At 44.9% G+C, this 576,716-nt stretch overlaps 10 protein-coding genes across 25 annotated transcripts; 6 read left to right on the top strand and 4 right to left on the bottom strand.

Annotated features, from left to right (window-relative positions):
* Positions 1–155,775: 155,775 nt before the first annotated feature.
* IGSF11 (immunoglobulin superfamily member 11) lies at positions 155,776–277,564 on the bottom strand. Of its 7 annotated transcripts, XM_048926382.1 has the most exons (8): positions 169,286–169,526; positions 163,151–163,333; positions 162,860–163,023; positions 161,816–162,023; positions 160,875–161,030; positions 159,783–159,905; positions 159,410–159,560; positions 155,782–158,727 (listed from the first exon to the last, which is right to left on the bottom strand). In XM_048926382.1, the coding sequence occupies exons 3-8, from the start codon at positions 163,019–163,021 to the stop codon at positions 158,277–158,279; spliced, it is 1,251 nt and encodes a 416-aa protein (XP_048782339.1). In that variant the 5' UTR covers positions 163,022–163,023; positions 163,151–163,333; positions 169,286–169,526; the 3' UTR covers positions 155,782–158,276. The 7 variants fall into 7 exon arrangements, with proteins under 7 accessions (XP_048782359.1, XP_048782339.1, XP_048782343.1 ...); XM_048926386.1 differs by lacking the exons at positions 163,151–163,333; positions 169,286–169,526 and adding an exon at positions 277,369–277,564; XM_048926354.1 differs by lacking the exons at positions 163,151–163,333; positions 169,286–169,526 and adding an exon at positions 243,574–243,653.
* Positions 277,402–284,422, top strand: TEX55 (testis expressed 55). Its single transcript, XM_048926415.1, has 4 exons — positions 277,402–277,444; positions 278,452–278,909; positions 279,186–279,248; positions 280,042–284,422. Exons 2-4 carry the CDS (start codon positions 278,559–278,561, stop codon positions 280,153–280,155), a joined length of 528 nt encoding a protein of 175 aa, XP_048782372.1. The 5' UTR covers positions 277,402–277,444; positions 278,452–278,558; the 3' UTR covers positions 280,156–284,422.
* Positions 284,423–294,668: 10,246 nt separating this feature from the next.
* On the top strand, positions 294,669–306,736 carry UPK1B (uroplakin 1B). 3 transcript variants are annotated; one of them, XM_048954603.1, is made up of 8 exons: positions 294,669–294,772; positions 299,764–299,851; positions 300,364–300,564; positions 302,062–302,136; positions 302,886–303,008; positions 303,300–303,479; positions 304,863–304,946; positions 305,565–306,736. In XM_048954603.1, exons 2-8 carry the CDS (start codon positions 299,783–299,785, stop codon positions 305,613–305,615), a joined length of 783 nt encoding a protein of 260 aa, XP_048810560.1. In that variant the 5' UTR covers positions 294,669–294,772; positions 299,764–299,782; the 3' UTR covers positions 305,616–306,736. The 3 variants fall into 3 exon arrangements, with proteins under 3 accessions (XP_048810560.1, XP_048810568.1, XP_048810579.1); XM_048954611.1 differs by having other exon boundaries at positions 294,676–294,737; XM_048954622.1 differs by lacking the exon at positions 294,669–294,772 and adding an exon at positions 294,791–294,846.
* A 7,537-nt stretch (positions 306,737–314,273) lies between these two features.
* Positions 314,274–370,026, bottom strand: ARHGAP31 (Rho GTPase activating protein 31). Its single transcript, XM_048933742.1, has 12 exons — positions 368,819–370,026; positions 336,952–337,054; positions 336,309–336,453; positions 331,207–331,289; positions 330,416–330,523; positions 328,671–328,816; positions 327,336–327,534; positions 325,440–325,564; positions 322,993–323,052; positions 321,525–322,151; positions 320,911–321,215; positions 314,274–320,051 (listed from the first exon to the last, which is right to left on the bottom strand). The coding sequence occupies exons 1-12, from the start codon at positions 368,916–368,918 to the stop codon at positions 317,589–317,591; spliced, it is 4,464 nt and encodes a 1,487-aa protein (XP_048789699.1). The 5' UTR covers positions 368,919–370,026; the 3' UTR covers positions 314,274–317,588.
* Positions 370,027–370,934: 908 nt separating this feature from the next.
* LOC125688130 (galactosylgalactosylxylosylprotein 3-beta-glucuronosyltransferase 1-like) lies at positions 370,935–441,571 on the top strand. Of its 5 annotated transcripts, XM_048933752.1 has the most exons (7): positions 414,448–414,614; positions 417,653–417,754; positions 431,796–431,944; positions 432,227–432,765; positions 434,036–434,332; positions 434,729–434,836; positions 438,262–441,571. In XM_048933752.1, the coding sequence occupies exons 3-6, from the start codon at positions 431,833–431,835 to the stop codon at positions 434,813–434,815; spliced, it is 1,035 nt and encodes a 344-aa protein (XP_048789709.1). In that variant the 5' UTR covers positions 414,448–414,614; positions 417,653–417,754; positions 431,796–431,832; the 3' UTR covers positions 434,816–434,836; positions 438,262–441,571. The 5 variants fall into 5 exon arrangements, with proteins under 5 accessions (XP_048789707.1, XP_048789711.1, XP_048789709.1 ...); XM_048933750.1 differs by lacking the exons at positions 414,448–414,614; positions 417,653–417,754 and adding an exon at positions 370,935–371,509 and having other exon boundaries at positions 431,800–431,944; XM_048933754.1 differs by lacking the exons at positions 414,448–414,614; positions 417,653–417,754 and adding an exon at positions 371,435–371,509.
* A 2,303-nt stretch (positions 441,572–443,874) lies between these two features.
* B4GALT3 (beta-1,4-galactosyltransferase 3) lies at positions 443,875–457,736 on the top strand. Its single transcript, XM_048933757.1, has 6 exons — positions 443,875–444,566; positions 451,629–451,864; positions 452,744–452,934; positions 453,723–453,845; positions 456,002–456,100; positions 457,032–457,736. Exons 1-6 carry the CDS (start codon positions 444,329–444,331, stop codon positions 457,171–457,173), a joined length of 1,029 nt encoding a protein of 342 aa, XP_048789714.1. The 5' UTR covers positions 443,875–444,328; the 3' UTR covers positions 457,174–457,736.
* Positions 457,737–458,788: 1,052 nt separating this feature from the next.
* Positions 458,789–482,907, bottom strand: B4GALT4 (beta-1,4-galactosyltransferase 4). Its single transcript, XM_048933756.1, has 7 exons — positions 482,822–482,907; positions 470,169–470,657; positions 468,468–468,700; positions 464,578–464,765; positions 461,995–462,117; positions 459,758–459,862; positions 458,789–459,451 (listed from the first exon to the last, which is right to left on the bottom strand). The coding sequence occupies exons 2-7, from the start codon at positions 470,443–470,445 to the stop codon at positions 459,304–459,306; spliced, it is 1,074 nt and encodes a 357-aa protein (XP_048789713.1). The 5' UTR covers positions 470,446–470,657; positions 482,822–482,907; the 3' UTR covers positions 458,789–459,303.
* A 5,172-nt stretch (positions 482,908–488,079) lies between these two features.
* Positions 488,080–509,633, top strand: TMEM39A (transmembrane protein 39A). 2 transcript variants are annotated; one of them, XM_048933749.1, is made up of 9 exons: positions 488,080–488,274; positions 499,884–500,074; positions 502,824–503,046; positions 504,418–504,501; positions 506,138–506,280; positions 506,686–507,034; positions 507,849–508,036; positions 508,556–508,676; positions 509,204–509,633. In XM_048933749.1, the coding sequence occupies exons 2-9, from the start codon at positions 499,962–499,964 to the stop codon at positions 509,435–509,437; spliced, it is 1,455 nt and encodes a 484-aa protein (XP_048789706.1). In that variant the 5' UTR covers positions 488,080–488,274; positions 499,884–499,961; the 3' UTR covers positions 509,438–509,633. The 2 variants fall into 2 exon arrangements, with proteins under 2 accessions (XP_048789706.1, XP_048789705.1); XM_048933748.1 differs by having other exon boundaries at positions 488,267–488,381.
* A 53-nt stretch (positions 509,634–509,686) lies between these two features.
* Positions 509,687–528,694, bottom strand: LOC125688128 (uncharacterized). Its single transcript, XM_048933747.1, is given in 21 exon segments — positions 509,687–512,281; positions 512,810–512,897; positions 513,083–513,167; positions 513,733–513,808; positions 514,140–514,202; positions 514,657–514,805; positions 516,054–516,090; positions 516,814–516,902; positions 516,995–517,072; positions 517,201–517,263; positions 518,321–518,404; positions 518,612–518,697; positions 519,803–519,963; positions 520,954–521,046; positions 521,453–521,573; positions 522,603–522,665; positions 524,833–524,973; positions 526,168–526,205; positions 528,194–528,250; positions 528,330–528,569; positions 528,571–528,694. Coding segments are annotated over 21 exon segments (1,971 nt in total). The 5' UTR covers positions 528,619–528,694; the 3' UTR covers positions 509,687–512,170.
* On the top strand, positions 528,250–552,279 carry CHD1L (chromodomain helicase DNA binding protein 1 like). Of its 3 annotated transcripts, none has more exons than XM_048933744.1 (23): positions 528,250–528,270; positions 529,974–530,086; positions 530,836–530,942; positions 532,440–532,554; positions 533,972–534,003; positions 534,909–534,990; positions 536,334–536,496; positions 536,767–536,922; positions 538,030–538,122; positions 538,567–538,663; positions 540,077–540,150; positions 541,092–541,202; positions 542,803–542,917; positions 543,555–543,708; positions 545,114–545,279; positions 546,138–546,283; positions 546,881–547,044; positions 547,672–547,880; positions 548,869–548,967; positions 549,681–549,751; positions 550,012–550,126; positions 550,349–550,457; positions 551,147–552,279. In XM_048933744.1, the coding sequence occupies exons 2-23, from the start codon at positions 530,063–530,065 to the stop codon at positions 551,205–551,207; spliced, it is 2,463 nt and encodes an 820-aa protein (XP_048789701.1). In that variant the 5' UTR covers positions 528,250–528,270; positions 529,974–530,062; the 3' UTR covers positions 551,208–552,279. The 3 variants fall into 3 exon arrangements, with proteins under 3 accessions (XP_048789701.1, XP_048789700.1, XP_048789702.1); XM_048933743.1 differs by lacking the exon at positions 528,250–528,270 and adding an exon at positions 528,609–528,713; XM_048933745.1 differs by lacking the exons at positions 528,250–528,270; positions 529,974–530,086; positions 530,836–530,942 and adding exons at positions 531,247–531,304; positions 531,566–531,617.
* Positions 552,280–576,716: the final 24,437 nt, after the last annotated feature.

The raw sequence follows: 576,716 nt of genomic DNA, 5'->3' as shown, positions 1-576,716 counted from the left end.
AAATATCGAATCATGAATATCGACCACTCACAGCTAAGGGTTTGCAGGTAGCTCCCAGACCAAAATACGTATAAACTGAGGCTGCAGGTCAGTCAATGCAAACACACTGCATAAAACAGCTACTGGCTGAGAGCAGACTACTGGCAAACATGAATGGAAAAAAAAAGAAAAAGGAAAAAAAAGGAAAAGCAAAACAAAGCAGCAGCTAAATTTGCCAACCACCGCAGATTTTGCTTGACTGAATATAAAGCAGAGAGCAAGAAAAGCAGAGTGAAAAGAAGAGTAGGGAATGATGAAGCTCCCTGCACAGTCACTCTGAAAAACACTGTTTGGAGGAAAGTTCAGAAGTGTGGGAGCACCAGAGTTGGCACAGAGAACATTGAACATTGGTGAACTCTTGTCTAGACACCCGTTTTGCAGGACTCCACATGCTGTACCAATTCTCCAAGACAAAGCATTCTCCATTCACTTTTATTTTCTGTATGCTTATTTTGTCCAGTGCCAAAAAAGGGTATGCTGCTACTGCTTGTTTTTTTCTACCCTGATTGGGAGCTTGCTCCTTTGTGCTGTGTTTAGGCTATATTGAGAAGAACTTCACTCTTCTGTGTAAGAAAAGGAAAGGGTGGGACAGGCAAATGGCTGGTGATCAAATGTTATATTGTTCCATATGCACTGACTTGTAATCATTAGGGCAGAACAGATACAGTGAGCGGCAGTATCTGTTCTCAGTGATGAAGAAGTTCTCACTCAGGTCACAGCATCACACAGAGCTCCTGCTTTTGCAGTATACCAAATAACGACCCTATCTTCCCATCATTTGTTTTAGGGGAACCATCAAAAAGCTAGTTATGGAACCAAACTGAGGAACTCAAGCTCACCCTAATTTAACATGTAAGCTTGACTCCCAAAAATGATAGTCAGAAACGTTTCAAACCCCAGGAAAACAGCCCCACCCCCATTTATGGACTAACAAAACAAATTAAAGGAAACTCTTAAAGAGCTGAAGAGTAGAAGAATGCAATTACTACTCAAGGGGATGTCATTTAAGCAGTATCTTCCAAAAGATCACAGTGATGTCAACAGAAAGCTGTAGGTACAAAAGAGGTCAAATGGAGAGTAAGGACCCGAATAGAGAATTTTAAGTTCAAACATCTAAGGCAGACAAGAAATTCCAAGGTTAAACTGGTCTTCAGTTGGGATGCTATTTGGAGATATTGGGATTTATTTTCAACCCTATGTTTATGATTGACTTGGGCGCTACCAGTTCACCTTGATATAAATTTTGATTTCCTCAATTATAAGAGAGAAACAATGCCAATAAACTGCTTTAGAAGAAGCAGTAAGAGCATGGTAACATTTGCAAGGAGTTTAAGCACTAGGTGATTGAGGAGATGGGAAAATGCAAGAAAACAGGGGTTTCCCTGATCCTCTTACACAGTCAGGACACAGTCAGGCATGGTGGAAGCTGCACACATGAAGACAGACAACAGCTGGTCTGGTCTGGCAGCTGTTAGTCATGGAGGTAAATGTGGAGGAAGATTGGGTCCCTGACTCGGCTTGCCAAATCTGAGGCTTTTGCCTCTTCCAGACCCAACCTCCTGGAAAGTGCCGGCCTGCTTTACCTACTGCTTCCTCTCCTTGTCTCATCACTTCAGACACTGAGGGCACACAAATGGCAGTTCAGCATGCTGCAGCAACGCATCTGGCACTTGCCAGTCTCTTTGAACGAGTGCAAAGAGTTAGTCAAGAGGGGAGAACATTTACTGGCGCAGTTGCAGCTGACCCTTTGGAAAAACAAGCTGAGCCGTTCACATGAGAACTTCACTTCTACAGGCCAGTGTTCCTTAGCATAATAGTTACAACTCTTTCTGAGGTCAAAAACAACACAGCAGCTTCCTGCTAGGGTGACAAGTTAGAAATGTTTTCCCCAGGTGACTACCCTAACCAGAGAATTGCTAAATACCTTTAATTGCTGGCAGCAGCTCAGTTTCTCCAGCACAGGCCAATGGATGTTGGCAGTGGTTACAGCCAGTTCTCACTCCTTTGCTCCTCTCTGAAGGAAAAGGGCTTTCTCCATTCAGTGTATTACATGAAGAGAAATGAGGCAAATGAGACAGGACGCTGTTTGCAAAAAAATACATGAGAAAGATTGGGATAGATCAACAACGGCAGAAAAGCTTTGCTGATTATCTCAAATTGCCTGGCAGAGGAGATAAGGTGAAGAGAAAATTTAAGTAGGCAGGGAGAAAGGAAAACAAACTGGATACTTGTGTCTCTTGCTTGCTTGCTGCAGCATGACTGTTATCACAGCGCTGTGGACCAGAGATGCCCCTGTGTTATGTGGTGAAGACGAGTGCTGGCAATACTGTAGAAGAAGAGCTGGAAATAGGTACCAACAAGAAGATACAGGTTCTCCTTGGGTCTGAAGCAAGGCAGACAGATCTTGCAGCAGCAGCACTAAGCTCCATCTGAATGGTTTGGTAGGAGCCTGCAGCATTGCAGTGAGCAACCTGGTCTGTGGATGTGCCACATTCACATTATCGTTGTATCTGCTTCTGGGTTCCCCACAGTTCAGAATACCCGAAGAGCAGATAAAGGAGTCATGTCTTATTGCTGCATGCCAAGAAAAGGTGGTTCTGTGGCACAGCTGAAGACAATGGGGGAGGGAAAGAGAGAGCTGCAACACTTCTCAAGGATGTATCAACCTTAGTAGTCAATCAAAACAAGCATCCAACTGCCATAACACCTTGTCTCAGATAGTGGCCAGCATCAAGGCTAATGTAAAACATTTAAAATGGGAAATAACTTAACTAATATGTCCATTGGGGAAGTTCCTGTATAACCCCAGGCAGTTAATGGTTGGATTTATGCCCTGAATCTCAAAAGCTGATATTTCTTATACTTTTTTTATTTTCCCTTATGTGACTGTGAATGCTCTCACTATCCACAGAAATGGCTTCTCCTTCTGCTGCTTCTTCTTCTTCTTCTTCTTTTTTAACTAAGCCTTTGAGCTCAGTGCATGATATCCTGCAGCAGGGAGTTCCACAGTTTAATGGAGTACCATAAAAAATAATATTCTCAACACTTAGAAATCTGGGTTGTTTTTTAAATTTCAAAGCATATCCTTTTGTCCCAGTAGTGAGAACCTTTTAAAATATTATTTATCTACTTCTAACACTTACTCTCTCTTATTCATCTCCTCTCTGAAGGATATCTTCCTTCATCTTATTCAGTCTTTCCTTATCTGAAAATCCTTCCAAGCCTCCGGACCATTTTCACTGCCATATCCAAGTTCTGCTATATTCTTCCTTTCTGAGAGGAGTTGATGAGAAATTAGCAAAGTACAAACGGTGAGGGTTTATCAGTAACTCTATGATGGTATTATATCTTTAATGTTAATTTCTGTCCTATGCTGGAGATATTTTTGCTGTGCATCTAGTTATGTTAAGTTCAAGGAAAGATGGGGGAGTCTAACTCCACTGAATAAGCATCTCCTGCTGTTCCTCATGCCTCTGAATGCAGCTCTCATCTTCTGTCTTAGTGCATGTTATCAGGCTGTGCTTCTTGTTGGGGATTGTCATTAGAATGGCGACCTGCTAGGGTGATATAGCTGTCCAGCTCCTATCAAACGAGAACTTGAAACATTTTTCTGTTATTTTTAAGTACAGCCTTGTACCACCTCGTTTAACTTTAATGTTCTGTTTGAATGCATTTCTCTGTAGTCATCTAAGGGAATGGTCCACAAGGAAAAAAAAAAAAAAAAAGCCGGAAAAAAGTTGCTGTCTTTTTTCTGCTCTGAACAGAGGATCACAGAGGAAAGATAGCTTGGGTGATAGGACTAGTGCGAAGATATGTGGCAGAAAGAGTCAAATCCCTACTCTGCTCTCCTTTCGGTTACCTCATGTGATCTCATCATGAACAGAGGCTATGGGCAATGACAAGTGATGAAGTTCCTGATGCTTAACAAGTTACTGCTCGTCAGCTGAACCATAGAAGCAAAGATATCCACATTCCATGTCCACAGAGATAGCAAAATGAAATCTCTTCACTTAAACTATCTTCCAGGAGTACACCAAAGGGCAATTAAAGCTGGCCAGCCGTCATTTAGTCAGCTATGAAAGCACATCCATCCTCTCCAGGTTTCTGTGCCTGTAATGATTCCTTAACTCACAGGAGAGCTGGGGGGAAAAGCAACAGGAAAATGGCAAGGTACATTTATAGAAAAACTTGTCACAGCACAGCAGCCACATGGCTATGTCTATATTGCATGCCTAAGAATATAAACCAGCAGTGGGCTGTGGCACCTCACAGAAAAGTATCCCTCCAGTTCCCGGGCTTCTCTTCTCTCTTTTCCTCACTAAACCTCATCTGAGGTCAGTAGAAGGACAAATACAGCCATATGGGTCAAAAGCAGAAGGTTTTTAGGGTGGACGTGGAACACTCCTGACACTGCCAGGAGAAGGACAGCAGCAAGAACATGCACTGGGATGGATAGGCAGCACCCCATCCACCTCTGCCCTCCTTTGTGGTGTGTAAGCCAAAGCACACACTGCTGCAAGCCCAGCGTCTGCCAGGAAAATGCGCAGGCAGGTAAGAAGTATGACCAAGGTCAGCTTGGTTAGGGCCATCCAGCAGCTGCAGAAACAGTCCATTTTGCCTATACTTGAGGCTAGACCAGAGCTGTTGTGACACAACTGTTGTTTGGTGCAAAAGGGAAATAATGGACTTGTCAAACTCTTACTAGTGAAGAGGGAAAAAAAAAAAGAAAAAAAAAGTCTTCTCCTTATTGCTCCAGATTACTGTATTATTTTCAGGGCTTCTTTTTTGCAGGTTTGGAAATATAAACTCTGAGCTGTTTTGCAAAGCCTTCATATTCAGTGCAAATATTTTGTTATCTGTGGTTTTGTTGCCGATTTTCTTTCTTCCTTCTCTTTTTTTTTTTTCTTCTTTAAATCCATTCAACCATTTATTGGATCTTCAATTCTCCAGTGTGCATTTCTTCTTTGCTACACTATCTCCTGCTTTTCACAGATAAACACCTCACACCTGGGAGACAGGCTCTCTAATTAGTATTAAAACCTGATTTTTTTTCCACCCCCCCTTTGAAGCTTTCTAGGATGCCTTTTTGTGAATAATAATGTCCTCAATTCAACATAATGCAACACTCGATCAAAAGGAGCTGTAGCAATCACTTTCCCAACAATTCACATTGCCATTCCTGTCCCTCCACACAACCGAGTCAAGAAAAAGTCCAGCTTGAAAGAGGTGCTCAGAAACTGAGGTTTCAACGTGAGGTTTCCTGCTGGCCTCAGAGTGCCGTATGCAGAAATATTGGTGCCTCATATCACATCTTCATCACCATTCTCTAGCATGATGGAAGTTGAGGCTGCCTGATTTCCTGCCAGATCAAACTGTATCAGAAATAGCATGGCCAGCAGGAGCAGGGAAGTGTTCATCTGTCCGTACTCAGCCCTGGTGAGACAATACCTCAAGCACTGTGTTTAGTTTGGTGCTAAAGGAAGAGGAAGCTCATGGATGACCGTATCACTCTCTACAACTACCTGGAGAGAGGTTGTGGCATGTTGGGGGTCAGCTTCTTCTCCCGTGTGAGTAGTGATAGGATGAGGGAGTGGCCTCAAGATGCTCCACGAGAGATTCAGGTTGGATATTAGGAAAAATTTCTTCTCCAAGAGAGTGGTCAGGCACTGGAATAGGCTGCCCAGGGGAGGTGGTTGAGTCACCATCCCTGGAGGTGTTCAAGAAATGTTTGGATGTTGTACTAAAGGACATGGTTTAGTGAGGAAATACTGGTAGTGGTAGGTGGACAGTTGGACTGGGTGATCTTGGAGGTCTTTTCCAACCCTGGTGATTCTCTGATTCTATGATTCCATGGAACTGGTTGACAAACAGTTATCCCCTGCACTGTACAACCCTATAGTCATGGCTACAGGACACCCCATGTCCCCAGACCTAATGAGGAAAACATAAAAGGCTGCTCTGGCTCCCCACTTTCTGGGTTCCTTCGAGGGAAGAAAAGTCAGAGTTTAGGCAACTCTTTTAAAAAGCAGCCTGGCCCATGGCAGTGCCTTGTACAAAATCATGCACTAAAAGTGTAGGAGAGGGGGACAGAACTACAAGTTGCCTTGGTGGGAAGGAAAACGAGACACAACTGGAACACCAAATGATACATATATCTCTTCACTTTCTCTGCAGATCATTTGTGGTCTCACTCACAAGCTGTTGCCCTTGGGAACAGGAGCCTGTTGAAGGTCCTAGGTGTTAGGTATGCCTATGCTGCAAACCAGTTCCAGCAGAGTCTTCTTTCAGAAGTTCACAGTGCCAGCTATCTTCCCACTGAGCATCTAGGTTTCAGTGGATGAAAAAAATCATCCTTCTCCAACAGGAAGCTATTCCTTGGCAGCTTTCCTAAGCAATTTAATTCTAGAAACTAGAAACTACCAGGGTGACAGGTTCTGCTCCCTGAGGCCAAAGTGATACCACAGCCTTCATAAATGGTGCCATCACCAACCCAGAATCCCTGCAACCAAGGCTAGATAATGGTTGTTACAAGACAGGTCACCAGGTCCTACTAACATAAGGTTTATTAGTCCTTATTTTAAGATCTCATTAGTGCATTCCTTTGCTAAGTTTTGTTCATGTGCACACACAAACAAATATTTACAGGCACATGCTAAATTACTGACTTTGAAACTTCAATGCTGTTGTAGGAACATATATAATTCGGCACTCTTGCTTATGGACAACTCCTGTAATATTTGCTCAGGTGAGATGGGAACTCCAAAGGATCCATAAGGGACTTAGGAGCTTCAGCCTTAACTTTCCCTTTCATTTTATTTAGAATTGCCTCTCCAGTTCCACTCAGCTTTTTCCTTGAAGCCCACTCAACAAGCAAGAATTTACTGTGCTGTACATAACATCACTGAACTCTGGGATGAGCTACAAAGTGCTACTATAAATGACAAGGCTTAACAAGTAGGAATGTTTTAAAATAAAGCAGATAGCTTGAAAGAGCATTCTTGTATGAGACTGCTCTTCTAGAGAGGTAGCTGGAGGCAGATGGGGTGCCTAACACAAGTATTTGCCTGTCTGTGAGTATCTTCAGGTAGAATGTGGAGAAAGGCAGTCTGAACTTAGGTAGTCAGACCTGGGCTCTGTGGGATGTCTTGTACATCCTTAGGCACCTGAATTCAGTCTCTATTATAAGACACAATATTAGACTGAACACACTGGTGTTTTGATGCACAAAGACAATGCTAGATGCCAAAGACTCCCAGCTCTGATTTTAAGTGCCAGGGGAAACATGAGAATACATCATGTAATTACTATACTCTGCTTTAATTAACTGCTTTTTTCCCCTTTCCCCTCCCCTAAAACAGCTAGGCTTGATGCAATTCTGAACATTATCTAAATGACCACTAAGCTGAGGGGTCAGCTAGGTCGCTAACCATCTAAATTAGATTCAGATTATTATCTTTTCATTATTATACATAGGTCGCTCTGAAAGTAATGCCTCCTACTTATCTCCATGGAAACTACAACAGCTACAAAGAGCACAATAGCACTGTTTGTTAAAGCAAATTCTCAGCTATAAAACACCGTTTTTCAAAATAGTCACCACCATTAGCTGTGATTCTTCGCCAGCAATGAACAAAAGCCTGCATGCTGCAATTGTAAGAATCTGCACCAGTGAAGGTGCCCCACTGTTGCTGTCACCACTGGTGGAATGCACCACTCACCACCTCATTGTGCTCACATCCACTGCTTGGTCTCCATAAATGTTCAGTAAGCATCAGTGAGTGTCAATGGGTGCCATTTTTTCTGGATCCAATTCTGGTGGAATTCAGCGACGCACCTTTGCTTCATCCACATTTCCGCATCAGACACCATACTGTCAGACTGCCCTTTTGCTGCCATCTGTCACATGACAACAACATGTAAGGGAATACTGGTGGGAAGGTTTAACCTCTGCTGCCATGCTGCCAACATCTGCCTCTGACATTGTATGCCAACATAATGAAATAGGAGGCATTACTTTCAGAGCAGCCTTTGTAAAACTGAATCTCATACACCTAGCGAGCTGGTGTTTGGGTGACTTCACACTCCTTAAAACTTACACCATTACTTAGAGTGCCACCAGCTCTTCTCTGATTTGCAGCTTCCTTCTCCCCTCCACCTTTCCAGCACCGTGTCCCAGTATTCATGTGGCTCTCAGTACCCCCAGCTCCTGCCTTGCAGCTCTCCCTCTTATACCAGAGCTGGAGTTCCACTACACAGCTGGTGCCTGTTTGCTTTGCTTTTCTTATGCTACTCCAGCCCTGGGCTACCCCCTCACTTTTCTGCCTCTTATCCTGTATTTGAAGCCTCTCTCCCCACTTTTCCTAGACCTCTGCCTATTAAACCAGCTCTTGCTTGAACCAGCTAATCATATTGAATTATGCCACATTTTAATGTGACTTCCTTACACAGATTCATGCCCATGGGGATCCAGACTGAGAACTCCAAGCCCACATTATCTTTGATCTGAAACACTACAAGATATAAACCCTTGATCATACTCATCAATTGAATTAATCATCACCTTCCCCTTTATAAGATATCTGTGTCCAAGAACAGTATTACCAATTTGGTCACGGGCAGATTAATGGCTGTATATGCAATATGTAGTGGCATTTCTATACAAATGTTTAATAGCAATGAAGTGGTTGCACTGAATCAAAAATTATAAACTTTTCCAGCTCTCTCATAATTGCTATTCAGGGAGTCATTCTAATAGCAAGCCTCCAAAAGGAAATGAGCAGCAGCATTTTTGTAATGAAAGAAAATGTCTTCCATGAGAAGCACAACCCCCCCTGATTCTCAGCATTACATCCTGAGAGGTGCGGACTCCCTTTTGGAACTGAAGACTCCAGCTCTACTAAAACATCTTTTGCAATTTCTACAGAGCAACTACCGTTGTGCAAACCAACAATTACAAAGCCAGTAATGGCGCAGGTTTCCCCACACCCCTTGTTTTCACTGAACAACATATCCCCCAGCTGCTATTAGGAACCACACTACAGTTCAAGCTCTTATGGCACTGCAGTATGATCACACATGATGCGTACAGTGTAATTGATGGCAACTATATAACTCATCCAAACAACTTGATGTCTAATAAACAAACATCTGAAATTAACTTCACTTGCGTTCAGCTGAGATACAAACTACGTCTGCTGCAGGTGACAGAAAGTGACAGAGACTGGCAAAAGAAAATGAAACCCTAAGCAATCACTAATTTCATCCGTTCTTTCCTTGTTCTTTATGTCTAATGGAAGGTAGTGGCTAGAAGTCCTTGAGATTTCCATGACATACAATTATTGAATTCAATTTTCAATTTCAGAACTGAGGACAAATGGATTTATTAAGTAATTGCTCCAGTTAAAGATTTAGAAACTCGTACAAAGCAGACATTTAAAGATGACCCTTGAAATTCAGGCCTGTTTTTCACATATTTCTTTGGGTTTCACTATCTTAAATCATATATGCTGTGCACACATCACAATTCACCTAGTATCTCATCTTTACAATCTTTCAGACATAGGGCAAGTATTGGGACTTGAAACGAAGACCTTTAAAAGTTATTCCTATCATTTTTTGCAACTGGATTTAGCCTGGCAGAGAAAACCAATAGATGTGAGAGCTGTCATCAACACCATGCTCTGCTATGCATCGAGGTACGAAAGAGACCTTTGTGCACAGTGTTGTTTATGGACATTGCATTTCACTTAATGAAAGGGGGAAAAATACAGATGCTGTGCCCAAATGGCAGGGTCTCCCCTCATGTCCATTTCAAGCATATTGTCAGAGTAAATGGAAACAACCATAAAGCCAAGCCAAGCAGGCTGTGTCTTTGTTAGGGAGAGGAAGAAAAAAAAAAGAGAAAAAAAAGTTCAGCTCTTAAGTCCTTGTAACTGTATAGTTACAAAAGGCTTGTAAAGATGGAGCAGAATTTGTCTAGGCTGTAGCTGCTGTGATGCAGCAGCATGAGCCCACTTCTACCAGCAGCTTCTGTTGGCATCTTGCACTTCCAGCTGCAGTGGTTAGAGAGAAGATATGTCTTCTCTCTGCTATTTTGGATCCAGAGGCAGACACATCCAGCTGATGTGTGAGCAGGCACCAGGGGGTGGTTGTAGTGATGGCAGTATCTGCCAAACAGCAGAGCTGGCAGGAGCACAAACTGTTAGCCACATTGAAACAAGAACCCAAAGTGCCATCTGAGGTCTTGGCTGCAAGGGCAAGCTTCAGCGGTGATGTTAGTGAGGATACAGATGTACAATTTAGCAGATTCTGCCCAGCATGAACACCATTATCCCAATATGAGAGAAAGAGACTTAGGGATAATGCAAACACTTTCCCAGGTGACAACTAAGCTGAAGCAGGCTTCCATTGCACCAAGAAGTTTTTGGTTTTTTTTAAATCACACCCTGCACAAGGATTATACATACAAACCCTACCAGTTTAATCCACCTCTTCAGTCAAATCAGAAGGATGTTCCCACACAGACAGGGTCTAAAACTGGGATAAAATGGGCCAGGAGGAACTGAGGGCACTGCTGTCATTTACACAGAGTCGAGGAAAGAAATGCTGAAGGTCTGACACAGCTCTGGTTAGAAATGTTACGCCCTTCAGGAGGAGGTTCTTGGGGATTATAGCTCTACACCCTTGAGCACTCTGCTGTGCAGCAGTCATGCTAATAATTAATAACAAGGAAATGATTCTCGCCCTGTTCTGGTCACCTTATTAAAGCGAGGATATTGTGGAAATGGAAAAATCCCAGCAGGACAGCACCTAGGATGATAGATGGATGGGATGCATTTTTAACAGAGCTCACTACATTTCAGGAAACATATTTCTAAGGGGAGAGTTCTTGCAAAGCTCTTATATTCCTTTCCCACTCTGCTGCCACCAGATATCACGAGGTGGACCCTTGCTCTGCCCAACTGGTGGCCACTTATATTGTGCTCAGTGGCCCCAGAATGCTTGGCTAAGTTCGTAACCTTGTCACCTTGTAACCTTGTCTTTATATTTTTGTTACCATTCTCCTTTGCACTAAGGATTCTTACTGAGATAAGGAACAAGCTGATAAAATAATGTGAGCCAAGCTGTTCTTTCTGTGTGTCTGGAGCAGCCCACAAAATCTGGAAAGTTGCTGTTTGCCCTCAAGGACTCCTAAGATCCGTTTTTCAACTCTTCAGCCAAGTTCTAGTTTCTAATTTATGCTCTCAAGTAGTCTCAATGCACAAAAAGTCAAAATAGGCTTTGGATGGGTATCCAGATGTGGCAAAACAGAGCTGCATATAAACACAGGACTCTGAGTTACCCAAGTACACAGGAGGACATCGTACTGGCAAAGCTCCATCGGCCTTTTGGTCTCGAACAGCCGTCCCCTAGGGGCTCTGTAAAGCCCAGAGGTCGCTCTAAGCAAGGTGCCCTCACAGCCACGTGGAAGCAAACACAGACCCCAGCAAAGAAAGCTTCCTGCGTGAGCTGTCCTGCAATGCAGCCCGGGGCTGCAGCTCCTCCTGCCAAGACTTTTATGGGACGTGGTGGGCTGGCAGAGAACGGGCCATTCACCCTGCACCCGCTGAGTTGCAAAGGACAGACCTTTTGCCAAGATCTGTGTTGCTTAAAGGAGAGAGGAGAAAAATAAAAAGAAACAAAAGAAAACCTTAGCCCTCCGAAACAACTGAACAAATATCCCCCCTGTTAATAAATAACAGGCTTGGCTGGGGAATTGTAATTGTGTGTATAATGCATCTCAGATCTGCAGTATAATTACACTCTGGAAACCATTGACTAATAAAAGGCACCAGCCAGGGGAAAGGATGCCTCCTTGCCATGGGTTGACAGGCAGGCAACAAACAAGACGCACTTTTTCACCTTCTATTCAATAAAATTGGTGTATTAAATATGCAGGCAGAGCACCTCCATTTAGCAATTCACTTCCTTCCTTTTCTTTCTCTTTTTCTCCCCCGTTCTTCTCCTTTTGTTTCCATCAAGACACAGAAGGTTAAAAAAAAAAAAAAGCTATATATGAAAGCCCTGGCTATACGTGAGCGGTGTTTTAATGAGGCTGCATCTCGGTCCCTCTGCTATACTAAGTAAATATGTTTCTCCCCCTGCAAAGACAGGCTTTGCTTGCCTGGGCTGAAGGGAAAAGAGTTTGGGGAATACTAGGAGGCTTTTCCTCTACCCCCACTCTTTATTTCCACTAAAATAAAACTCACCCCTATATTAAAGAATGAATGCTTGTTCACAGAGCAAAAGCAATATAAACCGTTTCCATACCAATCACAATGCATTTGGACCTTTAGAGGAAATCAGAAACCAGGGAGCACACCTGAAGATCATGTTTCAGTTTGCAAAACTTATGGGAATCACAACTGGCTCTAAACAAAACAGGCAGCTCCTTTCCTCCTCCAAAATGAACCTGTGCCTGCCTTATCCCTTAGCTGCCCATCCCAAGCCCCTTGCACTGGAGATACCTGAGGTCAAGGGTGGTGAGCACAGTCAAGTAGGCTAAGCTACTTCAGCTCCCTTCAGCTTGGTGGAGGCATCTGTAGGCACCTGCTTCACATCTAACTCTGAGGAAGGAAGTGGAAGAGACACGCTTCCTGAAGACTAAAAAGCCAAAAACCTGGAAACATGCATGCAGATGCAGCAAGCAGGTGAGCGGCTAATTTGGAAACCCCAGGGTTGATTAGCCAGCACTTCTGTTTTCAGATGCTTCCAACCGATGCACCTCATTTCCCACCCATGTCTCTAAGGGTGCAAGTCCACTAATGACCCCACTGAGCCCACCAGGATGCAGAGCCTGGCCTTGAAGCAAGCAAGGAGAGTGGCTGAGCTGTGCTGGCTGTCACTGCCTCCCTCCCAGGGCTGAGGAGGGAGCAAACAGGAGCAGAATTGTGGAAGTTTCCTGACTCAGCAGTCGCACGCTCATTCGTGGAGGCACTGCCGCTGCTAATAGGCTGTGGTAATGGAGAGATGTCTCGAAGGCAGGACGGTGGGAGGCTGATCAGCTCCAGCAGAAGAAGTGAGGTCAGTGGTAATGAGCGACAGCAAAGAGGAATGCAAATTGTGGGAGGATTTATGAAGCAGTTTCTGCTCAGTGAGCAGATTCCAGATAAGTGGGCTGTTAATAAGGCAGGCAAAGCTCCTCGGCTGTGCCAGCTGTTAGATGGAGATGGGCACACGTCTCTGACTGGCGTTCACCCGAGACCGGGTGCAAGGTGTCACAGCACGGACACCAGCTCAGCACGTGTTGACACACTGCAGTGCTCTGTCCCTCTGCGGACAAAATGCTCGTGTGCCTGGACTGAGAAAAGCTGACAAAAAGCAGGGCAGGTTGGCATATCAGCACACAAAAGAACACAATTTTGCATGCCCAAGTTCTGACTTAAGCCATTTTTATTTTCTCTTCTTTTGGTCCCTTCCTCCTTCCCTGATCTCAGAACATACTGTTATGTTAGATGAGTATCTCTCACCAGCCCCTTTGAAATGAAGTGACCCGAAGTCTTGCACAGCAAATCCCAGCAGAGCTAGCAAGGGCAACTTTACCTTGCCCATCTCTCGTCTGCCCAGGCCTGAGTCTCTTGGGAGCACTGCTGCTGCAAATGACTAATGGTAGATGTCATGGATGCTGCTGAGGAATGCCAGTTGGTAGTGTGCTGGTGACACAGTAGGAGATCTTTCAGCAGGAAATCATTTTCTTTTATAATTTTTCCTCTGAAATGCTGTGGGATGCAATCACAATAAGCCTCTCAGCATCAGGAGAGTACCCAGTTTCTCAGCCATAAGGACTGCCACCCTCAACTGCTTGATGTGGCAACACTCCAGGGCCTACAAAACATTCCTTCCCACCACTGTCTTTGCCTCTTTCCTTCAAGAAATCTGCCTGTCTGCAGCTTGTTAGATCCTTGTCTCTGAGTTAGTGAGGCGTCATAGGTTAGCTGCCATTGAAACCTCATTACTGGTAGAAGCAAGTCCGCTGTAGCAAGGGGAGGTGGGCTGTGAAACACCACAGAAAGTGCTTGCTTGTTGGTAACCTGAGCTGGGACTGCCCCACTGGGAAGATCCTGTCTCAAAGAGAAGGAGAGGTAATGGAGACAGCTATCTATGAAAGCACCATCCACAACCACACGAAAGAGGAACAGCCAGAGGCCTTCCCTATTACTGGGCAAAACAGACCAAGGTCTCAGGCTAAAGGTCTTCCTCTCCCATTCCTGTTTTGGGCAATCACATGGGGCTCCCACAGACATACGTGCACTGTGTGACACAATAAGGGAACATGGGTGACATAGGTGGAGAGCATTCTGCGGTGGTCATCGCAGACTGTGCTACATACAGGATGTGACTTCCTGGCTACGTTTGGGCAGGTCCTTCTGCAGCAGCAGTCATGGCACTCCACATCTGCATCTTAGCAGCACCACAACAGGGGAGTGAGAGACAGGAACCAAATGAGCTAATTTCATTCTGAATACATGAGACTTGACAAGTCTATTAAAGGTCTGGAGCCTAATGTGTCTCATTATGAAAAATTAGTGCTGTCCTGTAAAAATACTGGAGACAGTGCATCACTTAAGGAAAGGACATCTTCAGGATGCAGTCTTTTTTAATAGGCTCTACATCATCAGGGACATGCATACCTCAGGAGTGAGCCAATGGGATTTGGACCTGAGAGCTAGTATCTCAAGTCTGACAATTCTACAATACTTTAGTTTGCCCTTCTCCTGACTAAACAAGAAGAAGGTAGACCAGCCAAGGTTCAAATGGATTGAAGGATTTGGCTTGCTTGTCCCAACATCTCACTGAAAAACCCAATAAGAAAAATAATACTTGATTCAAACAGAAACAAAAATCTGTAAAGATATTTTTCAAAATAAAAAATTCCAAACATTTCATCTTGGGCCAATCCCACACTGGGTCAATTGAAATACTATGTTTTATTCCTTCCCTGTGTTGTTCAAGCTGCTGCTGAGTTATTATTTTTTTTTATTTAGGTCAATGTTAATCCTATTTCAAAAAACAAAGCTATTTCTGTGAAATGAACATCAAAATTAAGCATTTGAGTATTTCAGAAACGAAACACTACAGTCACAACAAAGACAATTTGACATTTACAATAATTCTTCTTTCCTCACCTTTATTGTCGTTGTTATTATTATTATTTTGCTAGAACTCCTTGCGAGATTTGGCTCAAGAATATCCCATTTTGCTTCTTCCCTCCTCTCCTCATCCCATTCCCTACCCTACCTTTTTTACTACTTGTTTAAATTTAGCCTGGTTCTACTCAGTTACGATGTTGAACATTCTCATGGCTTAGAGATAAACAGGCAAATAAATAAATAGAGATCTTTCACTGTGTCTCTACCCTAGCATCTGGAATATGAAAGGAATATGAAAAACTCAGACATGTCTGTGCCATCAGCATCTTTTTAGGTTTGCTATGAAAATGGGCAAACAAGCACATCAACTGCATGGAGGTAGATGATAAGTGGAAATTCCTACTGAGTTGGGCATCTTCACTGGAAAAATGCGTGGGCAAAAGAAAATCAGCTGACGCTGCTGAGGTGTGGTAGAGCTCTACCAAGAGAGTTCTGGTTATAGATGGCAAAAGGGCTGCAACATCTCATGTTGCGACAGAGACATGCTGGATTGGTCCAGCACCCTCTGACATGAGGTCTTCGCATCTCAGGGACATTCAAACACAGCTCATCTTTGTAAATTTTGCTGAACTCTTTTATTATAATTAAACCAAAAAGACTTTATCTAATATCACTTGGGAATGCTGTCTTCCAGGCACGCGAAAGAAAGAACACATATGACAGCTGGAAGAGCTCAGAGAAACCAAAGTTTTCTTTATCTCGCAGAAGAAAATACAAATGAGCAATTTGAGCACCATCAAACCTGCAGTGTGTGTGAGAAAGAGATGTAGGATGAAATCCCCTGTTAGACCTGGAGATCCCTGGAATTAGGCCACATAAGAAGAAAAGCAACAGTTTCAAGGATTGAGAGAATTTCTTATTTCTTGAGACAGCTTTTTGACTGTTGCAAAGAAAACCACGAAGAACCTAGAGCATAAAGGAACAAGCCTTCTGTGTTTTTCCTTTTATTTCCTTCCTTCTCTCAGCTTTCTCCTTAGAAACAAGTAATTGCACTTTCCTTTCTTGGAAAGATGCAATTCTCTGAGTTAGAGCTCCATAATACAAGTGCCAGTACTGCTACTCATGGTCTGACAGGAAATCTGAATGGAGAACACAGCTGTGTGAGCGTTGTCATTATAAAAAACCTACTTCCACAGTATGTTCTGGAGCAGAAGCAAAAAAGATGCAGGGGCTGGGCTCAACACCAAGCTAAATCAATTAAAGTCCAGCCTAAGTCCACTGAAGTCTAAGACAATTGCCCTAACACAGATAAATGACAGCTAGCATCGGTTACAACCTCTGTTCAAATACTTCAACATCCACGCAGGCATGAAAAGGTCAGTGGTTTATGTTTGAATTCTCCTGGAAACTGAAACCTTGTGTTCTCTAATGGTTCGTTCAGTCCATTTGAACCCAGGTAAGGCAAATCCATCTGTTGAGATGTGCTTTTCTGTCAGTCTACCACAAAGATAACTTGAAGAAAATCCAGACATCACGGCTACAGAGAGGTAACTAGAAATCTCTAGTGCTTAAGGTATAGCAAAAGGGCAGAAGATAAGAAGGGATGGGAATTAAAGAGCTTGTTTGCTATGGAAAGCATATAACTCTTTACACGGACTGAACACTATCTGGCTGCAGGAGCATGAAGAACAACACACACACCATGTACACAGAAACAAAGCTATTCCTTGTTGTATCTGTGTGACAGATTTCATGCACCATCACATTCTCTCAGCAACACACATCCTCCTTCTTACACAGTTCCTTATAGCGACAGATTTATAGTACAACATCAACACAAATCCCTTGCTTCAGGCTTCCACACATGCTCTGTAAGAAGCATCTACACACACCATGCAGTCACTAATCTACACCTGTGGATCTTCCCAGCACATACAGGTGAAAGGGCCACTTTTTCTCAGCCAGATGCAGAGCAGTAATAGGCATAGGAACACCTGACTACCAGCCTAGTACAGAGAATGACATATACAACCATGGATCACAGTCTCATTGGTGAAAGTTGAAGGTCTCCTTGGCTCCCAGGATCTGACTCCTTCTTTTCAAGTTTCAGCTTCTTAGAATCACAGAACATCCCGAGTTGGAAGAGACCCACAAGAATCATTGAGTTCAACTCTGACTCCACACAGCACCACCCAAAATCCAAACCTTATGTCAGTGGTGTCCAAACAGTCCTTCAACTCTGGCACTCAGAGCGGTGCCCACAGCCCTGGGCAGGCTGTTCCATGCCCAGCGCCCTGTGGTGCAGACCCTGTCCCTCACCCCCAGCTGCCCTCCCCTGACAGCTCCATGCCGTCCCCTGTCGCTGTCACACAGAGCAGAGCTCAGCGCTGCCCCTCCGCTCCCTGTGAGGAGCTGCAGCTGCCATCAGGCCTCCCCTCAGCTCCTCTGCTCTGCGCTGAGCACACCATGGGACCTCAGCCTCTCCTTACACACCTTGTCCTCCAGACCCTTTGCCATCAGCATAGTGCTCTCCTGTGCCTGTAAAAACCTCTCTCTCTCCCTCCATCCCTCCTTCATGCCAAAGCTCTTTATGGAATGATAGCACAGCTGCACTAATAGCTTAGCAATACAGCTGACTGATGGCCTTTGCTTCACGCCTGCCACTTGCCCACATGGAGACCAGTTGCAGCACATTAAAAGGGAAATGAAAGGGACAAAAATTTCAGGGGCAAAACCCTCGTTGGGTGCCAGGCAGATGAAATCAACAGCCTAACACCAGGGCTGAACTTGGTCCAGCATGCTGTTTTGACAAACTAAACAATTAATTAACAACTATCTCCCCAGCAGATCTCTTCTTGTGGCAGAGTACGTGAGGAATGCACAGATCCATGCGAGAGCTCTATCGCCACCATTACATGCTGAAGAATAGTATCTAATTAATTATAATGATGGCAAAGATTAGATCCAAATTCCTCTACACAGTGTGTACACAGCCCAAACAGGCAAAATAAATCAGAGAGCCATAGCCTAATCCAGCAGCTTCAGAGGATTAAATAGGTGCATTCTAATCACGGGCTCAGAGCTGTCCCACTCAGTATGCACAGGGCTGCTCCCGTATGTGACTGTATCTCTAAGGGATCCTGGGAAAGGTACCTCACTTTAGATGGAAAAATGTAATTTAGTCCTTTTCCACCTTCAGTCATTTAAGATCTCCTTGCATTCTTTCTCTCTCCATGTTTCAGTCTACACATCCCAGGCAAACACCAGGGGTAATAATTTATCACTCTTTAAGTCTCTCTTGAGATTTCAGATGAGCAAGACATAAGTTTTTGTTTCTCTGCTAGCATGCTGCTGTGCTCTGCTGCTTAACAGTAGGTGCTCCCATCCAGAGGTGGCAGCATTTCAGACAGCAGGAGGTTATCATCTTTTAATTTTATTTTTTATTTGAGTTCTTAAAGGGAGAATGTTTTCTTTTTCATAACTTCATTAACATGAGCTGTATGAGAAAGCCGAGATTCTACTGCTCATAAAGCAAGTACATATGTTCTCTATTCATCAAGACAAATTCTCAAATTCCAAAGAAAAACATATTTCTCAGAATGCAAAAAGAAAAATAACCAACATCTTTTTCACGCAACAAGGGTAAAAATCATTAACTGTGTCACTAATCATTGGGTTAGCTCCAACCCTGGGGTGGTGGAGACTGAATCAATCCTACTACACCTACTGTGAAACTGAGCTCTTATGCTAGCTAAGAATAGAACTGAGTGGTCCAGACCATGAAAAACACTACAATTTGCAGAATGAAAACCTTAATTAATACATATTTTTCCAAAGAAATAATTAAGAAAAAAAAGCCACAACTGGAAATACTGACATTTTTCCACTTCTCCAATCCAAACAGTGTCTATTGACATTCCTTAAAACCAAACATTTCATTTCATGTTATACTGAATGCTTCGATAGCCCTGTTTTCGCCTGTACTGGAATTGATCTTCCATAATGTCTGGCTGCTCTCTGACTTTCACCCTGCACTGCTCAGCTCATTCAGAGCAGATCTGCCTCATGCTGTTGGAAATGTATTTCAGACAAGCAGCCCAGTCCACGAAAGAGCTGTATGCGTAATGCATTCAAACTACATCTCCCATGAGGCACCACAGCTCCACGGGCAGGAGCCACTTGATGTCAAAGAAATGTGCAGCAAAATGCTTTGATTTCTTTCAGCAAGTGCAAATGTTTGAACCATTCCAAGTCAAAACATTCTGTTCAAATTCCAACATTCTAAAGCTGTCAAACATTGCTGTGTTTTGTGATTCTAAAGAAAACGGTGCTTTCCCTTGGAGAATCAATTCCATGGGAAATCTCACGCCTAGGAAGCTGTGGCAGCTGAAAGTCTTGATAGAGGCTCCTCTTTCACACAGGGTGCATCTTCATGGTAGTTGAACGGGGCAAATTGCAGAAAGCATAGACATACACGACCTAGCTTGATCTCACATGCTGTTGATATGAGTAGCAATAAAATTACAAAAAAAAGCCTATATACATCCATCTGAGATGCACATAAAATGCTAGCCCACATTGGCATTCATGAAGTTCACCACTACTGCCTTTAATTTAGCTGGAGTGGTTACTTTTATCCATCCTGAAATCACGCCTCTGGCTGCAATACAGACATGTCCTTTACAGGCAAACTCAGTATCTAATAAAAAGACATAGCATTTAGGAACATCTTAAGCATGTGAAACAAGATCTTCTAGAGGAAATTTCCTGAGAATAGTTACCCTAATGCATGGCCTTAAAGAAGATTTGGCAGGATACTAAAGTAGGATAAAAAGTGAGCATGGATCCTTACGGCTCCATAACGCACCTGACAAAACTCCACCCACCTCGGGGGGGAAAAAAGAGATAGTGAAACTAAATCCACATGTTCTTGCATCTCTTCGCCTCTCTTTTTGTCTTTCTCAGATAAAAGGTGTAATATAACCTTCCATCATTTCATCGCAGCCTCATGCTGTGAACCAGTCAATACTTTCTTATTATCATTTATTATTGCAAAACTGCAACATGCTCTCTGATCCATCAAGTATGGAGCAAGGTCCCATTCTGCCTGGTGCTGTACAAGCACAGAACAACAAGATGGTTCTTGCCTAAAGGAAAAGCTAAATATAAGGCAAGAGAGTGGGTGGCTAGAGACAGATGGGGAAGAGAGAAGCAATGAGACCATACGCGTCACCATAACAGGCAGACCTCTGTACACTGGGTGCCAAACATTTATCTTGCTTTAGTCTAGGATAGGTTATTTTAGACTTTCTGGGGGGGAGAAAGAGGGGAGTGAAGAATATTTTCTGCAATATAGATGGATTTGAGGGAAGAACATTGATGCCTTTGCAGACAGAGGGAGCTGGGAAGAAAGCAAGAGATGCTCTTCTGCAACCAAGGGAAGTGTGCAACTGGTAGCAAAGCTGGTTGGGCAAGGAGGCCACGACAGGCCTTGAATTGAAAGCAATCTCAGAAAGTTAGAGAAGGGCTGAGGAAACCTGAACTGAACAAAGCGAAGCAGCAGAAGGTAGGTTTTGCAGCAGTGTCCTCCAAATCAGCCATAGAATCATAGAACCACAGAATCGCTCAGGTTGGAAAAGACCTCAAATATCATCGGGTCCAACCTTGACCTAACCATACTACCCTAACAACCCTCTGCTAAATCATGTCCCTGAGCACCACATCCAAATGATTTTTAAACATATCCAGGGATGGTGACTCAACCACCTCCCTGGGGAGCCTATTCCAGTGTATAGGTTTCGGGGTTTGTACTTTGAGAGCTGGGACACAGTCAGACTGGGCAGAAGCTGCTCTGCACTTATGTCAGGGTTTGTATGCAGACAGAAAGAAATGGCTTCTCCAGTGAACATGCTTAGCAGGGCAAATAGAGGTGAGGGAGAATGGGAGCAGACTCAGTGGATGTTAGCTGGCAGTAAGCAGTACTCAGGTCTAACACTGATAATAGGGCTGGTAAAGGAAAGATGCTGCACAGTGCTAGGGTTTGAAAGGTCAACAAAACTTCAGCAAGCACCACTCCCTCCCCAGCTGAGCTTCACACTGGCTGGTAATGTCACCCTATCACCATCATGAAGTATAGAACTGCCTCAAGTGACAACTGAAATGAGCCAAGGTCAGCTTGGTCTTAGCCAAGGGTGGAAGTAGAGCTGCATGAAGAAGCTGTAGCTGAGTCCCACTCACAACTCATCTTGTCCCTGTTTCAGTTTGAAGCTGAAGAGTGAGGAGACTCAGGAAGAAAAAGTAAGTGATGAGCAGAGAAGTGAGATGGCGAAGGCAGGGCATGGCTGAGATTTCATGCTAGAGCCCAGTGTGGATGCAAAAATATGGAGTAGACCAGCAAGCAGTGTGCAGGCAGCACAGGAACCAGGTGAACACGGGCATTGCAAGACCAGAACTTAAGGAGATTAACTTGAAATCAGACTAGCAAGGACTGCAAGAAGACCTGGACCACAACACTTGAGAGGCACAGGAGGGTAAGAGAACGAAGGTTGTATACAACGTATGCTATAAGAAGAGAAAAAGCTGCCCGATGGATAGAACAAATTGGTTATGGGGTAAAGATGGGAAGGGGGCCTCTCTCTGTAAAGGCAGCTCTGAACAGGAAGTTCATCCCATGTTCTGACCTTTACACCTCTGAATAACGGGCACAAACAAAACCAAACCAAAACCTGTGGCATGGAGGGGTGCATTCTGAGATCTGAAAAAGATTATAAACAGCAGCTTTAACAAAGCTTTTTTCTGAAGTGAGCAGAAAAGCATTTGCTCTGCCTCCTTTTACATTCTTTCTCTTTCCCTCTGCTGTTTTTTGTTTTTGTTTTTCTGCGTGGGTTTTTTGTGTGTTTTATTTATTTATTTATTTATTTATTTTTGTCTTTGTGAGGAAACACTGCAACTAGAAGGATCTCTGAAATACCAGGCCTGACCAAGCGTGGGGCAGAATCTGCTCATTCCAATTATCTGCCAGCCTAATCATAAAAACATCACGGTGCACGCTCCATATGTCATTTTTATTGAATTCATTCAGGAGTTTCTCGATTAATCTTTTATTATTCCTTTTCAAATCCCAAGGTTCCCATAACAGGAGCTGATCAGCTAAAGCAATTCTTGCACAGACTGGAAACGTTGAGAATTATCTTGGCTCTCGCATCCTTCTGTCACGTCACCAGAATTCCCTATGGCCTCTTCTTCAAGTGCCTCCTACCTGAAACAGACCCTGGGTCCCCACTGCCTCTTAGCCCCTTGGCTCTCATCCATCCAGGCAGGAGAATCTGACCCATGCCAGTGCTTACTTACAGTCTTAATTGAATCCCATCTGAAGGAAGAGAAACGAACACTTTGGCACTGAAATGGTGCCCAGTGACAGGACAAGGGGTAATGGGAACAAACTGTAACACAGGAAGTTTCATAAAAACTTGAGGAAGAATTTTACTGTGAAGGTGAGAAAGCACTGGCACAGGCTGCCCAGGGAGGTTGAGGAGTCTCCTTCTGTGGAGATATTCAAGACCCATCTGGATGCTTTCTTATGCATCCTGCTGTATGGAACCTGCTTAAGCAGGAAGTTGGACTTGGTGATCCCCAGAGGTGCTTTCTAACTCCTATAATTCTGCAATTCTGTGAATACAACTGAAAATAAGAGGTTTACTCTCAAGACCTCTGGTGAGATTCCAGGCCCAGACTTGTAAGCATATTGGTACTTGTACCAAACTTGGCACAATTGGCACCAGGTGGATCCATAGCTAGAACAACAACAAAAAAGGGCACTTATTTAGCCTAACATCTCTTCACTGCCCCCACATTCTCTCTAAAGCTTAAACCTTCCACACATCTAGCAATGGTATCTCTTCCTGCATATTTTTTTTCCACATCTCTACTTATCTCCATGTTAGTAATGTATATGCTGCCAACTACCATAGACCTGTTGTTCTCACCAGAAAAAGCTACATCATCTATTCCAGCTCAATAGAAGAGGTATCAAAGGAGCTTTACATCCCATTTTGAGACACCTGTACCATTCCCTTCAACTAAGCAGAATGAGCCCTAGAGGTACTGAGAGCTTCCCTGAGCAGCAGTATTGCTGCAGAAAAAAATTACTACTGGGAGAATAGTAACTAACTGTTTATTACCTCTGGGGTGGGGTATTCCTGTCCCAGTAACTTGTTTGGCATCTTCATCACCACCTCATTAAAGCTTTAGCTCATTAATTAAATATTTAATACATTAAATGAGATTCCTTCTGTACTGAGGAGATGAGATCTTGTTGCTAGTGTGCGTGATGCTGTGTATCCTCCTGGGAGGCTCCAATTTGCCATACTAATTGCACAGAGCCTCTTCAAAAAGCCCTGTGCTGAATCTTTGGCTGCTGAACAAACTGTACAGTCCATCTCAGCAGGAGAGGAGCCCAAGCTGGCAAAAGGCACAGAACAGCAACTTACCCTTCTCCTGGCAGCCAGAGGAGCTCACCTATTTGACAGGACACAGTGCAAAGCAGCAATACCAAAACTGAAAATAACCTCCAGTCCTCATCTACACTGGTGTGCAGGCTGAGATGCAGCAGCCTCCAGCTTTGCCGAATTGAGGACGAGCCCTGCTAATTAGGGCTGTAAGGTGGAAACCAGTTAAGCTTGCTATTAGCATTTTGAAAGGTCTCACTACAACCCCAAGCATTTCTGCTCCCTTGGTTATGCTGCAGATGTACTGGCAGCTGACTGAATGCAGCAAAGATGGACAGAAGCCTCTGCCAATAGAAGAGGTCCACAAAGGGAAGGGAAAAAAATTGAAATGAGGGAAGGAATCTCCAAAAGCAGATGGGCTACTGGTGGAAAGGAAACAGAGACCAGCTGTAAAAACTGAAGTGCTGCTCTGCTCTGCCCTCATATACACTTTCTTGCCCCCAACCTGCTGTTTACTTCTACCTCTGTGGTTATGGTCAGATATCAGCTGCTCGTGTGGCTGAGATGTGATTGAGTAAGTTGATGTCTCTGGCAGGAGAGAGCAGAAAAAGTGAATTATTTTTGTAAACTTCTGTTCAACCCCTTCCCTTAGGTGTCTCACACACACTCATTCATGATCACATAAATAAGGAGAAATTAAGACCCTTCCTTCTATTGATATCTACATAAAGCCAAAGGTCCAAGTTCCCCATGGCCTAAACATGGTGTACCTCATAGATCTATTTCCTACATTGAATGAGGGACTTATAATTCCTATACATTTGAACCACATCATGTTGTTGTCCTGTCAGATATCTAAGTTGCTAAATGAAAATATCCTTAAAAATTACAGATTGCGACTCCGGGCTTTCAGAATCAGAAGTGTGGATTTTGTAAGATAAAGAAATTCTCTACGAGCAGGTGCCAAGAGGAACTGAAAGGAGCTTGGCTCTCCATGGGAATAGATGGCATCTATTGTGTGTGAGATTCTTAAGGGCAACATCTGGCTGAGAAAAATAGGTAAGGAAAATAGGAAGAAAAAAAAAAAGAGATTTAAAGGTCATTGAGCTTAAGTTTGGAGGTGGGAGGGCTTGCCAGCAAGATGAAAATGAGTTTTAAGGCTTTCCTCTGGAAAGGTGAAGGAGATGGAGGAGGAATGGCAGAGAGAACATCTGTGTTGGGGCAGGCAACTCTTGCTGGCTTTCTTCTGTTCTGATACTTTTTTTCATTTATATTTTATTCTTCTATTTAATGTTGTAGTAAGAAAAGGAAAGGAAGATCTATAACAATTGAAAGAAAAAGGTGAGAAATTGGAAGAACATTAAAAACTACTGGAGCATTTGAAGAAAGACAGAAGTGATTGTCCTTTGAGAAGGGAAAGACACTGGGTAGAATACCCATCTGAGGGATTCTGCAGGATCAGAGGGCTTCTCTTCCCCGGGCTGAACATAAGTGGAGTGCTGGCTTCCTCCTGGATGCCAGAATGGAAGCAGGGTGGTTGGGCACAGGGTAGGAAGGACAGCAATGGTACAGTGGGTGAAGAAATTCTTCCACAGCTAATAAAATGCTTCCACAGGGTTAAGCATCCTGTAGTACTTAAATAATATTTGGCACACTGACTGCATACAACACTTCAAGGGTTTTTCAGTCATGGGTATGGACCACTAGTTACAAACTAGTTAGGAACTAAATCACTTGTTCAGCAAAGGCCTCCACCTACATCGTACTGCTAATCAGTGATGCAATCAGGAATCCAATGCAAATCTGATGACATCTGATCTGCTCTGTGTTTGGGAATGTGGAATGGAATAGACAGAGCCTCAAGAAGTACACCCCGTCCTCGTTCAAGGACGGGATGCCCCATCCTTGGACGTGTTTAAGGCCAGGTTGGACGGGGTCCTGGGCAACCTGATCTGAATGTGTATGTTTGGTGGCCCTGCTAGGCAGGGGGGTTGGAACTACATGATCCTTGGGGTCCCTTCCAACCCGGGTGATTCTGTGATTCTGTGTGATTCTGTGATACACCAACTCTTACTAAATCCAAATCCTACAAGCAACTCTAGTGAAGCCAGTGCTGTCTCACTGTTAAACATCTTGTAGAACTAAAGGATTTGAGAGGCCAAAAGTTCTTCCTTAGCCCAAAAATCAAGGTGGGGAGGGAAAAAAATGGTAGGTCTAAGTCTGGGTAAAGTAGAATTTACTCATATTAAACTTCTTAGGTGTTAATAAGATTCCATCAGTATTCACAGACCTCAGTTTGGTCCCTTACACAACACTAAATTGACCTGAAATCATGCACAATTGAAAAATATGAGTGATGTCCAGCTAAGCTTCTGTCTTTCTCCAGCTTAATTCAGAAAGCATCATCTTCCATGCCAATCTGAGATCAATTTTCTTCCTGGATGCTGCAGATCTTTCTCGAGAAAATCCTTGGTGTAGTAGAATACAGCTACATAAGCACATATAGCCCCAGTCTGTATGTTGCAGACATGAACAGCAAGGTCATCTGTAGTGGACTCAGAACTGAGTGTTTGGAATCACAGAATAAGATGTGCCTGAAAGCAGTGTCAAAATACCCCACATACATGGAAATGACCATGTACCTAGATTTCTATTTGTCAAAGCCACTGTGACACATACTGTCCAAAGCTGTGGTTTAGTGAGGAAAGGAAGCAAGGGTTTGCCAAAAAACACATATATATTTTTTCCCTACTAGCTGTATATATAAAAAGAAATAGATAAGGTTTACAGTTGTTACCACTTTGGATTGACACATTCTATTTGCCTGGATCTAATATTTTTCATGCCCTTGCTGCTGATACTGTTGCTATGCACTAAAGATGTAATAAGTTTGGTAAATCCCAGACGACTCTTAAACAAATGCAAGCTCTAGGTTATAAGCATTTCTTTATCAGCCTGTTTTTTCCAGGGGGTCAGGAAAGCAGAAAGGGAGTTTCCTTTGCTCCAGCTCTTTTTTTCCTGTAATACTGAGTGTCTTGAAAGACACTCATAATCTGCTTTTTATAGTACAACTCACAATTTCATCTTCCTCCCCCCCCTCTCCCCCCCCCCCGATTCTTCTTTTTAAAGCTATTTTCTCATGAAGAACAGGAGGCAAAGTTTTCTCAAGTCATAACCCAATGAAGTGACACTAATAGAGAATTTAGTTGTACAAGATTTTAAACCCATTAGATACCCAGCTCAAAGTCTTAGCTGGGGTGAAAAGCTATGCAGTCAGCACCTGAGCTGAAATGACAGCCATGATACTTTCCCATCAACAGTCCACATTCTAGCAATTTATTGTGTTTGGATGCAATTGCTGGCAGAGACTTAACTGCCAGCATGGACACGACAAATCACTTTCAGCACTGTGTCAGCTCTATGTGATTAAATTGTGGATCTTAGATAGCCCAGCCTCATGGGATTGGCATATAAGGACAGACAAAGCCCTGCAGAGAAGGATTTGGGGGTTCAGGTGGATGAAAAGCTTGACATGAGCCAACAGTGTGTGGTTGTAGCCCAGAAGGCCATCAGTCTGGTTTGCATCAAAAGATGGGTGGCAGCAGGGTGAGGGAGGAGAGTGTCCCCCCTCTGCTCTGCTCCTGTAAAGCTCATCTGGATTACTGCATCCAGGCCTGGGGCCCCCAGCCCAAGAAAGATGCAGAGCTGTTGGAGTGGGTCCAGAGGAGGAACATGAGGATGACCTAAAGGATGAAGTACCACTACTTCAAAGACAGGCTAAGGGAGCTGGGCTTGTTCAGGTTGGAGAAGACTCATTGCAGCCTTCAGTACTTAAAAGGAGCTTATAAATAAGAGTGAGACCTACATGGTCTGATAGCAATAGACCATTTTACATGGTCTGATAGGAGAAGGGGGAATCGTTTTAAACTAAAAGATGGGAGATTTAGATTACAAGTCATGGAAAATTTCTCAGAGGGTGGTGAGGCACTGGCACAGGCTGCCTGGAGAAGCTGTGGATGCCCCATTCCTGGAGGTGTTCAAGGCCAGGTTGAATAGGACCCTGAGCAGCCTGACTGAGTGGTTAGCAATCCTGCCTATGGCAGGGGGGTTGGAACTGAATGGTGTTAAGGTCTTCTCCAACCTAAGTCATTCTATGATTCTGATTCTAACTTCAATTGTTTAAATAATTCCAATCTCAAAGAATAGCAGCAAAAGCATGGTCTCAGGGAGAGAGTGCAGAATTGCCTAGATTCCTGTATTAAGTCTGTCCTTAGTAGTGACTAATAGTGGAGTTACTTGAAGATTCTACCGTCTGCAGGACTTGCAGAGCTACCTGTTACCAAACCCACAGGAGGTTTCCATGTTCTCAGACCTGCCGGTAAAATGTCTCATGTGATCATTGCCTAATGAACAACAGTTAAAAGAAAGCAGACTGAAGTTGAGTGAGATCATTTTGATGGGCACTGCTTTGGCAAACTGTTCATACTAACATCTGTGTGGCATATCTGGAAGGATAAGCAACTCCTTTCACGGCTCCAGATGGATCCAGAAAAGGACATCCGCGCTGAATCAGACTAGGACTAATCTTATTCCTAAAAAGAATCAGAAACATCCTTTCAGCTTAATCCTTTCATCTTTCTAGCTCCTTTTCTATCTCCCAGTAAATACTGCTCTGCCAGTTTTCTGAGGAATGGTGACACACTCCTTCAACACAAGAGCAGGCTTACAGGAAAAGTCTCCAGATAGGCTACTGCAGTGCTGAAAAGTACAGAAACTACATGGGGAAATCTCATGCTGTCTTATCCTACAGAATGTATCAGGTTCATTCAGTTGTTTAAATACAGTCATCAAGACCCATGCGGCAGGAGGTTGGAGCGTGATGATCCTTGAGGTCCCTTCCAACCAAAGCCAGTCTATGATTCATCGATTCTATGATGATTCTATGATTCTATGATAACACCAAGCTACTGCTCTAGAAGGTCCTAAGGGTCTTTAGTAGTTCACCAGTCTCACAAAGCTGTTTCAGACACCCTAAAATATCTTTAGTGAGAACAGGCTCCTGAACTTATACAACTGAGGTGGATCATTAGCCCAGCAATTCTACATGTTTTGTGACAGTGCTTGCAGCCAGAGACAAAAGGTGCTGAACTCAACAAATGCCCTTGAAAATGTCAATACCTTAGAAACCTAGGGCTGCATCAAAAGGCCAAAAGAGTCACACAGACATTTTCAAAAGTAGTCAGTAGCCAAGACTCAGGGTTCCAGTTTTAATGAAACCAGCACCAAGGCACTTGTATGCATCCTGTTAGATACCTCAGGTGCACCTTACAATTTGAGCTCGCCTCACCAAATAGCAACACAGCTCTAGCAAAGAAACAGTTTATAGCTCCCAAGGCCTAGCCCAAACGTAGTCAGACTGAGAAGATAAGGGCACAAAGCTGCATCTTCTGCTAGGCAAACTGGGCAAGGATAGAGCTGCTGCACTGCCACTTAAATTTTGCAAACATCTTTTTCAAGCTTTTTCCCAGCTTTGGGGCTATAATTTTTAATCCAATTCTCAAGAAAGAAGAATCAACCTTAATTTAACTCCTCTTCAGTCCCAAATCCCAATGACTCACCTATGTTTTCTTCATGCAGCTAGATACACGTACCAGAGATTGCGAATGAAGAGAACAGTGCTGTGTCAATGAATCTGACAAATATTCCTTCACCACAGCAATACCAAATGACAAATATACTTAGGAAGTCCAATTAGTGGGGGAGTCACAAGTTGCAATTTGTTCATAAGCACCTCTCACTGAATGTTAGCAAATACACATGTAAAATTAAAGTTTGTTCAAGAGCAGAAAAACAAGCCGCATTGATTAGCCAGTCATCTGTTAAAAGTTTGTTTGTCTCTCTCAGATTAGTCAAACGGGGGGGACAGATAGACAAGCGGATAGGCTGACAAACAGACTGAATTGTTCCTGCAAACCCAAAGTTTCCGTTTTCAGGGAGGCAGTTTGGATGAAATCAATAAACCAATTTCTGGAAGCTGGAGTGCTGCTAGTAATTAGAAAAAGGCTTATGCAACCACCCCATGCTCAGCTGTGAGATCTCCCTTCATGGGTTTCAATGAGAGTGAAATTGAGTGACTTCAATAATTTCATGCCGGGTTATGGGAGGGAGGTGAGGAAGGGTGAGTTCCCAACCATCTAATAGGTCTCTAACAGCTCGATAATTGGCCCATCCCGTGGGTTATTAAGGATGAAAATAACTAATTTCCGCTTATCTTACAGACTAATCAGATCACCTCACCCCTATCATTTTCTCCTCTATTTAAAGTGACAGTCTCTTTCTATCCAGCATCAAAAGCTAGCAGGATGTAATCATTTAAGTTAGTAAAGAAGCTAGTTCCAGCCAGGCCGGAGTTAGTGCATTTAAGACACCAGCTCTTCGATTGGTTGCTCTGTAATAAACCTTTTTACTTCTGATTTCTGCTGCAGTGCTCCAGCATCCTTGTATGCAGCATATGAATTCTGCACCACACACTGTGCATTGCATGCTGCAAAGAAGGAGGCACAAGCTCAGATATGAACCCAAATCTGGCTGTCATAATGCTTGGGAAGCCTCTCTGCCCTTGAATTTTCCTCACCACCCTGTTGGGTGCCCTGGAACAATTCAGTCTAAGGAAGTTTAAGCATGGGGTAAGTCATGCCACTAATGAAGAGGAAAGCAAGATTTTTCTTGAGTAGAAGAGAAATATTATCACAGAGAAGGAAAAGCTAGCTGCCAGAGCCCCCAGCACTCTTGCCATTCTGAGTACCAAGCATGGTCTTCTAAAAACCTGATAAGAGCAAAATACGGTTCGTGAAGAAAACTCAAATACAGCTGTTTCATTCTCTCAGGTCTCTGTCAGGAAATCAAGTCAGTGGAATAGAGACTGAGACCTCAGCAGCAGCCTTGGTGCTGCAGTTCCTTTTGAGTAATTAGGCACTATTTACAGATGGAGAATTCCAGCCCTGGAGTTGGATTGGGTCATCTCACTGGTATAATCCTGATTATCTACACAGAATGCCAGCATCAAGATCTGTGTCACTGAATGTAACAGAAAGTGTAACGAACAACAGTGTCTTCTCCCTCCTTGCAGTTCTGCTTCTTTAGTTATTGTGTCCAACACCTCTCGTCTACTATGCTTGCTTTCAATGCAACATTCACAACAGATTTCCTGCCTTCATTCTATCCCTCCTTTTACTTCTGTAACCCTAGAAACCTCTTGGCCCTCCTAAATTGTTCCTCACACCCTCAGTTAACCAGAAAGTACAGCTGTGCGTTACCTGGAAGGAAAGACACAAGACACAGACTTTGATCAAATCTCTTCCAAGAAGGCCAATGGCATCCTAACTGGTGTCAGGAATAGTGTGGCCAGCAGGAGCGGAGAGGTGATTGTTCCTCTATACTCAGCTCAGGTGAGGCCACATCTCAAGTACTGTTTGGTTTGAGGTCCCTCACTACAAAAAAGACATTGAGGCCCTGGAGCGTGTCCAGAGAAGAACAGCAAAGCTGATAAAGGGTCTGGAGCACAAGCCTTATGAGAAGAAGCAGAGGGAACTACAAGAGTCTGAGACTGGAAAAGAGGAGGCTCAGGGGAGGCCTTATCACTGTCTACAACTCCTCATAAGGAGGCTGTGGTGAGGTGAAGGTATGTGCCAAGGGAGGTTCAGGTTGGATATTAAGAAAAAGCTTATCTGAAAGAGTGGAGCTGGAACAGGCTGCCCTCAGAGGTGGTTGGGTCACTGTCCCTGGATGTGTTCAAAAAATGTTTAGGTGTTGTACTAAGGGACATGGTTCAATGGGGAAATTTTTGTGGTAGGTGGACAGTTGGACTGGATGATCTTAGAGGTCTTTCCCAACTTCGGTAATTCTGTGATTCCCTATCTCCAGAGTTTCCCTATTTCTCACCAGATCCACTCTGTCTGTGGCTACCACCTGCAGCCCAGACAGGCTGCTGGCTCCTTTTGCTCATGCTGCTCTTACAGTGCTTGAATTTTCAATCAGGTCTGGAAGTTAATGGCAAATATGCCCATGCAGAAACATCTCCTGCTGTCTTGAACTTCAGGCTGTGCTCCTGTGTGTTTACCAGCACCCTCAGACAAACATCAACACAGATGATGGAACACAAGTCAGTCATAAGCCTGTGACTAAAAGCTAGATTTGGCTTTGCCAAAGCTGTGGTGCCCATGACAGCATGTAAGAACATTTGTAAGTGCCCTCTGGGCAATTGCTTCAGGAATGCAGGGAGCCAAAACTACAGGGTTATGGAGCTGTCACCATCAGAACGAGGGAAAAACATTTGAATGAGATTTTAAGCTTCTCGTGTGAAATGAATGGTAAAAGTACACCTCAGAACTGCAGCTCAGAGAGGAAAGCTCTCCTGCTCCTGCCAAGGGCTCCCAGTTTCAGAAGCAGTGGAAAGGCTACTGCTGTTAACTGTTTAATTGCTGACTGATAACAGGGAAAGCAAAAGCACCGTGTCAAGAACTGTAGTTTGGAATTCATCTTCGCATCTCACTGTGGCATTTGTTACCCATGGCTTGGAAAAATATTTCCATCTTCATTTCCTTTTGGTTCTGTTCTGCCTGCAATGTTCATGTGAGCTTGAAAGAAGACCACTGGAGGTCTGGGGTTCCCTGATTTAACCAAAGAGTTAATTCACCCTTTGAAAAACTGAGACGAATTGAGTAAATTATTAATAGCTAATGTTTTACTCAAAGAAATTTGTTTTTTTAACCCTCTGTACCAGCTTGTGAAGTATCCCTGTGCAAACAGCAATTTCCTTGCATCCATACATTAGTGGCACTTACATGAGAAATATCCATATGACATTAGATACTCAGTTTGTAAGCTTAGCCCCTGTCCAGTGCTTAGCCCCAAGTGGACAGGTCTGCCTCTTGGTAACTTCCAATTTATCCATTAGATGGATGAGCTGATCAGCACTTCCAATGTGAAAAATTGCTTGCGAGTTTTCCACTAAATTTGCTGGGTTACAAGTTCTTTCTATGAGTCCTCATATTAAGTGAGCAGCAGTTCACTGTTGGTTACAATGTTGGTTACATTTCTATAAGAACTGCCTTTCACCCCTTGTGTTTGCAGAGAACACAGGGAAAGGAGGATGTGGAGAATGGGAAGGAAACTACACACTGAATGAGCCCTGAGGGAGAAAAGTGCACATTTTTTAGCTATATTTTTGTTGTTGTAGCATTTGTGTTTCTGGGTTTTTTTGTTGTTTGTTTGTTTCTAATGGTTTGCCAGACTCCAGGGTGGAGTCAAAAGCAAGATAAGATATGTAGGGAGTCTCACAGCCTTTCAGGTTTGCTCGCAAGTATCTCACACAGCACCACTCCTCCATTTGGTAAACACTTGAGTATGTGCTTAGAATTATTCCTAATGCCCAGAAAGCTATTTCTAGCTTCTCTAGGAAATCGTGTTGTAGCAAAGAGTCCTCTGTTTATGCATAAAGAAACATGCTGATGCACATGGTTGAATAAAAGCAGATGATGAATTAAGACCTTTATTACTAATGTATGCATATATGCACACACACATGCAGGATGCATGGCTCTGTCTTGCCTGTCCTGCTACATTTTCCCATGGGAGTCATCACTGCAGCTGGGCTTGCATCCCTTATCCAACACAATGTACCACATTCTCTTACAGAATTGATTTGCCCTGAATACCACTTCTCTCACATTTCTAAATCTCTTGGCATAAAACCTGTTATTCCCTTGACGATGGGCTATTCAATAGCTGTCACTTTCCCTCCTTGGAAAAAAAAAATTTTTCTTCCGAGTGACATTATATGATAAGCAGTTATATACTGAAACTTCTAACCAGATGGAGCCATTCCATCATTGGAGACAATACAGAGCACGTGGGATAAATGCTCCCTGTCGCGTGGTCCCTCTGCTCACTGCCTTGCAAAAGGAGCTGCTCTTGCCTCGCAGAGCCCTGGAGTTTGAACCTGCTCCACAGCTTTGGGAACAAGCTTTCCACATGGACACCTGCCATAGTCCCACTCTTGGAAAGGCTGATGCTCTCTAGGGGACACTCACAGTCAGACTCAAACCCTCCTGCTTCCAATAATAGGCCAGAGCATATGCTGCTGTAGTTTCTCTCACTTTTTCCATTTCTCTGTTTTCATTGCTACTCTCAGATAGTTAGACTATGGATCAGCCTTTCATTTTTCCTGAGAAGAGAACATCTCTGAGACAGTACACAGATGGATTCACATCTTATGTCCTTTTGCAGCAAGTTACATACCAGGATTCTTCCCCCCTCTCTCCAACATTCCCATGTAGGAGCACAAAACTGCACAAGCTTCAGTTTAACCATAACATAAAGGCACTGCTATCACTCTAACATATTCTTTGTAAAGATACATCTCAAAGTCAACTATCCATGTTCTTCTTCTTCTTCTTCTTTTTTTTTCTTCCTAAGTTTCTGCCTAATTTTATCCATTTATTTCTTATATTTCAACCAGTAAAGACTGTTGGACAGAAATCTTGTCCAGCAACCTTTGAGACAGAAGGAAGATCCCACAAACTGTTCCATATCTGTAAATGCATCCATGGTATATCTCACATCAAGGAAACCCTCACTTCTTTCCAAATAAAGGGGATGCTGATAATTGAGAACAGAAAAATGCAGGTGCCTCTAGACTGCCCAGCAGTACAAAGCCACAGTATTCATGCATTTGGATTGGAAGCAGAGTTAATACTTCTGTGAGAGTGAATACAGCCTGTAGAGAGACACTTGGTACGGCCAAGATATTAGGATTCAAACCTGAGTTTTCTGGTTTGTAGGTATAAGAGGCCCACTCATGCTCTGAAGTTGGTTGTGGATATTTCTGTTGTACTGTGCTAGGCTGGAGCGCTTCCGTGCTCCACCTTAGCCACCCCAGAACTCCCACTTTATTCTGTGTTTTTCACGGGAGTTGCTGATCAATAGTAACTACTATTTTTATAACAGTACCCAAAACAAGGAAAAGGAACTAAAACTTTCAGCATTTCAAAGCAGAGTTTGGTTTTTTTTTGTTTTTTTTTTTTTAATTTAGCGTTTTCTGAGTAGTAAAACCAGCCCACCCAGCCAGCCGTTTGTCACGGAGCTTAGTTCTGCTATAAAATGCTAATCAGCCTGAACAGTCACGTCCCCCCTGCGCAATATCTTTTTATGAGCACATTAACATGGTCGTTAGGGAGAGGGGACTCATATGGACACAAACACGTCCCGCCATCATTTATTTCCCCCTCAAACTCCATCCCCAGTGACTCTAATTCATTTGCAGGAAGCACATTTCCTTCCCCTTTGCTAAGGTGGTTTCTGTTCCCCAGTGACATAGACATGCCCGGGCCATTCCACCATACTGTTGTGTCACCACATTGCATCACTTGTTCCCACGCAAACAGATGTCATAGGAATACGTAGAGCCATCTCCTCCATAAGCATAGCACACATGCTCTCTGCAGTATTCACAAGGAGTCCTGTTACATAAGGTGTGCATAGGAAGGTGGCTCACTAGACATGCCTTTTCAAGGGCCTGGCAAAGAGTTGATTAAAGTCACCTTTTCCTTCAGACACCAAAACCAATGCTTTTGTATGTGATAAAAGACAGAGTTGGGTGAAAGTTTGATAATTCAGATACAGTGACACAAGTCACTGGCACTTAAGCTATAGGAGAACCAAGGTCAATTTTAAGAGTAGATTGCCAGTCTTTAGAGGGCACCTTCATACACAGAGGCAGTGGGATGCAGAGTACAGGAAATAGAGGAAAGAGAACAAGGATATCTGTTTCGTAGTTGTTATCATATTGGCAAGGGAGACAGCGACCCCCACATCTGCATTCATGGCATCCAGAACAAAAGCCCTGCAAACAGACACTGGTGTTAATGCATCCTGCTTGCTTGCTTTTCTTAATAGAGCCAGCAGCATCCACTTGGGCTGCTGGAAATAAGTTTAAGGCAGTAGTTGCGTTAGAGCAAATGGTTTCCTTTTTCCTAATTCTTTCTTTTTTCCCCATCAGTGAATTGTCCCCTCCTTCCATCTCCTATTCTCTCTCTATCTCACTGTATGCAAACCACAATCCCCCTTTTCTTCTTTCTGCTTTATTTTCCTGAACACTCATTAACTACTCACAAAGGACCATGCCTGGCGGATCGGAGCTGCAATTATCTCCTGGTTCTGACCCGTGTTCAGCGGTCAGAGATTAGCATCAGCAATAATAATGGACTGTGAGACGTAGGCAGCTGCATACTGGGGATTTGACAAGTATCCAGGCTGCTGGAGCCAACGGGAGGCAAAGGGAACCTGTACAGGGGACCGTGTCTTTGGGAAGGTGGACATTTTTGTTCCGTTAGGGGAAATTTCAAAGCATTCCAAATTCTAGTCATAATTCCTGCCTCTGCTTCCACTCATTCTGGCATGCCGATGAATTTAAGGCAAGCTGGACACCTCTCCTGCTGCAATTATCCTCTGACTTCAACCTTCACACAAACATGCTAAAAAACACCTGAAAAACAGATCATCGGATCATGCGCGTCAGCAAAGAAATATCTCCTGGATTGCTACAATCAACATTCCTACCTTTTTCCAACACCAGGAAAAGAATGGGGAAAATATTAAATGGACTTTACTGACTTCTGTTGTGCCTTTTCACTGGGGTCCCAGCACATTTTGCCTCCTCTCTGTCTACTCACTCATCTGTTTAAGGCACCCATCCATCTCCAGCACCTCAGTGCACCATACTGCAATTGTGATTCCATAGCTTCACCATGGGTCTCCATTTCTCTTAGCTTTTCAGCAGCTTTGTTTGCTAGACTGTGTGGTTTTGTTTGTACATGGGTTTATGATTTCTTGTATTCAGTAACTACATTTGCTGTGGCAAACAGGCGAGTCCCATAATACGCTTGGAAAAACAGTCGATCTTTGGCTCACTTTTATCTCCGCTATCAATCAGCACTATTTGGAAAATCTCTGTCACATCCTTGCCTGGACTTTCATCACAAGAAGTCCAGGTGGTAAAAACTTGCCAGGCAACACTGAAATCAGCTCATTGCTTAACATCTACTGGACTCTACAAAACATTTTTCTTCAGTGAGGAATTTATGGACAAAATTCCCTAGTTCGGGGACATATGAATTCACAGTAAAAGCTCATCAGTTTATCTATTTAAGAACGATATTGGAAGTTTAGCTTGTAGGAAGGAAAAAATATTAGTTGCAGTCCAACTATCAAGAGACCAGTTCTGTAGTTTGTCCATTCCCATTCCAGTTAAGATACTCAATCCAATCCTGAGAAGATCTCAAATTCATCATGCTTCTGGTTGGTTTAGAAATAAGGCAAGAATAGATCCTAACAGAGCACATCAGTGCTCTCTGAATTTGGACATTTGGAAGCAAAGTGTTAATGAAAAAAAAAAAAAAAAAAGAAAAGGATGAAAAAATTAATTGAAACTTTCTGAACCTCAAAACCTATTCAGCTTGAAACTTGGAGGGAGTTCAGACATGATTTGTATTCTAGCTGATTGAGCCTGTTCATCCTAAAAATATCTCTAACGATATTTTACAGCTACAAGACATCTGAAAACTAACGCAACAAGAATGCTCAGAAACAATTGCCTGGATTAGTTAAATGTATGCAATTCAGGTGGCCTCACAGCCTCTTATTTACTGGCACAAGATCTTTGCAATTAAAGTTTTCACACTAGTAGCTCCTACCTGCTTTCTGCCCTTTGAAAAGACGCAACATTGTGCATTAGCTGACCAGTCCCAACTGCAGGCTGGGTGAAGATAGGAGGAGCTAGAGGTCAGAAGGGAAACAAACAAACAAACAGACAAAAAAGGCGAAATAACAGTATTCCACTTTTCTAAACACACAGAATCTAAGAATATGAGTTGAACAAGTCGAGTACGTAATCAATTCCAGCCTGCCAATTTCAAAGGCAAAACAGGTTCAAGGAGATTTGTAGCAACATCTGCTTCCTGCCTGGAGGTCATACGTTCCAGTCCAAACACAGAAGCAGCAAGATGCATTTCATCATGTAAAAACTCTTTTTAGTTACTGCAGTGGAATTATTTATTGATCACTTATTGCCTGGTTAGAAATCAATGAACAAGTGACCACCTCTGCTTTTGTCCTTTCTCTCCAGAAGAGCACAGGACTTTGTCATTGAAAGGACCTAGTTCTGCACAGATATGCAACACTTTAGCTATATTAAGTCCAAGACACACTGATAACGCTGAGTGGAAGCCTGCATTCCCACACACTGTTATTCCCATTTGGTATGGATAGGGATGCTACCTTGCAGGGCTGTCGATCCAGCATGAAGCTCGCTTGGAAAATTGTTTTTAAAGAAGAGAATATCTGCATGGGGGAGAGGGGAAGGTGGGGGAAAGTAAGTCTCTTGGTACTTTCATTCATTATTTAAAGCAACTATTATTTTTCTCTCTCACTTTTGAGTTGGATATCCAAGAGACAAAATTTCTTCTACTAGGCACCACTGGGAGAAACAGAATGTGCGATTAGAGTTTCAGAGAACTTCATTCTGGCATTTCAGGCAGGAAGTAGGTCCAGAGGAGATGCAAGAAGCTGCAACAGGGAATCTGATAAGACTTTGAAATGCCACTCTGATCTCTGCTGGTTCAAACTTCACATGAGCCACTGCTTCAGGTGTCTATATATCTCAGCTAATACTACAAAATACAGAACATAACAAAGGGAAAACTAGGTAGACGAGTCTGTTAATGGAACAAAATTTATCAGGGCACACCTTGCCAGAAACCAAGAGCCATTCCAGGCAAGTCACTGTACTGTGCATCCTACCAGCACAGTCATCTCCCCACATCTCTGAAATGGCCTTGCATTTGTTCATCACTGACTGAGCTGCCCAGAACAGGATGCAGGCTGTGAAGCAGAAACACTGCAGGAGCTACAATATCTGGCAGTTTCTTGAAGAAGCAGATGATACAAAAAGCCCTGCTCCTCAGAGCCCTTCAGGTGGCATTGGGAAAACTCTTGACCAACAAACACAGTCTGGGCTCAGAACTGAACCAATGGTCTCAGAGTCAGCCCTGATAAGACCTGGGTGCATTGTCATAAGTGACCTTTGCAGCCATTTCTGTGCCTGTAATGAACTAAACTGTTACCCTGATCTGAACTTAATTCAAAGTTGAGAATATTCAGATCCAGATGGAGTTGCTTTGCTACTTTCAGCATTTACTCTTTTGAGATCAGCAATTACACTGAGATAACTCATGTACCATAGAGAAGGCCGTCAGATAAATGCAGGCTGCATAACCTGGTATGCTTGGAGAGACAGGGAGAAAAAGAGTATATCATGGGATTTCAGGTAGGGAGTTCTGCATCAGCAAGCCAGAGGGAAGAACATTATTAATGAAGCGCTTTCACTCAGCTACTTTGTAACTTTGGATGAGATAAGCAAAGCCTGGAGGTCATGTTAACTCGGTACACACACAGAATGGCCAAGTCTTTTGGCTGTTAGTGGCTTTGTTAAATCACTTCCCTTAGTGAGTTTGTCTGTAACATGGAATTGCTGCAACTTCTCTCATTTTCTAAGCTACTTAGAATCTTACACATGGAAAGTGTTAAGTGCTGGTACTATGTATCTAAAATTAAGGCACTAAAATGGTCAAAGTCATCAACAAGGATTGACTAGAACTGGGATCTGAGGGTACCTCATTTGTAGGACATTACAATTTTTTTTCTGTTGTCTGTTCTACTTTTCTTTGACTATCTTTTCTCTCCCCAAGATTTCTGGATGCTTTAAGTTAATTTTGTTGCATCATAAGGTATCAGACTGCTAATCCACAAGAGTAAAGGGATCCTACATATTTAAGTCTACATGCAATACCAGCACCAGTTTCTCTACCCGTACTGACCCATATCTCTTTCTCTCAGTCTTCTCCTACCCTATAAAAAACAGCAGTTGACACTGAGAAGGGATTCATAGGAGGAAGAAAAATTGTAATACTTGTGTTTCATTCTATCCCAGCAATTTCTGGATAACCTCTCAACAAGGAAGCTATTTACACCAGCAGAATTTTTTCAGGAGGTGGATGAAGAGCTCTGTATCTCATCTGCCCATCTGAAAGGCAACTAATCAGCCAGAGAATTATAATGATTTTCAGATGTAGAGCAGGGTCAGAAGCCAAAGGTGAAAATCATTAGGTATCTTGCCAATCTGTGCATACGTAGCCGCATGAGTGGCTCTGGAGGGTAAAAGATAGAATATCCACCAAAGTGAGCGTGAGCAATAAGGAACATGAACAGAGCAGCCTCTGTGTTGACCATCATCTCTCCAAAGTCTTTGAAGGAAGCTGAGATTTTCAGACTGTCACGCAAAGGAGACATCAGCACTATCACTTAAATATGACTATCCCAGCCTCAGAGAAGGTAAGCGGTTAATTAATAATTTTCCAGAAAGCACCAAAACTAAACCCCTTCAAGAAATCTATGGACTCTTGTCACAGACATCCAGCTTCATTTGATCAGCATGGGGAGCCCTTGTGTTATTTGTTCATCACAAAGGTAAAACATGGCTCTGCAGGACCTGAAATTCAGCCTAAAATTCATCATGTTGAAAGGAAAGGAAAACTTCATGCTGGAAAAAAATCCAACAACAAAGCAAGATCTTACATTGTACAATGAGGGAAGGAAAGACGTGATTGCTTTACCTCAAGGCAGGGAAGAGGGTTGTCTACAGTGGGCTTTCTATGACTACCAAAATTTAACACAAGAGTCTCTTCAACCATTAGTGGACCGTATAACCAATCCAATGACTATCACACTCCTTTTAGCTACAGAGACCTTCTCCTCTGGGGCTGAGTGATGCTGCTTGTTCAGAATCCACTCCTCCCAAGAAGTGAGTGTGAAAGTCTTTTCGATTAAGAAATAAAATGTAGCAAAAATATTGTGACATGAAAAACAACATGTAAAAAACCTAAGAACTATTCTAGTGAGTATCACAAAGTTTGTACCTTCACTATCACACTGGTGGCTCCACTAGTCTCTGCAGAAGAGTTTTCTGTCCATGGCTGTAGGAGTTTACATCTCTCATCCTCACAGGGAGGAGGACACAGAGGGAAAGAAGGCTTCCTAGCTCCATTCATCAGGGAGTCTGGCTGAAGACAACTGCCCTTTGATAATGAGAATCACAGCAGCTCCCTACTGGGGGCTAAGGTGATGAGTTGAGACCTAGACAGCTGAACTGTAGACAGCTGAACTCTGGGTAGGTGAAGCACAGCATCCATCTCCCTTGAAATATAATGTCAGTTTGAAATAAAAATAAAGAATATCAAAGGCACTCTATGGAATAGAGTTAATTTTAGCAATCCAACTTCAGTTGACACCCAACACGCAACTTCCTTGATACTACAGCAGCACTGTAGCATCAAACTATCCTGTGTTTTAGATCAAGTGTTTTATTTTCCTCCTTCAGAAAACTGTGCTACCACCAGCAAAAACATACTATTTTTTTGCAATCAGCTCCTGAAGAAGAAATAATCTGACAGGAATCAGTAGATATAAGGGTTACTTTTGTGCATCTTTATTCAGCACATGAAGTACCGTATACACAAACACCCATCGCAGAAGAGACAAATAAAAATCAAGGATAATTAAAGGAACAAGATGGATCTTGCAGAAAGTTTGAGACCATTAAAAATTTCTTTCTAACATATTCAAGAACTTCTTTCAGGAAAAAAGGGAATCCATGACCTATGGCTCATCTACACTTGTCTCCTCTCTTGATTTGACTCATAGCTTGATAATACAGTGGAATTCTATTTTACTGAACTTCTTTTGAAAGGATCATTTGATTCGAGATCAAACCTCACTTTCCCCCCAAACAATCTCTGTGTATGCGCAGATGTCTCTGCTCTGTTGATTAGGGATAAGTTTGGAGGTGATTTCTTTCAATGCCTTCAAAATATGGGACAGGATTTGACATCTTCTATATGAAGTTCACTTGGACAAAGGTGAAGACTGATGCAGCTTGTGGGAGTGCTAATCAAAGCCAATTAAAACCTGACTAATCCCATGCTGGTACGAAAATACCTACAGCAGAACCAAAGTCCTTGCAAAAATGGGGAACTGCTATATGCTCTGAGACACTTGTCAAAACATGCTTGAGACTCTGAAGTAAAGGCACAGGATGTCTCTTCTTTTTTAAGATTAAACACAAGTTTACAGGAGGAGCGATGAACTGGGCTCTGGTAAGCCCTAGGCTGACATGACAACCACAGGGTTGCTCTCCTCTGCTGATTATTAGAGTTGCTACATGTGTTGTTGCTGCTGCTGTTAGAGCTGAGGAAAATACTACAAAATACCTGAAAACCTTCCTCTGAATAAGATCAACCCAGACTATTTCTTAAGACTCATATGCCCAAATTCTTCATTTATCTTCATTTCACACTGTTGTTCTTGCCAGATATGTTATCTCTGCCAGAAAGCTCTTGGAAAGAGAAAGTGTCATGAGAACCACTGCAATTATAGATCCAAACCCACACCAGCTGGGTCAGTGCAGCCATTTTGAAGTTTTTTTGCAGCTAGGATCATGTATTCATATACCTTTATATTCATGCATGTCTGTTTCTTCTACTTTATTAAGTAAAGGCTATCAGCATTTGCAGATTCTCAACAGCTTTCTGGCAAAGTCCATATGTTTTCCACAAACTGAAAACAGTCTTGCCATGCAAATGTTGAGTTCTGGTACATTTCTGGGGCAGTGCTTCCTGAAGTCTGTGCAAGGAGATCATGGAAAGCATTCCTCAGTAGGCCCAAGAAATTACACAGGACAGTAACATATACAAATGAAGCAGGTAAGGTACAGAAATAAGGAGGAATCCTTATCAATCTGGAACAGGCTGCCCAGGGAGGCGGTGCAGTCACAATCTCCAGAGGTGTTCAAGAAACATGCAGATGTCGCAAAGAGGGACATGGTTTAGTGGGTAGTGTTAGTTGTAGGTGGATGGTTAGACTAGATGATTTTAGAGGACTTTTCCAGCCTTAATGATTCTACGATTCTATCCTGATAAGCTAAAGCAAGAGCTGAGTTTTGAAAGAGGATTGTTGTAGAGCTGGTTGTAAACAGCTATTTAACCAAAGAGTTTCCCTTGTCACTTTCTGGGAGATTCATCTCAAAAATAAACCTGTCTTGAAAAATGTGCCTATTTGTCTCAGCTATTCACAGGGTGAATAGTGCAATCTGACTTTCAACCTACCACCCAGTTCTTCCCACATGATCCCACTAATAGCTGTGCCATACTGACACAAGGGGCAAGAATTGCTTCAAATCCTCACGCTTCGTCCACATACAAGGACACCCACACGTGCCTTCTCATTTGCTTACACCTACACATGCCTCATCACAAGGACAGGGGATGCAAGAGGAAACGTGAGAGGTGTAGTTAGCAACCTGAACAGGGGGCAAATGGAACTAGCAATGCAGAAGCACAGGGTGGAGGAAGCAGCCTGTAACTTCACCAGGGTGAGTCTGTTCCCCAAGCCGCTCCATGTCATATTTGCAGCAAACAAGCCTTGAGCCTGTTCTGGTCTGCTGACTTAGAACATTTCAGAGGCACTCTTCTGGAGTATGCTCCTGAGCACATCCTGCCTTTCCACAGCATTATGCAGGCTCGCCTCCTGGATTCTATCACAAAATGGAAATTCAGGGATGAAAAAAACAGTCCTTTCAAAAGGAGTCAGAGCCTGATTTATAGCTTTATGTCCAGCCAATACTAGCTTGCTTAAGAGATTCAGATTTTCTCCAAAGAGAAGGTTATTTCAAACCCCACTGTACTTTTCTGAGTCAGAGGAAAATCTGAAAGAAAGTTCCTGGTGCCCTCTGCAACAGTTCCCAAGTAAGACATTTGGTAGCCAGCAGAAAGACAACTTGTGCATCAGCACAGGTCACACACACAGCAGTGATTTACAGACTAGGCTATGTCAGAGAGGGCTGTGTGGGCTTGTCACAGCAAAAATGATTTGCCAGACATGAATCATAGAATGACGTGGATCGGAAGGAACCTTAAAGATCATTGAGTTCCAACCCCCTGCCATAGACAGTGTTGCCAACCACTAGGACCAGGTTGCCCAGGGCCTTGTCCGACCTGTCCCTGAAATGACTTTAGGGTGCACCTCTAGGATAACCTGTCCACCTCAGACTTATTTCTATTATTCCATCACCTGACACACATACTTTTGCTGTTCTACCTCTCCAAGCTTGGATGAGAAAGCCTGCCAAGCTCAGCCCTGCCACCCCTCCCGGCACAGCTGCACCTCCTGTGACCTGCCAAACACAAGGAACCACAAGAGGAGCCTTTTTAAAATGATATCTGAGTATTGCAATAGGATGCACCTTGCAAAGTTTACATCCTGAGGCAGTTCTGGCTGCCTGTCCTTACCTTCACAACCCCCAGCCCTGTACCACATCCACTTAGGCATTGCTGACGTTCTCATATTTCTTCTTGAAACTTTGACTCATGAGACAACAGGAAAGATGCACCTGCAATGGTCCCCTAATTCCCACAGCCTCCCTCTAGATGAGGTACAGTAGTTTCAGAGCAGTACTTTAAAACCTCGCGAGTCAAACCCTAGTATCCCTTAATATTTGATCCCAGCATGTAAGTGGCACCTCATGCTGTTTCCCTCCGTGACCTCAATATCCAATTCCCGTTCCCCTTGGTTGCTTCACTTGCAGGAATAATGCCATCTGTGATGAAGATAATACCCTGTAGCAACTCCTGAGTACTCGTGGCTGCTCTGATTTCCTCCACAAACCCCCCTAGGAGGCAGGGAGAGGTGCTATGTGCAACCCACATGTTGAGCTACCACAAAAAGCTGTAACAGCAGCTTTTTCAAAACCTCAGACTAATCCTATTAACTTCTAGCAGGGTGTGTGAAGGGGTTGATGCACCCAGCCCTATGCCTCCCACAGGTAGAGAGATGGTCATGACGCTCTCCTGCCCTGAGAGACGAGGGCAGAAACATTCTCCCACATGCAGTTCTGCTCAACGTTGTTTTGCTGGGAGAGATAAGCTGTACATATGTTGTTGCAGGGTAAAGAGAAAGCAGAGCTGCAGGTCTCCATCAGAGGTAGGCACAGGCTTCTGAGAGCAAGGCTTCAGAGCATGGTTGTGATTTTATCTCCCATGTCCATTTGTCATTAGCATCAGTTCCTGATTTGGTGGCACACGGAGATAGCCTGATGCGATCTCTATTGTCTCTCTTTGTTCCCCCAGGGTTAGGCACTGCTTTTTCTCATTACGTTTTTGTTGAAAAATGTTTATCACGGCAGATAATCTGTGAAAAAAACTCCTTCATGAAGCCATTTGTCTTTTAGCCATGGGAGTAGGAAGTGTCTCGCAGTTTCAGTCCCTCTTCTCATTTCAGAGGGTCATTCTTCTCTCTCACAGCTCCAGCTCTGGGCATCCAGCACCACTTGTGCTTTGTGTTTTTGCAGGGACAGCCAAAATCAGGCTTGACATAAATATTTTGGGTATAGAAGTGGAGGAGAAGGCACATTCCTCAGTTCAGGCTCCCTGATCACTTGTAGGACTAAGTCTGTTTGCATCCATATCTCAAATTTGATGTTCCTCATCCCCATCAGCAGGCACGTCTCTCGACTGTTTCAAGACAGGGGTAGCATGGCTAGGTGAGTTAGGACAAAGCTCCGCAGAAAAAGGCATTGTGCTTTCATCACTCCAATTTGGGTTTTTAACCTCTGATGCTTTAGAGAGCAGAGCTGGCTGTTTTAAATCAAATGGCACAAAGTGTGGTTGCCTTTTCTGCATTTTGATTAGAAAGAAAGAAGGAAAATGATTCTGTTCTGTAGATAATTTTATGGGAGTCACTGCGTAATGCAGACAAAACTAAGTGAGGTTTGGATTTTTCACCTCCTGGGAAATCTGAAGATGTTTTTCATCATGAAAAAAAATCATGAAAAATTGAAGTTTCTTCTCTTTCCCAAGGAATGGAAATTTTGATACAGAATTTTGACATTCCTAATCAAAACAGAGCTTTCTGATGATCCCCAAGTCAAAGCATTTAATTTTACTGGAGTAATATGAAACGTTCTAATTTAAAGAACTTCAACAAACTGCATGTTGCACTAACACAGCTGCTTACAGGAACTGAGGTACAGGGTGTTGCATCAATCAACCAGCCAAAAACCGTTACACTGCCTTATGGGTTTGGAGATCTTGGCTTGAACACAGCGCACAGTGGAGAAGGGCTTGTTGGAATGGCAGCCTGTGAAAGCAACACACCCCAAGGAAATGCAGCTTGGAATCAATTTAGAGCTAAGCTAAACTGCATTGTTTTTTTTCCTGGGGGGAGGAGAGAGAGTTAAAAAAAAAAAATGGTGATAAACATTTTTGTGAAGGTTTGATACAGATGGCACTGTGAAGTTAAGGGAAACAGGAAATGTATCTTGCACAAATATATTATTATTATTTAGAATGAGCCTCACCATGGCCCTCAACAACCTCCTCTGCAGAGATCCACAGTAGGACAAGAGGAATGGCTTTAAACTAAATGAGAAGAGATTTAAGTTAGATGTCAGGGAGGAGATTTGCACACAGAGGGCAGTGAGGCACTGTCCAGAGAAGCTGTGGATGCCCCATCCCTGGAGGCATCCAGGGCCAGGTTGGATGGGAACCTGAGAAGCCTGAGCTGGTGGGTGGCAGCTCTGCCCATGGCATGAGACTGTAAGTGAATGGGCTTTAAGGAGCATTCCAACTCAAACCGTTCTGTGATAAACGATGTCCTGCTTCTACATGAACACATAGATCAGAACTCACACTGGGAAAGCTCAAACCTGCACATGGAAACCTGCAGAATTCCTAAACTTCTTTGCAAAACTGATGGGAGGGAATAACATATTCTTATGTCCTACATCATAAGTAGTCTTACACATGCACGCAGAAAGGTACCTGCTTTTATAATGTCTTGAACTTGTCCTTGGACCAGACACAGTTACTGATAGATCTGGTCCCAGACACACACAGCCTACACTCCTGCCATTCACAGATCACCCAAGCTTCCTCAATAGAGTAGATTTGGCAGCTCTATCACTCCTGAGACACAGGCTGTGGATGGTGCCAACGAGGAGAGGAAGCCCGCCAAAACCTTTACAGCAGCCCTGGGCTCATTCAGATTTTCTTTTGTGCCTGAGGGGAGAGGAAAAGGAAAAAAAAAAAAAAAAAAAGAAAAAAAAAAGCCAACAAAAAATCCCAACAGCTGTGAATTTATTGACTCTCCCTTAAGAATCTCTGGAGCACTGAATTCCACCTTCATGGTGCTGGCTAATTAGGCATTTATTTAACTCTGTTGCTGTTTTTTTTTAACGACTCACTGCTGTTGTTTGAAGTTCACTGTCTATTATTTGTGAAAAAAAAACACTGCCATATCTTCGCCTCATTATTCCTAACAAATAGTGCACTTCCTGTCCCTCTGTCCCCTCTCTGTCCCCCTCCTCGCAGCTCCCTGCCACCATCACCTCTCTGCCCAGAGTTCCCTGGAGTTTCAAAGACCAGCTGTGAGCATTTTGTCCTCGGAGCGCTTCTGAGAAACTTCTGTCATGGGCTCTGGCACAGCAGGGGCTGCTGAATAAAATATCAGCCCTTCAAAAGGGAATTAAGGCAGAGAACAAAAGCAGCAGGGAGAAGGAAGGGTAGAGAGGCCAGTTCTGCAGTCCTCTCCCACCCACTCAGCATTTTGAAAGCAGGAGCCCTAAGATGTAACTGCAGCAGTGACCTGCAGATGCACGGGACAGCTGTGCTGGCCACTTATTCAATGTTAAGTGTCCTTAGTTGAAGGAAAGAAGACATGAAATGCCCTTATTTCTGTGGCATCTTGAACACAAGTTTTCTCTGCTCCCAGCTACAACTTGCAGGGCCTATCCCAATCTCTGACTTCCTTACACTTGTCCAGCCTTCACTACAGAAGTAGTTATTCCAGTCTAATAAATGGCTTTAAAATCCCTAGGAAAAAGACAATTTTTTCCCAACAAAAGAAGTATCTTAAAAATAAATAAATAAATTAATTAATAAATAAAGGGAGTGAATTGATGCACTTGGTTCCTACCAATAATTTCTTGATCATTGATTGTCACTCATCTTCAAGCAGAATAAGGAAATTTGTGCAATTACAGGCCCATCAGCTTTACCTTAATTCCTGGGAATGTGATGGAACAAATGACTCTTGAAACCATTTCCAAGCAAATTAAGGACAAATGAAGAGTGAGCAACCTGATCTAGCTGTAGATGTCCCTGTTCGTTGTAGTGGAGTTGTACTAGATGAATTTCAAAGGTCCCTTCCAACTCAAACGATTCTATGATTATATGATTAGGAGATGTCAGCATCAATTTATGAAGGAACAATCATTCCTGACCAACCTGATAGCCTTCTTCTACAAAATAGCTACTTCAGAAGATGAAAAAAGATCAGTAGGTGTTGTTTATCTTGACTTTAGTAAATATTTTGAAACCATCTTCCATAACATTCTCACTGGAAAACTGATGAACTACAAACCAAGTAGAGAGTGAGGCTGAAAACTGACTGAATAGCTAGGGTCAAAGGCTGTGACCAGTGGCAAAAAGCCCAGCTGGACACTAACCATTTGTGGCATACTCTAGAGAGGGCCAACGTCATTTCACTTCTTCACTAATGACTTCAGCAATGGGACAGAGCACACTCTCAGCAAATTTTCAGGAGACCAAACTGGGAGGAATGGCTGATAAGATGTAAGACTGTGTTGCTTCCAGAGGGACTCTGCCAGGCTGAAGAAGTGGGCCAACAGGAATCTCAAGAAGTTCAGCAAAGAGATACCCAGATTCTTTATACAGCAATACATGCTGAGAGCCAACTTGATGGAAACCAGCTCTGGAAGTCCTGGTGGACAACAAGCTGCTGATGCAATGTACCCTTGCAGCAGAGGCAGTCAGCAGCCTCCTTGGAGGAAGAACATTGCCAGCAGGTTAAGGGAGAAGATCTTTTCCCTCTACCCAGCACTGGACGTAATGGGACCAGTCCAGCAAAGAGCAGCTAAGATAATTAAGGACTTGGAGCTTCTGAGAGGAAGAGCTGAGATTGCTTGTCTTCAAGAGCTGAAATAGGTTATCCTCAAGGAAGGAAGACTCTGTGCATCTCATCAGTGTATATAAATACCTGCTGGCATTTATAGTGGAAAAGACAGTCAGTCTCTAGTCAACGATATCCAGCAAAAAGGTAGGTGCAAACTGAAATACAAGAAACTCCATCTTTAAAAAAAAAGGTGGTTTTCTTTTTTTGTTTGTTTTGTTTTTCCTTCCTGGAAGTACCATTGAGCCCTAGAACAAGTCATCAAGTGAGTCTGTGGAATCTCCAGCCTGGGAGCTATTCGAAACCCTTCTGGACACAGCCCCAGTCACGATGACCTTGCATCAAATAAGGGAGTCCAGCAAGAGAACCTCCAGGTCCTTGATGGATGTTTTGGAAGTGAGGTCTTCAAACTGCAGTGCTGCATTTTAAAACTGGCTGCACTACAGCAATGTAAAGTTCCATGCTATGACACCTTTCAGACACAAACTCCCAGATTGAAGCTCTCTCATATTTATTCTGTTTAGCAATTCCCTTAGCTACCTCAGCATTACCAGTATTTTTGCACCAAGCAACATATGTCCATGTTTTGGATGAAATGGGCAAACTTTATATATAAATATGTATTTAATAAAAATATATGTTTATATATAAGGAAGAAAATACATACATTCTTCTTGCCTTTGAAAATAAGCGATTAGGAGCAGAACATTACTGGAACTCATGTCCAGCTCAACCAGTTGCACTGGCTAAAGAGCAGTTTCAAATTTCACCACATCTCACTTCAATGTATTAAAAGTCCTCAAGTTGCTTATAAACAACTTTATTTCATTTTATTTTTTAGAATTTTATTTGTTTTTCTTACGAGTTTAAAAGTAAAACAAATAATTTAATGGAAACTAATATACCTTCCCCCAAAGAAAAACACTGAAGTTTTACTCAGCTCCTCTCAGAAGACCAATAACTGCTTTAAAATTGAAAAGCACAGGATTTTTTTCAGACCTAGTTCTGTATTTGAGACTTCATCATTTACAGCGACTCCTATTTAGCAATTAGATGTCATCTTACTAGTTTGTTTTCTTTAATGATCTTGCTCCTCTTAGTGTGATTATAATAACTTTTCCACCATATCCACTGCAGTCAAATTATCATTTGCATCACTACACCTAGATTAGGAACATCCTGCCTCAAGTAAGAGACACATCAATAACAGCTATTCCTATGAAGAACAGGCATTATTGGAGGGCTATAAAATATGACTATGAATAATTTGGGGGCTTCTTTAGCAAAAAAGACAGGGGCAAGTCACAGTGACATTTAAACTTCTTTTAAAAGAAGAATTAAATGCTCTGTATGTCTGTGGTAGACTAAACAAGAGCCTATGGGATATAACTGCAGTAAAAGAGATTAAATTTAAACATTGAGAAAAGCTTTATTGCTGGAAGGATAGATGCAGACTGAAGCTGCTTAGCTGGGTATAACACTGAGGATACAAGTCTGCACAGTGTAGTGCAGAGTCAGCCCTTGAGCATGGTGGGGTACCAGCTGATGTTGCAGCACTGCAGCAATGATATGAGACTTCAGAGGACACAGTGTCTTTAAAACCCAAACTGACTTCCTTCACAGTGGCGTGGCTACCTGTTCACAAAACACTACACAGCATGAGCAGAAGTGATCTTCCAACATTCAGGCGCCAAGTTAATTGGCTGGGATTGCAGTGACAAGGATGACAGTCCTCAACAGATCCCCCATGTTTTTCTTAGGTCAACAATGATGCCATTTTGTGATATGAGTTTTACAACCTTTAAGGAACTAGCAGTGATTATAACTTTCTGTCTCAGCTTTACGCCTCTTTAATGACCTAAGTTTCCTGGGTAGTTGGAAGAAGATGGGCTGGGATCTGAATGACCTTCTACTCCAGTTGGCAAACAGTACATGATGTCACAAATTTGTTTCTGATTTAACAACACCAGAGCTGAAAAGCTACACAGAGTATTTTCCATCACAGAGGGCTAGCTGGAGCAAATCCAACTACCAAAATACCAGGTTCCACACCCACATAACTATCTGGATGGGCATGCAGGGAACTGAGATGTGAATTCTTGCTCCTGAACAAAGCTGACAGGATGGATACACAGCAGCATTAGCAAAGATGGCTCCATGGATAAATTTATCAACTTGTTCCCTGGGACAGGTCAATAAGCAGAAGGATGCATTTCTGCCTAAAAGAGATAAGCTCAGCATTCAGGGATATATAAACACCAAGGCAATCCACTCCACAATAATTGGATCCTTTTGTTACAGTGCTGTAGCACATCGATGGGAAAGGCAAATGGGAAGACTGTATAGACTACAGTCTATATTACATGTAGCTCGATCCTTGAAGCTTTGGCGTAAGATGTTCCTGGAGGGATCGGAGGAAGGTGATTCTGTGAATCAAGCTTATTACCAGCTTGCTCAAAGCACTGCATAGGGATCTCTGCCACCCCTGGAATAAACACATTTCAAGTGCTCAGACAAGGAAAGAAACTCAAAATTGCCACTTTTGTGGTGACAAACTGCTAATCAGGTTGGGATTCAGGAAGCTAAAACTTCAGTTCTGAAGCCTAGCCTCAGGCCATGGCATGTCTGAAGCACAAGTGTGACAGAATGGGCTCTCATAACGCTTCGTTGACTAATGGGATTAAAGAGATTTCATTAAATCACTTGTAGTTATAAGGCTTTCACCTTATTGCACCTGCATCTTGAAAAGGTAAGCGTTACTCTATGATTTGACACATTTCACTTGGAAAAGATTAAATGAGAACTTCAAACTGGCTACAGAAGTAATCCAGTACCAAAAGCCTCACTTGAGCCCCAAGAGTTCGGTAGTGAGGTTGATTTGAATTGTGGTATTTGGATGTGAAACAGAGAAGTTTCTTTCTGACCATTATAGGTGTTTTCGAACGGAAGCTGCCTATGTGTAAAGTTCTTACAGGTCTGTCTGTGAAGGTATTTGTTTTAGGCCTGTAAGTACCCCAAATTACAAAACAAGTGACAATCTCAAGGCAAGTCAGGTTGTAGGCAGAAATCTGTCAACCAGAGTAATCAACAGACAGCCAATACAAGGCCTCACTGATCAGTCAAGTGCTGAATTCCCTTCCTTACACTAAGTACATTGCATTCCACACCTGAGACAATTTACTGCCTGCTTGTAGTTGATCTACCACCAGCAAAAACAATTCTGGAATTTCATAATGAGCTTGATGATCAAATTCTATGAAAGATGCTGTGTGCAAGAAATATACCTCAAAAGTGGCTAACATGGATGAGGAATCAAAGGATGCGAGTCCAAACCTCAGAGCTCTGTCAGTTACTTGTTACCGTTTCAAACCCATAATTTCATTTCTTCCATTGCACCAGAGAGAAGTAGCTATGAACATTAATAACAAAGCCTCAGAGTGTCTTGAGGTACCTCATTAGGCAAATGTAAGTGGGGGCAATTTATTAGCATGCACTGTTCCCCAGTGCAGCCCCTCAATAAGGGGAAGGCCCTGATGTAACTACATAGCATGAAGTTTACGCTTGCCAGAGGAAAGATGTTCAGCATGACAGCTGCAGTCTGACTAAGCATCTCACCCAGGTTGTTACTGAGAAACAGCATTAGCAGAATACGATACCTTTTTCGCTGTAGTCTCTGCCTACTGAAGCATTCGAGAGACACATTAGAATGCAGGAAGATGTACATGGAGAAAGCTTAATGTTATATTAGAAAGTGCCAAGATCTCCTCAGGCAGTCATATCAGCAACTGTATATTATCATTACGCATTTAAGGAAAAACAGTAAGTACCTTTTGTCACTACCCCCTGCGGTCACAGCATTAGCTGCAGCTCCTAGCCAGAAACTACCCAGACTATAAACTACCTGCAACAGCAACCATGCCACTGTCCTCTTTTACCCCATGCTTAGGCATCTTTATTCCAGATTTTCTGGCGCATAGGTGGTAGGGCAACAGTCTGAAGCTACTCGGGGAAAGCACAAGCTTGAAACTGTCAGCAGATGTTTTACTGAGCATCTTGAGCAAATTTCACAGTACATGGCTGTTACAATTAGCAGCAGAGTATTAAAACAGACTACGGAAGTATTTGGGGAAAAAAAAAAAAAACAGCCACTTACTATGTACTACAAGAGTACTTTATGCAAGGATTATGAGTTAGTGATCCAACTCAGCTGTTCTGATTCCTGCTCAGGTTGCCAGGAAGCTTCCACCCTGTGCCCTACTGCTTTCCCAATTGCTGCACCTCTAGACCACAGATCCCTAAATTTCCAATTTGCCACAACAATAATTTCAGATCATCTAAGAAAAGCCACAGACAATATTTTATATTGCAAATAGAAGTTGCCTAGGATATTCCAAAGGATTATTTTATAAAGGAGAATACTGCCTCCTCTGTACTCCATAGAATTTTTTGTTGTCTCAGCAATACTCTCTCTTTCTTCATGGGTCTGAAAGCTGTCCGTATTAGCTCTGTATTCTCTGGAACAATGCATGCATGTGTCTACTACAAGACAGTTGCATTGGGTGGTACATAATGCTCAGAGAGATTGTGTAACCACAGGGAAAGGGAAGATAAGGAGTTTCTATAACCCCTGACATACCTTTCCGTTCTAATCAGGGCATTTCTGAAGCATCACTCCAAATATTTCACTTCATTCACTTGACACCTTTCAACCACTATGGTCTTTCAGCTACTGCCCAGCTTCTCTTGGAAAACAATGTATGTCAAGGCACAGAGTGAGTAGGATACTTAAAGGAAAGAGGAAAGGCAGGGAAACAATCCTGAGACTCCTCTGCACGTACAACTACTCCTTTTAGGAAGGTAACCGAAAGTAAGCCATTGACAACAGAGGTGAGAGTGATGGAAGGCATATTTTAGTGAAGACAAATAATGAAGTCTTGTATTTTCTGTAACTGCACCTATACACAAGATTTACATATCTTTTAAGCTAGCCTTGATACAGTCCCCAGTCCTGCTACAGCAATGCAAGGAAGGCAATTTCATCTGCAGTGCATTTATAGCTCTGGTTTACAGGATTTTCCTTCATAACCCAGTCCAGGTTTCTAGCTCTCTCTCAAGTTAGTGTTTTACTAGCCCATAGTTTGTCAGCTAGTACCTGCAATGGACAATTCTTAGCAAATCTTTCAAGATAAAAACAGAATAATACAGCAGGATGGAGTTTAGAAAGCAGATGACTCTTGAAGCCTGATCCTGAGTGGGAGACCTGCAAATATTTTTCAATTATATTGATCCTATAGACAGGCAGTAAGATAAGCAAAGACTCTAATTTCTGGATATGCCTCCAAACACTAGCTCCTTGGAGTTTGTCATAGCCAGAATGGTCTTGGCACTGTGGCAACTGTACGATCCCTACCCAATGAAGACAAGTTCTAGATGGAAAGGAATACATGAAAAGCTTATGCAGGAAGGCCCTAAAGCCATTACTGTTTCTTCTTCAATAGTAATTTTGATTTGAAACTTAAGAACAGCTTCTCAAGGCCAAAATCTAGGTCCAACTGGCAAACAACAAAATCATAGGGCTGGAAAGCTCCTTGTTCCATTCCTTGAGGAATAAGAGATAAGCCCTATCTTGGTTATATTTACAGATCTTTATATAATCACTTATTTAAAAAAAAAAACAAAAAACAAGAGACTGTTGATTCTACCACCTTCTTAGGTGGGCATCTATTCAAGTCTGCTCTTTCTTCATACTCTCTTCACCAGCCCAGAGGGAAGGTTACTCAGCATCTTCCCTGACTGTCTTGTAAACAAGCCCTCTTATGTTCCCATCTACCTGTATTATAGTACTTCCCCTAAGAGGCTGTCTTTACAACGCTCCTTTTCCCTAGAGCTCATTTCTCTGAAGCTGAGCAAAATATTCCAGATGACGCCTCCTTAGAAGCATTCCCCTCCTTCTTTCTATACAAGCATCATTTTAATCCTTCCTTCAGGACTGTTTCTACCCTCCCTCCTTTTTCCCTTTGAGGATGAAGTGATATTCCTGCCATTTTCAGATGATTTAATCCACCAGGCCTTCCCTACCACTGCATTTGTTTTATCTTTCCTAAGGGTAAATCTCTACACTTGTCTTGAGTTTCATCTGTTTCATTTCGGACTGTATCTCCAATTGGTCAAAATCATTTTCAATTCCAAATCAATCTTCCCAAGCCCTTGAAGTCTGTCCCAGTGAAAAGAAAATAGTCCAAAGCCAGCATAAAAGGAACAGAGAAAAGTTGCACTTCAGTAGAGCTAGCATCATCAGGCTTCAGGATAATCACATAGTGTCACAGTAACTATTCACGGGTGGCTTGAGTTGTGACAAGTAGGAATCATGTTCAACAGCTAATAGCAACATATTTTGTTGCTGTTATAGGTAGAATTTCTTAATATTATCATTGCTAACAGAAAGGAGGCAGAGGTATTATGTCAGGAGACTGACATGAAATGAGCCTTCTAGGAGATCTAGAACCCTGCTTTCAAGCTAGGGGGGAAAAAACTGCTTTTCCAGCCTTACGAAAATAGTTACTTGGGCTTGAGTTTGGGAGAGCCAGCATTACAGAGGTAAGAGTGGAATAATATTTATGCCCTGAGATTGTAGAAGAGTCAGAGTACCAATGCAAAAAATTTTCAGTGCTTCCAGTTACTTCCCAACCTGCTCAGACACTGAAACACCTTGTGTAGAGTACTATCAGCAGCTGCTCCAAGAAAAGAAGGTAAATAGTTGTGGTTGAAGTGGAGAACTCCAGGTCACAAAAAACAGCCTATTTTTGATTTGTTGTCACTTCTTCAAGATTCAGATGAAAGCCAGTCTTTTACAGCACAAAACAGTGTCCTTCCCTACACTTTTAGTCTAATGCAAGCTACCTGAAGCTTCTTCGTTTTGCCACTTATTATCTCACTTCAATGCTTCAAGCACTAGCAAAAGTAACCATACTGAGTTATAAAACTGGTCTCATCAAGACAGTATTCAGCAAATCAAGCAACTTGACTCATTACTTTGCTAAATAAGGTTCTGTTTTGTTCCAGCAATATGGAAATCTGCAGGTACCCATGTCATAACTCAGGCTCCTCACAACATAACCTTCTACTTCCCCTTTTATTTTTCCCTACATGTTAAAAGATAGCAGAGTATCAATATACAAGTCTTTCTGTCTTTAATAAACTTATCCTTCTCTTTCTAAAGAAAATACCTTCTTGCACCTTTTCCACTGACCCAAAGGCCAAATAGTATTTCCATGCCACCTCACAGCATCGCTTCCAGATTTTATTAACCATCTTAGAATTTTCTTCTGTTGGCTTGAATCCCAATTAAGCTACTTCCATTTTAACCCTTACAGGGAAAGACCCATATTCCGGTGCAGTTCTGTAAGTGTCATTTTAGACTGAATGGCTATGACTGGTTTAACATGAATCCTTGTGTCCCTTCAAAACAAGGCACTTGCATTTTTCCATTCAGACACTAGATGTGAGAATCTGAAATAAGCTTCCCCCCCACATGTTACATGGAATAGCTCTAAGAGAACCAGGGAAGTTTATCAGTGTAGATCATACTGTAATTTGTTCTCAAAGGACAGAACGGTTACCTAAAAATCAGTGCTACTCCACATCTGGTCTTCAAACCTAAAGACTGGAAATCTACGGCAAGCACACAGCTAAACAGATACCCTTCTTCTTTAGGCAGCACATGGCTTAAGTACCTCTGCAGTCCTGCCTACAGCCAACCTGAGCTGGTACCCGAAACCTCAGGACACATCTTCACTACAGAGAGCAAGGCTGGTGTCTCCCATTTTCTTACTGTCTCCAAGAAAAGCACTTACCTCTCAGAAGGTTAGTGAGGTGTGGAGGGATTCAGAGTAGCTGAGATACAGGCTGATGCGCTACAGTGAAAGTAAACCTATGAGGAAAGAAGCAGAAAGAATTGAAGTGAATCCACATGGGTTATTAGCCCCACATTAACGTTTAAATACTGCATTATTTCACCATTTGCCAAAGCTCAGATGAGCCCTAGCCTTCTGCAGATAACTCAGGAGGAACTAAAACTGTGGGGGGAGTTGGGATGGTTTCAGTCATTTGAAACAATGGTGTGAAAACTGCAAGGCCTGGATCAATAGCTGGAAGTTCAAGGCTATTTTTCAAAAGTCAGTTTTAAGATCAGAAACTATTTCAGACTGGTTTTACCCCAGAGCTCCATAGAATTTCTACACAGAAATTTGGTACACCTCTACAATATTTAGGAAAAAAAAGAAGAAGCAAGTGCATAGAACTTGCATTCAGAGCGGTGCCACCCCCCTAAGGAAAAGACAACTACAGAAAGGGGTCAGTGAGGTCCTATCAGACACCCTCAATTTCTGCATATTTTTTTAAATATTATTGTTTTTAGAATCAAAACAGCAGGCCTTATCCAGGAACTTATCAGACTAGATAAATCTTATCAGTCCATTAACACCTGCTGGAAAGTTGAATCCACCAAAGCCAAAGTGCTAACAATTAAGCACTTTTCAGAAGAAACTTGCAGAGAAAAGCTTTTCCCATGTTACCTATAGTCTGTATAACCCAGGAAGGGCAAGATCATCTATCGTTAACACCTTTCCTGTTCAAGTCTTCAAAAAAAATCGTTATCTGAAAGTGTTATGCTGTGCAACACTGCCAATATTCTGGCTTCTCATGTTGCTGTCTGCCACAACCTAATTCTTGTATCCTGTGGTCTCCAATCTTCTGCACAGGAAGAATCAGAAATAAGCATTACAGAAGTTTCAAAAAGGCATGACTTCAGATGCAAATTCAAACACTCTCATGAGCATCCATCCCTGAATGTCTACTGACAGTGGAAAGATACGGGAAATGAAAAAGTCTCAAGTAAGACTTCCATGATAGTCTCAATACAGAAGACCAAGTCACAGACTGTAGAAAAAAATATATTCTCATTCCCATTTAAGTTCAGAATTACATCTGCAAAAGATTATGGTGATTCCACTTTATTTCCTTCAGTCAACTGATTTTTTACTTTATATAACTTAAAGGAGCAAGACTATATTTTAGTATCTTCCTCAAGGATGATCCTATTTTATAACTTATCCAAATCCTAGACTGCATGGAATATGAATCTTTTCTTACCCAGAAAGTGGTTTTGCCTATAGAAAGTGGGAACTGATATTGAACAGAGGCCTCACTTTTGATGGCTGGTCAATAACTCTTATTACGTCTCCTGCTTAGAGGCACCAAATCCAGTTTAGTGGTGGTACATTCATCTCCAGTGACCACAGAGAAATGACCACCAAATATATGCCGGATTACGACAGAAAGACAGCAGCCAGCCCTTGTAAGATGCCACTTGAGAGCTGCCATTTATTATCTTCTTGCATTTCCCTTTGGTCAGTAAGAAAGAAAGCTGAGCCAACTCTGTTTTCCCTCTGTCTCAAAGACCAGCTTTACTCACCTGCCCCTTTCCCACAGCAATTTAGCCTTTCTTACTGCTAGCCAACAAGCAATCAGGCTGCAGTCTTCTGGTAGGTTTCAAAAGAGGAACTGTTAATTGCCTGCAGCTCTTCAGAACAAAAGCTGTGTTCTTTTAGGGTAAGCTGAACAACACAGAACCAAGAGTTTAACTAGCAGCTATAGCCAACAACATAGTGACTCTGCCAAGGCTGGCATGTGTTGAAGAACTATCTTGCTGAAGTCTGTAGGTGCTGCCAATGCCTAATATCAAAGGCTATGGTGATTTCAGGCCCAGCACAGCTGGTTCTGAAGAAATTGCATCACCTAATGACATCCTGGAATAAGGGCTGGAAAGCTGGCAGAGAGATAATGTTTTGTCTTTGTTTTCATTTTCTTTAAAAAAAAAAAAGTCAAATTGTATATGCAACATTACATCAGTCTTGACAGGAGAATACTTCTGTGGCTTAAGAGGTAAAGAAGGTTGGAAAAGATCACGCCAGAATAGCCAACATCCCAGGGATAGGATTGCTGCTTAGTTTTGTTTTTAATCTAACAGTTTATTCTATTACTCTCCTGTTTTAAAGAGACTTGATATTACTTCACTGAAGATGTAGGAATAGAGAAGTGCTTTCTTGCACAGTTCCAATCACTAGATATTATACTTAATACTGTCTTTCTCCCAGGGGGATATTGAACTATCAAATTCCTGAATCAATACGAACTTCACAGGAAAGGAGGTCACTGCATAGTAAATCCTAGTTGGAATCCTCCTTAAGCAAGGAGGGAAAAGAACATATGACTATAATTCATTTTCAGTAGAAAACATGCCTTCTAGGAATTAATCCTCAAATTCTTTTTAAAGTTGGTTAGATGGAGTCACACAGACACTTTAAAATTTGAAAAACAAAACCAAAAAAACTTACTGTATTTTAATTACAAAAAAGATACTACATAAATGGCACGATTTGGTTTAATTCAAGAACCATTAAGGATGCTTTTGAGCTGCTAAGAGAGGATCACCTCACAATGAAGGAGGAGGACTTAGATATTAATTTATGTATTTACTTAGACAATGGCATTTTGCTTTCAAAGCACAAGCTGCTCAGTTGGACACTTTTTCTCCAGATGTTCCACTTGAAGTTACACTAGCTCTGTACTGAGTTGGCTGTAGAACTGTTTTAAAGACTGAAGACATTACTCTTTGGTATCATGCTCTGCAGTGCCATGTAAATAGCTAATTATGAAGCTCATTCAGTTCTCGATTCCTAGAAGACTTTACCATTGCTGTTCCAAGCCTCCTGGACACAGAGAAACTCAATCTTTTGTGTCATACTAGAGATCTTTCTCTTTACACTTTGTCCAAGAGAAAAGCTAAGGCAGCTCAAGGCAACTTGTCTGGAGCTGCTTCTTGCAGCATCTACAGCCACACAGTGGCAACAAGAAGACTCACACCAGCTTGATTTCCACTATGAAGCACACTTGTGGTTTACAAGCCATTCTTGCTTTTATCATCCTTCCCCTGAGAAGCATTTGCATTTTTTCTTTCAAGTGCAAAGGACAACTCCACAGAAGTCCCTCCTAACATTTGCAGTGTTACCCCACTAGAGATGTTCTAGTTGGTAAGATACATAGTAGGCCCCACTGACATTTCAGTTCCTCTGCCAGGAAATGCATATTTTCCCTTAATCTAAGAGGTTATTGGAAGATATTCCAGAGAAGGAAAAAAGTCACCCAAGGCAAAAGTGTCCTGACTAACCCTCAGTTACTCTGCAGAGAAATACTGCTGGTTTTCTGTCCACCTAGTTCTTCTCATCCACCTCCATGTAAACTCAAAGATAACTTTCTTCTTGCATGAACCATTGCTTCTTTTATGGCTATCTTTTCATCTTAGGAGTTGGCAGTTTTTCTGAAGTCTTCACACAACAAGAATCAACTGAATGCACCCATTCACACCCCTTCCATGCTGACGTCCACTTTTCAGAGGAGGAAGCAGCAGCTTTTTTTCCCAGAACAGGGAGCACAGGAAAAGCTAAAATTATTCACTAAAATTACTTACTGTGCTGGGAGATGCCAAACACTATTCATTGCTGCCATCAATCCCATTCCTCCAGGACAAGGGTATACATATCTATTTTGGCTTCCAGTGACCACAGCTGGTTTCTATCCCCTTACTGAGGGCTATTGAGTTCTTATCTTCAGAAAAACAGCAAGTTACATAACAGCAGCTGAGACCACCTTTTTTTTTATTATTTTAATTTTTTTGAGATTCTCAGGAGTCCCACTGTCCAGACAACATTATATGACAATATTAATCATCTTCCCAAGGCAAAAAATAAAAATATACAGCCAAAGCCATCATTCCTAGCTTATAGGCTTTTGTTTCCAGTGCAAATGAACCTTGAGTTAAGCTATAACCAAGTAATATGCTCAGCTAGAAGGTTAAGAGCCACATATACAAAGGAGACTAAATATCTATTTTCTCTATACCCTAAGGGGATTGAAATTGTCTACTTTTGATTCTGATAGTCTAAGAAGAGGCAACAGGCATCAGTAAGGCTAGCCTAAGCAGGTCCTGGGTTGCCATACCCCAATAATTTATTCTCCCTATCCCGATGCTTGGAGAATGGCAAGGCAGTGTGAGCAATTTAAGGCAGTATTGCCAAACACCATCAACCAGGCATTGATAATGGCTTCATCGCACTTAAGATGGTTGAACATATGAGTCTAGTAGTCATTAAAGAACTTATATTCTTCTCTGGCTTGGGAAAGGTATAAAACATTTTAACAGGGGCTTGAAGGTTTTTCTCAGTTTTAGAAAGTGCCACATTTCCATTCTATCCCACAGTCCAACAGTTAAACACAAGTGGTATATCATGAGTTTCTTACCTCAAGGATTGGTCTGCCTTCCCATATTGCTCAACAGTGATATAGGGGGGGGAACAGCCACTGTCAGAGATCTCCTGCAGCTGAGATCAGACTGTCTCCAGCAGCATTATGCAGAGGATGGGGCTCTGCCCAAGAAGATCCAGGCAGAAAAACCTCAGTCAAAGCACCTCACATTCACAGATGATAACTACATGCCAACAGCCATGCTATCCACATTCCACTACTTCTTCCAAGGGGAGCACTTACATATCTTCATACAGGGCCTTATATATCTTCATGAACAAGGTGATTTCATATAACTAATTATCTTTCTAGAAAGAAATTACTGTTTCTCACTCAGGTTTCCGCACTCACATAGCTCTATGCAGAGAGGTTCGTCAGCATCAACCACAGGTAGCAGTTTTATCATTTCCCTCATGTGAGCTCAGAAGGAATAATTTGTAGAAGAACCCCAAGGGCTGCACGCACAGCTGTTGCGTGATCAGACAGCAAGGATAGTTTTGGAAGGTTGTGCTTGTCCCAGCCCTTTCGTCCTTTCACCCAGAAAGGTCACAAACAGCTGCTCTCACTCATACCTATGAGCATTATCAGCTTGCACACCATGCTCTAAAGCTGACCTATGGAGAGAGAGTATAAGAGTTCTTTCAGGTGAGTTTTCTCGGGTAAAATAAAGAGAAAGAGAGATCATATTACATTCCTGGATTGGAAAGAGGTCATTTTCCTGACCCCCATGGTTGAGTTGGTTTTACCACCAAAGCCTCTGTAACACAGAAACTTGTTTAAAAACCCCACTCGCCTACAGTGGAAACAGAGATTTAGTTTAGCAAGCTGACACACTGCTCCAAAGCCCCACATTCCTGTGTGTTTACTCCTCTCCAGCCAGACAGCAATCATAGGCGCTTTCCTTATAAGCTTCAGCTCACCCATTCCTAATGCAGGATCAGTGACCTCTGGAGTAACCAGTGAGAGATAACCAGCTTTTGTTCCTAGCTGCTAGTGTGATGCACATCCCTCCAGCTGCCCTTCTCCTAGGAGAAGGATCAGGCTTTAAGAGCAGCTAGGATCAAGCCTTAGAGAAGCTTACAGCAATCAGAAGCTTAGCTGCTCTAAGCAGAGGGGGCCGTTCACCCACACAGCATCAAACAGCAGCACATGGATGGACCTTGCAGAAGGAGCCTGGCGCTCCCCAGCTTTGTCCACGAGCATCATGGGCTCCCCATAGAGAAAGCTGAACTGCTGCATTGGTGACATAAAAAGCATAACAAGAGTAGAATAATAAGGCTCCTGTGGGCCACAGTTTTAGTGAGCATTGGCCACGTCAGCGGGACACACGCTAAGGAGTTAGCTATCTTTTGGGCTGCCTTCACACCATTTTAAGACACAGTGAATCAGGCCCCATAGGTACACGAGGAAGAGCGCCGAGGGAGGGCAGTGATAGATTGGGAAAGCAAAGTTCTCTCAATTTTACACTCGGTCACCTAGCTTTATCTAGAGACAAGAGGAAATCTCATTCCATGTAATTCACTTACCCACAGCGCTCAGAAGGGAAATCACTGCAATGCTGCTTGCAGGAAGAGCAAGAAGCACGCTTCTCCATCTGCAGATGAGGAGGCAATGGTCTCCCAGCATAAACACATCTTTAAAGCTGTTAGAAGCCCTCAGGACCAAAGAAAAGAAGCAACAGAGCATCCTAAACACACTGCCCAAGGGAGTCCCTTTCCACTTTACTAGCTCCATCCTCTTTTCTCTGTCTAACAGCTCATAAAAAAGAAAAGCTTGCTTGCAGGGGGACACTTTTATACTCTTAATTGAGCTGCAATTGGACATTACTAAGGCTTCTGTCCTGCCCTTTTCCGGGAAGTCTGCTACCACCTCCACAGGATGGGCAGTTAGAAAATCGATTTGCACCTTGTAGCTATTCTCCCTGTTGAAATTCTGTCAGCACCTGCTCTGTATTTATCCACTTTTATTTGTTCTGAAATTAGATTCCTAAATCCAGGCCTATTTGCTAAAGAAAAATCAACAGATTTCAGAATGGAAATAGAGGAGGCAGCATCTGAAATATTTCCCCAGTACCATTAATGGATAAGAATAAAAAAACTATGGTCCCTCCGAAAAACACAACACAACGTCTAGGTGAATGAATTCAGAAGGGAGGAAAGGGAAAGGCCTGAATTACACAACAGGTCATGTTTTTATTCTCTGCTCACATAGTGCTGAACAATAAAACATACTACTTGACCAATAATACAAACATTTCCTATTCTTATATGCATGTATATATTCTAAGTCTGAGAAAGATGGAGAAACTAGAAGCAGCAGCAGATCTCCAGAGATTGCCTTTTTTCTCATTCTCTTCCCATGTAATGGGCAACTGCACAGCTTCCCAGAGCGAATTTATGCTGCACTGGTTGATCTGCGATAGCCACCCAAGTGGTTTCAGGGTCACATCTACAAGGAGGTGAGTGAAAGCACAAAAATCACTGCTGCAGTGCAGTTTGCACACAGCAAACCTAGGACTTTGTTTACCATTTGTTTATGCTGCTGTCCTCCATAGAAAGCTCAACTGAATGCAGGAATGGAAAACATACAATGATTCTTACCTATGTTGCTAATTAACGAAATGGTCTTACTTGTAGTGTGTTTTAAGTTTCCAAGGTTCCTCTGCCAATGAGAACCACAGCCATACTGGGAGGCAGAGGTGTGCAGATGTCACAGATGTTTTGATCTCTTCAGCTGAGACCTCTTTTCTCTTTTTGCTATTTTAATGTAAAATAGAAACCTTTCGGATTGAAAGGGCATGGAAAAGTCAACTAAAAAGTCACTAATATAGTTATATTGTCAAAAGGAAGGAGAAAGAACAAATAAACAGTAGAATGAAAACAATGGAATTGTTTTTAAAAAAAGCTTTCTAGTTTTAGTTATCTGTGATATTTTTTGTTTATTCTGATAGTTCTTGTTGTCTCTGAACTGCCTGCGTTGTGTGATTAAAATCTTCACCTCAGGGATCTACTGTAGATTATTATTATTTTTTTTTTGCATAGCAAGTGGGATTTACAAAAGAGTAACATTAACTCAGTTCTGTTCCCCGCTGAAGTCAGGAAGGGGGCATTTTATCATCAACAGCAATTAAAATAAAAATGCAGCAGATCTGCGGTACTTCTAAAAATCATCTTCCCAGACATAGCTTTCCTTTTCCGAAGGTCTGCACCCATGAATATACCTGCACCAAACACACCGGGGTAATTAGGAATTTGGGATACAAAAATAACGTGTGGTTGAGGTCCATCCTGTGAAAAGGAAAAACATTTCAAAGAAGAGGAGATACAGGAATGGTAAATAAACCAATAAGAAGTGAGAGTTCTTCCTCAGAACTACAGAAAACTGATATGGAAAGCTGATGTAGCAATAGTCTGATCTGAGGCACTGCAACAGGGCACCTCCAAGGCCAAGAGGAAGAGCTGCAAGCACACCTCTCCCCTTGGAGGACTAAGCATGGGAAAGAGACTGGGGAAAGCAGGAAACACTACCTGGCACCCCAAAGGAAAACCTAAGCAACACAGTGCCTGGTAAACCAGGGGAAGGATGGGGGAAAGGTTCCCAGAGATGTTTGCCAACATCAAAAACATCTCCCGAGTGTGTACATTTGTTTGCTTCTCTGCTGCAAGAGCAGCCCCTGCCCCGTCTCCCTCCCTTTGATCATACAATATTCATCAGCTGCCTTTCCCCTCCTGCCCTCAGATACAGGGGGGCTCTTGTGGCTGCAGCACAGTTGTGCACCCCTCCAGCACTCGAATGCTTAGCAGCATGTTTGCAGGAGGCAAAAAACAAGGGCACTGGGAAAAGCATGCACTTCCAGAGCATCCTTTGTTTGCCTGGAACTGCAGACAGCAGTGCTGTGAAGGAGCATAGCCCCTGGCTCATCTACACCACGTCTTTGTGGAGCAAGAGAAGCACACATTTTGCTCGGGGTTGCCAGCAGGTGAGGTTTATTTTCCAGCTATAGCACAGCAAAGCCAGGGCCCTGTAGTTTTGCCATGAGACAAGACTGCTGAAGCCAGGCTCCTACTTTTGCCTGGGGTCACTGACTGCTGTATCTTCACTGCTGGTGTGCTCTTGTGCATTATTACAATGAGGCTAAAAAATTCTTTCACAAAGCTATTTTTGACTCTGTGTGCGTGCACGTGTGTGCAGACACATAAACGTAAAAACCTATGGTTGCTCATCCTCTCCCATTTCCTCCTCCCCACGGCATCTGTTTTCCCTCTCACCGAGGCAGGAAGATATTAATTTTTTGCTCTGCTAGTCAGAAGATTAGAAGTATTAAGATGTATGCAGCATAACAGTGTTTATTTAGGTGTTTTTTTTTTTTAATCTGAAGGCCAAAGAGAACTTAATTTAATTGGTGGAAAGATAAAATAGGGCTGCATTTACAAACAGGTTATCTTTCTACTGTCAACTCATCTCGCCTGCTCTGTCAGTCGGTTGAATTTAATTGTTCCAGGCCTCCCAGTTTTATAAAGCCTTTCCTCTCCCCTTGTTCCCCATTACCCTGCCTCTACATAATGTATTCTCCTGGCAGGTGACTGCGGGTCTGCATGAAAGCCTCGGAAGAGCTCATGATTAAAAAAAAACACGTTAAGCAAAGCTGGAAAAGCCCAGGGCCAAATAGTTAAATGTACTATACTAATATTTTACATGGAAGCAGAGCGCATTCTTCATCTGCAGCTATCATGCCTTGAGACCTGTTGTTTTTCCAAGAGTTTTATACAATTTTAAATGAAGGAGGGGAGAGCTGATAGGTTTTGAGACTGCCTATTTTCTCATGCAGCTGGAAGAGATGGACCACAATGGTCCAATCTGTCCTTAAATCTGTGAATGCTGTGGGCAGAAAGATGTAGAAAAGACACGGTTATTTCTCCAGCAAAAAATACTCACGCTAGCATGACTAAGTGACAGAAACACCACAAACTATCTAGTCTGAATTCACCTGAGTGTTTGATACAACCTGCACAGCGGATTCAGTTCCCTGCTGCCATTTACGTCAGGAGGAGAGTTCTTCATCCTGCTTTGCCACCATTTGGTGCAGGGCCAGTAGCCATGTCACAGAGAAATGCCAACTAGGCACATGGCTGCAGAGAAGTTTGGGCGATCCACACAGCTCCACATTAGGGGTTAAGGCAGGCCATGAGGGCTGTAAGGACATCCTCACAGAAGGGGAAACTGAACCAGATGATGCTTTTAACACCCTGTTCCCTCGCACATATACCTCTGCTGCATTTGGGGCTGTGTAGAGCCACGTGTGCCCTGTTTCACAAGTCGGTTTTGCCACCTGGCCAGAGCTCTGTGTGTGGCAGTAGCTACGAGCTATGTGAGCCTGCAAATGCATACTCAATTCAAGCACAGCTGGAGGAGCTACAGCCACTTTCTTGATTAAAATTAGATTAGCCTATCCTACATGAGGTATGTTTCAGCCAACTTACATCTGCTTCAGAGAGCTATTTCCCCAGTCTCTCTTTAGGACAGCACCAGCACCATTACCAAGCCTGTCAGCACTTTTCAGAGATTTGTCCACAATTTTAATAGCTCTACCCATACCATCCAAGAGGAGATGCAGCCTATGCAGGCAAATGACTTTTTTTAGGTCTTCAGATGAAAAAATAATTCACCAATGGACTTATTAAGGATGAGCCCGCACATATTAGTCTACCAAACTGATACTTTAAACTGTTTTAAATGTACTGCGGTCTGAACATAAGACAGAAAGGCAGCACATAGGGATTTTCTCTCTGCTCTCCTCCCTTTACAGGTATTTTAAAATCGCCCTAACAATCTGCTTCTCAAAACTAGTATTGGACACTAAATACACCTCTGTTTACATGTCAGGTTGGCTCCTGGTTGGTGCTGTCCCCATATGCAAACCTCAAAGCTCAAGCAGTTTTCATGCTTCTTCTATTGTTTTGTCCCTCCATTGCTACCACAAAGGCAGCAGATGTTCACAAGCAGTGCCTTACCTAGCAGCGAGGAGTGAATGCAATATTCAACATTTAAATCAGATTGGTGACTGAGAGAGGCGTGAAAGCTGAAAAAATTCAATGTGTTGGTGAATGTCAAATGTGATAGATAGAGTCTGAACTAGTCAAAGCAATTCTTAAGAGTTCGGCAATGCTCTGCTTATGAGCATGCACTATCTTGATCTCCATCTTTCTCACACTGAAATGAAGATGTATGCTGAGCCACTGTTTTTCTGTTCTACGTGACTCACTTCACCAGGGATTGTTTACCCACCAGGAATGTACCTGGAATCCACTGTGACTGTTAATTTCCTCTTCTTCCTTTTCAATTTTTTTCTCTTCCTAATTGAAGTCAGCCTAAGTCAGATCAGAGTCCTGCCTTGATTTCACTGGTCATTGAGCTATGCCACATGCACAATGCAGAGATCAGTGAGTCAATGGAAAGTGAAAAGAAATAATCCACCTATCCTTACTATCCATCTCCCAATTCTCTTTTGCCCATGAAAAGGAAGACACAGCTCTCTCAAAAAAATCTACTTGGTGCAAGAGTTTTTTGGCCATTTATGAAAAACAGACAAAATTCAGCTCATAGGTAAGCAGAGAAGAAAGAAGAAATGCACAGAAGTAAACATAGCCCTCTGAAACATAGCTATTTTTATTTCACCATTTTTGGTTTGCTGTAATAACTAACAAAGTTGCACTATGCAGGAAAAAAAACTGGGAATCCTTACTTCTACAGTAGAGATGGAGAAAAAATCAGAACATCATACAGCAGGGTATCACCTGGAGTACAGAAACCAATCCTCTCCTGTTGCAAGCAGTGCATTAAGTAAACATCTTTCTCAATAGATCAAACAGCAACCTAAACACAGTTTGGCCATTTGCCTCCTTTGTGGTAAGAGCAGTCAACTCCTGAATGTAAAGGGGCCGGGGCAGAGAGAAAAAAGGGAGAAGAGTTGAACATTCTCAAGCCGTGAGAGTGCTCACTCACCACTACTGGGGAGCACAGGCATTTCTCATGCCTTCTTCTGTCTTTCTAAATACATCTCATCTGCACTAGCTGGTCTGACTGTTCCATAGCCCCATTTCTCTAGTGGTTAGTCACTTTCTTCTAATTTTCCGTCTATTTTTATTCATAGCCAGTTTATACACATTTGTTCTTGTGCCAACATTGTCTTTATTTTAAATAGCTCTTCTCCCTCCTTGACGTTTATCCCCTTAACGTGTTTATAGAGAATAAGCATATCCCTTCTCAGCCTTTGTTTTGTCAGGCAAGTGGAGCACTTTTGTAGTCTCCTCACATATGATAAGCTCTCCATTCTACTGGACATCCCTATAGCCTTCTTCAGCATCCATTCCTGCTGGAGCTCATCTAGCAAGCGAGTGCCCTGGCACCAAAGACGATGTTCCAGATAAGGCCTTAGTAAAGCTTCATACAAAGACATTAAAAATTCCCTGTCTGGCTCAGAAATCCTGCTCATCCTAAAATTGCATTTGCTTGTTTCTCACCTTCATCCCAGAGGTGGCTCACAGTTGTACCAGCTGATCACAGGATGACTAATACCTTAGTTCTTTCTCCCTTCTGTCATTTCCAATTTATGAATTTATTTATTCCAGCACACAGCAGAAATTCTCATGTTAATCCCAAGAATGGAACCTTTTACTTTGCTCTGTCTAATTTCCTGCTGCTTCTATTATCCTTGAGGTCACCCAATGTTTCCTTCATGATATCTGTTTTGTCTTGAAAGCGCCTCAGTTTTGTTTCATCAGCTAATTTCATCCATGCACTCCTTCTCTGCAATTTTATTCCTAATCCCTGTCTTCTCCAGCCTTCGGTAGTAATTTCCCATGTGATATCACCTTCTTGTAGTCCAAAATAAATGAGATTCAACACAGTTGTTTTTTTTTTTCTTCCTTTCTTCCTCTATATAAAGTTATTTCACATTCCCAAAGAAGATATTTGGTTCATTTGTGGTGGCTCCACACTGGCAAACATGGACAGCATTCTGACCTCTTACCTCCCTCACTGTATTTCAACTTTTGCTACTTCCTTTGGATCATTACAGAATGCATCCACACAGATAGGTATAGAATTACACTGTTAAAAAGAATAATTTTAAAAGAAAAGAAAATAGCAAAAAAAAAAACCACAAAAAAAAAAACCCAAAAAACAAAACCAAAACCCAACAACCCAATTTCTAGCTGAATTAGGATATTTTCTTTTTCGTTGTTGCTATTATTTTACATACCTACTCTCCTCTTCAAACAGCAAAAAAATAATCTGAGAAACTCTTGTTATGCTCCAACGCAAATGAATAATCCTTCATTCTCCTCTAAATGATGCTATACATTGTTTGCCTGATACTGGTAAGATCAGGAGTTTTACAAAAGGGCTCTTGAACAGATAGACATTTCTGAACAAAAGAGCAGCTGATGAGGGCCAGGGTTAAGGTGTGGGCATTGTTGTTTAGGAAAAGGCAGAGGGGGGTGGGTTATCTACATACACCAGGTACTTCTGTCTCCTTTGAGACAGTGGGAATCTACATGCTTCATACAAGCCAGGAGTTTGTTCTCAGAAATAATGACCTGTTTTAATAATGTTGTCAACACCCAAGTGCTGGTGGCCAGTTTCCAGATCATAGTGGCTGGATTCAAAAGGCCTGATTCACATAAGGCCAAGAAAATAAAAATCAAGAGGCTTATCAGAAGCTTCAGCAAGTCTTTTTACTAACCTCATTAAGCTAGTCAGAGGAAAAATTTTACATCTGAGCCCCGCTGGAGACGTGTAAAATTTGCTGGACAACACAGAGGTGAATAGGTTCCAAAGACTGAATGCACAGGGTCTGATGGGGAGAAACCAGACACTGCTTCACTCTAACACTAGTGCTATCATGCATTAGTATCTCTCTCCTAAATTCCAGGTGAGACCAGCATGCATCATCAATCAGTGAATACCCACTTTGTGTCTGACAACACACTTCTTGGCAATAAGGACTATAAGGTAAAACTCTAGTGCACATTACCAGCAGAAAATCTCCCCAGGATGCCATCCCAAAGATCTTTAGAGATCACCAGATCACCAAAAAAAAGCAAAGAAATATGATTCTAGTCATCTGCAAACAGTATCTGGTTTTGCTTACTTTTGTTCTGATTTTCTTTAGATAGTGTGATCATACGGCCTGCATGAGAATCTCTCCTAATAGCTATTGAATTTATTGGCCAGTTTCAACTCAGTTTGGCAGAGAAGCACAGGTCTCAAAGATATCAAGCTCTGAGCAGTTTTGTGCAAAAAAAGCCAGGCAGGTAGAGGAGGACCTTTTAATGCCTTCATGGGCAGAAAACATACGTGCTTGCCACTTATCAGATCCCAGAAGACATAGAATGGGGATCTGGTCTTAAGACAAAAACCTGCAGAAAACTATGCTCCTTGGCTTTGCTTTTCACAGAACTAAGGTTTACATTAGAAATTCAGGTCTCATCTGCTTTGGAAAGCTAAAGACATGGATGAATCACACCTTTATACAAGACAATAAAATGAAATTCAAATTATGGCAATAATGAAAGAATTCTTGGGCAGGGGTCAGACTCTGAATGAGCCCCAAGTCATTACTTCTGCCCTTTCATACCCATACGTAGGTACATTTCTATGTTGGATGCCAAAGGATAGAAACTACACAACACAGACATTGAATTTTTTCACAAGTCCTCATATAAAAGATGCATCGGATTCCCGTAGATGTTTCCGTGGAGAAACTGTTAGGGAAAGCCTGAAGGAGTTGCCGTAGGTTTGGTCTCCAGATTAAGGCATTTATGACAGAGACATTTCTCTAGGCCTCAAATAAAGCTGCTTCTTTACCCCTCAGCTTCACTCACCCTGTCTCTGTCCTCCACACAGCTACAAGGCGCTTGAGTGACCCTACCATGAAAAGCAAGAAATGTCCCTGTATTGCATGCTGCAAGTTATATGGCAAACTCCTGTAGTCTCATGTCAGTGAATGAAAAACAAATGGGTCTTGAGGCACCTAAACTCCACTCTGTCTTTTGCTAATTATTTTAGACTTCGGACAAATATCTTATTTTTTCTGCCTGTACCTTTTTCTAAACAGGTGTTGACAAAACACAGTTAATTTCAGGAGCTGGCTAGCACTCTGATGAAAGGAGAATTTTTCTTAAAGAATTCACATCCAGATCCTGCCATGCTTGCAGTAAACAACCTTGAGGTTTTCTCTACTAAAATGGGGCAACATTACCCAGAATACCTCCAACATTTCTAAATATTTGCCCACACCAGAAAATACATTGCTTTTACCTTGTAAAAACAGAACAGCCCCTTAAGGCAGGCTCATTTCTATGTGCTTACAAGTAACAATCCAGTTTGAATAAGCTACACAGCTCTCCAGCACTTTCTACGTTAGCATGACTGCATCCACACTAAGAGTGGCTGATAAAACAGCATAAAATCACTTTTCTAAATGAACAATTAGAAATGGACACAAAATTTGCATAGAGATAGCAAGCTAGGGAGAGATGAAACCCTTCTCCCTATTGAATTCTCTTTGTACAGCAAGAAAATTAAAATTGGTGCTAATGTTTGCACAATTCTATAAGCACATGAAGCGGTATATAAGTATTACCAAAAAGTCAGGAATCACTGCTAATGTTACTATGCATAAATTTTAAAAATAAAAACCACAAATGGTTTCAGCTCTAGTCTAAAGCAAGAAGGCCTTCACGAGCATCAGATAGTCATTGGAGTGAAGCTGGAGACTGCCTCTACCCTGACAATTTCATTCCTTATTCAAACCAATTGTTTCTGCCTCTCATTTACATAAGCACTTTGCTCATTAACATGCTATAAAAGGAGAAATGAGTTGGGGGTGGGGAGGAGGAATGGGCCACTAATAGAGTAAAGAGAACCTTTTAAACAGGGAAGCAAGAAGGTCACACCAACCCTAGGACGATAAGAGCTGAGGTCATTGAAGGCCATGGAGCCTCTCTGTCAAAACCACTCAGAAAAAGGAGATGGAGCTGATGCATATTCCTCACTCTTTAGTATACGCACATCTATCTCCTCTCTCCAGTTCTCCTTTCCTCCACTGCTCCCTCCCACCACTTTCTCTCTCCATGCTGCTGAGTCTTTTAAGCCAGAGCTTTATGGGCCAATTCTGCTCACATCCAGCTGGCTTCTGTGTGTGGAGTCCATTTTCATCTCCTCCAGCCAATAAAGAAACAGAATCAGACTTTCAGGTCTTTTAGTAACTGTCCTTGAGGGACAAACTCAAAGCTGGTGGAGAGTGGAGCCGAACATCCACCCCCAAAACTACCCCCAGTAGAGCATAGAAAAGACAGTTTGGCATGGGACAGCTGCTCAGCTGTGCTATGTGTTAAGAGTCATAACAAATTTGTGATGAACATGGTAAGCATGCCCAAGGGGGTGGAATCAACAGAATCTCCATGCTGCACACAGGACACATGGTCTCAGCCTTAGACACTGGCTCATATTACTGGTGTGAGAGACAATCTGGCTTTCTCACTCTTGCTCCTTCCCACTGGCTCTCTCTTATTACAAGGATAGCTTGCTGCTCACATAGCTTCAGCCTATGAAATAACTCCATTTTCAGGGCTGGCTAGGTTCACACTAACTATCAAAGAAGAAAAAGAATATATAATCACTATAAAAATAAAGAAATGGAAGAAGAAAAAAAGAATAGGTCTGAATGAAAAAATGGGTTGAAGGAGTACTTAGTTCTGTGGGTAATGAAGCCAAAAGGGACAACCCAATACCATGGTCTTCTCTGCTGTCTCAACTATTTCCACCATTATTATTCTTAATAAATTACCACTGATGAAGACTCCCCCAGATAATCCATCTATTGCAAGCAGTCTCTGCTCTTCCTAATGGATAATCTCTTCCAATTAATATCCCTTGCAATAAAAGCCTGTTAATTTTTGTCCTTAACAACAAGACAAGAAGACTGTTGCCTTCATTTTGGCAGTAGCTTTCAGCATTTTGGAAGCTATTTCCATCAGTATTCACTGACATGTATTAAAGGAACAAGATCACTAATTGTAACACAGACAAGACTTAGACATAATTGGTTAAGAGCAATTTATAGCAAATACTTGTGCCAGATACACATGTGCATATATTACTTATATTAGACTGTGGACGAAAGTGAGTAACGTGTAAAATAGCGCACAGTGATAAACAACTCATAACTGCTGTGTGTGCTCTTTCACTGTGAATGACGTAAGTAGAGAAGTATTGATGTGGAGTTACACCAGGGAATATAAACCTCCTCTATTGTCTATCCTCTGCCTTTGCCACACCTTTTATTTTCAGAAACAGAACGTTACCAAAGTGTGGTACATTTGATATGACAGAAGGAAGAGTTGCCATCTACCTTGATAAACTCAGAAAGTGGCTTCTTGTGAACCTAAGAACAACAAGTTCAAGGTGTCCAACAAGTACAAGGTGTTGCACTTAGTTTGGGGCAACCCCAGATACGTGTACAGACTGGGAGAAGAACTCATTGAGAGCAGTTCTGTGGAGAAGAACTTGGGGGTCCTGGTAGATGAAAAACATAACATTTGTCAGCAGCGAGCAATTATAGTCCAGAAGGCCTAAGTATTCTGGGTTGCATCAAAAGAGAGGTGGCCAGCGGGCCCAGGGAGGTGACTGTCCCCCTCTGCCCTGCCCTTGTGAGGCCTCAACTGGAGTACTGCATCCATGTCTGGGGTTCCCTGCTCAAGAAAGATGAGGAGTTGTTGGAACAGATCCAGAGGAGGGCCATGAAGATGATCAAAGGGCTGGAGCACTGTCAACCATGACAAGCACCTCTCCTATGAAGAAAGGTTGAGGAAGTTGAGGAAGTTGGGTTTGCTCAGATTGAAGAAGAGAAGGCTTAGGAAGACCTCACTGTGGGCTTCCAGTACCTAAAGAGAGCTTATAAGCAGGAAGAAAAACAACGTTTTTACATGGGCAGAAAGTGATAGAACAAGGGGAAATGGTTTTAAACTAAAATAGGGAATATTTAGATTAGACATCAGAGGGAAATTTTTCACTAGAAGGGTGGTGAGGTGCTGGATTAGGCTTCCCAGAGAAGTTGTGGATGCCCCATCTCTGGAGTTGTTCAAAGCCAGGTTGGATGGTGCCCTGGACAGCCTGATCCAGTGCCTGATATAGTCGTTGGCAATCCTGCTCATGGCAGTGGGGCTGGAACTTGGTGATCTTTGAGGTCTCTTCCAACCCAAGTCATTCTATGATTTCATGATTCTTAAGTTTTTGAAGATTCAAGGAAATATGGCTCCCATCTTTATAGGTGACACATTTATCCTAAACACGGCAATGACATTTCTTACCTCTATAAACATTAAATGCTAGAACAGAATACAATTGTTTCAGTGGTCAGTATGATCCAGAAACTCAATTTCACAACAGAGGTCTCAGTCTGTGTGTTTTTTGTTTTTAAATTAATTTGCCATTTATTGCTAATTAACACAGGGGATTTAACCAGGTGTGAAATGATGGAGCAATCTCCACAGCAGCCTTGGCTTATCTACACTCCACTGCAGATATAATTACATCATAATCCTTGAGAGCAGCCCTGTGAAGAAGGATCTGGGGGTCCTGGTGGATGAAAAACTTAACATGAGCCAGCAGTGTGCTCTTGCAGCTCAGAAAGCAAGTGGCATCCTTGGCTCCATCAGAAGAGGGGTGGCCAATAGTAACAGGGAGGTGATCATTCCTCTCTACTCTGCCCTTGTGAGGCCCATCTGGAATATTGCATCCAGGTCCGGGGCCCCCAACGCAAGAAAGATGGGGAGCTGTTAGAGAGATTCCAGAGGAGGGCCACAAAGATGATCGGAGGGCTGGAGCACCTCTCTTACAAACAGAAACCGAGGGAATTGGGCTTGTTCAGCCTGGAGAAGAGAAGGCTGTGGGGTAACCTCCTTGTAGCCTTCCAGTACCAAAAGGGAGCCTACAAACAGGAGGTGAATAAGCTCTTTACAAGGGTAGATAATGGTAGGACAAGGGGAAATGGTTTTAAGTTGAGGGAGGGAAGATAGAAGGTTGGATATCAGGGGAAGTTCTTTACCAAGAGAGTGGTGAGGTGCTGGAACAGCTGCTCAGAGAGGTTGTGGATGCCCCGTCCCTGGAGGTGTTCAAGGCCAGGTTGGATGGGGTCCTGAGCAGCCTGGTCTAGTATGAGATATGGAGGTTTGTAGCTCTACATGCTGCAGGGGGTTGGAGCTTGATGATCCTTGAGGTCTCTTCCAACCCAAGCCATTGTATGATTCTATAATTATGGCATCACTGACAATGTAATAACAACTCATGCCTGTGCTAGCTGTCAGCAAACAGTGAAGCCAGAGCAATATGGAACTCATTGAAAACCCAAGTGTTTAGAAGCCAGCAGCAAGAACTGTGCTTCTCTATGGCTGTTAATATCAAAGACAGTTTGGTAAAGAGCATGGCTATCCATGCAGCCATGATATCTCTGTGGAGGCATAGCATCTCTCCAATTCTGTTAAACAGTTGCAAGTTCTCATGGCTCTGGGAACTGCTGCTCACATGGCTTAATTCAGTAAAGCTCCATTGCACTCAATCAAATTGCATAAGTTGCAGCACAAACCCAGCCTGTGCTGGAGAGCAAGAGCCAGATATTTATTAAACAGTATGGAGCAAGAGCGTCATCCTACAGTAGACAGAGAATTACTACATTTCTATAGGCCACATTATTATGCAAATAATCATTTTTGCTGTCATAAACTTGATAGATCAGGACATTAAATTTAGGAGCTGATGAGCTTAGCATATTATTCTCTGTAAGTGCAGGTGTAGCCAGTGTTTCTCCGGTTTGTCAAGGCCACGGGTACAGTGCTCTTCAAGCCTCCATGAGATCCCAGTACAACACTGCAGCGTTTCTTATTAGGCACTGCCTGTTTTGCTTTGCAAAGGCTCAGGAGCATACCGCTCCAGCCTTCAGGCACACCACAGCGCTGCTGTTTCTGTGCAGTGTTTTAAAGCTAAGAAGGTATTTTTATGAGGTGTTAATAGTCCCTAGCAGTTGACTTCCCCTGTGACCCAGGCAAGGTGTAGCAAATGAACTGAGTTGTTTCACTAGATACCACCAACTGTGATAGAGACAGTGTCTAAATCTTCACAAGTGTTCGATTGGAAAGAAATCTTACTTGGCATGTAGTCAATAGCCCAGTGAAAGAACAGAGCGTTGTCCAGCAACATCCCCAGAGGTATCTGGCACACACAACAGAGGCTAGGGATTAAAAAAAAATAAACTCCAACTTGGATTTTCAGAATGCTAATCAGGCTGACGTTTCATTGGAGGAAAACAGTAGCTTCCGTTTTTCTCTGTTCCCCAAGGCTGCTATAAGATCCAGAATCTGTCAACTGACCAGGATGAATTGAGAGGTGTGAGGGGTATGGCAGAGGAAGCGTCTAACCCTATATTGGGAAGAAAAACCACCATAAAAGGGATTGGACAAACTCTTCAAATGGAGCTAAACAATGTGGATTACTTGTTCGATGGACTAAACAACATGTGCTACATCTAGTCTATGAAGAGTCAATACCTGAAGGCTAGGAACACATCCTACAGAAATCATTTCTCTATACCAGCTTATATTTCATCAGCTTTCTGAAAAAGCCTGGAACTGGCTACTGGCTTATTTGTCTGTATTTTTATGTACTTCTTTAAATGTGCTTTGTTTTAAAAGCCCATGTTTCAAGTTTCTCCATTTCAGGTTCTTAATTATGCCTAAATGAATGATCATTGTTGTTCCCTCAAAAAACACTTTCTTGACAATCCTAACAACTGTTATATTGATATATTACTATTGTGGCTCAAAAGTAATGGCATCACTCTCTTTCATGGCTTTCTCAAATACCTGCATCAAGTCACAACAACGTACACAGTGACATTCCTGGGGGATAATAGCTTTAAAGTTTGTAGAGTTGGTACCTGCTTCCAAACAGCATTATGTGAGTCTGCATCCAACATTTTCACATGCTGCTCCTGCCTTAGGGCTTTATAGACAGATACATTTTGGGTAGAGGCAGACAGTAAAATTTTCCCACTACAGTGCTTAGCAAAAGCCGCTGCATACTGCTTTACTCACTCAAACCGTAATTTCTACCAAAACACTTGCCTAGACCGTATCTTGCATTTCCCCTCGTGTCTGCTTCACTCTCAGATCAGGGGATGGCTGTAGCCAACACACAATGTAGATTTGCTGCAGATCTCCGATGCCTTCCAACTGCAGCACCAAGGAAAAGGCAGACAGGTGTTTGTGAGAGCAGGGAACAGATTTCACAGCAAAACACTCCCGGCAGAGCTTATACTTGGGGCCATGTGGGCACTTTACTAATCGATAGTCTGGAAGCACTACAATGCTTCAAGCTATTACAAAAAAACACCGTGCATGCTTGCCACAGAAAGTCCATCTCCCAGTCTAACAGAGCAGTGTGCAAAGGAGCTGGAAAAAAAGGGATGAAGCAGCTGGACCACACACCCAGAGAGAGGTCAGGCAATGAAATCACACATTAAGGGGTTAGATTGTTTTGCTCTATCACTGAATAAGCTATGCTATCCTTTAAGTGTAAAAGCCTGGGTACTCTGCAATCACATACTTCCTCAGCAGCATTCAGTACAAAAAGTAGGAGCTAGAGAGAAGGAACCTGAAATAATTTCTTGCAGTCCCTCAGGAGAGATTGCATTCTGCTTGGTTGACTAGCCCCTGCTGAGAAAAAATTATTCTTCTCTCAGAATAATAATACTAATTATTATTATTATAACTGCTTACATAATGTTATTACCTTTCAGTCTTTACTGAAATCCAAAGCTTGTCATGTTGCACGTTCTCTGGATGGTGAAAATCCTTCTCCCATCTCCATTAGACAACGTAGGATAGGAAAAAATTTACCACTGTTCATAATGCAAGAGAGGTTTTAAAAGCCAGTCATGGAAATTTCTTCCTCTGGCATCTCCCAGTGCCACTAGCTATCTCCTCAAGGCTTCTGTCTACTTTGGCTGGCAAACTCCAAGCCAGAGCAAATTATTTTTCACCTCTACTCACTGAGACATCAAGTTGAAGGAAATGAGTAAGGCTACTGTGGGTCTTAGTTTGTCCTTTCACTGATTTCACTTTTTCATTACCCTCCACCATGTAGCTGGGTTTAGTTTTGACCTATTGTGTGTGAAGGGCATTATGTGGTGCTCAGGGTACAGTAGGAGGCATGTTCCACCCAGCTGACATATCAGAACTTGTCATTGATGTCCTCCTGCTCCAAATTCTGCACAGGAATAATTATTTAAGCTTCCTGACTTCATACTGAAGCAGAGAAGGCATGCACATGAGCTCTGTTGCATAAACTCTACAGTAGTAGCTGAAAGCTCTCTTTTTTTTTTTTAACCTTTCACAGCAGACACAATAGAGGAAACTTCCTCTCTCCTTTGAAAAGCCTGGATTTTCAGATGAGTAGTCCTGAATCTTGCAATAGTATGGGTTTTGCAAAGAAATCTGTGGGAGGGAGTTTCCAATATTAAGCTGAAGCTGTTTGCTCACCAGCAGTATATGATGAGCATTACACATGACAGACAGCAAGGCCTGAAGACACAGGACTATAAGAATCAGTAACAGTCCAGACATTAAAAAAGCATGCAGACCCTGCAGAAGCTAAAAAAATATCCCACTGATTCCATTTCTTTGTTCCCTGGGGGCATCCGCTCCATTTTTAATTTGTGTTGTGCTTTGTTGCTGACCAGAGGGTGCCACAAGGCATCTAAGACGCTAATTTTTCTAATAAAATATTTCCTTCTGGACACAGAAAGTGCCAGCAGTTTTAAAAGAGAAAAAGAGAGCAATCTCAAAATCAACTTGCAACTGAGAGCAATGGAAAGGTCAAGCTCCTCTCAGCATACCCAACATTTGCTTTCGTATTCACATATCGTTGCCTCACATCAAGAATAAGAAGTGAAAGCTAAGCCTCATGGATCAGCAAGTGTTACCTCCCGTGAAAGAAAGGACTCCAGGCAGTGGGGCACCCAACCACACCTGCCAATGACTTACAAACCACCGTCTCTAGCAATATCCTGAGTTCTAATTCTTCAAGACAAAGCTAGCAATGCTTAGCAAGTTCACAAGGCAAGCGTTGGTCACAAGAAGAACAATTAAGAGCCCAGAGCATCTTCAGCATCCAACTCCACTGAGGAATATGCAGACAAAACCTTGGAGACTTTTTACCGTCTTTTGGAAAAGGTGTGGCTAAAAAAGCACCAGTTGACAAAAAAAGACAGAAGCAACAAACTGGTTAGAGCACAAGTCTCTGCAGGTCTCAGGGAAGAGGCTCTAGGACTTAGTTTTGCCTGAAGTTTCCAATTTCAAACGGAAGTTCCGGGTAGCAACTTTTCTGGAAATCAGATCTGGAGTGCCTCAAATTAGAGACGTACTGCCTCCACCCACCCGCCACCTCTAAATGAAAATGTCAGCCTTAATTCATGAACGGTTTTTAAATCCTTTGATGGAAAGGACTTGAAAAGCGGCGGGTATTATCTCTGGCTTTCAGAGCTGGTATCAGGCATGAGGCTATTTTATGAGCATGCGATGCTCTCCCCCATCCTCCCACCCTCGAAAGTTATAATGTATCTCTGGGGCAGGTTGATATTTGCACTTTGTTGACACCTAATAAATAATAATCCAAATATTTGCACACATGGAATATTTTGTGACATTATAGAGCTGACAGACCCTGATTATTCGGGAGCTGCTTTGTGCACAGAACTCCCATTGGTTTCAAAGTAAGTGCGGAGTTCAGAACAGCTGCAGAGTAAGACCCATGACATTTATGTTTATGAAATAGGGGAGACCTTATCATTTGCTGGTTCTGTAGTCACTAAGCCAGAATAGCTGATGAGGGGCCTTTGCTGGTATCTTCAGTATAATCAGTGTATGCAACTGAGGTGTCTTGGTGAGCAGTAAGTGAGCCAAGGGAAAAAAGGGAGACATTAGCGAAGGGTGCTGCAGGGCAGGAGGTGGGTTACAGGGGTTACAGGAAATGCTGGGATGGAGAACCTTGGACTGGGAGATGGGGGGCTGCAAGGCAGTGGGGAGCACTGGAAGAGCTGGGTGCGGGGCTCTGGATGGAAACAGCAGGGCTGCCTTGTGGGGGGCACTGAGCAGCCAGCCTAGAAGCTCACAGAGCTCGTATGCCATCTGCTGCTATGCTATTAACAGCTATTAGTCACTGAGCTTCATGAGCATGAAATTTCCTTAGATGCTGAATAGGAGGGAGAAAAGCCTAGAATGTAGCTTAACTTTGATTAAGCACCAACAAATTTGGGACAATTTAAACAAGAGGGATTTTGAACTTCTCGTTGAAGCATGTTGCAAAATTCCCTTATTGCCTGGGGGAAGAACACACACCAAGTGTGCCCCATTGTACTCCTTATTCCCACAGCACTTTCGTCAGCAAGATAAAGTATTTGCATGTGGTTAGGAAAGGAGCTATGGATTTGCTAAACGGATTTGTATCCTGTTCGGTTCGAGTGATATGGTTCAGCACATTCCAAAAAAGATGGAAGTAGACAGTAGTACAAATAGAAACAGCTTTCTCAATTATGCTAGTTAAGATAGATGTCGGTAGGCTTATTAATCCTCATGCTCCAGGGCTTTCGCCAATCAGCACGTTGGGTCAGGAAGAAACATCTTACACATTATCATGGTGTAAAGCCACACAATTAGGATTGATGTCTCCTTTTCACACTGTAGTTTTGGCTACTTGCTGCAGTAAGACACCGGGACTCTTGTCGTTACAGAAGGGAAGGTTCAGCCCCCAGAAATGCTCTAAGGGTACAAAATGTACACGCTAAGACTAACTGAAAATAGAAGCATACATTTCCTCCTGTTGGAAGGCAGACTTGCTTTCCTCCAGCTGACTGGGAGGAAGATGGAGGGAATGAGCAGCAGCAGCCTGATGAGACTGTCACCCAACTCCCAAACACAACACAGTAACATGGCTCAATTTAATAGCAGGCTGGAGAACTAATGGGTTTGCAGGTAAAGGCTGAAGGCGTAGCTTTGAGAAAACTCTAATCCCTTTCCTCAGAGCGGGAAGTGAGATGCACACACCAGATTATTAGTTGTGAACAGTTTGTGCAGTGTTACAGAGGGCACAGCACATGTTGCAGGGCTTGTGCACAACAAAAGGCCAACCACCATTCTGCAGGCCTATGCTGGTAGCAGGCCAGAATTTGGAGATGAACACACCAGCCCACCTGGGTGCCAGGTGGAAAAAAACAGACATGGGAGTCACTGCTGTGGCTGTGCTAAGGCAGTAGATCTGGTCGTAGGGCTGTTTGAACCAGACCAAAGGCTCTGCAGCGACGTCCACCCAGTCACTGAGCTAGTCTAAATTTCACTCTGTTTGAACAAATTTGTCCAAAACATTTTGACAACATAAGTTTGCACTTCAGTTCTCTGTGAGATAAGGTACCACCTTTCTGCACCTCTCCAGCTTCACACTGGACTATCACCACTCCGCACATAATTGGCATGCAGTCAGCATAAAAGCAAAAATCCCCTAGAGCATATGCTCTAACTCAACAGAGGCATTTAAGTGCCACACTGAAATTGTGTGGTGGGTGATGTGCCCATGCTAAGCTCCTGTACAGGCTGCTGTGACAGGGACTCATCCATTCTTCCCCACTCCTCTCCTGATGGAGCCATAAAAGACCTCATGACTCCTTGCATCTCTCCTGCCTACACTATTCCGGATGGGGTTTACATTTCGTGGCAGTCAGGAACACACCTTTTTAGCACAGGGCAAGGTAACTGTGAATTCAGGCTTTCCCAACGAACCACATTCTAGTTGAGGCACTAAGGGAAACCATTCTCTCTTCATGACCATACATTACAGCCATTGTTAGTCAGTCACTGTTAAGTGCTCTTGGAGCAGTGGCAGATGTCCTATTACATTGAGAGAAGGAAGACACCTGGGTTCGTTACCACCTAATTAGGTTCTCCAAGTGATTAACTACTTGTGCTGCAGACAAAGAAGAAAACTACCCAAATGAATGCCAACAGAAGATAGGCTGGCATGGCAGCAGCAGGCACCTGACAGGCAGACACAAATCTGTAACTCATCTGGCTTCCTGATGGAGAATGAAGAATTTTTAGTAAAAGTTGAAAAACTTGAATCAGGAAATCTGGTGGTATGACTCACATGAGTCACAGTAAATCCTTTGTGACCCTGCAACCCAGCGTAATCCCACATAGAGACTTCATTTTAGTACTAATCTCTTGTTCATCTAACCTACCTAAATCTTCATGCCTCCACTACAGAGCCCTCAGTATCTTTCAGGCACCTCAGCATCCCTCCTGAGAAACACTCCCAACCCTTCCAGCAGGTGACACTTCTCTGTACCTTCTGTCCTTCACCTTCTCTCCTCAAAGTCTCCACTGTCCTTGTGCTCCTTTGTGCTATAAGAAAAGCTTCCTCGGGGAAAAACCTTTTAGCTAGTCCTGAAATTTTACACACCTTCACTACACCCACATTCCTCTTCCCCACACTGTCTAAAACCAGCAAGGTAACAACGTCCGTCTGCCAAGCCATCTGTTTTCATGGAGAGCCTCCCAGCCTGCCATGACTGAGGTTGCAGCAGCCCCATGCAGGCCTGAAGGCAGCAGGCTGGATTTCCTCTTGAGCACCTGATCCAGCCCAAACACAGATCCACATTCAAACTATCTGAAGCTTCCAATCAATCACTGGATTGTACTGAATGCCCTTAGGGGAAAAAAAGGATCTTTGATGAGGCTTTGCTGCTAGCAACCAATCCAAATCCATTAGCTTTCACATCTGGAGTTCCAACGAACAATAAAAATGAGCCTGATGGTCTCAATCTTGTGCTCATTTTTCAGCACCACAATAACGTGGCTCTGCTAAACACAATTCTGCATGATTGGCTGCCTCTGCTCAGGCTTTGGGGATACCCAGAACCACTCCAACTGCCAGAAAAGAGGGTCAGGATAGAGGGTACATTGGCCAAACTCTGTATGTGCATATATATACATATTAGAGAATGATGAGAAGAACCAGAATTAGAGAGGATGCTGCAGGGTAGGATCGGCAGTATTTGGCAGAGCTTTATGGTGTAAATCCATTTAGTATTTTCTCAGTAACACATGAGTATCTGTGCAGGACTATTGATTTTAAAATGTGGCCACCTCCTGCATATTTTTTGCTATTTTTGGAAGCCTAATTATTATTTTCTCACTAGCAAATCTGGCTGCTGTCTCCTCTTGCTCACCCACACCTGCCATCTTCACTCTAGGCACAGCAGTCCCTATTTGGCTGTAAGGAAAGAAGCCCTACTCGGGCCTGCGCACCCCTAGGCAATGGTGGTTTCTGTTTAGCTGTAAGGAAAGAGGCCCCACTCATCCAGGAGAGTTCTGCCTTTCTTCAGAGAGGACCCAGATGATTCCAAGTGACCAGAAAAGCAGAGAGGCAGCAGCACAGACTGAGACTGGGATAACTGTGTTGTGATTTGCGCGTATGACAAAAGCCATTCTGACACACGGCTGGGCCATGCACTTTGATTTGTTCCAGTCCCCCAAGGGCTCAGCACAGCCCTGTAGGTACTGAGGCAGTTACCTGGCAGGCAGGCAGGTAAAACCTGTGATCTGCAGCAAATTTCTGTGGGTTCCTCAGGAGCCCTCCTATACCACAAACTGATATTCTGGTTTAGGGTTGTTAGTTGTATTTCTAAGGCGATGTTAGATCTCTAAGATTTCTGACCCTTTTCTTTCTGTCCTCACTGCACTCCTGACCTAGGTCTCCTAACCCCACCCCTCTCTCTTCACTTTTTACAAAGGAGTCTGTGCTGAGACCTCTGCATGAAACCATCCACAGCATCTGCTAATCGAAAGCCTAATAGCCATTTAATGGGCCTGGTAAAGCTAATAGATATGTAAAGAAAATACGAGTGACAGAAGCCAAAGAGAAGTGCTGCTCAAAAGCAGGCAAAACTGGCAGGGTCTTTCCCACTTGGACTCCAGTCACTGAAGCAGTGCCTACAGCCAGGCAGGAGCTTTGCTGGCTTTCCAAAGTTGCCAAGCATTCCCAGGAAAGAGACTTCTAAGCATAATGCTGTCTGCCCAGCTTGCAAGGTCACATGAAGGATCCTCAAGTGACTTGTGAACAGCCCTACCAGATGTTACCATCTCTGAGATGGAGCAGATCCGGCAGGCAGGAGGTCACAGCTGGAGTCACCACTTTTAATATACTGACAGTGTTTGCTGAAGTCTCATTCCAAAGGCTCCTCTTGCACAAGCACTGTAGAGTCTATCTATCAGAATAAGCCAGATTTATTTGATTCCGACAGAATTTATACCTAAACCTTTTAATACTTATTTTCCTTATGTGTAGCCAAAAGTTTTATGAGACACACTAACCCCTGGCTCAGCAAACAGAGAATATATTTTGAAGAATATTGTATATAGTTGACATATCATATAAATTTCCCTTGCCCCTCCAGTGTCTGCCTCTAGTTACACTGTCACCATGGAGCGAGCACCAGTTTGTATCTCTCCAGGGCTCCTATAGAGGCCCTTATCACTCTCCACATACGCTGCCTGTGTACGATTGCTGAGCCTGGAAATAAAAGCTCAGTTGAAATGAGCCAGGTCACTGTCAGATCATCTTGCTGTTCTGGTGTCAGTGTTAGTGGCACCACCAGGATAGGTCCTGACAGACTTCCACACCTCTGGAAGATGTGTGGGGTCAGTGAGGCAGCCAAGCAGAGTCGCTCAGTCTTGGGCACTGTGAGCAGGGACTGAGTATGGGATGAGGATGTTATACCTCACACTACGAGGGAGAGAAAAACATCTTTCATTCCTTTTCATCACAACTTGAAATCTCTGAGAGACAGATCCTGGCCCTCAGCAAGATCAGATTGATTGCCACATGGGGAATTATTGACAGGAGAGAACAGAACCATTTCTCGTCTATCTCTGCATCCTAAAAGCTCACCAAACCCAAGAAGTGCAAGAGCACAGCAGTGGTGTGACAGATGTGACAATTTGACCCATTACTAACAAACAAGCACACTGAATGTGATTACATTTCCTTTCATAGCTGAATTTAGTGAACTGTAATTGCCCTCTGGTTGAATAAAAAAATGCTTTGCTGTTTTAGGGAGTAAAAAGCACACATTTAGGGCCTTTTAAGCTTGAGATTGGGTGTTGCTAGTGACTTCAGTGGGTTAGCTGGGCCTGACTGCGTTTTGGTTGTACTAGAGGAGGAACGAGACGTTTTGAATTGCCACTGCAAATTTTAAATGCATGACCAATGCAGTTCCTACAGCAAAGAGTATGGAGGTTGTGACTGTGCAGGAGACTGCTTGTATGTCAGTTAGTGAAGCATGCATGCCCCCGTATGCCCGTAGACCTAGCCCCGAGCAGTTCTTGGCCTTCCAGCAGTAAGAGGGAAACACATCAGCAAAGCTACCCCTTTCCCACAGAAAACCAGAGGCTACCTTTGCCTTGGCAACCACAAAGAAGACTGGGATTCATAACTGTAGGAGCTCCCTGCAGCCAGGAGTTTGAATAATTCACTTCCCAGCAAGAGACATCAATCCTTTCTCTGCAGCCCTTCCTAACACCTCATAAGATGTATGAGGAGAAGGCAGGAGACATTTTTATTATTTTTATTTAGTTTGTGGATGTTTAGTGCTCCTCACTACGGGCTACATTCAGTCCTCACATGCATGATATTCTCAAGACCTTTATCAGTTAACTATCCTTGCTTTAATTTTCCCCCCGTTCTCACCCTCACTTTCCCCTCTTTATAAATTACAACATTCAGGCCTTTGCCGGCAGTAGAGAGCACTACATTGTTCTGGAATAAAATGGACTTTATTCCATTATAATGACTCTCCTTCCAAAGGGGAGTAGTTATACTGGAATAAAAGTATTTTTTATGCTCCAGTCTGGAGCATAATTCAATCATAAATTACATCAGAAAAAAATAAACCATAATAATAAAATGGCAGTTTGTGCATTGATTAAAGCGAAAACACTCTTCATTCTGGAATATTCCACATATAAAGTGAAGTTAGTGCGCAATAAGCAAGGGTGTGATTTTTTTATAGCACACCAACTACCCTTCATTCATTCCCTAATGGATACCCTGCCAGAAAACAGGAGTGCCTTTAGGTGAGGCAGGTTTGAAAATGGAATAAACTACCATGCATTAATATGCCTTAAGAACAGTCAAAAGGGAGCATGGGGAAGTAACTAGTGAGCTGAAAATCCACACCTAACAACTCCCCACCACTGACACCTCCAGAGGAAGACAGGCCTGCTCCAAGGCTGGGACAGCTTAGTGGAATAATTCTTCATGTATTCTTCATGTGTTCCCACAGTAGGAGATTTTTCAATGTGGGTAAGTCCAGACCCCTTGGTCCATGCAGCCTGGGTCTCAAAACAAGTCTGAAGCCACGAGAAGAATTTGAAGTTGGCCTATTCTTGGGAATGGGGATACAACACCAGGAAAAGTGCACTGCATTAGGATGAAGGATGTATTTCCGTCCCCAAGAAAGTTTCCAGAGCAGCTGACAAGCGAACTCAATGAAGATAGGGCTTTATATCTGTGCTGGTACCCCAGAAGAATCGAGCAGCCAGCATCACATAGATACAGCCAGGGGCTATACTTAGGGCAGTTTCTGTTTGCTTCTCTTTTCAGACGTTAATACAGCATTTCTACCCAGCATCAGTTTGTATGAGCCAAGAGCTCTTGATCAGATGTCAATGTATCCCATGCAGAAATCCTTTGCAGGGAGCAAGGGAAGTGATCTCCTGGCTAGGAGACTTCCTAGGGAGTCTGTGATGCTCTTTGATTCCTTTTTATATTTTCCTTTGTGTGAATTTACAGACTAAGAGAATTAAATAGTGTTCACATTTGCCAGTTTTACCTAAAGAGCAATAATACGCTGTAAATGCTCCCCAACTGATTTCTACCAAGATCTGCCAGACAATTATATCCATATATCCTCATATAGTCAGAAAGGGGGCACAGCCCACTGCCCCCATGGCTGAGGGATAGTTCTGAGTACAGTAAGAAATTCAGTTATCCTGAGTTTGCTCTTAAACCTTTGATAACAACTGGACAAAATTTGCTAGTGGTACAAAACTGGGATAGTCTGCCATTTGAGAATCCTGAACTTTCAAAACGTCCACAACTAATCACCCAAGGCCTGGGTTGGCCACAACTAGCACTGCCATCGCCCACACCTGCTCTGCCTTTCTTGCTAAGAAAGCTAAATTACTGCCACGTTAAGAGTTGGTCTTAGCTATGTCTCCATCGATAAAAAAAAATCCTCAAAGCCTCATTACTTAACACGTTTTCACTAATGTGATGTTCCACTATCACTCAATGCCTTATGCAGAAAAATGATATTCCAACACTTTAGCTAGTCATGACTAATGATAAGGTGTCCTGACAAAACAACATATTCAGAACTATCACTACCCATATGCATGGCAGAGGGGGCACTGCCTTTGAGACTGTGTTAGCTGCAAGAGCATAGCTGCACTACACCCAGCTTCCACTGACTTCAGGAATTAGACACCCACAGACCTTTGAACATGCTGAACTTCAGGACACGGGTAAAGTTTTATAAATTCATCTATTCCTGCATTATTGCCCTCTGTGCTGAAAAGTAATTTAAGCTTAGCTAACTTCTTTTGCACTGAGCAGGGTCAGGAGAGCTCACACAATCTCCTGCCAAACTCAGCTGTCAGGATGGTGACATTTAATGAGGGGAACAAAAGTAATGCAGGGAGGAGAGAGAAGGATGGTTAGTGTGTTAAACTACCAAATGGGTTCTTGAAATCTCATATTTTCCCTTCCCAGCATGTGCTTTCTAGCATAGGGCATAGAGAAGGAGCCTGTGGATTCAGTACAGAGCTCCACAGGCATATCACCCTGAGGCCATGCAACCCATTTCTTCCATGCTCAGATCAACAGCTGAACCCAGTGCTGTGCACCAACTTGCTTACTGAGCTGCTCAGGCCCCTCACTGAAAGGTTAGGGTGAGGCACAGTGGGAATGTGGAATTCAAGATGTGGATTATATCAACAATTACAGTCTGGAGCATAATTCAATTATAAATTAAATTGGAGTAAAAAAAATACCCGTAATAATAAAAGGGCGATTTGTGCGTTGATTAAAGTGAAAACATGCAGTCATTAGCCTGTGTTTAAATCTTGTTAGCTGCCAGCAGAGCTGCGCATTGCCGTTAACCTGTAAGTGCCTGTGGGGAACAAAGACTTCTCTGCCTGTTTAAAGCATAGGTATGCATCAGGACTTCTGCTGCCCTCCTGAATGCCAACACTGAAGGTCAGACAGGAGAATGCTAAATATGTGCTGGTAATAAACATTCATACAAAAGATTTGGAAACACATTTGTTTTCAAGCCATGCTCTGGGACTACAGCAAGATCCTCATTTCTAAGAGGGAAGTTTTTAAGAGGGAAGTATAAAACCAAGATGAGGGAAGTCTGTGGGAAAGGTCTTCTCCATGGACCAGCCTTGTTAGGGCTTTGGGGCTGCACACACTCGTGGAAAGGGGAGGGACTTGCAGTTAGTATGTGGGGAATAGCTTGAGATCTTCAGCCATGCTTGGTCTATAGGGACCCTAAGAAAAGGGCATATCTTCTACCAGTGTTTCTACAGAATTAAGAACTACTTAGAAAACTAACACTAGACAGTTATGCTCTTCTGCAAGGATTCCTGAGGGTTGCAGGAAACCAGATGGTCTTGGCTTCTGCCTCACTACCCTGGGATCTTCCTGTCCCTTCTGGCCAGTGCTGTGGGGAGGGCAGAGACCTTGAGGAGACCAGATGCATGGTAGAATTCCTACATGTTCACCATCAAAATATCAAGGTATCTTCCTCTCATGCTGTACATGTGTTGTATATCCTTCTTTTCATGTCTGTTTTACCCCACTGGGCTCAGGATCTTGTGCCTTCTGTGCACATTCTGAATAACCTTCCTGAGTAAACCTGCTGGGGCTCATAAAGGCTCCTTGCAGCCCCTTCTTTCTCCTGTATTTCATACCTCTCCTGAGCCAGGCACACTGTGTTCCCATATTATAAGAGAATAATTGCTTTTCCCTAGTTCATCCATACTATTTTTTTTCTCTTTTGTTTTATAAAATCCTATCCCAGAGAAATACATCCCTGTGTGAGAGCATTAGATCGAATTTTTAGATCAAATTATCCTTCTGTTCTATAATGCTATCTGTAATTACTCCCTGTAACTTTGGTTTTGCTGGTGATCTCAGCCATCAGGCAATTTTCACACATCTCGCCAATAGAATTCAAGTACAAGCAAATATTAGAGTGAGTGTGAATGTATTTTTATTTATAAATTACTTATCATAGGGAAAAAAAAAAAAAAAAAAGAGACAAGCTCTGAGCACTTAGAAAATTACTGACTTGAAATAGATTTTGCAAAATTTGCCTGCGTTGTTTTCTCCTGTGCCTCACAAAGAAGAAAAAAGAAAACAGCATACGTGCTCATAGGCTGGAAAGCATGGAGAGAAGCTGTACAAATCATGGCATATTTCACAGTGCAAAGATGCATAGAGAAGTCTGTTGAGTTTTCAATACAATAAGATTCTTCAGCCCCTACAAGCTCAGACAGACCCAAGATACCCACATGAGAAAGGCAAGCTTAGTATTTCACCTATTTATGTATCTGTCTGCGCTGAATCTCCTTTAGATACTCAGTAGGTTCATCTGGGAGCGCTCAGCTACATCTGACTTTCATTTGGTTTGGAAATTATTTTTCCCCTGTTTCTTGTCACTTCCTGTAAAGTTTCACCCAGCGATCTGGCCAATGGGGAGCTAAAGCTCTAAATTAGCACAAGTTCAGTTGCAAGCATAGAGGAATTAAAAAAGAAAGAACCAGTAAAAACCACGCACTTGACACCAGCTCAAAATGTTCAGTTCCAGAACTGGATCCAAAACTGAGCTTTGCTGTTTAGAACTATCTTCTGTGAGCCTACATTCCCCCCATTTCACAGGTGGAAGTCTGTAACCTGCTGCCAATGCAGGCACATTTCATGAGATCCAGTGGGAAGACTTGGTTGGTAAAAAACGTCAGCATCTGCATTCTCTGGGGGCAACAAAACACTGGCTTGCTGATATAGAAAATGGACACTAAGACAAGAAGGAAGATCACACTTTTTTTTTTTTTTTTTGTCATTTTAGTCAAGATCTTCCAAGTCCAAAGGGAGTAAGTATCCAGTGATCTTAAACATGCTTTTCTTACTGTCATCAGCAAGCCGTAATTACATTCAGCACTGATTATCTAGGCTAACATGATAGTCATGGGGAAGCTGTAGGAAGGAGTTCTTTTGGCTAAGAGAAAGCTCTCAGCTCTTCACGTCAGTTGTCAAAAAGAGTAAGCTTATTGACTTTTGGCAACCCTTCTAGCAACTGTGTTGCAAGAGCAAATAAGGTCGTGGGATCTCTGTTCCTTGAGGTCTTCAAGATTCAACTAGACAAAGCCCTGGCTAACCTAATCTAGTGTTGATTACAGTCCTGGGGAAGCTTGTTTACACAGTCTCCAGAAGTTCCTACCAATCATAATCTACAATTATGTAGAAATGAATTTATCCCGTGTGAGTGATAGGGGTAAGGTCAAGCCTTACTTTCCCTTACTTGTTCTGGCAACAAAGTGCTCATAGAATAACTTAGGTTGAAAAGCACTCAGGTCATCTGGCCCAATCTGCTGCTCAAAGCAGCAGCTCGCACCTCCTCCTGAAATATTTCATTCCAGGATTCCACAAGTCAATCAAAAAAAAAAAAAAAAAAAAAAAGAAGCAACTCTGGCCTAATTCCATTTCTAAAGGGAACTGTTGAGATCATCAAGAAAAAAAAAAGTTAAAAACAAACACAAAAAAAAAAAGCCAAAAGGAGCTGAAAGGCACTCAAGAAAGTTTTTCCCAAATCCTATAGAGTCACCTGTAACCATGGCAATCCTGATGGAGATTGTCCTTAAACTTTATGGCGAGAGAAACCCTACAGTGCCTTCAAGCATCCTGTTCCAGTGCTTCATTCTCTATCCTATTACAGTGCAGGTGCTGTAATTCAGTCCTTGCAGGGCAAAGAGATTTTTTTCTCCTTTCTTCCTTAGTAGGTCACATTCATCTGCAAGCCCTGTAGGACGGGGACATCCCCTCACAGATACCTGCACAGTTTCTAGCACAACTGGATATGAATCAGAGCTTTTCCTTCTATATAGTATTTTTAAGACCCAACTTGTGCTAGTGAATCCACTGACCCCATAAAGCAGGGAAATGTCATTTCAGAGATGAGAAAATGAAGCACAGAGACAGGCTTCATAGCAGCATGCCAAAGTTCGCACTGAAAGTCAGCGCCAGGCCTGGGAATCAGGCTTCAGTCTAGCATCTTAATGTCCTCTCCTCTCTTTTTGGCACTGCTGAGATATGAAATAATAATAATCATGACATGTGCCCAGACACTAAGAAGATCATCACCTTAATGCAGATAATAGAAATAGCCAGCAACTGCGTAAGGCAGAATCAAAATGGTTTATAATGGGGAGAACAAGATGTAGCTTAGAGTTTAAAAGTAATTAAAATTTCCTACTTGAGTTTCTTTTACTTAATGTACTACCAAAAAACGTTTATCTGCTTGCAAATGCCCAACCCTAGGAGTTCAGGTTTCAATGCAGTGGAAAAGCGTATGTTGGCGGAATGACAGCCACTGAACAGCATCTCATCTGGATCCAAAAATGTAAAGAAAGGGAAATACTCATTATTCTAGAGGCTCAAAGACATTTTCAATCCATTTTAACTCTAACAGGTCCCCCTGTGGCCTCTTAAAACCTACTGAATTGGAGCAAACTAGTGTAAGCGGTGGAGTTTCATCTTCAAAGGAACAGTGAAAATATCCAGGTTGACAAGAGGTCTCAGTTCAGGGGGTTTTGTGAGGTTTCACTGTGGACTTTTAACAATGCTCTTCCGCAGCACCTTTTATCAGTAAATCTTACTGCACTTTAAAGATATTGTCTGATCTGTTACTGTGCTGCTCCTGCAAGAGGTGTATTATTATCCCTGTTTAATTAACAGGGAAACTGAGGCACGGTGGGAAAAAAAAGTAATTTGCTCAGGCCCTAACAGCACACCAGTGGAAGAGCTGGTATTATATGCCAGCTCTCTTGGTGGTTCAGGGCTCCCTACTCATTCTGTCCTGCCTTGATCCTGCTCATCTCTTCAGCTGCAGCCCCCTCACAGGGAGCCTTGGGGGATGCAAGGGGTGCTCTGAGTCAGGCAGTGATCACAGCAAGACAAGCAGCAACCCTGCCTTCCCATTCAGAACAGATCTGAGCACTTACAGATCAATCTCACCGGCCCAGAAGAGACCTCATATCAGAAACAGTCCATTCCTAGCCTTCCAGTCATCATTTGCACAGGAATACAGCAAAATGAGAGAAAAAAATCTTCCTTCCTTTCCTGTTACTCTAGTGCTGTACAGTGCAACTGCTGTGCTGGGGATGTATAGGACTTTCCCTGAAATCAAGCAGAAACAATTCTAAGGCCTGAAGTGGTGAGGAAACTCCAGTCATACTGGAGGCTGTTGGCATTCACTCTGCACCTCTACAGTACTACTATCTTATCACAGACACAACTGTCTGTTTGATAAGGCTATATATCACAGAATCATAAAATGGTTAGGGTTGGAAGGGACGTTTAAAATCATCTAGTTCCAACCCCTTTCTATACGCAAGGACACCTCCCACTAGACCAGGTTGCTCAAAGTCCCATCCAGCCTGGCCTTGAATGCTTCCAGGGAGGGGGCATCCACAACCTCACTGGGCAACCTGTCCCACTGCACCTTTTCAGTAAATAATTTCTTCCTAATCCCTAGTGTAAATCTACCCTCTTACAGTTTAAAGCCATTTCCCCTTATCATGTCACTACACGCCCTTATAAAAAGTCGCACCCCAGCTTTTCTGTAGGCCCCCTTGAGGTACTGGAAGGCTGCCAAAAGATATCCTAGAGCCTTCTCCAGGTTGAAAAGCCCCAGATCTCTCATCCTGTCATCACAGGGGAGGTGTTCCAGCCCTCTGATCATCTTCATGGCCCTCCTCTGCACCTGCTCCAACAACTTCATGTCAGAATTATATATATGCTACATACGCACATATATGTTGCATAAATATGCCATATTCTTTCAAGCAGTTGTGACTGACAAGAGTGCAACAGATGTAGAAATAAACATTTGTGTGACTCTCTAGAGACTAATGAAGAACAGCCTTGTAAAGAGAATTACTGGTGTCACCCAAGCAAGGTGTTCCACTTAACATCCTGGCATGATTATTCAAATGTCAGCATTGTACACCATGGTGAGATTGATGTGTTCGAGTGTATATAGCCACACATCCCTCCTGCTGCTGCAGCTGCCCAGCAGGAGCCAGCCTCCAGACACTGAAGCATTATCTCATGCTTGGTGCCACACTCACACAGAAGTGATAGTAGCCAGTCTCAAGCCAAACAGTTCAAATCAATTTTTTTTCTGATTGTACTTGAACACATAGATGTGCCCATCCATGGCAGAAGCAGAAATAGGAAGAAATGTGCCCACAGTTTACCTTTATTCTACTGTTTTCCTGATAGCACCTGATAAATACAACTATACTTAGGCTGATGAGTAGACATGAGAGCCTGCACTATGCTCACAGTCAGAGAGTTGATATTATTTGGTGATGCCCTTTTGAAGACATCCTTCTGCAGAGGTTGGGTTGCTCCCAAGAAACTCCAAGTTAACTAGATCTAAGCTGAGGGAAAAGCAGGGGTTGGGATGAGGGCAGTCTGACCAAAGTGTCTTGTCAAGTATGGCATTAGGAACATAGTCACACACAGTTCCTAATAGAGCATCTAACAAACGTGATACAGAGGACCAAAATCTGGAGTTCATGAGATTTTGTTACTGGAGAGAAGTAGTGCTTCCAGAAGGGAACTCAGGACTCCTGAACTAAATCCCTAAAGAATGCTGTAACTCATTAACTGCAAGCATAACCTGAAGGGTCATGTTTGAAAAATATCTGGTTTTATTTCCTTACTCTAGAGATGCCAAGTTCAGAGTCCTTTACCCTATTCAAGATGGAAAGTAGAGATAAGGCAAGTTCTGTTCCCTCCCAGGGCTGCATGGGAGATGATATCAGTGAATACTGGAGAATGCCAAACTACTCTGGCTGCTCAAATCGTCAGCATCCTGTCTATTGGTTAGAAGCAGTATTTGCTAATTGCAGTGCATAGTCCATGATGATCATTAATGGAGATGCTACTTTTTCCTTAAGCGGCAGGTGACTGCTCTTTAAGAAGAGGAGGACCTGAGTTATATCTCTGGAGCTGCAAAGAGGATAGAAGTCACTGTGATGTACAGTGTAGAGACAACCAAAAATTATTCCTATGATCATATGTTCATTGAATTACTTAATGTCCTCACACAGAATTCTGAAGTTTAATAACATTAATGAGGTACTCCAAGATCCATATACAGAAGAACTAAAGAGGAATATGATCATTATGATTTCGCACTGTCATTTGCAGGTTTCAAAATACATTACAGTCCTTCACTAATCGTCAGAATGCCCCACTAAGTCAATATTATTACAATCATTTCAGAAGTATCAAGGGACTGATTCTGATCTCACTCACACGGGTTCAACCATGACACCATATCCCACTAAGAGGGCTGTTGCTTGCATTCCAGAGCTACGGGGGCATCATAAGTTGGAAGCTTTTACTACAGAAAAATCAGCCACAAGGAACCAGATTGGCAGACAGTAACGCTGCCTTGTATGTGGCAAGTCTGACTCACTAGCCCCATCACCTTCATGATGCTTTCCAGCAGAAGTCCTCTCTCACAGGAGGAGTATGCCAATTCTAGGCACGGTTCTGGTGTTTTTTCAGAGCAAGGTTTGGGAGCTGACCCATGGCCTCGCATCTTACTGCAGAACCACCATCTACATCACTACAGATGACAAAATCCAAACAACTTGTTCAAGATCACACAGTGATATCAATGCTCGGAGCCAAGAGTCATCACCTTTAACCAGCAGATAACCCTTTCCTCGTGTGGTTTTGGACAGCTGATAGTGCATCAGGCAGTACAGTACACAGCTGTAGGCAGGATAGGGAGTTCAGAATTCAATTTCCATGAGTTACGATAGGTCTCTTATCAAAATACTCACCTCAGTGTCTGATCTCAGTCCATTCTCTGTCTCCATAAAACGAGGAGGAGAAAACAATCTTTCTTTATACTGTGCTTTAAGATTCACAGATAAAACATGTTTTTTTAGAGCTCTGATTCTTTCTTCAAAAATTCATAGCATCGTATTCCCTTTTGCCCCCATTTCAGCTAACCAAAAATTCATGGTCTTATGGGTTATTCCATGGGAAGAGATGGAAAGGCTTCATTTTATGATACCTTATTTGCAAAGAACGTGTGGAGTCTTATTTTTCTTCCATGCAGGAGAAATCAAACAAGCTAGAGAGTTTCTCTTCTTACAGCATCAAACCCTAAGCTTTTACTTAAGGTCAGGCTACCAGCTGCTTAAACAGGCTGTGCTTCAGCTCCCTTCTTTGCCTATATTTGTGTTGAAGTTTCTTTCTCTCAAACACATATACACCTTGCCAATTTTTTTCAGAGTCCACCGAATTTTACTTTACTGAGTGACTAGAATGATTGTATGGACTCTGGTTTGGACAGCAGCCGGTTATCATTTAGTAAGAGTTTAGCCATTAACCTAGAATGAAATTTAACTTCAGCTACAAAGGTATTGGTGATCATCACGCCTTACAGCAGCAACCAAAGCTACAGAGCATTCTGCTTCTGAGAAAATATGCCCACAAGCATGAACTCTACACTTGAATCACTGTGCATCTGCTTGGGAGAATTTCTTCACTGCAGCTCAAGCGACTCTCTGCACAGCACTGGCAAATGCCTAGGGAAGTTCTGAGGCTTTCTGTACTAAGGCTCCTTTGCTAAGCTGCGGGACATGGTTTTCCTGACAGCAATACCACTAGGAAGTTATTCATGGAGGGAAGAAGGATGGAGATAAGAGGATGAGTTTGTAGTTGTTCAGATGTTGGTTATTTTGTTTTTGGTGTTGCTGTTGTTTGTTTGTTTTAAATGCAATGTGAATGTAGCAGAAGGAGGCAAGATTTAACAATCTAAGAGGGAAAAGGAAAAAACAAATCACAGAGAGTCCATTATATTCAGCTGTGACTCGACTCTACAACTCCAAAGGAGTAGAGCGGAAGAAGAGAAGGTGGAAAAAAGGTAATACAAGCAGGAACATGCATATGGAAGACAAGCAACGGGCATTAGGGAAAGAACATAGGTGAAAGCAACATGAAGGAGACAGAAGCTGAAAGGTGAGAGACTCTCAAGAAATAGCAGCAATTGACTGAATAGGGGGAAAGCAGCTAGATGAGGAAGAAAGAAACAGAAAAAGAAGAAACCAAGCTTTTACCCTAGCAGGTAAGCATTTAGGATGCTATTTCCAATTCTGTTCAAAAAGTGGCTTCTTCCTTAGAGATTGGTTTGAACTTAGTTTTGGATTAGGTCAGAGATCTGAGATACTCAAATCTGTCAGATTTAATGGCCAGTTTTGGAGAAACCAGCTGTACTGGCTCGTCCTGCAGCGTAATAAAGAATTGCTATGTCTAAGAGCACCATCAAGTGGTGAAGGGAAGACGATATTAAAGCAACCAAACAGCTCTTTTGGCACAGTAAGTTCACATAACAGAAAACTACACAGAGCAATTCATTTCTGTGCATCATTCTTCACGCACAATCCTGAACCTCCTTACAGAAAGGTATAAAAACAGATAAAGGTCTGCATAGCCAGCTACAGGATGGCATGCACAGCACAGAGATGGGTTTCTGACTGCAGAGAGAAGGAAACAATGTAGGAATGGCCTGAGAGGAGACAGAAGGAAGAGTGATAGTGTAAGAAGTAGTAGTAGTATGAAATGAAAAGGGGAGCAGCCAGGAGGTGTCTGAGGACAAGGATGACAGTAAGGAAAGGTGGAAAGGAGCAGAAATGATGGGAAAAAAGGCATGTGAAATTGATTGACACCAATACAATTACAGCCATGTCATGGGTTTTCTCAGCAGGCTGGAGGTAATCAGGAAGGCAACTCTGATCTAGGCTCCTCACAGGGGAATTACCTTTCCTCAGCATTAAATCAGCCTCCCCTCAACTGCAGCATGTCTGCTGGTGCAGTATCCAGCATGGCTTTGGGAGTGACATCATAAAAGGAAAGCTGTGAGCAGGTCAGTGACAGTCAGATGATGATGGATTTTAACAAAGGACTGGATGTCACAAAGCAACTTGCATGTGTCTGGGATGCTGAAGCATGAACCTAACAGAGGAGACATGAATAAAGAAGCGATAATCTCAGTGTGACATCTCAGTACAAGTCAGTGGTGTTAGAAATAGACTGACAGTTGCCCCTCACACTTATTTGACAGTTTGCAGATCAACATCACCTATATTTTACACCTTGGAAAACAGAGATGTTGAGAAATAGGGATTTGCTCAAGAAACATAACCAAGAACACAACATCAATGTTCAAGGAGAAACATTTCACCTAAGCACAGACAGTGCCTTGTTTGAAGCTTTCAGAGGCAGGAAGCTACAGAGGAGCTGAGATCTGGTGGTGTCCAGGGGGCAAGCAAGAAAAATGAAAGGCTATGCTAAAGGAGATGTGAGAGCTCAGCGTCACTCACACCGGAGTGATAACACCAACTAGCACTGGCAGAGGAAACCAGAGCAGTGCTAATGATGAGATACATTAGGAAGTAAAGCAAATAGGCAAGGACTCACACAACAGTGGAAGAGCAGCAGCTGGTGAAGCACATTTCACATCAGGAGGTAAAAAGAACACCCAAAGAGGACTGACTTGATCAACAGCACTGAGAACCATGGGGAGGCCACAAAATGAGGGGGGAAAAAAGGAGGTTCTCACAAGAGAAAAAAGGAAACAGCCTGTTATTGAAGGATCAGAATGATCACTACAAGGGTGATTTCGACTGGGAAATACCTATTTCATCCCTAAACTCAGCTACTTCAGTCAGATCAGAGCTTTGAGAAAGACTACAGCCTTACCTCATCTTTGGAGATGACCTAATTTCACTTTTTTTCTCTGCCTTGTTTAGATAAGTCCCATCCTGCCTTTGGAACTATCTTATAGTTTGGCAAGGAAGAGTCAAAGCCTTCAGGGAGCTTCATTGACTCAGAATTTCTGCCGTGGTGACCTGTGTGAAACATGGCAGCCTTTTTGCTCATCTTACTAACCAGCACTTGTCTCCTCAGGAGCAATACTGAGGTCAGATAGGAGGAGCAAATACGTATCTCCAGCACGTGCTTGCACATGGCAGGTAAAGAAAGACGGAGAAATCCTCTTTCCAGTGGGCTTCAAGGCCTGTTTAAGATGAAGTTATAAACTAGTCAAATATTTCCTCAAATCAGACTCCCGAGTCTCAGCTTCCCATCAGACAATTTTCTAAGTCTTCCCATCATATCTATTCCACACAGTACCAGTAATTCTCCTTTCCCTCCTCTTCTGTTGAAGTAATTAATAATTAATTATTATTAAGAGGAAAAGGCTGAGGGGGCCAACTCCCAGTTTTGCAACCAAAAGACCAAAACCAACACTAATTAGAATCATAGTCATTTTTCATCCTGCTAGGCAAAGCCTGGGTCTATGCCAAAAGGTTGTGCATTTGTTTCTAACTATCTCAAGCTAATGGAGCAGGGATGGATGAAGAAATGCAGAACATTCTCATGAGCATCAGAGGGAGCTCATATGAGGCAAGGCAGGAATGAGGAGGTTCGAGCTTTTGGAAACCTCTTTTGAGAGCTCATCAGAGGAACCATAGCAGAACTGACTGCTTCTGACTTCTGCTAATACCTCATGCTGAATATTAATGATAAACATAATAAAATATGTATATAGTGTAATAGGAATGAAAATGTGTATGTAGCACCACAGATTTATAATACTACTTTACATACACATTCAGACAGCTGAGTAGCTGGAGCCTGCTGCAAGGAATAAAAACAAGGTCCCTGCTCAGGATGGCTGGCATAAAACACGAGTAGGTTTTCCTCCCATGTCTGCTGCACAGCTTTCAGTTCCCTTTACTTTCCAGTGCTCTGTATAGTTACAATGTCCATACAAACTTGACAGCTTCATCTGTATGATTTTCTGAACACCTGGAAGTTTTGATACTGAGAAGCTGGGCTAAGGAGCAGAGTTGCTAGTGATCAGTAAGCCTATCCCAAGAGAGGATTCAGTATCAACAAACCAGTGAATCATAATAGCCCAAGCATCTCCAGCTGACAGTCTACAAACTACATCCACTCCTGCTCTACAGCTGAGTAGTTCTAGTTTCTTCACCACCATGGCTCTACATAGAACAATTCCTAACAGCCCACATCAGAGAGATGTTTCCCCATGCAAAATGTAGCAGATGAGGTTATCCTATTCTAAACCCTCAACATTCACCCATGGAAAATGGTATGTGAGAAGCCTGACGTGAAGCCTGAGAAAAGAGTAGAGTCTGAAGTCTATGGTCTCTAGCAAAGACCCTGCAATCTTTTTCCAACTCTATCATTTGGTCTAACAAAAGAAGTTGCCCCTTCCTACAAACTTCTATTTTCTTACGCTGCATAACATCCTTCCCTCTCTAGGAAATTCAGTCACTTTCCCCCCCACATTCCTCATGCTTCACCCATTGTTTGTCCTCTCATTCACTTGCTTTGCCAGGACTGAAGACTACAGTTTATTTTGTACGGCCTAGAAGTAGTGATGTTGACAACTAGGACGGGTTAAACTTTGAAGAGGTCTCTTTATTTTGTTGCTGATAATGACTGACTGCACTTAGACCTTGCAATAACAAGTGCACTATGCAGCTCTTCCATAGTGTGGGTAGACCTGGACTTTGGCCCCTGTGATGGGGGGCCCTTTTATGAGGGAAATACAGATTTCAAGTACTACTAGAAGAGAACAAGAGAACCAGAATGCTTCCCATAATACCTTTCTCACAGTTGTTTCTCAACTCTTCCTCCTTGTAAGAAACCTAAGACTGGTGTGATAATCTTATTTGAATGGAACCGCTTTGCACACTGCTTTTGTTAACCGTATCATTAACCTTCATAAAAGCAGAGAGAACAGAAAGGATTCTGGAGGTAAATCAGAAAACGTACATAAAGCTAGGAAAAAAAAAGTCATACTTTAATTTACTGAATAGTCAAGAGCCACAGTGTTGTGAACCAAGATACTTCTATCCTTTTAGAAGAAAGGCTCATTCAAAGAGGTGGTGTAGCCCCAGGAAGTGAGTTTGATTCTGGATAAGAGCACCTGTATGCTCTGCCACAAACCCTCTGGATGCACAAGTTGCTTGACTCTCCATGACTGTCCCTGCTATTTCACAATTTCTTGAAGCAGACAAAGCTTCAGGATGCATAAATGAGAGCTGTTAGGCAAAGCTTGTAAAGCAGTGGTAAAAAGTAATGATTATGGTAATAACAAAATGTAGACAAAACATCTTAGAATGTGTTTACAAATAACACCACTACTCCATTAAGTTGCTTGAGACATCCCCAGCCCTGTGAGGTGAACTTGTTTATCTAATAGACTATCTCCAGGGGTCTGACCTGTCTCATTGAGCTGCTTCAGTTTAGGATTAGCCCTCCCCATGGGGCTTAAAGCTCTGGAAATTATTTAAAGTGCTTGCAAGCAAATACATTGTGCCTATCAAGCAGATCCCCTGAGACGACAGGAACACAGGAGGAATTCTTCCTGTGGTGACTCTGACAGCGATCTTGAGAAAGCACCACAGGAAGCAAACGACTCCTCACCTGAACACAGCTAGAGTTGTCTACTTCAATTTTCTGCTCCGATCTTCAGCCCCTTTGCTTGCTGCCTCCCCAAGGAGCTGTCGGCGGCAGTACCACACAAGGGAAGCAGGGCTTTTTTTTCTGCTGTGTCCATAGACTTTGCCAACTCAGCACTTACTCTGAGTTACTTTGTTCCAAACAACTCCTAAGTGATTTAGGTACCAAAGGAATATAGGTACCATCTTCCAAGTATTTGTCGCTGAGGTGCAGTGAGTTACTACGCTAGTTGAATCACAGCAGCTACCTAAATATAAGATTAAGACTATTGAGAGGATATTCTGCTGTATGTGCTAAATCAAGGAAAGGTGATCTTGCAGTGAAGTTGCCCTCTCTCAGAGATTACTGCCTATAGTCCTTTTTGGCAACCTTAGGATTTGTTATTTTAAATCTCTGGTAAACCAGATCATCTAGGCTGAAACAGAAGGGAGTAATGGAGGCAGTGATCATCAGTCTTCTGCTACTTCAGTTGTTTGCATAACTGCCCATTGCACTGTGCCTTCCAACCAGAAGCAAACTAAAATTTGTGTTCACTGATACAAGTGCTATAGCAATAACTCACTCTTCACATTGAGTTTAAATAACTCATGCTGAGAGGTCCACATTTTTTTTTTTTTTTTTTTTGCTTTAGATATCTGAGAGTGCAAGTCTCTGCTCTTGTTTGGACTGTTTCGCTTAGCCCTTTAATGGGAACATCACCCTAAGAGCACATGCAAAAGCAGTTTCCACAAGAGAGGGGAAAGAATCCGTTTAATCAGCCAGTTTCCAGATCACTTGCATTCAATGGTATGAGTTTCTTGTTCAAGCTAGGACACAGAAAAACAGCCCTCACACTTAATTAGCAAAATAAATTCAAACCACAAGAGCAGGTGAGTTTGGCATCTAAGCTGGTAAGATCAGACAAGTTTGATAGAAAAATCTATGCACACAACACATACCCAACGGGATACATGCAGAGCCCCCAGAACACAAGATGGGAGAATTTCCATCATCAAAGCAGAACATCACAGACAGCTGCAGGCAGCCTCAGGGCAGGACACAGTTGCTAAGCAACTCTTTCATGGGTTGGATGTCACATCATGCAACCCCAACAATACCAGGCACATAGAGGATATTTTGCATTGGGGTTCCAATAGGAAAGCTGTTAACGAAGGGTTTGTTTTCCCATATTTCCCTCAGCACCTCCTGTGCTTCACTCCAAGCATCTCCAAGAACTCTCTTACCAATAATTCCCTTCCAAAAAGATGGCTGGCCATCAGTTGGAAGTGGCATTTGAGTGGACTGGTTGCCCATGGCATAAATATTGACATCAGGGCCAAGGAGATGTTTAACATTCCCACTGGTGCAAACAGGGAGATGTTTTATCCTGGTAATGCTTTACATGTGTATACCTCAACAAAAAGGCATAAACTGTTAGTAAATGACTAGGCAGGGAAGGTGGCTAATGCTAGCCAGGAAATAAGATTCTTCTTCCTACCGACTCCCCAAAAGAACAGTGAGCTTTTTTTGTTATTTGGGATAAAATCTAACTAAATCAATAAAACACATGCTATTCAATATTTTGAAGGTTATTTTAGGACATTCCACGTTTTCTCCTAAGTGGCTTGGTTCCTTGATTCTACCTATCTGCCCAGGAGGTTAAAAGGAGCTGCTAGACTTGCAGAAAAGAGCTCTTGAGTAACTGAGTTGTTTGAGTGGTGGATGACCTGTCAAAGCAGATTGTCAAGAGAAATCTGCCTACAAAAACTTGAGAGTCTCAGTTGAACTGGGCCTGGAAAGGTAGAAGCACTCAGCATTTCTGTGTCTTCTTTGCAAGCTGTGGCAAAGCCCATACCTCACTGCAGAGCATCTCAGCTCCAGCAGTCCAACGGTGCTCACTGAATGGATAATTTCCTTACGAAGATTTTTTCCAACAGCTTTTGCTACATACATAACTTTTCAGTAGTACTCCCATCTAAGTCATGGATGATTTCTTCCCCAGTTACAACATTATTTCTGGGATAAACCAGAATATAAAGGTATTTAAAAACACCTTCTGGCTTTGGGGAACAACTAAGACTCAAGTGACCGAGTTGCTGAAAGCACTGACAGCAGCACCTTAGTTCTTACAGGGAGAGGAAAAAGAGATGGCTGCAAGTTGCAAATATTAGCATTCATTTCCTCTGCCCTGGGAGAGCTGAGCTATCTTGTCTGAAGGGTATTTATATTTCCATAGATCAAGTTTTATCTAGTGCTCTGTAACCACCATAAATTCTTTCACGCCATCCCTAACCTACTTTTGCTTGAATGTTTCTGTGTAATTATTCATCGGTGCTCACAGGCCTGTTGTGCCAAGCACACCCTCCCAGGCCATTAAAGACAAAAATACTGAGCACATGTTGCATTTAACTTAATTTTATAGATGAGCAGCTGAGGCTGTCGGATTTTTCATCAGGTGCTTGAGGTCTTTTGAGATGCTCATGGAAGTGCAGGACACTGTGTCCGCACTGTCCTCAGACTGCCAGTACAGCAAAGCAAATGTTATTCCCCAGTGCATATTATTCTTCCTGAACTATTTTACTGTGAAACATGTTATTAACAGGCTGTTATTTGATAGAAGGCTAACTGGCCTCCTTTTGGATGTTCCTGGGGGCCAAGGGAAAGGCCAAAAACACTCGTGTAGCCAGAATCAAGAAGAGTGCAAACCCTCAATTTTTCTCCATTTTAGGGCTCAAGAAATAAATATGAGCAAGCCTTCCTTTGAGCAGTTCCTTGCAGCAGTCCATCAGGGTGTTCATGCAAGTCTCAGCCTCTCAGAGGTCTCCCCAGCTCAGGCTGCTTTCACAGGACCACGCTCCTGCTGAGGGCCTTATAGCTTTTCCAAACTTCAATAGTTCTGGACTTTTCTCTCACTGAAAAGATTTATTCTGTCCCTTGGGGACAGAACAGCATCATATCTGGACAGCAGGCAGACAGCTTGCAGATAAAATGTAACTTCAGTCTTTCAGCTGAATTTTTTTTGCCTCCTTTTATTTTCATTTACAGAGAAGAGTCTGGAGGGGTGGAAAAAGGCAGTGAGAAGTACAGAGGAACGTGTGTATGTTGAGGGGTGGGAGGTGGGGAGCAGGAAGGCAAAGAGAAACAAATTATAAAATGATGGATAGAATTTGTATATAATAGTGCATTATTTATTAAGACAAGTTCAACTGGAAAATATTCCTGACCAGGCAGGCGGAGGGAAAGGAGATAACTATTATTAGTTTCCTGTGTTCAATAGTTCTCCCATCCCAACTTCGATGCCAGATGCACTTTCTGCAAACCAATCAAGGATCATGGCCTCAGCCAACCATGTTTACATTGAGTGTCTAAGCTTACATGTTCAGATTACAAAATAAAGTCAAAACACTTTTAAAACTCACAGGCACACCCAAAATTCCTATACAAGCTCAGCCTCTAGAGCATAGAGCACTTGCTGTATGAGCCTACTCTAGAGAAGCACAACAAAAACCACACTGGAACATCAGGAAAGATAGACTTCAAGACAACTTTAGTGATCTTCCAGTGACACTTTTTCAGGAAAAAAAAAGAGGGAGAAAATTTTCAGTTAGCAGCTGGAGATCCGAGGAGCTGAGCTCCAAGTTTTCCCTTTTTACGTTGGGCAGACAGATGAGAATTCCCTGAAGCTATTGACAGGCTAGGAAAAGGATAGCTCCTATGAAGGTATGTGAGCTGCAACTTTAAAAAACGCTTTGTTTCATGCTCCCAAAGACAGCTTTTGCTTTCCAATACCGTTCCCTAAATTCACTGGAAGTAACACGGAATATAAAGCTATCAAATATTTTGCTAGAGCCTACATACGTTCTATCTGCCCTTTGTCTTTCAAATTTTCATTCTTCCAATACAAAAAGCACTAGCATTACCCCATCATGGCTTTCTTCTGTAAAGTCGGACTGCCTATTGCTTACAGTTCCATTATCTATGAGCTTTTTGGTGATTTTCCAAATATTCTATCATTTTGCTGAGGATGGAAATTAGATTGTTTACTGACAGTCACTTTTCTTGACATCACCCACTTATTTTAAGGCTTTCCATACCTTCTCAAATCTCCCTTCTTTTTCAGACATAATGCCAGTACTGCAGCAAAGTAAAAAAAACAAACAAACAAAAAAAACACAACTTGCTTTATGTATCCTAGCACACATATGGGAATCTGTGTGTCAGTCAGCTGATCAGTCCCTCTAATCTTGAATGAATTTGCTGATTAACTTTGCTCTACAATACAACACTCACCTCACTGTTCATCCTAAAGTGATTTTGCTATAGTTGTAGCCAAAACTATTCTACCACTGCTCTCATCCACCCCTTCCTCCTCTCAAATGTCTTAGGATCCACAATTCCTGCAAAAATGGACCATCTCCTGTGCTCATCTGCCAGTTCTGTTATAAGCCTTTTTCATAGAGACATCTTTATGATCCGAGCTGGGCCAGACAAGGATCTGAATAGGTCCTGAAAGGCCAAAGCATCTTGTCCAGAACTGACATAAAACACATTGTTGCAAGCTTCCCTGCTCTTTAAAAGTTAGTTTACTGCTTGCCCTTTTTAATTTTAAAACTTTTTTTTTTTTTTTTTAATCATACTGATGATATTTTTGTGGAAAGTGGAAACAAATTCACAGCCTCGGATATTTTTAAGCCATCATTTTTTTTCCCATCCTCATTCTCTAGTAGACCTACTTTCTCCCTATTGCTACCTTTTTTTCTTCTGATCCATTTGTAAAAATCTCTTATTCTTCTTTAACCCATTAATTCCATTCTGCTTCTCATCTGTCAAGCCATGCCTAATCCCTCTGATGACATGTTTTATCAGCTAGGAATTCATCTCGTTTCTTTCTATTATGAAGCTTTATCTCAGCTGCCTCTCTGAAATCGAAGCACAACAGATCTCTTGCACTCACTTTTATCGCCTAGCTAAGACTCCGATTCAGCGAGGTAATGCCACCAGGCTCACCCGAATTGTCCCATTGAGGTCAGGCAATGAAATTTGGACAGATATTCTTAAGACGCTTGTTCAGCAAGGGGAGTTAAAAGCTCACTGCTGTTTCTTTCTTGGAAAAAAAAAAAAATAAAAAAAAAAATGGGGACAAGCACAGAGGAAAATGCTCCAAACTGGAGTTCTCTCTATCCTTAATTGAGAGAGACAGTGCCTGTCCCTCTTGCCTTCCTTTTGCTTACAGAATAAAGGAGTATGCCCAGAAGCCCTGCAGATCCTTTAAGGTCTACTTAGGTCCCAGAGGAACAACAGAAACCACAGAGGTGGCACAAGGGTTACTTGTAGGTGTCAGCTTCATTCTTACAGACATTGTCTCCTCTGCCAGCTACCCTCCCCCAAAACCAACAGATTCCTTATAGCTTAAATAGAGCATTTTCATGGGAGATGCCATCCTATAATGTGCTCTTCAGTGGCGTACATGGTGTGGGGGACTGAGGAGTGTGTATACAGTCCCTCATATTGAAATATAACCCTGCTAGAGGATTAACTGTGTGACTTGGAAAAAAGAAAATTGAGGAAAAAAAAAAAAAAAAGCATTTAGGAATATCCATCACTCTTCCATCTTCCCCTCTGTTTCACTTATTTGAAAACTCAGAGTTACTCTCTGGATGTTTTGATAATTTTGATAAGGCCTTTCTTGTTTCTTCCCTCTGCATCTCCTCACCCCCAAGCAAATGTGATTCGATTTTTTCTTCTCCTCCCTGTTTTGAGGTGTGCACTTGTGGCTATCAGTTCAGTTCCATCTCCCTGCTTGTTCATTTTCTATACAATTCCTTTATTCACCCTCCCTTCAGCCAAATAGATTTTTTAATCTACCTTGTATTTTAAGTTGTCTTGATATTGTTAGCCTTTGGGCTTACGAGACTTAATACTTTCCCATTCTCTCTATGCCCCATCTTCAGCTCATATTAAAGGACAGCCTTGCATTCCCTTCTATCTACTCCATAATTGGTTTGCAGAGTTTTAGCATCCTTAGTAGAGCTATGTCAGACAATTCTACGGGCTCGATTCCCTAGCAATAAAAAGCAAAGAACTACCAAGGCAAGAAGAATTACTTATCACCAGCAAGAGTAGATAGAAACCACCACATTCAACAACCCATTTCAAGTTACGCGGTTGGCTTCCACTCTGTAACAAACTAAACTTGAAGTTTCGGCAGAGATGTTTCCAGATACACAGTATACTATGCAGATGGGATGGACAACATGAAGTAGATTGAGATATTCATTTGGGTACGGCAGTACACCTAGAAAGCTCACATGCTCTTGAAAAATGGACACTTGGGTTACATGGATAGTGTTTGCTTAATTAGTACATTTCAATCCCTACTTTCAGCCTACCACAGAAGCTGCACTTCTCTAATCTTCTCTTCCTCCAATTGACCACCAGCACAGAGGCCCATTACTTTAATTTTACTTTTATCTCTTGCAAAAGAATTGCAAAAAGAACAGTCTGAAGTATTTCTTTGCGAGCACTGCTTTCCCTCACCAACATAAATGTTTCAGTAAAAGACAAAAACTTGCTGTGCTTCCTACATACTTGAAAGCTTTTCCATTTCCTGACTAATGGTGTGATCTGGCTTTTTAGAGTTCTGAACATTTTTTTAAACAGTACGTGTGACCACTTCATAAAACCTCCTTATTTATTTTTACCACATTTTAGTACCAAAAACTTCACTGTTTCTCTGAAGAAGCAACTGATATTCATGACACGGCCTCTTTCCTTGCATCATTTAATTTCAACATACTCCAGTGTAAGCAAGCCATAATATACAATACCATTGTTCCAAAAATAGCAATTTTTTCCTCAATAAATCAAAACTAAATTCAGTAGGTATGTCTAAAAAGGTTTTCTTTGACCAGCAGTTGAAACATAGGTTGAGACCCATCAGTGAAGTTGAGTGCCTTTCATTTCTGTGCTTTTGCACCTCTACAGTAATTTTTGGCTCTCAGGGTACTAATGAAAATAAAAGCTCTGTGCTTTACTCAGGTAAACCAATCTTACTGCAATGATGCTCTGATAGAAGTGAGCTAGATGGAATATTTCTAGCCTTTAAGTCCTTAAAGGCTGAAAGATCAGACCAAGAAAATCTACACAAGCAGCAGTCCTCTCTGAAGTTCTGATAACAATTTTTATCCCATTTATTTATCATAGAAGACCTTCAAGAACAGTTATTTTTTCAGTCCATTAAGTCAATTATTTTGACTTCCCTTCAGCTTATGTTATAGACTACTTGATGTCCTGTCTTCAAGCTAGTGGGACCAAGGGAGAAGTGGGTGGTAGCTATTCCTCTCCCCTGTGCAGCTCTCTGAAACCTGTGCATCTCCCTCCCTACCTATTTTACTCAGGTTGTTTGTTTTTTGTTGTTGTTTTAACAAATACTAGCTCTTCAACTACTGTTGTTCAAGCTGGATGCAAATGTAATAGATGAACACTTCTAACAACCTCAGCTTTCTTCCTCAGCAGTAGGATCTGGTTCCCATAACGAAATCTGCATTCATAGAAACTAGTGCCTTCCCTTTAAAATACAGTTATGGCTACATTTCTGGAGTTCAAAATATTAACCAAAAGAAAAGACTGACTGGTCAAATGTTTGCAAACTCTAATATTTAAAAGAACCCATTGTTTTGCATCTACTTGGTGCACAGACCATTCTGTATTAAGATTGGTAGCATTGCTTTGGTCTTAAATCCTTCAGTGATTTGGAGTCCAAGCTTTCTAGACACGGAAATTAATCCCATAATACATAACTTGATCCCCTCAAATAGGCTAAGTTCCAACATGCCCATCTAATAATGATCACTGCAGAATCTCAAAGCACTTTCAAAACATTTGCTAATGAATCCTCACAGCCCTCAAAGCTGACAAGCATTATTTGAAACATCCAGCTAACAAGAACAACTGCAGTGATTGGACTAGGCTCATACAGTCAGTTGGAGGCAAACAAAGAGACAAGCAAGCGTCTTGATACTTATCTCCTACATCAGTATGTGTAGGAAGAGCTGAAGTTTGTCCTGTGCAACTTGGTTGAGCCCCAGCTCACTGCTTCAAGGAAGATAACAAATTTTTGCCCTGTATCTGTTAAAACCATACTGGCCCTCTGTTTGTCATGCTATAACTCTGAGATCATGCTTACAGGATCACTTAAAAAGGAAAGGTTTCTAAGGAGTTTCTGGTTTTTTGTTCCTCAAAATGATACATTTTTCTCTTTAAGACACAGCTTTTTCTTCTTGAAATATAATGGGTCTGATTTGTATAAGGATCTTAGGTCAGAAGTTCTACACCAGAGATAAATCTGTCTCAAAAAAAATTTGCATCACCTTTTTGATCCATCATTATACAACAATTTTCTTCTTCTTAATTCGCCCTCCCCCACACACACTGTTGATGATATTTTCCTTTATTGGTATTCTAGTCACATGTGTTATTCCATCAATTTTCTGTAATGCCAACTAAATTATCATTGTTTTCATGCATGAGAGCATCTCACTACTCCTACTTCACTGCTCCCCAGATTCTTGTGTTGAGACACTAAGAAGTTAGTTTTGCCAGTTCTCTCCTTGAATCACACTTTCCTTTTAGCTTGCATTCCATTTTTCTTAGTTCTGAACAGAACCATAGATGCAGTAAGACCAAACCTCCTTCTCACCTTTTGAGCACTCCCCTTAAGCTTTGACAGCAATATATACGCTTTATGACTACCTGTAGTTTAGCTTCCCCTATAGTTGTCCCATTGAGAAATCACTAGTGTCCTCCTCCACCTATTTTCAAACTAGATGATTTCCCACCATTTGTCACTACACCACTGTTGTCAGTTGGAAAGTCAATAGGACTTCCAACATTTCTCTCGCTTCTCTGGCACCACCAACCTTGAGAACCTGCAAGAATCTTCAATACCCTCTTCTCAACCACTCTATTTCCTATCTGCTCCCACACTGCTGCTCTGGTTCACTCATTTACTTTACTTTCCTGTATTCTCTCCTTGCAGGTCTTGGCTCTAAGTTACTAGAACCTCCAAAGCTTTGTATTCTCTATTCCCGCACTCACAATAAAGTCAATGAAGGAAATCTGTGGAGATCAGAGAAGACCTAGAAGTATATACAGAATCAGAATCGTTTGGGTTGGAAGGGACCTTTTAAGATCATCTAGTTCCAACCCCCTGCTAGAGGCAAGGACACCTCTCTCTAGACCATGTCACTCAAAGCCTTGTCCAGCCTGGTTTCAAACTCCTCCAAGGCATAAGCCCACCTCTTAAGCCTTGTAGGTCCCTCTGGACAGCATCCCTTCCCTCTAGTGTATCAACAGCACTGCCCAGCTCAATGTCATCTGCAAGTTTGCTGAGAGTGCCCTCAAACCCACTATCTATATCCACTTACAAAGATGATAAATAGTACTGATGCCAGCACTGACCCCTGAGGAGCACCACTCATCACCAGTCTCCACTTGGATACTAAGCCATTCATTGCAACTCTGAGTGCAACTATCCAGCCAATTCCTCATGCAGAAAAAGGTCCATCCTTCAAATCCATTTTTTCTCCAATTTGGCAACCAGGATGTTGTGCGAATCAGTGTCAAACTCTTTGCACAAGTCCAGGTAGAAAACATGCTGCCACCAAAACCTCCACAGATCCTCCAGCTCCTTCCTCAGTAAGTATGCTCCTTTTGCAAGGATACCAGGGAGGAGTTTGCCCAGTATTGCCTTCACTTGTAAGCTAAAAAGAAGAGAACAGCGTCATGATTACTTTCCTTCCCAGGGCTAATGTTTATTTCTGCTACATAGCCACTGGCATTCTTCTGATCCCCTTTGAAAGTTTCAGGCATTGCTTTGCAGTCAACTACCAGTCCTTTTCCTTTATTCCATCCATCCATGACCTCCTGCACTGCAGAAAAGGATTTGCATCTCCATGAAACTGGCAATTGGAAATTTTAATACTACTAAAATAATTTAGTCTGTACTACAGGTAATTTTATAAACAGTCAATATTTCCTAGCCTAAATGACAGATTTATTACTGCATATTATTTTATTATTGAGTGTAATCATATCCCTATGCTACTGAAATCCCCTGGGCATTCACAGTGCTCTAGAAGTAATAAATAACTAATGCACATGAGCACAGAAGAATGTTGCTAAGGTGAATTTAAGGTTGCAGGCACATACCAGTGGTGCGAATGCATATTGCTTCTCAACACTAAAGTTAACAAGATGTTTGCAAGCAGCAGAACAAAACCATTCTTATTTCTTACACATTTGTGTCTCAGATTCAACACAGTCCCCACCATAGGTCTTTTCCAGATATTCTTTCATCTCTCCTGTGGGTGTACTTTACCTGAGTTGTCTCCCTATAGCAGTTAGCACAAATTAAACCTAGTTGTCTACAGTGATAACATTCAAACTTTAATTAACCTTCCAAGATTAGGGAATAATTAAAAATGTGAAAGTCGCAAGCGTGTCAAGAACCATTTGATAAGATAAGCCGATTGAAAGTACCACCTGTGGTGACAGTCAGTTATCAGACAGAGTGGTCTAATGGACTAATCAAATTAGATAACCTCTACCAACCTAAAACTTGACACCATCTAAAGTTGCTGGAGGAGACATCTCAAACAACCCCATAGCCTAACCCTGAAGCTATGTGTAGAACATCTGGAGCTGCTACTAAGAACCATCCAAATCTTCTTCTGGGCTGTATCATCTCTCCATCAGAAGAGAGAAGCTGTATAACTCATGAAAACGAATATATCTGACTCTGTCAAAGACTATTTAGTCCCCAGAGTATCACTGGATCCTGAACAGAAATTTCTCTGCCTCCCTGCACAAACACGTGCATCATCTCCACGGTCACCTCACCAAAGCTGAGAAGACCAGGGAAACCCATCTGATAAACACACTGCTATCAGACTAGTACCACCACAAAAATTTTGACTTTTTTGACCACAACGCAGTTTACATAGCATCTGGCCTAATGGCTGCAAATGGGTCCCACTCATCTCAAAGGGATGAAAGGATACTACTCCAAGAGCTGGCAGGACTCATGGGGAGGGCATTACGCTGAGTACAAAGGGCAAAGTGGATAAAGCCAGGATTCCTTGAGATGAGCCTTGGGGTAGCATGCCAGGGTCAAAACTGAGACCAATAGCCCAGCTGAAGGCATCTACACTAATGTATACAGCATGGGCAACAAAGAAGAGGAGCCGGAATCCATTGCACAGCAAGCAAAATATGTATTAGTTACTATTATTGAAACATGATGAGCTCTCCCTCATAACTGGCACGCTACAGTGAATGGCTATAAGAATGGATAGTCTAAGAAGGAAATCTTGCAGCTCTCTAGGGATATTTGCATCCTCTGCTTCCCTGATGTGCCTGTATACCAACACATGTGGCATGGGAAATGAACAGTAAGAATTAGAGATCTGTGTGAGATCACAGTACCATGATCTCATTGTGATCATAGAGACATGATAGGATAGCTCACATGAATGCTATCATGGACGGCTATTTTCTTTTTAGTAAAGACAGGCTCGTGAGGCAAGGTGGTGGAATTGTTCTTTGTTTGAGGGAGGAACTAGAATGTATAGAGCTCCATCTAGAGATGAATGATGGAGAGCTTGTGGTTGAGAATTAAGGCGCAAGCTAATACGGGTGACACAGTTTTGGGTGTGTACTACAGGCCACCTGATCAGGAGGAGGAAGCTGATGAGGCCTTTCACAGACAGCTGGAAATAGCTTTGTGATCCCAAGCACTGGTTCTTACAGAGGACTTCAGCCATCATAATATTTGTTATATGAGCAACAGGGCCCAGCACACGTGGTCCAGGAGATTCCCGGAATGCACTGAAAACAATTTTCTGATACAGGCAGTGAAAGAGCCAAAGAGGAGAGGTAGGCTGCTGAACCTTGTTCTTACTAACAAGGAAGGTCTGACTGAGGATGAGAAGGTTGAAGACAGATTGGGATGCAGTGATCGTGAGACGGCAGAGTTCAAGTTTTTCTGTGGAAGAAGCAAAGCAATAAGCAGGATTGCTACCCCGGACTTCAGCGGAGCTAACTTACACCTCTTCAAGCACATACTTGAAGCTATCCCACAGGATAGAACATTGGAAGGTAAGGAGGCCTAAGAGAGCAGGTCAACACTTAAACATCATTTTTTTCCAAGCTCAAGACTTGTTCATCCCTAAGAGTACGAAATCAGGAACAGACTGCAGGATATTATGTCATCTCCATCTGTGTAGATCTGTGGGGAGAGCAGTAGATATTGCATACCTTTGGCTTCAGCAAAGTGTTTGACACCATCTCCCACAGCATACCTACAGTAATGCTTAAAAAGCATAGGATAAATGAGTCAACAGTGAGGTGGATTGAGAGCAGGCTGATTCTTAGAGCTTGGAGGGTTGAGATCATCAGTACAGAGGATAGCTGGAAGGCCTGGAACAATTCTGTTCCCCAGGTGTTGATACTGAGTCTGGTCTTGTTCAACATAATCATCAACAACCTGGATGAAGGAATAGAGTCCACCTTCACCAAGTTTGCTGATGATACGAAGCTGGGAGGAATAGTAGGCTGTGCTATCATTCAGTGAGACCAGGACAGACTGGAGAGTTAGCTGGGCTGAGAGAAATCTAATGAGGTTCAAAAAGAGCAAAAAGAGTGTTGCACCTGGGGAGAAACAATCATACACAGTACAGGTTAGGGGCTGACCTGCTGGAGAGGGGATATGTAGAAAAGGACTTGGGTGTTCTGATGGACAACAGGTTGGCCATGAACCACCAGTGTGCCCTTGTGACCAAGAAGTCCAGCATTATCCAGGGGGCGTTAAAAAGAGTGTGGCCAACAGGTTGGGGGAGGTGAGTCTTCCTTTCTACTCTGACCTGGTGAGGCCGCATCTGGAACACTGTGTCCAGTTCTGGGCTCCCAGTTCAAAAAGACAAGGAACTCCCAGAGAGCATCCAACAAAGGGCAACAAAGATTATTAAGAGCCTGGGACATCTCACATACGAGGAAAGGCTGAGACACCTGGGACCGTTCAGCCTGGAGAAGGCTGAGAGAGGATCTCATCATTGTTTATAAATACCTGAAGTGCAGTAATCAAGTTGAGTTTTCAGTGGCATGCAGCAGTAGAACAAGTAGCAACAGGCACAAACTAGAACACAAAGTTCCATGCAAACATAAGGAAGAACACTGTTCCCATGAGAATGATGGAAGCACTGGAACATACTGCCCAGAGAAGTTATAGAGTCTTTTTTTGAGATAGTCTAGACACTTCAAGACACCTTCCTGTGCAACCTACTGTAGTGAATCTGCTTGAGCAGGAAGTTGGACTCAATCTCTAGAGCTCCCTTCCAACCCCTACAATTCTGTGAATCAGAGACAGCACACGCTGTGCTTGCTATGCACATGCTGATAGGCCACACTGGACAAGTTACGCTTCAGCTTTCGGTTTTTCCTACCATTCTTTTAAGCCCACTTAAGGCTGTATCCTTTGCACAGCCTCCGATTTTCACAGTACTTAAAATAAATAAATAAATAAATAAATTCCTCTAAATTCTCTCTTTTACAAGGTTTAGCTGAAACCAGCCAACTAATTCCTGAGAAAAGCAGGATTGACAGGTTGACGTACAGGCTGATACCACAAGTGCCTGTCCCTTGTTTATTGAAGAAATTGGGACATTAAAAAGAAAAAGTGAAAACTTAGAAACCCCAGTTAAAGTAAACCACTCAGACCTCTACTGCTCAAACTGCTCTCCTACATAATGCCTTTTTATCACTTTCCTTTCACTGAAGAGTTTTAGAGTGTTGCACCAGCAGGCAGGGAACTATTTGTTATCTACTCCAAATAATAAGCATATTGCTTTGTTACTGCATTAACCTTCAGGCTTTTTCAGGTTAAAAAAAACAAACAAACCACACTTAAATCTCCCAATCAGGGAAGATGAGGATTATCTGCAGAGGCAGGTAAGTGCTGTATGCAGGAGCACTCAGAGCAGGGCACAAGGTGGAATTGTCAAACTTAACCTTGCAGGCTGCTAAATACCTTCCAGAGCAGCTGCCTGACCTCAGCAGCTGGCAAGGTCAGACCCTGCGCAGCACGGGGAAAGACTGCCTTCAGCATGCTGTTTGTGTAAATGAGGATGTATGTGCCGTGTATGACTGTAAATAGAGCAGCAAGACTCCTCACCCTCGCTTGGAATATTCCAGCTCTTTATAGTTGCACAATGGACTTGAACTACATGGAGCTACATTCAGCTCTTTTTGCCTTATTCCAATGACTCTCCACAGGGAAAACAGGACAAAAACGCTTAATTTTATTAAGGCACCTCTCCATTTTCTTAATCATGTTGCTTTTTAGAACACCTGCACACACTGCATGTTCAAACCACACCAGTGTCTATAGTAGGAGTTGACCAAGAGATGGCATGTCTGCTACTACAAACAGGTGTTCTTCCTGATCACAGCAGAAGTGGAAACTGATATTTTCAGGGAAAAGAAAAGCCAAAAGGGAAAAGAAAGGTTATTTAAGAAATAAGGCAAAACATTTAATCACAACCTAATTAAATATGAACATTTTGCCTTTCAGAGGACTTGAGGCCACTGTTCTTCCTAGTGGACCACCCTTCTTGGCTGGCCTTCTCCCATGATGCACAAGAGCTTGGGAGATGGTGGACAAGCTGTTGTGTGTGTGTATCTACTGCCTTGCTTCCCACTGGATACTTCATAGAATCACAGAATTGCTCAGGTTGGAAAAGTCCTTAAAGATCATCAAGTCCAACCACAACCTGACCATACTACCCTAACAACTCTCTGCTAAATGTCCCTGAGCACCACATCCAAACGGTTTTTAAGCGTATTCAGGGGCAGTGACTCAACCACCTCCCTGGGGAGCCTATTCCAGTGCTTAACAACCCCTTCTGCAAAGAAGTTCTTCCAGATACCTAACCTAAACCTCCCCTGGATGCTCTAACATGGAATGCATCATAAAGCAGCATGGAAAAAAACAAATCCAGAATTTTTCCCCTTACAGATCAGCATGAATACATTCTGGAACTTTGTTTCCTCTTGTGTTATTAAGCAGCTATGTTATTACAAAAGGGAATACTGCAATTTTGACCTATTTGTTAATTGGCAAAAATTAGAATTAAAAAAAAAAAAGTTAAAAATTCAAAGCATCTTGTACGAGCTAAGCAGTCAATTCAGTGGGATTTGGGTGTCTAAGCAAATAGGGTCCTTTGAAGAGCTAAGGCATAAAGAGCTTTGAGATCTTTGAATGAAAGAAGCTATAAGTAGCACAAAGAATCATAGGATACACAGGCAGGAATTGTCATTATCATCTTATTTTTTGATAGCAAAGCCCTGTATAACAGTTCAACACATTAGGCATTAGTAGAGAGATAAAATATTCCCTAAAATAGGAAGCTTCCTTTAGTACAGCTCTGAAAATTGCTGAACTGATGGAGAAATTCATATCTTCTTAATATGCTTTGTATTAGATCTTTGGCCCACTGATATATTATTTCTCGGAGCAAAATTGGGAAAAAAAAAAAAGTTTCATAATAACAAGCATTCAGTTTTGTCACATCCACACTCAGAAATCCTGTGCAATACACCAGGATGTGGTCCATATGAAGAGGTCAGAACTGGCTCTGGGCTGGCTAGGGCAGCCAAACCCCTGGTACCTCCTGCAAGCTTAGCATGGCCCATAAAGCCAACAAAGAGCCAGAAGCAAGAGAAAGATGCATTACAAGAGAGAAAGCAAGAGGGAGATATTTGAATTTCATAAGACAGGTTAAACCCGCAGGGCTGAGAGAAGCAAAAACAACTTATTCTGAATAAACATGATATGGAAATTGCAGAGATAAATTCATGCACCGTTCTATCTAGGAAGCTACAGCACAAGTTGGTACGAGATGCCATCAGGAAAACACTGAAAACTGAAGATGATGGAAGCTGCCTTACCAGCCAGGTCTGAACACAGGACTTCCACTTCCCAGAAGTCACTTACGGTACAAGAGGTAATGGAATAGTGATCCCTGCTATCCAGAGGCAGCTCAGCCACCAGGCTGAAAAGCAAGCGTCTAAAGAGCACATTAGATTCTTTGTGTTTTCTAAGGATTACAAGGCAGATATAGCTAGCACTCTCCCTCACAGGCCCTATGTCCACTTGAGAAAATCCAAGCAGGAATACCCAATGCTACTTTCCTACGACCATGGCAAACTGTGGCAGGAAGCACACCAGCAAGCAAAGCAGTGGGGACACCTATGGGGCAGGGCTTGACTTTCCATCCCAGCCTCCTCTCCCTGGTGAGCAGGGATGCTGAATCAGCAGCCCTAGGTACTACATTCTTTTGGTTGGGAAAAACACTAAGAGAACAGACACACAACATGGAAACAGACCTACTCTGCATTGAAGCATCGTGTCCTTGTCCCAAGCTGTCCTCCTCAGTGTGACTGATGGTCTAGGCAAAATGGAATGAATTTACACCCATTCTGTGTGCATAAAGCTATTTGACAGATGAGCTCCAGAGAGCCTAGATGAAGTGATTTAAGATGTTACCTCTCCCCAGCTGTCTGCCCTGTCCCTCTGCCAGAAGTTGCTGCCCCAGCAGCAGGTACAGCAGAAGAAATGTGTACTTGCACCTTGAATACTCGAGCTCAGGCCGTCATATTAGCATAAACTACCAATGGGGGGTGGGTTCATGCTAATATATCAGCTGAAATCTGCAGCCAGTGGAGCACAGGCATATGTCACATTCTGCTAACTCCTCTCCAGTCATCTCCAGCAAAGGAGCAGGAAGGACAGCTGAGGGTAGTAAAGTCACATGTGTTGGGTACAGCTTGTCTTATATACAGTACTCTGTGATGAACACACTGTTCTCAAGTCCATTTTCCCAGGGCCTGGTAGTCTCCAGACTCACTGATGCACAGCCCGAATGACTATCAGACATTGAAGACAAGCAGTCAGTGCTGAGGAGGGCACTTCAAGTAGCACATGCAGGGCAGGGAAGGAAGCCACTTCAGCCACTTCCCCACAGACCTCTGAGACCAACTGGAAGATTGCCAGCTCACATCCTGGCTCAGCAGTATCAAGAAGCTTGATAGATCCCACTCAACCAAAATTTGGACACAGCAAACTGACATAACTGGAAGAATTCCAGGAGAAAAAAAAAAAAAGCCAGGAAAAAAAAATCTAGTCAGCCTGTTCTACTATCTCTTTCTGGTATCAGTTTCAGTGATGCATGTTTATGCTAAATATTTCTTTATCTCATTCAGTGCAAGACGTGCTTTTTACTCAAAATCATTTGTGCTTTAGAAAATCCCGTAATGCGCTGATTTGCTTTGCCTTCTGTTGTATGCTCTTACTTTGTTTTGTGCTTGTATCTGTTTATGATCGCTCTGTACGCTGAAAATCCAGTACAAACATTTAGTAAAATAAGCAGACTTCGCTCTTTCAAGCAGAAAATTTGCCACTGCCTCACACATCTATTTTGACTTTTATTTAATTCTAAAATAATTCACGACTTTCTGGACTAGGTCTTTCCCTGCTTAGATCCTACAGCGACGGGCGCTTAACAAAAGTTTATCTAGATAGAATCAGCTGTAATCAATTTATATAATTCATTTACAGCACACTATCATCTTCAATCAAAAGACTGATAAGTTGTGTTATAACATATGGAACTCATTTTTCAATATGATTTAGAGATTTAAAATTTGTAAATTTAGGGACTCCTCTATCATCTTCTCTGATACAGTTCTAAGCTGGAGACCACAAAGGAAGTGCTATTGTAATAGTAGACACCAGAGTAGAACTCCTCCAGAACCACTTACAAAGATCCAGCAAGGCCAAGTACAAGAGTGCTTGGGTCAGGGCAATTCCAGATAACTGTGTACAGACAGGAATTCTTTGAAAGCAGCTCAGCAGAAAAGGACTCGAGAGTGCTGGTGAATGAAAACCTTGGCATGAGCCAACAGTGTGCCCTTGGAACCCAGAAGGGGAACAACGTCCTCGGCCACATCAGAAGAAGGGTAACCATCAGTCAGGTAAGGGAGGTGACTGTCTCTCCTCTGCTCTTGTGAAACCCCACCTGGGGTACTGCAACCAGGTGTGGTGCCCTCAGGACAAGAAGGACATGAGCCTGTTGGAGTGATTCCAGAGGAATGCCACAAAGATGCTCACTGGGCTGAAACATTGATGTTAAAGCATATGCAAGATAAGGAGGTGACCAGGTGAACTGAGACAGCAAGCACAGCTTCAACAAAGGCATACTATCCCTAAGTAATTTAGTGGTCTTCTAGGAAGAAGTGGCAGCAGCAGGAAGGAAGGAGTAACTGACATTGTCTACATGATCCTGCAACCCCATCCTCATCTCTAAATTGGACTGCACTATTCAGTGCATAAATAATTGCTGGCAGCCAGAACTACACCAGGCTGACCAGGGCTCCATTCAACCTAATCTTGAACTTCTCACTGTGTGGTGGCATGGACTCAGGCCCCCAGCACAACAAGAACATGGATCTGTTGGAGTGGGTCCAGAGGAGAAACACAAAGATGCTCAGAAGGGTGGAGAAAGGGTGAAGAAGATAGGAGTAGATGGATTTATTTAGCTTGAAGTGGAGAAGGCTCCAGGGAAACCTCACTGTGGCCTGCCAGTACTTGAGAGAAGCTTATAAGCATAAAAAGAAACCAACTTTTTACACTGTCTGGTAGCGACAGGACAAGAAGGAACAGCTTCAGAAATTCTTTGCTCAGAGGGTGGTGAGACACTGGAACAGAGATGCTGTGCATGCCCATTCCCAGAATCATTCAAGACCACCCCTGGGTTTAGTTAGTGGCAGCCCTGCCCACAGCCAAGGAACGTTATTAGACAACCAACCCCAGTACAGACCTCTGCACCACTCATTACTGGCCTCTGCCTGGACATTGGCCACAATCTTGTGGCTACAACCATCTAACCAATTCTTTAATCCACCAAGTAGTTCGGCCTCCCTCTCTCTCCAATTTAGAGATAAGGATGTTATACGGGGCCACATAGATTATATCAGTTGATGTTCCTTTGCCCACTGATGAGGTCACTCCATCATAGGAGGCCACCAGCTTGGTCAGGCTGGATCTGCCCTTAGTGAAGCCATGTGGGTTAGCCCAGATCACCTCCTCCTCTTGCATGTACCCCAGCATCTCTTCCAGGATGACCTGCTCCATAATCTTCCCAGGTACAGATGTGAAGCTCACCAGCCTTTAGTTTCCCAAGTCTTCCTTTCTCCCTTTCTTAAAAACAGGAGTGGCTACCCTTTTTCCATCCACCAGTGACTTTGCCCAACAGCCATGACTTTTCAAGTAAGATGGAGATTGGCTTAGAAACTACATCAGTCAGCTCACATTCAGTTTCATGAGGTACTCTTGGACTTGATCTGCCCCTACACTGGGAAGGATTTTGTTCCCCAAGTCCTTACTTGTGTGACAAGATCATCATTCACATTCAGGCACATGAGAGATGTGGGAAACCTGACTAGCAGTGAAGACTGAGACAAAGAACTTGAGTTGTTGCTTTCTCCCAGTCCGTTGAAGCAGTTCTTCTCATTCATCAGAGGGCTTACATTCTCCTTGGAATACCTATTCTGATCAATATACCTGTAGAATCCATTCTCGTCTTTCCACATCCCTCAACAAGTCCTGTACATTGGCTTTCCTGATCCCATCCCTGCACATCCAGCTAGCATTTCTGTATTCTTCCCAGGTCATAGATATGCTTCTACTGCCTGCATACTTCCTCCTTTCCCCTCAGCCCAACCAGCAGGCCCTTGCTCAGCCAAGCTGGTTTCCTACCTCCTCTGCTTGATTTCTTACACTGGGAGTCCTAGAGCTCTCCCTTCTTAGAGCAGATTTGTCATCCCATTCCCAGTCTATGGGTAATTCATCCTCATCTCCTTCATTTTTCTTGCAAATTCTGTTGGAGTCCAAATGGTTTTTAACAGCAGTGTTCAGACATGCACCTCCCTGAGAAATCTCAGGTTAGACTAATTTTCCCCTCCTTAAGTAACCTGATTTTGAGTACCCAGCTACATACTGGAGACTACGACTTCACTGATTATAGTATCTATTCATTGTAACCAATTTCATCCTTTTATTAGGTGTAATTAGATTATCACAGTGATTGGAGACTCTTCCCAACTGAGCCTTCCCTAAGAAGATTAGGGATGTTCCTATATTTCATTTAGACATGCAAGAGCACTGTTGTGACAAAGCAATATTTTACTTTTTGGATGACAGAAGCACCAAGGCTGTACCAGTTTGGACTGGAAGCAGAGGAGACCGAGGCTACCCCAGGGGCTTGCAAGCAGGGAAAGTGTGAAGCCAGAGCTATAAATTTAATCACTGTTCATTGATGTGGTGATGTTGGGTGTATTGATGTATTTTATTGCTAAGCAGTGCATTCTCCCTGTGTTTTTCCCCCTTGAGCAGATTAACTGTAGATTCCAAAATAGTGTCCAGCAGCAACATGCATGCCATTCTGCTTTCACTTCACTTGCCTCCCACATAAAAGAACAGCTGTGAATGTCAGCTGAGGCTTATTTCTCTTGCACAATGGCCTATCATTTCTGTAAAAATAAATAAATAAATGGCAATCATTCATTTTTTTTCCCCCATGATATAAACACTTTGGGTCAAACTCAAAGTGACTGAAATGATATTGCATTTTACCTCTGGTTGATAAGTAGTTGTAATTTACAGACCAATAGAACTGAGTAGATAGAAAACCAACTACCAAGCAGAATTAAGATAAAAAACCTCCCACTCTCATTTTGTCTTGCACTTTTCACTGAGCTGCCTTTGCTCCTGCATCATTTATTTCCTGACTGTACAGTCTTGTACGTTACACTAAGTTGCTGCCAGGGAACATACAGGATCTTTTATATCACCTTTGAGCAGTGCCCAATAACACAAGGCAAGGCACTGGAATCACTGGTTCAATCCCAAACATGCAAAGAAGCCTCAGTAAAAGTAGGCACAACATTAAGCCTACATAAAGATGCAGAAATCTGCAGCACAACTGATGGGGTTATTGGTGTAGATGTTTGGTGGTTGTTGTTGTTTTTTTGTTTGTTTGTTTTTCTTTTTTAAAATGCCACCTACATACAGCTCTTCCTGAAGAAGATTGTTGTGGGAAAGACTGTAAGCAGCTAAGGCACTGTTTACCCTTACCGTCTGTACAAAATACTTACACTTACCCTAGTGACTTCCAATTGATCTGATGCACCATCTTTGCACAGTATAGCATTGTTGTCCAATTGATACAACAGACCCCCGAAACTGTAGAGCTTACATCAGAAAGATGCATTCTTTTCCAGTCCAGAGAAAAAATTGATTAGTACCAGCTCAAGCATTTCTACTATCTACAAAATACAGAGGATCCCTGAAGGAGCAGGTTACAGTAGGTTGGTATAGAAATAATTTTCTAAAACATGCTACGTTCCTGTTGCCATTGTTGGGATCTCATCGTCTCTCAGCCTGCATTTAAGTGTGGCTTTGGGAAAGTTGTTTTCCATTCTCATCCTTCCACCTCTATACCCCTAACACAAAGTTAATGTAGAATCTCATTAAAGAAAGCAAACTAGGGCCAGTACAGGACTGGAACTTGAAGTCGTGCATAACTGCCCTATCAGTTCCTATTTGATATGTTTATTCTTCATAATTACTGACTTTTTTCCACTGAAAATTATTTTTCTGAATATGAGCAATGGGAAATATTCTCAAGTGTTTGTTTCACGTACATGCATGTTAGTATAAGGTAAGACCTGTTTGAGTTCTAGGATAAAATTACATGCTCTTGTATTAATGCTGGCTGTAATGGTTTCCCCTTTGCTCATATCAGACACTGGAAAGACTGCCGTGTGTGACAAGATCATTGAAGAGACAGAGCTCCTCATTCACAGTGGTACCAAGTATTAATAACTTCCTTGTAAATCTAGAGGCCACACATGCTTTTATTCACTGTATTTTTCACCTTAACACATCTCAGTCAAGGGTCTCATCTTTAGAACTTCCAGTCACAATACAAGATTACAGGTTTTCAACCTGTGGTCTGCAAATCTCTAGGGCCTTGATCTGTTTGTCTGATGCACACTGTAAAGATCTTCACAAGGGAGTTCTCTAGAGGTATCTGTACATCCCTTACAGAAGTATGAAGGCTCAGCAAATGAAAAGTAGACAAAAATCTGTATATAAAACAACACTTTTTGAGGCCAAAAGTATCCACAATGAGGCTGAAAAGGAGAGGATAGGTATCTATCTGAACACTCCAGCTACGCATGACCCCCAGGCACTCCCATACCTAAGTTGTTGCTCTAAACAAGGGCTGAGGCCCCATCAGCTTCCTCCTTCCCCTTTCCTCCTGTAAATCCACAGCTGATTAAAAACATTAATTAACTGTCAAACCTTCCCCTGCTCTCCGTCAATTAAATCTGTTTTATGTCCATTTTATCTATCCATCCAGATGCTTTAATTAGTCTCTATGATTGCAATTCATCAGCACTTCCTGAGAGTAAAACACATCAGCAGTCTTCTCCTTCTCCCTTTGTGGGGTTTGCACAATGCTTCGCTTAATGGAATTCTGAGTCCAGTTCATGTTTGCATTGTAGTTAAACCCAAAACAGCAGTAATTATTAGTTCAAAGGAAAACACTTTCCATTCCCAACTAAGAGTTAATACTCTGTCTTCATAATCCACAGTGCCATGATTTAGTAGCGCCATCTGTGTCTCCCGATTCCTTAAATGCAGAGACTCAGTGTCACAGGGTTGTGCACATTCTCTTGTTTGTAAATTTTTTCGCACATTTATAAATACAGCACAGCCTTACTGGGCAACCTCACAATCTCTGAGCCCAAAAAAAGTTTAAAATTAATAATAAATGATAAAACTTGGCGAAAAATGAATCAAACTTCATTAAATGATAAAATCCATCAGGAGCCGAGGGCAAGGACAGGGGCAGAGATTCAGTTAATTTGCGAGAGTAGCGTAATTTTGAATTATTGGTAAGATAACAGCAGAAGGCTTTAAGAGCTTTAGTTTGAAGGTCATTTCTAGGAGAGAAGGCCAAGAAGCTATCTGACCTTTCTCTGCAAAGGGGAGAATGTGTTGCTGGCCAGCATTAATACAAGACCCGAGGAATTCTATGATCTTGAGCTGTAATGATTAAGAAATCCAACAGTTCTAATAGCTGAGTTGCCACCATACTCACTGCAAGAAATTCCTCCATGCTGGTATTCCAGCTACAAAGCAACCTAGGCATGTGGACTAGAAACCCTCTTTCCCTTCCTTCCCTAGCCACCACTGCCTTGTTTTATATTTTCAGCAGAGAACTTCAACCTTAAAATTTCAACTTCACATCAAAAGACTGATTTATACTTCTCCTGGTAACCTCACCTCCATTCCATGCCTCCATTGGGGCACATTAGAGCAATTTGCAACTCACATCCTGCTTATCAGTGCTCTGCTGTCAGCATCAGATTGGGTCACTACATTAACATGGTCTTCCTACCTTACAAACACTCAGATTTCAGACAGAAATATCCACAATAAGATAACCTTACACAACCACCATGTGCAAGCAAACACCATCAAATCCAATAACTAGTGTCATAATCATCTAGGATTTACTCATATCCAAGCTCAGAGACTTCAGGCAAACTTAACACTCTCCTTAGTAATCTCACATTGCACACATTACCATTATAAAAAGTTGTCTCCTACTTCTTAAGCAATTTTTTACGAACTTGATTATTCAGCTTGTATTTTCGTAGGATTTTTTCCCCTGTGAATGTTCTCATATCATTCCCAAGACAGTAGAACAACATGAAAAAACAATAGATGCAACATTAAAGGGAAATCAAAATATACTGATTTTGAGCTGTCTAGTGTGGCAATTGCACATGATTTTGTAACCATGCTTGGTGTCCCTTGTCTCAGGCAAGGAGCTTTATATTCCTTCAATAAAATCTTTCAAACCAGTTGAGTCTCATGTCAGATCACCATTTTCTGACAGAACTGAGCTTCACTGCATCTGCATTAATATATCAGCTGCATAAAGAGACTCGCTCAACATTAGCAAAAAACCCTCCAAACGTAAATACATATTTCAGAAAATATTTCAGATACTTTTTAAAGTATTGATGTTGCAATTAAACCAAAAATATCTAATTTCATAAATTAGGTAAACAAACCATGGTTTTTTCATCCCAGGTGGTGACAAAAATTTTAAGATGACAGAAATGCCTCCAGGACAGAATTTCTATTTCTGTTGCCAGCTGTCACGATGCCTCTCAGTAGGCGCAGACCATACTGCTCTGATCTCTCCAGGTCAGGAGCTTTTGATTACAGCTTCCTATATGTTACCTATTACTCTCTTTTACTTGAGAAGAAATTCATTGAAGACAGCAACATGTCCAAAAAAAAAAAAAAAAAAGTTTTTCAGAAGACAGAGAAACATTCTCCAACTTGAAGCCTACGTAGGATGTAGGAGTGCATATGGGGAGTAACTTCTTTCAAACCCATCCACTGCCACAGTTTGTCACCTCCAATCTCCTGACAAACAGAAGCATTATCACTCTGACTACTCAGTTCATCTATCAATTTTATCAAGAAATAATTACACACATAGCTATGCCAACAGAAGGTGGTAACTTCTGGTGATGAGCAGCTGAGATCACTAAACTTCAGCCAAGATTAACTGCTGTTTTGATTAAAATCTTCAGCTGCAGGTAAATGCTACACTGAGGCTTGGAGCCAGAGTCAGTAAAGAAATGCAAGTACATAAGTCTGCAGTCAGTACATATTGAGCTCTTTATACAAGCCAAGGCTTTCTGACAACAAAAAGTCACATTCAAAACCCACAAAGAATGACATCAAAATACATCTAGTGCATGCCTCCACGATGCATGTTTGTAGAATGATTGTGTCTGAATATAACCCAGAAAAAAGTCTTCCTTACTGATTCTACTTTCTGGGAAACCCATTAAATACACAGAGGGTGGTGACACACTGGAACAGGTTGCCCAAGGAGGCTGTGGATGCCCCATCCCTGGGGGCATTCAAGGCCAGGCTGGATGTGGCTCTGGGCAGCCTGGTCTGCTGGTTGGGGACCCTGCATATAGCAGGGGGTTGAAACTAGATGAGCATTGTGGTCCTTTTCAATCCAGGCCATTCTGTGATTCTATGAAGTACATTCACAATTCCCTTTAAAAAAAAAAAAAATCAGCTAAGAGAAAAACCTCATACATTTAATTCACCATAAAGGGGTCCTCAGCCACAAGAAATTTTATAGGGATCTGCAAGCCAAAAAAAGATGGGGAGAGAAAAAAAAAAAAAAAAAAAAAAAAAAAAAAAAAATCACTGTTCTGTCAATTCCCAAAGAATCTATATGGTGCTGGTATTAAATGCCTCCATATATTATTTGCATACTCTGCAGATGTTCACTTGCAGTGATTATGTACAATCACACACTGCCTTGAATCTGTAAAACACTGATCTCGTTTATATACAATACCATAGTTGGAATTTTATATCGATATTTTCTCCTGAACCACCTTAATATATTGCATTGGTAGGAAACTATCAAAACAGCTTTGAAAACAGCAAACACTCAATCACAGGTCAATTTTTCTGCCAATTCACATTTACGTTTATCTGGGGAGGGAATCTTGGCTTCGGCGGTGTCAGAGGAAATTTCCTCACCAAGTCGAATGGCCCCAGAATTTCAGTCTGTGTTAAAGTATTTTTACTGCATCCCAGGCAAAGTAATTTCTAGCCTTTCCTTTTGGAAACTACCTAATAACTCAATGAACTTCACCGCAAGGGTTTTCTCATTCTGATTTCTTTCTATCACTGCCAGCTCTGCCTAAAACACATTAACTAATTCCTTCTTCACTTGGTGTTTACACACTTCAAATATTCATAGAGGGCTGTGTTTCTCCACGCTTCCATTGCTGCCAGACACATTAGCTTTCATTTCCACCAAGCTGAATCTTCATTTGTTTTTGTCCCAAGTCTCTAATCTCTCTAGGTATCTTTGTATTATTACTATTTAATTTGTTAAGTACTGACAGTACGCCAGGTGCCTTTGGTTTGCCAGATGCTGCACAGGAACAAAAAGGCACAATTCTTCTCCTGTGGAGGAAATGGTCTAAAATACAAAGCAAAGATGGGGCAATGTCCTTGCAGCTCAGAGCATATGGTCCTCCTCTGGACCTGTTCCAAAAGCTCCACATCTTTCTTGAGCGAGGGGCCCCAGACCCACACCTCTTTCTTGCTACAAATGGGCCCCCTGAGAGCAAGAAAAGTCTTTTTCTCCTTGTTACATAAGCCATCATATTTTTAACTGCATGTTCTGGTTAGGTATTTCTTTGCTCCTTATTCTCGAGGCAAGGAACACTCAAGGGAACTAGAAGCTTCCCCAAAGATCAAACTAAGTACTGTCCAAATGTGCTTTTTGCAGTCTGAAGGAATGGTTGAATAGAAAACCACAACCAAATGCCATTGGCTAAATGAAGCCAAATTCTGGCAATGGCCCCTAGAAGTACCAGAGATCTGCGCATTTACCAGGAAGTGGTTTGCACTGCTTTCAGCGCACAGATACAGAAGTTGTATGTGCACACCGCTATTCTTAACAATCCTCACATCTGTTTCATAGCTAGGCTCTTTCTGTTCCCTGAGCCCCTACCTCATAACAACAACTCTTCCTCTCCAGCATTGGTTAGGAAATACAGAAAGCTGACAGCCAATGCTTCTAACAAGTATGTCCTCTGTGTATGCATCTTATCCTAATAAGGTAACTTCCAAGTGGTGGTTCAGGCTCCTCAGTTCTATGATCACCAGTTAAATCCCAGATTTTCCTTCCCACTACCTAATGGGAGAGAAGAGAGCACTGTATACCATGCTTTTCATTCTTCTTTTTCTCCTTCTTCTCACATTTTAAGGGGGAAAGAGATAGTCTCAAGCAGGTCTCACCAGAGAAGGGAGTTAGACATGGAACAGTAAGGTTGTATGCATCCAAGTCTTTAAGAAGCTCTTGAGCCTCTAAAAGCTACCTTAATGCCTCTTCACACATTGTGTACAAAAGCACTGGCTCTCAAGGAAATAGAATACATAGTACTGCACAGACATAGAAGAGAGTTAAGTTCGCAGCAGAAGCATCTCTGACTGCAGAAGCCAGAGAAGATGCCACTGCCATTTCATTTCTCAGAGAATCAGCACTTTGCTAAGAGCATCCCCTCAACCTTCACTATTCTTTCCCTCCCAGAAACCTACAAGCAAGGAGATAAACTGTTTGTAAATAACAGTTTCACACCAATTAGATCCGTGCTCTGCAAACATCATTGCAGACTCAATGTGCTGTTTCTAAGGGCTTGTTATTTCAGAATACTGTATAGCTATATTTCTAAATAATTGATCTGTTCTACTTTAAAAAGGCCATCAGAAAGATATGTGGGCAATTTATTGTGGAGGTAACAGCAGGAGAGACCATAGGAGTTAACCTCAGCTTAGCCATGTTTACAACTACAGCATTTTGCAATCCCAGGTCTTGGAATGAGACCAGAGGCTGCACTGTTCTCCTCTGCCTCCCCAGCACCTCATTTTCACCTGGAAGAAAAGGCAAGCATAGCAGTGAGGCAGGACAGCCAGCTTCACAGTTGTGACAGGATCAAGGTATGCACAGAGGATTCTCTGTCCCATAGTAGGAACGCTGCCATGGGCACGGGTTTCTAGTGCTGGACATCAAGAACTCAAGAACGGCCTGAAGCTACAGCCATGTGAATGTAGCCTATATTAGGCACCATCTGGCTACAATAACCTGGCATACCTGACCACAGTGAGAAAGCTGGCAAGTATGAACAAGAGCGGATTACATCAGATAAGTGCCAAGATCTGCGGTCTCAGATCCCTCAGTGCACTAAAGTATAGCATGCATAGCATGGTAGAACATGGCATGGCAGAAGCCGAAGATGCATGCTGCAAAACCATGACTTTATCCCACATTACTCAGACGAAGACCTTAAGAGCAATCAGGGTAGTTCTGACCTTCCACAGAACTCAGTACAGACCCTCAGCCAACAGCTGAGGAACCATGGTTAACAACATCTGTTTCACACCATGCAGTTCACACTGAAGGCTGCCAATACTAGGCTGAAGCACTGGTGAGCTCCCTGACATTTCAGCTGATCTCTTCCAACAACTAATTTCCCTACTGTGCCTTACTTCTAACTCCAAGCTTGCCTAGCTTCCACTTCTCACAGCTCTTTACACCTGTGACTGCTAGATTAAAGAGCTGTCCTAAATACAATAAATTCTTCCCCATTGGCTTTATTTTATAATTAAGATCTTTTTACTTTGATAAGCTAACAAGAAGCATCAGTGCCTTCTCTTCAGAAGAGAAGCATTCCATCCTCACATCTCTCAACCATACACTCTGCCATTTTCAGCTTTTGGCATGGACCCCAAAACTGAAACAAGACCTGAAATCAGAACCCCAGAGTACATTCATTTAATTTGACTTACTGAGGTTAGTGCAGCAAGGAGCAGCATACCCATTTCAGCTCTGCTAAACCACCCAGGAACCATATGAAAGCATCATTTTGTAGCAGGGCAAGAAATGTGAACTGATAGGAAATATTTTCCCAAAGAATATGGAAAATACCCATAACTGGAATCTTGTTGAGAAACACAAAGCTGGCTTGCAGAACCAGAGAGGGTCAGACATTTGGACCCTGCTCTGTACAGGGTTGCCAACCCAATTCTCCCTTCCCCAACCACTAACACCACTCAACACCTCGCAAGAAGGCCATTGTGCTGCCAGAGGCTTAAGGTAAAAATTTATGAATGTGTTTGTCCACTGAGATGAAACAATCATAGATAGGACAGATCTTCCACTTGCCTCCCACACTGACATCCCTGACAGCATTCCAAGCACACTGTTCAGCTCATTAATACCAGGGCACCATCATCATTTCCATAATCAGCCCAGCACAAGTCAGATCTCCAACTCAATGCACAGTTTCCACAGTTTTTATTTCAGTATACCCACTTCCTCAAGGTTAATATACATCTTGTTTACTAATGCATAAACATTGTTCCATGGAATTAGCCTAATCCTGCTGTTAGTTGACATGCCACCTGTATTATATATGAACTTCAGAAGAACTGACATTTATTATCTCTTTCCCACAGACATCTTTTTTGTTGCTGTAACCAAGGAATTTTTCCATTTTTTCGTAGGGAATCAGGAAAAGGTCTGCTAGTTTTGGCATAAAAGAGCAACGTGATGAACAGACAGGATAGAAAAGTATTAAGAGCACATGAGAGTAACAGGAAGAAAAAACAGACATTTTAGTGAAGGAAGCAGCTCAAAGAAGTGACCTCCAGGGATGGATCAAGGGGAGAAGCTGTAAAAACAAGCTAAAATGGAAAACGTAAGTGGGGGCCATGAGGTGTAGGGCCGTGAGAATAGAGGCCAATTTTAATGCACAGCACAACAAAGAGGCACTGAAGTGACTTAAGGAGGTAACTGTATGATTAAGAGATTCTCAAACACATTCTGAAATACATCACGACTGGTAGTCAAGGTGAGATAACAGAACAGCAAAGCCATACTGCAGGGACTATCAGCTTGTTGCTTTTCCCTACGCTAGTGTCCAGAGCTTTTATATTGTGCTGGAAAGCTTCAAAAAGCAAGAAAACATGGGCAGAAACATGATCTTCCCTCCCACTCACCCCCACCTCCATTTTCAAGTTACTCTCTATAGTTCTGTGGAAGGAAGTCAGATCCTTTTGGAAAATGCCAAGGAAATACATCTATTGGGTAGGAGCAATTTAAATATTTGATGGCTAATATATTAAATGTTAATTGAATATTACAATGATTTTCTCCCCTGGACAGCACACAATTAACATTTAATTTGCTATAAAATATTTAAAGTTACGAAATATCTGAGGGCAACTGAAATGTCTCTTCCACCCAATTCTCTTGGGACAATGCTTTAAGGGGATAAAAAGTCCCTTTAAAAAAAAAAAAAAAAGCATTTCAAGTTCCTCTAGTGATCCATACAAGAAGGTTGGGAAAAGCCTTTAGGATTGGCATGGGGTTCAAGGACATAGGGCACACAAAGGAACAGAGTTTGGACTGGAGGTGGTCATACATGAGTGAAATTGGAAGTCTTCATGACTACCCAGCTCTGAGCTTGAAAAGTTCTGTGACAGCCACCCCATTTCAAAGAAAAGCAAATGCTATGCATTTAGACCAGGCATTTATCTTAACAACATTATTTGTTTCAGAAGTGCCAGTGAGGGATTGGAGCCCTGACTGCTCTGCACTCTTTTGCTCCAAGGCTTATCGACAAGAGCTTATGCGGATGATAGAGCTACTGCTTTGACTGTGCTTGACATCTCACTAAGCACAGCTCGGGACGTTCAAATTAAGCCAGTTGTTTAGAATCTGAACATGAGTTTATCTAGTAGGACATAGCATTCAGAATTGAACACCCCAGCATTTTGGAAACCTTACTCTGGTGCCTTGTTTAGGAAGGTGGGTAGGAAACCTTTGATAGTACTTCTGTATGGAAAGAGACTTACTAATTAGTCAAACAGCGCATCATCCTTCCACAGAACTAGGAAAGCACTGCCTCAATAGTTCAGGCTTATTTTTTATTTTATTTGTTATTGGAAGAGCAGAAAAACTGTTTCAGTATGTATCACTCAGGAAGCAGAGAGGATTCATCTAAAAGCAACCAAACCTCTACCACAGGCACCCTTAAAAGAAATGACTTCCATTGGTAAGAGATTCTAAATAACGACAGGGGTAGAGGAAGTTCACCTACTTACCTCCATTTTGCTTAGTCATGCCTTACCCAGCACTTTAGAGGGAATACCAGCTTTGTTAAGCTCAGCTCCTTATGCAGCTTCTTTGAACTTCCTGACTTTCCTGGGCTCAGACCTTTTATTGACTACTTTCCAAAAATCTGCTAAACAAAGTGAGCCTTAGGCTCATAACAATGAATTATTTCCACCTAGAAGACTTCCCCATTCCAGAGGCTCCTCTTATTTGTTGCTTGGAGATATTTGACTAGTGGCAGGAGAAAACAGACACCTTCAGTTCATGCCTATGTGGAAAACCATGCTTGCAAAAAAAAAAAAAATAAAATATTCAGGTCTTTACTGGATGGAGGTCTCCTGTCTTCCTATTCCTCCATAGCCATATTGTCATTAATTACCACAATGAATCACCACCACTTGATGCTCAGTTATCCAGTGTTGCAGAAAAACTGCAATACCTTCTTGGGAGAATTAATAATTTATGTACCAAAATTGGTACAGTACTATAAGACAAAGAGAGAGCCCTTGGACTGCTGGAGTGTCTTTTTTCCCCTGTGCAGCACAGAAAAGACAGTTATAGAAGATTATATAGAATGCGAGGATGAGTATAAGCTCAGAGAACTTACAGGATGTGCTTAGAGGATGAAATGCTGTACATCTGAGAGCATGATCATGATAGGCTGCTGCAAGCAATGAGTCTGGCAGCCTATTTGGGGACAACTGATGGAGGCCACACCACATATATAAACAACTCCATGATACTGGGGATCAGGGCCCCAAAATCTAAGTTACCTAAAAATCAGTGCTGAATCCTTGACTCAAAGAGACTGACATCACATAATTGAGCTCAGCATGTTGGGATGCAGCCTTTTTGATCTAATCTGTTGGAAAGAAGTTCTCCCATTTGCCTTTTCTTCTAGTCTAGTACTGTGAGAGGCCTTAGAGGACTCATACAGGATTGTTAGATGTATAAAATTTAAGAACATTTTAGATTATGTCCCAGTAAGAGATGAAAGATGGCAGACTATAGTAGCTTGGTAAGGAACATTTCCTTAGAAACCATATTTTATTACTACAGAATGATTCTGTCCCTTCCTATCACTGTCTTAGGACTACCAAATAATCAAACATTGGTCATGAAAAGAGCAGAAACAAGAAGCTATAGATGTCTATGGAAGTACTAAGGACAAAACTGATAGGATTTCTCAGAGCTAGTTAGAACATCAGAATAAGGAAGAGGTGATGCAGCACAGGGATTAGAAGCATGAGTAGATGCAGGCATGGAGAATCTAGGACAACCTAGTAATGAGTTTGGCTCACTTCATTTGCCACCCAGATCTCCGATCACATCATGCTTCTTAGGTGAATCAAGTCAGATCTCCCCCTTGTTTCACTCTTCTCTCAGACCGATTTCCCCAAGCATGGCCTACTCTCCTGTTAGAGCAACTGCTGCTTCTGCCTCTTACCTGTCCAGAGGACCTAGTCTTGTGGCAGCTTCCTGTAACACTGTAGTACATCAGTGTCATACCTAATTACCATTCTCAGAGGAGCGAGCCCATTAACAAGCTGCACTGAAACCAGATCTGCATACTAATTAGGGAGCTGCCTTGGAGGATATTAATTAGGGGTGACACTTTCAGGGTAAGTTCTTCTTTCCTTCTTCATAACCTATTTGAGACATGGCTGGGAAATATGACTACAGTGCAAACAGAGACAAGATGGAGCATTACACAGACCACCTGTTGGTGCATCAGAAAATAACAAAAATTTACAGTAATACTCATTTTAGGACAAACTTCTGTCTCAAGGAAGATTCTAGAAAGCTCCTAAGTGAATTCTTCTAACATCCTTCCTAACCTAGAAAAATGCAATGAAGCTTGTTCCTTCATCTCTGCATAGGGAATTCCTTTTTCTCTTTTCATTTACATTTCCCCTGGTCTTTAATAAAGGCCTCGAAAGTCTCACAGCCTAATGAAATTTTCTCGCCTTGGCTCTGACACAGCTGCTCCTTGAGTTCTTGCTTCTGTTAACCACCATGTGGCTTGTACAGCCTCACACAGCCCTGAGCACTACTTACTTTCATTGCCTCAACCCCAATCCCATCTCCTATAGCATCACTGTGCACCTACAGTAGCCACAGACACCCAGAAGAAAAGCAAGTATGCAGCTCAAACAAGAAGCCGATTTTACAGTACTCCATTGGATTTCATTAAGACTAGAGGTGGGAGAACAAGCAGCAGGAGTAAGAGAATTCCTCAGCAAGACAGACTCTGTTTAGAAATGTTTGCCACTCCTTCGGTGCACAGCTTCATATAATGTGTTTGTGTACAATTCAAGCATCTGTCAACGCATCAGTATGCAAACAATTTCACCTGCCACTAAGTGGCTGCCACCTCACTTTCCATATTGTGAATGCATCCCATGCTGGTAGCTTCTGGGTGCCTCACAAAATGAAGGAACAAGCAGAACAACTGCTAGACCAGATCATGTCTGCAAGCCATGCAGTGCAGGGTCCCAACTCCAGCTGTGAGCAGCATAAGAAGCTGCAGAGGAGAGCACACCATTATGCAATTAACAACCTGCGGATGGAGGAAGTTCCCTCCTGAATATCATCAGTCATTAATTGGGTGATACTTTCAGGCATGATGGTTTGTATCCCTTATGCAGTTTTAGATCGCTTAATGTAATTGTGAACATTCTCACTGCCTGTTCCTATATCCCCCCACTTCTGAGTTCTGCTAAGCTCCTGACCTGAGATTGTCAGACAGCAGTGAGTACCTCAGGTTGGCAACTCAGTAAGAGTAACCCTTCCCCCTTCCTACATACATTCCATCTCTAACATCACCATTTTTCACCTTTAATACAAATTACTCCACACACTTAGATTCTCAGCCATATGATTTCCTTCAGCTTTTTTCCTAAGAGGACACGTTCTAGATGCTCATTTATAAGGTAGCCTTTAAAACATTGTTATCAGAAACAACGAAAACAAGCGAGTAAAATAGACAGCCCAGGTTTCTTCTCTACACGCAAAAAAGATAGATTTTTTTTTCTGCCATCTCCTGTTAACACTTACTTCAAATCCCTTGATTTCCATAACTGAAATCAAATTGCACAGATAGCTTTTTTGGGTCAGCAGCTGAAAAAGCCAAAAAAACACTGCTCTTTTTGTTATTATCCCATCAAGATAAGTTCACTTACCTGTAGCAGCCAAAGCAAAAGCACGAGTACTCCTCAAGAGAAGTTGAGTTAGGGTTCCGAAGCACACACACACCATCCTCTGTGGTCATAGCACAGCTCTATAAAGCAAGGCTTGAAGCAAAACAGATTCTGTTCACAGCCCAGTGAGTTGAAGCAGGACCAAAGCTCCTGCAAGAAGACCACTCACCAAGATGGAGCTACCAACTCAAAACAACATTAAATATCTGCACTGAAGACTAAAGGCAGCTCCTGGACCAATGGCAGAGCGTGAGTGTCCACCTGAGGCTGATTGAGTTAATTAAGCCACACAGGTGACTTGACTCTGCAATGAGCATGGAGCTCCACCTGTGTGTAAACCTCAGGAGCAGACGGCAAGCCTTGTGGTGCTGAGCACTGTAAGATATCAGTAGGCCAAGCAAGTTGGTCTGATGTTATGAATTCCTGTAAAACTTAATGGATTGAAGCAAGTTAGGGTAACTGTTAGACATTAGAGAAGATTAGTTGCCATTACTACCTTTCTCCAGTTCTCTAAAATCCCTGTGTACCATTGTAGCTAAGAGTTTTTCAAGGAGCGTGTGAAACACCAGGATTCACTTTATTTTTATTTGGTTTATATTTTCGGTTTATTCTCCATTTGCTGTGGATGGAATCATACACACTTTTTGTTTCAGCAGGGTTTGGGGCTTATATCTTAAGGTCTACCATACTTTGAGGAGAGGTGAGTGGCATGACAGACAGATCTTAGCTCCTATAGGAGCTTCAGTTCATCTCAGACTTGCTCCTATTGAGTCTCTGCTGCTTTGTAAAGTGTATCCTGGCTTTGTCTTTACCCTCAGCTACGGGTGTCTTAGAGACCAGCCCTGAGATGAGCCTTGCCTAGCATCCACACTGCAAGTCTAACACCCAGGCATGGTGGAAGCATGCTTCCCACCCTACGTGGGCCCACATGAGTCTGCATATACCCAGCATAATACCTTACTGCTAGGCACAGCCCCCAGAACAGTCCCACGACTGTAAAGGAGCCCTGTTCACAAAAGGCATGCAGGGTGCAAAGCTTTGTGCCTCTCTGCATGGCTCTCTTCCAGCGAGGAATGGGAACAGCCTGTGGATGCAGCCCTTTCTGCTGCATTTATCCCATGAGTGCAGGGAAGTGATGTGTTCAAAGGCACATTGCCAGTCTCTACTCCCAGAATCATCTGTATGCTAGGGATGATTTCCCCAGCGTTTTTTTTTATCCAGTGCTGGTGAATCATTTCCCTGCTAGAAATGAGGTATCCAAGTATCTTCTAAACATGATTTGGAAGAGCATAGTTTCTGCCTTTGGATGATGCCAGATGGCATCAAATGATTAGTAGGTTTAATATAAGAAGCTTCCCAGAGGATGAAACTCCTAGATCTCACAAGAGGGTCTTCACTATCCCTCTGTTCCTTCCCTTCCCAAACTTCAAATTACCATAGCTGAGCCTCTGCTGCGCAACTTTACCCTCTGCTATTTTATCAATATACCCTGAACATTTTTCAGGAACAAAGTGGAAAGCATTTCCAGCAAATGCTTTTAATGTCACTTTGTTTGCCAAGAGATGCTGCTTCCTGCTTTGGTTATCATTAAGAGAAAGCATCTTTGCTTAAACAGGAAAATAAGTGATGATTTTTCCTGAAATCGTTCATATCTCTAGCTAAGCAGCTTCTTCACTTGCTGGCAAAGAGACACGGCCTGTGCTAAATAGAAGGAAATATTTGGAATCTATTTTCTCAAAAGTACCCCTTTGTAAGCATTTCCTCACCTCTTCAGATAAAGCCTGTTGTCAGACATCTGTCTCCCTTCTTTCAGATGAGATCAGATAGCTTGTGTAACTGGCACATTTGGGCTGCTATCCCTGCCAACATGCTGTGCTCCTTGCCCATCCCTTGTGCCTGGACTCTACCTATGAACATATTATGACCTCATAACCTAAGTCAGTAATTCTGGATCCATTTCAAGTGAGAGGTACTGAGGGAAAGCACAGCTCCCTTCACAAGAAGTTCACAGTAATGCACTGAATAACTTTCTCAGTGGTGTTTACTTCCTCACAGCAGTAGAAACATGAGAAACGTGATTGAAGTAACAGAGTCTCTCCACTGCTCATTCTGAATGTCTCACCTTTTCTTCCTCATCTTCTACTGGTTCCTTCTCCTTGCACCCTTCTCTTTCATTCACGTCTAGGCAGAAGTGATCCACTTTGCTGTGCTCCTTAACTACAATTTCATCCAAAAGCTACCTGAAGATATGACCTAGCCAGTGGGAGAATAGCTGGGGCTGAGACTAGGTCTCTCCTTGCCTTTATTTTTCCTCTATCTGCATGGATGAAAGCTGTAGCAGTACATAAATGTTAATGGTGAGTGCCATGGCTGAATTACTCCCCACTAACTTTTCTATTCCTTATCTCTGTTAGGGAAGGGTAGAACCAGGTTCCACCCCTTCCGGTGAATTGCTGTCACCTGTGCTCCTAGAGCTGGCTGTATCCCTTCACCAGGTGGTCAATCATTGGTTCAGGCCATGACTTAGTAATTCTCATACAGATGGCTTCATTTATTGAGAGTTAATATCCTGGTTCCTTGTTGATGATGAGGAATCAGAAGGAGGTGAACTTGTTCAGCAATGTAATTGCCTGTCGGTTCAAGATCCAACTGTCCTCTTTTCCTCTGAGACTCCTCCCCAGCTCACGGATGAAGGCTGCGCAGCAGAAGTTTAAGTCAGCAAACACAGAGGCAGCTGTGCCCTGATATGTGTGAGGAGGCTGGGCCCCTGAGGAGCTGGCTTCCATCTCAGTGCCAGACCCTTCTCCAGGCAGCAGCAATGGCAGTAGTGCTGAGTGACTCTGTTATGTTTGCACATACACGCAGATCTCCAAGCACTTCATAGGATATGAAACCATTGTTGTCTCAGTTTGTGGTGACTTTAAGTTCTACAATGAGTGCAGCATGTTCAGCAACAGCAACTGACCACCAGGATCACCCAGTGGTTTGGAGAGGTAAAAAGCCATGGTCATGGGAGGCCACTAACGCAGAGTGCTAGCTACTCTGCTGGATTGCCTCTCTTTTGGAAAAAAAAAATAAAGGCAAATAGGAGGTCTCAAAGCTCATCAAAAAAGCCCAGATATGAATGAGGCTCAGTGCAAAGCACCAGCACTGTAGAGATTCAGAGAAGAGCGGTAAACATGATTAAAGGGCTGGGGAAATTTATTCCCGGGGAGGAAGAGTGAGCTAAATATGTATAGCTGCCTAGCTATGCCCAGAGGAGCATATTTAACCCGCTACAAGTATTGGATGGAAGAATAATTGTCCTGAGAGGCATAGAGGTCTTACAACTATGAAGAATAGGGTGAAATTAAAAGGGTGGAGATGCAGCCTCTGATGGGCACACTCGATAATGGAGACGCTGACCTCTCTCCCAGTGGAAAGCCTGTTTCTTCACTCATGCAGAGCTGTCTGGGAGACAATCATTCTCCAGTACTGTAGTGGACTCCGGAGGTTTTTCTGGCCCTTTTTACTTGGTTTCTTTAGTCTAACAGAGGTTTACCTGTCTCCATATCTTGTCGCTAGGGGTCAGCTGGGTTTTTGTTTTATAAATTTTGGTGACAGCTAAGGGATACCTGGCAAATCTGTATCTAACCAAACATCTGCCTCCAGAAACACAAAGCCACTGTGATAATACTCAATGCCTCCAGCCCTTTGCTCTAGAGGAAGAGCCATTGTTCCTTTCGTCAGAAAGCTGCATAACCAAAATCTAGCATTTCTTATCAGTAAGGAAATATTGCAGATGTACAAATGTCCTGACCACAGGGCTCAGGGTGATGCTATCTGCAAGCAGGGAAAAATACAACTGCTGTGAGAAGAGGGCATGTTGGCCTGTTAGTGTACAAAAGAGGCTCAGCGAGCACAAGCTTAACTTGCTCCAGTACTTTGCAAGTCACCTTCTGCTGCTGAATGCATCAAAAACAAATAGTCTGGGCTTTGTGCTCACAGAAATGAGGTGCACTACTCTCACCTGCTTCAGGCAGTGGAAGAAAGTGTGTTTTTTGAGCACTCATCAATTTGCTCAGTAAGAATGCAGACTGTTGGATTTGTCTAAACTCTGGAATCAAGTATCGATATGGAGGAGGTAGAGAACAGAGATCAAAAGCACTGCTGAAGTTTAGTGCAGGGCTGTTCTCGTGCATCTCCAGTGCTCAGAGTATCTTGTGCTTTCCATCTGTAGGATGGGGTCAGTCTCTTTGGCCATCTTTCCAAACCCAAAGTACTTTCTGCACCTACTGCAAGGGTTGTAACTACAACCTCTGGTCTCCTCTGAAGTGCACACACACTAGTTGGTGAGGCTGGCTGTTCTATGTGCTGGGAGCTTCATGCTAACCCCTGTTAGCCTTCAGGCATTTTAACTGAATGGTGCATGATTCTGCTTCAGTCTGCTCTGCCCTCTTTGTTTTAACACACAGTGAGACCAATGTCAGATTACACAAGACAGTCGAGGCTTGAGAACAGGTGCTGTGATCAGGAGAAGCAAAGTATGACTGTGAATGCACACAGGTATTAGAAACCAAGAAGGGGAAAGATTCCAGTTTAGGATTTAATTCGGCAGTGGGAATGAAGAGCAGTACTCATAAGCAACTTCTTCTAGACACTTACTGAGATCAACTTTTCTTGCGAGAACACTGCCTGTGACCTGAAATAATTGCTACTATGGGGCTAAGACAGCTGTACAAGGTAGAGATGACCAAGCCAGTCTATTTAGGAGACCAGTGAAAATTTCCCTTCAGAGCTCCCATTGAAGCTGACCGTACAAAGAGCTTGCAGATAGCTTTGCACAAAAGATGTTCCCATATTACGTAGAAGCAGCCTAATGTCTCCTTGTCTTTATCTCCTGTCCATCATATATCAGGCAAAAACCTTATTTCTGTGTAATAATATTAGGTTTTGTGGCTCTCTTTGTGTGGGTTCAATGGCATATCCATAATCACAGATATCAAGGATTAGTGTCACATTGTCTTCCAGCAGCAGCCAAGAAGACATTATTGCTCGGTTAGATCGGCCGAGATGCTCTTGTGGACACTCCCTTCCTCATTTCAAGCTCAGCTTTAATAACAAGTCACTGCTAACCCTGTTCAGATAGCTAAAACAGAATGCTGAGAAAAAAACTCTCAGGAGGAAGGTATAGAAAGCATCTTGCCACAGGCAAAGACCCTGTGCCAAAAGTTGGAGTCAGCACATCCTTCATCTGACACAGCCCAGCTAGGAAAGAGTGTGTGATCTGCACCTCCATGTGACAGCATCAGGAAAACATGACCCATACTTTCAGGAACATTAGGAACAGGGGCTGGTCTGATGTAACTGCCTTTGGCAAACTACTTGCTTCCTTTCTTCCCTTCTTTACTATTTTTTCACTGAGTGCAGGAAAGCCAGCCCACCTGGCTTGCAAAGCCTGTCACCAGGTCTTTAAGCTGGAGAAACAAGCGTTACCTTGTCGAATGTCAGCAGCACATGTTTCTGGGAGACTGAAGGGCAGGTGGTACTGCCTTATAAATCATCTAAATATGCCTGGGGTGATAAATGCCTGCTGTATTTTGCATAACATCTGGGATAGCACAGGAGAGACCTTGGGGGCTGGGAGTGAACATTTCTGAATGTTATGAAATGACAAAGACAGAGATGGTGTCACCATATGGTCAAAGAAGCAGTCAGAAATGCCCAGTTCACACCTCCTTTGAGGGAAAGGCAACTGGTGATGCAGGAATGCACTGCAAAGAGTATTTTTTCTGCTTGGTCTTATCAGGTTTTGACAGCATAAGAATTGCATGGTCTTTACCAGGCTGAAAGGGCAGAGGGAGGGTGAAAGAGAAGAAGGAAACGTGTGCCTTTCAGATGGACTGGTTGGTTAATTTTTCTGGGGTTAAAAAGAGAAGGATCAAGAACAGCAGAAACCAGAACAAGGAAAAGGACTTCCAGGAGTGGCTACAACAGCAATAAGGATCAGTACAAGATGGTTTTGAGAACTACTCTGAAAATCAGTTTGAATACTGGTTTAACGTTTTAACAAACTTTGTAGTTTATCCAAACTATCTTGAACCATTTAAGGGAAAAAACAAAAACAAAAAAAATCCCATGACATGAAATCTCTTGCTGCAGAGACCCTCTTTTTTCTTTTTTCAACCCTCTTTGCTCCCAGCTCTCCCCCTGATATGTAATTCTATAACTCCCACCAGGAGTGGGAGAGTTGAGTGTGTGTCCAACAGGTATTTGAGAGTATTATTCAGCACAGCTCTAGAGAGTACTGAACTAACTCTCACATCACACTAGGTATGATTAGATCATTCTTCTTGCCCAAGATTCCAGTGCTGCAACCCATGTGCAGAGTTCATTGAATCCACATTGAGTACCACAAAGAAACAAGATATGGAGAAACCTCAGGAAATCGCTTAGCTCATCCTTTGGTTTGAGATAAGATGAACTAGAACTAAACCATGCCTGGAAAAGGCAAGCTAATCTGTTCTTAAAATGCTTTCCAATGATGGAGTCTCCATACTCTCCCCAGGCAATCCACTGTGATTCTTCACTACCATGGCCTTTTTATTTCTAACTCAAATCTTGCTGTAATTCAAGTCCATTATTTCCTGTCCTATCCACAATGGGTAAGGAGAAAAGTTTATAGTCTTTTTCCTTGCAGCAGTCTTTTATATACTGGAAGACTGTTCACACCTTCCCCCTTCAGCCTTATTTGCTGTAGGCTAATTAACCCCAATTAATTCAATCTTTTTTCATGGGTCATATTTGCCAGAATGCTGATTACTCTCATTACTGTTCTCTGGCCTCTCTCTTCCGGCTCCTGCTTCCTTTAAGCATTGTGCTATGGGAAAGGAAAGGGAGAAAGGGAGAAAGGAAGGGAAGGGAGGAAGAAAATATGAGTAAATAAGAAAGAAAGACAGAAAAAAGGACATGCCTACATATTGCCTAAGATGGGTTTTTGAGTTCATTGCATTTCTACTGATTGTAAGTCTCCAACACGTTTTCATGGGATTATTTAAGTTTCATTTCTATTACTGTTTGGTTGCTTCCCAAAGACATGCACAGTAATCATAGAATCATAGAATTGCTCAGGTTGGAAAAGACCTTAAAGTTCATCACATTCAACCTCAACATAACCACACTACCCTAACTCTAACAACCCTTCGCTAAATTGTGTCCCTGAGCACCACATCCAAATGGTTTTTAATACATCAAGGGATGGTGACTCAGTGCAGTCGTCTGTGCTGCCTGCCTAGGCCTTGTTCCTTGCACCTAGACTTCCCCATGACTTTGCAGTGCTACACACTGGATAGTAGATGTTGCAGAAGGTGTGCAAGAATGATTGCATTGTCTGAATGTGTGTCTTATTACTCAGAATTCTTTTCATCACTAGGCAAGATTTAAGGATAAAAGAATATGTTTGCTTAAACAAACAGATTTGCAATAATGAAAGCAAGTCATAAAAAGATAGAACAATGTTATTAAGATCATACTGAACATAGTAATTCACCATGGCGGTGGCAGCATAGTTTTCTCCAGTCCCTGTCTCTCTTCATGAGTCAGAATTGGAAGAGCAATATTTGCAAGAAGGTTAGTTCCGGAAAAGTTGCTTTGCTCTGCCTTGTAATGCTTTAAAATCTCTGTGCATTTGGAAATACATTTGTAGCCCAACCTGGACCATTCATTTTCTGAAATATCAACACTACTAAAAGCAAAGAGAAACAAGAGTATGAGACAACGAAACTTTGTTCTTGCTGTCTCTGTTTCTGTATGTGCTCCTACTAGAAGCAAATCTGCCATGCAGCACTGGTTAACTCTCCATGAGGCTGACATTTGGATTAGGCCAGGGAGGAGATATGGCAAACGAGCCATGGTGTGTTGATGAAGGGGTGGACAGGACACTGAGTTGCTTTTTAGGCCCTTTGCAGCCTAAATAATTTGCTGATTCTTTAGCAGAGGGCACCCATAGAAGGGACAAGCCGATAGTATGGGACCATGCAGTGTGGGACAGCATCTAGATGACTGTCAAAAAGGGGATGATTAAAAACACCTCCACCTCACCTTGAAAGTGTATTCACTCAAGGTGTAGTTAGGCTTTCCCAGGAGGACTTGTTAGTATTAGCACGATGTAAAAAGCTACAGAATTCTTCATAAAGGCATGCTGTGCCTAGCTGCGAGGCACTTCCAGGCAGATGAACATTTAACGCCTCGAATATATAAATACCCTTGTTATATAACAAGGTTTGAGTTATGTTTTTTTACAGCCTTGGTAAAAATCGATCACAGCTCAGTCTCTTAGCAAATATCATTGCGGAGGTGAAATGACTCTCTCAAACAGCTGCCAAACCTTTCCATGCATAAGCCTCACTATTCAACCTCGCTGTCCTCAGTTCCTGCAGTCAGCAAGGAGGGGTTATCCAACAAAAGTTTCAAGATTTCACTTGTGCTCTGGAGAGCCCAAGAGCACAGCTGGAATCTGACAGTCCTTTCCCAAGCACAAGCCCTTTGCTAGGCTCCCTGTGCGACAGGCGACATTAACACTTCTCCATGTAGCTGTTATAAAGGAATGTTTTTTCCACAGGCTATTTGTTGACATATAGCTCCCACAGCTAATCCTAAAGTGCTTTCTAAAACCATAAACTGTATATGTTACAGAGATTAGAGCTGAACAAATATTTCACTATAAATCATTTATTCAATAAATTTCTTATGATTTTTTTTTTTTCTTCTGTTTGTGAACTGTCTGCAAAATGAAAGCCGAATTCCCAAATTCATTCATTAGTCAAAATTGCCCACGAATTTCTTCTGCAGATAGTTTTCACCCTGCAGGCCATTCGTGGGCAGTTTGTTATGAATAGCCTCAATTCAATGCTTGGTTGGTTTAGCTGCAGCAGTCATGTGGATGTGTCTCTGTTCTAAATGAAAATTCACTTTCAAATATGGACTGACATTCACAGTGAAATTCTCCCTCTGTTTTCTCCTTCCTGATAGATATCAGCCTCTCCAGTCCAACTGAGAAGGTTAGCTGTCCACATCAGCACAATCAGCCAGAAAGGGAAGAAAGCAGCCCACTGTATGAATTATTCTGTATTAAGGTTGGATAGAAATACTCCTAGTCAATGCCCTCACTAATGCGTGACCACTGAATAAATGAGAAGATGGGCACATCTGCAGTGCAACCTCTCTTGGTGTAGCACAAGGGTATCTGTTCTGCTATACTGAAGAAAGATGGATGCTTCCTCACTCACCATTCTCAACAATAAGCAGCGTGGGTGAGTTCTGAGGCATACTCAGACCTGGTTCCCTCTTGTTAACCTGTTTCCCCGAGGGTTCATCCATCAGGATGCTTCCAGGGTGTTTGTAAGCATCCCTCCCCTCTCTAGGGAAGAAAGTAGATAATGTAGAACATAATGCATTGTAAACACTAGTTTGAAGTTTGAGTTACCGTTGAACAAGCCTGCAGGCTTCTCTGGTCCTGTTATCTGTCTCCAGCAGATGTTCCTCACATCAGATCGCTATGTTGCAGTCCCTGCTGCTGCCAGCACTGCCAAATCCAGCTGCTACTCACACAGAGGCTCTGAAAAGCCATTGAGCTGTGCCTGCTGATCCTTGCCCATCCCAGCTTCCCCATCAGCAGAAAGCAGGGTCAGAGACATCCAAGAAATCTTAAGCAAGCAACAACAGGGGCTATGTGTGGCTTTCAGCACTATTGGCGTGCCCTTAGGATGAGATTTCACTGGCTTGTGTAACATCACAAGGGCTTATTTTCTTATTTCTGAGGTTGTAAGTGCTCCATGTAGCCACTTCATGACACAGAAGTAAATATAATCGCTTTCCCAGTTGAGATTTCAGATCGAACCATTGGGAGAGAATGGTAAATTTCCCCAGTTGAAGAAAACATTGACTTCATTTTGAGAAATTTAAAGCCAGAAGAAACTAAACAAAGTGGTGAGGAGAAGGAGGAAGAAGTAAAAACAACTACCCAGAGCCAGTAAACAATTGCCAAACCTGAAAGATTTTCATTTTGTGATGAGAAATATTTCTACTCATTCCTAAAAAGAGCACACATTGGCTGTGAAAATATTTCACAGAAATTTCATATGAACTTCATACCAACTTTATTTTTTTGACAATTTTGACAGAGGTATACTACAAGGTGAGTAATAGTTATATATATATACCTCCAGAGCACCATTTGAAAGGCATCTGTAGCCCTTTTATGAGAAAATCACAGTCATAGAGCCCCCAGAATGTATACATGATAACAGATCCTTCTTTGGACCTACGTTACCTTGAGCTCTGACTATGAAATCTGTTGAGCTTCACTCTACTCAAAACACTGCTCCCTCTTCAACACAGCTCAAAAGATCTCCAAACCCTTTCTTCCCCAGATCTCTCCCCTCTGTAGACTATTTAAAGCATTTCATCCTTACCCAAACAGCTTATCTTTCACCAACTTCTTTGCAGCTGTGTCTTCCCTCAGCCCTTCACACAGCACCTTTGCTGAAGACTCCTGAGTCTCTAACTCTTTAACCTCCAATGGGTCCTGCAGCTAAAGTTGCATCTGTGATTCTTTCTGTTCACTAGAGCTCTCCCTTTGCAGGAACCAGCTCTCCAAAGTTTTATCTCAGAAGTCTCTAAGTGTTCCTCTGCTCCTCCAAATGTACTTGCTCTACTAAACAGAAAGCTACAAAGGAACATGTGATGTGTCTGCTCATTCATCTGTCAGTCTTCTTTGGGAGAGCAGGCTCTAAACTCCTTGGAATGGCCACTGTAGCCTTTTTCTATCTTTAAAAGTTCCTCCCATTTTATCAGGATAAGAAGCAAACAAAAAAAGCAGAGAAGAGAAAAACTAAGCAGTGCTTCACATAGGACAGAGATGAAACCCTCCTTTGGTTTGCAGCAGCAGCTGTTCAATGGGGAACAGCAGAGCTGCATCACAGCAGGGAGGAATGAGAGGGAAAATCCTGGAGCTGCTTAAAACTACTTCAGTAGGAATTTATGGAGGTAAAGTAATTTGCTTTTCTATCTGTAGAATTTAATTGAATTTCAGGGTGGTTTTTTTGTTTTTTTTTAGTTGTTGGGACACCTTGGGAGGGGTGTGGGCCATCGCTTCCACTTTTAAGCAAAAACAAAACAAAACAACATGCAAGCAGACAGTCCTTTCTTCATGAGGGAGTAGAAGGGTACTGGATTCCAGCCAAAACAACATTTGCCACTCACCCTCCTCCCTCCATTCCCAGAGAACCCAGAGGAGTTTTTTTTTCTGAATACTGGCCCCAGAAGACATGAGGGTTGCATACGAGGTTGTATGAATAAAGGGTGCCAGGCCCTTCCTATGCTGCAGAGAACTGATTACCAAGCTACACTATTAGAATAGAAGGAAGAGAAAAAGAGGTGCCTTGCTGGCAACTCCTCATTTTATTTTCCCCTCCCACACTCTCCTTCACAGATATGTAAAACGGTAAGAGTAGGGAGAGATTTAGCTTAAATTAGGTTTACAAATAGCCCAGTGAATAGGGAAATCAGATGCATATGCTGCATGTTGAAGTGTCAGTGCCACGCAGCCCGCTGCGACTGGGATTTGGAAAGATGCCGGGTCCTGAAGATGAGGTGCAGCACTCTGTCAGTCATGAGGAGGATGCTGGAAGGTTTCTGGGAGTGCAGCTTCCCAAGCGCTTGCTGCTGCTGCCCCCCAACGGCCCTGACTGCTTTACGTGCAGTCACGGTCTGGAGAAAAAACAGTCTATTAAAAATGACGACTCCGTGCTTTCTATTTATTCCCTGTCACCGAGATTTATTTTCTGTCCAAATAAGTTTTTTGTGGTTTTCCAAACTACAGCCACTGCTGGCTCCACCTGGCAGCTGAACGTCAAGCTCTTGTTTCGATGCCCTGCAATACAGGGATGTGCTGCATTTGCAGAACCAGAGACATAGTGGCATAGCACCACAGCCAGCTTCTCTCTGATGCTGGCTCCTGCCAGTACACCTCACTCTGGATCTAGGAGCAAGCCCCTTTGCAGAGAGAAAACATCTTGATGGCCTGTTTGACCTCCCTGCTAGGCTTGCTTGGCTATAGAGGGCTGGCTACTTTCATTACTCCTTTGCTTACTCCCCTTCAGGACTGCTTATATCTTCATTTACATCTCTGTAGGGGAGGGCTGAGTAAAGGTGGATGTATATTCTCTCATGATTTGAGATATCAGGAGTTGTTCTCAGCATTCACACAGAAGCTCTGCACCTTAAAGGCAGGGCAAACGCACAGAGACGAACTGCCACCGATTACATGAGGCCAGAACCATTGATATATGAAGCAAAAGACTACACACAGTTGTTCTCTTAAGAGATGGCAGAATTGGGTCCATAGGTGCAGGTGAAACCACTGGATCTTCCACTTTCACAGCCTGCCAACAAACCTGGATGCCCTAAGGGCCTCAAACCAGGGCCTCACCACAAGGCTGGGAAAACGGAAGGCGCCAGAGGTAACTGAGATGGGGCAGAAAAGGGAGAAAGGATGAGTGAAAGCCCACAGAGAGGACAAGAAGAAACTGTAGGGGAGAAAGCCGGAGAGTGAGGCTAGATAACTGTATATAAAGAGCCGGTGGGGTGTGCTGGGGGACTGAAGGACCTAAGAGGCTGGGGCATGAGGAAAAGAAAGGAGCCCAGGCCTGAGAGCAGGAGGCTGAGGGAGAAGGACTCTGTGCCTTTGGGACTTGTCTTGAAAGGACAGCCTCCTTGGGGATGAGGCCTATGAGGAGGGACAGCCGGAGGAAGATGCTGACTGTGAGCTGTTAGTGCTGCAGCTGCCCTGTCAGGAGTGGCCTATGTGGCAGATCTGCTGCTTCTACCTTATGTCCGCAAAGAAAGCTGTACCAAAGCACAGTGTGGACAAGGCCTGACACCACGGAAGAGTGGCTTTCGTGCCAGTCCACAGGGCGGCAGTGCTCCTTCAGTCAGTAGGGCAAATGTTAAAATCCCACCTCCTGCTCCAAAAACCCAATGGTTGTTCACATTTCAAGGCCACATAGGTAGGCCATGGGAGAGTTTTCCTGATCTGTGAGGAAACAGAAAACAGGAACAGGAGTCTGAGAGGTCTGCTTCAGCCCAAGTGCCTGGGTCTTGGCTTGGAAGGCTTGAGGTACTGTCTTGAATGTTCAACCTGCATGCAGATATATGGCATATCTGCCTGCAAAGTCTGGACTTATTTATAGAAAAGACCTGCCCTGGCCCAAGGACATGGCAACCAAGGTTCTCTATTTCTTACCATGAGTACCAAAAGCATGAAACCCCCTACTTCTTTCTTTTTTCCAATTAGTAAAAAGGTTTGTCTTTTCACCCAGGCCTGAGGATAGCACTGGGGTTAACTGGGAGTCCTCAGCCATAGCCAGGAGTGAGAAGACTCCTAGCCACATGTACACCAATCATGATTCTGCCCATGAGAGTAATACACATTTCTCCTTTACTTAGAAATCAGCCCCAGGGCCTAAGTTTGCTTGATGCTGAATAAAATCAACCCTTGATGGCTTTCCTTCCTGGAAACCAGGAGAAGCAACCAGGAGGAGCTAGTTGGCTAGTGGCTGATCACTTGCTTCAAATTGCTGCAATTCCAATGGAGAAAATCCTGTCTCTGGTTATGAATAACTAAATGTGAGGGATAGAGATCTGTATATTCTCTGCAGCATATAGCAAAGTTAACATCCAAGCCTGACAAGGTACATACTAAGAGTGATGTAGATAATCCTTCAGAAGCAAAACTCTCACAAGTTACTCAGTCAGAAACAGTACTGGAAGCATTCCTTTCTATCTCCATGCCTAGTCAGCCATGTTTTGAAGTCCATCTCAAACCTATTCTTTATGATCATACCAATTTTCCATGTGGGGAACAGGAGTTTCAGAGACCAAGATAATGTTTTCATTCTCAGACTCCTATGTTTACCAACAGGTCTATTCTTGACATGCACTACAAGCACCCAGCTGTGGATCCCAATATGTTTGTCTGTATTCCTGACTCACCTCATGTCATGCAGCAGTTCAATGGCAATCTGAGAGTGAAGCCCAGCCCTGACTTGTACCTCTGCAGCACATTCACTGGATCATAAGCACCCAGTGTATTTATCTTCATTTAGTGTGCTTTTTTTCTATTGTCTTGAGCAATTTTCTGCCCTTAACAGATATAAATCACATACCTACAAAGTAAAGAATCATTTAAAGAACATTTGCATTTAAGCTTAAAAAGAAATTTGAAGTTAACTCTCTAGTGGCTAAGATGTGACTGGATGGTGAATATAACTTCACCAAATGAAGATGCTTAATGGTTTTAACACCAGCTGGCCTACAAACCAGCGTCCAGTACACTGGGTGCTACTGTGAGTTAATACCCTTGCTGCATTTTAATTTAACACTCCCTTCATCCATTTCCTGGGCTCCATCAAAAGAGGGGTGTCCAACAGGGACAGGGAGGTGATTGTCCCCCTCTACTCTGCTCTTGTGAGGCCCCATCTGGAGTACTGTGTCCAAGTGTGGAGCCTCCAGTACAAGAAAGACAGGGAGCTGTTGGAGAGGGTCCAGAGGAGAGCCACAAAGACGATCAGGGGGCTGGAGCACCTCCCCTGTGAGGACAGGCAGAGTGACCACATTGCAGCCTTTCAGTACCTAAAGGGAACGTACAAACAGGAGGGGAATCAACTCTTTGAAAGGGTAGATAACAGCAGGACAAGGGGAAATGGTTTTAAGTTGAGGGAGAGGAGGTTTAGGTTGGATGTCAGGGGGAAGTTCTTTACTATGAGAGTGGTGAGGTGCTGGAACAGGCTGCCCAGAGACGCTGTGGATGCCCCATCCCTGGAGGTGTTCAAGGCCAGGTTGGATGGGGCCCTGGGCAGCCTGGTCTGGTATTAAATGGGGAGGTTGAATCAATTTTCCTCTCTCAGATGGACACAAAGAAACAGAAGTTTCTCATTAGTTCTCTAAGCCACATCATGGTATAATCTTGTCCCTGATCCTACTGCTGCTGAAGACAAGGAGATGTGCAGGACAGGAACTGTCCCAGTGACTTCAATAGACTTGGACAGGTACAAGTGTTATAGGTAATCTGTTATTAAGAAAAGGGATACTCTTTCTGCTTAATAAGTGTAACTTAGAAGCAGAAACGCCACCAGAAGATTTGAATGAACAACAAAAAGATGCTGAAAGACATGAATATGTTAGGACCAATCGTAGTGATCATTTACTAAACAGCCTAGCACCTAGTACCCATGTTCTCTAACTAGTAACTTGCTTAATAGTTGTATTTGTATAAGAGCTGTTCTCTCTGTGCTTTGCAACAGCTCAAAGTAATACAAATCTAATGCCAAGACAAAAATTTATGATAGCTAAAATATGATGGAAAGGTGCACGGCCATTACATCTAAAAGACAGTCACTGATAAACTTCCCAAAACCTTTGTAATATAAAACAAATATAAAACAATATAAACCAAAACAAAAATCTACAGCCCAAGAACCCTTTGGGCCAGCAAAAATAATTTAAAATTACCAGAGCCAGTGGCTAAGGAGCTTCACATCAGCTAAAAGAAAGGTTAGACCTACTGTGTATCTGGTGTGTGCTGGGAACAGATGGGAGATCAATGTTTATGGCAAAGTCCAGTTGAAAATATACCAGAAGAGCCCCTTGACTTGACCGACAAGAACAGAAAGGAGAGCATGACACAAAAATCCTGATTCTAAACTGCATCTCAAAGACAAACGCCATTTGTTGAGTAGCTGCTCTTAGAGCTGTGACAGGGTTTTCATTTCATGAACTAGCTGACATGGAATGTGATTTCTGATTCCAGAAGTCCATCACCAGGGTCTGGAGATGGCCCTGTGTAATATGAAATGTTTTGGAAATGAAATGTTTTGGAAATGGCCATATCCAAAGTCTGTTGGAGTCTTATTGTCTATTTTCAATCCACACACCGCTGAAAAGAAAATCAAACTTTTGAGGTCAGCATATAAACATCTTGTCTTCTGAAGAAAAACCTCACCAGGCTTTTCTAGCACATACTATCAGATCCAAACCTAAACTATTGATGTTGGAACTAATCTGGGCACATTGCTGAGCACAAACATGAGAGCTGGTTTCACAAGGTCACTCAGGATCCCCAGGGGTAGATGGCAGTCAAATAAGACTTAGTTTGCAATTGCTTTTCCTTTGCATGCTGTCTCAGGCTCTGAAGCATTACTCTAGTGGGGAGAAGCTAGAAAAATATCAGCGAGGCATCCGCTCTCAACCTCAACAGCAGTGCAGAAGGACATATTGAAGTCAACTGTGAGTCCACAAGAAATGTCATAAAGGCACAGGATTTACTACACTGTTTGTGACCCATCTGTTCCCCAGCCTCACACATGTTCCAGCCCATTCCCTGTGCCTTTGAGTCATAGAGCATTATAGCAAGAAGAGGAACTGAAACGCTAGAGATGTGGCTGTGGGTAAACTAGTTGCTCCTGAGATGCAGGCAAAGTGCTCAAACCACTGCATAACAGACAGCACAGTGCAGTGAGCAGATGCTAAATAACACTCGTTGGTGGGAGAAAAAAAAAGAAAAAAGAAAAAAGTGAAAATGCACTCATGCTTCAGGCACTGTTTTTTGCAGGACCACAAAGAAGAGAAGCCTACCTACAAGCTAGTAAGGAGGTCGACTCTGGTGCAACCAAGGTGTAACAAGTGGGCAATAGGAGCAGATGTAGTTCTTCATCCCTCCAGAGGATGTCATCGCAGAGCCACCAAAAAAAGGCGAGCTTTGTGACCTGCATCTGGAGAGCGTGAGTAAATGCCTCGTGTTTGGACAAGGCTCTTCGGGCAATAATCCCAGACCTCCCTGTTTACTTTCCCAGAAGGAACCAGCTTTCCCTAAACCAGACAGCACCTTGTGGAGGGCCAGGAGGGGCAGCAAAATCCATCGTTATTTGAGAGATGTGCAACAGGTTAGCCTGGGGCACAAATGGGACATGTGCTCTAGATGGACAAGGCTGAGCTCAGGTATGAGGCATTCACACGCTTTAAGGTCATGCCCGCGTTCATCTTCATTTGGTGTCCCTGAGCATGGATGAGTGTGTGGAGGATTCATCCACAAACAACAAAGACAAGGAAAGAAAATCATGAAGACAGAGACTGTGTTCACAGACAGCAGGAAGAGGCTGTGTTCTGCCACCACTGGGAAAGCACAGCCAAGGGGGACCCCCAGGTCTCTCCCGGGTGGAGGTCTGTGTGTTCACCCTGTTCACCCATTTCTGTACTTTGTAACACAAAAGGCACTGTTTGGTTGGGGGCATATTTGTTTCAGCAGCAAATCACAGCCAAAGGAAGAAGTGCTAATGATGTTCAATGCACATTCTGTAATATTTTATATCCCGAAACATGCATCTTATCTTTGAGAGACTAATGCTACACTGGCTTCTCTACTGAGCTAATCCTAGCCTTTGGTGGTCTTTCATGTGGGGCAAGGGGACGTGCAAGCCTTCCCCTCAAGCCTCAGTCTAAATGACAGGAGGGGATCCTCAGGAGTGGAGGAGTGAAAGTGCTGTGCCAGTGGTGCAGTGCACTAGAAAAAAAAAAGTCTCTAGACTCCTGAGCAATCTTAAAAACTGCCACAGCTTAAAGTTCTGCTGCTGCAACCCTATTACGCACCCATTCCCATGTCTCACGTGTCCATATGACCTGTTGATTGCTACACTTGGCTTGTCAAAGTGCTTTGAGACCCTAAGAGAAAAACTGCAGTGAGAGAATTTCTGCAGGTATTGATAATATACAGCAAGCTGGCAGCCAGGCTGTGTAGCTTAGCCCCTCTACCAGATAGTGGGTTTTAATACAGGTGAGCAAAAGAGCAGAGCCTCTGGGTTTTGTTGTATCAAGCCCTTCAGCCGATGTTTCTCTCTGTGCACCACACCAGTTTTCCCATATAAGTATATCAACAGGAGGCAAGTCATCATCCCCTTTACAAACATATTTTAGTAAGTCCAAATCCAGGAGCTGATCCAGGCCACATCCACTGCTAAAGAATTGCTTCCCAGCCATTCATACAAGCTGCATCTTAATCTCTTCTCTTTGCTGCTATTTGTTTCGGGATTTTGGTGGGGGGGGTTGTGTGTGTGTTTTTAACTTAGATAGATTAAACTTCCTGCCAACCCCATTTCTCATTCAAACATGCTACAGAGCAAGCAGGAAGAAGGGGAAAAAAAAAAAACCAACAGGAAAAAAGAACTAGCAGAAAAGGCATTAGGAGGCTTAGTAGGAGTATGGTCCCATTTCTACATATAGGCAGCGCTGTCTAAAGCCATGGAGCCTCTACCATAGGGAAATGAGAAGTGCTTTATTAGTAGTTGCTGTCAGAGAAATGTATCAAAGAAAACATGCCAGAGTCCTGGATTTGGGGAAAAAAAAGTCTACCCAGTTTCTGCTGCCCAAATAACAGTATTCCCCACTCCAGGCCCAAAGCTCTTGCCATGTATTATCTTTCTCTTGGGTTTGTTCTGATGTTAATGGGTGCAAGTTATCTGTTTTCCCTACTCTATATCTTAGAAGTGCTCAAGACTATTTTAAGTGAATCTGCTGAACCATTTTGTGTGCACTCAGTTTATGGCACACATATGCACACTTCAATTCCTGTTAGAGTACAGACACACAAAGGTACCTGAAAAAGAGGAAGCTGAGATGCAAAATGTTGCTTCCAAGAGAAATCCACTCATTACCAAAAGCTTATCACTGTGTTGGATGAAAACAAAAATTTATCATAAAAATTCCCCCACTATTTTTCCTTTGAGGGGGTAGAGAAGGATCAAAACATTTCAGTTTGAATTCTCCTGCCCAGCACCAAATGGATCACCTAGTCATATCAGTCTTTGTGTCATCTGAGGCTACCCTGGCTTGAGGTGCTTTTCACCAAGACCTAAATCATGACATAAGGAAGCTCGATCTTCTGAGCATCCCAGGTCCTCACAGGTAGCCACTCAGCCTTCAGGACACCATCTGGCAGACTGTCTCCTACTGGAAACTTGTCTGCATTCTGGCAAGAGTTTGCTGAAGTGCATGCATCTGGGCAAGATTTTTTTTAGTTCAGATGAATCAGCAGATCCAAATCTAAAAGCTGCGCGAGTTGAAAAAAATCCTGGCTGTCTTCAGACCAGGTTTCCTAGACTTTTGAAATAGAGCTCACATCTCCACCAACCTCTAGAAAAATGTCCGCTGCTGAAGTGTAAGACATCCTCTTGTGGCTCTGTGTTCCCTTTCTCAACACTTAAAAGTACCGTTATTCCTTGTGTTAGAACACATTTCCTTCTAACAGTCTTCGATGGGAGGTAATCTGACTGATGGTTAACATCATAAAGTAACATCTGTGGCACTCACAATGGGGGGCAATCCCCACCACACAACTGTGGTTGAAGGCTGCTGGAAAACTCAAGCATTTCAGTAGGGACTTCCACTTACAACTGTAATAGCTTGAGCCTTTGCTTGCTTTTTAATGCTGCCGCTCAATATCAAGACCTCTAACAGGTATTATTTTTAGCTAGAAATTTGTATTACAGCAATGCCTCATTTGGTACAACTTACAGCTAAAGCACCAGCACAGTAGGTGCTGCACAAACATAGTAAACTGTCCTGTATCTTGGGAAATTCTGCTATAGATCAATAGGCAGAGATGCACAGAAAAATGATGTGAAGGGCAAGCCAGTGGCAAGGAATGGATAGGAGAGCAGAATACTGACAGGACTATCATGGGAATAAAATGCAAAGACACTATTAATGTCACATCAAGGTTGCACAATCAAAAGATGAAAAATGCAAACATTAAGATTCCTACAGCAACTTTCCCAAAATGGCAATGCAGTCACCTCAGCTACTGTAAAACCAACAGCTGAAAATACAATCAAAGGAATATTTTAAATTAGGTGTTGAAAAATACCTTGGAATGAGAACAAGATATGCGTGCACCAGGGCTGAATTAACACTGCTGTTGGATCTGTAGTTTTCTGGTTTTAATAATCATTCTCAGAGTATCTGGAGGAGTTTAGAGAAGAAGAAAGGAAAATGAAACATGGAGAAAAAAATGCATAGATGAAAAAAATGGCAAAACATCAGACTGGCCTAGTGACAACCTTCTGCTAGCAGCTGTTGATACCAACAGGTATGTGCTTCCCAATCCCCTTACTCCCTGGAAGTGTGAATGCTCTACCCATGGCACTCAGAACATCAGTTAACTTCCTGATAGTTTCCCCCATCAAATATATTCAGAAGCCCACGAAAGTCAGAGAAGGTCTTCCTGATGACTGCCTTAGACTTTGCATCAGAGTTGAACATGCCATGTCTCAGACTAGAAAACTAATGTAACAAAAGGTAGGCAAATTTTTACATTTTCCCATATCACCCAAAGCAGTACAAAGGATCCCCATCTCCTGAATGACAAAAAATAGAACTCACCTTTGTCTAGGGAAGCACAGATCTTGCAAGCCTGGGAAATTGTACCTTCGAGGGCAAGGTGTCAATGTTATGAATGAGCAAAACAAGGCTATAACAGCAGGGTGCACTATCAAACTGGCTGTCCTAAGAAGGGTCAAGTCGTGGTTGCATGGTCACTGAGTACCAACAGCCAAATTCACTGTAGCTACAGAATTAGGGGGAAGGGGAAGCAGCCAGCAAGCAGTGTAAACTCCTTTTTTTATATGAATAAAGTTTTATTGAATTTTATACAATTAGAAAGAACAAAGAAAGAGGAGTGAACAGTCTTATGGAAGGTAGGGACAAGAAGAGCTTTCCCACTAGAGGAGAGGGCCTGCTGAGGGCAGTGTTCCTGTAAATATCACACAGGGATTGTTTCCAAAGCAGAGAGAATGTGTATGCGCTTTCCTTTGAATGCTTTTTCTTCCCTTCCCACATCAGGGTTTCAAAAGCAACCCTTCTTCCCCCAGTCAGACCTACTACGCAGCAGCAAAGAGAGGTAGGGAAGAGGACTGCTCCTCTGAAATGTGTGTATACACAGCAACTCCCTGTCTGTGCCACCACTGTGGTCTGCACTCATTCTTGGATGGAGTTGTGTAGGACAGGGAAGGAAGGGAGGCTGGATTTTTTTTTTCCTTTTTTTTTTTTTTCTTTTTCTCTTTTTTTTCCTTTATTTTAAGCAAAGAAGGCACAAAATCTCAGCCAAGTTTCAAGCCTACTGCTGCCCAGGTGCTCACAACCTCCCCAAAAGCAAGTATTCACGTAAGAACCCAACTTTCAACTCTCCTCCTCCTTCTCAGAGCATGTGCTTGCATTTGAAAGGTACAGCTCAGGCAGAAGGCCCTGCCGAAGGTTTGTGCACTGCTAAGGAAAGTAAAGCTGTGCTGGAACAAGGAAAAGGAGATGACAAGTCTCTTGGCTTAACAAGATCCTTTTTTCAATGAGAGATACAGAAATTTACCTGCGAGCACTCACATTGCTTTTTCCAAGAGCAGATGTGATCTGGGAGGTCTCTGGTACTTCTGGAGGTCACCACTGCCTTTATATGTGCAAGGCTTGGTGTTAGACAGGAGGTTGGGGATACCCACCTAGGCATGGCTCTGCTGAGCCAGGGCTCTCTCAGAAGGAAAAGTCCAAGCCCTTAGTCCATCCCTCCAATGGCATCAGGTTCCTTGAGCAGTTTCAACTGTTGGCTTTGATTAAGGCTATTTAGTTGCAATAGAAGAAGTAAAAGGACAGGTGCCAGCCACAGTCACCCCCTGGCTGTAAAGGGATGGCAGAGCATCAGCAGGTGCCATAAGTACCAGTGCGGGAGTAGGAGAGGCAGAGCAACAGCACATGGGCTTCCACAGAATTACATCCTCCACTGAGTCTCTGCTTTCATTCTTTTTAAGGAAAAGGATTTGGAAATAAACCCTGCCAAACTCAGCATCTGGGAAGTTTGCATGTGTGGGAGAGAGGGAACAAAAACTATGGTGCCTCTGTGTGAGGGCCCCAAGCAAACATGTGCCCTGCTGTGCAGGGAAGCCCTCTAGGCAGCCCAGTATGGAAAACCCACCATGCAAACACCAGAGCTGTGAGGTCTGAAGGCCCTCACTCCACATAAGAGCAGCCTAGGTGTAGCAGGTTCTGCTCAGGACTCCGCCTCCAGAAAAACTCAGCAACGCCAAATAAAAGCTTGGGGGCTATATGGGGCCTGTAGCAGCAATGTGCCCTTGCTTTGCACGGAGCTTCTCAGGGACACAGGCCCAGACAGCAGCACACTCCACAGCCACGAACAGGGCTCTGGCAGCAGCTGAAAAACACCCAGCCTGAGGAGTATTTGCATGTGCATGTGTGTGTGTGTGTGTGTGTGTGTGTGTCAGAGCTGAGGGGAAGAACAGCAAAATAATAAATAAAGAGAAACACTCCCTGGCCCACATCCTTGCCCAGCCTTCCCCTCGGTTTGGCTGGTAGCTGTGCTGCCAACTTGCACCACCAGTTCGGTCAGTGCCTCCTTCATGGCTGTCCCCATCCCAACAATCTTCTTCATCTAGCAGTAGGGGTGAGGAGGCAGAGAGGGGGTCACAGCCTCCATGACAAGGTGTGCCTCACCTGGCACACCTCCCCTCTTGTCCTTCCCTGCCCCACACTGGTCGTTGTCATCTTAGAAATAAAACAGCAATAACAACAGAAAAAAATATATATATATCTTCCCAAACCTCCCTGAAGGACCCAAGTGAACAGAAATGACCCCCAACAAAACAAACTGGAAACAAAAGCGAAAGCCCTGAGGCTAGGCTGGGAGGGGGTCCCAGCCAGGGCCCAGCAGCCAGGTAGGGCCCCCAATGCCCTGTGGCCTTGGCACATCTGTGGCGTCCATGGTGGAGCCCCGACAGCTGGGGGGCATTGCAGCATGGCCGGAGCTGCCCCACTGGCTGGCAGTGGCCTTGAGAGGCCCACCTTTGCCTCACTGCCTTTCAGGAAGGAGTAGGGTCTCTCAGCCATGTCTTCGCTGCCCTGGAACGCAAGGCCCTTGCTCAGCTCTCAGCTACCAGAGTGCCCCTACACAAGTGAGCCAGCCCGGCTCTGGGCGGGCACCATGACAGGAACAGCCCCAATCCGCTCCAGTGTGGCCTGGCTGACAGCATAGGAGCGGGTGTGCGGAAGCCGAGGCTTCCTGCTGACTGAGCCGTTGCTCCGGGCCACCTCCTGTGGGGATGGTGCTGTGCTGGCTGTCACCACCAGCGTCTTAGGGGCAGCTGGGGAAGGGTGGCCACCATTGGCATAGACAGGCCGAGCGCTTGTGCTCCCCGAGCGGGAGAAGGGTGGCTGGCGGGCATCATTACTGTTGCTGAAGCGGGTGAAGGAGTCTGTGGCATGATTGGCCTTGGGATCATTCCAATAGCGACTGTTGTAGGTGTTGGAGGACGTGAGGGTGTCGTTCTCCGATGAGGACGCATCAGCGTGGAATGTCTTGGTGGTGGAGGAGCATTTGGGTGGCAGGTCATCCTCCCTGGGAAAGAGAGAGCGTGAAGGCACAGGAAGGATTCTGCTTTGCTTCGGCAAATCCTCACCACTACACCCCATTGGAGGCAATACCATCAATATAACGTCAAGAACAGCACCAACATGAATTGGCTTCACTCCTTGGCCTGTTCACTCATCCCTTTTTACAGGACCTACTTCTGTACACATTAATTGCTTCATGTGCCTACCACTGAGGGAAGCAAAGCATACTCAGGTTTGCAATGGGCCAAACCAGTGGCTGTCACAGCCAGTCAGTACAGCTATACTTGTACAGCCAATGAATTGATCCTTAGGGAAGCTTCAGGAAGCCATCAGAGGGAAACATGGTGTTTGTAACACCAGAGAACATCACAGCTGTACCTATAGAGCTTTTTAGTTATTACTATCTGATACTGTTGGCCCAGATCCCCATCACATGTATAGTTACTCTCCTTCAGAGCTAATAGTGCCAAGCTGAAGCTCCCCATAAAGGCAACTCAGAAAGAAAAATCTGTAGTTGCCATTCTTCATTTGCTTCTGCTATTTTTTGGACAAATATGGAGGCCTTACCTTACCCCAGGGAACACACCTAAGGATTATGAAAAGTAGGGATTCTGCTTGCCTTCCTGCTAGCTGCTGCTTTTGCTGGCTGATCAGGGGTTTCCAGGCACCAGATCCCCAGCCCGTACCTTATCTCATTGGGAATCTCCTCTTCTTCTTCTTCTTTGTGTTTATTTTTCCAGTAGAACAGTGCTATGGCCACCAACACAATGCAGACAATAAGCACAACAGCACCTGTGGCCACTGCTCCAGCAACGAGGCTGATGCTCCAGGGGTGGGCTGTGGGGAGGAGTGAACAGAGAATGAAGAAGAAATCAGGGCTGGGCTGTGGCCACCTGTGAGCATTTGAAGCTTAGAAGCAGGGAAAGGCGGTATCCCCATTCCAGGGTGCAAGGATCTTCTGATAGAGAGGCACAAGTTGGTACACAGCAAACATGGTTACATGTGTTACTGTCACAAGACAAAAGCAGTTGACCAAGTCTCCCTTGGCAAAATACTTACGTGCAACGACTTGCAGGTCCAGAAGGCAAGTGCTGGTTCCAATGGCATTTGAAGCCACACATTGGTAAAGACCTGAGGACACAGTGCTGATATTTCGGAGAGTGACAGTGCCCTGGACTTGGTCTAGTTAGAGAGAAAAGAAGGATTTAAATCCCTCCCCCGGGCTTGAGGAAAACCATGAAAAGGCAAATCCAGCAAATAGAGAATTGATGTGTGAGACTCTTAAGAGATAAATAAATTAGGAAGTAACCCTGAGATGGAAGCATTGTGCACACACACAAGATTAGGTCTTAAGGAGCTTACACTAGATGTTTCTTTTTCTTCCTACAGATGAATTTCTGCAAATGAAAGCTTGGGGCTCATATTACTACGTGAGAGAAAGGAGGAAAAAAGAGACGTGCAATACCCAGATCTACCTGCTATATTGAGCTCTGCCTTCCAGCATCCTGCTTTCCTACCTATCCCTGAGTTCCCTGCTCCATGTTCTTCCAATTTTCCTCATTCCTGAATTACCTAAAACTAAAATTCTTGTGTATTTTTAAAATATAGCAAGACAAAGGACAAAAGTGCTATTGTCTCCATTTGGTCAGCACATGTAGGCTAAGAAACCTCATGGGTAAGACTTAGTGTCTGGGCAATATTCAATCTGATCAGAGCCTTGCTTTTACATGCATCTGAAAGACAACTCCAGTCACAACACACTCAGTGTGAAAAGCTGGCAGGATTTTCATGGAATGATTCTGCCTCCCTTCTATTTTCCAATCTATGAGCCTTGTGCAGATGAGGTTGCAGTTGAAATCTCCAGGCGTGCAAACATCTAGCAACCATATTCTCTTGCTTCCATTCAAAAAGATCCTTGTTCCTCAACTGGGAACATTTGTTCCATACCAAAATAAGATGAAACTTTAAATGGTTGCTGGTGAGTACCCAGTCCAACACAGCCTCCAAGCACTCCAGGAATCTTCGTTCCAAACAAGTGATCATGCAAGTGATGGCAGACACTGAGAGAACAATGTCATCTCTGGCAGCTCAGACAAAGGAAAGACCAGGCTGCCACCTGGGAAGTAAGAGGATAATCAATAGAACAAGCACCTTGTGTGGCAGTTGGGGGCAACTTGGGAACATTGTCCAGTTTCTCCCAGAGGTATGTTGGCCGGGGGATGCCTTCTTCCGAGCTGCAGGTCAGTGTGATATCGCTGCCCACTTCCAAGGACCCTTGGATTCTGCAAAGTGGGGCGGAAGGAGGAACTACAAGAGAAGAGGGGAAAGTGACAGCAGATCAGGAAAAATAATCGAGCAGTAGAGTACAGGCTCTTTCTGGACACACTGCAGGGGAAATCAAGGAGTCTGGCATGAGCTGACAGGGAATGAGAAGCAGACAAAGCCCAGAAAGGAGGTAGCAGACAAGAACCCATTGAGATTTGAGGGATGACAATAGACAAAGATTCCTGACTGAAAAGCTCATCAAGGCAATGGACAACTGCTTTCCCAGGACCAACTTGTCTTAAACAAATCCCTAGAGAAAAAAGGGTGAAGACTTCAACTCTTGGGACAGCAAGAGTGGCAACAACTAAGAGGGCTGCAAAATGAATTTCCTGTGGTTTGGTTTTGTTTTCACTGCCTTATAATGGCACACACTCTGCGCTATAACATCCAATATTACTTTTATGAGAAGGAAGTAAATCTCTAAAGTCCATTCTTTTCTCCTGTTGCTATGCACAAGCCTGTTATAACCCCTTAGATCTCATAAATGCACCCACCCTTTTTTCATGCTTCTTTGCAACTCCACATCACAAACTTGCCTCAAGTCTTTCTCTCCACCATATTTTAAAACTCTCTAATATAACATCTGCATGTGAGGAGCGTGTGCCTATATACTCCCACAATACTCACAACCAACCCTGTACCTCATCACAGTATGTCCACGGGATCCAATGTACAAAACACCATATTTTTCTGCTATGAGTGCTATCATACAGAGGATTCCCATAGCCCAGTTCCCCCCCCCTTCCCCACAATCCCAATAAACACACCCAAGACAGTGAGTCCGATGACTCCAATATTCCTGCTGCCTCTATCAGGAAGATTGTTGACCAAACACTGGTATGTGCCAGTGTCTGATAGCTGGGTGTTGTTGATGAAGATGGAGGCACTGGTGGTTGGCATTGTCACAGCAAACCCCACTCGCCCATAGAATTGGGGTGCACCACCAAAGATCTGACCTCCTTGGTAGAGAATAACCTGGAAAAGAAAGGAAAGTTCAAACGATACTCGGAACAGACTGAGCAAGGAGGGAGAAGGACAAGCAAATATGGGCTTCCAAAGCTAAAAGGATTATTTCTTAAAAGCTTTCTGAATAACCAAACATCAATATACAACAGTCGACCCAGAAAAACTGATCCTATGAGAAGCGTTTTCTATAGAGGAGATTATGCCGGTAAAAACATTCATGAAGGGAACAGACCAAATACCCAAGTCTTCTGGCATAACTAGATTTGTAATAGCAGCTTATTTCGTATAACAATCATTACCCATCTGGACACCCAATGTAGAGAGGTAGACTCTCTGCAGGCCAGTAAATACTTCACAAAATCATCCACCTGGTGGTGGACAGAATCATTTTGTGTGTCAGCAAGTGATGTCCTGCCATTATGTGACTCTGCTCACTGATGATCACTAAAGTGAGCTGAATACTGGGCTTGAGTCTGTACACCTTCTGTCAACCTAGCAGTTTAGATAGCAGTCTGTACTCAGACCAGGACCCTGAGGAGAAAGTTCTCTTCAGTGCAGGATACTGAATCACACAGCTGAACAACAAATGTTATGGAGGCGGTGTGACCCAAGACAGACCCACTTCAGAGCAATGGATTTCTTCTGGCTTCTACGTATGTGGATAGAATTCAGCCCAACAGCTCTCAGGTTACAATTCTAGTGCCACCATGGTTGGCTCTCATTTGCTAACGTTCTTAAGAGTGGCCTTGCAAAAGTAAGAGGCAGATTACACGTAGATCAGTGTTGAAAGGGTGAAGAAACGGAAAGCCCCAAGAAAATGCATACTCCAGTGAGAAGAGACCTACCTGTTCAGGCTGGTTGGCGTTAGAAAGAGGAGTGACCATCCATATGACATTAAGGTTAGTGAGAGCAGCATTAGTGGTGAAGGTGCAGGGCAATACTGCTGTCTGGCCTCGGGCAACTTGAATACTCCCTGAACTGACCGACACCTCCAAAGGACACACCATGCCTGCAAAGAGAAGATGACCCAGTTCAAGCATTTCAGGAGAAGGAATCTCAATTCAAACATTTCAGTTGGCCCTATGTACATCCAGGTTACGACAGCAGCATTCTGTTGTTACATAGCTGTTCCTTACCAATTACTGCAAGCTAGAGAGTTATATTCCTCCCCCAACAGATCAGGCTGCTCTCATGCAGACATCTTCCAGAGGCAGATGCAGCTAGGCGTTCCTTTTAAGTAAGAGCATTCTCATTTCAGAGCCTCAGAGAACATCAGACTTTGTTTTGGAGACAGGGAAAGAGCTGTAAGAGCAGCCAAGCTGTATTTAGGAGATAATGAAATATGTTTTCAAACTCATCAATCTTAATGATATTTAACATCACTGAAACAGAAAAGGAAAGTGCACTCTGAAAGGCTTCACCAAGGGGTAAGAAGAGAGAATGCATATTATTTAAAGAAAAAACACAGCTCTCGCCCACAGCTTCTCTTCCTTATGAAGTCCAACATGGACAGAAACACTTCATTGTTATTTTTTAATTTAAAAGATTAAAAATCTAAATCTTTCCAGACCATGTATTTACTCCTAGCTAGTGAAAAATGACTACTGATTATAGAGGATCTGATCCAATCTCCTTCATATTCCAGCATTTTCTCCATTCACTTCTTTGCATTCCACACAAGGTGGACGGGACAGAAAGCCTGACAAGCCCCAACTTTCCAGTACAGAAGCTCAAGGCTGCAGTGTTTTGAGTAGCACTAAAATTCTTTAAAGCACTTTTTTCACAATATCAAAATGACTTCAGATGACATCTCCTTTTTTGATTTTTTTTTGATAGTTTGCTAGCTTGCTGTCTCCAGTGCATGTGGAAGACTGCTGGAGATGGTAAGGAGCTTTCAAGCTCCAAGGCAATATGACACAGGGGAGGTTTAGGTTAGATATTAGGAGGAAGTTTTTCACACAGAGGTGGTGACGCACTGAACAGGTTGCCCAAGGAGGCTGTGGATGCCCCATCCCTGGAGGCATTCAAGGCCAGGCTGGATGTGGCTCTGGGCAGCCTGGTCTGGTGGTTGGCGACCCTGCACATAGCAGGGGGCTGAAACCAGATGATCATTGTGGTCTTTTTCAACCCAGACCATTATACGATAATATCAGAATATTGCTAACACCTGGGTGCAGTTCAAAGTTATTGGCACTTGAGCAGCCTATGATGAGTTCCTCGATTTGGACTGACTGCTCTGGAGCTGCAATACACAAGGATCTTCCATACCATTCATAACCTCCTCCATACTTTCCAATTCCTACACATGTTCCTTCTTCCCTGACTCCTACCTCCAAAGGTGCAGGTAGTTCTGGGAGGCTCAGAAATGCTTTAAAACAGAGCCAAACAAAACGGCACTTTAAATTGATTCACTAGTTCCTTACGTGGCAAGAAAAAATAAAGACTGATTTTTCTCACAAGCTTGGAACATGTTTAAAAACATGCAGCGCTTTGGAAAATCTTAGCAAAACAGTTTAGCTTGGGTCCTAAAAATCTGTCAGAATGATGTGCCTGGACACAGAACAGCTGGTGAAAGTTTAATCCATCAATCTCCTATGAAGGACTGTCAGCAGCAAGCGGAAGTAAACAATTTGAAGGGCCAGTAATAAACATGACCTTTATTACAAGGCATCTGCCTTCCAGTTGCTTCTATGGCCAATAGACTGGGAGTAGTTTTGGGCTCTTGAGTTCCTTACTATGGCTGGCCAGGCAGTTGCAGTAGCCCATAGACCAGAAGTGAGATATCTCTTAATGAATATTAGTTGGACAAGAGATCTTCTTGTCTTCAAGCCTCACATGGAAGGTTATACTGGCATGACTACACATCCATTCCTGCCACCATCCATGTGTTAAACACTGGACATTTAACTGGATAAACTCTCTAATGTGGAGCAGAAAGCTCTTCTGCCACCTTCACTGTAGATTTTATGAAATGTTTCCTATGATCTGCCCTCAACTTCTCATCTGATTTGGAACAGCAAAATGTGTTCTTCAGCCCCATACCTTATTCCCCTCCAAGAAATACTCATATATTCAAATTCTTGTAAATCAGGAAGAGTAATGCTTCAGTGTGAGTATTCACTAATGGCAAATATTCTGGAAAAGTTTGATTTTCCAATTTATACTGCAGGCTTAGTTTTGTCAATCACGCAATCACCAAGATGATGTGGTTTTCGTACCTAACCCCTCTTTCAGTGTTCCAAATATTTGTGATTAGTTGATTGCAAACAGAATAATAAAAATACTAAAATAGATCATGCATAATTTATTCACTGCCAATTCATTTGAGAATATCCAGATCTGCTTATGAACCCTTTTCTCTTGCAGGGCTCTATTCTCGCCTTCAGTCACCACAATTTTCCCACTCTTTCAAAGCACTACAGCAACCCTTTCAATCTGAATGCCATGGAGTGAAAGGGCAGTAAGGAACAGCTGAGGTTTCTGTCCATTTCTCCTTCCGAGGAATGGCTTTGAGGCTGGGCATGCAAGATGCGCGCTCTTGCAATACATCATGCTCTCCTGTCTCTGCCTTATTAAAGCATTGGGCAAGCCAGCTCTGTAGACTTGCCTTTGCCTGTCAGCTGCTCTTTGGCCCAAGATGCACACAAGGCAGGCAGCACTTACAGACAAGGACTCATTTTGTTAAGCTAAGTGGCACCTGCAGGGCTACAGCTGGGGAAAACATACACAACTGCTTCTGACAAGTACGCTTAACCAAGACGACAGGGGAAGCAGGAGACCAAATGCAGGCAACGTTCTCTTCCACCAGCATAAACAGGGAGGTAGGCTGGTGCGTTAACACAGCACCGGAGGGGCATTACTACAGCACAGCTCCTCTCCCAGGAAGACAGCTAAAAGAGCAAAGATCAAATCCTCTTCAGGGGCTACAGCGTCTTTCTTTACAGCTCAGACTATTAGAAAATGTAATGTGGTTACACGTGCACTTGTCCATCTATGCAGGGATCTGTGTGACAGCATCCTTCCACACCAATACTCGTGGCCCAAAACACAGGTGGCTGCACACAAAGGCACATACACATCAACCGCTATGCCCAGGAAGACACCTAGGAGGAAAACTGAACCAAACATTACATATTTAAACATTTCAAAATTAGGAGTTGCAAAAACATGCTTTTGCATTAATGTAAAAGGAAAGAGGCAAGGGAGAGAGAGAGGAAGAGATTTCAAATTTAGCATATGTATTGCGGTAAAGGCTCTTCAGTGTAGCCTAAGGAATGAAGGCTTAAATTCCCCTGGGTAGGTATAAATGCAAATATAGACATAAGCACATATATACAGCCCAGTCTAGTAAGTCAAATTACACATAAGAGGTGAGAAAAAACAAACAAACAAACAAGCAAAGGATGTTGTAAAAGGTCCCCTTTTGCCAAGGTATATTATCTTGATCTTTTCTAAGCATTCAGAGAAATTTAATGATTTGTGAGGCAACAAGAACCAGTCACCACCAAGTCTTTCTTCTCCTAGTGCTGGATTATGATGGCCATTACACCATCTCCTGTACGTGCAGCTTCACTACTTAGCATCTCTGCAAGCAGCACGCCTGGAGGCAGAGCAGGGTACACCGCCATCAGCTGAAGGAGTTGGCCTTTCCTCTTCTTAGAACACTTTGATCTGAGCTTGATTCTGCACACAGCTTCCTCCTTTGATCCCAACGCTCTGAGCTTCCGCCATTAATTAGAACAGATGCTCCATTTTTGTGTCCCCCTTCTATCAGGGAACCAGACAGAAGAAGGATGTTTTGGCTGCAGAGGCTCTTAGCGCTTCTTCAATTTTCCTAGATCAAGTAATTATTCTGGCAACGGATAACTCTGATTTCATTTCTGATATTGCTTTCCCAAGTAGCGCACCTCCCCAGTATCCATGAAGGAGTTCATTTGGGCAGCTCATACAACAGGACACAAGAGTGTAGGGCCCAGACACAACCGGCATTTCCTTCCCTGAGAAAGTCAACTCAGCTGACATCTCAGTGAGTGAGACGAGGTCTTCCACCAACATCACATCAATAGCACAGTCGATGATATGAGTAGCTGATGCACCATTACTGGTTGACATCACAGTGATGTCAGAGGGTCACAGACCACAGGGACCCGAGAGGCTGTTCCTTGAAGAAGCACTGTGGTTGGCACTGTTGAAGCTGTGCTAAGGGCATCTCCCCCTTTACTGCACTATCAGAGGCAACCATGCTCAGCATGATAACTGGGTACCTCTGGATGGGTTGGAGTACGGTGCAGAGAGAGGGCCTTTCCCTGCTTTACTTATTTTAAGACCACAGAAAAATGGTGGTTTCTTTGGAAGGTCATTCATACAATGAAAGTCAAGATGCTGCCCTGCCTGCTAGAGAACTCTGTCTGCTTTGTACCTACCCTCAAGAACCGCTGGCAAGTCAGCAGCATTTGGAACCTGCTAGCAGCAACCTCATGAAACCCAGAGATGTGGGAGGCTGGGCTGGGATGACTTTGCAAACACAGAGGACAGGTTCACTCTGCAGTACTGGCAAGCCAGGGAAGCAAATGTCCAGAAGGGAAAAGAGGTGTGAAAGAGATGAAGAAATGTCTCACCTTCATGCATTCAACATCTCCAAACCTCCATGGAAGATGTGCTGAAATGTATGTGGCTGGGGGGGGAGAATGAGAGCAAAGCTGCAAGCTATCAGCTCGCAAGCAAGAGCCAGGAATGGCTTTCCCTATCCCCATGCAATTAGCAGTCCTGTGCTGGGAAAGATGCCTATGGCAGTATGACATTTGGGTCCCTGGTTAGAGAGGAAAAGATGAGGTCACTCAAAAGTTTCAAGAGCAGGGTAGGAACACAGCGTTCAATCTGGCAACTGCAGGCAACAAAAGGAGAAACTGCAGAGCACACTTTTTCCTGAGATGAAAGGAAAACACAAGTCACTGTGCCTTTGGCCTACCTCACATCTCTGAGTTTGGGACCAAAGCTTCCTGCTGTGCTGAAGAAATGTCTCCCACCTCAAGGAACACTGCTGACTCAACATGCTGAGCAGCAGCAAAAGCCCCAGCCCAGGAAGGTGTGACTCGCTGCTGGAGGGACAGTAACAGAGTGCTGTGGGGAGCACTTCTGTCATAGGACCTTCTTGTGCAGCAACCATTCAACCCAACTTTGCAAGCACTGATTATATTGTAGGACAGCAAAGAAACAAAAGAGACATTTTGCCTTCTGAGAATCTCTTCTATCTTGTGAGGAAGCAATTACATCTCCCAGAAGAAATCTCTGGAAAGGAAATGGTGGAAATGTTGTTTCAGTTCCGCAGGACTTCCCAGGAAAAGGGCACCCCAGTACTAGCGTGGAACCTCATAGATCATACAAACAAAAAAAGGTGGGTGCTTATGATGAGTCCAGAGTCTTCACAGCATCCAAACAAGCTGCACAACAAGCTGTATGAATACTGATTGTGCCCATTCTCACTGGACTAAACTGTGGTCTGCTTGCTTGTGGAACCAGCACCATCAGCCACTCCAAAGGAGCACAGACCTGAGTTAACGCCCAGCTATCCTGAGTTATTTCCAGCTCATTAGGGAAACTCCACTTCAGAAACTTCCAGCATTCAATGTCACTGAGCAGGACAGGTGGCTGGGACAGATGCACACCTTTACAGTAGATTGTACCACCATGCTAATGTGCTCTAACACAAACTTTTCTGGGAAGTTCATGGGCACATGTTATACAGATGTTATGAGGAGCCTGCCTAGAGATACCGAGAACACTCAGAAAATACGATTCTTCTATTAAAAGGACAGAGACTTCCTGATACAGCTCCTCCTCAAGAAACAACCAACACTGACTAAACCACTCCTAACAGCAAAGTTTGATTATTTCAGTCACCAGACTAAGAATCTACTGAGAGTAAGCTCATTGCTTTTACGAGGACAGGGGGAATATCCCAAACCAAGGCTCCTACTGGTTCTTTCTGGCTCACAGTTGATAGCAAACCAACAGTGCACGGTGCACAATAATTTCCATCTCTTTCCCTCCTTATCTTTGCTGGATCTGCAGGACAGCCTGGAAGAAACAGCAGGAAAACTATTACATCTAGCATGGTTTTAGAGCAAAAGCCCTGTGACGTGTTAAATCTACACAGGGAACAACATTTCCTCTTAGGTCTATATAGTGTTAAATGCAACTCAAAAGCCAAGTAAACCTCTAAGCTCCTTTACTGCTAGAAAAACCATCAGACACAACTGGAGTTATCTCACCATCTCTCTGGCACAGAGCTTCCCAGGTAAACAGATCCAATTTACTCCAGAAAGAGGAATCTTAAGATTGCTACTCAGCTAGCAGAATATGCAGGCAAGCAGGTACTAATCCAAGGAGAAATCACAGTCAAGGTCTTGAACTTGAGCCCTGTAGTGTTTCTCACTGAGCACTCCACCAGCTGATCAGGGACAGTGACTACCTGTAAATCTGTGCTGATCACACTGACCCCTCTCCCTTACCATTTATAATCTCATCTACACCAGACTAAAAGATGACAGCGAGGCATGCTGCTGACCCACCCTGCTCTGGTCTCAGCTGTTAGCCTTGCAAACAGCAATTACTACCACCCCTGCCATCTCCCTTTTAGATATGTCTTTCTCTGCAGGCCAGCTGGAAGGAGGATTTCAAACAGCTGTCTGATTGATATAACATGGAGCACATCTCCCTGCCCCTGACTTCCACAACCTGCAGCCATAAAGTGAAGATGAAAGTTAGACAAAACAATAAAGGGCAGGAAAGCTTTCAGCAATGCATACTTAAAGAACAGTGTCATTTTGCTCCCATGTCTTTGTCAGAGGAGCTGGGCAAGCTTTAATGGGGAAAAAAAGAGGCGCTCATCATGCAGATGAAAATCACTGAGGAATTTGATTCCTTCCTCACTTCTGCCACAGAATCCCTGTTGCTCAGCTCCAGGTGTATTCAGAGGACAGCTGTTAGTGTGAGATCCTTGTTTGCCCAGGTTTAGACCATCAGGGATGGATGTGCTGAACTGCTGAGCATTCAAACCTACCAGGGAAATCAAAAGTGTCTCCATGTCACAGGGATTGCATTACACTCAGCTCTTTGTGTAACTGAACAGTGCTCTGCCAGCAGATCCTAGAACCTGAAATCTGACAGAGGTTTTTGAACTGTGAGAAGAACATTGCGCTAGAGCAGCTAACAGGGATAAAGTGGGAACAAGAACCCAGCTTTGGTTTACACATACCCTGGTGATAGCAGGGTCAGGAGCCCAATGACCCAAGTGATCCATTCCAGTTCTGGGCTCCTGCTGGTGCTTCCAATACTGCCTTCAATTCTGTGCCTCCATCCAGCCCACTTGGAGCTGCTGGGAGAGCCACTTCTGCTGCTCCTGCTAACTGGGATGGCTGCCCTCCATCTCTGCTGACAAGGATGCAGATGCATGCAAGTTAGCCATAAATAAAAAACAACAGCAACAAAACTCCAGCACCATATTATTGGAAGATTATAAAAATAGGAAGGGACATTGATAGGAACAAAAATAGCATCTACAATGACATTAGCTAGGATAAAACTAATCAATCGCTGTGCTTTGGGGCATATGTTAATCCCCTCTCCATGGTATAGTGTTGCACAATTAGGTACATTACGGAAGGTTTAACACTTTCTTCCAATGCATGCAGCATTGGCTGGAAACAGAGACTGCTGTGATCTGAGCTGGCAGTCCTTGAATCCACAGCATTTGCACAGGACTCAAGGAGCAGCTGCACCACTGAGTTTGGGGAATTTTTTGCCTTAGCAGATGAGAAAGACCAGAGGGGACCCAGAAGGGATCAGGAACTCACTCAAGTGCTCAGTCATTGCTCCCTTGACTTGAGAGAGGGGAGGGGTGGGAAAGTCTAATTCAGCCTGCTCTGTGGGACTGTTTGGTGCCAGATTAGCCCACTGCTGGCTATGCCCAGCACTGGAGGCATCTATGACTCATCCACTCACCCCCACAGGACTCAGGTGGGCAAACCAGGCTCCTGCAATCTGCTTACAGATGGCTCAAAGCCACAGATAAGCAACACAGCAGAGGTAAGAACATGGTTACTGTATCCTTGCGACAGGGAGCTAGGCATTTCTTTCCCTCCTGAAGTCATCCAGAGATGCCTGGAGAACCATTTTCCAAATCACAGGCACAGGCAAGGAGAAAAGTGAAATTCCAGCTAGGCACAGAAAGGTGCCTCACTATTCCTGGTCTTCTACAAAGCTGGGGCTAACAAACACGCTCCTTCTCTCTTCACCCCTAGTCCTCTGATGGTGAATCCTGTTGCATTAACTTAGAATATTATCATCCTCTGCTGTTTGCCTTGCCCCTCAGAACAAGGTTATTGTCTAAAAAGCAGCGAAAGCAGAAAGGAAGCTGTGCTTCCATCTCACAGCCAGGCATTAATTAGCATAATCTGCTGAGGAAGGTGGAAGGGCAGGACAGCTTGCTTTGCTGTGAAAGGGAAAAGCTGTGTTGCAGATGCACTGTCCTGTTCTGCTGACTGCTACAGTGGAGGCATTATTCAATGGTAACGGATGTCTAAGGGATGGGAGCAATTTAAGTGACCATGGCCAGTTACTCACTGGACTGCCTGCAATCTTTAGCCAAAGAGAATTTGGGAACAAAAACTTGTCAAAAGTCCATTCAAACACATCTAAGGTGGGAGGCTCTGCTTGAATTTGCAGAGAGCCAGCAACAAGGGCTCTGAGCTGCATATACATTCACCTAGCTCAGACGCCAACATAAACTTTCCACATCCCTTGTCTTAATCATCTTGCTGCTTGCCACAGCACATCAGAAAGAAAAATGGACCTTTTACAGCAAAGACTTGTATCTATGTTTCCTAAAACAGAGAGAAGGCACAGAGGTGACTGAGAGCAGCTAAGGCATAAATTGGCTTCATTTTCCTAAAGCAGGTTGCAAAACCTTATAGGAACCTGTCTTTAGCATTTGGGAAGCTGCCACAGCCAGTCTCTGTGCTGAACGACCTTCCAAAGCATCCTTATGGTTATCTACTCCACACCTGAGGCCAGCAAAGCCCACAGCATGTGAAGTGCAGGGTGAGGCTGCATGGGATGAGATGAGAGACGTACATAACTTGTTTATCCCTGAGCGAGAGTCTAATTAGAGCTCTCCCCTGGATCTAAAAGCAAAAATAGCCTTGAGTCCCCTCCAACCCATCCCTTTTCCTTGCTAATATTCTCCCAGCGCAGCCCAGTCAGCAGAGATGTGACGCGCTGCGGATTGGTGCCAAGTGCTGGCAACAGCACGTGACATTGCTGACACAGCAAAGTGGCCTCCTTTGGGAGAAGGTATCCACCAGTGCCTCTGCAAGGGAAATGTATCTGCTCCCGAGACAGGGGAACAGAGTCAGGGCTAGGAAGCCGAAATTAAAACAGGTCAGAAAAGCACTACTAAGACACTCGCTCCTATTTTCTGTTTGCCGAGCCATAAAAAATACATTAACGGCCCAGCAGCTTTGTAAATGATTTATGGTCAAAAGAATAAATTTCTTCTTCCTCTCGTGGTTAAAAAAACAAGTCCAGAAAAAAAAAAAAAAAGAAAAAAAAAAAGGCACAACGTAGTGATGAACTGCTTAATAAGGGAAATCAACTTAAGGTTTAAATATGTATAAATAGCATATTGAGTAGGAACAATACAGCCCATAATGAATAAGACTAAAGTCCAGCACAGGGAGGTGGCACAGGAGAAGGACAGATGGGTGGGCAGGCTGTATAATGGGACTTTGTGTGGTAGGGAACATCAGCAGGGCAGAGTGCAGCTGCATAGGAAAACAGGAGGGGAAGTGGGACACAGAACCGGTTCGTAGGTGACTTTTAATGCTGCTCCTAAATATATCACAGAATGCATTGAAGGTTTTATTTCTCTCCTCATCTCCTGCCACATAACAGGAGAAATGCCACTGAAACATGGACTGCAAATGCCCATGAGGCTTTTCTACCTACCCTGAAACAACCACCACTAGATCAAACTTCAGTGCAGATACTTGTGACCTATGGTTCAACTGCTTTTACCCAAAGCACCAGGAGCTGTGTCCATCCTCACTCAAAAAAAAAGCAAGTCCAAGAAGCTGGCTATCTGTTTTCTGTCAGTTTTGTGTCTAATGCATGAAATCACAATATCACAGAATTGCAGGGGTTGGAAGGGACCACTGGTGTTCATATAGTCCCATCCCCTGCTAAAGCAGGCTGCCTATAGCAGGTCACACAGGAAAGGGTCCAGGCAGGTCTTTAATATCTCCACAGAAGACTCCACAGCTGCCTCTAGGCAGCCCATGCCAATGTGCTGTCACCCTCACAGTAAAGTTTTTCTCATGTTCAGATGGAACTTCCTGCATCCCACTTGGTGCCTGCTGCCCTTGCCCTGTCACTAGGCACAACTGGCCCTTTTGGTATTTATAAACACTGATAAGATCCCCTCTCAGCCTTCTCTTCTCCAGTCTGAACCGTCCCACGTCTCTCAGCCTTTCCTCACACACGAGATGCTCCAGGCCCCCCATCATGAGTACACAAGATTTCCAAGTGAGAAGAGTATGGCAGATACGTTTTTGTTTTTGCTGTGCCTTTGACCCCCCCTAAAAATATTCCTGCCCCATGACCCAGCTATGAATTTTTGTTCACCTGTCCTGCTGCCTACATGTGGCTGGGGCAGCTCTGCCTGGGCTGGTTTGATCCATCCTAGCCATTCCTCTAAAGGCAGTTAACTCACTGGAAATAAACTTAATGTTTAAAAACCAAGCACATGTTTAAGTATCTTGCCAAATCAGGGCTTAAGGGTCTAATCGCATTTGCATCCATTTTGATAACAAAACTCCTGTGGCCGGCTGGTAGGAGAGAGAGGAGAGCCTTTAAAGTGAGAGCATGCCACAGTGCAACTGCTCTGCCTCAGACCTGATGCTAAAAACAAGCCTCATGAAGGCAGGAAAGCATAATTTTCAGTTTCCAAAAGCAGTCAGACTGAACCTAGCATCCTCGAGGATGTTCAGCGATATTAGACTTCCATATTTTAAACTTCATTAATCCCAAATTACTTTGGATATAAAATTATTAAAAACAAACAGGAAAAAAATTAAAAGCAAAGTCTTTTTCATTTAAATGAAAAGAAGAAAAAAAAAAAAAAAGTCTTCTGATCTGGCAAATGCCAGGTCAGTAATTGAATGCATCAGATTATGAGTTGAGCTGTCTGAAAGAGGTTGTAAAAGGACAATTTTCCACCGGGAAAAGAGTTTTCATTAAAATCAAAATAGGATGTAAGAATATCAACTTTGATGACATTTTCAGAGAGTGAAGACAAAATGAATTGCTTCGACTTTCTCATTTAATTATGGCAATATTGGCACACTTCAATTCAATAAGGTGAAAACACTTTATTTCAATCCATTTAAACTTTTGCCACGTATTTAGATATTATATAAATTCCGACTTTGTATTATTTTATTCAGTAATGCTACAGTACTGTGAACACATATTCAATACACCATGCCCTTCCATGAGAACAGTCTTTTAACAATGGAAATTTTTGGTTTTTGTTCCATCCACTCAAATGTCTGTGCTCTCACTATGCTATGAGATGAAACGGGGAGGATGCATTGGGTTTTCCCTACAGCAGATGACCAATTTTAGCTATACACACCTCCAGCCCATTCTTCACATGGGAACACCAGGAACTGTAGATGTTTCCTTGTGAAGTCTGGTGCTGAAGTTGCTCACGTGCCAGGTTTTGCCCCCAAACCCAAAGTTTCGTTGCACACATTTCTGGCTCTCTAAATGAACTCCCCCCTTCCCAGTTGTTTGGGCAACCCCCTCCCACATTGTACAGTGGAAACAGGACCAATACATAAAAACGTGCACAGCCATATTAAAGAAAATCTGTCCGTCTGTTTACTACTATAGAAAATGTCACTGGTTGCTCTAACATACACTGTCAGGGAAGGCAATGGGGCAATGCAGAGAGCCTCCATCTTGCAGTGAGGAAAACTGAGGTGGAGAGAGGCTATAACTCACCTCAGCACCGTGCTTCAGGTCAGTGGTGAGACACGAACAGAGCTTTGTCACCTGATTCATGGGCCTTGCTCTGCCTATTAATCACACTCTCTGCCACTGTGCCAAGTATTAGTATTGATTTCAAATTAACACACACATTTCTTATCAGAGAGGGAAAAAACAGCCAGGAAGGTTCACTGTGTGCAGCTCTGCTGGAGACCCACCTGATGGTAAGAGTAAATGCTTTCTGCAAGGGGCTCTGCTGCACAGTACTCCAGGAGAGGTGCCCAAATATTCCCCAAATTCTTATGGAGGTTTTCAAAAGACACAAACCATGGTCATAACATGCTTGAAGAGAGAAGGGTTTCAGTGAACACAGCCGATGCTGTTACCATACAAGACAACGTGCCTCTCTCCTTACCACCTTTTCTGATGCCAGGTCCTCAGAGTAACTCTGGGTGACCAAACCCCACAGTGCTGTCTGATTTAATGCCTGCCCTCTCTTCTTCCCTTCCCTGATGTCCTAAATTCTATTTTACAATAGCAGCTACGGGCTTCTCTTGTCTTTTAGAGTTAGAGTCTCAGGAAAACACTTTGCACATTTTCCCTCCGTAACAGATGCAAGAAGCTGCTTATGCCCAAGCAGCAAAGCACACAACTGCTCTGAACTAAGGAAGATTTTTTTTCTGCACAGCTGGCTCAGTTTTTCACACAGATGTTGTCACTCCTGCCAAGTCTAAGAGCACACAAAGAAACATTAATATGAAAGAGCCCAATTGGACACAGGCTTAACAATGAGTTGAAGATTCCCCAGGCTCAGTCCGGATGCTGTGTTTTCCCTTTTCTTTGTTTCTTTTTGCTTTCATGCATACCCAAGAGAAGAAAAAATGAAATAAAATAAAACAAAACCATAAGAAGCCACTGAAGCAAGTCTTAGCCTTTTGGGGGTAAATTCTTTTTTTGAAATTCAAAACACACACTTTAATCTTTAATGTTAAACCCCGGATTAAAAATTCATTCACAAATCTCATCATTTGGAACACTTACAAGTCCATTGCATTATTAAAAGCTCAGATCAGTGGTACTCCACATAACAAAGTCTCTCCAAATTCTTTCCCTCCTCTGTAAGCCAGAGCAGGTACATTGCTTTCCTCGTTTATCCTTTCAGCCCAGAGAAGCCTTGTTGGGATTCCAAAGATCTCAAAAAGGCTCATGCTGGTGGCCTTAGTGTCCCATTTCAAGTTGCTGTCACTCACCCTGCAATACCGAGGAGCAAACTCCATCCTGATGGCAGCAAGTGGACCTCTTTAAAGCAATACTCCCCTATTTCACCACACAGTGGTGCTCAGTTTGCTGGTGCTTGCAAACACCCCCAATTTTAGCCAAGTGATGTGGAGTGCATAGCCAGTATCATCTCAAAGAAAGGAGCATCTATGCAAGACACAGCCCAGGCTGCCACAACTCAGTGGTGTTTCTCCATCTTTTCCAAAGGATTTATCAAACTAGTTTGCATAACGGAAAGAAGAATCATTCTCAAACTGTGGTGTGCCATCTTGCTGCGAAGAATCAAAGAATCATGGAATCGTGTGAGTTGGATCGGACCCTTCAAGGTCATCTAGTCCAACTCCCCTGCAATGAACAGGGACATCTACAGCTAGGTCAGGTTGCTCAGATGCTAGAAATGTCGCTAGAGTCTGCAGGGATAAACTTATCTTCTTAAGAAATGTTTTTGAGATGTTATGTGAAAGGTACTGTATGAGTCTGGATGTGCTGTGTCATGCCACACACTGGACAACTCTAATGGCACCAGACTCTGGGCAAAAGTGATACTATCATTTTACCCAGTTTTCTTGCTTGCCAGAGAAAGGAAAAACAAAACACGCAGAAGCAATTAAACATGTACAAATCACATTTATCTCCCCCTTGTTTATCATAACTTTTCCTAAGTTATATTTGCTAATGGCAGTAAAAATAACTTCAGGAGGGGTCCTGCCAGGAAAAGTTTTCACAGATTCTTATGGAAGATGCGGGGTTGAAAACAGAAGAGTAACTCGAGGGGGAAAAGAAGCAGCAAATCTCTGCTATGTTTGCCAAGACTGGAAAGTAAAGAAAGCAACAGTTATGAATGAATATGTAATCCAACAGTCTTGCTCAGGGCATAGATGTCTTTTTCCAGCAGGGTCTCATTGCCTCAGGGAAGGGAAGGAGCAATAACCCAAGTGACTTGTTAGGTGACAAGGACTCACCCGAGGCAACTTGTGCAGAATTAGTGGTGAACTCTCACTCTCCAGAACCCAGCTCAGTAAGTCACCTCCCAGCTCATTTCTCCCTCTATAAATTCAGTCTTCTACTTTTAAACTCATGTGCCCATCAAGTCAGATTACAATTAAGACTCTGCAAATATGGCAAAATATATTCATGAACATCTGTTTGAATAATAAGCCTGAATTTGCTTTGACAGTGTTTGCCCGACCTGCTTTCCTTGCCTTCTGTGAGCGCTCACACCAGCTCTCCCCTGATTGAAGACATGACCGCGTGAGGGACTGCTGCAACACGCACATAGGCACAGAGATTATATCAGTGGAAGGAGGAGAAGGCTCCCCTGGGACCCCGCTGCCCTCTGGTGAAGAACCTTTCCCTAACCCCCCATCCTGACCAGAGGGAGACTTGTGGAGTTGAATCAGGATGGCCTGACTGCTGACCCACAGAAATGGGTGGAAGGGATGCCCACTGTTCTGCAGCATGGGTGCAAGAGCCCAGAACCTGCACAGGTGTTTTGTCCCTTTCTAAGGAGAGTGTGGAATGGCGAAAGCAAAAATCTAGCAAGCGAGGAGTGATCTCCAAGCATGAGGAACCAAGAGTTTGTGAGAGATTAGCATTATAAAGGATAAATCCTAAAACCACAGAAGCTCAGAAGGCATTGTATTTTGATGCTGCCTCAGGGATGTTATTTATGTTCACTGTAAACACAGACCATAGCTAAAGAATTCAGCTCTACAGACAAGGTAGTGTTGTGAGAGGCTGTGCTTTGTGGAGGCTGGCACAGGGTAGTGCCAAGCTGGAGATCACATTTAGCAAAGTTTTTTCCAATTTCTTATCCAGCTCTCATTATTGTAGGATCTACTAATATGTATTTTTGCACTTGTGTCACAACATGTTAAAATCTTTTCCAAACTCTGGGAAGCAGAAGATGCAGCAGTGAAAGAGGCAGTTCTGCTAGGCTGGAAGACAACATCATTTCAGACAGCACATGCAGCAATAATGCATAAGCACAGAGGACAGATGAAGAAAATAAAGCCCCTTTCAGGTAGTAGAAGTCTAACAAATGAAAACAAGCTTCCATTAGTCTTTTGGAATGAACATCCCTGGCTGAAAGTAATTAAATGGGTTTAGTACATGCTTTTTGATCAAGAGGGTGGGTGCCCAGTGGTGAGAGAAGATTCTTGTGCATTCTCTTACCCTCTTTCCTGCAGCCCTCTTAGTGATACACTCACAAATTTCCTCTCCAGTGCTGATTTTGCCAGAAAGATACAAGAAGAGGTGGTCTGAAGGGGAGTGGTTCTGCCCACTGCTGGCTGGCTATGGCTGTGAAAAGACCCTGTGAGGGTGAAAAATCACATCCCCAGCTTCAGGGGCATTGTATGCATCTCCATTCATGGGAACGTGCATTGCAGGACATACCTCCAGCTTTGGACAGCAAATGAGGGCAGTGGGGAGGGAGTGGAAGCATGGAAGCTCTCTGCCATGAGAGCTCCTTCCTCCTCTAGGCAATGGAGTAGGGGTACTTGCTAGAGCTGACAAGGCCACAGAGCACCCATTCGGTGTTCTGCATCCTTTGAGAAGCGAAAAACAAGAGGTGGCAGGGTGGCTTTCCCCCCTTCTTCTGGATGCTTGGGTTTCTGACAGGTTTCTCTGGGAGCAGCTACCCAAAAGCTCCATGAAGGTAGAGTGTCAAATGTTAGCGCTCAGCACTTAATTTGTGGTGCAAATCCTGTCAAACCCGATTGTGTCTCTTTGCCCCTCCAAGGCATCCCAGGCCCCCTTCACTTTTGCAGGGGGGGTGAGGCTTTGAGGCCAAGTGTTAAAGGCAGACACAAACGGGATGCACAGCGTATGCACCAGCACCAGGTGAGCTCCTCTGCAGGCTGGCTCTGTGTATGCACACAGAGGGGTCAGCAGGGAATGCACCCAGGAGCCTTAATTAATTACTAAAAGTTTCAGGTATCATCATGCCAGAAGAAAAAAATAATGACACTAGCAACTAAGCAAGAACTGTTTGGATTAAGAGGGAGGGAGACGAGGACAGAGGTAATGTCTGGCTTGCTAGATGCTTCCAAAAAGCACAGCCTCCTCTACAGGGATCTGCCTGCCTATTTCTATATCAGACAAAAAGGTACCAAAGGAGAAGGACCCCAATAACATATTGGATCAGGCATGATTAAGTGAGAACCTATCAAACACACTCTCCTGTGGAAAAAGAAAGCTCATTATGGAGGAAGGAAGGTACAGAACAAAACAGACGTATCCAAGGAAAAGAAGCAAAAGAATAGTAAAATGCTAAATGATAACTACAGTATGCTTTAAATTGTATGAGAAAAATATTTCTCTTTACCCCACCGATCGTAATTATTAGCAATAAAACTCACTGCTGGATCTAAGACTGACTTACTAGCTGTAACAGCAGCAAAGTTCTGAAAAATACTGCTCAAGGGAGTGCTTCCACCTGAGGCACTGCCTCTCCCTGCAAGGCTCCTTTCCTACCTCCCATGCAAATATCAGCACTTCTGGCTTTTTCTGTTCTTGGAAAAGCAGTGGCCTTGGAAGAAGTAAAGTATGAGAATACAAGAAACAGAGATGAAAAGGAAAAAAAGCAGAAAAGCAGTTAACAGTTTTCTAGCACTTAAAAAAGCAACCAAAAGAGTTTCCTTTCATTTCCTTCCTTGTCTTCTCTCAATTTGTTCTCTACTCTTTTTCTTATGGCAAAATCAAAACCAGTGTCAGAAGAAATTAAAAACTTTATCTCCCACTTATTTCTTCTACCCTCACCGCTTTCTACAGGAAGAAGGAAATGAAGAAAAGAATTCAAGGGACACTTCTGTGAAAAACAGTCTGATTAAGAAAAGCAATTTTTCATCAACACATACAGCTGAAAGAAAAGCTCAGACTGGATCTACGTGACATACTGGAGATAAAGGCCAGCCCCAAGTCTATACACAGGTATAATCTAGCTAGCATAAAAACAGCAGGGTGCTCGAAGTGCAGCCTCACCAGGGCTGAGTACAGAGGGAAGATCACTTCCTCGCTCCTGCTAGCAACACTATTTCTGATACCAGGGAGGATGCCACTGGCCTTCCTGGCCACCTGGCCACACTGCTGGCTCATGTTCAGTCAAGTGTTGACCAATACCCCCAGATCCATTTCCTCTACACAGTTGTCCAGCCACTCTGCCCCAAGCCTGTAGCGTTTCCTGGAGTTGTTGTGGACAAAGTGCACTAGATCCCATGGCCTCAGCCCAGTTATACAGCCAGTCCAGATCCCTCTGTAGGGTCTTCCTACCCTCAGGCAGATCAACATTTTCTCCCAGCTTGTTGTCATCTGCAAACTTATTGAGTGTGCATTCAATGCCCTCATCCAGGTCACCAGTAAAGATATTGAACAGGACAAGCCCCAGTACTGAGTGATGGAGAACATCATGACCAGTTGCCAGCTGGATTGAACTCCATTCACCATCACTCTCTGGACCTGGCCATCCAGCCAGTTGCTTATCCAGCGAAGAGTTTATTTGTTCAAATCGCAGGCTGCCAGCTTCTCCAGAAGAATGCTGTGGGAAACAGTGTTGAAAGCTTTGCTGAAGCTTAGATAGACTACATTAACAGCCTTTCCCTCATTCACCAGGCGGGTCGCTCAGTCATAAAAGGAGATGAACTTGGTCAAGCAGGACCTGCCTTTCATGAACCCATGCTGGCTGGGTTCCAGTTGTCCCGCACATGCCGTGTGATCTCCCTCAAGATGATCTGCTCCATAACCTTACCTGGCACCAAGGTCAAGCTGACAGGCCTGTAATTCCCCCGAACCTCCTTACAACCCAATGAATAGATTCAATTCTTTGAGATTATCCAGCAGGTAACAGAACCCTAGCTCCAGTCCAGGAGCAATAGGGCAGTTAACACACAGAGCTGCCATCAAAGGCACTTGTCTCTGTGAGGTTTATTGGCTCGCTATCTCCCATTAGCTGGGAGACAGCCAAGATGCAGGCATTTGTGATCTTGCTAACTTAGCATTTTTCCTTGTTGGCAGTGTATGGACAGAACCTTCTGGGAAATCTTATGTCCACTTGTTGGTTGCGGGAGCAATGCCTAAGCCAAGGTCTTCTGAAGTTACTGCATCAAGACTTACATGGTTGTCTATGTCACAAGGAGGGGAACAGGCACAAGGGCACATATTCCTGTGGAAGAGAAGATGTACAGAGGAATCCCTGGCCAAATTGCTCCTTAATTCCTGTTTGAGGCAATTACTGCTGCATCCCTAGGCAGCAGCATTGCATTTCCTTCGTGCTGCCTGCTCCCCAACGACAACAGCAGCAACAACAACAAGCCTTTCTGCCCATCCCAGTTTCTCTCCTAGCTGGCCTTTACTTCACTCTTGAAAGTACAAAAAGAAGCTGAGCTCTGGTACACTGCTGCATCCTCTCCTTTATCGCTATCCTTTTCTCAGCTAAAGAGTAATGACCTGAACCAACCCCGGCTTAAGACAATGGGTGTCTGTGTATTGACTTCAATGGAATTTGGATTAATATGGGATTGCAAAATCTCCAAAATGAATGCAACTGTAATGCTGTTAAAACAATGGCTCAAAGGTCGGATGTCTTGAAGTTAAATCTTTTGTCTGAAATTAAGTAAGCCACAGTGCACATCCTGCATTGCCTATGATTATACCTTTGTAATGAGAATGAAAGAGAATGCTGCACATCTGAGGACAAAGCCCAGGAATATCAAACAGCACATATGCAAAGTAAACATGACTACAAAGCAGTAGTTGTCCACCTCTTTCTTTATCCCCCAGTTGGTACTGATATCCTCTACACTGCAATGCTTTTTGTTCTTGTGCTTTTCTTGAAAAATTAATAAAGAAAAAAATGTTAGAAGAAGACAGCACATGTAGAACAAATACTCCTGTGACAACAGTTATTCTACAACAGTGGTGCTCAGAAAACAGCAAACCTGGCCTCAACCTCAGCTCCATGTAGGATGACACCCATGTTTCCTTTTAAACTCACCAGGGGCCAGGCAGGAAAATTCTGGCAGGAAAATTAATGGGGTGCATTAAAAAGAGCCAGCAGGTCAAGGGAGGTGATCTTTCTCCTCTACTCCGCACTGGTGAGGCCACATTTAGAATACTGTGTCCAGCTCGGGGCTTCTCAGTTCAAAAACATAGCGATCTCCTAGAAGGAGTCCAGAGAAGAGACACTAAGATGATGAAGGGCCTGGAGCATCTCCTGTATGGGGAAAGGCTGAGTAACCTGGGTCTGTTCAGTGCAGGGAAAGGAAGACTGAAGGGGGATCTTATCAGTATTTATACATATCTGAAGGGAGGTGGGAGGCAAATGGATGAGGACAGGCTCTTCTCAGTGGTGCATAGTGATAGCACAAGGAGCAATGGCCTAAAATTTGGACATAGGAAGTTCCATGCAAACATGCAGAAGAACTTCTTTATGGTAAGGATGACGGAGCACTGGAACAGGCTGCCCAGAGTGGTTGTGGAGTCTCCTTCTACGGAGATATTCAAGACCTGTTTGGACACCTACCTATGCATGTAGGGTACCTGCTTTAGCAAGGGGGTTGGAGTCGGTGATCTCTTAGGGTCCCTTTCCAATCCCTGCAGTTCTGTGATTCTGTGCTTCTCTGAAAGCAGCAAGGTGTTGACAAATATGCCAGTAATAGAGAACCCCTCCTCTCAGAACTCTCTCTCCATACAGGTAATGTCTTTATGCGTATTATTATCCAAACTGCATTAAAAAGAGGAGCAGAACCTGGCTCCATTTCTAATCAGAGCACTCACAAAATTGTGACTGCTGACAATTACAGTTGCTCACCTTAGGCCAGAAGCCAAGTATCACAGCACCTGCTGAAGGCAATAAAGGCTTGTGGCTTGGAGCGGTCTTTTCCTCAGTCACTCTGATAATGCCACGATAATGCCACATCTCAGGGTAGGGCCACAGCTTGTCCTGCAGCCTCCTGTGGTAGTTGGAGGATATGGATGAAGTCTCAGATGGAAGGAGGCAGCCACTATTCCCACTACTTGCCCGTCTTTTAGGATTTTTCCAAGTTTGCCAGGGAAATCCTGGCTATGTTCAGCTTGGCTTAGGCAGAAGGTTATTTTTAGGGATGCAAATAAACAGCTGAAGATCCATTTTTAATTTTCATTTAGATCTAGGATTTATATTTCGTTTGTTAATTTTGCTGTAATCTCCTTGTGCTTCATTACTCCCTGACTTTCACAGCAGGGGAGAAGAGGGATGTGTGGAGGAGGGTGAGGAATAGGACCCAATGGGAACAGTGATGAGCATGGCACTGCAAGAGAGAAGAGTGAGGGAGAAAGAGTATTGTTGACAACATCTGATCCTCCGATTAATGTATTTCTAAGCAGATTAACCGAATCCCAACTGCTCTGTGCCAGGTTTCTTCTCTAAGCTTCTCTCTCTCCTGTGTAAACAAAAAGGCATTTCCTCTGAGCAAACATCCAGCATATTGACTACAGCTCTAGCAGGCCCCCTGCCCGCATACAGTGCAACACACTGGGGAGAAAGTGGGCAAGTGTGTGTCTTCTGAGACCCATGGTAACCTCTTTATTTTTAAGCACAGTTCATGCTTTCTTCTACCTCCTCAGGACTTTGCACAATTCCTGACTTAACCGTCTTCAGGAAGTGTGGACAGATGTGGGTGATGTGGGACGATGAAGAGGTGATGTATGCAGATATTCTGGTCCCAAAGGTGTGGGGAAACTTGTGATTTCATTGTGCTTTTCTTAACTGTAGCTACTTTCCATGGCACCAATATGGGGAGAAGAGAGGGAAAAGGTGAGAGCATCTCCAAAAGAGGTTACGTGAACCAGTGAACATAGCCTGCCTTCTGCTCTGCTCCACCAGCACCTTCACACTGACTCCTGACAAGACAGAAACATTGCTTTTTCAATTCAAGTTGGCAGAACCTTTCGCAGTCACTAGTTGGAAAATTCTCACAACCCTATATCACTGCCCCCATTTTATGGATGTGGAAACTGAACAGAAGAGAATTCTTTGGGATCACAGGACAGATCAGTGGTAGAGCCACTTTCTAGGTCACATCTTTGTAGGTCACAAGATATAGACATCTTTCTAGGTCACAAGATCAGCCGTGGCTGAATAGATCTTCTCTATTGAGCCTCCAAATATAGCCTCCAAGTTTATGCTTCTGGACCCTGTGAAAGAACTCTTCTGCTGGCCACTCTCCAGCCCTGCTTCTTATGAGCAGGTTTGACATCTCTGCTAGCATCAGCTACAGTGGTCACGGGACACTTTAAGAACAGCAGCATTGCCAACACATCTTAGAGGGGAGCCTAGGAGACTAGAGAGCCCTCTAATCCCCTCGCTTCTACTCCAACTGCTCATTTAGTTAGTCCAGGTTTCCTCCTGGCACTCTGCCCTCATATGAGCAACAAGTGGTTGCAGCACTCACAGACCTCTGCACCTTCTTTGGCTGAGAAGAACTACACCCAACATGAGAATTTTTTCTTAATCTTCCCTCTGAGGGAAGGAGAGCAGCACTACTAATGGGCATCCAACACAGGACAGCGGATGAAACAGCTCAGAAAGAACAGGATTTACCACTCACACAGCTGCCTAGCTTGTCCTGCTCAAGTCAGAGTGAGAGCTTTAAAAATGAAATCAGAGACGTGCTAGAACTAAAATGCTGGCTTTGCCACAGAGATTCTTTCTAATATAATTTAATGCAACTTTTAAATGAAACACTTCAGACCTTACAGCATTGTACAGCACGGTGCTTTCCTACTGATGCCTCTTCATTAAGAAAATTATAAGAGAAGTTCCACGCTGCAAATGGAAGGGGAGATTGTGACTGAACAAGAATATTCAGAGTCAATTAAGGCAGTAGGGAAAGATAAGGGCAAGGGGAAAAAAGCAAATGAATTTATGTTGCTTGAGGCAGTGAAGGGAATAAGAAGGGATTTACAAATTCATCCAGAGAAAAGAAGCACCAGAAAGAAAGTGGGTTCATTAATAAATGAGGATGAGGATGAAATTAATGGTTCAGAAATGGCTGAGCAGCCTTTTAAAAACTATCCTTAGCCAGAAGAACGAGAAGGGAAGCTGTGACTAGAAAAGGGTGGGGGAGGAAAGCAAGTAGAAGAAACAATAAGAATCTGAAGAACGATATACATCCTAGATCTTAATCCAGAAAAGATAGAGATTTTTTTGAACAGTCTTTTCACTTTCACAAAACTATTACAGGGTTGAATGTTAAGCAATCTATAGATGTGAGACATGCACAAATGTATGCAGAATCAGGAGCCTAATTTGTTATGGCAAGCCATTGACAAACATATTATCCTAGTGACAAATTTGACAATTTCCATTGAGCTGGGGTGATTCCACAAAACCAACAAAAATGCAAGCATAACAAGGATTTTCAATAAAGAATAGGGCTGGCAATGTTTAATTCCAATTTGATGTCTATCCCTAGTGAAATAAAGAATCAAATATGAAGAGTCGTTAAGAATCTAAAGAATTACACCACATACAATACATACATGGAAACCTCACGGCATTCATTTGACCAAATCCAAGAGCCCACTGGCCAGAGGTAGCAAAACAAAATGTGCTCCATTGGACTAAGTGGTGACAAATGATGTGGCAAAAGGGCAGCATCCGTGTTGGTCTTATTAAACCAGGATAACAGGGAGCCAACACTAACTGTCCATTACATTGGCAGTTGATGCCCTACAGAGAAACTGCAAATGTAACAGAAGAAACAGTCTCTCAAACACAGAGCTCCTTAAAATTAAGCATGTGTGGGCAATGGTCTGAGACTTAAAGCAGAAAAGTATTATGAGTTGGACTTGACTGAATCTAGACACAAACGAAACAGAAAAATGCAGGCAATGTCTCTGGAGAGCAATGATCCAAAAGATGGATACTCAGCAGGAGGGAGAAAGCATGGAAGCTATTTTGTACTGAGATTAGAGGACAGAGAATATAGCAAATAAAAAATCTTGATGTGCTGTATTAGCAAAACAGGCTTTTGCAGTTTGCAGTGGTGAATAGAGGGGCATCCCATTATAGCAAAGGGAGGGAGGAAAGAGTTTCAGCACCATTTCGTTGCAACTTGCCCAAGGTTTCAATTTTATTCATCCCGTCCTTCATCCCATTTCCTCATCAGCAATAAAAGAGCAGCAAACTAGGAAAAAAAGAAATCAGAAGTGACTGATAATCAGACCCAGAGGAATTTATGCTGAAGGCCAAGAAGGGTTAAAAGTGTACAGCTGAGTAAAGAACAACCCCAAGGAAGTAAACTATATGATATACTTGATGCATGTGAATACTGCAGAGTGGGAGGAGGCAGTAACTGCAAGTTCTGACATTAAACAGGAAATGAAAAGAAAAAGAATAGGCCTTCCATCAGGAAATAAGTTGACCTGGTTCTGCTTTTACATCACTGCAAATTCAAAGTAGGAAAGAAGGGCCATCGAGAGAGAGCACTTAGGAGACCCTTTTCATCCCTCCCAGTCCTCCATCTCCTGAGCCCCAGCGGTGTTCTTGGTTGCAGGGACTTTTCCTTTCCTTTTAGGAAAAGCAGAGGCTTTACCCATTATGTGGGCACTGGCACAATTCAATCCCTGCTGATGCAAAGAGCCCTGTTGGGTGTTCCAGCAGCTCTGGCTCACCTCCTGCCTCTTGGCAACATATATGGTTACATAAGAGATACTAAGGCTCTAAAACCACTACTCATTACCATTATTAATACAGTGACATACAAATCCATAATAAAGACCTCATGTCCCTAGGGAGGTCATGCTTCCAGATGCCGACTTTATGCAGAGCTGTGAGAGGAGCACAGCTTCCAAATTCTTCTAAGTGCCATGCTGCACAAACAGACCTGACCTCATCTCCTAGACAATGAGGAAAATGAACTCCAGATAGTCCCACAGAGCATTCAATCCATGGAAAGACATGCTTGGTGTCCTACATATTTTCAGAAACAAATCCAACCCCCTTCATCTAAGCTATTGCAAAAGGTTGCTATATGTGCAGGGAAGGACAGAGCACACTGGAGAGATAAGGACCAGAAAGTATTGCTGCTTGATGACAACTCACTTGACAAATTTGGCCATCCATTAGTCCGGAGGAAGGATGGCTGCATTATGAGCATTCTGTGTCTCTGTCCACTTATGGAAATAAATAGGCATAGCTGGCCTGAGAGGTGTCTCCTGGAGGTTAATACACTTAATATCCTTATGATACTCATTCCTCATTTTCTGATGGCTAAATCCTGGCTTGCCCTGCCTTCATATGCCGCAGTCTCCAGCAGATGGGATGCATGTACATTACCCACTATGTATTTTGGGCAGGGCCAGATGCAGCAGCGTTCCCAGGTCACCCAATGGCTGCAATATTCAGCTGCAGCCCGTGAGAAGCAAGCTCAGCTGTTGTGCCGACAGGTCAGTAAGATCTGCTTTCCTTTCAGAGCCCGACAGAAGCACTTCAAGTCCTGCAATGCTTCTATCTAGCAATAAAGATGCCTCTGCAGCTCACTTGCCCCACCCATAGGCATTTTGCTCAAAGCTCTGTGAATGCTGAGGTTCTGCAGCCCTCCAGGTACCACAGGAGATGGGGCAGATAATAGCCAGGTCACTGAATTAGAAGAGTCAGGTACAGCAGTGGTGGAATCCTGCAGACCTTGGCTATTATCAAGTTCAGGCCCTTTGGTGCCTTTCTTCAGTCACTCAGACTTGTGGAATTGATCTGAAAATCACTTTATTAACGTTCTTTCTTTTCCTCCCCTTCTCCCCAAGCAGTATCATCATTTATTAATTTATGAATAAATGAATTATTGATTCTCACAGCACCTGCAGTATTCACCATTGTCCTTCTCCCTTGGAGATATGTTTGACTGACAGGAGAATGATAAGATGTCAGAGAGAAAAAGAGGGAGAGAAGAAACTCCTGGTGTTGCAGGACCTCGGACAGGCGTGTTCCCCACCGAAGTGCTGAGCTCCAAAGGCAGGAGGCAACATGCCTCGGCTCAGCCTCGGGGCCACCTTCTCTGACAGCCACAGAGAACAAGGAAGTGCCAAGCCAAATTGCTCCTGATAAAGAGGGAATGGGTAGCAAAGCTATTCATAGGCATGCAGCACATGGGGAGGTATTAAAAAAAGAAGAAAATTAAAAAAAAAAAGATCTGACCAAAAGCAGGAGCTTCAGTTTTTATTCAGAAAAGTCAAGCTGCAGTTCTTTGAATACAACACTGAAAAAACCTTCCAGGCTTTTGGCTTTTGCCTTGCAATTACAATCAACAGATGGTGATTATTTCACAGGCTGGGGCATCTGGTCAGCTCTTAGCCAACCATAAATACAAGACCTTTGCATGATTTTACTGGGCATGCTGGTACAGGGATGAAAATGTAAAAGAAAAAAGAGGCAAAAGAGGTATTTAAACTTCCCTGATTTGAGGTATATTATTTCCTTTCCCAAAGAAAAGGCTGAGAGGTGGAAGCAGAGGGGAGTATGTGCAGGATCTCTGCAGAAATGTGCCCCTTGCACAGATGATCAGAGCTCAGTACTCATAAAAATGATGGAAATTTCTGAGCCAAAATCTCCCTGCCATAAATTAAACTCATGAATTAAACCCAAACCTTTACCCTTTATCTGGGTTTTGGAGCACAGATAAATCTTCCTCCTTCCTCATAGCGTCTTTCACTTAAATATTATGTGCCTTCCCCTAAAAAGCAGGGCAAGATTGACTAAATCCAAGAACAGGAGGAACATATTAGGGGACTGCTCTTGCTTTGCATTAAGAAAAAAGAAACGAACCAACAGGGAAACATCCTCTTCCTGAATAGCCTCCTTGGCCAAAAAAGGTGCATATTGAAATGACTGTGCAGAACGTATGCCTCCCTGTTTTAGACTTTCCTGAAGTCCTCATACCTCTGTGAATCACTCCACGCCCCTACACCAGGTGATGCATGCCAGCTTGGTGTGAGTGATCTCCACCCATCGAGGGGATGATCCCACAATGGCAAGGGAAGATGTAATGGCAGCAGACAAAGTTCAGGATGTGCCTCGGCTGACCTGCGCAGAAGTTTCAGAACCTTCATTGCTATTTTGTATGATTGGACAATGGCTGAAAATCCACAAGGCGCTCATCCAGGGAGTAATTTTGTCTGGAAGACACGGCAGACTCTTTCTCTGTCATGCAAATGCCTCTGTGTTACTCAGACATTATCTGCTAAATTCAGAACCTGTCCTGTCCCAAAGCCACGGCTAAACTCTGCTCTCACAGGAAGCACAAGGAGATGGATGAGGATCTCCTCCAGGTCCCCCACTATTACAGCTCACATCGTGACATCCTACTGAATGGCTTCCAGCTCCCTCCCAAAGAAAACTGCCGGAATTTGGCCATTTCATTACATGCTCGGCAGGACTGTACGAGAGAGTGGAAATAACTGCATGCTCACTAGCAGAGGAAGAGGGAAACCCTCCAGGCCCATTTATATCAGAAGGAAATGGCACCACATGACCCAAGGTGGGGCAGGGGGCATGGAAATGTAATGTAGGAGTGAACTCTCTGCAGAGGACACAAATAAGTTATGGGATGAAAGGAGAAAATTACATTACACTCTGCACATACAGAGAACAAGCTTGGCTCAGAAATAAAAGAGCAGCATGCTACCCCACTGCCTCCTATTAAACTGATGGACTGCATGGCTGTGCCCAGGGCTTCTCAAGACAGAAAGGTTCATTTCCGTAGAGAATAAGGTTTCGACCTTCTTGACCTTACTGGGTCTGTGTGCATTTACCCATTTTAATTTCAGATTAGCATCTCGCATTTCTGGTACCCAAGGGATTCCTGTTTTCTCCTGTACAGCAACCGCAGTTCATGAAAGTATCGGTTACCCTCCCCCTTGTTCACAAAACCAAGGCAGATCCGACCAGATGGCACATGCTCTTGCACTCCATGTCAGGCTGCATTAATTCAGGGGAAATGAACTCTCCTCTATATAAATAAACTATATTTATTTCAGACACCGCCTTGCCTGGTCGCTGGGCTGTCCTCAGGAAGACCTAGAGCCAGCTTGTTTCCATGGGTTTAGCAGGGGAAAAGGATTACAAAGGCCTCGTTGGAGGTGCCTGGATGTGGGGTCCTCAGAGGTGACCTGAGGCATGAGCTCTCCTAAATAGAGCTTAAGGACAAAGCAATTGAGGTCTCTCTTAGCAGACTTGTAATTGAGATCCTGCTTTTTTGGGAAGGCTGTGTTATGCTGCTGTGCTAGAATCAAGAATGAGATTCCTGTATACAACTGAGAAAGGTGAAAAATGCTCTGGATAGGGCAGCTGAGGGAATTGGGATTGTTTAGTCTGGAGAAGAGGAGGCTCAGGAGGGTTGTAGTCAGGTGGGGGTTGGCCTCTTCTTGCAGGTAAGTGCAACAAGATGAGGGGAACTGGACTCAATTTGTATCAGGGAGGTTCAGGTTGGATATTAGGAAAAAATTCTCAGCAAGAGTGGTAAGGCACTGGCATGGGCTGCCTGGGGAAATGGTGGAGCCACGATTCCTGGAGGTGTTCAAGAAACATGTAAATGGCACTGAGGGACATGATCTAGTGGGCATGACGGGGTGGGTTGATAGTTGGACTTCATGATCTCAAGGGCTATGTTCCAACCTTAATGTTTCTATGATTCCATGGTTCTATAAACTAGTGGAGGGTGCACAACTTAAATTTTTACCTAGATGCAGTTCAGCAGGCCATTTTTCGGGGAATTGAAGCAAGGCATTTCCCTTATGGTTAGCTCTGGTTGTGCTGCCTATCGATAGTACATTTCCTCCACCTGTGGAATAACGCTCTCCATTGTTGAAGTCATAGAATCATAGAATGACTTAGGTTGGAGGAGACCCTAAAGATCATCTAGTTTCAACCCTCCTGCCACATGCAAGATTGCCAGCTACCAAATCAGGCTGCCCAGGGCCTCAATCAACCTGGCCTTGAATGCTTCACAAGGCATTCCAACCTCTCTGGGCAGTTTGTGCCAGTGCTTCACCACTCTCTGAGTAAAAAATTTCTTCCTAACATGTAACCTAAATCTACCCTATTTTAGTGAAAAGTCATTCCCCCTTCTCCTATCACTATCAGACTTTGTAAAAAGACAGTCTCTTCCTGCTTGTAAGGTCCCTTCAAGTGCTGGAAGGACGCAATGAGGTCTCCCCAGTCTCACTGTCAGTACAATGCAATTGCTGAGAGAGTCTGACGGGATAAGAAAGAGTCTTTTTTCCTTCCTGTAAAATGTTATTTACCGCCTTATACAGCACATGTAACAACATCTAAGTGCTATACTGTAATTAGTAAAATCATGCAGAGAAACTGCTCATGTGGATAATGATACTTTGCGTCCTCCCATGTGGGTAGTTTAAGGTTGAATTAATTCATGTTTGCCCAGCGTTGTGAGATCCGATGAAGAAGAACTATTGTTATGCAAATAATTATTAATAATGACTCCTCCTGCACTGTTCCCCATTAAATGTGCTCAATTTATAAGTAAAAGGGTATTTTTCTTCTTGCTGCAAGACGAACTAGGTTCCATGGGTGGACATGTTGGTGTCAGTTTGGCGGGCAAGAGAGGAAAGCTCTCTGTCAAGGATGGTTTTCTGAGTCTGAAAGGCTCTGGATCCTCCTTTCTGAGCTCCAACCAATACTTGTAACCTCAGAAGTCACTTGGAAGAGTAGTCACACTGCCTACTCGGGGCACCAAGCGTAGATACAGTTCATAGGATCCCAACATAAGGCAAGCCCATGCAGAGGAAAACATAGGCCACCAAAAAGCATATAATTTGCTCACTGGTGAATAATTATCTTACAGACTGAAGCACAAACACCTATGAAATTAAAGCAGCTCTTAGAAGTATGATAAATATACAGCTCAAATCCTACACTAAGTAAGGACAAGACTCAAATAAAGACATTTCTTTAATGAACACCAGGGTCCCAGCACAATTCAGACATGAGGGGTTTGGTATCACAACCTCAGTTCTTTAGAGCAGATGTGCAAAACTGCTCTACATCTGGCTGTAAGGGTCCCTGGGAGGTCTCCTGAAGGCAGGACCACACAGTCAAAGTAGATCAGGAAATCTGTGTTAAATAAGGTTTCTCCCAAGGTTTGTGATATTTCATGAGCCACACAGGGATCACACCAACACAATACTTGCAAGACTGTTTTTGGGTGCCTCTCAGCAAGTTCTCTGAGTGCAGAAAAAGAGAAAATTGGCTATTACCATAACCTTTGTAGCAGCTCATAAAAAAAGAATTTTGTCCCCATGCTGAACAAAGCTGCTTGTAGCTTGGATGCATCAGCACTATGCTATGATTTCCATATGGGAAACAGATAACTGTGGAACAGATCTGATGCATCCTAAGCCTTCATGCACACCTAGGCAAAAGATTTCTCAAGTAGAGAAGCAGAGAAGCAAAGATTAAATTATACCTTTGGCTCCAAAGGCAGCAGCTTGTGTGCACAGTGCTCCTGAATGAAGTAGGCTCCAACAGCAGTAAATGGTGCTCCCTTAAGTAGTCACCCTCCATCACTGAACATCATTTTCACAGGGCTCCCACTGTACTGAAATTCACAGGGGCTATAGGCAAGACACAAGGCAGTAAGGTTGGAGGTGAATGTCTTCCTGCATCGCCAGTAGCTGCAGGTGCTCTGAAGTCTGCAGTCAGAAACCAGCACATGGGGGGTTGAGGTCCACAGGAAAGTGAAATGGCGCCTGATTGTCTCCCTGTATTTTTGTGGATGCGATATGCAGAAAAGGTAAGTATCAAGACAAATGGATTTGTGCCATATGAGTGAGCAGGTTGGAGGTGAGAACACTGCTGGAACTGATGTGGCAAGATGAAGGTCCTTCTCCATTGCATTGCTCTGCTACCCTGCTGACACAGGTGCTTTGATTAACGGATATTAACCATTGCCACAGACAGCCTAGTGTTCAATGCGTGCCCTTCCCCGAGGCTCCTGGGAGAACAAATGTGTGTGTTTATACAAGAAATACAGCCAGCCCCACTGTTTGCATAGGTCTGCAGATTTTCTGCCATCAATTGGACTGCTGTCCACCCATAATTATCCCAAATCTGACCAAGGCATTGTAGAGGAGGGATGCTAGTGCTGTTACCAGGAAGAAACACGTGCACTGTAAGCCCTATGGAGCAGGTCTAAACGTTCATACATGTAAGTAAATCTTCCATTACCTATACAGCCACAAGATGTTAACCAGCAGCTTGCATTTCTAAGGGGCTCTGAAGACTTTGGAGCCTTTTGGGAACAAGGTAGTTTGAGGATGTCATGGGAAAGAACACAAAGATGATAAATCCTGGCAGGACACAAAGATGAGAGCTGTTCACTGTTTTGTTGTGGTTTTTCTTTTTTCTCTCTTGTATCTACTTGTCTAGAGCAGCAGAGAGTCTGTTTCCTTCATGGGTAATGAATATATCTGATTTTTTCAAACAGCAGCAAAGAAGCCAAAACTGAGATGCAGCCAGCCTACAGGTAAAGCTCCAAGGCTTTCAGCTTAACATCCCAGGTAAATATGCTATCAGTGATCACGCACTGTGCTGGTAAATCACAAAAGTAAAGCAATTGTCATGGCCACAACAGGACTGCTACTTCCTCAGTGTTCTGGCTAAACTTATTCTTTCAAAGAGGAATAGAACATTTCCTAAACAACAGACTACCTGAAACTTGATTTCTTAGAGCTGCTTGTTTTGTGGCTTCCCAGGTGCACAAGTACCAGCATAATTCTGCCCCATAGCCATTACAGAACCACATAACCCCTTTCCATCACACGTCCAGCTGCCACGAGCTCTGTCTCTCTGAAACGAGTTACTCATGAATGACTGATCTTCAGTGACTTTTTGGCCAGCTCCTGCTCTTCTTGTAGGAAACATCTCTTTTGCAGAGGCTGGTTTTGCTCCTACACCTGCTCCCAAACAGAAGCACTCAAGGAGCAGAGCAGCAGGCTCTTTCTTGGATGCAGTTAGCTGTCTGATTGCTCTCTTGTAAGGCTGGCCCTCAGGGATAGCTGTGACATATGATGGCAGAGAAAAACATTGCAGGTGTTCCCTAAGCAGGGAGTTGCTCCAGATCTAGTACAATTTGCATGTTATAGGTAACATATGAGCTGCGTCAGGAGAAGAAACACTAATTAGATGACTTATGAGTCCTGAAAAGCCAGGCAAAAGGTGAAACAAAAGAATTCCCTCCCTGCTGACAGCAGTGATTGGAGCCCAGACCCTGATGGGAGAATGGGGATCAGCCTCAGAAATTTCCCATACCATGCCCTGAAAATACCATGAGAGCATCTCTGCTCTCTGCAAGCTTTGATGGAAAGGGCAAAAACCTAAAATATTTCCTTCTAGTCCATTCACAGAGAATATTCCACTACAACCCAGTTACAGCCCATGTCATAAATGCAGGACTTATACATCCGACAAGATCCTTTTCCAAGTGAGGAATGTGCAATTTTACTTATTTACAGCGATGCTCCACAATCCTTCCCTACCCTACTGGCACCAAGATGCACAGCCAGCAGAAGAAAGCCATTTCAGAGTTGTCCTTTATCACAGGAAACATGCTGTGAGTAAATTACACGCTCACGAGCCACCCCAGCCAGCAAGACACCACAGTAAGACCAAGTCACCCTTTCCATAGACTGTTAAATGGAGAGACAAAGCCCTGACCACCTGGCTCGTTACGCAATCCTACAAGCAGTGAACAGCCAACAGTGGCTCTCCCAGGTAATGAATGGCCAAGGCAACGGCTCTCCCTGCTCTCACAAATGGCACATGATGGGCAGGAATACAGAAGGCTTATCTGCTTTTCTGCCATTCTGCATCATCTTTTAGGAATCCCTCCTTACACCTGCAGGCTTGTGATGTGCTCTTGGCTCTTGTGCCAGCCCTCCACATACACCATTGATTGTGGGCCAGGCTTCACAGGATGCTTCCTGCTTGTTTGCTTGCTAATGAATATTATTTTTAAACAGTAAGAGGTGTGGGGGAGGAAGGATGAGGGAACCTGAACTGAAGGCTGCCTCTGTGCTCAGTCTCTATGGAAATAATCCACAATGCTAATACGTCCTAAAATGGTAATAAAGCCTGTGTTCTCTTATGTAATCCCATAGTAAGGAAGAGCTCTGTTGGCTTCCCTGACAAATGATATCTCTGTAACCTTGGAGGGGATTATTACTAAAAAACACAGGGTGGAGAAACAAAGCAACACACATACACACACGCTTCCACACATGGCGTGCACAGATCTGACAAATGCAGCAAAAGGACAAAGAACTCCAGGAGAGCTCCCAGGCACTGGCCCTGCATTCTTATGTCTCTGCCACCAAGAAGAGACAGATCTCCTGGCAAAGCAGCAGCCCCGTCCCAGCTCTTCCACACCAGCAGCAGGAGAAGGCAGGTTTTCCCATCTTTTGCCCTCCCTCCCTCCCCCAGAATGAGCAGTCAAAGCCCCGGCAGCTGGCCAAATCCAGTTTGCCTGCGTCACTGATGCACGTGGATCCACATCTGTCTTGCCCAGCGGTGATGGAGCTGGGCTTACGTGCATCCCCAGGGAGGACTGATGCCCCCAAACACAGCAAGTTGTGTAGCAGTGAGGTAGGAATTGTGCTTTTCCCAGGCCAAATGGCACACTAGGATTGCCCAGTTTATCTTAGAGGTATAGGGAAACGGGCTGGGGAAGAATTGGATGCTGGAGTACTCTCATCACAGGCTGGTGATGTTTGGCTGCTGAACCATAACCTGCGGGCAGGGAGCTCATTGCTGCTGTGTGTGGGGTGCAGAACAGGAATAAGGCACCTCCAGATGAAAGTGATGCTACCTGTGTCCACGTATCTTTTCACGACCTCCCTCCACCTCTCTGTGGGTATCTTCAGAGGGTATGAAAATGGATCCACCAGGTCACCCTAGTTACCCATCTGTGGTGTGGCTCTAACATAGCAACTGCTCCAAGTAAATGCTCCTACCCTACAGTCCAGCCAGCCCTAAGCACTTTCCTCAGGGTCGCATCAGTCATCCAGTCAGGGGACTAAATCTAGAGACAACTATCATGTGCTAACATTAGCACCAAAGCTCTTATCTTGGTGCCAGCAAAGGAGGGTGACTACTCCAGTATCTCGTTCCCACAGATAAAAGCATGGGAATATTTAGCAGAGCACCAGAAAACTTTCTTGGGAACTAGAGATGACATCAAGCGGATTTCTATGCCTGACTGAACACCCACCCTTTCATGATGGGCTGCATTTAAGAGGCTTTTAATGTTTTCTCAGACAGCAGAAGATGAATGAATCGGGAATCTCAAGTCAGAGAATATTCCTGGAGGCAGGAGAATGCCAAGTCTGAAGAAAAATTAGCCCTAGCACTTCAAAAGATGTTGTTACGACACTTAAAAGGCGCTTGAAGGGGAGCACAGCCTCTGGCCGTCAGTGTACGCAGGCAGCTCTAGCCCATGCTGGCTGAATGCAGTGCAACTGCCTGGAACATAAAGGGTTACAATCATTATTCACACCAGTCACATTTTTTTTAATTAATAACCTTGTAATTGGTATTGACTTAAACCAACTGATGACAGTCTTATGATAAGCCATTCCCAGCCAAGCTTCCTACTCAACTGCCCTCGGGTCAGGAAAACAGTGAACTCCATTATCGGGCAGCAGCTTTCCACCCCACACCAGCCTCTGTAATGGGGCACAGAGAGGTTGCCCTATGCACCTAATTCCATAGCTGTCAACCAGCACCGTGGCTGAGGTTGATCCACCTCATTTCCAGGATGCAGAATGAGCCACTCTCACTCTTCACTTCAGATGCAGGTTTGAGCAGAGGATCCCTTCGAGATCCCCACTGGCATGTGGATTCTGGGCAGCTCTAACATAGCTGCAGCTCGTGGCTCAGACGTGTCTCTCCAAAGCCCAGGGAAAGACAAAAGGCCAGTGCTAGCAAAGGGCAGCGTGACTGCCTCTCGCCTAGGCAAAATCTCAGCACCACCGCCACTCCACTACCAGAAAGCAGCATTAGAGGGCAGTGCGCTGCCTCGCCAGCAGCCCTTGCCCCCCCCAGGGCTGGGACCTCGGGCAGAGGGACACCGGGCAGGGCCCCTCCAGATGGCAAAGGGACACCCGCTGGCCCAGGGACCCCGCTGTGGTCACTGCAGGGAGCACTGCTCGTTGCCCCCCAGATCTTTCCCAGCAGAAAATTCTGCAGGGGCTGCGTTTTAATTAGAAAATGCTGGATTTTAATTAAATAAATGTGAAGCTGAATCATGCAATCAGGAGAATTGCCTGTGCTCTTTTCTTTTGCAATTCAATTTATTTTCTGCTGGCCGCACGCTTTTGGTTTTCACATGCCAAAGAGTTTTGCATTGATCACTCGGAGCTGCATTGCAGAATTTGCCACGGATGAGGCTGGAAGCTCCGGCTGGGGACTAATGGGCAGTGGAACTTCTCACAGTTGGCGATGTGTCGGAGCACAGAAACAGATTTTTCAGGTTTTTGAGCATCAAAGTTCCCACTGACCTTAAGGGGAGTTCAACAGCTCACCTGGAAATCAGGTGCAAAAGAAGAGGATGAGAAAATACACTGTCCCATCGGTAGCTGGGGAGAGCACATGTGCGAGTGAACAACAGCCAACAGAGCATCTTTGCTCTCCATCCCTATAAACACTTCATCAGCATCCCGAGCACACAAATGTTAATTTTAAGGTTCTAGAAAGCAAAATTACAAAACAAACCCAAGATTTTTCCTTTCAAAAGCCAGTTCTGGTTGCTATGTGACTACAGTATCTTTCTCGAACGCATCATTTCAAAAACCTGTGCACTAAGAGCAAGGAAATTGCTAGGATTGGATATCAAGATTGTGCCCTAGCTGGGTGATGAATTTTACATACGTATTTGCACTACTTGGAAACCCCAGGGAGCCACTGTCTTTGGTAATGTTAAGAGTAAAAGACAGTTCCATGGTGGTCCTAAACCATCTGAAATGGGGCACAACAAGTTGGTGTAAGCTGTAGCACAGAGCTGAGGAAAAAAAGAAGAAAAAAAGAAAGAAGCAAGGAAGCAGCTCTATCAAAACTGAAAAGAAAACCCACCATGAATGGAAGGAACTGTAAGGAGAGGTGACTGTGGTCCAACAGGTGGTTGAGGCTATGATAAATTGTGTTTGGGTGCAGTGATGGGGGGGGCAGGGTGAAGCAAGAAAGAGTACAAGTTTGAAGGAAGGACTGAAGTAAGAAGGTTTTAAAACTAAGGATGGAAGTCTGAGGGAACAGGGGGACACCAGAGGAATATCCTAAAGACAAAGAGCTCTAGTGAGGATAAAAGCATAGAGTCACTGGTGAAAACTGGAGGAAAATAATATGAAACTTGGGTATATTGCAGAGAAAACTACAAGAAAAGCAGAATCTATCAGCTGAAGCAGCACAATCAGCAATAGCTGCAAGACAGCAGACTGGTTTGGGTTATTGCAGCAATATATGCAAGAATGATCTAACTGAGAGAATATGATTCCTCTGTGCTTTATTAAGCATCACATAATGAAAGGTAGGAAATTACTTTACTTCCCTTCCCTAGTAACTCTGGAATTCTTACAAAGGGCCACTGATTTCATACCCTAAATAATATTTTACCTGAATGCTTGTCTATAAGAATTACCATCAGTGAAGACATTCATTAGCTGGCTGTGCCTGTGAATACTCTTTCTGCCTGCTGATTCTCAGGAATGCTGGCATCGCTGTCTGGTATGAAGTCTGCAAGCAGCTGTAACAAACGCTGTTGTTTTGTAAATACCCTTTTATTCATGAAATAGTGCTATGTTTTTCCTGTTTCCCCTACATCCCTCACAAACAGGAATTTCACATGCCAAGCCAAGCGGGGAACAAAGACAAACAGGCATAGATATTGTGCCATGGACTTCAGAGTGCCCACACATGGGGTACATGCCCGGGAAATAGGCTTTGGCTGGACCATCAGGTCATGATGCATACAGACACGGTGCCTAGGGTCTTCTCCAGAGGACTACATTGCCTGGACCCAGAACTCCAAGTACAATTACCCAGTAAATATCCACCGCAGTGAAGCTCAGAAAAGATCAAGAGATTTTTCACAGATGGCAAAAATGACCAAAGAAGCAAAGTGACCAAACTTGATTGGTAATGAAATTAGAGAGGTGGGCTTGCTTTTATGCCAAAAAGATATGATTACTGTCTGTGTATACAACACTTATGTCATTTATTGTGAGCACATCGTGAGTTCATGTGGGTGTACTTCAGTAGTTTGTCACCCACACAGCTTTTCAATGTACCGGTCAGAAAATTTAACAGAGACACCTCCAGGATTTAGGTTCCTGTAAGCTTTGTGACATTGAAGAGATGAGTACATCAGTGATGTGACAAGCTGCTTGCCAGAGAACTGCCTGGTTCTCCTTCCAGGCAGTCCATCACTACACACAGATCCCAAAGCCACATACTTCCCAGGCAACTTCTCACCTGATCAAAGCAAAGGAGAGGAGAAGAACTGCATTATCATAGGAAGGCTTAGGCTGGAAAGGACCTTAAAGCTCATTCACTTCCAGCTTCACTGCCATGGGCAGGACTGCCACCCACCAAACTAGGCTGCCCAGGGCCCCATCCAGCCTGGCCTTGAATGCCTCCAGAGATGAGGCACCCACAGCTTCTCTGGGCAGCCTATTTCAGGGCCTCACCACCCTCTGAGTTAAAAAATTCTTCCTAACATCTAATCTAAATCTATCTCTTTTAGTTCAAAACCATTCCCCCCTGTCCTATCACTGTCATACCATGTAAATGTTGGTCCTCCTGTTTATAGGCTTTCTTCAAATACTGGAAGGCAGAAATGAGATCTCCCTGCAGCCTCCTCCAAGCTAAGCAAGCCCAGTTCCCTCAACCTTTCTTCATAGGAGAGGTACTCCAGACCTCTGATCATCCTCGTGGCCCTCCTCTGGTCCTGCTCCAGCAGCTCCATATCTTTCTTGTGCTGGGGACACCAGGACAGTATTCCAGATGGGACCTAATATGGGCAGAGTAGAGGGGGAAAATCACATCCTTTGCCGTGCTCGTCACCCCTCACCATTGGCCTTCTGGGCTGCAAGCACACACTATTGGCTCACGTCAAGCTTTTTGTCCATCAGGACCCCCTACAAGGCTGCTCTCAATGAGTTCTCCTCCCAGACCATACTCATATCTGGGATTGCCTCTATCCAAGTGCAACCCCTTGCACTTGGCCTTGTTGAATCTCATTACATTCACATGGCCCCAGTTTTCAAGTGTGTCCAGGTCCCTCTGGATGGCATCCCTTCCTTCTGTTGTACTAGCTGTATCACTCAGCTTGGTGTCATCAGCAAACATACTGAGGGTACACTCAATCCTACTGTCCATATTGTTGATAAAAATGCTGAAGAGAAAACCAAGGGTTTTTCCAAAGGTTACAAGAGACACAAGAAGGATCTGGGTGGTACTGGCTGAGGGGAGCATAGAAAGTTGGGCGCCATCAGAGGAGTCCATGAGGTCATAAAGGTTCTTGTCTCTACTTCCAAACTGAGTTAATCAGAAGCTTATAAAGTGTGCTGAACACAGGTCCCTTGGCAATCCTTGGTCTCCCATCTTGCAGCTCCTGCCCCCGCAGTGATATCCAAGTGTCTCTGGCATGCCGTGGGCTTGGAGCAGAAACCAAACACTGTCCCTCAGAATAGATATTCTCCCCCTGCTGTTCTCATCCCAATGCGTCTTCAGTAACCCTACCCAACCAGGCAGGGGCTGTGAGTCAATAACACAGGAGACACTCAAGACTGCAGGGATAAACTCTGCAGGCACAACTGCTGCCAGAGACCTCCCCACCCTGCCCCCAAATCTTGATAACAGGTGGAAAAGGAGGGGGTGGCCACCAGCCTCACAAGAATCTTGGCATGCATGCATGCTGAAGGACTGGATATAGCCAGGTACAGGCAGAGGACCCTTGCACAGGGGCAAAGACATCAAGCCAAATAAAGACATGGAATTCGGCAGCCAAGGGGAGATAAAAATACACGGACCTCCATACAAAGAGAAATACATGGCTGCTCCATATGTTTCTCACAATACAGGGCAGCATCGTGGCCAGCAAGGCACACAGCACAGGCAGAATGGTAGCATAGTATGCAAGGCACATAAAGAAAACACCAAGCCAACAACAAAAGCAATAAAGAGCTGTAAAGTTATAAGGAGGTAATTCCATCCATAACATGTTCAATGTACCAGACTCAGGAGAGCACTGGAGCTGCTCCACTATTCAGTGACTAGTGCAGACCTAATATAACAGAAAGCACTTTCATATGTGTAATAGAGTTATTAAGAAACACAGGGTAACGGGAGAAGCACACAAATATAGTGAGGAAAAAAAGGCTGCTGAAACCTGGAGCAGCATAACCAAGGTGCTGCCTGGGCAGTGCATCTCTGAGACATAATTTTGTAAAATAAGGTATATCTGTGGGAAAGGCTGTTCAAGAAAAGAAAATATTTGCTAATGTGGCAATAAATGCAATCAATACAAGGTTGCTGGAGCAATCAAACTGTCTAGAGAAACCAGTACCTACAGAGATCAGGATCGATAATGCAGAATTCATTAAATACTCTGAGAACAAGAAATTTTAGTGCCTAGAGTGAATCCCTTGATTTGCTGGGACTGCATTAATTTGGACAAATACTCCCCTTTCTATAGACAACTTCACTGGAAGCAGGATTATGTCTCTATTTCACCAGGCAGCTTTCTCTCCCCTTCCCCAGCCTGCTTTGAAACTTAAATCTTTGAGACTTAGGGACTGCTTCAAGTCTCAGGGTCTGGAGTCTTAGGGTTTAGAAGTACCACCCAGACACTGGTGAGATGCACATGCTGATGTGCTGACGGAGCCAGTGGCCCTGTCACTTGTATACAAGATTTTAGCAAACTGAATGCAACATAAGTCACATGCTCAGGGCTGCAGGATCTATATAAGCTGCTTTTACATAGAACCCACTTTTAATTCAGCTCCCTCCATGTAATGACTTTAGCAGCTGAGTGTGAGACAACAGTGTTCTTTACAGTTCACAATACATTAAGTGTTGGGGTATTCACACGTTTGCTGGATATTGCTACTGATTACAGAGTTAACTTTGGCAGCAGTTATGTTTCGGGGTTTAGACCACCCCTCTCTGGATGAGCAAGCCTGCGTGTTCCTCAGGATCCCCACACTGTCTCCCTGAGCATCTGGTGCAGGCTTTGAGGTACACCTGAAAGGAAAACAATGAAATGAAGCTGATAGTTAATACTCCTGAAATTCAGTGAGCTTGGCAGCAGCTAAGACTGTGAGGATGGCTCAGTATTGCAAGAGAGGAGAGCTGGACAAGGTAATGGCTCAGCGGGAGAGGAAGGAAGGGGAAGATAGTTGATCTGAGAGGAGATAAGGAGGGGAAGAGCAAAGCAGAGGAAACTCCTCAGTAGTTTGTTGCTGCCTCTCTTAGGCTGTCACATAATGTACAAGGGCCAGGGACCCACTGTGTTCCCAGACCATGGCCAGGAGGATGCTGACTTTGGAGCTTTGCACTCTGACTTGCGGCTGCATGATGGCCTCATGCAATGCAGCTTTCCAGCAGGATTTCAGACCAGGAAAAATTCAAAGCCCTGAAGCCATGTATCAAAAAGCTGAAAGATCACATTCCTCATTCTCAGTGGCTCCCAAAATGTGCACAAGACTCGGCAGCAAGTTGCAGCTGAGATGCTGACTGATGACCTGCAATGAGGACAAAGGCACATGAACAATCCCCCAGAGCACAATCCCCGCAATGCAGCCATCTCTCATCTGCTTTGACTCGGGAAAACCATCATTAGGGATGAGTAAGCTTCACTCTCTGTCCTATGGCAAACCTCTGCAGCAGGACTTCGGCAGGTACTGATTTATACAAGGAATTTTGCAGTGAAATCCTGCTTGATGCGAGCTGCACAGGTGCCATGCTCTGGTGATTGTTGCGAGGGCTGCCCATTCATCTGATTTGTGAGTTATGTAATAGCGGGAGGGAAACAGGGTTGGGTGGTTTGTTTGTTGTTTGGTTGGTGGCTTTTTTTGCTTTAATAGAAGTCATGTAATCACTTTAGGTTTAAGCTCCGGTTCAAATCGGACTATTTTTACATTTCAGGCTTGATCTCTCTGGAAAGAGGATGAGTCCTTTCGCCCGGCTTACAAAGAACGAGTTTGATGAAGCAGAGACTGCTGGAGGGTTATGCAGGGTCCCCCCGCCTTGGGGTCCCCTCCCTGCCTGTTCACCCCACAGCTTTAGCTGGAGATCCGTGAGAGCTGGTGGTATAACTTGAACCACGCATCCTGAACAAACCTTCAGTTTCATTTCCCAATTCTTCCTTTAGCTGTCTTGCACTTGTGCAGCCTGCTGCTTCTCACCAGAAGCAAATAATTACGTGTTTCATCCCAGGTTTAGTGCTCATCGGGATGTTCACATTTCTGTCTTAGAACCCAGCAGCACTTGCTTTCATTATACCTCTCTTGACAACAGCGTGCTACCTGCTGTTTAAACACTCAGGTGCTAAGTTTCAACCAAAGGGACCAACAGAAGATCTGCACATAAATAACACCTCCCAGTACTCAGGTACAGCTCTGTGCATAACCAAGTGCTAAGCACCTGGAGCAATACAGATTTCCCAACTACATTATACCCGTTCCTCACCACCACTCCACTGTCCCCCATGTGTAGCACTGACAGCTGTCTGCTGAAGGCAGCCCACACTTCAGAGCTGCTCAGACCTCAGTGTGACCCATCTTAGAAACAAGGTCTGTGTGCAGACCTTCCTCACAGTGTGGTGTTTACAAACTGATTTCTTGCCCCAGGCCCCATTAGTGGTGGTTTTTGCTCCTTGTCAAACGATTTGGATTTCACTCAGCACTTCTTCTAACGCAGAAACACTCATCATGTTGGCAGCAGGATTAAAATGGCATGTGAGCCAGGTCGGGTGAAAATGTCCCCATTAATTTTTCATCTTTCCTCAGGCAACCCTGCGTATGAATCTACACAGGTAGTAAAGTAAGACAGCCACATGAACAAGAACTGTTAGCTCATCTTCACCTGGGCCCACGATGCACTGCTGGCACAGCAGTGGAAGGTTGCAACCCGCTCTGTGTCCAGGGCACTTACTAAGGCAGAGAGCAGGTCCCCATGGACTAAAGGCTTGAGGTCAGACCATGCCAGGGAATTACATGTTCCTGAGGGGGCATCTCACTGGACACAGCCAGATGCTGAGACTGAAATCCTCTCCTTTTTTTGCCCCAAAGCTCTTAAATGACGACTGCAAGAATAATCCCACCTTCAAGCTTATGCAGTTTCTTCACTCTAACCTCTTCTTGGTGTTCTTTTCTTTGTCTCTGTATCTCCCTTCAGCCCTCCCCAAACAGAGAGACACCAAAAAACACGTCAGAAGCAATCATCTCTGTAAACACAAGGAACATGCAGCCACCCTTCACTAACAGTTCTGATGTGGCCAGACTTCTTGGTGGCTCTGCTCTGCCTGAACTTGGGCAGGTGAAAGCCTACAACAAAGCAAGAAGATCTTCATTGGAAAAAATAAATCAGGTTGTTACCTCTACTGAGCCAAGATGTGATTGCAGCCCCTTCCACATGAGACCCAGGCTTTCAAAGCTGAGGACTAAGACCATTGCTACCCATTAGAGAACCTGTGGCCATTTTTTCCTAAGATAAACACAATGTTGTGACTGAATTCCAGCACAGGCGACGACATGTTTCCTATCTTGATCCCCCAGCCTCCACGGGTCTGACTGGGTGGAGTAGCAGCAAGCCAATACTTGCTCAGTGTCTTGCATTCATTTTACTGAGGAGCAAAATCAGCAAGTCAGGCTTTGGGGAGCCTTTTGGAGGAGACTTTGACGAGACCCAAAAATTGTTCGAAATGTTTACTATTCAGGATACTTTCTTAAAAAGTCAGGAATTCAGAGGCTTGTGTGCATTTGACTTCATGTCTGATTATATATTATATTCCTATAAACTTTAAAAGATTGCTAAGAACGCAGCCTAACAATACGTACTGCACATAAGGTCCCATTACTATGTAAGGATTGGACTTTACCACGTGACAGAAAGATTTTTGCATTTTCTCACCCTACAGTTACTGATGGCTCTGCACTATCATCATAATAGCTTTGTCCTCAAGCTGTATAGTCATAATTGTATTTTATTTTCACATTCCTCTGCAATTTGCAGCCAGGTCATCAGTCATACATCACAGATGAGATGTGATGCAGAACATGTCCCTAAGCAGAACACTTGCATTCAAATTGTGTTCAAATGTCTTCCTTTTTGGTGAGGAGGTCTCACACCAGCTTATATCAGCCACAGCCCTGTGCCTCAATCAGCCCTGATTCTCAGCTTCGTGCATCTGTTATCTCCTCAGGTGTACAGCAGTTGGACATCTATCTCAAACTAAGGAACTGAACCACTTTCAAGGTAAGCCAGGCTCACTGCAACACTGCTCCAGCACCGTAATTAATTCATCGGCCTTTCCCTTTCCCCGGCCGGTGCCAGGTCAGCAAATACACTGTTATGCCAGTTACTAAAACTGTATCTTGCTCTCTGGCTGTTTATCAGTTTTATTGGTGTGGATATGTCTTCCCTGGACAGACCTCTGAAGTAAACATATGGTTGAACAAATCCAAAAGCATGCAGGACAGACAGAGCAGAAAGCTTGCATGATGCATGGGGCAGGAGGCTGGCACAGGGAGATGGAGCCTGTGCACCAGCTGGAGAAGAAAGCATGTGTGAGCAGAACAAGGATGACAATGTCACCTATACCCAAAGGAGAACCATGAGACTGTTCCTCTGAGGTCAGGGCTGGGCATCATTGACATTGCTTGACCCGTGATTGGCTTTTAGCTGCTCTCTGCAATGCCTCTCAAATCAGTTCCATTTGCAGCTAGATGCTTCTGGTTTTGGGAATGACGTAGGAAGCCTGCTGCAAAGCACTGAGAAATAAGATGCATACAGCTGCCTATGAATTGTCAGGTACAAACATGCCTGCCTGCACGGTGGAAAACAAGTTACTAAAATGAAGGTATTGGCTCTCCAGCTGTGTAACCAGGGGTCCTCACTGTGAAGACACATGTATACCAGCCTTCTTCGCTTTCAAAACAATCCCTAGATTTCATTGCCATCTTCAAGCTGATTATATTTACCCTCCAGGTACTGTCTGCATTGTATTTTAATAATCTGCCCACCTGTTATTATTTTCTCTCCCAAATCTGTCGCTCTTGAGCAGTGCCGTAATTTAACTCCAGCTGAAGGCTGCCTGGGTTTGGATGACAACGTTTTCTCTATTGGTACATACCAAAGACAAATCCCAAGCTCATCAAATGACACATAAACAATCACAACCACCTTTCAATCTCCAAGATTTACACTGATCACAATACAGAGGAAAAAAAATAAAGCAAAATAATGAAACAAGTTTGGTGGCCACAGCCCCAGTGTACACAAGACCAAAGTCAGCCCTACACCCTACAAAAAGAACACCCAAAACACCTCATCTAATCTAGGGAAAAATACTTCTCCCATAGCAAGCTTTGTGGATGACCAGCACAAAAGAGCTGGGGTTTCTTTAGAAAAACGAAGGGAACTCTAAAACATGCCTACTACAAAACACCAAAGCTTTGTCATCCTGGAAATGCACATTCAAGCTCACTGTTCTGTGCAGGCTAATATTTCCTTGGCCAGCATCTCTTTCGACTGTGCCACATGACAGTCTACATATCCAGCCGTACCAATCAGGACCTGCAGCAGCTCTCCCCTGAGAGCAAAACAGAGGGGAAAAAAACAAAATATCATTGCACTAAAGTAATTCTGATCTGGCCTGGGGACATATTATGATGAGGCTTCACTTGATGGCATGTTCCTAGACATTTCCATTTCCTCCTTGTCACTTCCTCTCAGATAAGCCCACCTGTACTGTTTGCACAGCTGTCAAGTCCGTCTGAAGTGTTGAGAGATGGACAGCCACTCACACAGTCACACCGTGACACAACTATCATGCAACAGAACCACCTCACAACACAACCCTCCTGCCCACCAGCACAGCCTGCCAGCAAGCCAGCTCTTGCCACTGTCCTGTAAGGTCTAGTGGGTCTGGGATCATTCTATGATGATATAACCACAGAAATGGCTTAGATTGAAATGGACCTTAAAGACCATCCATTCCACCCTGGAAAAGCAGTATATAATTTTGTGGGGTGCTAGGATCCTTTGCCCTTTATACAGCCATCTGGCTGTCTCATAGAAACGTGGTGACCATGGCTGATGAGCAAGATGCTTTACACTAGACCTTGCCAGACAAGGGAGGCAAGAGTCGGTAATGAGACCCACTTTAGTTTCATCCAGACCCATTGACTGATTTACATGGAGTGCTACTGGAGCCAGGTCTTGCAGCTCAATTGCATGTCCTGAAGATAGCCCAAACCAGATTGCACCAGAAGCTGCTCTCTGTGCAGAGATGGGGAGCCTCCTCAGCCCCTTATGCTTTCTGCACGTCACCAAAAATCACATGCAACTCTACTTGAGAGAAAGACCCTTTTGTTTCCTCAGGCTACCAGATCTCAAAATTTGGATGCCTGAGTCAGCATTCTGGTACAGACCCTGATTTTCTGCTTTCCGCAATTGGCTGCAGTAAGTCAAGTGTGTCCTGCCTGTGGGAAGAAGGATCAATACTACAATAGATTGCACTATTCTATGTAGTCACTGGTTCTTGGATTTTCTGCCCAGAAGTGCCAAGAAATTTTTGAGGATAAAAGCTTCTAAGGTTTTGTTGGTGCTGTTACCTCCCTGGAAAGGCACGACACAGCCCTTCAGTGGTAATTTCTGAGGTGCCAGCAGCTGTCAGCCCCTTGCAGAGAAGGAGAATGAAACAGCTCAAAGAAACTTGCTATTATTCTGTCAGGTATAATGTCTGTGTCAACGCTGAAGCATCCCAGAGCAGTGCAGCTCTTCTGTGAGCCCCGTTAGAAGCTCACTTTATTATATATCTTGTTAGTGCTAGGCTGAATTCATTTTGAGGCCTCTTAATTATAACGCAGTCTGCTTCAGAAATAAAAACTGCAGCAACGTTTGTAAACAGTCCCTCAGCAGAGAATTAAACAGGGCAAGCTAAAAACCAACACTGGAGGCAGACCTGCAGCCCTAAAGGTCTCCAATTTACATCAGACAGGTACTGCAGGGGCACCGCAGTGGAGTCACTCTGTGTTAGGATGATGGGGATGAGGGAGCAACCGCCCCAGGTAGGAGCAGGGACAGTGCTCAACACGCTGCTGCTTTGTCCATGGCCTCAGGACACTCGCTGCACAAACCAGCAGTAGGTTCATGGGGTGTCATGTGGGCCAGGGAGGGAAAGGAGCAGGAGAAAAGATGAGGTATGAGGTGAAGAATTTATGTGTGTTATAGATAGATTCACACAAGCGGTTGTGAACTTGGTAAATGCATTATGTTTCAGAGATTAATGAAGTGAGATTCTTGCAATAGGGACCTATTCTAAGCAATGTTTTCTGCCAGGAGAAAAAAAACCAAAAACCTTAGCAAGCCCCCTGGCAAATATGCAGGCATCATGGGGGTGTATGTGTATAGAGAGGATTGACTGTATACAGGGAGCAGCCCCAGCTGGGGACAGACAGACTTAAGGGGTAGGAAGATAAATTTTTACCCAGTACCAAATGTTCCTCCCAGACCTTACCAAAGGGACCTGAAGCCCCATGCCCCCACAGAGCTTGAGAGCAGGCAGTTTTAACAGTTTCAGGTAAAATGTTACTGGAAAGTGCAACCCTTGCAATGCATTTGCAACTGAACGCCACAGAAAGTGCAGGTGCTCTTTGTTTCTTTATATAAAAAGATGCATTGGGGGCTCTGGCAGTTCGTGACTTTGCAGAATAATTTCAGGGGATGTTCAGATGGGGTAACAGGGAAAGATTCTTCACCAGAGGGCAACAGGAATAGAACAGGCTGCCCAGGGCAGGGGGCACCCCCAAGATGCCTGACTTCAAGGAGTGTTTGGGCACCACTCTGAGAGATAGAGTTTGGATTGTCTTTGGTGGTGCATGGAGCCAGAAGCTGGACTCAGTGGTCCTTATGGGTCCCTTCCAACTCGGGGTATTCTATGATTCTATGATTTGCTTCTGTGAGGCTCTCTCCTCCAACATTTTCCTGCCTGTATATAAGCACCACAAACAATGACATTCTTATTGTGATCACTCACAAGCCTGACTAAAAATCGCATCTTTTAAAAGCTTTTATTGGTATTCCACCTACCTTTTTCTCCCTTATCTTTATCACATCACTCCCAATTACACACCTCCTGCTACCCTTCTGAGCAGCTCTTCCTGAAGTTCACACCCTTCAAATTACAGCAAGACAGATAGGTTTCCCCTTTTAATCATCAATTACCCATGATAAACACACTTAGCTGCTTTAATCTTTCCTCGTACCTCAGCTCCCCTCCAGCACCCTCATCACTGTTACTCTTTGAACTCCTTCTGACTTGCCTGACGCTGTGACAGCGAGGCTGGAGTTGAGCAGGGGGTTTGGGTGGGATCTGATCAAAGCTGCAGGCTAATTTTGTCATTAGCAAGATTAGGTGTCTGTGGCAGGAAACGCGTGTTGGTTCATTCATGTGCTTGTTTGCCTGCACGTCTCACTGCTGGTGACACGGCAGGTCCTCAAGCCGCCTGCAGATTCCTGCTCCTACTATCATTTGTTCGTTTTATTTAACCAGGGGATTAAAAGCTTTTGGGAAGGTAATTACAGCGATTGTTTGAGTGCCGGCTCTGAAGCCTGAGAGCATGCCAGACGTCCTTCAGCTCCATGTGGCACATCCTTTGGCATGGGAAGTGCCATAGGGCTGGGTCCCTGGAGGTGTTCAAGGCCAGGTTGGATGGGGCCCTTGGCAGCCTGGTCTAGTATTAAATGGAGAGGCTGGTGGCCCTGCCTGTGGCAGGAGGTTGGACACTCATGATCCTTGAGGTCAGTTCCAACCCTGGCCATTCTGTGATTCTGTGATTCTGTGGGTCAGACCTGCTCCTGCAGCTCCAAGCCTTGTGCCCAGAACCCAGGCTGGGACATGTCTTGCAGGCAAATATCACCTGTCACAGTCTTCTTGGGCAAACATGCAAGAACATCATATACTGTCAGTACGTTAGCTGCCAAGAACAAGCTTCTACAAAATGGAGCTAACGATTTTTGCCTGGTTTGAGACACAGAGCTGAAAAGTCCTCCACATAAGGAGCAGGCAGTATTAATAATGCATTTGAATTCTCTGCAATACCTTTCTCATAGCTAAGAACATATGTGAACCTGCACAAGTTTAATCGTCTCTCATCTCTGTGCCTTGGGGCCTTCAGGCTAATTTTGAACTTTCAAAGTCTTCCCCTCCACTTGTTTTGGTTTCTGTTGTTCCTAGAGAGCAGTCTGAATTCCACCATACCACCTAAACAGTAGCTAAAGAAAAATTGTCTCAGCCACAGAAGAGAGATCTAGGTTAATTATGTTGATAACTTAACCCCCAGGCTAATCTCTAGCCCATTAAGGTGAGCAGATGGTCATCTCATGGCAGGGAAGAGAGGGACAGAGAAGCAGCTCCTATTCACCCTGTGGAGGATCAGGCAGGACCTTAACACTGGGCATCCCCAACCGGCTCCTTTCATTGCAAACAGCTTTTCTTTGCACCTATAGATGACAAAGCAATCCAGAGAAGTAAGCAGGGAGCCACCAGACTCTGCTTTTGTTCTTTTCTGATTCAAGTAATCAGTGCACTGATGCCAACTGAGAACTGAGAGGGGTAGGGAATGGGAGGCACTTAAAAATGGGTCTTGCAGGCTGGCCAAAATGGGCTGGTTAAATAATAATCATCAATGCCATATCAGAATCACAGAATGGCTTGGGTTGAAAGAGACCTTAAAGCCCAGTTAGTTCCAACCCCTTGCTGTGGGCAGGATTGCAACCCACTAGATCAGGCTGCTCACACCTTCATCCAACCTGGCACCTCCAGAGATGGAAAACTTTTAAAGATTTGAATAGAACAGATTTAGATGGGACGTTAAGAAGACATTCTTCACTATGAGGGTGGTGAGTTCACTAGAATAGGTTGCCTAAAGAAGTTGCAGAATGCAGCTATGTCACACAGTGATAGGGACTCTCCAAACCACCCATTTTAGGCACCACTTCTTAGGGCAAAGCTGCCCCATCTTGGCTTAATCCTCCATCTGTACCAAGTGATTTCCCAAACACTGGTACTTGGCACACCAGCTACTAGTACACCAAAGATACGTACAGAGAATATTCAGTCTTGTAGGGAAGCAGGAATCAGGAGCATCAAACTGAATCTTATTTTTAAGGGCGCCTTTCAAAATTAATGGCCATGTTGCAATGCTGCCTTGTGACATTGAAGATCTCATTGTGAACCCATCACAGGATCAAACCACAGCATAACTATTGAGTCTCTATGCTGAGACTAACGTACATTACAACTGTACATTCAAGAATGATATCTGAAGGAGACAGGACCAGATGTTACACCTGAGAGCCATTTTACCTATTTTAGGGGACAGGATGAGCAGCCTTCCCTTAAACACGCTGTAGGTGAGGCACACTCTGGGAAAAGTAGGGGTTAGAATAAGATGGTATTGTCAAAGCCATGGATACATTCACCTAGTGCAGTGCAAGCAGAAGCAAGCCCGGAAGCTTGAAGTTGATAAGGCTGCATAGCTGTGGTTAGTGTGCTGAGATGCATGATGCACTAGCTCACACTAAGTGCTGCACTGAAGCAGTCTCACAGCTGGCTTGTATCCACTGGCTCAAAGGGAAGGTCAAGGGAGCTTGCTTGTACCTGCAGCACATGACGCAGTCATAGCTCACGTCACCTGCCTTCAAGGCCATAAATGTCCTCCTTCTTTCCTTTTATCCTTTCTGTTCCTTTTCTGTAGTGCAAGTTCTTCCAGGAGGTGGCAATGGCTGACACTGAATGACAACTATTGCCACTAACACACAGATGCATGGAGAGGGATAATTCCCAAAAGAAGCAAGTGCACAGTGGCAAAGACCCCTCATTCTCTGGTTCAAATTCCAATATTAATGAAACACTTATTAAAATAATGCCTATACATCCCTAAATTATCTTCAAGGTGGCACTGTCAAACACCAGCATTCCCTCTGTCAAAACTGGCATTACCATCAGTGCTAGAATAGGAGAAAAATTCTAACAGTAAGCATGTTGCAGTGACAACATGGATGCTGGAAGCAGATGGTATGTGGGAAGGAAGCAATTTGTCTCCTTCCTCAAAATATTTGGTTTTCCAAAAAGGTGTAAGAAAGATCAATTTTTCCTTTACTTCCAGGGAATCAGTCTGATAACAAACAATGGTAGGCCCTGATCTTCTTCCATGTGCACACCAGCATCCAACATCTTTTTGGGGGAGCAGAGGCCAGAGAAGAAACAAGTGGCTGTGCTCACTGGTCCTGACAACTCGGTTCTTTCCCCTCTACACCTCACCAAACAGGGGAGGAAGATGCCAAGTCGTAAGCAGAAATCCAGCTCCACGACAGCAGGATGCCCAATGCTGGGATGCTGCAGCATCTTGCAGAGGAGCAGGAAGAAAGCAGGTTTCAGCAAAACCCTCCCCTTCCCAGTAACTTGAAGGTGGAGCCCCACTGTGGCTTCAGTCCAGCCCTGCCCAGTGATAATTTCTAATCCAGCATCTGAGGGATTACAGCACATTAGAGGAGACAGATGGCAACGCAAAGGCAGAGAAGTCTTACTGCTTGGCTATAGCCTGTGCTTCCCGAGGTTACGTGTCACCCAGGGCTGGCTTTGCTCTTGCAAGAGAGGGATTTTCAATTTTATGAGTTTGCAGTGGTCTGGGGCTCGGGTGAGAATTTATTCATGTATGTGTTGGTGGGGGTTTTTTGGTTGTTGTTTGTTTTTTTATCTGCTTTTTTAAAAATTATTATTATTTTTAAGACAGGCTAGAAATATTAGGTCTAAGCTTCCTAATTTTTGTCAAGGACATTGTGCGTGAGTTAATGAAACAGAGATGTCACAAGGAGTAAAACTGAGGGCTAAGCCAGAACATTGTAAGAACCACTGAAAATTCAGCTCTCTGGTTTATATAAACAATTACTTAAACCATTTCCCTGACAAATGTTAGGCTTTTTCAGAAAACTAATGCAATTTTCAGATAAAGATGGGGAAACTTCATGGTACAGCTTTCCAAAAGCCCTCAAGCAAAGCCTGAGAGACAGCTTCCTGATATTTCTCACATTAAGAAGAAGCAGAGAAAAAACTAGGCTACAAAGATAAACCCTACTCCAGAAGATTTCAGGTGTTCCTGGATAATAACACAATCAGCAGTAGCACTGCAGCAAGCTTCACAAACCAGCAACAGATCTGTGAAGAGCACAGAAATGTAACAAAAGGAACATCTCCACTTCTAACGGCAGCACATTTTTCTTTTTCTGAGACACCTCTAAAACAAAGTAAACTGAACAAACATGAGTCACAGCACTTGGCTCCCTCCAAGTGCAGATCTTGGCAAAGCCCTTCCCTTTTCTATCCCATAGTCTCACCTGCTGCTAGACAAGGACGTCCCCCTTCTGAGACATATTTGAGACCTATAGATGCATGCGTTTTGATAGGTCCGGAGCAGTGAAGAACAAGTGGCACCTTCTCATTTTGCAGTTGCATGGCCAGAGGTCCCCTTTTTGCCTGCCTTGTGACACTGTTGGTCACATTCTGTTCTGGGGTGGCACAGGCTTTCTGCACAACTCCAAGCATTCGAAAACTAAACATGTATCCATGACCTCGATTTAAATAAATAGATGAAAAAAATAAATTAGTAAACAAATAAACTGTACAGAGCCCACACAGCACCACCATCCTCCCTTCAAAAAAACCACAGCAACCAACCAACCAACCAAAAAAACACCCAAAGTTCACCGGTCCAAACCCACAGTGGTGAATTGTATCTCCATCTTCTGCTTCAGTGGAACATGCTGCAGGCATTGTGTACAACAGAGGCATTGTTGCACACCAGTTACTCTTTCTCTGGGAGCTGTGGAGGCTGTGGGAATAATGAGGTAATTATTCCTATTATTCCCAGCAATGCTGGGAAAGAGGCTGCTTTTGTCCTTGATGGCACCAGCTCTGTCTGTGTTATCCCACAGCAGAAATACTGTGGAGGCTTCCAGGATGTTTCTATGGGGGTAGTGCCTGGTTGTGCACGTGGATGCCTGGTTGCATCCTCCAGGATGTCTCCTTCTGAGGACAAGCCCCTTTAGTGCAAGGAGTCATTACCTCAGCCTGACACAGCTGTGTGAAGGTAAGGGATGTGGTCAGGCACTTCTTTTTGCAGCCATTAGAGGCATCCCAGCTCATAGAAGGTTCTTCCAAAGTCACCTCTTTCTGCTGGACCCACCCACTCTCCACTACACACATCTTCTCTGTTAGCATCTTCCTGGGAGTCAAGTAGGAGGTAGGATCCCCTGGTTCCTCCCTTGAGGGGTATCACAGCCAACAGAGAGCTGAGCACATCCCTGCTTCTCTCCAGACCCACATGGTGCCCTACTTGGGAGAGGATCGGCAGGCAGTGCAGACAGCAGATGGGAGGGAATTAAACCCAGATTGAGGAAGGACGCTGGCCCCCCAGAACTGTGACTTATTCCTGGCAACACGAAGCTGAAAAGCACTTAGATATCAGTGGTCCCTGTTAATTCACCACTGGGTATTATCCAAGCTTGTTATAAGATTGATGTTCACTGTGGTGCAGCACTTGGCCTGGATAGAGACACAGAATGTAGCAGCCAGAATTTGTTTCTCTTCCTCACTTGATCATTTTGCTGATCCCTTGGCTTGTGTGCAATGATCAGATTAGAAGGCTTTTTTGTTGTTATTTGGTTTTGGCTTCTTAGTCCCTAAAAACTAGATTCACACTTCCATGGGTCGCTTGTCATCACTGCCAGGAGCACTAATTGAAGCCAGTGAGAACCTGTGTGATCTGTTGCTGCTTGGAAGTTATCAGAAGAGCCACAGGCAGCACTGAGATGAGCACAATGGCACCGGTTATCACAGGGCTACGCACAAGGCTTTCATTCACAGAGGTGGTGCCTGCGCCTTGCCAGAGCTGTTTCAGCTGGGAAACAAAAAGGCAGTTTTTCCCCCTTGTTTTCAGGCGGGTGTCACGCACATCAGAGTGACACAGGCGGTGGCATGCGACCGCAACACCCGTGCACTGTACCAGTGCCAGCCGGGAGCTGTGAGCTGTGTGCAGATCCTGCCACCTCCATCACACTGGGCTTAATCAAACAGCCTGGAGGTTTGTTTCTAAACCCAGATTACCGATAGATTTATTTATTTTTTATTCCCAGGCTGCTGCAATTGAGAACTAAATGAGGTGAACAAAAAGACTCAAGCGGGAGAGCTGGGTCTGCCTTCCTGACCCTGCAGCTGACCAAGAGGCAGCCTGAAACGTGAGATCAAAGCACGTGCAAGAAAGGGTCAGGCTATGCATCATGTCCAGCTGAACTGAGAAAGCCCAGGAGGAAATCCCTTCTGGGATTCCAGCACCCAGGCTGGGAAATCCTTTCATCTCTAGTTGGTGCAGTTTTCCTTTAGCGGCATCTCTGGTTTCCAAGACACCTAGTGCAAATGACACAGTGAGATGAATTAGGGGTATTACTTATTCCAAAAACCTGCTCAGGATTTATACTGGCTGCTCATCTTCTTGCTGGATCCAAATCCAATACCCCTACTGTTGCCAACACTGAAACAAGAGGAAGGTTTTACTTAGCGAGAAGACAGGAAAAAGAAATCACAATAAATCATGTGCTACTGCTGAGTATCTCTGGGAGAGCTCTCACCTTCCCACAAGAACACAGAGGTTGGGAGGAAGAGAGAAATTCCAGCCTAATTTTGCTGTGTTGGATATCGGCATAGAAGTAAAAGCCCTTTTTTCCCTGCACAGAGGGGCTGGCGAGGACCCACACCAGAGCCAGAGACAGGATCTCAGCTTACACCCCAAAGAAGAAAAGAGTATCTCTCATTGCCATCGGGCTGCCCCAGGGATTAGCCTGCAGTCGGTGACCTGACCTGTAGCTGGTACTACAACACACAGTGACATTCTTCTTTGTTGTCTTTTACAAACTCAGAGAAAGATCTTAAACTTTCCACTACCTCTTCTCACCCCACCCCTGAAATAACTGAGGAATCCCCAGGAAGCAGCAATGAAGCCTGGCACATTATGTCCTGCTTGCTTGGGCTTTCCTCTGCCTAATAATTGAACTGAAACCACATTTGAGTTGAACGTTTTTATGAAACCTGGCAAATGCAGTATTTTGGAAACTCCTTTCAAACAGGGCTAAAATGGGTCATTGAGCTCCAAAGCTACAAAGGTGAAGCAGACCATGTCTCTTCAATACAATGGGGCTAAAGATGGATCCTGCAAGGGCACACTCTACTGACAGAACCAAGAAGAAACTGAGAGCCCAAAATCCTTCTAAAAACACATGGCTTTGCTAAACAGCCCTTTTGATTACAAACAGTTGTCAGAGCCCAGTCACCATAACTTGGCTGCAACACAGGCACGAGAGCCAGAGATGAAGGCAAAGAGCAGAAACTATTTCAGGTGACATGACCCCACACCCATCAAATAGGATTGCCAGGCAAAATCCGATTGGCTGAGGTGCTGAAAATAGCGTTGTACTCTTGCCCTCTTAGCTGGTAAATAGCTTTCAGTCCTCAAAAGTGCTGAGGTGCAATTTGTTGGTGGAAACAGCTTGCACAGAAGTGAGCTGGGGGTGGAATCTGGGCGCTGGGTGAAATGCTGCTACTGCGTGTTTGGGTGAAAGGGACAGCTTGAACGGAGCCAGAAAAAGGAAACTCAAGACATAAGTTCAAAGTTGCAAAGTACTTAGAAGCTTTGTCTGTGATGTTTGACGTAGTTACGTCTCAAATGCACAAAACATGCTTGATTAACGTGGAATTAAGAGACATAGAAGGCAGCATGGGACAGAATCTACTAGGACACAGAGTCTGGCGCTTCACATAATCCCTTTCACAGACAGATCAAGACTCCTCTTAAGGGCTGCATGGGTGTTTTGCTTCTGTTACTATGCTTGGAAGCCTATTCCCTTTCTTCTCTGACCTAATGGCTTGAAATTTCACTTTAATTCCCAGACTAGATTATTACAATTGAGCCTGTCTCTTCGCCATCGCCTTCCTTTAGTATTATTAAAAAGCCCTCACCCCATCACCCTTGCTCATATATGCTCACACTTGCTCACTTGCTGATATATTCACAGAGCACTCTCACACTTCCCTGCCTTTTTACTCAAGTGAAATGAACTAAGTTCACCAACCTGCTGGCACAGGACAAGCTTTGCATTGCCCTAATGGGCAACTGGTTCAGCACAGGTGCACCTTGTCCTTAGCAAGATCGGCTCCAAGCATCTCCTGCTGCCCAAAGGAGGAGACAATATTTTTGTTTCCATTTTCAGATTTCTATTTCTTTTTTTAAAACTGAACTTTCTCCCTTTTTGCTTTGCCAACCAGGATGGAGCAATGTGTGGGGCCTCCTCCTCCCTTCTGCCACTGCTCTGCCCAGCACTCAAAGGACACACTCGGTGCTCGCTCCCTCCTGCTCTGTTTCCATTAGCATGGGATGATGCAACCAGACTTTTGCTGCAATTCACTGAGGAACGCTGCTGTCCAAACTGATGAAACAGCAGTTCAGCAGAGGATGCAGGAGGCACTTTAGAGAAGTGGCAGTGACACCAGACAAGCTTTCACCACATTTATCAAAGTGCCTGCAGATTCCATTTCAAGGCGGTAGCAACACTTATAAATAATAAGCAGAGCTCCTCTGCATCTAGAGTGTTTTAATAAATAAAAATGCAAAGAAGCAGCCTAAACGGCACAGTTAGTTCTGTTTCTGCAACCTTTTTAAGTCTTCCAAGAATATACAACAATGATTTTCTCCTGTGCAATCCCTGAAAGCACAGCTCTTCCTGGGTGATGCCCTGTTAGTATTGACATGATCTTTTACATATAGTGGCCATGCTACTACACTACTATCTAGAAATGCAGAGCTCTACATCTGTGTGAGTGACATACATATGCATGTGTGTATGAGATCTCACTGATCAGCTGCTTGCTCAAGCTTCAGGCACATCATAAAACCAGCCCAGCCCCTTTGCTGCAACTTTCCGCACGATCCTCTCCTTCCAAACACCTCTGTTTTGGAGGGTGGCATTTTGTTTGGGGACTTGCTACCTACTTCGTTGCTCAATTCTAAGTCCTCATGAAGGATAACCAAGCAAAGAACATGAAAATATTTCCTGACACTCAGTTCAGCCTGATGTCCTGCTCTGCAGCATCCCGGCTGCTCTGTCCACGAGCCAGTAGAATGCACAGATGACAAAAATCTTCAGTGGTCCAACATGGGCTTGGAAAGCAATGTGATGCCCACTTACAGCATCAAAGCAACCCTTCCAATACCATCTTCCCCTATGCACTGTTAAAGTGCAAACTGACTCTAGGACAGCATGCACACAGCACATGTACTTTACAGGATCTTGGGTACATGCATGTTGCCCAAACGGCATCCCCCCCCCCAAAAGGCCACACCGCCAGAGTGCCTGGAGACTTGTGTCTCCAGAAGTCTTGTTGTGTTCTGACAGTGCATCCTGTGACCAAGTTCAAGCAGAGCACTCCAGTATAAGCAGTGTATTTACCAAGCCCTTGCAAGTCTGGGATAGCAAAGCTGGAGTAGCCCCGTCCCTGCCCCACATCCTGCAGTGCCTTTCTGTTCATACTGAGCTTGAGTGACATGCACCACATGGCACAGTAAGTATGCCCTCTCCACTGCTGCGATTCACAGCCTAATTAACCCCCTGCAGAAAGAAAGCATTTTCCCTGCAGCTTGCTGCAAATTATCTCTGCAGCCTTGACTTGCCAAGCTGCAGAGGTGGCTGCTGCCACAGCATCCTCTGTAAAAGAGACAGGATGGTGCCGTGGGGATGGATGTGGCTTCTGCTGGAATAATGTTCTCTGCTGATGAACACTTGGAGGTGCCGATCCCCCTCCCACAAGGCAGGCAGCATGAGCCAGGAGCCAGCCCATGCACATGCTGCCGTAAATATAAATACATCTGCTGTGCTGGTGGGAACCTGCTCCCCCATCCTCGGCTGCTCAGATAAATGTATCTGAATCTAAAACGGGGGGCACACTGGCACTGAAACCACAGGACTGCTAGCAAAAGGGGGAAAAAGTAAGTTAGATGCAAATGTGACAAAAATTAAAATAAGGAGGGAAAAAAGAACTAACTTGAGTTCATTTGTCCATGCAGCTAAAGAGTCTGTCCTCCTTGGGAAACATTTCCTGTCTTAGTGCATGTGTCTTGCTGAATTAATTGGAAATGCCAATGTAGGAATGCTCCCTTCCCAGGGAAGTGCAAATTCAGGGTCCTAAGAATGTAAACTGCAGCTGTTGGAGAAAATTTTGAAATGTTTCAAGAACCATATTTATGTCTGAATTAAGAGGTTTTTTTATACAGTATTTAGAGCTCCTGTTGGTTTTTTTAGGATGACTTCTGCATTTACTTTTACTTAATTATGAGTCATCCAGGTGATAACCATGTGCAGATTGGTTAATAAAACTGAAATGCGACAAGCTGAACTATCATCACAGCCTCACAGCCAAACACACCTAATCTGGAAATGCAACGCTGAAGGTTCTCATAGTAACATTATCTCAGCATTTTGCATATCCAATACCCAGCAAAATGGACTTGAAAAAAAAACACAAAGAAATATCCATACCAAAAATACAATCTTCTCTAAGTGCAATAAAGACAAGATAACATTTCCCAAATGTCACAATTGAGAAACCTATTCATCTGAGACATTAATGTTCAGGTACCAGAAGCATCTGTATTTTTCATTCCCTGGATTCCCCACAACCTCTGTTATTACAAAAGATAAAAGATTGACTCAATCATGTATTACCAGTTATGTATAGCTGAAGCTGCCCAGCATGAATCAGTTTCACCAGCATAGACTCTGTAAGGGGCAATGTAGAGTTTAAACACAACTATATAGGAAGAAGGTTCCCTCCTGCGGTTTATGCACTCCATAGAGGTATGAACATTTCAAAAGAAAATCTGTTGGTTGTGTTAAAACTTACCCAAAATTTTCATACCAAAAAGTGTCACGAGCCTAGGAATTCCAGTGGGATTCAGCTGCTTTCCTCTGGGCTTCTTGTGCTTCATAAGATGACAATATTCATATATAGGTAATATAGAGGGAGATCCTGCAGGGCTCTAAGCACTTACAGAGCTCCCTGAATGTGCCCACAGCTGTCATAACCCCACTGAAGGGCTGAGCATAATAGTGCACCAGCCCCTATAGCCTCAGACAGCATTGACTGTACAGCTTCCTCAACCCATGCTGCTATAAACACTTATTCACGAACATTTTTTATTCAGCTTATTTTCAACTCCATTTTTCTTCCTCATGGCAAAGAGAAAGAATTATTCATAAAGGAAGTGTGGGTGTAGTTTTCCACATACTTTAACATTGGCCCGCTCATGTAGCAAACAAGCCCTTCCAAAATATCATAATAAAGCCACCATCCTAAATAACTCCACAACATCTTTCTTTTTTTCAGAGCACAGTGATAATGCTCCATCGTAAAGCCACGTATACACGAAACATTGTCAAATGAACAACTGGAAATCTCCTCCTCTAGGCTAAGAATGTACTGGCAGATGCCATCCCCGTAAGAAAACCTTTCAGTAAGACATGAGTTTATGAAATCTGGGAGCTATGTGATTCCCAACTCTGGTAGGGGCAGCCAGATGAGGGACCATCACACATCTATGCCACCAGCTGGGAAGGTGACTTGGTACCTCTCCAAGTTACTGCAACCAATTTGCTCAGCGTCTCCACCTATTTGTGTCCAGGTGGCAGGAATATCCCCAGAGCCAGGAGAAGAGGAAACACTGGATCTCCGCTGCTTCTGTAATGAGCAGAGGAGCAGTCATCAATCTGCTCCAGGCCTCACTCACCAACCTGAAGAAGTCCCATGCTATCTGAGGGCCTCAGGGCCACCCTCTCACCACCAGTCCTGCTCTGTTGCTGAGGGTGGAGGGAGAGGTGAAGGCAAGGCAGGGCCCTCTGCATTCTTTACCATTTGCCTGCTGTGGAAGGATTTGGCTCACCTGAATTAGCATCTCCCTCTGCTAAAGGAGAACACGGCTGCAGGAATTTAGCACGGGAGGACAAATGGGAAGCACTGAGTGGAAAAACCATGAAAGAGGAACAGAAGCACAGTTAAATTACACTGTAAGAAGTGACCAGAAGCAAGCATTACCCTTCCTTATCAGCAGTTTACCCACAGTGAAAGAAAAGGAAGGCTTCTCATTTTTGTCCCCCCCCCGAACTGGGGATTTAACACATTGTAACTGGTTCCAGCAGCTTCAGCAGCTGCCAGCCTTGGCAGAGGCCTACCTGGCCTCGTCACCGTCCCTGTGCTCCAGCTGGCCCTTCCTGAAGTAGCACAGAGAAGCCAGCCCTGCTGCTGCCCCTTCTGCGCCTGCTCTGCAGAATTTATTTAAATGTCACTAGCGTGAAGCTATTTGAGAGAAAATAAAAGCAAGCGCCGAGCCCCTTAACTCTTCCCATAGAGTTAAAAACAGAGTGCCAGGGATGTGGAACAGTTCTGCCTCCAACGCAGGGCTTCAGTGTGAACTCGGGAGGCAAGAACATTGGATACAATGCATGCTTGCCCCAGGGAACCTGGGAAATAATGAATGGGAGAGGGAAATAAGAGCAGCTTCTCCTTCAGACTCAAGGCAGCATCCCCACACACTTGGCGGCCTGAAAACCACGCAGCAGCCAAGCGGAGCATGCTGAAAGGCACTGACGTGCAGCTCAAAAACCAGATGCAAGCTACAGTAGCCTGGACTGGAGCACAAAGATCCAGGCACAGACAGGCTGGGGCTGCTTAAAAAGAGTGGCAAGTTGCCCAAGGCCTGGAGCCTGCCTGACAGCAGCATAGCCCCAGCCCCCTGCGAGTCCACAGTGCCCCGGTTTTCAGTGGAGGCACTGACAAAGCGGCATTGAGGCCGTCAGGGCTGGCTGAACATCCCATCTGTGAACAGTGGGCGCCTTGTTTGCTGGCTCGGTATTGGGAAGACTCTGCAGAAGGCTATTGAAATGGAAATGTAGGCCTTGCACCCAGCAAGGAGGAGTGGTGTGGCCTTCTCCCACACAACAAGGGCAACAGGAGACCTCAGAGAAGAGGAAGCATGGGGGAGAGGAGGGCAGAGCACAGGAAGGAAGAGACGCACTTCAGCACATGCACTTTGTGAGTGGACACTTTCTCCTGAACCTGGAATGCAGCAGGTGAGAGACCTCCTTGTAGAGGGATAAAGGGAACCTAATGAGGTAAAGCACTGCATGTAACTGCTTAGCCATCCTGCCGTACGAGAAACAAATTCAGTAACACAGGGCATTGCCTGGCATCCCGGCCCTGTAAGAAGTGCATTCAGTAATGCTAGATGCATGATACACCCATGGATCTCATCACAGATCACAAAAGCACATCACAAACACAAACAAGGCCAAGCTGAGTGCACAGTGCACATGGAGAAATAACAACCCCAAGAAGTTAGGCCCATGCAAAAAACCCCATGCAACCCATGGTGTTTTCAAGTCCAAAGAAACTTTTCTCTCTTCTTCATACAGCAGAAACTATGAATCCATCACTTCCTTCTCACTTGTTTTTGTGTTGGTTTTTTTTCCTCTGGAGGTGGGGAGAAGATGGAAGTAATCCCATGTAATGATTAAGCATGGGTTACTGATGACAGCACACCTTTCCAGGCTGCGAGAAAGCACAGTGGCTTTTCACACAGGCCATCTGAGCAAGCAGTACAGCAAAGGAATAAATCAAGACAAACCGTCAATAAATTAAACCTGAATTAAATTAATTAAGAGAAGACAATATGACTTCAATCACTGCAAATTCTACAAGCCGACCTGTGGCTTTAATTTCACAGCTGTGCTTGTGCTATCCTGTGGTGCCATCAGTCTAAATTAATTCTAGGTACTCACCCAGCAGCCTGGGAGACAGCAGCTGCCCCATGGAGTCCAGTGACTGAGGTTCAGATATCTCTCCTCATCCTAGTCTCTATCCAGGAGCAGTCTTTGCTGGATGGGGAGACACAGTTTCCCCCCAATCTCCATCTCTTGAGGTGACCATCAAACCACACAGAGGGTATAACAGGGTCAAGAACACATGAGAGAAGAAAAACACAACTCCACATTTCCACGGGTTCAAGCAAGAGCTCAAATTTCTCTTAAAAGTGCCTACTCTAAATACCCTTTCTATGCCGCTTTCTCTGTGCAGGAATCTGGGAAAAGACACAGAGTCTAAGAATGACCTTTAGTTTGCACATTCCTTTCTCAGCCAGAAGCAAAAAAAAAAATGCTTTTATACACCTCCGGTGTTGGTAAAGGTATAACATGGAGGTAGTTTCAGAGTAATTCACAAGGGAGTTACTCAAAAGTTCAATTATTGCAGGACACAATCACAGACCACAGGAAAAAAGGAAATGCTACATTGCATTACATTCTGCTCTTAAACAGCTTGCCAGGAGTTCCCCGTCTCATCAGCAGGAAAGGAATTTGAAAGTAGAAAGGAAGAATCAAAGGCAGAAACGCAACCACTGAATGCGTGTGTCTGCTGCCCACCCTTTGCTTTAGAAAGTAATTTTTCTCAACATTTCCCATTGCCTCTGTTTCTTAACAACCTCATAGACAATGGGAAATGTATTTGGAAATAAAGATACAGAAACACAGGCAAAGCTTTATTTGTCCAGAAACCTGGCAGATTCCAAACTCCCCCAGTAGGTAGGAAGGGCTTTTCTTTAGCCTAGAAGATACTGCAAAAAGTACCACAGACAGAACAGAAATGTCTTTCCAGAGCTCACTGAAGGGTGGAGTATGCTTTGATTAAAAAGCTATACTTCAATGAAGGGAAAGATTAATGTGCCCTGCAGAGCTATGAAGCCTTTCTCCAGATATGTATTGTACCCAGGAATTAAGAGACGCTGTCTGGGGGTTCCTCATGGCACCCACTTCCCTTCGTACTTTCAACAGTGACCCCCACACAACTAAAATACCTGAGACTGAAGGGCAGGCAGGGTAAGATGCTCTCCTGTTACTACTGATTTCTGTATGAGAGAGTGATTCATTTATTCTCCAAGCAATGCCTAGTGCCCATTTTAGTCTTTTTACTGTTTATGATTCCTTCACAATGGTTAAAAAAATGATTTACTCTCCATTCACAGTTGATTTTAAAATGATTTACTCTTGAGCCACAATCCCTTGGTGAATGATTTAAGAAAAAAAAAAAAAAATTCCCTCTGAGAGAGATTGCTTGCACCAGCACTTGGCTGAGACTCATAACCTTGATCATAGGATGCTGGGTCTCAACGTAACTGGAGAGCAACAGACTGGGAAAACTAAATAAAAGCTTTTCTTGATTGCTCCCAGGAATGCCCATGCAGTGAGCAGCCATTTCCCACTTACACAACTGATCCTGTGTCTAAAAAGAGTTATGAGCAACAAGGCAAGGAAGGACAGCCCAAATAAAGCTTATATGCAAAAGTCTGTTAAATTACTGTAGGGCAGGGACTTGAAATTCAGAGAGTGGGAGTCATGTGAATCACACCAACGTTTCCACATGTTTGAGGGCATAAGGAAAGATATCTTGGTTTGCCCGGGGTCTTCTGGTCTCCTCATAAGTAGGACCAAACATCTTCTTCCTTTTCAGGAACACATCTGGAAGCTTTAGCCAGCATCCTAAAAGACAGCTCAACTCCTCAAGGAGGAGGGGACCTTTCCTGACATGCCTCCGTATGCACATGAGCATCCAGCATTAGCCACCTAAGTGTGGTGAATTCAACTGACATGAGTCTCACTGTCTGGCCTTGCAAAAGGTTGGATTAGAGAAATTCTGCAGAATGCAGACCACAGCCAGCCATTTTGTCCTTAGCTTCCACTTCTCTGAATAAAAACAAAAGCAGGGAGGAAGACTGCTTATGCCCTGTCATGGTTTTGTGTTTTTTGGTTTTCAGTATTCCACATCATAACATCATGTAGTGCACTGGGAGTTAAAGTGTTAACGCTCCAATTCCAGGTACCTATCCCTGTACATCATGGAAGTCATGGGATCTGGCCTTTCCAGGTGGGGCAGTCTCTTACTGCCTTGCAATGGGTGCTGGAGGGTGCTTTCCTAGCTGTGCCAAGCTTTTCAGGTTTGACTCGGTCTCGGGAACTCTCTCACCTATTTTATTTGATTTATTAGTCTCAATTTCAATTAGGTTGTATTATATTGTGTTATCTTGCATTCTGATATCACAGTTAGTAAAATAAGTTTTCCTCCATAGATCATTGCTGCTGTTTGTTCTTTTTTTTCCTTCTTTAAGACCAGCTCCCATCTCCCTATCCCTTTTCCCTTTCCCTTCCCATTCTGTGGGGCTGGGGGGGCCCCCCTGTCATGTGCACAGATTGATCTAGTTAACTCCATGACGTGCCCAAAGAGAATCTGTCGATCGCTGCTAAAGAAAGCAGCTTCCCTGCTTCACTACGTGGCTCCTTTTCCTCAGATACAGATCAGAAGTGCTAGTAGCACATCATGCATGAGCTTGCCCACTGGATCTGGCCTGTCTTGCTGCTGAAGACTGGGTGACTTTCCTCCACTTAGGTAATAAACAGGTGCTGCAACCATCAGGTTGCTCCTGAGGAATTTAATGCTTATTCCTTTTGAACCCACACATCATCCCGTATTTCCAAAATCAGTTGAAGCCATTTTCTTTACACTAGCGTGCTCTCTCTTCTTCTTTCCATTTTTCATCCTGAAGTAGAGAACAGACTCTGACCATGCTGCCAGCAATGATGATGAACTGCTTGTACCATAGCAGTCAAGAGAAGTGCCACAATATGTTTTGCTAGATGGCCCCTGCACCAAAACTCCTCTCTGTTAATAGGGGCACCAGCAAGCTTCAAACGGGCAGTGAATGACCATCAGAACAGTGAGTGCTCTGCAATGAAATGACAGGAGAAACTTCAGGAATATAATGTGTCTGCAGGAAATGGATGAAAGATGCAATCTACTTTGCAGAGATTTAAAACCTAAGGATTTAAAGAAATCGCTGTTTGTTGTTACTAATATAACAATAAATTAACAAAATAATAATGTATTAACTATTATCTCCTTTTTAATGCCTGCTTATGATTTCCAGCTTTTGCTGCAGAGATTTAAAGGCAAACTGTTGAATCACCCAACCATCAGTACAGCTCAGGTATTCAGCCCAGATGCTGCCAGAAAAGCAGCAGTGCCAGATGCCACATCCCCTGGCACTGCTAAAATAGAGCTGAACATGTACTAAAAATAAAAGCAAAAATCACGTACTTTTGTTTGTTGCTGCTTCTTTCAACCTCCAGGACAGACAGACACTGAGGACATATTTAATCTACTGTTCTACTGACTTTATACTTATCGGGTGACTGCAGCTTTGATTAGTGGCATACTTTCAAGTCTCGTACGGGAGACAGAATTCCTGAGTTCCTTTGGGCATTTGCAGGGCGCTCAGTATTGTAGCATCCCACACCCTTCATAAACAAATTCTCTTAGTTTTCCTGCTCCTCTGGGATGAGATAATGGTCTGCTTGCCTGCCCAGTCCAAGACTCACCGTTCTCCTCCAAACCTCACAAGGTCCTGGGCAGCCTGCTCTGATCTTCAGAATCCCCTGCCCACCTCAGTGTTCCTCCTGCAGCTCTATGATAACTCTCATGAGACTTTACTCTCACCCCCTAATGAGCCCCAGTGTCCCTTACTATTGTAGTCAGGCAGGTAGTTTATCCTGTTTGCTGAGAATTAAACTGGGATTGGGAAAAGATAACTGAAAATACCAGGCATCCTTAAAGACAAGCAGAACAACCCACCTCCTTAATTGTATTATTATTATTATTCTTTTTAAATCAAAAAATGCTGTTATCCTGCTTGCAGATTAACCATGGTGCAGAAATGTGGCAGTGGTTTCCATCAGGATTACTGCAGATCTGGCTCCATGCAGCATGAAGGAAACTAAGGAGCTATGAGAGACCACTCAGATGCACCATGGCTGCAAGCTGAAGCAAGACAGCTCTGCCAAGCAGCAGCATGCAGAGCTAGCCTGGTTCTCCCGCACCTTCAGCTGCTCATCAGGAGCACTCAAGTGCGTAGCAGAGGGATGCTTGAGTGACCCGACGCAGTGCCAGCCAGGTGCCATACATCCTAGCATGAATCAGAATGACTAAAGCCTGCCAAAGCTCATCTCCTTCAAAGCTAATTAGGTGTATTTACGCTGGCATCCCTCGTTTGCCGTATCTGGGAGAGCTTATCCTGAGTCCTAAGCAAATACAAGGAAAGCAGCTGAGATCTTCTGCTGTGCTGCCCAGTATCTGTAGCTTCTGGGTGCTTCGTGAACTAGATGACACTGCACTACATGACCTCAAGGTGATAAGAAAATGCATTTTACCCTGGAAATACCAGAAGTAGTACTTCTCCACACAGCAGCCTTCTGAATTTCATCAGCTCCACCCTCCTGCCCCAAGGCAGGATTTCCTACAGCCCTGCCACCCTGCCAGCTTCTGGCTGAACCCATCTTTAGAAGCCTGCTTCCAAAGTGGAAACCCCACACCTTCCCCAGGCAGCCTCCTACAATGCCTGCCAATCCTTCCTCACAAGAGAGACCTCCAAGGAAGATGTAAATGCTGCGGGAGCTAAGGCTACACACAGCACCACAACCTGGAATTAAGGTTACAACTGTTTGGGTTTCTGCGGGAGAGCATGAGCACACAAGTAAAACAAGCTCTGGAAGCTTTGAGAAACCATGCACCATCCTCACATGGAGAGCAGCCCATAAGATAAAGAATTCCTTTGCAGAGTCTCTGAAGTTCTGCTGTTTTGTATATCTGCACTGATGCTGGTGTAGATACATCCACAGAGTACAAAACATCCTTCTACATAATGGCAAGGGAAAAACATTGCAGTTCTGCTTGGCTGGGCCCCGGGTCAGGGCAGTTTTGTTACAAACCTTTATTCTTGTTGTATATCTTGGGCCATGGCTGTGGCAGTAATAACAAAGCATCAGCATAATGTTTTTCCCTGACAGCATCCTTAGAAGCAAGCCCCCGTTATTCCCTTCCTAGAGGCGAGGAGAACAATGCTCAGGAACCAAGGCAGAGATGCTCACTCCACACTGCTATGTTCTGTAGGCAGTGCCTCCTGCTGTTCTTCCCTTCCTCTTGTTCAAACGGCCAGCCAAGGAATAAAACCCTGGAAACAGTTATGAAATTCAGTCCCAAGACAAAAAAAGCAGAAGAATAACTAGAAGATGAATGGAAAAAACAGCATTGTCGAGGTACTGTATTCCCCTACTTGAAATCCCCCTAGTAATATTTCCCTACTCAAGCTCTCAGTAGAGCAAAAGAAACCCAAAAATAACACAGCACACTGCCTTCCTGCTGCTTTAGCTGTGTCAAATACTGCAGGACAAAAAGGACAACAGCACCCAGGCGCAGCCAGCTGCTAACAGTTATTCCTTCGATCTCTCTGCAGTGATGATGGGACTCCCCCTGAGTCTCCTCTTCTCCAGGCTAAACATTCCCAGCTCTCTCAGCCTGTCCTCACAGGCTTCATCAATCCCTTTATCATCTTGAGAGCACTTCCTTTGTTTTTTTCCAGTATGTCCATGTCTCTCTTATACTGGGGACCTCCAGAAAAACAGCTGCAAAGTCCTCCTTGCAGAATTTCTGCCCCATCTACTTAGCAAACTGCATACAGGAGGAGACGAGGGCATACATTTTCTACCCTTATTCCTTGGTGCTTATTTACTCTGTGTGCTTGCATAGCCACAGTCTGCATTTGAAATAAGAGTCTGCTCATCCATTGAGAAGTGCCTCCCATACCCACAGAGGGGACGGCTTCAGCCACTGCCAGCCTATGTGCTCCCTTTGGAAAAAGCACAAGCAGGCAGGGCGGGGGGAGAATCATGAGCAGAAGCCGTGATCTGACTCTGTCAGCAGATGACTTCTATTTGCACTCGTTAGCACTGCCCTAGCGTGTGCTAACACCACCCCCTCGGGTAATTTAAAATTATTAAAAAAAAAAAAAAATAGAGGAGAAGAAGAAGAGGAGGAAAAAAAAGCCCGTATTTCTATATTTAGGTGGTTAGGATAATCAGGGTGGAAGAGCCCATCTGTTTGACGTTCACTCCAGCTGCTGTGGATGCGGAAATTTGTCTATTTTCTTTCATTTTGCCTGTTTTGACTTGTCCTAGCTGATTGTGACAGCCACATAAAGATCCTGATGCATGGCCATGGCCAGTTTGGTCTGAAACTGTGCACCTTCACCCTCACGGAGTCACTGCGGAATGAGTCCACACAACCAAGATCCTTCTCAGGGAAGTGTAAAACAGTTAGTAACAATAATTACTATTGCTACTATTTTATTGTTACTATTAACCCATGTTCATAACACTGAAGAGAGCAACACAGAGAGGCAGAAGACAAGGTAGGACACACCGTAGTCCTCCATTAAGGTCAGTTTTAAGAAAGCAGCCTCCCCTCTACACATCCTCCTTTTGGGAGATCTCCCCCCATGAAGCCAAGCTTCTGTGAGATGCCAACTCCCTGCCAAAGGCACTGGTCACTGGATGAACGGCCGTATTTCCTTTCCAACCTGCTTCTTTTGCCATTCTTATTTCAAGATTCTCCACAAGTGGGCCCAAGCTAAATTCAGAAGTGGCCTTTGATCTCACACCTTCCTCAGTTGACCAGACTTTGGTTCCCAAAGAACAAGTATCCAGCAGCTTCCATCAATCTCCTGATGCTCTTCCTCTCATAGATATGACTGCCTTTAAATGATACAGTGTCTCTGCCTCTGTACACCTAATGCAGTGCCAATAACTTGGCTCCTAAAGGCATCCACATACTGTTTAAGGACATGTGGCAGTCCACTGGGACCGTTTACTGTTTATCTTATTTGGTATACGTGATTGCTTTTTAATTTTATAACATGCATCACTGGGGTTATCAACAGTGCAATCATACGCAATGAATGTGCTAAAAGCCCTACGAGCATCAGAAAAGAAGGCCAGAACAAAACCCAGAATTGCACCTCTAGCTTTTCCTTGCAGTGCCTTCCCTAGATTTTGAGCCGAGGCCACACGACAGAACAACAAGCAGCAAAAAGCACAGATTAGTAAGTAGGAATGTGGATGGGGAAATAGGCCAGCCCAGAGGCTGCATAGCGCTCCCTGCAGCATGCACTGCTGGTGTTCCTCTTTTCTGCCCTCCAAATGCTCCCTTACCTTCCCAGCCCCAAAAAGATGAAGCTGTCCTGTTGATCTTCATATTTGCAAGAGCGGGATTTAAGTCATCACCTAATGGGCAGTAAGTACGTCCAGAGGTCTGAAAGCTTTCCTTTGGAAAGAATCCTTTTCTATATGTCCTGCAACACTCTTGCACACAAGGAGTTGATGGACACTAACGACCACTTTTTGCAAGATTGTCCTTGGGATATACAATGTTTGGGGTTTGGTACAAAGCATGGATTAGTTGCATTTCTGATTAAGCTCACTGTCTAAGCACAGGAAACAGCATCATGCTCCTTGAAGTCTGCTCCAAAGAGCTCGTTTTAGCTCTTGCAAGTCAGCAGGAACAGTCGCCCTTCCCTGCCCCAAAGTCACTGCCGACCTGTGCAGCCACCTCCCACACACTGCCCAGAGGTGGCTTGTTCTCTTCTCAGCTTCCCAGAGCACAGCCACCTGAGCCACTTTCCTCTCCATAGTGTCAGATATTTGCTGCCAGGAGGGAAAGACTGGGCCATGCTTGACCCTCTTTTAGACGTGAGAGACCTCACACAGGTCACCTGAAAGCACAGACAAGAGAGATGAGGTCTCACCAATGTGCAAATCCACAAAATGAATCATTTAAGCATACCTTTCACAAAACAACACCTGCGTTGCAGGGCTGAAGGGTACATCACAAATCTTCAGAAGCTGCTTTTCCACCACGTGCAGCCTTGGACAGATGCACAGAAAAATGCAAAGCCTTCCCGATTTCTATTCTTACCACAGCCTTTTAAAATGCTAATGTAACTCACAGGTATTCCTTGCAGACCTGGTGAAAGATCTCCTTTCTGTGAGGGCCACTTCTTAGGCATTATTTAACATTTGTCAATTTTTTTTTTTTTTTTTGAGAGAGAGAGATAATAATTGAATAAAGGCACATGGAAAAGATTGTAAAATATGAGACATCTTGAGAGATGAAGAAATAAAGAGGGAAGTAAGACTAACAGCTGGTTTTTTTTTAATCCTTCACGTTAATTCTCCCAGTGTTTACAGTGAAAGTACAGAGTAGCACATAAGGGAAACTTCAGGTGAACTGTCTTGTATTTGATGAGTTGAGGAATACTGCAAGTCTGTGCAATATTTATATTCTCACCTCCTCCCACCATCCAAAAATGCACTACCCCATAAATGCAGCTGAAGAAACAAAACGAAACAAAAATTCTCTCAAACAGTCACTTTCATGAAAGATAAATTTGCTTGGGTCTATATTTTTGGACCTTAATTCAGCGAGCCACTTAAATATATGCTGAAGTTCATCATTTACCATTCTACCACTTACGCATCTACTCAAAAATATGCCTGAAGTCAAGCATATGCACAGCACTCTGCTGACTGCGGACCCTATATCTTTCTGTTCATTTCTGCAACTATTCCAATCTGGTGACGTGAATGTACAAGCAAGTAGCACATTTTAAGCAATTTTAGCACAATGCTGGCAAAAGTGAAGTCTGAACCTGATTATCCACACCGATAATCTGACTAATCATTAAAAAGTAATAACTAATTCTTCATACCTCTCACAAAAAGCTTAATTCTAACCGTTACTTTCAAGATGTCAGGTTGTTGAAATACTACTTCATGAACTTTTGCTGTGGATCAGTGCCAAGTAAGGAAACCTGAAGCTGAAATACTGCTGTCCCCCAAAAGAAAAGAGGAAAAACCCTGCTCATAAGCATGTGGTGTGACAAATACCACCTGCAGAAGCTATTCAGTAAGTAATTTCAAATAAGCAAAATAGGAAGAAACCACAGGATGTTCACAAACAATTTGCAAACAGAAATGGAAGAGGAATTCATTAAATAAATTATTGGCTATAAATTATTCACCTCTCTCTAATCTAACTACCACTTAGACTATAAAATTCATGACATAAAAGATACAGGATACGTAACAAGGCATCATTAACTTATGCATCTCCCAGTGCTGCTCCATTTTGACTGTCCAGTTATATTATTGCATTAAGACAGCCTTTTGTCTGTAATGGAGTTTGAGTGTAATACGTTCTTGCTTTAAAAGCCTGGCTAAGGAAACCTGGTCTGATTTGAGATTGCGGTTTGATCTTGACCAAGGCTGAATAATTTCCCAAAGATGAGAGAAAGATCCAAGCTACCCTCAGAACAAGACCCAAACTAATAGAAAACTTGTACAGTTGGCTAAATTTATGAGATTTCCACAGTTTGGACCCATTTCACATAAGTTCACAGAGGAGAACAGATCACGGGGCTTCACAGGCTCTGCCTCAGCTTCCCTATCTGCCAAATGGAGGGATGAGATCCCTTTCATTTGGCATGGAGGAAGGAGCCACAAACCAGGAGGCATCATAGCATGCACTGAAAGACAGAGAAAGGCTTTCCAGAAAGAGGCATCAAATACAGCCTGCAATTATTTCTAGCCATAAAAAGAAACCCTCCCAGGAGGGTTTCTCACTTACAACCAAGGATAAAGACAGTTTTTTCATCTTGTTTTTGTCACGACTTGTTCTAAGTGACAGTCATACTCTGCTACTTGTTCGGTCTCTCAGCAGTTGTCTTATTTTTTCTTTAATACCATATTTGTTTACTTTTAATTAAGATGGTGATGATTGTCACTGAGTTTCTGTGTTTGCAGAAAACTGATGCAAACTGTGGTTATTTGGCTGTGGAGGAAGAGAGTGAAAAAGGGCTCCTACTGTTGTCAAAATAACCTCCTGATTGCCTCCAAAGCCAATGCTGTCACTGCTGTTGGCAGCACACTGCAGTTAAACATCATGCGTCGTTCATTCATGTTTACTCCTTCGAAATGCCAGCAAGGTTGGTCTTGCATTACTTCACAGTCATAGAATGGCTTGGGATGGAAAGGACCTTAAAGATCATCCAGGTCCAGCCCCCTGCTACGGCCATGGTTTCCACACACTAGATCAGGCTGCCCAGGGTCCCATCCAGCCTAGCCTTGAACACCTTGTGGGGCATCCACAGCTTCTCTAGGCAGCTTGTGCCAGTGCCTCACCACCCCGAGTTAAGAATTTCTTCATAATACCTGATCTAAATCTTCTTCATCATCCTGCACTGATTTGTAGAGTGCTCAGTCCCTGGCCCAGTGGATGTCAAGGGCATTTACCAAGTCCCCACACAGCACATTGGTATTTTTCATTTTAAGAGACCTTCAGCAAAAGGGCTCTGGCCTCCACTTTCATCAGATCACTCCTGAAGACTCCAGCTGCAGCTCCTGATCCATAGATCTTAAAAGCAAAATGTGCTTTGCCATGGCATTCACTACCTCAAGTACCAGCATACCTATGGCACTGCTGACATGAGAAATCACGGGGATGCTTCCCTTCCTGGCTTACTTTCAACATAAGTCCACGTCAGCTACACTTTCTGAAAGGAACCTGAGGGAACTGAGTGCTTAATTCCCACAGGTATTTCAGAAAATCCCAGCTGTAACAGGCAAAGCCTTATTTTTTTTTTTTTTCCATTTCCATAGTGAAATTACAGTAGAGAATGGATACAAAGGAAGGGCTGGAATTGGCCAGATAGAGACCAAGGTTCCCTTGAGCACTACCTTCAAAACGGCAGGAGACCAGTTCTGGCCACAGCAGCCTTGCACGATGGTGGGTGAGGTGCTTTCTGTCTCTGGGCCTCAGTTATCCCATTGAGGATCTGATGATCTAAACAGCATGGCTGCTGCTTAAATCAGTGAAGAGGAAGGTCATGCAAAACTGAGCAGTAAAAATGTGAGTGGGTGGAGAGCAATGCAGCCATGAAAGGTTCGGAAAAACATGCTGGCCTCCTTCTTTGTGTCTTCATCTCCTTCTACAAAGTAGTTATTCAAAGCAAAAATAATATACCAATCCTACAAAGGCAGCATTCATCAGACATGCATATATTTAGACCATTGTGCAAACAATTAGTGACTTTTGTCTGAGGCAGGAGAACGGTACCCAGGCTGTGGATGGGGAGATGGACGAAATCCCAAGTCAGTCTACAGCAAAGAAGAGGCCAGGAGCCTTGAGGACAGATTCAGCCTTGGTATAACACTAATGCTAGCAATGCCCAAGTAGGCCAAGCATAAAGGGCAAAGCTCTCACGAGTATAGTCCATAGGTGCTAGATGTGTATAGGACATGCTCTCATCTTCCTGCATGTCTGACATCTCCCTTCAACACTCCAAACAACAAACAGGTTGCAGCACAAGAAGGACAAGACAAAACATCCCTCGTTCATTTTATTTTGCAGCCCTTTCAGCCTCCCATACTGTTACAGAATCACAGAATCACAGGGTTGGAAGGGACCTCAAGGATCATGAATCTCCAACCCCCTTGCCACAGGCAGGGCCACCAACCTCCACATTTAATACTAGACCAGGATGCCCAGGGCCCCATCCAATTTGGTGGCTTTGAACACCTCCAGAGACAGGGCATCCACAACCTCTCTGGGCAGCCTGCTCCAGAATCTCACCACTCTCTCTGTAAAGAATTTCCCCTTGCACATCTGAGGTTGCCACATGTTCACTTGTCCCTGCACACTAACACTTGCTTACTAGTCTTTCCGTTAACACAAAGCACTGCACAGAGTGTGGAAGCAGCACCAGAAACTTGGTGGCAGATAGGAACAGAGCTCACATCTTCTGGTCCCCAGTGCTCACAGCCAAGCCAAGAAAAAAGGAGAAAAAAAAAAAGCAAAGAGAAGAGCTCCCCCTCCGCCAGTGCTTAGGTTCTCCCTCCCTTGCATAGCATCGCTGCTGCTGAATCACAGCCTCAGGAAATGAGAGAAAGAGGCCCAAAAGGCAGCCAGGAAACCCACCGTCCATTGGCTTTACTCCACGCCAGGCGAGCGGGCTCCTTCTGCTGCAGTGACTTGGCAAGCACACCTCGCTCTGACTCAGCACCTCACTGGCACCTCCTGGCAATTAGTCCCACAAACTGCTGACTGTTGCCCGGAGGGCTAACAGGAGAGTCAATGGGAGGCCAAAGCATACCCTTCTTACCTGTGGAGGCCCCTGACGTGGGGAAGGGGTGCTAGAGGGATGGGAACCAGGATGGGAAGGAGAATACCAACCAATTTGTACCCACTGTGTCAGTAAAGGGATGAAGAAAGCGTAGCAAAAATTAGTAAGCTAACACAGAGCACACAGAGCACTGCATAGGAAGGGATGCTGTTGATGAGTCCTGTGATAGGGCCTGGGGCACACCAGCTGTCCAAGGGGCAGGAGGAAGGGCTGCCCTTGACAAGGCAAGGACGCAGCAGTTTTGCAGGCAGACTGGGGCTATGCTGTCACCCTGCCAAGTAGCCAAGGTCCTCCCAAACTCTCTTGGCTCCCAGCTCTCAACATACGGCCAGAAAGCCAAGCAGGCACGCAGCCCAGCAGCTACACAACTAGTGAAGGCATTCAGACATCAAACTCCATCAGATAACAGTGCTCAAGCACACACTCAGCTATGTAAGCAGGCGGGCACTTTAGATTCCCTACAACACAATTCAACAAATACTTAATACAGGGCAGGAAATGTCAAAAATAACTACACTAACCAATAGTTAGAAAGTTCAACACATCTCAGTCTGCAGAATTCATCACAAAGTAATGTCACCGCTTGGAAACCCAGCATGGGCAAAAGGATGGAGGCATCAAGTTGTAAGGTAAGGCACAGATCCATCTGCATGGCCATAGCTGAAGAGGCAAAAGGGTTACTTAATGAACAAATCACACCACAGCAATCTGAATTCACTGATCAGGAAGCTGATATCTACTGGACAGTGTGGAGGGAATGCAAAGAAATAATAAAGTCAAAGAAAAACACCCCAAAAATGCGACATCAGAACACATGCAGGAACTAGCCAAATGTTACAGCAGGCTACAGTTTTGCAATATCTTATGGTTGGGATTCTTAAATGGTTTGATGGTTGGACATGCTGATCTTAGCAGCCTTTCCAACCTTAATGATCCTAGAATTGTGAAGATAGCTAGGATAAGGAACTGCCAATCTCAAGACACTTAGAGGCTAAAGACCCTAAAAAGCACACAACAGGAGACAAAAACACTCTGCACACAGGAACTTGCACCCCTCAAACCACTGATATTGTCAGAAGAAAAGGAGAGGACTAAGTGATTAACTCTCCATCCATCCAAAGCTGCTGCCCCACAGCCTGGTGCCAGGCTCTCCCCCTGTCCCTGCCCTGGCCCTGATTACAAGGGATTACCCCCAGGTCTCCTCCGGGCTGCAGGATGGGTTTAATCTATTCCTTAATATCTGGAAGAGAGACGGCGAGTTGGCTGAGATGAAAGAAGATTGGGAGAGACTTCCAAGGGATCTGACAAAGATAGGCAAGTGGGCAGCATGATGCAAGATGAAATTCAGCATTATCCAGCTGACAGTAATACAAACTTGGGAGAATAATCTGAACTGCTCGTCTTCCAAGGGGCTCTAATTCAACTGTAATCACTTGAGCAGAATATCTTTGGTATCACTATGAACAGCTCAGTGAAAACATCTGTTCAGCAAACAGCGGTGGTCAAAAAGCAAGTTGGCTGTAGGATGTCAAAGGGGATGGGAAGAAAAGTGTGATGGAAGCATTAAAATGCTGGGATCTCTGCTGTTATCTGTGGGTGGCACACCTGGAAACACAGAGGAGATCGAAAGGTTTCCTCATTCACCAGTACATAACACCTACTGATCAAACACAGTTAAAACCGAAGCAATTTAACAGAGGTGAAACTCACGTTTCTATCCTTGTTTTGTTGTGTTTTTTCTTTCTTTTTTATACATAATAGCAAGAATTTGCTCAATACAACTGAAGAGCAGGGAGTGTGGCCAGGTATAAGGAAAAAAATAAAATTTTCCTTTCCTTTTTCTTTTTTTTTTTCATTTCCCCTATTTATCCCAAGCACAGCCCTCAGTTAACCACCAGGAATGATTAGCACACGTTATCAGTAAAGCTAATAGCTTAGCAAAAATCACAGAGGCCTGAGCATTTATAAGGCAATTGGGAGTAGCCACAGATATGTGAGGTAGAATGAAAAAGGGAAAAGAAAAATAAAAAAGAAAAAAAGGAAAAGAAGAGAAAAGAAAAACTCACAACAGCATTACACCCTCAAGCTCCCAGGCATTAGCCAACTTCTAATTAACAAGGATTAGGAAGTAATCTCCCCAGTGGGCATGCAGAGACTGCATCCCAACCCACTTACTGCTGGCAAAGGATGCCAGCAGATGCTGGGCAGGGGAAGAGCTGGATCCCCATTGCCCACCCACAGCCTGGGCCTGACAGGGGGCTGAGCTCTGGGTTATCCCAGCTCCAGGCAAGGAGGCAGGTCTGGGGACCCACAGAGGGGGAACAGGAATGGAGATGAGTGTTTTATTCCCATCTGGCACCAGCTGCTCACTGCAGGGGTTCTGCATCCCCTTGGAAGCATCTAGTGCTGGCCATGGCTCTGCAGACCGGTGGTGTGACCTGACCCAGAGCTGCTGTGAGCTGCCTGCAGAAATGCACACAGACTGGAAATGTTCGCCCTCTGAAATTACATTCCTGCCTTCAGCATTTTGAAGAAGACTGAAGCCAGGATGAAACCCAATGGAGTTCATACATCGGCTTTCTCCTGCTGATGCTTGTGAAATGTAATCTGGTTCACGTTTCTGTAGCCGGGCTGACTTGTGGGGATACGAGAAAAGAAAAAAAAAGCATGAGATTTTATCCCTAAACAAGTCATTAGATCTTTCCATTGCAGAAATTTGTCTTGCATGTAACTCCACACAGATATGCAGAGGCACAAGTGCTGCTGTGCTGCCAGGAGGAGAGCTCTGTGCATGCACAATAGGAGGCTGAGTGTGATCTGCTGGCCTTGATCAGCAAGGGGGCTGCATTTCCTAAATACAATATTATCTCATACTCACACTGTGATTTTTTGGTGCAAATAGTGTCCTGCAGTGTGCTGGATAAGGGAAGAACATAGGCAATGCCATGTACTTGCAGGTGGCTTTTGCATGTGAGTGCCAAAGAGTTTAACCTTTGGGTTAAAAATGGGCAGGGACTGTGCACAGATACCACCAATAGCTGCAAGCACTGTAGTTTAGAAATGTGCTGAAGAAATAAAAAATAGGAACAACTTTAGTTTTTACTGCAGATACTTCCACTAAACCAAACCTTAGTGCACTGACAATGCTCTGTAAAATCAAAACTGTGTTTCAAAAAAGAACTAGGAAGAATAGCCAGAAATATGTAAGCATCCACCTCAAGGTTTTTTGGGATGAGAAAGTTTGACTTTTCACATCAAAATATCTTCAGTTTTGTTGTTGTTGTTTTTAGTATTATCACAATACAACTCCACAGAGAAGCACAATGCTGGCTGACCCAAAATGGGATTTCTCTCATACATTTCCTTTCAGAAATTTCAAAGCATTTAATTTCTCTTTCTATCCAATATGAAGCCTAACCCCTCAATCCTGATGAAGCAGATCATTTGTCCTTAGCCCAGCTCAAGCAGCAAAAGCAAAAAAGTGAAGGTGGAAGCCGGAATGGACACAAGTGACCTCCAAAAGCAAAGAGATGACAGCAAATATGTGGAAAAATAGATTGCTGTACATAATTAATAAAAGCGTTTTCTCCCTCTGATACTTAAGATGTGAAACATTTGTGAGAGAAAAGTGGGGTGGTATGTGATCAGCAGCCCGGTAACTGTGACTCTTCTAAAGGAGAGCAGGGCAGATGTCCTACATGACAGCAAGCAAACAACTTCCATCTCTGCACATTTCAGCCTTTCCAAGCCATAAATCAAACCGACTGCACTAACAAAATATGTTCAGAGTCTCTCAATTAGTTGATGCTTATAAATGACTGTGCAAACACAAGGTAGTATTAACAAGGGAACAGTCTTTGTTACACTACTGTCTGTTAAACAACCAGGAGCTGAATTTCTCTCTGAACATTCACAAAGGGAAAGCAGCATTAATGCTCGACAAGGAGAAAACTACAAAGAACAGATTTTCAGAGCATGCACTTCCCCTTGAAATAAACTGTGTTAAAAGCACTTTACTTAAAAAGCACAATGATAGTAGCATCCTGCTAAATGTAGGTGACTCACCACAGTGTAGTAGTGAGCATCCCCGAAGAGTGCCATTACAGTATGGCTTATCCTGCTGCATGAATATAAGCATTCTCCTGTGGTTACTGTTTGGATCGAGGCACTAAGGACTACCAGCATTCCTTTAACCTTCAGTGGGTCATGAAGCCTCTCTGAGCCTTGCTTTGTCCTTCTGCGCTGCTGGTAGCGTAACACAAATTCATCTGCCCCACAGAGGCAGGAAAGAAGATTTCTAAGTTTCTTAATGAGTTGTTTATACCATACTTTCCATCCCATATTACCAGTGAGCAGCTAAATATAGTTATTCTTGAGACTCTTCAAGATCCCTCAGAGATTAAATCTTACAGAAGAAAATTGGACTTCAGGCAATACTGAAGAAAGAGAGGTTGAAAAAAACCAACATTACAAGCAACAAAAAATACCACCTAATAGTTTCCAAAATAAGGGTAGGATGCCTGCATTAGAGATGCAAGAGGTAGTTAATGCATCTGTGCCTGCCGCTGGGGACCAAGGTCAGGTCGTAAGCAAAATGATTTATCTACATGTCACAAAACCACACAGCTTGACACCAATGGCAATCTGTTCCAAAAATGCATCAGCATGAAAAAGGAAGGCACAGCCACAGTCCTCTCTTGCTGGGGCTGAGGACCTGGTTTAGGGCTGGGAAGAATATATGGGCTAACAAAATGGTGCTGCAAAGCCAGAACTTCAATGCACGGCTTCAGCTGGGATAAACCCAGTGTGCAGGAAGGGGACTTTACATAGGGACCAGAAAGACCTGCCTGTGTGAGAAGTTGCAGAGCAGCTGTTGCACTGCTGCGTTGCTACCAAGCTCACACACTCACTCCCCATACTTGCCAGATCCAGCTGCAACAGGCCGTAACATGCTGACATCCCGCCTGTTGCAATATTGTGTCACAGGACCCAAACACCATGCACAACAGAAATAAAAAGTTGTTTCTGCATCTTAGCTGTACCTGACGTGTGACTTCTAACACATCAGAAAATGTGCAGTAGGCTATTTCTGGTGATGAAAGAGGACTGACGTGTAGTAGCAGGGTTGGTTTTAAAGCCCCAGAGTTCCCTCCTATCTTTCCATAAACTTCCCTGAGGAGCCTGAAAAGTGTTATTTTCACAAAAGTTACTATGTTTGTAATGCTTTAGAGTGAAAACAAATACACTGCCCCCTCCCCAGGAGCCTTAAAATGAATTTAATAAGCCAAATGAAAGCAGTCATCTGCTCCAGTTAAAAAGAATCATTGCTGTTTTACAAATCACAAAACAGTGTAAGCACATGGGGCTATAACATTTGATTGACATCTCACTGCAAAGTCTGACCGTGTGAGAATGACAAAACCAACTCTGAGGACCTTCTCTCACAGCCACTCTCCACTTGTTGGCCTTAAGTATTTCATGCGATGATACACTCTTACAGTTCCTGATACTTTAACTTCTAAGCTTTACCCCTGTAATTTGGGTAGCGGTTTGCACATGGATCCTAACCTATTCTTCTTCCTCTATCCTCGAAACCAACACAGAGCCTCAAAAAAGGAAAACCGATCTTCCTAACCAGTCTGCAGCTCAGAGCAAAAATACACACACTCATCTCCTACAAATGTTATTCAGAAGAATCTCTGCCAATTTTATTCGAGCCCGCACAGTCTATGTCTGTTGCTTATGCCTATCAGGATTTTATTTTCAAATTCAAGACCAAAAATACGACCATACTTCTGTTGTGTAACACAGAAGTGACGGCGTATCACAGTTATTTTCATCTACCACCATCTTCTGCAGACTTCTCCTTAGAGAGAAATTAAAAACAATCTTGAGACACAGGTGGTTCACTCAAGTCATTTTCAAGTCTTAAAAGTTAGTGCAAGAAAAAGCATTACGTTGGTATAAATAACTATTTTATGAAAGGTATGTTTCTGTGCTTAGTTGTTTCTACTGCCATTGTCCTCACGTGCCCCCTGCCAAAAAGAGAAAATCAAATATTTAGTCAATCTCTTTTTTTCTTTTTTCTTTTTTTTTTTTTTTTTTTCTGAAGAGATAATCAAACACCCCTGCAGTTTCAACCTTGGGTCTGGCTACTGCTGGATGCTCCTGCAGAGGTAGAACATCAACAGCAACACTTTATCACTTATATGCTTGCCATTGCAGAGGCATGGTAACTCTTTAGTTCAATCTTTGCCACGTCTGCAGATGGAAAAAAAATTAAAATGTAGTATTGAGGATCTGCAAGTGAACGTGTGCTTTCCAACCCAGAAAAGTACCAAACAGGAAAGAAAGCAGATGAAGTTTGAAAGAAACGTGATTGTTTGGTTTAATTAAAGGCTAATAAACTCTTTTTTTTCTTCATAATTCATCTCTTTGAAGTCAGCAGGTGAAGTTTCCAGTTAACACATGCAACTTCTAACTGGCTTCGGAGAGTGGGACTCGGCGTGCTTTCAGGGCTGAGGCACTTGTGAGAAGCCCACCTTGCTGACCACCAGGCTGGCTTCTCGCTGTGCCTGGCCAGAGGGGCACAGCCTGACTGATGCTCCCTGCAGGGCTGTCAGGGCCAGACACAGCAGCCCTAGCAGGCAGCTCCATCTCATTGCAGGCTGCCAGAAGTTTTGCCCAGCCTTTGCTGAGATGCCCCCAGTGCTCTCACAAGAGAGCCCATCATTCCTGCCTGTCCTCTCGCTCTCTTGGGGCCCCTTGCAGCAGGTTGTCGGCTGTTCCAGCTGCAGAGGCACCCAGCCAGCCTGGCCAAGCTGTGCTCTGCTCACTGCCAAGCTGACTTCCACAAAGTAACTGATTGGATCTGAGTAGACCCAAGAAAATGAGACCTACTTGTAGATCTCCAGAAGACATAGCTGTGTAGGCCTACTCTGAAGTTTGGCACTACTTGAAAGAAGGCATCAACAGATGAGCCTGAAGGCTTCACACTTCGCAGGTTCTGCTGTTGCCCTTACCGCAGTGCCTCTGGGTGCTCTCAGCAATGTACCTAGCTATGTGACGGACATCACTCACACGCCATTTGTCCCCTCTCCTCACTCAGGACCTGAACACATCTCACTGTGCAAGGTCTGAGTTAGATGGGGAGGGCTGGATCTTCCCATATCCCTACAGCTGGGCACTCGAAGCTGAGGAAGCAGATGCCGGTTAAGCACCAAGCCCTGGGCACTCAGTTAGCCAGGCAGCTCGGTGGTATCTCCATGCAAAGTTCACTGCTGCCTTGGGGCCTGAGGGATGGATCAGAGTTTGGCACCCAGGTGAGCTTGCCACCGGCTTAGGCCCTGCCAGCCGAGAGCTTGTGAAGCCCAGACAGTTTACAGCAAGTTTCACAGCACCGTAAAAAAAAAATAAAATAAAATAAAAAAAAATCCACTAGTACTAAATGACGGTAGTAAAAGCGATGGTGCAGGAGAGACAGCGCGAGGTGCGGAGCAGCCAGCCCGCAGAGCGCTCTCCGCCGCCGCATTCCCGAGCATCACCGGCGGGACCGCCACCAAAACTTCCCCACCGGCCCCCGAGACCCCGCGTCCCCGGGTGGGGGCGGCGACGCTCCCTTCCCCGTTCCCCGCGCTCCCCGCGAGTTGCCGCCGCTCCCCGCCGGGCTCCCCGCCGCTCCCGCACTCACCTCGCAGGGCCAGGAGCGCGGCCAGGGCGGCCGGCACCCAGCGCCCGCCGCCGCCTCCGGGGCGCCGCCGCAGCGTCATGCCGGGCCGGCCGAGGGGAGCAGCGGGCCGCGGGCTCCCGCCTCCGGGCACGGCGGGCGTCGAGCCCTGCCTTCCCCTGCCGCCGCAGGTGCAGCCGCCGCCGCCGCCGTCCCGGGACCGCCCGCTCGCGGCCGGGCTCCGCCGTGCCCCAGCCCCGGCCGCCCGGGGACAGCGCCAGGCGCCGCGGCCGGCCCGAGAGCGCAGCCTGGCGGCCCCGAGCCGCCCCCGCAGCCGGGGCTGCGGCTCTCACCCCCCGCACCGCGCCGAGCCGCGCCGCGCCGTCAGGCATCCCGCCGCCCCCCGGCTCTGCCTCCGGCTTGCCCCGCCCGGCCGGAGGCTGCTGCGGGGCCCCGCGGCCATCTGGCCCGTGCTCGGTGGCGGCCCGGAGGCTTCTCCGGGTCAGCGATGCAGCGCGGGGCTTCTCTCCAGGAGCTGCTGCGGGGATGGGGAGAGGCAGAGCATCGCGAACGCTTCGGGATGGGCTGTGCGGGACCGGGCGCTGCTGCGGCGGCCGGTGTAAGTGCTGCTGGTTTATTGTTTAAAGGTATGGGGCAACTCGACACCAGCCTGCAAGAGTCTAGAGGACACGAGCGTTCAAAAACCCCTAAAAATGAACCATGGTATTTCCAAAAGGAATGAGGCAGTTGTAGTTGGGGCCCAGTAACACTGCATAACACAAGAACCACCAAGAAGTTGTGTCATGAGTGGTCACGAGCTTAAGTAATTGCAGTCCTTGAGGCCGCATGGAAAACCAGACAATCAAAACCCGGTATGCATGGCACCATCTGGAGGAAAGGATGAAGGCAGAGAGTTTGCCTTGCCCATGCCCAGCTCCCTGCCCAAGTCTCACCAGGTTCATTTCGAACCAAGAAAAAAAGCAAGAAAACCCACAAACAATTCAGCACAGGACACAACTGCTTCGTTCCACTACCCAAGGTTTCCTTCCTGCAGCTTCTTCACATCTTCCCAGCTAAAGTTGCTGACAACAACCTTGTGACTAGCTGACCCTCCTACTCAGGTTTCTGTCTTCCCAGTTGCTCCAAAAGCCACACTGACCTTTTATATGGCCACTTTGTGACCAAGAAGGGGGGAGCTGCGCATGGGAATGAAGAAGACAAGCAAAAGCACCTGGGAGCAGCAGATCAGAAATGACTTCAAGTAACAGGGAAAAGAGAAGTTGGCGGTTGCAGAAGAAAGGACTGGGAAACTAGCTGCCTTCTAACTGGAATAGATTGTGTTCTGCCTTCATATAGCCCTCTGTATTTTTAAGGCAGAAAAAAAAAAAAGAGTAGAGGAATACACTGTTCTTATTGGCCATTCTTATTGTTCTTATTGGCAACAGGAGACCCCCTATCCTTGTGGGTGACACGTGGAGTGCCTGTAGGAAAGCAGGGCCGTGGCTGTACTTGTAGCTACAGTGAGATTCTATGAAGGTTTCTTGTCCAAACATAATCTCCTTCCCCAAAGTCTGCACTGTGTGCACAAGAAAAGTGCACATGGTGCATTGAGCCACTCTCCTTACTGCATCAGATAACATCAAGGAATGAAGCGATGCAAGGATGAACCAAGCAAAAAGAAGAAAAGCAGCATATTCTCCCTCACAGTGCCACACTGCTTTCCTGATCTGCCAAGACTTGGGAGCTCTCTTGATCTAATGGAAATAAGCGGTTTTTTTTAGCATTTGCCAAATGACATCCCAGCTCGCCTTGGACTGTTCCTGTACCCCGCTGTGCATCAGCTGGCAGGTAAACAGTGAAGAGCAGTTTGCCCTGTACACTGTACAGTGGCTGAATTAATGTGCTTCCTAAAGAGCTCAGTGAATTAAGAGCCTGGTGGTCACAGAAAGCATTTCTACCCAGAGTGGACCCAAATGACTCCCTTCTGACTCAATGTGGTAGAAACAAGAAGTATTTTAATCACCTTCAGGATCTGGTCACTGCAACAGATACTAAGTCATACCTGCATAACACAGTGACACAGCAAGTGACTTTAGCTGCTTCTTGCAGCAACTGAAAGAACAATCTGCTGCAGAAGGATGGAGCAGCCCCAGGGAATAGCAGTCTTCAGATGCACCAGCCAGTCCTCTCACCCTGGCCCCCTCTCCACCTTGCAGCCACTTCCAAAAATAGCTTGCAGATAGTACAGAAAGGACATGGGTGATGCAAAATTGTTCCTGGAACTCTGAATTTCTACTTGAGCTGCCCTTGAGCCTTCTCTAAAGTATTAGACTTATGCCAAACATTTATTTAGCTAGTGCAGCATACTCAGCTGGTTGGATGCTAGAGCTATGAGTAGATGTTTTTGCTGTTCCATCGGTCTGTTTTCCCATCAGTGAGTGTAGGCCTCCTCCTTGGCACTGATGGAATAGAGGAGGTGGATAGAAGAGGTATGGTTGCAATATCCCAAGCACCAGATGCTGGACCGGATGATCTTGAAGGTCTTTTCCAAGCTTGGTGATTCTGTGAATCTGTGACTCTGTGATCAGTGACCACTGGAAGGTTCAGCTGTGTTGCATCACTCCCAAGCCCATAGGATCCTTACAGTGGATGGCCAAATGCTTGCCAGGGCTTCACATGCTAGGCTGGGCAAGGACATGGAGAGACAAATGAAACCACTCCCTTTTCTTTTGAAAGAATTATGATAAGTAATGCAATTCTCATGTCTTGGGGAAAAACGCTCTGAAACAAATTTGAAAATAAGGCTTTTTTCCAAGAAGGTCCTTCTATTTTATCTTTTTTTTCCTCCTAACATGGCTCTAAAAGAATCCAATGGGGATGAAGTTGGGTTCAAGAGCACTGTTAGGTGCCAACTCTTACATCACTTTTGCTGTCTCCCAGCTTGTTATTGGATTATCTATTGTCAGATAGGAATTTATTGAAGGTGACATTGCTTATAAATTGATCAAAATCAGCTTCAGTGAAGTGTCCTTCCAAGACATAAAGAGATGGATAAAATTTACTCCGTTGATCATTAATAACTTCAGAGACTGTGGAATTGGTTATCTCCTTTTGACAGAGGAAATGGAGTTTGCAGATTGACCTGTTTTAATCCTACCTGAAAAGAAATATGACAGACCTTCACAGACACACCCAATTAACCGCCTCCATACTTTTTCAATAAAAAACAGAAAGCAGTTAAAACAAAAACTTAGCCCTACAAAATCTACAACATGCTCTCCTCCCTTCTTGCTTCCCTCCCAGAGACCCTGTATGTCTACAGAACCAAAGCATGTCATTCAACGTAACATTTTAAGGTTCTTCATCTCCCTCTCGCCCCGTTCCCTCAAACCAAGTCCACAAAGACATGTTTGGAATAAATTTCTCCCCAAGACTTCAGCTAGATCTTTTCCTTGGACGTGCAGCTCTTGCTGTGGTTAATGACTGCCCATTGCCTCTTGTCAGACACGCTGCAACCCCTGTTAGCAAATGGTGGATTCTGCATCCTCATAAAAGCATTTCATAATGCTGCCATTTACATAATAACTTTCTAAATTGTACATCGACAGACTTCCCCAAATCATTACAGTAGGTGAATTAAATCTTCCACTAAACACCAGCAAATGGTGGTAATGACAAGTCTTCTAAGCAGCATACCCCATAAAGCTCAGAAAATGAAAATCAATCACTCTTCCATTTTTTTTCCCAGAACTGCTGAAAGAATTTATTACACACAGCTGTGACAGAAAATAAATAGATGGCAAAACTGAGAAGAAATACATTGAAGTTTAGGACTCATGTGGACATATTCTTGCAGTTGTGATACAAAGTGGATCTTAGACAGAGAGTCTTGTTGAGTAGCAGCGTTGCCGCAGCTGTGATGGTCTGAAGATATGTGAGGCTCAATAACTTCTGTAGAGAAGCAATAACTTTTACTAGAAGAGCTGATGTAGCTGGAAAACAGCAGTATGCTTCTGGGCACACTGACCTGAAGAAGGGCTTCTATGCTTGAAAACTCATCTTTACTGTGCTTTTTTTTTTTTTTCCTTATTGCATCCACTGGTCTAATAAAATATACTGCGGCTTCCTACAGTTCTTAACTGCTTGATGTTCATTGGCAAATAGTAGCTATACAAAACATCTTTTCAGTCCCTTACTTGCTTTTCCTTGTATGGGGACTAAAAATGAATAGAGCACCCTGGGAAAAAAAAAGAGGCTGAACTGTCTGTGCCAGTGAATTTACGGCCCGCTGTTCTTCATCCTGGGTTTGCTCATGGTGGCTTTATCGGTAACATACTGGATTAGAAATTACTTTTACAAGTTATCTAGAGAAGCCAGAGGTACCTGAGGAAATGTGGAAAACCCAAAGGCATACAGCACTGTCTGCCAAGCCCACAGAGTGCTGCAGGTATCCCTGTGGCACCCTCACTGCTGCTCCTGGTTCAGGAGGGTTGCTTGGCTCCGGAGTATGATCTTGTCTGTACCACTCTGCAGCTGAGCTACAGCATAGCTGTTGTTGTACCAAGGCACCAGACAACTCAGCCATTTAGTATCCACGGTGCAATGTATTCATACGTAAATAGGTGGCCCATGCAGCAATGAGGGGTTATGCACTATTGGTTGAAAGGTTGATTTAGGCTGTTCCCCTGGTGGAAGGGGTTTTCCACATACAAAATATGATGCCGCTTATCCCTGTCATATCAAAATCAGTTAATTCTGGGGAGAATGCACCTTATTGCTTCCATGTGACAAATGCTAAAGATCTTACGGGTCTGCCTTGATCCCCCAACAAAGGGGGGATCACATCCCAAGGGTAACCCCTCCAAAAACCAGGGAACAACATGGGAACAAACCAAACCTTCTCTTTTAGAAGCAACATAAAAATAAAGCAATGTGAGATGAAACTATAAGCTTTCATTTCTACACAACTTGCCGGTTAACACCTCTAGCTGCCCATGCTCAGCTTTGGATTCATGAAACCTCTCCTCTCAGTGGTATTTGCTGTGGTGGGAGGAAGCTGTTCTGAGCCCATGCCAGCTGACTTTCCTTTCACCTGTTCTGGAAGGAGTCTGAACCACCCTGTAAATCACTGCTGACAGGAATGCAAATTTCCAGGCTATTATTGACAACATCGCCTGCCGTTGCTTAGCGGTAACCACAGGCTGTGTGGTATTTGTCCTGAGGAGTTAAAGAGTCTTGGATGCGGGCAAATTTAGCTCTGCTCAGCATCCTGCTTTGGCACAGTGTTCCATGGCTCCCCGCGCAGTTCAGGGTGTGCACAATTCCCATTAGCCTACATCAGAAAGGGTTTGTTTCAGGGAAAGAGAGGCAGAGCAGAATCATCCTCTCTTAGAGACCTTATCATGTTCACAGCATACCGAGGCCATAGGTGGCTCCATTAATGCCAGAGTTTAGGGCAAACCCTGGAGCCAGAGTCTCCAAAGAGCCTGAACTGAGGGCTGCTTTCAGAAAGCTTTTGGCTCCAGTTCTAACATGAGGCAGGTCTGCCTTTCCCAATCTCCCACCGCAGCCTCACAAAGGCAGAAATTGAATTACGAAATAAAGGCCAGTTCGGGGACTGTGATTCTAGAGCCCATTACAGTAAGCAACCATAGGACAGAGCACCGCTTTCCCCTATTGTACTAGGGCTTGGTTAGTAAGGCTTGTGAGCACCCTTCTCATGCTCAGATAGAGAGCCCAGACATTGAGTCCCAAGCAAAGAGAATGTTAATTGCGAGAAGGTTTTCTTGCTGAATCTACTCTCAATCAATTTTTGCTCCCCCTTATGTACATAGTGAGGCATTTTCTTCTCCCTCCACGCCACAGAACCATCTTTATAGCTGGCAACTTCAGCACCAACACTGCAACTTGTCAGGCTCATAGACTGCAGTGTCCTCTCAGCCTGAAGCAGGGTTTCTGCAGGTCAGTGCAGTAATGCAGCCATAGTCCCACTATTATGCCTGCAACTGGGAAAGCAGGACTTGGGTCTCCAGAGCGGAGCTGTCAGCCCAGCACCTCATTTAGCGGTGCTTAAAAAATGTATGCTTAAAAAGCAAAGTTTGGTTGGCTAAGTGCAAAGGGAAATCTCTTAATTAGCACTCAAATCAAAAGGAGGGGGGAAATGAAGGAAAAGCGTAAAGTGATTTAACATTTTCAAGTGAATTTCCTGGACCTTTCCCCCCTCCCTCCGTCTCCTTTTTTCGCTGAAACTACCGAGACGACAGCCCCATTGGGCCAGCTGGACCGAGGAGTGCTGTCTGTAAGGCAAGCCACGGGGACTGCCAGTTCATTTCACCCAGACTGAGCTGATTTATACCAATGCCCGGTCAAGGATTAAACCCTCCATCAAATTTTAACAGCCTCTTGTCCCTTTAACAGTCCGATTTTGAGCAGGAACCCTTCTTGGACCCTGCATGTCTCTATGGTAACACAACAAGATTGTTTTGTTCTATCTCACCGCATTGTGTGAATACTGAAAAGCGCAGTTAAGATATTTTGGAGAGTCCAGATCAGCCAGTTCTGAAGCCTTGCAAGAAAAATGATTATGCAAATGAAACTCCTAAAGGTGAATGGAAATGAATGCTTTCGACAACAATACGGGTACAGTATGAGAAATGAGAGCAGTGGTCTCAGCGAGGTGCCTCGCTCAGCAGTACAAAACCTACCACACGGCTTGCCTGTCTGCTTATCTCAGCAAAATGGTCTGGGACGGAACGGATCACAGTGGCAAAAGAATTTCTCAGTTTTGGGGCCGTGGCTGCAACACGGCGAAGATTGAGCGTATCCATAGACTGAGCACAGAACGCAGCAGGCTGGTCTTGGGGATCTTAACTGGGTCCCTCTCACATTAGGAAAAGGGAAATAAAGATGGAAAAGGACAAACATAGCACACAGAGCCCTGAGTTCAGTAACAGAATCAGTAATTTAAATGTTTGCTTGCCTCCATCTTCAGAGGAAAGCTGCATCTCACATACTTCCCTAAGTGCCATCTGACTTGCAGCTGGTGGCTGTCTCTGGTTCCTCTCACTTGCTGGTTTACCCAAAAAGCATCATCCCAAAAGGAGCTTGGCCTAGTGGGATACTGCATTTCCAGAGGACAGGAGAACCTGTTTCATGCTGGAGGGCACAACCAGAGCCCAAGGAAGTTATCACCCTTTCCAGTCACTGTTTCTTTTCTGTTTGGTGGGTTTTTGGTGTTTTGTTTCTTTTTTCATAGCTATCTTTCAGCTGTTTGAGTGCTGTCATTGCATTCAAAATCTCATTACAGACAATATGGAAATGGACCTTATGTGTAAGAATCTGCTGTCAGCATAATTGAAATCTTAACAATCTAATAAAATAATTATTATTTGCCCAGATCTCATTATTGCAGGAAAAAAGAAAAGAAGGAATATTATTACCTAAAAAAAAAAAAGTGAGTGCTAATTCATCTGGAATTATTTTACACTTTTGCTGTCAAACACCCTTTCTTTCTCTTTGTAGGGAGTAGGATGGTGCTGATGTGTTCTTTCCCCTCCATCTAAGGTCTATATGGAGATGTTTTTATACATTTTCTAGCAGTTTTTTACACTTTACTCCTTCTTCCTCAGTCTATAAGTCCACACTGCATCCAAATTTACTGCTTAGAGAGAGTTTTACACATGTTGGAATTTGCTCTATTTTATTTTTGATAACCCTAGGACCGCTTTTGCCCAGCTTTGAGCCCCACATTTCTTCATCTCATTTCTAGCAAGCAATTATCCTGCACCCTCTATCTTATCACACCATTCCTGCTTTCCTCTGCAACGCATCCTCTGTCCCTTCTTTCAAGGTCTCAGTTATCACACCATGCCTGCATTTCCCTCTGCTGCATCAGGAGCAGGAACGTGTGACTTCCACCAAGGCTATCCTTTTGAAAAACGGGAGCTCTCAAAAGACAGGAGGTAGAAGCAAGTGGGTGCTGGTCAGCTAGAGACTGTGTGTTCTTCTGGGGGAACACAAAATCCTTTACGCACAGCTGAAGAACTAAAGAGGATCAGGCTTTCTGGAAAGCAATTGGAGTTTTTGGATTGGTAGCACACATTCAACTCTATTTAGCTAAATTAAGTCCTTAATAATAAATTCACTTTTTTCTTCATCTGTATGCTCTTCAAAGGCATGCACTGGACCGATCTATGGGGGGGGCCTTATTACCAGTGGCCTCTTGGGGTGCAATTGGAATATGAATATGAAAAAATTCTGAAAAGTCCTAGTTACTGCTCCCAGTACCATTCACTGTGTACAAATACATCTCAAAATTGAGCTTTTACATAGATCAGATTCAAGTTTTTTAACTTGAATTTTTAGAGAAAGTGTTTCTATTCACGTTGCATCTTTTTGTGGAGATATTCTAGTCCTAGTGCTTCTCCAATAGAGAAGGGATTTAAGTTTTTTTTTCTTAAAGCTTTGAATTAAGAGTGTTGCCTATAAGGCAACTAAGTTGAGGGGAAGAAAAGGAGTAATTGGCAAATTAACAATCTCAGCAGGGTCAACCTTCAGTTCAGACTAGGCTGCTCAGGGCTTAGGCCAGTCCTTTCTTCAAAACCTCAAGGACAGAGACTTCACAACTTCTCTGGGCAACCTGCTCCAGCCATTCATTATCTTCAGTAAAGAGCCTGTCTCTGCCTTCTTGATGACCTCCACGTATGCAAGGGCAGATGGCTGTTTGGTCCCCTGACCCTTCTCTCCTTCAGGCTGAAGAAGCCCAAGTCCCCTATCTTCTCCTTGTTTGCATGTGGTAGAGAATCAAAACCCATACAGCACTGCAATAGTACTTGATCTCAGTCTGATGAAATGTATAGAGAATCACAGCAAGTTCATAATGGCACAGGGCTTTCTAACCAACTAAAGTTTTCTTAGTGTGGCATATGCTTTTTCTGAAGTATCCACCCCCACTCCCTCAACTCCTGGTTTAACATGCCACAGATTTCTTCTTCATCAACTCCAGTTACCAGGGATACTATGTTCTATACAAGTTTCAAGGCGGTGTCATCTCCAAGGATGAATCCTTCTCCTGAAAGAGAACAAGGCAGCTGGCTTTCTCCAGGAAGGCAAAAGCAAGCAGATGCAAACCAGATTTTTCAGAAGTACATCATAAATCTGACTTTGATGTTGCGATGAGACAGGTACATAGTCCTTATCTTACCTCTACCAGAAGGATTCCAGAGCCCAGGGCAGACCTTCATGCTCCCCAGACAAATAATACTAGCAACTATTTGATAGTGTTGTTTGCCCCACCCCGTGTTATGTATTGCTACTAAAACCAGAGAGCTATGCAATTATGCATTCATGATGTTAGAGACAAAATTTCAAACCTTCGGCAATAGATTAAGTAAATGCAGCAAGAAACATGCAATCAAGGGCCAGGAGATGCCTTGGCCTGCAGCCCAATAAATGAACCCTTAAGGAGCTGGCTCACTTCTCACTTCCACACAAATATAGCACTGCAGTCTTCTCTGCTCATTACCATTCCAGTCTGAAATACCAGGGAAGACTACAGGAAAACAGACACTTGGCAGAGATACGAAGTTATTTCCCTGCATGATGATTTATGCAGCGATACTTCCTAAATCACTAACACGGAGAGTACAAACTGTGCAGTGAACAGGAGCCCCCAGGCATGACATGAGGTGCACAGTGGAGCTCCCACAGCAGCCTTGCATATCCTGCCAGTACAGCAAGCGAGGTCTTCAGTGCCGTCACAGCAATGAAGAGTTTGGGCTGAAATCCATTTAACAATTTTGTTGAGTGTGAATGGGCAGTTTAGCTTAGGCCTGCTTTCCCTCAGTGCCTTCACCGGGCCGCTACACATGGACACACAACAAGAGTAGCTAATGCCCTCACAGGAGCCAGGAGCTCCAGCCAGCTGGTTTTCCTTATCCCCTTGGCTATGACTGCAATGAGGCACAGCAGCTTGTTTCCGATTGAGACAGGTGGCTTACTTTACAGACAGACTTGCACTCCTGTGTTGCAGTTTCAGCCCACCAGAAGGCAGGAACACACGTGGGCCTCACAAGCAGAACTTCAACATCTGGTGATCTCAGCACCCAAAAATCCCATCTACAGCATCACCAGACATCCATCTTCACACTTCTTCACCTGCCCTCCTAAAAAGCCTTCCTCTTCTTGTTCCTGGGACCAAGCCTGGCCTCCATGATGGGAGGGAACAACCATGAAGACAAAAACTGGGGAATTTAGGGAAATGATCAGGAATTCATTACGTGTAAAAGTTTCACAAGTCCAATATTTCACTAGTGAGCAGCACTGCTTAGCAAAACAGTCTCAATATGTTTCAGGTGCTGTCTCTCACACTGTATCTTTGTCTCTGATTGTACAGCAACATGCGTGCTGGAGCTGACATTCAGGTGTAGTATTTCTCAATTTTACAGTCACACAAATAAAGAATGTGATACGCCTAATTGGAGGTGTTTTCCAGGCTATAAATTATATAATCCTGTCAAAACTGAATTAATCATGTATATTTCACCAGCTCAGCTCTGCTCTATCCATTAATCCCTCTTCACTGAGATGTATTCTAATGTTACAAATAACTCATTGGTTTCAAAGCATTTCTCCCCAAAATCATCCCCACTCAGGACAGACAAGATTCAGATTGAGCCTTGGGCAAGTGGTGCTTTTCTAGGCACAAAAACCCTGTACAACAAAAACTCTCTCATCTTTAATGCCTGATGGTCATGAAGGGTTAGAAATGAGAGTTTCATGCTATTACAGAAGGGCAATTCCCAGCTGCATTAAAGGGACACATGCCCTGAAAAGACTCATGATTTTAATGCTATGACATTTTTGTGATAGAAATGCATTTGAGTCATTTTTAAATGGTTGCACAGCTAATTCCCTTTGAGTTCTCCACAGTTGGATCCATTGAAACGGAGGCAACCGTGTTCACAGTGGTTCTATTGTTGCAGTTGTGAAGGCTTTAGGCTGTAAATGAGGCAAAGTTTACAGGGGAAGGAATTATTTTTTATTAGATCAGCTAAGAAATGGAAAAACCAGAGCATCGTTTGGGCACGCAAAGCCTTAGTTAAGATTCAAAACAAAATCTTTGGAGCTGAACACTAGGGAGCAGGGAAGTGGAGAATTGTTTCAACAAACATTTTAACTTCACTAAAATATTCCAGCTTTTTGTTTGCTTGTTTGCAACAGCAGTTTGCATGTGATGGGCTACAGTGTTATCAAAGCTCCTTTAGGATGAGCCATATAGGTGAGCTTACTTTGGGACCTATGGAGAACAACTCCACCCGTACTCATTCCCAAAAAAGCTTATCTGGTGCACAGCTTGCTCTAATTCATACAGCACAACACACAAAACTCTTTCTTCAACCAAAACCAAGCACCAGCAGGTTGCTCTTGGCTGAGAGAATAAATGGTTTTTCCCAAAGAAAATGTCTTCAGCTGGAGTTCAGTCGAGTTTTTGTTGTTCTTGTTTCTAATAAAAGAAATGCAACAAGAGATGGCATGAGGAGAAACAGTATGCATTTAGGAAGGTCAAAGAGAAACTAAAGTAGGAGAATATCACAAATTCAATTGGCAGTAAGTCAGGATTCCAGGATTGTCAGCCCTAATTTTCACAGTGGTTGGGAAATACTTAGTGTATACAGTTTCACGTTCCTCTGAAAGATGGCAAGCTCTGCGCTCCATAACCCAACTTGATCAACCCTTGTTACAGAAATCACGTGCCTTTAGGAAGGAAAAAGAAGAAGACTTCACTTGGGAAGATCATGTATTAAGCATATATTGCATATATCTATATGCATATATTGCATATATGCATATATATATATATGCATATATTGCATATATCTATATGCAATCTGAGCCAAAAGTTTTTGGCCTCTTCTAAATATATGATTTAAGCACTCCCTGCTAACTTTGCATCTTTTGGGTCTATAAAATTCCTACAGTACAGAAGAAGGGAGAAAAACCTCTCACTCAAGATTACATTAGAGCTGAATTGAACACTAAGATGTACAAAAGCGCTGGCAGAAAGTCACTCCACTTTTTGCTCTAGACACTGCTCAGTATTTTCAGTATGGGAAAATGCTTCCCCAATCTGGGGCTCAGAAAGGTCCGCAATTGCCCACCAGTGAGTGCCAAATATGCACAGAGAAAAGAGGCAGAGCAGAGTCCCCACTCAAAGCATTTACCAAACTCTCTTCCCAAAGCAGATGATGCTCAGTAGCTTGCCTGGGCTGGAGCTACAGCAGGACCTTACCACAGGAACCAAACTAAGGCTTTTTTGGCTTCTATTTAAGAAGGCCCATTGACACGAGAGACGACTCAACCCAGTTTCACAATCAGCCTTGTTTATATAACAGCAACCAGCAGCAAAGCTGCAAAGGAAGACTTTCGAGGCTCTATGCCTGCCTCTATTAACAGCATTTCCTCATTTAGCCCTCACAAGTTCCCTAGCAACATCCTTGCATGCACATTAACACATGGATTGGAATTTGCACAGACACCTATAGAACAATTATCTATGGGAAGGGCTGGAAAACTTTGCTTTTATGTTGACACCAAAGGGCAAAGCCCTTCAAAGTGGCAAAAGCTAACATGCTACTAACATATTTGTGAAACCACGGAGCTCTTAGGAAAGGGAAACCTGTTGAATCCAATTTCATTATTGGCATTTGCCACATAGGAAGGCAGTGAGTTATCCCTTCCCTACAGCTTTCAAAGAAGGTAGCTGTCAATACACAAAATAATGTTGTGAATAACACATAAAGAAGTCTGAGTGAACAGTCAGACATGGGGTCAAAAGGAGTAAAAAATCATTCCTATGCAACCAATGCTAAAGCCTGTGTGTCTCTCTGTCTGCTTGGGCAGCCAGATTTAATCCTCATTTCTCACCACCTGAGGCAGTGGCTTTCTTGCCCAGCTAGCATGTGGGTTCACCTTGCCCAGTACTGGTTCACTGAATCCAACACAAAAGCAGGATTTTGCCAGTCTGCTGGGTGGACTCAAGCCACTCATTTTATACATCATAAAGTGTCTGCTGGTCTGGGAGATGAGGGTTCACCAAGTGCCCAGAGCAAAATCTTTGTAACCTGTGGAAAAGAGAAGTTCCTCTTTCTTAAATCTCGCTTGCAGCAGACACATGGATGAATACCACATCTGGCTGGGGCAGGGCAGAAATCATGCCAAATTCCTCATACCACTGAGGTATACCAGCACCTCCCAGATCAGCTGCATTTACCTACCACATTTGCTATGCACGTAAAACAGAGTTGCATAACTGGCTCAGGCTGAAAACAGTTGGAGGTTCCTAGGCAAGCAAGGAGTATTTCGGACATTTCTCAAGATCATCCAGTCAACCCTGAGGTCATAAAACTCCCAGTCCACCTCACTTTGTGTTTCCTTTCTGAACTATAATTTTTCATTCAGCTGGAAAGTGATTTGGAGAACACTGAGTCCCAAACCTGCTCCTTGCCCTGCTGAAGCTTCATGAGGTAGAGATGTGTATGGTGCAAGAAAATTGCCTTGAGCTGAAACAAATGGTTTAGGGAGAGCATTTTGCTTTCGAAGCTAACACAGCATAACCTTGCATCTTACATACAGAGTTTCTGAGAAACTCCCTGATTTGCTGCTGCCTTTCCAGTGGGGTTTCCAAGCCCCATGAAAGGCTGATGTCCATATGCAGTTCCTTCAGACTTGAGGGAAAGCTGGTGCCTTGCAGGTCTCTGCCCTGCAGTGAGAGCCCCAAGACAGGAAATGTGCATGTCTCTGATTAATGCTCTCAGCCTGTCTGTTGACAAAAGCAGCAAGAGGATTTGCAATGCCTAAGCACATCATCATCACACTTTGAGAAAGTCCATCTCCAAGAAACAGTGTAAATAAGTAAAGTTTTACAAGTTAACACTCTCCTAATTGAAGGCAACACTTGTAAATTAATAACATTGAAGTAAATGTGCAAAGACTCTGCGGAGTTTCTGGAATATGTCTAATAAAGTCCAAGTTTACTGAACTGCCCAGAGGAACTGCTCCCCAAATCTTAGCGTGATTTGTTGAGACACTAATGATAGACTGACTCCTAGAGGTTTATTTTAAAGCACAGGTATGAAGGCAGGAGAACCACCAGTAAGTCTTTCCTCCTGACCCAGCCAGGTCCTCCCGCTCTTACAGCCTTACAGTCTCTCAGTGAATGGTGGGGTCCTCCTCGTTCCTTCAAGGAGATCCTGTAATACAACAGTGAGAAACCAGCCTCGGGGCACCCCTCAGAACAAACATGGAAAGTCTCAGGGGCGACTCTACTTGTCAGTGTCGCTGCCAGAGGGTGCTTCATCTTATAAAGATCACATCTTCCTACCTTCCAAGAAGGCGTTTGATAGTTTAGCACAAGTGGTGAAACATGAAAGAATGTTTTCTATTGCTTTTCTTTCATACCTTTTGCTTTGCCTTCTCCCACTCCAGCCACTGCTATCCCAGTTGACCTAAGGAGAAACTGCATTTGAGTGAATAATCTAGGGTCAGTGTACATTTTTAAATAAACTTTGTCTTTCTTTACTCATGGATGTTCATTTACAGCACTTCTTACTACTGCACCCACTGTTTTAAGCTATGAGGCCATCCCTACTGTATTTTGACTTTAATGGCTATGAATATTCATGTTTTCAATCATTTTGCTTGGAGCTTGTCCACCATAAAACTTTCCTGGGGTTACATTAAGTGGAAGGCTCCTCTCCTTTGCTATCACTCAAGATCTGGAAATTGCTTGTGACCCAAGCTAAGTTTCTAAGAAAATCAGAAATTAAAAAGCAGATCTAAGCCACTTTTAACAGGCATGGCAGTGCTCGAGGTGGAAGGAGATTGCTCCATTTTCACTAATCCAGGGCAGGGCTGTGAGTGAGAATGGTTTCAGGCAATGGAAACGTGCCTTCTTTCAGACAGCCCTGACAGTGGAAACACAGATGTACATCAGCTTGCTCTTGCTCCCCCTGCAAGAACACTAGGATCCAATGGACTTCTAGGAGAGCAGTTCACAGGAGTTCCCCAGACTCAAGTAATGGGGAAAAAAACAGCACAAAACCAAACAGATTAGTTTAAGGCAACCAACTGGTTGATAACATGAATGATTTTATACAGCTCAGGCTGAGGAACAAAACATTCACAGCTTCTCTGGCAGATTGACAGGGCTGGTAAATCCCAACAACTGGCAGCATGTTGGAGCAGCTGTCTTTCCTATTAGTACAGCAACCTCTGCTCACCTGTAGATGCTTGAGGTGAAGTCAACTGGCATCAACCCCAGACCAAAAACTGTTTGATTGCCAATGCAGCACACTCCACACTTGCAGCAGCGGACTGCTGTGCCCAACCCAATGGCAGTGAAGGGAAGGATAAGGGCTTCCACTCTATGTAGAAGGGCTTCCCAGCTCCAAGGATTTCTGCATCTCACCTGCTCAGGTAGAAACTAATCTGATACACAAGATGAAGCCTAGCTCAAAAGCACCACGGGGCCCTGAGTGTGCTTGCATTGAAATGCCTTGAACTAGCAGCTGTAGTCTAGTACAGCCTGTTTCTAAGTCATGGGCAGTTTGGGTCATTGAAATATATCTGATTCGTGACTCCGCTGGACTGCAAGATGTGACTGCGAGCTCCCCCTGCTCCTCCTTACCACTTTTCCTTCCCTCAACTCCCTCCTTTCACCTGCCTTTGCAGACAAGGCCTTACACAGAGGACAATGAGCAACAGCACTGACAACACTTTTGCTAAGACATGTTAATGACACAAATCTGCCTCAAACTTGAGGGCTAAAACAACAGCTGAAGGCCAATTGAGTATGAGCCGAAAAAAAAGCAACTATGAGTCAAACATCTGAGCCCATAAATACTGAGGAGCCCGAGACCCCCCTTTCAGCTCTCCTAAATGGCACCTGGCTACATGACAAGATCTCCTCTTGAACAGGGACACCCCTTGAGGTTACACATGTGCAGGGATACTGTACTTGACATCAAGACACCTTGCCAATACAGATCCTCAGTAAGTTACTAACTGTTTGTGTTAGGCTTTCTTAGTCTCTCCCCTGCTTCTTGGACACAACGCAGCCCATGGCTAGTTCCCTCAAGGAGCCCCAAAGAAGCACTCCAGCACCAAGCCCAGCACAGACACAACAGGACAGAAAGCTCAGACACGTGCAATTAGATGTGCTGTCTGTGGGTTCAAAACAGAGGAAATACATTCCTTTCACTTACTATAAGCCAAATATTTCTGAACTTTGCAAGACAGATATGCCATGCCACGGGAAGGTCTTGCTCTTAATATTGAAACGTGAGTAACATCCTTTTGGCAAGTAAGTGCCTGTCTGTGGTAGAACAAAGAGACTTCTTTGCCAATGCATCAAGCAGAAGAAAAATTGTACTTGCTTGCATGCCCAAGACACACTGCAGAAAAAATAATGCGGAACTCTGAGCAATGTTTAAGTGTCAGAGTCAGTTCTCCATATAGGAAATTCTATTCCAGGCTTGTGGCATCTGGAGACTTACAAGCTACAAGTCCTACAGGAAAGCACTGAGGGGGAGATGTTCATATAGGGAGAAATAAGTATTTACAGTGCATCCATATTGTGCAGCTGCACTGCGTATTATTACTCCAGCTTCTCATTTTTTAAAGTCAGATCACTGCAGAAAGAGCTCAAATTCAATGGTCTAATGGAACATCAAAATATGAAGGTTGTTTAAAAAAAAAAAAAAAAAAAAAAAAAAAAAAAGCATGAAAGCTGTTGATAAATCCAGCAAAATTGATTGGTGTATAAAATCATTCCAGTCAATAGAAGGTGAAGGAAACAGTGAGAAGCAGCAGCTGAAGGTGCTGATAGAATAAGAGAAAATAAAGGAGCCACTCAGCAGTGCTCCTCTCTCCTCCCTGAGGAGCAGAGGAGCTAAGTCACAGTTTCCTGCAGCCTTGTATTTCAGAGCACAGCGACCCTAAGACATGCAGTAACCCAGGACTGTCCTTACTCTTGCAAAAGCCCAGCCATGCCCATTGCTGCTGGCCATATTTCCAGCCCTGCTTGGCTCCTCACTGTCCACTCAGTGGGTCTCTATGCAAGGGGACTATGCCAAGACCAGCCGACGCAGGCCACAGCATTTCAGACCCATGCTGCCTTTGCTGGAAGGGCAACTAAAGTTTTGCAGGAAAGTGAGGTGCTGTGCACTCTTGGCTTCCACCATTCTCATGCTATCAGCTGGTCTAATTTCTCTTGACATTTCTTCTTTAATAACAACAGCAACGTGTCAGGATTAATTTAGCCAAACAGTGGGCGAGTCTCAGAAGAGAACATATATCTGCAGTGATTCGCCCTCACCTAAAAGCCTCACCTAAAAGCTTAACTGGCATGGGGAGGAAAAGAGGTGAAAGCAGTGGGAATGGCATCCTCCAGAGAAAGGAGCATAGTGGGCAACCTTTAGCTGGTGGGGTACAGAGGAACACCACCAAGGCTTTGTCTCTTGAATCTGATACCAAGCACCAAGACCTGCTAAGCACCATCTCCATTCTCAAGGAAAATGCATCCAGTTCCAACTCCTAGCTGGGAACTGAGACTTCTATCGTTCCCCTCAGCTTAGCAGGTGTCTCAGTGACACCTGCAGAAGCACAGATCAAAGCAGGAGAAAGGGCATTTTGAGACCTCCCAGAATTTGGTCAGTAATGAGAGAAGACGACAGTTAGAAATGACTGGGATGTTCTCACTTCCCCTTCCTCTTCTTTTCTTCTCTCAATTCCAGCCCTGCTGCAAAGCCTTTCATCCTTCCAGAAGTCAGACAAGGAACCACAGGCAGTATCTTCTGTGCTTATGGTTCAGCATTAATCCATACAAGTTGAGCCCTGTCACTTTCACCAAAGCACCACGTGGCTCAGTAATAAGAGAAATCTGCACATAAATCTGCACACTTGTTGTAATGTTTTAAGGCAGAAAAGGTATATTTTAGTAGCAAAAAAGAGCTGTCTCAGTAACTGACAATATATGTAGGAAGGATAGACGTGTCATAACATCCAGTACAGACATAATTATCTAAATACTAGTGATGGGTGATTATTGAAAATCCTGATTTGTGAATCAGTCTTCTGCTTGTCATTGTATGTCAGTATCTGGATAACTATGGAAATGATAGGCTGAATGTATTCTAATTTTAGCAAGGATTCATTTGTCCAAAAGACTTCACCAACAGTGGATTTATCACTGTGCTCTTAAAATGAATCCTCTCGTCGAAGATCACAGAGAGAGATCTCTGCAAAATGAAGGAGACCAACTACAGCAAGAATGACAAGGAATTTACTGCAAAACCTGTAACTCATTAGACAAAGTTGTTCATTAATAACGTTCAAAAAAATCTACGGAGAGACAATAAGATTGAGATGCAATTTGTGTACAGGAAAAAAAGTGTTCCATAAGCAATGAATGATTGAGCCTACGTTACTAGGTAGTAACACTGGAACAAAAGCCTCAAAGCTGTGTTGTACAGATGTTACAATACAGGGTGTTAAAGGGTTTGACCTTATTTGTAATACTCTGCATCCTTCAAAAGCTAAGGCAAAGTCTCAGATGAGATACTCAGCCATATTTCTGCTCCACTTCTATCAAAATTAATGAAGCTGTTTGGCAGAAGGCACATCAACCGAACCAGGCTGGGTACAGAAGAGCAAAAGGATGCTTAGAGATTTGTGCTATTTCTATATGTGATATTGTTGTAAATGCCTAGAACTGTGGATTCCCTTCCTTGGAACAATCCAGATGTATATTGGTTTACACATACTCATACAGATACGACGGTATATCAAACAAATTCCAGTAAATCTGTAGATATGCTCAGATCCCAAAGTTCAAGTCTGACTCCAAATCCAAGTCTTTCCATGCACCTCCACTTATGAAGGACTCCATCTCTGTCAGGGTCCATAATAAAGAGGCACTATATCTTCAAAGACACGGCGTACAATTCTCAAGGTCACAGCACATCCTTAGGCACACTCCATCTGCATCTACACCCCACAGCTTATTGCGCTTTAAGCCTGTCCACATGGTAAGTGGTTTTCTAATACTAGCCATAATTTTGCACCCACTTGGCATGTGGAAGGCTATATTAAGCCCAGACGATTAATGCTGTGTTTGCTGAGAAGCAAGAAAATAGTCTCTGTGCTATTATACTCTGTCAGCTTTCCCAAACACTTCAGGCAACTAATTCTGAGGACTTTTTGACTGAATTGACATAAAATGCATCCTTCCCCTCTTGTTGCTTTTTAAATGCGCTAGGTTATTTTTATACTGCAGTCTCAGAGGTCGTTGGCAAGAACATGTTCTGCTTCCCACAAGGCACTCGAGGAAATTTATGAAGACAGTCAGGTCCCATTTGTTCTGGTCACTCTTGGTGGGTTTAAACGTCAGCAGAACATGAATGAGCACCAAAAAGCTGTTTGTCATCAGGGGCCCCCTGGAGCTGTCCGTGGGGAGACATTTGGGATCAGTCACAGTGGTTGTTGCTTTCAACAGCTGCATGAAGAAAATATGGTCATCGGTAGACGTGAAACTGGAGATAGACCATCTGGAAAGAACTAAGGAAGATCTAGGAAATGCATCACAGCGAGGCAGTGAGATGTCATTTACAAGATAAGCAAGGTGGGTGCAAGATTTAAGAGAAGTCCGTATTTGCATATACTTAGCCCATACTAACATTCTGGGACTGAATATTTTGTGAATACATCATTCAGAAGAGATTCCAGCTCATGACTTGTTTTCCAGATCATTTATCCATTCTGCTGGTGTGAAACGAAGTGGAAGGACTGTTCTTAAATCCCTAGCCGATGTTCCCAGAGAAACAGAGGTTATGCTTTGGTAACTTCTTTCTATAGGAGCTTGCTGCTCTTGATGGACAGAGTGCATGCCAAGGTGAGGTCTGCAGCTCAGGAGTGAGTGTGCAGATACAGCCAGGGATAGCATATATGTAGGTTACTGTTTTGCAGTCTCAGGTTGCTTTGTAACATCATAATCAGCGAGACTTTAGTTTCTCTGGCTCATGTCATCCAGGCAATGGGGCTTCAGCAATTATAAACAAAAATCTGTCTATGGGCAACCAATCGCATCATTGATTTGTATGCACAAAACGAGATGTTGCTCAACTGCAACATTTTGGCATCCACTAAATATCAGATACAGTCCCACTGCAAATTAACTGTCTCAGCAGTATATCTCCTCTCCACAGAGTTGCCACCTCTTAACCAATAAATGCTTTCCGTACGGATGCTGTATTTTGCTTGCTGTCTTCCCATGACTTTTTGTGAATAGGCAATTCCAGTAGTGCAAGCTCCTCACTTGGAACAGAGAGGGTACAGATGAAAGCTGCTTTCAAGTCAGTTCAATCCCTCTTAGATCAAATGATGTTTGGGAGACAGAGGACCTTCTGTTGCAGCAATTAGAACAAGTTGGTTGTTTTACTGTGGTTTACGATGTCAGCACAGTCATGTGCACTATGCAAGAGACAAAAGGGCCTATACCACCGCTGCTGTGCACTCCCATTTCAGTGGGAATTCTAGAATCTCTTTAGTTTCCTAAATAAATAAATAAATAAATAAATAAATAAAAAGATAAAGGATAGATTGTTTAAATCTGGTACTTCTGAGTTTGCTCCTAAGATTTTTTCTTATGGAGAAAGCTGGCAACATACTTTCTACAGCAGCCAGGTGGGTAAATTAGTCCACAGCAATGTAATTTCTGAGTACACTAGGGTTCTCAGGCAGGAGAGTATGGTCAAAAAGAAAACAGCAGTCAAGATAATCTTCTCTTGCCATCTAAGAAGTCCTAATATCAGAAGTAATCATGTGCTCTTCCTCATTTCTGACAAATTCTGAGTTGGCAAAGAGGCCTAGGGCCCTTCCTCCTTTTCTTCCTGGACTGCTGGGCCAGCTTCACAGCTCAAGAACTTACCGGTGGAAATTCTTGAGGAATCAGGAATTTCATGCCTGATGACCATTTACTGCCTAGTATTCTCATAAATAACACGGTAGAAACTTCAATATGATAAACTGCCTTCTAAGACAGATGAACACTACAGAGACCTTTTCATTCATGTCACTGGAATGCTGAAAGGCAGTCTGTTACAAAACCAATACAAAAGCTCTGACAAAGAGGGAGGAAACATTTTGTCTACCCTACCCTGGCTGTATAGGACAATACGCTGACAAGCTGGGCAGTGTCAACAAAAACTGGAACAGCTTCACAGAGGTGCAGAGCCTTTGTCACTTTGAATGCTTTGAGACCAGGTTATTCAGGATGGGTGCTGGTAAAGCACCCCATGCCTTTTTGAAGGAGATTGCTTAGGATAACTTCTCAAAGTCTCTTAAGGCCTACAGCTCGCAAGACACACCAGGATCTGGTCAGGTTCAGAGCCCCATGAGCAAGCATAAGCAAGCCAGGACAGACAGGATCACTAATGCAATTCCTGTGAGATCCACAGCCTGTGCTGCCCTTATTTCTGCATTCCCTAACATCTCCTGGAGACAGCAGGGGTACAAATGTGTGGGAAAAACAGGACTGCTCCTTGCTATTCAAACAGTAGGAAGCCCCCTAGGATTCAGATGGAAAAAAAATAAAAAGCCCTCAGCCTTATGCAAAAGCATTGCAAAACTCCTTATCTGAGTTACTTGATGCAAAATATCTCTCTGCTCATTGGTGCTGCATCTGCTAAATTAAATGCATTACTTTCTATAAATCCTTCTCATTGTCAGCAGGTTGCCTCTTACTTATGGCCATTGTCCCTTCTGTTTATATGGAGGAAGGAAACATAGCAGAGAGCTTTTGTTTAATGAGCCATCACATTTAAACATCATTTGTCTCAGCTGTTTTCCCTTTCTCATCTACCTTTGCTCGTTACACTCCACCCTGCTTGGCTGTTAAGAGCATAATCATGGGGAGTAAAAGCATCACGAGATTCCTTGTACCAGTGTGATGCTGTTACCTGCTGCTTTCCCCATATTCACCATCTCTGATGGGACTGAGTTTGCCTAGCATCAGAGCCAGAGTAGCAGCAGTTTCAGAGATGGCTTTCCCTGAAGGACAAACAGCTGACAGCACACTTTCCCCATATGGAACAGGGTTTTGGCTGGATTTTCTTGGTGCTGCCTGTGACGTTCACCTTGTCCTTTTGCACGTCTGTCGCAGCCGGTTGCCAGCCCCTTGCCTCTGCAGAGGGTGTGGGGTGAGGGAAAGAGCCAGCAGTCTGTTCTGTACAGATGGCACATCAGCTGTGATAACACTCAATAGGGACAGGGAAGAAAAACAGAAGCAGCAAGGTGGAGGCCTGGTATTTGCAACTCTACGAAGAGGTGCTTCAGGAGATACCCCACCTTGAGAGTCCTCCTGTGCTTCCTTCCTCAGCCAGGAAGTACATCAAATTTAAGCCAAGCAACTGGGGAAGCAACATTTTCAAGAACAGGACAAACTTTGGCGTAAGAAAGACAGTTTGGGGAAGGAAAGCTAATCCTATCAACTATTACACTGGTTCAGTTTTAGCATGAAGAACTACAATGAAAACTCAATGTCTGGTATTTATCTCCATGGCTTAGTCTGCTCGTATTTTCTCAGCTGCCCACCGTGTAGACATTCAGATGCTTGGCAGCACTTTCCAACTGTCAAGACAGTGCCAAGACCAGAAAGGTGCAGCTGTATGCAGTGGAACCTGTGGCCTGCATTGTTGTCTGCATGAAGAAACATGTCTGATGAGTTTGGTTTGTAGTTTATAGCAGCTGGGTAAGTCAGGGTCCCAGTGGTGGGAGATGACAGCTGTAGAGCTGACATTCACCTGGCTGGTGGGCAAACAGCTGAGTCTGGAGTTGATCAGTGAGTCTATAGAGCTTACGGGACAGATTATTAGACTTCCTAGAAAGGCAGGTCCTCAAAGGAAGTGGTCATATCGTCTCACTTGCTCCATTAGCTGATTTTATGTTTCTGGGCTATGTGAGGTTTTGCATGGTACTTCATCCCAGGACAAGATGAAGACCATCAGTACAGCAAAAAATGAGGAGAACATTTCTGAAAACATATAACCAAATCCCTATGGAGATGGTCAAATTTCAGTCTTCTTCCCAGACCACTAGGAATACTCAGCAGAGACTCTAACCTCTCACCAGTGGGGTGGTTAACATCAATCTCAAATGAAACTGTTTCTCATTCAGTCTTTCTACAAGCTGAAGGCAGCCAGGTCAAAAGATATGTACTTTGGATGATCCCACTTTCTGCCAACACAACATGTGGCAACTGTACTTTGGTCACGAGGCTCACAATTGTAAGTATTCATCTGGCAGAGTGAACAACCAAGAAGTCTCACTTTTCTAATGGTTGGCAAATGCGTTTCTTTGTCACCACCCAAACCCCCAGCACACATGGGTATCACACAGAGTGCTGAGCCCATCTTTCCCAAGGCATATCTGGAGAAATCCAGTATTGGGCTGGACGGGGCTCTGAACAACTTGATCTAGATGTAGGTGTCCTTATTCACTGCAGGGAGTTGGACCAGATGGCCTTTAAGGGTCCTTTCCAACTCAAATCATTCTATGAAGGCAGTATACTGAGAGTACCTGTGAGCTCACCAGTTTATCTGGAGGTGAAATGCCTGCTTCTCCGAGGTTTAACCTAGCAAGCTCTATGAAAAGGACTGGACTTCTTCCATAATGCAATCCTATTCCAGTCTCAAAGGAGCAGAAGAGATGCATCTCCCCAACACTCACTTGATATTCTTCATTTCCCTCTCCTCTTTTCTCTTCCCATCCGGACTGTAAAATATTCTTTCAACCTTGTTATTTATTCTATGTGCCCTACCTTCAGAGGGAGAGCAGGGACTTTCAGAACATCATGTCCTATGATGGCACAACAGAGCTGATTCCTTTTTTATGTAGAGCTTGATCCAGAGCCAGGGAAGTCTCTCTTGCTCCAGTTTGGTTCTCATAGTCAAGATCCAACTTATTCTTTTTAAGCTGCATCTTTTTTATGCAGCAAAACTCTGCTTTTGTCTATGTGGCAAAATTTTACCCTTGTATGCTAGGCTGTAAGAGTGAAAACTATGTAGTTGTACTATTGAATGTATGGATAAAAATTCCTTTCCTCCTTTGTTTTACTGATGTTTTGGAAGAGGCTTAAATTAAACCAAAAAGTCATTTGTTCTAAAAGAATGCCTGCAGGGGACATAAACCAATAGCGCCTTAATTATGCTTGTATGCTCATTTTGATTGCTTTAATGTCTCTAATTACAGTCGTAACACTTCTCCAGTTTGACAAGCTGGGAAGACTATTTGGCTCAACCAAGGATGCTGGATTATGTGTTTTGGGACCACCTTCCAAAATAGCTTGCTTCTGCCAGCTTGGAATGAAAGGATGCTCTCACTGGCATCCTGTTATTTCAGCCTGTTCCTCCTTCGGAGCACTGATGATGAGGTAGCATTTTCAGTGACAGTGCAGCAGCAATGAAAAAGCTGCTATTGTCACTTTTGGCAAGAAAACTTTGTGGGCATATGCAGAATTATGGAAAATAAAGCTGTAAGAAACCTCAAAGAACAATCTATGCTCTCCTTCCAGGAGAAGACAACATCATTTTGACATGTTCATCCAAAATCCTCTAGAGGCAGAAGGCCTCAAGCCATTTAGTCCTATGTAGTATTACTGTACCATTAGTAAAGGCTTCTCGATGTCTAACTGAATCTTTCTGCTGTTTAAGCCAATTATTCTCCTATCTCACAAGAGACATGGCAAAAATGATTACTTTGAAGCATATTAAGTTCAACACAAATTAAACAGTAAAGACCGGACTGTGAGTGGAGTATCTGACAACTGATACTTAAATACATCTGTATGGAAGCCATAGCCTGTGCAATTTTTAAGGGCTCTCCATAGACTCTATAAAGTGCTAAAAAACTTCACTGCAGACAATTTTAATCCAATTTACTTAGATGGAAGAGAAGGACAGGAGCTTTTTCCTAATGCCTGCAAAGATGTGTTTGACATATATCCAGAAATATGTTAATTCAGATCCCTTAATAATATAGTCTGAAATATAATTTAATTGGTAAGCAATAGATGACATTCCTATCTTAGTAAATTTAACACTTAGTATCTGACTCCTTTTGAATGCTAGTAAGCTTTGAGTTTAGTGCTACCTACCATTCTCTAGAGGTACACCTAGTATCAGAATGACCTCTACTGGTATTCCTTTTCCAGCAGATCCTATGAAATGGTACCTCCATCCTCCAAGGCACTGGTCACTGGGAAGACATCACCCCCAGAGCTAACAGCATACCAAACTAACACCTGTGCCTAATTCAAGGACCAGGCTGGGGCTAACAAACTATTATTCCATGCCATTCATGGAGGAAGGCAATAAGAGCTTCCAAAAAGTGACCTGCTTTTGAATAAACAGCCTATGAAAAGCCAGTATTTCTTCCCACTGTCAGCACTACTTCTTCTTCTGTTCTCTTTGCCATCAATACTGTTCCTTTGTATTAAAATTTGTGTATTTCACATTTTCTTGCATGTATTCATTCCCATTACTTTAACTCTACACGAAGAACTGTTTTGTTTGTCTTAAATTGTTATTATCATCTTTCTGGAATGCATCTTTTGTGAAGTGTGGAACACTGTTGTACTTCACTCCTGTGCCCTCCCAGCTACCAGCAATTTATGAGGAGCAGTTTCAATCAGAGCTAGCATTTTCATATTTAAAGACCTCAGTGGATCATCTTCCAGGAAACATGCACAGAAAGTTTTTAGTCTCTCAGCTTCAAGAAAGCAGTATACAAGGTCACCAAATAATGCAGAACATATTCATATTTTTCTTTGAATAACATTTCTCTCTTACCAATCCAGAATCTTAAAGGCTTAAGAAATCCCTCAGCACGTTACAAAGGGCTTGACCACCAGCAGAAAGTTCTGTTTCACCCTTCCTGCCTTCGGTCCTTAATCATTGGAGCAGCTGAGGACGTACAATGAGGCCAGCAGTTGCCAGTTTATTATTCCTGATCAGGTCAGTGAGACACAGCACAAACATACATATACATATCCGAGTGTTGGATTGAGATGACAGTGTAGAACTTTGCTCTTTTACTCCTTGGGCAGGTTTGTGGAAACCTCTCTCCAAACTCCAGTGCTAAGGATAGGCAATGTTAGGTTACCAACACAGTGTATAGTCTACTTTATAGCTCAGAGATCCTGCTGTCCAACCAATGATAACCAGGGAATTTGTCATACTTCCATCTCTATTGTATTTATGTAGATGCAGTCAAAGGAGAATGGAGCACTGCTCATCTCAGTTGGCACCTCTTACATCAACTAGTTCACCTACTTACCAGCCTAACCAAAAATAAAATTGTGTTAATGCACATCATTAACAGATGAGATAGGTCAACATTAGCAGTCCTTCACATAAAACGAGTCAAGATTTGGGCACATTCTCATGACCCACAAGGGTTTTGTTACCATTAGTCGCTGTTGAGTCAAGATAGCCCAGCAACAAGAGATGGGAAAAGGAAACAAAACAAAAACCAGGAAACTAACACTTGCAACACGTGTCAGCAGTTCAGCACTATTTTCAGACTTCGTCCTGGATCATACACATGCTCTGTCCTATACAGCCACTATCTTAGATCAGCTCTATCTAGCCACCAGCTCCCCCAGCTACAAGAAAGCACATGAGGTCTCATTTCTGTAGGCACCAAACCACTCCTGTTTCCACAGAGAACAGGAGCTTTTCAGAGTCAGGAGGAGCATACACTTGTCCAAGCCTTGCATTCATGAAAGTTAAGGTAAATTAACCAAAGATGTTTCATGAATGCGTATGAATTAAAGCACATTAAGTCCTGTGTGGACACTGGAGGATAAAGTGACCTTGCTTTACTTTGTTTAATTGTCACCACAGTGAATTGAAGCTGTTTTCTTTCTGTATTAGAGCACTCACACAGGGGTTTAATGCACTTCGACTTCAGTACATTAACTCACACCTCACACTAATTTGTCTTAACTCTCCATGTAAACAAGCCCTCGGAGGACTGGTTTTTTTCCTCTCTTGTGTGACAGTTCACTTTATCACAAAGTGAAAAGTGTTGAAGAAAACCACTTGCAGTGATTTTTCCCTCAGTTGTTCTACAGTTACATCTTTATTGTGAATTACTGCAGAACTTCTCCCTCTGATTAAGTTTGCCTGCTTTTTTTCCGCTTTACAACAGCTATAACTGAATGGCTCAAAATTAGTAAAGCATGATCCCTCTCTAGGGATAATAGAGGATGGTTGGTCCAGACTACAGGTCAGGTATGGAGAGATACATGGAGGTTAACTGCTGAGCTCCGGGCCACACAGGATTATCTGCAGCTGAGCTCAGAAATTGCCCCTAGAAACATCTTTTCTCCTTCCTCAATGGATTTTTTTCTCATTAGAAATAGTCAACGGGCTTCTTCAAACCTCACTATCATGCCAGTTGTGTGGGAAAGAAAATGAGAAAAATTACTGCCATCTCCATGACTCCTGTGAGGAGAGACAAATCTTTCCCCCTTCCTCTCCCCCTTCTCCTCCATCCCCTGTTTTTACTTAAGAGCTGTAGGAGAACCTCACATTACGATACTGAAGCCATCACAGTTGGAACAGACAAAGCCGGAGTGAGGAGGGAGGTGATGGAGGCTGAGACAATGTATTTTTAGTCATTTCGATGAATTATGGAGACGTGAAGTTGATAATTTATTGAAGAAGGGAAACGGGGGACTCTATGTAAATGTTTTCAGATGAATAATTAATGTGGCTTTCTAGCATCAGGGGGTCTTTAATTAAAGCCTCTGTTAAACAAGGCAAGGCAGACGGGCCCATCTCCTTGCAGCAGCTAATTGCACCTTTCCCATGGATAGCTATGATTCAGAAATGAAGCATCATTTGCATCCATAAAGAAGGACAGATCCCACCTGGGGTGAGTGGTGGAAGGCAGTGGAGACCAGCTCAGTGGCCCCGGGGCTGAGTTGGTTTGTCTCACATTTTAAATTAGTTTCACAGACAGGCCGAATGAGAGGGGGTAGGGGAGCAGACTGAGCAGAGGAAGGAGGGGACACTGAACACAAGGCACTGAGGGGCTCAGAAAGCTACTCACAGACTTTTCAAGACAGCATTACCCAGGGCCTTGCTGTCACTGCTTGATACATTTGCCTTCCAAAAGCCTGTTCATGGTGGCTCTCTGTCCCAAGGCAAAAGATGGAGTCACAGCACAGGAATATGGTAGCATTTGCAGGCAAATCTATGCCTTCCCTTTACCTTACTGCTATCCCTATCCTCAAAGCCCTCCACAGGCACCACTCCCTCAGGTGAACATGAAGCCTGGATTCTTCCTTCCTGCAGGGATTTCACAGCTGATGTGAAGAGGGCGGGATAAGGGCTCACTGTAGACACAAATCAGAACAAAGCATCCATTCCCTCTGGTGCCAGGCAAGGGCAAGGAAAATTTAAAGCCTTCTCCCTTACAAGTGCCTGGCATCCAAGAAAGTTCAGGATCATTCTCCGTGGGAAACTATAAAACTGTGATAGTTCTATGCTTCAGAAGTTGGAAACAGGGCAATTGGTGGATGACAGAATCTGCTCCACTTAATATCACTGATGAACTTCCACTACAATCCTCAAATCACCCACTTTAAACTCCTTAAAGAACAGGAGATGAGTTTCCAAACAGGGGGACAAAGTCTGTGTTTTTTTTTTCTAGAGAATATTCTCTAAATTAGACACAGATTAATTAGTTTTGACACCTTGGCAAAGAAGCAGCTTCTCACATTTTTCATCCATTTTTGCTGCCAATAACATTTATGATAACTTTATAAAGTGAGGAGGGAACAAGAAGGAGACAGCTGAAACTTCATTTAATGGAAAAGGATAGAGCATACTAAACAGGTTTCCAAAAAAATATTTCAAAACACTGAACCTACAAACACATTTCTTTCCTGTGCTGCCAAAGATGGGGTTGAAGGAGACCTCAAGGGGTATCTGTCTACGCCACTCAGCTGTGAAAGGGGTCTGCTTAACCTCCCACGAGTGTCTATTTTCTGAAGCCATACTTGAGGTATCCTCTTTTGGTTCTGGATACAAATATAACCTGGAGAGGATCCTCTCAAGAAAGGCTCCTCTACTCTCTGTGAAAACCCAGATTTTCATGGAAGCACCAAATTTATGGGATTGCTAGCACATGTTTTCTGTTTGTTCACACCGATGCTCTTGATAGGTCTGACATGCCTGCAAGCTCAATGAAGATTGACTGTTGTGTTTCGAGGAAGCAAGCAGTACAAGAAGTCTTGGAGGATGCTCTCAGAGTCCTTCTCAAGCATCTGCGAGGCTCTGCTGCTCTCTGCTGGGAAATGCAGGCAGAGCCCCAGATGGAGGATTTGCAGAGCTCTCTGCCTTGGTTGCTGCACATACACCATCAGGTCCTCTGTACGAAAAATGGACACTTGTGCGTTCTCCCTCAAAGCATCGCTGTAGAAACTGGTCTCCATCAAGGGCTGCTGGTCTAAGTCAGCAGCTCCTGCTTGCCTCTCTTCCTTTCACATCCCAGCCCGTTCCACCTCATCTGGGAAATTGGCTCTCTCCATATGGCTCTGTGGCACTTAAAACCACTCTCCCCACAGTTTGTAATGAACTTGATTTTTCAACACTGTGGGCTGCGTCATTACTGATGCGTGGGACAAGACCAGAATGCACCCACAGTCACAGATCAGTGTGTGGATGGGTAGAGACCCCAGCTGGGGTCTCTACCCATCCACCACCTCATCCCTTCCTGCAGCCTGCTTTCCTTGGTCACTTCTCTGTGCCACAATGCCGCCCTTCGCTCTACAGACCTCAGGAAAGCTTTAACTATATCTGGCTGTAATGCTGCAAAACCACAAGTCAGAAAGCTTCGGAGCCACAGGATATGGGAAACCACGAGGCCACGGCCTCTATCAGAAAACTGCTCTTGCACCCCAGAGAGGACAGATCCCACAGCCTGGCACTGAGTGGGGCCCTCTGTGCCTAAGGAAAGACAAGTCATTTTCTGATGTGCTTCGTCTCGCGCATCCCATTATGATTTTCAAGTAGCAGGTAAAGCGACAGGAGTTTAGGCTGGACACTTTCAGGGTTTGGCTCATATACATATATTTACAGCTCAATAAAATAAGTAGAAATATTAAAAGTGAAGAGACTGTGGAAAGTGATTTGTTCCAACTCTTCACTGCAGACCTCCAGGAAACGAATCAAAGACTCTCAGGAGTAGTTAGACTGTAATTTATTAACCCAAAAGGGACCGCATTGTTAACCAACATTATTTATAGTGAACAGCTCAACCATCTCTACTGAACAACTCTGTGATACTGCAGGGACAAATGCAATGAGTTACTACAGAGATAGGACAAAACCAGAAGCAGATCTTTGTTACAGCTGTTAGAAAAAGTGTCCCCAGGAGACAGACACTGAATCTCTAATGGCTATCTTATTTCTGTGACAATTTATTTAAGTTTTAACTTAACAGCAGGAATGATAGCCACAGTTACACAGTGACTCCCAATAAAGGAGCGTATTGCTGATCTGCAGCTGGTGTTTTCTTATTTATTTGAAAGTCTTTAAGTTCCAGACTTAGCATATGGTGCAATATAAATAATGATATAATAATACGGCTTTGCTTTCCATGTGCCTGGGTAGAAAAAAAAGTCCTGTGATTTATGTTACATGAGCATTATATTTAAGGCTTTGTTTTGCTCAGAATTTTTCATGTCTTTAAAATGCATCTTCTGGTTTTTCTGTTGTTTGGGGTTGTTTTCGTTTTTTTTTTCTTTTTGTAATCTCTTCATTTGAAAGAATAAACAAAACAGCAATGTTTATTTAATGGAGTCATTCATCTTATTTCCTTGTACAAAATCCAAGCTTTCCAGCCTTAGCAGACAGATTCCTGCAGCAGATAGTGGGGCTGGAAATGGAGAGTTCTGCTGTTTACCAATGAGACACGGATGAAAGGAAAACATGGGGCTCGAGATTTGCCCACAGCAGGACTCTATCTAAAGCCAGTAGCATGCTGAAAAACTGCTCAGTCCTGTCCAGTAAAGGATGGAGAGGAGAAACCCATGGGAGAAGTTCTGCAGGGAATCATGCTGAGGAGAAAACAGCACTGGGATGCTCAGCACACAGCTGAAAGCAGATGCCTACTTCAGCTAAACCCGCAACTGCAGTTACTGCGGCAAACACTGCCCTCTTTAAGTATGACACAGATATAACAGTTTACAGCTCTCCTTTCAGACCCTGGATACAGCAGCTCTGTGAACACTACAGTCATGCGCAAATACCTAGCTGTAGGGAAGAGCTAACTCTTGTTTCTGGACTTTGTTTTCTTGGACTGACCAGCAGCAAAATTCCATTGAGCAAAACCTCTTTACAACTACTAGGGTTACAAATGTGAGTTTAAACATGTACAGATTGCTGCAGAACAGCAACAACAACAGTATTCCTAAGGTGCATACAAGACAAACCAGCGTCCCTAAGCACTTGAGCCATTGGTCCTCATCTCCTGGAGGAAACCTGTCAGGGTCCACAAATCAAAACTGACATACCCTAACACCAGGCAGTAAATGGTACTCTCTCTCCCCATGTGACAATCAGTGGAGGTTGAAGGAGTCAGATCCTGAAATCTCACTGACAGTCCATGCAAATAACTTCCTAAGACCCCTCCACAATTTCATCCAGCATCTTTCAAGATCTTTCCAAATGAATACACACACAGAAGAATTCACACCCAAAAACACAGCAACCACATGATGTCTGGGACTATACCAGTCACAAGGGCAAGCAAAAGAGGCAAGAGAAGCTCACAGGTGCTGAGTAATGTCTTGACAGCAGCACTTCAGTACAGGAGGATCCTAGTGGTCAGCATACTGGACAGTGTTATGAACCTAGTATGGAAACAGTGGGGAAGCTACTTCTTATGAAAGGGCAAGAGCTTAAACTGAAAAACACACTCAAAGTGAATATAAGTGGCATCTGTTAGTTTAGAACAGGTTTTGAAGTCCTGTATCTCTGTCTCACTCTCCCCCAATCAAGACCCATGGCACTTTCAACCACTCATGCTTCAAATCCAACTCTTGTCACACTGGAGCAGAGTATTTCAGAAGCTAGTTACTGTGGTAACCCAGTTCTGCTTTAATCTTTTTTCCCTTTCATCTCCTCTTTGGGGGAAACTGGCAATCTGTTTATTTGCTTTTCCTGAGTTCATCACACAGTATATTGCCAAGATTATAAAACCAGGAAGAAAAATTATCTCTTACTTGAGTGCACATTAACCTTTCTCTCAGTGTTCCACTACCCTCTCGCTTCCCTGCTCTCCTTACAAGCTATCCACCATGTCCTCTGGCAGGTCTTAGTCTCTGCTATGGACTGCCTTTCTCCTCCAAGCCTCTTCACTACTGGGACACTTACTAGTTGGGCTAACAAGACTAATTAGATGCCATGTACTTTGTCGCTTTCTTTAATAGAGCTTAGTAAACCAGAAAGGCCTAAAGTCAGGGCCTGTTTCATCAAAAGGAGAAAGCTAATGGCACTGAACTTGCAGTGATGTCACAAAGCTCCCTGTAAAACAAAATGGTTGCTTGGTCTGCAGCAGGCTACAGCTACATACAATTCCCACCACGTCTCCACTCTCAGGTTAGAGATGCCTGATTTCACAGGCTGGCAGCCTTAGGTGGCAAGACATCTGAGGACTCATACCAGCAGTGGCCATGTGGTCCCTGTGAGCACCTGAAGTCTACAATCCCTGGTTGCATTTAAGTCAACACTGAGACTAGGACCCGTACCACAACTGAAATCAGCACCAAGATTCTATTCACAATAACCACTAAGCCTGGAAAAGATCTCTAAGATCATCTAGTTCAGTCTTTAAACCATCCCCACTATGTCCACTAAGCCACATCTACACATTTCCTGAACGCCTCCAAGGATGGTGACTCCACCACCTTCCTGGGCAGCAGTGCCACTGCCTCACCACTCCTTCTGAGAAGACATTTTTTCCTAATATCCAACCTGAAATTTGAGGCCATTCCCTCTCGCCTTACCACTGTTAGAAGAGGCCAATCCCGACCTCACCACAGCCTCCTTTAAGGTGATTGTAAGAGAGTGATAAGGCCTCCCCTGAACCTCCTCTTCCCCAGACTGAACAATCGTAGCTCTCTCAGCCATTTCCCACAAGACATGAGCTCCAGACCACTCACCAGCTTTGTTGCCCTTCTCTGGATATGCTCTGTGTCTTCAATGTCTTTCTTGTAGTGAGGGGCCCAAAGTTAAACACAGTATTTGAGGTGCGGCATCTCCAGTGCTGAGTACAGGAAGGCCATCACCTCCTTGCTCCAGCTGGCTACACTATTTCTGATACAAGCCAAGAAGCCATTGGCTTTCTTGTCCACCTGGGCATACTGCTGGCTTGTGTTCAGCCAACTGTCAACTAACACCCCAGATCCTCTTCCGTCGCACAGCTTTCCAGCCGCTTTGCCCCAAGTCCATAGCATTGCTTGGGGTTGTTGTGGCTAAGTGCAGGACCTGGCACTTGGTCTTGTAGACCAACCCACTGGCTTCAGCCCAGCAACCCAGCCTCTCCTGATCCCTGTAACACCTTCCTACCCTCAGGCAGACCGGCACAGGACCAAGACAAGGACTAGAACCACACCTACAATAACCCCCCTCTCAGCTCACCCTTTCCCAGCAGTCCCGCCCCAACCTGAGATGGCCGCGCGGCACCACCTACCGAGAGAAAGAGGCGAGGCGTGACGGCAGCGGTTTCCTCGGCAACCTCTCGGCGTCTTCCATCTCTCCCGCCCACGGTGAGCAGCGCAAGAAGCCACGGAGAACCGGGGGATGGTGAGCGCGGGCGTCGGCGGGGAAGTCCCCGGGGCCAGAGACCTCGATCCCCGGCACAGACCGGGACGCGGAAACCGTCCCTCCCGCCTCTCCAGAGGCACAGCGCCGCGCCGCACACGCTGGGGCCGTGGAATCCCATGACCCCTTTCGTCCTCCCGGCCCCAGTCTGCCCCTGTCGTAGTGTCGGTGTGCTTTCATGCCGCCTTGAGCTCAGCCACAGACCGTGAGTGGGGATGTGGGGCACGGACAGGGAGCATTACCTGGCCAGCTGCTGGATGAACCCCCAGGAGAACCAGTCAGTATGCATGCACCAGGCACAGGCAGTCATACAACATGGTGAAGGCTTGGGGCTGAGTTTAAATGGCTTTTCTGGGCTCGTGGGCAGAAAGCAATGACCAGTCACAGAAATTAAAGCCTTTTGGTGCTCCAAGAGTCCTAACACTTGCTCTAACAGGGGCATATTTCCGGAAAGATGCAGTAATTTGATGTAACTGGTCTGCAAGGCCTCAGTGTAGCCCTGCAGTGTGTCCAAAGAAGAGCATCAAAGCTGTGAGGGGTGGGAACTGGGATTGTTCAGTCTGGAAAAGAGAAGGCTCAGGGGAGACATCATCCCTCTCTCCAACTTTCTGAAAGGAGGTTGTGGTGAGGTGGGGCTCAGCCTCTTCTAACAGTGAAAAGATGAGAGGGAATGGCCTCCAGCTGAACCAGGGAAGGTTCAGGCTCGATATTAAGAAAAATAAGAGCGGTGAGGCAGTGTTGGCACAGGCTGCTCAAGGAAGTGGTGGAGTCACTGTCCTTGGAGACATTCCAGAAACATGAAGATGTGGCACTGAGGTGTAGAACAGTCACAGACATGGGTTGACAGTTAGATTAGATGATCTTGGTGCCCTTTTCCAATCTTAATGATTCTATGATTCTGTGGTTCTACATTTAAAACATTCTGTCTTTTGTTGTTAAATATTCTAACAAGATCTCAGTGACCATTCAGAAACTGAAGTGAAGAAATCTAGCATATTGCCAGCTGCTGTACCACCACCTATAGCTGAATCTCCACTATCACTGAAGGACTTATCTGTGATGGAAAGACCAGCATCTGTAGACCAGCCATCTGTCATGGAACTGCCAAAGCCTGCAGACCATCTGGTTGTTGAGAACTCGCGAGGTTCTGAGGACCAATTTCCCATACCTAGTGGAAACTCACCTGAGATTAGGTCACCTGTGGGTGAACAGCTTGGTTTCAAAGTCCAAATATCCATGTCTGAATCCTCACAGTCTTGCAGTAAAATGTCTCTGAATGAATCAGCAGCAGCTGTAGTTCACCCAACAGAGAAAGCATGTGAAATATCAGAGCAGCCAGTGGTGTATGAAGACCCTTTTGAAGCCTCCGTTAACTATGTGGAGAAACATAATATTCTGCAGATATTTCAGGTTAAATTTCTCTCTTTTTCCTGCAAAGATTTGCTTGAGAAACTGTGCTTAAAGCTAGATTGTACCAAAGAGTCCCTTCCTCTGGATCCTTCCTTGTCCCAAGCTTTCTTCAATCTGAACTTAGGAAAAGCAGTAGAAAGGGACACTTGGTCATCTCCAGGGACTGAAAGGGATAATTGCTTTTTGAAATTCAGCTAGTATCGAAAGTATAGAAAGTGCAGCCTCTCATCATCTTAAGGATCAATATTTCTTTCCTTCTGTCTGTCTCTGTTTCAGGAGATCACAGCAAAACTGTTGTATGAGAAACCTGATGACCCTTTGCAGTTCATGTTGTTGCAGGTATGGTGTTTTTGTGTTGCTCAGCAGGGTCTGCCTGTTACAGGCACAGCAGAAAGCCAGCTTTGCTGACTGTTCTGGAAACATGGGGAATTCATGACCCTTTCTCTCACTGTGTGCCTGCTCAACTGGGAGGAAGAGAAGGACAGGGCAAGAACAGAATGCCCAAGGTTGAGAACTCACTAGGTTCTGAAGACAGATTTCCCATACCTAGCGGAAACTTGTGCCCTGAAGGGAGAGTGTTGAAATGTGCAAGAGGATGGGTGTGTGGAAGAGCATGGTGTTGAGGGGAAAATGGGGTGATGAGCCCTGAAAGATCATTATCTGAGATGTGAAGGAAACCTGAGGACAGAGGTAGGGCTCATCTCTGTCTGTTGTGAACCTTCTCTGACTTCCTCTGTCCCATACAGGGAGGAAACACTTTACCTGCAAAGTATCCCAATTCAGGAGAGTGATCTCTGCTGATCCTGGAGAAGTTTAAAACAGGAAATTCAGTCTGTCAAGAGAGTGATAGTTTGGGAGTGAATTCGAAGTTAGAGTTACAAGTGTGGGGAGCTCCTTGTGGAAAGAAGGAGATTAGAAAAAAGAGAGCAGATAGAAGGAGAGGGGGTTGTTTCCTTCACTGCCATCTTGTCAGTAAGGAGAAGCATCATTTTTTTGATTTGCTGCTGGGTTCATCCTGTACAGAATGTAGGCAGAACCTGCAGAGGAGTGGAAAGGTTGGTTCTTGGAAATGGTGGCAGAGAAGTATGTCCCCAAATGACTCTCTTCCTTTTCTTCTTTTCTTTTTCCCCAGGTGCAGTCCATGATAAATGCCAGGCAGGCAGAAATGGAAGGAGTATCAGACGATCACAGAGATACAGAGGAATTTCTGGGAGAAGTCCTGGGCACCCCTTCGGGCTTCTACTGACCTTACTGTTGTGGTATTTCACAGGGCCTTTTTCCAGCATTGTGTTTTTACAACCAGTGGAAGTACCTTTGAAAAAGTCTGCTGGTATCTCTGTTTCCTGATTTCTCTGTTCTGTATGCTTGCATTTCCTCTTTTATTTTAAGTAAGTCCTGCAACCAAGTATCAATTTGGATGAGCAAACTTAAACCTGAAAGAATGCATGGACCTACATGCACATGTGGCGCATCCTGAAAAAGCTGGGCTGCTGAACTCTTGTCTGGTCTATACATACAAATGCACAAATACCACATTTAGGCCACTTCTAGTCTCTACTTTTCTGTGCAGAGAAACAATGCGATGTAAAATTAAAAAGTAATCCTGGACAGCCTTTCTTTTTCATGAAGCAGTGGTGGCATACTGTCTCAAACTATACAGTAACACTAATGTCCATCTAACAGATTGAAATCCGAGAGGCTGGGTCTGTGGTTTTTCTGCTGCCCCCAAAGCTCCTCTGTTACATGGATGTAACTATTTTTTCCACACAAGTGGCAGCAGCTGTTTCACCCTTAACCATTCTTGTTGGTTTCAGATCACTCTGCTTTTTGATGTTGTCTTGCTTGTATCATTGCAAGTATAGAATGTATTTTGATAAACATAACTGCAAAGCAGTAGTTGCATATGTGGCTCTGTGGCTTCAAAAGGTATTGCCAGTAAGGAAAGTGAAAGGTGAATGAAACTAAACCAACCAAAACGGAGCACTGGTAGCGCAGCAAAATCAGAGTTAAGAATGGCACTTTGCAAATACATCACTTGAACTGCTTTTAATTCTCAAAACACTTGCAATGCTCATTTTCATATTTTCCAAGTGATGGTTTTCACCCTCTAAGGGACATTTGTCTTTCTTTACTCTTGTCTGCAGATCATTGAAAATATGCAATAGTGCATACAATTATTTTGTCATCATTTCATGTGTATGTGCAATAGGTTCCAGAAATAGGCTTCTTTTTGTCACTACATACTTCTCTTTTTTAGGCAAGTGTTCTGATTCCATGATGGATGGTAGCATGTTCCCAAAAATCTGTCTTTGGCTATGGAAGGAGCACCACAGAAACTTATCTTCCATCTATTTCTTTGTAGCTAAAAGTCTGATGATCAGATTGTGCAACACGCCACAGCAGAGCTTGGGCCCAAGACATTGGGAAATAACTGAAACAAGTATTCAGCATGCAGATGCTGTGTTTGAGCCTTTCAATCAAAGGCTCTCAAAAAAGATGAGGTAACTCTTTTTTTCCAGGTTAAAAAATCTTAAAACAGTTGTGTTAACTCCTGTGTTTCTAAGTTAAAGGCAGGTAAGCACCTCTGTCATTTACAAAGCAGGCAGGTTTTTCAAGCCTAAAGGTAGCTGAAGATCCAGATAGATCTTCATTGGTTTTATTAGAGGTGTGATGTAGACTTAGGTGTCTAGGCCCCACTGAAGAGCTGAAATGCTCTTGAAAGCCCTACTTATCATCAGCAACCAGAACAGGACCCTTAATGAAGCAGAGTGAATGTTTTTCAGCCTTATATATTTCTGTTCAAGGGTTTATAAGTGGTCCCGTACATTCACTCACTGTGAATGTAGGAGAAGTGCTAATAATGTATCTCCATGAAGCAGGAAATGAGTGGAAGATAGTCAACTTTACATGAACATACTGGCTGAGGTCTTTTGATCTCTGTCATCACTTATCAGCACATTTTCCAAGAGAGGAAGGTGTTGTCATGTCTTTGAATTTTGCTGTAAAACAGGATTGAGGTACTTCTGGGGACACTTAGATGTGAAATTCCTATGTTTGTGCCATTTTCATATTGTATTTTCTTGTTCTGTTTTACATATGGAAACCTTGTGAACTGTGATATATTATCTTACAATAGGTGTATGCCTTCAGCTTCACATCAGTTTTAAGTGAGTATTGAAAGGAAAGATCCTTAATTTCTCCTTCAGATAAATTGAGAGCTGGAGAGTAGTTTTCCTAAAGATAATGGAAGTTTTGCAAGAAACACCCTACACAGTGTTCCTCAGCAATCTCAGGGCCTAAATTTTCCTTATCTTGTGCAAAGTCACTACATGGTAGCAAGAAGTTCTCTCCAGTGCTCATAAGCGTCTGTCTCTCCATTCTAAGGATTAAGCTCCCTCTCCTTTGAGAAGCAGCAGTTGTGTAGCAGTGTATGTGGCTGCACTCAGGGCAGCTGTGTGGGCCTGCAACTGTCTTGCATGGATGGCATGAGAAAGCAGTAGGCTTGGGGACAATGCCCATACCAATCCCAGTAGGGTCTTTAATAGAAAATCCTGGGAAACTTCATAAGGCATATGAGGTGACATGTTGCTTCCTTCTCCTCAAGCCTTGTAGATAACTGGATTGTATTTTGAACTGTATATACATATATATGTACTTTTTTTTTTTTTTTTGAGAAATTCAGGCTAGGAACTTCAGTTTTGAAAATGAAAGTATTCTTCAGAAGATGTGCAGATGATTGTGTTTAGGCTGATACAACACCACAGTCCTTTTTGATTTGCTTCAAAGCTTTACTGAAAAACAGACCTTAGCTCTAAGAAAATTCTACCTCACATTAAGGCACTAATGCACCACTGATGTTTGTGTGTGTGAAGGCTTTTCTGCCGTGAAGAAAAGGAGAAAAGCTAGATTTAAAATGGAAACATTTATTGTGGTCTTAATTCCAGAGTGACTGTCTTTTTTCCAAGATTTCTTTCCCAAGCCATTGGATCCATGTGTCTTCTTCATGAGTGGACATTTATCAACATGACATAAAGCCCTCATTTAATTGCTCGCTTTGGGTGCTCTGAAGGAACCAACAGTTCATTGTGTGTAACTGAAACTATTCCATATAAGTCCCTGTATCACGCTAGTCACTGTAGATTTGAATGCCCTCCAATAGCGCGTTAAGCAACATGACTAACATTTGCTGTTTGTTTTTCCCCCTCCATAAGGGAGATGTGTGCACACTGACGTGCATTCTTTCTAAAAGAGTGTTGTGAATTTTTTTCATCCACACCTGTGCATTGCTTTGCTTTGTTAATGGATAGGAACACGCTATGAACTGGGAGGTGGAGAGGCTGGAAATAGTTTGTTGTTCCCAGGGGTGTCGTTTCTGTAGTTTGATCTGGGCACCTAGGAAGTGTGGTATTTTCACAGATGAGATTTGTTGTTTATCCATGAGCTGACGCAGAAGCATGATGTCCATTTCAGATGACAAATAGCACTGTTTTGTCATGCTCAGACCATTTCTGGTGTGAATCTTATAGAAAGTAATTGTACACGCCTTGAAATATGTGTCACAGATCAAAATGCCAGACTCATTTTTTGCATTCTCTGTACAGAACTAATCAACTGATGTACCCAAGCAGTAGTATGTTACCAGTATACTGTCTCTTGCCAAGTAAAAAGAAAAAAAGAAGATATTAAAAATCTTGTAACTGCTGATTAAAAATCCTTTGAAATGTTCACACAGTCTCTATTCTGCTTCTTAGCTGAAGTGCACAGGAAGGGTAGCTCTTCAATGGTCTGCCACTTACAGATAGCTGAGACATTCCTTTGTGACTCACTGGATATGAATCACATCTACGTAACACCAATTTAAAGTTAGTTTAATGCCACTGATTTTGAAGTTTCACAATCATGTGAAACTTAAAATACTCAGCAGCAACTATTCTGAGCCTGCATGTCTAAAATGGAAGAAATTAACCTCTGCATGAAGTCTAATAAAGAGCTTGGATTAGGGGAGGACTCAAGCTGAAGACGAAGGAATTTGTAAGAGCTTAGAATGGGAATACACCAGGGAACTGACCTAACCCTGTCTGAAATGCCTTCAGGTTGTATTCAAGGGAAAGTTTCTCCTGACTGTTCTTACAGCCAGAAGAAATGCAGAAGAAAAAGAGGAAACGTTCTGTTAAAGTCAGTCTTTAGTATTCATGACCGCGTTGATTTTTTGGAACTATCTTCATTGGCAGCATTAATGTAGCAACTTCATCAGAAGTTTTGGACTATATTTCAACAAATGAAAAAGGAGAATTTGACTTGTTGAGGTGATGTGCGTTGGAGGAAGAGACACTTATCATTCTCTCTTGGGGAAAAGTGGTGAGCTGGAATGTCACTCCAGAACAGTAAAAGGCAAAACAACCCCAGGAGGTTTCTGTACACATAATTCAAGATCAGAGAACACAGACACTGCAGTATTTAGTCTGTTCTAGAAATGCCAAGTGCAAACGAACAGAGTGGCTCTTCCTTCTTTCCTTGAGGCCATCACCCCAATTCCCCATGCAACTCCTTTCTTGGGTGGGAAGATGTCAGCCTTCTTTACCACAGAACTAGATGCCTAGAGGCATTAAGAAGGGCATCTCCATGGCATATGAAGTCTAGAGTGAGCTTTCCTGTATTTCTTGCCTAGGGCACAGGGTTTGGAACTAGATTATCTTTGAGGTCTCTTCCAACCCATTCCATTCAATGATTCCCAGTGCAGAAGATGGGAGAAACTTCTGATATAACTTCATTAACTGCAGTGGTGTAATACCATGGAAGGAACAAACACTATAAGAGGGGCTCACTTGCTTTTTTTCGTGTGTGTTGTTACCTACTCTGAGACCAAAATTAAACTCTTCTTCATTGCCAGTGATTAGAGTGGTGAGAGACGGAGAAACACAGTTCTGCATAGAGCCAGTCTTTCAATGGTGGGCAGGTACTAGTATAGTTTGCAGGAGTGAAAATGTAGATAATGTAGCTAAGGGAGTGCAACGACCAGCTTACATTTGCTTGTGAAAACTTCACTATAAACTGACAAGCCTTTATTGGAAATGTCTTATTTGGAATCACCTGGTTCAATACCTAGAAAATCTTCTGAAGAGTTAAGAGCTGAGATCCAGTTGAGGGCTAGATAGTTTGTAAGAACCAGAGGTGAACTCTGTCCTTCCTGCTTCCCTTCTCTCAGCTTCTCTTCAACTATAAAACAGGAAGTAGAGATGAATAAAGATGCATATGGGATAGCACAATTGTTTGTTAATGGGGAAAACACACCAGCCACTGAAGAAAAATTGTTCCCACCTTGAGGAGGCATTGGTGTTTGAGCAGGTGAGTAGACATTAGGGAGAAGGCTATATTAAAGTGCAGGTGAGTGAGTGATCAGACAGTCACTGGTTTTTAAAACAGACTCAAAGTTATATAAACAATATATGTACCTATATACACAAACCACAAACAACAGGAGTCCCTGTGAAGAGCAAAAAGATGCCTACTCTATCCAGCTATTGTTCAAGTATCCCCTTGGGTCTAGCATAATATCCTGCCTCTTTGCAAGGAGATCCAAGGAAAGGAAGTGTCAACAGTTTGCTGAAACTCCGTAGTATTAAAAGCAATGAGAACTCAGTCCATCAGGGAACCCAGCTTTTGGCCCTGTGTCAACATGTAGCAACTCTGTCTATGGTTTGAATCTGTAGTAGCACAACTGAGCCCTCCTGAGACACTCCTTGACCATGTCATGATGCCATGATGCCAATAGATGTTTGACAGGATGGATGAAAGTGTAAATGGGAGAAGTTCCAGCTGTTCTCTAGAGCAACAGCTCCCTTTTTTTCCCTATTAGATATCTGAATGTTTCCAAATGAAAAGCAGAGCTCCTTAGAAAGGTAAGAGCTGGGAGGAGTCCAACACAACTGTAAATAGAATTAGTTTTCATAGTTACATTTCACAACCCTCTTAGAAATTGTTCACAAACCTTTCAGGCTTTGAAGAAATCATGAGTGACAAATGGTGCTAAAACCGGATGAAATTTAACCTTTCCTAAGTGTGCCCATGAGAGGGCAGCACAGACCGGCTGAGCCTTCGTTAGAGCCCTTCCGAGACTAATTCAAGGTACGGCCGGCAGGAGCTACAAGCAAGGCAGAAAAAGTCCGTGCAAAAGAGCTTGATGGCCCAAAGTACACCTCCATCTATCTCCCACCTGAAACTAAAACCCAAGTTGTGGTTAGCTAGGTAATGGGTTCATTGGGTCAAATTCCGTGTGCGTGTGGCTGTCGATGGCTACAAGGTGTTCAGAAGGGACAGGCAAGGAACAAGGGGCGGGTGCATTGCCATCTGTATCAGGAAAGGAATAGAATGTGAAGAGCTGTCCCTAAAGAGTAGTAATGAACAAGTCGAAAGCCTATGGCTGCCTGGGTTGTAGCAATCATGCTATGGTGGAGTTCACGCTCCTGAGGTATATGAGACAGTCAAAATGTAAAATTAGGGTGCTAAATTTTAGGAAAGCTAATTTCCAACTCTACAGGGAGTGAGTCAACAAAACCCCATGGGAAACAATCCACATGGACAAAAGTGCAGAGCAGAGCTGGCATATATATTTAAGGAAGCCTTCCTCAGAGCATGAGAGCTCTCCATCCCTAGGTGTAGCAAGTCAGGAAAAGAAGGCAAGAGACCAGCATGGCTGAAGCGGGACCTGCCAATCAAACCAGAGAGTGAGAAGAAAATTCACAGGCAGTGGAAGCAGGGACAGATACCATGGCAAGAGTATAAGAAAGCTGCTAGGCCATGTAGGGATGGAGTCAGGAAAGCCACAACTCAGTTTGAAATAAACTTGGCCAGGGGTGCCAAGAACAAGAAAGGTTTCTACAGGTACCTCAACTAGAAAAGAAACATTCAAGAGGGAATACCCCCACTAGTGAGTGGCACAGGCAAGCTGGTAACAACAGACAAGGAGAAGGCTGAGGCACTTAATTTTTTTGCCTCAGTCTTCTCTGATAACTACTCATCACACAGCCCTCGAACAATTTATTTGGAAAGAAGAGATTGAGAAAGCAACGCCCCCCCTGCCGTGAGAGAAGATCAGGTTTGTGACCACCTGAGGAACCTGAACATCCCCAAGTCTGTGAGTCCTGATGGGATGTATCCCAGAGTCCTGAGGGAATTGGTTGATGTAGTTGCTAGAACACTCTAGATGATATTTAGAGAGTCATGGCAGTCGTGTGAAATCCCTCGTGATTGGTAAAAAGACGACATCATGTCCATTTTTCAAAAGGGTGAAAAGGATGACCCAGGAAACTACCAGTCAGTCTCACCTCTGTGCCAGGAAAGATCATGTAACACATCCTCCTAGAAGCTATGCTAAGGTACATGGAAGACAGGGAGGTGATACAGGAGAAAAAACATGGCTTCACCAAGAGCAAGTCCTGCTTGACCAACCTACTGGCCTTCTATGATGGTGTCACTGCATCAGTGGACAAAGGAAGAGACACTGATGTCATCTATCTGAACTGCAGTAAGGCCTTCGACATGGTACCCCACAACATCCTTCTCTCCAAATTGGAAAGATATGAATTTGATGGGTGGATTGTTTGATGGATGAAGAACTGGCTGCAGGATCAGTACAGAGAGTGGTGGTCAATGGCTCAGTGGCTGAATGGAGATCTGTGATGAGTGATGTTTCCCAGGTGTTGGTGCTGGAACTGATTATTTTTAATATCTTTATCAATGACATTTACAGTGGGGTTGAGTGTACCCTTAGCAACTTTGCAGATGACACCAACCTACGTGGCATAGTGGACGTGCCTGAGGGACAGGATGCCATTCAGAGAGACCTAGACAGGCTTGAGCAGTGGGCCCAGAAGAACCTCATGAGGTTCAACAAAGTCAAGTGCAACGTCTCACATCCGGGTTGAGGAAACTCCCACTACCAACACAAGCTAGGGGATGAAAGGATTGAGCATAGCCCTGCCAAAAAGGACTTGGAAGTACTATGGATGGGGAGCTGGACATGAGTCAGTAATGTGCCCTTGTAGCCCAGAAGGCCAACCATATCCTGGGCTGCATCAAAAGAAGCGTGGCCAGCAGTTTGAGGGAGGTGATCCTGTCCTTCTACTCTGTGCTGGTGAGACCTCACCTGAAATATTGCGTCCAGATGTGGAGTCCTCAGGACAGGAGAGACATGGACATGTTGGAGTGCATCCAGAGGAGGGCCACAAAACTGATCCAAGGGATGGAACATCTATCCTACAAGGACAAGCTGAAAGAACTGGGGCTGTTCAGACAGAAGAGAAGGCTCCGAGGGGTTCTGGTAGCAGCCTTTCAAGTAACTAAAGGGGAGCTATGAGAAAGTCTTTAGCAGGGTCTGTGGTGACAGGACAAGAGGAAATGGTTTCAAACTAAAAGAGGGTACATTCAGGTTGGATATAAGGAAAAAGTCTTTTCCATTGAGGGTAATGGGGCACTGAAACAGGTTGCCCAGAGAGGTGGTGAATGCCCCATCTCTGGAGATGTTCAAGGTCAAGCTGGACTGGGATCTGAGCAGTGTGATTTAGCCATGGATGTTCCTGTTCCTATCAGGGGAGTTGGACTAGATGACCTTTAATGGTCCCTTCCAACTGTAAGGATTCTATGATTCTGTGATTCTGTGGCAGGATCTGAGTCTTGCAGTCTTCTCAGGAAAGTTTCCAGCTACTTACTGAAACCTCAAAATAGTTTCACAGGAAGTGTTTAGGATAGTACCTACAGTTCTGTCAAAGCAATCGGATGCCAACCACACCCTTGTCCAGGCAAGTGCTTTGGAGCACTATAAACTCATCCGAGTCACATGTACTATTTATTTCCAGCCCAGAGCTCCCAAGCACTGCACCACCCAACACCCCTCTGCTAATCTCCTGTGTCCCTACAGTTGCACTGCAATGCAAATTGACTTGACAGTCTTCCCTCTTCCTCTTGGGTGCTCCAGCCCTACAGCAAGGTGGATGGTAGAAATGCTGAGAAAAATCAGATAGACAGAGGCTTACAGCATGTGGCTTACAGCAAGTATATTGGGAAGAGGACAGTAACAGACAACCATATGTAGATGGCAGTGCTCCACTGCCAGCCATTACGGCCAAATCAGAAGCAGCCAATGCTGAGGAGGCAAAGAGGATGGATTTGGGAGAAATGAAGTATCCCACACACTTTTCAGTAATGAACTGGAACAGTTAATGTGAAGAAATTTCATTGGCCCCATGCAAACAAGCAGTAAAGATCTCCAAATAAGAGTTCCTCTTTCTACTGCTGACAGACAAGGTATTTTGAAGGATATATTTTTAATCATCAGCAACAGCAGTGAAGTCATCAGGTCTAGACAGAACAGCTTGTTCCCAGTCTGTTAGATGAAATACAACTGAAACATTAGAATCAAAAGTTCATCACACTGCCAAGGTCATTCAGGATCTGGGACCACATGTTAGTACATATATCAACACTAGATTCACCTACAAATTCACAACCAAGAGCAAGATGGAAGCACTTTCTAGCTAATTTTCCCTGGACGTTGCCAGCCTTTTAAAGGAGCTATCTAAAGCATAATCAGGAAACTTCTGTCTTCTCAAAAGTTTTCTCTCCCACTCTACATTCTGCAAGATCACAGGTAATCTTCTGTCCAAGTTTGCTGAGATTTCTGTCCTTCTGTGACCCTTCCCTTGCCAGGCTCCTCAAACAGTAGTGGGCTAGCCCACCCTAGATTTTCTCCTCTCTTGGCCATTTTAGTCTGTGAGCATATTCTAACCATGGGGAAAACTACCCATTAAAACTTCCTTAAACTCTTCCTGAGACTCAGATAGGACAGCGCTTGAGGACAGGAGTAATAGCTTTTATCAGATCAACTAGCAAAGTTACAAAAAGCAACTAAGTGCACACAAATCATTCTCCAGGTCTGCAGCAAAAACAGCAATCTTCAAAGTGAAGTGAAATAAAAAACATTTGCTTGAATTTCATGTCCATCAACTCAGCCACCTGAGAGGAAAGGTAAATGGTATCTGGGGAAGAGAGAGAGTATTAATGCTGAAGGAAATGGTAAAGCAATGGTCCCGTACAAGAAAGAGGTAGACTTCATCTGTGGGAATGCAAGGACATCAGCAAGGAAAAGGGAGATTGCACCTTATAAAAATCTACTCCCTATAGAGTGCTTTCACTCTAGCAGACTGAAGAGAGTTGGCTCCCTTGCAAATTTTGTGCTGCCCTTCAGCATATGAGCTGAGAGGTTAGAAATGGTGTGGCTGTAGGATGAGAAGTACTTCCTGCCACTGTTTGTGAGCCCCCAGATAACAGTAGTGTGCTGTATACTTTCCAAGGCTTTCCCAGATCTACAGTACTCATTTTTTTTTTCCTCTTTTATGATTTTTAAAGCCATCAGCAGGGTCCAGAACTTCCTCTGATGATTTATTTGTGCTTCACAGCCACCATGCTTCCAAGGATCACAGCCCACCTAGGTCATCCCTCATGCCAGGAGGAGAGCAGAGCCATATCCACTGCTGTTTTCTTGCTGCTTGGATAAATGCTCAGATAGGCAAACCCTCCACAGGAGGCTAAAGATGAGATTCTGGAGATTCATGTCCCATTTACTTACCCTTTTACACCATCAAGGGTGTTGGCTGGAGAACACTGCTCTGTCAGGGCTTGGTCTCCTGCCACAACAGCAGAAACTGGCTGGTGGGACAAGCCCAGGGCAGGGCTTGATCCCAGAGCTTCCCCAGTCTCCTCCGTGCTTGTTTTATCTCAGCATGTACCAAAAAAAGGACCTCTAAGTGCCTGAAAGACCTAGGTGACAGGAGCAGGTCTAAGATGTAGATATTTCTGTCTGGGTTTTCCTTTGGAGAAATTAGCCTCAAGACTGTGATAAGGCTCTCCTATCAGTCTCCTTCATAGTGAACAGAGTAAAAGAGACTTCCTTAGAAGAGATTCAGAGCCCAAATCTCTAGCAATGTGTGCAGGAAGGCACCCTCAGGACTTTCTTTTCCAATAGTAGCAGCAATCAGCAGAGATCAGCCTTTATAAATACCCACCATTTCTCTAAGTATTTGAGCCAAGACCACTGAGGAGCTGAAATCAGCTGTGATCCAAAATTCCCTGGGGGGGGGCAGCTCCTAGCTTGAACCCAGTTCTTTCCCAGACTGAGCAGCCTCGTCCAACCTGTTTGGCCTTTCTGCTTGCTCACTTGTCAGAAGAAGAAGAGATCTTTTGAAAAGCTGAAAGTACAGATTTTCATGCAATCATCACATGATTCCAGTAGCTTGGAGTCCATGCAACCAACAAAAATTACAAGTCCTCATGACACTGAAATAAACCATGTATCATAAGTATTTGTATGAAATGAACCGTGTACCATGAATAAAACTCTACCATATAAAATTAGAAAAATAAGGTGTAACTCCCACCTTCACAAAAATATTAAGAAACCCCAGACATCAAGAGCGTTCTTCTTAGGAATGAGGAGTACAATGCCATATTCATGGGTGGATTATGCACTGCCAAATGCAAAACACCAGGATTACCAGCATCACAAAGGTGTCAGTATCTGGCTTTTCTGTAGCACTCTTAACTAAGGTATCTGAGGTTTTAGAAAGAAATTACTTACTGCATTCCACATTACACTAAATATATACGTACAGTTCTGCTTTTCACTCTGTATGTTTTCAGGCTTGGATGGAGCGGCCAGCCCAGAAGCCCGGTGGTTTATCCTGTCCCACTATAATTAGCCCTGGGTTGTTGCTGGTGGTATGCCATTTGTCTCCCCACACTCAGCACTGTTTGGTAAACATTTTCTGGGATAGAGTTGTTCTCCCCTGATCTCCGTAGGTGGTGCTCACTTATTTATCCCCAGCACCCCTGAATTATCCCTCTCTCTTGAGGCTGAAAGGTAAAAGAAGTGTCAGAAAAAGGGCAAAACCTTGCAGAAAGGGGGAAACAGCTGCAGCAAGAGCCACGGCCCAACAGGGATGCAGAGGCAGGAGGCCAACTGCAGACCTGAGGAGCTAGCAGACATCTGTCCCCTGCAGACTCACACCCCACACAGAGGCAGCGGGAGGAATTCCCTGCTCCTCCAGGGAGAACCTGGCACACAGCCACAACATGGGAAGGGTTCGAGTGGCCACAGCAAGCCTCAGCTCCCATTCTGGTGGAGGAAAGAAGGTTGGAGTGCAGAATGGGAAGCAGCTGTTCACAGACCTCCTGGGAATGTGAGAGCAAAGCCGGGTGACACAGAGCAAGGATAGGGCCGCTGATGGAGGCACGCTGGGTGGGAGGTCACTGCAACAAGGATATGTGGCTCTGAGGGGAAAGGCAGCAGCTCTCAGCCCACGGGCATCACCTCTGCAATGCATCAGTGCACAAAGTGCTTTCTTCATGATGATGGCATGAGGCAGGCACAGGAGTGACTCCCGGTACCTCAATGGTTTGGCCACCACTTCCTTGTTCTTAAAGTCCCTCCCTTCTCACACTCTCTCAGTCCCAAATCATTATTTGTATGTTATGAAGAGAAGACATTTAAAAGGTACAGGAAGATGAGATGGTATTAGGAGTTAGGAGCAAGGTCAGCCCATTGGAATGGCCCACAGCATCTCATCAGCATTTATCATAAGCTTTGTTCTTTCTTCAGACATTCTCCAGCATCCCTCCCATGCCAAATCTGAGCAAAAAACTGAGGCACACTTGGTGACAGGCACATTCTCACATTGCCCTGTCTCAATAAGCACATGGTCATAGTGATAATTCTCCCAAGGAATGTCATTTTCCACCTCCAGTTGTCTTGGCAAGTGAAACCCCGAATTGCAGTGTCTTCACACTCAGCCCAGTACTCTGCTTCTAATCTACAGGCAGCAGAGGTGTGCATATATGTGGATCTCTGTATAGATTTGTGTGTGGAAACTACATGCACTTGTGGTTTTCTACATGTTGATACTTTGTGTGGGGAGGAACATTTCTGAGCCTCTAGAGTTTGCAAATACAACAATTTTCACAAATGTATGGATCTAGCTATACGAATGTGTTGGCACACTCTCATCTAAAGTTACCAGCACAGATGTACATCTACAGGGGAGGCTGAAGCAGTTGCAGGCACCCCACAGAGTACTCTGGGTTCCCACTGCACGGTTTGTCAGCCCCAGCACACATCTTTCTCAGGCCATGTCTCACTCTGACCCTCTGCTGTGCACACATATGCATGCAATTTCGTAGCTTGCCTCTGACAAAACACAGTTAAAGAAAAAAACCTACTACAAAAACCCACAAACAGAAACCCACCATTAGTGTGAAATGTACAGTCCCCCCAAGAGTGCCAAACCAAGCTGGACTTTCATGCATGTTGCTGGAAGCACAAATAATGAGCAGCTGGCTCTGAGTTATTCAGGTCTAGGCAAATATACATCCCTATTCTTAATTATCCAAACCAGCAGATTTCTTGTCCCCATCTACCAGATCAGACTGGCTGCAACAGCTGGATCTTCTTTTGCCAACCATTGGGATGCCTTACTTGTGCAGGAAAGGCCAAAAACATGGCCTGTTCCTCAGGGTGAAATCTCATGAGATGTATCCATCCTGGATCTCTCTTTGGCAGGACCTCTTTGGCTGTTCCTCGGTACTGTGGGGACCTGTAAAACATTGGAGCTATTGCAGTTATCACTAATTTCCCAGAAGACATTTCCAAGAATGGCTACAAAGTGTACACGTCTTTTGCTGTTTGTTTTTGATTCATGATGGACTCTAAGAACGTGATGTTTCCATCACCCATCCCAAGCTCACTACTCAGTTGGGTTTTGCATCACAAATGAAGAACAACAACCACAAGTAGCTGTAGCTCAAGGCTCCAGTAATGGGAATGCTTATTTTTTGCACACTTGGACTGGAATGTGTGAGAAAGTTGAGAGAAGTGCCTTTTCTGCTGTTTCTCAGCCTCAGTCCTGGTTAATCACAGGCAGATAAGTACATATGTATGTCCTTGATTTTGCTCAATCTTCATAATCATAGAATCGTAGAACCACTCCGGTTGGAAAAGACTTTAAAGACCATCGAGTCCAACCACACCCTAACCAAACTACCTTAACTCTAACAACCCTCCACGAAATCATGTCCCTGAGCACCACATCCAAATGGTTTTTAAACACATGCAGGGATGGTGACTCAACCACCTCCCTGGGGAGCCTATTACAGTGCTTAACGTAAGATTGAATGAGTTAAAAAACCATTGGACTCAAGGCAATGCAACGTTTGTTCCACTTTTCTAGCTATCCACTCTGTCTTACACAGCAGCCAATACCTACACCTCGTTTCTAAAAAATTCCCAAGATAAAGAACACCACAGTGGTTCCAACCCAAACTACTGTATTTTTCAAGTTTTTCCCATGCAACGCAATTAAATGAACACTAATATTAATTTCTCTCTTTTCTCATCCATGCATTCTTTTTACACTCTGTTCGAACAGCAGTTCAGCAATGCTAATATTTAGATTTACACCCTTCAAATTTGCCTATCCTCTTTAAAGCTCAAGTATCTCATAGCGGTGAGTCACTTGTCCACCTTTTTGAGAGTACAATGAGTGAAATTCTTTAAGCTTTCTGTTTTTGGCACAACAGCATTCCGATACAATCTAAGAATCACAGAGACACCCTCTGGTCCCACAAGAACTGGGGAACAGGTTTGTCTAGAAAAAAAAAACTGTTCCTCATGTGATGGGCACCCTACCAATCACACAGCACTCTCCTCCAGCAACCCAGGCTCCTTAAAGACCAGCCCAGGAGGGGGAAAGGGGCTTCTTGGGGAATTCGCCAGCCAGACAGGTGGGTCTGGTTTTCTGCATCGCCAGCAGAGAAGGGTGAGTACCTGGCTTCGGTCTCTGTCTTCCTCTGCAGACAAAGAAGCAAAAAGCATCAGTTACAAGAAAAAGAGGTTTTTATGTTAAATGATTTCTATTTGAGCCTCTGGGCTGTGTTTAGTATGAGGGAGGCTGCTACCTGGATAAGGTTAACTGCCTAAGATTGTTAAGAGTTGCTTTTTTTCTTCTACTGCAAACTCTGCTTTCTGTATGGCTGCTTTAATTTGTTTATTTTTTTTTTTTTCTCCTAAAGACTTGGGAGGAGGGAATGGGAAAATTAGATCTGTTGCCAACATATTTGAGTATCAAAAGAAGTCACTGTTGAGAAAGACAAATCCCCCTCACTTATGAAAATAGGAAAGGCAAGAAAAAATATCTCTTGTTTTGGTTCTGCTGAACTAATGAGGGAGAGAGGAAAAAACTGCCTCCCAGCTCTATATCTGAGGTAATTATGCCTGATGATTTACCAGCCGCCTCTCTGTACACAGAGGCTTTGTTTCATAGCAATCTCTCTCCAAAGGAAACTTAATTAGTCTCTGACCCCTGCTTGATGCTGAGCTATGTTTTTGCTTTACATTTCTCCCCCGGTAGTGTAAAATGACCGGCTGGCTCTTCCCTTTCTCAACATGGTTGGAGCCTGGTGACCACACTGCTCTTTGCCTGGGCTGACTGTGTGCTGCTGGCAGGTGGGCGATGACAGAGGAGAGTATGTGCGCTGGAGGTGTTCGCCTCAGGATAAATAGATGGCCAACCGACACCCTCAACCATCTGCCTCTATGCAGCAGGGTCCAAGAATTCATTGATAAGTTATTTAATTGCATTAACGACAATAACAATGGATTTTGTTTACTCAAGTCCTGCTGCATGGAAGCTCATTGTGGTGTGGAGTTGTGAAAGGGGCCTGTGTTTGGGGTCTGTGCTTGGGGTTTGTGACTTGACTGGGGGAGTCTTGTCCCATGGCACCAGTACAGCCAGCAGCTCCACCTTGCCAAATTCCCTCCCCTGGCATCCTGTCACTTATCGTGCTTGTAGGGACAGTCTGTTCCTTGGGCGCAGGCAAGCCCGAGGGATAGGAGGAGAGGTGGCTGGATGGGGTGAAGGGCAGGGCAGGGCCCATGGGCATGGCTGAGGCTTCAGTTGCTGAAAGGCCGTGTTTGTTTGGTTGCGCTTACATGGCTCTGAGCCTTTCCACTGAGGCATCTGAAGGCTGCAGAGCCCATGGGGAATTGCACAAATGGGCCCCTTGTCTGCGCTTCCTTACACCAGAGGAGAAGAATGCCATGCTATGCACAGGCATGCTGAAACATGGGGTGGGAGCAGGGGGTGAGGCACAGCTCGGCTGAGCCCAGCCATCTCTCCTCGTGCTGCTCCCCAGATGTACCAATCTGTCCCAGCCCCTGTACCGCCATGCTCATGATGGTGGGTAACAGCTCAAGTACCCCAACTGCGGCCTATGGTGGGAGTAAGATGTCCTCCCTATGGCCTCCCACTGATAGCAGAGCAGTGGTGATGAAGGCCTCCACAGATCTTAGGGAGAGGGATATGTAGAGCAGAGTTGATCACAGCATGGTAGAGCCTGGAAGGGATCTCTGAAAGTCTCCTCCACCCAAATTAGGCTGTACAGGACCATTTCCAGATAGGTTTTGGGTATCTTCAAGGAGGGAGACTGTATACGTCTGGTGGAAGGGAGGGCAGTACCTTGTGCTTCACAAGTGCTGGGGTGAGTGCTGTCACCTTGGAGAAACCCATGATGCTTACAGGTGTGTTTTTGGACGTCCGTTGGCTGGACTTTTGTGATTCCACCACAGCTGGCACAAAACACAAGGCAATCAGAACACAGCCTGCTTCTGCATGAGGCAGTGCCAAGTGCCAAACCAATTTCTATTCATAGGCATTTTTGGCTATAAATGGAGTGAGAGCAAACGAAAGCAAGGGACGTTCATCTGTAAGGCTATTGAAATCCTGTTTCAACCTGTAAAAATAGGATGCAGAGGCTTCAAAAAGTTCAATCGGGCCAATGGGCGTTAGGGATACACCAAAGACTGAATCGCCCCTGAATCAAGGCACTGGTGCCAGTAGTGACCCTGTATAGTGTTGGTCATCTTTAACTCAGGGGCAGGAGCCAGCCTTTGCAGAAAGGAGCTTGCTTTTTGGCCCCCACAACCTGCTGCAAGCCACTGTGAGTGGAAGAAGGGAGGAGAAATCGAGAAAGCTCTCAGGCCATGGAAGTAACATCTGCCTGCAGCCCCAGGAAACTGTTTGGGCTGTAAACTAACCTTAACCAGCCCACACAGAAGGCTTCCCTACTTCCAAAATTATTTCTGTCCTCAGGCACAAGCTGCTGGTGCCTAGGGAGGGACTGCCTCCCTGTGTCACTCTGGGTGGGTGGCTGTGAGTCATGCCTCTGTGTGAGGCAAACCCAGAGGTTGGTTTTTGCCTCAGTATTCGTGCACCTGCCCTAAGTGCTTTGGCTTAATGCGGCTTACCTCTGAGGCGTAAGGGGGTGGGGAAGGCCTACATCTCCTGCAGCTTCTTTTCTGGGGTGTGTTGGAGGGTTGGCTCTCAGCTGTCATCAGATCCAGCTGTTGTGATGACCTTGGAGCCCCTCCCCAGCCCTGCATCCCGATTATACGGGTCCATCTGAAGGGAGTGGAAGAGGGATTTCCATTGCACTGCTCGTTTTTAGGTCCATGATAAAGACTCTTCTGCCCTTTTTCCATTTCCTGTTCTCTGTGCATTGTTTTATGTAACCAGCCCCACAGAGGCTTTCAGATCAAGCCCTCTTTCTCAGACTGTTTTGTCTACAGTAATACCTGCTCAAGGAGAGGCAAGAGCAAGTCAAGTCCTGGTTACAAGAAAGGGAAATTCTGGGAAGCATGTGGGTTGGGTGGGGAGTCCATGTGCAAGAGTCTTCATATTAATTATAAAAAAAAAGGCTGAGTTGTGCCAAGAGCAAAGCCAAGAGCAAGTCAGGTCTGGCATCCTTTTGGTCTCAGTGCTGTTGTTACAATGCAGGGGTTCCTGTAAGAGAGAAAGGTAGGAGAAAGAAATTTCTGTAATGCTAAGGAAAGGATTGTGGCTTTGTTAATCACAGGTGGAATGATGCAACATGACACAGAACCCAGCTCTCTGCATGGCAGCTGGAGCAGACCCAGTTTTTCATGTGATAGAATTTGTGCACCTGTGTTCAGATCAGGGTGGTATCGTTGCTTTTTGGACTGCCCCCTGACTTGTGATGACCCTTAGTCAGCAATAACTAAAGGCTTCTCTAAAATCTCTGCACTGTGAGCAAGGATTTAGGCTGTAGCCTCTACAGCTTTCAGATATGTAGAGGACAAGTGCTCATCACAGGTTTGTCAGGATCTGGAGAACACGTGGCCAAGCATTGCCCAGCCCAGATCTGAGTATTGGTGATGCAGTGGCACAGGCTGCCCAGGGAGATGGTGGTCGCTGCCCCTGGAGGTGTTCAAGAATCACGTAGATGTGGCCCTGAGAGACATGGTTAGTGTGCACGATGGTGATGGGTTGATAATTGGACATGATGATCTTAGTGGTCCTTCCAAACTTGATGATTCTATGATTCTGACCAGCAAGGCGTTGTGTGTGACTCCTGGACATATTGGCTAGTAATAAATAGGGCAAGTTTGGCAGCCTGCCATCCACATTCAAATACAGCATCATGCAGCTTTAGATGTATTGGGCCAGCCTCCAACCACCTGGCTGGGAGTAAAAATGGCTTCTTATCTGGGAAATAATCGTCACTTGTGCTATCCTGGAAAAATACCTATGTGCTCTGCTGCTGCTTGTGTAGTGGTAAAAGCATTGGAGGTCTCTCCATGCCAAAACCTCAAACTGCTGCAGAAATGGTGATAGGAAATTCTGGCTTTTTTCAACTTCTCATGGTTCATTAGCAGCTGCTGATGTCTGCTCTACTTTTTTCAAAAGTTTATTTGAAGCATCTCAGAGCTGGTAGCCCCAGGAAGAGGGGTCCCAACTGCAGGTACTCCAGTGGGAAAGTCAAGCTTTTTTGCCTTTTGCCTGCTCAAGCTGGGCCTGCTTCAGCCTTTCTTTTATTGCCTGTATTTTCTTAATGACACAGCACATGCAGCTATCTCAGGATTGGAGTTCTTCTTCCTTGCCATGCACACACATGCTCTGTCCCTTTGAAAGAAGGGCTTCATCGGCTCTGGAATTTGGGCTCATTTCTCCAAGAGGTCTCACACCTCAGAATAATCCTTTATGCCGCTCTCCCTGGAGGGAACTGATTTTAAGGTGGAGTGCCTGGGCCCAGCCTGCAGGATATAATGTTCTCAGGAATTTGATGGGAATGCAACTTGGCCCATCTCCCACAAGCCAGCTGCAGCCTAAGCAGCTCTGTCCCTCGTACCTGATTGGGAAGGAATAGGAGCCCCAGCTTCAGTTCTCGGCAGGGGGGGAAGAGGGAAATATCCTTAGTAAGTGATGGCAAGCCCTGAGCCATAAGTATGTGTGTGGGATACAGCTCTATCTCTATGGTTATATTTGGTTCCATGCTAGTGCTGGCCAAAAGGGAATGGCCAATAAGATGTGTGATGTGCCCTGGAATAAATCTGGCTTCTTTGAAGGAGAAGTGAGGTGAGGAAATTGAACTCATTTGGTGTTCATCCCAGTAGCCGTTGATTCCAGCCAGATGGAAATGTGTCACCATGAGCTGTGCTTGTGCTAGGGGTCTGCATGGGTACTGGTGTGTCACAGAAAAAACAAGCCAAAAGTGAGTTGAAGCAACTGTCTGTGCACAGTCATCCCACTCTTGCGTAGCTCAACTATCAGAGAGCATTTCAGTTATTAGCTTCATGCCTCAGGAGGTTTTTCCTTTAAAACTACCATGAAGCAAGGAGTGGGAGGAGTACAGACAGATGGATTCTGTCTATCCTCTCTTCATGGGTAATTTCTGTTTCTAAATGAAGCCTATTGTACTGGTCTAACTGACGACTGTCTTTGATTTTTCTCAGGTTGCATGAAGATCTAAAGATGGCAAAAACTGACAATGGCATACGCATCTGTCAGGGTCTATTAATCCTGGGGAATGTGGTCATTGGGGTAAGTGAAGTGGGATGTGGATGGGTGGCAGCTTCCTTACAGTGTGACACTTCTTAACGCTTCCTAGCCAAGAAATCCCTTTTCACATGTGAAGACCACCAGTAAAAAGAGCAATGTAGCATTAGGCAAGGGATAAAGGAGAGCTGTTCTGGCAGGTCAGTTGGGAAGGAATGGCAGGGGTTGATCCACCAGACCAGCTTGTCTCTAGAGGAACAGCCCTTGCTGCTGCCCAACATCTTTCCAGCCAACTCCTTCCATATAGTGACAGGAAAGTTTGTGTTAATTTTATTCTTAACATTCTCAAGTTCCAGGCCTGACTTCTGAGGTCCAGGCTGGGTGAGTTTTGCTTGCAGTTCTTGTGTTAAGGATAATAAAAGGGGTTGCAGAGTTGGGCATAGGAGGAGTTGAGGAGCTCCTGCTGGCAGGAGGCTGAATAGAATGAATGCAATCTTCTTTTCACGACTCCGTTCTTTCCCTCAGTTTAATAGTTTTCCCTAATTTGTGCTCCTCAGATGTGCGGTATTGCCCTGACAGCAGAATGCATCTTCTTTGTGTCAGATCCCCATGGCCTCTACCCTCTGCTGGAAGCCACAGAAAATGATGACATCTATGCTGCGGCCTGGATTGGTATCTTTGTTGGCTTTGCACTCCTCGCTCTGTCTATCCTCGGCATCATTGGAGTCATAAAGTCCAACAAGACTTTGCTACTGGTGGTAAGTGTAGCAATGTTTGCCCGTTCATTCCTGCCAAACTTAAAAAATATTGGCTTATTTGCCCTGTTTGTCATGGTATTTACCAATCGAGTAAAGACAGCTTTTATTGGTGAAGAGAAGCCAAAGGTTCTTCTTGTCTCTGGCTGTGTTCTCCCACAAGGTGATATCTGTGAGGACACATGCGTGAGAAGCTCTGAAACTCGGGTGGGGGAATTAATAGCAATAACCACAATGACAAAAACCACAATGAAGGTTTAAACCGTGTGTCCTGACCCTGACCTGGCTCTGAAGCCCTGCAGAAGCACTTGTGCAATCAGATGCACCTGGGATGTGGTTTAGATTCTAGTTTCTTCACACTGCCTTTCAGCTGTCATGTACCATTTAGTTTAGGAGCTGATAAGTAATGACTTCTTTACAAGGCATTAGTATGTGTTAGTGTACCAAAAATGGGTGCAGCTGACATTATGCATCAGCAAGCAAACAGAAATTACAGGGATGAGGATAGATAGCTTTGAATACACCAAAAACAATGTTAAGGTGCAAACAAACCTCTACAATTTCTTACTCAGTCCTCAACTTAGGTTGACAGTAGTTAAAATTAATTGGTGTGCACATTAAGGGAGGGTAGAGTTGAAAACTCTGCAGTCAGCTCTATCTTGGCTTAATGTAGGGTGGCAGGGTGTCTGTTTTAAAGAGGAGACAGAGATCTGAGCTCTCGTGCCAGAAAATTCACCAGTAACAAGTGATGGAAGAGAATTTCCTTAACTCTACATGTTGATGTCTTGACTGAAACCCAAGGCTGTAGTACAGGGCAGAAGCTACTGAAAGAAGAAAACAGATGCCTTGAATCTGGGAAAAACATTTTGAAGTGTAAGAGGAAAAATGGAGGCATGAGAATTGCACAGGGAATACAGAAAAGACTGAAAGGGATTGCGCTGAGAAGGGAAGAGAAGCAGTGAAACAAACTGGGAGTGGTGCTCTTGAGAATCAGTTTTCATGAAGGTCCTTTCCTTACAAAGCATGAGTCAGGAGGATCTGAACAACACATTAAATTGCACCTTCTCTTTCCCTGAAGTACAGTCTCTCCTGCTAGGATTGACTAGCTTCTTGCTGAGAAGCTTCCAGATTGCAGAGTAATAACTTGCCAATAAGATGCAGCAAAGAAAATGGCTGATGTTCATCTTGGGCATATTGAGCAAAGTATCATCCATGAAGATAGAGTAGGATTAATGCCATTCGACAAGTTTCTGATATTATGTCTGTGAGATGGATTACAATTCTAGTCGTACACCTTCAGGAAATAAGATTGCAAACTGAAATGAGCACAGATAAGGACTACATGAATGTTCAGAGGAACAGAGAAGACTGGGGACACTGATGCAGCTCAGTTTCTTTTGGCTTGAACAGGGTGTGGGGCTTAAACTTGAAAAATACAGAATGGGAATAAACTGCTTAATTTTTTCTCCCATAGCTGACTCTACTCTCTCTCTCCAACAGTATATTATTCTGATGCTGATCACTTATGCATTTGAAATGGCTTCTTGCATCACGGCAGCAACTCACCGAGACTTTGTGAGTATTGTCTTTCTCATATCTTCAAGCAACTGCATTGGAATATGTTGCAGTTTTACGGCATGCTGTTTCCTGTTTAGTGGAGTAAATGGCCTGTGTGGTGGGTGGTACAATGTAAGTTCAAAGGACTGCTGCTGAGTTAGAGTAAGACCCCACAAGGAAAGTATCCAACATTCATTCTAATGAAGGAATTATCTTTGTTCTTCTGAAGAGAGTTTTGCTATTTTTGATGCTCCAAAATGTTTATAACCTTGCAGCTAAGGAAATAAAAGTGCGGGTTTGCTGAATCATCAATGCGGCGTTTAGTCTTTCAGCTAGAGGCTGATTAATCTCTCATACAAACCTTCAGCATCACAACAGGCAGTGTTCCTAGTGAGGGAAAGATGACATGGGTTATTGCAGGTATTGGTGGGGAAAATGACCTGGAGGCTCTTCAGCTCCAAGCAATATCAAATGTAACCCATGGCTTCTGCACTTCTCCTTTGATCTGACATCTGGAAGGACAAGCTTAAGAGTCATTCTCTGTGTCTGTCTTGCTCCTGCCCCTTATATCTTGCTCTTTAGCCTCCTCTGTGTAAAACTGGGAGTGGTGGGGGGAACAGCATTCCAGTTCTCTAGCTGGATACTGAAGCAAGCAAATTCACCCACATATTTGCTTTGCATGGCCACTTATTTACCTAGTTCCTTCATTCTTTTCTGATGTTTTTTTGTTGTTGTTGTTGCTGTTGTTTATTTGTTTTCTCCTGCAGCTTACTCCAAACCTCTTCCTGAAGCAAATGCTGGAGAGGTATCTGAAATCAGATGCAGACAATAACAATGACAAATGGATGACCGAAGGGGTCACACAGACATGGGATAATCTCATGCTTCAGGTAATAATAACACTGAATACTATCACTAATTACTAAATGCTCTGCAGCTCTGGAATTTCAAATTCTCCTCAGACCCACTCAGTAATAAAAAGGATAGCATCTGCCTTGAACCTTAGACAAACTCCTGACACACTCCCCATTTTGCTTGTTTATCAGATGGCAGGCTGGCAAAGGCAAGCACTTCAAAAATCTCTCCCATAAATCTGTGGTTAATGCCTAACCATATGTAGGGGCCAGCCTTGTGCAGGGCTGTGACCTTGGCCCATGAAGTTTCCTTCTCTCACCCCACAGAACCAGTGCTGCGGGGTGAATGGGCCCTCGGACTGGCAGGACTACACATCTGCTTTTCGCGTGACGCACAACGACGCCGACTATCCTTGGCCACACAACTGCTGTGTCATGGACAACCGAGGTGAACCCATCAATCTTGATGGCTGCAAGCTTGGGGTCCCCGGCTTCTATAACAGCAACGTAAGATTTTCTCTGTTTTTTCCAGTTAACGTGTTAGTTTAAAGTGCCTTGCTGGATGGAAAGGAAATAGGGAATAGCCTTCCTGCTTTACTGTAAGCTACAGGTGTCCAAAAGTTTTCTGAAGAAGCAGCAGTGCTTGTAGGTTCCTGACTATGTAGAATACAGCACAGATTGTGGTAAAGGCTTTTCTGACTATTAGGAATAGTCACATAATCAAATGGAAAAGACCTCTAAAATTATCAAGTCCAACTGCCAATCTATCTCCACCATGGCCACTAAGCCAAGTTCCTCAGTGCCGCATCTACATAGTCCTTCAACACCTCCAGGGACAGTGACTCCACCACTTCCCTGGGCTAGCCTGTACCAATGCCTCACCACTCTTTCTGAGAAGAAATGTTTCCTAATATTCAACCTGAATCTCCCCAGGTTCAACTTGCAACCATTCTCTCTTGTCCTATCACTGTTACCCAGGAGAAGGGGCCAATCCAAACCTCACCACCACCTCCTATCAGGGAATTGTAGAGAACGATGAGGTCTCCTCCGAGCCTCCTCTTCTCCAGACTGAACAATCCCAGTTCCCTCAGCCACTCCCCATAACACTTGTGCTCCAGGCCCCCCACAGCTCTGTTGACGTACTCTGGACACACTTCAGTGCCTCAATGCCTTTCTCAAGGTGAGGAGACCACACTTAACAATGTGTGAATTGGAAGAAAATTATTCCACTGCTACCGATATGAAGCAGTACCTCATACACACAGGTGGTCACCAGCTAAATCAAACACTGCCCAAAGATGAGTGCATACATGAGTGAGCAAGACAGCAGTTCTCCTCCTCTAGGCAGCTGTCAAAAGTAATGGAGAACAGATGGCAAGAGAAGAAGAAGGGTTATCCTCTGGCATTGTGCCCCAGGAAATGAATAGTAGGGCATCTCAGAGAAGTGCTTCCTACAGTGAGATCCATTTACTGAGCATATCACTTGCTGAACTTTACAGTTAACCAGCTTTTCCTGTTCAGACTGATTGCTGGGTCATGAGCATGAAGTTCTCCACTAACAAGCACTTCCAGAAGATGTTCAGGTTTCCAAACTTGCCTATACCTTTTGGATTCAGGAGTCCAGCTCTATGTTGACTGTCTTTGTGTTCAGCAAGTGGAAAATTGTCCTTGAAGTATTTAAGATGGGTCTGCTTTGTATCTGGAGTTAGAAACATGCAGGTTATCTGCAAGTTGTCAATAATCAGTGTAGTTCTGGCCTGTCTTTTTGAATTACTCAAATAACAATAGGAGAGGATCATGCCACTTTACTCTCTCTTGGAGATGGATGGGCTTGTAACTGAGGAACAGAAGCTCAAAGCTTGTGTTGATTCATGCATGGTTGCCTTACAGGGTTGTTACGATGCTATTTCTGGGCCACTGAACAGGCAAGCCTGGGGTGTTGCCTGGTTTGGTTTTGCCATCCTCTGCTGGACTGTGAGTACTTACTTTTTGTTTTTATTTCCTCTTCTCTTTCCTTACTATTCCACACCCACCTGGGTGGAGGAGGATGACAGGGCTGAAAAATATCTAAAGATGATATTTATTTCTCACCAACATGCTTGTAGCCTGCTCCACTAGCAGGATTACATGCTAATGTTTCCCGTCATCCCTGGCTACCACGCTGAAGGAGCTGGATGGCCTTCAGGCCTGCAGTGTCCTGCTGCAATCTCAGTAACACAGCATAACAAACAGCTTGCAGATTCTTGTTTTCAGAGGGTATTGGAACATCTAAACTGTGATCGTGAGAGATAATTCCATTTCTAGTTTGAAGACTTTGCAGAAGTGTTTCAAATACTTAGGGTTCAGCAGTTTCGTGACAGATAATCCCCAGTGAGCTGAGTGATCTGGTCAAATAGTTATGTCTGCACACATCTTTCTGCACTGTGAAGTTTCTGTGCAGATAAAAAAGCTTTAGGCTCCCTGTTCCTGAATGAACTTTGCTTATCAAGTATTTCTGTTGTTCTCTCCTATCAGTAGGATTACATGGGACTGGGGGGAGAGGTGTGGGGAAGGAATGAGGACAAGAGAAACTCACTAGTTTTGTCTTTTCAGTTCTGCGTCCTCCTCGGAACCATGTTCTACTGGAGCAGAATTGCATACTGAAGGCTCAACATCCTCAGCCTTACCATGAAGCATTCTTTGAAACTGCATTCACTCATCTCCTGCTCCATTCACCTTGTGCCACTGGGGACCTGAAGCTTTCCCTCTATCTCTCCCATATTGCTTTAGCCCCTCAGAAAACACGACACACTAATATCACACACTTCTTGTCCCTCCTTCTGCTGTCTAAATGTCTCCTGGATGAGGTAAAACCTTTATTTTGCTGTGTGAGAAATCCTTGGAGCTAAGATAAGACACAATCTGATTTGTTCTGTGATAGCATCACAGAGGAAAATGTCCATCTATAGTTGCTCCAGAAAAGTCCCTCTCTAAAACTAGGCTGAAAGTAAATCACAATGCTATAGGTTCTGGCAAGAACTGCCTGAATAAAGCTGTAACCTCCTGTGACCAATAAAGGCGGGTGCAGCAAGGGAGAAGACTGCAGAACTCTCTAATATATTTTATCTTTCAACTTCTGTTCCTGGTATCCATCACTCCTTGCCTTAAAGTAAGGAAGATTTTCTAAGAGTTTAAATGTGTCAGCAGCAAAGACATATCACAGATGAAAAGTCTACTGCTAGCCAAGCTCAATGAAAGACTAGCTCACTCCTCTGCAATGTGCTGCCCGTGTTCAAACCTACCTCCCTGTGAAACTACTGCTTCTTCTCTACCTTAAGAAGTGCCAGACCATGAAAAATTCCACGAGCAACTCCATCAAAATCTGCACGTGCTTCACACAGGATTTCACTAGAATATGTGCAGAATACAAGGGGTCCTGTGCTCCAGCTGGCTTTGTGGCAGGGGCTGTCCCACACCCCTCAATCACCCTGCTGTCTACACAGATGTGCTCATGTCCTCCTTGCACTCCATACCCCAGATCAGGCAGGCCAGGCAGCAAAAAAAAAAAGGCAAAAATCTTGTGAAAAATGCCATCAGGGTGCTCTCCAAACCAAATCCAGTCAGTTCAACTGCGGTTCACTTCGGCACAGGCTGATCTGGTGTCTTTCCGAGTGGATGCTTCAGTTACATGTTCGTGCAAACATCCTCTGGGGTAGAGCATTTTAAGGTGTGCTGTCTCAGACTGTGACAGTTTGCCAGCTACTTTCATTCCTTGTTTTTGTATATTTGCCAAAAATGACAATTAAAAACAAGTGGAAGTAAAAAAAATTTTTACTCTCGCTCATGATTCTGTGTTTGGGAAGGGGAAATGAAGGTTTCTATCTGGGACCCCCGGGACTGTGAGGAAGGTCTGAGTGCTCAGAGCCCTGATGCAAAGAAGGTGTGCAGGTCAGTGCTCCCTCACTGGAGTACTGGGGGAGACAGAGAGGGCAAAAGGCTTGAAGGAGAATCAGGTGCCTGAAGCACAGAGGGGTTTTCTTTATGTCTGTGTGCTCAAAAAGAAGAATCCCCATGGTTCAGCCCTTTCAGAAGGGAAGACCATGTGGAAAGGTCACTGTTTCAGCTAGGAGGTGACTGTCCTTGAGGGTCTGGACTCTCAGCCATTTCCTTAAGCCTTCTGTCTTCAGCCCTTTTTGTGAGACTTGAGGACATGGACAGACCACAGGCACCACATGTGTCAGTGATCTGGGTTTGTTTTATACATGTCTTTCCTGTTTGTTTGTGTGTATGTAACTGATAGCTAAATAAATCCAAAGATTTAGTTAGGCAGCAACAGCAAAGACTTGCCTGAATGCTCTTTCTTGAGAACTGCAAATCCCTACCTACTGCAACAGTAGAGAAAAGAGGAATGGGGGAGGAGGGACAGCACACTGCCTCTATCTTCGCTTGGGCAAATCCCTCCAAAACCTTCTCAGCCATAGCAGCTTTGCAGAGAGCTGCTCACCTGCCTACAGATCTCCTGCTTGGGTTATTTCTGCAGGCCAGGTAGCTCTGGAAATAAGCCACATGTCCAGGTATGGAACACGCTAGAGACTTCTGCATATGGATGTGGTTGGAGATACAGACTGCAGTAAACTTTAAGATCATGGTAGAAGGTAAATTTAAATATTATTTCCTCTTCTGGTCTGCTGCTTCAGACCCAGAAGTCTCTTTCTTCTTGCAACATCTAAATATGTGGGGATTATAGCACAGCTCTCAAAATAGAGAGAATACAGCAGGATTTTATAGGAGAAGAGAAACCGAGACTATCTTGAATAGATCACTGCAATATTCACTGCTCCTACCAGTTGAAAATGATATTACTGACCTATGACGCAAATGGCAGTTTAAGCCAGCTAGATTCGTAGAATCATAGAATGGCCTGGGTTGAAAAGGACCACAATGATCATCTAGTTTCAATCCCCCTGCTGTGTGCAGGGTCACCAACCAGCAGACCAGGCTGCCCAGAGCCACATCCAGCCTGGCCTTGAATGCCTCCAGGGATGGGGCATCCACAGCCTCCTTGGGCAACCTGTTCAGTGTGTCACCAGACTCTGTGTGAAAAACTTCCTCCTAATGTCTAACCTAAACCTCCCCTGCCTCTGTTTAAAACCATTCCCCCTGTCCTATCACTATCCACCCTTGTAAACCCTTGTTTGTATCCACCCTTGTAAACGGCTTTTTATAAGCTCCCTTCAAATACTGGAAGGCCACAATGAGGTCTCCCCGGAGCCATCTCTTCTCTAAGCTAAGCAATCCCAGTTCCCTCAACCTTTCCTCATAGGAGAGGTGCTCCAGTCCCCTGATCATCTTAGTGGCCCTCCTCTGGATCCACTCCAAGAGCTCCACGTCCTTGTACTGGGGGCCCCAGGCCTGGACGCAGTACTCCAGTTAAGGTTAGTCAAGTTTACCTTTCGCTTTTTGGGCCTTTAGCTCACATGGCACATTATGCTTTAGACTTTACAGAGAAAAAAATAAAACTTGTGATGAACCAGCAGTCTCTGAAATGGTGGATCTATGCAGAAGTGCCGAGCACACCACACTTCAACCAGAAAAAGCCAGCTTTAGCTGCCTGAACTAAGGTGGGAGAAGAAAGAAAGATGCTTTTCTGTTTTTTCAGCTTCTGACGGCTGATCCCAATCTCTACGAGTTCCCTACCTGAGATGCCAGGGGAGGGTGAGGAAGGGATGGAGCCCATGACAGGAATGATGGTGAACAGGTTTGTGTGTTGGCTGGGGCTTGTAAATAAATCCTATTCATTCTCAGCTGTTTGGATTACTGCTGGAAGTTGTGGACAAATCTGGTCATCGAAGCAGGCAATGTGCAGAGATACGCAAAAAACTTCTGGACTAAAACAAGATGAAGAAAAAAATCCACCAGGTGGAAGTTGCATGGTTTGTTTGCATATTTGCTCTGCGTATTTTTTCTCTGTAGGTGTGAATATTCACAGTTCTCTCCTGGCAAAAATCCATGTTTAAATTCTCCCACAGTTCCCAACTGTATTTTTAGATTATTAATTTACTGCAATATTCCAATTCTGAAAAAGGAGTCTCACTCAGAAATATCCTTTATTCACACTTGACTGAGCAGCTTGACCTCTAAGATCCCAAGTGTCTCAAATCCTGGCCACCCCCCCTTCAATACACGAGCACCAAAAATCCCAACACTCCCTCAAATTACTGAATGTTTGTAGCCAGCATTGCTGAAGGTCTTCATTCCTTCCTCCACAGGCCTGCCTTTGTCCTCATTTCTCCAGCAGGCTCTCCTACTCCTCTCCTCCTTTCCCCTCACTTGTCCTTCACCTGCATGAACCACCTTTGCAGTCCCTTTCTCAAGCCCCATCTCTCTTCACTTCACTGGTTCACTCACAGCACATGATGCCATGTGTGTTTGCATCCAGCTGCCAGCTCAGTGTATAAACCTGCACCAGGCTGTTGGTGGTGTTCAGTATCCTCTGACTCAGATGATTTATTTCCCATCCTGCTCACTGTCCTGCCATCTTCATTTTTTGCATTCCTTACAAGAGGGACTTGTGCCAAAAAATGCTTATTGGGACCAAGCGTGACCTAAAACAAACTCATAAACGAAGCCTCCTTCTTCTACCCCGTGGCAGCCCTGCTCTCTCTAGCAACTGGGGAAAACCTGAGCAACGTGTGGTATGCTGGGAACCTCCTGCAGGAATTCTCCCTAAGATCTGTGTCATCCATCTTTAGGAGAGCCCGCTGCCTGGCGAGCTTAGGATGACTGCTGAGGGTTTTATCCACAGCAGAAAAAAAGGTGAGGGTGTTTCTGACTATGTGGGCTTGCACGCGAGGTGAAATTCCAGCACAGGCAAGGTCATTAGCAGTTCCTGCATGTGCTCTGGTGGAGATAAAGTCTTGAGAGAACCAAGTGATGGGCAGCGAGCTGCTCTGTCTGCTTGGGGCTCATATTGAATGTGAGTGCAGGATGAAAACCTTCCATCTCTCTCTACTTTTCAGGCAATGCACACCACTGACTGTACTCCTTTTCAGGCAATACACACCGATGGCACCGAGCTGGGAGAAAGTAAAACAAAACAACTACAGTTTGTGAGCGCTTGTTTCTTCTAATCTAAACTGATTCTTACAAAGGAGGAGGGAAAGAAGTCACCTAGAATAGTAGAATCATAAACTCATTACGGTTGGAAAAGACCTCTAAGATGACCAAGGGCAACCATCAGCCCATCCCCACCATGCCCATTAACACAAATCCCTCTGTGCCTGTAAAAGACCAAGAACGAACACTTTCTGACATTTTCCAGATTGGTTCAACCCTTATGGCTTATGGGGTTTTTTTTCTTCCTTTTCAGGTTTTACTTTTCTGCAAACTTTCCTTCTTTAATAATTATCATGTGTGTTACTCTCCTTTCTCCAGCTCTGGTTGTTCTCATGTTCCTGTTCCTCGTGGTTTATTTTTGAGCAGATACTGAGCTTTCTTTGAAGTCATTTCCTCTCACTGAATTAAAATATTTCCTGGTCTTTTCAGATAAGGGATTTGAATGCTAGAGAGATATGTGCTCCCTGCAGCAGATGTGAGAAAACAGGTCCGGTTTTAAGAAGTATCTGGACCCAAAGTACAGGACATAATTCCTGTGAATTTACTAGGTATGCAAAATATGACTTATCTCACTCTGCAGTTTGCAAATACTACACGTGAAAGCAGCCACCCTTTTTCCTTATGGAAAGACCCAAATGCTCTTGTTTTAACACTCATGTTCTACCTAACCTCTGGGGGAATCAGGACCCAGCCAGGTGCAAGCTTCACAGCTCCTGTTCATTTCTAAGCCTAAACGCATGAGATGAGTTTTTGGAAGAACTGATCCTGCTCAGAAAGAAAATGTACTCCAAGATCTCACTGCCTTTCTCCATCCTGGGCATTACCATCATGTTCTTGTTGCTGCCTTGTGCCAGATCAACTTAAGTTTCCCCCACTGGGATAAATTTCCTTCCCTCACTGCCTGCCTTACTTTTGCCGCCAGCTGACCTCAGATTCCAACCAGTGGGATACCAGAGAGGCACGTCCAGCTTTCCACAGTGTGATGCATGAGACACAAGCACATGGCTCTCTCTGGTGCTGGGTTATCTTGTCTCCTGGTTAACAATCAGTATGGGAACTAGTTTCATCTTGGTTTTGACTTCTCTGAAATTATCTAAGATGTTCCAACTGGTGTTTCTAACGCAGCCAATGCAGATGCTTGTCCTGACTCAGACTTTCAGACACATAGTGGTGGGAAAGCAGGCAAAAGGAACTGGCTGAAACTGTGTTCAAGCACTTCCATGTGTTCAGGCACACTCACGTGGGGCACAGCGCTGACTGGGGCACAACCAGTTCTACAGTGCCTCTTTTGCTTCATTTTGACAATAGCAGTGCTGGGGGCAGTTTGAGATTCTCCTCCTTATTGCCAAGTCACTGCTAGGCTCTGTGGCACAATGAATACACAAACACTGTTTCTCATACAGCACTAATAATTGGCTGGAGCCAACAACAGTTGTGGAGTTCAGAGGTTTTCTGTTCCATTTTGTGTGCTAGTTGCCATGGAAAGCAGGAAGCACAACCCAGGCACTTTTCCTAAAGGGAAACTGAAGTCATGAAGTTGGTAGGAAAGGGAATCAAGTCCTGAGTTCAGCTGCTGATAGGAAAAAAAATGCATTTCATTAAACCTAACGATTCTTCTGTTGTTTTGGGGGTAACACAGAGCAGGCTAAACTGCAGATATGCTCACTGACACTACAGCCACTGGAACTCCTGTCTTTTTTGTTGCTGTCTTATTTTTCCCCTAGCGTCGGATTATGAACACACACTAATAATATTCACCTCCACACTAGAGCTGAGACTGAATCAATGAGGATGCTGCAAGAATCCAGAGAATCAGGAAACTTAATAGTTTTGTGAAGATCTTGCTTATCCTTTACAAATTGACAGAAATGCATACGTGATGCATCAAAAGCTTCATGGTAACTTTTCTTGTTCATCTTCCCTTGTCGACTCTGTAAGTTTTGGCTCCCAGAGTATTTTTGTCCCCTATTCTCTGTGGCTCTATATTACTGCAGACAGCAGACAGGAGGGCATGCGTGATTATGCGTCACTGAAACATCAGCCTGAAATACTAAGTAAAAAGATGAATTATACTCTTGGAAATTTTAAAGCTTTTCAGGTTATGGCAAATCTGCAGAAGTCTCCAAGACCTCACTTCATTTTCAGATCTGCAGAACAGCTGCAGCTCTCAGAACCCCTGATCAGAAAAAGGCATCATCAGGGTCTTAACATTCACCCCCCCAGTCAGACCAAGGAAAACACAGCTCAGTGCCCTGGCCGCTCGTACAACAAGAGAAAGGTTCAAATCCTGTCTCAGAGGAAAGCATACACATTGGCACTGCATTCATAAACCAAACCCAGGAGATACAAAATATTTCGAAACATCACTAGGGCACAGCTCTGTTTTTATAAAAACTCCAGTTTAATCTCATGGCTGAGACCTGGCAAAACATCTTTTTTTGTGGATGTTTCCTTTTTTCTCTTTTTTTTTTTTTTTAAGCAATACACAAAGGCAGACAAGTCCACACAGAGAACAAAGCTAAACAAAATTACAACCCAACAGGGCTAGCAGGAGAAATAATCAAAAACCAGAGCCAGCGGGATGGGGACAGTCTTTTTCACAGTGTCTGATTTCCAATTCTTCCCTTGACCTGGAAGCAAATAGTGTTTCAAAGGAGACCAGTGCCTGCAAGAGCAATATCCAAGGTCTGGGCCACTGCATGGAGCCCATAGGAAGCCTTCGCTTCCTACCATTTGCTTTCCTTCCAAGCATGTGGAAGTCCCACTCCATCTCCAGTTGAACTTGGTGACAAGCTTTCCATTCCTTTCTTGGAGCACAACTGGTTACCACCAAGTCTTTATATGATTAGGAGCAAGTATAAGCTAAACAGAATTGGGATCAGCTGCAGCTTCTCCCCCACCCCTGGAGATTTTATTTGATTTTTTAGGGATGGAGAGAAGCAAAAAGTACAACTGCAAAACCTGGGTGTGCCCAAAAGGGAATATGTGCTCTGGTAGATTGGGTGTGTTTCCAAGGGCTGGGGAGAAGCTTGTCATTGAAAGCTGAGGCAGTCTTTGCCCTCTCGTCTCCCATGATTTCAACCCTCCTCTCCCAGGATATGATCCCACTGAGGAAGGCAGATTCAGACCTTCTACCCACCACAGACTAGACAGAATTAATTAGCTTCTCTAAGGGCAGAAAGCCAGTTGGTCTCACGCTTTCAGTGCTAGAAAAGTTGCAAAACAAAATAGTTTCATGCATCAGCCCAAGTTTCACAGATGTGTAGGATTCTTTTTAGACAATTCCTTCATTTTAATTACATTTCCTTTTTAATATATTTATATATAATATTCTTATATATATATATATAAATTTAACACAATATTCACCATTACAGGCATTTCAGAATTCATAAAGAAAAAAGACTTTGATTGCACCTTTTGGACTCTGGGTGAGGGAAAATGTTGCAGGGCTTTATAAATGCCCTCTACTGCAGATCTAAGTTCCTCTGAAGCTCTAAGGGTGAAAAAAGAAGTGCCTCGGTCTTTCAGAAGTGATAGCATAGGATGGGCAGCCCCAGAGCAATATGGTTTATAAGATAAACCTCATTTCTGTTTACCCTCGCCTGAATAAGGCAGCTCCCACATAGACTAACACCATCCATGACCCTCTTTTCCATTAGGCAATTCCAAGCTTTGCTCACCCAACCATTTCACGCCTGAACTTAACAGAAGCTGCGCAAAACACGGGAAGAATAAGGGAAATTTAGCCACTTCTCATCTCCCACTAGTAGAAGTCCACAAAAGCTTGTGATATCACACCATGATTCAAATCAGTCCATCTGCAGACTTAGTGAGTCTTCAAACTCTTCACGGGAAATTAAATGTTCCTGGGCCTCTGAAATAATCCTTGCAAACCTGCAGATGATGTGACCATCTTCCTAGGAAGGTTGTTGCCACAGTGCCAAGAACAATCAACTTAGCTCTCACACAAAACTTCAACTATGGGGCAAGGCCCGTATCCCATTACACAGCTCTATCCCTCTCAATGCTTCACAGAAAATCAAGCAAACAAAACCAAGGATCGATTAAAAAGTAATAATAAAATCTTTCCTTAAAACCTTGTATTTAAAGAGTCGTGATGGAGGACAGGAATTTGGTACCCGCAATGTACAACTGCAAAACCCTGAACTTCTGAAGAGCTTCCAGTCTCAGGTTCAATCTGATACTGCAGGGTTGCAGAGGACAACCTAGTGGCCCTAATGTGAAGATGACATCAGGTCTGACACTGGGGATGATCTCAGGAGTGGCTCACTAAAGCGGGCTCTTGTGAAGATCCAACCACAGTCAGTATTACTCATTGGTCGATAGCTTCAGGTTTTTGGCTCTGTCCAACTACCAAGCCCTGGTTCTTGAAGCTGACTTCAGATGTGGTGTCAATACAGATCCACTTCCAAGTGTTGGAAAATCTGCAGAGTCTACAGCTGTGGATGGTGACACCTGTGCAACAAAACAAGTGCTCCCAGCTCCATAGGGTCTGCAAGGGCTTTATTTCAGCCCTTGATACAAGCCTACTTGTGGCCATGAAGCTATCGTGATGTGCCTGCAGTACACCCCCCTTGGCTAGGATCTTGAAAGTCTGATCTATCAGCTGAAGGCTGGAGTTGAAGTTGTTAACAGAGTAAACTGTACATAGCTACATAATGAAAATCTCTTACAGAATCCATGCTTAATGAAAACCCAGGACCTGAATCTGAGCTCAAATTCTGAAACACCTTTTAAAAGTACAGTCTGGATACAGATCTCATTTGCGGCTGATCTTTAATATTACATATAATTTTCCAGTAATTTTCTCTTGCAGAAACTTCCCCAATTATGCCAAAAATACTATTACTTACTGGAATGCTGCTAAAAACGTACTATATACAAATTGCCAGACCTTACTTCTTGTTCATAGATCAGCTTATATGAGATCAAGAAGGAAAAGAAAGAATGGTTTTAAGGTGCCAAGGTTTCATCACATTTTCTTTTTCTTTTGACACATTATTTTATGAGTTTGGCTGGCTCCATTCCAGATGCCTTGGCAGTCAAAACTTCTAGGAACTGAGAGAATATAAATCCCTGCCTAAAGTAAACTATTTTGTTGACGCCAAAAAATCTGGGCACCATTTCCGTTACTTTTACTTTCTGGAAAACCTTACCACAATACATCGTATCACACCTTCCCAAGTCATTCATATTTAACATTCACATGGTGCCTAAAAGTTTTCCCATAAGGCAACAAGAAAGGCACTTGGGTGCATGTAAATGCAGCACAGAGCAGTACTATGAGCAACATGGAGGATTGGCAGTCCCTGGTTTTAATGGCAGGCAGCACAGGCATTTTATGGCCTGGGAGGAAGATAATATGATCATTATGAAGCTGCATGTGCTGGATCTGCCATCCACGGCTTGCCCAGGTAAAGCATAGGCTGGCATCTGTGAGACAACATGGACCCAAAGAACTCCAGGTTCTTTTCTGAATTAATATTCTTCCTCAATAAAACTGACAGCACAGGCTTAGCTCTCTCCTCTGTTTCTTTTCGTATTGCATAACACATAAGTGAGGAGTGCAATGGGGAGGATCAAATACAGCAACTTGTGACAGGGAAAAGCCCTCTTGTTTTTTCACGCTCCCTCTGTATCTGGCAAGATAAAATCCTGCTGAAGATGTATTTCCTGCATCTGTATGCCAAAGCTTCTCAAAAGCACCCTGGCATCTCTCTCCTTTAGCAATCAAAGTGTGCGGACAAAGCACAATACAGACTTTGGGCCCTTTAGCCACAATGACACTAATTAAGTGACACATTCAGGACAGACCAAGATCTCATGGGCTGAGTTTGCTAACAATTTTTAAATGTCAGTATTTTAGGGAAAAAGCCCTAAATATACATCCACTGGGAAATTCTGACTGAAGCTCATTGTGGTGGCTAATAGTATTTCCTACCAGCTGCTCAGATACCTTTCAGACAATAGCCCATAATACACAATGGAGGATGTACAAACTCAGATATCTCCATGAATGATGGTCCCTGTAAGTACCATTACAAGGACAATCTCAGTGCTGGCAGCAATACCTGTGTTCCCATCTCCTCCATAGCCACCAGTGGCATTTAAATTGCAGAGACAGTACAGACTGTACCCAGCTTTGCAATTGCCCATTATCACGTACCAGGCAACAGATGAGCCTTCAGTAAACTTAGAGTTAGAGGCTTTATAAAGGAAGCTTTAATTCTATTCCCATGGCAGCTATTGCTTATATGAACATGTATTTGCCTGTAATGATAACGGGCCTTTAGGAGAGAGCTTAATTCACTTCAAATGCATCCCTCAGAATATTGCTCGTGATCTGTTCTGCAGCCCCACAAATCATCCTCTTTATCATACCCTCAATCAATTTGAAAGCACTGAGGAGCAGGGAGGTGAAAACCGGCCTTGCTCTCGTAGAAACAGTGTAAAATGGTAAGGAGAAGGAGTCTGAATGAGGAAGAAGCACCTGGGGACATGCCACACAGTGGCAATGAAAGACCAAGGGTCAAGGATTATGTCAGTCAGGACACAAGAGGGCAATAGCCCAAGGACACGCAGTTCAGAAGATCCTCTTGCTTTCCTCTGCTGTGTGGAGCATAGCTGGATATATTTGCCGAGCAGTCATCTGGCTCTAAGCAATGACAAAAATAATTGATACTGGCCTACATTATGACCATATTTTCACTTCCATTGATACCAGTCTGAGAAGTCTCATTCGCTGGACACTCACTCCTCAGCCTATCAAAGGAAGGTGTGGGTGAGTACAACAAATCTCACAACCATGACTTGGAAAATTCAAAGAACAACTAGGCGTTTCCTGTTCAGCTTTCATTTCTCGCCTTGCACGTGCTAGAAAGAGCACATTTTTAATGCAACAGAAGCATTGGAGGCAGCACCTTTGGGTTGCATGTTTGCTACTGGAACATCCCTGGGTGTCTTACACCTTTCGTGTCTTGCTCATGCCAGCTTCACCTTCTGCTTCCTACAATATTGACTTACACTGTCCAAAGAATACAGCAGAGATAGATAGACATGGCCATTCGCTGGCTGTGAGGAAAAGACAGAAGGAGGTTCCAAACATTACCTCCTCACCTTATCTACATCCAGAGATGCAATGCTTTAGAACAGTGTCCCTCCCTAGCCCCATTCTGTAGTTATTCCAAGATTTATTTTTCCTTTGTTTTCTGTAGAGAGGATAAAGCTTCCACAGGGCTTGTTAGACAACAAGAATATATCTTCGGAATTGCTTACAAAAAAAAGTAGACGGTGAGGGACCAGAAAGAGATAAGTAAGGGAAGGAAAAGCAAGACAAAAAGACTGACCCTCCATAACAAGATACTTTGCAGGAAATGGTAAAGATTGGGTTCTTCTTGCACAACACAGTAATAACAACAGCAAAATGGAAACAGAGTTGGTCTTGGTGTGGACACTCCTATCCCATCCACCATGGAAAAGGAGCTAGAGAAGCAGTTACTATTCAATCTGCCTCCCACTTCGTCCATCCAGAATCACAGAGCGCCTCTGTGGCTGGTAAAAGCAGCTGGTAGAAGTCTCCAGTCTCTGGCCATTCTTGGGGATGGTCATTTTGTTCCGCAGCATCACTCCCTCAGGTGTGGTCCGCGAAGTTTCAGACAGATCACCACAAATGGAACTCGAAGAGGAGGTCTGAGTAGGGCTTCTTATGGGTGATAACAACACCCTGGAGTCTGCTGAAGAGGAGGGGTGGTCCATAATGGGGAAAGGGGGACTGAAGAGAATCAAACTCTGGGGCCTCCCAGGCCTAGATCTATAGGAAGGCTTGGAGAACCCCGATGGCCTCTCCATCTTTGAAGACTGGGGGTTATCTCCACCTGTCTCCCCCTCAGAAGTACGCTTTCGGCGCAGAACAGGGGCATCCAGGCTAGGGTTATGGCTGGGCTGAGACGACTCCAGTGAAGAGCCAAGGCTGCTGTGCCAAGGGCACACTGAGTCTTTTTGAGCTGGGTCACTGTTTTCTTTTTCCGCTTTGGCTTTCTTCTCTGTCAGTGGGCTCTTGGGGGGCTCCAGATGGCCCCATGCCACTCGTTGAGTCTGCCTGCCAGCCTGCTTGGCTTCTGTTTCTTTCTTCTCCACTTGTGGAGCAGAATTTTGAGCCTGCAGGGGCTGAGGGATCTGGGTGTACTGAATCTTGGGTGGTATCACAGGCACAGCTCTTGCCTGGCACATCTTAATCATGAAGGAGGTCCTGACTGCTGACACACTGACGGGGGCAGAGTTACGACGGCCAGTGGTGGCGTGGGCCACTGCCAGGTAATCTAAATCTAGATCTACATGGGCACTGAACGGGGAGCGCCAGGAAATGCCTTTACTGCCAGCAGGGCAGGTGGTTGACAGAGATGGGACTGAATCACTGCTTTTCACTTCCTTCTGCCCATACAGGAAGCTCCCAGTGGCAGAAGGCATGGCCAGGCTCTCAAATGTTAAGAAGTCTGGAGCTGGAACGAGTGAATCCAAGTTGAGGGATGACGGCCTAGTTTTCACTTTACGAGGTGTTTCTTCATCTTTATTACTCTGAAGTGACTCAGTGGCAGAGCACACTTTGGTAACACTCTCTTCTGCCAGGGCAATGTCCCGAGACATGGATGACTCCTCCTTTGTGATCTTTGCCTGTAAAGAACTGTCGGGGGCATTTTGGTATGGTAAAGATGGCTCAAACTTTGACCTCCAAGGGTTTTCCTTGCTTACATCCATTTTTTTTCTCTCTGGCTCTGGAAGAGTGAGTCTGGAGGGTTCTTCTTGCTTAGCTGGTGTTTCCTCCCTGCTGATGGGATACCTCAGTTCATCAGTTTTCAGAGGTTCTTCTGGAAAACACATACTACTCTCATCTTGCTTAGCTTTGCCCATGCTAATTGGAGAGCTGGACTTTTTGGGCAATTCGTGAGCCAGTGGCAAAATGTCACTGCAAGGTTGCTGCTGTTCAGGGGCATCTATGAAAGAGAATGGGATAGTCCACAAACTCATCACTGTATCTTTACTATCCAGAGAGAGGCTGCGACTGAATCGTGGTCTAAGAGAAAGGCCTGCCTCTGATCTCTGATCTTGTGGCTGAAACTCTGGTATTGTCTTCTGAATGTCCTTAAAGGTTGGAGAATGGAGTGGGCTTGTGACCCACTGGTGATCCTCCCACGGCTCCACGAGCTCTAAGCTCTGCACATTATCTGCCCAGTTATCCTCGTCATCCTGGTCACCAGCATCATGAGCTCTGCTGACAGCATTGCCCTCCTTCAGCTCCTGGATTCCAGCTCCATTCAGTGCCTTGGAGGAAAATGTGTCCCTTCCATCAGCAGTCACTATCTCAGGCATCTCACTCTGAGTCTGCACTCTGGTATGATCATCACTTTCCTTCTGCAGCTGGCAAGTGCTGTCTTTTCCTTTCTCTGATTCTGAATTTGCTCCTTTGGAAAGAGAAAATTCATCTCCTGGAGTAAGCTCATTAGCTTCTGGTTGACTACGAAAATTCCATTTCAAGGGAGGAGTGACACATTCACTCATACTGTCTTCCACTACTGGGTGGTGGTTCTTTGGAGCAGCAATGCCAGTCAGGGGAGTTCCCAGTTTGGGTAGGGCTGAAGCACAGCTCTGCTGTGCAGCCACCTCAGACTGGCAGTTTTGGTGGCTGTCTGGTTGTTCTGTGTTGGTGGCACCAAATGAAGGCACCTGAGTTGTGGTCTGTGGGGTTCTGCCTGCAGATTTCTGCTCAGACAGGGTAGAACATTGCTCTGGACCAGAGGAAAAATTATTTGGTTGTACTGAAGAAGAGGGTTCAGAAACTGGAACTGTCTTGGGGTCAGCTGCTGGAAAAAGCAAGAGTTCTTCTTCAGGTTCGATTATTTTCAATTCATGTTGTATCTCTGGCCACAGTGGTTCTAGAAGGGCATTTGCAGGATCCTCCTCAGTCTGAAAAACAGAAGAAATGCCATGACCTGGCAGTTCACAACTTACTGCAAATACTCCTCAATTTTCCTCATACAGTCTCTTAGAAAAGACAGGCTCCTGGATAAGCATGTTCATGGTTACACATACAGTAATCAACCCAGTGAAGGAAATACATTTAAAAACAAGTAGGTTTATGGAGAAGATCTGAGATGAGGCCAGAATGAGGCCTGAGAAGATGAACTGAAAAAGTGAGGTGAATGAGGAACTGGAATATCTCAGCCTATTTCTCAGCTCTTCCCATTCAGTGCTCACTTAGCCTTGCCAGGGGTTCTACATTCCCAAATCACACTGGAATGTATAATCTGTTTAAGAATATATGCCAACAGATCTTTAAATAGATGTCCTGCGATGAGTACCACTGTAAGAAATCTGATGAAAAAGGTCTGGTAGAAATACAGAGGAAGTGGGGGGAAAAAAGTGTGTCCAGAAAATGAAATAAAAAAAGAAATTTTCAAGCTGTACGGGACAGTAAAATAGAACAGCAAAAATAGAAGAAGAGTTCAGAGACCTTGGGTCAAAAGTATCAGACACCTGGACAGTCTCACATCTGGAGAGTCTCACAGCTGACAGATTGTACTGACTGCAGTCATAGTTACAGGAAGGGAAAATAAAGAGCAGACAGTAGGTAGCTGCAAAGATAAATCACCAAGTGCTTAAATGGACAGAAGTGAAATCAATGCAAGGTCAATTCTTGACTCTGCTTAGCCTAGATCACAGACCAAGTTTTCACAACTATGGGCACACAGTGAAACTATGAACAGCCTCCCAGTCACCACCATGACATTTTTCCCCAACTTTTTTCTTATGACTTCTTCCTTACCACATCCTTTACGCATGACCCATCCTCTTGCTTAGCCTTCTGGATTTCCTGCTGGCTGCAGCTGCCTTCTGGGGAGATGGTCTTCATCTCGAGCCTCTCTTGCTCTGTCTTAACTGCAGGAAGCGGTCCCGTATGAGCGTCTGAGGCTGGTGCTTGCTCCACAGTAGGACAATGCTCTGAGGATTGCTGGAGGCTGTTTGTGCTGCTGCTCTGCCCATGTAACATCTCCTGATTTTCTGCTGCTGGCTGTGCAGTTTCTAAGGTCTCAGGTTTTCTGGTGACTACCGGTTCCTCAGAGAGAGAACCTGGATCAGAAACACAAATGAACTTTGTTACTACTTGTGGCAAAAAGCGTGCATCTGGCAGCGCTCCCTGAAACAAAGCGGTGCTCTTGTGACCCAAGAAGAACAAACAGAACTGAACAATCCCTCCAGGCAGAACAGGGTGGTGCTGTAAGGACAACGACCTACCCAGCCCCAGTACTTCACCAGGGGCCAAGTCAATCTGTGACTACTTATGCCTGCCCTGGCACAGCTTAGTTTCTTCCCTGCCATGAGAGCAGGGTGAGTGTCACCACAGCCAAGCTTTAGCTCCACTACCCCACACACTTTTACCTCTGGATGCTGCCATTGGCAGAAGAAGCCCAGGTGACTTTTCCTTCCTCTCTGCGGCCTGCTCCATCTTCATGTGGACTCCACCTTCCAGTGTAGAGGGGCTGGGGCTCTCGGGCACCAGGGAAGTCAGCTCTTCGAGGCTGGAGAGGGAAGGCTTGTCCCGGGTGGGTAGGCGGCATGGGGTGCTGTTGGTGCTGATAACTGCAGACACCCGAAGTGGGACAGAGACAGCGAAGGGCTCTGAGATGTTCAGCGCTTTCCTCTGGTGCCGAGGGGAGGCCTCCAAGGGAAAGAGACTGCTGGGAAACCCTGATTTGGCAGCTGTTTCAGAAGTGTAGAACATGCGGCCACCTTTGGAGGAAGTCTGCTCGTTTTCAGCATCTTCTGCTGCCCGGAAGACTTTCAGCTGCTCGGGGGGGCACTTGGCCTGCGATGTCCGGCAGGGAGCTTTTACCCCACTCAGCTCTGAGTTTCCCTTGGCTCCCATGGCAGATCCTTCCCGCTCCCACTCGTTCTCCTTGCTGAGGTCATATGAGCTGCCTGTGCCTCCCGTCCGAATTTTCATCACCGGGACAAAAAACCCTCCAGTAGTCACTGTCCGTTTGAATCTGCTCTTGTCATCCTCCCCTAGAGGAGGATATGAGGCAGTCAGTGGGAAACAAACAACTAGCATCAGTCTTTCTCTGAGAGGAGCCCCCCTTCAACCCTCCAGGAATGGGTTCTGCCCTTCACGTGTTGCTCAGGGACATGATTTAGTGGAGGGTTGCTAGAGGTAGGGTAGAATGGTTGGGTTGCAGTTGGACTTGATGATCTTTCAGGTCTTTTCCAACCTGAGCTGTTCTATGATTCTATGATTCTATGATTCTATGATTCTATGATTCTACGATTCTATGATTCTATGATTCTATGAATCATGAGCATCCACATATCCCTAGAGAGATGAGAGGGATGAGGGATCAAAGACACCAAACAACTTCCAGGCTCCAGACATGTGGCCTCCTTCACACTGAGCAGGTAGGACTGAATAGGATGCCCGCCTCTGGAAATCTTCTAGGATTTTTATTAGAGGCACCTTTCAATAAAATGCATCCAACTCTACAGCTAGCATGCACTGCCCACAGAGATCACAGCTCAGAGCTCCATTGGTTTGTTACAAGCATTTTAAATTCCTGTATATTTATTTTTCCTTATAAATGGGAACTTTGTGTCCACCAAAACAACCAACAACAAAATCAAGGCAATCTCAGTTCTAGTAGAGACACAGTTAGGTACAGTGATAACTGTCAGGTGCACAGTTGAAGGTTAAAAATGCATGCACAGAAGGGTGAGGACATGTCAGCAGCATGAGCACATAAAGATACACAGCACAGTGAAATAAGGAAAGACAGACCACATGCAGGCGTGGAGAGAGAGCTGAGTGCAGAGGTGCCACCCTTCACCCTTACAGCATAGACTGTGGATGTCTCACCTTCCACAGGCAGGGAACAAAGTGAGTCCATGCTCTTCGCAGGACGAATAGTTGCTTTTTCTGTGGAAAATGAGTTTTAGAAACAGGCTTCAGATCCCACGGCTTTGCAGGCTTCAGCCCATAAAGAACAAAGGCTGCATATAGACGGGCATGCCAGACAGACATCAAAGTTATTTTCCATTTCCAAGCATTCCCCCTCTGTATGTACACCATGCGGTTTACTACCCGCAACACTTGTCCACACAGCTGGGGATCTGCTAGTGCTAACAACAGCCTTGCACCTGCCAGGCATATGGAGAGCTGTGCTTAACCCAGCCAGTCAACATCATCTCCACTGTGTAGCAGTTTGACATCCCCAAAGCCATCATGCACCATTGCCCTCCCCAGTCACACCACACTATTGCCTGTGGGGACTTTTTAACTCAACTGGCATAAATGCCTTCCCACCTCTCATTCCTCATAGTACATGTTCAGTTATTTTTGTGTTCCACTCCGACTCTTGTTGGCATGAGCATACCCAGCCTTCGGTAGGCACTGAAGGAAATTCATGAGAGCCTTAAGAAACTTATTCCTTGGTCATTCTCACTGGACTTACTTATCCAGAAATGATCTGCCATTTGTCACCAAACGCTCTACACATCTGTTCCTGAGAGGTTTCAGAGACGTGTGATTACTACTGCTCTGAAAGAGGAGATGGAGGGGAAAGTAGCTGGCAAGAACAGCAAGTTTCTGGCAACCCAAAAAGGATGTATGGAGCTCTGGAAAACATCTGGGAGCAAACTTTGCTATTTACAATAGTGCACAAAGTAGGTAAGGGAGAAAGTGACAGGGCTTATTGGACTTCATTTGTTTATTTAATTAAGGCTTCTGGGACTGACTTTCACATGAGCAGAGGAGAAACTCCAGCTACCTTTCCCGTTTGCATGGAATCCTGGCTACCTTTCTCATTCATATGGCATGATGTCTTGAGCATTGGCGCTGCATTCCCAGAGGAACCGAATTCAAACAGCAGAGCTCACATTTTATGTGACTTGTGTATAGACACAAAGTGTGGGAAAGCATGTGCTGAGTTTCAACAGCAAGTTCATGTGTTTCCCCCACATTATGCTGTAAGCAGAGAGTGCATAAAAATACAACATGGCAGCACTAAAGCGTTGCTTTATTGCACTACTGCTGTGCCTAAATCTCTACATGCTTCAGCATTTCTGTGCAACTGCTGGTGAAAATATACAGCCTCCTGTCATTCAGTATTGTGCTTGAAAAAAGGCTCAGCCCCCAAAATCACTGGGCTCCAAACATTCCTGGGCATCCTTGAGCTAGCGCTATTTTGGGACGGAGTATTCCTTATCAAAGTGAGAAAGTGATCCCATGATCAAAATAGGATGGAGAGCTATTTCAAGGTCTGCAGTGGGCACCCTATGTGAGGCCATCTGTACATGCAAAACAGAGAGAAGGCAGGGATCCAAAAAAGACTGGATCCAGAATTTGGCTTCACACTTGTATTTGATCTGAGGACTGCCTCACTTATATACGATGGTAGGTAACGTTGTCAACATTAACTATTGTAAGTCTTGCAGTGTTTGGTAACATTCCTCTAACCACCAGCTCCTGGATTCATGAGATTATGCAAAAATTCACACCTTCATCTTCCTTATAATAAGTAAATTCCCAATTTTGAGGATAGTTAAAAAAAAGAACCAACACAAAAACTAGGAGATATGTGCCCAAAACACTTTTTTATAAAATTAGGTAGAAATAGGCTATGATTTCTTTCAAAAATAATAATTATTTTAAAGTTATCTTCATGGTTTTTAGAACTTGAGTCATCATTTCTGAATGCTTAGAATTTACACTCCCAGGTAATTTTCTAGGAAGCACAGCACTTAAGATACTGAAGCTCAGGAGGGGTTAGAACTTGGGATTGCAGCCAGGAGGAAAGACATCTTCTCCCTTGTCAATGCTACAAAAGTAATCCATTCACTCAAAGTACAGAGATACAGGATGCATAGAAACTCCTTTATTTTTCATGAAGGCACTGAAGACAGTTGGTTATTTAGTGCCTTTTGGTGGATGGACAGTCTAGAAGGACAACTATTCATCAGTGCTGTGTAAGGAATGTAAGGGTTTGGCTGGGTTGGAGAGGGCTAATTCCAACCCAATATACCGCATAGCACTTCTTAGCCCCTCGGCTTGACAGCTGGGCAATGGGAGCCTGTTTATCACATACCAAGATGGAATATTTGCTGTAGCTGCCAGGCATATCATCCTTTAGGGTGCTTCTTGCCATCACGCAAAAATAAGACGTCCATGGAACAAGGAAAAAAACATGACTCCATTAGACTGAAGCCTAATGGCATTAGTGTCATGTGGGTACAGGTTTCCCCTTGCTATCAGTGCCAAGAGAGAAGCTGTGGAGAGAAAGAGTGAACTGAATATTGTGTTCTTACCAGATAACTTCTGTGCCCTTACAAAGACACTCCCATTTCGACTCAGCTTAGACTTTGATTCTGAGCCAGAACGGCCCAAGTTAAATATCGACTTCCATTTCTTGGACTTGGTAGATAATTTTCTCCTGGAAAAAGAAAAAAAAAAAAAAAACCTGCTCAGGAAATTACCTAACCTCAGACTTTTATCTTTTTAGTATCCCATAAAAGCCTCTGAGCTCGCTCTACTCAATGCTGCCCCTCTTTTCCTCTCACCTCTTTTAATTCTAGTGCATGCAAAGCATAGATAGCTGCATAAATAATTCTCCCTTTTCTGCATGTGATTTCTCTGTATTGCTGATTTAACTGTGTCATGGACGGAAAGATACCTAAGCCAAGTCTTCACAGAGGTGGCTCTGGCATCATTCTACAGCAACTGTGATTGACTGAGTGATGAACCACGCCTGTCTCCAGAAAGGAGAGGTTTCCAAGGCTAAAAGTGTCTTGAAACACAGTAAAGAAAAATTGTCTTTTAGATGGGTTTTAATGACAGAATGCAAGATGAATTCCAGCTAGAACTGATAGAACATGTACTATTCTGTGGTACACAGAGCTATCCTTTAAAGTCCTTGTGAGTTATAGCTTTTATGGATTTGCAAAAATAAAAGGATCCCATAATACAAGTGGCTATTAATGCTTGTCAAGTCAATCTGAATTTAATCGTAAGTGTTGATCATATGCTGGTATAATGTAATAACTGAAATGAGAAAGCTTAAGGGAATTAAATCAATTTCTTGTAAATGTCAGACGAAGTGGAATGCCAGTTCCCTGTGTCTCCTTGGAAATCCCAGTTTTAAAACGAAAGAAGCTGCTGTTCCCGAAGCCAGTTTTCTGCTGTGAATATTGTTTAGTTCAGCTGTTAGTTCCTTCACAAACCTATCCTGATTCCTCCTTTCCTATCCTGATTCCTCCTGATTCCTATCCTTTCAATCTTCAAGAGCAAGAATCATTTTACCTGTCTGACTTGCTCCCCAAAACGGGTTTTCTACCTCTACAGTTCTGCTTTTCTTTCACTACAATACTCAGAAGAGCACAAATCAGTCCTACAAAGACAATTAACATCTTAGTGATAGGACTGTTCTCTTTAAGTGAGAAAAGAAAACACGCTATAAAGGGCCAATACACCCTTTTGTCTTAAATTGGTTATCCTCTTAGCCTGTATTCTCTTAGATAGCTCATTTTTCCTGTAATATATCAAGTGTGAAGAAATATTTTTGCTACAGTGCTTTATGGGTCAGTAGATTAATGAGTCTCCTGCTGCAGGGGCTATAATCTCTCAGAATGAGGCAGCTGAGTAGCCATATATCAACTGATAGATAGACCCATAGATAAATAATTAGGTTGGGCAGCAGTACCAACAACTGCAGCAACATCAGCTGAAATGGGACTCTTCTCAGTATTTATGCCACTGTGTAAATATCTCCTAGGGCTAGAAGAGAAATTTTTTCTTGTTGCTTGGCCATGAGTGCAGAGGAATGCAGAGAAGAATGAATCTACACAGGTCAGTGCCACCTAGAGTGCTACGAACCAGCCACCAGCAGGTGGAACTCGTGGCAGAGCAGTGTCCTGGCCTGCTTCATGCCCAGCCCACTTTTAGCCAAACCTTGTGCTCACGTGAGGATGCATAGAAATTAATTCCTCCTCCAGTAGGCTCTGCCCTCGTGGAGGGAGCTGGACTAGTGAAGCTACGAACCCAGCAGTTGAAATGCTTGTCAACTCTGCCACTTGAGAAGGGTATGCAATTTCCTCTCCATTCATGTGTGCAGGTGTGGGGCTGTCACTCTAAGAGAAGTTTCATTCCTAATCATGCTTCGGAACCTGCTCTTTTTGTTCACACTTTACATCCCTCTTAGCACTTACTTGCTGTCAGGGAGGTCAACAACTGTGTGGAAGAAGGACCCTGTTACAGGGACAATCTCAGGCAAGCTGTTCTCTCTCCTCTCCTTCCGGGCAGGGTGGGAGGCTGACAAACTCCGAGCCTGTGCTTCTTCCAGGCTCACCAGCTTCATTGGCAGGGAGGTGGATGGGTGAGTCAGATTTTTCACAACCGGTGCATTCTCTGTAAAGAAAAAAAGTACATTCCAGCTGTGGGGTGAGAAGAGATGAGAGCAAGAGCTTCATGTCTTTATTTCACTGGGACAGCTCCTCTGGAGAGGGGAAAGGAGAGGCACGTGCAGAGAGAGAGGCTTTTGTCAGATAAGCCTTCTATCTCCCTAGCAACCTTATTCATCTGAGTGCATTACCAGCAGGGCCACACTTGTCAGTCAAAGGCTGTGTTACACATATGCTGTAGATATTTTGGTGAGAAAGAAGCGTCCCTGAGAAGCACCAGGTTATACATGTTCCCCTCTCTCCTTCTTCCCAAGATTTTGGAGCAGTTGAGTCTCCAGTCCATGCCTGGTGACTAATTCTTCCTCACTTCCACATCTTCCTCCTTGTCTTGTTCTAGGAAAGGGGGCTGTTCTAAAACCCAGACTACTATACCTTTCTGATGCAGAATTGCAGAATCATAGAATGGCCAGGGTTGGAAGGGACCTCGAGGATCATGAATCTCCAATCCCTCTGCCACAGGCAGGGCCACCAACCTCCCCATTTAATACTAGACCCGGCTGCCCAGGGCCCCATCCAACCTGGCCTTGAAAACCTCCAGGGACGGGGCATCCACAGCCTCTCTGGGCAGCCTGTTCCAGCACCTCATCACTCTCTCTGTAAAGAACTTCCCCCTGACATAATGCATTTCATGGCTATGGAGAGAACCTGCAGTACAACCAGAAGCCTTAGAATTTGCTAAATGGTGTTTTGCTGTACTGCTGGCCGCAGTAAGGACACAGTCCCTCATTCCTTGCCTTCTATGTTATTGAAGGTATGGCTGATGGTCTTAGAGAGAAAATCTGGGCCCAGATTAAGAAGCTAGTCAGTCTTCCTTTTGCAGAAAGGGTTAAACCAGGTGGGATCATGCAAAATATGAGCTGTGGGGCAATCAAGGAGCACACTGAAAGAAGCTAGTTCTAAAAATGAAAAGCTAGAAATGGGGTGAGGATGACTAGATTAGTGAGGAACTGGGATCAAGGTTTGTTCAGGAGAGTGTATGAGCATGGTAACCTTGATGATTTTGAAATACTAGTGTACAGTAGATACAGTTAGAGCTGGAAAACAGGGCAAGTGATAGGTCAGATGGTGCAAGGAAGTGATTACCAATGCTCTCAGCAGAGCTGGCTTTTCTGTTGTTGCTGAAGATCTGATCCACGTGGTTCAGAATGAACTCTATCACCAACTGCTGGACTCGCACTTCCAGGAAAGCTGCATCCCCATTGCAGCCAACAGCCTCTATCTCCTTTGACCTGCATAGAGAAAGAGGTATACTAGTAGCCAGCATTACCACACGTGACCTCTGAGAAGGAGAGACTGGCTTTCTGCCTGGAAGACTTGGAACAAGGATGTTTTCCTTGCTCTTGCTGCATCCTTCCTTTCCCCACCAGGCTCTTCTCTCTGCCTTTTCACTCTGTTCAAAATCCTTTTCCATTTTCCCTCTCATTTCTGTTATTTTCTTTCCGCCCCATGTTATTTTTCCTTTTTGTCTTTCAATAGAAGATAAAACTGATTTTCAAACTGCTCTCTTTCTCCCAACTTTGGTTCTCTTTTACCACGTTCAAAGATGAGTCTGAAAAATAACACAGGAACCTTCAAGCACTACTTCCTGACCCCTTATGCAATGCTTCAATCATCTCTCCAAGGAAGACTTGAGTGAAATCTCTCAGAAGCTTGTTCATGTCAACCCCATGTAAGTTTTGACAATGCTCTGCTACGTGTCCCAATAGGCTCTTCACTGCCCCCTGCACTCTCACACTCTCATTCTTGCTCTCAGCAAAGAAACATTCCTTATCTTGACATGCCAAAGTGCTGCTGAAGAAATAATCACTGGGCAATGGATCCTTTGTAAAGTTAATGAGTGGTGTGTTAGATAATAGCTTGGGGCATTGCCAATAGGATAACCATGTAAGGAAACTGCAGTTGCATTGCTTTCCCCTTTCTTATCCTCCTTAAGATTTGCACTTAAAATAGATTGCAGAAGGAAACAGACCAGATTTTTGACAAGGACAGATGCTGGAATGAAAACATCTCAGTTGTGATGTTCTCACTTTTGATGTTCAGTAGAGTCAACATCTGATTCCTTTTCAGAAGCTGCTCTGTCTTTTTTGTGATTTGCCTGTAACTCTTGCAGTGTCCCTTCTACTTGCCCTGCAGCAGTCCTGGACTCATCCTGCATAGCTCCATCCTCTGGACACATGGGTTTGGGATGAATGGAGAGGGCAACTTCACCAAGATACAAAATATTTCAATATCAATTTTTCAGGTAATACATTTTCTTGTTTTTCTCAGCTCTACAGCATATCAGCCAAACATCTGCCTGCATCTCATCTGGGCCTCTTTCCAGAGTGCCAGGCAAGGCAAACAAAATCTATCTGGTGGTCTTGCAATGCACTGCTAGCTGCCAGTTATGCCTACCAACCTTATTTCACTTATACTCAAGCAGTGCTGGACACAGGACTGTGATATTGTTGCTCTGTCTCCCTGTCTTCCAAGCACTGATGTCTCACACCACAGCACTGCAGAAGTACTGGCACCATCGGAAATGTCATTTCCGTTCCACAGTGATGAGCTAACTCCTCATTTTTAAATCAGTGTACTCAACTTACAAATAACAGCTTTATTTTTGCAAAAAGCAAAACCACAACTTTCCTTGGATGCTGGCAGTAAAACCTCAGATTATTCAACCTGAAAGAACTCTTTCTCTTTTTAAAAGCTACTTGTTTTGCTCTGATGTTCCCTTTAGTTGTTCTGTTTCTTTCCTGCTTTTTCATTTCTCTCAGTGGATGGGGTTTCCAGGCACTCACACTGCTGCTTAACATAGTGCTCTGGCTAAGAGGATTCTACCATACCTGAGGAGATTGGGAGCCCATACCAAGGCCAGGTTTCTGGTGTGCATGTTGGTCATGCTGCTGAAGGAGGCCAGGTGAGTCAGGTGCTTGATCAGGTATTCCAGTGTTCTACAGTGGTTTCACACAAATAGAGAAAAAAGTGTCAGATCCCTCAGCGTGCACATGATAATGTCACCTCTAAGCTGTTAGTACAGCCTACTATGCCTTCTCCCTTCAACTCAGATGACCAATACTTGTCTACTGGGACAGCAGGCCTCAGAATCAGCTGGGATCTCAGGATTGTCCCTTCCTCAGTGTTTGCAGTGACCCAACAGGTCTTATAGGAGAGGATTTACAGAACCAAGGTTTGCATGGGGTGGTGTGAATGCCTGATCAACCTTGCTCTGAGGTGGCCAAGAATTAAACACGAACTAAACAATCCTCAGCATAATGAGGGCAAGGAAAATGGCATCTGGATGGGAGAAAGGGAAGGTCCTGAAAAGGTTGATGGCTTAACTCAAGTAACTACAGCAGATTATCCATTTCTCACCACACCCAGGACACTGTCCAAGAATGCCATGGTGTTTGTACCCAAGAAAGAGGAGGATAGACTGAGACAGGGAGAGTCTATTTAACAACAATTTCCTGGATGGCATTTAAATGCCAGGCTAATTGTTGTCAGATTTGGAAACAGTGAGTCAGCTTTTGGGAATTAACTTTTGGAAATTAACTCTGTTGCTGTTTCAGTCAATATTTCCTAATGCTGAAGGCCACCATCTTGTTCCACAGAGCTTTAGTGGATATGTTCCTACCTGTAATGTGATGGTGGTAGCTCCTGGATGACATTTTGTATCCGTGCCAACTGCTCATCCTCGGGGAAGCGTGATACTGCTTCCTGTGGAGACAAAAGGAAGTAGTCCACCCTGTCAGTGTGCTCAGGGGAAAAGGAAGAGGGATAAGGAGCGTTACATGAGACAGCCTGTCTCCGAGGGAATGCTCTCTTGTTACCTTGCAAAGCTATTGGTAAAAGACACTGCTTTGTGTTCCCAGCACAGCAGAAATCTGCTGCGGAAATTTTGGTACGCCTTCCCCAAACCCTGGGACAGGATGGTCAATGTTTACAGGAGAGCTGGGGTTTGAAAACTGAGAGCTTCAATTAGGAATTATGCTTGCTGTCTCTTTTTCTCCTTTTTTTTTTTTTTTTTTCCATTTTTTAAATTTGTGTATTAATGGGTGGAATAGAAATGAAGGGAAAAAGAGAAGTGAAAATAATGAAAAATGAAAAATAGTAAATCCCTCTTACCCAAAACCGTGTTGAAAAATAATAGGTCTTTCAGGTCCTGTGTTATGAAAACAGCTTGGATGTGCATGTTTTATATTCATAAAAATAAGCAATTTTTTATCTGACATTTAAAGATAGCTAGAAGGAGTATGTGTGAGTTTGCATCTTTTATGATGAGAGAAGTAAAATCACAGTCCAGGTAGGTTAATGTATTCTTATACTCAAGGTTAGACTAGATTAGTTAGAATGAAGGTTATTCAAGTTGGTCTTGATCAAGTGTCTACAGAGCAAGAGCCAGAAGAGACATGATAATTTTTGTCTGCATTTCTAGGAGTGTACTGCATTGGTATTCATCTGTTCAGCTACTATTTTTCAATTTTTCTGTTGGGGGAGGACAAATCAGCAGCAACTTCAAACAATGCGTGACTGGGAACCCCTTGCCTACACTGCTGCCACTGGGGTTTGGATTGAATTCAGAGAAAGATGTAGGGAACTATGCTGCTAGCAGAAGTTTTGCCTTAACATCATGAACCTGAAATTATTAGGCACAACTGCAGAAATATCTTCTCGTCCTTGCCACAATAACATCCATGGTAACCATGCTGCTATTCCTATTCAGGTCACCGTCTGTTTCCCTGCAGACCACTTCTTTATGTGCAACCAAGTCAAATCTTGCTAGATTCAAGGTCAGAGATGAACAGGAATTTGTTTTATTCCCTAAGACTTGGAATTCAGATCTATGCCCTATAGCTTTAGCTTTCTCACTGGTATCACGGCAAAGAAAAATGCACGTACTCACAAGCTTGGTATACATGAGATGTGGATGCCCTTCTTTTACCTAAATTAAAGATAGTTTAACTCTTTGTGGTAGAATATACCTCTTTCTACAGCAGAGTGCCAAATACTTATCCTAGTCACAAGCCTACACTCACACAAATGTCCAAATGTCAACATCTCTAGGAGGCTGGGAATCAAGCCTTTCAGTGTCACAGATGGGCTGTGTCACCATGCTGCCATCACTACTACAACTCTTCCATGACCTGCCATGTCCCCACAGGCAGCTGCACACGTACGTGGCATGAATTGGATCTCTGCCTAGGAGAGTGATCCATAGTAGCAGTGTGCCAGATCACCTGCAATTGCAAAATATATGAACTGCAAAGGACAAGCCCTTCTGAACTGAAAAGATCTGGCTATAAGCTTCATTTCCAACTACGAGCAGGAAACAAGACTATTCTGAAATTTGAGAAAGTGGTGCTAATTTTCCTCCTGTTTTTCTGATTATTTTGATGATACGATGCCTTGGAATGGAGGAAGCACCAAGTCAAAGATCCTCTCCGAGGCATAAGACTCATCAGGATGTTTAGGGGCAGACCTTCCACTTCAAAAAGTAAGAAAAGAAAGAAGAAAAAGAAAACTTATTACTATAAACCTGGAAAACCTAACTGTAAGCACTCTCGTGATCTTTGCACAAGGCTTCAAGGAATATGAACTTTAACTGGTGCATCTTAAACATTGTATTTCAACTGGACCATACATAGTATTTTTTCGCCCTATGCTGATTTTCATCTCTACATTTAACTTCCAGGTCTCAAAGACCTAATGCTTAGCATATGAATATCAGACTTTCTGAGTTTGTAACCCATTTAGATTCCAAGCCACATTTCTGACCCATATTTGTTGTTGTGCCTTTGAAATCCAAGGCCCTCTCCAAGCTCAGGATTAGAACAGTGGAACAGAATTCAAGGAAGAACCAATAACTCCATTTATTATATTCCCATGAATTGTGCCATTAATTAATGTCGTCTATATTTTCATCTTTCAAGCAGTATAAAAGCACTCTGAGGATGGCAGAAGGTATATAAAGCAACTAAAAATCTTGGATTTTTTGTTACTCCAATGGTTTTTCTAGAATACACAGTTCACAAGTCCTGATTAGTAAGTGGAATAGCAATCAGTGAGAAAAGGTAGGCTTGGCTTCCTACCTAGTTGATTTGTCATGAGGGATCATCAGCCTCTATGCTCAGGTTGGAACAAGCCAAGCAAAGTCAACTTATCTATCCCATAATACAAGTACATATCACCAGAATACCAGATGGCAAACTAATGAGTGTGGGAGGGCACTGTTCTGCAAAGGTTGGTAGCCACTGAGGTCGTGACTGTGATGCTACATCTATGACTGATGACCAAAAGGCCAAACCCTCTCTAGTCATTAAGAATTTGACTTTCCTTAGCTGTAAATGTCTGAATCACTCCGGTGACTCAAAGTGGAGCTTATCCCATCTCAGAGGCAGCTCCAAGTGAGTCAGACAGGCTGGGATTAGCATGCATCCTTTACTCCTACTAGCGTTCTTCTGCTTAGGCACAGCTGCCACCATTCCCTGTTCAGACATCCCACGCACATGCACGCTCCACTAGCGGTTTTTCTGCTCCTTGGGGATTTGGCCTTTTTGATTTCTTTCCTCCCTGTATCTGACTGTGTTTCCTGTCAGCTGGGTTACCCATTATAAATCCGTACTGAGTAGAATTATGTGAATAATGGATCTTGTGGTGGAGAGGACAAACTTAAGAAGCCAGAGTTTAAAAACATCACTTTTAGGTCAATTCAAAGTGATAACGTTTTGGGGAGCTGGCACGAGATTTTAACAGACAGTTGTTCAATGCTGACCAAGCATCATACTCAACTAAAAGTGAAAGAAAACTTCATTCAAATTTGAGGCTGTTTAACCCCTTTTTTGAAATATGCTTTATTTGAGAGTTGGGTGTGTTGATTTAATGTTGAAACATTTCCTTTAGAAAGTATTCGTAAAAAAAACATTTGGATAGTTACAGAAGTGTTTTCCCTTTTGTTTTTGAGTAAAACTATTTACCAAATGTATCTAACCAAAATCTGCAAGTCATCAGCTCAAAACTGTGTTTTTCAGCAAACATTCTTTCCTAAAAAAGGTTTCCATCTGAATCTTCACGTTTCCTTTATAGCGCTTTTCTTTCATAAATCAGCAGTGATAGCCAGAAAGACACTAGCCAAATATCTCCAGCAAGAATGAGGCTCATCAGTTACTATGAATGAGTAATACTCTGTATTTTCAAGGTCCTATTCATTCTTACTGTCTCCATTTTGGAGAGCCTGTCTTACATACTAAGGATCTCCATATCCTGAGAGTATAGAACAGTTTTTCAGATCTGCTTTGACTTAGGTTTTACTATCCACCACCTCAAAACACAGCCAACTCTTACTTAAAAATTGGCGTCAAAATAGCAGGACACCTAGCACTATTGTCTCAAGCAGCATAGCAAGACTAGTAAATTGGTGTTCCTCAGCTCAGTTATAGTCCCTGGCATCTACCTGACTTCCCTGACCTTTTGCACAAGGAGTGTTTAAAGAATGTCTTCTTGTGTGGACCCTGTGGGTCTCTCCCGGTGCCTGCTGTGAAGTGCTGTTTGCAAGTGCTTGACAGAGGGTAGAGAAAATGCAGATAGCAGCACTTGAAGCTAAAAGTTGCTTAAACATGATTTTGTCAACAAAATGTCTTCTCTGTAACATCCAACATTTTTGGCAGTGTTTGTCCCTTCCACCGCCCAGAAAATAGGAAGAGTAGGATGATAGAAATTCTTAACAAAGGACGGATGTTTCTAACTCTGAAAAAACAATCCTTCCCATCCCCCCGTAGCAGTTGTTTGAAGAAGATGGTGAACGTTTGTAGCTGAAAATTCACACCTTTAGTGCGGACGATTTTTCAGCCTGAATGACTGGATTTATATTTGTTGGTGTCACAAACAACTGAAAATGGATTTAGAAGGGTAAGAACCAGGCAACCTTAATGACAAGTGTAGCCTGCTGTGCCACCTTTTAATAAAATATTGTCTGTCACCAAAATTAGCCAACTCTCTTAAAAATTCAGGTTTCGTGGTCTAATTTCTCAGCTCCCTGCAGTCTCCTGCTGTATCCATGTATAATCTACGTCTGTTTGACTTACTACTCTTTGAATTACAATCCCTTTAAACAAGGTTGGAGATTTCTGTTTGGCCAGCTGCCACTTCCCTCTGCTGTTTGTATTTACAACATGAGCATGATGGATTTGATATGTCATAGCTGGCATAATCTGTGCTGTCATTTGCTCTCTGACAACCTCTGAGGAAATGCTACAGTGCAGAAAAGTTGGTACATTACAAGTGGGTTGAGCAATCCGTTTGTTCAGGTGTCAAGGACTGTGGGAGGGACGGGGAAGAGGAAATCACTTCCTACTAATTATGATCACAAGCCCCAGGTGACCCAAGAGGCTTCCAGTGATGGACAGTAATGAGGAAAAGAAAAAGAATTAGGAGTTCTGGGAGGAGATGCACAGTGGGAAGAAAGAGTAACACCAGGGAAGAAATGCAGTGGGGAAAAAATGAACAAAAGGAAGGAAACTACAGAGAAAATGAAAAAAATAAACATGCAGTACGGGGAAGAAGCAAGGACAGAGAAAGAGAGACAGCACAACATAAGAAGGGAAGAGCACTGAGAAGTGTTTATACAGATGCACGCACCAGAAACCAGGACATTGGAGTTGAAACCCAAACAGCTGTCACAGGGGAACCTGTGGCATGTCCATGCTGCTGGTTAGGAATGAGGGCAGAAAGGGGTCTCACCGTGAATTTCTTGTAGAGCTCATAAGTGAGCAGAGGGTTGGGCAGCTCCCTGAAGTACAGCTTGCAGAGTGACCCCACACAGTGGATGTCCTGGAGGTAAACTTCCCGTGTCAGGTCTGGGCATTGGTCAGAAACAAACTCTTGTCTGAAACAACATGGAGGCAGCAGTGTAGATGAGTAAGAGCTGTATCATGTCAAAACTCCACTCTGCATAATTTCTTCACAGCTAGAGGATGAAACAGACTGAAAAGCAAAGATGTCTCTATTATCCACTGCCTGGGCCAGATTGGCTTCTGGGACCAGGCCTCAAGACTTTGACTAGTCTCTGGTTTCCCTAGCAGAGTTCCACAAGGGGCCTCTAAACTGATATAAAGAGATTGCTTTGTTTTAAAGTGAGAGAGAACAACTCAGCATTTGTGCTGAGACCCTCCGGGCCTTTCCCATTAACAGATGTAAAAGGGAGGCTTTTTTCTTAGTCATGTATTATATCCCTGAAATGCTGCATTTCCCTGTTACCAGCTTTGGACACCATTTCCCTTCTGCATCAGTGCAGAGCTCTGTTGACCCCAGTATGTGCCTGAGGGACTAACAACACAAAGATGCAGAGCAATGTCACTGAATCCCTCCAGCATTCAAACCTTACCTCAGCTTTTGAATGTTGGATGTCACTCCTGAGAGGCGATAGATCCCATCCACGATGCCATGAGTCTCAATGAACTCCGCACAGCTCTTCAGCACATAGGGGACTAGGAGAGAAAAAGCAAGCAAGAGACTGAGAGCAGATCTTATCAATACTTACAAATATCTGAAAAAGAGGATGAAGCCAGGTGCTTCTCAGTGGTGCCCAGCAACCAGATGAGGGGCAAAACAGCCACAAACTGGAACACAGGAAGTTCCATCTGGACTTGGAAAAGAACTTCTTTAATTTGAGGGTAACGGAGCACTGGAACCCAGAAAGATTGTGGAATCTCCTTCTTTGGAGATATTAAAAAGCTGCCTGGATGCTTTTCTGTTGTAGGCAACCTGCTTTAGCAGGGGGTTGGACCAGATGATCTTCAGAGGTCCCTTTCAGCCCCTATTATTTTGTGATCCCTAGTGAATACGTACTGAGAGCTTCCATAAGTCACCGCAGAGGAGACAATTCCATCAAACACTTAGCAGAGGCTCTCAGCAGACTCAGAGAAGGGTCCAATAACAGAAGAAATAGAGGGCAAATGAAAAATAAACCCCACAAAATATCCATGGTTAATTTGTGGATTGAGGATATGCAGTGCTTCTGCCATATCATGCTGACATGAGACAATTATTGAGCCTGAAGCCATAGAAACACTGTGGGAAGAAAGGTAGGGCTTCTCTTTTTCTCTATCTTCTTTTTTTTTCCTTTCCAGAAAAAGAGGCAATTTCACTCTAATTGAAAGCATGAGGTAAAGCGTGAGGGCCCAGGAACATCCCCTCTCCCCAGGATAGAGCTCCAGCCTTGCTGAATCAAGCCAAAAGGACTGATGGACTTGGATAAAACTCAGAGAAGCATTCACACTTCCATATAAGCCTACATACCCATGGTTTACTGCTCATAAACTCCCACAGAGGGGGTATAAAGTTCAAATATTGACTAGATCTGCACACTGGCAAAATCTGACATTGGCTTCAAAAGTACTCCATCAACATAACCAGCCAAGGACTTAACAGCTTTCAAGCTGAGAGGAATCTGAGGCACAACATTTACATCCAGACCTGGATCCAAAGCTTGTGTTTATTTTTTCCCATTATATAGGCACAGGAACCCCCCCCATTCTCTTGGTCAGACCAAGCCTCCCTGTCCCCAGTTCTATAACAACCCCAGCTATAACAATAACAGTAAGAGAGTCCTTCCTTATTAGGTGCTAGAAACTACTGTGTATTTAACGCAGTGCTTCACACAGCCATAAGCACAGAAGCCAGTAAATGCAAAAGTTGAAGTTCCTTGCTGTAATGCTGACTCTGCTGCACTGCACATTCGGAAAGCTGCACAGAAGAAAACAGGCTAAGCCACACGTTTTACTGGAAAACCAGGCATAGCAATTACTGCATCTTTGTGACACCACAGAGATAATGCCTCTGGCTGGACCTTCCCTGATCTTTCTTGCTCAAGTTCAGGGCTATAATGACATATTAGCACATGCTTCATCACACAGGATCCAAAGGCAGCACCACAAGGACAGCCTGAAAAACAAAAGGCTGGCATATTGTTGTTTTTCTCCAAGGTGCCACTGAGGCCGGAGGCAGCTCGTGGTTTCTCAGAAGCGTGGGCTTGCACTACCACACAGACCAGGCTGCAGGCCTGGCTGAGGAGGGCTCCCAGGCTGGGGCCTGCCTCGGTGACACGCTATTGCTGAGCCCAGAGTCAGGGAAGCGCTACTCTTCTGCCTCTCAGCTCGTACTGAGGGAGATAAAGAGGTCCTTCTTGTGTGTCCCTTAGCGTGGCCAACCCAAATGGAGGCCAGAGAATTCTGTTCAGAGGAACAGAGAATATTGACTGGGTGGGTTTTGTTTTTGTTTTGTTTTGTTTTGTTTTTTTAGCATGGTTTCATTATGCAGGCCCAATAGCCACGCTGGATCACACCTAAAGTCCTCATGCTGATTTTTAAGAGCTTCACACTGCTGGGTTCAGACTAACTGGCAGCTGAGCCTCTGGCAGGGACCTTACCCTACTGCAACAACAACAGTCATGGGAAACTGGTGAAGTTACAGCGCAAAAGCTTTTCACCAAGCAGTCATGGACTTTTTTACACCAGTGACTTCCCTGAGGAACATGGAAAACATTCTCTGCAGTGCCTCCAGCACCCAACTCCTAAGAGAACTGGGTGATGTGGAAGGATACAGAGCAAACCAAAAGTATACAATTTCCTAAATGTCTTGCTGAGAAAAGCCCAAGTGACACATCAAAAAAGAGGACCTTCCTATCCCAAAATAAGTCTTGGTTATCTGTAACTGTAACAGAGAACTTATATCATATGATGATGAGCATGCTAGAAATAAAGAGAAGGAAAGGCAAATGACATCAGGCCTCCTCTTCATTTTTGTCTGGTTAGTCTGCACTGTCTTTGTGGCAGAAGTTATGTGTACGTGGCGCATTAAGACTGCCTTCTTGGCTGAGGTCTCTTTGGGGGGACTAATGTGAAGTAAGCAGTCAAATGAAAGCTAGGCTGATCCTATTCCCCTCCGATCCACTGGGGTGGAACAAGAGGTGAACCACTCCATGCTATCTGGAAAAAGAAGACTAGTTGAACAGAAATCCTATTTGAGCTGGAAAGCTATGTGACAAAGTCTGTTAGAAAATTAAACAGACTTTCATGTAGCCACATGACTATAGTCCATACCAACAGCGCCCTTTGTCAGATACTTTTTAAAACCCCAGTGTTAAGAACAAGTGAGCCAAATAAAAATGCATACACTGATGTTTGTTGCATCTAATTTGACCTCTCACAAGTGAGACCTATTAAATAATCTTTTTTTTTTTGCTGAGGTTTAAGTTTCTTTGGGATAAATTAGGTCAGAAGGCCTCAGGCACATAAGCAAACCTCTTATACATAGACCAGAGAAGGCCAGCTCCATCTGTTGAGGTAAGATAAAAACAGATCTAAGGAGAATAATCTGCAGCAAACATATAAAACTCAACTCATTTTTGAAAGTGAGTGAAGACTCCACAATAGAGATGACCTTGGAGACTCCGAGTGAACAGTGTGCACCAACCTCTGTCAATATCTCTAGCCCTGCAACCCGCCCTTCTTTTCCAGCCCTGGGCTTCTCCTGTATTTCTGGCAGTGCCCTTCATTCATTATATACATGACTTTCTGCCATACCAGGTCTTTGACTCTTGTGACGAGAAACAGCTAGTTATGCCAAAATGTGTGGCAGTTTCGTGATGTCAATAAAATCCCATATAGGACATATTTCACTTGCAACCAGAAATTACAGACTTTGACCTCAGATCCTTGGAGGTGAAAGGACTGCATCAGATTCCTGCAAAGCAAGTCCCTAAATGCAGCACTTGTATGAAACTGGAGCACAATAAGTGTTTTCTTTGAGCAAAACCTGCAGCTCTGAAATTCCTAAGCAGCTCTGATCGCCTATAAAGCTTGGTCTTCAGTGCACTTGAGGGATATGGGATCTGAGTGGCCATCCCTCCCACTTCCAGCCATGTTTGAAATATTTGGATCATTTTGGATCTGGCTACCAACCATAGGTGCAGAATGAAACAGTCCCAGAGCTGTGGGTGTCTCCTGCAGGAAGATCAGATGGGGATGGGGATTTGTAGCAGAAGCTGTGTGTGCGTGCAGGCACTGAATGGGAGGGGGGATGGTCTCCAATTCTTGACGCTTCTATAATTAAAACTGTGCTGGAAGCTTAGAAGTTGGAAGAGGCAGCTGGTGTCACACAGACCCCGCTTGTTCTGCCAGACAGCCAAACTGTCCTCATTTAAAACTACAATAGAAACCAGATGGAAGAGGAGAGGAGAGTGTGGAGCAAAGCATCAGTCAGAAGGGAAATTGAGTTATAAACATACTGCACACAAAAGACAATACTTCTCTTCCCCTAGACAAAAATAAACCAGAAAAGCAGTCACAGTAACTCATTCAACTCTCACTAGATATCACCTCCAAGCTTAGCAGACAGACGCTTATCTTCAGCAGGGTCTTTTCCATGACCACAGCTCATGCCAGCTTCATTACTTGTCTGCCACTCCCACCAAGCCTGGTGTTACTTCTCTCTCTTCTGTTCCCATAAGCTTCCAGCACAAGCGATGTGCACTAAGCCCCTCACATCTTAGTGTGGAACAAGAGCTCTCTTCCTTCTCCTGACCTTTCCAAGCCATGGTGTAGCAAAGGTTCCCACCAGCGAGCAAGGAGATCTCTTTCTATCCGGCAAGGACTTCATCTGTCTTTGGGCCGATCTTTAAGGATCAAAACCAAAACGACCTTTCAGCTGGTACTCAGTTAAATCACCTATCAGCCCTAAGAGGATCACAAGGAGAGAGGGAGTTACCCCATCTTACAAAGACAGCCAAAAGCAAGGAAGATACTAATCCACGAGGAGATGCAAACCACTGCCCGTGTTCTTCAGTGATGCCTTCTAGAATAAACTCTTGGTGTCCATGCAGCATAGAAGGATCCTAGGGAGGAGGTTGCTAAGTTAGCCACACAAACTTGTCAGTGTGGATGCCATCCAATGAGGTTGTGCTTATACTTAACTAACCTGGACTGGGTCATCTTGTCCAGAGCACACTGTACAAAACTGAACTCTGAATAGCAGCAGGCTTCCTTTTTGATTTTCTCCTTCTGTTATTCTCTCCGAAATCTCCTGCCATGGATAAAAACTAATGACAGCTATTCAGATTCTCCTTAGTGCTTTGTTTATGCTACATGGAAGGAGTTTAATTTTATTTTAATTTTAGTTCAAGGAACTAGAGGAATAAATACAGGCATTTCATTTCACTTGAAAGATCAACTTTTGGTGTTTGAGTTGCAAGAAACTGTAGTTTTCTTTTTCAAAAATTTCCCAAAGAATGAATCCTGTGCCATAAAAAAGTTGTTGGCATTTGTATTTCATCATTTCAGTTTCTTACTTTTTAAAGTATTTAGGTATTTTTCATTTTTTGTTAAGGTTTTCTTCCATTGCTCTTAACAATAATGCACGTTTCCTATCACATCATGTCAGTTTGTGAAACAATAAAGATCTAAACAGTCTCTTGTTTCAACTTCTTACATTACTGAACTAGGAGGTGTTTCCCTCTAGAAAGGAAGTGTTTCAGTCTGTATGAAGCAAGAGATGTTTCTTTGTGCACACAAACATAACAAAACAGTACACGCTTTAGAACACACCAATACATTAACTTGGCCACTTAGTCATAGGAAAGGAACAGCACTGTATAAGTGGCAACGAGCTTGAGAGTTAGTATATGAAGTGTGACATTTTTCTTCATTTCCTGATGATTCCTTTTTTAAATCACGAGCCTAAATGCTGATTCACTGGATTATTTTTTTTAATATTATTTCTGCTTGGCTGATTTCCTCTGACTTCTACTAGGCACAAGGTTGGTTGAGAAGTAGATTCCAAAGATCAAACCGTGCTCTTCTCTCCACGGCTCACTCAAGCCCTGGTTCACCAAAGCAGCCAGGATTCCAGATTGCTTCCCAGTTCCCAGTCCCAACCCATGAAAGCTAGGAATGAATCCTGCCTTGCCTGCAGGCATCACCTCCTCTGCGTTCCACAGTGCCCTGGTCAGCAGCAGTCAGGGATGGAAGGGGCTGCAGTGCCTGGAACCCCTGCAGAGGACCTCCTCTGCCCAGAGGTAAGGTGCAGAACTGGGGATGGGGAAACTGTGCTCTGCCTACCAGGACAAACAGGAGACTTAATTCTCTGGGTTGTTTGCGCATGCTTTTTCCCAGCAATAAATTCATTTTACATATGAAGAGATAATAAAATGGTCTCATCATTAACTGCTAGTGTTTACTTTGGCTGCAAGTACCAAGCTACCAGAACCACCCTGAACACACACATGCACACCTATGTTTGAACAGTGTGAGGTCGCTAAACAACCTGAAACAAGCTTAAAAACCAAATCATCTCGATGGAGCTTTCCTTCTCTCTTCCCCACTCACTGCCATAAACACAGTTTAAAAAGGTATGAATAGCTGGTGCCGAGGTGACCCTGTCTGCATGGACAGCACTACTGAATCACTGTGTAAGTCACACTCTTTGTATTTTTTTTCCCCTCTGTTTCTGTGGGAAACATCTCTGCAACGTCAGGAAGGTCAGCACAACTCCTTGCAGTGACAGCACCATCCTGAATGGGCTCAAACACAGATGCTGTGAGCCAGCCACCTCCATGGCTGGTGTGGGACATGGGAGCACTAAGTGCTGCTTGGACTGGGGCAGGTGGATTTCAAACAAATGCACTTCAGCATAGCCTTTACGCTGTGTGATTTTGAATGAAGTCAGTGGTAGCACTGGCAAGGTTTTTTCCCACTGGTCTTACACTCAGCTTACATGTCACATTTCTAAACAATTTATAAGGATAAGTTACGTGGGAACACCTGATTTTCCAAAGCAGACCTGACAACCAGGATGCTCCAGGAAGAAATGAAAAAGCCTGACCAGTACACCAAGGAAAACCTCAGAGAAAGCACTGCATAAGCAAAAATTCAATCCTGACTCTCAACTCCAGCAGTCACCCTAGCCCTCTGAAATGCAGCTCATATCTTGACATGGCCAGCAAATTCTGTCGTGCAGGCACTTTTGAGAAGAGATTGTACTAAATACAAGAATAGTTTTGTTAGGGAAACATCCTGCTGTGGGTTTCCTGAAGAAAAAAAAAAAAACACCAACAAAAAAACAGACCAGATAACCAAACAGGATATCTCCACTCCTAACTTTTATAACTTTGTGGCAGGAGCGAGTGGGACAGCATCGATGCTGCAGCTCAGGGGATCCAGGGGTAGCAGCTTGCAAGAAAAGAATGCCAAAAAGAATGGATGGACAGTACTCAAGGCACTAGTCTCTTGAGTGCTCACTGACTACCTTTCATTCAAATCAATCAACAAGTTTATGGACTGCAGCTGTCACACTGTATCCTATTTTTCTTCCTTTCTCCACTCTCAAGCACAGACATCTATGTAAGCCATGCTAATCTACTTTGCCGCTGGTAACAAAACAAAGAAAAAAAAATGGATTTCCTAAGTTTTTTCCTGCTCTCAGCAGCTTTTCCTGCTTTCATTTAACCTGAATGCTTCCATTTAGAAGGGCTTCAGCAGCAAGTCAGGTAACAAATAGTTCACAGTATCCATATTCTACTTGAGTCTGCAAGCTGATACTGGCTTGCTCATCATACAGCACCAAAACGATGCTAGGAACAATTCTATACTATTGTAACTATTTCTTGGCTGTAAAGAGCATAGAAACAATGCAACTGATGCTTGGGAATTCTTACAAAAGACACTTAGGACCCAGAACCTGGAGAATCCAAGGTGATCAATTCATATATTCCATGCCTGGCTCTCAGTGTTAGCTTACTCCTTAATCCTTTCTGAGTTAGATTTTATTGTGCCAGGCAATCTGCAGTTCTCCCTGCTGTTCATTCCCAGCAAATCACTACTGTCACTTTGAGCACTCAGGGGTAGGCTGGAGGTCCATCAGTACTTGTGGTGCCCTTTCCAAGCTTTCTGCACAGTGAGTTGGTCGCATGTGTACATGACAGCCATTCACCAGCCTTACAGTACACATCCAGGGATGTCAGCTAATGCAAAATGGCACTGCCAGTGAGCTCAGGTATTTTAAAAGAAGACCTGGGATCAGTCACCCCTCTGAGAGCCCAGGTCTCTGTTTTTTGCAAAATGCAAAGTCACTGAGAAGCAGGTCCTGGGTGAAGCTTTCATCTGGATGAAAACTTGCTCGGCTGAATCTCACCGCACGTATTTATATACAATGCTATATTTTTCTTTCCTTCTCATTTTGCCCTCTGTTACACTGACGGGCTGATGCAGACTGACACTAGATCATGCAGCAATTCTCTTTCACTCACGCTACTCACTGATCTTGCCTCTAGGTCTCTCCTGGTGAAGACTGGATACAGCAATTTCTAGTGGTTACTCCAAATGGGCTGTTTTACAGAGAGTCAACAACTTAGGGCAAAGAGCAGGAGAAATTGTTGAGAATCATTATATATTACAGACAGACAGATGAGGAGCCTAAATAACAAACCCTTAAAGGCTGCCAATGAGAAGTGAAAGGCAAATTAAAACAGACTTTCCAAAAAAGTAAATAAAGCTTTATGATGTCAATGTGATTGAAAACAAACGTGTGAAGACACTAGCAATAATCAGACATTACAGTTTAAAGCCAAGCATTATGAAATTCATTCCATCTTTGCACAGTTGCAGAAGCATATATTTAGACTGAGTGTTTTCACTGCAAGGCTGGCTGGGCCTGACCCAAGGAACCTCGCTCATAGAAAAAATCCCATTGAATTCAGCTGCATTTTCCACAAGAGGAGAAAAACTCTACATCCAACTCTTTTTACCATGGCATTCAAATCCTAGAAGACAAAGCGTAGGACTGTTAGGAGCATTTTTAGCAGCTTTTCACAAACATAAAATGATGGTATGACAGTGTGACGTTCAACACAGAATGGAGAGTAGAGATTGCTGCTGGCATTGGGAGGTCATCTCTAAATGTTCCTCCCAGTCCTGCTCAGATGAGAATGAAGACAAGTTAGTCCTCGTTCCAAGAGGATCAAGCTGTGAGTGATTTGGATCACTGATGTTTGTCTGATGAAATGACCTGCTGTTCTATCCATCCTAAGTAATGCTGCCCAAGGCGTATGATTGCTGCAGTCAGTAGACTTGGTAGCTGTGTTCAAGAGGAACGTATAAAATTCTGCCAGAAGCAGTTATTGGTCAGACACACGTACCCATATATATAAATACTTGTCTATCTACATGTATATTAACATGTAGGTGTAAATGTATGGGTGTGTACATACATACATATATATATATGTATATTTTGTGTGTACATACAAATAGATGCTTGTATGCATGCATGTACATGTATGTGAGAGATTTCCTATATATTGCCAGGAAATTCTTCTTAAAGAACTTAAATAAGTTCTCGATGAAATCCAAAGGCCTACAGATGGTGTTTACCAAGTAAAAAGCCACAAAAGCCTTGCTAGGCTGATGTCATAGGTCCGGGACATGCCTCACTATGGGCTGGTTCCCTCATTTGTTGCAGTTTGCTCAGCTAGCCAGGGAGTAAGCCACTGCCACAGACATTTTCTGTGCTCTCTCATTCCAGACAAAGTTCATTTAGCTAGTTCCTTGCCTTGCATATTGTTACTGTACACTGAAGAATTTTCTGAATTAAGTACTTGCTCTTAGACAAGGAAAGCGGTTTGTTTGGGGATTAATTCCTCGTGCATGCATGTATTTCTGCATTGGGATGTCTCAGTGGGTTGGTTTCACTCAGCAGCTCAGTTAAGAAGAGTAGCCCATGAGAAAGAAGGCGTTTTGGCTGTACCTTTCCACCTCTGGAAGCTGCAGCCCTCCAAGGTACGTCTTACAGCCTTAATCTCAGGGATCATATTTTCCATCCGTCATGAAGCGTAAAGAGCCCTAAAGGAGACTGCTAAGCAGCCTGGCCCCAACTTCTGGATCTGGTGCTTGCACCTTCGGGCTTCTTGCAGAGGCAACAGGGAAAACAGCACTGCACCATCTGCCAGTCTTGAGGCAGATCTTGTGTTGCAAGAAGGCTCTTTGACCTTCACAAGATTCATCAAGGGTAGCACAGGAGGCAGAGCATCATTTGCAGATGGTGTCACACAGCCTCCAAGCCTTCCAGAGGCTGATGCTAGGCAGGATGGTTTAGAAGAAAAGTATTTCTACCATGCTCCTTGTGGCTGCCTCCACTCCAGGACTCAGCACTGATGAGACACAGCCCAACCACAAGGCCTGGTTTCTCCAAAGCTGAGCTGCAGGGCAGAGGGGTGAGTGTTTCAGAACCAGAAACTGGTGCTGTCAGAGGAAAACTGATGAAAGGAGGCATGGTATGGCTTTTACAGCTCCTAACAAGAAGGAAAAAAAAATCAAGCTGAATTAACTCTTCCAGCATAAAGCTGCCTTCTCGTTCCCCAAAAAAGGCTTTCTATTCCCTCATCTGGCAGGGACAAGTCAGGAGAAGTATCTGTCTATAGGGTGCTATGGGCTCCTCTGTGGGAAGAACTGTCCCCATGACTTTCCTCCTGCACAAAAAACGACTTGGGATACAGCCTCCCCCTCCCTCCATCTCTCAATAAATAGGCATGGCAACAGTTATCGAGCTGAGGGTCATTTTCTGTGCTAACAATGGGGAGAAAAAAAAAAAAGGCAATATCCAGCTGTTACCAAAGCAGTAAATCTCGTCACTTCACAACTGCTCTCCTCAGTTCCCAAGCCCCCCAACGGATTCCTGATACATTCCATATTTTGCTCTTTATTTTGTTTTCCATTTGGCAAAGGATAGGCTCCGAACCAGTGTGAAGAAAAACAATCTTTTTCTTCTTTTTTTTTTTTTTTTTTCTCTCTTTTTTTTTTTTTTTCACCACGCTATCTCTGCTCCAAGTCAGACCAGGTAGTGCTTATCATTTCCTCTGCACTGAAAACACCAGCGTGCCTTCATTTCCTGCCACTGAGCCCTGGACCCCAGGCTGACATTGTTTTCAAGGCCTCTCTCGCCTGGACGCGCTTCCTGTTGATGTCAGGCCCCTCTTCCTCCCAGAGCAAATGGCCTTCCTGCCCGCACATGTATCCTTTTCCACCAGGACCAGCAGGAGCCATTTTCCTCTACTGAGGCTGAGAATAAAAACAAAAGTAGGGATGTAAAGAGGAGGAGAGGGGGGATGTTTGACATCAGGACATATCTGGAGCCCATCTCCATGAGGAGGAAGGGGAGAAGAGGTCAAAGCAATAGAGCTGTGTCTCAGCAATGCCGGTATTTGTGAGTACCGGAGAAATCACTTACTAGCAGAGAACATCAGAGACTAATTACAACTGCCAATTTCCCACTGCTAAGCAGCGCAGGTTCACAAAAGAAATGCTATAGCCACAGCCTCCATGCTCCAGCAGCGCTGTCATAAGCTGCAGGAAATGCCAAGACCTTTATGCCACATCATGGCCTTCGATTTTGTTCTTTTAAAAGGAGGAACCTCTGCTGCTGCCAGCGCTGTTTCATCAACAGCAGAGAAGCTGATGGCGAATGCAGAACATGGCTTACACCAGACTGAAGCCCTTCAGCTTGGCACACTGCCATTGCATGCCCCAGGAGACGAAGGAGAGCTTGACCCAACACCTTTTTATATCTCCCCTGGACCACAGCATTTAAAGTTTGCCTTTGTTCCATAAAGAGAAGCTGATGGGCTTTCCCCACATCCCACCAAGAGTTATGGAGAACAAAGTGGCCTGAGCGCATTGAACCTGCCTTCTGGGCACCATGGCACGCTCAGGGAAGAATGCGGGGTGCAGAAGAGCCCGTGTGTGTATTTATACCACCCTTAGGACTTGGGCTGTGAAGTACATACTGCACCAACTGCAACCCACGCAGGCTATGAACACACCCAGGGTGATAGGAGGCTCTGCACTGTGCAAGAAGCAGCCTGGAAACGCCTGTTTGCAGGCTTTACCGCAACGCGGGCACGCAGCAGAGCCAGCCCTCGCAATGGCATTTCCTGCCCTCCAGAGTATTTCAGCTGCGCGGCTGCCACAGCCTCCGGCACTGGGCGAGGAGCTGGCTTACATTAGGACACATTCCTCTGCAAACTGAGGTTTCCCTTAGCTAGGGAATGACCAGGGAAATAGGTCCCCCTGCATTTTCTACACTGTACCTAAAAGTACTGCCAAAAGAGGGAAAGTGGGAAGAGGGTTTACTGTGGGGTCCCAGTGCTTAGCAATAACCAAAACAGGACCAGACCCTTTAAGTCATGGTCCTCTGGGGATGTTTGATGTGTATTTCAATAAAATTCACTGTTGTAACTTGCTTTTTCTCCTTCCTTTCCTATTTGTTGCCTGGCCACCTTCTAAATAAAGGGTTACTCTTCCAGCCACTGCGTGTAAATTGCCACAGAGGCTGACAAAATGACTCCAGCTTTATGCAACAGACCCCAAGCCTGGCAGAGCCAGCTGAGTTGCAAGAGAGCAAAGTGGGGCTTCTTACTCAAGGTGCAGTTGCAAAATCTGCTGGTGAGAGGGCAAGATGCAAAGGCAAAAAAACCCACCTACATTCTTGTGGCAGAAGCTGGCCGGGGCAGCAGATGCTGGACACTTGGAGCCCAACCCCATGCAGCTAAAGCCCAGTAGAGATAAACCTCACTGAGGACACCAGGCATGCCGCAGGATTGGGTTCTGCTTCCAAGTCTGCTCCTGAGCAAAGTCTTGCTCCGAGGAAGGAGCACAGCCCAGGATCCCAGCGAGTTCATATTTTCCCTTCATGTTCTCTCTCAGTACGGCTTGCTGTTTGTGAATGAGTTACCTCAATCGCTCTTAAGCAATGTACTGACCAGGAAGAGGGTGTGGGGATTATTAATGGAAAAATCCTTGAATCTTTTAGCCCTATGCATGGCTACAGTTACAAGGAAAACAGGATACCACATTGCATATGGGGAGGAGGAAGAGAAAAGGAACAGAAACTAATGATCTACAGGGACTGACTCGCAGGGAAGAACAAAGTGACGGTGGTAAATAGGCACAGCTGGCCTGAATTAGGAGAGAAGTGAACGCACAATAGCAGTCTGCAGAGGGTATAAACACCGTGGAGGGAAAGGGCCCATTCCAGATGATCAAGAGGCTGTAACTGGGAGTGACGGAATGAAATTATGAGGGGAAATGTAGGTTGAGCAGTAGGAAAAACAGCTTAGGAGTGAGACGTAGAATCATGCTGTAGAATTGCCTCCTCCAGGGAAGGGGCGTGAGCTACACTGCCTGGATACTCAGGATCAGGCAAGAGATGCTCTGAAGGGAATGGTCCTGCACAGGCCTCTGCAGCAAAGACAGAATAATCCCACTGTCCTTCCCATGTTGTTATCAGGTAATGCTTCCTAAGCCACGGCAAGATCTTCTGGAAGAGCACACTGTGGTAATTGCAAAGGAAAGTGTAGAGTGCCAGCACTTGCTACAAGAAGAGACGACCACAGCCAGCAGCTGGAGTTTGAATTGGATACTGAAGCACGCAGGAAGAAAAGCTACTTGAAAATCTTCCAGCAGAATGATTTTCCAGTGGGAAAGAGTGTATTTCACAGAATCAAAATGTTTCACAGAAATGCAAGGATTTGGTTCAATTTTTCAACCAAAGAACCATCCAAATATGTTGTTTCCAGAAGGTGAAGTACTTCAACATCATTATTTCCCATGTACTATCACCTTTAGAATAACTTTTATTTATGGGGAGTTTCTACGTTTTTATTCTGATTTTAGGGATAAAGGAAATCTCTCAATAGTGAAGTGGAACGCAGTGCAAAACAGGAGCCAGCTCTAATGGATATCAAGTGATATCCACAGGGGCTGGCTGGCGTCTGCTGCTCTCTGCACACTTGCGAGGATGGCAGCATCATTCTTTGCAAGCCAAAGTCCAGACTATTGTGTGTGCTTCCTGTCAGCAAAGAAAAGAAAAAGAAGGCAAGTGTCCTAGGATTTGCTTTTCAGCCCTCAGGTTACAACAAACCCACATTTGAAATCTTATTTGTATCTCACGTCCCCCCATTGTGAGGATAAAACCCCAGCACGGCCTTACAGAACACTCTTCGCTTCCATCAGCAAAAATCCAACCCCTCGGCAATGAGCCGCAAATTCACACAGGAGAAGTATCATTCTCATCCCATAGGTGCAAAAAATGAGAAACAGAAATGAGCCAGCAGCCTGAGGTCATGCAGTGAGTTAGTGGAAGAGCTACGGGTAGAGCTTGCAGTTTTGACACCCGCACTGTAGCTAAACCACAGCCAGATTTCTTGCATCCAAATTCTGAGTAAATAGGAACTCACCTCTGAAAGTTCGGAAGCTGATAAAGCACACACAGATTGCAACTGGCTTATCAGAAGCACTGACCCCAAAGGTCAAGCTGAAAACCTCACCCAGATGTGTTTTTCTGGGAGAGGCTCAACTCTTCCCGGGCTCTTAACAAATCAGAAGGACCCTCCTTACCCAAACCTTCAGACAAAATCTGGAGGCACAGACTAAAACCACAGCAGGAGATTTGGGTCAGAGAGTGCCAGCAGGTTATTGAAGTGGTGTTTTGGGTTGGTTGCTGTAAGGGTTAGTCTTGTACCAAAAGACCAGACAGCAGAACCCCTGTGCTGGGAATGTCGGAATGGGATCCAAGCCTTGCGGCTTGGTCTCCTTTCCAATTCTCTTCTTTTTTCCTCTTGAATGATTCTCTCATAAGTGAATACCACAATAATGGTGAGAAGCTACCCAGGGGCCATCTGGGGAGAAAATGTGTTACTTCTGATCATTTCAGGGAATGGAGGTTGGTTGGGGGTGGTAAGAGAAGTTGAATTCACTGGTGAAGATGTGATGTCCTGTCTGTTCACAGATCAGTAACCCCAAACTTCTCGCTTTTCCCATCCTCTTCTCTTAACTGACCGTTGGTTTCCTTTCTTTACCTCTGATCTTTGTTTCACTTTTCTGTGTAGACTTTTTCACTCGAGAAAAACTCAAACCCTACTTTTGGGGTCTGAACTGAGGTTTATAACACTTCCCCTGCAAAAAGGGATTTGGGTCTGTCATTTCTGATTCAGCCCCATATCTTCCAGCTGCAGCTCTAAACTGGATCAAAGGCATCTGTTCCCAGCTTTTGTTCCCTTCTGCATTCCCTTGAAATGTCAGCAAACATGATGGCTCTGTTGATGCCACGAGGGTGGTCTGACCGCTTCCCATGCCGGGCATGCACATTGGGTAGCCGTGGAGCAGTCAGCAATTCACTGGGTGCCTCCTCTGGGATGTTGTTGTTCCTCACACCACAGCAGTGCCCTGAAGCAGCAACACTGCCATGAAATCAACAGAAAACAAATCCACCTCCAGCTGCCCTGGCTCACTAAGGGACACACAGACTTTGTTCTCAGCCTGCAGCTGGCGATGCCGAGAGGCCAGAGACCATGCTGAGAGCTCGTGTCTCTCCTCGGGTATGGGGATGGATGCTCACTCCTCCAGATATTCCCTATTTTGCCTGGAGGCCCCTGGGGCCACTCCAGAGTGGGACATAGGCAGACAGCACTGCTGGCCATGCTGGCTCACGTCATTCCGTACAAAGCTAAGGGACAGCCCATGAAGAGCCCGGCCGTGAGGAATACCCACAGAATGTGTCTGCTGTCACAGCAGCACAGGACAGCTCATGGGAGAGATGAGAGCAAAGATATGCTGTGAGTCGGCTACCAAACCCAGGCCATATTTCTCTGCCCCATCACAGGACCCATGTTTAACCTCCACTGCCTCAGCATCACTCCCCTGCCCATGTGAAATATCTCTAACACAGTGGATCCTCATGGAACTTCTGGACATTTGTGCTGCTCTCCCCTCTTTGCCTGCCAATTGCTGCAGAATACCAGCTTTGAGCTCTCTGTTTTTCTGACATAACATGTTTGGCTTCCATCTGAAGACAGAAGATTCAAAGCTTTGCTGCACTTCCCTGGTTAGTATCTATTATGTTATGGATGTGGTTTTGTTTAGGAATGAGTTTGGGCTCTTCATGCTTTCTACTCTGCATCTCTCCTAGGTTCAATGGACCTTCTGACATGATGTTGTTTTTCCCACAGTTTATAACCAATTCATTTTCTCCAATTACAGTAGAGAAGGGCCCTGGCCCTGATCAAAGTAGAATTTTGCAGCAAGCCTTAGAATATTTGTCTGAAGTTTGGCTTCATTTAAAGTCATTCTGTAGTCAAGCACTCTCAAAACAGACAATACCTCATCTCCAGGTGCCCAGAACATCCCATCCAGTCACTGTCATTGAGGCTTTCCACTTGAGTGCTCCTCTGATACATATTCAATCTCACCAATGCTTTCTCACCGCTCTGTCCTACAAGAGATTCAGGCCAACACAATCTGTTTCTTTGGGAGATGATGGTACCACCATCTTCAATGCCAACATCAGTGAATAACAATAGTGTTACCTGCTGCTGGCAAACCCACCTAAAATTTAATTCTTTTTTCTCACTCCTGCTGGGTTTGTTCTGGTGTAACCCTTGGGCTTTTCTGGAGCTAACCTGTGCCTCATTCTGGTGATAGCAAGGTAAATGTGGGTGCCACCAAAGCAGTCTGTCACAGGACAGATTCACATCTACCCAAGTCACGTAGACATCACTTTGGTTTTGCTGTTTTGCCAAACAAAATCATGGCTCCTGTACAACAGGGAACACTTGCTATATATGCAGATTTGAAGCACTTCCACACGAGTTGGCTGCAGCATCCCAGATTTATACTGGTGTTACTGAGGTCAGGAGCTGGCCCAGTGCCACACAGCCTGTGCTTCAAGAGGAGCTCAGTGCTAAAAGACAGCATACTGAAATGGAGGCACTCTGTTAAAAGTGCTGGGTGGAAGAAAAAAAAAAAACCAACAAACTTTTCAGAGCCACAGGAACAAGATGAAAGACACTTTCTTTGCCAGCACGTGAATCCCTTCTACTGCTAGTGTTCTATTGTAGAGATTCCAAATGTTAGAAGAACACACTGGGTATTGAGAGCCACATGTCAGGAAGGGTCCATGGGACAGCATGAAGCCAAGCACACTCTTAGCTGAGCCCCTTGGCTTGCATAGCCCTGTACTATCCAGCTTTGACACAAAGCTTTGCACATTTCCTTCTACTCCATAGCTTTACATCAGAGGACAGCTGACCCCCTAGGGGACACCAGTCAGGCCAGCTGTGCTTCCAGCCCACCCAGGCAGAGAAAGGAGGAGGCTGCATGGAGACATCAGTGCAGATTTAGGTGTTGTGGGGTACAGACCAATGCGTTGGTCCTCTAGGCACAGAGGGCCTTCAGTCCCATACAGAGTTAGACACACACATGGTATTCAGACCATCCCAGGCTTTAGGATGGCTCTGGGGAGATCATGAGATGGTGGTATGAATCACATAACACACTACCCTTGATGTGAAATGCTGGGCGCGTTGCCATGATTTAACAGCACAGTCTGGTTTATTAATGTCCCCTTGGTTTTACAGTATGCAGGCAAACATTTGGGTGGATGACGTCTTGATGGACTCAGGGTGGAAAGGGAGCTGGAATATGGAACTCACAGGTATGTATCAGCTAGCTTGTCCTGCTCACAAACAAACAAGCAAACACACAAAGGAAAGGTTGCAAAAGACAGCGATTTCCCAAGTGAATCCAGGCAACTTCTGAATCTGGCTTGCCTGGCTATGACCTGAGACTACTTTATAAATCGCATCAGGAAGGCAGCATTGGCCAACTAAACGCAACAGCTAATCATAAAATCCAAAGAATATCCATTATGTGCTCAGCTAGTGACATTTTAAAGCCTCTAATTTTTTGCTTCTGTAGGCTCCTAGCCAGTAGTGTTCACTCTGCCTTTGGAGCCAAGCTAGTGACACACTCAGGTAAAAACCTTGCAGCCCAACACTCCAGATTTCAGGGAAATTGATCTCAGGAGCCTGTACTTTGGATCTAGTAACACTTGGGTAGTCCCAATCCTTTTTTATTCAATAGCCTGAGCACTCCTGTCTGAAAGCTTTGAAACCGAGAATTGGAAAAACATGATTCTGGCCAACAGGAATGTTATAACCTTGCTAGTGCAAAGGCAAAAGCCGTTGTGAGCACAGAAGTTCAGAAGCGGCAATGGCAAAATCCTTTGAAGGAAAACAGCGGTGATTTTTATTATTGCCTTATATGAGTTCAAAATGCTGTAAAGTTAAACAAAGCAATTATAAAGCTGGGTATTTAAAAATACTTCATGTTTCACAGCCTGCTTTGAGATGAATCGGGTATCCAAACATCTGGGGACTGCAAAATCCATCAGGAAGCCCAGACAGATGAGGCGCGTCATGGCAGGAAGGTTCGGTGCTGCCATTGGAGAGACAAGGAACAGCAGGAGGTTCCCACAGCTCCTTTTGGGCAAGAAATGCTAGCACGACATGGATGCACATACTAAACAAAAAGAGGAAGAAGAAGAGAGAACTAAAAAAGGTTTTCTCAAGTCTCCTGCTGTTCTGCATCTCTCTCGCATTGCTCTGATCTGTCTGTACGTGTCACTGGCTGGCAGGATGACTGCTTCCTGCTTCATGATTTCGTAATTAATTCTTTCTATATAAAAGGAATTTAAAGGAAATTATTACAAACAGTTTGGCCGCACTGCATCGAGTCATTGGGTTCTATTTTATTACCCCTGCCATTTTCTTCTTTCCCTTCCCCCCCCCTTTCATTTCTCCTTTATAAGTTAGATGCTTTCTTAAACGCTTTCCAGACTTGAGCTGCTCCCAAACTGCATGTGGACAGCAAACACAGCCCAGGCCTGGAAGAAAGAGGCTCTCACACTGGACACCCCAGTAGCTCGGGGCGCTGCAGGCAGTGTTCTCAGCAGCATTTCATTGCGGAGAGCCACTGCAGCATGGAAACGCTTTGGGTGTAGCAATCCCGGGCTCATCCCACAGGCACTTCATGAAAGAGGCGACTGTTCTGTGTTGGGAACCCGGAGAAACCCCACTTAAAGCCCCATTGTTTCTCCCTCTCTAGCAGCAGGGCTGGACTGCTCCCCGCCGAAGCCCCAGTCTGTCCAGCGATCAGGGAAGAGGCAAATAAATAAAGGCAGTCGTTGATGGGAATAACAAAGATTGGGGGAAGCGAGGCAAGAGGAAGCAAGAAAAAATCCTTTCATGCTCTATGTTTCTTCAAAGGCAAATGCCAAGGAGTTGCTTTTCTGGGCTGTGTTTCTTTGTCTTTCTGTCTGCTGGATCTTGCTGTACTAAGGGCTTTGAGACACTAACAAACACATTGCGAACACAAGAAGGGGTGTTGCAGGAAAAAGGCATTGAGGTCATGCTTAATCAAACTTCCTTACATTTTAATAGCTACAGTGCTGCTGTAGAAGTCAGCCAGCTCTCTGCCTTTGCAGCTCCCAGCCAAGGCGTCAGGCCAAGACCCGAAGCTGGTACAAGGCTGCGCAATCTAAACGCAGGAACTTGCTGAAGACTGTAAAACTGGAGAAGTTTTGATTCATAGCACCATCGCACAGGCTTCCAAAACGAAGGGAACTGATGTACTGCATGCCCCTAGCATGAGCATGTTGAAACATTAAGTATTGCAAGCTTATTCAAGCGAGACAAAGCTGCTGTTCCTCACGCCCATAGACTCTGGAACAGAGAATGAAGCTCATTTTAAAATCAATTAGGCACCAAAGGGAGAATGAAAAAATGCAATGAGCTGATGAAAAACCGAATCACTAGCAATGCAGTAACTCAGTGGCATCTCTACTTTTCAAATCCAAGCTAGTTTCAGGGGTTGAAAGGAGCAAGACATAATTCCTCCACCTCTCTTGCTGGATCAGTCCTGCATAAGAATCTGGAAGAGGAGTTTGGGACAAGAACTGTTGGTTCTGTGAGCATCTTCCTTTGCTGACTGTGGCTGGTGCTGAACACTATTCCCAGCTGTTTATCTGGTCTACCCCCATTGAAAAGCTGCCAGAATTTTGTATCTTACACCCACTTACGGTCCTCTCTCTTATCCCATTCACTGGCAGTATCCATATGGTCAGTTTTGCTGCCAGGCTGGTTTTTCCAACCTTGCTCTTCTCCAGTTCAAGCATATTGAGATTTCCTCACATGCTTTCTCCATTCCATCTTCGCCCTCATTCCCTTTCCACATTCATTCCTTCTGGTCTATTTTTCATTTCTCTGCCGCACTCCTCCCCTCCCAGCTGTTTCTTTGGATGCATTATCACCTTCTATCAACAGCCTAAGGCTGGGCCTGGTCTCCAAATCAGAATCAATTGAAATTGCTGCCAGTGACATGTAGGGGCAGTCCTTTCCACAAGCCAGTAACGAGCCATGTCCCACAACATGCAGAGGAACCTGCCCTATAAGCATAGACTCCCTTCTAAATCAGTGGCTATAAAATGAAGGTTGCAATCTTGCAAAAAGTTTTTGTAGCAATACTTTTTTTTGCAACATTAGCAGAAATAAAGACAGCATCCTGGCCAAATTCCAGTTTAGGTAATCCCTTCTGCTAGCTCGGACAGATGCTGGATTGTTTCTCCATCTCCTAACTGCAGAAGTCAGCTAGTAAATGTCATGCTCTGCTCCAAGCTGAAACATCACGTATCAGGGCAGAAGCCTGCTCTAGCTCAGAAGGAAGCACCAGCAGCCCTCATCTCCAGGCACGTGATGCCACCATGGTGATCCTCACTGCCTTGAGCCATCAGGAGCACACAGCCTATGGCACGTCACCAGTACAGAGTTCCACCTCCTTCCCCGCTCAATGCAGTTCCAGCTCTGATCTGGGAACTCAGCTTTCATCTACACAGAGCCCACATGCTGGGGATTGTCCCCATGCTGCTGGAATTGGATAATTGGACATTGGTTGGCTGCTGAATCATGGCTCTGTCAGGCTGCAGGCCGGACAGGCTCATTAGTGTGCAGCCTGCCTCAGGAAGGAGGGTGCTGGGATGGCCATCACCTCCACGATAGACTGAAGTGTCACCACAGAGACTAAAAGGCTAGAGTATCTTTGAAGTAATATGGGCACACATCTTCCCTAGTTTTCCCATTTTTCTGAAGCAAACACGCACAACTCTTTTCCCTGTGTTGGTTTTTGTTTTTTTTTTCTAACTATTCTCACTTATATTTCCTTCACAGGTACACCTGCTAGGTTGCTGCACCATCCTGCAGTGAGTTCAGATCTGTCACAAGAGGTGCATGGGGTAGATCTTATTGCTCTCTCCAACTACCTGAAAGGAGGCTGTGGTAAGGTGGGAGTTGGCTTCTTCTCCCATGTAACTAGTGATAGGAGTAGAGAGAATGGCCTTAAGTTGCACTGGTGGAGATTCAGGTTGGACATAAGGAAATATTTCTCTGAAATAGTGGTCAGGCATTGAAATGGGCTGCCCAAAGAGGTGGTGGTGTCACTGTCCCTGGAGGTGCGCAAGAAACATTTAGATGATGTACTGAGGGACATGGTTTAATGGGAGGTACTGGTGATAGGTGGATGGTTGGACTGGGTGATCCTGAAGGTCTTCTCCAACCTTGGTGATTCTATGATTCTATGAACCATTGTTAGGGCAGGGCTGAGCTTCAAAGGCTACAGAGCTGCAGTTCAGGTCTCTCTTTAGTGGCCAACAGCTAACATCAATAATTTAATGAGCGCCTTATATCCTGAAATATTTCACAAACTGTGAAAACAAGACTCACTCCACCCACCTCTGGGCTGGGAGGTGGCAGCTGTTGAACTGGGCAGAGTCCCACTACGTGACAGTATGGGACACTGAGTCCAAACAAACCACGGCTCCAAATGAAATTGCTTTTGGGAAATGAAGGAGGCAGTGCAGTATGTATGTGTGTGAAAAGGTCCCCATTCCCTAAAAACAAAAGATAAACTGGAAGTTTTTAAAAAGCAAAGGGCTGGTGCCCTTGTTTTACTCTGTGCCCAAATAGCAGCTTTTCCATAGACGATGCTGAGAGAGGATGAGCTTGCCATCTCCTGAATCATCACCCCCTGCCTGCAGCAGACCTTCTTGGGCAATTCCTATGCAAGCACTAATCAGATGTGAACCTGCTCAGGCTATAATTGCTGCGAGCAAGGCTTGAGGCTGAATAGCAGCATGCTTATTTAGCTGTCATGTTTAGGAGCCTAAGCAGTATCCAGTTAATCTTCTCAAATCCCATTATTGAAGTGGAGTGACAGATGGGTATTTTAGCAGGCTAGAAATAAGGACTAATTAGAAGTCCTAACCCTGCTTTGTATTTGTTACACTTCCCCGGCTCTGAAACAGGTTTGATAGCAGTGCCCAGGTCCCCATGCCTGGCTGATCCAGGGCCACAGAAGGACCTCCTCCAGGTTCTTCCAAGTCCAAGGTGGGACCCCAGATCCAAGCTTTGCTGGGATCTGGAACTGAATTTCCTGGCTTAGAGCTCTTTTGTGGCTTTGCATAGCAGACCCCGGGCAGCACCGTGTGACTGACACTCACAATCGAGCCAGCAAGGAAGAATAATGGAGTCAATAGATCAAAACCATCCCTTCTCGTTTACTGCTCTTAAGCTTGCCTTAGGCACAGTTCCTTGATATATTGACTTTGGCAACATGTACATACTGCCATCCTGGCAATTAAGGTATTTGAATGGAAGGAGAAAAAAAATGAAAACTAAAGAGTTAAGGAAGGGAAATCAAAACTTCTAGCAACAGGGGAGAATCCCCCTTGCCTTCTCTGTGACCTGGAGCTGTCAGCTCAAGCCAACTCCATGATCTCTTCAGAGGATCTGGGCCATTTGTTTTATCTTTTCTTTGCTTCATTCCTTTACCTTGTTGCACTTCTGGTTTCCAGCTGGAATGGGATGGGAAGAAAGAGAATGGGATTATGTAAGGAAGGCTGTTGTGCTATTTTTCTGGCTTGATTATAAGCAGAAGGTGCAATAAATCTCACGGGAGAGCTCATTCTCATTTAGTGTCTTGTGGATCTGAGACTACCTGACCAGAGCAAGGGTGAGGCAAATGCTATAGCAAGTAGAGATGATAAAAAGAGCAAAATGGTGAAGCTGTTCCCCTCTCTCATTCTGCACAAGGAAAGAAAGCAATTCAGCCCTGCTGACAGCTTATTTATTTCATCTGAACTGCAGCTTTGGGGTCCAGAAGGAGAGCTCATCTTCCCACTGCACCACTGAGCCTCAGAAGGGTTGAGTGCAGGGATGAATAGAAAAACAAGCATGAGGTGCACATGGAGCAAGGGATTTTTTACACACAGGTTGGCCCTGCTTGCTTCCAAGCCACCTGTCTGCAGTAGGACAGACAGTCACACTCACTGCCAGAGATGGCAAATGCAGAATGCTTCCAGCAGCAAGAATATCTCAGTTGAAATACTCAGATTCAGGATGGCAGACCTGGCCTTTTCCTTCTAGTGTTTTGGGTTTGCTATTTTTGTATTTTTGATTAATCAAGGAATACAGGCAGTGAGCATTGCAGAGCTCTCTCTAGACTGGATCTTGCCTTTTGTGCCCTGCACCCCACAGCTAGGGACAGTTTGTGAGCATGTCAGCACCTTTCAGGTAAAAAAGGCAGCACTGATGCTGCTGTGTCTGGTGAAAACCACAGTGATATTCTCTGCATGAAGTTTGTACCAGAGATCCTGAGCCAATCTCCTGTCTGTCATCTGTGGGAAACCAGTTACACAGCAGAGTTAGAGCAGGAATATCCCCTGGCCTTTTGGATGCTCATTCCCTGTTTTAGAGATGCAGGTACGTCTCCTCTAACCATTTAGCCACCTGACAGTATTTAATCACATTACAAAAGCAAATGCATACACCATTCTAGGTGGAAGAAAGCAGAGTAAGGACATGAGATGCAGAGAGTTTTCCATTTTGTTTGGGGGTTAGTTTTTGTTCTTTCTTTAACTGTTCTATGCTTTACAGAACTAAACAAAGCCTCCTGTTCCAGATGATAAATCTTCAAGCTGCTCTTGGCTCCAGAGAGCACAGAAGATAATAGCATTTCCAAAGGCATTTAGTTAGCTGAGCCTTGAGTGTAGAAGAGAGCAAAGAGGAGGAGGAGATAAATGGCCGTGAACCCAGCTCAGCTGCTCGGGGCATATTTGTGAGAACAGCAGCCACAGCTGAGCATCCTGCATGGGGACACACACGTTCCCAGCCCGGCCCAGTCCCTGTGCTGGAGCAGGGCGCACAACACAGCCACTGGCAGAAGAACAAGCAAGACCACCAGTCCCCAGCTTTCCAGCTCCATGGGTGTACACCTGAGGATGATGTGCTGCCTTGCAGCACTGTTTGTGGCATTCTATTAAGCCAAGGCATGCACAGCTTTCATAAGATACAGCATATCAGCCTATTATAAAAAGCATACATTAAGTTGCTCAAGCTGGCCAGCAGCAAGACTGCAGAAAGCATTAACGAACAGGGCTTCTTTCTGAAAAGGTAATTCATTTTTAGTATTAACCAGAGCAGAAAGGATGCTCAGTACTGCCCCAGCTGCATTTTCAGCCTCTGTTGGGAGGCCAAGGCCAATTTCTGACAGAAACCATGCACATTACTAGGAACATTAGAAAAACCATGAAAAGCATTACCTAATAATAAGTGGAGGGAGGTGATCCTTGCCCTCTGCTCAGCACTGGTGAGGCTATGTCTGGTGCACTGAGTCCAGCTCTAGGCACCCCATAGAGGAAAGACAAGGACTTTATGGAGCAAGTCCCACTCAGTGCCGTTGTCACATTTGCTGCTTTCCACATGCACATAAGTTTACCTAAGTCCAAATCCAGCCAGCTAACCCAGCACTGCTGGGAATTGAGGCTGTCACAGCTGCTGGCACCAGGATAGAGGCAGGCTGCTTTGAACCTAGGCTAAGCTTCTCTTTGCAAACAGGGGACCGGCAACAAAATGCAAAAGGTGTGTGTTTTGCTCTTTCTTTTCTGGTGCTCTTTTGTAAAGAGCAAGAGAAGTCTCCACTGGGATGGGAACTGGGAATCCAATCCAGCTGTCATCATGCTTAATGCAAGAGGGGAGGCAGAAGAGGACATCACTATCTGTATCAGTGGTGCGCGTCAAAAGGCTTGTAGGGTTAGGGACTCTACTCCTCATTCCCATACATCAAAGTATTGGTTTTGCTCCTTAGTGAGGCTGAAGTTTAGTATCAGTGTCCTGAACTTCATTATATGCAAAGGCTACAACTGTGACAGCAAGATCAGTCTCAAACCCATGGTAGGCACTTGCACATCTGCTGTCACACTGGTGCAGAATACCAGAAAGTCTGCTTGTGGCTTCAGATAAATATAGAAAACAGAGGGTTGCATTATTGAATTACATATGAAAGTTAATAATACAGTCAGCACAGTTGCCCCACATTATTTAATTCCAGAGTAAATTCAATTTATGTTGCTCTGTTCTGTCCATGTCCATTGTAAACATGCTGCAGATTTTTTTTGTTGACAATGCAAAACACATCCACTGAAGTTATCAACAGAGAAGCTGTAGGTTCTGGCATACTAACAAAGGATAACTGGGGCTCGAGGCCCTGGGAATGGATGGAAAGTTGCCCTTAAAATAACTATCAGTGGAGCCAGTCAGCAGCTTTGATCTTGTGCTAGGTACCTAGAATAATGTGGATAAGATCCTTAAGATCATCAGGTCCAGCCATCAACCCAACACTACCAAGTTCACCACTAAACCACGACCCTGAGCACCATGTCCACACACAGGTTGCTGTGTCAAAGTCACAAGTTTACCCAACCCCTGTTGGTGGTTCAAGACTGGAGGCAGACACCGGTAGTTCCCTCCTTTTAGTCAGCCTCAATTTGTGCTTCACATGTAGGGAAACAACATCTGACGCAGATCAGAGATGTGGTCTAAGAAGTGACATGGGTGGCCAATGTGACAGCCACCTCACCTCACACCCAGCAGGATGGATATGCTGCTGGTGATGGGGCTGTTTTCATTTCCCCTAATACTGTTAAAAGAGAAACACTGAATCATATGTCTTTGACACAGCTCTGACTGCCAGCAAATGCTGCTGCTGTAAAACGGTGTCATATATGCAAAATCTGAGCTATGGGTGCAACAGACTCTCCAAAGCAGAACCAGGCCCAGAATGAAAACTTTAGAACTGAGCACTGAGATCATTCAGATCGCTTGTTCTCACACCTACACCAGCTGTGTTACACATTCACCTCATGCAGTTCCAGCGTTTCATCCACCATGGGTATTTGCTTGAGCCACTGCAAGCTGTCACATCACAGGCACTGAGATCCTTGCTGCCCCACATCCAGATGAAATCAGCTGTCACCAACAAAGAGAAAGCATCTGCTGAATCAAAATACATTTTCTCATCTAGGATCTGAAGGGAAGAAATGATTCACACTGTTCACCAAGCATGGGGGAGAAGGCCGGGTCAAAGCGGGGCTCAGTGCATGTAGATGACGACACGTGTGCCTCCCACAGTGCTCGGTGAGGGAAAGGGAAAGCAGGAAGCAGCATGGAAGAGTTCTCTGCTAATAACAGAGCTAACAACGAAAAGTCAATACAGAGCAAGGAGCTGAGCTCAATAAGAATGCCTAACTGCAGTAACACCGTGCCACAGGGACACAAATCTCCAGTTCTCAGGAACCAGAAACAGATTGAGGAAGTAACACAAACATCGTCCAAAGCAAGGAGGAACAGTGGAGCAGCAGAAGCAGACAGATGGCTCCTGCTCCCGTTGTTCCCAATGTCTTGCTGCTCTCACTTTGTTGCCATAGAGGCTGATGTCTGGGACCCATAACATGATGCTCCGCTTGTGAGAGTGGGTGGAGAAAAGCAAACTCTGTTATTAACAGTTTTCCCCCTGCACTCTCCGTTTTGACAGCACAGCATCTCACCTCTCTGTCCTCTACACATGCCTTGCACCCTGGAATGGTGGCCCTAGCCCACCTCCAATTCATGTGCTCATCCTTTTCTTTTGCCTCTAATTTCAGAACCAGGCTATCCTGCTGGCTCCCATCACAAAGATGAGGGGATGCAGCCTTAACATGCAGACATCACATTCCCAACCTGGAGCAGACACCACAGAGCACAAGTCATGAGGCTGCTTGGTCCATCAGCAGTGGGAAATGCAGAGCAGACTGCAGCAGCACATCCAATGCCTTTCCAGCCAACCCAAAGAGGCTTTGCTTGTCCCCTTCTCCTCCCAGCCCCTGCTACTTCTTCCCACACCAGGTGACAAGCAGCGTTTGCATAGCCCAGAACGATGTGCGTCAGGGAGCTGATCTGGATTGAGAGCAACCTGTCTGCAAAAAGAGAGAAAGGTTTCTTTTCAGATCAGTCCTTCAGACAGAACTCCCCAGTGCCACAGTTTCTAATTTCAAGAGCGGGATGAAGGCAGCTCTTCATTCTTCTGCAGCAGATTAAACGAGCATGTGGCGTTTTCATTTTACCAAGGAGACTTTAAAATAATGGCCTTGTCTTTTTCCTCCACATCGCCATTAATGATCCTTCAGCAGTTTTCCCAGGCCTTTCTGCATGCATCACTAACCAAAAGCACCTAATCAAAAGCAAGGGCATGCATTCACTTCAATATGTCAACACAAGAGCAGCTTGAAAAGAAATAAAGTAAGCAGACACAAATGCATCTTTTCTGGCAAAGTAATTCTGTAGCATCTAATTCCACTTTGGAACACAGAAATTCACGCTGTGACATGGGGTAAATCTTAGATGTTCAACAGCATTAGGCAAAAGCACACACCAGTTGCTACACACCTATGTGTGCTATGGTTTTTGCACACACCCGTGCTCAGCCCCGCCTGCTCCTATCCCAGAAACACGCAGCTGCACACATGAGGAAGGAAAGCCCTATGACCCAGAAAAGTTGCTCCACATCTGGGCTGCAGGTTTGAGGGCTGGCTCCAAAGGGAGCCTGTCCTCAAAGCAAACTTTCTTCCCGAGTGGCAGCTCTCATCTGTCTGAGCTCAGACGAGGCAGTTTCACCATGAAATACACTGCATCAGAACCAGGCAAGGCTGTCCAAACCAGTCAGAGAGCACGCAGGGCCACCTTTCCTTGGACACACTTATTACCATTGAATTATTGTTACTGTTTCCCCTCAGAAATCCGTGCCAATCCTCTAGTAATGTCTTGACCTGCTGCGGCTCTCAAAAGCTGTTAGAATTTGGGGGACAAGTGCCAGCCAGAACCTCTACATTTTTATGAGACCACTAGATCTAAATGAAAACTTTTCCTACTCTCATTCAAATGCAGCTGTGACAAGGCAGGAGCAGACTCTGCAAAAGCTGATAACATCTCCCTGTGCTACATTTGCAAAGCACAGCTCCCTTCCAGGGAATGATGCTGGCTGGCCACGAGCTTGGCCATAGCAAGGAGAGTATGAGGGGGCTGGTGGTTTCAAAGCTCTTCCAGTGAAGTGGCCCTATTTCTGCAGCAAACAACAAAGGCAATAACCAGTGCTGGGCAGAGTGACAGAAAGTGCTTGGGTGCCACTGTGGGAGCTGCAGGGAGTGTGGGAGGGGGTTAAGGGGAAAAGCTGAGCTCATTGCATCCCAACCAGACAACATCAGGCAGGAAACAGATGTGCAGCAAAACACAGAGGGGTACACTGACACCATTATTAATGGCTGATGGGGGAGACTAGGATGTGCCAATCAGACCTGCAGGCTGAGAATAAGGTGTCTAGTCTGAGGCTTTTGGCTTTTGCTGTCCTGATAGCCTATCCTTGCCCATCATACTAAGATGGAAGAGAACGACTCAGCCTTTTTCTGAGACCTATGTGGCTCTAAACAAATGATGCAAAGGCAGATCTGAGTCAGGAGTGATTCCAATGCAAAAGAACAGACTGTCTTTTACCAGCACAATCCTATTTTTATAGATGCTGCAGTCGTTGCTGTTTAAAAAGAATGGAAGTTGTACCTGATTGAGTACCTCGTAACCCAGTTTGAGTCTTCCACGTTAGAAGTACTGGTAGTATTAATCTCAGTTTTTCTTAGTTCCTCTTATTTTAACAGCTTTTCAGCCTTCTCTTGAAACATTCTGTGATATGCCCAAAAGCAAGACTATTGTTTCTGACTATTTTCTTAAGCAGATCAGAATGTCTCGCCTCAGTTAAGGTTTGTGCACAGCCTTGCGTCACCTATTCTCTACTGGCCCACCCATCACTATAAAATAGTTGTCATTAAGGAAACTGGGGTCCCAACATGTGGCTCCCACTGAATTCAGCAGAAGCACTATGTACTTTTGCCCGCTGGACACCTAGATGGTTATCAAGAGGCCAAAATAAGGCTCTAATGTTAACCCTTCAGGGCTAACAACTCGCTAGATCCATTGCAGCAGTACAACACTTTAACAAAGTCTGACACGATGAAATGTTTCAGTAGAGATTTAGCCCTCTTGCCAACAGAAAGACCTGAAAACATAACTCAGATGTGCACTGAAGTTTCAGAAAACAGAAAGCAGTTAAGAAGTCCAGTACTGTTTTTTTTTCATCTCATGATTTTTGTGGTCTGACTCATGACTACAGATGCTTGGGAGCACTGATAACAGCCGGCCCCCATAAGGAGCACAACAACTCTCTGTGTCTAGACCACTGGCAGGAAAAGGCCAAGTAGGGTCAAACGCAGCAGTGACAGGAACTGACTTGAAATGTGGTAAATTCAAGGCAGCCGAGCTTCAAACCAGCCGCCAGACAGCAACATCTGTCCACATCACTGAGCTGGGTCAGGTCTGAAGAGTCATTGTAGGGCTAACAGTCTGTAATCTCCTGAACTACCCCACTGAACCTGCTGAAGAATTTACCTCTACACCACTCTTAAATACTTTGTAAGTCTGACACAGCTTTTACTGTATTATCATAAAGCTCATTACTAGGCTCACTACACTGGGCTCAGCTCATCTGATCAGGAAACAGTGGGATCTCACCACCTTCCATTGAAATACAGCCATCTCTGATGCGGACCAATGCTAGTTATTAAAGAGTTAAATGACAGGAGAGGAAATGCTGATACCTTAAGCAGAACATAACTCTCTCCACTGGAATTTGGCAGGGACACAGGGACTAAGGTCCTTGCAGAAAGCACAAGCCGCTCTTCAACAACCACAAGCATGCAGGAGCTCAAGTTGTGCATTTCCTCCACAGAGCATCAAGCGCACAATGCAGCACCCCCTGTCTGTAACAGCTAATCCCGAGGGAGAAAGCCAGATTGAATTGGCTGCGCTAGAACCTGCTTTCACAAAGATCCACAGCAAACCCTTTCCTGGAGAGCAGCCGACACGCTCTCCCCATCCTCAGCTGCCAGCTTCCATGAGCAGACAGGTACCAGAACTGCCTCCAAGCAGGGAACGAACAGAGCCTGCTTCCACCAATTAAACACACGTAAAGCAGAGAGAGAGTGTTTTGCATCTGTGACAAAACCTCTGCCTGCAGAAGTGCTGGCTTGTCGCTGAGAACAGGCAGGACAATGTAACTATCCCCAAACCAGCTATCTCTCATGCTCTATTGCTCTTCTGATTTTGTTTCATAAAGTACAGGTTGCAAATTCACGACGTGCTGGTGACATCTGAATGTTCATTTCTTCCCAAAAGGCCACCTTGGCACTCTTGGTCACATTCCTACCGATCCAACACAACTTACTTCTCAGTAAACTTCTAACAACCGAGTCTTTCATTTCTGGATCCCACAGCACTGGGCCATGGGATGTGCTATTCAGCAAATAGCAGCACTGTACAAAGGGAAAGGAACTTCACGTCCTCCCTGGTTCTCCTCAACTCTGAAGGAGAAGTAGGTTGGCACTGTGAACCATCCCACAGATGAGACAATGCCCTTCTTTCTTGCACCCAAACAAACCATTTTAAAGAACTGCAGAGTTTCTGGTAATAAAGTTTGCTGTTCTGGCATAATTTCAGCTGCAGTAATTATGTCTCAGCCTTAAAAATCCCCCTTGATGCTCCAGCTGAATATACTGCCTGTACCTGCCTTCCCCATGCTCTTTCTCAGTGTTTCTGTAAACAGCTGTAAATTGTCCCTCCACCACTGCCGCTCACATAAGCACTGAGTGGGGTTTATCTAGCTGTATCTTGCACTGCCAAAGCAATATCAGTTCATTAAGTCTGTTATTCTGGCTGTTTCGATTCAGTGGCCATTAAGAGCTATATAAGTTAAAGGATACAGTAATTGTTACTGTCAGCTCTCAATGAAATTGAATGACTGGCTTTCCCCCATACCTGAATAAATGCATGTATATAACGGTTTATCTCAGTGATATATGCTCTGTCCTCTTCCCAGTGCCGTGGAAAGGACATCCACTACATAGTCCATCCCGCTGCCAGTGCCATTCCTCCTCTCACTCCATCAGCCATGCTCATCAGCAAATGAAAGACCTGATTGTACAGCCCTGCTCGCACAGCACTGACATTGCTGTTGGAAGCTCTCCTGCACGGAGCAGCCTGACATTGGTTAAGTTAACTGACTCCAACTGGCACAGAGTACTAACAGGGATGGGAACAGGCATGTATTTATCTTTCCTTATTCCATAAGTCAAACTCTCTGCTGCTTCTCTCATCCTCCAACCTTCTCCTGGAAAAATCACCGTGCATCCTCCCACAACCAAGACTGACTGCTTCCAGATGAGGACCCTCTAATCTTATCGCAGTTACCTCTTATCTGACTACCATGTTTCGATCTCATATCTGGAAAAACAGCGGTCGGGGGGAGGAGGAGAAGAGGGAAAGAGAGAAGGCAGAGCAGTGAAAATGTTAGCTCAGCTGCCCCTCACACCTCACACCCAGCCCTGCACCACCTCCAGCTTCTGTCCTGCCTCAGTCCCCCAGGAAAAGGACAATACGGGATATGGAACCAAGGACGGGCAGATGGGAAGTCCCCAGCCCCTCCACAGGTCCTGCTGCGCTCTTGTCTCACAGTCTTCAGGAATACTGGATTTGAGTGGGGCAACACTCCTCTGCAAGTCCAGCTCCCTAATGCCTGCCTTCTCCAAGGCCAAGGGGATGGGAGAGGGCATCACAATTTGTGAGGACCATTTGCGTCCTCTCTGGCACACCCTCATCCCTACAAACCGTGCTTCTCAAACAAGACCCATGCAGGCACATCACCACAGCAATCTTCCACTTGTTCATTCATTGTGAGTGCCTGGGCAGCGACTCCACTTCCCACAGATAAAACAGATCCAGGTTGCTTACCCCTCACCTTTGGGAAAGGTTCAGTTTCCAGTCCCGCCAATAAAAACTAAATCCCAAAACCGTGGATGCGCATTCTACTCATCTACAACCAGAGTAAGAATAAAGAGGCATTTACCATCCTGCCCAGAGCTCTCCAGATGCTCCGTCAGGTCACAGCCGAATGCGCTCGCGGCTCCCTTCCTCTTGAGTTTCTGCTTGGCTCCCTTGTTCTTCATGAGGTTAGTCCCAAAAGAGGTTCACCCCCCTCCTGCCTTCCCCCCCAGCCCCTGGCCTGGTGCGGGGTGACAAAAACTGGCTCTTCTCAGACCACCGCCCGCGTCCCGCTCCTGGGAGGTAGCATCGGGGGTCCCACACGGCGTCCGGACAGAGAAATCAACATTAATCCCCACCAGATGTTGGGCTGCTCCGGTGGCAGGGGAAGGTCAGGGTGCAAGGAGGCTGCCCAGCAGCGATCATAGCTCACTCCCGGAAGGCTTCGCATCGAGGGGAAGCGGCTGGTGGACGGGTGCCCGCATCCGAGCTGGTGAAGATGAGGGCAGGCAGTGGTGGCAGTGTGGACTTCTGTCCCTCAGAGCAGCCCTGGGACGCTCTGCAGTCACCCTTCTGGGTTTCCTCAGCCAGGCTGTCGCTGCCGCCAGCCGCAAGCGTCCCGCTCTGGTCTTCCTTCTCCCAGCTTTTGGAGGAGAGCGGGTCCTCCTGCGGGCTAATGGAAAGGGACTGGGGAAGAGCCTGTGCGAGGCTCCTCGCTGGCTCCCCCCCTTCCCCTCCTCCTGCCGTCGGACAGCGGGAGGAATGAGAAACCAGCTTCCTGTCCTGACTCCCTCGCCCGCTCTCCCTCCTTTCCCGCCTTTGACAAATCCTAGGATTATCCAGCTGAAAAAAATGCTGAAAGGAAGTTCGCCGAGGAGGAGCGGAGCGGGAGGGGGAGGTGGAGGGATGCAGAGGACGTTTTTTTGGCAGTAAAGTGCGTTTGTGAGCGAGAGGCTGAGGAAAGGCAACGAGGGGCTGGAGGACGGGGGAGGAAGAGGGAAAGCCTGCCCTGGCCATGGGCAGATAACGGGCTGAGGGAGGAAATCACAGCTCCCTCGGCACTGCTGAGGCCCGCGGTCGGGCGCTTCCTGCGCTGCCGAGGCTCAGCACCAAAAAGGCCTGAGAGGGGCGGCCAAGAGATCCCTTCCACCTCTGGCCAGTTCCTTCATTCCGAGGCATCCCTCCACCGTGGCTCTGTCCCTTCAGGGTATGCCTTCCTCTCTAGAGGCATGGGCTGGGATTGGCAAAGCATGAGACGGGAGCATAAAGTTGGGAAATGAAAGACGGAGAGGCGGGAACCGTCCTCCCTCCTCCCTGGCTCTCGGCAAGCAGAAACAGATGCCGTTCCTGTGCTGTACAGTCAGCTCTCAGAGAAAGCTGCCCTTTGCTGAAGAAGAGATCCAGAGCCAGGAAGCTGCATCACCCAGGAGTGTCAAGAAGGAAAATGGGGCAGCTCTTCCATCTGCGCCAGCTCCTGCACCCATCCAACACCTCTCTTCGTTACACATATTTTGTGAGAGCAGTCCCTTACTCTTTCCCTGTATTTTCTCTCCCAGAAACTCAGAGCTCCTTCCAGGGCTGGGGATGCCAATGGGATGCGTGCTCCATAAAGGGAGGCAAAACTTGTTCTCCAAGAGTTTCGCTGCCCCCTCTTGCCCCATGCCATAGAACACTGTGGATCTTGGTGGAAAATGAACCAATAAAAACAGCTCCTTGCAGCTTTTCACTAAAAAACAGCTATAATCAGTCCAAGAAGTTTAGGTTGTTGTTGTTTGTTTTTGTTTGTTTGTTTTTTTAAGGAAATTTGGCCAGGAAACAGTGCAATGGACTCCCTCAAAATCCCTCCTGCCTCAACTCCCACCAGCACAGAAATCCGGCCTCCTCCCACAGGCCCACACCCCTTCTGACAAGCTTTTGACAATGTTTCTCAGATAAACCAATTTCCATTGCAATCCTTCTGCTGCCAAAATCCTTTCAGTTTCTGTCCCTTTATGTGGTGACTTTTTTTTTTTTTAATTAATTATTCCTCAAAAAGGCTGAATGTTATCACATTGCATGTGAGGAGAAACTCCACCAGTCCTAGTGAAGGACCTTGAGCAATTATAAATCCTATTGTGCAGCTTATCATTGTAATTATCACCAGTATCCCTGTTTTATAGCTGGCTGACTGAAAGATGATTTGCAGAAGGGTATCAGAGAGAAGGTATCTTGCCTGTCAGCTCCCACCCTCCTGCTCCTGAGTTCTTTCCACAAGCCCGATGGCTGTTCTCAGGAACCCTCCAAGCCCACACAACACTTCAAAATGACTTGAATCTATCCTGGGATTCTCCCAACACCTCACATCAGGATCTCTCCCTGTAACAACATGCCGCCAAACCCATTGCGTGCCACAGGACATCCTGCCTGCCTGCCAAGGCTTCCAATGGGTCAGACAGACAACAGGACACTCAGAGCTGGGTGTCTCGCCTGGCCGTCTTCTGTAGGAAAAGAAACCCATCTCCTTGCCCTTTTTGTGGGAAGCACATCCTCTCACTGACATCTCACATGATGCTGAGACCCAGAGCAGCTACACCACTGGAAATCACCATGTCATCTTCTTCAAAGTCCAAAACGCTGTGGGGGTAGGCAGTGTGAAAGTGGAGTCATGCCACGATGTGAGGAGCACCAGAAGAGGTTGGGCCATGAGGGTGGCTTGTGTTGCAGCAGGACAAGGTTCAGCACGAGGACAGAAGGGATTGCCCGGAGAGCCCAGGCTGGGAAGAGGAGGTCAGGCAAGGTAAGTGAGAACCAAACAAGGGAGGCTTTACAAACTAAGCATTTCATATCACAGCCTGAAATCAGTGCTGAGCCAGGGGATTTTTCTGAGGGAAAGAGGCAATGTTCTCCTCCACAGAGGAAAAAATAAGATGCCTGGATTTGTGCAGTCTGGGAGGCAGGGAAGTCTGCAATAGCTGGGGTGATCAGTGGGGTTAAGATATAGTTCAGTGTCCCTCCTGGAAAAGCTTTCTCAGATGAAAACATGGTAAAGCCAGAGAGGAAAAGAGCTTGGGCCAGATGCATGGAAAGATAAAAAGGAGTCCAAAGCTGAAACAGCTGGCAAAAAAATGGGGGAATTTTTATCCCACTTTAAAAAAAAAGAAGGGGGAAAAAAAGTGAGTCTGCCAAATAAAAACAATACCAAGCCAAGCAGGAGCTCTCACAGGAATTTACAGACAGCATGATGGCATGAAGGTGGGCTGGTGGGCCACCTCCCTACCAACAGTGTGCTCACCCTTTGGCCTGCAAGCCCCCATGTGTGTACGGATTAACACAGCATGGGTAATGACAGTGCTCTGCCTCATCCACACCGGTGGGGTGTTTGTAATCCCAGAAGCAGCCAGAAAGCCTGGGGAGCAGCCTTGGCCATGAGGCTTCTCCTCCTCCAGGCCCAGCCTGTTGCAGAGGCCTCATGCATGCTATTTCTGGTCACCCACCTCTCTCCTCCCCACTGCGTTTCCTCCATCGTGTGGAGCTCTTCCCTACCCATGGCTTTGAAATCTTCACCAACCTTCCAGGCGCCGCGCAGCACAAAAGGGCGGCTGGGGGTGGGGGGGAATGGAAGGACCAGGGGGTGGATTCCCCTAAAAATAGCCTTGCTGAGTACGACTGTTTTCCTGACACAGACGGGTCATTGTTAGACCCTGACACGCCAGTTCAACCTCCCTCCCCTCCCCTCTGCACACTCTTTCCTCCCCTGCCCCTCTCCATCTGGGTTTCCTGCCTACTCCCATCACATTGTGAAGCCTAAAGGCTGGTGTGGAGGCTTTTGTTTCTTTGGGTGCCCATCAGAGCACAGATCTGGGGCTCCCTTTGCCACAGGGCACCTACCGCTTCTGATTCCTAGATCCTCCTAATCCCTCAGTTCTACTCGCATTTTTTACTCCCTTGCTCAGACCATAAACTTGCCTGAACGGTGATGGTTGCTTCATTCTGTGTTTGTACAGCATCTAGCACAGAGGACCTCTAATTCTTGACTGGGGACTCTAATTGCTCTTTACTTAAACAATATGAAAACCATTATAGAAAGCTTTATGTTTCCCAGTGCAAAACTCCATTGATAGTGCAATAATATGCAATAGTATTATACAGAAAACGTTCAGAGAAAAACTCTACCAGGCCAGACACACAGCTAGCAAAGGCTTCTTTCTCAGAAATGTGCTCTGAGCCTTCTCCAAGCATCTTACCAAAGATAAGTTCAGTGAGGCAGGAAGGCAACAAACTTCATTCCATGGAGCCATTCCAAACACACATGCCCTCTCATAAGAATCTTGCCAGCAGTTTTTGGATAACATGGAAGAGGCAGCCCTGTGCTGAGTACAAGCAAAGCAGCACGTCACGGAGAGAGGTGATTCCTCAACACATTGCCTCAATGCAAATGAGCATTCCCACCAACATGGGAATTTTTTGGCCGCCTTTTTTCATAGAATCATAGAATCACAGAATCATAGAATGGCCTGGGTTGAAAAGGACCATTGATCATCTAGTTTCAACCCTCCTGCTGTGTGCAGGGTCACCAACCAGCAGACCAGGCTGCCCAGAGCCACATCCAGCCTGGCCTTGAATGCCTCCAGGGATGGGGCATCCACAGCCTCCTTGGGCAACCTGTTCCAGTGCATCACCACCCTCTGTGAGAAAAACTTCCTCCTAATTTCTAACCTAAACCTCCCCTGCCTCTGTTTAAAACCATTCCCCCCTGTCCTATCACTATCCACCACTGTAAACAGGCGTTCCCCCTCCTGTTTATAAGCTCCTTTCAAATAGGCCACAGTGAGGTCTTCCTGGAGCCATCTCTTCTCCAAGCTAAACAATCCCATTTCCCTCAACCTTTCCTCATAGGAGAGGTGCTCCAGCCCTCTGATCATCTTAGTGGCCCTCCTCTGGATCCACTCCAAGAGCTCCATGTCCTTCTTATACTGGAGGCCCCAGGCCTGGACACACTACTCCAGATGGGGCCTCACAAGAGCTGAGTAGAGGGGAACAATCCCCTCCCTCTCCCTGCTGGCCACCCCTTTTTTAATGCAGCCCAGAACACAGTTGGCTTTCCAGGCAGCAAGTGCACACTGCTGGCTCATGTCCAGCTTCTCGTCTACCAGGGCCCCCAAGTCCTTCTCCAAAGGGCTGGTCTCAAGGAGATCATCCCCCACTTTGTATAATACCAATTTTCCCCAATTAAGTAAGCAAAGAGGCCTACACTAATTGAACAACTTCCTCAAAGCTACTGTGTGAGTCTATAGGAAAGCAAAAAGCCAATTGACAGCATCTATGAATGTGGAAAATACTTTAAATGGAATCCCATCACTCCTCATGTGCTACCAGCCTGTGAGTACAGGTGATAACCAGGATCTCAAGCATAGCCAGCATCTCTAGGAGCTGAGAAAACATAACATGGAAAGAAAATCCTGTCTGTCTATCACTTCATACAGCCGTTGCTTAATCACTGTGTCCAACTGCTATACTACAGCCTAAAAGAGAGCAGATGACTTTCAGTATCTTTTCCTTCACATTTGTATCTCGCTGGTTCTAGGAATTTCACCAGTGTTTACGTATAGGCACTGTTCTAGCAGAAATGAGAAATCTGTAGAACTAGAGGTCTATACCATTTGAAAACGAAACTATTTAGTCTCTCCTACATTCAGTTCTGACAATCAACAGCACTGCTAGAACACAACAGAGATCCCAATGCTTAGAAATTCTGGTTAGCACAGCTACAGCCACTCAGAGAACACTGGCACCAGCATCCTCTCCACTGCCTGTATTCCCACCCTCTTATTAACAGGTCTGCCTGTTGCACTGGGAGAAAGAAGTTGTGGGTTAGCCACAAAAACAGCAATTCATTACAGTTCCTTTATTTTAATGATGATGCTAGGCTAAGGATGGAGAAATAGTCCGTATTGTAAGAGATGGGATGGAAGGAATGTATGGGTTTACAGAGGTGTTCACTCAAGCAATAATCAGTTCTGATCACTTTCTCTAGAAGAGAAGAGCCATTTTGTAATAATCTGTTGGGAAAAAAGAAAAAACATTGCTCAAAAGATGCTCATTATTTCAGGGAAAAAAGCTAGCCTGTTATGTGCTTTTTTAAGAAATCAATTAAAATCTGATTTCTTTTATTTTGGGTTCTTCTCTTGATCACATACAAGAAACTTCTTTTCCATGACAGAGCTGCATCTTGTTTTAGCACCAGCTTTCAGCTATGACTTCTCTTTTGTCTTTGAATGTCTAGCATACCAGGGAAGAGCTCCTATGATGATGGTCTGCAGCTAGGGCAGGCTGTTACTTCACCCCCTCCCCCTGTCTCTAACAAGGCAAAATAGGGTTTGGTGGCAGGAGAGGAAATACAAGTTTGCAAAAGCCACATGTACCCTCTGCAAACAACTCTTCAAGAGGGATGTCAGCTGTGTTGGGCAGAGTGCTAGCAGCTGTGGCCAGCAAGGCCAGGTGTTCCTGCAAGTGGTGGCTCTGGTACATTTATTGTTTCTTGTTTCTGTGTGCTGGGCTACGTCGCTGTAGGGAGCGTAGTGGTGGGTCTGCACAAGTCATCTCCTATTGTCTTCTCCACAAGGCTGACCATATCCTCTCTCCCTTCCAGGCTTTCCCTTCCTGCCTTGCACCACATCACTCTGTATGGTCAGGCATGTGCCTAAGTTAAGTGGAAAAACAACTTGCCCTTCTGTTTTGCTCTCGGATGCTGATGTTACTGAGCAGGGAAATCAGCTATGTGGGAAGAGTCCTGACGTTTGAGTGCCCTCCTCTCAGGATGTACACATTGTTAAAGCTCCCCGTATTCTCCCTTAGGGAATCTATACCTCTCCTATAACATTTCTTCACCTGGCCACTGTAGCAGGTGGTTTTTTCTGGGGTGACATGCCAGGCTGTTCTGGTTTTATTAAACTTCTTTGGCCCACTTCCTTTTTTCTTTTTCTCTGCTGTTGGAAATGTCACCAGAGCTGCCATGCTGTCAGCAGCGTTGTGTTGCTTGAATCCTACAGGATCTCAACACCTCCAGAAAAAGATGGCACACTTATCATCTTTCCATCACAGGCCAAACGTGCTTGGCTTGCCGTGGCTCTGACACCTCACATTGTCTAAATCTGTGGTTCAGATTATTTCCCGACTCACTCTGAAGTTACATTGGGTGTAAGTTACAGCAGAAAGTGCTCAGAAGACTTCAGGCTGGAACCAATAGCGTGCTTTGAGTACTTTGCAATTACTTACACAGCTTAATTGACTGCTTTCAACTTTTATGGCTAGTTGAACATCACAATAGCAGGCCAATATGGGCAGGACATCTGGGGAGCCATCTCCCATGTAACTGGGGCAGCTGTGGCAGGACCGCTGCCTTTTCTGCAGAAGAGCAGAGGGGCTTTGTTATCTCTAGAATAAGCTTTGGCTAAGAAGCCTGGCTCCATAATGCTGCCCTGCTATTTTTAGACCCTTCTTCTAGTGTGCCCACCCAGTGCTGTTCCCCTTGTTTGTTTCCTACCAAACAATGAGACCTGAAAGAATTGCTTGGAAAGGGGCCAGCGCTCTTGCAAACGAAACTGTCAGGCGGCCAAGCTTTGCAACAGCCCTTTGTAACGTACTGTACTGGGAAATGGGAAGCGATTGTCCCTCTAGCTCCAAGGTCTAGCATGGGCTTATGAGCTCTGTGGTATGGTCCAGCCCCAAGCGTATCTCTGAGGGGTGTTAGAAGGCCTGGGAGGGTGAAGGCAAAGAGAAAACAAAGCCAGGTGGTGAGGGGCAATGTAGGATCTGCTCTCTGTTCTCTCTCACCCCTAATCCTGTACTCCTGCCAGTGCATGGTTTAGCATCAAGTTGTTCCTGGAAAGCCTTTGCTATCTGCCTTGATTGTAGCAGAAGCTGCTCGTGTACATATAGGGTTACAGGTTCGGTCAGATGTCATTCTCACTCACCACTCTCTCTTTCTTTTCTGTGCTTTTGTGGAGCTTGGCTACCATTTTCTGCAACCTTAGCACTGGGTGGTGAGGAAAAAAGCAGCCCTAGCCCCACTAGTGAGCAGAGCAAGAGCCATGCTAAGATTCCTCCGGCTCGCTTTGAGCAAATGGAGCCAAAGAAAAAAAAAAAGGAGGGTGAGGAAGAATGGAAAGAAAAAAAATGCCAGACAGGGAAAAAAGAGAATGAGCAGAGATTTCTTTAAGAGGAGGGGTCTGCCTGATCCTCAGCAGCCTAAATGATGAGAGCTTGGAAATTGCAGATATCCATCCAAAGTAGATTTTGTTCCACTATCTTAGGTTCCAATTTTGTTGCTTCTTTTGTCCTCCTAAGCCAAATCCTCTCTCACCAGAAATGGATGTGTGTCCCAGAGGGAAATTCCAGGAACGTCCTTCAGCTGGATGCGGTTTGGGTTTTCCTTTAGGCCCATAAAGCATCAGAGAGGTCAAAGCTTGCAAAAAATAGATGCCAACAAGAATCAACATTTCCAGAAGGGGAAGAAAGTTGCTGAGTATTGGAGCACAATTTAGGGCAAGAGAGTGATCAGCTGAAAAGGTATCTGCCCAAACCACACAAGCATTTGGTTCTCCTGCCTGAGAAGAGGGACAGAGGGAGCATGTGTCCCCAATGCCAGAATGCTGTGCTTTCACTCCAACCAGTCACCATGTATGTACTTTTCTCTGGCAAATTTAAGAGACATTGGGACAAATCCAAAGGTTTGAGTTCTAGTCATGTAGCATCTTTCTTGCAATCATGCCAAGTATTTGCAAGTTGAAAATGGAACCAACACTAAGAACTGCCTAGGAGAATGCATGCTGGCAGGAAAAATGCATCTAGGGGAGAAAATAAGTAGGTAATAATATTTTAACACTATAGGCACCCAGCACAAGTTGATAGGTGTTGTAGGACAGCAATTTTAGGCAGAAATTGAGAGTGGAAAGAAAGTAATTCAGGCATTACAGCAGGCAAATCATGTAAGAGGGAGAAACTAGTGCATCAATGAAAGGCTGCATTTAGACTGACCCTTAGCAGACAGGATCTATGGGATAAAGTACACAAGATCTGGCACTGCTTCACTTCAAAGTAATGCAGACCACTTGAATAACTCAAACATCACTAATAAAATAGACTGAAGGAGTCATTTGGGGATGGCCCTTTCAAGAGGGAAATGAAGTTTTATACATGTCAAGTTTTCTGGGTGGCAATTTTATTTTCATCCATAGCAGTTGTGCTAAAGTACCAGTTCTTGGAGTCCTGGGACTTCTTGCAAGAATTTCAACTTCCTATTAAAACCAGAATAATAATAAAATAAAAAAACCTACAGCCTTCATTAGCGCACAGGGAAATTTTGAAGACACAAACTTGAAAAGCTTGGGAGATTTTGGACAGCAAGCTAAAAAACAAAGGCCTGTCTCTATAGCAGCTCCTTATTTGGTACACACAGTCTGGTCAAGAAATCTGGGATCCTCTTAGTTCATGTTGCAGTAATAAAGCAGTTTATTTCATACTTGCTATTTATTGCAGAACACAGGTCCACTGTGCTCAGTGACTAAAGATCATTTGTGGAGCCTCAACAGTCAACAGGAAATTATATTCTCATTTTGCCAAATCACTTTATCACAATGCCACTATGAAAAGACCGTTCATCTATTTTAGTGGTTGCTTAGGAGATGCGAGAGGGATTGGCCAGCAGCCACTTCCCTCTTCTGACTTCTCTAAGATAGTGCTGCAGCCCCTTACCTACAAGCAAGCCAGAGAGGAATTGATTGAAATCAAGGAGATTACACACTGCTTCTTGTGATCTGTGGCAGGAAGGCCACGTGGAGGAACTCCTGAACTCCAACTGGATGGGAAGCAGAAAAACTTACCAGCTGGGAAGACCGGGGAAGAAGATGAATTAATGACATTCTGAGAAGCTCAAGGGTGGCAAGAAGAGGGCTGCTGAGATGAAATTAATTATCTGAGCGACCACTGGCAAAACCCTGCCTTGAGAAGCTGTATGGTGGACTCTGTTCCAGGAGGAGCCTCTTGCAGGAGCCGTAGTTTGGAACTGAAATGGAGGAGGAGCAATGGGAGGACTGCTAGGGACGAACCATAGCTGCCTAACTTTCCTTTTAGTTGTGGCTTTTGGCCTTTAAATGAAGTGAATATTCCATTCAGAACATGGAGCTGTTTGAAAAAGGAATGTGAAATGTTGGTATTTTTAAGGCCTAATCCCTCACCACTGAATTGAGGCATTAGTACAGGGTCTGGGAGAAGTTTGTTGAAGTCAAAAAAGATTCCTTTCTCTATAATTGATAGACTCTTCTGGAAGTTCTAAGGAAGACTTTCTTAAAATTATTCTAGCTCAAAAATCTTGTGGAACTTACTGACCAAAAATAAACAACTGAATTCACTACCTATGAATAATATGTCTTTTCATTAATTAATGTTCTGATCAGCTTGTCTTGCATATCCTGCACAGTTCCTGTACAGCTTCATTATCTAATAAAAAGCAGAATGTAAATGCTGCTTTTCTGCTCATTAACTGAATTCCTATTCTCATCCAGAGATAGACTGACACAAATCAAAAGTAAAAAAATAATTATCATGTAAATAAGCAAAGCCATTCACTACTTTCTAACATAACTAAATGCAAATTATGGATCTGAATAAATGGGAGTGATTAGATTGTTCTATTTACATGTACAGAGAGCTCCAACTAGCAAAAAGTTACTAAATGTAGTGGAAAGGTTATATTTAGTTTCAAATCAGGATGCTTTAATTACCAGCTGACAGGAAGCAACCTTTTTAGTTTAGTTTTGTTTTGTTTTCTGGTAATTATTATCAGGTTTTGGAAATAACTGCAAATCTGAAACACAATTAAAATAGATTGCTCCAATCATCTTATTTTGCTACCTGATATTTTTATATCACACCGTCTTGAGCAGACATTATCACATGTCATTCTTGTGGAAACTTTACAGACACTTTTCCAAGACATCCCAATTCATTCCAAGTTATTGTTGTCTTCCTCTTAAACTGTCTGGGTTATCCATAAATGAATGTGACCTTGATCATCTCCTCTTTTCCAGTTAACCTTTGCAATAGGTAACACAGTTAATTATGTTTACTGATCATAGAATCATAGAATCACAGAATGGCCTGGGTTGAAAAGGACCACAACGCTCATGTAGTTTCAACCCCCCTGCTACGTGTGCAGGGTCACCAACCAGCAGACCAGGCTGCCCAGAGCCACATCCAGCCTGGCCTTGAATGCCTCCAGGGATGGGGCACCCACAGCCTCCTTGGGCAACCTGTTCAGTGCGTCACCACCTCTGTGTGAAAAACTTCCTCCTAATCTCTAACCTAAACCTCCCCTGTCTCAGTTTAAAACCATTCCCCCTTGTCCTATCACTATCCACCATTGCAAATAGCCGTTTCCCCTCCTCTTTATAAGCTTCCTTCAAGTACTGGAAGGCCACAGCGAGGTCTCCCCAAAGCCTTCTCTTTTCTAAGTTAAACAATCCCATTTCCTTCAACCTTTCTTCATAGAGAGGTGCTCCAGCCTTGATATCCCTCTCTCTTTATGGCCAGAGTAGGAGTGAACAGCAGTGGAAACCGTCAACTCTTTGTGCTCAGAAGCCGTCAAAAAAAAAATGAAAAAACAAAACAACTCTTTTCACTACAGTCTAGCACCACTTATTACAGTCTTTTGAAACAACTGACACTCAACATCTGAGGGTTATAAAATTTTTTTAAACTTGCTACCTAAGCTTTGAAGTGCATCTGAGCACAGCACTTGCACCAGACATGGTTAGGCGCCGCATTTCCAGAAGACCTTGGAGTCTATGTCACCCCTATCAGCCCTCTTGCTCTGCCCTTTCCTGGCATAATGCTTCCTGTACTTCAGCTTTTCATACTGTCCTTGGGTTCCCAGAGCCAGCATGTAGGCTGCAGAACAATAGCAATTGCTGAAAATACGAAATAGGAGAAAAAAAAAACCATCTTGGTAAAACACACACATAGGGAGTAGGATATAAAAATAAGAAGTGACAGCTCAGCTCTGGGGCCCCAGGATCTATGGGCTGTGGATAAAAACTGCTTCTATTTTTCTTTTAGCTTCTTCCTTCTTGCTCTGCTTCTGAAAAATGCTATTAAAGAGCCAGATCCTCTTTGTCATCCTTCCGAGGAAGTGTATTCCTCGCGTGCCAATAGCATCATAACTTCTATTACCTTAGCATATTCTGGGCCCTTCTCCCTCTTTTTATTTGATTCCAATAGCTCAGTGAATAACTTTGCAATGAATTACTTATTCTGCAAATCTAGCTTCTTTTTCAATTTGTGGACTGTCCCAGAGACGATTGCAATTTCCTTAGGTTCTTTATTATGTTATGCTATCTGTCCAGTCTTCTGCAGTTTCTTCCTCTCATCTATGGATTGATTGTGGACACTGAAGGGAATGTCTGGCTAGTTGTGGTTTGGGGCACATTAACCAGTTGTGAATAGAATTCATGGCCTGAGAAAAATCAAGTGCATGATCAAATGCCAATTCTACACTACAAAATGGTCATCATTATTACTTTAAGTTGCAACTGACTTTTACACCTGCATTTTTTAACTTAAAGTGAATGTGTGAGGAGTACACTGAAAGGAGAATCATTCATGTATAAGGGTGCATATAATTGAAGGGAGATAACTTTTCCATTATGTTCAGAACAGAATAGAGCCCAGCTGGTTTCAGAGAAAGAAATGATGACTGAGAAATGATACTGCCAAGCTGCCAACAGCCACTTCATTACATTGTTATTCTGGGACATCCTGGTGTTTTCCAAATCTTCATCCCAGTCCCTACAAATTTGTCATTGGGCAGCAGGAGGCAGCTCCAAAGGCAAATAGAACAGGTAGTGGCACAGGAAAAAACAAAACCATCCTTGCTCTAAGCACCACAAAATCGGTGTCCCAAAGTTGTACGTATGAAGGAAGCCCTTTGAAGGGATGTGTTTGGCTTGGCTGGCTTGTGTGCTGGCCCCACCTTGCCATAATGAGAGGGTTGGTGCAAAGCACAGGTTTCCTGCAGGCTCCTGTCATCCCTAAGCTCCTTAATATACCTTTCTACTGAGGGAAAGAGAGGCAGGGGCTGGAGAGGAATGGTGTCAGTTTCTTTGAAGAGGCACTGACCAACAGCCAGAGCATTTCAGGGGGGAAAAAAAAGAAAGAAAGAAAGAGAACTCCACCCTCTGACCACAGAAACGTCTCACCACATCCCAAGCCCAGGCTAGCAACTGAGTCCTTCTTCACACTGAGGAACAGGCAAGAAAGAAAGCCAGGAGGAGTGGGATGTATAGGGACCCAGAGATATTTTTAAACACGCTGGCGTTCTGCTTGCATAGTTTGGGACTGGTTTGGTTGGCACAAGGACCTTTCTTCCCTGGTCTTCATGGATCACACTTGCAATAAGGTCATGCTCATGTCAAGATTAAATGTTTTGACTGACAAGACGGCTATAGGGATGGGTAACCAGCAGTGTTTCTGAATGTGCTTATTCCACAGCCTGTTGGGCTAAGAAGAACCTCCTCTCAGAGTGTCCTGCCCTGTGCACAAATACAGTACTGTCCAAGAGGACCTGCTCTGGTCTTTCACATAATCTTATGGGTCTGAATGAAGGGCTTCAACAGCCTTTCATCCCTATTGAGCTCTTGGGCTGTTAGCTGCAACCTGAGTCTCCGTTCCCTGTACAGGAGCAGACCACCACCATGCCATGCTTGATAGACCCTCTCTCCTTGCAGATCTGTGCCTCAGGGTCTCTGACCAGCTTGCTGCTCTTGGAGACAGAGCACAGGAGGGACTGTGCAGGCACCAAATGTAGATGAGTTGTGAGCCATAACTAAGCATTGTGGAGGATAACAGCAAAATGGCTATGGCTGCACACAGAAAGGGAAATGAGTGAGGCTCTGAACATGTTTATTCACTCTGGGCACTTCCAATCCTATGGTGTTTTTATGAGAGGAATGATAGTTTGCTCCCCCTAATGACCAGTGACCTGGATGCAGTGAAGTCCCTGGGACCCCGTGACATCATCCTCTTGTGGAGGTTTCAGAAATTTTGCTCTGGCACTTTCAGAGGTGTAAAGCATCATTTCTAAACAAGAAGAACAAAGGGATGTGATAGAATCCTCCCAGCCTTCCTGGCCACCCTTGATCCATGGGGAGGAGACGATGAGGTACTGTGGGCCCAGAGAGGGCCCAGCCACTTCCCCCCACATGAGATGCCTGAGGTGATCTCAGCCTGTTTCATGTGGGGCTTTGTGGTGATGTGGGACATCCTGTCACAGAACTAGTGACAAAGTCAGGGCCAGCTGAAGTGCTGGAGGAGAAAAGCCTTGCTGTGTTTATTTTTGGTAGAAACAGGAAGGTTGCTGGTGAGGCTAAAAAGAGCCTGAGACGTATCCTTTCAGAAGAGTGCTCCTAACAAAACATATATTTTCCTCTATGTGGTAAAAGCAAGATCCCATCCTTTACATAATACGCTTTCATGGAAGAGGTATTTAGTTAGAAGGGAATTTCTTCATCTCCTGCTGAGAAGAAACTCCATCTGGGCAGGAACAGAGCTGTTGCTTAACAACAAGGTTGGAAAGAAGCACACATCTGAGAAACTAAACACACGAAAGGTGGTGAGTTCGAACCTGGCCACAGTGACAGTGCCGTAGACCTTTTCTGAAGAAGGAAACACAGGACTTCTCGTAAACACTCTTCATTCAGTGCTTCATTTGCCCAGCTCATCTGAAGGGGAGCATTTCTACCATGTCCAAAAAAAGCCAAACAGATGCTCTTGTGTTGTTGCGTGCAGAACGACCTTTGATCCAAACACTGACCAGGATTTTTTGGCTTTGCGAGAGCTGCAGTCCCAAGATAAAGGCTCCCCAGCTTTCTCTCTTTATTGGTTTGGGTTTTCAAGCAGCTCAGGCTGGCCAGGGGGGAACAAAGAAACATGGCCTCTATTGCTGATAAGTTAGCATTTTCTCCATGGACCTATTAATTGCTTTTTCTCATTAACACTGTGTGTAGGTAGATTTAATTTTTGAACAAAATCATGGTTAGTAACTGTCAGTAACATCGAGCCTCCTCCTTTTGGGCTAAGTAGCCCCTTAGAAATCCCTGCAGCTGCAGTAGCTAGCGCCCTTAAAGCACATCAATCACTTTCCTCTGAGGTAAACTAAAAATCCATCCTGGCACTTGCTGAGATGGCTGCAGCTGGAAGAGCACGCAGGGGCATCCTCAGTGACACGGGAGGCATTGGTGGATTTGGGACGGAGTTGGACATCTAGTGGTAAGGCCTGGTATAATCCCAGGGTTTGCATTATCAACTCCAAGGGGCACTTCCACAGGCGAAGCAGGCTGAGAGGAGAACCGCCCGCCAGCAGAGAACACACGTGGGTGCTGCCCGTACACTTCGGTGCTAGGAGTCATCTGTCCTGCACCAGCGTTTGGTTAAGGGAGAAAAACAGCTCAGAGGTCATGGTTCATCCAAACAAGCAACATCTTTTGAGATTCGTGTTTTGATCTCTCTGCTTATGGTCTCTTGTGTCATTATGCATGCTTTTACCATGCTAATGAAGCAATAGCAGGAAGGACTTGACCAAAGTGAAGCAAGAGATGTCCAAGTTGTTAAATTTGATGTCTGCCAAGAGGCCAAGTTTAAAGAAATTGAGCTGTTTCAGCTTCAGATTTGATTGGGGCCAGTTATGACTGCAACCAGGAGAGTCTTCTGGAGCTGCTCTGCTGCTCGGAAATGAATAATGAATGCTGAGACAGAGCTGCCTCTATTAGGAGAAAATGTAGCAAAGAGCAAATTTATTCAGGTGATGTGAGCAGCAGCCCAACCTAGCACTTCTGGAGGGTTACAAGAGGGTTACAAAGAGACTGAGATTTCTTTTTTGACTTCTCCATATAACCTACAGTAAGAATGGAAAAGCATCACTGTCTATTCAGAAGAATGATTCCAGCCTACGCACCGAATATCACTGGGAAATCAGGCTCTCAAAAATGTTGCTGGGTTTCTACCTCAAAGAAACTCAGCCTGGAATTGCAAGTGTGAGTAGATCTGACCTCTCTAAATCTGTCTGCTGTCAGAGAGTCAGCCTGTGGAAGGAGAGAGTGATCAGGCAGTTGCTCCATCTGCCTGGAAATGTTAGATTAGGTATGTGCACAGGAATTAGTAATGTTTCACCAGGGGTGGATTTGGTCTGCCGTGTAACTGCCGGAAAAGAATAAATGTTACTTAGGAATCACATTAGGAGTTTTGGAGACTTTAGGGTAATTATTTTCTATTTATTTTCAGAGAGAAAAAATAAAAATAATGCTAAATCTGAATAGCAGTTATGGCATAGAGCTGATGAAATTACACACCCTTTCCTCCAGATGTAGCAGAGTAGGAAGTCTCCATTTCCCCTACTTCTTTGGGAAGCAAACCCATTTTCTGCATGCATTAATGCGTGGAGTAGTGCCCGGTCTCTGTAGCATCATCATGTGAAACCTACAAGCTGCAATGCAAACCACATTTGAAGTTCACCCTCTGGTGGAGTAGAACGATGTTTGCTTTTGGGAAACAATTTCTCTGCCTCGGGAGCGTTTTGAAAGTGAACTTCTCCCAGGATGCAGCTTAGCTGGTCACCTGAGAAGTGTTCTGCCAGCTTCTCCTAGGCAGAAGCAAGCCCAAGATTTGTAAGCATCCAGCAGGAACATATGGGGATGTTCAACCAAAAAGGTCAAAAGCTTTGGCATTCTTTATCATGCTGTCTGCTTGGAAACACTCCTCTCTGTGGTAAGTGAGCCAGAAAGGGGGCTGTTTGACAAAAGAGGCAGGTAGAGGAAATCAGGGCTTCCCTAACAAGTGAGTCGAGGTTGCAGAGAACTCCAGGTACAAGAGGTGGAAAGGAGTAAGTAGTGTTAAGTGGGCACCAGTTTGTGGTAAGTGAAATCTCCTGCTGGCCCTCATTCTTTTTGTCCTGCATCCCATTTACACACTGTACAAAGACATGAGATCTCAGTGTAAGGGTATCTGTGTCAAGGTTTCAGAGTCTGCTCACAGCCCTGCTATGCACTTCACAGTAACTCTTCCTCAGGCATTTAAATGAGATGTTATGGTTTCCTTAATGAGACCCTTAATTCTAAAGAGAGATATAGAACATCCCGTCTCAGCACAGAGCAGAGAAAATCTTCACGAGCAATTCCCTAGAAGCCTTGCATTTCACTCTTCTCTCTCTAGGTTTGGATCCTTCTGCTTTTTTAACCTAGCTGCAGTCAATTGCTCCTCAGGGCAGGAACTGTGTCTACCTGGCTGACAGGAGGGTGCCACAAACATAGCAGAGCTGCCTCTAGGAAGCAGGCACTTCTGTGGGAGGAGGAGAAAATGCAGCTGTAGCAGTAGATCCAGAGCAAAAGACCTGGTGCCCTGGCCAGTGGCAGCTCTAGGGCTTTCTAACTGATGGAGAACTTGAAAGAAGATTTTGCAGTAGATTTGCTTATGCATTTATCATATGATAGCTGTTTAAAGGAAGAATATCAGAAAAAAATTAGGAATTCACTGTCAAGGCATTTCTAAAACCCAGAATCGTCATAGAATCATAGAATGGCTTGAATTGAAAAGGACCACAATGATCATCTAGTTTCAACCCCTCTGCTGTGTGCAGGGTTGCCAACCAGCAGACCAGGTTGCCCAGAGCCACATCCAGCCTGGCCTTGAATGCCTCCAGGGATGGGGCATCCACAACCTTTTTCAGAGTGGGGGGCAGTGGAAACCAGAAATAAGTTGCCATTATTTTGTAAAAGTCCCTGTAGCTTTCCCATACATGTCCATCTTTGCTATCGTCCTGTGTTGCTGTATGTTCATCTCTGAGTCTGGGGACGTGCAGTAGATTTCCCTCTGAGGACTACCACACAGGAGCACAACCACAGAAGTATTCTGAAATGTTTGTGCCTTACTAAAAAGTGTAATAATTTATGAGAACTCATTACAAGTACTTGTAACAAATTTCCATGGTATATATATTTTTAAATAACACTCAAGTATTTTAGAGAGTACTACTGAGATGATCTGAAAAAGGTCTGTGTAGAAAAAAGTTGTAAGGATTGGTTCTTTATAAGGTAACAGAAGAGTCTTTTGTCTTTCAGCATACAGCAAGAAAATGTTCTTGTCTTGTTAGTATTATCTTGATAATGATAACCGGTGCTGTTCTGGCTTTGTACAGTATTGTTCTCTTAAACACTTACTGCATTGTGCTGTGACTGTACATCACTGTTAAAACAGAATAAGAAGGGAAGATTTTAATGCTTTTTATGAAACTCTGGTGGGGCTGGACCTGCTGCCCTGAAAGTGAGATCTGCCCTGGTGTTGGCCTACAAAACACAAAATAAAAATAGGATTTCCATCTCTGCTTGTGAAAGCCCTCCCCTTTCCTCCCATCATGTCTCCTATAACAGATCCTACAGTCCTTTCAAGGTGGGACGGTAAAATCCTGGATAACCAGGCGAGTTCTGCCCTGAGAAGGCATCCTGGTCCTACCGCTGTACATTGTGAGTTTCTCAGCCTCAAGCGGAGGAGCAGAGCTGTTCATGCCCTCTGGAGGTCCCGTCTCAACTCATCTTCAAAGAACTGGATTGGGACTGGAAATATTTTTCCTGATGGATTTTCAAAGGAACCATCAGGGGAAGATTCAGCTTCCTCAGATGTGCCATGCCTACGTCAGAGCTTGTCATCTACAATATCTCTTTTTACGATCGGCCAAAAGGAACAGGCAGTTGAAGGGCATGGTTCATTTCTTTCCGCTGAATGTAAAAGGAGTCCATGACGACGATCCTAGCTGCAAACGTCTGCATTCAATCAAGCTGAGGGAGATGTATTCTGTCCCAGTGCCCAAAAGTTTTGGAGACTTTAAACATTTAACCCCATTGCTTAACATTCAGAAATGATTCCATGTTGTTTTTTGGTGTGGGTTTTTTTTTTTTTAATGTTGGAAGCATTTCTTTTCTGGCAAGTTCAGACTGTCTTTTCTTGCATGCTTTAAAAAAATAAGAGCAACACATCATCTCAGGCTACAACAGTGGATAATAGTTAATTGCCTAACAAAACTGATCGATAAACTATTTATCTATTTATTCATGAAACTGTTTAACACTGCTAAGTGTTGTCATGCCATACTGTCAGTAATCAGTGTAGTAACAACACCAGGCACAAAGCTAGATCGCCATCCCACAAATTAGAGCATGCTGTGTTAACATGAACACTATTTTTAGGTGAGTGCAGCTCATTACAATCCTTCACGTAACAATTTTGCTGAAAGAATGGTCTTCTCCTCTGGCAGCTTTTATTTTTTTTCTTGCTGCTGCTAAAATAAATGGGTAGCCCAATACTTTGCTTTCATCAGGGTTATTATAGGAGCCCTTTCCTCTCACACCATTCTGCTCAGCTTCTGAAGGATCCTCAGCAAACCAGGATACCTGGTCTACTGGCAGTGCTCCACCGAGCACCTGTCGTGTGTGCTCCTGCAGTGCCATCCCCAAGAGGTCACTTCTGTGTGCCTGTTTGCAACAAGAGGCATGTGGCTTTATTTAGTAAGTCCAGAGAAACATGTTGTGTAGTTTGGGTTCCAACCGATCCCTCCTTTTCGTGGCTGCAGGAAGTACATCAGTCATGTTTTAAATGATCCCACGCTCCAGCTGCTGCAGATTTGGAAATTGTTAATGAATGCTGCTCACAGCATTATCTGCTTGTGGCCATATGGCTCTGCAGAGAGAAACTTTCATCTTGAAGTATTCTGCACACCTTCCCGCTGTACTTGCAACCATTGCTGGGCTACAGGGTGGCAAACAAATCATGTTCAGAAGCCAGCGCAGAGCAGTTAGGCGTGAGGGAGAATTCCTTTTCCTTTTTTTTTTTTTAACATAGCTTATCATGGAAAATTTTTTGTCTTCTGAGCCTATATAGAACAGACTTAAAGGCCGTGTCTCCTGATGATGTGTAGACAGCATTCTGCTTGGCATGCTAATGCAGGAGATGAATCCTTTCTGCTTGCATATTCTGACCTGGATACCCTCTGATTCCCTTCTCAGGGCTCAGCATCCTTTGAAATGAATGTCCATTCCTTCTCTTCTTATTCCAGTGCCAAAATCCTGTCTTCTTTGTGTGGCCAATATGAGGCTTTATGATATTGATTCAAAACAATCAATAGTAAACTATTCAAAAATGCAGGTCAAAAGCATTCATTTCATCCATAACCTGCCCAAAAAATAATTACCTACATGTGGATCATTCCTGGCAGGTATTTAGTATATCTCTTTCTAAAGTTTACCATGATGGAAATTCACTCTTCCCAGAAGAACTTCTGTGCACTGATGATCTTATCCATAAAACCTAAATTTCTGACTTGAATTCCTCTTGCTGGAGCTCATTCTGTGTCCTTTTTCCCAGCATGGATGCTAAGAATGTATTATTCCCATCATTTTTGTGGTGATCTTTTGTGTATTGAAGACTAATTGAATCAAATATCTTCTTCCTGACACACCGGAGGGCTGTGCTGCCATTCAACAAGACCTGGACAGGCTGAAGAGTTGGGCGGAGAGGAACTTATAAGGTTCAACAAGGGTAAGTGTAGAGTTACTCCTCCCCACCTGCAGAGAAGGACTTGAGTGTTCTGGTGGGCAGCAGGTTGGCCATGAGCCAGCAGTGATATCCCATGGTGCATTAAAAACAGCGTGGTCAGTAGATCAAGGGACCCTCTACTCTGCCCCGGTGATGCTACATAAGGAGTACCATGTCCAATTCTGGGGATTCCAGTTCAGGAAAGGCAAGGAATTTGTGGAGAGAGTCCAGCAGAGGGTCGCAAAGATGACGAGGGGCCTGCAGCATCTCGCATATGAGAAAAGGCTGAGAGAGGGACTGTTCATCCTGAGAGTGGAGATCTATTCATTGCCTATAAATACGTAAAGGGTGAGTGTCAAGAGGATGGGACCAGGCTCTTTTCAGTGGCACCCAGCAGCAGAACAAGGGGCGACAGGCAGAAGCTGAAACATAGGCAGTTCCATTTGAACACGAGGAAAAACAGCTTTACTTTGAGAGCAACAGAGCACTGGAAAATGCTGTCCAGAGAGGTTGTGGAAACTCCTTCTCTGGAGATATTCAAGACCCATCTGGACACTCTTCTGTGTAATCTTCTGTAGGAAGTAGCATTCTCCTCCTGCTTTAGCAGGTAGTTGGACTAGATTATCCTGAGATCCCTTCCAACCCCTACAATTCTGTGATATTAAACTAGCCTAATTCTTTCTACCTTTTTTCTCACTGATCGTGTTTTCTTGACTTTGGAACTTTCTTGGTACCTTCCTCTTAGATTTGATTCATGTGATACACAAAGGTTCTGAATCATGGTGTCTGTTGTTGAGCTGAGTTCATACCAACACTAGTTTTGAGGGATTACTTCCCAAGTCTTAACAGGAGTCTAGCCATACTTCTTAGTATGGTCTTACACATGGTCACAAAGCTGCAAAACTGATGATTCACAGTCTTATTTTGACCCCATGCAAACTCTTCCCATTCACCCTTTTCTCAAGTCCATCCCTAGAGGCCTGTTACATAGTTGGAAGTGAACAGTTGTTTTTCAATATCTAAGGGACACGCTTCATTTTGGATGTTACTGACTTTGCACCTGGGAGAGATAAAAAAATCCCCTTTGGCTCCCAGATATACCTCAGAAGAGCAATCTCTGATATCCTCAAAATGATTACATCTGTTTTCATAGTTGTTCAGAAATAGGCACATCCACTCTCCACATGAGGTCCGTTTAACTATATGAAGCTTTTACCCTGGGTCCCTAGCTGCAGAATAGAACTCCCTCTGGCAACATGTGGGTCAGGAGGAGGTTGGCTTGTGCTGCGGCATCCCAGGGGTATGAAAGGGAGTTTTGTCTCCTGTCCTGCTGGGACACAAGACTCAGCATAGTTTAGAGGAAGAATGCTTATGAGAGTCCTTTGTTAGAGAATGTGTAGCACAGTTAGCATATTATCTTCTTTTGTTGCTTCATTGTGCAGCAGAGAGCTGCAGCGGTCCCTTTAACATTTCACTGTAGCTCCAAGGAAAGGCCCCGCTGAGTGTTGTTCCAAGGGCTTCAGAGCAAGCCAGCAAAAACAGACAGAGATGATTAAACTGCAGACCAACTGAGGTGAGCCTGACATAACTGCTGATGTTTGGGTCAGCCCGTGCTTGTCTTCCTTCCAGAGGATTTCACCTCTGACAGAGGAGGCTCCAGCTTCCAGTCGCACAGCTCACCAAGCTGAGACAGGCTGAGCTCCTCAGTGGCCGTGGGGAGGCAGATGACATCCAAAGGAACTGCCCCAACATCTTTGTGGCTATTAGCTTGCATATGTGCTGAAGGTGTGCACTCAGAGGGAGGTCCACAACAAATGCTGGTTCGATGGCTCTGTGATGAAGACACTGCGATGAGGCAATGCTCTGCGTAAAACAATGGGTGTGTTACTCCTCATCTCCACGGTATGACACCATGACATGACACCAGCAAGAGTTTCTTACTTGCATGTGGTCCCACTTCCTTGTCTCCTGTTCTGAGCAAAGTGCTTTGTGTTCCCTGCTCCCTGCTCAGATAAGAAATAATAAGGCCTAGGACAAGGCAGAATTGCCCACCGCCACTGCTAATGGCAGGGCCAGGCCAGCTAGCAGATAAGGAGTCACCTATTTGGCAAGACAAATGAGCAGTGATGGGATCCATCACACCTACACATGTAAACCATCATAGAATGGCTTGGACTGGTAGGGACTTTGAAACTCATCCAGCTCCAACCTCATGCTGTGGGCAGGATTGCCAACCATCAGACCATGCTGCCCAGGGTCCCATCCAAACTGACCTTGAATGCCTCCAGGGATGGGGCGTCCACAAATTCTCTAAGCAGATGCTCATCATGGGCTTTCCAGAGGAGGGTATTTCACCCAAGGGACAATCCTTGTCTCAGGCTGCGTGGTTGAAAAGTTGGAGAGAAGACTTCAACTGCAGTTGGGAAAATTTTCAAGGAACATAATTAGCTACTGTACTTCAGAAAACTTTTTTTCTCACCAGAAAATTTTTAACTCCCTTAAAATGAAGCTGATTTAATTCCAAATGTTCTCTGCTTAGCTTGAAAGTGATTTCTGCAACACTTTGATCTACACCCAAAAGCCACTGGGAATAGAACCAACTGCTCAAACAGACCAAGGCCAAGAAAGGAAAGGATCCCTACACCAAAATAAAAAACATCCTGGTTCCTGGGCTTCCACCAGATCTATCCTGCACAAAGGCTGGCAAATTTACAGGCTTTTGGAAATGCTGCTGCTAAAAAATACGAGTACTCTCTTGGAAGGTTGTGTGCTGAAGGGAATGCTTCCCTTCTCTTTCTAGATCACTCCATCCAGCTTTCTAATTACGGCTGGCTAGATTATTATTACAAATAAATTATCTGACTAATTCAGCCCTTTATCTAGCTCATGAATCATTAGCAAACAGACTTTGCTTTTTGTTGCTCTTAGTAATTATTTCATGAATGGTTCAGGCAAATAAATTTCAATCCGTGGGATGTGTCTGCAGCTCTCTCCCCTCTCTGTTCAGGGTGTGTAAGTGGCTGCCTCGCACAGCAATGCGCTGTGCCTTCCTGCTCCTGAGCTGCGTATCAGAGTCCTTTTAATGACATGATTTCTCCTTCTCCGTGCACAAAATCATGCTGCCACAGCTGTGTCCCAAATCCTACAGGCCAGGCAGAACTCCATTCACAACAGTGCTCATGAATAAGAGACAAAAGAGAGGGGGGAGCATTAGAGCTGAGCAGCTGTGTGGAATCTGAATAAACATTCAGCAATTCCCTTTTCTGTAGCATCTGCTGGTTAAGTCTCCTTCTCAAGTGCAAACAACACAGAAAGTGTGTGCAGGGTGTGCTAGGAGACAGCGGTATGCCACATTTCTCCAGGGGCTGGCCACAGAATTTAATATTAACGTTTCCAGAGAAAAGAAAAGATCCTCCTGATTGTTGTAGTTCCCACTGCTGCCTTATCTTCACACCTCACATCCCCAAAACATTCCACTGGGACAGGGCTCCAGCAAGCTTATTCTCCCTGGGGGATGGTGCTTGGCAAATCCCAAAGAGCCTGGGGAATAGTGGAAGTCTGTGTGCTAGGGCAGCTCTATTCATCATCTGTCATGGCATCGTCTCCCTAAGGATGATCAAAAAGATTTGTTCTAAGATGCCATATAATTGCTGACAATGCAGCCCGTGTTTTCATGTATAATTAGATAGGAATGCCATTCTGACCCCAGCTGATGGTCCCTTGGGACCATGACACATGACAACTGCTTGCTACAGTAGTTTTCACCTGCTGGTTATCCCTACACACTCTGCTCTTTTGCACAGGTTACCTCCTCACCTCCCCTTGCTCTCAGTATCCCCCTAATATACCTTGGTCCACTCTGCTGAATGCAGAGCTGTTTGACTGAACGATGTGTGTTCTTTGTGCCCACATATTGCAGCACAAATTTAAAAGTTATCTTTTCTTTAAAAAAATAAATAATAATGATAATAATAAGTGAGGTAATCACTTCCCACTTGCCCTAAGGCACTGGTTCACAGAGTGGTTGGAGCCAGCTCTCTCTGATTCTGCACTCATATTCTCTGCTTAACGGTGCTTCCCATACTTACGACCTTCTATCTCCCAGGCCCAGAGGGCATTCAAAGACCTTACTTACTCCATCCAGCTCACCCAGGGCCCTCCATCCACACACACCATCTGCCTGTTAGCCCTGGCCTGAGCTTAAATACAGCTCCAGGTCTGTGCTGCCTGCATACCTGTGTTCAGCTCTGCCCTGACTCAGAGAATTGTATTTCTGGAGGGCTGTTTCTGCACTGCAGAAAGCCCTGTTTGCAGACCTGTGCCTAGCCGTGTCTCTGCTGCTCCTCCTGGTGGATCCCGGACCTGGTTGGCTACCTGGCTTCAACTGGGGCTGTCAGCCAGACCTGTCGCTGTCACCACCCACAGCCTGGGTGTCATCTACCCTGTAGAAGATGAAGAGGCTTTCAGTCTCAGTAATTGTCAGGCTGACATCTTTCAGCGACAATCAGCTTAACAAAGGCAATGCAGGGTACTATTATAGGCAGTTGTTAACCTGATTTCTGAATATACATACTCCCCGTGTGCATGGCAGCCTTTCACACAGGGAGTCCTACCATGGTATTGCAGTTTTAAGAACACAGGAGCCCTAAGCTGAAGATGGGAGAGTATCTCATGGAGGACTGGCAGCATGCTGAGTTCACCAGTCCATGAAAAGCCAACATATGCAGCTATCTGGTACAAGTACACAAAATACAGGCAGCTTTAGAAGGCTGTTTGGTTATTTTTGCTTCCAGAGGTCTTCATTTATTATTGTATTTAGAGTAAGTTGCTAGTATGTTCATCACAGGCCTGCTTTTCCTTTTCTTCTGGGCAAAAACTGAGTTTTTAAAGGAACAGATGCTCATGAGAAAAGTCTGTTCTCTTAGAGACTTTGGTTGTTCAGAGTAAATAAATAAAAACACACTTAATTATTCTCCAATTTTTTTGTTTGTCTGGGCTGAGGAAGGGGTATTAGAACAAATGAACACCTTTCTATTAGAACCGAAATGAAATGAAATTGTTTGATATGATTGAAGAAAGATGTTCCACAGGAAATGAAACAGAAATTATGCCTCAGTGTTCACACAAAAAGGGAAGAAAGTCGAGAGAGTGGGAAACTTTGGGAAAAAATGAAAGTTGTACATTTATGAGAAAAGGTCACATGTGGAAGGCAGTGACCTAATTTTGTTGGCCCTAATGAATGGTAAATGGTCTTGGGTAAAATGATGGAGGTTGTAGTTACTGTCCATCAGTTTTCTTCTCCTCTTTGCCTGTGACTATCACAGCCAAGGACCCCACGTTGATATTCTTTTTCTAGAGCTTTGGCTTCGTTGACTGCAAAACACTTTCAAAATGTACACTGCAAAGATTGAAACTAACAGCAAGCCTTAAGTCAGCTGAGAAAGTATGCTGCACTTTGAAGATGTTCTGGCATCTGAGCACTGATCTGGGACCCTGGCAACGGGATCTGGTAGCTCTGACTGAGCTGTAGACTGTAAGATAATGCACCCTACTCTTCCAAAAAACATCAGGAGATTGTCTGGTCCAACCTCCTACTCCAAGCGGGGTCAGCTGTGAGGTCAGACCAGGTTGCTTAGGGCTTTGTCCCATCTGATCTTGCAGATCTCCAAGGATGGACACTTGCACATGACCCATCAATCTCCTGGTTAACAATCTGAACCAGATCCTCCACACATCTTTTATGCATCTGATAATAGCAGGAGAATGTGAAGCTGAAAGAGCTGTTCAGAGAGCAGTGCCTCTGCTGGATAAGTACCCTGCTGCCTCATGACAGGATTTGCTGGCATTTACTGTTGTGTGTTCAGCTTCTTTCGTGATAAACATAAGCAAGATCAAATAACAGACTGAGCATCTCTCCATGTCACTATGAAATGCCATGTGTCTGGCAGACTTTCTGAGATGCTATTTGATCTGCAGGTATCTGCATGGAGCCCTAACCTCCTAAGACATCATGTTGTGGATCTATGTCTCCTAATCACCTCCGCTGTTTGCTGATAGGAGGGCTGACATCACATGTGTGCTGTGAGCAGTTTGCATTCAGAAGCACAACTGTTCTTATCTCCAAAGATACCTTCAATGTTAATTATTAGTATTTTGCATTTGCAAGTACATTGTAATATAAGGATCTGGGGAAGATTCTTGTGTATAGGAGACGTGTCTAACACATAGTGCCACAAGTGAGCAGTAAAGCTCTGCAAATCCCTGATGTTCATTTTGTGGACTACAGGATTGGGTCTGTTCTCCCAGTAGCAACAAGTTCAGTAGCCAAAAAAAGGAAATTAGGTCTAAGTGTCATCATTCCCACAGCTGCCTGTTTTCAGTATGACTAAACCCTGAATTGGTTAGTGGACCAAGCGATGTGACTGTGCTCTGAGAAACTGTAGTACTGGACACTGGAGAGGGTGATTGGTGGTGAGGTGGATGCAAAGTCATCTTGCTGCCTGTTCATTAAGCACTCCATGAGATTGGTCTCCTGCCAGTGAATACGATCCTTGTTGCCTAGAAGACACTTGGTTATAATGACAACAGCTACATTTTTCATTTATTTCTTCTCAATTGCTTTAGCAGGAGCTTCAGCGCATGGCTGTGTGCTCTTTTATCTACGCTGGCATATGCCAAGACATATAGAATCTAAGTGTCTGTATGTCTAGAAGCTTCATCCTTAAGTCCTTAACAGAGCAGAAAAACTCAGAGTCAGCAGGGAGGCTGCTAGCATCCAGTCCTACCATGCATTTGAGGGCACCTTCACTGCTGTCTTAGGGGCACAAGGAGCCTGCCCCCCACACCTAAATATCTTAAACATAGCTACTTAAACGTATCTTAAAGTCTAAGTGCAATGTTTAGTGATCCAGGAGCTGGCAGAGAAGAGAATACCTGGGGTTGCCTGGAATCAGTTACTTTTGACTTCCTATAAATTCTTGCTTTTTTTTTTTTTTTCCAAAAGACATGGCACGATTTTCAGCGCATAACAAACCTTCAGCCTGCTGAACTGATCCATTCCAAGGGCTGATATATGCAAAGGAGTGATTATTTCTCATACAAACATCTCAAAACAAAGACCCTAGAGAAAAAGAGGTTTCTAATACCTGATCTAAGTGCCTTGGTATGTATTCTAGGCCTGATTTCAGGAATTCAGTTTTGGTATATATATTTTATGCCACCATATTTATAAGATATTGTGTTACAGATGACCCATATATTTTATGTGAAAAAAAGAATCCTTTGTTAAAACAGCAGCAGATGCTTAATGGTAAATTCCACCTACAGGAACGGTTATTGGCAAAGAAAAGTCCTTCAGCATCCTTACCTTCAGCATATCTCAACCTAATATAAGATATCCACATTTTCAGCTAACTGAATTCTGCCTCTATAAATAAGATACAAGTACTTTGAAAATGTGCAGTAACAAAATAAACACCAACATTCTCGAAAGTCAACCTGAAAGTCAAAAGTTCAGCTCTGAAAAACTAAGATGGATGTGCACTTTCTGCAACAGAGGTGATGTCAGACGTGCTATTTTTCCAGGGGGAAAGAAGAGATTGTACTGGAGATTTTCCATTTCAGTGTATTTGAAATGCATTTTTTTTCCATTTACTCTTCTGGCATCACTCGCGAGAAAGTGTGTGTGAAAGAGATTACTGAAAATATAAAGCCATTCGATAAATCAATAATGTGCTTTCACTCAGAATACTGTGCTTGGTCCTGGTCACCAGCCCACAGAGCAGTTGTGGTAGAAATGGAAGAAGTTCACAGGACGGTGACATGAATGATTGTCTGCTTGGGAGGCTGCCGATGAAGAAAGATTGAGAAGGATGAGAGCCATTAGCTTAAAGAAGAAACAAAAGAATTGTTAGATTAGGGGAATATAACACAGCAAATGGAACAGGAGAAATGGAGTTGACACTTCTTGGGACACTTGCCCTTAAGTCAAACACTGAAAATCCCCAGCCTGTATCATTTTTGAAGTGATTTATTATATATTATTGTAATAATTGACAATTAATACAGCCTGTGTGCTTTGCAGATAGATGTACAGACAGTAAGCACCCACTCAGGATTCAGACTGACTAGTCAGCACAAGCCATCACAGAATGAACACTGCCATCACAAACTTAGGTTTTAATAAGCATTCCTACCCACATGCACCCTTCCTCCTCCCTCTGCCTGCTTGTTTCCATCTAACAGTGTGATGGAGCACAGTTTTTCAATGACCTGATTGTTAGGGAGAGCTAGTTTAGGACCTGTGACACATATGGCTCAGTGAGATGATTCCTCCAAAAATATCAGTCTTTGGTTTCACACAGTGTGGGTCCAAGGGAGGCAGGGGCAATCACGCTGCTACCTGGCACTTGATCAGTTTAGAAGCACTGTGGTAGAGCTGCTTCTGTTAGCAGAAGCTGGACTGGGTCACCTTGGAGAGCTCTTGCATTTCTATATTCCTAAATAATTACACATCTAGCTACAGAATTTTGCTGCTGGCTAATTAGCAACGCCTGTGTGATATAACACCATGCAGCATTTTGCCCCATTGCAAGCCAAATGTCTGGTCATATTCCCTGGGGGCTCTCAAGGCCAGGCTGCATGGGGCCCTGGGCAGCTTGGTCTGGTGAGTGGCAACTCTGCTCACAGTAGGGGATAAGGGCTAGGTGGACTCCTTTCCAACCCAAACCACTCTGTGATTCTGTGATATTCATGGTTCTCTCAGCTGTAGGCTGAACATCTGACCCATGGGAGAATTTACTTCTCTTAGTTTCCTAAAGTGTTATCTGCAGGTTTTTTTTTTTAATTCATGATGAATAATATCTTATTCCCTCAGCTGTCCTGCTGAAACAAATGGAGCCACTCCTGACAGAGCAAAGCAATGCTACATGCTGCAGGAAGTGGGGCAATTTTCACAACCTAGCTGAAAATGCAAATTTGTCATATTATCTCTGAGCCTGGCAGAATAAATCCTGACAGTTCAGTCCTGCAGGCACGAAGTGCTGTTGCACGAGGAGGCTCGGAGAGGGTTGTGCTTTGTGCAGAGCTAAAGTAGTGTGAATGGTGGTACCCATGTCCTGAGATCACTCTCTGCAAGATTGCTCCATAAGCACCACCAAGCCGTGTTGCAATTCAATGCAATGATTTTTGTGTGTGTGTGTTTCTATAGTCTTGCCTGCACATCATGACCCCATGATTCTGGGGGTCAGGAAAGGGAGCAGCAACGTGGCAGCACCTGGCAACTCAGGGTTTCACTGCAGAAGCCCCTGCTCCTGCCACGGGAGCCCTGAGCTTCTCTGACAAATATGTTTCTCTTCAGGCACACTACTGTTAAACCTTTTTGCCTCTAGTATTGCTGACAATCCAGCCATGATTAATGCTGTTCAGGTGGAGCCGAGCTCCTCTTCTCTTTTATCAGGCAGGCAGCAGTACCAAAGGCTGAGGGAACAGCTGATGTGTCCCTTCCCCTGATGCACTCTGTTTTAAATGCTTGACTCAGCTGACGGGTGACCAAGCATCTCCTGAATGATTTGCATTGGAGCAGGCACCTGAGATTTCCCTCAGCCCAGGGTGACACAAGTGCTGGTACTTGGCAACTGGATGCCAGTGAGAAACTACTAAGGTGTTGCACTGAGTGATAACAGTGCAAGTTTCTGACAGAGGAACCTGTTGTGCTAGGGAGTTTTTTGTTTGTTTGTTTTTAATGTTTAGATCCTTTGCTTTATTCCCTGCTGGCCGCTGCTGGAGGCACACCAAGAAATGTGAGCAATGAGCTCTCTCCCCTGCAGCCTGCCGCAGGAGGATTCTGCTGTGTGTTGGGAACCTTTTGTCCACTGAGTCAACTCGTCTCACCAAAGACTAAAAAATGAGGTGCAAGACCCCAGGATCTGTGGGACTGCTTCTTTTTATAAAGCCAAGAAATTTTTCAAGGGATTATACCAAAACTGTAATCTCATTTTGAGTTTCAAAGCATCCTCCTCCATATTGTCACTCTATCTATATGCATATGTCTATCAGCATTGCAAGAGCTTTCATCTCAGATTTATTATTTGGTATTTGATGTCCTTCGCAGCAAAAATTTTTCTCTCTTCTGCCTGTTCCCCGCTCAGCAAACATCCCTGGCAACCAGTGCCTCATGAAGGCTACAGAAGTGATATCCTGTTCTGATGGACAATTGCTCATGTGCCTCTGAAGCCCCGGCCTGTATGAATTAACACACTAACCCAGAAAAACCCTTGGGAATATGAGAGATTCATCAATTATTCTGCTAGCCAGCTACGCACCTAACATGGCCAGCACCGCGTGCTCAGTTTCAGTGAACCCTGCAAAATTTAACTTAGATGGAATGCAGCTCAGGCAAGATAGACATTCAGCTGGAGCATGGAGGGAACTGTTCTGATTTTCCTTATGACTACAGGCTGAGAGACTCCCTGCTCGCCTAAGCAGTTGCATGGACTCAGCTGCACTCAGGACTCTATTTCGTCATCTTCAGGTTGAAGTACAAACCTTTCCCATGGACTTTTCCACAAACCTCTCTGCAGCTGTAAAGACAAAAAGCAAAAATATTTTTTACCTTGCTTTTTTTGTTGTGTTCTCTTGGCAACAAATACCACATCATGAGCCTGCTGAAGAGGGACAGATTTGACAGATGCCAATTTCGAATGCAGTCATTTTTATGGTAATGGTAGGTAAAGGAGCAATCCACCTCCAAAAGCAGCCTGTCGCACTGCTGCAAGACAAGGAAGCTCTACATACAGTTTTGGTATCAGACCACATACTCCACACTCTAAGATACTAGCCACATAGTGCAGAAAGAAAAAAAATAGAGCTTAAAAAAACATTAAGCTCAGCTCATCACAAATAAACTGTACTGACACTGCAGCAGAGATGGGAAGAAACGTTTCAGCTGCTCCTGGAAAAGGAAGCCCACAAATTCCTTTGGCAGCCCTTTCACAACCCCACTCTCACAAGGGGAGTCTGCACTTCCTCTCTCTCCAAACACTAACCCCTAAGCCAAATCCAAACTCCAACCCTACACGGTGTCTAACACGCACCCCACACAGGGCTACCATGAAATAGTGCTCTTGGCTGAAAGCTGATGGGACGATTTGCATGACTAGACTGTTAAAATCAATGGTTTTAATCAGTTCAGGAATAAGTGAATGGAGGAAAGAAGTGGAGGTGGCTGTCTGCATTAAAAACATCATTAGTTGATTTAGAGATATTGATAATACAGAATTAAAGGATGTTGAATGCATGTGGATTAACGTGTTACCTAATAAACCCCTGGAGGCAGGCTGGTACAGAGGCATCTGAGACCACTAAATCAAACCAGAAAATGAGTTTTCCTTTAGCTCTCTTCTTCATACCTGCTGCAGAAGGGAAAAAATGAAAGTGCTGTTTTAAGGAGCTTTGATTTAAGGATATATGCTGGAGCTGATGGAGCTTAAAGGTTCCTGAAATTACAGATGATAATGAGTGTGAGATGGCTGCATTAAATGTGGGCAAACAGGATGGTTGCAAAGACCTAATTTCTGAGCAGTAGAAGGAAAATACAAGAGAAATTACATTGGAGAAAATGAGGCCTGAAAGATGAATGAAAATTTGCAGGTCTTATGGAAGTTTGTTAGGAAAAAAGAAAAGCATGACTTCACTATCAGGGGAAGGCATACTTTGGCTGGGAGCTCATCATCCTCATTCAGCTGCAAAGTCAAAGCAGCAATTAGAAACTGACAAGAATGCATCAGTAATGAGTTAAATTGTATCAAGAAATAGGTGATAGTCAATATAACTTAAAAGTTATGAATATAGAAACTTGACAAAGGAAGCTAAAGACAAGTTGAAAATGGGACTGGCAGACCTGAGGGCTATAAAGAGAAATTTAAGTGCATTAGGGACAAAATAATCAGTTGCTTGAGTCTATAACTAATGGAAATATTTTTTTATGTACACTTGAAAAAAGAAGAGCAGCTTAAGTACTTCTTCCGGTCTCTATTTTAAAAAAGAGGCAGCACCATAAAGGGATGAAGAATTACTTTCCAGGCTATTAATGTCTGAGGATTTTAGACGTCACCTTCTAAGGTTGGAAGTTCTAATGTTTCCCAATCTGTAAGGCTTGCACCCAAGATCCCCATAAGTGTGCTGTGCTACCTATTGATTACAGGCAGTAGCCTACAACAAACACATCTCAGAAGACTGCGAGAAGGCTAATGCTTTGTTAATGTAGCAAAAGTTGCAAGCAGCTTGTTCCAGGTAATGGTAGGTCAGATAACCAGATGTCAGTTGCTGACAAGGTAATGAGTAGCAATATAATTAGTGCCAATCAATGTGTTCTTACTGCAAGAGAACATGTCAAACCTGATGTGATTTTTTTTTTGATTCGCAAGCTTAGCTGATACGGATAACCACAAAGACTTCTGTTCACTGAGTAATGCATGATATTCTGATTAAAAAATAGACCTGTCATGATTTACAACATCCTTAAAGCACATCATAAATGAGTTAAGAACAAACAGCTGCAAGACCTCTGAAAAGAGTTGTCAGTAAGAACAACTCTTCGGCAGGGACTGCGTCTCATCCAGCCCCACATCCGAACTCGGCCCGATGCCTAATGGGCTGGAAGTAAATAAAAAATCACAGGCAGTAAAGTTTATTGAGACATAAAGCTTGACAGAGTGGTAAATATAACGAAAAAGGCAGCCACAGACCCTGAATTGCATTCAATTGCAAGCACGAACTGAGAGACAAAATGCATTTTTATGTGGTTCAGTGCAAAGTTAAGAAGAAAGCTTGCAAGTCATTCCTACTGAAAGTGCCTCAGAACACACTGACTGAATAGGATGCGGTGGTTAAGGCAGATAAAGATGATCATCTTGTACTGCCATGTGATGAAAGGGAGTAATGAGAGTCCTGAATGTACAAGGAAAATTGTTTCTTACTTCTCTGGAATGGAGAGGTTATTGTGTGTTTGTGTAACACTCCTAGTGAGACATTTGTCTAGAAGAACATGTTCAATTCTGTTGAAGCATCTAAAAGGATTCTGGAAAAGCAAAGAAGGAAGAAAATACATACAGATCTTTGGAGAGCTGCCTATAGGACTCTCAGCTTTGTCTGTTCATCTTGTCAACAACAACAGAAAAAAAAGGCTGAAAAGTGACTTGGCTGCAATGTGCAAGTACCTCCATGGGGAGAAAATGCCAGTTCTTGAAGGGCTCTCTAATCTAGCGGAAAAAAGGAGTAAGACCCACTGACTGGAAGATGAAGCTGGACAAATCCGTACAGGAGATGAGACATGAATTCCAACAGAGTGGGAGGTTAACCAGGAAACAGTCATGGATGTAAAATGTGGATGTCCCATCCCCTGCTGTCTTTAAATCAAGACTAAATACTCATTTGAAAAAGAGAGATGCTTTTATCAAGCAGACGTTCTCTCCTGTCATTACCGTGGCAGCTGAATACAAATGTGTGAGACCTGCAGAGCACAAAAGGTCAGGCTGCTTGATCAAACTGCGATTCCTTTCAGCCAGAGCTCTGCAGAGCCAGGAATTGCATTTGCGTTTGTTCAGTCAAATGAGCCGTGCTGTAAAAATGTGATCTCCAAGAGGTAAAGAGAGGGTCTGGCCCTGCCACCTGTGAAGGCGTCAGTCCCTTCTGCTGCAGTGGAAATAGATGGGGAGCCTGGAAAATCAAAATTAACACTGTGCTGCTGCTTGAAGCTGCAAAAGGAGAGGTTCAAATTGGATATCAGTTCTGCACCAGAGGGCGGTGGGCATGGAACAGGCTCACCAGGGCAGTGGGCACGGCCCCACGCTGACAGAGTTCAAGGAACATTTGGATATCACTCTCAGACATAGGGTTTGGAGTTTGGGTGGTGCTGTGTGGGGCCAGGAGTTGGACTAGATAATCCTTATGGGTCCCTTCCAACTCAGGATATTCTATGATTCTGTGTTTCCTTCATGTTGCCTGTAAAGGTTTGAGGAGCAAACCCTAAAAATTAGCAAAATGTGAGCATAAGGCCATCCATGGCACAGCACTGTGAGCAGGACAAGTATTTATACAAGGCAGGACTAGCAAAATGCAGCCACTGAGTCCTGCCACATCTTCTAATTCAAAAGCATTCAGCAACATTTTGTGAATTTTTCAGTCATCGAGTCAGATTGGCTGCATAGCAAGGACCACAGGAGGATGAGAATTGCCTAAATTTTGGGGAATCTCCACCATGCACCGATGTACCATGGCAGGCAGATGTTGCAGCTCAGCTCCTGCAGGGACTGGGGCTGGGTCCTGCAGGTCAGATGGGCCACCATCTCACTGCACTGAGCCAAGGGGAAGGAAAAGGAAACACAGAAACATAAAAGTTGGAGAAGACCACTAATACCATCAAATCCATCGCCCACAAAGCCATGTGCCTCGGTCCCACAGCTACAAACTACTTGAACACCTCCAGGGATGGTGACTCCACCACCTCCCTGGGCAGCCTGTTTGAAAATAATAGAAAAAGCTAAAGGGAAAAAAATGAAATTCTGCTTTACAGCTAATTATTAATCACATACAGTCCCGCTGCATTCCCTGGAAATAGTTCACACACCTTTATTCCTTTCTCCTATCCTTTCCCCAGCTCCTGCTCCCCAGCTTCCATTCCCTGTATAGCTTTCTCTTCCATCATCTCTTTGCCTCATTACTGTTTTCTCTCCTATTCCCTCTTCCAGAGCTCTAAAACAGCAGTGCCCTGACACAGAAAATGCAATCCATTCTTGTATGAAGAATAATGCAACTGCAGGCCCAGCCTGTTTAATAAAAGCTGGTGAGAACAGCTTGTGAGTCCCTAAGGTAGAGGTAATATTTTGCATTAATATTTGATACCTTATTTAGGATGCGAAATCAGATGCATGAAGTCTCTGGGGAAGAATCAAATGCTGAGTTGTGTTTAACTGATGGAGAGCTCAGCCAGGCTGCTGGACCGTCACTCCTGTCTTACAGCCAGGCCTCTCAGAGCTGCCCTATTTGAGATGGAGCCCGACCTGCTGTCAGCCTGGGACCAAGGGAATGGTATTTATGCAGCTCCTGTGTTGCTCAGGTTAAAATTCCTACAAATGCATCACCCTTCAGCATTCATCCCAAGTTATTTCAGTTTTGGTGGAGTGCCTAACCCCAAATGCTGAGTCAGATCCTTCCCCACATACCTCAGATCAAGCAAAGAAGATGACTGTGCAGTTTTTCTCTTTCTGCTGGGGAAGATGGGTCCTTGGCACTGCAGACACAGTGCAGTGCTGCAGGACACGAGGCCAGGCAGGGATCACAAGGCTAGGAGAGAAATGAAGTAACCATCCTGGAGTTCTGGTGCCAGAAGCTCGGGGCTGTAAGAAACCATGCAGTTTCTGCACAGCACTTCCTGAGGCTAAAGTTCCCTTCTATTGTATCCTGAGAAGCCCTAGGATTATGGATCTGTAGGCATTTCCCAAAATCACTCTACCTGGCTGGATAACACCATATCTCAGCATGGGGACCATCTCAGGACAGTGGGAAAAGGGAGGTGACATACAGAAGGGCATAAAGAGGATCAGCAAATAATAATAATAATAATAATAAAATAAAATCACACTTTTTCTTTCTGGGCTTGGGCAGACTGACGTGCACAATGAAATGTGTGGGTGTCACTTGGCAGGTGTGAATCGTTCAGGCAAGCTGAAGTACACATATTTAGTTGTTTTAAACTGTCTTCATACATCAGACCTCGCCACCCCTTAAGCCGATTTATTGCAGCAATCTTTCATTGAAAGGATTAATGTCATCCAGACCTGGCTGCTTTGGCCACTTGCATCAAGGCTGCCAGCCCAAGAGTCGACATTTTCTCCACAGCCGCTCGTTCCCTGAGTTATTTAGGGGAAGATCAGTGAAGGGAAGGGGAAATCTGAGGGACTCAGCCAGCATCCAGTAATGCCTTTTCATGGCAATGACACTGTATGGCCCCTCTCTGCGATACACAGAGCAATGCCTCAGCTGTGTGCATAGCATTTGGCAGAGTCCAGCGTTAGCTCTGGCTTCATAGAAGCAGAGGATTTATTTTCTCCTGAGGAATAGTGATCAGCCTTATCTCAAGCATAAATTGGAATAACATCCCAGTTGTTCTCATTTCCTCATGAAAACAACACAAATATTTTCTGCCTCTATTCACTTCTGGCCTGGCATTTCCCCACCTGGCCACACAGAAGTCCTGGGTCATTAGCTTCCCCTCATCACACTTAACCCTTCATTTTCCCAGCAGAACCTCTGCAATTCTGGGGAAACCAAAACCTTCTGTCATCACTGTCACCCTCACTGTGTAGTGCACATCAATGGACGGTCCCCTTGTGCGTGCATTACACCCTGCCCATGAATAACCATTTTTTAATTGGCTTCCTGCTTCGTTTTCCATCCTGAGGCACCTTGTTCTATAAGTGCGTATAAGCAGTGTTCTATAGGTGTGTATAAGCAGTGCTGGACTCTCACTGCAACAAGCAGAGACCCAAAGGCTCTGCAGAACTGAGTTGCTGCCAGGCAGTCTCCACACAGCACTGTGCCCTGGCTCCCAAGGGCGTATTTTCTTCCTAATACAAAATATGCTGTTCTTCACAGGCTCTTTTGGCTACTGCTCCCGGCCCTATTTCGGTCATATCCATTTGTGCTATAAATGGTCTCCTAAAATCAGAGCTTATCAATATTGGCTCTGGGCTCAGGGCTTCTTTCATTGCATCAAAGGTGTATTGACATTCTGCCATCTAATTTACTTCCCTTCTTTTTGGCTTTATTCAGCAAATTGGTCAGAGGGACATGGTAATAAGCAAAAACTCAGAAATAGATCTCCAGTAACAACCTTCTACCCCTAAAATTGTCTTGCTTGTTGGAGGTTGGAATTCAGCACCTTCCCTATAGCTCCCACTTCAGAGAGCACTCAGTTTTGATTTTCCCAGTGACCATCACACACAAAGTACTGGATCTCAGAACCAGCCAGTGGATGTTTCAGAGAGAAGATTTGGGCGAAGAAGACCAATAGCCAGCCCCAATTTGGCTATTTTGTTTAAAACTGACTAAACTGACTTCCAACTATCTTGCCTTATCCTCTGCTCAGGGCTGTTTTCTCTCTTTGCTGAGGTTTGGAGGGCTATTTGTGGGGAGAAATGCATCTTTTGACACCCTGCACTGCCCTGCAGGTACAAACACTTTGCCAAACTTGACACTAGCTATCCCTTTGGCCACATTCTCCTCCTTTCCCAAAAACCTTTATTTTAGCTTCTACTTACAAATAGAAAAGAAGGGAGTGTCTGATGTACATTATGAACTTCCTGGGATTTTGTTCGGGCCACAGTCATGGTAAATCAGTGCCAAAAATTCTCCTGTGACTGCTCACCCCATAGTCTTCACACTCCACTCTCTTGCTCAGCCCAAGCACTTTATCTTCAGTCGCAGGTAGCAAAAACAAAGCTTTTCCTCAGTGCCAGCCCAATGAGCTTTATCAGCCAGCCTGCCTTGCCTGCTTTTTTTCTGAGATTCTCCCCTACAAGCTTCTCTCTCTTATCTCTAAACTGCGGTGAAAGTGTTTGGGGTTTAGTTTTGGACTGAAGTCTGGGAAGTTTTAGGCTGTCATCCATACAGCACATCAAATGGAAAAGTCCTGCAGAATCCTCTGCAGTCTCACACCAGCCAGAAGAGATGTAAAACAAAATCATCTGAGCTCCATTTGCCTCCCTTCCTTAGGGAAGAAATATAAGCATAAGAAGTATATTCTTACTCATCCTCTCTATCAACTCATCCATCTGGTGGTGACCAAAGGACGTTCAAATGATTTTACTTGGAAGAGAAAAGCCTGGAAGTAGTATAGTCTTCCATCAGAGCATTGCAACCTTCTCAGAAGCATTTAAGCAAGTCCCACAGAGCTCTTCTGCTGGAGTGCTGCGTAATGGAGCTCCCTCTGGCCATCAGGTCGTATTATCACAGATAATCAGAGCGTATCAGTTTCACACAAAGCTCAGCTAGACAAGCAAGACAAGACAGCTTCCACTGCACCATGAATATCTCACTAACATCACACACCATTTTGCTTTTAGCAAGACCACCCTGTCACAGCATATAATGCACAGCACCCGCCTGACACATCAGCAGTGAAAATCAGGAGATGGCTGTAAAACACCATATTGGAAAGGCCTATCTATTCTTTTTATCCTTATTCTGAATCTGAACATCTCGATTTCTATGCTTCGTCCCTTGTTTTAGGGTTTGTTTTGTGGTTTGTTTGGGTTGAGTTTATTTGCTGTTGTGCCTCAGAAAACCCTTCCTCCTGCTCAGTGACAGCAGACAGTAGGGTTCTTAGCTGGCAGGAGATGGGAAGCAGCATGCCACAGCACTGATGATCACTGGGAAGAGATGGGTGAGGAGCTACACAGAGCAGCTCCTTGACTGCACAGAGCTGTCTGGACACAGCAGATTTGCTCATTGGAGACTGGGCATTTCAGCATAAGACCCACTCGGATAAGCAAGGAATGTCTCAATGAATTAAAATGCAGAAGGAGAGCGTAGAAAAAGTGAAGACAAGGATAGACATCAAAGGAGAAGCACAGAACCATTTCTTGCATCCTTGGGGATGAAATAATGAAGACCAAAGCAAACAAGGAACAGAGCAAGAGAGATTGGAAACCTCAGCAAGAAACATCCAGATGGGACTCATTTTAAAAAGTCAAGGCTAAAATATTATTAGCACATACTCAGCAAACAGAAGATATGTGAAATGTTTCTGGTAACAGCATAGGTCCTAGGGAGAGAAAGTACCAACTAAACAGAAGGTTTTAATACAAGAATGTGCTGAAAATGTTCCTTGTTGCTTTGGGTGCCTGAAAAAGATAGGGAACAATCTGACTCCGACAGGAGTTTACATCAGCTGTTTGCTTGTAGCACTTCTGGCAATTTCTGGAACTGGAGATCAGAGAAAAATGATGAGACCAGTCAGAGGACCAGAAGGTCAAAATTACAGCAAGTGTTACAGAAGTGAAATCTATATCTGTGGGATAATAGATGTTCAAAAGGGAACACCGCTATTCATCAATAGCTAAAGGGCAAGGCTGCTAAGGAGGCAGGGAGGCAAACTGGCATAAGTCGGAGAGAGAAATGGCATTTCCAACTCGGTGCCAGGAAAGTTACCTGGCTGCATTGCATTGGGTCATGGAAGAGTTTCCAATGAGCTGCTAGCATCTCCCACGGGCCAGCTCTCTCCCTCAGACAAGAGGATTCACCAACCCCCCCAGTTCCTGTGTGGTGCCAGACAGACAGAAGGGACATCAACAAGACTCTGACCAACAAGGTGTTGGAAAAGAATGGGTGAAGGATGCTGACAGCTTCCAAGCCCTCAGAGAGAGGTAAACTTGGTAATGATGTGCATTGTTTGCTCTGCTACTACCAAGGCTTGTCACCCCACTACCCTCCCCAGCCTCACCCTGCGGCTGGCTTTCAGCCAGCAGAAGCCCTTCAGAAAATGGAAATGGATGCATCTTTTACAGTCATTAGCGGGGATCATGCTAATGGGATGTCATGATAAATACTGACAGTTAGCTGAGGGCAGCAGTGCGCACCGCGAGGCTCCAAACAAGAGGGCAGCAGATGCTTCAACAAGCTCAGAGCGTGCCCATGGAGCGGGAGGAGGCAGAGGGAGCAAAGGCGAGCTGGGGCTGGTGATCAGGGAAGAGAGCTCAGTGTTCAAGGTCACCAGCCTGTAAGCAGCCTCGGGTGCTGGCAATGCTGCAGACGGAGAGCAAGAAGTGTAAGGTCCTGGTGCGGCTGCATTCTGCACATCAGAGGTGGTGCTGCAGCCTCGGGAGGGTCCTACATTGCAGTGTGTGCATGGGGAGAGTGGAAGGGAGAGCAAGAGAATGCTGCAGGGGCATAAGCAGGATTCCCTGGTGCTACTGAGCACCACAAGCATGGGTATCTGCAGGAAGGGTGCTGCCGTTTGTGGCAGAGGATTACTCGACTCGCATTATCATCTGAGCTCACACGTATGCAAAAAAAAAAAAGAAAGAAAGAAAGAAACAGCTTAGAGCTTTGGTACCTCAGGGAACTGACCAGCATAGCTATAGTTAGATAATTATGCCATTAAATCTATGCTAATACTACTAAGGCTGGTCATGAATTTTTTAACAAGCCAGTGTTTCATTGGAAAATACCAACTGATCTTATCAAAGATGAAACTTGTCTCAAGGACAAGCACTTTTCAACAAGGCAACATGAGAAGAACACGCATTTATAGCAGGAAAGAGCTTTTGGGACACTTCTCTCCGAGCAGGATTTCTAGGTGAATAACTGTCCATGAATCATAGATATTCAAGAGACCTCAAGTTTGGATCCCCTATCCATAACAAACACCGATCAGCAGGCTGCTAGGGAGCTCTTCCTGACCTCTATGATTTATTTTCTCTGAAAAGCTGCAAAAGAATCTGATTTTCATTATGATGAGGATCAGAAAACAATCTTTTTTTTTTTTTTTGCATCCAAAGTTTGGTGAGGCAAGAAAAATCAGTTCATTCTCTGCTTAGTGTATTTCACCCTCAGGGAAATGCTGTTCTAGAATAAAAGCAATTCTCTTTACTTTGGAGTAATTACTCTTATTCCAGAATAGATTATGCACATGAGAGAGTTAAAACAACATAGCTAGAGCACTAACTGTTATTCCACTGCTATTTCAATCAACTTCCCAGTATATTCAAGTCTCAGAAAACTAGATCTGCACTCTTTCTTTTATTACCAGTTCTCCTTAGGTCAATGGCATTTAGAAATCCTCTCTTGACAAGATTAGTCCTGCCTGACAATATTACATCTATAAAGACAGGTGAAGGATGAACCATGGCTTGTTTGGAGAGTTCATGCCAACTTCACTTGGTGTGTAGCACTGATATAGGGACACACACTTGTCACACACTGGATGGACACTGACTCAGAGCATCTGTACATTCATGACCGTAATGCAGGAAGCACAGAAACAGCAAGGAGACCTTTCATCGTGGATGAGACCAAAAGAAGGAGGGGATATGAGGTTTGTGCAGTGTCAACATATCACGTTACACCCACCCATCATTTCTCTCCCAGTATTTCTCACTGGAAGGAGCTCTGAAGGCATCACAGTAATTACTATTGGCAGGATTTGTGTGGGTGAGGTGCTGAGAGCCAAGAAAGCCCAACAACTGACTTGCTGTTTGAGTCGCCTACACAGAGTGGCCCTTTCAGAGCAAAGATGAGGTCAGCAGATGGAGGATGATAGAGTGGAAGGGAATTCCATATAATTGCTCAGGATCTTATCTCATTTCTTTGCACAGAGAGGTTGTCCATCCATTTCGAGTTGAGTGGGATTTCTTAATCTTAAAGGCAGTCCATTGGCACGAGTACAATGCAAGCAGAGTACTGCCCAGGAGTCTAAAAGCTTTCTGAGCCCCTTTTTGACATTTCCACATCTCATTGTCCCAGCAACGCTTTGCAATGCTCTCTTTTAAGGCTGAAAAGGGAGTTTCACATTGCAAAAATGACCTACCTGGCCCTGTATTATAAGCACTCAAAAGTGACAGCTTAAAGGTTGAGATGCCTTGAGCAAAAACCTCAGCACAGTGACCCTTCCAGTTGCTAGCGTAGCACAATACAGCAATCACAAAGACTTCTTCATACTACTACAGAACCTTTGATTAGCATCCTGTTATCTGACTCAAGTCCTGGTTTTGTCCATGGGCACACATTTACTCACTGATGATTTCACATGGCAATAGCATGTTTTGGCATGCAATTTAATTTTTTTATTTTTTCAGTGCCATTCAGCACAGCTGTAGTCAGCTTGGCCTGAACTGTGCTCAGGAGATCTACAGAAAGCAGTGTGATGTGTGACATGCACTGAAGAAGAAATATCAAAGCAGAAATCTAATTATGACTTCACTGGACTGGTGGAGATTGTTCTTGTTGAGGGAGAGATCCATGGGCTCAGGCAAACCATGCTGCAAAGCAAGCTAAACACCACTAACTTATCTGCAGTGACAAATTCTGCTCTCACAGCAGATTGAGAACTCCAATGGGGGGAAGGCTCTGCCCAAAATCTGCTATCCAACACAGCAAGGCTCTGGCATCAGAAGTTGGCATAGCTGAAGGGACTACCACAGACACCAGACTGGGTGAATTAAAAACCAAGTGAGTAGCAGAAAGGAATGGTGTGTATCTTTCTGTATGCCCATAACCTGCAGCAGGAGGCAGATACTGTTCTAGCAGAGGGCGATCAAAAGCTTCTGCTGCATTTGTGAGATATCTTAACTAGCTTGGTCAATCTCGAGGAATTTAGGGCTGCCTCTCATTTAAAGACCAAAAATCAGAACTGGAGCAGTTACCCACATTTGGACACCACCCAACCATGAAGAGAATCTCAATCCAACCTTAATGTGCATCCTTTCCTTCCTGAATGTTGGACTCTGCCCCCAAGTGTCTGATGCCAGAAGGGAGCCTGCTTTTGGGGCACATCCAACCGATGGAGACTGTGTGCCTCCAGGACAAACCAGTGCTGTGCAAAGACAGGTTTCAGCTTTTGCAGGCAGTGCTATTTGACCCTTATGCAGACCATTCATTCCCAGCATACAAAAGAAAGCCTTGTTTAATTCGATGTTGATGAAAGACGCGGAGCAGAGAGGAGCTCAGAAACAGAAGCCACTTTCTCATATAGCCAAGGAGCTGGGTGACAACCGGCCTCTGTTCTCCACCCCTGGCCTCCCTCCGCCTCCCCATGGATACAGACAAAGGATGTGTCACGATCAGTCGCTGGAGAAAGAAGGACTTGACATTGCTGTCAGCACGGCAGTTGTGGAAAGCAGGGCCCTTCGCATCCTTCTGGATTTGTGATTCATGTGCACTGTTAAGAGTCCACGGTGAGATGGGTGCTGCAAGGCAGCACTTTCAAAGGCTGCATCAAGCGTGCTTTCAGTAGGTAGCTCACTTAAGAAGCAGGGTATTTTCTTATATAAAAGCAGTTGCTTACTTCTGTGGAAGAGCCTTATTGAATGTAACAGATATGAGACTGACAGAATATCATCAAGACTACTCTCAAGGCTGACATTTTAATAGAGACTGTAGAGACTGCCTTTTTTTTTTTTTTTTTTTTTTGAAGCTATCTTACAGAAATCAACAGTCAGCATACAAGTCTCTGCTCACAAATTGATTGAAAGCTAAATAGGTGTTTACCTTTAGGAAAACTTTTCTGAGAGGGATGGCATGCGGGATTGTCCATCATCCTCCAGGTGCACATGGAACTCCCACCCAAAGCACCCAGGTTCAGAAGGGATGCTGCCTTCAAGTGCTGACTGTGTGCCTTCAAGTTCAGAACCCAATCTACCACCATCCTCACCACAGTTCCTTGCTGCACCTTGGAGTTGTGCTACCAAAGGAGCTGCCTCCCTTCTGAAGCATGACAGATGCATTCGGCACACATCAATCTGTCTCTGTCTGGGTCCTTAAGCAGCCCCCATCATCATCCTATTCAAGAGCCAGCAAAGTATTTAAAAATAGCAATAACACTAACAATCTCCCTTTCTTTCCTCCCTGGCTTGTCGCAGAAATAGCTTGATTAGACTACAGCTCTGGTGTTTCAAGGGGGAGAGAAATGAAACTGCAGAGCTTGCAGAGCAGCTTTTCTGCTTTCTTAAGGCAGCAATTGCCGACTGCTTTGCTGGAGCACAGGCTCTTCAAAGGCTGGCGAGCTGTGCATTGAGTACTGCTTGTTCTGCACGTGCCCTGGGAGGCTGCTTACAATGAGGAGAGAGGTAGCACTGCAGCTTTGGGGCTGGGGAGACATGCTGATCCCTCCCTACCTTCTGCCTTTGCTTCACTGAGCTCACAGGACTGGGAAGAAAAGGGGTTCCGTGTGGGTGCATGAGTATCCCTGGGGATAGGGCACAAGGTAGCTCAACAGGCTCTGTGAGCACAGGATCAGGCCAAATAAATAGGAACAGAGCTCGGCAGGTGAGACCACTAGCATCCCATCTGAGGGCTGAAATCCACACCATGGTGTGCTTTCAGCGTGGGTATGGAGAGAAAGAGGTGACCTGGGATAGCAGAGCATGTCAGGGGGAGCCAGGAATGCAGGCAGCAGGGCTGTGCACAGCCAGGAGGCGGCAGAAGGACCCTGGGATCCCATCTCATTCTTTTGATCCCAGGGGCGAATCTCCTTCGGAATCCACCTCTCCCAAGAGGCCTGAGAGTCACAGTGTCCACACAAAGCAGTCTGTTCAGGGGTTTGCCTAAACCCAAGGCATTGCAGTCAGGACTCCTCCGAGCCTGAATTGCTCAAGTGGGGTTTTCACACAGCGGGGGCACAGGTGGCCTTCAGACGTGTGTGAGGGCAGCCCTGGATGCAGGGCAGGCAGGAGCGGCCATGTGCTATGGCAGCCACGGAGGTGATGAGCTGCGAGCAGAGATGGGGTTCACCTCAGTGTCGCACACTGTAAATGTCATTTGGACTGCAAAATGTCACTTGCTTCCCTTCTCAAGGTGTTTTCGGCAGCACCTGCTCCAGGAGCTTAGCAGAGCCCTGTCAGCTCACCCGCGCACAGGTGCCCTCCTGTTCTGCTCAAGGAGCACCTTCCGGGCAAAAGCCTCAAAGCCCTTCGCTCACAGCATCCTGACAGAAGCCCCCTGGGGTTGCGGCAGCCCCGAACCCGGACAGAGGGCAGAGCCGCGGGGCCCGGTGCAAAGCTCGCACCGAGGCTCCTCCTTATGGCAGCCCGCCCCGCACCGAGGCCGGCAGCCCCGCTCCGCCACAGCGGGGCCGCTCGGGGCTCTCCCGCCGCCGACTCCCTCCGCTCCCGCTGCGCGGCGCCGCTCTCGCCGCCCCCTCCGCGCTCTCCCTGTCCCCCGCTCCGCGCTTAAGGTGGCGCGGCGGGATGCTGCAGCCGCCGGCGGGCCGCCCCGCTCGTCCGCCCCTCCCGCCCTGCCGGGGTGGCCTTAAATCGGCTCCGCGCCGCGCGTAACCGCACCGCTACTGTCGCCGCCGCCGTCGGAGGGCGGCCCCGGCAGATCCGCCGCCGCCGCCGTCGGGCCGGTCCCGGCGCGCTGCCCGCCGCGGCCGCAGGACGGACGGACGGACAGACGGACGGACGGACGGACGGACGCGGCTCATTCGCCCGGCGGCGGGAGATGCTCGCCGGCGGCATCCCGGTACCGCGCTGCCGCCCCGCCGCCGCCACCGCCAGGTGAGCTCCCGCCGCGGGCTGCGGGCAGCGCCGGGGAGCGGGGGTGACCTTGCGGTCCCGGGAGCGTCGGGGTCCTTCGAGGGGTTGCGTCTCCGCAGCCGCCCGCCTCCCTCGGGCATCCTCTGGAGGAACCGGGGGTATTCTCCATGGGAGCGAGCGGCGTACCGGCACCGGCGGCGGTGGTGAGGCTAGGGAGCGTCTCTGCTTCCTTCCGCCGAGCCTTCAAGCGGGATTTGGGGCCGGGATAGCAGGGGTGTCTGCCGGGGGATGAGGAGCGTAGAGTTGGATTGGGTACTGCTGGGTGAGTTGGAAAGTGGCTCTTTATTCCCACATCCTCCTGTCGCTCCAGCTCCAGGGAGAGGAAAGGCAGCCCTCCTCAGCCAGCAGGTGTGAGGAGAAGAAGCTGGTCCCTTGCACCTCCTCTGACTGGCCTGCACGGGCAGTTCCCATTCACATTCGGGATAAGTGACACAGGGCTCAGCAGGTCAATACGAGCATCTCTAGCACAGCAGCAGTGCCCGGCAATCAGTGCCATGCTGCAACTTGGAGCTCGCATAGCCCCACCAGCAAGTAGTGGAGTGCAAATGATGCAGCCTCTGCAGGTGCTTTTGGCATCCTGCGTGCAGAGGAGGCCTCCATGCACAGGGCATCTATGCAGGGAGTACAGCAGGGTGCAGGCTACTCTGGTCACCTGCCTGAGTTGGGCTTCAAATCTCATCTGGTGAAAAAAAATGAAAAGTGAGGTTGGTGCCATCTGTCCCTGTGAGAGAGCCTTGGGCAAAGCTGGGAATGGGGACCACATAAGGAGTTAGGAGGTGGCTGCACAAAGCAGCAGGATGGGATTCCAGCAGCAGGGAGGCTGCCATTGCTCTGCAGTGAGACGGGTTGCTGTGAGTGCTGGGGGTGAGGCTAGGGTGGCAGAGAGGTTGCCAGGCAGGGGCTGTGTGTGGCAGCCTGCATCACAGCTGTCTGCTACCCAGCCCCTTCCCACTGTGCCCTGCAGCACAGCGTGCAACCAGGACAGCTCTCTGCAGGACTGGCTCCATCATTTCCTGGAAGCCATCAGCTGGAGGGACGCACAGTGTAGTACTAATAATAATTGTAATAATTGATAAACCATTCAGGCAACCTTGCAGTTCCATAGTGGTCCAAGCAGCTGGCAGGGAGTGCAGTTGAGACGCAGCCACTGCTGCAGGGAAGGGCCTCAGCCTGACTTGCAAGGAACATAAGACATGGGATAGAAAGCAAAGCAGCTGGACTGGGGACTCCTGCTCGCATGGGAAGGGTTTTTAGTAAGTGAAGCTCCCGCACCTTTGGATTTTGTTACAGTGTCGTTTAGGATGACTGTTGCCTAGGGAGCTGTACAGAGCTGTAGTGTAGCTAAATGTATGCAAGAAAGAATACTTCTAGATCATACAGCCCTTAAATTCACATGCTTTTTGTGAGCTGGGAACATCTCTATGACCAGCACTCAGTGCTGTTCTGTGGCATCTTCCCAGCAGAGCATCTGAGGCAGCACTGGGCAGCTCGAGGCTGTGCTTCCCATGTACCCAGCACCCTTTTTCTTTGCCTGTGCCACGCTGGAGGCAGACATTCTGCTTCTGGGCAGCCCAGAATCTGTCTGTCCTCAGTGCCTGAGAGCAAAGCTGTACCTATTAGGAGTGTATTCACTCCAGCCTTCCCCCAGGCTGCTTTCCTTTCCTTTTTTCCAACACGGTCCCTGATGAAGGTCACTACCCTGCACATCCCTGCTGGGGAGGAACAGAGAGCTGCAAGCTTTCCTGTGCCTGTGAGGGAGGATGGATTTGATAGGCTCCAGAGATGCCCTTTACTGAGCATGCAGAATTGCCCTGGGAAAGCTCTGTCATTATTCTGCAGTATGCACGCAGGAAAGATGATACTTGTCCCCTTCCTCCTCATACTTAACTGTTCCTTATGAAAGAGGAAACCTAACAAGGTGCTAATAAACCAGACTGGAAAACAGGTCCAACACAACTGCAGGGCCCTGGCAAAGTCTCACATCCCTCTGCCCTGTGTGCTTCTGGTCTCTCTGGTGATCAGCATTAGGCTTACCCCACAGCTCCCTATCTGGAGACCTCCAGGTGCTCTGCACATGTGATGGAGAGCACTCCTTTGACTACATGCAGAGCTGCTTGTCAGTATGACCACCCCGTCTTTACAGCAACCTGATAGCATCAGAGCCAAGACAGCTCCAGGTTAGATTGGATTGGAGCAGCTGCCTCTCTGAGAAGCAGAGCTCAGCCTAACGGGACTGCGGTTTAAAACCTGCTGCTGGTGTAACAGAATATGAAATATGGCATGCAGAGGAGACCTCTGGCTAACATCACCCTCTTCTCAGTCCCAACCCATCCCTCCAGGCTGCGATGTGCCTCCAAATTGCTCTCCAACCTGTGGTCGGTGACTTCATAAAGAACTCGCTCCTTTATCCTTTCACGCTGCTTTAAGCTGTGCAGGCTCGTAATTAAGAGCACTGAGAAGTCTCTTCCAGCTCCCTCTCAAGTGACATTAGTGCTCCCAGAAGTCTTCCCTTAAGAGCTCACATTTATCTGCTTTGTCTGTGTTCCTATGCGTTCAATCGGCCGCCTTGCTGGCTTCCTCCACCATGCAGCACGGGGGGCTGAAAGCCTTCTCCCTGAGATAAAAGCAGTGCACTGTGCAAATTCCTCAAGTTTATAAAATGTGAACTAAGTTTACCTATGAGGGATGATTTCCGAGGGCTGTGACACAGAGCTGGGATTCGTAGCCCTAGCTTTTGCTTGCCATTTGTCTCTGCTCTGGGCACGTATTCCTGCAAGTGCCTTATGTGCACGGAGATATGCCTCAAGATGGGGCCAGTTAGCTCAGGGAGGAAAATGAGGAGGGATGCTGGGGTGAAAAACAAAGCAGTTGTTTCTGTCAAACAGGAAGAATGTGTCTTTTCTACATTACTTTTTTTTTTTTTTTATTGGAGGAACTGGATTGCAGTCAGGAAAATGCAAAAGGTAACATTTTGGTGGTAAATATGTTTTCCCTTGCAGTGCATAGTGACATACGGAACTCGCTGCTGCAAAGTGCTGCAGATGCTGGGTATGGGATTCAGGAAGAGACGTTTTGATGGATAATAGATCATTCATTATCGGGTAGGACAGTCCATCTGAAATAGATCTAAATCTTCAGGCTTCAACCTCTTACAGTTGTCTGGCATAGGATTTCTTGTGCCTTCTGAAACAGACAACACTGATCAATGAGAGACAAAGGACGAGAGGAGATGGACATGCTTGAGTGAAGATTACCAGAGCATTTCCTATTTTCATTTCTATGCAGAAGCAAAAAATATGTGTTTTCCTGCCTGTATGTTGACACTTAGCTCTCAGTAGGTTTGTTTTTCATCAGCTGGAGCGGGTTCAGGTTAAGTTCTGATGAGATGTAAGCTGGTCCAGCGGTGCTCACGCTGCCGCTTCCCCTGCTGCTGCTGTTGCTTTTAAGAGGCTGCCAGCAGCCTGGCAACTTTGTGCAGTGCCAGTTTATGAGTAATGCTGCATTACAAAAGAAAACTGTGTTGTCCTGTTCTTTGGATGTTACCCCTTGGCAACGAAAACGTGGGCATTTATTCCCTATTCAGCCTGCGTCTTGCCAAGCAGAGCACTGGGATTACTTGGATGGGGTTAGCACTCAAACAGTCTCTGCTCTGGTTACATGGCAGTAGGGCAATAGCGTTGTTTCTTTCTGCAAGTTCACGATGGGTTTGCGTGTGGGAGTACAAGGCGCATGGGAACCACGTTTTGCTAGCAAAGCAGGATTGCTCCCAGGAAATCCTGGTGTGGGAGGGCTTGGAGGAAAAGCCAAGAAGCAGGCAGCAGCTTGCAGACCCTGCATGCCCTGCAGGAATGCTCTCAGTGCAGTGCTGCAGCCTGACTCCAGAAGATGCTGTCTATAAGGGCAGGGGTAGAAAAGTGGTCTAAGCAAGGTGCTCCCTGCAGGACAGATCTCCCCTGGCACCTCTCACTTGGAGTGGCACAGCCTATCCTGGCCCATCACGAGCAGAGGTTGCTGGTTCCTCTGCCCCTCAATGCCCCATAGAGTAGGATAGTTAATATTTGTCTCACGCTGATCCTTCCTCATACTGAAAGCATGCTGTAAAAAGTGGTAAGGGACTATTTCTCCTACGGCTGTTGTATGTAGAGTATTGTTCTCTGCTTATATCTGTAGCGTGCATTAGGCAGCAGTGCTGGGCTCCCTGCAGGAGTGACTACTTGGCTCCCTAAAGGCCCAGCTGTGACCACAACAGCAGCAATGCTGTTCATGAGGGTGAGCCTGTGTGAAGGCTGCCTCTAATGCTGGCTAAGCCCAAGTGGCAGCAATGGATCCAACTGCCTAGTCCTCCTTGCACTGTGGGGATGCAGGCCTCACTGAGAGGCTTTGCGCGCTACTTGGGCCCCTCCTGTCACCATTTTGCCCAGCCAAGCAGCCCATGGAGACCGTGAGGATGACCTTCACTTTCTCCCTCCTGCTGCCTTCCACCTCCCAGCACCCTTCTCCCAGCCCAAACCCACACAAAGGTGAAAAGGAAGGAGGCACCGATGACTTGCCTCGATCTGCCAGCTTCCCTCTCCACCTCAGACATGAATGAGGCCCTTCATGTGCTCTTCGTGAACAAACACAGATGCTTTTGTTTTATGGGCTGGTGGGATGAGATGGAATTAACAAATCAGAGCGCCAGTGCTGTGCTGCCACATTCCTGCAACTTTAAAGCAGGATCACACACACAAAAAAGCAAACTAGGCAATCTTCTGAGAGAGGGCTCTAATGCTCTGACCGTGCCTCTTGCTTGCTGTCAGGTATGAAGTTCAGTGACCCAACCGCAAGCCCAAGAGCAACTCAGCTCTTACACCTTGGACCAAAGTGACTCCTTTTATACCCACTTCTCCCTCCTCATAAGGAGCGTGGTGCTGCCTCACAGTATCAATGAAAGACTGGAGATAAAAAGCACCAAATACTCCTCTGAAAGAGAACTTTTACCAGTGTTCCTGTGAGCTTACAGCCCCTGACCCTCTTTGCTCCTTGAAAATTTGACCAGAAAAAAAAACTTGCCAGGCTTTGCAAGCCTTGAAAGCATGCTGTAAAAGGTGATAAGGGACTATCACTAAAATTGTTTTCTTTTTGGAGCCAGATAACAAGATTTTAACACCTCTACATGGCTACTGTCAGGTGTTGAGAGGCTAGGAGAACATCTTTGTTCTCTCTGCAATTAGCTAACCACATTATGCGTCAGGAAGGAGCACTACACATACTGTGTGGTCAGTATAAGCTGCAGCCCTAAGGGCTTAAACACCTTTCATTCACTGCAAGGGGTTTTGTTTTGTGTTTGTTTTGTTTGTTTTGCTTTGTTTTGTTTCCGCTTTGCTCTGTTTGTAATGACCTTTGGCACTTGAGAGTCGTTTATTCCAATGTACTTAAATGTTGTTGTGCTTATCTTACCTGTGGGGAAACTGAGGCACCGAAGAAGGTGAAATGATTTGCCCAGAACCACATACATGCACATAGCTGAAGATGCTGCACAAAGAACTGAGAAATCTTGTTTCACAGTTGAGTGCTTTATCCTCTGGCCTCGGAGGAGGCCAGCAAAGACCTTCATCTTGTTTAGATGAGCGGATAGTCATTCCAAGAGGACATGGGGGCAAGGCTATCTTTCTGCACTAATACATGTCCTAATGAGTCCTGTTGCTAAGCGGCTGCAATGATAGATCATGCATCTTCTTCACTAAGCATTGAAATAATTTTTTAATCATTAAGGCTAATATAGAATCCTCAGAAACATCCAAATCTCACAGCAGGGTCTCAAATTAGCAAGCAAACAGAAAACAAATCCTGATTATCCCAGTGCACCTCTACAGAGCCCATAAACAGCATCTGCTGAAGTCAAACACAAGCCTAGCCAAGCTGGATCATGGGCCCGGGCAGCATCAAAGGCAAGTTGGCAAATCCTCCTGTTCCAGGGCCCACAGCAAGTTTTCTTCCTCCTCCAGGCACGTGTGCCTGCTCCTTGTAGCAGGAGCTCTCTTTACAGCAAAAGTGACATTTCTAGCTTTTATGTTAGAATAGAATTCCTGGACCATTAAGGAAAACACAGCAAATCTCTTATTACTTGATACGCATCAACAGACCCATTACAAGAGAAGGCACAGGGCTTCATTAAGGTTGCTTCATTAAAATCTGCTCATCACTGCTGACCTCTGCACTGAGAAGACTTCTACGGGTGAATATAGGCTACCCCCAAGGATTCTTTGGGAAAAGGTAATTAAAAGTTGCTTCTAAAAGTAGACCTCAAAAAGCCCAAGGGGGTGGCACTCTCTTCTCTTGTCCCCCATTTCGATAACAAATTCCTTACTGCTCACATGTGAGAACCAGTCTCCCCAGCTGCATTCCCAGTTGCAATGTTACCCTACTAGACAAGGGTAGCATCCCATCAAAAGCCTCTTCTGGGAATGCTGCAGAGGACCCCCGTAACCCTCCTGCTGATGTCTACTCAGGAGACATCCCACTCAGCATTAGATAAGCTGCCATCAGCAAGTTTTGTTCACAGCCCAGCAAGCCAAGACACACTGGGATTGTATCTCTCTACGAGCCAAACCAAGCCCTGTAGCTGTTAAGCCCTGGTGCAGAATAGTTTCTAGATGTGATTTCTGCTCTTTTGTAATCCCTTGTGCACACCACTTAGCAAACAGCTAAAATCTGATACTAGCTAGTTCTCTCCTGAGCCCAGCATGGGTCCTGACCTAAGCATCAGATGACAAACACACTTGGCCTAGAAATTAGTTACAGCAGCAGAACCAGGAAGCCAGTTTCTTGGGTTGGCTCAGTTTGGGTAACACCCAGCATCCCTCTGTGGGGAGAGAGTTAGTAAAGTGGAGCGAAGTCTCTTCACTGCAGGAAGAAAAGACTGTTCTCCAGTCAAATCCAGTTGAGGAAGGCAATTGTGAAAAGCAACCAGAAATATGCTCTGGGAGCATAAGTGTATAGTCCAGCAAAGACAGTTGCCACCCCTGTTTCAAGCCATTCCTGAGCTTCTGGAGATCCAGTTTCTGGTGGTGCAGTGCCATAGCTAGCAGCACAGCTCTCCACAGGGAGCCTGCTCACTGACCCGATGCTCAGCAAGCTTTTAGATAACTAGAGGGCAGTTCCTCCTCCAGCACAAAGAGAGGCAGATTCACCCACAGAGAGATTCGACTCCACCTCTGAGACGTACAGCAGCAGCCCACTTCTATCAGTGAAAGGCTGCTTTTTATCTGGCCTGATGTTTCAGGGCAGCCTGATCTGCCTTTGAAGTGAGCTCCAAGAAGGGCTCCAAGAATGCCAAGTTCACCTCTCCCTGCTGGCCAGAAGTATCTGCTCCTCAGATTTTCTGCCCAAGGCCAGCTGGTACCCCATGTGGAAGGGAGCTGGGAAGGAGGGTGTTTCACCAGCTTCCAAGTGTAGAGATGTAAGAGCTGAGGAGAGGCTCTTCCTAGTGTTTTCTTGCTGGTATTTGTGCAAAGATCGAGCACCAAGCTGAAGGGACAGGAAGAGCAAACAACTTACCATCTCAGAGGGTGGTGCTATCCCCTCATTGCATCCAGGCCTGAAGCATACAGGTACACAGATAAACTCAGAGGTACTCATAGCATAGGCTGACCTCCCTCCCAAGAGAAGGTTTGTAGATAGCACATGCTGACATCACCTCCAAACCAGGTTGCTTTCACTTGTCAGCGCGGAACACAACACAAAGAGAGTGCAAGCTCTATGTGCTCTAAGAGAGAGCAGAGTTTGTCTCTTGTGCTGTGAGACTGTCACTCCTCAGTTCCCTAGTAGCCTTCTTTGCCTTCCCAACCGACTAATCTCTTTCGTTTCATTGATGCACAACATGGGAAAACATAAACCAAAACCTGCACCTTTTTGTTTTTTTCTGGAAGGATTGGATTTCTGTCAGATGGGGTATTCAGCTTTTGCTGTTATTCAGCTCCATCTGCTCATCAGCGTGCATAGCTGCTTTGCACAAAGAAAAACTTCTTTACATCAAGACATGAGGTGACTTTCTGGCAGCTGGTGCATAATTTAGATATTTTGACTGTTGTCCTGACTGCTCCGCTGGCATTCACCATAGTAGAAAGTATCAATCATATATGGATCCCTTGATCTCATATGTCCTGGCACTCAATTATGGACCTGTGGCAATAGCCCCCCTGTGAAGACAGTGAAGGACAGCAGAACACCTCAGCAGGATGCCAGCCATCACCTTTGTGCCACTTCTTCCCTTCATTCCCTTTCCTCCTTTTTTTTTTCACCCACAAAAGGTAGAGGACAAACACTGCAATTTTCTCTCGATTTTTCATCCTGGTCTTTCTTTTAATCGAACCCAAGCTGTACAGATCAGCTATGACATTTAAAGTACAAAACAAGCAGTGGACCATAACGTATATCTATTGCAAAAGAATTCTCTAGGTGCTACTTTATTTCTTCATTCTCCATTTGTTTTTAAAAGCATTGGCACAACACTTGGATACCACACAGCAAGTGGCAGATCTAATGACTGTTGAAGATTTATTCGGAGGAAAATACCAAAATTAGCATTTTGGGCCATCTCCGCTAGTTATGGAGCTGGAATATTTCACGTGGCTCAGAGAGCCGCAACAGCAGAAATGTCCATCAAGAAGACCAAAGCCCTGTTCTTCTTGTTCCACCCCTAATTTCAGCAGTGCTCACATGTTCTGGTGGTAATGCAAAAGTGCTGGTTCGCATCCGTTCCGTATTATCCTGTGGGAAGAGACTTGGGGTTCTGGTGGACAAGAGGCTTGATGTGAGCCAGCACTGGCCGGGCAGGCTAACTGTATCTTGTGTTGCAACAAAAGAAGGGTGGTCAGCAGGGAGAAGGAATGGATTGTCCCTCTCTACTCTGCTCTCATGAGTCTCCATTTTGTGTACTGCATCTAGGTCTGGGGCCCCAGCGTAAGAAAGATGTGGAGCTGTTGGAGTGGGTACAGAGGAGGGTCACAAAGGTGATCAGAGGGCTGGAGCACCCCTCCTATGAGGAATGGTTGAGAGAACAGGGCTTGTTTAGCTTGGAGAATGCTCAGGGGAGACCTCATTGAAGCCTTCCAGTACTTGAAGGGAGCTTACAAATGGGAAAGAGACTGACTTTGTACATAGTCTGATGGCGATGGGGCAAAGGGGAGTGGTTTTAAGCTAAAAGAAGGGAGATTCAGATTAGATGTTAGGAAGAAATCCTTTACTCAAAGGGTGGTGAGGCACTGGAACAGATTGCCCAGAGAGGTTGTAGATGCCCTATCCCTGGAAGCATTCAGCACCAAGCTGGATGGGGCCCTGGACAGCTTGCTCTGGTGGGTGGCAGCCCTGATCATGGCAGGGAGTCGGAACTGAAGTGGCTTTAAGGTCCCTTCCAACCCAAGCCATTGTGTGATTATGATTCTATGATCTACAGGGTGACCAGCACAGCAGCACACTGTTTTCATGATGATTTCATTGGTTGTGTAATCCAGCCAGCAATCCCAAATAAAAACAAGGGGATTGCTGCAGGTGCATTGCGCACATCATCTGCCTGCAGTTGTTTCTAAGCACAAAGGAAAGCTGCTGATTCTTCAGGGTGCACACATGCAAGCATTAAAATGAATCACAGAATCACGCAGAATGGCTCGGGTTGGAAGGGACCTGAAGGATCATGAATCTCCAAACCCCCTGCCACAGGCGGGGCCTCCATTTAATACTAGACCAGGCTGCCCAGGCCCCATCCAACCTGGCCTTGAACACCTCCAGGGACGGGGCATCCACAACGTCTCTGGGCAGCCTGTTCCAGCACCTCACCACTCTCTCTGTAAGGAACTTCCTCCTGACATCCAACCTAAATCTTCCCTCCCTCAACTTAAAACCATTTCCCCTTGTCCTGCTGTTATCTACCCTTTCAAAGAGTTGATTCCCCTCCTGTTTGTAGGCTCCCTTTAGGTACTGAAAGGCTGCAATGAGGTCACCCTGCAGCTTTCTTTTCTCCAGGCTGAACAAGCCCAGCTCCCTCAGCCTGTCTTTGTAGGGGAGGGAGCTGGGCTTGTTCAGCTTGGAGAAAAGAAGGCTGCAAGGGAAAGGGAAAGAAACCCCAGTCTTCAGCCCAACTCGGCACTTCCTTTCTCATGAAAATGTCAGTATTCCAACCAGTTTGAGGAAGACAGCAGACATCTCCAGCATGTTTTAAGTGGCACAAAGCCTGTTCCACTCATTTGCAGTACAACTTCAGCCAGAGCAGCTTCTCCTCTGGTTTCCTTTGCCCTACCTAGGAGCAGCTGGGAAGTCCGGCTGGGAAGAGCATTTGGACGTTACCTTTGAAAGCAGAGGGGGAAAACAAGCTGTCTAAATCAATTGAGAGCATGCATTAGTGATTGTGCGTTCCTCTGGAGGTCCACGTTTGATGTTGTATTGACACACAGCTAAGATCAAAGCCCGTCTGCATCCTGGCTGCTACCAGAGGAATTGTGCTGGCCTTTGGGCCTCCTCTCCTTACAAGGAGCTTGTGATTAAGGCGATTTTTTTTTTTCTCTCCAAACAAACACCTGTGAAATGTAATTATCTTTCAAATATGCCCTTTTCTCTGAAAAAAATAATTCCTTTCCATCTTTGAAAAAGCTCTGAAAGCAAACACCATGGGTTTTTCCTTTCTGCTTTTGTAAGAAACCTGTAAAATGACAGCTCCCACTCCTGCCGAACAGGCATCAGTTGTTAACGCAGTAGGGAAAGCTCTGGATGAAATGCACACTTTCAAACAATTCACTACTGGTTTTACTCCCCTAGAATTATTTTGCCTCATTGGAAAAGAAAGCTTTTTTCTTTTCTTTTTTTTCCACTTTTTTTTTTTTTTTTTTTTTTAATAATGTAGGTATTGGTATAAATGATGCCAATACATTGGAAATTGTTTTTCTATGCCGGTCATCAGTGTCTAAAAAAGAGCTTGGTTCTGCCAGTGCTTGGCAGCAGGGGAGAGAAGTCTCAGTGTAAATACACGAGCTCCTTTCAGGAAAGGATAACTCCATGCAGATAGGTCTCTCAGGAAGGAGCTGGCTTCCCCGGGAGACATCTGGTCTTTCTGCTTCTGTTTGGGCCCAAGCTGCCAATCTTTCCCTGGGTATTTCTGGCACCCCTGGATTATGGTTCTGCTTAGGAACAAGTGGTACAGACACAGGGAAATCAGAATTGGGTTGATTTCTCTCGCTGACACTCGGGGAAGACAGCTGAGGGTTGAATGGGTTGGTTGTGAAGGACACTTGGGTCCAGGCTGATTAAAAATAACCTGTTTTAGACCTCCTTTCTTAGGCATTTTAAGGCTCCCTGCATAGCTGAACTTAGCAGACAAGTTCAAGGTCTAGTCTATATCAGAACTGGGTTATCTCCTTTCCTGCTGATAGCCCAGATAGTGCCTGGATACCCTTCATCTACCTGGAGACAACAGTGAGCTATCTCCAATGTCTTGGCTCCCATGGGACCTCTCCAGCAGATTTAATTATCTTCCCCAGTGGTTCTTTTTTGTTGTTATTGCTTTCTGCTTTTCTTAAATTTGGAACAAAAGCCAATATAAAGCATGACCTCTTGACTTAGAGACAAGCCTTAGGGTAAGGGACAAGGGCAATGCTCTGTGCCCTGCACTGTCTGCAGACCTGATGGCTCCAGGGCAGGAGGGAGATGCTTGATTTGGATTCATGCAGGCAGTGGAGGGAAAGGGGGACACACATTACGTTCCTCAAGTATGAGTCTGGCTTCTGGGCTGAATTAACAGCAGTCCCATACAGCAAGGGGATTGGAATTGGCAAGGGCAAGACAAAGCTTTGTGCTGCATCTGAGAAAGATGTGGGGGCTTGAGAAGGGCTGCTATTTCACCAGGAGTGACTCACTTTCCCTGGGAAGTTGTCCCTGCATGAGCCTGCATGCTGAGAGACGAGCTCAAGCCTCGAAATCCCACAGCTGCTGGTAGCTTTGGTCATCCTGCCTTGGGAAAGGACCTGGCCATCCTTCCCTGTGTTGTTTCTTACCCACAGTTCTCGGGGGGTTTGTCTCTCCTTTGTTTTTTTTCTCTTTTTTGCTTTTCAGTCACGCAGTTCCAGTGAAGGTTAAGGGGAGAAAACACCATTTCCTGAGCAGAAGCCAAACCTCCCTTCTCCCCTTGTTTCCACAAGAAATGCTGCTGGTGTGAGCCCATAGATGCTGTCCTTCAGATCTGTCCTTTCTGCCCAGCACCGATGCCGTGCCTGCAGACCTGTTTCAGGGCTGGAGTCCCACTGCTGAGAAATGTCCTGTGGTGGCTGTGCTTGTGCAGTAATTACCCCTTCTTATCCCAGAGCAATAACCTATTGACCCATCTCCGTGCTTCCCTGGATCCATCCCCACACTTTATTGAGCTCATCTGTAACGGGCAGGAGGCTGCCCAGTGCAGCATCCTTGCTTGTCGCGATTTTAAGCACTATTGAAGTTTCAGCTGAAGGCTCTGATGGACCCGAGGGACTGCGGGAGAGGGGACAGCAGCTTCCTGTGGATTTCAGCAAAGCACAGACAGAGCCATTGCTGATCACCACAAATACCGGCCCTGCCATGAATTATGCATTCCTTGTTTAAAGAGAGGTCGCTCTCATTAATAATTGAAAGCTCCCCGCTCTGCCTTCAGCATCACATCTCCCACACCGGGAGTTAGGGAACTCATGAAATCTGCATGGACTTCCTCAAGGTGGCTAGGGGCTGATGGGGAGAGGCAGCAAAATGCAGGCAAAACAAACTCAAAACCCTGTTGACAGTTTTGGCTCATGAAATGAAGAGGCATCTGTACCCTGCGGGCAGCTCTGCTCCAGTTCTGCCCCTCTCTGCTCCCCACATCCCCATCCTTTTTCGTTCATTCCTCCTGGGATACGCAGGAAGGGCTGCAAACAGCTGCAGCTAGTTTGCTTTGGGTGCTTGCCTAAAAAAGACTCTAGGCTCGTTTGCTGGATGTTCCTACGGACACTTGGAGCTGTGAAGTTTGTCTCTTTTGGAAAATAGTGTAGAGTGCAGAGCGTCTGACAGTGCAGCCAGATAGCCCTGGAGCTCTAGCATTCAGAGGCTGCAAACCTGGGTCATACAGACTGGCTGCTCTGAACTAGCGGCTGCAGAAATCATCTTTCTTGGGCAGAGAACTCTTTGAAGGGTGTAATTCTAATGCAGAATCAGACAGGCAGGGAGCAGAACTGAAATCTCAGAGTTCCCAAACTCTGTATGATACTAACAGACATAGACACCGGTCATGTGCGATGCTTCCAGCCTCAGCCAGATCTTGCTCTTCACACCAGGCTGGGGAATCTGAGCTAGGGCTGGGCTCTTCCATGTGCTTCTCTCTTTACTCTCTCCCCAATCCTTTCAGATTAATTCCACCTACATCAGCACGTCGGCTTAAACAGAGATTGGATGCTGTTGTGTCTCAGGAATTGAGAAATCTGACAAAACAGCAGGAGCCAAGAGTAGCACCAGAAACATTTTGTCCCTATCATGCTCAGCTTTGTACTCTGTGTGTATGTGTTTATTTTTATCGGAGAATGAAAGATTGATGGATGAAATTAAGAAGAGAGATGTGTAATTGGAAAACATCTCAAGAAGGCTACAAGCAGAATATTGAAGGCATCCATCAAACATCCAGCTAACGTTATTACAGGTGTGTAACACAAACAAGGGCTGAGGGAGACACTAGTTAAAAAGTAAGAGGGAGAAGAAAGGGGAATAGGCAGGACAGGGGAAATAGCAAGGGAGGAGAAGAGTGCAGTCAATAATATTTGTACTGCAGGCACATCGGAAGGCTCCTGTTGGGATCAGTGCAGGACTGTGTGATCACATTAAGAGACAGTCCCTGCCCTCTACAGCTTAAAGCCGGGAATTACGAGATGATTGCTGGAGATTGGTTTAGGTGATTACAGATTTTTCTTGTGATCTTGAGCCTCATTTAATGGGATCTGCTCTGAACGGGTTTAAAGGCAGAAGGGAAGTAGCTGGTTGTGCCAAGAAAACACAGGGTAATGCCTGCCAGCCAGGCATGCAATTAATCTGAGCCACTTAGGGGACTTTGTTTTTAATTATAAAACGTAGGTAAAAATATGTGCAGTAAACCTTCAGAAGCCCCACTGGGGCCATCAACAAGCTACCCAGAGGCATTGGCATGTGGCTGTGTTTTGATGCTGTGTTTTCAAGAGGATGGGCTGATGCTTTAATGGACACTTTGAGGGAAATATTCCTTGTGGGGCAAACAAATGCAAAAGATCTTTGTGTGGGGACGGAGAGAAGGCAAAGGCTACTTTTAAGTATCAGTAGGCAGGGCATTCTTGTAGTCCTGGAAACAGGGAAGAAGAAAAACTCTTAAAGACTTAAAAAAGGAAGATGAAAAACATAGAAAGGAACAAAAGAGCATAAGCATGATGGATGCAGGGGGCAGCAGGAGGGGAGAGGAGATAAGATCTTTAAGAGAAAATATCATATCCCAAGGTGGATTTTCTGAAAACGCGATTAAAGTCAGACTCCCCTGTGAGATTCACAAGGGACCTGGTGCTTTGTGTGAGGCTTACCTTCTTCAGCGCTGCATGCTGCAGAAAGGCAATTGAGAGAATGGTGCATGTAGAAATAAATAAGAGCACCAGGGGAATTGCACACACAGGCAGCATCTCTGCTTGTTTGCAGCATTTGGGAAGCATGAAAGGGGCTGGATGTGAGGAGAAGGGGAAAGAATTAGAAAGGGAGTCTGCGCTCCTCTGTGCTTTTTGGTAACACAGCTGCCATAGCCGCTTCCTCTTCTTCCCTCCAGGAGTGACCTGAGCTGCACAGAAACTGTGCCTATTTAATTAAGGCCTTTTATCAAAGGGAAGAAGCAGTGGCTGCATGATCTAATGCAGGGCCATCTGTAATTGTAGGCATCCCGGAGGAAGTGAGGAGCCAGGGTGGACCTAAGACATCTGCTGCCATTCTGAGGTAGTCCAGAGTCCTCCTTCTCTGTTAGGGCCTGGATTTCTTTGGTGGCACATTTGTGCACCCCAGTCTGCTTTCCATAGCTGGAAAATAGATGACGAGCCAGCACAGTGTTCCCTGAATGCACAGTAAGGAGCATTAAGGATTATCACCAGTAGTTGTGTTTCTTCTCACACCGTTCTCTAAGTGCAGTCCTTCCGTAGGCTGAGCCTAGATTGAGGGCAAGGAATTTCCTTTGCATTCCATGTAATGTGTCTCTTAAAAGAGTTTGGTTTTAGATAACTGGGCCTCAGTACACCTTGGAAGCCCACTACAGAACTGGAATTTAAAGCCAACCCTTTTGAACCTCCTTCCCTTGCTTTGTATGAGCATGATGCCATAGCCCTTCTCCCTTGAACTGCATTTGGCCTAGGAGAGCAAGAGGGCCTGGTGGGCTGTGCCATACAGTAGCTCTCCAGTCCGCAGGGTGTATGGCTGCTGTTTCTCAAAAGAAATCTCTCTGCAGGAGACAAATGGAGGTTTTATACTCCCTTCAGCCTCTTAGTGAACATCGCTGTGACAGGGAGGAAGTCCACCAGGAGGAGTATTTGGCATTAGAAAGGAGTCCTAGAGGAAAATGATTACAGATGTTACCAAGAAGGAGAGAGGAAGAAAATCTAGCAATAGCGTATCTCAATCAAACATCAGGCAACCAGCTTAGAGAGAAAACAAAAAGTCTCCAGATGACAACACGTGACTTTGCTCTGTGCTGTTCAGTGCTTCCACTGTTTTGCAGCAGTACAAGTGGATCCCTCTTTCTGAAACACTGCTCTGATTTCTGGTGTGTGGGAGATTTTGTACTGATAGAGAGACTAAAGCAGAAGCTAGAAGTTGGAGGAGAGTGTTCCTTCCTGGCTGTGTCAGAGTCATACAGAAGGCACCATATGCACTAAGTGAGCACATTTGATGCTGGCCTTCCAGAAATCATCTCTGGGATCTCATGCTCTTATGACTGTACACAAGCTGTTAAGGCTTTTGCAAACAGGAGAGCTAGGACTGGGTTCTCATCACCTCCTGGCTTTACACAGCACTGAGTTATGTCCCTGAACAAATAGCTTGTAGAAGTACTTCAGTCTGTATTTTTCAAACTAATCATTAATGTTGTGTATTTTGTTGAAGGCATGCCTACGTCAAGCAGCCACAGATCTCATTTCCAGGCAGACTGACTTCTTACAGTGAGAGCAGAAAGTGCTCAACAACTGTGAACAATCAAGTGAACAATCAAGCACAGGGCTACTGTAGCTCAGGCCATCTATAAATAAGCCACCTCTTGTTACTTATTCCTGATATTTTTGTCCTTAATTTCTCTTTATTTCCCTTTAGTTTTTCTCACTTTATAGAAGTAGCTTTGAAAACAAATGTTAACCGTTTCAATTCCTCAGATCTCTTAGTCATGTGCATTACAGAAATACTAAGACAGAAATTATTCTGAAGTCTGTAATTTAAACTAAATTCTGTAGTGGCCAAATATAGCAATCCAGGGGTAGAAAGGCACATGGAATAATTAAACTTGCAGCAAGCATCACCAGCACTGTGAAATGACTGAGGCAAAACTTAGCATGCAGTAATGTGCATCACTGATTGTAGCAATGCATCTGTATAAGGAGGACGAAATAGAACCGCAGGTCTGAAGGAGATGCTGGGCATCTTGACATTTTCTGGTTTTGCCCACTTGCTTACGTAGGAATGCAAGTCTTGCATGTAGCTTTTAAAAAGCCTACAGGACAAGCATATTAAATGCTCACCTCTAAGCTCAGGAATGAATATTCCCCCTGGGAAGGGAGCAAGTGACAGTCCTTTCTGGCCTCAGATTCTGCAAGGTGAACTCTAAGTCAAGGACAGTGGGTTCATTGTGGGGTTGCAGGAGGTGCTTTACAGCAACATAAACAGATAAATAACTACTGTTCAGTAGCACAGGAATTGGCCAGGGCAACTGGATGATGGTTTAGGCCTGTAACTTTAATGGGGCTCTTTGTGAACCTAACCTTAGATGAATATTTGCTGGATCAGAACCCAACATTTGTCATGCTTCCCTCCAAGCAAACTGATTGTTGTTATTTGGCCTGTAGACTTAACTCTCCTACTGTTTTTTTTATTACTGATAATTCAGAGTTCTTACTCTTTCCTCTGTTCTGAAAGGTAGAGAGATGCCTGGGTATTGGAAGCTCTCTGCAGCATGCTGAGGAGACGAAACCTTCTTACTACGCTCCTGATTGTCTTGCCATGGGCTCTTCTCCTAACCTTGTGGCACCAGTACCCAACCACCCGCTACCTCAGCCTGCTGAGAAGTAAGTGCAAGAGCTCTGCTGTCAATGTGCTTGTGGTTGTGACGATTGTTGGCGTGAGCCTTCCATAGAAGACTCACTCTTGTGGGACCAAACTTGCCTGCAGTACATACCCAAATTTTTCCTAAGAATATGTTATATGCTCCTTAGCTTAGCTTTAGAGAGAGAAAGCTGATGTGCTCAGCACTGAGTTCAGAAAGATAAGTCCTCAGCATCCCCTGGAGAGGTGGCAGCTCTGCAGCGCTCAATCCTCTAATGTCTTTCTTCTTCCTTCCTTTGTCTCAGAAGACACAGATGAGAACGTGACCTCTAAAGCTCTCCTCAATGGTACGTCTGCACTGAGAGAAGAAGGCTTCCCATCATGCATTCGCCAGCAGCAGAGCATAGGGGCGACACCTAAAGTCATCCAGAATTATGTGTACTCCAGGCCTCCCCCATGGTCAGACACCCTGCCGACCATATTCGTTATCACCCCTACCTACACGCGGCCAGTGCAAAAAGCTGAGCTGACCCGGCTGGCCAACACCTTCCTGCATGTACAGAACCTGCACTGGGTGGTGGTGGAGGACTCACCCCGAAGGACCAACCTAGTGTCCAATCTGCTGGAGAAGGCAGGCCTCAATTTCACCCACCTCAATGTGGAGACGCCCAAGAGCCTGAAGCTGGGGCTGTCCTGGATCCCATCCCACACCCCACGGGGGACACTGCAGAGGAACCTGGGGCTTCACTGGCTGAGGGACAGCTTCAGCAACACAGCACCACCAGAAGGGGTAGTGTATTTTGCTGATGATGATAACACTTACAGCCTGGAGCTGTTTGAAGAGGTAAGAGCCATAAAATTATATGGGACAGAAAAACAGAATACAAATGCAAAAGCCTCTTAAGGACAGAGCTTAGAGGCTGTAGGCCTCTAAGACCTGTAAGACAGGGCTACCATGTGGACTTTAGTCATTAACTGGGAGGTATGAGCTGTGGCAAGCTGCCTGGAGCCCTTCTATCTTGGCTCTCTGTGGGAGCTGGGTATAGGGCAGATATAAGCCCTACAAACCCACAGTTATGCTGAACCAGTAGCCACCCTCTGAAGGGCTGAAAGAGCAAAGAGCACATCTGCCATGGTAGAGGCTGCAGACATGAGTAGCCACTCACATAACATTGTTCCAACTGCAGCTTCATTTTGCCAGGTTTGTTTCCATAGAGATCAGAGTATAAATACCCCAGAATATGTACCTCTCCTCAGGGGGAACTGACTTGATTTAAATAAGCACTAATGATAAACTTCTGGCAAAGCATAAATCTGTGCTCTGGTAGGAGTGTGATGAACAGGGGGTAGTAGAACCGTTTACTGACTTTCTAATAGACTTTTTGTCCTTTCCTGTCCTCCCGAGTTCCAGCCACCACAGCAGAGCTGTGCCCCTGGGATCATAGAACCTTGCCCAGACTTTTGTTGGAAATCTGGCTTTTGTGAGATGCCAAGTCTATCACAAACTTGCAAAAATGATTATTCAGTAAACTCCCTTGTCACCAAATTAAGCCAGGCTGTTATACGCCAGTCAAAATACCATGTTATGCCTCAGAACACATTTCCAGTTTTCAGAATTTTTTAGGTGGCTGCTAAGCTCATCCTTTTTTAAAAGGACTTATTTCCAAGTCCTTTTTATGACAATTTCAGTAATTTCAGTTGCTCTTCTAAGAAGTAGCTGTGGATGGAAGAGTAAGGATGAGGGAAAGCTGCAGTAAAGGAGGACAAAGGTGCATCAGTCAGGGAGGGAGGTTACTTGAATGAGGGTGGAGTGAGTGGAGTTATTAACAAAAAATGATAAAAGTTCGGATGAAATCAGCAAACCACAGGTTTTCCCAGAATCATAGAGTCATTTCAGGATGGACCTTTAAAGGTCATTTGGTCCAACTCCTTGCAGTGAGCAGATCGGATTGCTCAGAGCCACTTTCAGCCTGTGCTGCCTAGAGCCATGTAATTGCAGACAAAGTCAACAAGGAAGGAAGGGTGCCAATAAAAACAGAGGATGGCATACTAATGGGCTGGGAAAAGCATCGTAGAGTTACATTCTCACAGCACTGTTTCCTTCTGCCACACAGATGCGCTACACAAGGAGGGTGTCAGTCTGGCCAGTGGCGTTTGTTGGGGGGCTGCGGTATGAATCCCCAAAATTGAGCCCAGCTGGGAAGGTGGTGGGATGGAAAACCGTCTTTGACCCTAATCGGCCCTTTGCTATTGACATGGCTGGATTTGCTATCAGCATCAAGCTGATCTTGGAGAAGCCTCAAGCCAGTTTCAAGCTGGAGGGAGTTAAAGGAGGCTACCAGGAAACCAGTCTGCTGAAGGATTTAGTGACTATGGATGGGCTGGAGCCCAAAGCAGCCAACTGCACAAAGGTGAGCAGGGCAAGAGACCTGGAAAATATATCTCCCTTTCTAAATCCCGGCGGCTTTCATGGCCTCCTGCCATGCCCTATTCATCTTCCCCTGTGCCTGCTTTCTGCCAGCACACCTCAGCTCCAAACCGTGCCAGACAGGCATGGCCTGCCAAATGCTATGCAGATGAGAGGCTCAGGGAATGCTGAGGAACAGCTAGTGCCATGCACTCTAATAAAGAGCCTCTTCCATGCAATTCATACTGAGGAGACCCAGGAGAGGGTGGAGTGGGGTTTTGGTCCAAAAGGCTCTCTTTTACCTGTCATTGTTTCATACACCTGTAAAGCCTCCCCCAGACCCTGTCTTGATTCCTGTTCTCACGCATCAGAGCCCTGAACAATTTTTGGTTCTCTTTAGGTGTTGGTCTGGCACACAAGAACTGAGAGGCCAACTCTGGTTAACGAAGGCAAGCGTGGATTTACAGACCCCAGGGTGGAGGTGTAAGCAGAGAGACAGCTCCCCAGTGTGAGTACCCTTGTCTTCATTGGTTTTGGCAAGGCAAATAGTCTGTGCATGTTTCTTTATTTTTGTTATTATTTCTTTCAAGAAATAATACAGCATATACGGTAGCCCTGATATCTTCCTTATCGTGTCACCCTTTACACAAGAAGTGGATCCTCATCTTTACTGCCTGTCTGCATTCTGTGTGCATTTATGCCTCCATGCAGTCTCCACGGAAGCTTTGCTTGCATACAGGCAGAGAAAAACAACAGAAGAATCTCATGGTTTACCGCAGCAATGGTAGGCCACATTCCTTGCTCCCCAGTTTCTGACAGGTTTAAAAACTTCCTTTCATGGGAAATTATTCTGCAGTGAGTGGAAAGAGATCATCGCCCCACCAGCCTCACCACCTCTGCAGTGCTTCATCTATCCACATTCAGCTTCTATCTGACATGAACTTTCATGGTGTGGATGCTGCGTGGAAGGATTGGTAGACACTGAGACCATCTCAAAACAGGAACCTATGCAGACTGTCACGATCTGAGGAACTCGTTATCAGCATTACCAGAGCTAGGAATACATCTGCTGATGAGGGAAAACAGGCACTAAAATTGCCTACTCAGTCCACAGAGCAAAGTTCAGCAGCAGGAGGAGGGATTATAGCATCTTCTATAGGTGAGGGTATGAATATATAAGAGTTCAGTGATATGTTCTTAGAAAGTGATGATGGACAGGCTTCATAGGAGCCATGACCTCCTCTGTCAGCTGTCATGCTTTCTGATCTTAATGTCTGCTGTTGGCAGATTGCTACCCCAAATGTTCCAAAAGAATGAAAGTTGCCAACTTAGGAGGACCAAGCTCTTTCTGTAATGATTTCTACCTGTGGTCAGACAGAGGATGCTGAATGATTTATTCCTACTTTGGAAGATATTCTAGGGCTGCTTTCAGTCCTGACCCCAATATTTATCTGAGCTGTCCTGGGGAGGCAAAACTGACTGCCCAGTATGTGGACATATGCGCATGTTTCAACTTCTGCACTAATCTGGTGTGCATTTTTTGTAGCTGCATTCAGCATTTCCACATCATCCCATCGTCTTCCAAGTGACAGCCATACGAGGGGCAAAGCAATCCCAGGACTGTGCATCCAACAGCTGACAGCAGACATGGGATACAGCTGCCCAAATGCAGAACCTGCTCCCGCCCAGGGACACTGGGGCATCCTACCTGACCTTCCTGTAGGGCACAAACTCTATCACACCTGCTAGTTTTTCATAAAAATCTCAAATATACTAGCAATTGTAAGATCATGCTAGAACTGTGCTTAGGCGGCAGCACCTCTCTTAACCTTACTTCTGTGTGATCCATTACCAGTAATGGGTTCATATTACAGATCCAGCCATGCTGGGTCTGCTCCAAACTAAAGGTGCAATTGTCCAAGTTCAGCTCATAAGGACTCCAGTTAACTCTGTAAAGGATGAGCAAGCTTAACAGCACTCAGACAGGTGAGGCTACTTTACAGTTCTTGCCTAATCACTAGAGGAGGGGGTAACTGCTTCATAACAGGTACAGAGAATAGACATGATGTTTTAATGAATGCAGCATTTATGTATCTCTCTTTCATCCTCATCCCATCTCCATGGCCAAACACTCAGCCATCCATCTAGATGCTCATGAGAATGGCTCTCTGTAGATCATTTGTTGCGGGAAAGGGAACCAACTGATCTGGGAGATGGAGACACAGCCACTCATTTACTAACACCCTTTTCCAGAGCCATTCTCTCCTGTGTCTTCAAGCCAGAATCTGTGTTCAGTCAACTCTGTGTATTTTAAAAGAGCTTTTCCAGTTGCATTAGTGGAAAACATGCCCACAACCCTTCCTCCACCATCATTTGCCCTGTGGGGCAGCTACTTTGACCCCGGTGAGCAGGAGGCATCCACTCTAGGAGGCACTTTCAAATTAGATATGCTGCCCTGAGAAGCTTAGTGGATGCAGCTGGGAGCAGTCTAGCAAAATCATCAGCTTCCACACCCACACCCCCTGTGAAGTTTTAAATTGATACCTCTGCTGACAGCTATACTGAATTTTGGAGGCTCTTACTATTGAGGCTGCTGAGCTTCAGAAGCCTGACAGACACAATCTAGATGAGCTAGTGCTGAGAAAAGAGGTATAATTCATCCCCTGAGAATGTTCTGTTGTTAGATGCAATGGGGAGAATGTTTCTGTCTTTTTCTCCTGGGAGCTTGTCCTCACTGAGGATCAGATCAAACTAGGTGAGTCCTAGACCTTTAGAAATCCCTTTCCCCTTCAGCACCTGTGGACGTGAGCCAGGCTTTGGTGCTTGTGGGTTTTGGTGCTCTATTAATCACCAGTTAGACCACATACATTGTTTCTTGGCACGTGTTTCTGCTCTCTGGGTTGCCACAGATGCACTGTGAAGGGATCCGCTGATTGTGTAAACTGCAAAGATCAGGCTTCAGCAGGTACTGCACAAATAGTGGTTATTTTGTCCCAGCTGGAGCCTGCTTTCTTTTTTGCCAGCATTCCTGCTGCCCTTGGCTGTGTCTAGCTGAACCACAGCAGTATTCATGAGTCACAGGGAGAATACTCCATCAGAGCAGACCTACAGAGAGGGGAAAATAAGGCATGTGGCACAGTTTGCCTTTTCATAAGAACAAAATGAAAAAGGAGTGCTCGATGTTTATTAACGAAGATTCTTTTCCTTACACTAGAGTTCTGATTTTTCCACCCTGAGAGCCATTAGGGCTGATCTTGGATGTGTTGGGATTGAGGATCTTGGGTGAGATCTAAAACCTTTCACAGTCTACGTCTTTGAAAACTCTTTTGAAACCACACTCCCTAGAAAAACAGACTGTGGCTCCTGAGAGCAGAGGTGGGGATTAATTTTGCTCTCTATCTTTGCTAAAGCCCTGAAAACTGTCATTCAAGCCTGGTGTTATAAAACTTACTTGTTCTTTTTGCTACCATGTGTTTACAGCTATTGGAGAGAGATGAGCTCACTTAGGACTTCTTCTGCCTTGAGATTTTTGGAAATAGGGAAAGAAACTCACCTCCATTTCAGAGCTTCTAAACAGATTGAACAGGGTTCTTCAAACCTTATCTTCTTTCTTTAGAAACAAACAAAAAAGGCAACAAAAAAAAAGAAGTTGAGATAATGATTTTACTGGGGAGAAAAATCCTTCAAAACCTTTTACTAATTAATAAATAGAACATCCCTGCTAGGACCCTGCAGTGCAAATAGAACAAACAGCATTTTGGCTGTATCCCCAGCCTGCGGCTGTAAGGTTGAGAAACCTGGTTAGTGATGCTACCTAGTGTATACCTGAGCCAGGGGACAACTCTCTTTGAACGCCTCTCCTGCCCTGATCTACTTGACATGATGTTGAGATTTCTATCTCTTTCTTACCTCACCTTGTGTTTGTTTTAACAGAGGCAGCGGGCAGTGATTGTTCTGAAGCTTGCTGGCAGCCACAGCAACTGTGCACCCTGTCTGTTCTACCACTGGAGGATGCTAAATGCCCCCGAATGTAGCCACATCGATCAGCTCCTGCTCCCCAGAAGGTGGCAATGAGCAGGGACAGAGTGGATACATTCCCTGTGATCCTACAGCTCTCCACTTTGACTCCATACACTGGCTGAGAGGTGTGCCTCCCTTCCCTTGTGGGCACTGTGCTTTTAACTATTCATGAAACAGGAAACGTCTTAGATATGATCTCCATTCCCTGCTGTGCCAGCACAGAGGCTGAAATCCACCACGGGTGCGGGTGCCTCTGAAGATCCCTCTTGGCATACTGTGAAACCTGAACTTTGGGACAGCAGCTGTGGTTCAAGGACAGGAGTTGTTGCAAAAGCACAGATGTGGATCTGTTAGTCTGAGGTATGCTCTCAGTGAGAATAGCTTAAAAGCAAAGCTAGTCTGAGAGAGGCTCCCCCTCAGATACACGCATGGATCAGCTTTTGGTACTGGGGAGCCAGCTGTGCTGGAAGCCCTCATTTTGGGTTTAGGAGTTCAGAAGTGCCTCAGCTGAGAACTCAAACTGCCCTAACTGCAGGTTATGTTGGAAAATGCTGTCCCAGTTCCCAGGCCCAGTGCCCTCTGGATGAAGTTTGTCTCCTGCTCAGGGTGACCTGGCAGGTACTGCACCTCAGAGGCCATGCCTCCATGTCCCAGCGTGGAGAGCGTCAAGCAGGGGCAGAGATGAGTGGACCTGAAAATGAAAATGTTGTTCCTTCTGCAGTACCATTAGGCACTTTAGTAGCCTCAATTCATGAATACAGATTTGTTCTCTAAACCTCCGGGGAGAAAGACACCTTTCTGGAGTGGAGGTGGGTGAGAAGTGCTTAGGAAAAGAACGCTGAGCTTGCAGTCGTCTCCTGTGTGAACATCGAGAAACGTCGAAAAGGGATCATCGGGAAACGTATCTTGAGCACACAGATGTCATCATTTGCAATTTCACTTGTCAAGTTTCCAGTTGAATTCTGATAGCACGTTTGGCCCTGTGAAGAGGGAGAAAAGACAGCGTTATCTAGAACGGTTTTCCTTTCCTTTGATAAAACATAAGGCAGCCTATGGACCAGTAGGTGGCAAATGAGGACCAAAGGAAGAATGCACTGGGTTAAAAGCACAAGTGTTTGTACCATGTGTGCATGGGGAGAAATGTCTCTCTGATTTTTTGCAGGAAGATTTCCTGACTGACCTGAAAACCTCTCTGAGCACACCTTGCCAACCATCTTCACTCAGGCTGTGAGGAACAAGGCTTCAAGCATTCAAAATGCATCAAGGATTTGATAGCCTGAGAAAAACCATGAGCAATCAAGCCACCCCCTGCCCAAGAAACTCTGGGCTGGCAGGATACGTTTATTTGTTGATTTATTTATACTGCAATCTTTTCTGCCTGTTCTTTGCTTCACTTTGTTTTTTAACTTAGGTCATCTGACATACTCATGAGGAAAGAACAATTCCCCTCTCACCCCAGACGCTCACAGAATAACAGAGCTTGGCATTCACTTCTGAATGTCTTTATGCTTCTTGCTGTCTGGGGTTTCTTTACAATGGCATCTTAAGCAGGCAAAATAATCAAAAACACAGCAAGGAGGGAAGTACAGCAAAAGGAACTGTTATTCCTTTATGCAAAAGACATGGGTGGCACTAAGTTTCTGGCTCCTGAGCAATCATGGTGAGGTAAAAACATGTGCGAAGGAGTGCCTCAATCAAGTAGATAGTCCCCATGGGATCTTGGGAGGCATTCGTCAAGGGGGGCTCTTGGAAGGATATCTGATTGTTGATCTGTGTTCCCTTAGTGGGGAACTAGCATGCAGACATCCTGCTGTGGGAGTGAGATTAGAGTGCATGAGGGGGCAAAGGGAGTGAGATGTCTCCCACTGGGGAGGAAGGCATGAGGAAACAAGGAGGAGGCTGAGAGCAGAGAGAGGGTGGTTGTGCTCAGTGTGGCCTGGCCTCCCTGCAAACTGTCTCAGCACTGAAGTAGTACTGAATGGGCCATAAAAACTGTGCCTTCTTGTGACCCCAGAAAGGTCTTTACACAGCAAGTGTAAAGTCTGGCATATATGTGACCTGGGTAGCATGGAGGAAGCCTGGCTCCTGACAAGCACTTTTCATTCTCTGTTTGTCAGAGCTTCGTGCCCTGGCCTCTTTGCATGAGGTAATGGGCCTTGTGCTCCAGTGGGTGTTGCTGACCCATCCCTGCCACTGAGCGGAAAGACTGGCTTAATGATCCCACTCACCATTAATAGAAGACTGTCCCCTTCTTTGTGGTTTTAGTCCGTGAGCAAAGAGCAAGAGAATAAAGGAGTCCATTTATGATCTTCCATTTTCCCCTCCCAGATGGGTAGGGATTCTACCCGTATGAAAAGGAGGGGATATGGTAATTAATTCCCTGGCCTTCAGTATCAAGGATATCCTACTTGGGATTTTGATGCTACAGGTGGATGTTTGTAGCGAGGGTATGCTCTCATTGCAAAGGACGTGCATATGTGCTTTTAGAGATGATGTCTCTCTGCATCCCTATATAAAAGCAAAATAATTGTTCCTATTTTTCCCCCTGGGGCCCCGGATTGCAGTGATAGGAGCACACTGTCGCTCAATGCTCTGAGCTGCTCACAAGACCAGCCCTGTCACACACCAGTCTCACAGCAGCCTGACCCTATGGAGGAGGGATTCTGTGAATCAGGAAATTCTGCCAGATGCTAAATTGTATAGGACTGAGACCTTGTATGGACTGTGTGGTGCACGCAGCTGTTGTTTCAGGCTAACAGATGTTCTGAACACTCCAGCACAAATACTTTTTTTACAAATACCCTGTAGAGCAGACTAAAGACAGCGAGGACTGCTGCCAGGCAGGGTGCAGCAGCAAAGGGTAGGTGAGGACAGACAGCACAAATTCAGAGGGCTCTTTGCTAGCAGAGCTCAGCAGAAGTTACAAGCTTTGAGGAAAGTGAACAAGGGATACAGTAAAGGAGGGATGCTGCACATCAAGCCTGAAATGTTTAAAGAGCAGGCATCCCAGTACCTGTTTTTTTTTACTAGCGTATTAGTATCTGATATTCATGTTCTCTGACATCCATCCAATTCACCAACCAATAAATATTCCTAACATTTCCTGTTGCAGAAAATACTATTGAAAGAGGAAGGAGAATGTCAAGGAAGTAATTTTTAATGGTTATTTATTTATATTGAATGGTACAAGAGCGTTATTAAACATGATGTGAATATTGCACCATTTTCTGTCTTGCAACATAAGGCCTTGCTTCTTTTCCAGGAAAACACAGTGCACTCTATAATGGAAAATGTGTCTGCTGTAGTTCTTCTCATTCCAACAGTACTCCCTTCAGTCTTCACCTACCCAGATGCTGCAAGAGAAATTCAAGCAAAACCATTTCATGTCCCTGAGACTGATGACTGCATTAAGGAGGTGAAGATGGTCCTGTGCACTGCAGCCCATTGCATCTCTTAGAGATGTGCAGGAGCAATACCAGCAGGGTGAAGAAGGGCACGACAAGGTCTGGAAGAACACTGCTTCAGTTCCTTGTGCCAGTCCCTATAGGGTGCAATTCATTGGGAAGAATGTCTTGCAGGCATTATGTGTCAGACCAGTGGGACCAGACAGGGAAACTACTCCAGTCTCCTGGTTTTCCCTTCTCTTCTCTGAAAGGCTGAGAAACAACTGCAGTGGCCAGAGGCATCTGAAATGTTCACCCTACCAGAAAAAAAACTGCCACCCCCACAAAAAGAGGAATGGCACTGCTTGTTCAGCGGTGGCTGAAATCCTCTGCAATGTCTTTACTAAACGTAATGCTGCTTTCCTCTTTCCTTGATTAAAAACCCTGGGGGTCAGGCAGAGCAGTGGGCAGGACACACTGACTCTGGCTCTACCTGAGCACTCTGCTTGGTGTCACCCCAACATGCTGTTCTCCCCCTCCTGGGGCCTTACATTTTCAAAGCTAAGCTTGCCAGGCACTCTGCTGCATTTTCAACAGGGAAGTGATGCAGGTCCCAAGGCATAACGGGCAGAAGGAGGGGAAAGAGCAAAAGAGAATGAATTGTATTAAATGGTGAAGTACTTCTCTGTCTCTCATCACATTTGGGGCTGATTGGAGGTGAAATTACACTTAAAGGGAGGGGAAGCGCCCCTCCCCTGGGACATCCAGAGCCTCCTGCACAAACTTAATTTCAAGCTCTGTTGAAGATGGTATTTGCCTTTTTTTCCCTATGCATTCATTTAATTTCTCGGGTGGACATGTGAAAATGAGAAAGGTAGACCTTTGGCTGTCAAGACAGCCCTGTTCCTGTGCCTTACTGATCCAGTCCAACATTGTTTTCCTCCATCACTGCCCTCAATACATCTGTGCACAGGGGTTGCTAAAATGCCTGCCAACTATCCTCCATGCTTCAGTGAAGACAGTTATTTTTTTCATTTAAGCAACCCAATTCATTTTTAATTCAAATCTCTCCCAGCCTTTCACGTCAGGGGAAAAAATAGGAGTGCAGTGACCTTGAAGAGACTTGGCCTTGCTGGTACCGTGAAGTTCTGATCTGCATTCAGCTCTCCTGCATGACGTTGTTTGCACTTTGTAGACTTGTGGTGGGTTCTGATTCACCAATTTTGGTGGCCATAGGAGAAGGGGAATGAGAGGAATGATAATTCTCACATTTGGTTTTTGAGGTGCCTTGAAAGAGACATTCGTGGAGATTCAGCTCCCCAGCCAGCACAGAATTAAGCTATACATTAGTTTTCCAGTCATGAGAGCATATATATAGCATAGGCTGAACTAAAGATTGGGTCAAGCTGTTGTTTTTCCAGCTGACATGCTCATTGCGCCCCAGAAAGGCACAAGATAGCAATTTTTGCACCACCAGTAAAGTTATCAGAGCTGCTGGTGCAGATCTGTTCCAAAATGACCTGCTTCTCTCTGCCTCAGAAATTGATGGAGACAGACAGGCCTTGCCCAAGCTCAAAGAATCATAGAATCGTGAAGGTTAAAAAAGACCGCTAAGATGATCTTGTCCAACCAGCAATCCCCACCATGCCCACTAAGCCATATCCCTCAGTGCCATATCTACAAGGTTCTTGAACACTTCCACGCACAGAAACTGCACCACCTCCTTGGGCAGCTGTGCCACTGCCTCAATACCCAACCTGAACCCCCCTTGGTGCAATTTGAGGCCATCCTATTTCATCCTATTGCTGGTACCTGGGAGAAGCGGCCAACCCCCACCTCACCACCACCACCTCCTTTTCTCAGTGTGTTTTCTTTATTTACCATCACACTAACTTCTCCAATGAATTTTAAGTAATGAAAACAAGTACTACAGCTGCTGCAGCTCCTCACAGGGAGCGGAGGGACAGCGCTGAGCTCTGCTCTGTGTGACAGCGACAGGGCCCGAGGGAACGGCATGGAGCTGTCAGGGGAGGGCAGCTGAGGGTCAGGGACAGGGGCTGCACCACAGGGCGCTGCGCGTGGAACGGGCGGACCAGCACCTGAGGGCGATGACTACAGCTCCCAGCATGCCCCGCGGCAGCCCCGCCCATCCCGCTGTGCTGGGAGCTGTAGTCTCTGCGGAAGGAGCGGGCGGGCCGTGAGGGACGGTTACCGCGGGGTGAGGGTGTCCGCGTTCTAATCTCGAGCTGGGACGGAGCGGGGGAAAGGTCGGGTGTCTACAAGGGCCGGCGTAGGGGAGGCGGGCGAGCCCGGGTCCCCTTGCATGTTGACGGGCGCGCGCGGCGCCGCATCTTCCCGCCCTTTCCTCCTTTCCTCAGGGCGCTCCTTGGGTGGGCAGAGGGAGCGGGGCCGTGCCGCTGCCGGGGCGCCGAGCTGCTCCTCCTTCCCTCGGCGGAATCGGGAAGGGCGGATCTGAGCTGGCGGAGGGGAGCTCTGCCGCCTCCCGAAGTCGGTGCCGGGAGTGGCGGAGGTGCTCGGCCGCAGCCATGTAGCCCCGAGCGGGCGGCGGCTCGCGGCGGTCACCCGGTGCGAGAGCCATGTCCCTATCCCGTGTGGAGAACCCCTGCTTCCTGCTGTTCCTGCTCGTCTTCCAAGCCGTGTTCATCCTGATACTGTACCGAGGTGGAGCCTCGAGCGTGTTCCGAGGGTTTTTGGAGTCGCGGCGCGTTTTGGATTACTCCAAAAGCCACGACGTGTACACGAACCTCAGCCTGCTGGTCCCGGCTGGCGGCGGGGCGGCGCTGCCCTACTGCTCGGCGCACTCGCCCATTGCCGGTACGTACCGACCTCTGGCTCGTCCCAGCTCCGGCTGTTGCTCTTCTGGGCTCCTGTTAGGCTTTCAATGTTTAAAATGTGGTGTCTACGAGAGTGCCGCACCTCGCTATTCTCGGTGATTGTGTCGGCCTGGGATTGTTATGTGTCTTTATCGATGTTCCCCACGCGCTTAGGAGTTAGGTCGCAGGCTGTACCTCATTTACGGCGGGTCACGGCCACTTCTTGAAGCGGCGTTAATTCGGCTGTTGTGCTGCTAAAACTCCTAAGCGAAGTAAATGCCAAGTTAGAACCATAGAGCAAGTTTGGCAGCTGTGATGCACAGGTGTTAGTGACTCCCTTCCACTCAGGTAGCCCAGACTGGAAAAGTTCTGTAAGTGTGCACGTGTAGTTGTTGTGGCTGTTCCACTGCTGAACGTATAGCACAGTAAATTACTCTGGTCTGTTTTTCAGTTTACAGCACAAGTTTCTGTATGCCTAGTTTTTCACATTAGTAGTCTTGATACACACTCCTTAGTCATGCTGCTCTTCTAGGAAAGTGGTTCTGTGCAAATGGAACATGGAGAGAGCAGCCTGACCTTAACTCACAGGTAGAAGTGTTGTGGAAGACAGTGGCTTTGCTTCCTCTTGTGCTGAGCTGCTTGCTTAGCTTACTGAGCTGTGCTGGCAACCTCCAGCTGTGAGAGCTTTTTGATGTTGTAATGCAGCTTGTTGTGTGGAGTTTTCTTCCTACCTCTTGCTGAAGTTAAAATGAAATGCAGTATGCGTGGTAATGTTTGATATAAGCTTCAGCACTTCTCCTGGAAACAGCTTTATTAAGCATTACTAAAATAGCACAGTTTCTTTGTACAAGTGTCAGTTATAATGGCCTTAGTATAGCCTCTTGTTCATCATTAACCAGAGCCCATTAATTCTTTTGGGAAGCTATGATTCTGTGGCTCAGACTGCCTTGTTTTGCTGGGAAATGCAGCAGAAATTGACTTGCAGCTTGTAGCCACTACTGACAAGAATCTGCTGTCCTGAACAAATGAGTAAGCTTTGCTCTTAAATTTTAAAAAGTAGAAGTAATTCTTGCAGCTTGCCTGCCAACAATCAGATAAGCAAGAGCAGTGATGATGTACATGGAGGAGACAGATGCAGAGTGAAACTGCATAAAAGTAGTGGATGGTGTCAGAGCTAGAAAATCTACATTAAGATCTTTTCTGCTCCCTATTCCTGGCAGCACTAAGAAGAGAGGGGTTGGCCTGCATGTCGTACTCCAGCAATAACGTGAAAACTGTGTAGTCAGAGGCAGAAGCAAGCAGTATGGCTGAGTAGGTCAAAGAAAAATAGTGAAGCAAAGAGGCTGTGCGAGTTCTGCTGTACTAAAAAGTTAGAATGGAGAATATGAAGCACTGTTGCTGTGAAATGATGTTTTAGATCACTGATACAGATTGAGCTTAGGAGAAAAAAAGATTTGTTCTAGTTTCTACTCAGTCATGTTTCCTTTTAAATGTAAGAAATAAGATATTCATTCTGGTATTCTTATATGCCAGCCTCTTGAGTGGTTTTGTTTTGTTTTTTTTGTGGTTTTCTTTTTTGCTGGTAAAGATGCGTGCTGCTCTGCAAGGTGCTTGCCCTTCATTTCTCTACGTCCATCACATATAGAACACGTATAAATACCCTTTTTTTTTTCCAACCTTAACATCCTATAAAACTATGAAACTTCATAAATGTCTTGATGGGTTGTTATCATCTCTTATGGAGCCGATCTCTCTTGGAAGCACTACATCAGAGAGAATGATGCCTCTTAATACTAATTTCATAAACCCATTAAATAAGGTTTGAAATCAATTCTGTAGACTCCAGTCTCCTGTTCAGAGCTGGTAATAATTTACTGTGTCCACTCCAAAACACGTAAAAGGAACTGGAAGCATGCCAAGCAGCATAAATGGTTTCTGGATTGGGGCTGTTATGGAGTGCAGTGCTTTCTTATGTGTACAGTAGATCATTTAACTAATTCTGTGAATGTAGACTCAGATTGAAGCTCCATCTGCCTTTTACTCAACTACCTGAAACCACTTCCAGGGCAGCTGCATAAGAACTAACTGCATAAATCTCCCTGCCTTGGAAGAACTGGCCTTGCGTTTTTAACCCTCAGTGATGTTTGTTGACCCTCTTGTGGCCCCGAACTTGAGAAGCAACGTGTGCAATATGACTGCAGTAATATGCTTTGTGCTGCTGTACATTGCTGAGGTATCAATCCATGCTGCTCTTCCTGTTTGTTTAGCTTGTGCGAGTTTCACTTTTTCGTATTGAACTCCGTTATTAGAGCTGTTTATTCTGAACTAAGAAAGTCTTTAGAAGTAATGTAGTTCCTCAAGCTAGAATAGATTTGTTTAAAATTAATAGATCCCTTGATATTTGGATGTTGACTAGAACATGTCACAGGCAGGGAGTGTGCTGTCACAGGCAGCTGCTAGCAATATGGACAGGGAATTGTGGGGTTTAATTCTGTGCACTGAAGTTTCCTATTAATTAAACGCTCTTCAGGGATAGAAGGAGCTCAGGAGCCAGACTGTGGAGGGAACTAATTGGTCATGTCAAGGTGTTGATTATCATAGAACCGTCGTGGAATCGCCCAGGTTGGAAAAGACCTCCAAGATCATCTAGTCTGACTACCATTGCCCCGTGAACCCACATCCCTCGGTACAACATCCAAACATTTCTTGAACACGTGCAGGGTTGCTGACTCCTCCACCTCTCTGGGCAGCCTGTGCCAGCACCATACCACTCTTTCTTTAGAAATTTTCCCTAATATCCAACCAGAAACTCACCTGGTACAACTTGAGGTCATTCCCACTCATCCTGTTGCTAGTTATGCGAAGAGGCCAGCCCCTACTTCACCATAACCTCCTCTGAGGGAGTTTTAGAGTGCAATGAGGTCTCCCCTGAACTTCCTCTTCTCCAGACTAAACAATCCCAACTCCCTCAGCTGCTCCTTGTAAGACTTGTGCTGCAGACCCCTCACAGCTTCATTGCCATTTTCTGGACACGCTCCAGGGCCTCAATGTTCAGATCCCTCTGTAGGGCTTTCCCATCTCCATACAAATCAACACTTTCTCCCAACTTGATGTTATCTGCAAACTTACTGAGGGTTTGATACCATCTGCTGATACTGCTTCAAGAAAACGCAACTTCTGATGGAGTAGAAGTTCTATATCTGACTCTCTCATTGTCAGATCCCTAAGTTATTTGACATTAAACTCCCAGGATATACTTCAGATCACTCAAGAAGCACAATTTTCATTTTAAATTATGCTTTTCTAGGAGAAAAAAAGGGGAAAAAAAAGAGCACAGTCATTGTTAATTCTCTTTCTCTCTGAACTACTGCCCATTTGAAAGGCAGTGAAATAGCAGGAAAGTGTTTAAAAGAAATTAGAGTTAAAAGAATATTTAATACATGTAATGTATCAGGCTTAGAGCTTTCCCTGAAGGGAACAGCCCCTCTCTCTTATTCCTGGATGCAGACAACCACGCAGCCCCCATTCCTGGGCCATATGTTGGTAGCTGCATAGCTCCACAGGAGGCCTCCTGGCTGATGCTTTGGAAGATCAACCTTCCAAAGTCTTGCACAGATCTTCCACTGTGTCACACAGTTGAACTGTCTTCCCAATCCGCCTAACCGTGGCTGCACAGCATTTTGTACCTTGTCTGAATGGGGATCCTGTGCTTTCTAACATGGCCAAGATGGTTGAGCTTTTTGGGTTTTTTTCTTCCTTCCCTTTTTCTCTTTGTTCTGTCCTTTCCCAAAGACCTTTTATTTTTCCCTGCCTGGGCCAGCTTGCAGCTTCTCTGCCCACATCTGGGATTTAATCAGATTACAGTGCATTAGCTGTTTGTTAGCTGGATGGGAAGGAGAGCAGAGAGCTGGAACTGAGTTTATAGCCAAGGGGTGTAGGGCAGATAGAGGTCTGGGGATGCATCACAGGCTTTAACGACTCTTTTCTGTGCTTCCTTAGCGTGTAAGAATGAGTTTCAGAGCCGAATTATTTGAGGTGAGGAGCCAGGCAGCTCAGGAGAATTTGGTGCCTTGAAAAGCCTCAGTAGTGTCAGTATTACCCTCATGTATTGGATGTCTGGGTATGGAAGGAGAGAACAGAAGCCTGTGTTATTTCTGTCCCTTATGTCCAAATTCAGATCTTATTTTTGCAATTTAAGGATTACCACTGCGGAACCTTAACTCCAATAGAAAGAGCTGGGATTGTATTAGGGAAAACAAAAATGCCTTTGTGAGAGAACAGAAAAGAATTAATTCCATTTCTTACGTCATCTTGGGAGCTGTGATCTGTACATGAAATCCATTCTGCAGATAGTGTTTCTTCAGCAAGCTCCGGATGTCATCACATTGGTGGTTAATGATGCTGTAGTTAGAGGACCTTAAAAGAACTGCTAATCAGGAGAGTTCATAAATCTGAACAGCAGTGTAAAATACAAGCTTAAAAAAAACGTTGGCCTGCTGCTCTTAAAGATGGAGCAGGAAACAGTCTGCATAAAAGTAGGTAATAACATCGTAAAATCCTTACAGTGGATTTGTGGGCCTGCTGCACAGTTCTCTGCAGATCTTCTCTTCTGTTTCAGATATGCAACTACAACAGCAGTGTACTCCAGTTTCCAATCTAATGTACTTAGGGTGACATCATTAAAATCAAATCTCTCCTGTGTTTTAGGTACCGAAGGAAGGATTTATAAGTGATGCTTCAGAGTCAGCAATCACAAAATCTTGTTGGCAAATTTGTCTTGGTTTTTGTTTGTTTTTTTTTTTTCTTTAAGCCAAACTACAAAGTGGGATTCACTGGGGCTGGTCTTCTAGTTCTTTTTTAGTTGTGCAGGGGATGGGGTCAGTGGCTGTTTTGACCTTGGAGGAATGCTGTTGTGTACGTTCCTAGAAGAAGAAGCTGTTACTGCCTTTACGTTTGCCCCTCATAAATAAGATCTATACAGTTTCTGTGTGCTAGCCAAGTGTTTCCCAGCACGGACAGCTTGAATCTTATTCCAAAGCTAATCCTCGAACCTTCCTCATGCTCTTCTGAAACAAGCAAGGAGGGATGTCACTTCCTTTGTGTCAGTTAAACAGGATGTGGGTGAACACAGACCCTATCTATTTATTTGCTTTGTTAAGTTTGTACCAGAGATTTTGAGTGTGAGATAGGCTGGAAGAAGTACCTTCTGGAGTCACCTCCTTTAATATGTATTAGACCTGGGGCAAACCAAGCCTAAACACTTATTCTCTTTCTCCCAGGCTTCGTTATCAGAAATTTAATGAGAGGATAATTTATTTCAGTGCTTTACAGGGAGTGTGACTTAGAAGATACTGAAAGCTCACTCAAAACAGCCACAGGATTAGCTATGAGCTTGGAAGAGGAAAAAAAAATCTCATTTATGACAGCAAAAATAAATAAAGTAGCTCCCAGGCTTCTGGTACAAAAATATTTTGTCCTTGGGTAATGTGACCTGCAGATAATTGGACCTTCTTAAAACCATAATATGAGGTGATCACATTGTTGGATTTTAATTGTAGTTTAGGTGAAGGTTTCTTCCTAGCTTGTGTGAAGAACATATTTTAATATATTTTTATAAAAATAATTGTATTTTATTGTTCTGTATTTGTGCTTTATTTTCTTAGAGAAAAGTCACTGAAAAGCCACTATGATACACTGATAAGTGTGCAAATGTCACTCTTTTGCTAGTTCTGGTCCTCCTTTCTCAACCCACAAACTCACACACAGGAGGGGTGTCAACTCTCTGAAAGGGTAGATGATGGCAGTGTGAGGGGAAACGGTTTTAAGTTGAAGGAGGGAAGATTTAGGTTGGATGTCAGGGGGAAGTTCTTTACAGAGAGAGTGGTGAAGTGCTGGAACAGGCTGCCCAGAGAGGCTGTGGATGCCCCGTCCCTGGAGGTGTTCAAGGCCAAGTTGGATGGGGCCCTGGGCAGCCTGGTCTGGTATTAAATGGGGAGGTTGGGGGCCCTGCATGTGGCGGGGGGTTGGAGACTTGTAATCCTTGAGGTCCCTTCCAACCCTGGCCATTCTGTGAACCCAGAAGAGATAGTGAAATAATCAGTCTTTGCACTTTCAGATTGTCACAATGCAGGACTTGTGTTAAAATTATGATTGATACTTTGCACTGCTTTTTGTCTTTTCAAGATTTTCCCATCTGAAGAAGATAGCTTTATTTTAATTAGGTACAAACTGCTATACACACTGGGTATGTTTTGTGTTTAAAACTGATCTGCTTAGTAGAACTGCTGTCATATGTCGTTCCTTTTGCTGCCCCATGCCTATTCTTGCAAATACAAAATACTGAGCTTCTTCCTCAGCTCTGCTATCTGTTGCTTCTAGAACTTTGATAGCAAAATGCTACCTGCATAGCACTGTGTATAGAATTAAATGGTACAGCAAATACAGCCCTGGTGGCACGTGATTAAACTTTGAACTTCTTTTCGGATAAAGTTAACACTTTCTAAAGCATTTGTATTTCCCAAATCATTTGTGTTCACCTGGGCTTTAATCTGTTTCCCCCCAACCTGCTGAGTGTTCTTATGGACATCTTTGTCCTTGAATCCAATCTGAAAGAGCCTTACAGACGTTTTCCATGTGGGTAGCTTAAAAAAAAAAAGTCATCTAGATTTGTTTTCCTCTGTACTTCTGCAGTGGATGCACTTATTGAAGGATGCACAGAAGACAGGTTTGTGTGCTGTGGAGCCAGTACCAAGAAAAAGGAAAGTACACAGGCCTGCAGCGCATTGTTGGCTGTAATGTTTCTATGATGCCTCTCTGGCAAGTGCCTGCTGGCCTGGTGCTGGGCCTGGCAGCGCTGTGCAGAGCTGTGATGGGGTGACTGGCAGGTAGCAGTGGAATTTGTCACAAGGGCACATCTGTGTGGTGTTATTACCTGTTCTGGGTTAGGGGAGATCTGGTGTCTCCTGTAGTAACCGTGTGGAGCTGCTCTAGTGTTCTTAAATGCAAGTTGAGAAACATTCCTAATGTTGCTTATCTGTTTTTTTTTCTCTGCCTCTCCTTACAGTTGGTCTGTTAACCATCACTTTTGACGTGCTCCCCAGTGAAAGAATGATCATCCAAAAAAATCCTTTTGTTCAGTCTGGAGGCCAGTACAGACCACCTCACTGCTTGGCCCGCTACAAGTCGGCCATCCTTGTAGCATACAGTAACCAGGAGAAATACCTTCACCATCTTCTCTACTACATTCATCCCTTCTTGCAGCGCCAGCAGCTCAGCTATAGGATCTACTTGATTCAGCAGGTAAATCTGAATTGAATATACCTGGTGGAGTTTGCCATGTGAAGATTAGGTTCTGAACAAGAAATGTGAATCTTCTAATGGAAGTACCGTTTGATGCCTGAGCTGTGAAGTTACATGCCATCATACCTCCGTGGCTGCCACTGATTGAAATATCTTACCACTTGTCAAGATCATTGTCCTGCTATTGATTTGTTGTGTTGGGCTGGGTTTTTTTTTTCCTCCCAAGAGGGATAAAGCTGTCATTAAGTGGTAACTTGTATTTTCAGCTCTTCAGGAGTTGAATGTGAGTTGTCTGTCAGTGGCTTGTCAGTACAGCTGCTGACTAAAACTGTTGAGACTAAATGTTAAGATGAAGTTGGATATTTTTAGACTATATCAAGTGAAAACATCTGCCTTGGCCTTGCTGTTTGCCACAGGCCATGCAGGTTAAACAGCCATTAGTAACTGATGATGGAGTGATGTTGCAAAAGATAATGGAGAGAGGGAAAGTGGGGGTTCATTAATTAAATAGCTGATTGAGAAGGAGGAAGCTTCTTGTTTGTGACAGATTTTTTTTTTCTCCTTTCTAAGCTTTAGTAAGCAGTAATCAGGACAGAAGTGTTGATGTGCTTATATATGTCAACCTGAAGGCTTAATGTTCTGGTGTCTTAAAAATCTGCCTTCTTCATATGCCAGCAATAAACAGCACCTGATACATCACTGATTTACACTTGCAAACAATATTTTGAAGAGAGCAGATAATCTAGGGGATGAAATTCACAGGCAGTAGTAATTCACTGCAGTGTCATTCACCTATGTAAGCTTTTTGCTCTACCATCCGTTGTAATTGAGTTCTCCTGTTTGTTTTTATGATGGGGAAATGTAAATCTTATTTTCCAGGTGGGGAATGGCACGTTTAACCGAGCAAAGTTACTTAATGTTGGTGTCCGGGAAGCCTTGAAGGATGAAGACTGGGACTGCCTCCTTCTGCATGATGTGGACCTGGTACCTGAGAATGATTATAATCTCTATGTCTGTGATGAATACTATCCCAAACATATGGCTAGTGCCATGGATAAATTTCAGTACAAGTAAGTGCTTCCATTTGCTTTGGGACTTATGTATCCTACTCTTTTCTTTCTAGACGGATGATATGAATGTGGATAGGGAAAGATCCAACCTCCAAGAAGTGGGAGTTTTCATTTTTTGTTCTAGCACTAGAGGCTTCTCCAGTAAGAGGAGTTGCTGACCTACACATGCAGTCTCAAACGATTCCATGCACGTGTTTCCCTGCTCCATTATTAGCTCAGCTTGGAAATAACTGGCAGATTTGTTTTTGTGTCCACAATAAGGAGTATGGGATGGCAGATACTGTATGTGGAAGATTCTGGGAGGTGGTTGAGTCACCATCCATGGATGTGTTTGAAAACCATTTGGATGTGGTGCTCAGGGACATGATTTAGCAGAAGGTTGTTAGAGGTAGGGTAGTATGGTTAGGCTGTGGTTGGACTTGGTGGTCTTGAAGCTTTTTGCCAACCTGAGCAATTCTATGATTCTATACACAGTACAATGTTGGTGTTTGGATCTAATTGGAGATGTTAATTTTCAAGCAACCTTCACTTAGACCTTCTGAGATGGACACAGGAATTGCATGATTCTGCTGTTTTGGGTTTCGGTAAATAATATCTCCTAATTCTGGGCTTAAAACTTTCTTTGGGAGTACATCTAAACTTACCACTTTGCATCCATCTGCCTCTGCAGAAAAACTGTAAGGAATGAGATTAACATCTGTGACCTGGCTGACCTTGCTTGTTTCTGAAGGACTGTTATTAGCCCTCACAATGATGTTTTGTTTTTCTTTTCTCCCCTGCTATTTTAGCCTTCCATATAAGTCCTTTTTTGGAGGTGTATCTGCTTTGACTCCAGAGCACTACATGAAGATGAATGGGTTTCCAAACACTTACTGGGGTGATGGTGGTGAAACCGATGACATCGCTGCAAGGTACTGATTCACAGCTTCCTAGTGAAACACAGAGCATTACTGCAAGAGAGGAACTAAGAGACTCCGTTTCTTAATGTGCTTGCAGTAGCACTGTAATCCAGATGCTGTTGGCAGTGGGCATGATTGCTGTCAGAAAATGCTCAGAATCTATGACTAATCACTGTGTGCTGGGAGAACAAAGCTTTCTTCAGATACTGGGGGACAATGTGGTACTTTGCATCCTTGTGCCTGCACTTGCACTGGAGCGCTTCCAAGGGGTTATAACCAGCAGTAGTTGACATGCTGTGACTCCACTGACATTAATAGCCCCAAGGAAGAGAATCTATAAACTTGATAAACAAGAAAATCAAGATTTATTAATTCCCAAACAGTTCTGAGTTTACGTTAGGCACATGGGTTGCTCCAAATGCTACCTAGTCACTAATACTCAGAGTTCAGTTACTAATGGCTGTTTAACCTGCATGGCCTGTTCCTTCGTTCCAACTTCTGCCCTCCGTGCTGAGTGATGGAGAAGTCTGTGAACTATTGTGAGTGACAGCACAAGCTGACTGAATATTTTTTTTTCTTGTATGTTGGTTGCTATGGCAGCAGCATGCTATAGAAGTGAACAAAATGAGTTGTTTCAGGTACTTAGCCTAATGCAGATTCTTCAAGTACAAAATCACAGCTGTGTCTTTATTCACCTTTGCAGTTGCACTGTGTACCATCCTGCACTGAGCCAAGCTAATAGGGTAGTTAAAAAAGCTAAACTGACAATAAAGACCTTATGCTTTTTTGGTCTTGCACAGCATTACGGTTATGGTGAAATGTTCTGGTTTAAAAGCTGCTAGAGTTCTCAACAGCAGCATTCTTCTGGGAATTGAAATCAGGTTAACATAGAAATCCTTCTCTGCCTTTCAGAGCAAGCTAGCTAAAATAGTACATAGCTTGCTCTGAAAGTAATGCCTCCTATTTATTTCCCTGGAAACTACAACAGTTACAAAGAGCACAGTAATGCTATTTGATAGGGCAAATTCTCAGCTATAAAACACTGTTTTTCAACATAGTCACCACAACTAGGAATGCTTTTTTTTTTTTTTTTTTTTTTTTTTCTTTTTTTCGGCCAGTGAAGAACAAGAGCCTGTGTGCTGCACATTGGAGGTGATGCACTGTTTCATGTTTGTTGTGATAGTGCTGGTTAATAGGAAAATGTTGCCCAGGTAGTCCATTTTTCATTGTCCAAAACAGGGAAGTCAAAAGCTGCTAAATCTGGACTGTGTGGTGGGTGTGACAGGACAGTCCAGGCAAGACTGGCAGTGTCCACAATGGTCTTTGAATGGTATGGAGCCTGGCATTATTGCATTGCAAGAAAAAGTATTCTTCTCTGGATGCTCAAGCCTTCAGCTTAGTCAGTATTCTGATGTAGTGGTGAGAGCTGATGGTTTCTCTGAGTTCCAGGAAATCTGAAAAGATCACCCCTTTCCTATCCCAAAAGAGCCTGTAAGACTGTGTCTTACATTTATTTGATGGCAAATTCCCCCATCACCACGCTGGGTTGCTATTTTGACTCTGGCATGTAGTGGTGACACCACATCGTGTCACTGGTAATGGTGTGATGACAGGAAACTGTCACCTTCAGCCTTGGATTGGTTCTGCATGTCCTGTCAAGCTTGTGTATGGTGTTCTTTCTGTTCCTCTGTGAGTAAGACCCACCTGGTGCAAATCTTGTGAAATTCCAATGCAACAAGGTGCCTTGTGTAAAACTGAAATATGTATTAGTATGTCATTACTGTCAATGAAACATTGAAATCATTTTCTATTTCTAGATAAATATTTTCAGTTCTGTAGCTTCTTCCAGCTTTAGAGCATTCCCACTTCAGTGCAGCTTGCTGTTGCACCAGGTCACAACAGAAGGCAATTAAATGCTGCAGACATGCCAGTTAGATAACCTAAATTGAGCACAATTTCATTCTTCTACAAAGAAGAATATGAAGGGTCCTGTGTGATAAACAAAGACTTGCTGGGTCTAACGGTATTACTGTCAAGTTCTGTTGGTAAGCTAACATAGATGCCATCATTCAGTAATTAATTGCTTAAGGTAAGTTATACAAAGTCCAATTGTTAGCTGGCAATGACATCTTTATACCTGAGTACACATTTTGTTCTTCATTTTAAAGGATCCAGTTAGCAGGCATGAGAATTGTGCGGAACCCACCGCACCTTGGACGCTACAAAGTGATGGATTACAACAGAGAGACAGAAGAGCCTTGGAGAAGGTAATTGTACCAGAGAGAGCAGCTCAGAGACTGCTCCTTGTGGCAGGCTGTTACCTCATCATCCTTAAGAAAGGTGGGAAGTAAACCTCATGCCACTGCTTATTTTTCTGTTTCAATGCTGCTATTTAAAGTAAGCTCCCAGTTAGCTTCACTTGAGCAGTGCTGCTCTCATCTCTGCGTTGGAAGGGTAGGTGCACTTCTAGTTTCCTACTTCTTACCTGGTGTGAAGTTAAGAATATTTGCTAGCCAGGCAGCTTGCAAGTATCAAACTTCAGCATCAAATTATTCGGGGAAAGTGCCATCTCAGTCTGTCTTGTAAACCAGGAGGTTTCTGTTTGAAGAGGCTCTTTGTGCAGATTTACAATGTGTCATTAAAACAGTGGAAAGCAGTATTGTAGCTTGAGGAGGTGACTAAGGTGCAGGACAGACCTTAGCAAAGACACACTTCTGTATAAAAGCAATGGAAGAGATTGTTGGGGCAAGTGTGAGGGCTTCTCATAGTGACAGCACAGATTTCCCTCCCTCCTCTTAACCTGAGGTTTCCATAACAACTCTGTCTTAAACCTACTTATTGCTGCCTGCGTTCAGTGCTCTTGCAAGCCTCTCTGTTGTGCTCCCAAGTCTCTTTGCTTGCTACCAGGTTTTTTTTTTTTTCCTCAGAATCCAATCACCACCCCCTTTCTAATCAGGATCCAGACCATGCTGTCCTCCTTGTTTGTAATACTCTGCACAAAGTTCAACCCAACCCTGTCAAGCATTCTCTCCTCATTTGTAATTATAGGGAGAGGATTTTCTTGGGGCTTTGCTGACAGCTTTCACATGCTAAGCCTTTGCCCTCCAGAATACCTTTTCTTCTGTTACCTCTCTTCAAAGCATCAGTTATCATCACTTTTGTTCTTTTCTCTAATGGCAACTGTTCTCCTTTCTTCAGGCCTGCTTCCCACCACAACACTGGAAAAACTTGGAAGGACGATGGGATGAACTCTTTAGAGTTCAAGCTCCTTTCCAGAACAAAGCATCCTCTTTATACCAACATTACTGTGGACATTGGATATGTTCCTCCCTTTTCTTAAGATAATGAAAACTAAAGTGGAGTTTGAATTCACTGTGACAGCACAGTTATGGGTATTCAGCCTCTACCTCCAGCTGTGGTGCAGAGTCTGCAGCACCTGAGACTAATTCTGTTGTCTTTCACACATTGAACTTTTCTTGGGATTATGGGAGACTTTGAAGAAAAGGCTTCAGGAATGAGGCATGATAGCTACAAACAGGATCTGGCTTATTACAAAAGTCCTTTAAAAGCACTGTAAAACTACTGAACCAAATCTACCTGTCATCCCTCAGGCTGGAGAGAGGCTGTCTCCTTGACAGTAAGTTGACCCAAGTTTTCTGGAACCTTTGTTACATAATGGGATGGCTCTGTTCTGCTGCTTACTCCACTGGTAAGTGGGATTCAGGCCATTCTGTCAGTCCTCTGAAATGCTGTATTTTGAGAGAGAACTTGCTTGGTGTTGAAACTCATTACAGTGTGAATATTCTTTGTGAATTTGTGTCAAGAAAGTTGAGATGTTTGTTTGGATTAAGATTTTTCTAGAGTATTTAATAAGATTTTAATAAAGGAGAAAGTTGCCCTGAAGTTAGATGAAACTATAGCTTAAATTCCTGCTTGTCTGGCCAGATTATGAATGAGTGTGTGCGTTCTTACTGCAGCCGTGAGTAATTCACATCTAAGGAGGCCTCAGACTGTCAGCTATACTCAGCAGATGGAAATTAATCTACCATTTCAGCCATTGCTCAAATGTTAATTATCTCTCAAGGTTGATCTGCATTCAATTAAAACACTTTTGAGAAATGAAATACTAGAGGAAAAAATAAGTCAAATATGTCAACAGTAGAGCTGTGACCCTGGCAAGAGTGCATTTGTACTTACCTGACAGTGAGGCTGATGGTCTGCTCTACATCTTGCCCTTTTTGTCATCTCTCTCTATGGCAGTCAATCAGTAGCACTGCCTACAAGCCCCAACTATTTTGCAAGTGTGAGATAGGATTTTTTACCTTGCTACTTGCATAAACTAGAGTCAAATTCCTATTCTGTGTTCACTGAAAAGCTGCATCTCTCACTCAAATACCCAAGAATCTATTAAAGGCTTCATTTTTCTCAACAGTTAAAGTGATACATGTCAACCAGAGACAGAGAAATTCTATAATATAGGTTGTTGGGTTTTTTTTGTTGTGTAATTCTTAATACAGTTTCCTAAAAGAAAATCCCCCAGCTTTGCAGCTGCCTGCAAGGGCTGTGTATCCAACAGGCATGGATAAAGGACAGATCAGGTGCAATAAGGAATTTTTCTAATCAGAGTTTTAGCAGAAATCCCTGAGCATACTGGAACAGCTATCCATACCACTCCTATAAAAACAAGAATCAGAAACAGCAACAGCTTTGTTGGGTACACAGATACGCATGCTGCTAACAGTATGGCCTAAGCCATGAAAGAACAAAGAGGGGCTGAAGTTTTTCTCCATCTCACACAGCCTGTGCACTTCCTTCTAGCTCTCTCCTGAATAATGTATAACCTGCAGGCTAATGCAGAATTGAGACTTCCATTTTGCTGTGTGACACTTAAGTACTCCTACTACATGGTGAGCTGAGCTTACGAAAGACAGATGCCTTTTGAATTAAGCAGATTATATTTTATTGAGAGATCTTTAACATTTCTTCCCTATTTTCATCATTGCTGTTTCCACCCCTAAAGCAGTTTTTCTTCAGGCTGGAATAAATGAGCTTTTCTCAACAAGTTTATAGATGGTAGAAAACTCTTGTGCTTTTAAGGGGAAAAGACTGTCCTCCTCCTTTTAAAGTCTTGGTAGTGTCACCTTCCTACTTCAAACCGGAAGTTTAGGAATAGCTTTAAGAAATATTTTTTTCAGGAGACTTAAGACCTTCTACTGGACCAGCCCAAACACAGAAGCTTACAAACATCTCAGCAGAAAGTGCATAGAAGAACACCAGGACCTGCCTGTGGGTCAGTTTCATGTCTCCAGTCCTCAGAAAATGAGCTTCTCTGCTGATCAATTAGATGCCATGCAGAAAAACATTCTTCTGTGCTGCTGAGGTACTCCTTTGAGCAGAGTGCTGCAAGTCATCTGCTGTACCACCAACCACAAACGGTATCCATTGCCATTTCCTCAAACCTGTGTGGTGTTCACCCCTTTGAGGTCTTTGTCTGCGCGCTGAAATCTACCGTGATGTTGATGTATAAAGGGTTATGTTCCACTGACAGCAGTCTATAGGAACAGGAATTCAACCCATCTGTTTTCCACGTTTTAGATACCTGGCGCAGAAGCTTCATCCTGAGGACAGAGTAGAGGAGAAAATTGTTACAGCAGCACAAAACCAAACTCCGTAAGAGAGGAGTTCTAAGCTCTCTCCCATGTCCAATAATCTTAGAGATAGAGCTATAGCCATTTTGCATCTACTGGGAATACAAATTCATGCTTTTCTTATCCTCAGCATGGACAGAGGGAAACAGTCTTTCAGCACAGCATAGGGAAGAGGGGTTTAAGCCAATTAATCTCTGAAATGGTATTCTAAAAATCATAGGGCCACCTGCTGCCTGGCTCCTACAACAACAATGTAAGATAGAACACTGCTCTTACCTCTGGCTGTTCTCCTCATTGCCAAGGTCACGGTTGTGGGAGATCATAGTGTACCTGGCTACATCAGCAGCTGGCCTCATCACTCGCATCTTCTGCATCTCAACCCTGCAAGAAACAGTTGTGCCTTATGCAAGATACCACCTATAAGCCAGCTCTTAAGAAATGACGTTCTGAGACTTCAACTCTGTTAGGTGCCATGGAAGCAAGTTTATAGAACTGTAGGCAACTCATCATCATCATCTTCCACAGTCTCTTTTGCTGCAGAAAGAGAGCTCACAGAGTTGGGGTTTTGTACAGCAGGTCCAGGAGAGTGACAGATATCCCTGTCTTTTGAAGAGAAACATGTACAGTTTGCTTTAAATACATTTTACAACAGAATCCATTTAAATTAGACCAGACAATACTAGTTTTACTTCCATACATTAACCTAGGAAGTCTGTACAAACACTGCATGTTTTGCAACAAGTTTCTTTCAACTAATGTAATGAAGCCCCTACCCTAGTTCTCCACTAAGAAGAGGAAAGGAGCTTGTTTTCCTGTGGTCTGCAGGCAGCTCTGCAATTTTGAACTTTTTTTTTTCTTCATGTGAATAACCTCTTTATGAAAAAAGGGCCAGAAATGTTAACTTGCATGCATGGATTTCAGTGTCTAGCATCAGGCACTTGACTGGAACTTTTGGCCTTAAACATCATCTGTGGAGCCCAACAATTTTGCTCTGTTAGCAGCAGAAAGGGAATTAAGGAATAGCCCAGGTCTTTGCCAGTCGTACCAGCAGCTGAGAGAGCAGCAGCAGGAAACCAAGACTGAAGAAGCAGGCCCTATAGCTTTCCAATAACTGTAGCAGTAAATTATCAAAAACAACAGATGATGTGAAAATCTTTCTAATGCTCACTGTAGGGAGGAGCTAGGAAGAAAGCACAGCATTTAGCACAAAAACTAATCAGTGGAAAGTAGCAGCACTGCAGCCCTCAGTTCTTGAAAATACTGCAGGGGCTGCTGCCATCTGCTGCTTTTGCAGAGGTAGGCTGCAGTGATCTCTGTACTACGAGACCTGCTGAGAAAGGAAGCTTCCTATTCAGTACCACTACAAATACTGCAACTACCACAGTCCAAGATCTACTCAGGAAGAAAAACATGAGCTAAGGCACACTGTGTCATAGAATTTGGTTTCCATACCAAAGACCACAACATCCAGGAAGCTGTCAGGTGCCAGCACAAGAGAACATCACTTTTGATTACAAGCACTTGCAAACACCTCCAAGTTCCACCCATCTACTGCACAGCTTGTTCTATAATGTGCATGCAAACATTTGAAAGAATACCAGTAGCATGTTTGTTTGCTCATTAACTCAAGAAGCTGGGGAGTAAGATGGTTACTAACCATCCCCTGCCACTAAAAAAGCCAGCCTCTGAGTTGCCACAGAGAAGTAGGTGTCTCTAGATAGAGACTAGGGGGTGGGAAGGGAGTAGTTACAGAGACAGGACAGAAAACCACATCACCAAGTAAAGCTCTTAGATTTCTTGAGACACAGCTGACTGTTCTGCTTGAGTAACAAGAACTTTCACTGGAAGTTCCTAACTTTACCACACTTGATTTAATCAGTAACATCACCAGGAGCATGACTTGTACACCTCCAAAATGTTTTGCATATTTAAACAATTGAAAAGGGTAAACATGTAAGGACGAGAGTATATATCCAAGTTACAAACTGACAGTTTGTAAGAGCAAAAGGTACGTGGATATATGCACAGTCTTCCTAAAATGCAAACTGTCTTAACTACAGCCAATACCACCCACAAACTAAGCTCTGCTCAGATTAAGTTAGGGTAGTCAATGAGTGAATTTAAAAAAGCCAAAACCCAAGAACTCCCACACTCTTGCAAAAGGAGTAGATCTTGGTACGTTTGTATCTCAAGCAAACACTATTCCAGACTTGGAATCTTATTTTGGTTACAGCCAATTTCCAAAGTGGAATAGAAATGCTCTGGAGCTGAAACAAAAATGAACGAACAAAAACCTACCAGCAATTCTCTCAGGTTGTGAATTTGCCTAATCTTTTTGAAGAGGAAGACATATACAGAACTACTCCAAATCTCCATACAGCAATACTGTTTCAGAGTTCAAGAATTCTGTAGCATTTCACCTTTGAAGGCTAGGTTGAAGTCTCTCAGCTTTTATTTATTTTTTTAACCCAGCTCCTCCCCTTCTCACACCCATTTCCATGTAGCCTTTTTACCTGATTCGAAGGTCGTCATCTTCTCCACCCCAACCCCAATAGTTGTTAGAGAATCCATTCACCTTGGAAAACTGGTCTCTTGTTAGAGCTGTTACACCTCCAAAATATCCCTGGTAACGTAACCTAGAAGTACACAGGAAGAGAAAATGAAGAATTTAAAGGTTGAGTTACACCAACAATGAAAATACCACATAAAAACTCTTGATCTAGACCTGTCTTTTGCAGAGTTCACAATGCACAAGTCTATGATGTAGCTCCTGTTTTCTTACAGTTCTCACAAAAAGATAATGATTTGCTTTAGGCCAGAAGAGCTCTCCAGCTGAAAGAATGAAGCTTTCCTAATTAAATAGCTTCCTTATACACCTCCCCTTGCTAATCAAAAAGGCTCTGCTCCTCAAGGACCCCAATATGTAGGAAAGGAACAAAGCAGAGCACTGTAGCAGATGGAACAAGAGCTGCTCCTTCGAGGTAATGACAGCAAGCCACTGACTACCTTAGAGCTGAATCTCACAACCTTTAAATGAAAACAGCACATGCTACGAGAATTCAGCTCAAGGCAAGAGCAGTTCCAAGGTGAGGTACAGTGCAAGTTGCTTTACAACCTAAATGTCACAGAGCTCAACTGTCCTTGTCCAGGAAACTGTATCTACTTTAGAAAGGTAATTACATACCATGTTTATCTTACACCATTTTAATAATTACTTTTTTTTATGACACCCTCCACTTTCTTGGCCCTAAAGATAAGCATTACAAGACAACTTCTGCTAAATTGCCACTGCCAGCCTCAGAGGAATTGTGCAAGTGGCAGCCACTTGTGCAGCAGATTGCACTTTGATTCCCAAACATACATGAATCTAAACAGATGAACCAACTGTGGCAGCACTGGCAGAGGAGCAGTGCTTAGCACTATTTCTGGTTTACCATGAATCTGTTAAAAACAAAAAAAAAGACACTTTTTTCTCAGAGGCTGGCTGACTTCTGCTCCCATCACTGAAGCAGCTTCCTACAGGCTAAGTTGCTGAGAACCTCGTCCACTTGGGTTTTGAGCATCTGCAGGAACAGAGATACCACAACCACTCTGGGTGGCTGGTTCCAGCATCTGATCGCCTTCCAAAGTAAAAATGCTTTGTCTTCCATTTAAATTTCCTGTATTTCCGTTTGCATCCATCATCTCTTGCCTTTTGCTAAGAAGAGTCTGGCTCCACCTACCACCAAATGTTTAAATACACTGGCAGGATCTCTCTTGAGCTGCCACAGCACCAACTCTGTCTCTCTACCTGTCAGATGCTCCGGTTCCTTAATTTTCTTCATGGCCCTTCTCTGGTCTCACTCTTGTAGTCCAATCTTTCTTATACCAGGGAGCACAGAGCTAGTTAGAACACTGCAGTATCTTCTCACCAGCGTTGAACAGAGGGCAACGACTGCCGCCTCAGTCTGCAGAGGATACCCCCTCCTTAACAGCCCACAGTGCTATCTGCTGTCATTGCCACAAGGGCACAGTGCTGGCTGATGTTCTACTCTGCAGAAATGGACCTAAGAGGAGGTACTGGTGGGCACAAAGCTGCTTTCCAGTCTCCAGCATGTGCTTCCTCCTCAGGTGCAGGACTTCACACTCCCCTTTGCTGAACTTGAGATTCTTGCAGTGTACCGACTACCCCTCCAAACTTTGTATCTTCTTTGAACTTGCTGAGGGTGCTTTTTGCCCCACTGTCCAGGCCAACGATGAAGACATTAAGCAGTATCATTCCCCATACTGGCCTCAGGGTACATAAACCACTAGTGACTGACATCCAACTGGAAAGCAAGTATTATTCTGTAGAGAGAGAATGTACAAGTTCTCCTTTCTCACGCATTTAGTAAAGGAAACCCAGAGGTGAAGCAGACATTTTACTTCAAAGCGCTTGCAATCAGCTTTTGTAAAACCCACATCTAATTAATATTTAGACTGACATAACACAAGAGGTTGAATCTTGAAAGAAGCCCATTAAATGAATGAAACCACTCTAGTCATTAAATTCACCACAATCAGGAGCCTTTTTTCCTCTAAGGTGAACTGAACTTGACTTTTTGTTTTTAATTATTTACATCACAGTAACATTTAAGAGGTCAATTTAAAACCAGAACAATGCTGTATTAGATGCTGTACAGGCAGCTAATTAAATGACACCCCTATTGCTCAGTAGGTTCTTATGCTTGTGCAGATCTCAGTATCAGAAGTTACCTCTCCAACAACAAAAAGTAAGCACCAATTTTTATTAGCACAATCCTAAGATCATACTGTCAAGCCACAAGAACCAAGAGAATGCGATTTCTAGCTTAGACATAAGGTCTGTGGTATGTTGCTTTCCTCTCACAACACCCCCGGAAACCAGAATGACCATTCTTATGGGTGATCACAGGGCCAACTTCAAAGGTATCTGCGTGAAGATCTTCTGTTAGAAAGTGCTCCAGAGAGGTGGAGCATTACCATCAGAAACATGGTGTCAGATGGAAGGAAGCACTCAAGTACACAGCTTGACAAGAAGAGGGACATTATCAGAAACCTGGCACTTTCAGATCGTTCTTCTTTTCATGATTTCTTACCTGTATCCAGTACTGTTCCGGCCAACTACAAGGTGCTTTGGTTGTCTGTCACACATGTAAATATTGAAGTCATTCTCTGGCACCAGATCCACATCATGGAAAATGAAACAGTCCCAGTTCTCTTCTTTTAGAGCCTCTAAGTATCCCACATTCAGCAGTTTTGCTCGATTAAATGTGGTGCTGCCAGCCTGCGGAGACAAACAGAAAAAAAACTCTGAAAATGTGTTAACTAGAACTGTTCCCAGGCTTCTCTTCTAATCACAGAGTTGACAAGCACATTTGTGCTCCACAGTCTTTGGGTCAATAACTGTACAAAGAACAACTCTATAACATTAGGTACAGCACCAGAGCCAGTGACACAAGGCATTTCTTAAGCCTCTACATGGGTAGGGACAGGAAAGTCTACAGCCACCACAAGTATGTGTGTTGCACAATGCAATCCCACTACTGTTGCTGCTCCTGCCCTGTTACTCCATCAAACTACGTAACAGGTACCTGTAAACAATCCATGCAACCGTGTAAGACTTTTGGAAGCTTAAAAAAAATTATTCCTATAGTTATTGGTTTATAGATGTCAGAGCACTCAACACAGGTGCTTCATGCCTGCCCCCTTAGTTTAGATAATAGCAGTGCTTAAGTTCTAACAAGTTCTGTATTTCCTTAAGCTACACAGTAGGTGGCAGAGTGGGAAATAAAATGCAGGTCTCTTCCTTTTTTTTTTTTGTTAAACTCCAGCCTGTAACCTAATTATTAGGCCACACAGGGACTCCTCCTAGCACAGAGCTTCACTTCACTTTTACTAATCTTCATCATTTGCTTATGCAGCAAAGCAGTGCATCTTCACTTTTCAAAAATATCATTTTCCACCTTTTAGATACATACATTTGTATGTTTACCTGGCAGTTTTGTAAGCTTACCACGACCCCACTGATTCTGAAACAACAGGGCTGCTTATATGGCTATATATTTTTTTCTGGACTGTACAGACTAATCTGTCTGTAGAACACTTCATACACCTGAGGACTCGGTGTTAAGTTGCCTCTGAAATGGTGGTGAGGCATTGGAACAGGTTGCTCAGAGAAGTGATGGATTATCCCTGGAGATAATCAACAAACACGTAGCTGTGGCACTGTGGGACACAGTTTAGCAGGCATGGCGGGGATGGGCTGATGGTTGGACTAGGTGACCTTAGAGGTTGTCTCCAACCTTAATGATTCTGTGACTCTCAGTTGGCACTCAGAATCAAAAGGCCCAGCTATGCACTCCTAGAAAGCAAGAGGCCAGTCATTCTCTATCATTGGCAACTTGATGCATTCTTAGAAAACTAAAAAACTAACTTTTGAGAGACAGGGTTCCTTTGCTAGAAGCCATCTGGACAGAAGGAGGTTCCACTGAAAATAGAAGCTGGCCTCCCCAAGCTGAGGGAAGATTAATTGCAGGGAAAAGCAGTTGCATATAAAGTGTGTTTTAACATTCTAGTAACACTTTGCTGCAAAAGTAATTTGCTCACCATTACCAACAGCCATTTTCTCCTTGCACAAAGGTAAATTATGAGCTTTATGGCTCACCATAGCATCCACTTTGGGAAATACAGCCCGTGCTGAGAAATTGAGAGGGGGGATCATCAGTTGTCTCCATTCTGAGTCAAGGAAAAAAAAAAGTACTTTCAAAGATGCAACTAATCCAAAAATCTATAATGTCAAAAGTCCTGAGTAGTTTCAAGTGCAGAAGAGTAAAAAGAAATCTATCAGAACATTTTCTCCTGATAATGGAATCATAGATTACTGAGCAAGCAACAGAACAATTCAGGTGACTGGTATAGTACATACAGAGAACTTCACTTGTGCATCAAATCCAGACTAGTTCAGCAGCAACATCTACCACTGGTTGGCTGTGTCTCAGTCACCAGCACAGTCAGCCACCACAGCCCCCTCCTGCATCAAGGTAGTCAAACAACAGTGAGACAGCCTTCCAGGAGGGGCCATTTCAGTGCTGACCATATGCTAAACACATAGCAAAGTCTACTCTCGTCTGCTACGTTCTCCTACGTAGTTTCAAGAGAAGAATCCTGATTAAGTGACAAACTTACTTTGGAAAAGATATCACTCACACTTTAGAGATTACAAACTCACATTATTTTCAGTACCATGCTCCTTCACGTATGGACATTTGTACAGCAAAATATGATTTCTGAAATGTTACAAGTAACATTTGGAGATAAATATAAAAGGACCATTACTTAATCTTTCTCCAAAGCAAGCTCTGTTTATTTTCGTAGTTAAGATCTGGTTTTATCTGTTTCCTTTCCACAAGATGTGTAAAGCAACTACAAACATCACAAACAGAGGGTAAAAAAGATTTGCCATAGGAATGTTTTGGCTAGACTCACCTTCCAGCATTGGGGCGTGCCTACCCACAGTGAAAGACAAGCAAGAGATAACACTCATCCAAGTAAAGCTCTGATAGAGTAAATCTAGACTCAACATTGTGCTCCCATCAGACAAAACCTTCAGGCTTTTCTATTACTTTCTACTAACATGATAACAGTCTGCCTTTACCTCATGTATGCTGCTTGCCTGGTGGTGGGTTCAAGGGGAGCAAGGCTCTGGCACAAAGCTGGAGGATCATGAGGCCTCCTGAGCTGCTGGCCAATAGGATGTGTGTGGAAGGACATCTGTAGGACTGTATGATAAGTGACACGTGCCACCAAGCAATGACCCACGAGGACACTTGAGGCATTACTGCATGCCTGCTCCAGGACAGGCACAGCATCCTCATCCAGCTTAACATCTCCCCACCCAGCCTTGCTAATTGCTGAAGTGTTCAGGAGTTGAACTTGATGATCCTTATAGGTCCCTTCCAACTCAGAATATGCTATGATCCTACAATTTCAATAAATGAAGAAAGTATGCCCATTCTCCTAATTGTTTTCCATACTGCTTGTGAACTGCAGCCACTCTTGGTACAACTGCAGTATGCACTAATGCAGAAAAAAACCCTCACTTTTCCACTCTACAGGCAGCTAGATGACAACTCTAAGTAATGAAGTACTGAAAGTAGATCCTGCCACACCATCGAGCAAAAACGTAAGCTTTCACCTAGAATGGACTTGAGTCCATCCTCTTTAAATAGAGAAGGGAAACTATATTAGTTTATCCCTCCCCTCTCTTTTGTTTCCTGCTGCCTGCAAAATCTGTTCAGAATCAAAGTAGATGTAAAACACAATTAAAAAGAAATCAAGAAGATGACAACACATTACAAAAGAGAAACCTGTATTGCTTTTAGCTAATGAGATGAGAGCATAAGCACGTAAACAAAAGTCAACTTGGCACAGGTCTGTAAGCTCAGATTTTAGCCACCGACTCTGCAGAGCTTAAAAGAATACTAAATAGAAAATTATTAAGTCTTTCAGGAACTGAACACTCTGCCACGACTGTTTCTTCCCACAAGCAAAGCACATATAAGTAGTAACTGGTGTGTTTAGTTTGAAACAGAAGTACAACTGCACAACATGTGCTGCTTGCTAAGCATGACAACCAGTAAGCAGATGGGAGAGAAGAGCTAGATATGAACAGCTTCAGGTTTAAAGACAGAAAGCACGTCAGCCAAGCTGCATGCATAACAGTTGCAAGACGCTTACCTTGAAATACTAACTCTGAAACAGTAAGCTTAGACTTAGAGAAATGAACATTAGCTAGACATTGCTTCTTAATATTTCCCTGCTTTTCTAACAGCAGCTGAGATTCTGTAGTGCTACAAGCAACGGCTGCAAGCTGCCACTGTGTCCGTCAACCATCAGAAGCATGCCAAGCAGCCTCAGGAGTGGCGCTAGATGGTGGAGGTGGCAGCACACAGCTCTAAGCATCACTGAGTAGAGACACCCTTCCCACCTGGTGGATAACGTAGATGCCATAATCCAGCTGCTGCCTCTGCAGGAATGGGTGCAGGTGCTCCAGGAGGTAGAGCAGATGCCTCTCACGCTTGCGGTGCGGGATGAGGATGGCCACACGCTGCAATGCTGAACACTCTGCAGGGTGATATCGGCCCTCGGCCACCTGAGGGTTCTCCTTTTGTACTTCTTCTAGTGTGAGAGATGGACTGAAGGTCAGTTTGCTGGTACCTCCTGTAGGAAAAGTACAATAAGCTTTCCTAATTTGTTTCTGGTTGTGGCTATAGACCAGTCTCTATACTCTATAAACAGCATAAGAAACCCAGATTTAAGTCACAGTTTCCCTGGCTGTCCAAGAGAAAGATAGTACAAGAAAACCATTATGTAGGCAGCAGAACGAGACTGTACTGAGTGTTTAGTTAAACTGATGACAGTAGTGATTAAAAAACATGCATAAATACCAAGACAGATTTCATCCAGCTGCAGGAGAATTGGCCAAAAACAGCCACCAGGACAAAGCAGAGGAGAAGAGCAAAGTGGAAAGAGACACAGGACTGCTTGTGAGAAGTCATCTCTGCTTAAAGCATGAACAAAAGTATCACAGGCTTAATATTACAAATATATAAGAAAACGTGCAAAGGCTCTCTGTAAGCAAATTAAAGTATCATTGCTTCTCTTGCAAGGAGCCCCTCCAGACTCAGCAAAGCAGCGAAGGAAGTAGGTAAGCTCCACGCCAGTTCTGCAGGTGTAAGCAGTGAAGAGAACTGTCCACACACTTTTAATTAGCTGCTCAGCAGCCCAGATAATACCTAATACGCAGATATTAGATTGTTGCAATATTTTGTAAGCATCATCCATGGTCTTTGTACCTCTCAGCATCACTCCAGAGAATATCAAATCTAACTTGCAAGCAGGAACATCCTCCCCTTCATCTTATCATTAGAGCAATAGGATGGAGAGGTTTGCTCCGAACACATGCCAGGTGATGACAGAGATAAATACTATCAGTGCACAAAAGGGCTGGAATGCTGTGAGTTATCAGCATTAACATGGCTCACACTGCTGGGTTTCCAATCCCTTCAGCCTAGAAGTGCCTATTTGGTCAAGCTTTCTCATGCTAAAATCTTTATTCTGACATTCTTCCACAGCAAAGAGCAAAGCCCTGTACATCTCCACACTTCATAATCTCAGCTGCATGATATATCCTTGCTGGCTGTGTCCCCTCCCAAGGTCTCACCCACCCTTGGCCTGCTGGCTTTTGTAGGAAAAGGGATGCAAGACAGCAAGCCTTCAAAGAATCAAAGAATGGCCCAGATTGGAAGGGACCTCAAAGATCATGAATCTCCAACCCCCTGCCACAGGCAGGGCCGCCAACCTCCCCATTTAATACTACACCAGGTTGCCTTGGCACTGCTCAACAGTAGCCAGAACTGTTTTCAGTGCCATTCTAGCTGCAAATGCAATGCTCAGCACCATAGCAGCTGCCAGCCCAGCCAGACACAGCACAGTCACTCAATGCCATGAGCCACCCACCCAAAAGCACTTACTGTAACCGGTATGGTTGGTTGTTCCACAGAAAAGCATGTTGTTAAACAGCTGCTTACTGGCTGTTTTAGCTGTCAAACAGCTAATAGGAAAACAAGCAGACAATACCAAAGAGGATGTAACTTTTTAGAAGGGAGAGGAAATCCACATCACTTACGCAGATATGGAGACAGAGCTGGACAGGGACCCTGAGGTGGCTTTGTTGCAGGAACTTCTTCAGTTAACTTCATCTTTTCTTCCTTCTGACTGTCCTCTTCCTCCTCCAGGCTGATGATTTTTCCAAAATGCTTCCCCACACTCTTAAGTTTAGGAATAGTCTGTCCAGAATCCACAAAGCAACTGAACACAGCCCATAGCACCATCAAACACAAAGTGACAAGCAGGAGCACTCTGAACTTATTGAAGAAGGGAAATACATACAAGCTTAAGGCCATTGCTCCCCCGATCAGCAAAGTGCTTCCTCCCCCAAATTCCACAGTGGGTCCCCCCACTGTGCACTCAGTAGGGAAGAAGCCAAAGGTCCTAGGAAGGTTACAGTAAAGAAGGGAAACTGGAAGTAGGGAGGGCAGCTGCACTTCTTGTGGTTCTGTGATTCATGGAATTGCAGTGCTGATTGTTCTTTGAGTATCAGAAAACATCACTTAACCTGAACCAAAGAGAAGAAAAAAGGAAGAGGAGTGTTAATTTCTATGCCCTCCATTGCTGTACCTTTGAACTTCATGAAAAGAGCTTATGTCAAGATAGGGAATGATATCAGAAATACAAGCCAAATATGACAGCACCAAAATATGGAAGGAACAGCTACTATGTACAAAGTGATTAAAAACTGAGCTTTGGTCCAAGCTCAGCCACAACCAGCTGCATGACTTCAGATAAATCACTCTTCTGCACTGTTCCCCTCTCCCACTCTGTCTGGTTTTTATTGTTGGTGTGTGTTTGTTATTTTAAGATCAGAAAGTGCTACAGCTACCCCATGTTATGTCTGTGTGCAGTTCTTGGCAACACACAGGCTTTATTCTATTTTTACCAAAACTAACAGCAGCTGCAAGGCAGGGGATGCTGCTGGTTATGAATAAAGCTATATTCCACCACCAAAATAATAAACACAAGATCACTCTCTTTTGGAAGAAAACAGTTAAATTCTTCAGACATATCATCTGTGTTATACTGCCATACACAACACAGCATGAAAAATAAAATACTTGATCAGCACCAAAAAACCTTCCTCCATATCTGCTGCCTGACAGTATCACCTTCTTTCTGCATCTTCACCCAGAATTTATCACATACGTCCTTCTCCTTTAGTAGCGATAGGACAAGGGGGAAGGGTTTTAAACCAAAAGGCAGATTTAGGTGAGATGTTAGGAGGAAACTCTTTACTCAGAGAGCAGTGTGGTACTGGCACAGCTGCCCAGAGAGCTGTTGGGCGCCCCATCCCTGGAGACATTCAAGGCCAGGCTGGATGGGGCCCTGGGCAGCCTGAGCTGGTGGGGGCAGCCCTGCCAACAGTAGGAGGTAGATATGGATGGGCTTTAAGGTTCCTTCCGACCCAAGCCATCCTATAATAAGAAAGCAACCAGACAACGAAATCCTCCTGCTTTTCAAGGGAAAGGTTTGGTTTTTCAGTGTTTGATTTATGAGGATCTAATCCTTTATTCTGCTTCCTCACCTTTTTAAGAACTTGGTTTTCATACAGGCTTTCATTGCCATCATGCTATAAAGTTACAGTGCTAATACTTATGCCCAGTGGAACACAGCAGAGAAAGAATGAGATTTTAGTAAAAGAGCACCTTGATATGGAAAGCATGAAGAAACTGCCACGTGTAAAAAGAACAAGGACTGAGGAGAAACAAAGCAAAGGCACTGATGAAAGCCAAAGCACCTGAATCAGGCTGCATCACAACAGTAGCACAAAAAAACAAGGTTATCTTGCACTAGCTCTCAGAATACATAAGAATCTCTGGAGAGACACCACAGGCAGAAGGAATACAGTAATACTACATTCCTACTAGTTTAACTCTGATATTTTCTGGAAGAGTTTGCTCATCTGCACAGATCACAGAATCCCAGCATATCCCAAGTTGGAAGGGACCCACAAGGATCATCAAGTCCAACCACCAAGCCTGCATGGGAGCACCCAAAATTCAAACCCTATGTCCAAGATGTACATGGGAGCCAAACCTGGGGCTGATGAGGTGAATTGCACTACGCATTGCCTGAGCGTCTCAGTTTGCTGGGAACTGACAGACAGCGCAGTGCCCAGGAGGCAAGATACTTAACGGCAAACCTTCTTTCTCTATGAACAGCTCTGATGCAGAATGTGCGATGCAGTGAATCCTTACTACAGAATTACTTAGCACAGGTCCTCCACATACTTACCCCAACATACTGTGCTCCAGCAAACCATCAATCTTCCTTTCACCACAGCCCTGGGGCAAGCAGCATTCAGCCATAATACAGCCCAGTATTAAAAACACAGGTACAAAATGCTGGTTGTAACTCACAACAAAAGCCTCAAAGGAAGCCCATCACATTCTGCAGCATGCTGACAACACACTCCAGATAACACTGACCCTGACAGAGTACACAGGAGTTGCTCAGCACCAACCCACCCAGCAGCCCACCTCTCCTTCTGGTACCTGCCCAGTGCTTTTGCTACCTATGGCACAGGGTACAACACATTCTGAGGGGTAGCACTTTTGACACTCTTGTTCTTTTTGTGATTATAACATCTTAATATCCATTGATTATACAGTACTCCATCCCATCTCAAGAAGAGAGCGTTCATTTTCCAGCAAGCACGATATTCCATTTCAGCCTGGAAAAATCAGTAAGAAAGCAGTTGCTGCTTTACAGTTAAGAAAAAAAACAACGTTTGATAAGGGCTCAAACAGAACGTGGATGAAAAAGCTCCATAAGAGCCTCGACTCAATCAATTTATTTAACAGAGATTTGGGAAAGTACTCCCTAACCAGAGAATGAGCTGCAGATAGAGCTACTATGTATCAAATACCACAGGGAAAAAGTATGAGATAAGGAAGGAACAGCTGACTGGAATGAAAGTAACAGGAAAACTACAGGAAAGGAATGGAAGACAAAGATGCTGAGACTTGCAAAGAACTTATTTCAGTAATGAGATTTACTTCCTATATCTTACTAAGCCTTGCTGGCATATGCGCTATAGTAAAATAAGCTGCAGCCATGAAGCCCTGAGAGATGACAGCAGAAATACTGTATTCATACACATTAAGTAATTCCAGTTTCAAGCTTGACTAATGAGCAGAAAAACAGTAATATTTGTTTTCAAATACTACTCACTGAAACACTGCATTTCTTTCACCCAATCATCATTTCCTCATTAGCTTTCATTAGTTGTCACACCAGAGAAAGGCTGCTGCATGGCACAAGTGATTCTGAACCACAGCTTCATTCTGATTTCAGCTTGGTCATTTCAATCTGTGCCACTGCAGTGACTGAGGAAGTAACAGCTCCTTACCCTGCTGTCCTGTCCCATTGTGTGCCACCACCGAAACAACAGGTGTGCAAATAAAAGGAAGACTGCCCACGTCATTGGTGGCTTGTACTTAAATATGTGGGAAATCAGTGATAAGCAGTATGACTGACCTGACAACAGTGCATGCTGAACTCAATAAACAACAAGTTATTGACCCAAACTTTGTATCTTGCTCATCTCAACACTACCTGCAAGTTTCCAGGAAGTAATGCTGATTTACTGCCTTTCACAAACCCACTTTTACAGTGCACCATTTAGCAGCTAGAACACTCCCAAGGCAGCAACTTCCACAAATCAAAAGTATCACCCCATAAAGTTGTGTCTGCAATGGAGATTTTCTCCTCCCATGACCAACCCAAACGCGTTCTAGACCAACATGAGCTCAAAAGGGTACCAAGATCAGATACTGAAATTAACAAGCAGAAGTGACTCTACCAACAGATAGACTACAAAAGACAATTAAAGATTATGGAAAAAAATATCAAGATGGAAGGAAAGACAATATCAGGAGGCAATCAGCAGCATCAGCCAGAACACTCTGCAGAAGCCTCACTCTTTTCAATACCAGGAATAGCATGTAGATGACAAACCATGAAAATAAACCCCAAACTGTAACGCACCAAGCTTATTTCTACCCTCCTCCTCTACCATTCAGCTAGGTGGAAGCTCACACGTACCAATTTTCTTTGTCAGCTGTATGAATTTCCTTCACAGGCAGACATTATTAAAATTCACAATACCTAACCAACATCCAAACTATACTACTGGCAATGTAAGTTACTCTGTATGATAACTAAAATCACATCTTACTGTGCTCTATGGCATCAATTGGTCGTTGCTCTTGCTTAAAATACACTTGAGCACTTCTGGCAGTGGCACACATGTGCATGTACAATTACAAACAATTAGTCAGCTTCAGCTCATCACAACAGGGCACAATTCCTGTTTCATTAACTTACAAGTTGATATTGTGATGTTTGCATTTTTATGACACCCACTGGACCTTAAATTCAAAGAAAAGGACAAGCAAAAAGTTGGGTAATAAAACATTGTCTTTCAGGCCAGGTCTTTCACATAGGTAAAATTTAACCACTGCCTCTCTAACGTATATTGTTTTACTACTTTGCACTATGGGCTTTTCACGTTTTGTTGTCCTTAGTAAAACAGTACTTGCTTTGAAAAAGCAATCTTTCACCAGCAAACCTGATAGACTGGTGTGCCTGGGTTGCTGAGTACAGCAGCTAATCCAGCCTTGAGAACACTCAAGGTGTGGTTCTTGTAAGAAAGAGTTAGTCCAGTGTTAAAAGACCATGTGCAGAGAAGTGGTATGAAGGCCCAAAGCTGTAACACAGCCATCAAGTCATTGCTAATGGGACAGCCTTAATAAAAAAAAAGCTACCTCTGACCTTCATTAAAGGAACCCAAAAACTTTCACAGAAATCTGAAGTGCAACTCTCCTCCTCTGAAATAACATCTTTCAGTGAAGCAGAACCAAACTTAGCCTGAGAGCATTACAGCTGACTACAGATGCACAGCACTGCAAGACACAAGGTTAAAAAGCATTCAGGATTACACCCATTTCAAAGCCCACTGAAAAAAGAAATTAAACCAATAACAGAGTTATCTGGTATCAGCCAGGATTCCAAAAAGCAAGGATTGAACAATTAAAAAGGTCAGACACCAAGAAAATAACTATATCCACAATCATCCTAATGCCAAAATTAAAAGCAGCAGTGGGTAAGCAGAGCAACCTTCTTACCCAAGTCTGCTGAGAAGTAATTAAATCCTCTACAGCTGACAAGCTAGAAAAAATCACTGTACAGCACACAGCATCAGCTTGTCTATGCAAAACAGATCAAGTCCTCATGTTCTTAAGAGCATAAAACCATTCCTTACACAGGCATCTCTCTCATTTTAGCAGTTGAGCTTTTCAGTCTGGCTTTAAGCTAATAGATTTTTAACACCTCTTTTATACGGTACTTGTTTAATCCTATTCCTCTTCTTACTGAGGAAGCACTGACAGCTCTGAATAATGATAAAGTCACGGGCTAGTTTTCCCCACTGCACACACAGCCCTCAGTCGAACACCTATTCCAGAGTTTTCCACTTTCCAGGACTTCAAGCCAAAGGAAGCAAGCACATTAAACACTCACTGTTGCAGCTGCTGCCACATCTCTCGTCCTGTAGAGCAGTCACTGCTAGAAGTATGGAGAGCCCTGAGCAAGCGGCAGGCGCTTTCCAGCCAGGAAACCCCACACCATAAAGAGAGCTCTGTTACCTTTCGCATGCTGCAGGAAAGAGTGAACTCAAAAGTCTCAGAATGACTTTAAAAAACAAAAAGCCAACACATCCAGCTTGTCCCTGGCTGTACAGAGGTCCCACAGGCCCCTCCCTCCGCTCACATGTCAGGAAGGAAAGGCAGCCAGCCTCTCTGCTGGCCCCAAGGCATGGCAGAACAATATGGGGGGTACTCAGGCACACCTGAACCGAGCAGCAGGCCAGGAGCTGTGCTGCAATATAAATAACTACTATAATAAACAATCCTATTAAAAACTACAGCTCAGGCCTTTGCTCCTAAAAGCACACCGTGATTTTTATCAGAGCCTTTCTGGTACCTGTTTTATTTGGAGATTTTTGGAGTAGGAGATGCCATTTTTCTTGGACAGATCAAGCTGCCTGTCCTTTTGATTATACCCATGGAGATGAGCGTAACAGGATAGGGTATGCCTGTTCTTCCAGCAGAGTCAACAGGACAAAAGTGACAGTGGCATCTCTTCACCATCACAGCACTAGAGCTGTTGGCCAAGCGATGCTTTGCCCCACTGTTGCTGGGACAAGTCCTGCCACTGGGCTCCCCAGCAGCCATATATCAAGCAGGCAAACCCTTCCTTCAGTGGAGTTGCACCTGTGTGAGGCTGTGACTTTCTCATACTCAGAGAACGCACGGATGAGGCTTAAGTCACACTGGGTACACAGCTGGGATTGATTGCATTCAAGGTGGGGAGAGAAAGGACAAATGTAATCCAAACCTGTATGCACTCTTTGTGCAACCCTGTTCCAATGAAGTACATGTTTGACAGCTTTGCCAGTAAGCCTTCTCTATGCCACAAATACTTATTATCAGGACTATATCAGAATTTTTGGGAAAACTTTGTTTCAATCACCTAGTATCGTGGGAAAAAATGCCTTCAGTATTGCAGTACAGTAATACTGAAGTAATATAGTAATACTACCAGCTGTTACAGCCTCACCTTCCTCTCTACTCCACAGAGCAGACTGTAGAGCTAATCCCCAAACTGTACTTACATCGCACCACCACTGACTCACACAGATGCAAGGTTTGCCAGATCAGGAGGCAAGCAGTATTTCCAACACTCTTCTGCGATCCTCCAACAAGCCTTCCCACAGCGAAGGTCAGAAAGCAGCTTTTTGTTAAATAGAACTTAAATAGAAGTTACTTTAGGAGGATGATTATATACAAACAAATGATGACAAACAAAGGAGGACCAAAACGATACAATGAATGGTAACTGACTGTGAACTTCCTCACATTAGTGTTATGCCTGAAATCTAGTCTGTGAAAGGGATGCTTCTAGCAGTAAACATAGCATATCCAAACACAGGCTTCTAATACCTGCATTTCATTTTACTCATGGTATTCTCTTACTCTTGATAGTCAGGAAAACACATATAGAAGAAAACAGAAAACGTGAAATTTATGATTACATCAACTCAAACATTCCCACTCTAAAATGGAACAAAGATCACAGTGTCAAAAAACATCTGCTAGTTTAGCTTCCCATAACTGAAAATATCTGCTAAAAGTTAGCTACAGAAGTTAATGTTAAATGCCCTCATTACTTCAGCAAACAAAGGAAGACAAGCCTTTGAGCTCTGATATCCGCATACCTCATTTTGTTATAGCAGTTTCACATCAGGTTCAACCATGACAGGTTCCCCAATGGCCAGCACAACCACCATGGATGCACTATACACAATTTCAGTTCATCAGGGCTTTGAAATAAGGGAACAGGCACCAGAAAGCAGTAAGCAGAACTCAAGAAAGCAATCTTGAAAACATCCACCTGCCCAAAGTTGCTACTCACCCACTGACTTCTCTCCACGTTCTCATTCTACTACTATTGCAGAAAGCTCTGATCAGTAAGATATGAAAAGCTTGTGGGTCCAATAAGGACAGGAAGGTGACTTACCCAAGTACTATAGCAGGTAAACCAGACTTAGAGAAAATTAATTTATTGCCAATGAAAAATAGAGTAGAATGGCGAGAAACTATGAGAAGAAAAAAAAAACCAAATATCTTCCCCACATCCCCTTCTTCTAAGGCTCAACTTCACTCCTTCACTCCCAGCTCCTACAGCTCCCCTCCACCAGCAGCACAGGGAGAAGGGCTGTGATCAGCCTGAGGCAATTCCTCTCTGTTGCTCCTTCCTTACACTTTTTCCTGTTCTTGGCTAGGTTCTTCCCACGGACAGCAGCCTTCAGGATGAATCTGCTTCTGCACAGCTCTCCACAGGCTGCAGCTTCTTCAGGAAACATCCATCAGCTCCACTGTAGGATCCTTCACAGGCTGTAGTGGTGCTTGGGGCTGGTTTTCTCCATCAGATGCCAGAACACAGCCACAGCTCCACCAGGCTCTCCTCCTCCACACGCTGCAGGGCAGTCTTTGCTCTGGCAGCTAGAACAACTCCTCTCACTCCTTCTTCACTGCCACTGCTGTTTACTGGGCCATTTCACACTCTTACTTCTGCCTCTTGCCTCATTCCTTTCTCTCACATCTACCATGCAGCATTTTGCCCTCCCTTAAACGTTTTCCCAGGGTGTCTGATTGACTCACCATTGCTCCAGCAACAGATCTGTGTCAGTCAGCGACAGCAGGTATACAGCTGCATTAGTACAGTTTTATCCGTTGAATCAATCTGCCTCTGGTTAACTGAGGTTTTTTGCCTGTTCATCTACAGTCACAACTACACAGCATAACTGTTCTGCCATCTCTACACCAACCTATCTTCAGCAGACAAACCTGAAGCAACCATTTCAATGATGCACAAGAAATTTCAATTCACACTTCCATTGAATTTAGCCTCAAAAGGCATCTTGGCTTCAGCATCGTTCTCGCTTTAGATCTTTACCTCTTAAACATTACAAAGTGGATATACAGTCGCTTCCAATGTTTCAGTGATCCAGCGAGAAGCAAACGTTTTTTTTTTATGATTCCTTAAAAAAAGAGAGGCCAAGTTCTTGGCAAATACTCAGTGCCTGTAACATCACATCAAGATTCCTGAGATGGCCTGATCCTTTACTGTGAGTGACCCAATGTTACTGCTAAGCGCGGGCTGGGTGATTCAGTGCTATCAAATACTTCAGTGCAGTTTTCACTTTCCTAAAACATAATGAGCTCTGATTTTACTCTAGAAAACGCACTCTGACTTCTCCATGCCAAGAAACACACTTATGAATCGCTTCCTTCGTTACACCACTCCATCTGAACCACTGACCCCAGTCCGAGTGCAAAGAGATGAAGCACACAGAAACCAGAACTGGTACACCCTATAATTACCTACTTTTAACTACCTCCCCTATAACTGCTTACCACAAACACATCTTTCTAAAAATACAGCGCGGCTTAAAAGCACCTTTCCCTTACCATCAGTGGAATATTCTAAAAATGCACATGCCAAAACAGATCTCTGCTAACACGGGGATCTCGTAACAGGAAGGTAAAGATACGACTCAGCTTAGCAGCCCCCTACTTTTTGGCATCTGCTGGCTTCCTGGAAACAGTATGGGACAGAAGTTGTAATAAGATATGCAGATGTGTCTAATACTTGTAAACTGAAAATCATATACCTATTTGTCTGTAAGAAAGTTGTAAAAAACAAGAACTTAAAAGCGGTGCGTGCTATTACAAATAGCTCCTAGAAGCTGAACCTCACTCCTTCTCACAGAAGTACTTCAAGCCTAAGAACTGCAGAGACATTCCAAACGAAGCTTCACAGTATTCATGGAATCATAGAATGCCCTGGGTTGAAAAAGACCACAATGATTATAAAGTTTTAACCCCCCTGCTATGTGCTGGGCTGCCAACCACCAGACCAGGCTGCCCATTTTCCCCTTTTACAGTCCTATCTCATCAAGCATGACAAATTGCCAGTGCCTAGTGCTAAGAGAGCCATGAAGTAACTGCACGCACGGTATGATTTTGTTAAGCAATCAAACATACAGGATGTATTTCATGTTATAACACCACTGAGAGCTACACAGATTTCCAGCCCATTTGCAAAAGGATTTTTTTTTTATATATAGAAGATAAAGTTTCAGATGTACAATGTAAGAGCTCCAATTCATATCCTCCTGAAGTGCTGTGAACTAAGACAGCATTCAAGAGAATTCAGAACTGCTTCAGCAGTTCTATTTTAAGTTATGAAAGCCATTGTATTCCAACTGCTTGCATGAGTAATTCTAAACCCTTGTAACAGTATTCCTATAAATCAAGACACTATCACACCTTCAGGACAAGCAGCCCAGTAAAATTTCAGGCAGTTAGAGAGTGCATCGCTATTCCACCCAGTACAGAATCACAGAATGGCCCAGGTTGGAAGAGATCTCAAGGATCAAACTCCAACCCCTCTGCCACATGCAGGGCCCCCAACCTCCCCTTTTAATACTAGACCAGGCTGCCCAGGGCCCCATCCAACCTGGCCTTGAACATCTCCAGGGACGGGGCATCTACAACGTCTCTGGGCAGCCTGTTCCAGCACCTCACCACTCTCACAGTGAAGAACTTCCTCCTGACATCCGACCTAAATCTTCCCTCCCTCAACTTAAAACCATTTCCCCTTGTCCTGCTGTTATCTACACTTTCATGTTTGTAGACTCCCTTTAGGTACTGAAACGCTGCAGTGAGGTCACTCTGCAGCCTTCTTTTCTCCAGGCTGAAAACACCCAGCTCTCTCAGCTTGTCCTCGTAGGGGAGGTTTGCTTTAACCCTGCAATCATCTTTGTGGCCCTCCACTGGACCCTCTCCAACAGCTCTGTACTGGGGGCTCCACACCTGGACACAGTACTCCAGATGGGGCCCCAGAAGAGCAGAGTAGAGAGGGACAATCACCTCCCTGTCCCTGCTGGCCACCCCTCTGCTGATGGAGCCCAGGATACAATTTGCTTTTCCAGTCAGTTACTCATCCCTCTGCCCTACCTCAAATCTGATCTTGCTGGAGAGCTAAAGGTGAGAAATGACGCTGTGTACTCTTTCTGCCTCATTACACAAGTAAGTAGCAGCCAGGCTCCGGCCCTTTCCAAGAGCCTGAGGATGTTGGTTGTGGGTGGGGAAACAACACTTAACTCAGAAGTGGAGTACGTGGCTCTTCCAACCCTTCACTTCCTCATTACTGTGCAGGTCTTATCCTCCCATCTCGCTGATGAAAAAAAATCAGCTGCAAGATTGAAGACTGAGGTACAGCAGAGGGGAACAGAAGGTTAGTGCTGCAGAGTGATGTCAGATCCTAAAATTCTGCTACCATTTCAAATTGTATGCATTTAGAATCCCCACTGTAACAGTTTAAAAGGATTATCTGAATTAGGACGCGTGGTAACGTAATCAATTCACTGCCAAAGTACCACCCATGCTGTTACTCTCAGCATCGCTGCATATATGCAAAAAAGATAGTGAAAAAAAGACACCATATCTGTAAGGCACATTACATGCAGGTATGCCAAAGCACATGGAATGAGAAAAGTATAAAGAAAAAAGCAGAAGTCTGACACTAATATAAATCCCTTAAATACACTTGAAACTATAAGAAAAAGTGTGATGGAAGCTCACTCCCATGGCTCTACGTGTTGTTTGAGGTCCTATTCATGCAGCACATAACAAGCAGCTCCTGAAATCAGAAACAGCCAGCCCAACCACGCAGCACTGGGTGACTTCTGGCCTAACTATCTGCCTAAGCATGCCAGGTGTTCTGTTTTCTGGGCTTGTTTTTTTCAAACTGGACACATGCATCAAGCAGGAGGACATTCAGACACGCTTCATCACTTCCAGCCAACTTCAAACTCTTGTGCAACCTAGATTCAGGATCACATAACAGCAACCAGAAATCAAGCACACCTTAGCATCAAGTTTTTTTTCTAACTTTATTTAAAAGAATAATGTGGGAACTCAAACCAGAGAGCGAGAGAAATACTCAGACCTTCTAAAGCTGAAGGACCAAATTTCTTACCAGTAAGCAGAAAGGTATTTGTGAAAATGAAATACAGCTGCTACAGAAACAACCAGGAAATACCTACATAAATCAAAACCGTGACCCATCTGACTTAAAGAAAATGCTTCTCAACAGCACTTACTTACAGCACATTGGAAGAAAAGTGAGATACTTCAGCACAAAGGAGGTTTGGGAAAACATTCTCACTAAGTTGAGGAGTGATAAGTGAACAAAACAAAATCCACAAGCCACACTTTTCGGCAGCCAAGAAGTGTAATCGCCTCTGAGTTGCAGAGAAATAAATTCCTTAGAGGAAGTGTTACACCTCTGAATTGCAGAGAAATAAATTCCTTAGAGAAAGTGTTTCTTGTAACTACCCACCTTACTCATACAAAAACAAGCATAAATACTTCAAGAATGAAAACAGATCCTGAAGTTTGCATTTCCTTGTTTAACTTCAGCCATCTCAGCTGCAGCAAAATTACACCTCTCTTCTTTCTAATTCTTTCTACTGAAAACCCAGATCTCCTGAACTCAGCCCCTGTCCCTTGGGAACCTCTTTAGCTGCTCTCCAGGCTGCCCCTCCTGAGCACAGCCATGGCGGGAAGCTACACGCATCCCCTCGGATCGCTGCCCGGAGTCCCCAGAGCTACGGCCGGAGCAATGAATGAGATTCGCTTCTCATCAGCGGGAAAGCTTCAGAGAGCTGCACCGCTCGCCTCTTCTTCAGGTGCGAGATAGAGAAAGCAGCATCAGACACCTCATTCCCATAGGGCCGCTCAGAAGGTCGGTCATAACCGGGCACATCCGTGGTACGGTCCCCCGCCCCGCAGTGCCACCCATCGGCCCGCTGCCTCTTGTACACGTGGGCAGCGACAAGCTACGGGGCAGCGCCAAGCTACGGGGCCCGACGCGCTCACTCTACGCACCACCGCTACGCGTGTGGCCGCAGCCCCCCGCGCTCCCCCCCCCGACTTACCTCCCCCCCAACGCCGAGCTGACCAACCACCCGCTGAGCGCTGCAGACCCTTGGAAGCGCCCGGCGCGGCCCGTCACACCACCCCCACCACTCACCTCCCCCTGGTCGCTCAGCCACCGGCGCCCCCCGCGCGCACGCGCACTGCCGCTGCCCGCCGGCGCGTGCCGGGGGGCGGGCCGCCACCGTTACGCCCCCCAGCACACATATACGCGCGCACACACACACACACCTCCCGACCATAGAGAGTGGGGGGCAGAGCGGCAGTCTCCCGCCATAGAGAACCTCCCCCCTCCCCCCCTTTTCCTTCCCCAGCCCGCGTTGGGTAGAGCGGCCGGCCGGCCGGCTGCTGGTGAGGCAGCGCGGAGTAGCGGGCCGCAGGCCTTATCTGCTTGTTTGCCTTGGCGATCGGCTGCGATCTCGGAAGGCATAACTTAATCAGCGGGGGTCAGACGCCGCAGGGTGCTTGTGGCCGGGAAGCAGGAACCCTGCCAGCTCTCCCTCAGCTTTGCAGCAGTGCCGCTTGGGAGCTGTGAGGCTGAGGGCATCGCTGCGCCCGTGCCGCTGGGACCTGTCAGTAGGCCGGAGCTTCCGCTCTTCTCGGATCGTAGGTTTAGAGAAGGAGACGTTACGTGGCAGGAGTCCTCTGAATTACCTCTGCTGTGAAGAAGGGCTGAGGGAGCTGGGCTTGTTCAGCCTGGAGAAAACACCGGGACGCCTCGTGGCGGCCTGGAGTAATTGAGGGGCTCTTAAAAGCGGAAGGGAGATGACTGTACAGGGGCAGATAGTGACAGGATGAGGGGTTTTAAACCAAAGGAGGGGAGGTTCAGATTAGACTTTGGAAATTAATTACTCAGAGAGTGGTGAGGTACTGGCACAGGCTGCCCAGAGAGCTATGGGTGCTCTATCCACAAAAGCTAGGCTGGATGGGGCCCTAAGCAGCCCTGGCGACCAGCAGCTCTGCCCACAGCAGGGGGTAGGCATGGATGAGATTTAAGGTCCCTTCCAACCCAACCATTCTGTGAAAATCTCCTGAGATCAGAGCTCTATGAAAATCGGAAAGTCAGGTTTGTTTCCATTAGCACTGCTAAGAGAAGATTTCAGAGCCACGTGGATTAGTTTCCCATTCATACGCACATCCATGAGCTAAAGTAAAATTGTTTTATAACAAAATCATAGCATGCTTTGGGTTGGAAGGGATCTTTAATATCATCTAGTTCTAGCTCCTCCCACTAGAGCAGCTTGCTCAGAGCCCCATGAGTCTGGCCTTGAACATCTGCCAGGAGGGAGCATCCACAACTTAACTGGGCAAGCTGTTCCAGTGTCTCACCACCCTGACAGTAAAGAATTTCTTCCTAATATGTAGTTTGAATGTACACTCTTCCAGTTAAAAGCCATTTCCCTTTGTCCTGTCACTACATGCCCTTATAAAAAGTCCCTCCCCAGCTTTCCTGTAGTCCCCCCTTCAGGTACTGAAAGGCCACTCTAGAGAATGCTGGTAAGACCCTCAGAGCCTTCTCCAGGCTGAAGAGCCCCAGCTCTCTCAGCCTGTCCCCATAGGGAAGTGCTCCAGCCCTACAATCACCTTCACGGACCTCCTCTGGACCCACTCCGACAGCTTGATATCCTTCCCCTTGTAGAAAATGAGTAGAAGTACCATTTTCTTAGGCATGGACCCAAATTCTATGCCAGACTTTCTTCCTTGCAGAACGTGTGAAAGCAGCTTTCATTTTTGTCACTATTCTTGGATCTCACAGTTTTAAAACAAGCCCTCCTACCTAGTAAGTCCTTGGAAGGAAAGCTATTTGCCTTGTACGTTGTGGCTGTAATGAACAGCAGTAGTAACCTTTTGCATACAGTTGTACTACAAAGGAACCTCTTGAACAAATACGTGAGTTTTATGTGCAATGTTTTGCCAATAAAATCCAGTCAGTGTTTGTTGCATTTAGATAGCAGCACCTTGCAATGTCCATGACAGTAGAAGTCTTAACACTGCTGTGTTAAATTCAGAGTTCTCTGTTCCTGTTTTTACTGTATCTTAATCAGCTGCAACCTATTTTAAACCTCAGAGCTCAATCCTAGCACACATTATTTTTCCACTATTTGGCAGCAAAAAATAACTTCAATGGAAATATGTGCTGGCAGAGGCTTTACTGTCACAGTAGTAAAGCAGACAAAGCAGAGCTAACTAAAATGGTTTCGGTGCTGATAGAGTGGTAACAGTAGCAAGGAGTTTAGAAGTCATCCCAGCAACTGGTGGACATTCAAGCAACTTGTGCGCACTGAACTTCTGTTGCTACAGATTTGTTGTTAGTGGTACTCAGCCTTATCTGAGTACGTCTACAGAAGACAGCAGTTATGTCTTTGCTTTGTCCCTGGTAGGGCTTGATGTTTTGAATTAAATGACAGTTATATCCTGTGGCAGATTTACATGATTGCTCAGGGTCACATCTAGTTATGTTCCACAGATTGTGAGGCAATAGACCTGGAGTGAAAAGGTAAGGGGTTGCATCATGAAATGAAAAAAGAAAGAGTTAAATCAATGAAAATGGAAAGGAATTTGAAACAGGAGGGAGAATGGCTGATAAGTGGTTTCTGTCTTCTAAGAGTCAGTAGAAAACAGGCACAAAGCAGAATGGCAGAAGTGAGAAAGAGATAAAAAGGGCAATGCCTGAAATATCAGAAGGCAAATGAGAGCTAGGAGAAAATAGGAACAGAGGTAAAGAAAGGCTAAATCCTGTGCTCAACTGGCTGTGAGTATATAGTCTGGATTTTGTACCACTTGTGATTGTATTGGCCAGTGAGGTATTTTATAGAAGTCCCTGTAGCATTGAGTTGTATTTATAGTAATCACTTAGCAAGTAGGCCCCTTTACCTTTAATGATAGAGGATCTTTTTAAACACGGGCTTCTGTCTTTGGGCTCCACGCTGACACACTCTGTGATAAAGTCCCATGCAAAGTTCAGTTAAAATTGATTAGAGGGGATTTCACAAAATACAACAGGGATGATGTCATCTTTCACATTCTGCCTGAGCCACTCCTTAGTCCTGGTTGCCATAGATTGATCTGGGTTACAGCTTCCTTTCAAACATGAGGAGAGCAAGGACCCAAATGTTGACAGTTCTCTACGATGCATTCAGCCATGGAATGGCTGCAAAGACCTTGGCAGATAAAGAAAGGGAATTCTGAAATACAGTTACCAAGGGTTGATGAGAATAAATTCTTATTCTGCAATTGTCCCAGGCTCATACTGTTTTCATGTAAAACTAGGAAAGAGAAAGACAAAGCACGAGAGCTTCCATGCTATTTCATTGAATTCTGTATAGCTGGGAAGGGAGGAAAGGGTATGAGAACCTGAAAACGTCTATCATTTTTTGAGTCAAAATGAATAGTAGCTCTAAGATGCTTCTGTATGTATCCAGACTTAAACTGACGTTGCTGAGAATTTGCCCCCATCAAATCTTGCCCTAACAGTGCCATCCAGCTGAATGGTGCTCAAGAATACTCTTTGGTTGCTTTTGTGTCAATCGGCCTTTGAGTGTTTGCCACCACTTGGTGGCTATTGCAAATAATTCCCAACGTTGCTTCCCTACTGTTCCTCACTGAATCTGCCAGTGCCCCTGAGTCTGCCATGCTCAGGTGGTCCGGGACTCCTGGGGTGCGTTAAAAAGAGTGTGGCCAGCAGGTCAAGGGAGGTGATCCTCCCACCCTTCTCTGTCCTGGTGAGGCTACATCCAGAGTACTGTGTCCAGTTCTGGGCTCCTCAGTTCAAGAAAGACAGGTATATCCTAGAGTGGAAGGCCACAAAGACATTGAACGGTCTGGAGCATCTTTCATACAAGGAAAGGCTGAGAGACCTGGGACTCTTCAGCCTGGAGAAGGCTGAGAGGGGATCTTATCACTGTTTATAAATATCTAAAATGTAGGAATCAAAGGGATGAGGCCAGGCTCTTTCCAGTGGTGCCCAGCAGCAGGGCAAGGGGCAATGGGCAAAAACTGCAACACAGGAAAAACTGCAACATACAAACACGAAGAAGAACTTTACTTTGAAGATGACAGAGCATTGGCACAAAGCTGCCCAGAGGAGTTGTAGTGTCCCCATCTTTGGAGATATTCAAGACCTATCTGGATGCTTTCCTGTGCAACCTACTGTAGGGAACCTGCTTTAGCAGGGGTTTGACTTAGTGATTCCCAGAGCTCCATTCCAACTCCTATCATTTTATGATTTCTCTACCAGGCACAGCTCCACATCATCTCCTGGCTGGGCACAGGCAGCAGGGCTTCTCAGCTGTTGGTGTTGGTTTTTTTTTTTGGCAACGCATGACGCTGAACATCGAGCTGGCTGGATTTGTGATTACTTGTGATCCTACAGCAACAAAAATGTGCATGGCATGGCAAAAAGCAAACAGATAGAAAGTCTCCCCTGGAGCCTTTTCCCTGAGCCAAGGTGAAAGATGATGCATGGGTTTTAAAAAAACAGGAACGAATAAAAAATGGCAGTGATGCTGAACAAAACTCACCAGTTCTGAGTGACTGCGGTTCATTCTTTTCCTTTGTCCTTTATTTGAGGGACGTGGCTTAGTGGGCATGGACGATGGGTTGATGGTTGGACTAGATGACGTTAGCAGTCTTTTGCAACCTTACTGGTTCTATGATTCTATGCTTTGTGTGACAGCACTCAAGTGTTGATGTGAACTGGGCCTGGTTAGCGAGAAGTTAGCTTTCTTCCAAGGAGAGCCTTTTGGATTTGCAGCTGAAGATGTGGGTACACACCAATATTTTGGCTGTGGCCAAGCACGGCTCACACAGCAGCAAAGCTTTCTCCTTTCCCACTCTGCCTGATGCTGGAGGTGGACGAGTGGCTGTAAGGGGAGGCCTGAGGACGAGGGGCTCTCCTGTCACACCCTGCTCACAGTTAACCAGGTTGCACACAGAATGGGGTGGCCCTTTGGCTTCCAACTTGCCTGTTGTGAGACTGCCCGGGCATTGCTCTGCACATGTAAGATGCTGAGCGATTCCCTTCACTTCGCTTGTTGCTTTTTAAATATTTTTCTCTTTTTTCTTCACTCCAACTGCGTCCCTCTCCCAACCCCCGCCTTCTCCCCTCTCTGCGCTTGCCACCTCCTCCCGCTGCCACCACCAAGATGGCGGCGAGGCGCTGCCGCCCCGCCCCGCGGGCGCTGCCCTCCCTGGGCCGGCCTCTCCCCCGGCCGCCGCGGTGGCTGCTGCCGCCGCCGCCTGTCGCCCTGTGATGAGAGCATCAGCCCTCACTGCCACGTCTCCCGGGCAGCTGCGCAGGGCCGCGCCGGGTTGCCGAGCCCGTGCCGCCCGCCTCCTTTTCCTCCCGTTCCCGGGGGGCTGCGGCCGCCCGCCCCCGCCCCGCCGCGGGGCTCCGGGCAGCGGCGGCCGCCAGGTGGGTCCGCCCGGCGGCAGGAGGAGCGATCCGCGGGGAACCCGCTCCGCCGCCCCGTCCCACCCGGCGGCCCGGGGCAGCGCTGCCCTCGGGGAGGGAGCCCGCTGCCGGCCGATGTCCGAGCGGCGCGTGGATGTGTGAGTACCGCCCCGGCCGTGCCGTGCCGTGAAGGTGCCCGGCTCCCTCCCTCAGCGGGGCTCCGGGCGGCTGTCGGTGTTCCGAGCCGTTCCTCTGAAAACGTGAGGTACCGCGTCCCGAGCTTCGCGTTTTAGATTCGTGCCCGAGCCGCGCGTTCGGGCTCAGACAACGTGTCTGGGCTTGTTGGGGGAGCCGGGCGCTCGGAGGCCGACGGACGGGGATCCGACGCGTGGAAGCGTGCGTGGGGCGGCCGGGGTGGGGGGGGGCCTGCTCTTCGGCTCTGGGCCGAAGGGACGGGTCTCGCGTTCCCGAGGGGCCCGGGGACGCGGCGGCGGGGCCCTGAGTCCCGGGGCTGGCTCTGCGCACCGCGGAGGGAACGCGGCAGCCTCCATGATGCAGCACGGGGTTAGGCCTCGCCGCAGGGGCGGCTCTCTCTCTGTGCCGGGGTCGCTTTGCTGCGTGAATGCTAGCTGGCACACAGGCAGCTTTGTTTGCAGAGTCTGGTCATCGTTGTGCGTGCTTTTCGAGGGGAATAACAGGTCCCCGGTGTCTGTAATGGCTGTAAGGGAAGGAAGATGATGTCTGTACTCAGAGTGGTGAGTTGTACGGTGTTTAGAGGTGAGGCATCCGCTCTGTAGTCAGCTCAGGGTCTGTTAACTGCCTGAGGTCAGAAAAGATTGGGTGACCAGCCGTCGGCCAGCATGGGAGCAAAAGGGCTCAGCTGTTTCACAGAGTGCTGAGAGCAGAGCGGGACACCAGCCTTCTAACCCATCCTGTACCTTTACTCACCTCCTGACACTGCTGGTGCTGGCCTGCTTTGTTTCTGACACTTATTTCTCCTCCCAGGAGTGCAAGCTCATCCAGCTGGGCACTTGGCTTCCTCAAGGGTGCTCTGCTGGTAAAACCCAGCCAATGCCAGAGTAGCTGCCGGGCAGTGCCAGCCCCTTTGGGAGCTGTGCTGAAGCCTCCCCATACCCTTTCTCAGACAGGAACTTCAGGCGAGGATGCAGCCACTCTTTGTTTCTGTTCTCAGCTGTGTGACTGCTGTCTCGCAGCACAAATCAGCACACAGTGTGGGAATGCCATCCAGATCGTATTTGTTTGGAGGGTTTGTGTGGTATCTTGGCCGGTTAGCTGTTACACTGTGATGCGCTCTCCTAATTTTAAGGTCACAGAGTGGTGCCTGTGTACCTCCCCCTGTGCATGGGCTCACTCCTGGCTGTCTCTTGGCAGACCTGCCAACCTGCAGGCGCTCACACCCTGATTTTTGGAAGGCCTTTTTTAACACTCCCGTTAATAAAGGCTTCCATGCTATCTCAGCCCGAGCCACCCAAATAATTGATGATGCTAAAAAGGGTAGCATTTTCCATTTTTTACCTTCCATTTTTTACTCTGCATGTCAGTCTTCCTGACTGTACGATGGATGGTTCAGCTTCCTTCTTTGTTAGGCAGTGTTTCAATTCTGCTTGTAAGAAAACAAATAATTTTCAGAACTTGTTGAGAAGTACAGTTTAGCACCTTTCTGAATAAAAGAATACTTTTTACAAGGGCAGTAATGGCGTCCTGTGGTAGCCAAGGAAATAAGGCTATTTTCATCATGGTGACCTGTCTATATTAGCAATATTGTGCGTCACTAATATGGTTATACTTGTATGTATTATTCAGTACCAGACAGGCCTAATCACTTTCTTTTTGTCTGTGCTTGCTTCAGCCACTGCCTTTTGGTTTGAAATTTACAGAGATGGAATTAAATTATATACGTAGTATTTGAGGCGAGGAAAAACATTCAGCTGTGTTTGGTATCAGGCAGTACCGAACGCGAGTCTTTCTTCGAAAATGTCTGCGCTGCAAATTTTGGATGTCATAAAAGTAACATTTTTCTTTCATAGGCATCAAATCTGGATGTTTGAAAATACAGCAAGAGCGTATGTGTTAGAAATGGTTGTTGAGGTGCTTTCCAGTTTCTTTGAGTGTTCAGTTCAGAAGCCAGTCAGGCAGTCCATGCAGCTGTAGGGTTGCAGCTCCTAAAGGTGGGTGTGTAAGGCAGAGCAGCAGAACAGTGCTGATTCTGAGACCATACAACTCCTCAGTCTCAGAGCTTTCCCTGTGCCCTGTGTAATGAAATCATGGAGAAAGGTTTTCTGTTCTTTTGGTTTTTTTTTGTTAGTTTACTTGTTTTTTGTTTCTTTTCTCATCCTGGCAGTTACATGACAAGTGGATCAGTTTTGTTTTAGTGTATGAATACAAAAGTTAGAGTTGAAGGGGCTGCATTCATACTCTGGATCCAAACAAGGTGTTTTGTCAATGCAAAGAGGTGCTTGAGCATCTCTGTTTAGAAAGTTAGTTGAATTTGTTTACTAATAGAACATCCAGGTTTAGAAATACTACTGATTTTTCAACCATTGTTATGTTTGTTCATTACAAAATTGTGGATCCTGACATACAGATGGGCAGAGAAACACAGAGGAGGGTTGAGTTTGGTTTGCAGAATCTACTGAAGTGCTTTGGGGTCTTTGTGCTTTGTCTTCAGCTGTCATAATTAACTCTGCAGTATGGTATTGTGCTACCTAACACACATTTTCCTTCTGAGGCCAGATTCAGGGCCAGGCTGGATGTGGCTCTGGGCAGCCTGGTCTGGTGACCCTGCACATAGTGTGGGGGGTTGAAACTAGATGATCATTGTGGTCCTTTTCAACCCAGGCCTTTCAATGATTCTGTGATTCAATTCTATACTACTTGTTCTTCTTGCGTTGCCATTCAGCTGGAGACCTGGTACAGTTCAGCATCAGTGCTGCTCTGCTGGCTTAAACACAAGAAACTGTAAGTAAGATACGACTTTATGGCCATCAGCCTTCCTCTTCTTGCAGCAATCCTTTTTCTCTGCTGACACCGAGCCCCGCTCCCTGCCTGCAGAGTTTGGCCTACCACAACAAGAGATGATATCACAAAGTTAGCACTCCCCTCTTCTTCGTTCACCTAACCACAGCAGGTCTCTTGTGATGGAAACTTCAGTTTCCATCACCATTTTTTTTTTGTTTTTTTAATCTAAACCACAATTAGATGAGCAGCAGATAGTTGATAGTTTTAAAATTAGTGATAGTTTTAAAATTAGAGGTAAACCTTTGTGTGACTTGGCTGAATCATTCGTGAGCTGTCACAAACTCTCCTGGAAGATTTCCTGCCATTCTTCGTGAAGTATATTCACTTAGAGTCACTTCCAACCTTTTTTGGACTCGGACGGAACGTGTTGCAAGCGGAAAACAAGGCTTCTAGTGGGAAGTGAGTATTGTGCAACCGAGTTAGAAAAGCTGGGCTGGCGACCACGATGCAGCAACATCCAGATGTGCTGGCTGGTCTGAAGTATTCGGTTGGAAGCAGCATCATCAGTAGACTTCTGTGGCCCAAAATGCAGAGCATTCATGCAAATTCAGACCGCTAAACTGGTCTTGGTGTAATTAATCATACCAGGGATTATTATGTCCTATTGCATTTCCTGCTCTGTATGTGCTCATATGAGGTTCTGAATGCTGCCTACCAGAGAAATGGAATTGAGATCCTTACTGTTTGGTGGAGAAATTGCATGGCCAAGTGAAATGGATAAAATATTGCCTCTGCCTGTTATTTAAGATGGAAATAGAGGGTAGTTGATGTATTCTCATGTGTTCTGTGTTTTAATGCAGATTAAACACTCCTAATATACAAATTATGACTTATTTAGAATTCTACTTTTCCACAGTGTCAGGGATGCCCAAGCTTTCATTGCACTGATACTTTCTGATTCGAACTCCAGTCTGGGGACTTGGAGAAAGACTCAAGAGATGCAGGGAGAAGTCAGGCCCTCCATGGAATCTGCTGGATCTGTTTTGATCGGGTGTGGGGATATATATGTATACATGTACCTGTGTGTACACAGTACCAGTCAAAGTTACCTTCCATGCTGTGAAGACAAAAACACCAAACAACTTTGCACAGTGCTTTTTGTACTCCACGTCTTCAAACTCACTGCTGCAGATAGCAGATGCCTGCCTTATTTTTAGCTGTGTGAGGACAAAATAGAAAAATCCTAGTGACTCCCCATGGTTTGTCATCGTGGCTGGTCTCCATTAAATTAAACATAGAGGTTGGCAGAGAAGCAAAACCAGCAGGAAAGCTGCTTCTGTTTGTTTTTAAAAAAAGCTCGTCTAAAGCACTAGAATAATACTATAAAAATATTCACTACTACATACAGAGAACCCCCAGGAGGAGAAATACTTTGTCCAACTGTTTATCCTTTTTGAGATAAGGAAGTAGAGGCCTGAATCAGTAAAACCACTTCTCTGCAAGTCAGTGGAAGAGGAGAGACTGAAAAGCAAAGGGTTGCTGGCTTGCAGTCATGTATTTCTGCTGCTGGTCCACATGTATGTGTTGAGGAAGGGAGAAGAAAGTGCATACTTGGTGACTTGGTTGGCTGAGAATTAAAAGGTGGGTTCTTGAGGCAGAAGGAGTCCTTTTTTGTGTGTTAGCCAGTCTTAAAGCTGGCCATATGTGAACCTAGCTCCACATCAGTGACAACTAGAAGTGCCTAGATACCTGGTGAGTCCGCTGACCTCCTGGCAGTTGATTTATCTTATGGCCAAGAGTGAAGAAAAATGATTTCTAAAGTGAACTTTTGTTTCTGTCTTCAATAGTCATGTGGAATTGGAGCTTAAAACTTGTGGAGTTACATATCCAAAGCCTATTTTGGATCTGAACTCTCGAGGGCTTTCATATGACAGTGCAAGTTGTCTTTAAGAAACATATGTCAAGCTTAAATCTTGCCAGCTCTTCAGTGTGAATCTCTTGCACTGTACAAGATGGGAGTTCCTCTCCTTTTCCCATACGATTTAGAAGCATGGGAGCCGTAAGACCAAAATAACAATGATCCAACTAGTCAGGACTGTGTTTCCTGCTGATGCTGGAAAATATCAGCTTTGCTATTCTGTCCTGTTTTCATACAAGAACAAGCAAATGCTTTCTTTATTCCAAAATCCAGTATTTGGCAGTGATTATTGCTGTATAGGACGGAGGAGGCCAAAGAAAATGTTAACATCTTGTGAACTGTGTGATACCGTTGTCTTGCTGAGAAGTGTCTTATTGGCCACTTGTAGCAGATTGGCCCTCAAGGACCATATGTTGGTGGTTTGGGGGTTTTTTTCTTTTTTTCTTTCTTTTTTTTTTTTTTTTTTTTTTTTTCCTGTTGTTTGTTTTGAACATTATTTCACTTGTCTTCATTCATAAGATCATTACAGTTCTTCATTAAAGTCTTACTGAGCTGTTTGCTGTGACATCCTGCAGCACCTAATTGCACAGTGTAATTACATGGTTATGAGGTATTATTTTATTACCTCACGTATGGCAGCTTTGTTCTTGCGCTCCTGTTGGCAGTAGTTCATTGACAGTGTTTAGCATCTGCATCTTCTTGCTTCCAGCTCACAAGGTCTTGAGTACATCTGTATTCTGTATCATAGAATCACAGAATGGCCTGGGTTGAAAGGGACCACAATGATCATCTAGTTTCAACCCCCCTGCTATGTGCAGGGTCGCCAACCAGCAGACCAGGCTGCCCAGAGCGCTTGTAAGTCTCTGAGCTTTCTGCAAAGTGTAGAGCAATCCCTTGCAGTTGCTACAAACGGCCAAGCTGAGGCAAAAGAGCTGCCTGAAGAATGCCCTATAGAAGGGGACAAGGGAATTACATAAGGAGGAGGTGTCTATGGTCCCAGCAGCCTGCTTCTGCCATGGTGTGCAGCCGTGTCTGACAAAGGGCTCTGTCTCCCGTATACCCCTAAAGTAAGGAATTTGAGGGGGTTTCTGAAGAATGTAGGGTTTGGTTTGGAAATCCTTCTCCATTTTTAAAAGTTGCTTTTTCATACTCTGAGATAATTATATCTGTTTCCCATCCTTGAGGAGAACATCTGCAAAATGAACTAAACTAGACTTATTGCACCCACTCCAACCTGGATAGGCTTTTCCTGGAGAACTTTTCATTCCTTTTGTCAGTGGGTGTGTGAAGAACTGTGACAGCTACAAATGGCAAGTGCTGCCTTCACCTTGTCTTTCTGTCAGCCTGCCTCAGTGAGGATGCCTGAAATCAGTCCTATAGTATGAAAGCAGTTTGTGGAAACTTCTTTTTTTTCCCTTTTGATTGTTTTTGACAGGTGTGTAGAGGACTGAGTGATGGATTTCTTCATCCACTCATCCTCTTCAGCTGAAGCTTTGCAGTATCACAAAAGCCCACAGTAACTTGCTCATGCTGGTTGGTTTTATTGCAAAGGTGGTTCCTGGCTCTTGGTCACCAAGCAGAAATGAACTTGGCAGTGCTTCACCTGACGGCAGTGATTCACATGATTGTAGAATGGCCCAGGTTGGAAGGGTCCTCCACGATCATCAAACTCCAACTGCCCTGCCACAGGCAGGGCCACCAACCTCCCCACTTAATACTAGACCAGGCTGCCCAGGGCCCCATCCAACCTGGCCTTGAACACCTCCAGGGACGGGGCATCCACAGCCTCTCTGGGCAGCCTGTTCCAGCACCTCACCACTCTCATAGTAAAAAATTTCTGCCTGACATCCAACCTAAGTCTTCCCTCCTTCCACTTGAAACCATTTCCCCTTGTCCTGCTCTGGGCCAGCTTGCAGCATCCAGAGCCCAGCCCTTGCTTCTGCTCTAGGGGGCTTTCTGCTTCTGTCTGCGCTCCTTAACCTGCCCCTCCAGCAAACTGACTGCAGTGTGAGGCCATGGAAAATGTGCTGACTTGGGAGACCTTGCCCCTAACCGGTTTGGCCTCCTTGCTCAGGGCCAGCTGGCAGGTGTTTGCCTTCCCGACCAGCCCCAGTTGAAAGGTTCTGTTTGCTCAGCGCTAGGGGACCTCTGCGCGAGCCAAATATTTGGCTTTCCACCTGATAACCTATCAGTTATTTCCTCCTGAAAGCCTTGCAGCAACCGAATGCTCTTTCATGCCTGAACCTGGTTGGCGTTTCCGCAGAAGTTTTGTAGCATCCTGGCTTTCGGCGTGACAGATGTGATGCTGCCAGCAAGGCAGCCTCGTGATCGAGGCGCAGACATCACCGTTCCTAGGCTCTGCTCATGATATACGTGTGTATTATTTGCATTGTGTTGGTGAATCGGTTGCCAGCTTTGTGTCTGAAGTTTTTTCCATCTGTAAAAATGTTTTTTTATTAAAAGCAAACAAAAAAAAGTAAAATTCTCGTGTTGAAAGGAAGTAAAGAATGAGCCACAATTAGTTAGGACTCACGGCAATTCCAAAGAAAAGTTAAGTATAATGTGAATTTGCTGCTAACTTGCAAAGACATTGGGGCTGTGGGACAAATTCAGGTTTGGGCTTAGGTTTACCAGGCACAGTGACTTGAAGCAGGGATCTCCATGATTTGGGAGACCTTTTTCACGTGGGTTGTTTCAGTTTTGGAGGCTGGCTGGAGAGACAGGGAAATAAGTAGAAAGAGCTATTTGTCTTCTAACTGAAAGTCAGAATTGTTACAGTATGTATTCAGTCCCAGCAGTTAGAGGATCCTGTCCTATTTTCCTCTTCCTGTCCTGTCAGAAATGCTTTCACCACAGGCTAGCAGCATCCTTGTGAACAAGGTTTTATAAATAAGCCACTGTCTGGGACACAAGGAGTTGTTGTCACCTGTGGGCACCAGCCACTGCTATCTTCCAAATTTCTACGTCTTTCACGCAGGCTGAGCCGAGCCAAAAAGATCTTACATGGCACTTTGCCTCTGTGGTCTGGAAGCTGGAGCCTCGCAGCTCGTTTGGGTTGTCCTTTGGGTTCACTCCCAGGATAGGTGCCCCTGAAGAACAGCAAGTGAGAAGCTGGCGTGCTGCAGGGTAGGGAGCTGTTACCAGACACCTGGATGCAGGATGATGTGCAGCACCAACAGCCATGGTGAGGGAGCTGCAGCAGTGCTGTTGAATGGCATCCTCGCAGATGGTGATGTGTTGCTTCACCCCAAGGTGTCACGTGCTTATTAGGCAGGAATAAGCCTCTCTGATCAAGGTGGAGATCTGCAATGAGAGACCTGCGGTCTTTCAGGCTGCGTCACTTCAAGTGAGGGTGGCCATGTTTCTCTCTCTGCTCTTGAGAGCATCTGCCTGTAGGACTTGTGGAACCAAGAAGCCTCTTGAGTGTTCTCATAGCTCTGACAGTTCTCGGACCTTGGTGCAGCAAGCTTCCAGAGGGAATTGGAAGCTGGGAGTTTTCTCCAATTAAAAAGCATTAACGCTATCAAAATAACTGGCTAAGCATTATAATGTTTCCAGCAAAGAGATGGGGAGCCAGGCAGTTTTTTTGTTCTGATGAGTCACTGACTCTTCTGAGCTGTCCCCTCTAAGTGCTATTTAGACAGCTGCTGATGCAGGAATACCATGCTTAGGGATGGCCCCTGGGGAGCAGGAAGGGCACAAGCTTGCTCACCTCCTAGCTGGTGGATAGTTGGTCTGCTGAGTTCTTCATCCCTCAGGTCTTGCTCGTGGCAGTGGTTCCTGCCCATCTCATCCTGCATCATTGAGGTAGGTGGTGGTTGATGGAGAAATGAAATGTCCATGTGCTGTCTGTAGTCTTAAAAGCACGAATCAGAAACCGGAGGTGCTGATGCCTTATGTTCCTGGCTCTTCTGTTAACCATGTCACAGATGAAGGTTTCATCTCTGTCCTGAAGAGAGCCATCACAGCTCTCCATATGCATTTTCAGGACCGCTGATCTGTAGCTGACCCCCCCAATCTTCTGTGTGCATTTTTGGGATGCCTGTATCTGCCTTGGAGGGTAGGGGATCTCGGGACCAGGGCAGTTTCTGATCTGAGAATGCTGGAGATGAAGGCGCTACAAAGGCATGATGTTTGAAGGGAAATCACAGGTCAACTGGGAAGAACTGTGTGGAATCAAACTAATGGACTGAAAAGTCTTTTCAGGAAAAGCTTTTATCTACCATTATTCACTTTCCGCTTGAGACTGTATGAAATGAGTGTTGATGGGCAACTGCATGGAGCGGGGGCTCTACAAATGAGACAGGAACCTGGAAGGACTGCTGGCTTGCTGCATAGGCCTTAATGAAAACTCCTAATGACTTTGGTGCATGCAAGAATCTTACCCAGTGGAGTAAAGGTCACAGGCACTTCTCTTTCTTCTTTTTTTTTTAGCATATTTTTCGCAGTAGAATTATCTCTTAATCACTGAAAACTATAAAAGAGGGCTGTGGATTGGTTCAAAGCCAAAAACGCAGGTGTGGAGTCCAACTGATTTCAACACTTAGCTTAACTTGTTCTGAGGAACTTCAGTTTGGTCTGACTAGTTCTACAAACAGAAACCAAAAGTTTTATGGGGCAGATTTTGCTCTAACGGACCCCTTCCTAAGTTGATTGAGCTCTGGTGAAGTCAAGCTATGGAAAGAGTGGCTTGAGTAACTGCTCTCATACGTTAGCCCAGTCTGAATGTTAACAAATCACTGTGAAGGGGATTATTCAGGTGAGCTTAGAATGCAGTGCACTGACATCAGGAGGGCTCATTTCTGCAGGCATTCCTTTTTACTGGTGGGAGCCAGCATTTTCCTAGTTCACAAAGCCAAAGGGTGGGAATGCGATCATGATGCGTGTCCAAGTGTCTCTTGATGAGCACGTGAAGCATCCTCGTGGGATTGTATGAATGACATCTGGTAAATTATGTGCACAAATTATTGAACATGGCATAAAATACCCTCCACTAACTCTTAGCAACTCCGATTAGAACATCAACTTATGTGCATTGCATCCGTTGTCATCAATAGCATGCAGGTTGGGTTAGATCGATTGCTTTAGCTTCCACAGTGTCTCTAATAGTTTAATTTGGCTTAAAGTGGTTTTGAAAGTTACTCCTTTTAGGATTGTGGGGTTTAGGGTTTTTTTTTTTCATCTGTTTTTTAATGCCTGAAATATAGACATTGTCAAATAGAGCTCTAGAACATCCTAGAGATGGTTGTGAGCTTTCAAATATTGCCTAGAAAGGGAAAGAAGAACTCTGTTCTCTGTTGTGTTGTCACAGGAATAAGAATTCTGAAGTCTGCCAGAATGCAGACTTTTTCTTCCAAACTTAAAGTGTCTGATGTTTACTCTCCTTTTGTGCAATTTCACAACATCATTCTTTTTTCTCCACAATCTGTTTTACTTTAAGTGACCTTCGTGTGGGAGTGTGCAAAACGTTCATCTGTAAAAACACCTTATTTTTTTGCTGAAATTTTGAGTTGGCTGTTGGAGTAAGAGGTGAAGCTTGAGAAACTTGTAAACCAAAGGGGAAAAAAAAAAACCAAAAACAAACCAACAAAACCCACCGCCCTCAAATATGTTTTTATGCCTTCTTGGAATGATTCTGTGTTCATGGTGACAGTGATGTGACTCATTCAGCAAACTTTCAGCGTTTCTGCCAGCTATGATTTCTCAAGATTTTAAAGGAGGTGATAACTGAATAAGACACAGATAATGGGTTCCACCCATATATTTCAGAGCTAGGTTGAGAGCTCCCCAGAAAGAGGCAGTGTTTGTCTTGGATTCTGGGTTGGTTCTGCCTATGATGTTTTGCCAATAGGGCACCCGAGCCATCTCCAGAAATGCAGACACACTTCTATAAGATGCTCACTCAGTGTCACATTTCTGTGCACACGATGCTCATTAGGAATGGCTTCTGGGATTTGCACTCCAGTTTAACCCATCAGTCTGACAGCCACCACAAACTTTCCTGACTGCTGAAATCCTTGTGGTCTTGGGTAGGGTCAATGAAATGAAAGCAAAAATATGGGAAGTGATGAAGTCTTTGCCAAAGAATCCATCTTCGTTACTGATACAGAGTTCCTAATCTCTCTCATGGTAGTTCATTTTAAGGAGCTGATTCACTTAAATGTCATTTGAAATAAATATTTATGAACTTATGTTTTAATGTATTATTTTTTAGGACTGGGCTGTGCTGTTGCCTATCCACGCATTTGAAGTGCACCCATACGTGTGCATTTTGCTGCACTACCCTTTTTAAACGGGCCTCCTACTATCGTGTCAGTCAGGCTTTCTTAGCACAAAAGGGAACTGAACCATGCAATTAACTGCTTTGCTAAACCTTCATGGACACCAATTAAAGCTGTCTGTTTTGAGCTCTAGCAGAGGGGGTCCAAATTGCATACCAGCATCAGACTCTATCAAATGATGTGCTGGTGTCTAAAAAGACCTGCAAAGCTCCAGGAGCTCTTTGCACCAGAACAGAAAGGGTTCTTTCCATATTTGCTTTTGAAATATGGCATGTGGTTGTGCTGTCTCCAGCGCTGGTGGTGCTCAGTGGGAACTTCCCAGCCAACAGGAACTGCTGTAAGTCGTTGGTGGATAACATAAGCTGGCAGTTTTTGAAGACACAGCATCAGTGGATTCTGTTCTTTGTATGCAGGCGGACACCGACCCAGTACTGTCGAAACCACACGATCTTTTAGGGTGGTGATGAGTGTCCCCACTTTAACACTCTGTGTTAGAATGGCTTCCTTTTGCATGAATTCATTTATTCAGGGGTGTGAAGAACTTTAGCTGTAGTTCGTTGCCTGAGTGATATTTCTGTCTCCTTTGCAGACCTGGGAAGGCTTCAGGATCGTCTGGGTCTCTGGGCACAGCCTGTTGGAGGCACTGGAAGTGGACTGGTTCCTGGTCATGCCCGGTGGAAGGAGGGGACCCAGCCGGCAGCAGCTAAGCCGTTCAGCTTTGCCTTCTCTCCAGACTCTGGTTGGTGGGAGCTGTGGAAACGGTACTGGTTTGAGAAACAGGTGAGGACAAAGGTAGGATTGTTGAGACATCTGTGGCTAGGATAATGATAAAAGCTTTAAATCCTATCTGCTCTGAACTCTGCTCAGTGGTTCAGACAAGGAACTGGGAGATTGAATCCTCTATGTGGCATTACGTGAGAGTAGGCCCTGCAATGCCCACTCGAGAAGAAACATGCCCTGCATTAGAAGCCTCTTCCAATTTCTCTCCCCATCTCTGCTATGGCACATTCCCCTCTGCAGTACTTCTCTCTGCACACTCTGTGACACATCAGACTGCGGCTGTGAGCCCCCCTCCTACCTGACAGAAAAGGCAGGAGGATATCTATTGTTTTCTCTGCTGGACCCACACAAAACCAATTTTCATAGTTTGCAAAGCTCATCTCCGTTTTCTGGGGAAGCTGGAGGTGGAAAAAGGAACTCGGAATAATAGTTAGGGTACCACATTTAGTGTAAAGACTACAAGGGCCCATACCAAAGTGAACAGACTAGATAAGCTGTTTGCTGCATGTTGAGGCCTTGATCTACTTCGTATAGGTTCATCTTGACAGAGTAAAGAGATCTAAACAATTTAGTTGTGGCTTTAAAGACTTTTCTGGCCTTGATAAGTGGATGGATGGCTCAGTCTTAGACTTTAGAGGAACAAGTGATTGTGGAGACCTTGGTGTCAGCGTCTCAGGGCCATAGGGAGCATTGCTTATCTTGGTTTTGGTTAGACACAGCATAACTTACGTCTGAACATTTCTGTGCCAGTTTTGTCTACAAGAGCTTTTAGTTGTCATAGCCTCATCCAAAAGATAGCAAAGAAGGAAGTGTGAGCACATTTGAGAGGTCAGCTTCGAGGAAGTGGCTTCATTCCATTTTTAGTTAACTTTCTTTAACAGAGGAGGTCTCAGCAGAAAGGCAGTGGGTACTTGGTAATACTGGGGAATACCCAGTATTATATCCCCATCTACAAGAAGGGCCATAAGGAGGATCCAGGAAACTACAGGCCTGTCAGCCTGACCTCGGTACCAGCGAAAATTATGGAGCAAATCATCTTAGGTGAGATCACATGGCACGTGTGTGGTGTCCAGGAGATCAGGCCCAGCCAGCACGGGTTCATGAAAGGCAGGTTGTGCTTGACCAACCTCATCTCTTTCTACGACTGAGTGGCCAAACTGGTGGACAAGGGAAGGGCTGTTGATGTGGTTTACCTAGACTTCAACAAAGCCCTTGACACGGTCTCTCACAATATTCTTCTGGGGAAACTGGTTGCCCATGGCCTGGACAGGTATACCATTCTTTGGGTAAGGAACTGGCTAGAGGCCATGCCTAGCAGGTCGTGGTGAATGGAGTTAAGTCCAGCTGACGACCCATTTCAAGTGGTGTCCCTCAGGGGTCAGTACTGGGACCCATCCTGTTCAATATCTTTATTGATGACCTAGATGAGGGGATTGAGTGTACCCTGGGTAAGTTTGCAGATGACATCAAGCTGGGAGGTGGTGTCGAGCTGCCTGAGGGTAGGGAGGCCCTGCAGAGGGATCTGGATAAGCTGGATTGCTGGGCTGAGGTGAATGGGATGAGGTTCAACAAGGCCAAGTGCCAGGTCCTGCATTTTGGCCACAACAACCCCATGCAGTGCTATAGGCTTGGGGCTGAGTGGTTGGATGACTGTGAAGAGGAAAGGGACCTGGGGGTGTTGGTTGATGCTCGGCTGAACATGAGCCCACAGTGTGCCCAGGTGGCCAAGAGGGCCAATGGCATCCTGGCCTGCATTAGAAATAGTGTGGCCAGCAGGAGCAGGGAGGTGATCAGCCCTCTGTACTCTGCACTGGTGAGGCTGCACCTCAAGTATTGTGTTGTCTTGGGCCCCTCACTACAAGAAAGACATTGAGGCCCTGGAACGTGTCCAGAGAAGGGCAACGAAACTGGTGAAGGGTCTGGAGCACAAGTCTTATGAGGAGCGGCTGAGGGAGCTGGGATTGTTCAGTGTGGAGAAGAGGAGGCTCAGGGGAGACCTCACTGCACTCTACAACTTCCTGAAGGGAGGTTGTGATGAGGAGGGGTTTGGCCTCTTCTCCAAGCAACAAACAGGACCTGAGGAAATGGCCACAAGTTGTACCAGAGGAGGTTTAGGTTAGACATAAGGAAGAACTATTTCTCTCAGAGAGTGGTCAGGCACTGGAATGGCTGCCCAGGGAGGTGGTGGAGTCGCTGTCTGTGGTGGTGTTCAAAGGTGTCTCGATGAGGAGCTGCGAGATATGGGTCAGTGCAATGGTAGCAATGGTGATGGGAGGGCGGTTGGACCTTGCAGATCCTTTCCAACCTTACGATTGTATGGAAGGAGGCTGTGTGCTTCTGTCCTGAAGTGGGTGCTAATGTAATAATATCTTACTGGTGAGCAGGAGTGAGCTGTAAGAGCTCAGTGTGGCGCAGAGTTCTTCATGACTTTTGCTTGGGGTTTCTTCCTCACTGTATACTTTCAGTCTTCCCTTTGCAATTTGAAATAACAGCTGAGCACATCACAGCACCGCTGGTAGACCCATTTATCTGTAGTCTGCAGAAAATGCTGGCTAAGAGTTTTGTCCATGTTAAGAGGAAGATGAAGCTTACCAGCAGCCTTGTACCAGTAATATGAATGCAAGACTGATGCCATTTCTACTCAAGCAATGCCTAGTCCCAGATTCAGAACCCTAAGCATTTCCTGTCCTGGGAAACAGTGGAGATAATGTATAATGTTTACCAAGTGAATGGTATCTTTCTGCTTCAGGAATGGTAGTGCCATCAGCCTCTCTGCGCCTCCCATCACAGCGCTGATTACTCCAGAGCCTGTACGTCACTGCCGGATCCCTGACCTGCCGTTAGACGGGAGCCTTCTCTTTGAATTCCTGTTCTTCATCTACCTACTGGTAGCCCTCTTCATTCAGTACATCAACATCTACAAGACTGTCTGGTGGTACCCGTACAATCACCCTGCTTCCTGTACCTCACTGGTGAGTTCCCCAGCAAAATACCATCGCTTGGGCTTTGGCATTACACAGCTTCTTGTCGTGCTTCTTCTGGTCAGGATTCACCAAGACTTTGACATAAGGAGGTGAAGGGGACTTCAGTTACACCCCCATCAACCAGACTCATGTCATCCCTCGTTTTATGGGGAGAGGGGGTTGCATGGAAGGTCTTCAGAATGGTTCAGCATGGTCAGGTTCTTCAGTGAAGCAGGGTTTCTTCACTGGAAGTTTCTGCAGGCACTTGTGGTAGCCACTACATTTTTGAAATGGAGTTGAGTCTCCAGGAGCCTTCTGCCTCCTGCTGTGAGTGCCTCTTCCCCAGGGAAACAACAGAGCCTGAGAGCAGGGATGATGGAGGTCTTTGTTAGTATCTCACAGCAGATCAGCAGCAGGGGAGTTGAGGAGGGAGTCAGGTTCTCAGCTGATGTAAACCTTTCAGTCTCCTTAGTTTCTTTTTTTTTTTTTGCTGTCTGAATGACTTATACCTGAGTCAGCAAACCCCAACTGTGTAAATCTAACTTCTGAAATGGTCCTTAATTCATGCAGTCGACTTGCATTGAAACATGAGGTAGTTCCTTAGTTAGTTGTGCAGACAGGTGGTGCTGGTGCTCCATTTGTCCAGCTGTTAGTTTCAAATTCACCAATGTGATGTTGGACACAGCTTTTATTGAAGAGAAAGCTTTCCATTTTAGTTTTCCTACCTGAAAACATTTTATGGACCTATATCTATTGCCATAAGTCAAGCATTCTCACATACCCAAAATTTCCTTCTGAGACAGCACTATTCAGAGTCAGCTAACTGTTCTAGCCAGAACACATTTGATGACTTCACTAAAAAACTGTAAGGATTCCAAGAACTGTAGCTAACTTGATGCAGCCCAAATCAATATTAATATACATTTATGGCCAATGCAGATGACCCTTCTTACATAACTTTGATTATCAGAGAACACTGGTGGTCACTACCACCTATTTCTGAGACGAAAGGCTAAAGTGAGCTGGTGTCCAGGACTCTGGGTTTGGCTGTCCTTGCTGTGGTTGGTTGGTGGCTTTTCCCAGGGTAACTTGCAAGCTGTTCTCCACAGTAGCATCCTGGTCCTAAAGCTCTCTTTGACCCTCAAAATGCCTGCCTTTGGCTGGATTTTTTTTTTCCTTATGTGGGGATGACCTTACCTCTGGAGACATTCCTGTGTTACTTGTTTTTCTCCCTTCTCCCATGTTCCTAATAGGGAGATTAGGGGCATGCCTGTCTAAGGTACAAATGCTTTCAGCAGCCAGCTTTCCAGTCCCCACCCCAGCAGGGTGTTTTCAGAGCTCCTTCCCGTGGTGAAGAATCTTTTCTCTTTCCTTCTTCAGAATTTCCACCTTATTGACTACCACCTGGCGGCGTTCATCACAGTGATGCTGGCGCGGAGGCTGGTGTGGGCCCTCATCTCTGAGGTAATGTTCCCACTGTTCCCTCTCCTGCCTGTAGTACTGACTGCAGAGCAGGACAGCCTTAGAAAGTTCAGAAAACTGGAGAGCTGGAGCATTTCTTCCCCCAGAAGAAGCCTGACTGTGAAAGTCCTAAGATTCTGGGGATGCCCTGCTGTCATGGAACCTTTATCCTTGAAACCACTCATGTCCTGCACTACTGGATAGCCCTGTTGCTTTTCAGCTAAAAGGAGATGAAATGATCCCACTGGCTTCTGTATCCCTGCAGGCACAATACTGTAGCTTACTATCTCATGCCAGAGAAGTGGCTGAGGGAATTGCAAGTCGGGTAGCAGAATGGCAAATAGGTTAGGCAACGCTGAAAGAGTGAACAGGAGATCAAAGGGAAGCATCAGAAGGAGAACATCTGAGTAAAGTGAAATAGGATTAGCTGGCAGAACTGCTCTTTCTCTCCTGGTTACTCAGAACTCTGAGGATCTAGAGCTTAGATCTTGAGACCCTCTCTGTGTTTGTGAGAGCAGAATCTGGCCGAGTATGTGCTTGAGAAAGGTTATTTTGAGGAAAATGGCAGCTTATCAACTGAAACAGTTAATACAAGTCCAGACTAAGTTTGTTTTAAAAACAAACTCCCAACAGTTAGGAGTTATTGAATGGGTGAACAGAGAAGGTGGAATCTCAGAAGTTCTTTCATCTCTGATTTGTGCCATTGTCATTTATGTTCCCATCTCCATAAAGCCTCCCAGAGACTGGAATTTCTGCTTTGAAACCTTCTATGCAAGTTCTTGCACATTCCATTGGTTATAATCACAGAATCATAGAATGGCCTGGGTCATTCAAAGGACCACAATGCTCATCTAGTTTCAACCCCCCTGCTGTGTGCAGGGTCGCCAACCAGCAGACCAGGCTGCCCAGAGCCACATCCAGCCTGGCCTTGAATGCCTCCAGGGATGAGACATCCACAGCCTCCTTGGGCAACCTGTTCAGTGTGTCACCACCTCTGTGTGAAAAACTTCCTCCTAATGTCTAACCTAAACCTCCCCTGTCTCAGTTTAAAGATGTTCCCCCTTATCTTACCACTATCAACTCATGTAAACAGTCATTCCCCCTCCTGTTTATACGCTCCTTTCTGTAAGAATCTGTGCCATCTCCTGTTTGAAGACTGGAGCAAGCTGTTTTGCTGCCCTTTTGATGATTCCTCCTCTTTAAACTGAAGTCTGCTAGAGATGAATGGTGGAAATCCTGATGGATTGCGTATGTGCACCATCTTCTGTTCCCTCAACAGAGAACGATAATATCTGCTTCTTTAGGAAAATGAATGCTGAAATGTGATCTTTGCCAAAGAAATAGCAAGAGGAAATGCTTTTCAGGCTGGAATATCGTCAGAGCATTAAAGGACTTGAGTGAAAATACTTTTTACTTTGCAGCTCTGATTTTTTTTTTAAGGGCCCTATTCTAGTCATGCCCTAGAACTTGTGGTTATTCATGAATCTTCTGGATTCTCCTTTACTTCTGGAAGGAAGAGGGCAGCCATCCCTCTTACAGCATACTTCCTGAACCCTCTCACTGCTCTTCCTCTAGAGGAACCTGCTTGTCTTGAGCACCAGTGTAGCAGGGCTGCTGAACATGTCTTCTCTATTTGTAGGCCTCTCAGGTGGGCGCAACGTCAGTGATTCACTACATGGTGCGCCTGGTGCTACTCACCCTCTGTGGCTGGGTGCTCTGCTGGACTCTGGTCAACCTCTTCCGCAGCCATTCCGTTCTCAATCTTCTCTTCTTGGGCTACCCGTGAGTAATGATACCTTGTAATTTCAGGGCACAGGGAGCACAGCTGCCTAGGGGTTAGCCGCTATGGGAATCAGAGCTGCTGCCTGTAACTTGTCACTAAAACACAGGCAGACAAAAATCTCATCTTATGAATAAAGGAGAAGTAGGAGTAGCTAGATGATGTGGGGAGGAGCCCTGACCCTATGAAGCAAATTGTCTGCGGCATGCTGTTTGCATGACAGGCCTTTGCTGCAGCTGACAACCGAGTCATTGAGATCACTTGTTCCATGAGTGGGATTTAAAGAAGCTTTTAAGCACGGTTTTCTGAGTTAGGCATTTGCTTCGTGTGGTGTCCTTCTTGAAGGTGGCCCCTGCTTCATTTTGGGATGTCATTTCAGCCCTTCTTTCTCTCTTTTTTCCCCACAGATTTGGTGTTTATGTTCCTCTGTGCTGCTTCCACCAGGACAGCAGAGCACAGCCCCTGCCTGCGGACTGTGGTTACTTGGTACAGGATCAGATGGTGGAAGATGGGGCTTCAGCTGTCAGCAGCCTGGTCAAACCCAAAGATTTCCTTTCGCTCCTGTGGGAATCCTTGAGAGAACAGTTCAATAATCCTACATCTATCCCTACCCACAGCTGCCCCCTCTCCCCAGATCTCATCCGCAATGAAGTGGAGTGCCTAAAAGCAGACTTCAATCGCAGGATCAAGGAAGTTCTCTTCAACTCTCTCTTCAGTGCCTACTACGTGGCCTTCCTGCCACTGTGTTTTGTCAAGGTAGCTCTTGTTCGCTTCCCTTGCGCCCCTGTCTGCCGCCTCCTTCTGAATGTTGTGTGATTTGCTGCCGGCCCAGATTCTTGGTTAATTCCCCTTTTCTCTGTCTCCCCTTTGGCAGCCCGGATAGCGGAGCATGGCTGCATCCGGAGTGCACTAGTACTGCTCCTGGTTGGCGGATAGGTATTGCCATAAATGTGATGCACCTCTAGTCCCATCACCCCACTTACTAACTCCCCTTCTCCCACCCCCTGCCCTAGGCAGATGGATAGCGGCGTTCTTTGTAGAAAAGGGCACTTGTTGTTACCTGTCTCAGATCCAACATCGTCCTGGGTTTTGAGTGCTTGGATCAGAGGCTTTGGTGTTCAGCCTGTTAGAAAGCAGAGCCAACTAGAACGTTTGGGAGCCTAAATTCAAGAACCCCTTGCCAGCGTGGGGTTGTATTTATTGTTGTTTTCTAATTTGTATGAGCTCCAGTTGGTGTAATGAAATGGGCAGGGCTCCACAATCCACATAGCAGTCCTGGTGCAACTGGTGCTCCCGAAGCAGTTCTGTGGCAAACAGACCCTCCTGTCATCTGCTGTTAGAGGAGGAGATGCACCAGCTGCAGCATCATGCCCCTGCCCTTTCTCCTTCAGGTCAAGGAGAAGGGAGCCTTGAGTGTTTCCTAGCTGTAACCCTCTGAAATCACTGGTCCAAAAGCGCATGCCTGTAATGTGTGGTGTGGGTCTGCTGGATGCACATGCAGTACGTCCCTTGTCATTCCCTCCTCTGCTGAGTGACAGCGGTGCCAAGCTCTTGTCCGGTCTCTTTGCAGAGCACGCAGTACTACGACATGCGCTGGTCTTGTGAGCACCTCATCATGGTGTGGATCAATGCCTTTGTCATGCTCACCACTCAGCTGCTGCCTCCCAAGTACTGTGACCTGCTCCACAGATCGGCTGCCCACCTTGGCAAGTGGCAGAAACTAGAACATGGCTCCTACAGCAATGCTCCACAGCATATGTGAGTGTGGGGATGGGGAGGGCTTGGCCTGCCAGCGAGGGGCTGATGATACATTCTGGTGGATGAGCACTGCTGATACTTGCTTATCTACTGAGGAAGCTTCTACACTCCTCAGTGTCACAGGTAGTAGACACAACTGATCTTTGTGCTCCCACGAAACAGAACTGACTGCTTTAGAAAGCTCTCCAAAAGCTTCTGTGGTCAAGTGCTGGTTTCTTCTCAGAGACAAACACTCTTGGCCGCTAGAGCAGTCACATGGGGGAAAGGGTGGCCCCACCAGCATAGCAGGCTAGGTTCTTACATAGGGAGCCATTTCTTCACCTTGCCCAGGCAGAGTCCTGGTGAGCTTATGAGCTCTTGCCTCTGTGTTTTTCAAGTGGGACTGGGGACACGTCCTTGTCAGAGGCTTTGGTATTTTTCAAGATGCAGTCCATTCCTGTGAACCCATGTTCAGTGAGTTGAGAGCATCCTCTCTCCTGCTTCCCTTCGTGCTAACGCTCTGGCATTCTTTTCCCACAGCTGGTCAGAAAACACAATATGGCCACAAGGAGTACTGGTGCGACGAAGCCGATGCCTGTATAAAGCAGTTGGGCCTTATAATGTAGCAGTGCCTTCCGACGTGTCTCACGCCCGCTTTTATGCAAGTATCTCTTTTCTTGTTGGGTCACAGCTGAGGAAGGGAGGAGAGGCTTAAACCTAGCAGCTGCAGCAGAGCAGGTTGTGTGGAACAGTTTGATGCTGCGCAGCAGTCTGTTGGATCTAAACAAAAGGCCTATTCTTAGCAGCAGGGTTTTCCCATCCCAGTATTACTCAAATGTCTGGTCAAGACAGAAGTAATGGCTGCCTTGTCGGTGTTTTCTCATTGTGGTGATGCAGCTCATCAGATGTTACTGTATTTGTAAGAGGACTGTAGCTAACAGAACATCTTCTAGTAAAATGAGAAGGCATGTCAACTGGCCCGTAGGTTACTTTACCAGTCCTCCTCTCGAGGAAAATGACATTTTCACATGCCTTGTTTCTTACTCTGCTTTCCCTGCGTAGCAGCTAGCAGTGGCTGGAATACAAACACCACTTCTGCCCGGCTCAGTGCACTGGACAGAACTGTGCACGCACCTCTCCCCACTTTAACATGGCAAAAAATGATAAATCTGCTTTTTACCTCCACAGTTCCTCTTCCACCGTCCATTACGGCTGCTCAACCTGCTGATTCTCATCGAAGGCAGCGTGGTCTGCTACCAGCTCTATTCACTGCTGCGTTCAGAGAAGTGGAACCATACCCTCTCCATGGCCCTCATCCTTTTCTGCAATTATTATGTCTTATTTAAGCTCCTCCGGGACCGGATAGTATTAGGCAGGGCATATTCCTATCCACTTAACAACTATGGACTCAAGGCACACTAGGCCTGCCAAATGTGTACCCCTTCCCCTCCTCTACCCACAGGGCAGGGAGGGAACCTCAGAAAAAAATATTTTCGTACAGTTCTATTTTTTTTCTTGCGGCGTTTATAAATATTTAAAATATTTTATATTTTGTATACTGTTGTTTTTGTGGGGTGGGAAGGGAACCAGTGGCAATTAAATGTCGCTTTATAAACAAGGTGTTATTTTATATATATATATATATATAAAAAAAAAACCAGCTCAGTGTGTATATACCGTATATCTATACCCATACATATATCTATGTGAAGCAACAGGATTGTGTGTGTGGTCACTGTGTCTGCTTTGCTCACACAATTGCCTCACTGTGGCACACTGTGGGGATAGAATTGCTGTTCATTAGGAACTGGTCTTCTCTAAAACACAACTGAGTGAAGAGCCAGGGGAAAATAAAATGGGGCTTTCACCAGTATGGGCTGTTCGTCGGGAAGCCTCAGCACCAGGGAAGAAGATATCCACTGGAAATGCACTGCTGCTATACCAATTTAGGGAAGGGAAAGAAGCAGTGTGCTGAACAGCAGAGTATGTTGCTGTTGATCAGCAAAAGCTTTTCAGTTCCCTTTCCAGGGCTAGCAGCACACAAGCATGTATTCTAAGTAAGCCCTTCTTTGCTTTAGCCCCTTTTCCTCTTCAGAGCAACTTGAGGTTGCCAACTCCACCCAGAGAACGAACTAAATCTTGAAATAACAATTTTAAGGCAGTGTATCACTTAAAAAAGGATTTGAAATAGCCTAACCTATAAAGATGGTATCACTTTTATATTGCCATCTCTACTACCTTGAGTAATTGCACTAAATTGGAGCGTATTCAGCTCTTTCCTTCAAATCAGAGCTGTTCCTGAAGAAATTTATTCTTGTCAGACTTACCAGCTCTCCTACTGCCATACAGTGCATTTTGGCAGTTTTAGGTATTTTGAGTATTTAAGAAGTTACTAATAGAGAGGAAATATTTTTTTCTTTTAATAATCTGTTCTTCATAAAGTTGAACTGTGGTAGAATCTAATGAAGTAACAATTATGGCAGTATTGTGAAGGACTTGAAGATGAAAGAGACAATATCAACCATCATTAATTAACTGCGGATGCTAGTAGCAGCTGATCTTGCTGCTTTAACTCAAGTATTTATGAAAAGGGTAATACAGCATTCTTCCATTCAGATGCTACTGACTGGAACCTTTAAGCATTAGTAAAGTGCTACCCCTGTTTTAAGAGTGGAGACATGTAATGAAAAACAAAACCAACTGTACTGAGTTTGGGAAAAACTGCAACTACTTTCTGTTCCTTCTTTCCTTCCAAGCTAAGTAAGAATTCAATATTTTCTTCCCATCTCTAAGACAGCTTCTCCCACAGCCAAATCAGAAGCCCAATTTTTCTTCAATAGTTGGTGAGGTGGGAAACAAGACATATCTAAGCATTAACCATAAGCCAACTAAAGCTAAGCATTTAGGTTCATTTTGGAATGCTCTTAAGTCTTCTCCAATCATTGATGTGGCCACAGTGGTGCAAGCAAGACACAAGATGAGGACTTTCACTGAAACAGTAGTGTGGCTTTAGGGCCTGATCCTGTACAAGTAGAGCCTTCTCCAGCTGTTCTTGCTGTGATGTCATACTTTATGTAACACAACCTCATCTTTTTCTACCTCGATTACTTCCAGAAGTACATCTGTGACAAAAGGAGGTTGGCTCTGTGCTGCACTGTGGCTTCATGCAACTCATTTCCTGCACCCAGGGTCTCAGTAACACTTCTGCTTTTAGTACCACACAAATTGCACTTGCTCAAAATAGCTGGCTCTTGAAGAGCTATTTTATGGCATTACCAGGTAGCATCTTCCACTGGGACTCCTATATGGTAGAAGGCTTATTGCTTAGGTAACTAGTGGGAGAGAAGAGTCTCTCAAAGCTCAGGGAATGCAGACGTTTGTCAACAGTGCAACAGAGGGCCAAAACCCCCAAACAAAGGCTTCAGGTCACAGAAGTGATGAATGGTCATGCTCTGAGATTTCCTCCCCTTGCATGTAAGGTTGTAGGTGCGTAAGACTGCTCATGCAGTGAATGCACTCATTCTCTGCACAAGTCAGACTGACTTTACGCTGTTTGCAGCACAAGGGAGAAAACCAGTAACATTTCCATATCTACATGCCTTCATTTTGCCAGGAGGGACTATCTTAACTAAGGAGCTTAACACACACTTCTGTTAGTGCAGGTGTGTTAGGATCTTCCTTATTCCACAGGAGTTAGGCATGCTATTTTAAGGGAAACTGTCCCTCTCTCTCTCAAAACAGTACCTTTCTTTAATTCAGCAGCAGGAGGAGTTTTGTGAGAGGTTTAAGGTTTTAGAGACTGGCTTTCCACACACAGCCGTGTAGCCGCAGCTGTCTCCCATCTTTACATGGGACCCTGACGTGGAAAAAGGTTGCAGAAGATACTTGCAGGTTCCCCTGTTGGCAGAAACACAGTGAGGAACAAGCTAGTACAGTTGGTCTCCTCACTATGAGCTGGACCATTCAAGAACGTACAGAGCAGAAGTGATGTCTGCTCAGCAGCAATGCCTGCTTTGAACAGTGTTCCTCCTCATTTCTCCCATGGGTCTGCTGCTAAACCTCATTCAGTTAAACATTGAAAACAAGTCCACTCCAGTATCTGGCCAGGTCAGACAAGGGGAAAAAGAAGACTCGTTCCCCATCTTAATCATTCCATCATGCAAGGATGTCATAATGAATGGTTGGTTTTTTGGTCTGGCGACGAAACTGCTCTAGCTTCAGGCCAATCCTCAGAAGAACAGCTTCATCCCACCACTTTGCCATGACCTGCAAGAGGGAGACAGAAAAAACAAGAAAGTAGCATCATCACATACAGTGATTAAAGCCCAGGAAAACATGGCCAAAATTATGTCCCAGCAGCACCAAGACGACACACACTTCTCCCCTTTATTCCAGCAAGTATGGCACCGCTCTATTTGGGAAAAAGGGAGCTCAGTGACTTTATTAAAACATGGTACTTCCCATTACATCAGACCTATTTTCAGAGGGAAAAGAGCAAGAAAGAAATTACTGAACTCAGACATAAGGAAAAGAAAGAGCAGTGATAAATAACGGGTGGACAAGGATAAATTCCAGTGGACAAGGAGAAACCTATCTCCAGATGTCTGAAGAGTCCATCTGGCATTCAGAAGTGAGTTACTCTTTGAGGCAAATCTCCTCACCCAGAAGTTAAAAATTCCTTAATAGTATCTGGCAACTCCTCAAGTGTGCTGGCACCAAGAACTTGGTTATAGGGGTTCAGGGCAGAGCCAGCTGGGGATTTTGTGACCCAGCATCACAATAGCCACTGCTCACCTGGAAGCCAATTGGAAGCCCAGCAGTAGAATAACCAATAGGAACGACGAGGCCTGGAATCCCAGTGAAGTTACCAAGCTGCATGAACCTGGGGAAAAAGCTGTCATCAGCACTCCTGCCCTGGACAGAAGCAAAGTCAGCCTATTCTGGGGGAGAAGCAGCTAGGATCGATCTTCCCCTGCTCTACAGTCTGAACTCCTTGAGTTTGTACACCTAGTCTACAGCTGCTGCCAAATTTTTTGTTTGCAAGGTGCAAGCAGCAAATCTTCTTACCTCATAGACCTCATTGTGAATGAAATATTGCTGCTGCCAGTCAGAAGGTCAGATTCGTGGATTCTCGGGGCAGTGGAAGCAACAGCTGTTGAGGAATCACAGAATGGTTGAGGTTGGAGGGGAACTCTAGAAGCCATCTTGTCCAACCCTCCAGCTCAAGGAGGGTCAGCATTGAGGATGAAGGTTCTACAGCTTTACTGGTCAACCTAATCTGGTGCTTAAAGAGCAAAGAAAGAGTCAGTCTGCAGGCAGTCACCAAAAAACAGTTCAGTTCCTTAATGCCATTTTTCATCTAAATTACTAATGCAAACTCCTTCCCTCCCCCAGAACACAAGTCACTGGGATTTATGAATTGAGCAGTCAGTTTTCTATTTCTATGTATGTAGGTAGACGTCGAGTCTCTCCTGTACAACTGCTGACTCTGCATCTTCTGTTCCAAAAACCAAAAGGGAGTTCTGTGACTGCCTTATATACAGGCAGCAAGCACAGAAATACACAGCAGTCATTCTAATCAGGCCCCATTTTCTTTCAGAGCTGCAAGGCATGACGAAGTCCTTGCACAAAAGCTACACTCTTTAAACTGGAGAGGAAAAGCTAATGGAGTGACTGTTCTTGATGGGAAGCAGCTCTTTGGCCAGGACTGCCAGTACCTGGTGTAAGTATGCAGTTCACAGTGGTGAAGATCTCTCGCAAAAACCTCATGCTACGAGTTCTCTGTCGATTTGCCTGCAAGCAGAGAGATTACTGTCTGATGAGGCTCATCTCCAAAGGCAACTTCCTCTGCCCATGTGAGCCCATGTCTTTGCAAAAGAAAAAACAACAAAAAAAAACAACCACTATTGCTGTGTTTTGGAATCAACACGCAGTAGGTCAGCCCAGGTGTCACATCCTCTGCGGTACCCCACCGTTTTGCCCACCTTCACTGCAAAATCATTTCCTTTTTTCCCCACAGCTGAGTGCTGTCTTCCCATGTGTGCAGGGAGCTTAAGAGAAATGTTGATCCCTCTTCTGCAATTTCATTGCCTCCCCTTCAGCCTTCACCACAGTATGTTCTCACCGTAATATAATCCAGAGCGGTGAACTGGGAACCCAAAGCCAGGCTAGCCCGAGTCTCCAAATTCTGAAAGAGGAAATAGTCACAGCTCTCCTTGCACCAGGCTTGTTAATCATATATTCTAGCTTTAGGTAAGCATGAAGTAAGACAGCAGATTCCTGATTGTCCTTCTCCCCACCTTTCCCACCTTCATCAGCCTGCCATCAAGCCTAAGAGTCTCCCTAGGAGCTGTAGTTCAGACCTCTGCATGCTTTAGTAGCCTTCCATGCTGACTGGAAGAATCTCAGCTTGCACATAACAATTTGAAGGGGCTCAGGTCTGCTCAGTCAACAACAGCAAGAAACTGAGTGCGATAGCCCAGGAGTTCTCTTCCAGGACTACTCTCTGATAGCAGAAGTCATCCAGCAGGTGGTTTTTCACTGAGAAAGCAGGAGAGCCCCAGGTTTCTCAGCAGTGCAAGACACTCGCTCTGCATTGGTCATGACAACTACTGCCACTGATCCAAGCCGCTATTACTTACCATTTCCTGGAAATGTTTGTTGAAGTCGGGATGCAGGAAGTCCCTCATCTCACTGAGAATGCAGATTGTGTGGGCTATTTTCACTTCCTCCATCTCTGGAAGAGATACTTCAACCACGCTGGCTCCCAAATTCTGCAGGTACTCCGTAGCTGAGTGCAGAACAGGTAACACACAGACAGCATCTGTGAGTTTCCTCCCCAAACTTCACTGAAGGGCTGAGAAAATGCTTCCCCTTGTAAAGTCAGAGACCCCACTTGCCATTACAAGGCAAGATCTTTAGTGCATAATGTGGCATGCAGACTGCTGCCACCTCTTCTCATAGGTAAAAATCTTAGGCCCAATTAGATCTCAGTGCTCCAACAGGGCAGAGGTAGAGGCTTGTGAACAGATTCTTAAATTACCAAGTACATTTTGGGCAATTTCACCTTCTCCCTTTAGCCTTCAGTTAACCCAGACAGTAAAGGTGGTTCTGATTATGGTTGGCTGAGAACTTGATACGATTGGCATTCGATCAGCATGAAGCAGTTATTTAGCATCAGGAGAAACCCATTCAAAGCCTCTCCTGAAGTATAATGATAGAGGAAGCCTGTGCATACTCAGAGATCAGGTCAACAATACAGGTTCACCAAATCCTGATGTACTTTAACAAGGTCAGACACCAGGACTTTGCTAAAAAGTGAATCTTCTGCATATTAAAAAGAACCCTCTTCTATCTTTGACTCCAGCATCTTCAAAAATACCCATGTTTGTGGTACATCTCTCCTAAGAAAACTCTATGCATGTGGAAGCGTGAGTTTTAAGAGCTGGAAATAAGGAGGCTGAAGAGAACTCAGGCAAACAAAGCCTGAGTACTGTGAGCTATCTCAGCTCCCATGCACAAGAGGCCATCTATTATGCAAGGCACTGTAGTCTCTCCCCCAACTCACCACGTTCAATTTTGCTCAGTCTAAAATCCCACAAAGCCACCCCAAAGGCAGCATTTTGCTGATTTCAAGGAAGTATCAGAGGACTAAATACATCAAAAAATCCTAGCTGTCTTCCCCACTGAATGTAACCTTGTGAAACAACTCCCTCCCTTAGAAGACTTTTACTCTTAAAGCTTGCAGAGTAACTATTACTGTGCACAGATCTGTCTTTATACAGACAGAGGCTTAGCACACTGAACTGTATTCTTCCATTGTAACCTGACAAGCCTGCAACTGCTGAGCTTTTTAACCCTCAGCAGTCAGGAGGGCTTCCCTAGTACAAAGCTACTGCTGTCTGTGCAGTCAGACTTCTTTAAGCATCTGCCTTTAAGGACAGCAGGCCAGATCTCATTAATGCATCCACGAGAGGAAACACCAAGTGACACTATGACTTTAGGCAAATTAAGAGAGGTGGAAACTTTTGCTCTTTACCTTTCTCACAGACGGACAGGATTTCTGCATCACATGCCTAGAGAACAAGAGGAAAGAACTGAGCAGATTTGGGTAACAACTCTCCTCTTCTTGGTGAGCACGCTCACAGAACTTCAATCCTCGGGTCTTCCTTACTCCTGTCTCTAATGGCAGGGAAACAGCCCCCCCGAACTGCCTTAGGCCATCTGTTCCAAGAAAACAACTTGCAGGGCATCCCCCTATGGAAAAGGAACAGTCTCCTCTTCCAGAGGAGAGGACACTTCTCTGCACTGGGGCAAAGCCAAAAACAAACTTATTTTCTCAAAGAGAAGAAATCCTGGGCCTGTTTGTGGAGCTGTATTATAACTGCCAAGCAGTATTAGCTTGTGTGACCAGTTTCTACTTGGGGATGATAAAATACTATTCAGTATCTACACCACTGTCACCAAATAGATATGGTAATTTTCCTCACTTGTTTTTAAACTAATTCCCTTTTGGAATCAATTCAGAAGCATCACTTACAATAAAAACAGTGCTATGAGAAAGCATACTGCCATGAAATGTAGTCGTTACCTTTTCTCCTACCTACAACAGGCTTCTACTCAAAAGGTTGCCTTAGAAAAATGTCATCCCAATGGGTGCTTTCACCCTGTATTTCCCTCCAACTATAGGACTAAATATAAGAATGATGAAAGGCAAGAGAACACTGAATGCACTGAATGCACTGAATTCCTACAAAACTTCATTCTGCAAAGCATGAAGAAAGAGACAGAATAGTCACCTTAAAAAACGTCCAATCCACTCCCAGTTTTAAGCCTTTCAGGTCAGGAGCACACATATCTGACAGGGTTGCTTTGGGTTGCTTTAGTCCTGCAGGGAACAAGCAAGAGTTCCTCTGTTGATCTAGGATGCTTATAGGAAGGCAGAGCACTTGGCTTCTGGGAGGGAGTGGGCTCACCTACCATATGGATAGAGTGGATCTGGCTCAGCAAGAATACTGTAAACAATGGCTGCATCTGCCACTGAGGTACAGATAGGACCTGTGAAAGAGACAGTGGTTATGAAAACACGGCAAGGAGTAAATAGCATCCTTCTTTTGTAGGCTCGGATTGCCTCCCTGGTGGCAACACACAGGGAGGTCCCTGAAAAGGAGCACAAGTTCTCTTACCTACACTGACTGTGGAATAAGAGAGGGGGAGGCTGCCATGACTGCTGATCCGCCCAAATGTACCTCGAGAAAAAGAAATGGGCAGTTAGTTACACATAAGCACTCACTGGTAGGACCCTGGTCCACCCAGATGAGACAGCAAGTAACGCACCCAATCCAGCCACTTTTAGGCCCGCTGGTTCAGAGCTCCAATCTTTCAATGCCCTCTTTTGCAGAGGCAGAATTATCAACAGGAAGAAATACCATGCTCTGCAAGATCTCAACCTCTTCACCAGTGAGACTTCATGCCTAGCACCAACTGTATTCTGCAAATGTTCTTATCAATTTTCTGACCAGTCACACTTTAGTCATCATTGTTACCTTCCTCAGATGAATTATAACAGAGCTGGCCATGTGTGAAAGATAGTAAAACAGGGTAATGGTTAAGTATCTGGTCCCACAGAGCAAATGAGATCTTTCAGAATGCTAAAGCATTCCAAAAAACCAACTTCTCTTCCGAGTGATGGTGACTTCACCTGCTTTGCCACCTACCACACTGTAGACAATGTCCTGTGCATTTTTTATGTCCTTGATCCATTCCCCTTAATGATGTTAATTCTCACTGTAAAAACTGCATTGCTACTTCTTGTACCTCTGAGATAAGGGGGAATGGCTACATGCTGGTTTGATACAAGCCTGTTACCACGTCTAATTTACCAGGCACAAATCTGAGCAGCAACCACTCCATATAACTGGGATAATGGGAATCCATCATAGATGGAGCTGCTTTGCACTAGTTCACTACAGACACCCAACTACATTGTGAACATCTTCAGGAGAGGAAGACAGAAGAAGGCTGAGAGGATAGAAAGAAAAGCAGCGTGCAAGTTTTGCTTAGCATTTGATAAACGTACAGAATAAACTAACAGAAGTTAGTTTTTCTCAGTGTCTGTTCCATGGTCAGTACTGAGCCTACTGTCACTTTGCCAGTCTAACTCACGTGACTCTCAGAATGCTCTGCTCCAGAGTTTCTCTGGTTGAATTCTAAATAGCAAGAATTAATGGATTGGGCCTGTCTTGTTTGTGGCACCCTGATACAGTACAGAAGACATACACACCCACCAAGATTAAAGGGCACTACCTTTCAGCCCCACCACACCACAGAACGAGGCAGGAATCCTCACAGAGCCGCCTCCATCTGTGCCAATGGCCACTGGGCAGAGACCTACAAAAACAAAACAAGCATTGGCCTATGATCAGAGACAAATGTTATGCCCCTTTCATTCTACCACCACCTGTAGCCATGATAGCAGATAGAGCCCTCTGTTTATCTAGAACTTTCCTCCAGCTTCTAATACCTTCATGAAATCTAAACACCCGATGCTCAAGACTTGCCTCCCACCACCCTCTGGCTCAGTTTAGAAACACCTACCTGCTGCTACAGCTGCTGCTGACCCACTGGAGCTCCCACCTGTGAAATGGTTGGGCTTGTAGGGATTCCTAGGGATCTTGTGGTACCTGGGGCAGACAAACAGTGGTGAAACTTTTCCTAGGAAGCACTGAGTGTACTATGGGACAGAAAAAGATCCAGAAACATAGCTCAGGGATTCAGATCTCTTAGTAGAGAAACACCAGTAAAGAAACCCAGGTAATGGTATGCCCCTAGAAAATGAGACAAAAATAATTCTGGCTCAGAGTGCACACAATATCATTAGCAGCCTACCAAAAGGAAGAGATTCAAAGCAACAGAAAAGATGCTGTTCCACCTCTTCTGGTTGTGACTACGCTGTTCCATTACTTCATACCACAGTGCATCATGCAGTGCCAAAAGATGGAGCAGTCATTGACCACCAGTTCTTACAAAACCACAAGCAAGTTGGTGTTCCCAGCTCTGCCCTTTATTCCAAACTCTTCAGTCTGACCACAGACCCGAGGCACCAAAGAGACCTGCCCAGTGGCCGGGTATCCAGCTGGGGCAGCAGACCACACACAGGGAGAAAATGCTCATGCATTTTGTTGTAGCTGTGGGAGAGCCCCACTTCCATCCAGCTGCACATTGATAAAGTGTGGATCTGCAGACAGCTTACGAAGGCTGTGAGAACCACTGCTCTGACAGAGCAGTTCTCAGCCTGCTATAGCTGGAAAATTCACAGAGGTAAAGCAAATTACAGTGAGCTTGTTTTAGTTAGGACATTAAAACACTAAGTTTCTCCTGAGCTGATTGTACCTTTTCTCATAGTTCTTGGCCATTAGCCATTTTTGTGACTGTGCATGAGGTCTCCATTGTTTTCTGTCATTGTTTCTGTCTATGGTTCATCCTGTAAATATCTATGATTCATACCTTCAAGTCATGTAAGGCCTTGCAAAGCCAACTCTTTACCCAGAACAACTTGGCTCCTCTCCTGCCTTTGGTTTCAGGAGTCTTCAGGCTTCCACAGCTACTCTGAGCTTCAAATCTTCAGTGCTAGGTTTTCAGATCCACATGGTTCTCCATGCATGAGGTGTTTCAGTCAGTTTTACTCTTACATGCTTGCCCTATATTTGTACCCTTCTCTGTCAGCTCTGGACAGACTTGTAGGTCTTTCTAGAGCCTAGGGCAGAGAGAGAAGGAGGGGATTTTTACCTATTAGGGTTGCATCCAGTTGTTCCAGTCCCTAGTTCGTGCATGTTTGAGACCCCAATAATCACAGCTCCAGCCTCTCGCAGCTTCTTGGCCACAGTGGCATCTTCTGTTTCAGGCTCTGTCCCAAGGTACACTGTTCCTACTCGGTGATAGTAGGGTACCTTAACAAGAAAACACCTCATTATTCATTATAAAACCCCAGAAAGGTGGACAGACACTCGTGTGTACATCACATGCACATTTCAGCTCCACAACCAATTCCAGACATCAGGACCCACTGAGTTAAGTCAGGACCAGGAAGCCTTGCTCTTCATCTCGTCCTGCGCTGTTTCCTGTTATAAGAGATCCTTAACTCTTCACTGTTGGGTCATTCTCATGTGCAAAGGAGTTCCTTTAATACTACAATATGGAGGAGTAGAGACAAACAGATGGACAGAAAAATCCATCTCTCTACAGCAATGTAATTGCTACGCTCACAGGACACAAAACAGTCAACCCTGGCCCCACAGCATACAGGAGCTCTATTTTCCACTTTTTGTGGAAGGAGCTGCGGCGTTTCAAAACTGCAGCGCTTTGAAGCAAGGCACTGAGATTAGATGGATGCCAAAATACCAGATGGACTCAACTTCAGGGTGTGCTAAGTACTCTCCCCGACAATTAAGCGATAGGTCTCTCCAGAGTCCACAACAGTTTAATGGCACTGCCAGGAATATTTAATGGTTGCCAGCTCATAGCCCACCGTGGGTGGAGACTTTCAGCATAACTTTCATATTTCTGCTGTAAGTATGTCCTTCATGGCAACGAGAGATGGAGGCTATGCTAGAATCAGTGCCAGAGAAGCCCAGGCAGTTACACCCACTGCTACAGATGCTTTTATACACACTCATTTCATCAGAAGAGGGACTGCTTCCCACCACCACCCTCCACTCTGCACGGAATACAGAGATTCGTACAAGATAAGGAAAACATCTGTCATACTCAAGACCTGTCCTCACTTGGTAAAACTCGTTAATCCTGTTCACTATGCTCATCTACCTCTTATATTTCAAATACAGGTTTCTGCTGAGGAGATGGCTTTAAAAACTTGTTGCAATAAGCTCTCCTGCTTGATCTCTTACAGCATGAGCTGACAGCTAGACAAGGAAACTCACCACTTTGAACTCTTCTTTCAGGCACACTGGGATGCCATCCAGGTAAGATAGGGGACATTTATTCCTGTAACGAGCAGTGGAGGCTTCGGCCATCTACACAGAGGAAGAAAATGTATATGACAGAGTTGAACTGCAAGTCATTACAAGTTTAATAACAGATACCACAAATAGCTCTGCCAGGTTGCTGACAAGCCAAACTACGTAAGTTTTCTTCTTCCACTGTATGCTGGTGGGAAAATATTGCTTAGGAGAAACCATGCTGACAGATGCCACGTAAGCACAAAAATTCTGGCTTAAAAATAGAAAAATAGCTGTCCAGTAGGAAACAAATTGCCTTAATGCAGCCTCTTTTTGCAGGAAAGGAAGCAAATCTTTCTGTAGTCCTTTACACAAGAAAGAAGCAAAAATGTACATATTTTTCTGTGTAACAGATCAGAAGAACCTCTGCCCTCCCTACTGCTCTTGTGGTGGTAGAGGATCCTTTCCTAACAGACATTACCAGCATTATTTGCTCCTGGTTCCATTGCACTATTGCTCTGAGTGGGGGCGTGGATTTGTCGCAGTCCTCCAGCACAGCAATGATGTTCTTTGCTACTTGAGATGGCGTCAGCTTCCCACTCCTACAGGGCAAAAGTTGGGACCTCATTATAAGACCCCCCCACACACCATATCCATGCAAAGGGTTTGTCTATCATGTAGCAACAAGGCGGTTGTCACAGTTGTAACCACTAAATATATGACAATATGTGTATGGTGATGATTTCCATGTGATTGCATCAGGACAGGAGACATCCTTCTGTAAAGGAGTACTTGCCTACACAGCACTCTCCTAACTCTCAGAATAGGGACAGGAGATAGGAGACTTACTCAGACATTCCTGAAACACTAGGAAAAACAGGGCAGGAAAGCTGACAACCTTTACAGTTTGCCCTCAAGCTTTAGAAAACCTAAGACTATTAAACTGCCAGTACCGTGAGCTAAGAGAAGAGGCCAGATCTGCCTCTGGCTGACACAAACACCTAGTTAGAATGGATCTATAACAGCACATTGCAGTGCCACCCATTTGCTCCAAGGTCACAGCTCACTGACAGGGGTGACCCCTGTGGAACATGTCAGGAACACGACAGGATTTATTTGTGTGCTCCAGATACGGCACACATTCCAAAGGCAGCCACCCAGCAGCCAACAGGTTACAGAACCTTGGAGTCAGTGATGTGCTTCCAGCTCCTTCTGAGCTGGGCACGTTGACTGGGGAAAAGCAGGCACTCTGTTCTCAAGAACACAAGCAGCTGGGGATTTAAGGGGCTCTTCAGAGGTCTACAGTATGTGCAACTTGCTTCATCCATATGAACCTTTCTCACCTCCTCACTCATTTGGGCAATCAAGGTATGTAGAAATCTCTCCCAAATATAGACAGCCAAGACAAACAGTATTTAAATAACCTTGCAGGCTTTTTAAGAGTTATGCAGGCAGTTATGCTGGCTTTTCTTTGTTATTCTATCTGAGGGAAAGGACTGCAAAGGATGAAACTAACCAGTGGTACCTCACAGACAATCCTAACAAGGAGATGCCTGAGCTTGTGGAATAATAGCAGCCAACAGCTGGGGAACAAGAAAAATAAGTTGGTCCCAGGCTATAATTTCACTCACCGGTAGCAGTCCAGGTAGTCTTTGATCCCTTTGAAGCTAAACCCATGGCTGGCAGAATCAGGCCTGCGAAGAAAGGATTGAAAGGGCAACTTTGAAATGTCAAGGTCACCTCTGTTCAGACCTTTTGTCCAATGCAGGCTAGGAATTGCTCACTCCCAGGTCATTGTTGGGACTGCAAGCCTGAGCATTTTAGCTCACGCTTCTTGCACACATTCAAGACACAAGGTACATTAAGGGTACCACAGCAATAAGCAGTCAGACTTGATACGTTTTAGTTGTTTCACTTTTCCACTGCAATAAAGCAGTCCTTAGATTCTTCAAAATTTATTCCAGGTTTATATTTGCTATTCACCACTGGAGCATTACAGAATAGCTAAAATATACCCAGAAGCCTGCTTCCAAGAGATCTATCCCAGGTTTGATTCAGAGACAGTGAAGTACTAAGGCCTGAGCAGTAGGCCTTCAACCAAAGTTGACCTCTAGATGAATCTTACAACCCAGAGTTGTAAAATTATCATTAGTATTCAAACATTTGCAAAACATGCATCTTGAACAAAATGTCTCATTAGCAAGAGACGTAGCTTAGATAAAGCATTATGAGAATGTATTAACCTTTCCTTGTTTAGAAGCATAGTGTCAAGGCCTTCTAGTACACAAACTTCTTTGGTTTCTCTTTAAGTCCCGGCCAGCCTTGAGGTGGAATCCAAAAAGGGAGAATGAAACCAGATGTTTCCACCTAACTGTCATGTAAATGTCTTTATTCAACAATATAAAAGCTGGACCCTTTTGCAACGAGGTTGGAGACCTCATCAAGTGGACAGTTGCTGGGAAAGGCTCTCCAAATCCTTGCCACAAACAGGGCTCCCCAGCAACTGTGGGTCTGGATGACGGTGAAGTATTAAGGCAATTGATGGCGTATCTTTCTTAATCACTACAGTTCTTCATCACTGTAGTCAATCTTCTGTAGTAATGGTTAGGTGCATTACCACGTTCTGTTTTATTCTTGTATCATTTCACCTTTAATATAAGTAAAGATAAACACGCTTCTTTAAGTTGGTATCTCTGACTTTGGTGCTGACTCTGTTCATTAGCAACATAGCCAGCAGCACGTCCAGTGTCTGGTGTGGGATGGAGAAGAGGTGCTATGCAGCACGCGTGGCAATTCACATCAAACTGCTTAAAAACAAAGTCAGTAGCTCTGACTTTTGATAAATAGATCCATTCCTCATCACAGTAGGACAAACACAGAATGATTAAAACAACTGGCTACAATTACTATTCCTGTCATGTCCCCATATCATCACCCAACTCAGAGGCCACGTCCTGGAGCAGGACAGTGCATGGCTCTCACCATGCGCTACGCAGGGAAGAGGTTAGATTCTAGTATCCTGCCCTGTAGTACTCATTGTTAGAGCTGAGGACATCAGAACCAGAAGGCTGCATTCACCTTGACCACTGCCTGCAGGAACCATATCCTTCCACCTACAGTGAAGGGACTGAATGATTTCCCTTGCCCTAGCTTAAGAACTCAAGCAGGAAGCAGACTTTGTCTTGCTAAAAACTCAGACATATGCAAAGAACCTACTCCCTGAGACACTGGTAAAGCACACAGAAATCTTCAGTAACTGTTAGACAGACACACAGCTAAGAACAAAACCAGATGGGGAAAGTATTCATAGCAGTCCAGCTACCTTCAACTCAGCATCAGATTCTGGATAGAAATGGGATGTCCTGGTAACATTTCACCCCTAATGTGATGGGGTTTAATCAAGCACAGGCTGCAATTAAGAAGCTAAACAATCCATTCTCCAAGCAACCTAAATAACAAAACCTGATTTCTTGTGAACTGTTTGCTTTGCACCTTAGCTTCTTCTCTCCTCTCAGCAATCTGTTTTCTCTTTGAAATACACTGCAGGTAAGAAACAGCATACCTGTAAATTCACTTAAGGGATGTATACATCGAGTAGCCAGCCACTAAGTGTATCTACTCCAATAGTGCAACCAGAGCAAAGCAGTCTGCCTGAAGCTAGCTAGCTAGTTCACACTGCATGTTAACTACTCATAATTTATAAATTACGAAAGGAGAGATCTGACAGCACTACTTGTTTTGTCAAATTCTGTGGTCATGGAAAGAGATTTTAATCCAGATGACTCAGAATGACTGTTTCCTCCTAATATCACAGAGTGTGTGTGTGTTCTTTCACTCCACTCTTAACCAACCCACACTTACCTTGTATCTATCAGCTGCTTGATGATATCCAAAGTGCTTTTAGTCTCAGACTTGTCTTCTGTAACCTCTGCAGCGACCTCTGGGATAAACGTGGGATCTTCATGAATGTCAAGAGAACGCATGAGGGAGAAGTTGTTCAGCCTGCAAGAGAGAGAGAGAGAATGCTGGAAGATGCAAGCTCCTCCATGACTAATTTTTCCATACTGTTCCAAATGAATTTTACCCAAGAACATTTTGTTGCAGCAGTCTGCTCCCACAGCAGGGAGTTGCAACAGTTACAAAATAATCTTTCACACCTTTCTAAAGCCTTGCCGAAGGCAGCACCAAATCTATCCTGCTTGCTTAACAGAGCCTCCCACCTTTCGACATAAAGCCAGCCAGCCTCCATAAATCCAAGCTGGGAAAGAACTGCTGAAAGTTTTCCCATTCACTCTAATCAGATATATCACCCACAGACCAAAAAAGACAGGAAAGGAGAGAAGAGAAGAAAGTAGCATGAGCCATACATTCAAGCACTAAGCCTGCTAAAGCAGGCAACTCTTCAGACTTAATCCATGACCTGCCTCAACAGCTTATTTGCAACCAAACGTAATGGGAATTGGATCAGCACAGGTTCAGGGCTTGGAGTAACGCAATGAAGTAAGGAAATTCAGCTCCTATCATAGATGTTAAGAAATGACCTTCTGCAATAACAGCTGTGACAACTGTCTGGGTTTCCTTTACTTAAAAAGCCCATACCCAAAGTAAAAACTCTGGGGAACCAAGCACGTTTGCTATCCTGGAATCTGCATAGGTGATCACCCAACTGCAGGCAACGTATGCATGTCAAGAGTGACCCTGAAGCTCCTGGCACCTCAGCAGCTTGTAGCACAATACACACTCGAAAGTTCAGTTTCTAAAGAAAACCACAAGTGCGACAGAAGGTTATTCATAATGATAATGATAATGATGAATCTATTTTAAAAGAGCACATTAAAACCTCTGAGCTTCGTGCCTGGTCTCATTTTCCCAATACTACAGTTTCACCACTGCTGGTGGTGAACACTGTAGATTTTCATATCCACAAGCTTTGAAAGACTGCTCTTTAGCAAGAGCATCGAAGAGCAAAGAGACAACCTGGTGAATTTAGCTTCTATGAGCCTGCTTGAGTGTGGAAAATGCTTAATTTCCTCTGGTAAAGGGTCACCAGAAAACCAGAGCAGTTAAAAAATCTAGTAAGCAAACTGTGAATTAATCTTACTCTTCACTCATTATGAGACTTCCCTCTTTAAAAAGGTCATTTCAGGTAACTTTTAATAGGGAACAACCTTGGAAGAGATAACACTCCCCTCTTACCTTAGTAAAAATGGCAGTAACAAGATCTGTCCAAAAGCCTAGAAGAAGGTAAGCAGAAACACTGATTTGCAATAGCTTTGACCAGGGCATCTTTCTCATGAGACAAGGAATGCTAAATACATTCACAATTGCTGCAGTCTCCAAGCACCCTGCAGAGCACGCACTTATATTTCAGGCCACAAAATTGATCTGAAATGCTTTTCCCACCTCATGCACATTTATAGAATCATAAAGACTGTATTCTCCTGGCTATCCGACAGGAACATTCATTTTTTCTTCCCTGACAGCTCCAGAAAGCCTGCACTTGCAGGCTGCAGCACTGTTAAGAGGCATCTACATAGCTTCTACCGGTGCTCAGAGCATCATGCAAACATTGGATAAGGTAGAAGCTTATTATAATTTCATTTATCTCTCTGTTAACATCTTTCCTAAAGTAAACTGAGCCAACTTGGAAAAGCATGAGAAATGTAGGTAGCAGGCAGCTAAAAGCAGTCTCTGTACACCACGGTTCCCAGTGTAGCAATATCAGCAGTCCCAGGGAGATTAGCCTTGTTCTAGCTTGCTATAATAGCCCAAGAATCAGCTTCCAAAACATGTGAAAGGAGTGCAGCCCCAGCTCCCAGCACAACTCTGAAGCAAGGCTCCCACTCCTACATACATGAAGTTGTTGCTTCACACATTGTGTAAGAATTGGTTTCTATTTGAAAAGGCATTGCTCCTAACCTATGTACAGTGCAACAATAAAATCCAGAGTGAGACTGAGAATCATAAAGCTGGAAAGACCAATTAGATTGAGTACAATCATCAGTTCATGCCTGTGACTGCTCTAGAACATGTTCCTCAGTGTCACATCTACCCTTATCTCCAGGGACAGTGAGTCCACCTCCCTGGGCAGCCTGTGCCAACGCCTCACCACTCTTGCTGATAAGACATTTCCTAATATCCAACCTGAACCTTCCCTAGTGGAACCTGAGACCACTCTCTCTCATCCTATTGCTGTTACCTGGGAGAAGAGGCTTATGTCCCTTCACTGCATTCTCCCTTCAGGTAGTTGTAGTGAGCGATAAGGTCTCCCCTGAGCATCCTCTTCTCCAGTCTGAACAATCCCATCTCCTTCAACCACTCCCCAAAAGATTTGCACTCCAGACCCTTCACCAGCTCTGTTGCCTTTCTCCAAACACACTCTGAGGCCCTGATGTCTTTCTTGTAGCAAGGGGCCCAAAACTGATCACAGTACTTGAAATGCTGCCTCACCAGAGTTTAACTTGGGGGACAATCACCTCTCTGCTCCTGCTGGATGCACTGTTTCTGATACCAGCCAGGATGCCATTGGCCTTCTTGACCACCTAGGCATACTGCTGGCTCACATTCTGCCAAGCATCGACCAACACCCCCAGGTCCTTTACCTCTAAGTAGCTTTCCCAGCCACTCTCTCCCAAGCCCTGGGGTTGTGAAGAGCAGGAGCCCATGCCACCACAGAATGGCATAGGTTGGAGGGGACCTTAAAGATCATTTAGTTATGTCTCCATGCAGGGGGAATGACAGGAAAGGAAATAAGCCCAGGGTCACACACACCAGACACATCCAAAGCAAAAAACTAAAAGCCGTTCTGGTCATTACACCCAGGCACAAAACCCCTTACGAGGTAAGCTCGCATGGCTCCCAGATCCAGGGCAGGTTGCACAATAAGATAAGAGCGTGTACAACCCCGAAACGAGAGGCAGAGCAGACCCAAAGCCAGCCACTACAGAGACCGACACCAGCAGCCCCCACAAAGGGAAGGAGACACTCCCACACACGCGCCTGCAGCTGCACCTGCTCCACAGCCCTCCTCGCCAGCCGCCCTCCGAGCACAGACAAACCCCAGCGCAGTCCGAGCCCCGCTGAGGACAGCTGTCCGCAGCCTCTCTGTGAGATCCCCAATCAGAGGGGCTGAGCGATCCCAATTCCCCCGTGCCCGCGGGGTTCCGCACAGCCCGTCCCGTCCCGTCCCCGCGGCGGACATCTTGTGCCCGTGCCCGCTCACCGTGTTAGCCGTGTGTACGAAGAGCCGCAGCCAGAAGCCGCACAGCCTCGGGGCCCACTGCGGAGAGGAGGCGAGAGGTGAGCGCCGGGCCCGCTCCCCGCAGCCCACCGCCCCGTCCACCCCACCCCGCGCTCACGGCGTCCCGCAGCGGGCGAGAGGCTGCGGCTCGGCCCGGCTCCCGACGGTGCAGCGTTGCAGCCGCGCTGCCCGTGTGCCGCCGCACGCAGCACAGGTACAGTGCGGCGGCGGGCAGCAGCGCGCCGAGCAGCAACAGCAACGCCAGCTCCATCGCGCCGCTTCCAGCCGAACCCGGAGCCGGCAATCCGCTATGGCGGCGGGGCGGTGCTCGGCTTCTGCCCGCCCGCTGCCGGCCCCCCGCGGGGCGGGATCGGAAGGTTTCCCGCGCGGCGAGCACTGCCCGCCATGTCCCGCTTCTTGCAGGCGCTGCGCCGCGCCGGCAGGGCTCGGGCGGGAGGGCTGGGCGTGCTGGAGGAGGACGTGTCCCGCTGGGGGCTGACAGGTCAGTGCGCCCGGCGCCGGGGGTACGCATTCATCCCGTGTGCTCCCCTGCAGCCGGTACGACGAGTGGCCCCGGGCCTGTTCAACCACGGCTATCGCTGCCACAGCGAATGTTATGTCCTAGGCTCGCTGCTTCTTACAATCCTTCCCACCTCTTTCAGTCACTTTACCTTTTCCGTTCGATCTTCAGAGCAGTATCTTGGTTTACTGAGCTGTTGTAGATGCCCCATCCCTGGAGGCATTCAAGGCCAGGCTGGATGTGGCTCTGGGCAGCCTGGTCTGCTGGTTGGTAACCCTGCACATAGCAGGGGGTTAAAACTAGATGATCTTTGTGGACCTTTTTAATCCAGGCCATTCTATGATGCTATGATTCTGTTAAAGCTAACATGTTTCTGTGCAGCCTGGTGGACTAAACGACTTTTAAAGGTCTCTTCCACTACTTAAGTTCAGATGCAAGAAAAGATTTTGAAAACTTTGACTTGTGTTTGCTTTGGTACATCATATCCATTAATAAGGGTTGCTCCGTCTTGGTGACAGGGATCTGCAATTGAGATCTGTTCTAGCTTAAGCTGGAAAGCATCTTATTGGAAAGTGGGCATTATGTTCCTGTGGACTGCTATAGAAGAAGATTTCTAAAATAATAGCCTGAAGAGTGTCCCTGGAAGTCATGCTTATGTGTTTAAAATGTGTCTGAAGCTGCAATCATAGAATCATAGAATGCGTTGAAAAGGACCACAATGCTCATCTGGTTTCAACCCCCTGCTGTGTGCAGGGTCACCAACCAGCAGTCCAGGCTGCCCAGAGCCACATCCAGCCTGGCCTTGAATGCCTCCAGGGATGGGGCATCCACAGCCTCCTTGGGCAACCTGTTCCAGTGTGTCACCACCCTCTGTGAGAAAAACTTCCTCCTAATATCTAACCTGAATCTCCTCTGAATTCAAGCTGTCTGTCAGGAACACAGAATGGCAGCCTGATTATTGCACTGTATTCCATATACAGGCCTTTGTAATGACTTAGGGACATTTTCGTGCATCCAAGTTCCTGAATATGGTTTGATGTAATCTGTTTGCTGTAACAGCAGTATTTCTGCTCTCTAGCAGGGTAACGCTGCTCCTGCTCAAAGCCTGGCTGCTTTTGCTGTAATGCAGCTGGTTGGAAGGTCAGACCTGTGCAAGACCTGCTTCTGGTGACTTCCAGCTGTAACAGTGCATACAGTGTATTGGATGGCTATGTGACATTAACAGATTGCTTTTATTCACAGGCATTAAGCTTCGTCCATATCAATTAGATGGTGTAAACTGGCTGGTGCAATGCTACCAAGTCCAGCGTGGCTGTATCCTGGGTGACGAGATGGGTCTTGGGAAGACTTGTCAGGTGTGTCATCCTCTGAAAAATGACTTTTGCCTAACTTTTTTTAGCTCAGGCTTCCTGCAGAATGAAAAAAACACCCTAAGCATGTAAGCAGCCACATGCTGAAGTCCTTACTCATAAGAGAGAGCTCTTTTTTTTGTTCCTTAATCATGTAATACTCCTGCTAGGTCCTGAGCAATGCTCCAAAAAAGCTTGAGGAGGGTTGTAAAGCCCATTTGACACAGATGTATGAATGCATAATTCATAGTAGTTTCCAAATAATGTTAACTAGTTAACACAGTGAGTATGGAGCCAGTGATATCATTTCGATGCACCTACAGTAGGATGATTTTTGAGTCTGTCAACATGTGGATTAAAGTTGAGTATACATAGATATTTTTCAGGGTTTTTTAAAACTTTATTTTTTAAATGGGATTCAGTTTTGTTGGAGTGAATGATGATTGTGGTTTAGTTTCAGACGAGTCTTAAATAACAAACTGGCACCTTTAGACAGTGATGTATGGTAGATCTTTGTGACTATTGGGAAAACATCTTTGGAAAAGGGCTATAGATGTTGAGGTAATGTTTTAGGATGTAAGCTTTTATTTCATTGATGATGGATCTCCTTTGGTATTCTCTTAGCTCTGATTTGTGTTGGAGAACTTGTGGGAAATCAGCCACAAACCTCAAGGGGACCTTCCCCACACTCAGTTTATGCAAGTTCAGGAATTTCCTTGTTATTAAAAAAAATACTTTTTTTCATTGCCTTCTAGACTATTTCTCTTCTTCTTTACTTGACAAAAAAATTAACAAACAAAGAGAGATTCCTGATACTTTGTCCTCTGTCTGTTCTGACTAACTGGAAGGAGGAACTGGAGAGGTAAGTTTAAACAACTGTCCGACTCATTATAGTCTTGAATGATGAGTTACGAAGACTCTCTTCAAATATGCTCAGTCTAGCAATTATTCTTCCTTTCAAAAGGAAGAAAACAAAAGAGGGAAGCTACCTGTATGGGAACTGCTGAGCCATGGCCTGAACCTCTGATTGATCACCTGAGGCGAGCCATGAGTCAGCCAGAGGAGCACAGGTGAAGGCAATTCACCTGTGCTGCCGGAAGGGGTGGAGCCAGGCTAGGTCCTCCTAGACCTATTTAAGAGCTGGCTGCCAGTGGGGAAGGATCTTGTCTGGAGATCCCCTCTTCTGGTGTTTTTTTTTTTTTTGTGGGTGAGCCTAGCATATGGGTGAGCCTTCCATTTATTCTCTTTTGTTATCTTAGTCTACTTTGCCTGACTCTCTTGTTCTTTTTGTGATTATGCCATCTTAGTATCCATTGATTATACAGTACCAAACAACAAATTGATGTATATGCTGCTTGCAGTTAATGCATAGCCTGTGCAGTGCTGTCATATCCATGTGTTCATCCAGCTTACAGCGTTGGATGACTGTCAGTAAATATACCTGCACTAGCTTTGTGCTTGTTTTTTTCTAACCCCCATGCTCAGCCTCTGTTAGGCAAATTCTGCTGAAGACAGCCAGGATTCTGTACGATAAAAGGTAAGACCCAAGCTGAATAGTGTGTTTCTTGGCATGCTCGCATATGCATCTAAAATACCTTATATCCATGCATGCAACCTATATTCACTGGCATACAGCATCTGGGCTGATGGCATGTTTGCTATGCCCAGAATCTGTATGTTTTTAGGCTTGAGCCCAAACATTGCTTTTAAGAGGAGTGCCTGAAAGTTGTAGAATAGAGCAGCTGTATTTCTGTGTGGTTGTTAAGCAGTGCTGTGTCAGAAACAAAAATTATTGAGGTTAGATTTTGAAATGATTTGGATAAACAAGCAACTGGAATAGCTGGGAAAAAGTGCATCTTTGTATGACTTAATATGGTAAGCTTCAGTAGTGAACAGCTATGTTGGAACAATAGGCAGGCATTGGTAGTGGGATTAAGTAAGGAAGAACTTTATGGTTCCAACTCTTCTTCCATGGAACTGATTTTTATCTGCTTTCACTCTGAGAGCTAGATTTTTGGAGCCCTGTTTTGGAACTACTTGCTGCAGACATTGTTCATCTATACTTTAGCTACCTCTGGACCGATTTTTTTGCTCCCAGCTAGAGAATCATTTGCTTTTCATGAGCTTTTTCAGTTTCGAGTAGCAGACGGACTGTTTGATTGGTTTTCCATCATCTGTGTCGAACTTTGAAATCTAGGAGAAACCAATTTATGTGGCATTTGTCCAAACCAGAACCAGCAGCTCAGGTGCCAGGCTGAGATGCAAGTTAACCAGGAAGGAGGTAGATTCAAGAGCTGAGATCCAGCTCCCAGGAGAACAAGGTGCTATCTTACTTTTGCTGTCTTTCTCTTGACAACAGGTTTGCCCCAGGTCTCTCCTTTGTGACATACATTGGCAACAAGGAGGAGCGATCCGAACTGCAGCAGAACCTGAAAGAGCAATCTCACTTCCATGTGCTCTTAACAACATATGAGGTATATGTTGTCTTTGTCACTTGAAAAGAAGTCTCAGGTTTTTCCTTGCCTTTTCCATTCCTTTGTATACTATGCTTCAGCTTTTGCCTGCTATACTCTGATCTTCCTCAGTGATTCCCTACTCTGCAGCCCACATCACCTGCTCATCTAAGTTGCTGCAGTTTTTGTGCTCTGAAGATCATCTGATATAACCCTAGCTTTACCACATGGCTGTATCACGCCTTGAATAAACAAATCAAAATCAGAAACATCTTTAACTGACGCTATATGGCATTTTCATTCGCCCTTCTATGTTGCCTTACGAATCTTCTGTATTTAATGGAAAACGTGCATGTGTGATGTTTATTAAGATTCTATTAATTGGTCGCTGCAGGAACACTTTGAAAGAGCTTGCTTATGTCTGTACCTCTTTTGCATGCCCTCCTCAGCCGAAAATGGACTGTAAAAGTTTATATTAAAACTGATGGAACGGGGGGCTGAATCCAATCAGTGCTTTACAGAGAACCAGTAGGATTGCTTCCTTGATCACTGCTTTGGGTTCTGCACGGCCAGGTGCTTAGTTATGTCCAGTGGAAAAAAGCTTTCATCTTGCTCTTATGACTCATTTCCACTCAGGTGTTACTTTGTATCAGTGCTTTGATTTTATTTTAGCAGCCTCTTAACAAACAAACCGATTTGAAATTAAATGAGAAAGCTTCTTTTGTTTCCCCTGCTTGATCTCCTCTTCCTTTTGCCCCTTTGCTTTTCCCCCTCAAGTATTTTACCATTTCCTTCCTCTAGGAGCCATGACCTGTGCTGATCACTGTGAACCTGCATATTTTTCCACAATGCACAAGCAGGAGTGCAGTGATAAGCCTTGTCCTGAATGTGATAAGTGGAGGTGCTCATGCTAAAGCAATGCTGACATAACAATCAGGCACATGGAGATACTGACTTAGCTAGTATTTTTTCCATCTCTGTTGTTCCAATGATAAAATTCTGTGCTTCTTAAGGCTTATCAATTGATCCAGTTTCTCTTCCTCCTCGAATCTGAAGTTGGACAAGTAATGTGAGCACTTTAGGATATTAGCAGGTCAGATTAATCCACTGAAGGGTGTGTTTGCTTAGAGTCAGAAAGACTGTAGTGCTGGAGGTGCGTGGTGTTTCTTAGAGAGTGTGAATGATATGAACAAATGTTACAGGCTTGTCTGAAAATTTCCACGAATTCTCTGAGGTTTTACTACTGATGCTTTGCCAGAAGAGCATTAAAATGAAGAGTTGCTAAAGCTTGTGGTTATGTTATCTGTTACTTTCCTTGGTAACTGACTTCGCTCCAATCCTGCTCTATTTCACCATGGTTTGCAATTAGATGGAAAGATGCTCTCTTTTGAACTATGTGTTAAGTTGTAAGTAACTATTTTATTTTCTTTCATTGCAGATTTGTCTGAAAGATGCAGCATTTCTCAAATTGTGAGTACAGGTTGTTATTACTATTATTAATTTAATTCTGTAAGTCTGTCAGAAACTTCTGAAATGTATGTTTATCTGTGTGCAAGATTCTCCACTTTTTTACAAGAGCCAAAGGTATTTTTTGATTCTGATCAGACTCCTTTACCAGCTTGCAGTGTAGAGTCCTTAATGTCACTTAAGATATATGTGAACAGAGCAGTGGGGAAAATATAGATACATGTGATTCCAGCCCTTGTATTCCACTGAGAAGAAAGGTGTGTGGGTAAGAAAAGCTGGAGGGTCATGCTCTCTCCTCCCTGCCTATCCATCAGCCAGAACTGTGTGGAAGTCACTCTGTAATGTGGGAGTTGAAATCCTCACAGTTAGCAGAAATGAGTATTGAGTGCTGAAAAGAGTTTGTATTAAATCTGGTGGATCTAGTAGGGAGCAAGTGATTCTGCAGCCTATACAGTGTGGTGGTGTGTGTACTGAGCTGAAATTCCACTCTTGGATGATTTGCAAAAGGTCACCTGTGTAATCATAGCTCGTCATCACTGCTGGGTTTTTGCATGGGTGTAAGGGCCTAATTTCATGTTTTTTTTCCACGTAATAGATCTCCTTGAATGTTTGACTAACTTTTACTTGCATAATTTTCCCACAGAAACGGAGGTGGAGAGAGAAACAGCAAATTCAAATGAACTTAGTTTTGATTTCAGGCTGTACTTAAGAAGCAGTATTGGCTCTTGAAAACCTGTACTTGTGAATTCCTCCCACTGTTCACCACATTTGTGATGCTTGCCTGTGGTTCACGGAGTGGGAGCCTCTTGAGTTCAGCCAAACAAATCCATTACTTATTTCAGTCTTTTTGCATTGGCAGTAGTGATTTCTCTGCAAGTAATTGGAGATGCTGTGTTGTTTGTTCACAGTTTTGACTGGGCTGCCTTGGTTGTAGATGAAGCTCACAGACTGAAAAATCAGAACTCTCTGCTTTATGAAACACTTACTGAGGTAAAATATACCAGCTATCTTTCTCTGTATGAGGACTTTTCACTACAGGAGACAGATGTTCTGTTTATTTCTTTGTATTGTATTCTAATTAACCCTGGGCCACAACCAGCTTCCATCACTTCTATCAGAATCGTTGAACAGATCCACATAGTTAGTGGCAGAGTGATAAGGGCCTGTGGTTCTGGCCTTGGAGCTGGGCAGTATTTGGAGCTTGTCTCTCATTTTGGCTCTTGTTTGTACTTGAGTCACTGGAGCAATTTGAGAGACTGAAAAATGTAAAGAAACTGAACATAGCACTGAAGCACAGCTGTACTACTGAAGTGTTAGAAATATGACCAATGTAAGACTGTATAAAGTGACAAAGAGGGTATCTCCAGATTCGGGAGGGTGAAGGAACCCTTGCCTCATTTGCAGAATCACAGAATCACAAGGTTGGAAACGACCTGCAAGATCATCCAGTCCAACCACCCTCCCATTCCTATCAGTACCACAAGCACTAAACCATCTCTCGTAGCTCCGGGACCCTGGGTCATGAACTGTTGATTTCCATTGTCTCACTTAATAGAGCCACCCTTGTTTATTGAAATTATTAGAATTGCTCCAGCTTCCCTTGGGCTGTCCTGGATAAGAAAGTGTCCTTACTTTCTTGTGAATGAAATGAATGCACTTCTTGTCACGGCAGTAAAACATGGACATTACATCAGGACTGGCATCAGCAATGATGAGCTGCAATGCCTCTAAATGTACATTAAAAAAAAAAAAAAAGATTCCTGAAAAGCTCAGCTCCTGAATCTTTTAGAAGATTCAGTTGAAATTGAAAAGAAATAGCAGTGATTCACCTTAGCTCTCCCGATGTATTTTCTTGAGAAAAGACTTGTTTTTTTTCAACAGTATTCCCAACTCCCTTTCTAGGGATTGCTCTATGCAGCATGGAGCAAATAATGTCACTGTGATTGTCAGAGTAGATCAGAAAGTAGAAATGGAGTGTGCTCGTTAGTAATTTCATTTCACTGTCCTATTTCAGCAGCATTTTCTAGTTGTTTGTCATAATAATGAGTATGCAGTATTGGATCTGGGAATTCTAATTTTGTTTTTTGCATTTTCTTATTTTGCTTATGCTGTCTTCTTTGCACTGGTGCCAGCCTAAGTTTGATAGGGCTGTTTGACAATCACACCATACCATATTTAATATGGTTTTGGCTGGCATTTGCAGTATTCTGCAGGCATTTCTATGCCACCTGTCTTTAGCTAAAGGATAAGAGGGAAATGGGTGGAGCTGTACATTAACTTTTCTTTCCAAATGCTCTCTCCTTATCATTTTGTTTTGATGTTGATTCTTTCAGCTCTCAATAGGTTTCAGCCTGCTACTCACAGGCACTCCAATCCAGAACAGCCTCCAAGAACTCTACTCCTTACTCAGCTTTATTGAACCTGATATTTTTCCTAGAAAACAAGTGAAAGAGTTTGTTGAGTATTACCAAGCAATTGAAAAGGAGAGTGAGCCAGGTAAGTAACAACTGATGCTATACTTGAATCATGACCAGCTGTTATCTTGACTGGGTGGCAGGCACATTGTATAAGTAATAGTTACTGATCTTAGTGTGGCTGCTAAATACTAAGTAAGGTGTGCAACTCTTCTGCTTTCTCTGTAAAACTGGGCTAGGATAATTTCATTAAGATTCCTTTATACATTTATTTTTGAAAGTATAGTTGTGAAGATACTGTATAAATCCCTTATGCTTCATTGGTAATTTGTTATACCTTGCTTCTGAATAGCCAAAGAATTGCACAATCTTCTGCAACCATTTTTGCTTCGAAGAGTCAAGTCCGAGGTGACTGCAGACCTTCCGAAGAAGGTGGAAGTAGTTTTGTACCATGGAATGTCAGCTCTGCAGAGGAAGTACTACAAAGCTATTTTGACAAAAGATCTAGGTAACTGAGGCATTTAAATTCTATTGGTTGATTTTTTGTTTTGGGGGGGGCTGCTTGATTCATTGATTTTTACCCTGCGATGGAGGAAGAGATGTATGAATCTAGAGCTGGTCTGTCTCAGAGCTGAGGAGGAACAGCTTCAAGAATCTGCTTTGGATCAGCTAGTAATTAAAAATCTCATGAACAAGTAAGCCTGCTCCTGTCCTTTCTTTTTGCATCCAAACAAAAAAGGTTGTACAGGAAATTCTATGTCTCTACAAATTTTCCAGCAGTAGTAGAAATCTCACATAGCAAATTGAAACCTGCTGGGTGTAGATTGGAGTGCCTTAACAAACCACAGGACCATACGGACAATGCAGCCACAGATCCTTGTCCTAACAGCTCACTCCTTGGAACTTCGTGTATGATTTAACTGTAACAGAGCATCCAGAGAGATGAAAGAACATATTTTGTTCTCTGAAATCCTCCTTTTTCATTTCTATATACCAGATGTCGTTTGTCAGTGTTTTTGTGTTGTAGGGAAACCGTAACTGGGGGGACAGTGACTCTGTTCCAGAGCTAATGCCTGCTGCATCAAGGAGCCACCATGCTTTGCATCATCACCATCAAAGCTGAATCTTCTTCTAGAGTTAGCAATGTCCACGTCTCTTTGTTTTCCCCCCAGAAGTATGCATCTCTTCTTAACTTCCTGGTTACCCTGGGAGGTCTTTTCTGCGTTGTATTACTTTTTTGGTTTTGTTCTTGGAAAGTTGAAATGAACTGTAACAAATTAGTTTTGATGATTTCTAGATCTATAATGCACTCTTAAGAAAATGTCATTGGCTCTTTCCAAGGAGTTGAGAAAATTCCAGAGGTTTTGACAAGGCAAAGTAGTAAAGGCTCTCTCTCTCTCTCAAAAAAAGAAAAAGAAAAGTGAGGGAATTTTTATTTGGCTCATGAGAACAGGTGTATTAGTCTTGGGATGGAAAGTCAAATACAAAAATGATGTGCGAAGAGTTACTTCAATGCTGCAGCAGTGCAAAGCAGTGCTTAGGTGTTCTCAGTCACACCACTGGTGAAGCATAGGCTTCCCTGCTCAGTTCTTTTTTTCTGTGCACTTTGTTCCAGATGCATTTGAAGGTGGAACAGGAAGGAAGGTTACACTTCAGAATGTCTTAATACAGCTTCGGAAGTGTGTTGCCCACCCGTACCTTTTCAATGGTAAGAAAATATTCTTCTCTCTTTTGAAATAGAATTTTTTTTCTGTATGCTTTTTTTAATTTAAATAATTGCTTAGAAGGGGCAAGTAATGAACAGTATTGCACCAGCTGTGGATTTGTGACCAGCTGTGGATTTGTGACCAGCTCCAACACAGAACAATTCATCAGTGAGGCTTGTGAAGTTTAAATTTTCTACTTCAGCTCACCACTTGATTTGTCATAAGTTCATCTTCTCTCCCCTAAACAGTGAAATAACATTTCATTTTGTGAGGTACTTCCTGGAGTACTGAGGGTGGTTTTCTTTTTTTGGACAAAGATGATCATTTTTCAAACAAGCAAGCATCCTGGGAGTCTGCTTGGCAGTATTTGGCAACGTGGTCATTTAAACGTTGATCACTGAGTTGCTATCTGTATAATTAAGTTCTGAAACCTGTTTCTTTTCCAGGTGTTGAGCCAGAGCCCTTTGAGATTGGAGATCACATTGTTGAAGCCAGCGGCAAACTGTGTTTGTTGGATAAACTCCTTTCATTTTTGTATGATGGGTATGTTGTGTTGGGATGAGGAGGAAAAGGTGGAGTTAACACAGGGAGAAAAGATAAACTAAGAAGGAAAGTTGCCTTATTTATCCATAGATTGTGCAGGTACCACAACACAAGCACTGCCCTATTTAAAGGATGCTGCTGGCTACCACAAGGAGATCATCTCAGTGCAAACAACTGCATTACAGGCTATAGAGGACTCTCAAAAAATTGTAGCTTCCCTTTAAACATTTCTCAAAACACTTTGCTAATTCTCACATGCTCTCAAATATTGCCTAAGTTATGCTGGGAATCTGGGAGAATATATATCTGACGGGCTTTCAGCATATATGTTTTTATTGAATTTCATGAGAGTAGCTTCCAGTGCATCAGTTTGGGTATTTTGCACTGCAGTGCTTCTATTAGCCCAGGAGGCAGAATGCACAATGAGCCTGAAAAAGAAATTTGACAGGACCAAAGCCCCAGAATAAGCTGAAATTTTAGGTTTGGAACCAATATTCAAAACTCCTGACCTTGACCTCTGGTGACTTCAGAACCTGTAACACAACAACCTTAAATATCTCCCTACAGATCTCAGTTGGACCAATCAAATCACAGTTTGTGTTCTCATACATGTTCTTGTTTGATGCCTCCTGCACAATTCATAAATTCTACCTGCTTTCTTAATTGGGCTGCAGTTTCCCTCTGAGTACTTTCAAAAGCACAGAGCTTTAGAAGGGAAGTTCTGATGCAGTAGTGGAGGGCTCTGTCTTCCTTCTGTACAACATATTGTGAGTGGATGCCTCTCCTCCTTTGATGTCTTTGCCACAAGGACAGCCCTGTGCGACTCCTGAACTTGCAAATGTTGATTTAAACAAAGCACTCTCGCACTGTCTGAGGCCCAGAGCAAGGAGGGTTGATTTCTCACTTAAATGCTGTTTGCAATTATATATGGGCACTGAGGGTCATTTGCTGTATGGGAAGTTATATTCTGTTGCAGAGATGCTGATACTACATTTTCCCCTATATTTAAAATGTTTTATGTTATGTTGTTAGAGAGCAATCTAGTGTGGCAAGTCACGTGGTGAACACCCTCATGGCACTACATTCAAACTGAGGATTCTTTTAGCCAGGATTCTCTGGGTCCTCGCCAAGGTGCATTTAGCCAGCAGCAGTGTTGTGCCAGAGCCTTGTTACCTGTGAGTCCACACTCTACACATGGCAGCTGATGCTATCAGGTGGGGCTGTCTGGCTACATTTGGATGTGGGGCTGAAAATGTGAGGGAGTTGGCAGTCACTCTGTGAGGCTTAGTGCAGTGTTGTGGTGAGCTCTTGCTAAGTAACAGTGGCTGGTTGAGCTACTGTAACCCCTCTACTGCTTTGTGAAATGCTGCCACAGTATAATGTTGCTGGTGACGTCTTGTATTCTTCTTCCAGTGGCCATCGTGTCTTGCTCTTTTCTCAGATGACTAAACTGCTTGACATTCTGCAAGACTACATGGACTATAGAGGTATGGTCTGCATGGTTTGGCAGCAAAGGGCTTATCTTAATGATCTGTGCCATATAGTGTTAGTCTGGCTTTGGTTGATAAGCTTGGGATGGAGAATATGATGGGCATTTGTTTCTTCTTAGTAGACAGAAACCATACTCTTACAGTTGACTGTGACTTGGGATTTGAATTAATCTTTGTGCTAGCTGCCTACAAGGAACTTGCACTTTAGCATAGTTCTTCCAAGTAGCTTGAGCTTTGGTTCCTTGATAAAATCGAGCTAACAGATGGCAGGGTAGCAAAGTTTCATTACATACCCATGGTCTGTTATGTACCTGAGTCCTAAAGTAGCTGTAGTAAAGCCATTAGCATTCAATTCAGTTTGTCCAGTGCAGAACACAAATTGTGCCACATTTATGCCAGGAAATTAGTTTTTGATTAAAATAGTTGTTGGCAGTGAGGCCTCAATGTGACTGTTTTGGCAAGGCTGCCAAAGGGATCTTGAGACATTTTCTTCTGTTTCAACCCACATAGCTCCATGCGTACTTAGGACTTCCCATGAAAGAGGCTTTTCTTTGGTGTTGATGGATTTGGACAACTAACGTTGCACTAAAAAGCCAAATGTAAGGCCATTTCCCATACTGCTTGCTCACAGGGAAGCACACATTGAAAGCAGTAGAAGCTTGTATAAGAAAGATATGGTGGTTATTGGCTTGTAGTATGGAGCCAACAGCCAGCACAGTATAGTCTGAAATGGGACTCTGGGTTAATGTTCTTATACTTTGGCTTTGTATTTCCCCATCTTGTTTCCATGCAGTAAATTAAATGCTAAGAGTTTCTGCTTCAGATCTAGCTAAATTAACCTTTGTTGACAGTCTGAGAGTCAGGGTCACTGGAAAGAAAAAGAGGAGTTGAAGGTGATAAAATGCAAATCAGAAACATACATTTTGTTGTTTGGAAAGGCTATAGCTACGAGCGGCTGGACGGTTCTGTAAGAGGTGAAGAGAGACACCTTGCCATTAAGAACTTTGGTCAACAGCCCATCTTTGTCTTCCTGCTGAGCACCAGAGCAGGTAAGTAAGGAAGAGAGAGACAACACATGTCTTGTTTCTGCACACTTTTGCTGTCTTGCAAAATTTCAGGGTGTTCTGAATCGTCCATATTCTGCTAATATGGAGGATTTTTGAGAGAAACAAGGCACATCCTTCTTAGTGCCTTAGGCTTCTTAGCTAGGAGACCCAATTCCTGTGCTTTCCTTTCAGCAACTGATGCCAAGATGCTTTTCAGGTCGCAGCTGTTTGAGTAACTTTTTTATTCTGAGCTCTGCAATGCCTTTCCCTGTGCCAGGTTAAACTGAAGGAATCTCACTAGCATTTTATTTCTGCAAGCACTTTATTTCTAAAGTTTCAGACTTTAGGCAGAAATAGACTTCCTCTAAGTAAGCTGGTAGAATTGCTTCCTGAACATGGACGTACACTCTGGCTGGCAGACAGACTCAGCTGAGAGCTTTTTACTTACCAGAGGCTGCATAGAACACCACAGGAGTACCATCTGTATTTTGCCTCCTCTTAGCTCCCCAGGCATATCTGTGTTTCTTGAATGATTTCAGTTCTTCCTGTCTCTTTATTCAGACCAGCACAAGGGCAGGCTTCTGCTTACCTTCAGAGAGAGGATCAGTACTACTTGATCTCAAGCATCAGGCTCTTATTATGTCTTCTTCCTTTGGGCTTCTGGTCAGACTTTCCTGAATGAAACTGGCTTTGATAATATTGCAGGGCGTGGAGAGGAGTATATTGAGACTGCAGAGAAGCACCTAATGCTTAGTGTAAGAAATAAAAGCTTCTTGTAGCACTGTGCCTGAACTCTTCCTGCCCATGTCCACCAGAATTAAATTGCTTTCTAGTGCTCAGTGCTACGTCTGTCATATTCTATCCACCTGGGAACAGCAGTGTGAGCTGTATTTCCATCCTTGTGTTATGGGCAGAGATTTTTCAAGTGCATGACTGTCTCTACTTGCAAGATTATTCTGATTATTGTGAAGTACTCAGCACAAGCAGGAAAGAATGTACTTGAACAGGTTCTGCCCTCTTTAGCTGTAGTATGTTGTCACTATAGTAGATATTATAAAAACAAAAAAACTCTAACGTTTTTTTTCTTTTCATTCCATGAGAGTGAACTCTAATTTCAGAACCTTTTGAAGTCACATATGTACCTATGCTCTGGCTGTTGTATGATTGGGTGTGGTGTTTCCCACTCTTTCAGCAGTGTATTTACCTGTTGTTACTGGGCTTCAGCCAAGTCATAGCTTGGGCAGACCTTTGTATCCTCAGTAAAGCCAGTTCTTGCTGCATTAGTCTTTCTGACAGCTGAAGAATATGTCTATGTTATCAGTCTTGACAACCTATTGCCTTTTTATTGATTTGCTTGCATTTTTTTTTTGTTCCCCTACAATGCACAGTGCAGCTCTGTTTTGAGCTGTTGCAGAAAGCACAGAGAAATACAGAAATACCAGGCTTATCCATCTATTTGGATCTTTGTGAGACTCAGACTTGGGGCTGAGAGATAAATCGAATATAGTTGATCAGATCTGACAGAACGTTGCATAGCATAAATTCTCCAGCTGCGCCTTTCTTTTCTGCTGCTGACGTACTCTGTGATCTTCTCTGTTCATAGGAGGAGTTGGCATGAACCTGACGGCAGCAGATACAGTTATTTTTACTGACAGTGATTTTAACCCACAGAACGACTTGCAAGCAATAGCAAGAGCTCACCGGATTGGGCAGCATAAGTGAGAAATGTTGCTTCTTCTCCTTAGGTTGCTTAATTTACTGATCCCCCTGTGTCTCTTTCCCTATTCATAAGCAATAGTGTTAAAAGGTGTTAAGAGGGTGATAGATTGAAGGTCAAAGAAAGAGAGCAGAGATAATTTTGTCTCTGCTTTTCTTCTGCAGCCTTATGCAGTCCTACCCTTGTCATGTGTCTAAGATGGGGGCTTTGTAAATTTAGAGGAGGAGATGGAATCTGCAGGATTGCCTGCACTCTTGCAGCAGGCATTCGTCCTGTGTCAAGAAGCAATTGCTTCAGCATTATACTTATCACAGAATCATAGAGTGGCCTGTGTTGAAAAGGACCACAATGATCATCTAGTTTCAACCCCCCTGCTGTGTGCAGGGTCGCCAACCAGTAGACCAGGCTGCCCAGAGCCACATCCAGCCTGGCCTTGAATGGCTCCAGGGATGGAGCATCCACAGCCTCCTTGGGCAACCTGTTCCAGTGTGTCACCACTCTCTGCTGTTGGTTGATTTTGCTCTTGCCTTTTTATCCCTACCAAAAGATTGGGTAAGGGGATCATGTGCCTTGCCAGAAAACCACTTTAGTGCACCTCAAATGAAGAAAATAATAAGAATTTTTTTGGCTTTTTGAAGGCCTGTAAAAATTATTCGCTTGATTGGACGAGATACAGTTGAAGAAATAATCTACCGAAGAGCTGCTTCCAAGCTTCAACTGACAAATGCCATTGTAGAGGGAGGTCAGTTTGCCTTGGGAGTACACAAACCTCAGGAAGCATCAGATTTACAGGTAAAATAGAGCTAAACCCTCGAGTTGACTTCAGTAACATTCTTACAAGTGTTGGAGTGTTTCTCTGTTTTTCACGTCTGTCTGATGTGAACCTGTCAAGACACTTCAGTTGGGGAGGATATGCATTGACGTGACAGCTTTTGCATGCGTCCTAGGAATCAGCATTGCATTCCAGGTCCAGTCAAGATTTGAAATTTTAAGACAGTTTTTAGAGTTTAGAGATGCATCTGTTGTGTAAAAAATGTGTTTTCTTGGAGAAGAGGGGAAGGCAAGAATATCCCTTGTTTTACTTGTATATTTTTTTTATTATATAACAGGTCTGAAGTGGAGGCTCACTCATTGTTTCTAGGAGCTTATCTGTCTCTCCTGCCCTTCTCTCTCAAACAGAGCTACTGATAATTACTTTGACAACTTTTGATCGCTAGTCTGCTAGTTCCAAAGGTTAACCTCTTGGCAGTGTCTCAGGAGTCAAGGTGTGATTTATGATTCTGACCCAAAAGCTGAGTTTTAGGCTAAGAGCTTTGGTTGAAAACATCAAGCAAAGTGAAATTTGGAGGGATGTATCTCCTTGTATAATCGATAGATATCAAGATGTTACAATCACAATATAATCAAGAGAGTTAGGCAAAGTGGACAATGATAACAAAAGAGAATAAATGGAAAGCTTACCCTTCAGCTGGGCTCACCTACAAAACACCAAGAGAGGTGATCTCCAGAAGAGATCCTTCCCTACTGGTAGCCAGCTCTTAAATAGGTCTAGGAGGACCTAGCCTGGCTCCACCCCTTCCAGCAGCACAGGTGAATTGCCTTCACCGGTGCTCCTGTGGCTGACTCATGGCTCACCTCAGGTGATCAATCAGAGGTTCAGGCCGTGACTCAGCAGTTCCCATATACTCCTCTACAGAGGTAAACCTGGGAGAGGGCTTGGAATTAATGCATCTTTTCCCACCCCCTGCCCCTTCATCAGCATGTACCTCAGTAGTTATAGGGTGAAGTGGAACTGAGCCCAAAGGAAATTCCTTGCTGACATTATGCTCCCCGTAAATTTTTGTGGGATATAAGTATTTTATTTTATTAAGAGGTGGGGCCAAAAGCCCAGATTTGTTGGCTATAAGAAAGCTTCTTGAGTGCAGTCAGAATTATGCCATTTTTGTTATTTGGCCTGTAGAGAAAAATTGCCTTACCAGTCTGAGTATGTTAGGGGTTGATACATTACAGGGGCCTGTCTCAATAGGTGTTGAGACAAATGAGCATGTTAAAGTGCAAGTATTTTGACAGATAGTACAAAGGATTAGATTTCTTCACTTTTACAACCTTCCCATTTCTGTCTGAGAAGCTTGAGTCATAGGGATGCATGTGGAAATAGGAGATACTCATACTGAACTTCCTTTTCTCGTTGATAAAGCTGAGTGAAATCCTGAAATTTGGCTTAGATAAATTGCTGTCCTCTGAAGGAAGTACTGTCCAGGATGTGGAGCTGGAAAACATCCTTGGAGAAACAAAAGGAGGGAAGTGGGTAATGGATGTTGTCCTGCCATGTGAAGAAGAGAAGAAGGAGGATGACACAGAAAGTAAGTTACAAATTGAAATACCTATGGAGTGCATGACACTTGGGAACTAGTAGAGGAGGCTTCCTAGGGAAGGGTGGTATTTTTCAGGTAACAAGAAAATTGGGCTGTCCATAATCTCGATTTCTGAGCTTAAATTGGTCTTTTTCTTCTTTTTGCAACCTTGTTTGCTTGAAATGTTGATAACAACATGTGCCCGGCTTGTTGGCCAGCGGGTCTGAATTCCTTAATGTGTTTCACATATTTTGAGACCTCACAAAAGAAGAAATACTCAAATGGCAGCTGCTATTATTCTCATGGAGAATCATTAAGATAGAATTATGGACATACAGAGATAACAATAACTTAAGGAAAAAGTATATAATAACTCTTTTGTATCTGTCTCCATACAAAAGATTATTGGCCACGAAAAACACAAGTTAAAATGACCTTAAAACTCAAAATATGAGATTAGAAAAGCAGAGCCATTGAATCTGAACAGCTAGAACAAACCTATTTTGTCTTTATTATTCTACTTTCCCATAAAAATGTACCTTAATTGTGATTAGTTTTCTATTATATGAGAATAAATTTTAAGGATACTTTCTTGTAGTACCATGAGACAGACTGACTTTCTGCTTTGAGTACACTATAGCACTTAAATACAGATCTGTGACTGAAGCTTTTGTCTGAGGAAGCAAATCTTGATTCTGTTCTTTTAACATTATGTTGACTCTGGTCATATATAAGGCAGTAAATGTCTTTTTCTGCTGAGGGTAGAACAGTGTAACAGAGAAGCCTAATTGTTTTTGGTCTTGCTGTATATTTCAAGTGTTAGTGGCTTTCAATTCCTTTTTATACTTGTAAATTTTTTTTTTGAAGATCACATGTATGTGTATGAAGGCAAAGATTATTCAAAAGAACCCAGCAGAGAAGATAAAAAAGCATTTGATCAGCTTTTGGATCTTCAGAAAGCCTTGACCGAAGAGACCAGTAAAGAAGGGAGAGCTCTCCGAAACAAAGCAAATGTAAGGCAAAAGACATGACAAAGCATATGATGCTCTTAACTGCTTGTAGAAAATGAAGCTGACAGTTTCCTCTCTTTACTTGCAGCTCACAAAAAAAAAAAAAAAACATGTTCAAAGATTCAGATGCCATTGTAGTAAGGTTGGCTCTTGAATCTGAGGGTTGGACAATTCAGCGATTCTGGCAACAGATCATAGTTGGAATGCTGGGCGCTAATATAAACTTAGATCACAAAACCACCCATTTGTTTGACATCTAGGATCTGATGGTTAAGAGCTGTGGGCAAGTAGACAAATGGGAAAGGAATGCAGGAGGAAGTTCTTTACTATGAGAGTGGTGAGGCGCTGGAACAGGCTGCCCAGAGAGGTTGTGGATGCCCCGTCCCTGGAGGTATTCAGGGCCAGGTTGGATGGGGCCCTGGGCAGCCTGGTCTAGTATTAAATGGGGAGGTTGGTGACCCTGCCTGTGGCAGGGCAATTGGAGATTCACAATCCTTGAGGTCCCTTCCAACCCGGGCCATTCTGTGCAGCATAAAGTGGGCACCAGACGTGTGCTTGAGATAAGCATTTTGTTTCTGAATTGCAGCTTTCTTTCTCTAGACTCTTCTTACAGGCCTCAGGGACCAGTCAACAAGGAGGAAACGCTTGTTGAGTGCAGAGGAGCTGGAGACTAGGAGGAAGAAGCGCCAAGAAGCAGCTGCAAAGAGAGCAAAGCTTATGGAGGAAAGGAAAAAGGCAAAAGCAGAGGCAGAGCACATGAAAAAGTATGGCTCATACTGCATCAACTACTTTTAAATTGGTGTCTGTTACAGGGTGCTCTAGAAATGTGCTCTGTATCCACTCTGGAAGGTGGGGCTGAGAGTGATGGGAGAAGATGACCAAATGGCTGCAGATCAACCTCTTGAGAGAGTTAGCTTCATATTCATCAGCGTATTTCTGAATACTTCACATCTAATTTAACTCATCAAGACTGGCCTGAATGAGAACCTCATATCTGAGTGTATAGTGAGCTTTTGGGGCAACTTAACTACATCTGAAGTGTCAGACTTGGTTCCTGTGTCTCATTCCACTATCAGTATCTCTTTGGCATGCATATTAACTAACTTCTTCTTCTTTCCTATCTATTTTTCCTTTTCACCACTGTGAATAACTCCTTCCGCTTTGTCGTATATTTACTTTTTCTATGCCTACAATCATTTTATCACACCAACACACGGCACTTAAAATCACAGATACCAGCTGGGGTAATCTTGGTTCTTATCTAAAATAGAGGAGGGCAGCAGAGGGAATGCAGATCAGGATCTCGCGTTTTGCTGTAGTCATTTAAAACAGGGTGTAGAACCCCCCCCCCGTCTTTGCTTATTTTCATTGAATTTCTTCTCTTGTTTCAGGATGGCTTGGTGGGAGTCAAATCATTACACATCCACGTGTCTCCCTTCAGAGGAAAGTGAGTCTGAGGAAGAGTTTGAGGAGGGAGAGGCTGAGCTGAATGTAGATTTGGATTACAGAGATGTGGACCTAAACTGTATCAAGTACGTCATGGGAGATGTCACCCACCCCAAAGCAGAAGAGGAGGATGCCATTATTGTCCACTGCCTCGGTAGGACTTATGACAACAGAACTATTGTAAAGTGGGGTGGGCGAAGGCCTGAGCAGTACATCCTAGCTTGGTACTTTTTAACTCCATACCAGACTGAAATCATTTTGAGTCTGACTTGATCTTGAGTGATGTAGAGGCAGTACAGACTCTACTTCACAATGTATAACCCACACAAGTGTTAGGAAGAGATATATAGGTCTGTGTTTCTGGGTGAGCCTCTTGAAAGATATGTCTAGAAACTGTACTTCTGTGAACAAGTGGGGACAGTGCCTCTGAAGGTGAAGGCCTTATATTCATCCCATGTAAGCTGTAAGGACTGAACTGAGATATTGAAAATCGCCTCCCTTATGCAGTCAGCGGAGAGAGATGGGCTGTTTCAGAGGCTGAGGTCAGAACTGCACTCCTAGCTTGTTGCTAGTTTTAGGACCTCTGTCAAGACATTGAAGGTGAGGGAGAGAAATTCAGGTTGCAGAGTTCTTTCAGAATCAGTGTTGAAGCTCTTACCAAGGCCATAGAAGAATCTTATAAGCTGCTTTGGCTTGTGTTAAACTCAGCATAAAAACTCATGGTTAAAGTGGAAATGCCAAGTGACAAGGAAAGCCCACAAATAACAAACATCTAGTTGTGGGAAGCCCAAAACACCAATCGGGGGACATAATATGTGCATGTTCTCCCTGGGTATGAGAGTACTGACATTTTTATGTGCTCATTACTATGATAAATACTTGGTTGAATATCCACAGTGGGCAGGCAGAAGGAATTCTTATTGCAGTCTTTTCAGGGAATTGTGACAAGTTTGTTTTTCCTCAGTGGCTGAGGTTGATCCTTTAGGATAGTCCCTTGTAAGCTGGTTCACTTCAATTCACCTGTGGTTCTCATATCTGTTTTTGATGGTGTTTCATTGCATTTGGCCAGAGTAGGGCCCTTTTCTTCCTGGGATGATCTTCAATGTCAATTTCTAAAAAACTGATCTGTCATTGCGTTCTAGATGACTCTGGTCGCTGGGGAAGGGGTGGTTTGTTTACAGCTCTGGTGAGTCGTTCTGATCAACCAAGAAGAATATATGAGATGGCAGGGAAGATGAAAGGTAAGAGATTAAAACATGACCCTAGGCGAAGATGCTTAAGAGTTTCAATCCCCATGATGTTGCTGGAGTGAGGAATCTAAATACCCTTGTAGTTGTGTTTTTAGCTCTTCCTCTAGATATTTGTATCCTTAGCTCTTCAAGCAGTTTGACTTGACTTGCTGGGAGTCTGGAAACTCTGCATAGGAGTTGGTTGATCTGATCAATTCTGCAAGTTGTCAAAAAATAGAAAAAAATCACCATTCACATGTTATTTTTCCTCATAGAAGGTAGAGCCTATCATCTTTGTCAGAGTGCTTTTAAGAAGGATGAAGGACATCTGAGTCAGTGTCCAGTTGTAATTTTTATTCTCTCCAAACATTAATCTTCTCCTGAACAAGTGTTAGCAGTTTTGAGCTACCTGCAGCTGATAAGAATGCCCATCTTGCTGTAGAAGGACCTGTTGGTTTTTTTTTTAACCTTCTGGTTTATTCTTGTTTCAGTGTCTTTCATTCTGTCTGTGGTTTTTAACTGGGCAGTGTGTCTCTGTGTGTTGGGGTGGGTTTATGTCTGTCTTGTCTCCTTGGGCTCTGACTGTTGAATCCATTATGAAGAGACAGACAAGAAGAATAACACAGAACATGATAGTGAGTGAACACAGCAGAGATTTCACTACTGACTCTTCAGGACTGATATATTTATTTTTGTTTTTTCTTGTGTTCTTATTTTCTGGGCAGACCTGCAGTTAGGAGGGACCCTGTTATTTCCCATTGATGATAAAAAATCCAGGAGAAAAGGACAAGACTTGGTGAGAATGAGAAGATCCATTTTGAGTTGCTCTCCTTACATGATTTTGAAACTGTGTTCAGCGAACTTAATGTCTTTTTCCCAATAATAATGGCCCTGAATACTGAAAAAGGCTGAATTGCCATTAGAGGAAAAAATGAGAGTTTTATTTAGAGCTTATTACAGCTAATCGTTAATAATGCAGATTTCCAGCAACTATTGCTGTGTCTCTTAGCACTGTATTTAGACTCCATTTCATTTTTTTGTGTGTTTTCTCCTTAGTTGGCCTTGATTGTAGCTCAGCACCGGGATCGGTCCAACAACTTGTCTGGCATTAAGCTGTCTGCTTTGGAAAAGGGCCTGAAGAAGATTTATTCAGCAGCTAAGAAAAGGAATGGTAAGTGGTTGTGTGGCGGAACAGTGACTCCATAAATACATGTGTGATGATCAATTTCCACCTTTATTATTTTTTTCTGAAGTGAAGTAAGATTGAGATTTCCATGGATATGTTGCGTTTAGAATTATTCCTTCTGGTCTTGTTGGGTGGCTTGAACTCCTTATCTAGACTGCTTTCTGTAAGAGTATCTTGTCTTAAAGAGTGTCTTTCTTCACTTCTCAGCAACAGTGCACTTTCCACGTATTGGGTATGCAACAAAAGACTTCAACTGGTATGGTACTGAACGGCTCATCCACAAGCACTTGGCAGCACGGGGTGTCCCCACACTCGTGTATCCTTTCATAATAAGTTTGATTTGGTTCATAATCTGATTCTGGAGTGATCCCCTAAATATCTTGGTGGGTAAAAAGCAAGGAAATGAGGCAAGAAACAGATGCCACGATCCAGCTGAAAACTCGATTTATCTGACTTCACTATCATCCAGGTACTCGTTACATGGTAAGGACGTACTGCTTTAGGCACTAAAGATAGATTAAAGTGATTCAGTATGTCTCTCAGAATTTTTTTGGAACTAGAGGCTAACTTTTTATTGACAGCCATCAGCTTGAGCTGCATACGTCACGGGTGTGATGGAAATAACTGAAATTTCAGAATAATGGAAGTGACTCAGTAGCAAAACTGAGGAGGTTGGAAAAAAATACATTACAGTGTTCCAAGCAAGCTATATCTTGATTCTTTGGCTGAACTTGGTGGAGTTGGTGTGTTTTGGGACAGACTCTCGTAACCAAACAGCTCACTCCTTTTGCCTTACAGGTGAGGAAACATATTTATCTTTTTTGTCAATTCTCTGCAAAAACATGCTTTTCTGTAGTGCCGCTGTCAGCAATGCTGTGAAACTGAAAATCTGAGAGAGAGACAAAAGTATACTGCCTTCTAGGTGCATTCTGCCTCCTTGCTTTGTAAATCTCTGGGTGGAAGATCTAGCATTCCAAAGCATTTCCTTGACACTTCTTTTATTAGATACTACTTCCCCAGAAATAGAGGGTCTGCTTCACAACCATCTTCATCAGTAACAGCCTGAAAGCCATGAAGGCACAAAATTTTACTGAGAAACATGCACAAAACCCAAGGATCGTTTTAACTTCATGTAGACAGTCTTCAGTATGCATCCACTTCAGAAACATATCTTACACAGCCTTTTCTTATCTCTGTACCTCTCTGCTTTTATTGGTCATAACATTTATGTATTGTCAATGGCTCTAAAATGGAATTACACTGCTTCAGAGTTCAAAGAAACTTGGGACAAGGATGCTGGCACAATCCTAAATCTGTTTTGAAGATGGAAAATTAAACTTTCATCTATGGTCACTAGTTATCTCTTACATTATTTTATTTCTGGGGCTTGGAATGCAGTATCACTAGTTAGCAGCTCATTCATCTTCAGAAAAGCATTCATTTCTTACATAAGTAGGCACATATTTGTGTTTACACCCAATGATATTTGCATGGTAGAAAGCACACACGCAACCCTTTGGACCAATCAGAGGATTGGGAACATGTAAAAAACAGTATCATACCTCGGAATGAATTAAAGAGACTGGCTAAGCATGGAAATAATCATTAATTGTCCAATTAAAAATTGGCTATGAGTAAGAAGGATCACACTAGCTCTCCTTAAAGCAAAAATGGCAAGAAGCAATTTGATGGTGAAAGAACTTTGCCTGTTTAGCTTGAGTGCAGAATGAGGAGGAAAAGGAAAGCTTTGAATCCGAATCAAAACATCCATGGTAACACTAAGCAGAGAACCCTAGGAGAGGACTAGGTTCGAATGCAACCCTGAAGTGCAATGGCAGGGTAAGAGGTGGAGGCCTTGCAAGGAAATTAGCAATCTGTAGCTGAATGGTTCAGACAAAAACACTCTTTAGACTTCAGTCAGGCACTAGACAGAATTGCATTCTTCATTTGTTTACAGCTCTTCTGTTCCTACAGACCTCGGAACTGTACTGTCTATCACAATTTTAGATATAAATACTTGCACTTAGTTTAAGCTTAATATAATTTGCATTAAGAAAGCTTTCAAAACACTGGAACAACCTCAAGACAGAAAGTAAGGGATTCTTAGCTGATCCATCTCCCTAAGGAAGCTACAAAGTTTAAAAGCCACACTGCCATATCTTTAGTAAGAAAAAGCAATTTTTGTCACCTGATACAGAGACTCTTCCCATGCCTTAAATCCAAAGTTCTTAAGTATTCCGTAAAATGTTGTACCAGAATCTGCCTGCTATAAAAACGTAAAAGAAACTCACTAAACTAGCATCTACAATGAGCCTACCCAGCATCATCATTTGAATGATGTTTTCAGACATCAGTTTGCACAATCATTTTCCCACAACCAATCCAAAACTGCCTCACCAAGGAGTTATGTAGACATTGTATTTTAAGTTCCTGAACTCCAGACAAATTCAAAGAATCTGCCTCTTCAGCAGAAAAGTTTGAGATCTGAGAATCTTCCTTTCAGGCCATCCAACAGCTCAGATATTTCCCTGCTATGTAAATATGCAGCTCCATGGGAGCTCCCACTATGCAGCTCCGAACCTTTTCAAGTAAAGGTTTCAAACGTACTGAGTTATAAAAGCAGAAAAATCATAGAGTGTTCTGACACCTCATTCAGTTCTGATCACAAAAGAGCCAATATGGCATCATCATACCTTGAGTACTGTGTTCAGTTTTGGGCCCCTCACTACAAGAAAGACATTGAGGCCCTGGAACGTGTCCAGAGAAGGGCAACGAAACTGGTGAAGGGTCTGGAGCACAAGTCTTATGAGGAGCGGCTGAGGGAGCTGGGATTGTTCAGTCTGGAGAAGAGGAGGCTCAGGGGAGACCTCACTGCACTCTACAACTTCCTGAAGGGAGGTTGTGGTGCAAAAGGGTCTGGCCTGTTCTCCCAGGCAAATAGTAGGACCCGAGGGAACGGCCAGAAGTTATACCAGAGGAGGTTTAGGTTGGATATTAGGAGAAACTTCTTCTCTCAAAGGGTGGTCAGGCACTGGAATGGCTGCCCAGGGAGGCGGTGGAGTCTCCGTCCCTGGTAGTGTTCAAGAGGCGCCTGGATGAGGAGCTACGAGAGATGGTTTAGTGCTTGTGGTACTGATAGGAATGGGAGGGTGGTTGGACTAGATGATCTTGCAGGTCGTTTCCAACCTTGTGATTCTGTGATTCTGTAATACCTGTAGGTAGCTCGCTGGAGAGAGGCTTTGGAGGCTTTCCTCAGCCTGCTCCTTTCCTCGTACCTTGACAAAAGCGGAGTGCCAGAGAACAAGATGAGCTTACACACTTTTTTGGGGTTTGGTTGTTTTGTATTTTTTTTATTGTAATTTTTTAAATTTTTTGGTTTTTTTGTGGGTTTTTTTTTTTTTTTTTTTTTTGTGTGTGTGTGTGTGTGTGTGTGGGTGTGTGTTTTAGTCCAGTCCAGTGTAGTAAATTCTCTGTCATACAACTGATGAATGTTCAAGGTCTTGCTGCCGATGGACCATGCTCCACCTGAACATCAAGTGGAGCAGGAGGCAGTCTTCATCCAGAAAAGTGGAATTTTGATGGGATGTTGCTGTCTTGTGGAGAGGAATCTGCGTCCCCCAGGCTCAGCCAGCAGGCGGACACAGGTTTCTGGATGGTGACCATCACTCTCTGCCACCGCTCCTGCTGCCTAGTCTCTCTTCATCATCGGTATCCAGCAGGAGATCACGAAGTTCTGGAGGCACGGTTGTATCCAGGTCATCATCAGAAACTTCTTCCACCAGATTGGAAGGGACCAGTCCTCTCGTGCCATCCGTCAGCTCTCCCAGAAACCAGCCATCCTCATCCACGTCTCCAAAGATGTAAACGTACTGTCCAGCAGTCAGTGGAAGCTCGTTTTCTGGGTCCTCATTAGGGCCCTCCAAAGGATTGTAGCTGTGACGAGCTAAGAACCTTCGAATTAGCGGTGATGTTCGTCCGCGAGTGTGCAGGCCGCAGACTGCCATCAGCCGCCCTTCTGACTCCTCCAACTCTTCCTGTGGGTTGGAGCATTCCTGTTTGGGATTTCTGTGTGGCCTCTGCTTTTCCCAAATCTCCTGGAGCTGCGTGCATTTCTCCTCCAGGCAATTGCTGAGCACTTTAAGTTTGGCCGCAGCCAGCTGGAGCCTCTGCCATTCCTCGCACACTTCTGGAGAGCGTCCCTCTCTCAGCAGGTGGTTCTCAGCCGGCAGGGCCTGGCACTGCCTCTCCAGGTCGCTCAGGGCTCGTTGCAGCAGCAGCTCGCTGCTTGTGCTGCCTGGGAGCCCCAGGTCTTCCTTGGCCATCTCTGGCACCTAGAACCAGAAAATCATAGAATAACAGAATGGTTTGGGTAGGAAGGGGCCTTCAGGACTCTCCCGTTCCAAGCCCATGCCATGGGCAGAGACATCTTCCACTAGGTCAGGTTGTCCAAAGGTGCCTCCAGCCCGGCCTGGAGCGCTGCCAGGGGTGGATGGGGCATCCACAGCCTCTCTGGGCAGCCTGTATCACTGCCTCAGCACCCTCACAGTGCTGAGTCTTTCCTCCTCCTATATCGTCCAGATCTGCCCTCTTCTACTTTCAAGGCATTGTCTTTTGTTGTATCACTACTACCCTCCCTTACTACAAGTCCCTCTCCAGCTTTCCCCAGTCCTCCTTCAGGCACTGGAAGGACCCTCTGTGGTGTCCCCAGAGCCTCTTCTCCCCCCGGGCTGAACAACCCCCACTCTCTCAGAGTCATCTCACCTTCACAGGCAGTTGACTGGAGCCCTGCTCTGCACGGTGGTGTCCCACCTCTCTGTCCTGGGAGCAGTTCGTTCTGTGGCTTTCCACGTGCTGGGGCTCACCCTCCCATCTCCCCAGGATGTACTGCTCGAACAGCCTCCTCTCCAGCTCCAGCTGATGCTGGAGTTGGCGGATACGGGCGGGCTGCTCACTGTCCATCGCCCAGCCCAGCTTGCTGAGGATGTCCGACAGCATGGCGCAGGCCACCCTGCTGTTCTTATGGGGGCTCCTCAGCACCCCAGCCAGCAGCTGCTGCAGCTTGCGAGCCACGTGCTGGGCCGCATCGCACTCCCGCTCCAGCAGCTCCTGCGTTGCGTGCAGCTCGGCCTCCTTCCAGCGCAGCAGCTGCTGAGTCTCTGTCGCCCGCTGCCGCTGCTCCCACTCCTTCAGCTGCTGCTCCTCCTGGGCCTGCTGCTTCTCCCAGGCACAACGCAGTCGGTCGGCCAGGAGCTGCCGCTCCCGCTGTGCCGCCTCCTGCAGCTCGCGTCTCTCCGCGGCCCAGAGGCGCTGCAGCTCCTGGCAGCGGAGCCGCTCGCCCTCCAGCTGGGCCCGCAGCGCCTCCAGCTCCATGTGCTCAGGTGGGCAGGCCTCTTGTTGCTCTGCAGCCTGAACACCCACCTCTGCTGCAGCCTGATGGCAGGCCGGCCTTTGCTGGGTGCACAGCCCAACGGCTGCAGCCCTGGGCCCAGTGCAGAAGGTGGACGGCTGCCCCTCACCGTGCTCCAGGATGTAATGCAGGAAGCGTCTCCTCTGCTCCTGCAGTTCACGCTCCAGGCGCAGGACGTGGGCGGCCTGCTCTGCATGGGACTTTCTGCAGAGCTGCCGCTGGACTTCCTGCCGCAATTTGTGGCTGCTGCAGTTGACACTCAGCAGCACCTTCGCCAGCTGCCGCAGCAGATCCTGTGCCTGGCAGACGGTGTTGTTGCGCCGCTGCTGGAGCTGCTGCTGCATCTGGCAGAGCTGGGCCGCCTTCGCCTGCAGCAGTTGGCGGATCTCTGCATGCCGCTGCCTGCGGCTCTGCTCCTGCAGGCGCTGATGCTTTGACGCCTGCTGCCGCTCCCAGGTGGAGCGCAGTTGGTCGGCCAGGAGCTGCCGCTCCCGCTCTGCCGCCTCCTGCAGCTCACGTCTCTCAGCGGCCCAGCGGCGCTGCAGCTCCTGGCAGCGGAGCCGCTCGCCCTCCAGCTGGGCCCGCAGCGCCTCCAGCCCCCGCCCGCGCTCCTCCCGCTGCGCAGGGCAGGCGGGGGGCTGGGCTGGGCCCCGGCGGGGATTGGGCCGGCTGCTCTGCTTTGCCTGGCCCCGTCCCGCGTTGCCCCGCAGCATGGTCACGGGGATGTGAGGAGACCCTCGGCCTCCAAAAGCTGTGGCCAAAGGCCACCGACGATCACTCCTAGCTGGGGTCTGCAAGGACAGCTGCCCCTGACCCCGTAGCGCCCACTGCCTCTCGTCCCTGTCGCCAGACAGTGCAGACAGTGAATGCCGTGGGGCTGCGCCAGCGGCCTTTTATACTGCAGGCCTGCCTGGCACATAGTGGCGGGCGGGGCAGCGGCCTGCAGGTATTGGCCAGTGCGGCCTTCCGGCCCAGCTCATAATGGAGGGTGGGCTGGTGGCCCTCTGCGCTGTGGGGCGGGGCGGCCGTGCGGCCCCAGCTCAACATGGAGGCTGGGGCACAGTGGCTGTAAGCTGCGCTGGGGGGTAGAGACGTCACGGGGTTGGGCAGAACTGCCCTCCACAGCGCTGGGCCGTAGGACGACCTGCAGCGGTGCTGCGGTACATGGACTTGTCTGGCACTGGAGAAGAGAAGCAGTAGGCCACCCAGCTCATTGTGATTTCCATTTAGATTCCAATAAAGGAAATATCTCACCATCCCTACGAGGTAGTTAAGTTTAAGGAAGCTGCTTGCGGGTTCTCCTCCCCGCTGAAACACGCGGCCACCTCCACAAAGCTCACAGGCTCCTGCAAGCAAAGTGCTCCTTGCTGGGAACAGCCAAGGCCCAAGGAACCTCATCTCCTTCTACGACTGGGTGACCAGACTGGTAGATGAGGGAAAGGCAGTTGATGTAGTCTACCTAGACTTCAGCAAAGCCTTTGACATGGTCTCTCACAGTATCCTTCTGCGGAAACTGGCTGCCCGTGGCCTGGACAGGTATACACTCCTTTGGGTAAGGAACTGGCTGGAGGGCCGTGCTCAACGGGTGGTGGTCAATGGAGTGAAGTCTAGCTGGAGACCTGTTACAAGTGGTGTCCCCCAGGGGTCGGTACTGGGGCCCATCCTGTTTAATATCTTCATTGATGACTTAGATGAAGGGATTGAGTGTACCCTGGGTAAGTTTGCAGATGACACCAAGTTGGGAGGTGGTGTCGATCTGCCTGAGGGCAGGGAGGCCCTGCAGAGGGATCTAGATAAGCTGGATCGCTGGGCCGAGGTGAATGGGATGAGGTTTAACAAGGCCAAGTGTCGGGTCCTGCACTTTGGCCACAACAACCCCATGCAGCGTTACAGGCTTGGGGCTGAGTGGCTGGATGAGTGTGAAGAGGAAAGGGACCTGGGGGTGTTGGCTGATGGTCGGCTGAACATGAGCCCACAGTGTGCCCAGGTGGCCAAGAGGGCCAATGGCATCCTGGCCTGCATTAGAAATAGTGTGGCCAGCAGGAGCAGGGAGGTGATCATCCCCCTCTACTCAGCACTGGTGAGGCCGCACCTCGAGTAATGTGTTCAGTTTTGGGCCCCTCACTACAAGAAAGACATGGAGGCCCTGGAACGTGTCCAGAGAAGGGCAACGAAACTGGTGAGGGGTCTGGAGCACAAGTCTTATGAGGAGCGGCTGAGGGAGCTGGGATTGTTCAGTCTGGAGAAGAGGAGGCTCAGGGGAGACCTCATTGCACTCTACAACTTCCTGAAGGGAGGTTGTGGTGCAAAAGGGTCTGGCCTCTTCTCCCAGGCAAATAGTAGGACCCGAGGGAACGGCCAGAAGTTATACCAGAGGAGGTTTAGGTTGGATATTAGGAGAAACTTTTTCTCTCAAAGGGTGGTCAGGCACTGGAATGGCTGCCCAGGGAGGCGATGGAGTCTCCGTCCCTGGTAGTGTTCAAGAGGCGCCTGGATGAGGAGCTACGAGAGATGGTTTAGTGCTTGTGGTACTGATAGGAATGGGAGGGTGGTTGGACTAGCTGATCTTGCAGGTCGTTTCCAACCTTGTGATTCTGTGATTCTGTAATACCTGTAGGTAGCTCGCTGGAGAGAGGCTTTGGAGGCTTTCCTCAGCCTGCTCCTTTCCTCGTACCTTGACAAAAGCGGAGTGCCAGAGAACAAGATGAGCTTACACACTTTTTTGGGGTTTGGTTGTTTTGTATTTTTTTTATTGTAATTTTTTAAATTTTTTTGGTTTTTTTGTGGGTTTTTTTTTTTTTTTTTTTTTGTGTGTGTGTGTGTGTGTGTGTGTGTTTTAGTCCAGTCCAGTGTAGTAAATTCTCTGTCATACAACTGATGAATGTTCAAGGTCTTGCTGCCGATGGACCATGCTCCACCTGAACATCAAGTGGAGCAGGAGGCAGTCTTCATCCAGAAAAGTGGAATTTTGATGGGATGTTGCTGTCTTGTGGAGAGGAATCTGCGTCCCCCAGGCTCAGCCAGCAGGCGGACACAGGTTTCTGGATGGTGACCATCACTCTCTGCCACCGCTCCTGCTGCCTAGTCTCTCTTCATCATCGGTATCCAGCAGGAGATCACGAAGTTCTGGAGGCACGGTTGTATCCAGGTCATCATCAGAAACTTCTTCCACCAGATTGGAAGGGACCAGTCCTCTCGTGCCATCCGTCAGCTCTCCCAGAAACCAGCCATCCTCATCCACGTCTCCAAAGATGTAAACGTACTGTCCAGCAGTCAGTGGAAGCTCGTTTTCTGGGTCCTCATTAGGGCCCTCCAAAGGATTGTAGCTGTGACGAGCTAAGAACCTTCGAATTAGCGGTGATGTTCGTCCGCGAGTGTGCAGGCCGCAGACTGCCATCAGCCGCCCTTCTGACTCCTCCAACTCTTCCTGTGGGTTGGAGCATTCCTGTTTGGGATTTCTGTGTGGCCTCTGCTTTTCCCAAATCTCCTGGAGCTGCGTGCATTTCTCCTCCAGGCAATTGCTGAGCACTTTAAGTTTGGCCGCAGCCAGCTGGAGCCTCTGCCATTCCTCGCACACTTCTGGAGAGCGTCCCTCTCTCAGCAGGTGGTTCTCAGCCGGCAGGGCCTGGCACTGCCTCTCCAGGTCGCTCAGGGCTCGTTGCAGCAGCAGCTCGCTGCTTGTGCTGCCTGGGAGCCCCAGGTCTTCCTTGGCCATCTCTGGCACCTAGAACCAGAAAATCATAGAATAACAGAATGGTTTGGGTAGGAAGGGGCCTTCAGGACTCTCCCGTTCCAAGCCCATGCCATGGGCAGAGACATCTTCCACTAGGTCAGGTTGTCCAAAGGTGCCTCCAGCCCGGCCTGGAGCGCTGCCAGGGGTGGATGGGGCATCCACAGCCTCTCTGGGCAGCCTGTATCACTGCCTCAGCACCCTCACAGTGCTGAGTCTTTCCTCCTCCTATATCGTCCAGATCTGCCCTCTTCTACTTTCAAGGCATTGTCTTTTGTTGTATCACTACTACCCTCCCTTACTACAAGTCCCTCTCCAGCTTTCCCCAGTCCTCCTTCAGGCACTGGAAGGACCCTCTGTGGTGTCCCCAGAGCCTCTTCTCCCCCCGGGCTGAACAACCCCCACTCTCTCAGAGTCATCTCACCTTCACAGGCAGTTGACTGGAGCCCTGCTCTGCACGGTGGTGTCCCACCTCTCTGTCCTGGGAGCAGTTCGTTCTGTGGCTTTCCACGTGCTGGGGCTCACCCTCCCATCTCCCCAGGATGTACTGCTCGAACAGCCTCCTCTCCAGCTCCAGCTGATGCTGGAGTTGGCGGATACGGGCGGGCTGCTCACTGTCCATCGCCCAGCCCAGCTTGCTGAGGATGTCCGACAGCATGGCGCAGGCCACCCTGCTGTTCTTATGGGGGCTCCTCAGCACCCCAGCCAGCAGCTGCTGCAGCTTGCGAGCCACGTGCTGGGCCGCATCGCACTCCCGCTCCAGCAGCTCCTGCGTTGCGTGCAGCTCGGCCTCCTTCCAGCGCAGCAGCTGCTGAGTCTCTGTCGCCCGCTGCCGCTGCTCCCACTCCTTCAGCTGCTGCTCCTCCTGGGCCTGCTGCTTCTCCCAGGCACAACGCAGTCGGTCGGCCAGGAGCTGCCGCTCCCGCTGTGCCGCCTCCTGCAGCTCGCGTCTCTCCGCGGCCCAGAGGCGCTGCAGCTCCTGGCAGCGGAGCCGCTCGCCCTCCAGCTGGGCCCGCAGCGCCTCCAGCTCCATGTGCTCAGGTGGGCAGGCCTCTTGTTGCTCTGCAGCCTGAACACCCACCTCTGCTGCAGCCTGATGGCAGGCCGGCCTTTGCTGGGTGCACAGCCCAACGGCTGCAGCCCTGGGCCCAGTGCAGAAGGTGGACGGCTGCCCCTCACCGTGCTCCAGGATGTAATGCAGGAAGCGTCTCCTCTGCTCCTGCAGTTCACGCTCCAGGCGCAGGACGTGGGCGGCCTGCTCTGCATGGGACTTTCTGCAGAGCTGCCGCTGGACTTCCTGCCGCAATTTGTGGCTGCTGCAGTTGACACTCAGCAGCACCTTCGCCAGCTGCCGCAGCAGATCCTGTGCCTGGCAGACGGTGTTGTTGCGCCGCTGCTGGAGCTGCTGCTGCATCTGGCAGAGCTGGGCCGCCTTCGCCTGCAGCAGTTGGCGGATCTCTGCATGCCGCTGCCTGCGGCTCTGCTCCTGCAGGCGCTGATGCTTTGACGCCTGCTGCCGCTCCCAGGTGGAGCGCAGTTGGTCGGCCAGGAGCTGCCGCTCCCGCTCTGCCGCCTCCTGCAGCTCACGTCTCTCAGCGGCCCAGCGGCGCTGCAGCTCCTGGCAGCGGAGCCGCTCGCCCTCCAGCTGGGCCCGCAGCGCCTCCAGCCCCCGCCCGCGCTCCTCCCGCTGCGCAGGGCAGGCGGGGGGCTGGGCTGGGCCCCGGCGGGGATTGGGCCGGCTGCTCTGCTTTGCCTGGCCCCGTCCCGCGTTGCCCCGCAGCATGGTCACGGGGATGTGAGGAGACCCTCGGCCTCCAAAAGCTGTGGCCAAAGGCCACCGACGATCACTCCTAGCTGGGGTCTGCAAGGACAGCTGCCCCTGACCCCGTAGCGCCCACTGCCTCTCGTCCCTGTCGCCAGACAGTGCAGACAGTGAATGCCGTGGGGCTGCGCCAGCGGCCTTTTATACTGCAGGCCTGCCTGGCACATAGTGGCGGGCGGGGCAGCGGCCTGCAGGTATTGGCCAGTGCGGCCTTCCGGCCCAGCTCATAATGGAGGGTGGGCTGGTGGCCCTCTGCGCTGTGGGGCGGGGCGGCCGTGCGGCCCCAGCTCAACATGGAGGCTGGGGCACAGTGGCTGTAAGCTGCGCTGGGGGGTAGAGACGTCACGGGGTTGGGCAGAACTGCCCTCCACAGCGCTGGGCCGTAGGACGACCTGCAGCGGTGCTGCGGTACATGGACTTGTCTGGCACTGGAGAAGAGAAGCAGTAGGCCACCCAGCTCATTGTGATTTCCATTTAGATTCCAATAAAGGAAATATCTCACCATCCCTACGAGGTAGTTAAGTTTAAGGAAGCTGCTTGCGGGTTCTCCTCCCCGCTGAAACACGCGGCCACCTCCACAAAGCTCACAGGCTCCTGCAAGCAAAGTGCTCCTTGCTGGGAACAGCCAAGGCCCAAGGAACCTCATCTCCTTCTACGACTGGGTGACCAGACTGGTAGATGAGGGAAAGGCAGTTGATGTAGTCTACCTAGACTTCAGCAAAGCCTTTGACATGGTCTCTCACAGTATCCTTCTGCGGAAACTGGCTGCCCGTGGCCTGGACAGGTATACACTCCTTTGGGTAAGGAACTGGCTGGAGGGCCGTGCTCAACGGGTGGTGGTCAATGGAGTGAAGTCTAGCTGGAGACCTGTTACAAGTGGTGTCCCCCAGGGGTCGGTACTGGGGCCCATCCTGTTTAATATCTTCATTGATGACTTAGATGAAGGGATTGAGTGTACCCTGGGTAAGTTTGCAGATGACACCAAGTTGGGAGGTGGTGTCGATCTGCCTGAGGGCAGGGAGGCCCTGCAGAGGGATCTAGATAAGCTGGATCGCTGGGCCGAGGTGAATGGGATGAGGTTTAACAAGGCCAAGTGTCGGGTCCTGCACTTTGGCCACAACAACCCCATGCAGCGTTACAGGCTTGGGGCTGAGTGGCTGGATGAGTGTGAAGAGGAAAGGGACCTGGGGGTGTTGGCTGATGGTCGGCTGAACATGAGCCCACAGTGTGCCCAGGTGGCCAAGAGGGCCAATGGCATCCTGGCCTGCATTAGAAATAGTGTGGCCAGCAGGAGCAGGGAGGTGATCATCCCCCTCTACTCAGCACTGGTGAGGCCGCACCTCGAGTAATGTGTTCAGTTTTGGGCCCCTCACTACAAGAAAGACATGGAGGCCCTGGAACGTGTCCAGAGAAGGGCAACGAAACTGGTGAGGGGTCTGGAGCACAAGTCTTATGAGGAGCGGCTGAGGGAGCTGGGATTGTTCAGTCTGGAGAAGAGGAGGCTCAGGGGAGACCTCATTGCACTCTACAACTTCCTGAAGGGAGGTTGTGGTGCAAAAGGGTCTGGCCTCTTCTCCCAGGCAAATAGTAGGACCCGAGGGAACGGCCAGAAGTTATACCAGAGGAGGTTTAGGTTGGATATTAGGAGAAACTTTTTCTCTCAAAGGGTGGTCAGGCACTGGAATGGCTGCCCAGGGAGGCGATGGAGTCTCCGTCCCTGGTAGTGTTCAAGAGGCGCCTGGATGAGGAGCTACGAGAGATGGTTTAGTGCTTGTGGTACTGATAGGAATGGGAGGGTGGTTGGACTAGCTGATCTTGCAGGTCGTTTCCAACCTTGTGATTCTGTGATTCTGTAATACCTGTAGGTAGCTCGCTGGAGAGAGGCTTTGGAGGCTTTCCTCAGCCTGCTCCTTTCCTCGTACCTTGACAAAAGCGGAGTGCCAGAGAACAAGATGAGCTTACACACTTTTTTGGGGTTTGGTTGTTTTGTATTTTTTTTATTGTAATTTTTTAAATTTTTTTGGTTTTTTTGTGGGTTTTTTTTTTTGTGTGTGTGTGTGTGTGTGTGTGTGTGTGTGTGTGTTTTAGTCCAGTCCAGTGTAGTAAATTCTCTGTCATACAACTGATGAATGTTCAAGGTCTTGCTGCCGATGGACCATGCTCCACTTGAACATCAAGTGGAGCAGGAGGCAGTCTTCATCCAGAAAAGTGGAATTTTGATGGGATGTTGCTGTCTTGTGGAGAGGAATCTGCGTCCCCCAGGCTCAGCCAGCAGGCGGACACAGGTTTCTGGATGGTGACCATCACTCTCTGCCACCGCTCCTGCTGCCTAGTCTCTCTTCATCATCGGTATCCAGCAGGAGATCACGAAGTTCTGGAGGCACGGTTGTATCCAGGTCATCATCAGAAACTTCTTCCACCAGATTGGAAGGGACCAGTCCTCTCGTGCCATCCGTCAGCTCTCCCAGAAACCAGCCATCCTCATCCACGTCTCCAAAGATGTAAACGTACTGTCCAGCAGTCAGTGGAAGCTCGTTTTCTGGGTCCTCATTAGGGCCCTCCAAAGGATTGTAGCTGTGACGAGCTAAGAACCTTCGAATTAGCGGTGATGTTCGTCCGCGAGTGTGCAGGCTGCAGACTGCCATCAGCCGCCCTTCTGACTCCTCCAACTCTTCCTGTGGGTTGGAGCATTCCTGTTTGGGATTTCTGTGTGGCCTCTGCTTTTCCCAAATCTCCTGGAGCTGCGTGCATTTCTCCTCCAGGCAATTGCTGAGCACTTTAAGTTTGGCCGCAGCCAGCTGGAGCCTCTGCCATTCCTCGCACACTTCTGGAGAGCGTCCCTCTCTCAGCAGGTGGTTCTCAGCCGGCAGGGCCTGGCACTGCCTCTCCAGGTCGCTCAGGGCTCGTTGCAGCAGCAGCTCGCTGCTTGTGCTGCCTGGGAGCCCCAGGTCTTCCTTGGCCATCTCTGGCACCTAGAACCAGAAAATCATAGAATAACAGAATGGTTTGGGTAGGAAGGGGCCTTCAGGACTCTCCCGTTCCAAGCCCATGCCATGGGCAGAGACATCTTCCACTAGGTCAGGTTGTCCAAAGGTGCCTCCAGCCTGGCCTGGAGCGCTGCCAGGGGTGGATGGGGCATCCACAGCCTCTCTGGGCAGCCTGTATCACTGCCTCAGCACCCTCACAGTGCTGAGTCTTTCCTCCTCCTATATCGTCCAGATCTGCCCTCTTCTACTTTCAAGGCATTGTCTTTTGTTGTATCACTACTACCCTCCCTTACTACAAGTCCCTCTCCAGCTTTCCCCAGTCCTCCTTCAGGCACTGGAAGGACCCTCTGTGGTGTCCCCAGAGCCTCTTCTCCCCCCGGGCTGAACAACCCCCACTCTCTCAGAGTCATCTCACCTTCACAGGCAGTTGACTGGAGCCCTGCTCTGCACGGTGGTGTCCCACCTCTCTGTCCTGGGAGCAGTTCGTTCTGTGGCTTTCCACGTGCTGGGGCTCACCCTCCCAGCTCCCCAGGATGTACTGCTCGAACAGCCTCCTCTCCAGCTCCAGCTGATGCTGGAGTTGGCGGATACGGGCGGGCTGCTCACTGTCCATCGCCCAGCCCAGCTTGCTGAGGATGTCCGACAGCATGGCGCAGGCCACCCTGCTGTTCTTATGGGGGCTCCTCAGCACCCCAGCCAGCAGCTGCTGCAGCTTGCGAGCCACGTGCTGGGCCGCATCGCACTCCCGCTCCAGCAGCTCCTGCGTTGCGTGCAGCTCGGCCTCCTTCCAGCGCAGCAGCTGCTGAGTCTCTGTCGCCCGCTGCCGCTGCTCCCACTCCTTCAGCTGCTGCTCCTCCTGGGCCTGCTGCTTCTCCCAGGCACAACGCAGTCGGTCGGCCAGGAGCTGCCGCTCCCGCTGTGCCGCCTCCTGCAGCTCGCGTCTCTCCGCGGCCCAGAGGCGCTGCAGCTCCTGGCAGCGGAGCCGCTCGCCCTCCAGCTGGGCCCGCAGCGCCTCCAGCTCCATGTGCTCAGGTGGGCAGGCCTCTTGTTGCTCTGCAGCCTGAACACCCACCTCTGCTGCAGCCTGATGGCAGGCCGGCCTTTGCTGGGTGCACAGCCCAACGGCTGCAGCCCTGGGCCCGGTGCAGAAGGTGGACGGCTGCCCCTCACCGTGCTCCAGGATGTAATGCAGGAAGCGTCTCCTCTGCTCCTGCAGTTCACGCTCCAGGCGCAGGACGTGGGCGGCCTGCTCTGCATGGGACTTTCTGCAGAGCTGCCGCTGGACTTCCTGCCGCAATTTGTGGCTGCTGCAGTTGACACTCAGCAGCACCTTCGCCAGCTGCCGCAGCAGATCCTGTGCCTGGCAGACGGTGTTGTTGCGCCGCTGCTGGAGCTGCTGCTGCATCTGGCAGAGCTGGGCCGCCTTCGCCTGCAGCAGTTGGCGGATCTCTGCATGCCGCTGCCTGCGGCTCTGCTCCTGCAGGCGCTGATGCTTTGACGCCTGCTGCCGCTCCCAGGTGGAGCGCAGTTGGTCGGCCAGGAGCTGCCGCTCCCGCTCTGCCGCCTCCTGCAGCTCACGTCTCTCAGCGGCCCAGCGGCGCTGCAGCTCCTGGCAGCGGAGCCGCTCGCCCTCCAGCTGGGCCCGCAGCGCCTCCAGCCCCCGCCCGCGCTCCTCCCGCTGCGCAGGGCAGGCGGGGGGCTGGGCTGGGCCCCGGCGGGGATTGGGCCGGCTGCTCTGCTTTGCCTGGCCCCGTCCCGCGTTGCCCCGCAGCATGGTCACGGGGATGTGAGGAGACCCTCGGCCTCCAAAAGCTGTGGCCAAAGGCCACCGACGATCACTCCTAGCTGGGGTCTGCAAGGACAGCTGCCCCTGACCCCGTAGCGCCCACTGCCTCTCGTCCCTGTCGCCAGACAGTGCAGACAGTGAATGCCGTGGGGCTGCGCCAGCGGCCTTTTATACTGCAGGCCTGCCTGGCACATAGTGGCGGGCGGGGCAGCGGCCTGCAGGTATTGGCCAGTGCGGCCTTCCGGCCCAGCTCATAATGGAGGGTGGGCTGGTGGCCCTCTGCGCTGTGGGGCGGGGCGGCCGTGCGGCCCCAGCTCAACATGGAGGCTGGGGCACAGTGGCTGTAAGCTGCGCTGGGGGGTAGAGACGTCACGGGGTTGGGCAGAACTGCCCTCCACAGCGCTGGGCCGTAGGACGACCTGCAGCGGTGCTGCGGTACATGGACTTGTCTGGCACTGGAGAAGAGAAGCAGTAGGCCACCCAGCTCATTGTGATTTCCATTTAGATTCCAATAAAGGAAATATCTCACCATCCCTACGAGGTAGTTAAGTTTAAGGAAGCTGCTTGCGGGTTCTCCTCCCCGCTGAAACACGCGGCCACCTCCACAAAGCTCACAGGCTCCTGCAAGCAAAGTGCTCCTTGCTGGGAACAGCCAAGGCCCAAGGAACCTCATCTCCTTCTACGACTGGGTGACCAGACTGGTAGATGAGGGAAAGGCAGTTGATGTAGTCTACCTAGACTTCAGCAAAGCCTTTGACATGGTCTCTCACAGTATCCTTCTGCGGAAACTGGCTGCCCGTGGCCTGGACAGGTATACACTCCTTTGGGTAAGGAACTGGCTGGAGGGCCGTGCTCAACGGGTGGTGGTCAATGGAGTGAAGTCTAGCTGGAGACCTGTTACAAGTGGTGTCCCCCAGGGGTCGGTACTGGGGCCCATCCTGTTTAACATCTTCATTGATGACTTAGATGAAGGGATTGAGTGTACCCTGGGTAAGTTTGCAGATGACACCAAGTTGGGAGGTGGTGTCGATCTGCCTGAGGGCAGGGAGGCCCTGCAGAGGGATCTAGATAAGCTGGATCGCTGGGCCGAGGTGAATGGGATGAGGTTTAACAAGGCCAAGTGTCGGGTCCTGCACTTTGGCCACAACAACCCCATGCAGCGTTACAGGCTTGGGGCTGAGTGGCTGGATGAGTGTGAAGAGGAAAGGGACCTGGGGGTGTTGGCTGATGGTCGGCTGAACATGAGCCCACAGTGTGCCCAGGTGGCCAAGAGGGCCAATGGCATCCTGGCCTGCATTAGAAATAGTGTGGCCAGCAGGAGCAGGGAGGTGATCATCCCCCTCTACTCAGCACTGGTGAGGCCGCACCTCGAGTAATGTGTTCAGTTTTGGGCCCCTCACTACAAGAAAGACATTGAGGCCCTGGAACGTGTCCAGAGAAGGGCAACGAAACTGGTGAGGGGTCTGGAGCACAAGTCTTATGAGGAGCGGCTGAAGGAGCTGGGATTGTTCAGTCTGGAGAAGAGGAGGCTCAGGGGAGACCTCATTGCACTCTACAACTTCCTGAAGGGAGGTTGTGGTGCAAAAGGGTCTGGCCTCTTCTCCCAGGCAAATAGTAGGACCCGAGGGAACGGCCAGAAGTTATACCAGAGGAGGTTTAGGTTGGATATTAGGAGAAACTTTTTCTCTCACAGGGTGGTCAGGCACTGGAATGGCTGCCCAGGGAGGCGGTGGAGTCTCCGTCCCTGGTAGTGTTCAAGAGGCGCCTGGATGAGGAGCTACGAGAGATGGTTTAGTGCTTGTGGTACTGATAGGAATGGGAGGGTGGTTGGACTAGCTGATCTTGCAGGTCGTTTCCAACCTTGTGATTCTGTGATTCTGTAATACCTGTAGGTAGCTCGCTGGAGAGAGGCTTTGGAGGCTTTCCTCAGCCTGCTCCTTTCCTCGTACCTTGACAAAAGCGGAGTGCCAGAGAACAAGATGAGCTTACACACTTTTTTGGGGTTTGGTTGTTTTGTATTTTTTTTATTGTAATTTTTTAAATTTTTTTGGTTTTTTTGTGTTTTTTTTTTTTTTTTTGTGTGTGTGTGTGTGTGTGTGTGTGTGTGTGTGTGTGTTTTAGTCCAGTCCAGTGTAGTAAATTCTCTGTCATACAACTGATGAATGTTCAAGGTCTTGCTGCCGATGGACCATGCTCCACTTGAACATCAAGTGGAGCAGGAGGCAGTCTTCATCCAGAAAAGTGGAATTTTGATGGGATGTTGCTGTCTTGTGGAGAGGAATCTGCGTCCCCCAGGCTCAGCCAGCAGGCGGACACAGGTTTCTGGATGGTGACCATCACTCTCTGCCACCGCTCCTGCTGCCTAGTCTCTCTTCATCATCGGTATCCAGCAGGAGATCACGAAGTTCTGGAGGCACGGTTGTATCCAGGTCATCATCAGAAACTTCTTCCACCAGATTGGAAGGGACCAGTCCTCTCGTGCCATCCGTCAGCTCTCCCAGAAACCAGCCATCCTCATCCACGTCTCCAAAGATGTAAACGTACTGTCCAGCAGTCAGTGGAAGCTCGTTTTCTGGGTCCTCATTAGGGCCCTCCAAAGGATTGTAGCTGTGACGAGCTAAGAACCTTCGAATTAGCGGTGATGTTCGTCCGCGAGTGTGCAGGCTGCAGACTGCCATCAGCCGCCCTTCTGACTCCTCCAACTCTTCCTGTGGGTTGGAGCATTCCTGTTTGGGATTTCTGTGTGGCCTCTGCTTTTCCCAAATCTCCTGGAGCTGCGTGCATTTCTCCTCCAGGCAATTGCTGAGCACTTTAAGTTTGGCCGCAGCCAGCTGGAGCCTCTGCCATTCCTCGCACACTTCTGGAGAGCGTCCCTCTCTCAGCAGGTGGTTCTCAGCCGGCAGGGCCTGGCACTGCCTCTCCAGGTCGCTCAGGGCTCGTTGCAGCAGCAGCTCGCTGCTTGTGCTGCCTGGGAGCCCCAGGTCTTCCTTGGCCATCTCTGGCACCTAGAACCAGAAAATCATAGAATAACAGAATGGTTTGGGTAGGAAGGGGCCTTCAGGACTCTCCCGTTCCAAGCCCATGCCATGGGCAGAGACATCTTCCACTAGGTCAGGTTGTCCAAAGGTGCCTCCAGCCTGGCCTGGAGCGCTGCCAGGGGTGGATGGGGCATCCACAGCCTCTCTGGGCAGCCTGTATCACTGCCTCAGCACCCTCACAGTGCTGAGTCTTTCCTCCTCCTATATCGTCCAGATCTGCCCTCTTCTACTTTCAAGGCATTGTCTTTTGTTGTATCACTACTACCCTCCCTTACTACAAGTCCCTCTCCAGCTTTCCCCAGTCCTCCTTCAGGCACTGGAAGGACCCTCTGTGGTGTCCCCAGAGCCTCTTCTCCCCCCGGGCTGAACAACCCCCACTCTCTCAGAGTCATCTCACCTTCACAGGCAGTTGACTGGAGCCCTGCTCTGCACGGTGGTGTCCCACCTCTCTGTCCTGGGAGCAGTTCGTTCTGTGGCTTTCCACGTGCTGGGGCTCACCCTCCCAGCTCCCCAGGATGTACTGCTCGAACAGCCTCCTCTCCAGCTCCAGCTGATGCTGGAGTTGGCGGATACGGGCGGGCTGCTCACTGTCCATCGCCCAGCCCAGCTTGCTGAGGATGTCCGACAGCATGGCGCAGGCCACCCTGCTGTTCTTATGGGGGCTCCTCAGCACCCCAGCCAGCAGCTGCTGCAGCTTGCGAGCCACGTGCTGGGCCGCATCGCACTCCCGCTCCAGCAGCTCCTGCGTTGCGTGCAGCTCGGCCTCCTTCCAGCGCAGCAGCTGCTGAGTCTCTGTCGCCCGCTGCCGCTGCTCCCACTCCTTCAGCTGCTGCTCCTCCTGGGCCTGCTGCTTCTCCCAGGCACAACGCAGTCGGTCGGCCAGGAGCTGCCGCTCCCGCTGTGCCGCCTCCTGCAGCTCGCGTCTCTCCGCGGCCCAGAGGCGCTGCAGCTCCTGGCAGCGGAGCCGCTCGCCCTCCAGCTGGGCCCGCAGCGCCTCCAGCTCCATGTGCTCAGGTGGGCAGGCCTCTTGTTGCTCTGCAGCCTGAACACCCACCTCTGCTGCAGCCTGATGGCAGGCCGGCCTTTGCTGGGTGCACAGCCCAACGGCTGCAGCCCTGGGCCCGGTGCAGAAGGTGGACGGCTGCCCCTCACCGTGCTCCAGGATGTAATGCAGGAAGCGTCTCCTCTGCTCCTGCAGTTCACGCTCCAGGCGCAGGACGTGGGCGGCCTGCTCTGCATGGGACTTTCTGCAGAGCTGCCGCTGGACTTCCTGCCGCAATTTGTGGCTGCTGCAGTTGACACTCAGCAGCACCTTCGCCAGCTGCCGCAGCAGATCCTGTGCCTGGCAGACGGTGTTGTTGCGCCGCTGCTGGAGCTGCTGCTGCATCTGGCAGAGCTGGGCCGCCTTCGCCTGCAGCAGTTGGCGGATCTCTGCATGCCGCTGCCTGCGGCTCCGCTCCTGCAGGCGCTGATGCTTTGACGCCTGCTGCCGCTCCCAGGTGGAGTGCAGTTGGTCGGCCAGGAGCTGCCGCTCCCGCTCTGCCGCCTCCTGCAGCTCACGTCTCTCAGCGGCCCAGCGGCGCTGCAGCTCCTGGCAGCGGAGCCGCTCGCCCTCCAGCTGGGCCCGCAGCGCCTCCAGCCCCCGCCCGCGCTCCTCCCGCTGCGCAGGGCAGGCGGGGGGCTGGGCTGGGCCCCGGCGGGGATTGGGCCGGCTGCTCTGCTTTGCCTGGCCCCGTCCCGCGTTGCCCCGCAGCATGGTCACGGGGATGTGAGGAGACCCTCGGCCTCCAAAAGCTGTGGCCAAAGGCCACCGACGATCACTCCTAGCTGGGGTCTGCAAGGACAGCTGCCCCTGACCCCGTAGCGCCCACTGCCTCTCGTCCCTGTCGCCAGACAGTGCAGACAGTGAATGCCGTGGGGCTGCGCCAGCGGCCTTTTATACTGCAGGCCTGCCTGGCACATAGTGGCGGGCGGGGCAGCGGCCTGCAGGTATTGGCCAGTGCGGCCTTCCGGCCCAGCTCATAATGGAGGGTGGGCTGGTGGCCCTCTGCGCTGTGGGGCGGGGCGGCCGTGCGGCCCCAGCTCAACATGGAGGCTGGGGCACAGTGGCTGTAAGCTGCGCTGGGGGGTAGAGACGTCACGGGGTTGGGCAGAACTGCCCTCCCCAGCGCTGGGCCGTAGGACGACCTGCAGCGGTGCTGCGGTACATGGACTTGTCTGGCACTGGAGAAGAGAAGCAGTAGGCCACCCAGCTCATTGTGATTTCCATTTAGATTCCAATAAAGGAAATATCTCACCATCCCTACGAGGTAGTTAAGTTTAAGGAAGCTGCTTGCGGGTTCTCCTCCCCGCTGAAACACGCGGCCACCTCCACAAAGCTCACAGGCTCCTGCAAGCAAAGTGCTCCTTGCTGGGAACAGCCAAGGCCCAAGGAACCTCATCTCCTTCTACGACTGGGTGACCAGACTGGTAGATGAGGGAAAGGCAGTTGATGTAGTCTACCTAGACTTCAGCAAAGCCTTTGACATGGTCTCTCACAGTATCCTTCTGCGGAAACTGGCTGCCCGTGGCCTGGACAGGTATACACTCCTTTGGGTAAGGAACTGGCTGGAGGGCCGTGCTCAACGGGTGGTGGTCAATGGAGTGAAGTCTAGCTGGAGACCTGTTACAAGTGGTGTCCCCCAGGGGTCGGTACTGGGGCCCATCCTGTTTAATATCTTCATTGATGACTTAGATGAAGGGATTGAGTGTACCCTGGGTAAGTTTGCAGATGACACCAAGTTGGGAGGTGGTGTCGATCTGCCTGAGGGCAGGGAGGCCCTGCAGAGGGATCTGGATAAGCTGGATCGCTGGGCCGAGGTGAATGGGATGAGGTTTAACAAGGCCAAGTGTCGGGTCCTGCACTTTGGCCACAACAACCCCATGCAGCGTTACAGGCTTGGGGCTGAGTGGCTGGATGAGTGTGAAGAGGAAAGGGACCTGGGGGTGTTGGCTGATGGTCGGCTGAACATGAGCCCACAGTGTGCCCAGGTGGCCAAGAGGGCCAATGGCATCCTGGCCTGCATTAGAAATAGTGTGGCCAGCAGGAGCAGGGAGGTGATCATCCCCCTCTACTCAGCACTGGTGAGGCCGCACCTCGAGTAATGTGTTCAGTTTTGGGCCCCTCACTACAAGAAAGACATTGAGGCCCTGGAACGTGTCCAGAGAAGGGCAACGAAACTGGTGAGGGGTCTGGAGCACAAGTCTTATGAGGAGCGGCTGAGGGAGCTGGGATTGTTCAGTCTGGAGAAGAGGAGGCTCAGGGGAGACCTCACTGCACTCTACAACTTCCTGAAGGGAGGTTGTGGTGCAAAAGGGTCTGGCCTCTTCTCCCAGGCAAATAGTAGGACCCGAGGGAACGGCCAGAAGTTATACCAGAGGAGGTTTAGGTTGGATATTAGGAGAAACTTTTTCTCTCAAAGGGTGGTCAGGCACTGGAATGGCTGCCCAGGGAGGTGGTGGAGTCTCCGTCCCTGGTAGTGTTCAAGAGGCGCCTGGATGAGGAGCTACGAGAGATGGTTTAGTGCTTGTGGTACTGATAGGAATGGGAGGGTGGTTGGACTAGATGATCTTGCAGGTCGTTTCCAACCTTGTGATTCTGTGATTCTGTGATCATTTGACCTTTTCACCTCTTTCAGATTTCATCCCTATATTTCATAGGGATTTCATATATTTCATCCCTATATACATCACACTATAGTTTTCTTCACCAGCTTTTAATGGTTTCCTTGTACTGTCTAAATGCACACAAGCCTCTCAGTGGAAAGAAAGTTAAATTTCTTTTAAAAGGAATTAATGAAAGGAAATTAATGACACCATATGACACCTTCACAGTGTAAACTGTTACATATTGTTCCAGTTCCCCAGAAGCCCAATTGACTTGCATTTGTTCAAATATAAAATTTAACCACATAATGATGCACTTACGACCTAGCAGAATCCTGACCAGAATTCTTGGCAAAGGCTTGCAAGGCTGCTGAAATTTGAGACTGGTTTTATAAATGACAGCCTTCCCACAACTGCTTTTGCATTACACAGTTCTTTGACTGCTGCAGCTGTTGTATTTTGTGGAAGTTCCGCACAAACATGCGCAAGAACTTCTTTACAGTGAGGGTGACGGAGCACTGGAACAGGCTGCCCAGGGAGGTGGTGGAGTCTCCTTCTCTGGAGATGTTCAAGACCTGCCTGGATGCCTACCTGTGCGACCTGCTGTAGGGAACCTGCTTTGGCAGGGGGGTTGGACTCGATGATCTCTGGAGGTCCCTTCCAACCCCTACAATTCTGTGATTCTGTGATTTTTTCATTTGTTGGCCAGAATGCTGTGTGAAAGGTACCATCACCCTTTGATCCAACTAAAGAAAATCTTAGTGCAGATTTTTTGATGTTACCTTTATTGCAAAGATCTTTTCTGAGTTGTTTGTTTGTTTGGTTTTTTTTGTGCTATTGGCACTGTTGCCTTTAGTGTGTAGGGTACAACCCAACAAGAGTAGCTCTGATAGCAGGTGTTTTGTCCATAAAGAAAGACAGTGAATTGCCAAACTTTAATTCATTGGTAAGCTCAGCTTCCAAAAGGAGGTCACCTCACAAGCAATGGAAAGTATGTCTTTAAATATCTAATTGCCAACACGCTCTTCACTTGTTGAATCTACACTGTCTCTGTAGCAATATCTGTTTACTTAATATCAAGCCTGACACTTAGCACGGTTCATCTTGCTGACTGATGTTCTCCATGCTAGAAGGAGCCTTCCCAAACTGGACTTTCTGTTGCGTGCTGTTAGCTGTACCAGGAAAGCTGAAGTGATTCATTATCTTCTTTGACCCCGTTGAAACTACTGCTGCAAAGCCTTGCTGTGGGTGTAAGACCTTTTCTTTGGCTTCTCAGAGGAATAATGCTTGTTGTATTTGGCAAAGGGCTTGTGGGAGCAGAGTCTGACTGTGCAGCGTTCCTGGGGTGAAAGGTGGTGGTGAATAGATGTACATGATGTTTTACTCCTTAGATGAGCTGGCACTCTTCCAGCTGGCCGGCTGGTGGCACTGTTAATCAGCTGCCAGAATGAGTGTGTCAGTTATGCTTTTCTCTCGGTCAGCTTCAATGAACGCTTAATGTGTAATTTCGGTCTGAAGACTCAAGCTCTGTACCTCTACCTCTTGATTTCCTTTATATTTATTGCCCTTAAAAAGGTTTAATTCCCGAGTGTTCCAGTGTGTGCAGATTTGTTCTGCAGCTACGTGCACAACTGTGACCCAATCTTAGCCCAGCTACAGGTTCTCTGGCTGCCATGCAGTTACACGTGACTGAAGTTTGTAAGCACTGAGCATAACCTATACTACAACTACAGCCAGGTATTCCTAGTTGAGACCTTATGGCTTCCTTCTCATAGAAGTTGGGACTCTGCTCCTGTCCTATGTCCCCATCCCTTTAGCACATCTGACAGAGATATTAGGGAGAGGAGGGCATGATTTCTTGCTTATTAATATCCCTTACCCTCTAAGTTACTGCCCACAGGGAGCCGAAAGGATCGTGTCATGTGCAGGGCAGATTCTAGCCCTCTAACTTAGAGACAAGTCAGTCAACAGACATCCTCTTTTCCCCTTCTATTCTTCTTGGCCTGTAATTTACCTTTTTTTCCTTTTGAATTTACCTAGGATATGCTTCTGGAGGGGATTGTTTTTTTCTTTTTTGAACATTAAAGTTTACAGAAGCCAAAGGAAGGTCCTACCTCCAACTGCCTCGAATCTGAAATAAGATTTCAGCTGAATCCTGAACTGTGTTTTGTGGGATTTCTGCCAAATGAAGCTTTCCTAGTTTGCTACCCACCACCATTTCTTTTTATTTGGGCAGAAATTGTGTATTTTGGATGATGAATTCCATGAAGGGCTCTGTATCTTTTTTGCTAGTTGCTATGCAAAATAAATGTCATGCTGTTTCTTCAGCTGTGCAGTGCTACGCATTTTCCCTTTCTAAATAGCAACCACCCCAAAAAGGAAGGAAGGTGTTTCTTTGTACTTATGTTCCCCTGGCCTTCCTCTTCCTCTAAACAAGATTTTCTGCAGCATAAAAGCTGAACTATGGCTTCACGTGCATATCTGTTGTTGCACATTTACTCAGGCTTCAGATGTATGCTGGTAGATGAAGGTCACTGGCATGGAGTGAGGTCACTGTTTGAATGGGCTACACAAGCAGTATCATCCCTGAGGACCTGTGAAGGGGCATCCAGCTCTCTTCATCCCATGCTGGAGGGTCAAGCTGATGCCATGTAAGACTGAGCAGTAACTCAAACTAGCTCAGCTTGTGCTTATGTTTCTTACTTGAGACGAGTCCCTGCCTCTTATTCTCTCAGAGCATTGTGCACACAAATTCTAGTTTAGGTGAGGAAGCTCTGTGGCCTCCAACTTGAGAATGGTCTTTTCATCCTATGCAGTAAGCAGTAAGAAAGTGCAGAAACAGGCCAAGTTTTAAAGATGGATGTGGATCTGTGATTTTATTTATTTATTTATTTATTTGTTACTGAATACCTCACTGTGTGCTGGGGAAGGTGGAGTTTGGATTTGGGGAAAACAAAGACTAGTTTCCAAGGTGACAGGAAAATCTACATCAGTTTCAGCCTCAGTATCTTAACAAAAATATTCTATGTGTCTCCAAACAAGGCAGAATCCAGCTCACAAAAATGATCAGTAGAAAAATGTAATGATAAATAGTCGGGTGTATTTAAAACCAAGTGAATCTAATGATCAATGGAGGGAGAAAAAAGAAGCAAACATTTTTAGCAAAGATATGATCTAAAAGTGTAACCTAACAATTAAAGTTATGTGAAAACTCCCACCACTTTAGAACAGATGATTTTAGAAGAATACATGGAGGTTTATTTAGGTAATTTGACAGGATAGCTGGCTGGCCATGAACTATGATCGGAAAACTAAAATTTAAGACAGAATGACTCAAAACACGAAGGGGTTTGTTATAAGAAGGGATAATGTCTGTGTTACAGAAAGTGACTATTCAAGCAGATCCAAGATCACTTGTGTTCTACACACGTGACCAATAATACGCTTCTCCTTGGTCTGCTCTCCAATGTAAGTTTTTCAGAGCAAAAACCAGAATGCAGTAACAAGATTAGTAGAATTACAAATATTTTTTCCTCTAAAAATAAGAATATTAGTCATGCTTCTAAGGGAAAATAAATAAAACAATCAAATGAGTGTTCAGGGAAGCCAGAAGCTGCTGTTTGTAAGACCTGAGAAAGTCTGTTTATTTCCTGACTGCTTATTTTATTAATTTATTCACTGAAGTAAGTGCAAAGCTTTCCTTGCCTACTTCAGTGAACTTGAAGTTGTAGCACGCGCATTCACTCATGTCAAGGGAGGTTCAGGTTGGATATTGGGAAAAATGTCTTGTCAGAAGCTGTGGTGAGGCAGAGGCACAGCTGCCCAGGGAGGTGGTGCAGTCACCTTGGAGGTGTTCAGGAACCGTGTACATGAGACACTGAGAGACACAGTTAGTGGGCATGGTGGGGTGGGTTGGTGGTTGGACTAGATGACCTGAGGGGTCTTTTCCAACCTTGGTGATTCTGTGATGTGTGTGCATATATTTATATAGGGGTAAGGAGACAATTTTGGAGGAAATTAAGAGGTATTGGTGAACATAGGCAAGTCAGCTGCAAAAAAGGATTTAGAATCTGATATCCCTTTTCTGTGTGCTGCATCATGAAACAGGCTTGGTGTCCTATCAGGGTCTTGACTCTTCATCTGTTCCAAATGCATGCCAC

Source organism: Lagopus muta, chromosome 1, assembly GCF_023343835.1.
Source record: "Lagopus muta isolate bLagMut1 chromosome 1, bLagMut1 primary, whole genome shotgun sequence".
Lineage (NCBI taxonomy): Eukaryota > Metazoa > Chordata > Aves > Galliformes > Phasianidae > Lagopus > Lagopus muta.
Note: the sequence above shows the minus strand (reverse complement) of the source record. Positions and strands in the feature narration are given on the sequence as shown.

Bases quoted from the DNA above. Each gene is read 5' to 3' on its own strand.
- UPK1B (XM_048954603.1), top strand. From the start codon at position 299,783: ATGGCAAAAACTGACAATGGCATACGCATCTGTCAGGGTCTATTAATC. The intron at 302,137-302,885 runs GTGAGTATTGTC...TTTCTCCTGCAG, and splicing joins CAGCAACTCACCGAGACTTT to CTTACTCCAAACCTCTTCCT. The intron at 303,009-303,299 runs GTAATAATAACA...CTCACCCCACAG, and splicing joins GGGATAATCTCATGCTTCAG to AACCAGTGCTGCGGGGTGAA.
- TEX55 (XM_048926415.1), top strand. From the start codon at position 278,559: ATGGAAAGACCAGCATCTGTAGACCAGCCATCTGTCATGGAACTGCCA. The intron at 278,910-279,185 runs GTTAAATTTCTC...TCTCTGTTTCAG, and splicing joins ATATTCTGCAGATATTTCAG to GAGATCACAGCAAAACTGTT. The intron at 279,249-280,041 runs GTATGGTGTTTT...CTTTTTCCCCAG, and splicing joins TGCAGTTCATGTTGTTGCAG to GTGCAGTCCATGATAAATGC.
- ARHGAP31 (XM_048933742.1), bottom strand. From the start codon at position 368,918: ATGAAGAACAAGGGAGCCAAGCAGAAACTCAAGAGGAAGGGAGCCGCG. The intron at 328,817-330,415 runs GTATGGTAGAAT...TTCTCTATGCAG, and splicing joins TGGGCTCCCAATCTCCTCAG to GTCAAAGGAGATAGAGGCTG. The intron at 323,053-325,439 runs GTAAGAACACAA...CATTTTCCACAG, and splicing joins AAGGGCACAGAAGTTATCTG to AAAAAGCAACTATTCGTCCT.
- LOC125688130 (XM_048933750.1), top strand. From the start codon at position 371,378: ATGCCACGATGTGAGGAGCACCAGAAGAGGTTGGGCCATGAGGGTGGC. The intron at 371,510-431,799 runs GTAAGTGAGAAC...TCTGAAAGGTAG, and splicing joins GGAAGAGGAGGTCAGGCAAG to AGAGATGCCTGGGTATTGGA. The intron at 432,766-434,035 runs GTAAGAGCCATA...TCTGCCACACAG, and splicing joins GCCTGGAGCTGTTTGAAGAG to ATGCGCTACACAAGGAGGGT.
- B4GALT4 (XM_048933756.1), bottom strand. From the start codon at position 470,445: ATGGCCTTAAGCTTGTATGTATTTCCCTTCTTCAATAAGTTCAGAGTG. The intron at 459,863-461,994 runs GTAAAAAGGCTA...TGTTTCTTGCAG, and splicing joins GATGACGACCTTCGAATCAG to GGTTGAGATGCAGAAGATGC. The intron at 459,452-459,757 runs GTAAGAGCAGTG...CTCTGTCCTCAG, and splicing joins AATGAGGAGAACAGCCAGAG to GATGAAGCTTCTGCGCCAGG.
- CHD1L (XM_048933743.1), top strand. From the start codon at position 528,617: ATGTCCCGCTTCTTGCAGGCGCTGCGCCGCGCCGGCAGGGCTCGGGCG. The intron at 530,943-532,439 runs GTAAGTTTAAAC...TCTTGACAACAG, and splicing joins TGGAAGGAGGAACTGGAGAG to GTTTGCCCCAGGTCTCTCCT. The intron at 547,881-548,868 runs GTAGGACTTATG...ATTGCGTTCTAG, and splicing joins CATTATTGTCCACTGCCTCG to ATGACTCTGGTCGCTGGGGA.
- TMEM39A (XM_048933749.1), top strand. From the start codon at position 499,962: ATGCCCGGTGGAAGGAGGGGACCCAGCCGGCAGCAGCTAAGCCGTTCA. The intron at 506,281-506,685 runs GTGAGTAATGAT...TTTTCCCCACAG, and splicing joins CTTCTCTTCTTGGGCTACCC to ATTTGGTGTTTATGTTCCTC. The intron at 508,677-509,203 runs GCAAGTATCTCT...TTACCTCCACAG, and splicing joins TGTCTCACGCCCGCTTTTAT to TTCCTCTTCCACCGTCCATT.
- B4GALT3 (XM_048933757.1), top strand. From the start codon at position 444,329: ATGTCCCTATCCCGTGTGGAGAACCCCTGCTTCCTGCTGTTCCTGCTC. The intron at 451,865-452,743 runs GTAAATCTGAAT...CTTATTTTCCAG, and splicing joins GGATCTACTTGATTCAGCAG to GTGGGGAATGGCACGTTTAA. The intron at 453,846-456,001 runs GTACTGATTCAC...TTCATTTTAAAG, and splicing joins ACCGATGACATCGCTGCAAG to GATCCAGTTAGCAGGCATGA.
- IGSF11 (XM_048926354.1), bottom strand. From the start codon at position 243,652: ATGACGCTGCGGCGGCGCCCCGGAGGCGGCGGCGGGCGCTGGGTGCCG. The intron at 159,561-159,782 runs GTAAGTATTTTG...TCCTCCCCACAG, and splicing joins GGACCTGCAAGTCGTTGCAC to CCCACCCCTGGAGCATCAGC. The intron at 158,728-159,409 runs GTACGGGCTGGG...TCTCTTTCCCAG, and splicing joins GAGATTCCCAATGAGATAAG to GGAGGATGACCTGCCACCCA.